This window comes from Xenopus laevis, chromosome 5L (genome assembly GCF_017654675.1).
Source record: "Xenopus laevis strain J_2021 chromosome 5L, Xenopus_laevis_v10.1, whole genome shotgun sequence".
NCBI classification, from domain to species: Eukaryota; Metazoa; Chordata; class Amphibia; order Anura; family Pipidae; genus Xenopus; species Xenopus laevis.
This window is the reverse complement of record NC_054379.1, coordinates 49,134,449-49,624,110: the sequence shown is the minus strand read 5'-3', so window position 1 is coordinate 49,624,110 and position 489,662 is coordinate 49,134,449. Positions and strand designations below refer to the sequence as shown.

General features: G+C 37.5%; 3 protein-coding genes across 6 annotated transcripts; 2 read left to right on the top strand and 1 right to left on the bottom strand.

Annotated features, from left to right (window-relative positions):
- Nucleotides 1–20,117: 20,117 nt before the first annotated feature.
- syne1.L (spectrin repeat containing, nuclear envelope 1 L homeolog) lies at nucleotides 20,118–305,607 on the bottom strand. Of its 4 annotated transcripts, XM_041562725.1 has the most exons (146): nucleotides 260,648–260,945; nucleotides 250,569–250,630; nucleotides 247,808–247,903; nucleotides 246,943–247,026; nucleotides 245,112–245,204; nucleotides 241,444–241,622; nucleotides 238,500–238,702; nucleotides 237,446–237,555; nucleotides 235,416–235,454; nucleotides 231,335–231,442; nucleotides 228,461–228,598; nucleotides 227,906–228,070; nucleotides 225,590–225,702; nucleotides 222,176–222,344; nucleotides 220,479–220,575; nucleotides 216,708–216,910; nucleotides 212,499–212,663; nucleotides 211,304–211,456; nucleotides 206,416–206,559; nucleotides 204,884–205,057; nucleotides 204,063–204,221; nucleotides 199,605–199,769; nucleotides 198,453–198,587; nucleotides 194,976–195,134; nucleotides 194,269–194,477; nucleotides 191,747–191,855; nucleotides 189,716–189,880; nucleotides 188,055–188,222; nucleotides 187,368–187,544; nucleotides 186,018–186,158; nucleotides 185,565–185,725; nucleotides 184,763–184,913; nucleotides 184,419–184,646; nucleotides 182,972–183,070; nucleotides 182,313–182,500; nucleotides 173,769–173,892; nucleotides 172,538–172,704; nucleotides 172,044–172,197; nucleotides 170,419–171,047; nucleotides 168,526–168,705; nucleotides 167,350–167,500; nucleotides 167,050–167,208; nucleotides 166,209–166,382; nucleotides 165,360–165,461; nucleotides 164,948–165,151; nucleotides 163,218–163,425; nucleotides 162,315–162,427; nucleotides 162,016–162,221; nucleotides 161,588–161,743; nucleotides 160,885–161,176; nucleotides 159,666–159,838; nucleotides 158,995–159,304; nucleotides 157,117–157,281; nucleotides 155,774–156,130; nucleotides 153,827–153,963; nucleotides 151,750–151,927; nucleotides 150,510–150,692; nucleotides 149,681–149,824; nucleotides 148,107–148,262; nucleotides 146,727–146,891; nucleotides 145,586–145,758; nucleotides 145,046–145,199; nucleotides 143,151–143,294; nucleotides 142,402–142,566; nucleotides 141,095–141,412; nucleotides 140,453–140,608; nucleotides 139,508–139,678; nucleotides 133,832–134,158; nucleotides 133,351–133,503; nucleotides 132,852–133,019; nucleotides 131,714–131,890; nucleotides 130,663–130,809; nucleotides 130,061–130,186; nucleotides 128,474–128,650; nucleotides 126,964–127,229; nucleotides 123,997–126,157; nucleotides 122,705–123,042; nucleotides 121,590–121,734; nucleotides 121,087–121,305; nucleotides 120,239–120,504; nucleotides 119,378–119,543; nucleotides 117,898–118,053; nucleotides 117,297–117,449; nucleotides 116,284–116,466; nucleotides 114,415–114,552; nucleotides 114,138–114,323; nucleotides 113,860–113,982; nucleotides 113,137–113,319; nucleotides 112,267–112,410; nucleotides 109,493–109,687; nucleotides 105,997–106,137; nucleotides 102,575–102,742; nucleotides 102,136–102,297; nucleotides 101,536–101,730; nucleotides 98,397–98,570; nucleotides 97,457–97,648; nucleotides 96,499–96,546; nucleotides 94,255–94,386; nucleotides 93,157–93,251; nucleotides 92,813–92,969; nucleotides 92,394–92,525; nucleotides 91,129–91,284; nucleotides 90,361–90,570; nucleotides 89,917–90,018; nucleotides 84,233–84,352; nucleotides 83,894–84,094; nucleotides 81,731–81,904; nucleotides 79,970–80,101; nucleotides 79,592–79,788; nucleotides 79,010–79,142; nucleotides 78,082–78,264; nucleotides 77,802–77,951; nucleotides 76,522–76,698; nucleotides 75,617–75,772; nucleotides 75,292–75,447; nucleotides 74,645–74,815; nucleotides 74,389–74,522; nucleotides 73,618–73,822; nucleotides 73,292–73,474; nucleotides 72,678–72,824; nucleotides 71,429–71,583; nucleotides 71,011–71,158; nucleotides 69,092–69,186; nucleotides 68,761–68,995; nucleotides 67,949–68,143; nucleotides 66,590–66,715; nucleotides 66,014–66,169; nucleotides 62,092–62,250; nucleotides 60,839–61,005; nucleotides 56,424–56,586; nucleotides 53,826–54,013; nucleotides 52,476–52,626; nucleotides 48,282–48,464; nucleotides 48,020–48,157; nucleotides 46,308–46,499; nucleotides 45,096–45,426; nucleotides 42,533–42,601; nucleotides 42,031–42,170; nucleotides 41,178–41,304; nucleotides 40,100–40,311; nucleotides 39,323–39,523; nucleotides 38,613–38,741; nucleotides 36,212–36,424; nucleotides 34,926–35,018; nucleotides 31,971–32,029; nucleotides 20,118–21,042 (listed from the first exon to the last, which is right to left on the bottom strand). In XM_041562725.1, exons 1-146 carry the CDS (start codon nucleotides 260,724–260,726, stop codon nucleotides 20,802–20,804), a joined length of 26,502 nt encoding a protein of 8,833 aa, XP_041418659.1. In that variant the 5' UTR covers nucleotides 260,727–260,945; the 3' UTR covers nucleotides 20,118–20,801. The 4 variants fall into 4 exon arrangements, with proteins under 4 accessions (XP_041418659.1, XP_018118520.1, XP_041418660.1 ...); XM_018263031.2 differs by lacking the exons at nucleotides 42,533–42,601; nucleotides 235,416–235,454; nucleotides 260,648–260,945 and adding exons at nucleotides 289,235–289,525; nucleotides 305,378–305,607 and having other exon boundaries at nucleotides 93,145–93,251; XM_041562726.1 differs by lacking the exon at nucleotides 235,416–235,454 and having other exon boundaries at nucleotides 93,145–93,251.
- Nucleotides 305,608–344,465: 38,858 nt separating this feature from the next.
- myct1.L (MYC target 1 L homeolog) lies at nucleotides 344,466–356,819 on the top strand. The gene is made up of 2 exons (XM_018263029.2): nucleotides 344,466–344,657; nucleotides 354,862–356,819. The coding sequence occupies exons 1-2, from the start codon at nucleotides 344,594–344,596 to the stop codon at nucleotides 355,389–355,391; spliced, it is 594 nt and encodes a 197-aa protein (XP_018118518.1). The 5' UTR covers nucleotides 344,466–344,593; the 3' UTR covers nucleotides 355,392–356,819.
- Nucleotides 356,820–405,386: 48,567 nt separating this feature from the next.
- Nucleotides 405,387–418,472, top strand: vip.L (vasoactive intestinal peptide L homeolog). The gene is given in 7 exon segments (NM_001085714.1): nucleotides 405,387–405,596; nucleotides 406,632–406,748; nucleotides 409,814–409,954; nucleotides 412,011–412,115; nucleotides 414,679–414,810; nucleotides 415,678–415,792; nucleotides 417,625–418,472. Coding segments are annotated over 6 exon segments (609 nt in total). The 5' UTR covers nucleotides 405,387–405,596; nucleotides 406,632–406,641; the 3' UTR covers nucleotides 417,634–418,472.
- Nucleotides 418,473–489,662: the final 71,190 nt, after the last annotated feature.

Here is a 489,662-nt window from a genome sequence, read left to right as displayed (position 1 = left end):
AATTGCGCACTCTTAAGAAGTGCTTGAAGGTGTCGTAATCTTTTGGAGCAAACATAACGACTTTTTCAGTAAGAAGTTTTATTACATTGACTGCGCACTGGCACAAACTTTAAGATTCACAAACAGTCTTCCACTGTCGGAAGTGGTCGCTAAACAGTTTGGGTTCGCAAAAGCTATATTAAATTTGCAAAAAGCAAAATTTGTTCGCGCAAAGGCATAACTTTCCGCATTTCGAATAGTTTTTCCCTTACCGACTTTTATTACATTCCCCCGATTGTGCTTTCCCTCCTATATAGACAGAATACATCAAGTGCACAGAATATACAGCACTCTAACAATATCTAGCCTTGGACAAATGCTGTGGTACTACACAATCTGTTGCCTGTAGTACAATAGAACCATACATAAGTTCCTGTATATACCTGTAGGTTGAGAAAGAGATGTTTGAGAAGGGTTGAAAGTAATTTAAATGTTACAAAATTGTGGCTGCCCTGAAATGCACCATAAAAGTGTTCATACAACGTGAATTTGATAGGTATGATTACTCTTACAAAACATAATTTCAAATAAAATCATTGAATTTGGGGGGGATCATGGTACAATAGTATGTATACCATGCAAATATTTGCTTGCAAAAGTTTTGCTCCCAAAACAATTGAGCAAAATATTGGTTTAAAAATTAAATGGGAAGTTAATATTGAAATTAACTTTTTGAAGACTTCTTTATTAATTTTTCCATAGTCACTAGCATATGTAAGAAGAAACTAGAATGCGTTAAATATGATTAATTGAGGTCAACTGGAAATGAAAATCCCATTGTTCCATTTTTTTAATGAGGCTGTAAAATCTGTTTTGAAAATCTCAAAACAAAAGAAAAGATTCAAACATCAACTTGCTCGAATGCTGCAGATATTCCTTCCAAACTGACTTCTCAATCTCAGCTTGTTTAAAGGTGGCAATGTTTTTCATTTGTTAAATTATGAATATTCAATTTCAAAAACCTCAAACTTCTAGAGCAGTTTTCTAAGTTTATTGAAGTGGAAGAAAAATCGTTCGATTCAAAGGATTTCATCGTTCGATCGAATGATTTTAATTCTACCGCAAAACGGCCAAATTCTGTGAAAAAAACTCGATATTTGAAGTCGAAGTAAAGCCATTCGATGGTTGAATTTCGATACAACCCTAGCCTTACAATTAATCCACATTTCGGTTGTCAGAAATTTTCAGTTTCTAAGTGAAGAGAGACAGAATAAAAATCTGCATCAAGTGAATAAAAGAATAAGAATGAAGACCACTTGAAAAATATTTTAAAATAAATTAATTTGAAAGTATGCAGAACTCTTTATCTCATACAACTAAGAGCACTGGCCAACTGAAGATGTGAAAATTCTGGTCAAAGAAGATGCAGTTTTGCTGAAAATGCTATAATTTAATGCAAATGAAAATCCAATGTATGACTGAATCTATGGTGAAGAATTTAAATTGCAAGTCACTGAGGATTTCCATGGCCATATAAAAGCACTATGCAGAGTCATGGAACTCTGAGATGACTTCTAACAGCCTCACATTTTACAATGGTTCTTTATTTGTTATAATACACAAGTTTAAGTGAGTCATGTGACATCAATTACATCACTAAGCAACTATTATAACTGATGACATCACTTAGCACCGTTTTTAAGGATATAATTCACAGGATATTCATGGCTTTTGTGTATTATAAATGTATATTTTTTACACAGAGATAAATGATTACACAGATTAAAAGGAAATTGTCTTTAATACATAGGAAGCATTTCTGTCTCTTATCTCAAACCCCCCTTTATAGAATCATTCATCCTATCTCAAAGGCTGATCATGTTTACCTACGAATTTGTAATACTTTTCTTAGATGCCGGGGTCAGAGACCCCCACTTGAAAGCTAGAAAAAGACAGAAGAGGAAGGCAAATAAAAAAGTGGAATTGGTTGTTCTATAACACACCAAAAGTTAAAGTAAAATGCCCCTTTAGTTTTCGAGTCATTGCACTTTGGTACATACTGCTGCCAGATTTTGTGCCTTTACTTCAGGAGTAGTGATGGGCGAATTTATTCACCAGGCGCGAATTTGCGGCGAATTCCTGCCGGCATCAAAAACAAGATGCCGGCGTCATTTCACACATTTATTGCCGTTGCGAATTTTGCGGGAAATTCGCTAATTATTCGGCGAAGCGAAACACCAAAGATTCACTATTCAGGAGGGTGAAAATACAAGAATTCAATAGACTGCAGATTACATTTATATTGGAACTCCCTGGTACTGCAGTCTCAGTTAAGGCTACAGGCTAAACTCTCGAGACAGAGTAGCTTAATCGACTTTTACTTTTAGGGGCTGATTTATCAAGGATCAGAGTGAAAATTCGAAGTAAAAAAATTCAAATTTCAAGCTATTTTTGTGTACTTTGGCTAGGGAATAGTCCAAATTCAATTCGAATTTGAAAAAAATTTGAAAATTCGAATATCGAAATGTACTGTTTCTTTTAAACTTCAAGTTCGACCATTCACCATCTAAAACTTGCCGAATAGCTGTTTTAGCCTATGCGGGGGGGCTCCTAGAACCTATCTGGCGTCAATTGGTAGACTTTGAAAAATCTAAGTTTTTTTTTTTATTTGAAAATTCGATCAAATACGATCTTACTTTGATTCAAACTAATCAAATACAGCCTATTCACCCGCAGAAAAAAACTTACATTTTTAAAATAAATTTCAGTTGGTCTTTTTTTATTCAAATTTCGAAGTTTCAAAAAAACTCCCATTACTTCGAAATTCAACCCTTGATAAATCTGCCCTATAATGTTTATATAGAATTATATATATATAATATGATTATGTCTGCTGATTTTTGCATGTAAAATTCAAAAACTATAGGGGTAATTTATCTAGGGCAGATGTGCAAGAGCAGTTAGAGGAGCAAGAATGTGCCCATAAGTGCTCATTGTTATGTCTGCATCATTCAGAGTTTGCTTAAAGTGGCTGTTCACCTTCCAAACACTTTTTTCAGTTCAATTATTTTCAGATTGTTCCCCAGAAATAAAGACTTTTTTCAATTACTTTACATTTTTTATTTTTTACCATTTTTTCAAAATTTCAATGAAATTTTTTGACAGAGAATGTATTTTTTAAATTAGACGCACATGATTTTTTGATATTTATTCTACAATGCTAGACTTATTTTTGAATCATGAACCAAAGATGATGGTGTTTGCCTTGGTTTTGTACTGTTGTGCCTAGATTTTATTTGGGTACAAATGCATTAAAAAAGGAAACTTTTGGAAAATTGGAAACACTGCAAATCTACATTTTAACAGATCCGTGCTTTTCTTTACACATACAGTAAGCTACCTTGTGTTTTATAAAAATGCAAAAAACATGGAAGACTCTTTTCTCTACTAAAGAGAAGAAGTATAACTCATTATGTTTATAACTGAATTTCTGTATAGGATGCAGTTACGTGTGCACTACATATAATTACTTTATTACTGTGTGGCCAAGCTTTAGTGTGTATGAGTATTTGTGCCATGAGAATATTAACATTGTGCAATAGCCATCTTTTGTATCTCACTTTTTTCCACTTGAAGAACATTCACCAAAATGTATTAGGTGATTTATTTTACAAGTTGTATGTTCACTTTTGTGAAACTGCATTTTTTTTGTCTTAAAAAGAAAGAAATTTCAAAATGAACCTACAAAGTACAGGATGTTTACTTCACCTTTTCTGTTAAAATTCAAAATAATAATTTTCTTTTATTTGTTAGCTCTGGCTGAATTTGAAGCATTCCATGAATATGTAACTAGAAAAGTAATTGCATTATAAGCCATTGTTATTGTAAGCAGACAACACCAAATTGTCTTATGAGTCTCACAAAGTTATTTCTTGTAATACAGTCAATGAATGCAAGGTAACAGCTAAGGATGATTAAAAGTTCTTTGGGATCACAACAAGTCAAAAGATTGATTGCCTTTTTTAATGTGATTGGTAGGATTCTGCACAATTATCACCTATGCTACTAGAGCGATGGTCCCCAAACTTTTTTACCCTTGAGCGACATTCAGATGTAAAAAGAGTTGGGTAACAACACAAGCATGAAAAATATTTCTTGGTGGTGCAAAATAAGTGGCCATTTGGTAGCCCCTATGTGGACTGGCAGCCTACAGGAGGCTCTGTTTGGCAAAACATCTGGTTTTTATGCAACCAAAACTTGCCTGGAATTCAAAAATATTCCCCTTTTTTGAGGCCACTGGGAATACCATCCAATGTGTTGGTAAGCAGAGCTGAACTAGGAGTTAAAAGCAGCCCTGGCAAAAAAAATCTAAGCAGTCACGTGTGAGCAAAATATACAGGTTTTATATGGCAACAAATGCTATATATAAAACATAAAACTATATTCAATAAAATGCACAAGGTTTGTTCAGGAAAAGTAACCCAGCGCATCCAAGCTCAAGTTAGAATGCAGTTATGGGACTGTGCAAAGTATTTTCCGCTTCTACATTTTTTACTAATATTGTAGAATTAAGAGAATTTAAATCTCTTTTGTGCTATCGGAGGAGTGTGCATGCACAAACAATTGAGATGCGGAGCAGTGTGAGCCAAGCTAGAGTGTGGGGGTGGACGGACCTTCCAAAATGGACTTGGCATGGGAAACCCGGCTGGAAAATCTGGGCCTGGGAATAGTCCTCTCATCCAGGAAATCTACTATTACTTTGAGTTCACAAAAATCAACCCCCCAACCAACAATAATATACACAATACAACAATCTTATATTTTACAAGAGGGGGTACTTTATTCATAATATATATCACACCTGGCTGATTTCAATATATCCCTGATAGCCTATATTCAAATTCACATCACTTTATTATATAATGTACTGAAGTGTAAAGTGACTGTCACGGTCGGCACCCAACACCAGAACAAACACCAGGCACCCTGGTCACGGCTCGTGCTTCACCAGTAGTGTGACCGCCTTTGGGCCTCGGGAGGAGCCCTCGGCTTACTTGGATGCCACCTGGACTTAAACGAGAGGTGCAAGATGAGGGTTCTGGATAGGCAGAGGGGCACGACAGTAAGGCAAGGACTTTGGACAGAAGATCGCAGTAAAAGACGTTAGGCAAAGGAGTAGTCAGAACAGGCCGGGTCGAGGCAGGCAGAGAGTAAACGTTATCAGGCAGGCAAGGGTCAAACCAGGAAGTCAATCAGAGGGGTAATCAGAAGCGGTAGTCAGTAATCAGGCAAGGGTCAGAATCCAGAAATCCGAGTAATCAAATAGCCAGGCAGGGGTCAAAAACAGGAATCAAACAGGATACAGAATATAGCAACAAGCTCAAAAGCACCAGGAACAAATCCTATCACGGGCAATGGTAAACTATAGGAATGCCCTTTAAATACTCTTTTGAATTTGGCGCTTCTCGCGCTGACGTCATTACGTCAGCGCGCCTGCGCCTTTAAATCAGAGTGCGCATGCGCGCGCGCTAGGGAGCCGGCACAGGAGCAGCGCGTCGAGACGGGCGTCCCCGTCGAGAGGGCGGCAGGCGTCCCTGCCATCCCCCCACTAGACCACCAGGTAAGTTCCTTACATTACCCCCCTCTCTAGGGGGGGCCACTGGACCCCCAGGTTTACCAGGAAATTTGGAGTGGAATTGCTTCCTGAGACGGTCAGCCTTGATGTCATCAACTGAGACCCAAGAGTTCTCCTCAGGACCGAAGCCCTTCCACCTGGTAAGATATTGCAACTTACCCTTCACGAGGCGGGAGTCGAGGAACTCCTGGATCTCATACTCAGGCTGACCTTCAACCAACACTGGGGGAGGAACAGACAGATGACGAGAATTATTAGCAGGCTTCAAAAGAGAGACATGGAAGGAATTAGAAATTTTGAAATTAGGAGGTAACTGAAGACGGACAGAAGATGGATTAATTATTGCAATGATGGGGTATGGACCAATGAACCTGGGGCCCAATTTAGGAGAGGGAACCTTCAACTTGATATTCTTAGTCGATAACCATACCAAATCTCCCACCTTGTACTGGGGTGCTTCCCTACGGGATTTGTCAGCAGCTTTTTTCTGAGCTAGAGAAGCTGCGGATAACGAATTATGGATCTGAGACCAAATTTCGGAGAATTTCAGGACAGAAGAATTGGCAGAGGGTACAGGGGAATTAGAGTCAGAAAAAGAAAATGCTTTGGGGTGCAAACCATAGACAACAAAGAAAGGAGACTCTCCTGAGGAGGAATGGGTAGCATTATTGTATGCAAATTCTGCCCAGGGTAGCAATTCAGACCATGTGGACTGGTTATCGGACACATAGCATCTGAGATACTGCTCAAGGGACTGGTTCACCCTTTCGGTTTGACCGTTAGTTTGGGGGTGATAGGCAGAGGAAAAAGATAATTCGGTACCCACCAAGGAACAAAAAGCACGCCAGAATCTTGAAACAAACTGAACCCCCCTGTCAGAAACAATATTTTCAGGAAAACCATGAAACTTAAAAATATGAGTAATGAATAAATCAGCCAGTGTTATGCAGAAGGGAGATGTGGAAGAGGAATAAAATGAGCCATTTTACTGAACCTATCGACCACCACCCAAATCACTGTCTTACCCTGAGAAGAAGGCAATTAAACAATAAAATCCATGGAAATGTGAGACCATGGTTTCTCTGGGATGGGTAAAGGGTTTAATAGACCCTGGGACAGAAGATGAGATGACTTAGACCTTTGGCAGACTGGACAGGAAATGACAAATGTTTTAGTATCCTGTTTGAAGGAAGACCACCAGACATGACGAGACAAAAGAGAAATGGTTTTAGCAATACCTGGGTGACCTGCCACTTTAGAATCATGAACCTCTCTTAACACTAAGTTCCCTAAGCTCCTCAGGAACGAACCATTTACCAGATGGGGTATCAGCAGGAGCAGATGACTGTAAAGGGGACAACAAGGAAGAGAGGTCAGACTCCAAGGTTGCAACAATTATTTCCCTGGGAATGATGGGAGTACACTCACTAGAGTCAGAGGAAACGGATTCAAAACTCCTAGAGAGTGCATCCGCCTTGGTATTTTTAGAACCAGGTCGAAAAGTTAACAAGAAATTGAATCTAGAAAAGAATAAAGCCCACCGGGCTTGCCTAGGATTTAGGCGTTTAGCTGATTCAATATACAGTAAGTTTTTATGGTCGGTATAGACCGTCACCAAATGTTTAGCACCTTCTAGAAGATGTCGCCATTCCTCAAAGGCCCATTTGACTGCCAACAATTCCCTGTTACCTATATCATAATTCACCTCTGCGGGTGAAAACTTCCTGGAGAAGAAAGCACAGGGATGTAACTTGTTGGTAGTCAGGTGCCTTTGAGAAAGGACTGCCCCAGCTCCTACCTCAGAAGCGTCAACCTCCACAATAAAAGGAAGCGCAGTGTCGGGGTGACGAAGGATTGGGGCAGAACTGAATTCCTTTTTGAGGAATTCAAAAGCTTGTACAGCTTCAGGAGACCAAATGCTGGGGTCAGCGCCTTTTTTAGTTAACTCAGTGATGGGAGCCACAATAATGGAAAAATTCTTAATAAATTGACGATAGTAATTTGCAAACCCCAGGAACCTTTGGGTAGCACGTAATCATTGGGGTTGGGTCCAATCCAGTACAGCTCTCACCTTGCCTGGATCCATTTCAAGACCCTTGCTGGAAATATTAAACCCTAGAAATTGAACGGAAGTAACCTCAAAGGTACATTTTTCCAGTTTGGCATAAAGATTATTCTCCCTGAGTCTGTACAAAACTTGTTGAACATGATTTCTATGTTCACCCAAATTAGAGGAGAAAATCAAGATATCGTCAAGATAGACCACTACGAATATCCCCAGCAGGTCCCGAAAGATGTCGTTGACAAATTCTTGGAACACGGCGGGTGCGTTACAGAGACCAAAGGGCATTACAAGATATTCGTAGTGGCTCTCTCTGGTGTTAAATGCAGTTTTCCACTCATCCCCCTCCCTAATGCGTATGAGATTATAGGCGCCCCTAAGATCTAGTTTAGAATAGATCTTGGCACCCTTAACCTGATCAAACAATTCAGAAATTAACGGGAGGGGATAGCGGTTTTTTATGGTGATCTTATTGAGACCCCTATAATCTATACAGGGGCGTAGACCACCATCCTTCTTCCCAACAAAGAAGAAACCCGCCCCCGCAGGGGAACTAGAAGGCCTAATGAACCCTCTCTCAAGGTTGAGAGCAGAAGACCCCACAGGAGTGGCCACAGGAGGGGTGACTTCTGGAGCTGGAGACTGAACAGAAGCATCCAGTCGACGGGTCAAATTGTGGAAACCTTGCATCAGGTAATCTTGCCTCTGCTCATGTTCTTCCAGGCGCTGTAACAGCGTGGTAAGTAGTACTTCAGTGGTGGAAGTAGCAGCGGCAGCTCGACCTTCTTCGTCCATCTTGGGCCCGTGATAATGTCACGGTCGGCACCCAACACCAGAACAAACACCAGGCACCCTGGTCACGGCTCGTGCTTCACCAGTAGTGTGACCGCCTTTGGGCCTCGGGAGGAGCCCTCGGCTTACTTGGATGCCACCTGGACTTAAACGAGAGGTGCAAGATGAGGGTTCTGGATAGGCAGAGGGGCACGACAGTAAGGCAAGGACTTTGGACAGAAGATCGCAGTACAAGACGTTAGGCGAAGGAGTAGTCAGAACAGGCCGGGTCGAGGCAGGCAGAGAGTAAACGTTATCAGGCAGGCAAGGGTCAAACCAGGAAGTCAATCAGAGGGGTAATCAGAAGCGGTAGTCAGTAATCAGGCAAGGGTCAGAATCCAGAAATCAGAGTAGTCAAATAGCCAGGCAGGGGTCAAAAACAGGAATCAAACAGGATACAGAATATAGCAACAAGCTCAAAAGCACCAGGAACAAATCCTATCACGGGCAATGGTAAACTATAGGAATGCCCTTTAAATACTCTTTTGAATTTGGCGCTTCTCGCGCTGACGTCATTACGTCAGCGCGCCTGCGCCTTTAAATCAGAGTGCGCATGCGCGCGCGCTAGGGAGCCGGCACAGGAGCAGCGCGTCGAGACGGGCGTCCCCGTCGAGAGGGCGGCAGGCGTCCCTGCCGTCCCCCCACTAGACCACCAGGTAAGTTCCTTACAGTGACAAAGCACTAAACAATCATAAACCACCCAGGATTGTTTTGTGTTAATCCAGGAGTATACTTCCCCTTTAAACCTCTATGACAATAAAGGGTTTCTCAACAAAGTGTCATTGTTTGGCAGAATCATTCCCAAATTGCTACCTCACGGCACGTTAGGGCTATGAATGTTATGTGACCTTATACAGAAAATAACGCCCTACATTCTGTTTACGTTAGTGTCAGACACAAAAATGCTTTGGCGCTGCGGCTTCAGCTGTACATGTGTATGAGAGACAGTAATTTATTGCCACTGTTTGTTCCCTCATAGATTCCACTCCCAGCAGAGACAGAATGAGAGTGTGAGCAGCTCAATGAGGGCGAGGTGAGTGGTGGGATTAGCGCTAATGAGTGTGTGTGCGTGACACATGCCATAAAGCAGCAGCTCTGCTCTCCTTTCTGCAGGTGCCTCCTCTCTCTGCCTTTGTTTTACTATAGCAGGGAAACAGAGGGAACAACTTCCTGTTGACACCTGCCCGTTTACATTAGGAAGAGGACGGCCCACCGGACATTTGCCCGATTTCACAGATGGCCAGTCCGGGCCTGTTGGTAAGCAACATGCTGCTCATGAGCCACTGATTGGGGATCGCTGTACTTAGAGACTGGGTTGTGAGGAACTCTGGAAAAAAGTGGAAAATGGATTTTTAAATATGGGAACATTTCAGCATCTTAGTCAGAAATAAGGACCGTATAGCAGAGCTCACCATACACTGTGGTGGCGTGGCAGCACTAGCGAGAGTACTAAGCCCGCAGCTTCAATAATCACATCATACCAACACCTAGGCACAAAAAGTGTAACCTTGTTGCACTACTGATTGTCTCAGTATCGGTATGTGTGCTGTAATAAAGTTGTGAATTGAAGGTGGATGGATGATATTTCCTCTGGTAAGCGCAACTTCGGAGAGAGTGTGGATATTTTTGCATCTCCTCATTGTGTGTGTAATTACAGTCTGCAGCAAGTATTTTGGATGCAAGTTATTCTAAACCAATGGGCAACATCTTTACTATATGAAAAGTGTTATTCTTTAAAGCATGTGATAGGGTAGCAAAATTCGTTCCTAACGTGTCTATATAACGAGCAAGTTAAGGGACGAGTAGTGGGCCAGAAAGGGGACACCTCTGTGATCTTCTTTCCCTCTTAAATACAGGTCTGTCTTGTTGTGTCTTAGGGTATAATACTATATTTTTCTTGGTAATTTCTTTAGAACATGTAGCCACTGCAGCATATAACAATTTAGTAATGCAGAATGCACACAATTCAGTATAAAAAAAGCTTGGTAGGATGATCACACAACCATGTGTACTGTAGGAGGAACATTCTTCCTCAAATTCTTGTATTTATTGCGCCTAGGAATCTATCTTGCACCAGACTTTGGGCTTACATCCTTCTTCTTTCAAGTGGAGAAACTTGTGGTTTCATATTATCTTGCCTCACAGTAGCACCACAGAACATTCCCACTACAGAAATATATCATCACAGTTAGACATTCAGAATTAGGCATGCATGAACAGGTATTATGTAGGAAATGAGAGTTGTAAAGGCTTAAGATCACCATTTATGAGATACCTGATATTGGTACTGATCCCCTCCAGTAGAAGTCACTCAGGGAGTAAATCTAGTCTGTGTCCCTTTCAAGCACAGTGCCCTTTTAATTTAGGCAAGTAATCTCTGGAAAAGTTAATTCCAGTCTATCAATCCTCATTGGAGCCAAGTGTTGCTCTTGCTAAGCTATCCTAACAATCTTAAATTGGCCATACACTGAAAGGTTGCCAAATTAGATCTATCCCCAGTATGTACACCTTGATGTTGCCAAATGAGTGGCTCTTTCCATGATATGCCCACCTTGATGTGACCAAGGACCAAACAATCGGATGATAACGACAGGGATACAGGCAATTAGGGCAAGGACCTGTGAATTCAGTTCTCGTCTCAATGAGATTTTCAAATCTGCCTGATTGACATATGCGAGATTTTCGCAAAGTACTCCATTAATGGGCTGATAAGCTGCCGACATCCCCCTGGGGATGTAGTATGACAGGAGCTCTTACTGCCATTAACTAAAACCTTGTTCTTTACTGGGGCCTTCTACTTCCAGGGTCCCCAGCAACAAAAATGCAGAACCTTGTGTTCCCTACTATAGCAGGAACTTGCCATAGCATCCCTGGGCCAACCAGAGATAGGCAACAGTAACTTCTGTAAGTCCCGGATGTTTGGCGAGACCACCAAGGCCTGGGCCTAGGGACGGCATGCTGCCCAGGCACATTCTAAAGGAACACTTATCCCCACACCTACAGGTCCTGCCCATGTTCCTGCCATTCAACTACAAGAACCTAAGGTACCATTTCCAAAGACAGTGTTTTTCATTAACCTCCACTGCGCTTTCTTTAGAAATTCAGTGGATTTATCCTCTTTCCAGCAAGGTCTCTGTTATTTGATCCTCTGAGGAGCCCATGCAGATTGGGGTCACTAAGCTATCACATAAGGAGAGATTCTGCAGACATTCCCATGATCTCCTTCCCATCTCCCCCACACTTCAAGCACTGCAGGCAAGCACATATTTTAAGACAGAGGGAGGATTTATGTGCTACTTGTAGTTACACCACTGGCTTCTTCCATTACTCTTAGTTCTACTCACAGACTCTTGTCCATGGCCAAATATCCACTTGGCAGTGGGTTAGTTACATTAGCTTAGTTACATTAACTCCTAAACTAGAGATGGCTGTGAGATGTGCACATTCTGGCAAGATTTCTTTCCACCCTATCCAGTGTGCATCTTTGCTTTTGGGCCTACCTTGGTTAAGACTGCAAATCCCACATATTAATTGAAGTACTGGGAAAATATTGGAATGTGATCCTAATTGTAATTCTGCCTATTTTAGTTACCCCTTACTCCTTGCTGCTACTTTCCTTGAGATACTTATCTTCCTCTTGGTAAAAAATGCTCCCTAATGCATTGAGTTGAAGAGGATGAACTAAAACAAAGTGAGCAGATAAAATAGAGGCTGCAAATTTGAGGAAACTCAAAATACCACTTTAGTGTAACAGTTTGAGAGAGAAAGCTCCTGCAAAGATTGAAACGCAGGCTAAATGCTGGATGTGAATGTTTACTAACCTCCCAAGATAGAAATGCTTTCACAACTGAGGATATTCGTTAAATTATAGAACTTCCTGTAAAATAAAGATCATCCCAGAATAAAAGAATGCCCAGAATATGATGAAACTTTTAGGGGCAGATTTACTAACATTTGTATTTACATCTACAAATTAAACACTGAACAAAGCCACATTCCCTTATCAGCACAGACGTGCTATAAATATTGATGTATGTACTGTATTTACTTATATATGTATTTACATACGTACTTATGTATTTAGTTTATATATATATTTAGTAAATATATATATTTTTTTTTTTTGGGGGTTACATTGAGAGTTATGTCACACATTCACACAAAATAGTCCATAATAATTTACAAATGAAAAACTGAAAAGTCTTGATTGCATTCACTTCCTTTTACTTGAAAGTTACTTGAAGTTCATCAGTGTATAACATGTGTCACATGATCTCAAAATAAACACTGCACACTGCTTCTCAAATAATATACCCAGACAAAGCATATGACCATGGGGCTGTCAAAAAACTTTTCTTCTAATTCAGTTCCAGTTTTTTATTTCCATAGAGTTCAATAGCGTTTTCACATGATAAATAGTGAAATACGTTTTTCTGAATTGAATTGCATCTCAAATCAAATCGTGTCCATCAGTTTTCATGTAATAAACCTTTTTCTCCCTGAATTTAAACTGGCCCAAAATCTGGGATCAAGTTCTGCAGAAGCACCCCAATACTGGGCAAAAAACCCTTCCCCGATACATCATTGAACCCATTATTAAAGAAATGCAAAGGCTATACCACAGCCACAAGTCTGCTTAATGAAGGTTGTCCAATAAAACAAAAACTAAAAGTGTGTAGGTAAGAAGGGTATTAGTTTGAGAAGGAAAGCACCTAATAACAACTATAATCTGGAGGCTCCACAATGCTGGGCTGTATAATGAAGAGTGTCAAAATAAAAGTTATTGCTGAAAAAACTCATATCAAAGCTCATTTTGAAAGGTATGGGTGACACAAAAAACATAAAAACAAGACTCCCTTGGATGGTAAGACAAAAAATTGTACTTTTTATTTTTTGTCCCAAAAAAAGTCACACTTTGGCAACACCATCCCCATGGTGATAGTATCCTCATGTTGTGGATTTTCTGGATAATGGATCTATAGTTTGGATCTTCATACCTTAAGTCTACTAGAAAATCAGTTAAACATTAAATAAACACAATAGGCTGGTTTTGCTTCCAATAAGGATTGATTATATCTTAGTTTGCATCAAGCACAAGGTACTATTTTATTATTATAAGGTAATAATTTTATAAAATGGGGACTATTTGGAGTCTATGGAAGCTGATTCTGTGCATTTTGGATACAGGGCTTCCAGATAACCGATCCCATACTTGTATTGGCTAAGGGGGGGGGAGGTTAATACTTTAATTGAATTAACTTGTCTCTTACAAAAAAAAATATTTTGCACCTTAAATATGTTGTTTAACTTATATTGTCGGAAATTTTTATTAAATGAACAGTAACACCAACTTTCAGTGTTTGGTGTTACTGTTCCTTTAAATCCATTTTAATTACAGATAATGTAAAGATATTAGAAGCAAACGAAATGTTCCTTGACCATATAAAAGCATGAGGCTGGCGGACGATGATTGATTTGTTGGTACGAGATGGACATCCCAAGCACTCTTTGTGCTTTTTATTAATCGAAGTGCAAATTGCATTATTGACCTTATGCCAGGCCCCAAGATAATTAATTAACTGTTAAAGGCGAACTACATTGAATGGTAAACTGACAAACATACTTGGCTCCTGTGACACAAATAGTATGACATTATGGTATGAGGTCACATAACCTGACCTTAAAATATTGTTTCATGGTGGTGGCACTCATAAATGTGCCAGTGACAGTGATATGCAAATATTCTATTAGCTGGTATGAGGCTTCCATTATGGCAGGCAGGTAACTTAAAAAAAAGAATTTTAGCTGTTCATTTGCAATTCTTTTCAAATATAATTTATTGATATATGCCTCTTGATCATGTTTACATGGAAGAATAATGCTGAGACAGCACTGAATTTGAATAAAAGAGCGACATTGTTGAGTACCAACGATGCCTAATGAATATATTTTTGCAATTTACTGTAGTTTAGCATTTTAGAGTCACAGTGAACTTAAACTACTCTTTAGCAATCCAAGCAACACACAGGAGAATGCAACGGATTATATGCAAACTATCTGAATACCAAGACTGAGAGGCAGACTATTGTCTTTGCCACCAAAAAATCTCAGGAAGTTCTTAAAAAATGTACATCAACTTTCAACAAGTAACATTTAGTATGTCCCTAGATTCTTGAAGCATTTTCAGCAAATAAATGGAAGATTAGTGTTGTGTTTTGGTGCACTGTAATTACTTACACCAGGGCCGGAACTAGGGGTAAACAGAGTAGGCACGTGCCTATGGTGCAAAGCTGGGGGGGCGCCAGGCACACACTTTCTCTGCTTCTCCTATCCCCTAGTCAGGTCCCCTACCCCCCTAGTCAGGTCCCCGCTCCCAGCTGTAGGTGGCATGTGCATTCTTTGTAGCACATGCTCACTGTTCCTTTCGCACCGCATCTTATTTTCATGCATGCACATGCCCATTTTTCGAGCATGTATGCACAGGTTTTGGTTTTTCGCATATGTGCGCCTGTGGGGCGATACGACCGGCCAGGCTGCATAGGACGCCTGGCCAGGTTGGCCCGGAGCTGACTTACACTTAGATTGTCAGATGGCAGTAGCCCTGAAAACTATTGTATACCCCTATATTTCAAGGACTTTTACAATGTGGTTGGATATTTGATTAATTAAAAATCTTATTAGATAATAATTATTTTTCCAACTGCTAAGAATTTTCTTACCATATAGTAATCAAGCAATGCAATATGATGAAGGCTTCAACCAGCCGCTGTCCAGTACTTCTCCTATCTGTGGATAAAACCCTAGTACAGGGGTCCCCAAGCTTTTTTTTTACCCATGAGCCAAATTCAAATGTAAAAAATAGTTGGAGAGCAACATAAGCTTGCCAAATAAGGGCTATGATTGGCTATTTAGTAGCCCCCATGTGGACTGGCAGCCCACAGGAGGCTCTTTTTGGCAGTACATATGGTTTTTATGCAGCCAAAACTTGTCTTCAAGCCTGGAATTAAAAAATAAGCACCTGCTGTACTTTGAGGCCACTTGTTGCTCCTGCATGCCACTGGTTGATGATTACTGCCTTAGTGGATGACGACTAACCTACGGTTTCCATGAAAATTAAAATAAAGAGATAAATATAACTTTCTTCCAGGGAAAACTGCCATATAGTTTAGATACAGTTTTCTACCCAAATCTTAGGGTCTTACATACAGTATATTTTTAAAAGGTAATGGGCACTCTAAGAATTCACAAATGACACTACAACAATAGTAAAAAGAATTTCTTTATTTATAACATCATCCCTGTAGCCTTACTTGTTTCATGCCCAACAGGCACTTAATTCTTCCACCCAGTTCCTCAGTTAGCAAAGCTTCCACAGCAGGTAATCATGCTTAGCAGTTGGTGAAAGTTTTTTGTTGTCGGATGCTGTGTTTTCTGTAATACATTTATGGGATTATTTACTAAAACTCAAATTTGTATTAAACCAGGTTCGAACACACTCCCATGCACGATATTATCTTGTTTATCAATAAAATAACTTTAAAAAATTGGGTTGAGAAAAGACTCTATAAAATCAGGAGAAAACTCAAATTTTTCGTATTTGACATCCAAATTGCTCGATTTTTTCAGGTTATCACCCTAAAACCCTTAATTTTGATGAGCAGGCACTCCAAAAATCACAACAGGCCAAATGTAGTAAAAATAATAAATATTAAGTTTACATATCCTTGTGCCTTGCAGCACGAAATGAGTAAGGCTATTTAGTAGCGAAAAGTGGCGCAATTACTTCATTCATAGAAAAATTTATATCAAAAAATGATATAAGTCCCAAAGCTTTCTTCAAGTAAAAAATATTAATTTATTGAAGTACATTTTAAAAGAATTATAGCTGGTACATACTACCCCCCATATCCCACCTTACGCGTTTGGGGATATGGGGGGTAGTGGGGGGTAGTATGTACCAGCTATAATTCTTTTAAAATGTACTTCAATAAATTAATATTTTTTACTTGAAGAAAGCTTTGGGACTTATATCATTTTTTGATGTAAATTTTTCTATAGTTGATGGCCCTTTTGAACTGGGGCGAGTCCCGTGGGCTTGGTTTGATAATAATATGGACTCCCGACTTTGTATAGAATTGTGCAATTACTTCATTCAACATGTCAAAAATCATGAAAAGTCTGCATATTTTTTAATTAATGTATATTGCAAATTTACTTGAAATTATGTTTACTTTTCAAAAAGCTTAATTTATGTTTTTGCTGAGTTCCCCTTTAATAAACAGATCATCTTTAACTGTAAATGGAGCATGCCATATTTATAGAAATGCTTCATGTGGAACAGGTCTGGACTGGCAAATGCCAGAGGGGCTACTGTAAGATGCCAGTAACTATTTATTGGGCTGGTGGGGGGCATTGAAATGCCACAGCTTATTTTGAATCCCAGTCCAGACCTAGGGGTCCGTTTACTAAAGTGCGATAAATTTGACTTTAAGTTTCTGCATGTTATCGCTGAGAATATTTTTCCGCCAGAATATTCACAGCGACTAAGTTTACTAAACAGCGATGTGCTCAGAAGTCATTGCGATCACTACGTTAACGAACCAGCTTACGTAAGCGGTAATTTTAGGGAGTTGCGAATTTTCCAGAGTAACACCAATCAAACATGTATGCATCATATAAACCCTTCTGCCAATAGAATCATATGAACAAGAAATTATACCAGTCAATCTCTTTGCTTCATAGAAATGCACAGTTTAATGTAGCCAATCACAATGAAACCAATAAAGCGTAGAGGCCGACAAATCCTTGGACTGTGATGCCCGCTGCCAATGAGATGCCTCTGAGCTGAAACTGCTGCTGTTGCAACGGATAGAAGCAGAAGCCAAAACATCCTGCCAGCAATAGCTAGAGATCTGTCTCTCCTGTCAGCAAAGAATGATAATGAATGAATGGTTAAAAAAAAAAACAGTATTATGGGATATTTCCTGCCCCTTGAGAATTTTGTGGCGAAAAAAATACTTTTACGCCCCTACATAGGTGCGAATATTCTGGCGTTAATGTTGTCTTTAGCACATTTTGCTGTTTAGTAAACCGGCCCTTAATGTGTACGTACCGTTATTTTTAGTGAATGCGATAACTGGCGAACAATTATTCTTGCGCAAGAAAATTCGCAAATTTAGATTTACCGCAGGTTAGTAAACTGGCGATAACATATTTGGCGAAAATTCTGTCTATATATTGTGCGAATATTTTTAACGCACTTTAGTAAACGGACCCCCAGGCGTTAATGTGTATGTAGCGATATTTTCAGCGAATGCGATAATTGGTGATAACATATTTTTGCGCAAGAAAATGTGCAAATTTATATTTACCGCAGGTTAATAAACTGGCGAAAACATATTTGGCTACAAATTTGTCTATATTTTGTGCGCATATTTTTAGCTTTATAGCTTTATTTTTAACTTTATAGCACAGAGGCACTTTGATGTTAATGATTTCCAATTCCAATCACTCTCCAACAATGACTTTAAGATTAGTAATTGTGCTTGCTTATAACTGTCTTCCATGTTAAGATTCTTCACATTCTTGGTCTGCATGCTGTATCTTACAATATCTTGTTTGTATCCCATGTAATCCACAGTTGCTCATACTGATACTTTCTATTTGCATTTCTAAGTCCAGAGACACTGTACATGTGTATGGTAAGTGCTGACATTTTGAAGGACAAATACATCTATACATGGATGTGTGTACAGTTACTTATTTCACATACTAAGCCAATGTAGCAGCAGACACCCTTTAGAGAAGATAAAATACAAAAGGTTCACTAAGTCAAAGATGGGATTCTAATTGCAGCCCAGAAGATCTGCACATTACCTTTTCGGAGAGATTATCTATGGCCAAAACCGTGCATCTGTGACCCCTTGGGACTTAGAAGCATAACTAAGGTACACACTGATCCTGAGATGGGTATTGGTCCAACTAATCTGTATCTTGTGTCCTTCTAAAACTCAAAGGTTTAGGATTACTGTATATTTTAGGATTTTCCAACAGAAACATCAAAACATGGAGTGCTGTAGTGCAAATCCAAACTGATGGATTGGTATTATTATTATATTTGCCTATTTGCTTATTGTTGTAAAAATGAAGTTAAATTTGCTTGTTGGATAAATACTCAGCCTGTACATGCTGGAATACACTATGATAGGTTTTTTTGGTTAACAAAAGATACAGGCCCGGATTTTGGGCTTGGGCGCCCCTAACCTGCTGGGTCCTTATGCCCTTATGAGCGCTCGCATGCACCGGAGCACTGAGGATTACGCATGTGCGTAAATGGTCTTTGGCTGTGCAACATAAAGTTCTCAGATTTCAATGGTGTGGACTCCCCAATCTCTTGCAAAAGTCCATGTCATTTCTTTCAAAAGAAGCTTAGACAGGATACACCCATTCAAGGGTGGAGTTATCAAAGCTGCACTCAGCAGCAATAGAATGAAAGCCAGTTGCAGCTAGCCCTACCATAACAGATCTCAGAGCAGAAGAAATTCTATAGACAGGGAGGTGCAGTTTACATATATTTCTTTTTTTTCTATACCTCTGAACTTTGCAGGTCTCTATACAAATATATCACATAATGAGCCCATATTTAAAACAATGAATATATGCAAAAATAAAATTTTCTAATAGCATATCATAGATAATCTAATATTAAAAAGTTGCAATTTTTAATGCTGAAATCCATCGCTCTCACTCTAGACACACAAACCAAGGAGCTAGATTACATCCGCCAATCAATAGATCAAGCTGTGCTTTTTTTTACCAAAATTCTTCCTTTTACAGTTAGAACTTTGTGAGTACATCTCAGAATATTGGATCAAGGAAATCTGTACAAGGACATTATATACATATATGTACTGTACATGGTAATTTGATAAGAGTCTTTGATAGATCACATATTGGGATACAAATTATCACCAAACGAATGGCTCAGCATAGGAGGGTGAACTCTATAGGACAAGACTCAGCTGTCTTTCTACACTTAAAAGACAAGGGACACTCCTTTGAAGATAGCAAGGTCCAAATATTGGATAAAGAAGACTGGTGGTTTAAACAAGGCACGAAAGAGGCGATTTGTGTCAAAGTTGAGCCTTCGACACCACCTGTCTGCTACATACAATGCTGTTCTCATGTCTGTACCCCTGCGGTTTCAGAACACTTCACACATCCATTCATGCAACTCATTCATGCAACTCCAATTAACACCTGTTTCTAGGAGTTGCACGACACATTGGATAATCCTATCACAGTAACTACGCAGAATCAACACCTCTGTGAATTTCTTCAGATGTCACCTCTTTGAAGAGTTACAATGTGCCATTGTGATTGGATTAGTGGAAGAGTTTATATGCCGAGAATTTCCCACACCAGTCAGTTGAACTGAAGTAGCTGCTCGGATGAGTAGTGAAACATCTTCAATAACTACTCAGCAAGTCCAGTTGTTTTATAATTACTTATATTAGATATACCATGACCTGGATGAATGAAAATCATTTTTGACGTTTTCATTCCTACCATTTAGTTGTCCTTCAAGAAGAATAAACATCCAAACACAAGTATTTTAGAATATCTATATTTGCAAGAAATCAATACAAACAAAACGGAGCTTAGCAAACTGTACATACATAAATATGCTCTCATCACTCAATATTTGATCATCTTTCTTCAGGACTTTAATAGATCACAATTGAATTTCTTACATCCAGTTTCTTCGCTTAAAAAAAGTGCTTTTATATTTTTACACCTTAAATATTTTAAAGCAGATGTTTGAATTAGTTCATGCTCTTCGCCGTCTGAAAAAGGAACAAAACAACTAAAAAAAAAAAAGGTAAGTAAAAAAATATCTGCCATATAAGCTCTTTAAAATTGTATATTACAAGCTTCTAAAATATCATAATTGCCTTTACAGCTCTTCTGCAATACTGATAACAATCTCATCGAGGATTAGCTTACAGCTCGTTAGAGTCTGCATCGATAACATGAAATAAACATCATACTTGGCTATGCATTGTTTTCAGTCAGAGCTCAAACAGTGAGGATAGAAAAATAACAACAATTTATTTTCCAATAGAGTTCATAAATGTGTCATTTGTTAATTGTGAACACTGTCGCTTTGTTAGGATTGTGGCCTTTTAGCCATTGTAAGTACACACGTAAAGCTGTCACAATGAGTGCAACAGAAAGCTGACAATAGTTACTGTTTCCGAGTGTTTTCAGTATCCGTCTTATGAATTAAGAATTTCATATAGGAGGTGGCCCATTAGTATAACGGAGCATTGGATGAAAAGAACGTGCAAAATTATTAGAAAGGGTGCAGCTGTAATCTTCTTCTGTCATTGGCACTAGGCAGGCAAGCCCAATTAACAACAGTAGGAAAAGCTGAAAGGGCAGAGCAGCTCGTAACACCCGTTGGAAAAAGGACTGGTGTTGTTGAGCCTCGTTGGCCTCAGAACGGTAGGAACCTGAGCCATCTTCTTTGGACCTGATAGATAAATTGGAGAAAATGAATATCAGGAAATGGACTAGTTTGTCGATAAATCAATATGTTGTCATCATCAATATATACAGTATTCCTTTTTTTTTTTTTTTGTTGTCTGCGTAAAATAACATTTTATTTTGTAAATACAGCATACAAACTTACACTATGATAATTAGAAGGAACTTTCATAATGTGCCAAACACATTAATGGCTGTTGCTGTTCAGTTGGTCTCAGTGTATTGCCAGCACATACATTTCAATAAAAAGATTTACTTTTATAGATAACACTGGATTTAGGGCAGTATGGGGCCGATTTATTAACATTCAAATTTCGACTGCAGTTTGAGTCTTTTTGAGCTAAAACACAAAATCGAATCAGAATTTCATAAACTCAAGTTTTAAAGATGCAGCAAGCACAAAAAACTCAAATTGAACTCGTTTGTAGATTCATTGATTTTTATTTTATCTTATCGAGTTTACAGGTTCTAATTTTTGAATAAATAAGCAGACATTCGAGTTTGGTAACATTTCGAGTTTATTTATATTGAAGAAAACTCTAAGAGGCAAATTTATCAAAGCTTGCCACAGGAAAACACACACTATTAATTCCTATGGGATATTTAAAAGTGCATTTCTCAATGGGTGAAAGTTAGGGGGTTATTTATCAAAGTCCGAATTTATCTCAATATTTTCTGAAAAAAACTCCGACCAAATCCGCAAAGGGTTTTTTGGGTTTATTTATTTATACATTTTCCCGAAAAATGTGTTTGCGGGAAAAATTGAAAAAGTAGTGAAAAATTTGATTTTCACGATTTTTCAGGATCGTTCACCCTAAAACTCAGAATTTTGCCCGTAAACTTATATGCAACCTCGACAGGTCTGAGATGCAGGATTTTCAGATTTGGACTTTTCCATTTTCTGGGTTTAATAAATTCCAAAAAATTAGTGATTTTTTTTTAAAAAGTTCGATTTTATAAAAAAAAAATCACACATTTTTCGTGATTTTTGCATTCAGAGTTTAGTAAATAACCCCCTTAGAGTTCCCCGTTTGATAAATACACTTGTAAAAATCCCTTAGGAATGAATAGAAGGTAGGTTAATTTTTCTGCGGTGAGCACTAATTTCGCAGATAAATCTGCCCCTAAGATTTATAAATTCGAATTTCGATAAATAGGCCTCCATGTGTATAGAGAGAATGGTTTAGATCTTCCTTGCTAAAGAATATAAACTTGTCATACAATAGAACCACTACAATTCTTTCTTTTCAGACTTATTTAGATTGATTGTCATTATGTTGGGCTCATTGGTTATAAAGATAACAGATAAAAAGGTCCCACAATAGAGCTGGACGTTGCCTTGATCTAATCTGTTTGGAGTACTTTTAGGTTTACAAGATTTCTGCCAATGGTTTTATGTAGTTTGTCATGAAAAATCTTTTAAATACTGCATGGCCCTAGTCAGCCCTGAGTTTTATATCAGTAGACAAACAATATGATTTCTGCAATTTTGTAAAACACAGGATATTGTATGCCATATTTATCAGCAGTGGGCACATGTGTGCCTGATCAGTAATCCACAGCAACCAGCAATTAGCTTTTTCAGACAAAGAAAAAAAGATGATAGTTGCCAGGGGTTACTGGACAGTAATAAATAAGCGCAGTTTTAAACGGTTCAGTTATAATCTGTAAAGTAGTATAAGTATGCTGAATTTCTCAAAATAAATTGTGCATTGCCGAGTTGAAGTTGCACTGAATCAGTATTCATTGAGTACTATCTGATGGAATCTGCTTAAACACATACAAATTTTAATGCTCAAGTCTTGCTTATAAAGGGAATGCACCGAATTCAGGATTCGTTTTGGGTTTGTCCAGGATTCTGCTTTTTTTTCAGCAGGATTCAGGGGAGTCCAAGTGCCTGGCTGAACTGAATCTGATTCCTTAAAATCACGTGAGTTTTCATCACATATACAAGGAAGTAAATTTTTATCAACATGTTATGCATGCAGTTCTCTTTAGCCTTTGCTATGTCTAATTTGCATATGCAAATCAGGGGTAGGCTTCAGTTCTAGAATCTTTCCCAAAGGATTCAGCCAAATCGCAAAATAATGGATTCGGTGCATCCCTAATAGATTTAGCATCTATTCTTACCTTATGCAAACAGCAAATCCTTCAAAACATGCACGCAAACACACGTCATGTGTATACCTTTAAAGAAACACTGGAAAAGACAAGCTTTTCTAAATATGAACTTTCTCTACATGTGACCTATCTCCACAGAAGTCACATGGAGAAAGTAGAATACCCATCACTTAAATTGTAAGCCTTCCAACCCATAAGGGCGAAGTTACTGTACATGGGGTGTTTTACGTTGCACTTTTAAAACCATGTTCGAATTCGAATGTACAAAATGCACAAAATGAAGCCCTACTGAAAATAATGTAATACGCACTATAGTAATTCCCACGGGGCGCTTGCGAGCCAACATCTGCTATTGCACACGAGTATTTGATATTTCAGCAGAAACACCAATACGACAGGACACGCCATATTATTTAACTTTATGGGATCCACAGGTTTGGGAATACACTTTGCTGAAATATGCTGCTAATTTTCAATATGGCAGCCAAACTGCCAAATTGTGAGATGAATTGCGCATATTTGCGGTGTTGTATGCTGGTGATGTAATTACGTTGCATATTGACAATCAGTCCGGATACATTTTGCATGTAAATTGCTTTTCTGCTTGGATATTTTTCACAAAAGTTTACTAAAATTGTGGGGAACTAGAAAAACCAGAAATGCATATTGGGAAAACGACAGGCTCAAAAACTTGTATTATTATGCGCATCTGGTGTATTTATGTCCGGCTACTGCGCGTTTTTAAAAATGCAACCTAAAAACGTCCGTGTGACCTCACCATAAGGGATAAACCATTCTAGAGTCACAGCCTCAAAAGCATGTTTAGCCTAATTAAGAAAACCCTAATTCTAAACAACTTTGCAATATCCATTTATTACAAATTTGTAATAGTTTAAAAGTTATTTGTATATATTTTTGAAAGCAGTGTTTGTCCCTTTCTATTCTCTGCTCTGGTGGCTCTGGCTTTTGGAACAATGTAACACAAGCCAGCGGATTGACAGGCCTCTCTTGCTGGAGGAGACTGGCTTTTGCAAAATTGTTTAAAAAGTAACAACCAGGAGTTACGCAAATTCTGCTTTCAAGAACAATTACATTTATAAAATAACATTTAAAGCACTAAACATGTTTAATACATTCATTTGGGAAAGTGGCTTAGTATTGTGCTTTTTTTATGAAGCAAATTTTATTTTTTGGGTTGACGTTCTTTAACAGACGAGAGGGTTTTTTTATTGACACTACCATCACTTGCAGACTGCAAGTCTATGGGAGACTGCATGCCCATAGTTCAGAGCTTTCTGGATAATGGGTTTCCAGATAGCAGATCCCATACCTGTACCACACATGCACTAAGCAACACTAATCAAAATGCATGAAAAATATGTTTCTAAGACTAGTGTGAATGTGGTCATTTATGCCAATATTTTGCTGGCAAGTTTGGACTTTGCCAGCCATACTTCCCAACCATCTGGGAATATATGGAACCATGGAGGTGGGCAGTTTCCTGAAAGGATCCAACAATCCTATTGGATTGCAGCGGTTCTGTACAAACTAGGGCTGCAGCATCAGTAGATGCCAAAGTGAGAAGTAAGATCAGCAGTCCTTTACATCTGCACTCAGTTCATATAATAGCTAATAAGCATTTCATTAAATGCTAGACAATGTAGACTCTTTTAGGGTTACGTTTCCTTAAATTTAATAGATTAAAATGTGTTTATAGAGCAGTTTAATAAGGTGAATTCACTAAACTTGGGTATATTCTGTTCTGGAGTATTAACCAATAGCAACCAGCAATTAAACCTTTTAATGTCCCTCCAATGCCATCATAGTGACCATGTGTGTTCTTTTATGGCTATTCAACATAACAGTTCTATTTATAATAAATGCTGTATTCAGGTTTGGGACCTGTTATCCAGAAGGCTTGGGACCTGGGGTTTTCCAGATAATGGATCTTTCCACCATTTGAATCTTCATACCTTAAGTCTACTAGAAAATCATGTAAACATTAAATAAACCCAATAGGCTGGTTTTGCTTCCAATAAGGAATAATTATATTAGTTTAGATCAAGTACAAGGCAATGTTTTATTACTAGCGAGAAAAGGAAAATAGTTTGAGTTATTTGGTTAAAATAGAGTCTACGGAGAGATGGCCTTTCTGTAATTTGGAGCTTTCCAGATAACAGGCTTCTGGATAACCAATCCCATACCTGTATTAAATTTAGGCAAAGGAAGAATGTTTACATTGCCCATTAGCAATGTAATCATTAATATGTTATACGGCCAATATTGGAGATCTGGGTGCCTGTATGTATTAAAACTGTCATGAGAGTGCAAGAATGCTGGCACACCCCCTCAAGAGGGATTCTATAAAAAAAATCCTTTGTAACAGTTCATGCATTTCTTTTCTTCTTTTTTAATAGAAAAGTTTTCAATTTCTAGCTCGTTTTTTAAAGTCCCTTTTAAACACTCCCTTAGCCAGTCTGCCTGACCACTTTATTCCAAAATAAAAAGTGTGATTACCATTTTTAAGTTGAATACCCTGTAATAAGTAAAGGTCATCTATAACCGTGAAAATGCCACAGCACAGTTGGTGACTATGATTTAACACTGTAAATTACAGAAGGCAGAAAAGGCAAGTCTGTGCTGATTGGTTATCCAGGCTGGAGCGCATTTACTAAGGCTTACCATTTAAATAAGCACTTGTAAGTACTAAAACTGCCCAGCACTTTATCAAATGGGTAATATCTCTGCGTTGTAAATTTGGGTGATGTGCTTAAAGCAAACTGCTTCGTTACTTAAAGATTGTGTTTCAAGATTAGATTATAACCTGCTGATAAGTGAAGTTATGAAGTTGAGCAATTGACTGCAAAGAGCTTCTCATAAAGGTTGTTTTGCAATGCTTTATACTGATAAGCTGCACAGCCATAAAGAATACTTTTAAATCATGCAGGTGACTACTTTTGCCACAAAGGTCCCCCCTATGTGTCCGATGTGAGAAAATTGCAAAAATAATAATAGAAGTAGGTATGGGGGGATGTTGCTATTAGTTTATCTAAATGGACTTCACTGCCTAGGCCTATAGTGTGTATATTAGTAAAACACGTCTAGCTACACTTTATAGCAGCTGTTGTACAATCTACAGTTTTTAATAGTTATACTGTACAGGTATGGGATCCATTATCTGGAAACCCATTATCCAGAAAGCTCAGAATTATGGGGAGGCCATCTCCCATAGACAGTACCTTGTACTTGATCCCAACTAAGATACAATTATTTCTTCTTGGAGGCAAAACAATCCTTGTGGGTTTAATGTTAAAATGATTTTTAGTAGTATGGATATCCAAATTATTGAAAGATCCAAATTACGGAAATATCCCTTATCCATTTCCTTTCCTTTGTGGGAAATGATTCACAGCTTTAAATCTGGCTATACACAGGTCAGCTCAGCACTGGCTGACAACTCATCTACTCCAGACTGAGTCAGCTAATTACAATTAAAAAAAAACTGGTTTCAGATCAAATAGATATAGAGTAGGGTAGGGTTAAAAATCCCATTGGGCAAAGCATTGACTGGTCCGCTAATGATAAGTCTGCAAAGGGACATTACTGTCATCTGCTCATTGACCAGGGGGACAAATGATTAAATTGGTTTTGGTGGCAATATTGGGAAAAATCACTCATTTGGCAACCTCACCAAACATGTGGATCTTTCCATGCATGCCTAATTAATTTGGAATGTACAGTACAGTACAGATTCAACAAACAAGGGGTGGTTCACCTTTAAGGTAACTTTTAGTGTGATATAGAATGCCCAATTTTAAGCAACTTTTCAATTGGTCTTCATTATTTTTATAGTTTTATAGTTATTTGTCTTTTACTTCTGACTCTTTGCAGCTTTCTAATGGGTGTGACTGACCCCATCTAAAAAACAAATGCTCTGTAAAGCTACAAATGTTTTGTTATTGCTACTTTTTATTCCTCATCTTTCTATTCAGCCTCTCCTATTCACACTCCAGTCTCTTATTCAAATCAATGCATGGTTGCTAGAGGAGGTTGGACCCTAGCATCCAAATTACTGAAACTGCAAACCAGAGAGCTGCTGAATAAAAAGCTAAATAACTCAAAATCCTTAAATACTAAAAAATGAAAACCAATTGCAATTTGTCTCAGAATATCACTCTCTACATCATACTAAAAGTTAATTTAACGGTGACCAACTCCTTTAAATTGGCCCATTATCTGCCTTTTAGGGCATCACCTTCCAATCTGTCATTTAAACCGTAACCTGGATGAGAGGGTAAATGGGACCCTTTGACCAGAAAACAGTTGAAATTCCAAACAGCACAACAATTTAAATGATTCAACCACAGAGAATAAAAACTAACTGATTAACCTTAGAATGCCCTTAGAAATATAAAGGTATTGGGACCCATTAACCAGAATGCTTGGGACCTGGGGGTTTCTAAATAATCTGGATCTCCAAGTCTGATAAAAAATAATTTACACATTAGTTAAACCCAATAGGAATGTTTTGGCTTCAGTAAGGATTAATTATATATTAGTTGGTCAAAAACAAGGTACTGTTTTATTATTACAAAGAAAAAATAAATAATTTTAAAATGTTTTAAATCTTTTTATCAAAATGGAGTCTATGGGAGATAGTGCTTCCCATAATTTGGAGCTTTCTGAATAACGGGTTTCCAGATAACAGATTCTATACCTGTGATACAAAATGTTTATTTAAGGAGAACATTTAATTAAATCACAACATAAAGATATTTGCATCAGCACAACTGGGGAAATCAACTTATTTTAAAAAAACTAACATTTTTCTGAAATTATGCCCCAAAAAAGATCACGTTTTCCAACCTGCATTCTCAACTTTACACACAATCAACCAGCCACGCAAGAAATATTCTTAAGAATTAAAAATACCCAGGAAACTCTCCTTATTTCTATTTGTCTGCGCTTAAACCTTAGTCGATGAGGTTACTGATCCAGTGCAAGATCAAACACAGCGTACTCTGATCAGAAGCATTTCTAATAATAAGGAACACAGTGACAGCCTGTACTGTTTTATCAGTTACTGCTGCAGCTGACATCAAACGCAACCTGTCTGGCTTGTGCTTTTGATTAAGTTCTCCATTCAATTGAAGCTCGTTTGTATTCCATGCTTGTCTGCATGACAAATTAAATATTGTGCTGTACTGCAAAAAGATGTGTTAATCAACAGTGCTGGTGGAAAGAAAGGATGCTGCTGCCGCTGCAATGTTATTAGAGAGTAGACCTTGCTGAAAGCTGCAAAGCTGTTAAGACACAAAACTGGACCGGATGTTTGGCAATGCAAAAAGATGAGCTGAAAAGGCGGTGATAGCTCAGTGCTTTGATTTCCATGTTGCTCTCAATCAGACATGCTCAAATACTTGTCACTGAACCTGCTGGTTATCATACTAACCTTAACATTAAAAGACATGTGGAATTATAGGAGAAAAATACTAATTTTTCTAATCTTCTACATGATTGAGAGGCAACCTGTTCCACGAAAAAAGGCATAGTAGAGTAACCATCCTTAAAGGGATACTGTCATGGTAAAAAAAGTTAATAGTGCTGCTCCAGCAGAATTCTGCACTGAAATCCATTTCTCAAAAGAGCAAACAGATTTTTTTTAAATTCAATTTTGAAATCTGACATGGGGCTAGACATATTGTCAATTTCCCAGCTGCCCCAAGTCATGTGACTTGTGCTCCGATAAAATTCAATCACTCTTTACTGCTGTACTGCAAGTTGGAGTGATATCACCCCCCTCCCTTTCCTCCCCTCCAGCAGCCAAACAAAAGAACAATAGGAAGGTAACGAGATAACAGCTCCCTCACTGAGGCAACTTTGGGCAACTATTGAAAACGCATCACCGTGTGTGCATTAACGCAGGCAACTTTTCATTGTAGCCTATGGGGAAAAACGCTGAGGCAGTTCAGGGAGATAGTTGCTCAAAAGACCAGGCGATTAGTAGCCAGGCGACAAAATCTCCCTGAATCTCCTCGTGTGTCCTTACCCTAACACAAGATAACAGCTGCCTGGTAGATATAGGAACAGCACTCAACAGTAAAAACCCATGTCCCACTGAGAGACATTCAGTTACATTGAGAAGGAAAAACAGCAGCCTGCCAGAGAGCATTTCTCTCCTAAAGTGCAGGCACAAGTCACATGACCAGGGGCAGCTGGGAAATTGACAGTATGTCTAGCCCCATGTCAGATTTCAAAATTGAATACAAAAAAATCTGTTTGCTCTTTTGAGAAATGGATTTCAGTGCAGAATTCTGCTGGAGCAGCACTATTAACTGATTCATTTTGAAAAATTATTTTTCCCCATGACAGTATCCCTTTAAAATCTTGTTGTACTCTATTATAGGTATATAGATGATGCCAGGTGTGTAACTATAGAAGAAGTTCTGTTTTCACTATAGCCAACAAGAAACCCCCCTTTCCCAGTCACTTTCTTACCTGCGGTGGGGATGCAGAGTACATCAGTGTGGGGCCGGATAGTGGGTGGAGCCTGGAATGTGAGTGGGTGGAGTCTGGGTGGGGAGTGGGCATCGTCTGGGCGGGAGGATGGGTGTCTGAGTGCATTGGGCCCCTCTGAAGATCTTTTTGCAGGGAGGCCCAGCACACTCTAGTTAAGCCACTGGATGATGCCAAATAAGTTAAAAACTCAACCTAACATTTTGCCATATTTCAGTGTGCCACCCATTCGAATTCTTTCAGTGTTGCCAAGCCAACCTCTGGAGTACCCGACTTTATGGGATATGATCTGAAGTAACATGTAATGTGTTGTACTTGCCCATTAACATGTCCATCTTATTTGTAAGTCATCTTAAAGCTAGACATGCCTTGATGATCCACAACTATGATGTTTTTTTAAGCAGTTTATCTTATGCAGTGAACAGAACTTTTTGGAAATCATGAAAATGGTAACAATAGAAGAAACAGTGTTTGATTCTGTAGCAGATACATCAAACTTGCTGGAGGGTTTAGAGATGACATTGCTCCTAAGCAGACTATGTTAAAATTTTACATTGAAATAACATTAGGACACTATTAGTACTTTGGCTATTTTAGAACTAAAACTCCCTGTATATTTCCACCACAAGACCTGGCAAGGAGGCTAATCCTAGCTACAGGCCTGCAGAAAATGAGGCAAGGTAGAATATTTTTTGAATTTTGCATCCTGATCTATTCCAATTTGCTGGTTGTACACTGAGGCACAACTCTTGAGGTTTGACACACACTCAAGTAAAAATTGCAAAGAGTCATGCCTCACTCTGTATGTCTATGTGCAGCACACAACCTTCCCTTGGAATGTCCCTTGGACCCTCTAGCTCCGCTCAGTACCATGTGCTGAATATTTAATCTGGTTCTAGGTGTAGAGCACAATGCTAAACAGAAAATATGTGTATAGGCCCTAAGAGCAGCATTAGAGCTTGCAGCACTGGTATACAATCCCTCAAATTCAGATCTTGGAAAATCTGCTGGAATTTGGAGTTAAGGTGCATACATTGTTCTATATAATGAGCTATATAATTTTTTGTTTCAGACCTAATAAATAAAGAAGCTATCATTACAGAATATAATAAGTGGGGAAGGATAATACTTCCACATGGTCCTACAATGACTATACAAAGTAAAGGAGGCATGAGTAGATGGAAATATAAATAAAAAGTATGGGCCCATGTGTTCTGTATAAGTAAAAAACAAACTACTACTGTTTCTCTATACAAACAATAGAGAGGACATGTTTGCTCTAGTCGCTGTGTTCATGCTGAGAAAACATTCACTTCAACTTGAAGAATATTCATTGATTAAACTGGAATTACTGAGTATTGTAGCTGTAATATTCTAGCCAGAATTATGTAATAACAACAGCATAACACCTAACAAAGACTACTTGTTTGTTATATTTTTGCAGCAGCCACAAAAAGCTTTATAAAAAATGTAGCATAGATTTGTGCTCAAGGATTTGGGATCACAAGTTGTTTATATCACAATTTCACATGTGACTGGTGCAGGCAGAAGAGTGTACTTGTGTAATGTAATCAATTTAGAGAATAATCGGTATAAGTATACAGGGCACCCTAATGTGTCAAGAGTGTGTGTTTATCACCTACTAAAGGTGTGGGGTTGGGGAATGGATAGGCTAACAGAAATTGCAATCAAAGTACATAAAAATGACAGCAACTGAAACAGAAAAACAGAAGCGAATTTCTTTGTAAAATTGCTAAATTCCCCAAGCATAAACTCAAAATGCAAAAAGCTAAAGCTGAGAGTCTGCACTCTTGTGGTCAGAGAGATATGTGCAGGAAATGGAAGCAGTCATGTTAGTAAAGGTTAGTGGGGTTAGCAAGAAAGAGATGACACCACCAAACCTGAGAATAACCTCATTGTTGCTGACACTGAAGAGTTCAGAAGGAACAAAGTGAAGAGACTAGTAGTCTACTCAGAGACCATGTGTCTGCTCCACTTTGGCAGTCTGCATGCTGCAAAAATGAATGGAGTAGGTCCTAACTTTACCTGCAGTCTAGAAATAAAGGGGATGATAAAAATGTCAATCCTTAAAGTTTGCACAAAAATAAATATCAGCCAGCTTTAACTGTAAAGGTAGGAGAGAGTGTAGCGTTATTGTATTTGTAAAACATAACTTTGTATTGTGCCGATACCCAAGTCGCACACACCAAAAAAAGATTATTTCTATCATCCCCTTTGTATTCTAGAATAGAATGCAGAATCAGGAGAATAAGGTACCTGCTAGGTGGGTTGTTGGCAGAGGGTCCAGGCTGTGAGACACTATATTTGCCCCGTGGCTGTTTGCAATGAACAGGGGGTAAAGAAAGAAGAATGTTCAGTCCAGGCAAATAAAGACAAGCTACTGATGAAAGAAATAAAAAAAATAACACAAAAAAAGTGCAGCAAAGGAAAAACAAAATCATATGAGGTGACCAATACCCAGGAGATAGGAAAACTGGCTTTTCAATGTTCAGGCTGCCCAGAATACAAGAGCTCAACACTGAAGAAGTGTCACATGCTATGTTTTTTAAGTGTGTAATCACCTTTACCACTATCATGGTGATTTTGTTATTAAAAACTATAGATAACGCTCTATCACCTTCTCTTTTCCCTCTAAAGTTAAAGAAAGGGTATAAAATATATATAGAACAGAAGGATTCCTTCTAACTCTGAGCTTTGCACCAGTACAGTAATCCAGAGCAGCCAATCAGCAAATAGTTTTAAACAGTGAACTGCAAGTTACAAACAAAAATTTCCAATTGGATGCTATAGTTTACTGCAGTGTTGCAAAACTACCAATTGAGACCCAATGACTTTTGGTATGTCTCTCAGCTTAAAGGGTTGGATCTTCCGTATGTTAAATTTTAGTATGTTATAGAATGGCTATTTCTAAGCAACTTTTCAATTGGCCTTCATTTTTTCTTTTTTAATAGTTCTGCTCTGTAAGGCTACAAATATATTGTTATTTCTACTTTTTATTACTTGTGTTTCTATTCAGGCCCTCTCTTATCTCTATTCCAGTCTCTTAATCATATAAATGCAAGGTTGCTAGGGTAATTTGGACCCCAGCAACCAAATTGCTGACATTGCAAAGAGAGCTGCTGAATATAAAGCTAAATACCTTAAAAACCACAAATAATAAATAATGAAAGCCAATTGCAAATTGACTCAGAAAACCTCACTCTGCATCATACTAAAAGATAACTTTAAGGTGAACAACCCATTTAAACTTATCTATAGTGATGTAACTCATTGCCTGGATGTCTGGTAGGGCATCAAACATTCATCTTTTCTGAGTACGAGAACAGAAAGAACTCCTATTACAGCTAAGATGCTTGACTGATTAATTCCAGGGCATACAAGCTTCCCTATATCAGGAATGGAGGCTTAATTCCCCTGAAATCAATATGTTATTTGGATGCCAATAGATAAATTAAACACCCAAACTCCAATAGGTACTGTTCTCTTTCTGTAATGTTAGCAACATATTATATAAGGACCATACATTTTTGGGCCTAGAACTTCAACTTCATTTGTCATTACTGCCAAGTAAAAGTCCCAACATTCCCAAAATATAAAAGAAAGCAACTTTATAATCCAGTAATGGATTTTAAAAAACATAAGAAGAAAGGTCTTTATGAATCATAATGATATTTGGAACATTTGGGAGCAGATTTTAGCAGGAGTCTATGGATTATATGTTAATTTAGCTTCCCAAAATGAGCTGTACTGTATGACATCTCACAATTATACTGATAAATACTGTATATGCTGCTAATTAAGTATTACCAACAGGTCCAGTGTCTGTCTATGTACTGTCTCTGCACTTCATGGATATGGTTAACCCTAGGGTTGCTGACTTCTACTTAAGCCAAAAGCCTGTTATCAGCAGTCTAAAAATGCAAATATCTCAGAAACCACTAAAAATAGACAGGGGAGCTTCAAGTAGAGAATCCTGCCTCAGACAGCAATGACCCACACATTACCAGGGGCTGCAAAAAGCTGCTCCTAGTAACTGGGGGATGAGGGGGAGGCTGTGTTATGGTGCCCTGGGACCCATAATCCCCCTTGAAGAGAGAAAATGAATATAAATATCATTAGTGTTCAGAGAAGCTCCTGGTAAGTAGGCATCAATTGAGTTTTTAGATTTAGGTCCCCTTTAAGCCCTAGCCTAACAGGCAATATCCTTCCTCATTATCTGCATTCTAAGGTGGTGCATCATTCCAAAGCTATTCTCAAATAAGAGGAATGGGTAGTTTAGGGTTACATGGGGGCTCTATTTTATACTATTGGAGGGTTCAGTATTGGGAATTGGCAAGCAGCCCTATTCCTCACTCTAATTAGAGCCAAATACATGATAGGCTTTAAATTACTTTTAATTGTATACCTTTATCTTTTTGCCTTCATGGTTCAGTTATACCCTAACACATTCAAAAAGAAAGGGGCTGAAGGAAAAGGCCAATAGGCTGGATGAAAAAGCCAACAGCTTTATTTCAAGGCCAGATCACAGATTAATCGCTGTTTCAGTTAATTAAAATGTAGACCATTCCAACACAATAAATATTTAACAGAGCATTTGCTGAACATAGGTGTGTATGCCCTTTGCAAATTGAACAGGAAAAATTTAATGTTTATATGTTACTATTATTCAATAATAATATTCCAGATATTTATTTTTTTCGACATATGAGTAATTGTAAAGTTCACCACCAGTGTAGAGAGTGTAGAGACTGATAAAATCTAGAGTTGCCCTTTGAAAAGCCAGTTTTCCCTGACAGTTTGTCACTAGGACCTACAGGAGAAACAAGTGAATGAAGAGAAATCAATTAAGAAAGTCACATAGTTCATAGGTGTCAGAAAATACAGATGTTATTCATCTAAGGTGCAAATGAAAATCAGTTCCACAACCACATAAAAACCGATTGAAACTATTCAGCAGAACTGTAAGAAAAGATGAAAATAATCTTGGCTTAATCAAAAAAAAAAAAAGGAAAAGGTGTAATTTTTTTTCATTTTGCTTTACACATGCAGGGATTGAAATGTTGGGGGAGCGGGAGAAGTTGAATGCTGCAATGTGTTTCTAGGACATTGGGACTTGTGAATTGCTTTTCCTGAGTCACGTGAACCTTTTCCTCTGCCTAAATCTCTAAACTGTTCTTTTAACTGGTTGCCATGATACCAGGCCCATATTACCGTTCGCTGTCTGCTAGGAGTGCTTCTTCCAGAGACTGGACTAAGAGATCCAGAAGTGTCCAATTCATCTGCTGAAGACCATGAGGTCAATTCCTAGGTGTTAAATGACATGGATAAGTTTCTGTCACATCTATTTTTCTTTGTCGAATGCCAATCCTTCATAAAACTGATCAAGCAATTCAGCATTTTCAACAACAGAAATTATATTTTCACTAGAGTTTTCACTTGAGCTCACCTCAGTCAGTGTAATCATGGCTACTCCCCACTCACAGAAAGGCATTTAAATAAAAACTTAAAGGGAAACTATTGCGAGAATTAAAATTTAAAATAAGCTTTATCATACTGAAACAAGACATTTTCTAAATATAATCAATTAAAAATTCTGAATATTCAGGTTACTCTTCACTATCCCCCTCTCAGCATATGCCTCTCTTCATTCTTTGTTCATGCAGAAGTTGGGAGATTCTGATTTTGAATGACAGTTAAATATATCTTTTTTATATATCAGAAACAGAACACAATTTTTAATCTATTGTATTTCGAAAGTTTCTTATTTCAGTATGATGAAGCTTATATTAAATTTCATAGGTTCAGTTCAGTTTCATAGGTTCAGTCCTAACCTAACTGCCAGTTTCCTCCCACATTATCAGCATCCCAAGGATAAAATAAGAAAAACCTATTGCATATTCCCCTGATACCTGGAAACAAAGTCTAGAGGATCCCTGTGGTTATATTTTCTCTTTGTGCTCTGTGTTATTTTTTGTTTTTACTTTCAAGTATAGAAAAGGGTGAATGTCATTCCAACCTACAGCAATTTGGTTTAGCTTACTAAGGGGTCTATTTATTAACACATTTTTTTTATTTCTCTAAAACTCAAAAAATTCGAGATGAATTAAGTGTAAGAAACACAAAAAAACTCTAATACAAAAATTCGTAATTCGTAAGTAAAAGTATTCAAGGTCCTATAGAAGTCATTGGGAGCTGCTCTGATCCTATTGGTCCTTATTTTTTAACTTTTTATATTAAGATCTTTTAATAAATTACATGGCATTCTTGGTTTTAGAGAAAATGTGTTTATTTGTGGTTTCAAAAACCTCTAAAACCACTAAAATGAGAATGTTGCTAAATGGGCCTCTAAATATAGTCAAAGTCCAAAACGGTATATTTTTTTTATTTTGCATATATTTGACCTTTATTTTAAACATTACAATCTGATTTAGAGTAGTAAATAACTATATTGTAAAGAGATAATGACCTATACTGTATTACAATGCAGCATGACTTACCAATTGATTGCTTGAGATGTCTAATATTTTCTCTATATCTTTGATGTGACGAGTCACTTCTTTTAAGAGGACCTTGAGGCGGTTACCAATGACGTGCACCTTTTCTTTGGCTTCAAGGCAATCCTTGCCCTCCGCATTCACCAGAAGCTGGCAGGACATGTCTTGCAGTGATGCCACCTTCAGCTGAGACTCTAGCAACTCACGCTTCATTTGCTGTTGCACAAGGAAAAGGTCAACATTTTTGCGAAAACCATTAAATACAATGTAATCCCTATGAAGCAAATATGTTTATTGGACTAAAATATACAAAAGGGATATACTGCCATAAAGAGCAGCCAAAACACCAAAAAAATAACTATCCTATGTGTTCCTGTTCACAGGTCTAATTTCCATCTACTAAGCATTCTGGACAAATGTTTTCCCCAATTCATCTACCGAGTTTGTGTCCCCCATCCTTGTGCTTGCTCTGGATATGTGCAGCACCTTTCCCAAAACATGTGCCAAAATGCCTATAACATGGCACCATATTAAGAAATCTACATAAGATAAGCTGCTGTTTATGCATTGCAATGTACTGATACACACACTGATAAATATCTTTTTATGGGTTTAATGAGCATAGTAATGCCATTCGGTCCTTTACGGTGATGCTTAGTCAATAAAAAAAATCCAAATACTTTAATTCTTCAGAGGAAAAAATTAGTATCCATATCATATATTTATAATGAATCAAGACCACATGACATACTATAATTTCCCTTTAAAATCCAAGATTTAATAGCAAAACAAAAGCTGTGCCAAAGTATTCTGAGAATAAATAATACAGATTCAGGACATCTGATTAAAACAATATGATGGTATAATAAATAAAGGAACTCCATTTGCACAGACAGGCACATTTACAGTTACATGTGGTCATATGAGAATGAATAAAGAATGTTTTAGCAAGTGAAGAAACATGAGGTGACTAGACAAGATTCAGCTGTGCTGTCGTGGCCGCAGGTTCCATGATCACAAAAAGTTAGCAGTCATCCTAATCCCTAAAAAATCCTGAAATATTAAAGAATGTTTGCTTTTGATTTAAACTCTTGGCCAAATTATTTCAACAAGTATCAACAAAATAAAAGCCTTAGAGTGATGGAAGCTCTTTGTATTATTTTGGTGGTGTTGTCATGTTATACACTAATTGCAGCACTCCAATTTTGGTATTATTTGTTTATTCCAACAATAGCATAGCAACGTTTAGGATACAACAGATCCTTTTTCAAGCTCATGTTCCTAGCTACCAGGGAACAGGACCACAAAATGGGGCTTGATTGGCCAGCCTGTCATACCCTACAGTGCAGCCTCTGAATGTTGTGCATCGATTGTGAAGTCAGCAAAAATGCAGACTTTCACCATTGTTAAATTGTCATGGATGTGTTTTAAAATGTTATGCCTACCAGTTCTCTTTTGTTAATGCTTTGACTAGATGCTGCTTTTGCTTCAGTCATGCCTGTTTACATGTTGTACAGAAGCTCTGAGGGTCAGTTTGAATACTGATTGCAAGCCAATTATTAATACTATGCAAGCAAACACTATCTGATCCATGCTCAGGGTGCAAGGTCCATGTAACTAGTGAGCAACGGGCCGAAAAAAGAAATTTGGAGGGGTATGTCCTCATAGACCATTACCGGGGCCCCTGCTGGCCCACTCCACACCTCTCATCCACTGTTTGCCTTCTGTTGGCCCACTCCCCACCCCCCGCCGGTGTCTTCCACTTCACGTTCAAAGATAAGAAAGGGGCTGTAGTGGGGGGGGGTCGTTTTTTTTTCTGCTATAGAGGAAGCAGACCCTGTGGTCTTGGCCCCCTTGTTGCCCAGCAGGGTCTGCTATAGAGGGTCTGCTTCCTCTATAGTTACACCACTATCTATCTATCTATCTATCTATCTATCTATCTATCTATCTATCTATCTATCTATCTATCTATCTAGTAAAGCAGACAACTGTAAACAATAAACATTTGTCTGTCTATCTGTCCATCTATCTGTCTGTCTATTTATCTATCTATCAATCTATTTAGTAATGCAGATAACTATAAACAAAGAAGTACAGTTGTAAGACGGTTTCTTTTTAAGTGGCATTTTGGAGCACAGCAAAGTTAGGTTGGGCAGCTCTGGCCATTTCACTAATGGTATACCAAACAGACATAGGTTTTACCACATGATTGTTATGCTGCAGATCTGTAGGCTGATGTTCACAGGAGGCACAGAATAGTACACGAATGGCACAAGAAGGAAGGCCACCAGAAACTATCCCAAATGCCATGATGGCAGGTGACCACTTTTTTTAAAAAAAAAGCATGACTAAATGATCCCTGATCAACAGTACAAATATGCTTTAGGATGTCAAAACAAAATACCGATAAAAGCTTGAGATGATCTTGCAGAGTGTCTGCGTCAAGGTTGGGATTAATGGGAAGGATCTCAGTTCTTCTTCTATCAATGTTTTCTAACCAAAGAAGCAATCCATGGCTCATTTCATGAAAGTCCTACAATTGAACAGAAATAACAGTATATATCCATGATCTTGGTGCCTTGGCATAGAATGGTCATTAATATATTTGATTAAACATGCATATTTTATATGTATTATTTTAAGGAGTTAAAAGACAGATCAAGTATAAAAGGTAGTAGTTTGTGTTTATGATTATAGTACTGGGTTCAGTTCAGCTTCATTATAATTCATTACAATCTAAAGTTCACTCATCTGTTTAGTCTGGAATATGTTGCAGCTGGCAGTGAAAGCAAAGCATAAGTCATCTAATTCAATGGGAATGCGGCAAAGGGGAAAAATCATTAGCCATTTAAACAATATGTTATTTAATTTATCAAATGCACAGACCATATGAAACAATGAGATAAACTGGCTATTCCAAATGTTGTTTTGTACTTTTCTACATACTCCCTATATGGTTCCCTGAATATAAAGGTTGGTTTTATCATGAAAACATCTCAAAACACACCACAATGCTTTAGAGAAACTGTACTTTGTCCTTCAAAACAAAATTTTTTGTGCAGGCTGGTATGACCCTTTCAAAATGTAAATGGATGGAGAAGGTAGAGGACAAACCTGACACTGCATTAATGCATCTTGCAGTTTATAGCGCCATTCCTCCAATGCACTGCCCAAGCGTTCCCATCTCACGTTCATTTGCTTTAGCCGCTCTTGAAGCTCTTTGCTTTCTGGAGTATTGGCCTGAGTAAATTCAGAACTGCACAAATTGATGGAAAGAACAATTGCTTTGCGACTATCAACAGCCTTTTGAAGTTCCTAAGTAGCAGAATAAACAAAGGGACATGAGACAAAACTTGGTAACTTGAATAAAGTCCAGGGTTATAAGAATGATGTATAAAGGTTAATTTAATAAAGGTACAGCTTAAAATACATATAAGTCAAATTGTATTAAATAAAGACTAATACCCCGTGGATACAATGCATGCATTTGCTGAATTAGCATTTAACATGTTAAAAACAACTTGAAAAGGCTTGCGTTCCTCTCCGACATTATCCGATACTTTATAAAATTGGTCACATTAAAAAACCCTTGAATTGAAAACTTTCATTGTTCCCTGTGTATGGACTGAGCGGAGTATGTGGTTTGATAATGGCTACCAAATGGCCAAAAACAGCACTTATTCTGCACTAACCAGGGACATTTTTCATGCATATTTTGCTCCCTAATTCTGAGTATGTCTCACAGGTAAAAAAAAAAAAAGGTTGGAGATCCCTGTTTTAGTTGAACATACCCAGTATAAAGCCACACAATCCAAAAACACTAGAAGCCCCTAATTATATCTACCTACCATATGATTAGTTGTAAGAAGAACATATAATTCTGATATTCACCTTGAGCTTTTTGATTCTCTGTTCTATGGCCTGGATATCAGTGCTGACATCTAACTGATTAAGCTGTTCCACTTCCTCTTCAGTATCTGCCAGCCAATCCCATACATTATTGAGGTCAGAGATGAACTGTTGCCACTGCTGAAGCTTCTGTTTCATTCTGAGCTCTTTATTATGAGCTTGGGCATGAATTAACTCCCAGCGTTCAATAACACCTGCAAGAGCAAATGACAAATCGAACTATTAAACATGCTTAAATTATGTACATTAAAACTCAATGCTTCTTTGAAACTATTTTGGAATATGAATTGTGATTGGATGTTTTGCTATTTTTTCCACTGCCAAACTGCATTCACCAATGCAAAATAGTCTTCAATTTGTTGCTTTGCACATATGTTTTGGCGTATGTTTCTTTACTCCATTTGTGTGTGAATACCATTACTTCTGGCACACACCATCAATTGGCATTTGTGTGTGATTGCGCTTCATAAAAGTTAATTGTGTGTGTGATGTCTGGCAACCTGCTTAGGCCAAGTGCAGACTGAGTGTTGACTCCGCTGTTCTCAGCCTGAGCATTTTTTACTGACTGAGAGAAGTAGATCCATCCACGCCCCAGCTCCGTTTGCAGTCACATGCAGAGGTCAGCCCAAATACGCAAAAGAAGGCACTTTCAGGCCAAATGTTGCTTTGCTCCACTGTGTGTGACTGCACATAGGACTCCACCAAGTAGTCAAAAAAGTTGTCAGAAGAAAGAAAGAGTCTGCTCTGATTCTTCTGCTTAGGAAAAAACAGAAATCTTTCTCAAATCTTTCCTAAGCAGAAGAACATCTTTCTTTCTCCTGACAACTTCTTCCTTGACTACTTGGTGGTCAGGCTGATGGGAAACTGACCAGCAGGTGGCAATGTTGTAACAAAATTAATTTATATTAACAGTACATGCATCCCTTAATATCTTGGAATTAAAAATAAATAAATAATGGGTCTACATTGCAAAAGTGCTTAGAATAGCCCCTTATCAATTTCACATTCACTTATTTATAAAGTTTACTTATTCTTTAAAAATTCATTCATTTTGACTTACCTGATGATTGTGTCTCTGGACTGTTCAAGTTAATAAATCCAGAAAGCTTCTCCTCTTCTTCTTTCAGCTTCTCGCTTACCTTCCTCACAGTGTCTATACTTTCCCGACATTCTCCAAGAAGTTTCATCTAGTCAATATAAGGATAATAATATAGATCCTGCACTGAAATCATATTCAAATTTTACCTCCCACCCGTTTGTGATGCTGGTTGGTGTATGTGTAAAAGCTATGATATCTGGGCAGATTTAATATAGTCTCCAAAGAATTATTATCATTTTTAGACAAATATAGTCCCACTTTTTTGCAAATTGCAATATTTATTTTAGGGTCATATCATTAGAAATACATTTTAGAAAATACTTTTATGGATATACTATTATGTATGCTGGCTTGCATCGGTTTTCTATAATCCTGTATTCATTTTAAATTAATAATATCAATAAAGTACATCAGTTCTGTGCCATCAGTGGTACAGTCTGGAACAGCCATTGTACAAATAAAAGAAAGAAATTGATTGCAGAAACCGAGAGCAAATGAGTTAGGGCAGGACTACACGGCCGATTCCGGCTCGCTGCACAAAATCGCAGGCATCACGTTGGATGCGATGGAAATAAGGTAAGTAATTCAATTGTCGGATTGTGTCACATCAACAATGCAAAACGATCCAACATTGACATTACTTACCTCATTTCCGTTGCATCCGACGTGACGCCTGCGATTTTGCGCAGCGCGTCGGATCACGGTGGAATCGCCCTTAAAGAGCTCACTTTTCTGTAATCAATTATCCTGAGCTGGAACAGTAATAAATTTGCCTTTATAATTTCTTAAAACTGAATGTCGGCGCAATACTTACATAACCCATATAGCTTGAGTCTAGCTCAGGGCCAGTGGGAGTCCTGCTGCGAATAACATTCTCTGTTTGTTGCAAATGGAAGCGGCTGGTGTCCAAAGCTTTGTCTAGATGGCGAATCTGTGTTTCTAATCCTAACTCCCCTAAAACAAAATTATTCACAGGCAACATTATTTTCCATCCTCTAAATTTTAGTATTAAAAAGCTTTACTTGAACCTCTACTGTTATACCGGCAAAGAGCACATTTGTTACTAAAACAGGTCTAGAAAATGTATGAACTATTTTTGTTAGTTGTCTCTGTGGCACACTACTAGTAGCGTTCTTTAGGTTAATGACATGCAGGTTAACGGTGTGTGTACAAAGCTGGCATTTTTGTGTTTGTGGCCATACAACATTAGATAAATTGTCAAGTAGTGTTATGAAGTGACGATTGCTGCGGATGTGGGGATACTGTAGGTTATATATTGTAGGTTACAGGAACAATATCCTGCCCCATTAGCCTACCAGAGGATTTTTTCGGAATATTTTCAGTAAGTTTTATATAGTCTTCTGGACTTTCAGGAATCTCTACATCTGTAAAAATAAATAAGATTTCTCAGTATTTGCAGCTAAAGTGCACAGCTGTTTTGGAGGGCCCCACATGGCAAGAGCAAGAGATATTTTAAGCCCAAAGCACATGGAGCAATTTCCATCCAAAACATCCAGAATAGTGTGAGAATTTTACCAGTGATGGCATTTTCAAGTGACTTAAACAGCATTGTGGGAGCTTTTAGGTGCTTCTAACTTTGTTTTTACTCAAAACATTTCAAACCACTCCATGTGGGAAAGTGGGAATAAAAGGTATCACTCTGCAGATAAAAATTCTTTAAGGTCATTAACATTATACAGCAGGGCTTGAATGTACTCAGAGTCATTCTACAGAAGAGCTTGAAGTAAAAATGGTAAATATACAACAGACAAAATTGTCCCATTAATAATACAGTTTGCAAGAGATACAAAGTTTCTCCTTTTTTTGAGACTGCCAGAGGGCTCAGAAATGTACGGCACCCACTGGTAGATTTCACATATATATTTGCAAACTAGGTTTGCAAACTAGGGTTTTGTTGCTTTACAAAAAAAATTGCTACCCTACTACTACAAGGTATTTTATAAGCACTCATATGACATGTTCTGCATTAGTTATTGATAAATATATTAGAATTAAAGGAACAGTAACACCAAAAAAATTGTTTTAAAAAGTGTTTTAAAGGAGAAGGAAAGGCTTGGTGCACTTGGGGTGCCAAATGTTAGGCACCCCCAAGTGATTCTATTGACTTACCCAAAACCCCAGGCCGGTGTTCCTATCAGCAGAAAACGGCACCGGCACAGGGTGCTTCCAGTGAGCACCACGGAGTGATCCTCTTCTGTCTTCCTCTTTCTTTGCATGGCTGCACATGCGCATTAGAATGAAAAGCCGGAAGAGGATTGCTCCGTGGTGCTCACTGGAATAGCCCTGGGCCGGTGCAGTTTTCTGCTGATAGGAGCACTGGCCCGTGGTTTCGGGTAAGTCAATACAATCACTTGGGGTGCCCTTTAAAGTACTGAAAATATCATGTAGTGTTGCCCTGCACTGGTAAATCTGATCTGTTTGCTTCAGAAACACTATTATAGTTCCTAAAAACAAACTGCTGAGTACTAATGGTGGAAATTAAAAAAAGGCTATATGGCACAGGATAAATAGTGGATAACAGATAACATTATGTTCTACAGAGCTTATCTGCTGTGTAACCTGATCCTTTTCTCCTTTGAATAGCTGCCCCCATTGCAATACAGCAGCTTATTTATATAAACAATAGTAGTGTTTCTGAAGCAAACACACCAGTTTTTCTAGTGTAAGGCAACGCTGCATTATGTTTTTATTACTTTTAAAAATTAAATTTTTTGATGTTACTGGTCCTTAAAGCTTTAAAAAACTTTTCGAAGGCCTTTGACATGCTGCTTTTTCTTTAAAAATCACCATTCTTTGTATAGTTACAGTTAGGGATGCACCGAATCCACTTTTTTGGATTCGGCCGAACCCCCGAATCCTTCACGAAGGATTCGGCCGAATACCGAACCGAATCCGAACCCTAATTTGCATATGCAATTAGGGGTGGGAAGGGGAAAACATTTTTTACTTCCTTGTTTTCTGACAAAAAGTCACGCAATTTCCATATTTTGCATATGCAAATTAGGATTCGGATTCTGCCGGACAGAAGGATTCGGCCGAATCCGAATCCTGCTGAAAAAGGCCGAATCCTGGCCGAATCCCGAACCGAATCCTGGATTCGGTGCATCCCTAGTTACAGTATATACCAATAAATGGTATATGGTATCACTACGTTTCACTTAGCTTTTTATGCATGGCACTGTGATCAATATCTATTGCATTTCAAGATGCATTTCTCCAAAAGAAAATTCTCTTTAAATATCACAAATTAATCTGCTCAATGCAGGCATCACTTACAGCTTGAGCACAGCCACTTACACTATGCTCTTTGTTGACTCCTTTGTAAGTGCTACCTACCTACCTAGAAGGTGATCAACCTACTACGAGTATGTTGTGTCCTAACTGCAAGCTGAATATATCAATAGAGTGTATGAGACATGGACTGCTGCACCACCTACAATAAGCCACACGAAAATATTACAGATAAAAATCAAAATGTTGCAGCACTCCAGAAGGTTTTAAATAGTTTTCATGGAAATATATTGAGCAGTATAGTAGCACAGAAGTCCAGTGATCACAATGATCTTGTAGTAGTAGGCTAAAGGCCAGTATGATCTACTGTGTATAAACTTATTTGCATCACCAGAATAAGCTCAGGACAGTAGCAAATGAATGACTGGTGTAGAGCTCAATATTCCAAACTTCTCTTCACTTTAAACAGAAAAATATTACAGTCAGGGGCGATCCTACCCAATTTTTGCCACCCCGACTGGGGTCGGCAGGGGGGTCCACGTCGCTAGTGCAGAGAGCACCATTGCGCTCTCTGCACTAGAAGAGCCGAATTTCCGGGTTTAAATACAGTAAGTAGAAAGGCATTACCTGTGATACCAGCTGCTCCTTGGGGGAAGTAATTTTTATCTTGTTGTTCCTCCTCATCTGAGCAAAGCGCCTGAGAAACAGCGGTCTCCAGGTCACGACTTAGATCATAGTCATGATCCCATTCCAGTGGGATTGAGTCCATACTTGCAGGTGTATCACGGCCTGATCTTTCACTTCTCATGGGCACAACCAGTGACAATGAATGGTTAGAGGAGGGCAGTGGGGAAAGTGTGCCAGCTGAGGTCTTTGTGTGCCAGGGGATATCAGTCAGGTCAGCTATTTCATCCAAATCCACCTCTCGATCAGAAAAGTCATGCTCATCATCAGTAAGCTGGAAACAGCAGATATAGTTAATGGTAGTTTCTTGTAGAAAAAGTTATTCCTTAAAATCTAGTTTAAAAAAATGCACCTGAGAACTGCTGTGTAAAAAGTGGCATTCTCTTTTAACATTTATTTTTAAAAAGACATTTTCTCTGCAATTTACTTGCCACCTAAAAGTTTCCCATTGATTTAATGGCTTAGTTAAGCTCTTAGACAGTATAACATGATGGCATAAAGCGTGGTTATCTGGAGGGGAGAACAAGTTATTTTTGATATATAATTGCAGGGATCAAGATAGACTACTTCAAATTAAGTTTAACAGGCACTCTTTTTATTCTATTTTCCTCCTAAATCAATATACTAAGTATCCTAAATAGGCCCCTATATATATGTACAATGAGGGACAAAGCAGGTGCCTCAAAGTGTAGAATTTAACCCTTTATCTGAAAGGCTCAATAAAGATTCTGCTCTGTTGTCTGGAAAGATCTTTGATCAATTAAGATACAGTATGTGAAAAAAAGACAAAAAAAGCTGGGGCAAAACAAATGAAAGCATTGACTTTAAACGTAATACACGGAGACACAAAATAACACAAACACATGTTATACAGTGAAGATAGTGGAAACGATTAAGAAACAAATAGACAAAAATTACCATTCCGAATCCCAGCACATGGGCACTTTTTCACCCGGGTGACCCAGACAGAAATCCAAAATTGTACTATGTAAAACAGCACATAAGGTACAGTATTTAGCCAATAAGTGTGTGCCATTTTACTTTGGATAATGTGGAAATGGAGTTAAAGCAAATCTTTCTGGTTTTCCGAGGACAGTGTGTTTAACTAAAACTGAATGGAATTGAAAATGTTATGGAAAAAGCTATATGACATACCGGGAGGCGGATTAGCTTTTTGTGATAACGTTCCACACGACCAAAGACCTCCAAACAATATCTGCGGAGCTCATCCAGTTCTTCTTCAATGACTGCTGCATCCAGTGGCTCACTCTTCTCAATAAGCTGCTCACCATGGGCTATGATTTGATCAATCTTGCCATTGTTTAAGGAGATCTCCTGCTGAAATGCCTGTCAAAAGAAAAATAAGTAATTGCAGTTTTCAAAACATTTATTTCTCCCAATAATTTGTTTCTGTACAGGAAATGTCTTCTGGTAGAAATAAAACCAGTTATCCATACTGATCTACAGAATGTGACCTTTAATCCAACTCTTTCACATGGTCATTGTTGTGCCCATAAGCAGCACCAACAATTGTTGATTTCCCATTCAAAATGCGGGGTGTACTCCCGATACGCCTGACTTAAAAATCTTTCCAAACTTCTTAGTTAACAGGATTAAAACAATATTACCTAGGATACAACAAAATAAACCTAAATTCACCCAAAGGATAGAAACTGTCCCATTTGTGTGCCATACAGCTTGTCATGAATCATGTACTTGCACCTACCTCTTGTGCATTATATGTGATCTGCATCCTTGTACCAGATGTACCTTTGTTAGTGCATCTAGGGAAAGATGCAGTGCACAAAACACTGAATCTCCTTGAACACTGGACACCTAATGCTCTTTCACCAACCTGTGCTCCTTCTAATATGTGCACAACAGGCATACCTCCCAACTGTCCCACTTTTTGCACAGTTGGGAGGTATATCTCCGCTGTCCTGGATTGTAATGTGAAGGACCCATGTTGCTTGGCTCTTCTTCAGTTCCTTCTGGTCAGGTCTCTGCTTACTGCATTTAAGAAAAAATCGAAGATGGCTGTGGAATGCACAACCATCTTGGATTTTTTTCTTCAGATACAGGAAGCAGAGGTCAGGCAGAGAGAGAGAAAGCCAAGAAATATGGGACATAAGAAATAAGAACTTTGGTTTTGGCATTCTGCTTGTGCAAGTCTCTGTGAGGTAATACTTTCATTCTGTCCTTTTCTGCATTGATCTTACTGGCATCTGGTCTGGTGTTAATGAAGGGCTCATTGAGCATTTCTACAGTGATTATACTGACATGTCTGTGGTTAATATGCTGGTTATCCATTTTCTGTTGTAATTATACTGGCATTGCTGGGGATACTATCCATTTTATTAAGTGATTACACTGGTACTTTCTGTGCAAGTCTGCATTAGATTGCATCCAGTCACATACTGAGTTCAAACCAGCAAAAAAAATCTCTTTTCAAGACCCAGAATCTGGATATAACAATAACTTGCAGAATCAGTTTAAAACTCAAAACTGATAATAAATACACATACTAAAGTGAACAGGGCTGGACTGTGATTTAAAATAGGCTCTGTCATTTCAAGCCCAAAAAGACCCCAACAAATAGTCACCATATGGCAGCCCCTTGCCAGTCCAGGCCTGAAAGTGAAACATACTTTATTACATGCCTATATATTGCTAAACTCTCTAAACCATTAGGCATTTGTGCACATAGAAATGGAACACAAAAGGCAACTTTTGCAAGATATATCTACTGATACAAAAGTTTTGCCATGTTCAAAGCACTTCCCATTCAAGAGAAAAGAAAGTGGCTGCCAATGGAGAAGGACATTTTTATTGCAATAATTAGACCTGATGGGTACCATACTGCCTACCTTCAGCTGTTTTAATTTTGCTTGCACATCACATTCAGAAAAATGTTCAATGTTTGTTAATTGAAGATCCATCTCTGTGAGCCATACCAGGATACTATCTCGAGCAGTCTCAAATTCTTCACGCTGGCCAATAAAATGCTGAAAAAAAGTAAATACATATTTTGTATAGTTCCTATTAAAAGTGTTTTTAAAGGAAAATCTAATTTTCTGGGTTGGCTTTACTTTTGCAAGCAGTTAAATTGACAGATTGCCTGATACACACCTTGAGCCTTCTAAGGATAGATGTGACTCTTCTTTGTAAGTTGTCCCAGCGCTGGTTTCCTTCATGGACCATCTGCTTCAGCTTACAGGCAGAGTCAGTGCGATTCTCCCGTGCAAGACGGCGGTACTGTTTATTAATAAGCTCCAGCTGAGTCAGGCTCTCATGCACTTGTCTTTGAAAGGCCTGCCAGAAAGAAGAAACTTAGTTGTCTTCATGCAGAAAAAATTATAGTCATTATACAAAGAGATCAGTGTGAGAGTCATTTTTGGTTGATTTGCAAAAATAATATGCTGTTATCATATAATAAAAGTATAAAACTTGACCTACATGTGTTGTGAGTTTAAGTAACACCTTCACCTACTCTTTTATATCAGCACAGAAATGTTTATACATTTGCCCATTGTGTATTTGGGTATAAAAAAAGTAAATATTTTAGCAGAGATATAGGCCGAGACAAAGAACAAATGGCATTAAGAGTGGTTTTCTTTACCTACAATAGGTAACTTTATCTAACTTAATAGGTAACGTTATTTATATAACTTGCCTAGTTTCAGACACTGATAGCAATGCTAGGTGTAAATAAAAAGCTATATTCAAATATAAGCACAAGAGAATAGAATAAGCGTTGCTTTGCTCTATTTGCACACACGCACATGACAGTATATAAACTATTTTGTATTCAGGATGAAACAGAAAATCTACTGTAGTTGACACTTATTACAACATATAAGAGCTATAAGAAATTAAAAGAAACCAACTGAATTAAACTGTGGTGATAATTTATTTAGACCTCTTTAAAGTAGGGGATGCACCGAACCACAATTTTGGTTTCGGCCGAACCCTCAAATCCTTTGTGAAAGATTCGGCCAAATTCCGAACCGAATCTAAATCCTAGGGATGGTGACCAAAATTTGCTGAAAAAGGCAGAATCCTGGATTCAGTGCATCCCTACTTTAGTATGTTATAGAATGATCAATTCTAAGCAAGTTTTATTTTTTTATATAGTTTTTATTTATTTGCCTAATTCTGACTCTTTCCAGATTTCAAATGAGGTTCACTGACCCCAGATGACAAAAACACATGACCTGTGAGTCTACAATTGTTCTGCACTTATTTTTCTTTTCAGACCCTCTATTCTATTCATACTCCAGCCTCTTATGCAGTGCATCATAGGCTATTTTGGACCTTAGCAACCAGATTGCTGAGATTGCAGACTGGAGAGCTGCTGATACTTAAAGGGATACTGTCATGGGAAAAAAAAATTTTTTCAAAATGAATCAGTTAATAGTGCTGCTCCAGCAGAATTCTGCACTGAAATCCATTTCTCAAAAGAGCAAACAGATTTTTTTATATTCAATTTTGAAATCTGACACGGGGCTAGACATTTTGTCAATTTCCCAGCTGCCCCATGTCATGTGACTTGTGCCTGCACTTCAGGAGAGTAATGCTTTTTGGCAGGCTGCTGTTTCTCCTTCTCAATGTAACTGAAGGAGTCTCAGTGGGACATGGGTTTTTACGATTGAGTGTTGTTCTTAGATCTACCAGGCAGCTGTTATCTTGTGTTAGGGAGCTGTTATCTGGTTACCTTCCCATTGTTCTTTTGTTTGGCTGCTGGGGGGAAAAGGGAGGGGGTGATAATCACTCCAACTTGCAGTACAGCAGTAAAGAGTGATTGAAGTTTATCAGAGCACAAGTCACATGACATGGGGCAGCTGGGAAATTGACAAAATGTCTAGCCCCATGTCAGATTTCAAAATTGAATATAAAAAAATCTGTTTGCTCTTTTGAGAAATGGATTTCAGTGCAGAATTCTGCTGGAGCAGCACTATTAACTGATTCATTTTGAAAAAAAATTTTTTTCCCATGACAGTATCCCTTTAATAACTCAAATACCACAAATAATAAAAAAATAAAACCGACTGCAAATTGCCTCAGAATATTACTGTCTACATTATATTAAAAATGAACCCCTTTAATAGCATGTTCTTTGGCTCTACCATTGGGATATGATGTATGTATGTTCCAGTATTACAAAATGTATAGGTTTCTAGAAAATATAAAGTTGTTATGACGTGATGACAGCAACTGTTTGGCCTGAGTACAGAGTAAAACTGTTGCTCTGTGAGAAGGCAGCTGAGGACATTCCAGGCAGCTGTGATGCCTCTATGGAAATGCCTGGCGTTATAGAGTTACAAGCGTCAGAGAATTTGGAATGTACACACAAACGTGCACTTGTTTTCATAGTCATCATTGCTGCCCAACATCAGTGCTCAAAGGAATCTGCTTCTGCTATTACTCAAAGAATAGGTGTTTCAGTGAAGACCATCTGGATACACAGTACAGGTAGGAGGTTCTGTTATCTGGAAACTCGTTATCCAGAAATCTCCATATTATGGGAAGGTTGTCTCCCAGAGACTCAATTTTATCTAAATAATCCTGATTTCAAAATAATTTCCCTTTTCTCTGTAATAATAAAACAGTACCTTGTACTTGATCCAAACTAAGATATAATTAATCCTTATTGGAAGCAAAACCAGCCTATTTGGGTTTATTTAATGTTTACATGATTTTCTATTAGACTTAAATTAACTTTTAGTATGTTATAGAACTCAGTTCTATAACATACTAACTGACTCAGGTCAGTTCTAAGCAACTTTTCAATTGGTTTTCACTATTTATTTTTATCGTTTTTTAATTATTTGCCTTCTTCTGACTTTCAAATTGGGTCACTAACCCCATCTAAAAACAAATGGGCTACACATTTATTGTTATTGCTACTTTTATTACTCATCTTTCTATTCAGGCCTCTTCTATTCATATTCCGGTCTCTTATTCAAATCAATGCATGGTTGCTAGGGTAATTTGGACCCTACCAACCAGATTGCCGACATTGAAAACTGGAGAGCTGCTGAATAAAAAGCTAAATAACTCAAAAACGTCAAATGATAAAAAATAAAAACCAATTGCAAATTGTTTCAGCATATCACGCTCTACATTATATTAACAGTTAATTTAAAGGCGAACAATCCCTTTAAGATATGAAGATCCAAATTAAGGAAAGATCCCCAGGTCTCGTATGTGTATACACATATATGAAGCAAAAAGGATGCTGTGTAAAGTCAGCTCAGCTCTTAATCATAACATGTATGCTCCTCAGGCTGAAAAAACAATTGAAAAAGTAGATATCACCCAAGACTGCCCTGTATATGTGCTCAATTACATGAGGGGAATCTGCCAGAAACTAAACAGTGAGGGGTTTAGCCAAAAATGCTCAAGGGTGGATTTTCTTGCCAACATCATCCCCTTCTCTCAATGCACACATTCTGGCTGGTACCAGCTTAGGTCTACCTTTTACTAGACTTCTGATTCAGAGTGAAGTAAAGTTTAGATGAGCCAGTTGGTGCTAACAACTGGTATGATCTCGGCTTACCACTCAGAATCTTAAATCCGATTTATCAGGTCATGCTCTATTACAACAATTGCTTTATGCCATTGGTCAAAATTGAGAAACTTCCATAACGTAAATAATATCACATAAAGAATTTTACCCCTTTTATACAACATGCCCAGTATTATGTGTATAGATTCTTAGAAGTCAAAGCATTTTGCCCTAACAATAATGTATACCACTAAGTACAGGTATGGGATCTGTTATCCAGAATGCTCGGGACCTGGGTTTATGGATAATGGGTCTTTCCATAATTTGGATATTCATACCTTACGGGGCTGATTCACTAAATTCGAGTGAAGGATTCGAAGTAAAAAAACTTCGAATTTCGAAGGTTTTTTTGGGCTACTTCGACCATCGAATGGGCTACTTCGACCTTCGACTACGACTTCGAAACGAAGGATTTGAACTAAAAATCGTTCGACTATTCGACCATTCAATAGTCGAAGTACTGTCTCTTTAAAAAAAACTTCGACCCCCTAGTTCAGCAGATAAAAGCTACCGAAGTCAATGTTAGCCTATGGGGAAGTCATTCGATTCGAAGGATTTAATCGTTCGATCGAAGGAATAATCCTTCGTTCGTTCGATCGAAGGAATAATCCTTCGATCGTTCGATCGAATTTTCTGCGCTAATTAACCCTCGATATTTGACCCATAGTGAATTAGCCCCTACGTCTACTGAAAATATAAAATTTTATATATTTTTCAGAAAACTTTAGAGCGTCATACATATACTTCTGAATCACCTCAAATTTTTTTAACTCCTCTTTTGCCACAGTGTAGAGCACACCAGAAGAACTGGGGAAGGCAGCTGTCCTTTCAGAAATTGTAAGCCAGTCTTCAAACCGTGAGAAGTCGTCCAGAAACTTCTGCCAGAGCCTCCATGTTTCTTCAATTCTGCAGAGAAATGGCAAAACAAGGGTTCTAAGCTCTTATGTTTGTATCACAAATAGTATTTTACCTGCTAAAGATCAACAGTCAGCTACTGTTACCCTCTGATTTACAAGCAACAGCTGTGGGGAAAAAAAGTGGCGGCTAGCCAGGTCATGACATTAATATGTGACAAATGTCCAACTGCTCCTGCTGGATTAAACCAGTTGCTTGAGTGCTGAAGAAGCTCACTTAGAACAGAACAAAGAAACATTATAAACAAGTTGGAACTGTAATGAACTTAAAGATTAATGAGCTTCTTCTTCACTGTTACCTCTACACGTGACACTTGAAAATAACTTGTTTCCGGCTATTTCAACCAGTTTGTCTATTCATATTTATTATTAATTTTATTTAAATATACTACAGTATATTACATCCATTTTAGAAACTGAAAGAATAGTGAAGCACAAATGTAAATACAGTACAAAAAAATGGATTGGTGTTGTGTTACAGGTATGGGACCTGCTATCCAGAATGCTTGGGCCCTGAGGATAAGAGGTATTTTATCATTTGGATCTCCACACTTTATAATGAAAAATTATTTAAACCTTATATAAACCCAATAAGATTTTGCCTCCAATAGGGATTAATTATATCTTAGTAAAGGCCAAGTACAAGGTACTGTTTTATTATACTAAGGAAAAAGTGAAAAATGTGAATCATTTCTTTGTCTTTGGGAGATGGTTTTCCCGTAATTAGGAGCGTTCTGTATAACAGGTTTTCTGATCCTATACATTTACTACTTGTGTAAGTGTTAATGAATTTGTTGTGCCCTCCCACTACTGCCATTAAAACATTTAACTACTACTGTATGTAAATAAAATGGTCACAGAGAAAAATAAATATAATAAATAAATCTGTACACAAGAACCATCACAGATAGTCAGCTATGACAGAATCTCAGTCAAATAGACACTACAAAGGGGCTGTAGACATCCAATATATCTTTATTATCATATGCGTAGGTGGCTTACAATCCTGTCTTACTACAAAGACAAAAGCTTTTTTTTGCTCCTCAGCTTGTATTGGGGTCTTTTTTTCTGTGCTTATTACTTACAATCTATATATTAGGCTTTCTTTTTTAAACAGTATAAAAAAGAGCAGCTTCCATAGTGTGCAATTCTTATCAAATTGGAGGACTTATAAGTGGTACAGGAACTTACTTTAATCTCCTTTCCATGGACATTGCACAAATATTCCGCCACCGGCGGTCCAGACTCCGTGTAGCCTGCTGGATCGAGTCACATTCAGTGTCTGTGGCACACGCATCACAGTCATGTAGGAGAACTTCACACAGGTTGAGGACAGATGCAACTCCAGTGCTATGCTTTTCTATGTCTCTCTGCAGCTCCTGTAAAGAAAAAATGGAAGGTCACTTTCCTGCACACTGACACTGGGTGAATCTCATACTGATTGGCCAGCATTTTGAATGATACCAAAGACTATCTTTCAATTTTAGTGAGCATAGACAATAATCTATACAGTGATGAAGACGGCATTCCATTTTGTTTATGATAACTAGCCTTAGAGGCTAATATTTCCTCCTAGAGAAGTTTGAATCACGGAGACTATTAGGGTGAAAGTCATGGCAAAAAAATATAAAAAATAGCAAACATGGGAATAATATAAATATAGGAAAAATATAAAACACAGATAAATGTGAAGGATTGTGCATTCGACTACCTCAAGCAATAGGTAATTCTGTTAATATCTGCTGTAAATTATGAACCTTAGAATAATCAATCCCCATAATAACCATATTGGAATGTTAGATTAGGAGTCCTGCGCAAGATCTTTAAAACTTTGTTGTTAACTGCAATACCATCATGGCAAAGGTAAAATCTGTAAAAAAGGTGAATATTTTATTCATTGATATTTGATGAACCACTGGAAATGTACCACCAACTTCATAAAACATATATTAAAATAACTCACACAATCATTTCTTTCCAAGCACTATAATAAGATGTAAAGCTTTACAGCATACACAGAAAAAGGCCACTATACCATCATTTTTTATTTTCCCTTTGTTGTTGTCTATTGAATATATTCGGGGACAAATGTACATTTTATTTCTATATAGGTATTATTGAGAAACATGCCCTTAAATTAAGATACAGTAGCAGGTCACAAGACATGGAGTAATATAACAGTGTGGCTAGCCAATAGGGTTTATAATTGCATTAGATGAAATAACCCCACTAGCCTGTATGTAAAAAAATGTAATTCAGAATACAAATGGAATATAGCAAATATGTATGCTCTGTGATACTGTATCTCTAGAGACATTTTCTCAAATCTCCCAACCAGATTAGGCCCTTTAAAAACAAACACCATAATCCATAAGGATGCACCGAATCCACTCTTTGGGATTTTGCCGAATCCCAAAATCTTTTGTGCAAGATCCGCCTGAATCCCCGAATCCTTCGTGAAAGATTTGGTCAAATCCCCAAATCCTTTGTGAAAGATTTGGATGAATACTTACTTCCTTGTTTTGTGATGAAAAGTCACTTGATTTCCCTTCCCACCCCTAATTTACAAATTCAAAATAGGATTCGGCTTTGGTTCGGTCAGGCACAAGGATTCGGACAAATCTGAATCCTACTAAAAAAAAGCCGAATCTTGGACAAAACCTGAACTGAATACTGGATTTGGTGCATCCCTATAATCTATACACTCCAATTCCATGTTCCCTTTGTATGCTCATTGGTAAAGTAACCCTATTAAAAATTAAAGAGAAGAGTAGAGAAGACATTTGACATATTACTGAAAAATGTACATTTATTTACATTAATATTTGTAATGTCTCTTCCAGATATGGGGAAACCTAGAGCCCTCCAGTGGCATCTTAACTACAACTCTCAGCATACTCTTTGTGAAGTGTAAAGATGTTTCCTCTGGAAATTCCTACCTAAAAAAATATTTTTTGGGTACTGGTAGCCTTGTCTGTAGCACACTCAAGAAATGATTACAATTATTACATGCTATACTATTCCAGTGCTTTGATTTTATGGTATTATCCACTTAATTGTCTCTGGAGAGTGCTACCTATTTTGCCAGGATATACTCAGGTTCTACCATATGCGGGATGATGGAAGCTGTTATTTAGCAACTACTGGAAGGCTACAGGTTTCTCATTTTTGTGCTATCCCATGCAGGTTTTCCAATTCTGTAATCCATATGGGGGAATGTATAAATCAATTTTCAACCTAACCTGCATGCAATAGCTTATGTTAGCAATTGCATTTTGTCCTAAATGCTCTCAGACTTGATTTTTAAATTATGATTTTGTACTTATGGAGACTAATGTGTTTTATATTCCTGAGATTTTTTTTTTTAAATTTTTGGTTAAATGTTTGGTTGTAGCTTTGCACGGTAAAAATTATTTCCGTTTTGGCATGTGTCCTGGGTTAGGTTATATTAACACAGATATTTGATATATTCGTGCTAACTGTATAGTAGGAAAGACTCATTTGCAGGTACAAACATTAAAAGCTCATATCTTGTTTGCAATTAGGCAAATACGAACATTCCCCCACTAGTATCTTTCACTCATTTGGAATGCCAGCTCTTTGGTGCCATACCTGTTTCAAGAGGCGCCTTTGTGTTGTTTCTGACAGATCCAACGCAGGTGCATTAGCAGCCAAGTGCGTTCCTGCACTCTGGCTTCCCATGAAGTGGAGCCAATGCTATTTATCTTTTTCATGGTTTTACTCCTGTTACAGGCAGGAGCCTTGTACCTTACATATTTGGGGGTTTACCTGCTGCTCATTAAGTTTCCTTTGTATTTCTTCAGAATCACTGGTTTCATAGACGATGGGTTTGGATAACTCAGACTCAATATGCCCCAGCCATGATCTCAGGCTGCTCATGTTCTTATCTAGCTGTTGCACAGCAACCAAGGTCTCCTTTAGTTTCTTCACTCTGCAAAAAAAAAAATATATGTATAGTACCTGGTGTGTTGCCATTTAATCATCTACAGCGTGAAAGTACAAATACGGCATTTAAATGAATACTGCTAGGCTACAGGAAAGAAAAGCTAAAAGAAAACAATTGTCTTCAATAGCTTTTGCACTAATCAATCCTGTACTGTTTTACCCAGAATGTTGATGTTTCCTGCATTGTCCCAGACATTTAAAGGTTAAAGACACATAACAGAAGCACATGCTCAGAGGGAAATACAGCTAGAAAGACAGATATGCAAAGAGAGAATGACATATGAAATATACAAGGAGGAGCAATGAGATAAGGAGTAAGGTTAAGTGATCAGGGGAATTTACTAGATACTATTAGAAACTACACAAAGAAAAGAAAGATTGATCACAGATACTGTAGATGTAGAGTTTAGCCTGAGAAATCATTAGTCGCCAGGCGACAAATCTCCTCTTCTTCGTGTCGACTAATCTCCCCAATCTGCCTTCCCCTGCCTTCCGCCGTCTAAAATGAAAATCGCCTGGGGGCAGACACATGGAGCACTTCGTTTTCCGTAGTCGCCTGAAGTTTCCTTGTGAGGCAATTACAGGCGACTTCGGAAAACAAAACACTCCGTGTGCCTGCCCCAGGCGATTTACATTTTAGCCAGGAAGGCAGTTCGGGGAGATTAGTCGCCGTGAAGAAGAGGAGATTTGTCGCCTGGTGACTAACCTCCCCCAATCTGCCCATGTGGCCAGACTCTTATGATGGATGAATAAACTAAGCCAAGTACTTCTGGCATGTCTGAGTAAATTTAGAGCATCAGACACCACTCACTCAGTGCTGAGTTTGTTGCCCAGTGCTCCCATTACAAAACACATAAACACAAAAGGAGAGAGAACACATGCACATTATCAGCAGGGGTGTGATACAAAATGCATAGACAATGCTTAATATATGCGGGCATGATAAAAAGGGGAGCCTATATATAACTGCAATTAGTCAGTAACAACTGCATGTGTATTTTCTTTCTACTGTGAAAAAAAAGCAAAAAGAATCTTATTACTGGGAAAGTAGACAAGCAATCCCCATAACCATGCGAATCAAGGGATAACATTTTATATCCAGGAACACTGGCAATATATATATATATATATATATATATATATATATATATATATATTATGATGGAATGAACTTGATGGGGTTGAACTTGATAGACTTTTTACAACACAAATTAACTATATAAAAATAACTACATAAAAATGTGAATGAATGCCTTTTCTTAGTTCCCAAGCACAACATGGCAAAATAAATTAACAAAGCCACATACACAAGCACATTCTCCAGTAGGCAACCTTTTAAACAAAACATCTCAGACTAGACCAAACACTAATAAACACAAATACATCAATGTAGTGCCCTCACTATACAATGATACTGTACCCCTATAAATAAATTATAAATTGTCAATGCAATGGCAGCAACCACTAACTATGAGCTTTTTAGTTATTGCACCCAAGTCCTTAATAGCAGGTAAAGCTAAAGTGTGCAACGGGAAGCACTCGGCATGCATAATATACAAAACAACACATTTTCCTGCCTTGAGACATCACAGTCGCAGTCAGGGAGTTCAGAATCCTCTATGTCATCCTCTGCCATTCTATGTGCGCCCAGATCAGCAATTGCTGCCGCTAGCACCATGAAAGTACTCATTAGTAAAAACAAGACCATGAGCAATTAATGCTCATCTGCAGAACAAAGTTTTGCTTCACCGCTGCAGCGAACTCTGAAATGTGTTCTGCACACAAGCACTTGTAAATTTAATCTAGGGCTGTGCAATGTGAGACCAAGTGCTTGAACAAATGGTCATGCTTCTAAAAAAAGCCTGCTACTCAGGGGCATGTGTAGGCTCAGTCTCATGGAATGCTGCCTGTGCCCCTGCACTAACTTAACACAAACACTACATGTGACATAGACACAATAGCAATGGAAAAGGTTTTGTAAGTCTTTTTTCTTGATTCCTGTAGCACTTTAACTACTGTATAAGTAAGATCTCCAAAATTTAATAAGCAAAACATATTTGATTTGGTTTAGGATAAAAAGATATTTTAATCCCAAGCTTATAAAGTGTAAATGGTGCTGATTGTGTATGTTTGTTTGGTAGGAATAGCTGGGATGTGTAGTTTGAGCTGTTTGCTTGAAGTTTGATAGCAATACTGTCCTTGATGGTCGTAGCAATTAAAAAGGAAACATAGTTCATAACTCCATACAATGTATTCATTTTAAAGGGATTATTTACCTTTGAGTTAACCTTTTTTTAAGATAGAGAGAGCAATATTCTGAGGCAATTGTCAGATGGTGTAATTTTTTTTATAATTTGTGTTTTTTGAGTTTATTTAGTTATTCAGCAGCTCTCCAGTTTGCAGTTTCACAAATATGGTTGCTAGGGTACAAATTACCCTAGCAACCATGCATTGATTTGAATAAGAGACTGGAATACGATAGGAGAGGGCCTGAATAGAAAACTAATAAAAAACAGCATTAACAATACATGTGTAGCCTTACACAGTATTTGTTTTTAGATGGGATCAGTGACCCCCATTTGAAAGCTGGAGTCAGAAAAATATTTTTATAAAAAATTATAAAAAATAAACAATGAAAACCCGGCTGAAAAGTTGCTGAGAACTGGCCATTCTATAACATATTACACAGTTAATTTACAGGTTAAACGCCCCTTTGAGAGATTATTCAGTGCTGCTTATAAACACTCCAAAGTAAGCCTCCCCATGTTTATATTGTTACTGTCTGTACATGCACGGAAAGTGTACTAAATTCAGTTAAATACAGGTTTACTTTAGATGGAAGGGACAGGAAGTGACATAACACAGCTGTTGTGAGGTTATGTTAATAAATGCCAGGAAATGGCTCATACATAACGTTTTGCTTTATTTATCATGCATGAGTTCATTTGTCAGCATCACAACAGTTTCAGTTACAGTATGGTTCCTCTTGTAATTACGTATGCAATTGCATTACAATGTAGAAACCCAGCTGGTTCTTGCTGAACTTTAGTTTCCAACTTCCCAGTATCCTCAACCAGCCATCAGTTAAACCTGACCCACCAGACCTACAAGCACAATTTTGCCAATGAGCCATTGCCATACAGTAGATGTGCAGCATATCGACACATTCCCACCTTTCAAAACTACTGACCTTTTTACATTATTAGAAAATTAGGTGCAAAATAAATGGAATTAATGCACACAGGGAGTCTATTCAAACTCTGCATAAACAGAACTGAACCCAATAATCCCAGAGCTAAAAGGCAGCAATGCACAGCACTGCCCTAAAGCAGTCTGCAGAGCATTAAAATGACCAAATGGGAGAACACAAATGAACTAACAACAAAACCAGGAGGCAGTGATGATCAGTATGATGATCAATGGATAAATGGAAGGAAAAGGAAAGATAAATACAGGTATAGGATCCGTTTTCCGGAAACCCGTTATCCAGAAGGCTCTGATTTACAGAATAGCAGTCTACCATAAAAAAAAAAATCTACATTTTTAAAAATGATTTTATCTTTTCTCTGTAATAATAAAGCAGTACCTTGTACTTGATCCAAACTAAGATAAAATTAATTCTTATTGGAAGCAAAACCAGCCTACTGGATTTATTTGATGCTTACATGATTTTCTAGTAGACTTAAGGTATGAAGATCCAAATTACAGAAAGATCTGCTATTTGGAAAATACCAGGTTCCGAGCATTCTGTATAAGCATTGTACAGAAAATACTAGAGCAGCATCAAAGAACGTTAATCTAGAACTGAAATATATTATTACATACAGAGGTCATTAACAAGGTGCAGGAAAAGGTCCAGATTCTGAAATTGGGCATTTTTGCCCTGCTATGCATTTTGTGCTCCAGGTCTTGCTGGGAATGCAGTTCACAGAACTATGCTATCTCCATGAAAACAGCACTACCAGCAGTTGGCAGGAGTGGGGGAGAAAGCCATGCAGTTCAACATATACACCATTTATTTACCAGAGCAGACAATAACTTGCATCCACACTGCAAAAAGGTGTGAAAGTTGTGACATATGCTTTTAAGCATGTGACAATGGAATTTTGGAAAAATATGTTGCATTGTGGGGAGAACATGGGTAATTGCATCCAAATGTTACACTTTGCATTTTTGCTTTGCAGCCATTTCTGCACTTACTGTATAAAAGGCTAGAATGTAGTCATATAATTACTTACCTTGCTCCAATGAGATCTAATAGATGCTGCCATCTGTCATTCACCTTGCTTAGCTTGTACTCAATCTCTGAAGCTTTGCTTTCATGGCTGGCCTTGGCAAGCCGTTCTCCCATTTGCTGTAGCTGCATTTTATTTTCACGAGCTACAGCAATTTCCTCCTGATAATCCTAATGACCAAATTAAAAAAGAAATCTGAATATTTCAAAAACCAAACTTGATGTTGAGCAGATTTAATCCAACAGAGAACACAACCAAATCAACAGTTACAAAAAATACTAATAAATAATAAAATACTAATAAATAAATCTCCCATGCAATAAAAATAGTCACCCAGAGAACAAAGAAGCTGCCACATCTTATTTGAAAATACTTTCTCTGTGTGTGAACAGATTTAAATTTCAGAAGCGCTAATATCAGACTAATAGCAGAGTCCTATGGGTAGGGGCACACTGGGCGATTCGGGAAGATTTAGTCGCCTGGCGACTAATCGCCTCGTCTTTGCGGCGACCAATCTCCCCAAACACCTTTCCTCGGTCTTGTGCCGGGTATAATGAAAAATCGTCAAAGCACACGCGGCACTTCGTATTCCGAAGTCGCCCGAAGTTCCCTTGTGAACGCAGGCATTTTTTCATTATAGCCGGTGCAAGACAGAGGGAAAGCATTCGGGGAGACTGGTCACCGCAAAGGTGGCGACTAAATCTCCCCGAATCGCCCAGTGTGCCCCTAACCTAAAGAGTGGAGCAAATTCTATTGTTTCTACCTGTATATCTGACGATTCAGCTCTACACGTGTGTAGTGAAACGAACAATCTTTCTTTTCCAAGAAAGATCATAATTGTTAAGTCTATGGCCAACTTTAGGCTGCAAGTTGTAGGCTTGAGCCTAAAAGGGTCAATTAGGTAACTTGTCCCATCACATATAAGTAAAGCAATAATTCAATTAATATTGAGGATGTTTCAAAACATTAAGATTGCACTTAAATCATGTTTTCCATTGCAGGTTTTCTGCAATTTAACAGATAACATGCTGGAGTTAAATATAATCAATTCAATCAATATCAAAATAAATAAATAAATAAATAAAATCAATATGGTGGAATGCCTGGCTCAGGTAAACAATAAAAGAGGAGCAAATTACAAAATGATTCCTCCCTAAAATATGATGATTAAAAAAAAAAAGAAACGAGACACTCATCTGAAAACCATGCCAGTTGAACAACTTCTATATTTGTATGAAATCAATAGAAAACTGTACCTTTTTAAGTTTCTCAATCATTTCCTCAATGCTAATGTCACCATTTTGGGAGACCTTGCTTTCCATCTGCGTCAGCCACTCACAGAGCTCCTTGTTCTTCTCATTAAATATGGCCCACTCATTGAGCCTCTCGCTGACTTGCTGCCGTCGCAAGGATACCTGCCAATTGAGGTATAAGCATTTTTAATGGCTTCTCTAATGACATTAAAGGCACCATCTAGCACATTTTCTGAAACTTATAAGTGAATAAAAAATTTTACATCCATGCTGTGACAAATGACCAAACAAAAATTATTTATTTTCTTTGTCAGGCAAATTAAAAAAGACACTAAGCACACTCCCTTGAAAAGAAAAGAGAGCAATTTGTCATGGGCTTCACTGAAAAACATTTACAACAAATCCACAGTCCAAGAATACATTTGGTTGTCGCTAACCCCTAAACATTGATTTATATTGGAGAAATCATGCATTGTATTTTCTATTTATATAGTTGGTGATCATGTGAAGCTGACATAAAAGTGAAGATGTTTGATGAGCTACTGTGTTTATTTCCGTCACTCCATTCATGAGTTCCTAGGGCTACCCAGGGGTGGGAGATGCAGCATATTGTAAACCACTTTTACTTCTTCAGATCTGCAGTCTCAGTAGAAGAAAAAAATATATAAATTGTGTTTGCCTTCTCAAACAACTATGGAAATAAAAGCACAATTACCCAGGACCCTAGTCAGTGTTTCGGTAAAGGTTAGTAGCACAGAAAGTACTCCATACTTCATGAAATGAAAGCAAGTAGAATTTGTTACAGAAACAATATACAATATAAACTTGTTTTTATTGTGAAAGGTTTTCAGTGTCATTACCACAGCAAAATAACCAAGAACAGAAAAAGGAAAAGTCTCTCACCATACCAAAAATGGTATGTAAAATTTAGGAAAATATGCTCAAGCTTTCTTTAATGGCAAAATTGATTACCGGTACCAATGGCTCCCCAAATATGGACTTGGTCCAACTAAGGTGGCTTGGCACACTGACAGATTCTTAGCCTGAATGCCTGTGAGGGTAAATTTTGGGGAGAATGCCTAATTGCTTTCCTAGATATACATGAAAGCCCAAATTGAAATCAGGTTAATATCTGGGGAGAATATGTTTCTGCTGTCCTAGATATTCTTAGAACTAGAATTAAATTACTTATACACTAAAATGTTTGTACAATGTATGCTGTAACATGGGTATGATCTAAGGGAGAGCCCTGATCACAGATGGGAGCTCGAAAATGAAATTATCAGAACACAACATTTACTGATCTGCTGATTGTTTGATTTGGGGTTACTAGTTCTGGTGTATATTTAATGCCTGATATTACATTACCCACTTACATGGCAGTGCCACTCTAACCTCTAGCACTTAATATCTCCCTAAAGTTACTCTGCCATTTATATTGTAAGCTCTACAAGACAGGGACCTCCATCCTCCTGTTTTCTTGATACTAAACTCTTACCGTAATATTTATTGTACTTTTACAGTTGTAACTGTACATATTGCAACTGTATTTATCTGTATTGTATTTTCTACTTATTTGTATTTTTTATGACCACCTGCTTGTTCTACTAATTTATTGTTCCTCTGTACAGTGCTTCGTTCTCAAGTAGTAAAAATATACATACATATATGTACATACCATGATTATATTTATATAGCCAGACACGTTAAGTAGTTTCTTTAGTGGCCTCCTATTTGAAAGCAGAACATCTGATTGGATTACTAAACCTGATTTTACAATTTACATAACCCTCTCAGACTATGGCAGATACAGTGGGGCAAATTCACTAAGATGCGAAGTTGCGCCAGGCGCAACTTCGCCGCACTTCGCCAGGCGTAGTTTCGCCAGGGCTCCGCAAATTCACTAAAATCCGAAATTGCGCACAGGGGTAGCGTAAGGTTGCGAAGCTGCGCTAGCGTTGATTCAATATATAAAGCGAAGTTACGCTAGCGAAGGCTAATTTGCATATGGCGCGAAATTCAAATTTCAATGGAGGAACACGTATCTGCACTACAATGCCTAGAAAACCTTCAAATCAGCAAATAAAAATTTTATTTTGCCCTACACATGTGCCCACTGTCTAGGTAAGTTGCCATGAGTCAGGAAATGTAGGGGGGAGGAAGGGGAGCCCCAAAAATTTTTCGATCTTTTTCAGCCTATCAGCCATCATGTAGAAAACACGCCAGCGTTTTTTTGGGACTTAGAAAAAAAATTGACTTTTTTTTAAACAATCCCTATCTACTCTATTGCGCTTCGCCAGGTCTGAGGTGGCGAAGGAAGTCTAGCGTAAAAGGTAGCGTTCAGTACACTGCGCAAGTTAGTGAATTTGCGTAGTTTCGTCGCTAGCGAACATTCGCCTGGCGTAAGGTTGCGAAGTAACACTAGTGAAACTACGCCAGCGTTCGTTAGTGAATTTGCGCAGTAGCGAAAATGCCAAACGCTAGCGAATTAACGCTAGCGTTCGGCGCTTCGCGGCTTAGTGAATTTGCCCCAGTATGTTTAATGTGACCATTGAGATTGAGATGATACAATGTACAGCCCCTTGTGACCATCCAGACAATACAATATACAGGCTGTGAATGAACTGTAAATCACAGATGTCGAATAGCCTAGAGTCCGACAGTCTCACTCTACTATTACTATAATCAGTAGCGACTGAACGCAATTCAATTTGCAGGAACTGAGTAATGAAACCAACACATCTGTACCTTTCTATTTACATTACAGTTTTCTAGTGTTAGGCTTGGTGAGATGTAGTTTTAGATATACAGAGATTCAGAACATTATACCTATCCTATTGAGCGTAAAATGCATATTTTTTAGAAAATGACACCAATCTTAAACGGCAAACTGTAAAGCATCCTGAAGGAAAACAGTAATAAAAATAAATATAAATTATCACACAAAAAACAAGCAGTGGACAAATAAAACAGTAATTTGTCACCTCATAGTCTTGGCGATACCCATTTGTGAAGCACAGCGTCAGTCATATTATTCACATAGCACCATTCCCTTACAGCTTAAGATGAAGATAGATGCTGTACCTCTCAGTATAATAACTAGAATTCAGTGTTTCTACTGTTTTATTTTTAACAGAAAACTGCAGTGATAGTACATATCCTGTTGTGGTTCTCAGCTCAGAGAAATAGCTAAAGGCTCCTCCTTCACATCCGGGACGCAAGTGATTGGTATTAAAGCTACTGTCAATGTCAAAAAGCACCTATGCAGCATATCTATTAACCTCTGTGTAGTTTTTAAGTCTCCTACCAATTAAATATTTTAATGAGCTTCTGCTATTTGTGAGGTGAAAAGCATTTGTGCTTTAGCATATATCCCCGATATTTCTACATTTACAGTATTGCCTGGCAAACAACAAAAGTCCTGAAATGCTTTATGGAAGTGGTTCACCTTTAAGTTTAGTATGTTATAGAATGGCTAATTCTAAGCAACTTTTCAAGTAGGGGTCACTGACCCCATCTAAAAAACAAATGATCTGTAAGGCTACAAATGTATTGTTGCTGCCACTTTTTATGATTTATGTTTCTATTCAGACCCTCTCCTATTGATATTCCAATCTCTTATTCAAATCAGTGCATGGTTACTAGGGTTATTTGGACCCCAGCAACCAGATTGCTGGAATTGCAAACTGGAGAGTTGCTGAATAAAAAGCTAAATAACTCAAAAATCACAAATAATAAAACATGAAGACCAATTGCAAATTATCTCTGAATATTACTCCCTACATCATACTAAAAGTTAACCTAAAGGTGACCAATCCCTGAACACACAGGTTCACTGCCAGTAAGCTGTCAAAATAACGACTGACACTGGGGACAGTGAAGCCAAAACAAATGAACGTTACAAAAGTATTTTTCACCAAATTACCTGATGGCAAAGCTCCTCCCACTGTCGCTGCAGGAGCTCAATGCGCTCATTAAGTATTGCAATGTCATCTGCAGTGATGTGCTGAGTGAAATTTTCCTTGAGGTTGGTTAAAAACATGAGGTCCTCCACCCATCCTTCCACTGCATTTTCAAGTTCCTGCAGGAACAAAAGATATGCTAATACATTCATATACATTGAAAGTGTCTGCTAAATAAATGCAAAACTACCCATGTGATACAGGCACGGGACCTGTTATCCAGAAAGCTAGGGACCTGGGGTTTTCCGGATAAGCAACTTGGATCAGCATACTTTTAGTCCACTAAAATATAATTTAAACATTTAAAAAAAAAAAAAAAACAATAGGATTTTTTTCCTCCAGTAAGGATTAATTCTATCTTAGTTGGGATCAAATATAAGGTTCTTGTATTAAATTTCAATTTTGAATTAATTCATTAAAATGGAGTCTATAAGCATTGGCCTTCTGGTTATTCAGGGCTTTCTGGATAATGGGTTTCCAGATAGATCCTATAGCTGTACTAAGAAAACAGCACATAATCACAAGCACTTCTATATTACCTTGCAGCGAATCTGTTCCGTATGCAGCTCATCGTGATGATCTGGAAGAGGCTGAGACAAATTTTTTCTAAAGTTTCTTAGTTTTTCCAGAGATGCTGCAGTTCCCTTTTCACATTTTTCCCAGTCCTGAAATGGAAAATGGACTCTGTGTGTTAATTGTACTTACATGCCTTGCAAGGATTTGTTGTTGAAAATGTGAAGGATACAAATCTGTGCGAATCAAGGGCCTGGCACGGCAGGGAGATTTATTTATCAGATTCCTAATTTAATTGTTTGAATTTAGAATTTTTTTTTGGCTACTTCAACCTTCGACTATGAACTTCGAAACGAACGTTTCGAACTAAAAAACGTTCGACTATTTGATAGTCGAAGTACTGTCTCTTTAAAAATTTCTTCGACCCCCTAGTTCGCCACCTAAAACCTACCGAGGCCAATGTTAGCCCATGGAGAAGGTCCCCATAGGCTTGCTAACAATTTTATGATCGAAGGATAATCCCTCGATCGATGGATTAAAATCCTTCGATTTCGATCGATTCAAAGGATTTAATCGTTCGATCGAACGATTATTCCCTCGATCGTTTGATCGAACAAATTGCCCAAAATCCTTCGACTTTGATATTCGAAGTCGAAGGATTTTAATTCGGCAGTCGAATATTCGATCTTTGATACATCTGCCCCTAAGTGTGATAACCTAAACAATTCTTACTTTATGAGAATCATTCATCAACATTCTCATTTTAGTGAATTTTGAAACCACGAAAAAACTTTTCGCTAAAACCACAAATAAAGTAATTTATTAAAAGATCTGAATATAAAAAGCATGCACAAACAGCAGAAAGATCCCAATAAGACAAGGAAAACCTCTAATTCCTGGATTACATGGAAAAAAACCAGAAAACCAGCTAAAATTACAGAAAAATTTTGAAACTGGATAAGGATGGCGACCCATCGATTTCTTCATGACCTTGATAGCTTTTGGATGGCAAAGTTTTGTTTTAGTTTTTTTCTTGGTTTTAACCCTTCATAAACTTCCAAAATATGAACGTTAGTAAATGGGCCCCTTAGCCACAACTTGCATCCGATTTTCTACCATAAGCATGTTTAGTTACTTTTGTTTTGCTGCATCAGGTGCAATTGCGGTAGACTGAACTGAATGTGGTGATTTGGAACAATAACATTTGCACTGTTCTATCACGTCAGTAACACGGTGACTTGCATATTTAAATATTGTAGCAAAGATTAATAAATGGTTATACTCTGTACTGCTGTATTTCATAGCTATCTATAATATTTAAACTATTCTTACTATGTCACATTATTGAACTAATCTATGGATTTCCCATCAAGTGTTATTCCTACCTTCAGTAGAAATGCAAGCTGTTTCTTCTGCTCCTCCAGTCTGACTGATGTGGCCTTCCATCTCTCCTGGATATCCATGAGCTCCGTCTGCAAGGCAGCCTCTGCTCCACTATCAGCACAAAGAAGGAGCTGCTTCCCTGCTTCTACAGTTAGAATATAGCTCCCTTGCTGTCTGTGGAGCACTTTATCTTTCAGCTGGAAAACCAATAGCCAGTGTTTAGTATCTACTTTTATAAGGCATATATCTGTCATTAAGCAGCCATAATTCCTCCTTACATAGATAATGAGAAGGGATGGTCCAAAAAACCCTTATACTATAGCAAGGGACTTAAAGATCCAATCTTCACAAAGGTAAACGCCATATACATGAGATTCACATTCTTTTAGTTTTACTATGTCTACAATATTTTCTTTCTTGCCTTAGAGCAGGGATCCCCAGCCTTTTAAACCCGTGAGCAACATTCGGAATTATAAGGAGTTGGGGAGCAACACTAACATGAAAAATGTTCTTGGGGTGCCAAATAAGGTTGTGATTGGCCATTAAGTAGCCCCGATGTGGATTGTCAACCTACACTGAGGTTCTGTTTGACAGTGCGCCTGGTTTTTATACAACCAAAACTTTTCTCCAAGCCTGGAATTCAAAAATAAGCTCCTCGTTTGAGGCCACTGGGAGCAACATCCAAAGGGTTGGAGAGCAACATGTTGCTCACGAGCTACTGGTTGGGGATCACTGCCTTAGAGACAGACTTTTGTGTGTTCAAAATACAGTATATATGCCGTACAAATACATGTTTGGTGTGTATCTCTATTACCTGGATTTCATCAAGTAAGTTCCTGGCTTGTTGAAGTGGTATTGGATTACCTCCCAGACCACTGACAGGTTGGTAGGACATCTCCACCAACCACTTTCGCAGCTTTTCAGCCATTTCCCGGTAGCGCTGCCACTGTCGTATCTGGCTATCAATAATCCCTTTTCTCTGCTGAGCTCGGCGGATCACTCCTTGCCACTGGTTGCTGAGTAATGTCAGTTTCAAGTTGAACTCATCACTAAAATCACAAAGATTAATTCAGGATTAAGGATTTTTTGTGAAACGCACTTATACAATTAGCCTTTCATAAAATATAATGGATGCGGCATTATACCTGTCATCCACCTGTCCTTGTTCCAGCAGGCGCTGTCCATCGCCAATTATGGAATGCAAAATCTGCTGCCGGCTGAACATTTCTGCTTGAAATAACTGCCAGTGAAGAATATTAGTTCATTGTTAACAAATTGCATAATTCACAAACATAGATACGTGATTCATTCAGAGCCTGGTTGATACACATTCAAACCTGACTCGTTGTCGGACTTGCTGATTTAAATATTACGAATGTGTAAATGTTTATTGCAAATATTCCTTTCTTTCCCAACCCTCTCCTTTCTTTTCTGTACCCCTTCCCCCTTCCTTGTTAAAATTATAAATAAAGAATTTGAGAAAATATAGTCAATTTTATGAAGACAATAAGGGGCTGATTTACTAAAACTCAAATTTATCAAATTTTTTATGAAAACAAAATTGACCAAACTCCCTTTCGCAAATTGAACTCATTTATCAATAATTTTTCTGGAAAAAATCAAAGCGACAAAACGACACGACTTTACCGAATTTACACTGCGAAAACTCAACTTTTTTGCATTATCAGACAAAAAACCAAACTTTTTTTATATTATCCGGTGCAGGTCACAATGTCAAGAAACAACTTCAGGGACATCTGCTATTAACTTCTACATGACCTTGACAGGTTTAAGGTGGAGTATTTTCGGATTTAGATTTTTAGCAGCTTTGGGGTATAATAAATCTCAAAAAATTCAAGTTTTTATTTTTCCATGAAAAATTTAAGCTTTCCCCCTAAAAACCTTGATCAGAAAAAAATCGAGGTTTAATAAATGGGCCCCTAAATGTTGGGCTAGACACCAGTGTTTGTAATGGGCATTTTTCCCAGAAATGGCTTATTAGCATTATATTTTAAAATACTAAAATATTATATTCTTTATATTATAAAACTTTACCACCATAATATGGATAATAATTGTTCCCTACTACAGGTATAGGGCCTGTTATCCAGAATGCTCGGGACCTGGGGTTTTCAAAATAACGGATTTCCGTAACTTGGATCTTCATACCTAAATTCTACCAGAAAATCATGTAAACATTAAATAAACCCAATAGGCTGGATTTGCTTCCAATAAGGATTCATTATATCTTAGTTTGGATCAAGTACAAGGTACTGTTTATTACTACAGAGAAAAAGGAAATCATTTTTAAATTTGGATAAAATGGGAGGCAGCCATTCTGTAATTCAGAGCTTTCTGGATAACGGGTTTCTGGATAACGGATTCCATACCTGTGCCAATTTTAAGGAAATGATTCAGTAAAGTATACAGTTCAAAATGTTTTGCCTTTATAAACATCAACAATGGACATCTGATGTTCTGTTTATTAAATGCTCTTGATTTTTATACTCTTGCATGCAAGTGAATAACTGTGTATTGGAAATGTGTAAATATATATACTATTGTAAAATATATATGCAGCTGTGGGTGGCAACCAATCAGGTCACTGCTTTACATTTATAATACTGTTCAAACTAAAGTGCTGATTGTTGCAATTTAGCACCTACTGTGTGTTAGTATTTTATTTGTATAGATTGCAACATGTCAGTACAAATAAATGGATTTTAATGATTCACACTGGTTAATTTTGCTTTGAGGTAGCCATATAGGATGACATACAGCTGGTCTTTACATTGTTTCCTTCCAACTGTAGGGTCAACATTGCCAAATTCTGCTTAAAATTTGCCTAGCAAGTAATGAATAAAAAAGACAAAAATCTTACTGGTCAATGAAAGCTTAAGCTGAATGTGATATTCAACAAATAGACCTTATAGTAAATGGCCAACTTAACACTGTTTTGTGGCTGCATCAAGCTTAAATTGTAGTCCAATACCAGTCATTAACTAGGACTGACATACAGTATAACGTTTTGATTAAGTTTATTAAATTTTCTAGAGGCGTTTACCTCATGTGCTCTTTGTTGTTCCAGAAGACTTTGATAGTTTCCTGAAATCTCTACAGCCAGCTTTTGCTCGGTCTCAATCAAAAACTCCATCCAAGTCTCACATTTTTCCAGAAAGGTTTGATGTTGTAGCAAGAAAGACTGCAACTTGCTAATGGGACAATAATAACATTAATTTAGAAACCAGAAATATCCAAATACATTCCAAGAAACAAATATATAATGAGTAGGATGAATATCTGCATCACATTGCCTACCAGTGGCCATATTGAATAATACAACGGCAAATTAAATAATATGATATAAAAGCATATTAAAAAAAAATCAAAGCTATGGATTGCTTGGGATGATGATGGTAATAAACTAATATCTGGAAACCCATATCCAAAATCCTTATAAATAATAGGGAAACATTTCTTACCTGAATCGTTCTGTGGTCTGCGACGAGGTAACAGTCCATTGTCTATTAAGGCTCTGAATCCTTTTGATTTCCTTGTCATTCAGGGGCAATCTATAGCCTAGTTCATTGAGGCGATCTAAGTCTGGAGCCATACTACTGAACCTTAACATCTGCCTCTGGAAAAGATGATAAAAAACAATATCAACAAAAGTATGTGGCAGTTGGTCTAAAGCTTATTATTGGAAATGGCAACATATCTGCTTAAAAGGTTTAACCCTACAAATCCCAATGCCAATGCTGCATTTTTTTTTGTATGAAATTAAAATAAAGAATGAATTGTAACATTTGTGGCATATGCATAGTTACAAAAGTATTTACAGATATGGGATCTGATATCTGGAAACCAGTTATCCAGAAATCTCAGAATTATAGAAAGGCCTCCGATACAGTCCATTTTAGCCAAATAATCTACATTTTTGAAAATGATTTTCTCTGTAATAATACAACAGTGCCCTATACTTGATCCAAACTAAGATATAATTAATCCTTACTGGAAGCAAAAAAAGCCTATTGGGCTTAATGTTATTTAAAGATCCATTATCCAGAAAATCCCAGGTCACTGAGCATTCTAGATAACAGGTCCCATACCTGTATATATTGCAGTTAATATGAAAATAAAGGTCATATGCAATTGGCCATGTCAGAGTGGAGGCAACAGCCCTCATCCCATTTTATTTAAAGTCAATAATTTTGTGTATAATGAAGTAAGTACCCAACAGTTCAAATGGCTATATGTCCAGAAAGTATTTATTTAAAGCAAGATAAAGAATACTGTTTTCAAAATTTCAGTGATATGAGCTCTTTAACAATCAAAATTACCAAGTCCCATAGTGTTGGTGTTGTGAAGATGAGCACATGGAGGACTGATGTGACACTATATACTTGTACCATAATTGGTCAAGCTTGATACAAAATAGCATAATGATATTATGCAACAGTTGAGGAGAACAATCAGCTTGCTTTAATCGAATGCATTGCATTAAAGCCACTTACTTGTTAATCCCATTTTATTTATTAAACTAATTTAATTTGACAGATGGGCATTTCATAAAGTTATATGATCTATCCCCATCTACAATGATACACAGAGCAAAAAAAAAAATAAAAAAAAATTCTTTGAGGAAATCATACATATTCCAGTGACACACACTTCTAAATTTTGTACTTAGAGATGTTGACATTACTCTCTGCTTTAATTAACAGCACTTACTTTGAGTTCTTCCATTCTCTCCTGAATTGTAGAGAGGTCTGATGAACGATTTGGATCCTGACCGTTTAATACCTCTCCAGCTTCGATTATCCAGGCCTCAAGGCCTTCCAGGCTTTTTATAAATGTTTCATAATCTAAAACACCAGCCTGTAATAAACAAGAATTCATGCTCATTACACAACTTTGTATATATTATTTTTACTTTTTTTCTGCAACCTGCAAATAAATACTTTTGCATATCTACACAGAAAAAGGTTAAAATGAATGTCTTTGTGTTTGTAGCTGCATTTTAACCGTAACATACATAAAGAATGGACATTGAACAAACTATTAAATTGTCTTGACCAACTCACCAATAAAATGTCAAGTGTTTTAGAGTGGCTTTGCTCTAGTAAATACAGTTTTAAGAGCACTCAGAAAAATTCTTCCTATAGTCTACATTGGGATTTCTTGGACTTTGGCTGCAAACTTTAATGTATGATACAAAATTCCCTGATTATATAAAGTTGACAGCATGACTCAGAACTCAGCATACATACTTAGTTATAATGGACATAACCATTATAGTGCATTGAAGATGTCTAACAAATCCTACAGCAGATTTCACAGAATACCTGAAGAATTGACTGTTGCCTGAGAAGAGCCTGCTCCAATACAGACAGACGTTGGTTTAGGGAAAGGTGGTCAGACAAAATTGCTGTAGTGGCAGATGTGTCGACTTGTTGTTTCAGCTGTTCTCCTGTCTCACTTAAAGACACCAATGATGTTTTTGTAGTATTCAAGCCTTTAAGTAATACCTGATAGAAGGACAGAAATTGAACAACCTCTGTGATTACATGGACACATTCAAGCCAGGAAGATGGAGGTCATAGAATTTGTCAGTGTTTTATAAATCAGATTCAGTATACTTATAATACTTTAAGGTTTATATCATACTCACACTGCAGTCATGTATCCAAATTGTGATCTCCTCGTCGCCTATGTCCTTGTTGGCAGCGGTTTTTAATAACTGATTAGCCCGATCTTCTTGCTGTTGAACAGTGGCATTGCACTGAACGCTATAGTCTTTGTATTTTTGCCACAGCTGGAGCAAGGTCTTGCTCGAATGTAGCTGTTCCGATATTTCCTCCATTAAATCATTCCATCTATTAACAATTCAAAACAGTTATTGGAAGTTAGATGCAGTAAGATAATACGTTTATGTAGAAAAATGTTATGAGGAGCATATTTAATTAATTAATAATTTAAAATATGCAGATTACATACTGCCCTGCTCATTACAGTTATAATCCAAAAAATAAAGGGTATAAGGGGTGGGGAGGTTAAACAAAAGGTAAACAAACCAAAAATATGCCATGTATAGATTTGGGACACACTTTGTACCCTAAACATAGGACATAGGGGGTTATGTAAAAGGATGCCCAGAAGTGGTAACCCATAGTAACCCATCAGCAGGTAGAATTTACTGGTCGCCTGTTTAAAAGCAAACATCTTATTTGTTGCTATGGGTTACTGCTCCCGGTCAAACTCAGTGCCTTTTATAGCATAGGGGAGCAAAACTCCAATGAAGTGATAATTCCTAGACTAGGGTAGCAAAAGGTTGCCAGATTTAAGGCACCAAATCAAAGAAATTAAGACAAAGACCAGGATAAGTATTTTGCTAGTTTAGCTGGATTGAATGAGATAGATACATGATTTGCCATGTTTTTACCTTGTGTTGACCTCCTTTAAGGTAGTTTTGAGGCCATCTGTTACAGATGATTTGCATGTATTTAAAAGTTGATTTGTTACAGAACCAAATTTATCAAGTCTGTCTTCTTTCTTTTCGAGTTCTTCCTGTAGTTTCTAAAAGATACAAGATCACCCATTAAAACTCCAATCTATTAACATAATCTATTATATTTGCTTTCTATTGTCTTTTTTTTCTACTGAAAGTAACCATTCCATTTCCATTCACACTTTCCTACCTTAAGGTTTTCCACTTGGACTTTAACTGCCTCCATTGAGCCTGTCATAAGGCGGAAGCGGGAAAGGGAATACTTGGCTTCCATAAGGTAGCTGTTCAGCTCTTCATGTAATTGCTTGTAAATGCTCCACTGATCAAGTACTGATTGTAACAATATCTTTAGCTGACCCACCTGAAAAACACAATACAGACATAAGACAAATACTCTTTTTACTTGCAGCTCTTTGCCCTTTGATGGTGCCTTCAAAAAAGGGAAAAACAAAAGTCTAGCAAATAGTTGTTGTAAATGTAATACCCTGTTCTTTTCTGTTTACACTGCAGCTTAATCTACAATGGATAATGGCTAACCAAAAAAGAACTGTTGTGCTTTGAAGTGTTTGATGCCAATGGGCTGTCTGATGAAATATGGTCTATTAATTCCTAAGCTTAACATCTAGGTGCCAACTACACAATCTAGTGGCACTTTAATCAGCAATAAAACTAAATTTAATGTATTAACCATCTTACAGAATTAAATGCAACATATCTTACCGGTACCTACACAAATATAATTTTCTTCAATATCAAGGCATACAGTTGACTCTAATAAGCTGTATTTATTAACAGAACTGCCTCTTATATAATAAATAGAAAATCAGGTTCACTAACCATATGGTCCAGGTTGGCCCATGAATGGTTAAGTTCTCTCAAGGTCTGTAGAACTGCTGCTGTGACATTTTCTTTTTTATCACGGATTAAGGAAAGTCCACTCTGTTCAACCTTCTCCACCTCCTTTTCCTTAACCCTTATTAAGTCTTCAAGTTCCTGGGGAAAAAAAAAGAATTTGCACAATACATCAAAGGAGCATTGTACAGCCACAGTGAATGAGTGAAGTTGTAGTTTACAAAGCAGCTAGGGATACCTAGACATACCCAACAAAACTTAAACAATACCACTCAATAAACTGAGTACACTGCTTTATAGCATTGGTTACCTGACATTCTTTTAAGCTGTTCTGAACAGATGCCTGATCACCAATACTTTGTTGCCTCTGCAACTTCTTTTCTTGCCTCTCAAACCAGGATTTCAGGGTTTGAACACTGTTTCCATACTCTGTCCATGATTCCAACAAACGTTCCAGCATCTGGATCTGTGTGGAAATATTGAAACAAGTAAACCAAAGCCTATGCAGCATTTTATTTTTTTTGATGTACTGAAAGCATGCTGGAATCAACTGCAGATTTTCTCCAATGAAGTCTTAGCACTGCTCCATCTTTTCTGACTGATATATAGCTCTCTCTCTTTATATATGAAAAAATATACATTCACAAAGAACAGCTGTTTCTTTGATGAAATGTGGAACTCATCATATACATAATTTGGTCAAAAATCACAGATACATATCTCTTTTGGTGACTTTCTTATGAAGGAAAATATTATTCAAGTCCCACTTAATTATTTTCAAGCCAATACATGTTTCCTTTTTAAAAGAAAAATCACTAAAACAAATGAAAAACATATATATTCTTCACCAAAGATGATCTGAAAGCTAAATTTGGACAACTTGGGTGCATTACAGGGGTGTAAGTATGAAGGAAGCAGACCCTGCAGCTGCAGGGGGCCCAGGAGGCATAGGGGGCCCTATGAGGCCCAAATAAAGACAATTTTTAACATTTATTGGTAAAACAGGGCAATCTCAGGATATGTTGAGGGCTCTAAAATTAATTTGCTGTGGGGCCCAGTAACATCAAGTTATACTGTACCACTACTGCGTTTAGCAGCATCAGTAATGATAAATCAGAAGTTTGTAGGATTTATAGACTAGTAATGAAAGTATTAATTAATATTCATTAGAAACCAATGCAGTATTATTATTACTATATTGTTATTTTGTTTTACCTTCTCTGTAATTAATCCTTGAAGGATTTGCCAGCGTCTATTCATAGCTCCGAGTTTCTCTGCAAAATCTGTCTTGTCACTTCTCTTACTTTCCACATCTTGACTACTAATCTGCAGCACCGACTGATTAACGAAGTCCACAGTAAGTTGCTTGCAGTTGACATCAATCTTAAACCCCTGAAATAAAAAAGCAGCACATACAGAATTAGTCTCTGAATTATTTTAAATTGACCACCAAGAAATGGTTATCTCCTTGTGGGGACACATCACTGTCTATGCCATTCCCAATTATTACTACTGTTTGAGTTCTGTACTTCCTAAAAGTGATCATATATAATATATATAATATAATAATTCATATTTAATTATATAATTAAAATAATTAATTAATTATATTTATATATATAATATAAATATGTATATATAATGGATAAAATCTGTATAAACTGTTATTGATATCGACCAATTCTAAAACAGGTGATTTACTTCCCAAGGCTGCAATAATTATGCCTCAATCGCCAATATGTAATGATATTTGTATTTCCCAAAAAAAAAAAACAATAATAAAGGCCACTCTGTTTCATATTTAAGAATAGAAATGGAATGTTGGCCATAACACGTGTTTACTATTTTATGTTAAACATATTGTATGCCCTAATGTAGAAAATATGGGAATGAGTTCCATGATTATTTGAAGGAATAAAGACTGAGAACTACGAGGGGACTTCTAATATCCTCATACAGTTATGGGATCTGTTATCTGAAAACCTTTTAAACTAATTATGAGAAGGTCATCTCCCATAGACTCCATTTTAATCAAATAATTCTAATTTTTAAAAATGATTTCCTTCTTCTCTGTAAAAACAGTAGCTAGTACTTGATCCCAACTAAGATATAATTATGAATAAATCCTTATTGGAGGCAAATCTTAAAGGGTTTATTTAATGTCTAATGTGTAAATTTTTTAGTAGACAATGTATGATGCTTCAAATTACAGAAAGACACCTTATCCAGAAAACAGGTCCCATATTTGTATTTTAAAGTAGAAGCTATATGCAAGAGCATTTTATTCCCAAACTTGCATTTTTAGCTTAAGCTAAATGAACAAGGTAGATATATTAAATACATGTGATATGTTTGACAGATTTTTCAAGAAAATCATTGCAGAGTTTCCTGTTCTCGTGGTTTAAAACAAACTGAACCAAAATGGCTGTTGAAACGGCAACCTTTATTAGGATTTAATAATACATGAACATATTACATGAAACAAAATACAGTACCTTGTATCTTAGAAGGTATTCCTGGATAACCTCACATCCTACTACATTCCGTATATTCTCTTCATCCTCCTTAATAATATCTTCCATCAATGAGATCCAAGTCATTACTTCAGTTATGGCATGGCGGGAAGGCAACTTGTCCATTTGCAACTAAAGAAAAAAAATCAGATTGACTTTTGAAAGAAAATCTAAAGGTGATACCAAGTTTGGTGATATGATATGAATCTATTGAATGAATATTTTTATTAATAGGGGTTGTTCATATGTCAGAATGACTCACCTGATGCAATTTCTCTTGCACTACTGGGATATGAATGAGCAGCTCAGTCCACTGGGTATCTATTTTCGTCAGATCAGAACGCAGTGACGCTGTATCTACTTTTTTTAGGCGAAGCAGCTGATTCCCAGTACTCATGACTGAAGATTTCAGAGATGATTTGGCATCAACTTCTTTGGAAAACTCCTATCAATGCCACAAAAAAGAATATATGCCACAAAAAAAGTCAGTCTGGGGCAGGTAATATTTGATTGACAGCTCAGATATTTAAACACCTTTATAACAGGTATGGATGTTTAAATAAAAGAAATAATTTGGGTTCCATGATTAATTTGCAAAAGACTTTCATTGTACAGCTTTTTATGTGAAGGTGACAGGTCCACTTTAAAGGTGAACCACCCCTTTAAGACGCTGCCATGTTTTGTAGATAAATACATATAGATTAGATCTTAAGGGGTGGTTCACCTTTTGGTTAACTTTTAGTATATTACAGAATGGCCAATTCCAAGCAATGTTTCAATTAGTCTTCACTATTTGTTTTTTTATAGTTTTTTTTATAACTGACTGTCACTGATCCCATCAAAATATGTATGCTCTGTAAAGCTACAAATGTATTGTTATTCCTACTTTTTTTATTACTCATCTTTCTATTCAGCTCCTCTCCTATTCTAGTCTCTTATTCCAATCAGTGCATGGTTGCTAGGGTAATTTGGACCCTAGCAACCAGATTTCTAAAATTGCAAACCTGAGAGCTGCTGGATAAAAAAGCTAAATACCCACGAATAATAAAAAAATAAAACCAAATTGTCTCAGAATATCATACTAAAAGTTAACTCAAAGGTAAACAGCAAATATTACCACATTGCTGGGATTGCGATAAAGAGAACAATGTTAAGATAACATAATGTTAAGATTTTTAAAATTCAGATACCAAGAAAGCATTTAGATGGTCTCGGACAGTTTCCAGCTCTTGAGGGACCGTTACAGACTGTTGAGTCCAGAATTCAAGTCGATCAATTGCAGACCGCAGCCAATTACCAAGCTCGGCAGATTCGTTCTTATATCTACAATTCAAGAGCATCAGAGGACAAATATTTTAATCAACAGTGGCATGACTAGAAATTACTGAACTGCAGCAAAGCAAACCCTGTATGTTGTGGATTATCTTTTTGGTACACATGTATTGAAATTGTGTATTATTTAGGGACACCACCACTCCCTTTATTGTCCTTGGCTCCAGAGGTAAAGGAGAGGCAGGCCTTGGACTTTCACCAAAAAAATGACTACCCACAAGAAGTATGACATTAGTTTGGTCTTAAAGTGTTTCCATATAAGTCAATGTTTTACAGGTTCTATTGCCCCCTAAGAGTTCACTTTATGGCTGACACGTGTATTTCAGATTTTTCAGTTATTTGAATCATATGTTTCCCCTTGTTTTTTTTTTTCATTTAATTATTCATATTTGACTAAAATATTGTCATTATTCTAAGATAACATAAACCTTCTCAGTTACCTGGTCCACAGTTTCAGGATATTTTCCAGTCTCTGTAATTCTTTGGAGATACGATTTCTGTTATTCCCCCAGTATTCTCCCAAATTATTTATGAAGCCTTCCAGCTCTGGACAATTCACAGACATCAAAAGTCTCTTGCTGTCTTCTAAAATTTGGTACAGTTTTGGTTGGCACTCTGTTAAACTTGACTTAAAGCACTGTGAAAAGCCAAGCAGAAAAGAATATTTCAGCCAATAGTGGTTTCTCCAACACTGCTCAGAAACTGCAGCAGTTCATAATACATTTAGTGTGGTATAGTGCTTTCTTAGGTAATCATTTTGGTCCAATATACAGAGTGTAGCCTATTACACATACACACTTGTAGTTAAAAAAGTATACCTCAAACAGCTCAATCCTCTCCAGTAGTCTTTCTTCAGTTTCTTCCACCAGTCCAACAGTAGGTATGCTGCTTTCAATCACTTCCAGCTGTTTCATTAGCTCTTGATACTTTCCATCTAAAAGCATCCAGGTCTAGACATTTTTACATAAAAAGTATGTTAGGAGGCTAACAGGTAGAGAAAAGTAACCATAAAACTGTTACAATGTTGCTACTAGTCTAACCAATTACAGCACTAAAGACTCAGATGAGTGTAAAAAAATTGCTGCACATAAAAAAAATATATCGCCCATTGACTTAAATGCATTTGGCCAATTTTTTGCCATTTCATAAATTTTCGATACTCACATCATTAGATGGCATCTGTTTAACAGTAAACATCTTAGGGCTCATGTACAATCCCCCATGCAGTGTTCAAAGTGCAAAACAAAGGCCACATTCTGCAATTTTTTTGCACCGCGTGGGGCATTGTGCAAATATCTGCAGGCCTCTGTGCTCTGTTTTGGACACAAAGAAATGCAGAATGTGCTATACATGGAACACTGCCTGCATTAGGCAGCACTCCATTCAAGAGAGGCAGGGAGAGGCATATAGGCATCCTCCCCTGCTGCCCACTACCTGCCCCTATATTGCGTGACACTCATCAGGCCCTGTCCTTATTATCTGGCCAAGGGCAGGTGGTAAGGACTGGGTAGAGCTGTGTGCCCTGATGCTATGCTCTTCACGAAGCACCAGATTTTTCATCTGGCACCGAGTTCAGAGAACAGCGTCCAAGGGGGGCAAGTGCTTAGGAAATGAGCAATAAAGGCTCACTCTTGTGCCCCTAAGTTCTCTTGCACTTGCATCCCCACGGGTCATGATTGACCTTTATTATTGGTTGATATGGGTTACTGAACCTCTGAGCTTTTATTGTATATAGAGGATATAGAGGATAGGGTAACAAGTCATTACAGATCTCTATATGAATACTGACAAATGTAACACAAAGTATTTATTTTACGGTTATAACAAAGTCAGAATCCATAATCACTGCTTTAGCAAGGCTAAAAAATACACTCTGAGCTGGTATTACAGGCAGAAAAACTTGATGGAAAATGAAATGGAAAATAAATTTATGGGGAAAATACAAAAAAATGTAAACATCAGACATAACATTGCCATTATTTAAGTAACTTGGCTAAAAGTCTAAAGCTCCCAAGCACACAATGTGATTAGTTACTACAAATTACCAGAAATTGAGCAAACATTTTACCTGTCAGGGCATTGCCCCGTATATTTGTTAAAGCAGACAATGACATAGTTGTTACTTTTTCCCGTATGGTAGTGACCTTGCATAAATATAACATTGCATTTGCCTAATTGTTTTTGATGGACTAAAATAAAATATTAAAGGAGAACTAAAGCTTTACTAAAGAAGTAAACTAGAAATGTTGTATATTATGTTTGGGGTTTCTGTACCAGCCCAAGGCAAAAACCATTTAGCAGTAAAGATCTGTGCCTTCAAAGATGCCCCAGTAGCTCCCCATCTTCTTTTCTGCTGATTCACTGCACATGCTCTGTGCTGCTGTCACTTACTGAGCTTAGGGTGAGCTTACTGCATGGCAGCACAGAAACCAGTGCAATTAGCATCAGCATTTCATAATTAGCCTTGCAGCATCAGCTAATATTATAGGCAAAAATATGGCATTTTAAACCATATTCATTTTAGGGTTTAGTTCTCCTTTAAACATACCCCTCACAAATGAAATGTGTAGTCTACTTACTTCAAGTATGTATTCCAATTCCACGCCTCTTTTGTGAGCCTGTTTAAGAAGTGCTGAAGCTCCGGCAATTAGTACTGAGTTATTTTGTGATTCACTTGGCAGAGCATAGCTGCTGATTTTCCTGAAAAGGGTTTCAGTGAGGATCACATGTGATTCCAAACCCTGGAAATACTCCTATATCAAAAAAAAAATCACTGTCATTACACTTGTTTAATTAATCTTTTTTTCTATGACATTTCATATTTTTCAAAATAATGCAACACTGAGGGGCCCATTCACCAAGCTCCAGTGAAGGATTCGAAGTAAAAAAACTTTGAATTTCGAAGTGTTTTTTTGGCTACTTCGACCATCGACTACGACTTTGAATTGAAGGATTCGAACTAAAAATCGTTCGACTATTCGACCATTCGATAGTCGAAGTACTGTCTCTTTAAGAAAAAACTTTAACCCCCTAGTTCGCCACCTAAAAGCTACCGAACCCAATGTTAGCCTATGGGGAAGGTCCCCATAGGCTTGGCTAAGTTTTTTTGGTCGAAGGATAATCCTTCGATCGTTGGATTAAAATCCTTCGAATCGTTCGATTCAAAGGATTTAATCGTTCAATCGATTTCCTTCGATCGTTCGATCAAACTTTTTGCGCAAAATCCTTCGACTTCGATATTCGAAGTCGAAGGATTTTCATTCCCAGTCGAATATCGAGGGTTAATTAACACTCGATATTCGACCCTTGATGAATTTGCCCCTGAGTATTCACTACATAAATGAGAGAGCCCAACATTCTAATAGCGCAAATGACTTTGTCTGCATCATTTTACAAGTGCCCGTCTAATTTTAAATCATTTTAAAATTGAAAATTAAGATTTACTCTGCAGTCCCCAACAAAGTGCTGTTCACCTTCCAAACACTTTTTTCAGTTCAGTTGTTTTGAAATTGCTTTCAGTTGCTTTCCATCTTTTATTTTTTATTGTTTTTTCAAAATTAAAGTTTAAAGTTTAACGGTGGTTCACCTCTAACTTAACTTTTAGTATGTTATAGAACGGCTAATTCTACAAAGCTTTTCAATTGGCCTTCATTTTTTCTTTTTTATAGTATTTGAATAATTTATCTACCGGTACTTCTTCTGACTCTTTCCAACTTTCAAATAGGGGTCACTGGCCCCATATAAAAACAAATGCTCAGTAAGGCTACAAATGTACAGTTATTCCTACTTTATATTACTCATCTTTATTTTCAGGCGCTCTACTATTTATATCTGTCTCTTATTTATATTAATGCATGGTTGCTATGGTTACTTGGACCCTAGAAACCAGATTGCTGAGATTGCAAACTGGAGCAATTTCAGCAATCTGATTGCTAAATAAAAATCTAAATAGCTTGAAAAACACAAATAATAAAAAATGGAAACCAATTGCAAATTGTCTTGGAATATCAATCTCTACGTCATACTAAAAGTTAATTTAAAGGTGAACAACCGCTTTGAAGAAACTCAGCAGGGCCAAAGATAAGAAACGTGTCAACTAATGTATCACTTTAGAACAGTCATCTATCTGCCTCTCCCAAAGCTGCTTCAGAAAGAAATGAAACTTTACACTTTAATATCAGAAAACTTGTCCCAAATAGAAAATAGAAAGTAACTGAAAAACTAATTTATTTCTGGTGCAAAATCTGAAAACAACTGAACAAAAGTTTTGGAAGGTGAATAACCCCTTTAAATACTGTACATTTAATACATATCAATATGTGACTTTTTTAAATTGATCTTTCTACTGTATATAAGGCTTTAAGGACAGCAATGATCATACTACTTTATCCCATCTCTAGGAAGGCAAACAATTCAGGCCTAAAAAGTAGATGAAATCCCCAAAAAGCACTACAAATATGAGAAAGATACTTCTAAAAGTCAACTTTTCGAAAATAGAAAATACATAAAAACATTTAAATAAGTTTTGTGCGAAATCCTGGATACCTGGCTGGGTATCACCATTACAGCATCAAGCTTGAAACATGAACCTTTTGAACTTTCCTGCTTTTAATAGAGTGGCTAAGAGCCTGCTTTACAAAATTAAGTGTGTGCTGGTGTGACACTTGCACCTGATGATGAAACTATACCTATAACTTATTAGCTCATCACATCAACAGAAATTAACACACAATACTGTTTACCTTGTGCTTGTCTAACAAAGTTTCAACTTCATCTCTGGAGGAAACAATGAATTTCTGTCCCCCTGACATCTTCTCAGTTCCTGTTTCAATTAAATCAGCCAGGTCTTGGAGAGCACGTTCATACTGACTTCTCAGTGCAAGATTCTGATTCAGACCACTTCTCCTTGAGCCAATTATCATCATCAACTCGTCGTATGTATCCTATAGTGAAGGTAAATAGCATCAGTCTAGAGAGCATCACAAATCATGTGATAGGCCAATATGGCATAAGCAAAAAAAGATAAGATACATTTTTCGTTAAATTTGTTATTTGTAAAAACATAAAAACATGTACAGCACCTGCAACTTTGAAAGATCTTGCATTGATGACTGATCTGCTTGTAATTTGTCCCCTCGTTTCTTCAGTTCATTTATTTCTGTGTCCAGTTCTTTAAGGCTGTCTTCTGCTTGCAAAATAGCCTAAAATACATGAGATTTTAAAAAAATATATATTTTTACAGCTGTACTCCTATTTAAGGAAGTTTAGCAATAATAAAAAAATATCAATCTTCATATGACCAGTGCAGGCAACCGATAAGACTTTACTAAAACCTCTGTTGCATAAGCCGAAACAAAACTCACCACAGATCCCAAGATGAATGTAAAAGGCTACATCTTTATTTACACAATAAAAACATTGAACAATAACATTTAAATAATGCAATACAGAATAGTAAAACACTACCCTGGGATTGCACACAGATTCCACAGGAGTGAATGGGTCACTCACCATTCCAGCCACCAGGCACTGCAGCGCCAAGTTAAAGCAGGATAGTCCTCAATCCAGACTCCTTACCTTCTGGGACTAATACCAAGGAGGTACAAAATTGAATTGAAATTCCAATCCCTTGCCACTCAAACATTCTCCCCATTTTAGCTGTTGCAAGAAGGCAAACCTCAACCCCCTTTTAACACACCAAACACAGTGAATAGAAAAGTACGTAGCAACACCTGTAACCCTCTCTAAATAAACCCAAACTAACACCCTCCCTCCTTACCTACATATACATAGCTAGTTATCCCTGTCCTCCCTGCCTTCCTAGCTTGCACAATGTTAACCCTTTGGCATTCGGGGAGCATCATCCATGACACAAACAAAAAATGAGCACTTGAAACTTAGATTCAAGTAACATCATCAGCTTTGTGCCGGTATTATTTTGCTTCGCTACACTGCCATTATTCAAAACCAATGACTCATTTTCTTAGCCATCAATGGGCCAGAAATAACTCCATTGGGAAAATTATTATCTATACCGATTATATGCATTATTCACTATATAATTCTCATTACCATGGCCAATGAGCATACAGAAAAGGCAGTACAAACAGAATATGTACAATATGCATTGCAATAATATGCACATCGTAAACTTACTCAGAATGCGATTTAGTTATGTGTTTCTATACGGATAAAGGACTACAAATCTGACGCATGTATTATCAGGTTTTGAAACCCTAACCGATAGCTGCTAAACTGAAAGTCTGGTACTAGATGACTAGTCTTTTTATACCACTTTTCCCCCACAGCTTCTTCATTATGACAGTTTGTCCCTTTGACTACAATGAAGTGCATGGTACAACCACTTTCATTACTTGCATCAAAAATGTGCCTCTTGCACTTCCATATAGTTGCACTCAGTCCTCCCTGCCTTCCTTACTCAGTGGTGCAATGCTGCACCTATTGAAGCATTGGCAAACACTGCAAATGATGCCAGATGTACTTGTGTCCAATTTGCAGCAAAATGTGTATGTTTTGTTGCATTACTTTTTGGCAAATTAGACACAATTGCTCAAGTACATTGCTCCCTTGTGACCATGCTGATGCTGAAATTCTGGTTAAAAACCGCTGCATCGTGGGGGGGAAAAATACAGAGATTGTGCCAGATATACAGTGTCGTTCTAAAGTTCATATTGATGTTCTGACTAAACTCTTTCATTGGTTATGAATATTTACAATATTATAATATGTATTATCATATTACCGAAGATGGTAGTGTGCTTAAAAGTATTTAATATTACAATAAAATCTTTCAGATGCCATAATCCCATTAGATTTATTTTTCATATATGCCACAGATTACACAACAGTTACTCTGGAAGGATGCTTTTCTTGAACTATAGTATAATGTCCCCTTTACTAACTGCTCTCCCATATGTCAACCACAATGAGCTGCAAACTTTTAAAATGAAATGTCATGATGTGCTGTTATATACTTTACCCGCTATTATGAACAATTATTTTTGTGTAAAGAGTATATGATCTATTATGAATCCCTCCATCTTCAAGGTATAGATTGCAGGTCACATGCCTATCTTATCTCATTGACAATAGCTAGGACTAAAAACTGGGGCAGAATTGCACCTATTTGCATTTATCTATACTGCTGTGACCATTTTGGATTTTCTGCCCACTTAATGCATGAGGAACATAGCACAGAGCACTCTGGGACAAAGCTTAGATGTATTTCCCAGTCAGCAAGGGCAGGGCTCCCTTTATATTATGTGCCAATTGATTTACACACAACTGTAGGGCGCGTGTACATATATGTCCCACCCCATTCCACCTGCTGTGAGATGCACCCATTTGTGTACAATTAACTAACCAGAACAAATCTGTGTCTGTGGCATCGGTTGCAAAACTTTTCACCTAATGCAGTGGGCATGGATTTTTTAGAAGGAATTTACAGTGTAAAAGATATGTCACTTTGAATTTGCTCCTTACTCTTTTTTTCATCTATCATAATATTGCCTTTGAAAGCTACTGATAACTTTGCCATAAAGTATTTGCACAATGCTTTTGCGTCACATGTCTGATGCCCCATGTTCCTGTATGAGGGGCTGCCATATTTGTGCAGCAGGAGTCCTTTAGTATTAGAAACTTAAACTGACAGGCTGAGATGGGACAGTCAAGTTGGCAAAACAGACAACTTACAATAATTTACATCAACAAATCTCTCAGCAAAAAATAATCAACATGACCTATAGGTAACATTTAATGTACATTCATATTTTAAAAAGTAGTTTTTAAATGTCAGTATCACTTTAATATGTAGCAATATAACTGCTCGTCCTTCCTGCCTTCCGTTGTGATTTGAGCACTGCTGCACCTACTGGAACTACTGCCACCTCCTGACCAAGCGGTAGCTCTCAGTTTCCCTTTGTGCCCAGCGTCAATAGGTGCAACACACCTGCGCCTAAAGAATCATATGCAGATGTACTTCCACAAAACTGTGTCCAAATGTAGACATAATGAATGTGCAGTTACATTCACTTTGTAAATCAGATGCAATTACACAAGGCGCTGCAAAACGGCATTGTGGGGAAAAAAAACATGGCGATTGTGCTCAATATTTCACTTTGTTCACTGAACTTGCAGATGTAAATGAGCCCTTATCTTTCTTTTAAAAACAGATGCTACCAATAGGTTTTCTTTTCTTTTTAAGATTAGCCGTGACAGGAAGCTGACTTAAGAGATACTTTTTTTGTTTTGGATTTGTAGAATTTTGATTTAATCAGCAAACAAAATGTTGATAAAAACCTGATGGACTTGATCTGTCTTCTGTGGCATCTCTAAATGGGTCCCTTCATTTATTAGGTGTTGTGCATTAATGAAAAGAATTATCCAGTATGGCCAAATATTTTTTCTTCGTATCTTAAGCGTGGTGACACATGCTAAGATTCGGGGAGATTTAGTTGCCCAGCGACGAATCACCTCTTCTTTAGCGAATAATCTCCCTGAAAAGCCTTCCCGCCAGCTACAATTGAAATGGATGGCACTCGGAACGCTTTGTTTTCAGAAGTAGCCCAAAGTTGCCTCATGAGGAAACTTCGGGCTACTTTAGAAAACAAAGCAGCAAAAGCCAGGCGACTAAATCTCCCCCCGAATCTTAGCATGTGTCATTAGCCTAAAAATGAAATTAGCTTTGTGTACATTTTCCAAGAAATGGTTATTTGCACTGTTTATTTCTTTCTCAGTCCTCTCATATAACATATATGATCCTCATATTGGCAAGTGTTAAAAATTCTACTGCATGGTACACCTCCCCTACTTGCTGAAGAACTCACTACATAGGTACAACATCACGGGGGGGGGGGGGGTCCATACTTGTGGGGTGGGCAGTGTTGGAAACAGGGATTACTGAAAAGATTGTGTAGATAATCAAATCCGCTCTAATATCAAAACTTCTGCCAATAAAAATTCTCATTGTAGAGGTACCAAAAAGACAAAGTCATTTTTATTATATTTATTGGAAAGGTGGCTGGATTAGTCCGCAGTCAGCATGTTCTCTTAAATTTTTAACTTTTAGGACAAATACAAAATAAATAAGAGACAGAAAAATAATATATTTACTGTCTAATAACTATGTACTGGCTATTTGGTAAATTGAACCTGTAAAAACTATTGTGTTATTAGCTAAAATCCCTGTGCTACCACTGAGCTCTGACACCCCATACAATAGAATGGTGTTTAACTGCTCAAAGCATTCAAACACAATCTCATGGATAGACACATTGATTTGCTTTGATACATCTGTCAATTAACAATTTCTTGGCAGTTACAGTGTAAAAAATCTAAATTCCTCAGAGATTTCTCAGTAATTTAAGCAAACCGGCCCCTATAATTAATTTTTGCAACATTAACATACTATTGGGGGAATGTAATAAAAATCGCTAACGGAAAAACTATTCGCAATGCGAAAAGTTATGCCTTTGCGCGAACAAATTTTGCTTTGTGCGAATTTAATATAGCTTTTGCGAGCCCGGAAACAGTTTAGCGACCACTTCCGACAGTGAAAGACCGTTTGCGAATTTTATAGTTTGCGCCAATGCGCAGTCAATGTAATAAAACTTCTTACTGAAAAAGTCGTTATGTTTGCTCCAAAAGATTACGACACCTTCAAGCACTTCTTATGAATGCGCAATTAAAATTCGCAATGCGCAATTAAAATTCGCAATGCAATAACAGTTTAAGGAACAATATTACATTGCGAGATGTGGATTTTTAGTCTTATTGGTGCGAATTGTTTTGCTCTTTGCTACTTTTATTACATTCCCCTGTATATGTATTAGAAAATCAAGTTTAAAAATGGTCCACAATGAGCTAAAATGTCAGATTTAATACAAATCTCAAATGGGTTAATCGCAATCCAGTTTTGTCATTGTGACAAAATGCAATTACAGAATAAGAAATGTGTTGAAACCCCCCATTAACAACTAGCATGACTACTAAACATATACTGTTGACTTCTATGGCATCTCGAGAGGTAATAGGTGGCAGTTTTTGCAATTTTATTTATGGATGCGATTTGAGAAATCTCGAAAAGTTGCTGCAAAAAAAAGCAGTCTCCTATGATCATGGTTTTTCAGTAGTGGCTTTTAGAGAAAGTCTATCATGTCTCAAACAATGCACACATTTTGCAAACAGTGGCAATAACTAGCATTCAGAGCATGAATCAATTATTGCTTTAATTGTCTTTGTGCATCATGTAATTTGCTGGACTATCTGTTGCAGGAGAAAAGTTCATATCATTCTCTTGCACAGGACTAGCGATATCGTGGAATCTGACCCATCTGGTAAAGGGTTCCTCTAGATTCAAGAAAAGGGCAGAATCCCTGGAAATATGAAATATAGAAGAAGGTGAAGAGATAAGGTCAAAGAGAGAAGGTAAAGCAAAGTAGCACAACTCTAAAGTAGATCCAATACTATATGTTACTGCATGTAGAAAATTATAAAACTGTACAACTAAATAATTTGAAAACACAAAGTATTGAATAAAGCACTAAATGCAGACACTTCAGTATTCAGCATGGAGAGTGTTATTAGCAATGTGTCTGAAACCCCTGAATATCTAACTAACAGAGTATTTCCAAGCACACTGGCCAAACTCAAATGCCAAGTAAGTATTGTGTTAAAGTTCAGGATCATGAGAATTTTCATGATCAGGCACCTTGAATATTTTTCTATTCATTATATGGGAAATTACCTGTATTTGTTCTTTTGCAGGTCTCTCAGCTGCTTCTGCCAATTTCTGCAGTATTATGTACTTGTTATCAGCCAGTGATGTAAAGAGAATCTTTAAATCATTCTAAAAGTTAGACAAGAAATATGCACCAATGAAAACAAATTGTTGTGATAGATTCCCATATTTGTCACATACAAAGTTATACAATGACAACCTGTGGTGAAATGTACCCTGATCATTCCAAAACGGTATTATTTTCTTTTTTTTTTAAATAACAAAACAAAAAATAGTGCAATAGTGCTTAAATACAACAAACAATGACAGTGCAATGCATTAAACAATGCATACTAAATATATATTAATGTTGTCATTATAATATGGGTGAGGATGGGCTTTCGGATTTTTGTTTTACTTGTTTACTCCTATGTGGTACCTATGAGATACTTTTATTAACTTGCAGCATACCTGAAAGGCCAAAAGATCTTGCAGTCTCTGCTTCATCTGGCAACAACGATGATTCACTACCGACTCCAATATATTCAGTCTGCCCAGCAGACAGTACAAAGTATCTTCAATGATCTCTTGGTTATCCCCACTGCGGGAGAATGTGCGGAAGAACAGATTCTTGTTCTTATCCATTTCTTCAGACATCTCTTTTATATATTTTGCTAGTGTCTGGATTCCCAAGAATGCAGAGAAAGAAGAAATACCACACTATATTACAATAATACATCAAAATAATATGCAACACAATGATTTGTCTAAACAAACATTATGAGGAAAAGTCTGTATATATATATATATATATATATATATATATATATATATATATATATATACACACACACACATATATATATATATATATATATATATATATATATATATACTGTATGGGGATTCGGCCAGGATTCTGCCTTTTACAGCATAATTGGGATTCGGCCGAATTCTTCTGCCCGGCCGAACCCGAAATTACATATGCAAATGATTCGGGGGTTCGGCCGAATCCAAACACACATATAACAATTTGTAAATACTCTGTCATTGCTTTATAAAGCTTTATAATCCACAATTAGATGTTTGCTTTCAGACAGGTGGCCTGATGATTCATTTTAATGGGTGTAAAATGTTATTACATTACCTTCTATATCTAGTAACACATCTTTATTTGTCATAACTGTCTAATGGATATTACTTTAAGAACAGATAAGTATTTATTCTATCAACGTTTACCTCTTGATGGTATAGGCATGCCTCTGTTTCCTCTGGTTGAAGAGCTGTTGCCACAAAAATCTGATCTTCCACATCATCAAGCCATGAAGATGTGGCAGAGACTGCATCATACAATTTTCTTTCATATGGGAGGCTCTTCGTTTCTACACCACCGCCCTGAGAAATCATATTTGCAGACATTATTTTTCTGTCTTGTCACAAAAGCAATAATCTATATACAGGTATGGGACCTGTTATCCAGAAAGCTTTGGACCTGGGGCTTTCCAGATAACAGATCTTTCTGTAATCTGGATCTTCATACCTTAAGTCTACTGTAAACATTAAATAAACCCACTGGGCTAGTTTTACTTTCAATAAGTATTAATTATACATTAGTTAGTCGATGAAAGACTGTGTTTCCGTAATTTGGAGCTTTCTGGGTAATGGGTTTCTGGGTAACAGATCCCATACCTGAACTGTACAAGAAACATGAGCCATGGAAAATGGATATACAACACTTTTGGGTTGGGGACAAATATTATTATTTTCCTTTATTTATACAGCTCAGGTGGCTTCACATATGGTGACAAGGTCATCTAATTGAGGCATTTAATGGATCAGCGGTTCTTTCAAGTGCTGATTGCCTAAAGAAAGTGTTTTTGACTGTGGCGTTTGGGTGAGTCAGTGTCCTCTGCTCAGTCCACTCACCTTTTTACATTTGGTTCCATTTTCCCTGGATATCTTTTGTAATTCCAATCCCTCTACCCCCCCCCCCGACGGATTCCTTTCCTTTTTACTTTCTCTTCTGTTTGAAAACACATTTCAGTTCTTATTTACTCTTGCTCCAACCATCCCAGCTATACCTATGCCATGTAATCCAGCATTAAATTCCCTGGCCCCTTTCTTTTTCCTCCTTTCCTACTTGGTCTGCTGATCTAATTAAAAAAAATAAAGTAATGTAAAAGGTTTCATCCATGGAAACCGCCTTGGAAGTGTTACACTGGTTTTATTTATCACACATGTACTATTGGCATCTGTGTACTTATTTGCAAGTTTCAGGTCTATAGGGGATCCACCCAAGATCTTAGCAAAATTGAGAAGGCAACAATAAGTCAATGCAGCCAGTGCATGGCCATCTTAATCTTAAAGCAATATCATCCTTGAAGTAGATTTAAAACAGGGCAACTGCATCCCTTTTACTGCATGAAAAAGCTATTCAAAGAAATGAATGATTGTACGAGAACTGGGAAGCAATTTTTACAGCTATGCAAACAGTTTGGCATTACCTGAGATGATACATCTTCAAGAGATTGGTTCAGGCTATCTAGAAGCTTTGTAACTGATGGTTTATCTTGGGCCTTTCTATCTCCTTTGTAAAATGGCACCCCATGGACTAGTCTGTTTGTTTTGCTGAATATCTGGTAAGAAAAAAGATCATCATTTAAATCAGATAAATATAGCATATATTAGCCTATTAGTAATTATTAGAGTAAATAATTAAGCTCATGTCTATATGCTAATTAAGCTTTTGGTTCCTCTCTTTAATAACTCCACATACTTGTACTTAGTTTGGAAACATTATAGATGCTTGTGGTGAATTAATGCGGCACTTGGCTAGATTAATTTAAACTTGATAACTTGGTAACTACCAGCCAAGCCAATAGCTATGACATGTATATAATATCTGGAATAATAGAAGAATTACTGGCTGCTCTTGCTCCTGTTCCAAGGCATTCTGCACCAGTTTTTCTTTTGCGCTAAGCTCCTGGTGTAAACTTTCCCATTTCATTCTCATCTGATCTTCTGATGGAGATCTAAATCCTTCCAGGCCCAACTCACAAGACAAGGAATCTGTATTCTCCCTGGATGAAATAAAAAGTGTATTAATTTCCCTATTTTTCATAGTATGATAGAACAAACAACATGCAGAAAAAGGACACTGACAGAGAAAGCCACATTCATAATTTGAAAAGCACAAAAAGCAAGAAGTCACACTACCACTAATATTTAGTATTTTAAATGTCCGGATTGTTTAACCTGAGTTCTGACCGTTCAGTAACTGTCTGCTGGTTTATGATCTCTCCACCACGACTCGCAACTGACTGCAGTAGCTTCTTTTGCTCAGCCAGCTCTTGTTCCAGTTCCTAAGGGTAAAATATAATCATGAATATATATGAATATACGTAGACCCCCCTCCCTCCTCCCCTCAGGCTAACTGCCCCCTCCCCCTGGGGAAATGCCCCATCCTTTATACTTAGCGGACTTCACGGCATCCATCTTCCTCTGTAAGCTGACTGGAAGATCTGCAATCTCCGTCAATTTTGGCGCATGCGCAGTTGTCGCAAACCAGCAAATTGCTCCAACTGCGCATGTGCCAACATACCGATCTCCCAGTCAGCTTACCAAGGACCTGGAAGATGGATGCCGTGACGTCCACTGCCAGAATCTGCGACGAGGGGTAAGTATAAAGTATGGGCCCTTTCCCTGGGGGGGGAGTTAGCCTGGGGGGAGGATGGAGTTGGGTTTACGTGGGGTGGTGGGTACAGGGTTTTTTCTACAGGGTTTTCTTCTCCTTTAAATTTTTTTTGGAAAAGCAAAATGTATTACGATTGCTGACATGCTTATTTTATGTTACTGACAGCTTAAAGTTATACTGACACTAAAAATGTTCTTGTCAAAGTATAAATCTATATTAAAAATTACCGTTTTTTGCCGATTGCTTTTGTAAGTAATTGTTACTTGAAGTTCCTAAACCTGACTGTTTTGCCAACCTGACTGTGTCCCTTCCCAACCTGTCAGTTAGAGTTTCTCATGCTAATGAGACTCCTGCTGCATAAATATGTATGGCAGCCCCCTCATAGAGGAACATGGGGGTAAGAAATGTAATGTAAAAGCATCAGGCAAATACTTTTATGGCAACATTACAAATAGTATCCAAAGACAATGTTATGATAGATATAAAAAAGGTTATTTTCTGACGTCAGTATTTCTTTAAGCCAATTTATATTTCAGATAATTCAAAGAAGGCAGAATTATCAGTCATGCAAGCAAGTGTTCTACCTAATCTTTATGTGGGCAAAAAAACACAATCAATTCTGTGTATATCGTGGCAAAATAATTATAATGAAATATGTATTTGTCACTTACTTTTTGCCTCTGTAGGCTGTTCTGTTTCTGCAATGAACGTGTTGTCCTAGACTGAACAATCCATTCTTGGACACTGGGACTTTGTGAAGAAGACAGCTCTGATTCTGACTCCTCTTTCTCGTGTACATTTTCCTAAATAGGGTTAAATCAAATGAAGGTAAGAAAGAAACTCTAAATGTGGTCAATAGTCTCCAGTAAATAGCCCACCACCTTGTACAGTATCTATCACTGGTAAAATTTGTCAAGCTTTCATTAATAATCTGTAAATTTTAGCATTGGGCCTCCTGTTGCATGAAAATATAATTGCCATGTTACTGGCATAATTTAACGTGTCAGGAAAGAATGGTTAGATCAATGGTGTTAGTGTTTCCATTATTTATAAATATATTTTGCTCCCTCTGTAAAACCGCTGGTCCCATAATTTTATTGCAAACAGGTTTAGGTCTTTGCATTGGCTGCACAAATTTTAAAAGTGATAGTATGAACCTACAGAAGATATCACACTGCCAAATGATTGGCTATTTGAAAATCAAGCATTCTAAAGGAAGAATAAATCAATACCTGTGCAAGGGTCTACATAATTATGGAATGATTGCCCAGTTGTTTCTAATTACTGTAAAACACTCCCACCCACTTATATTCAGATATAACAGAGGCTATTTTGCAAAGCATATATCTCCTACATTGTGTAAGAAACACTCTCTTATTTGAAACTGGACAAAAAGCCATGACTTGGAGTTAAAGTAAGCAAGATGTATTCATTTTAATTAAAATATGTTAAAATGTATGTTATTATACTATAGTAACTCCATTAACGTGATTTTGGATCAGTGAGCTATACTCAAAATCTTATCCTATGCATTATTTTCTTGTTACTGTTGTTATGGCTACCAGAATAATATTTCAATATATGCTAATATAAATATTAATTTCCAAATATATTTCACTCCTTATCTGCTTGGGACATGGGACATTTTCTGAATGACTGTGCATTGTGTCTGTGTGTTGTAGTATAATCTGATAATCTCTTGACATTCTTAATTTAACCACTTTGTTGTCTCTGCTTTAGGATTCTGACGTGGAGGTACAAGAAGATCAACAGCAAGTGCGTTACCGTAGTCTAATTATTGTACCTAGCAGCCACCATCTGACAGAATTAAAATGCCTTGTTTAGAACTTACTTTACTGCTACACTATTTCTATGATCAACAGTGCCTAAACCCATATCATCCTTTGATTTTCTGTTTCTAAAAACTGTAATAAATGAATATATGTAGATGATATTTTATTGTAGACACCCTATATTTTAGCCTCTTAGTTCATCCTGTTGTGTTTTATTGTTTAAATTTAATATGCTAGCTACCTCTATCTTGACAACAGTAAAATAAACCATCTAACTAATGGTACAAAAAACAAATGCACCTTTTCAAATTAAATATTAAATCCTATTTCTATTTTTTATTAAGCATTCATAGCTTTTTTAAGCTCATTTAAAAATCTCAGCTGTCAATCAAATATTTTCTGCCCCTCCTCTATGCCTAAGGCATAGAGGCGGGGCAGACAATTACATTCAATTTCCATTCAGCACTTCCTAGATGTCACTGCTCTCCCCACATCCCCCCGTTCTCTTCACCATTTAATTGTGCAGCCAGGGCATGGGGATGGATATCGGGTCCCCCATTCTGGGGCACAAACAAGATTCTGAGATGATGCAAGGCTTGTCTTAATAACAGTATCCCCAAAATGGCTGCTGCCTGCTTGCTATAATTATGAAATCCCAGACTGAAGGAAACAAGATTCAAATAATTTATATAGTGTAATTAAAGTTCATGTGGTGGATTAATGTGATAAAATGGGATTTTGAATCATTTTATGACAGGTCCCCTTTAATGATGCATTAATACTGTACCTACTATGAGTAAATAAAATAGTAAATTAAAGTACTTGAGAACTAGCCCCCAAGAGAAATGCTGCCTGCAGTGATTTAATAAAAGTAATCATTGGTGATAGAAAATTTAGCAAGAGGTTTTACTATTTGAGTAAAATATAAATTCAGGGATTTCAGTTGATTATTTGTTGCAGAATTATAAGCACTTTTGATTTAAAAGGAGAGATCTAATGGTTTGCACTGTCTATGCAGTCGAAAGCAGAAGGTCTTAGCAGCACAGCAGACGTGTAAGAGGTAAGGGAAAAAAATATCACACTACAGCAAGCAGGTCCCAAACCAAAAAACAGACATATTACATGTTCTGCTTGCTTGTGGGCTTTCACTTCTCCCCATGCTAGTTTAGCCTATGGAACAAACAACATATAGAACCTGTTAACATGTATTTAAACTGTCATTAGATGAAACACTGAGGATATATACTGTGTGTATATATATATATATATATATATATATTTTTTTTTTTAATTTATTTTTTTTTCCAAAAAGAACCAGCAACACCGGGATATTTTTCAAAATCAAAAAAAAGTATATTTAGTGAAGCATGTCTTAGCCAATGTAATGTTTCGGTCCCCACTGGGACCTTTCTCAAGGCCTTGAATAGAATTCTTAATGAATCAGATGAAAATTGAGCGTAGGACTGGCCAGATATGGGATGACTTTGACGTAGTTGGCCAGCTTAAATATATTGCAATATATGGACAAACAATCCCTGTTTTGTTTAAAGGGTAAGGCATTTTTCAGTAGCAGTATGCACAAAATGTCTCTGTTTTAAATATATTGACAATGGGTTGAGTGCAGAGGACCTCTTGTATTTGTCTATATATATTTATATATATATATATATATATATATATATATATATATATAAATATATATATATACACAAGATTTCACTTTTAATGTTATTTTTGTTTACATGAGCTGCCCATAAATTGTTGCAGGTCTGGATTACTACATTTATTACAAATCTATTGCTTGAACAACATACATACAGTAATTAATTACCTACCAGACCTTGTTGGCTCAGACATGTTTTTATGACAGATGATAAGTTATGGAAATTTTTATTATAATATAATTACATTATAGGGACACAATTACATAGTAAATATATTGACCAGATTCACAGACATTAATTTTACAGTTCCAGAGTTTCCAAAATTAACTAGAGCCTTTCTAAACTATTTTTCTGCACTGCTAGTGAAAATGGCAGTACATCAGCACCCCTATCCTACTTATCCCTCGGTACATTACCTGAATGCTGATCTGCTTGTCTTGTAGTACCCTTTGCAGTTCCAAGAGACTTGCTTTCAACGTCCTAAGTTTTATAGCTAGCTGCTCTGATTCTTCTTTGGTGTGTGCCTTTCCTTCCATAAGTAAGTTCTCGCTATGCACCGAGAGCTCAGAGAGAGCCACCACCTTGTGCTCTATTTCCAGCAGCATATTCTGAAGCAGCGAAAACAGAGAAGCAAATTCAAACATGTTATGAAACGAAGCAAAACAATGAGGCTGGCACTGTAAAGCCAAAGCCTGCTTTGCGTATGATGAAGAGATTACATAAAATCAGTGTCATTTTTCGTTGGTAATCCATCCAGTATATGTTTTGCAAAAAATAATAAGCTTGCAGTGGAACAGGAAACCATTCTACAGTAGCATCACAGATTGCAGCCTAGAAATACTACGTGCACGAGCCTAGAATGTCCCAAACAGGCAATAAACCCATGACTGCATATTCTGCCCACAAGTAGACTATGACGAACTGTGGGTATTCAGAAGCTTCTGAATGGCTCTACGTGCATCTGCATAATCCTCTTTACAGATTGACCTGCATAATCTGATTTGTGCTTGCTACCCCTTATGGTCTGATTTGTAACTTTATACACATTTCTGTAGATAAGGTACTTATTTTTGTGCCGCAAACAATCTATAATACAGTACCATTTGTAACATATAGTAATTAGAATGTAAACTCTAAGGCAACACACAATTATTGATGATTCTTCAAATGTGGTCTGCGGTTCAGAACCTGCCAACTAAGTATAATGGGGCCCTGGGAGATCTGACAGCAGTCCTGCATGGCATTATGTGCTGCTATTTCTACACAGAAGAAAAATAACTCATGAATGATGCCAATCTTTATTATTGTAGTAAATAGGAGACTGAAAAAAGCAAATATACACCCTTTTGTGCTTACCTGGCAATCAATCAGCTGTGCATCCATGGCCATTGGTTCTTCAAATGCAAGTAAAATATCATCCAGTGTTGCTCTAGTACTCAATAACCAACGGTCAAGTTCATCTGCTTCACCACGATACCTCTGTAGAGCTTGTTCATGGCGTTGCTCCTCTAGTTGTTCATTTAATTTTTCCTTTTAAAAGAAACAATGTGCTTAGAGGATTGTTCAGTAATGTAATTATATAAGCACAACATTGTCACATAACTGCACTCAGGTTTCTACAAGTACTGGACCCCCTATGATATGGTATTCAAAATGCTCCAAAAATTTGGATGCTCAGGGCCAACAACTTACTACCAAATCTAAAAAAATCTGTTTAAAATCCAGGATTTTGCCGAGTTTCACAGCTGATAATACACTGTGACATACTTATGTGCCCCCAGATCTGAAGGGAGAATTGATCAGCAGATAAAACTCTCACCTCTTTAATCCAATCTATAGCTAAATGCTGAAAAAAAATATAGTATAATATAGTGATACTCCCTGTTTTAGGTAAGCCACTTACTGATGCTTCTGCATAAGAGGTCATGTTACCTGCATTTGTTTTTCTAGAATGATTAATGCATATTATATTACATATACAGGTATGGGATCCATTATCAAGAACCCGGTTATCCACAAAGCTCCAAATTACATAAAGGCTTCAAAAGAACTTCAGGTCCCAAGCATTCTGCATAACAGGTCCCATAGAAGTACAAAATTACACTCTTCATTAACCATAAATGTTAGTATGCCATATGAGGCATAGGATTGGTGTAATGGCTTTAAGAGAGCAGCAAGATATAATGTAAAATACAGGTATGGAACCTGTTATCCAGAATGCTTGGGACCTGGAGTTAATGGATAATGGATCTTTCTGTAATGTTGATCATCATATCTTAAATTTGCTAGAAAATCAGTTAAACATTAAATAAACCCAATAGGCTGGTTTTGCTTTCAATAAGGATTAATTATATCTTAGTTTAGATCAAGTACATGTATGGGACTTGTCATACAGAATGCTTGGGACCTGGGATTTTCCAGACACTGGATCTTTCCATAATTTGGATCTTCATACCTTAAGTCTACTAGCAAATCATTTAAACACATAACTAAACCGAATAGGCTTATTTTGCTTCCAATAAGGATTAATTATATCTTAGTTTGAATCAATTAAAAGGAAATCATTTTTAAAACAATTGGATTATTTTGATAAAATGGTGTCTATGGGAGACAGCCTTTTGGTTATTTGGATCTTTCTGTGTAATCGGTTTCCAGATAACAGATTCCATACCTGTACTTGCACTATACTTCCAACACTTTACTTTAAGATTACTATTTTGAGTTATCTTAAATCTCGGTAGAAGTAGCAGCCAGTGGCGGAACTGCTGCAGCGGGCAAGAAAATCGGTACGGGGGGGGGAGGGGGTTTGCCCGGCCCCACCTAGTTACATTACTGGTAGCAGCCATCAGTGGGCTAAAACAGGATGAAAAAATATTTGTATGGCCTTCACAAAGGCGAGCTAATGCAATTATTCTATGGGCCTAGGAAAGCTCAAAATAAACCTCTTCCCCCAAATCATCAATGATAAACTTCACATATAGATTCGGACAATAATACACCAAAATCCCTATCTCTACCCAGGGCTAAATGGCTTATTTAACCTGCTCCTTTTGCTTTTAAATATTATAGCTCTCAGATATATCCTTAGTTTAAGTAGTATTAAAGGAAAAGTAACACCAAATCCTGGAAGTATTTTAAAATAATTAAAATATATTGTAAACAAGTTCATATATACATAAATGACAAACTCACATTGCATAGTGTAGTTATTTTTTATTTATATTAAATATCAAGCCCTATAGCGTAGTAAAGAATACCAAATGATTATGGATGTAGTTTTTTGCACATGGTATGATTTTAATGTCTCAGTACTTTGAATATAATTCTGACATCTGATATCTCTTTATATTTATTATATCTTGAAGCTTTTTCATTTGTACAGGTATGGGATCTTTTATCTGAAAACACATTATCCAGCAAGCTCAGAATTATGGAATGGTCATCTCCCATAGGGGCAAATTTACCTGCGAAAATTCACCAGCGCTGGCTTCGCGCACATTGTAACACTTCGCCAGGAGTAAATCCCCCATGGACAACACTAATTCACAAATATCCGAAGTTGCACACAGGGTACCAAACGCTTGCGAAGTTACGCTAGCGAAAATACGCTAGCGTTGGCTAATTTACATACGGCGTGCAGTTAAAGTACAATGGTCGTATATGCTGCAGCAAATACATTACACTACACAAGGCCAGGGAACGTTAATAAAATGAGTTGCTATAATGCCCTACACATGTGCCCACAGTATAGTTTAGGTGCCATATGTTATCAAATGTAGGGGGAAGGACGGTACACCAAAAAAAAATTCGATCTTTTTCAGCCTATCACCCTGTAAAAAGGGGATAGACGCCAGCGTTTTTTGGGACTTAGAAACATTTTCAACAAAATTTCAAGTAAGACCTATCTACTCCATTGCACTTCGCCTGGTCTGAGGTGGCGAAGGCAAGTTTGTCGATAGAGATAACGGTCAGTAAAATCAAAAACTTAGTGAATTTGCGTAGTAACGGTCTTTCGCCAGAGCGAAAATTCACCTGGCGTTAGAGTACGAAGTTGTGTTAGAGTCTATCTCCTTCGCTAGCGAATTTTCACCAGCGTTAGCCACTTCGCCCTTTCGTAAATTTTCCCCAAAGACTCTATTTCATAATTAAAATATTTTTAAAATGATTTCCTTTTCCTCTGTAATAAAAAACAGGACCTTGTACTTGATCCAAACTATGATATAATTAATCCTTATTGGAGGCAAAATAATCCTATTGGGTTTATTTAATGTTTAAATGATTTTAGAGTAGGTTTACGGCATGGAGATCCAAAATATGGAAATACCCCTTTTCTGGAAAACGCCAGATCCTGATCACTCTTGATAACAGGTCCCATACCTGTATTTAAAATTAAAGTGTATTTTTAGGGATGGTTTTTAAGATGTTACAATTGTGTCATTAAAGTGATACAATGCAGAATTGATACTAAAGTAGTTATTTTAAAATATTCTTTCACCTCTAAAAGCTGCCGTTTCCCTGAAGCTTTCATTCTAATGGTAGCCATTCTTTCTGCCAAGACAGTTAGTGTAGACTGTAGCGCCAACTGATCGGCAGCATCAGAATCTAGAGATTCCGAAACCAACTCATCTGCAAAGGATGCTTGTAATTTGCTAATCTCTTCCTGCAACATTACAATCTCATCCATCAAAGCCTGGAAAGAAAGAAAAACAGATTTTTAAAAATGCCTCATCAAAATATACAACAATAATTCAAAACCACTGGAGCTGGTATACTAACATAATAAGGGAGTGATGATATATAAGAAGCAAAGTTTGGTACAGCGCATAATGTCTTTAGCAACCAATCAGCAGGTTCCATTCATTGAGCTAGTGCAGAGCAATCAATCAGATCTTTGCTTTCGTTTTCTAACTTGTTGTATAAAATAATTAATTGCTGATTGGCTGGACAGCTGACCAATGTATGCAATGAAAGTGTGGCTAAATGTTTTGTTCATGTAATAAATCAAGAGTTCGTAGAGCACTCTGCTAATATGAAAATGCATGGCAGAAAGGCACTACTTATAAATAGTGTATATTTTATTTATTCTCTGTCTTACCTGGTGTTCAGCCATTTGGCTTTCTGGGGTTTTACTAGGCTCCAGACTCTCATTTAGTTTCACTTCGATGGCCTCCATTTTTGTGGAAATTGACTGAAGAGAATCCTGGTATCTTTGCTGACGTTCAAGGGCCTCATAAAGAGTACGCTGCTTTTCACTGATCTGTTTAGAAAAAAGTGTAAATAATTATTTTAAATGACAGTGTGAGCATGGCTGAAGATCAACTTTGCAACTAAAGGAAAAGATCATTGTAATTATGTATGCTGTGTGTATACGTTTTCCAATTGGTGGAATATTCATTGGCCTTAGAATAAATACTGCTACCTTGGATTCTAACATTTAACTTAATAACTTGATGCCTAAGACCACTCATCCGTTTGTGTCAAAAGTGGCCATTGAACATATTTTGAATGAAACCAAGGTTGGAATAAAGACTGACCACATTTTTCAGTGTTTCCCATGAGCGTTGTAGGTCATCCAGTTTAGCATTGGCAGCCGACTCCAATCCTGGCTCAAAAATCTCTTGTGGAGTAGACATGTTGGGCTGGATCTTTGCAGCATCTGTCTGCAGCTGTTCAGCAGATAAGGCCTGGTAATAAGCAATGTCCTAAGAGCATGAAGCACAACACAGTACTCAACAGAAAAGCATGCAGACTAGCTACTAGGCTGAGGGAATACGGCCACATAAGGGAATTTACACAGTGGTTAACATAGGATTTACTACAATATAAATAATAACTTTCATTTCATATTTCAGTTGAATTTAAACTTGCTTTTCAGTCAACAGCCCTTCCAACCATCATGCTGGTAATATTTTTGTGGCCAATTTTTTTTTTTGAGTTAAAAAGTAAAAGACATATAGATGTATAGTAATCAGTACAACACACTAAAAGCAACACAAGAAGAGAATTGTTATTCCATCAAAAGCAGCACTGTTTTCTGTACTATGTAGTTTATAGGTCCATAAAGCAAAAACTATTGCCACCAGCGTATGCCATTTGCAATGCTCAGCTGTGGCAATTGATGGCAGGCAGATTGAGGCTTTTTCAGTACTGGTGTTTTTCAAGTGGGCACAGTAGCAGTCAAAATTAGTTGTACATAAATAAACGTCTTTGTAGCAGTAAAAGATGGCTCCCTTTGCAGTACATATAACACATCTACTTTGAAGAATATAATATATTTATTATTAAATAGTGATATGAAGAAGTCATATGTCACAAATAGCTCTAGATTAAAATAATTAATTTGAAGTTTCTGAAAAAACAGCACCTTCATTTAACTTGTTGGTACTACTTTCCCCTATAAAGGAGAGCTAAAGCTTTTATATCTCCTTAAGGCAGCCACATCCCTTTAGTAGTAAACTGTACTACTGAAAATGCCCCCAACAAGCAATGATGTTTTGCTGACTCATGTTATATATTTTGGACTGCTGTCAGCTGCCTGAGTTAAGGGATCGACTGACAATATACAGAATTAAGGCTGATTAATATCTAATTAAATTTCAAATTAAACGGCAGCATAGAAACCTGTACATTCAGTATCAAAAATGATTAATAATAAAGCCTGTAACATCAGCTCTTTTAAGAGAAGTGATCTTACATTCTGCTGTTTTGAAGATTTCCAAAAACCCCTAAACTTTGCGTCTCAAAAGCCGTCTGGATTACACTGAGCATGTGCAGTGTCACTGACACTCTGATATGGAGAACTGCTGTGAGCATCTTTGAGGGTATGGATCATTTCTGTTATAGGGTTGCTAGCTAGTTTAGTAAATGTATCATAAAAAACACATTGTTTTTAGCCATAATTTATTTTTTGCTTTGATACAGTGAAAGTTTGTGAACACTCTGAAATTTTGTTTTTTGTTTGTTTGATCTGATTTTTAAACAAGTAGATGAAAAAAACCTAGTTAAACAAATGAAACAAAAATGATTATATCTGGTCATGTATTTATTGAAAAAAAATCATCTAATAACAAAAAAAGCATCAAATGACATATCTGCATGTGGCAAAGGTAAGTGAGTTTTTAGGATTATTATTTAATTTGAAGGTGAAATCAGAGTCTGGTGTTTTCAGTCAATAGGATGACAATCAAGTGTGAGTGACAGACCCTGTTTTATTTAAAGAATGGGGATCCAGCAAAGCCTGATCACACATACAACACATTTGTGAATGTGTATCATGGCTTGAACAAAGGAGGTGTCTGAGGACCACAGAAAAAGAGTTGTTGATGCCAATAAAGCTGGAAAAGGTGACAAGGCTAACTCTAAAGAGTTTGGACTCCACCAATCAACAGTCAGACAGATTGTGTACAAATGGAGGAATTTCAAAACCATTATTACCCTACCCAGAAGTGGCTGACCATCAAAGGTAAAGACAACTGCAAGGCATCTAATAGTATGAGAAGTTTCAAAAGAACCCAGGGTAACTTCTAAGCAACTGAAGGCCTGTCTCACATTGGTGAATGTTAATGTTCATGAGTCAACCATCAGGCCAATACTGAACAGCAATAGTGTGTATGGCAGGATAGCAAGGAGAAAGCAACTGCTCTCTCCCAAAAATATTGCTCACCGTCTAACGTTTGCTGTCATGTGGAAAAACCAGGAGGATAGTGGAAGTATGTTTTCTGGACAGATGAAGTCAAAATAGAAATGTTTGGTTTAAATGAGGAGTGTTACATCAGGAGAAAGAAAAACACTGCATTCAGAATAAGAACCTTATCCCATCTGTGAAACATGGTGATGGGAGTGTTCTAGTTTGGGCCTGTTTTGCTGCATCTAGGCCTGATGGAACAATGGATTCTGAACTATACCAGAGAATTCTAAAGGAAAATGTCACAGCATCTGTCTGTGAACTGAAACTCAAGGGATAGTGGGTCATGCAGCAAAACAACAATCCTAAACACACAAATCATTCTACCAAAAAATGGTTAAGGAAAAATAAAGTTAAATATTCTGAAATGGCCAAGTCAAAGTCCTTAATCCAATTGAAACGTTGTGGAAGGACCTAAAGAGAGTAGTCCATGTAAGAAAACCCATCTACATCCAAGAGCTGTTGTTGTTCTGTAAAGTGAGGATTGGGCTAAAATTCCTTCAAGTTGACGTGCAGGACTGATCAACAGGTACCACAAATGTTGTAGTAACTTGTAGTTACTCCTGCACAAGGAGGTCACACCAAATACAGAGCGCATGAATCACATACTTTTGCCACAGGCAGATACTGTATGTTATTTGATTATTTTTTTCAATAAAAACATGACCAAATATAATCATTTTTGTTTCATTCGTTTAACTAGATTTTCTAGATTTTCTTCATCTACTTTTAGGACTTGTTTGAAAACCAGATCATGTTTTAGGTGACATTCATATAAAAATATAGAAAAATTTAAAGGGTTCACAAATTTTCATGCACAACTGTATGTATCAGGGCTAACTGATTGCAAAAAGATTCCCTCCAATGCCGTTTTTTGTTTGTTTTTTTTGTCTTTGATTAAACTTTCACTGTTAAGAATCAAAGTCAGTGCATGCATAAAATGAGGCACTAATGTCAGCACATTCTAAAATTACATTCTTCCTTTATTTCCATGAGAAATACTCATGCATCAAATGAAAGAATGTCATAATGTGCAAAGGCATGAAATAAAAAAAAGGGGAGGCTGCATACTGTACAGTACAGTAATTGTACAGATGCTAAATTTGCCCCACTTGTTTAATGATATGGATATATGATAACAGCATACTGTGATAATGGTCTGCTTTTTTAGGGTTGCAGATGATTTAAAAACCAAAGAATTGAAAAGTACAGAGAATGAAGTGCTGCGTGAGATGGCAGAGGTTAGGAGAAATCAGTCTAGCTTAGAGATACCTGATTAACAGAAGCATCTGTATTAGCCACAGGTGAAGGAGAACGACAGGCCGGTGGGGAGGAAATTTCACTGTTGGTTCCCTCCTCCCCTGATTCCTCAGTGACAGGTGATAGAAGAGTGTGACAGCGACCAGCGGTCATCTGTCATTGGAGGACATCGGAAGAATGCCAAATGACAGCAAGGAGATCAATAAGAAGTCAGAAGCTTGGTACAGTACACACTACACCCTTAAAATCACTACATGCAAGTACCCTGGTTATGAGCCCCTTCCTATTTCATTTCCTTCTAGTATTCCAGACTAAACAACACAGTGGTCCAACTGTGGTCTTCACTAATCTTTTGATAAAATGTTCATATAAATGTGTCTTTCTAATATTGCTATTGTGCACTGATCTAGAGGCATTAAATACAAATTAGTGGGGGGTGGGGCAGGTGCAAAGGATCTTTTGACGGACCTCCTACACATGTAATAGATGGACTTTATGAGAACTATACTGAACATTGTCCTCACAAAAGTACTCCTCACAGAACTGACAACAGTGACTCATGAAATTATTTTGGTATAGTGTAGCATTTATAGGCTCCAATGAACATGACACTAGCTACCCAAAATTGGACACTTTGTGAGTGACATAATTAAAGCTGGAGCTGTTAAAGGGGGCATAGCCTATTCATAATCAAATAATCAGGATAATTAATATAACAGGACTCAATAACGCCAGCGAAATCTAGATTACTGTTGGCTGCACTTTTGCCAAATGCTACACATTACATGGATAAGGTTACTGTGACTTGATTTAAATGTGTGCATTACATAACTGTTACCAGAGGATATATGTCTAGGAAAACTCTGGGCATCCCTACAATACAAGTATCAGAGCCCTTCCAGTATAGTTACTTATAGTACTTATCCTACTGTTTCAGGCAGTTTGATTAAAAGAACTGCAAGTGTCTATTCTAATTTAGGGGCACTGGATGGGTATTTAGCGTGAAATTGGCAGCTACTGGCTATGAAATAGCCCTGCACATATTGCTGATGGGTTTTCTTACCCAGCAGTGTAACATGAATATTGTTTATGGGATAGAAGGGACAGTAACAGTGAATTGAAACCAGGAGACAAATGCCATGGAACACATGTAAGAGCGAGCAACATTAATAGTGAGAATGCAAATGGTGAATAATGGTACAAAACGTGGCTGTCTAAATGGTGGCTCATGAATTAGAATTAGCATCTCGTGGCACACACAAAAACGACACAACACAAAGCATTACTATTGAATAAGAGGCAGAGGAGTGCAAACACTAAGGAACAAAATCTCAGACATACACATTGTTATTAACAGTACTAAATGACCTAAACACACTCACTCGCCATTTTGTTCCTTATACAGGGACTGTCACACAGTAGGTATATACAGGCACTCAAATTGGAGGGGATGCAAATTAAGACTTTTTTCACAAGTAGATAATTTGAGTGCTTTCTTAACCTAAAATTTTTCCTGCTGCAAAACACCTCATTTGGCAGGTTTGCATTTCATATAGCCTTATGAAATTAGTGGTTAGGCCAAATAAGTCGATTCTTGAAGCATGTCAGGTATTGGGCAAGTTGTAAATACCAATGTGAAGGTGAATGGTGGGTTACAAAATAGGCTTTACCAATGCCATTTTCTCCTTCCATTACCCTCAGATCACATCACTTCCTTGTTTATGTTGACATCACTGCGAGTAATGGGACGGGTTGCAGATAAAGCTGTTACAGGTTGGATCAGGTAGCTGGTCCAAGCAAGTAAAAATGGAGGTTGTGGGTCAAGGTGTGGGTCTACCTGTTTAGACCTGGGCAAGTCTCCACAATAAAATCCAGTGTGTGATTCAAAGAATGAATGTGTTTTTGCAGTAAGAAAAATATGGATGGTAAGGAAAAAATGCAAAAAGAGATAAGGACTATAATAAACATACATTATTTTACTAGATTTTTCTTAAATAAAAGACAGTTCCCATTATAAAAAGCACCAATTACATTAATGCAATACATTAAGTTGTTCAATCAGAAGAAATCAGTATACTACAATAAAAGAAAAGATTTTGAGTAATTTCCTAAAAATATAAATCTTAGGTTACTTAATTTAGTAAACTATGCATGTATAATTATTTCGGAACCCCAAACACATAAGCAGGAGCGACTGTTCTTGCGGGCTGCATGGTTTTTTAATCATAAATAATTTTACATAAATACAAACCTTATTGAACAGTGCTAAGTGGCATGTACAGTAGTAGCAAAGGGGACAGTGATTTTAATTGTTGATTGAATCTACAGTATACAGTGTTACTAAGTTAAACAACCAACTGCAGCTGGTGATGTATGATTCCCATCTTTTATTCTAAAAACCTGGCAATTTACTAGTGGGGCATAGGGAATTGATCTGCTTCAGTCACTCCTACATGTAGTTGTTCCAAATGGCCATTTGTAATATTCTCTATTAAATTGTTGGGGTCCAATGGCTGTCTACTGTGATCTTACAATAGAGTGAGTGGGCAGCGCTGTAATGTTCTATATTTTGCAGCAGTTTGGCAATATACTCCTTGCCATTAGAGATGGCAGTCAGCCATATGTCCCTTCTGGGAGCACCGATTCTTTAATTGAATACATTATAATAAATTGTATAGTGATTTTCTGACATAACCATCGGGTTAGCTATTCCTGAATAGTGCATTTGTCAATATTGCAATAAAAAAAAAAAATAAAATAACTGAGTGCTTTCAGTTGCAGGCTCTAAAAGTGAATTTAGAGGCAAACTTTTCTTTAATACACCAGAAAAAAAGGACAAAGAGCAAATCTAACCAGTGCTGATATCAGCGACTGTCTATGAACAGTGGGGATCAGCCAGGATCAGGAACAAACAGCTGCTTGCGAGTAAACCCATTCTCACTATGCTTTGAAGTGAAACTGGTTTGGGTATTTAGTGGAGCCATGCTGCCCACCTGATCAGTCTGACCCAAATCTTCAGCTATATTCTAATTTACATCTCCACAGTTTGGTATGATGCGCAGCTGTATAAATGTAAATGCTATTTTTTTTTTCCACTACTACTACTTATTGTGTGCTGTATCTGTGAAAATTTTATTATTTGAGTTACTCATTAAGCTAGATCAGTGCTTGTTGTGCATTAGAGAATAAAAGAAAGAAAGAAAGGGAAATGCAAATCAGGAAATAAAAAGGTTTCTCTGTATTATTTGTATGTAAACATGTACATACACCTATTTTTTTAATCCGTATATAATCAGAATACACAATCTTGCTGTTCTGTTTATTCAGAGGCTAAGCACTAGGGTATGCCTATATTGAAATGTTAAGCATGTGTGCAATTCAGTTCATAAAATGATAGTGCTTTGGTATTGATTTCCATATAAGAATCAGTCCGCAGGCTAGGCTGGAAAAACAGCTTTGTTGTCTGGCTAGCAGCAGCAAAAGCAGATGACGGGAGCAGAGGCCTTACCATAACAACAGACGGATGAGCAGAGTGTGCGGGGAGGAGTTCGGCATCAAGTTCCTCCATTCCCTCTGTGAGCCCCTCCACTTCAGTTACAGTCAGCAGCATGGTAGCATGCTTGGCTTTCATTGTAAGCATCTTGCACTTGGAATTCAGCGAGGCTATCTGCTCTTGGTAACCCTTGATCTTTTTGGCCAGTTCCTGGGAACACATGTTTAGTGGTTACATGACAGAAAACACAGAGGAGGAGGAGGAGAAGAAGAGAAGCAATATCATTCTGTTGCAGGCAGGCACAGAGGCTGGGCGCGTCTAGCCAATAGAATGGCAGCTCACAAGCCATGCATCATCCAGCAACAGCAGCAGCAACCGCTCAGGGGCAGGATGTTGTCGATTGTGAAAAGGAACAAAGTCAGGCTGCATCTCACAATACAGAGGCAAACCACAAATCTGTGTATCCGCAGCAGATGGCTCTGCTCTCACGCTTAGCAATGGCTGCACAAATGCCACTGCTACACATATACAGAAATACAGTACAGCTGAACAACCCCGTCATTCTAATTGACTACATGCCATTCTCTTAATATTACAGCAAGAGAGAAGGCTCATGTCTCGGCCACTAGAATGAGCTCATGTCATGACCACAACATTCAAATATGCAGCACTCAGCTCTCAGGAAGTAACAACGCAGGGAGAGTGTATATGGTGATGAACTGTGAGAAGTGGCAAACAAATATGCCGAGGCTTAGGGTGCCCGTTACTTCTACACGTTAACCTTTTCCTTGCTATTTCCATTGGCAGTACATTACATACACAATTATGCTAAATAAATTATACATTAGTATGGTTAAAGGGGCGGTTCACTTTTAAGTTAACTTTTAGTATGTTATAGAATGACCAATTATAAGCAACTTTTCAAGTGGCCTATATTTTTCTTCTTGTTATATTTTATTTTTAATCATTTGCCTTCTTCTTCTGACTCTTTCAAACTTAGGGGTCACTGACCTCATCTAAAAACAAATGCTCTGTAAGGCTACACATTTATTGTTATTGCTACTTTTGATTACTCATCTTTCTATTCGGGTACTCCCCCCTTTATATTCCAGTCTCTTATTCAAATCAATGCATAGTTGCTAGGGTAATTTTGACCCTAGCAACCAGATTGCTGAAATTGCAAACTGGAGAGATGCTTAATAAAAAACTCAAAAACTCACAAATAATAAGAAATGAAAACCAATTGCAAATATAACTTTCTACATCATACAAATTTTAAGGTGAAAACCCCCTTTAACAGTACATTTCTAGTGTAATTGTGACAACATACTGTACATAACATATCATTTGTACTCACTGGCTACAGTGTAACTATTTATGCCCAGTAGGGGATGCTGTTCTATACCTGTCTATAAGAAATGCTAAAGCAACAGCAGCTCCCAATTATATTTATAAATGATGCAGAGTTCAGTGCACATATTAATTATGTTTACATGAATTTCTTTTCAAGAGAAATATTTGGAGATTGTATAAATACATTTTCCTTTCTAAGCTGACACAAAATAAAAGGATAATTAAATCATCATACAAAATCTCAGTAATGCTGGAAACAAAAGTGGGAGTTGATAGAAACCGATGGGACACTCTGATGTAAATTGCACACACAATATTTCACAATAAGACATTGAGTTGGTTCAATAGGCTAAGGCAGTTCCAGATCAACTGGTGACCACATTGGCAATGATTCGGGTCAACAGTTGGTACAGTTTTCCTTTTTAACTAATTAACTTTGGTGTAGACCAACTAGAAACCAAATGTTCAGATAGTCTTGCATCTCACATGAAGACTGAAAGTACTTCAGTAACAGAGTTCCATATATTTTGCATCACTTTATCATATGCCAAATGCCACATCATAATAAATGCTACATTATAGTCTAAGTAATGTTAATTAGTAAGAAGACATAAAACAACTCCTTTCCCCTGGGGTTCTGGAGGAATTTGATTGACAGTGGCACATAAAAAGGTGAAGTGTTCAAAAACTTATAAAAAAGAAAAAAATGAAGGCCAAAGGAAAAGTTGCTTAAAATTAGCCATGCTATAAAATGCATAAAGTTAACTTAAAGGTGAAACACCTCTTTACATTTTGGAGAAACGGTTGGTTAAAAAAAAAAAAAGCAATGGAGTCATTAGGAAAAGTCATAGTCTACAGTAAGTTATAATTTCTGGTGAACTATCTGAAACTGCCTAAACTGAAAACTGAAGTTTTGGAAACGACCCCTTTAACCTTTCACAGTGATACACTGCAGAGGAACACAAAGCACAAACACAGTTTGCATTTCTCATAATACTACAGGAATGAGGCCCTTTATCTGTAAACCTGTTATTCAGAAATACATTTAAAGAAAATAATTCTAATTTGTAAAAACAATTTTCCTTTTCCTCTTTAATAACTAAATAGTACTTTGTAATTGAGTGTAACTTGGTTACATGAATCCAAACATTCCAGATAATAGATCCTATATATGCACATGGTTCTGGATGGATTTTATACAGTATGTTGCGTTACGGCAGATAGCCAAAGGGCAACCCTGAACACCCTGTTACTTGCAAGACCATAGGGGTAATTTAGTTTACCCCATGGTGTTAGTATAAGAGCACTAAGGGCATGCGTACAAGATTACTGCATTCAATCCAAGGTGAGAGGAGCACAGAGGGATGTAGCAATACAGGTAATGCCCTTGCAGTGTGCAAGATGCAAAAAAATGGGGCAAGAAAAAACTGATTTACCTCATGGCGTTTGATCTGGAATTGTAGCTCCTGAATGTTACTGGTTGTCACTTTGGCATCTTGTAACTCATGGTGTGCCTCCTCAATGAGTTGTTGTAAATGCTTCATTTCCTGCTCATATTGCTCATACTGTACTACAGCCTCCTGTGTAGCGTGAGGTATTAGATAGGACAATGTGTTATGTTTGCTTTGGGAAAAATTAGTCAAGTGATGCACTCCAGGCCCAGACTGGTAATCTATAAATTCTGTCAAATACCAGAAAGGAGAGGCTGCTGTAAAATGCTATTGACAGGCGCTATTTTATGGACCTTTAGTGGGCAGTTTTGGTCTCTGTGTACTTTAAATGCTAGGGTTGTACTGGTACAGCAGTAAAGTAAGGAGAACAGCCAAATGTAAAAATATATACAGTATATAAAATACATTTTGCAAGTTTTTATTGCATTTATCAGTTTACTTTACTTGGCACTGGGCATAATCAGGGCTGGTTGCACATCAAGGTTTCACACATATTATTTGTGTCTTGTTTTATTCTTGCAGTCAGAATTGTACCAGTATGTGCATCTGCACCCATCATCCTCAGGGTGCCACAGTATCTCCAGGAGGCCCCATGGGACACAAGCCCTGGTGCAGTTGCATCTCCTGCCACCCTCCAGCCCAGGCTTATATGACTGTCAGTTCGTAATAAAACTTTCTCAGCTGTCAGGAAAATATTCCTGACTACGGATAGTGCCTATAACTTGTAGAAATATTGAAGAACTGGTAAATCTGCCCCATGATGTCACTTTACTTTTAGTGACTGTGATTTAAACCTATTTGTGGAATGACCTGGCGGTGGTGACAATATGGAATACAAAAATACAAAGCATGTACCTGCATAATATTGCATTGCTGGATAGCCGTGTGCTGTAGGCGACTTGTCTCTTCCTGAAGCCGGAGAGCAGTTCGGCAGATAGGGAGATTAGTGACAACTTCTTCAGGAATTCTTAAAGCACTTTGGCAAGTTTGGACAGCTTGGACTTTTGGCTTTAGAGACTCCATTTTGGATAAGAGATGCTACAACATTTAATGGAACTTTCAGCACAGTGTAGGCATTACTCTTTCTAACAAAGACACATATACATACATGGTTCTATATATAATACACAAGAGCCATGAATATCCTGTAAATTACATCCTTGGTGATGTCATCAGTTATAATCAGTGCATCGTGATGTCATTTCTGTGACATGACCCACTGAAACTTGTGCATTATAATAAATAATATATCCCCGTTGTAAAATATGAGGATATTAGAAGTACATGAGCTACGGCCTCATGCTTTTAAATGATCATGAACCTCCTCACTAACTTATACAATCCTTATATTTTAAAATAGGAGGAAACTATATGTACTATATAATCTGTTTTGGAGATTTAAACACTAACAAAATCCACTGATATTGTTTTGTATCTAAAAAATTTCATTGCATAAAAGTTTCTGCTTTCCCTTAATAAGATTTTATGACTTTTCCATAGCTGCAAATACTGACTGCAGTTTGGAAAGAAAATGTACTGCCCCTCTCCAAAAGATGAAAATGTATTCAGTCCTTTTACCTGTCTGTGAGACAGTTGTTCCTTCAGGCTCAAGCGCCCAAGCTCTGGAGAGGTCAAGGTGGTCTGAGCTTGTTCTAGTGCAGTTTGTAACGCTCTTACCTCGGATTCAAAATCCTTCATATCCTATAGGTTCAAGACATTTCATTTGCAATTCATTCAATCATCATTTGATGAAATAAAGCTTTTATATATAAGGTATTAAATCTAGAATCTGCTGAAACAAAAGCTGAATAAACATGTCCAATAAATATTCCAGGAGGCTTCCCAAAACACCTTACCTTTGCAGCATCCTGGAGGCTTTGAAGACGATGCCTTAATATTTGTTGCAAATCTTCTGTTTGGTGACCAAGATCCGAAACATGCCGAGCCATCCCTTCTGTACAATATACACTTGCTAGGTATTCTGTCTTTTCATTCATAGCTTCTAAGTCACTGTGAATATCTCTTGATTCCTCCAGCAGAGCCTGTTCAGTTAATATTATGTTTTTACTACAGCTAGGAAATGTGTTTCACGTATACAGCATCTCTGTTTAAGCCATAGGTAATATTACTAACCTGGTTAGTTAGTGATTGGTCCCGAAGCTGACTTGCTGAAGTCCATATAATGTGACCATGCACCAATATTTTTGCTTTCTCTATCCATTTTAGAATAAACTCAAGCATCTCGTTGTATTCCTCTAGCTGAACAGCAGCCTAGAAATGTACAGAAGTATGTTGTTAAACAAGAAAATGTTATAACAGAACAATTTCGTTAAAATCCCAACGCAGGTTATGCGGGAAACCCGTTATACAGAAAACTTAATTAACTAATTAAGATATAGTTAATCCTTTTGAGTTTATTTAATAATTTTTTAATAGACAAAATATGGCGATCAAAATTACGTAAAGATACCTTATGCAGAAAACTCCAGGTCCTATACCTGTATTTTATTAAATACATATTGCAGGACTGGCTATTCAATTTACTTAAAATAGAGGGATTGTGTTTTTAAGGCTAAATCATTGTGTTTTGTCGTCCGACTAATTAATCAGTAGGGAGTGGGGTCAAAGGGCAACAAATCCATTGCAATCACTCCCCATTGATTTCAATAGCAATTGTTTAGAATCATGAATGCATGCATTTCAAAAGTGGAAAACACCAGGTTTAATAATATGACAGGCTGCACTGTTTGATTTGTGCCATAAGTTTTAAGAAACACTGGCGTGTATTAGGGTAGGACTCAACGAACGATTATGTCGCGATCCGACGCACTGCGACAAAACGCATGCGACTTGTAAGAGATAGAATTGTCACATGGTGTCGCAGCGTTGATCCGACGCAACACGACTGTCGGATGCAGACGCTACACGCTGCGTCTGCATCCGACAGTCGCGTCACCATGTGACAATTCTATCTCTTACCTTATTTTTGTCGCATGCTTAAAGTCACATGCGTTTTGTCGCAGCGCGTCGGGTCGCGACAAAATAGTTTGTGGAGTCCTACCCTTAGTGATTGCACCTCTTTGTGCATTTAATTTACATGTCTTTCTGTAAGTATGTATACACATATATTTTCCATCTGTGTCTATTTTTATTTGTGTCTGTGTGCATATATGTCTGTTTGACTGTGTCTGCATTTGTATGCGTATCTGTATAGGTATCATTATTTACTTCTGAAGCTATATTTGTGTGTATGTGCATCTCAGTCAGTTTTTCTTGTACTTGTGTTATTAAGTATGCCTTATTTGTGTAATAAAAATATGCCAACATCAAAAAAAAAAAACTAAGGTTGTATTTACGTTTAAAATGAAAATATGCTCAATTCTGAAAAAATATATGGGGCAAGGCACCATGTTTTTTTCCAACATTCATGATGGTTGGGGCACATAGGCGTCCCCCATGCAAACCCCTAATTTGCTAAGGGGAGGTGAATAGTTCAGCTATGTCCCAGGCATGGTATAGTAAATAAACACTATGGTTACTTATTCAGCACCTGTATGTGTATGAAGTTGTTAGTACAAGACGAAACAGCACCACCTTCTTTTTAGAAATTAAAACGCCTTTATTGGAACCCTTTAGGGCATTACAGCAACGTTTCGGGTCACACCTGACCCTTTGTCAAGCTTGACAAAGGGTCAGGTGTGACCCGAAACTTTGCTGTAATGCCCTAAAGGGTTCCAATAAAGGCGTTTTAATTTCTAAAAAGAAGGTGGTGCTGTTTCGTCTTGTACTACTAAGTGTATACCCGTGGAAAAGTGGCCACTGGATAACTTGCACCACAAGAAAGAAAAAGCCAGGAGGCTGTGCTGACTACCTTGTATATACCATGTGTATGAAGTTGTGACACCCACTGAATAGCTGGGGGGGGGGTGCAAAAGTGTCCCCGTCAGCTTTAAGATTCCAGTGAGCAGCAAGCAGATAGCGTATGGTTGTGTGGAACTGTACCTGTTTCAGTTTGCCTGCCTTCTGTTCTGCCTCCTGGCTGGCCTGCTGGTGAATCTCTGTGAGCTTTCCTACTTTATCTATCAGTTGCTTTGCCTGTGACGGACTCTGCTCTGCAAAATCTTGGACTGCAGCATCCAGTTCCACCAGCTTTATGTTACAGGTATCTAAGGTCTCACACAATTTCTGCAATAGGGAGAAAACACAATGTTACTGCCTCATAAAAACATTATAGCTCAAAATGTAAATTCTGTCATATAAAACATGCTTTGAGATGCAAACCAGAATTGTGTCCAATTCAGTATTCTCTTTTGGATTAGGCCGAACTATAAGGGTCATATTTATAGAGTAGGGTAAAGCTTAAATATACCAAACATAGCCATGACCATAAATACTCCACTGTCATCTCACAATGTTTACTACTGTGTCAGGCTGCACTGTTTGCTTTGTGCCATAAGGTTTAAGAAAAACTGGCATGTATTAGTGATGGCACCTCTTTATGTTATTATTTTATGCAAATGTATAACTTATTTTAAAAACTGCTCAAATCTGACTATGCCACCGAGGGTCTGGGTTCAAGTTGACATTCCAGCCTTTTTTTTTGCATGATTCATTATTATAAATACAGTTGCATATAACAGCAGCTTATGTGAGTTCCTTATCAGCCACATTTTCAACTGCAGATTAAATTTCAATTGGACAGACTGATAGCATTCAATATGACTCCCACAGGATGGCCTAACTGTTCAAAGAATAGGATTTGTTCCACTCACATAAATCAATATTATGCAGGTGAATAAGGCTATGTGCACAATACTACTACAATACACCATAATATTACCATTTATTGACAGTAATGAGAATGTAAAACTACTTGAAAGTATGGTTTAGTTAGGTTTAGTTTCCCTTCAAGCAGAAGGGATATTTCTAATAAATACAAGTTTGAGAATTGTTTTCTGATTTTGCATATAATCTGGTAACCTTACCATACAAATATGCTACAATGCAAGACTCACTTTGTGATCGTTTTTCGCACGTGGTAGATTATTTGTCTTTTCTTTCAGTTTTTCTAAAATCGTTTTCAGCTCATCTTCAATATCGTTTATTTGCTGGCTAAACCCATGGTGGAGTGCCTGGTTGTGCAGAGCTTCTCTTTGCCTTGCTTGGATCTAGATTGTTGCAAGAAAAAGACAATTTCCAATTACTATTCATAGTTACAAAAATAGGCAGACATTTACTCAGCAGGGGGAACTGAATTCTATGCTAGGAGATGCCATAGTTTGGAAATCTATAGCTGTGCTAAAAAAACACAGACGAGTATAATGGAAGGATAACACCTTCTGTTCACCAGAACATTCAGAGAGAGGATCTGACAACAAAGGATGCAGTCAGCTAACTGAGACCTAAGAATTTTAATTAGCCCAAATCCAAATAGACACATCCTGTTTTGTCATTATTATAGGCCATAGATGCATGTCTACTGTATTAGCAGAAAATATAACACATAACATTTTACTAAATTTGGGCAAACCATTGGACAAAAGGCCTATTTTTGGAGAGTAGATGGGTTACTATTATACAACCATTAGAAATGTGCCTTTTGTGTTTAAGGTTTACCTCTTCATTAATAGTCCCAAGCGCTAATGCCACTTCAGCAAGCAGTAGGGAAAGCTCAGAAGGCAAAATAGTGTACATCTCCAAATATTTACTCTGCTGCTCTTCAGAAAGTTTCTCCACTTTATGACGATGACAATTTAATTCTTCTTGGAGAATCTATGGAAATAAAATAAAAATGTATGTCTTTTCAGAAGGGGTCCATCATGTGCTGATATTCTGTAGATATATATCGTAACATATTAATGTTTATAGCTATTTAAAAATATTTTAATAAAACTGAAATATTGGTTTAATATCTGTGTATTTATTGCGTGATAATTGCATGATAATTACATATGGGTACCTCCATGGCACCTGAAGGTACCTGAATTGTTCTAGCAATAAAAAGTTTAGCAGAACAATAATCCCCTTATTTATCTTCTGCAAGCTTATTGGAACTGAATTTAAACAATGCAGGTAGTGCAATGAGTCCTGTGTAACTGTCCAGGTCCATGGATTTATTTGATGTACTTGCCATGGAGGCACCAGTATGTTCAACTTAACAAAAATGCTAAATTAAGAATTTATTTTATTGAAATACATTTACTGATATATAAAGCATTTACATAGAGTAGCACATGATAGATCAGCATTAAGTCATTCAGTTCCAGGTCTCATTGATCTTGATTTTATTCAAATCAGCGATGCGAGGGTAATTTGTATTTTAGCTACCAGATAGCTGAAATTGCATACCGGAGGGCTGCTGAACAATAGCTCAAAAACAAAATATTTATTATGCATCTTACTATTCAGGCCCTCTCCTATTGCTATTTAAGTCTAGTATTTAAATCAATGCATGGTAGGGTAGTTTGGACCCTAGCAACCAGTTTGCTGACACTGCAAATCGGAGAGCTTCTGAATAAGAAGCTGATAATTAAAAAAACACAAATAATAATAATATAAAATGAAAACCCATTGCAAATTGTTTAAAAATATCATATCATACTAAAAGTTCATTTAAAGGCAAGCAACCCCTTTAAACAAGATCAAGAGGCAACCACAAACAGCATGGACAACATTGCACTTATATGTTGATATCATAGATTCAGGGTTGATTCTGCCATGAGGCAGTGCAGGTCACCAGGGGTAAAAAAAAAAGCCACTCCTGGTAGCTTTAAGAGCCACGTTTCTGGTTTTGAAACTGACATTTTGAATCTGAGGCCCCTACTTGCTCCTGTAGGAGCACAAAATCATAAGCATGGGGTGAGAGACGGGGGCTTTGGGAAGGAGCAGCAGAATTACCCCTGTGTAGATTCAGTGTTTGCTGACACCAATACCAAATCACAATCAAATGCACTGACATTTTTTTCTAAAAATTAAATATTTAATTGTAAAATAACATTCTTAATAACACTGACTAAAATATCTATAAATATATTTTTTTTCTGTTTTAGATATACTGTAATAACTGAACACAAATCAAAGAATTAAGATACCAAACCTTCAATTCCTGCAAATACTCGTCTCCCTCTGAAGAAGGATTCAGTAAACTGTCTTTGGTTTCTTTTATCCAGGTCTTCACAACATTCAGGTCCTTTTCCACATCCTCTCGTTCCTTCAGCTCCTGTTCTACAAGCTTCTTGCTTTTTTTCACTTTCTGTTGCATGCTAAAGTGAGTAAAACAAAACAATGATTTTATGTGTAAAATAATTCATAAAAATGGAATTAATAAGGCACGCAATTTATTGTAATGTGTTTAATTGGTTAGCTATTTATCTTTGGATGCATCTTTATCATCTTCTACTGTGCATTAGTGCATATGTGTCTGACTGGAGGTTTCTAGCAACCTTACCTCTGGCATCAAAAATCCACAATAACAAGGTTTATGCAATGTTTTCTTTTCAATTTCTTTTCACGAGGAGATTCGGGGAGATTATGTCGCCTGGCGACTAATCGCCTCTTCTGAGCGACAATCTCCCCAAACTGCCTCAGCGTGTTTTCCCATAGGCTATAATGAAAAGTCGCCTGCGCTAAAGCACACGCGGTGATGCATTTTCCATAGTCGCCCGAAGTTGCCTGACGGAGGCAACCAATGTTGTTGGTAGCCTGATGCACCAGCCTGTAACATGAATTGTGCACCTAACTGGTACGATTGTTTGCAGCCTTTGAGTTCTCTCTAGATTATAATGTATGCATTATTAGTCATGCATGTAATGTAACATACAGGGTATGCAGAGTTATAGCACAGAGGTGGATCTAGAGTAGATTTAACAGAGAATTTAATCTCATGTGAAAGTTTCCACTGAGGGTCAAGCCCCGCCATCTCCAGTTTAACAAACAATACTGGGTATTTACTACATACTTTGCACATCTGTCCTGCATTGCTTTGATTTCTTGCATTACTGGCGTATCCTCTAGGGAGGTCGACTCAGTTTCTGCATCCCTTAACACTCCATTCAGAGCGTGCTGCCGAAGCATGGTAACGGCTGTCTGCTCTTGTTCCAATTCTCGACTAAAGGCTTCATGATTTTCCAACAGTTCAACTAGTTCAGCCTTGAAAGCCTTTTCAGTAGAGTTTTCTGGTAGTTTCTCTTGAAGTTTATCAATCATTAAAGTAGACTGCTGAATCTGAGGAAAAAACAAACATGAAATATGAAAACATCTATAACTATCCAGTCACAAGCCAGAGCAAATCCATGACACATATTTGCCCAAATTGTAGTGTATTGGCAACCACTGAAAACCAGCACAAACCATAAGAAAATTGCTTACATCTTCTTGTGGTCTTTATTACAAGTGTGCATTCCCAGGTGCTTGAAGGGCAAAGAAGGATCTTCTGGGAAGAGGGATGCCTGTTGCTAACACTTACCTTAAACAAGTAAAGAAACCCAACGGGAGTATAAACAAAAGTCTACATCGCAACCATCTGCGTTGCTCATGTGAATTCAAAATACAGACTGGCTTCTTTTGTCAGAATATATGGTGAATAGTGGCACTTTTCACTTATTTAATAAATGGATCTTTGTACCCAGGAAGTATAGCAGGGTTGGGAACAACACAGATACCTCAGTAGTATTATCTGGTTGAAATGGTTTTAGTATCCATTTTTCTGTTAATGAATTCATTTTTATATGAATAAATATTTTATTTTCTTTGCAATGTTAGGGACCTTAAACCTGTGTTTGGAGTAAGCATGATTTTTAAATTTACCTTTTCACTTAGTTCTTTCCATTCCTGCACTGCCTCCTCCAGGATCTTTTCCTGTTCTCTTGCTGTGCTTCGGAGTCTGGTCCACCTCTGCCACACCGTTGTCATTGACTTACATATAGAAGCTTTACTGGCATCACTTCCCAACTTCTCAATCACAGAAGCTTTTTCCTCTAATGCTGTAATCTTCTCATGAAAAGAATTTACTAGAGACACCAAAGACTGAAAAACAGGAAACCACAATATATATATTTGGTGCATTGCATTATTTACAGCTGAAACCCTGATAATTGAAACCTCATAATTCCTATAAACATTTGATGGTTATTCCTTGTTTATACTACAAATCCTAAATCTTAATCAAGGCAATACACTGTCATCTACGTCTTTTATTTTATTTGTATTACACATCCCACATCCTGATAATTGCTCCTTTGTTTTAAAATACACACAAGAAAGGGAACTGCATATGTTTTAGCACTCAATGAACATGTTTATGAAGTCACCTTGTGGTTTAAATGCTTCTCTTCTGCTTTCAGCCCAGAAGCATCTTTCATGACGGAAAACCTGGATAATTTTATCTCAGCTTCATTTAAAGACATTATAACATCTTGTCTTTCCTCTTGATATGAGTGCCACTGTGCTGTGAATCTTTCAGAAAAAGAACAATAGCATCAATAAGAAAGAATGTAGAAATAGATTAAGATAACAAAATTACTCATTGGCAAAATGTAATTTGGGTTGTAAAGGTAATACAGGTATGTAATCCCTTATCCAGAAACCTATTATACAGAAAGCTCCGGATTATGAGAAGACTATCTCCCATTGACTCAATTTTAATCAAATAATTAAAAATGTTAAAACATATTCCCTTGTACATGGTCCAAACTAAGTTATAAGTAATCCCTATTGGAGGCAAAACAATCCTATTAAGTAGACTCAAAGTATGGATCCAAATTACAAAAATAACCCTTATCCAGAAAGCCCCAGGACTTGAGCAGGTCCCATACCTGTATTATACTCTTCTGTACTTATTACCATGAGACATCTGCATATTTATTATGCTTTTGAGCTTATTCTGGATCAATACTGATCCATATTCAAGGATTTGGACCTTTGCTGGGTGACGAATAAGACCTCATCACTTCCCGCTGCTTTTATGCATGAATGATCATATCAGCCGATAGTGAAGCGATCCTGAGGCACCACTTCCTTTCCTCATTGCCAATTCAGCAACCACTGGCCAACATGGTGCATTGGCAGATGAAATGTCAAACCTGCCTGATATCCAAACTAACCAGCTTAATTCCCTTAATTTAGATGTATTTGCCCATAATAGCTACTTTTCTAGTAGGTGGACATTTTCATAGTAACTCTTTGTACAAAATTTCTATATATATATATATATAGATATATATATATATATATATATATATATATATATATATATCTATATATATATATATATCTATATATATATATATATATATATATATATTATATATTAATACTACAATTATATATATATTAATACTGCATGCTGAGAAAGTGTTGATGATCTATCTGTTTTTTTGCCTTATAGAGTCACATTCTACAAGGAAAAACACTTAAAGTTCAGTACCTTTTCAGTAGATCTAATTCAGCTTTAATTTGCTCATTTGTGTCTTTGCCTTTTGCCTTCTGAGTGGCTACACTTTGTTTTAGCTGATCCCGTGCTGATTTTTGAACGAAATCCTCCAGCTCTGACACCAGAAGATGCAGCTCATCCACATGTCCATTGAATTTGTTCTCTGTACTAATAAACTCCATTGCATTTTTTAAGCATTCCTCTGCTGTTTCTACATCAACGCCGCTGCTTGTCTGTTGTAACAATTCTTGGGCATCTTTCACCCAGTCCAAAGAACACTGCAGTACTTTGTGGTATCGATGGCTAGTAATATACATTTTATCAAGCGCACTCTGTAAAATACATTTTGACTTAAGATAAGTTTTAGCACCAAAAACACAACTAAAAACCTTCTTTCTGCTCTGTAAACAATAATTTCTCATTTATGGTCTTTAGTGATTTACACAGTAACCTACAGTATGTTCCTGTTTCACAGTACCAAAATCATATCATGTCAAACCTGTAAAAAAGCAAACATTGTATTGGTAGCTATGGGTTACTGCACAAGGGCAAACAGCGACTTTAATTACATATGGTCCATAGTCTATATCCAAGAATTTAAAACTGTTATTTTTCACTCTAAAGGGAAACTATCATAAAAAATAATGTAAGCTTCATTGCATGGAAAAAACACTTTTAATTATAATTCATTAAAAAATATGTATGATTCAAATTGAAATTACTCTCCGGTGTCCTCGACTCATCTCTCTACCTTCATGCAGGAGTCAGAATTTTGTGGACAGTTAGGTCAAACATATAATTGCCAGGACAATGTATTAGAGCTAACTTCCTTCAAAATAACCAACTCTGACACAAAGCTGCATGTAGAGAGAAAGATCACTGAGAGAGAAATAATGAAGAGTAGCTTTATTATTTCATTTGTGGTTTAAAAAATATCCTATTCCATGAGATGAAGCTTACACTACATTTTTATTTTCACAATATTTCACAAATAAAGGTATAAATCTGATATCTGAATAACAGAACTTGCTTTTTCGGCATTCATGTTAAAATACTCTGGATTTATATAAAAATGCAGGACTGTATGCATACACCTTGTTGTCTCCAAGCTCTAATGAATCTAATGAGCCAGTACTGTGGAATATGTTTGCGCTTTATAAATACTTGATACTAATAACTACAGGTTTTTTTTGTACTTTTCACCCCCACCCTCTCACACCTTAGTTTTGGAGACTAACAATGGTAAGAAATGAAAATATTGTGTAAAGAAAAAATAACCCACAAACCTGTTTCAAATTTATGGCATCTTGGACTTCCTCTTCAAGCTTGGAAAGGCTGATGACACTTGTCTCAAGATCTACAGGAACACATTCTTTAGCATTCAGATACTTTTTCTTTTCACGAATGCTCAAGGCATTAATTATTCTCAGTCTCGAAACAGTTTCCTCTTGTTGGAGCTGTAGTTTTCTTATTTCTTCCTGTATACTTTCAAGTTTCCCATCCAAAATCACAGGTTCATGAAGTTCAACTTTCATGTGGCTCAGCCACTCAAGAGTGCGACTGATTTCAATTTGAAAGTCAATACTCTGTACTAATCTATTTTCACACTCTCCCATCCTCTCTTTCATGACAAGATGCCAGGATTTCAATTTTTCTTGCCACTGTTTAATCTGAAGATCTTCTTTCTCATAGACTGCACGCTCAAGTATTGGAGAAAGTTCCTCTAGATGCTCAATTACATTTCTATGAAGAACGCCTGCATCCTTCAGGTTGGCTGCCAATGAGCGATAGCTTTTAAGCTTTTCTTCTGCTGGAAGTGTTTCATTGTTAACTTGCTCTAATTCCTTGCTCAAAGTTTCAAACTTCATGTTGAGCTTGGAGCAAAGATCCTCATGTTTCCAGTAGGCATCTGTCATATCTTCCAGATGACTAACCTTCTGCTGTATCAACCGTTTCAGTTTATAATACTGTGAAGTAAGCTGCAACATGTCTTCTGGTAGCCAAGGCTGTCCATTACTTCTAAAAATTTCCTTTTTTTGATTAAGTTCATTAATTGCAGTACCTAGGGACAATACTTCATTTAAAAGTGAAGCACAGTCTTGTTGTAGGGATGCTACCTCTTCAGCTGATATCCTTGATGGAACTTTATCCATGAGTATAAAGTTGTCTTCTAATTCTTTTAGAGCTTTACCTGTCAAATCAATCAAGGAAGCATATTCCTTACGAGTGTAGATGGCTTCATGAACTTTAGTAAGCTTTTCTTTGGCTAATCCAATAACACAGTTAAACTGCTTTGGTAAGGAATTAAGTTTTTCTTGGAGATAGGAATGGTCAAGATCATCAAGTGATGGCAGGATTTCTTGTCCAGTTCTTTGAAGAGATAACAAAAGGTTCTCATATTCTGGAGCCTGTTCAAGTATGTGCTGATATCTAGATAACAGTGCAAGTAGTTCTGTATCATCGTTCATTAAATTGATTTCTGGGTATGTTAAAACATCTGCTTGCTTTACCCAGTGGCATGCTTTATCCAAATCTTCCTTGAAATACTTCCTGGATACATAACATTTCTCCAGTTCAATTAATCGTTGGCCACATTTCTGTAAGGCACTCTCATAAGCATTTTGAATCTCCTGCAGCTTACCTAACACTTCCGTTTTTTCCTGCTCAGTTGCATCTTTCATCAGTTCTCTGCCTTGATTCCAGAGGGAGTTTATATCACTCTGAGGAGCCTTCAAACTAGCTTGGGCATTTTTGCAACATCTAATCTGCTTGTTGACATCGTCTGGAAACAGACAAATGTGCTCCTGTAACGTAACTTTCTTTTCATGTTGATAGATTTGGTTTAATGTTTGATAAGCTGCCATAAGGAACTGTGTTTTTTCAGACAATGCTTTATTTAAATGTTTTTTCCTCTGGTTCACTAAATCACTAAGACAGTCAATATGATTTTGTGAATCCACTAGGGCCTTTTGAAGTTGTTGTCGTTCATTTAGCCCTAGGTTAGCCATAATTCTATCAGCATCTTTCATCAAAGTTTTTAGAAGCACCTGCTTGGTCTCTACTTCATTGCAAATTGTGAGGTGATCCATGAGCAAGTTCTGTGCAAGCTCGGGGGGAGGGCTTTGCTTCAAAGCCTCAGAGATACTTGGTTGCTGATCTTCAGCCCATTCTGTTAACTCTTGTAATCGTGAATTAACTAAACCCAACTCTTCCAGGGTAGTAACACAACTCAAAATTTTATTTTTCACTAGGTCCTCTAGTTGAGCCCAACGGTGCTCAAAATGGCGGGTCTGCTCCTTGGCCAACTCTCTGTCATCAACATTCAAGTGGTCTATAAGTTTTTGCTTTTGATCTTTAAGATCCTCAAGTGCAAACCTCCTCTCTTGCAAGATAGAGACCAGTGTTTTCAGGGCTTCTAAATGGGCTGCTGTGCTCTCAGTATCAGACCTTTTTAAAATAAAATTATAGATATGCATATAAATAAAATATTGGTAAAACAACAATGAAATATTCACAGATAATTTTCTTTCACTCTTTCAGGTTTCTTTGAATGCACCTTTAACTTAACTTTTAGTTAGTTATATAATGGCTAATTCTAAGCAACTTTTTAATTGGCCTTCATTTCTTCCTTTTTATAGTTTTTGAATTAATTGCCTTCTTCTTCTGACTTCTTTCTAGCTTTCAGATTGGGGTCACTGACCCATCTAAAAACCAATGCTATGTAATCTACAAATGTATTGTTATTGCTACATTTAATTACTCATCTTACTATTCAGGCTCTCTCCTATTCCTATTAAAGTCTCCTATTTAAATCAATGCATGGTTGCTAGGGTAACCTAGCAACCAATTTGCTGACATTACTAACTGGAGAGCTACTGAATAAAAAGCTAATCATTAATCATTAAAACACAAATAATAATAATAAATGAAAGCCAATTGCAAATTGTCTCAGAATATCACTTTCTTCATTATACTATAAGTTAATTTAAAAGTGAACAACCTCTTTAAGGCAGTGGTTTAAATAAAATGATTATTGCTATACAGTTAGTTACTAGGACTCATACTATACTAGATACTAGGACTCATTTCTGCAGGCACAGTTACAGTCCCGTACTTATTCCGCCATGAGGTTCACAACCCCACAGCAGAATAATTTTAGGTCTTTCCCCTTTTTCATGAAACAGTCAGTCCCACACTGAGCCCCTTATATAAGCAGAATCTGCTTCCTCTATAGCTATGTCCCTGATTTTTACCTGGCCAAGTTATCCCACTCTGTGGCAAGCTTCTCAAGAAAAACATCTACTATGTTCAAACGCTCATGGTAATCTCGAGTCCTCTGGAGATCCTCTTCCCTCTGTAGTAGAAGATTGTTTGCTTGAAAGCAGAAATCCAACCATTTGTTGCTTAGTTGTCCAATTTCTACATGCTCTGGTGATTCTTGACCATTTGTGAGTTTGTTCACTTTTTCAGTTAAAAATGTGATCTTGTGTTGCTTTGACTGCAGTTTCTGATTGAAATCCTGGAGGATTATAAATATGGAGACATGAGAACATGGTTCACAATATCGCCATGGTTTTCCAATTACGAATCTCAAGATCCCTTAAATATATCTGTCAGAGTGTTTTTGTCTTTTACTTTTGTGAGATCAGGAGTCATCAGTGAAACACATCTATACATCTAGGCATCTTGTCACTTATCACAGGTCTTGCATTGAAACATCTACAATTAAATGTGATTCAATGATTTAGGCATATGTATATGCATGTGTATAAATATAGTATTTGCTAAGAGTAGATGGTTACTTTCTACTTTGTTATGTACTTTTTGGAGAAGTAATCTAGTATACCATATGTATTAAACAACAGGGGTAATTTACAAATACACAGCAAGTATTGCTGCTTTATAATGGACGTAAAGAAGATTGATAAAATTCATTAGGGTACTTGCATTAAACATGCTTCTTCTGCAATGTGCCATATTGTCCCCACAATTCCAACATTGCTGGAGCTAAGTGGTAGCTGTGTCTGAAGCAATTGCGCCTGATGCATCAATCTGAGATGCACTTGAACTTGTAGTACTAAATAAGCTCGAATACATCCACCCTGCGTGTTATGATGAATGGTGTAGTACTGCATCTATTGACATTGGGGAATACTGGAGTTCCCGCCACCCTGGATCTCCAGGGTAACCAGACTGGGGTGCATAAATAGGCACATAAGACTTGCCCAGTGAATTTGATGTAAACACTGTTTTTAATGCATGCTCCAGAAGTGATCAAACCCCACTCTGAAAATGCTAAATGTTTGGCTGCTGGGGGGGGGGAAAGGGATGGGGTGATATCACTCCAACTTGCAGTACAGCAGTAAAGAGTGATTGAAGTTTATCAGAGCACAAATCACATGACCAGGGGCAGCTGGGAAATTGACAAAATGTCTAGCCCCATGTCAGATTTCAAAATTGAATATAAAAAAATCTATTTGCTCTTTTGAGAAATGGATTTCAGTGCAGAATTCTGCTGGAGTAGCACTATTAACTGATGCGTTTTAAAAAAAACATGTTTTCTGATGACAGGATCCCTTTAATGACCGCAATAAATCAAATTGCTAACCAGCTTCAAGCTACTAATCATGCTGTGCACATAAGCCTTACTTAAAATGTTGAATTAAAGTATTTCAACAATAGAAACCTAATAAGATTTACATGAGATGAATAATGAACATGATTAAATACATTCACTTCACTGAGACAGTGGTTGCTTTGTACCTTAATTTGTAAGACCATATTTTGGGCAAGTTTAATCTCGAGTTCAGCCCGTCTGCGTTTCATGTTTTGCAGCTGTTGACCTGCATCCTGGAAATATGCTTGTAGCTCTGCCTTTATTTGCATAACCTCTTCCCAACCACTGGTCAGTTCCTGGGACTGCTTCATCCTTTGCTCAATCTGTTAAAGAACCCATAACATTTTATACCAAATGAGGAAGTGAATGGATTTCCCAGTGCTAAGGTTGCATGCACTGAAAGCATGAAAGCCCACTCCCCAAACCCCACCCACCCACTGGTCTCAACTGGACTCAGACACCCTCCCCCCAAACTTACACAAGGGCTGAAACTAGGGGAAGGCAGGCAGAAGAGGTAATACCCAGCATCCCCCCACTCTGATGTGTCCTAGGCATGTGCCTCTTCTGCCTACCTCTAGTTCTGGCACTTCGATTTCCTATTTCATATTCAGGGCCATTTTAAGATACGACCCAGGGCAAAGATTTCATTGGTGGGTCCCTCACTGTCCAGTGTTTTTGCCAGGACTTTTTTGCCAGGCACTCGCCCTGCAGTTTTTCTTCATCGCTCACCTCGGCTCTGATCCCAACCTCACGTGCTGTCGTAGCCTTTAGGACTGCATGTCTTATTTGCAGAATTGCACTATTCCTATTTGGCAGGAGAGGTTGGGGAGGCAATATTTATTTATTTTTCTCAACCAGGCTTTTTTTTATGGGAAGAACACTGACTGCCTCATGAAATGGTCTGCACTTCTAAAACAGACATGATTCCTAAGCATCACTAACAGCCATGGGAGCTGATAAATGATAATTAAAAAATTAGGGATCTGCTATCTCTGGGGATGTGTCTTTCAAAGGTTATATGAAATGAAATGCCCTGGTTGGCCTTGGGCCCATTTATTAAAACATTCCTGTTCATATCAACAGAGATTATGTATAGTTCCAGCAGTTTTGTGAGAAAATAAGACCTTATAAAGAAAACATTTGGCTCTCATACAAATAAACGTTTTTTATTTGACAACACTCATACATCTTCTATTTATCTGTGCTGAACCACATGACTATTTATTGGAGCCTCCTCTCTATAGCATAGCCACACATTTTTATAGCTTACTACCTATGGAAAACTTTTAAGAAGTAACTAAATGCATGTATAAATTTCTATGTACGCATGTATAATAGAGCATAAACCTGCTTAGAAATGTCTCCTTATACAAATGTCTGTCTTATACATAAGTCCTATTAACATCTCACCAGCCACCTTCACCTCCTCTAGTGTTCTCAGTCTCCCAATTGTGATATCCTAGAAAGATACCTTTTTGAACTGATGCTTGTACTGTATGTACCCTGATGATCTGGTGGCTTTACACCCACAGCTATGGCAGCCACATAAAAGCAAATAAGAAGGGTGTATAGCCTCTATTTTAGATACATGCAACAATGCTGAAAACTGAACAACATTAATATTATCTAATCTGCACAAGGGCAGAAATGAGTTACATATGCTGTGCTATAGCTTTAATGGCAACCCTGTTTCTCACTGTATGCAAAAGATATATAGGAAGTGAATCACTCACTGTCTGCTTTGTCTGCTGGATATCTATTGCTGCATTCTTCACAGTGACATCTGACAAGTCACACGCAGTGCACAAGAGATCCAGGTATGTGTTTGCTTGCTCTTGGAGAGTTCTGTAATGCTTTGCCTGAGAAAACCCATGAAAAACACGTTTTAAAAAATATTTGCTCTATGCATTTAAAGTTGCATTTCATTACAAAATATAATATGCCGCAATATTTAAATCCTCTTCATTAAACTGCATTACTTATTAGATTTATTTAATAAATAATTAGAAAGTGATTCTGACTTCATTTTTGAGACAGGACATGTCAGCATAAACATGTAATGGACATAAGGCACATGTCAATCACAGAACGCCAGAGCCACCCTTTAGGGGTGGGGAATATTTACCCTGCTGAATATTTTAAGCACAGCATTAAAAAAAAAAAATATGGCTGATGTTCCCTTAGTCTATTTAAGTTGCCATTTTGTTAGAGTGGCTTTAATTGTAGACTATTTAAACAACTCTGGTTTGCTAATTTGTTAGAAATCTCCTATACATTATAATTGTTATGTGAAGTTTACCATTATTTGGTGATACTATGGGATGATGAGCATTACCTGTTTTGTTGCTTCAGCCAGGCTAAGAGGAGCCTTAATACCGGATTTTATCTCAGGCTGTACAGCAGAGAACCAAGCCTGACATTGCAGCAATGTATCCTGGTGGCTAACATGCTTCTGCAGTTCATTTTCAAAACTTAAATACACCTGCAATTAATGAATATACAACTTAGATCAAGGTAGTTACTTTAGTAGGAAGCAAAGAGTAAACACAGGAGAGGTTATAGTAAAAACTGTAGAAATTAAATTGGACTTAAATTTAAAAATAAATGTGTTCACTGTGATATGGAAGAGTATTTCTTGTATTTGCCTAAATATATTTATTCATGGATCGTGGCATTATTTCATGATGAATTTATCATTAATATTGAACAATAATACATATATACTGTATCAGTCATCCTAACGATAAGATTGCAGCCTGCCAGCAGGTTTGGGCTACAATTAAAGGAGAAGGAAACGCTAAAATTAAATATGCTTTATCAGAAAGGTTTATGTAAATATACCAGTAAACCCTCAAAGTAATGCTGCTCTGAGTCAAAAGAAACACCTAATTTCTTTCCTTCTATTGTGTATACATGGGCTTCTGCATCAGACGTCCTGTTTTTATCCTAAACCTCCAGAACTTGGGCTTGAGCATGCTCAGTTGGCTCCTCTCCCCCTCCCTCCTCCCTTCCCTGCTGTAATCTGAGCCCAGATCTATGAGCAGGGAGAGACTCAGGTAGGAAGTGATGGCACACCAAGCTAATATGGCAGCTGCTAAACAGAGAGAGCCTCTCCCCTACTCAGGTATGGTAAAGCATAAAAATGGGATTCTAGCTTGCACCATTGTAGCAAATCTATTGGTAATAAACTGCCTCTGTAGCTTTCCTTCTCCTTTAAGGTAACAGGAGGACTGGCCAATAAATTAACATATAACGTAAGAAAGAAATTTCTAATTCCCCAACTTTGTAATCATCTTTGAGCACTGCCCTTGCTTCATTTCCCAAAACAACTGTATAGGCTAGGTATTTTCCCTCCCTGACAAAATTTACATTTAATGGATACTTACTCTTTGGACAGTGCTACAGATGGCTGCGTAGCTATCTCTAATCCCCTGTAAATGGGCTTGGATGCTTTGCTTAAACTTTGCCTGCAGATGTTCTGCACAATAAAAAACCAACTTGTCTCCTTTGCTTTTAAGACTATTCAGACGTTGTTCAAATCCAGCAATCTCCTCCATCATAGCCTGTCAGAATTCAAAGTTCAAAACATGAGAAACTGATGTTGTGTAGAATGTACTGATTATAATGTATGTGCTATTCCTAGGTGCATTAGTAGTACTGAATGTGATGTGTTTGTTGATCTTCTTTTTCAGTTCAGTTACTTGAAGCAGCTCGGAGGGGGAGGGTCACAGACTCTGTAAACTGTTCTAAATTGATACATTACATTAGATTTCTTATATTTGAGTTTCATTAAGGGTGGTGCTACATGGGGAGATGAGTCTGCAAGCTACAAATCTTCGCTACTGCTGGCGACTAATCTCCTCAAATACCTTCCTGCTGGCAAGAATGCAAATCGCCAGTGGGATGGCTTCCTTACCGCTTCGGTTTTCCTAGGTTGCCCAAAGTAGAGAAGATATGTTGCTTGATGACTAATCTCCCTGTGTGCCACCACCCTAAAGGCAGCTGATGTCATTGATACACTATTTGCTAATACTCTAGAGATGTTGCTGAGAAATGTATCAACTAATGTAGCAAACTGTAACATTTCAGGATCTGCACCTGGATCACTAAGCTGCCACAATGAAACAACAGAGATAGGGACATTAAACTTTAAACATTCATTTTGGAAAAAATGGTAAACAAATGAATAAATATATACATAAATAATTAAAAGCAGTTGCAAAAGAATCTGTAGTTCTGGTGGCGAACAATCAGAAAACATTTGAAATTTTTTTAAAAAGTGTCTGGAAGATGAACAATCCCTTTAATGAATGTGTGTTTTGTGTCCTCCTCCCTATTATTATGTAACTACTGTATGTATGTTTCTGAACTAAAGTCTTTAGCTCTTGAAATCACTTACAAGCATATGATACATTTTGGGTTAAAAAAGAAGAAAACGTATTAAATATAATTTTGTAGAATGGTAAATGTTTCTCATGTCATCTAAACTAATACTATTTTTACAAAACCCAAAAACAACATTACCTTGTGATTTGCAAGCTGTTGTGTTATTATTTCCAAGTTGCCACTTTCCATCAGGTCGGGAGCCACTAGCCGGCTGGACATCTGCAGCAGCCACTTCTCCACATCTTGCAGTTCACTATTATACTCCTCATGTTCCTTAACACTTTCCTCAAGATCCACTACCGTTGTCTTGTGTATACACAAAAATAAGGTTTAGCAGTCATGGGTGAAAACATATCAGCCTTGCTTCACTGCATTTCAACAGCCACAGTTAAAGAACCAGTAGAAATATTTAGTATGTTCTTATTTATTTTAGTAAGGCAACTACATTCCCAAGAATGCTTCAGCATTAATAATGGGTAACAACCAACCTCAGGCTGTTCACATTAAAATGAATGAAAAGTGGTCAGGGCAGTATTTCAATCGTCCCTATAATTAACAATGATCAATACACTGTGCCTTAAAGTGTTAGATGCCAACAGAAAACACACCAATAAAGTATACGGTACAAAAGTCTTACCTTGACTAAGCTGCACAGCTCCTGAAAGTCTTTTTGTAGCTTTTGAATTCTTTCTCCTATGGTATTGTCAAAAGTCACACCTATCAAGGCTTCACCTTTTTCAATGACCAGTTTTACTGATGGCTCACGAGAAAGAACTGTCTGTTGTATAGACTATGGACATAAAACAGCGGGGTTTTAGGTTTAAATTCATCACATTCTTTTTAAAAGTTTTCTTACTGTTCTCATAACCATATACTGTTTTGCCAAGATATGCTGCAATTACTCACAGCAACCAATCAGATTTTTTCTTTCATGTTCATTTGTTTGCTATCGGTAACTGCAATTATGCAATTTAGTACCCCTTGATGTTTCATATATAATATAATGTTTATATTACAGATAATAATTATGTACTGTATTGTTATAAATGACTTTGGAGCAAATTCTACCAATCCCTTTTATTGCACACAGCCAGACAAATCAATGACAGACATATTACCTTATACTTGGCCAGCTGGGCCTTCTTTTCGTACAGTTCTGTTTTGGGTTCCACAGAAGTCTGCAGAATAGCTTGGAACTCAGATAGCCACTGTGCTTGTTGCCTATATTTGTCTGAGAATTCCTTGGCTAGATGGAAAGTCTTTTCTAAGGCTGTATACTCTCTTCTAATGGAATATGTTAGTTCTTCCTGCCTTTGCACATGACCGTTTATCTCCGTCTCCAACTGGTCTGCCTCTGTGCTTTCCAAATACTTGAGAACCCTTTCTCCTTTTTCACGAGCTGACTTCAGCAGACTCTGGCCCACATCCATGTCACTGAGCAGAAACTAGACAAAGACATGATATAAAATGTACATCGTATACATACACACATACTACATATGCTGTCTCTTAATTTAATTGTTTGGCAAATTATAATAATTTATAGCTTGCATACTTTCTGTGTATGTAAATGGTGGCTGTGCTGCAGCCACCATTTACATCACTTCCTTTGAATCTTTTACACTATTCTCAACAACTTTATTTCTTCCCCATCTGGTACATGAAAAGTATCAGTATGGCAACAAAATTAGCATTAATTGTTCCTACTCATACCCTCTGCTGTATATTAGAACTTAAAATAGACCACCACTGCAAATTAACATAGTACCTAGTGCAACTTGCTCCTACCTGAACATTTATTATTTGGACAGCACATGGGTGCCACATGCACACCTCTTACCAGCACAGTGTTCTTTAAGCACAAGGAGCATTTATAAATGAAAGAGGCAAAAGACCCTGTACTTCCTATGCTATGAATACAGGTCAGGATTTTAGTACAGCCAGACCTAGATTTCTAAATTGTGCACCCCTGGGCTAGGCGCTCCATACCCACTCTGCCCCCTTCCCCACAGGTTTGCACAAATGCAGGCATGGGTGTTTCTTACAGGGTCCTGAGCGCTGCACTGGGGGTTTTGTATTAAGATGTGGCTGGGCGGCACGCTACCCTTGAATTCCTGCCTCCCTAGGCCCATGCCTTTGTGGCCTTTCCACAAATCCAGGCATGAGTACAGCACTCCTTTGCACCCCAGCACTCTTCACCTTGTGACTTTCTCAGTGCAACAGGCATGGGGGAGTAGAGTGGTCCCAGTAATGTAGGTAGATGCAGATGCTGCATGAATAGCAGTTAAATGGGTGCAATTAATGATTAATAACACTTAGGGGCAGATTTATCAATGGTCAAATTGAAAATTCTAATGGAAATTCGAATTTTCTAATTTTTTTTCATGGTCAAAACTGTCAAATTCAACTAGGGAGTTTTTTGAATTTTATTTAAGTTTTTTTAAACAATTTGAGATTTATCATATTCTCGCCCTTTAAGAATTCTAATTCGACACCTAAAACCTGCTGAATTGCCGTTTGAGTCAATGGGTGAGGTCCAGGGATCAACTTGGATTTGTTTGCAGCCTCAAATCGAGTTTTTCAAAATTGAATCAAATTCGATTCCATTTGAGTTTTCAGGTTGATTTAATTCATCTGAGTTTTAAAAATTCTATTTTTTTTAATAAATTTCAGTTGGTCGGACTTATGAGAGTTTAGGGGACTTTTTAAAAACTCACATGAATTTGAAATTCGACCTTTGATAAATGTGCATCCCCATGACTCTGTTTCTGATCATCTTCTGAATGCAATATAAACTGCAGATCACGGAAGAAGCAGTTAAATACTTAAAACAAAAATGTCTATTTTTTTTTAGTATTTTATACACATTTTATGAATTAGTAAAGCCATGTTTAAAATTGAAAATCTTTAAGCAAGTTGATATAGGAATGGATGTATGAAATGTGAGTACACAATATGTAAAAATCAATTTTTGTGATATATCACAAAATGGAGGCTGATCCGGAGATTATACATCGCAACAAATTTGCCAGATTGTGTGAAGATGATGAGAGTATGAACTCTGGATTGGCAATTCTAGATGGGGCTGATCTCTCTAACAGCCGGGAGACCAGTTTCTCTAGTAGTGGTGGGGGGGAGAGTAGAGTCAGGCCTAAGCAGATTGTGGTTGTAGGGGACTCAATTATTAGGAAAGTGGATAGGGTAATTTGTCGTCCGGATCGCTACAACCGAACAGTTTGCTGTCTACCTGGTGCCAGGGTTCGGCATGCGGTTGATCGGATAGACAAATTATTGGGTGGGGCTGGGCACGACCCAGCTGTCTTAGTGCATATCGGTACTAATGACAAAATAAATGGTAGATGGAAGACCTTAAAGAATGATTTCAGGGATCTAGGCTCTAAGATCAAGGAAAGGTCTTCCAATGTAATCTTTTCTGAAATTTTGCCTGTGCCACGTGCAAGTTTAGGAAAACAGCGGGAGTTTAGGGAGCTTAATGCGTGGCTCAAGTCTTGGTGCAGGAAGGAAGGGTTTGGGTTCCTAGAGCACTGGGCTGACTTTTCGTTGGGGTACAACCTATACAGCCGTGACGGTTTGCACCTCAATGGAAGGGGGTCCGCGGTGCTAGGGGAAAGAATGGCTAAGAGGTTGGAGGAGTGTTTAAACTAGGCAAGGGGGGGGTGGGTGAGATAAAGGATTATGGGGAAGCTAGTGTAGACGGGGCAGTGGGGTTAGTAAGGGGTCATGGGGGAGGAGTGAGGGGGGCATACAGTTTACCAGCTAAGGAGGTCCCTCTGTTACAAGGAAAACAGAATAATACTAACTTAACGTATAATTCTTCACTAAGTAATGCACATTTCAAAAGTAAAAGTAGTAACCTCCGCTGTATGCTGGCAAATGCACGGAGTTTGTCAGGTAAAATGGGAGACCTAGAATTAATTGCATGCTCTAAAAATTATGATATAATTGGTATCACTGAGACCTGGTGGGATGAAACATGTGACTGGATTGTGAATTTAAATGGTTACACCCTTTTTAGGAGGGACAGAGGGATTAAAAAGGGTGGAGGAGTGGGTTTGTATGTAAAGCCTGAATTAAAGCCATGCGCTAAAGAAATAACAATAGCTGGCACTGGTGAGGGTGTAGAATCACTCTGGGTAGAGATTTTGACTGGGCAAAAGGTATCAAAAAGAATTATCATTGGTGTATGCTATAAACCACCTCGTATAAGTGTCGAGTATGAAGCCCAGCTACTCTTGCAGATACAAGCGGCTTCACAGCTGGGTCAAGTTGTTGCTTCAATTATCCAATTATCCAGACATTGACTGGGGTAATGGGGTTGCTAAAACAGAAAAAGCTAGTAGCTTTGTAAATATGCTGAATGACAACTTTTTATTCCAGCTCGTTCAAGAACCTACTAGGAATAACTCTCTTTTGGACCTTGTAATAACTAACAATACTGAACTCATCTCTAACATTTGTGTGGGTGAGCATTTAGGGAATAGTGATCATAACATGGTCTCCTTTGAGATTCTGTTGCAGAAGCAATTCTATAAGGGAGTAACTAAAACACTAAATTTCAGACGTGCAAACTTTGACAGTATAAGGGCATCTCTGCAACATATTAAGTGGGAAATGCTTTTCACAGGGTTAAACACAGAACAAAAATGGGAAGTCTTTAAAATGCTGCTTAATAAATATACTTGTCAGTATATTCCACTTGTAAGCAAGGAACGTCGTTGCAAAGCAAAACCTTTTTGGTTCAATAGAAGCGTTGGTGTTGAGGTGGGTAAGAAAAGACGTGCTTTTAAGGCTTTCAAGTTAGCTGGTACAGCCGAAACATTTATAAGGTACAAGGAGGCCAATAAATCATGCAAAGAAGCTATAAGGCAAGCTAAAATTGCTATAGAAAAGGATATTGCAGCAAGCAGTAAAAAAAATCCAAAATTATTTTTTAAATATGTCAATAGTAAAAAAATGAAGCAGGAAGGGGTGGGACCCTTACTATCAGAGGGGGGTCAGCTGGTTGATGAAAACAAAATAAAAGCGCAGATTCTGAACTCGTATTTTTCATCTGTCTACACAAATGAAGAACCAGTAAGTGAAGGTTTCCTTCTTAACACTCCCAATTCTAGTAATACAACTAATGATGCATGGTTCACACATGAAGAAATTCAAAAGAGACTTGAACATGTTAAGATTAACAAAGGTCCAGGGCCAGATGGTATTCATCCCAGGGTAATTAGCGAGTTTAGCTCTGTGATTGCCAAACCTCTTTACTTAATTTTTCAGGATTCATTGAGATCTGGCATTGTGCCGAGAGACTGGCGAATTGCTAATGTGGTGCCTCTATTCAAAAAAGGATCCCGTTCTCAGCCTCAAAACTATAGGCCAGTTAGTCTGACGTCAGTATTAGGAAAGCTTTCCGAAGGGTTAATAAAGGATAAGATACTGGACTTCATAGCAAATCATAATACTATGAGTTTGTGCCAGCATGGTTTTATGCGTAATAGATCTTGCCAGACTAACTTAATTTCTTTTTACGAGAATGTAAGTAGAGACCTAGATTCTGGGATGGCAGTGGATGTGATTTACTTAGACTTTGCTAAAGCATTTGATACAGTGCCACACAAAAGGTTACTGGTTAAATTAAGGAATGTTGGCCTGGAACATAATATTTGTACCTGTATTTCAACTTGTTTATTAATGACCTGGAGGTGGGCATTGAAAGTACTGTTTCTATTTTTGCAGATGATACTAAATTGTGCAGAACTATAGGTTCCATGCAGGATGCTGCCACTTTGCAAAGTGATCTGTCTAAACTGGAAAACTGGGCAGCAAACTGGAAAATGAGGTTCAATGTTGATAAATGCAAGGTTATGCACTTTGGCAAAAATAATATAAATGCAAGTTATACACTAAATGGCAATGTGTTGGGAGTTTCCTTAAATGAAAAGGATCTAGGGGTCTTTGTAGATAACACGTTGTCTAATTCTGGGCAGTGTCATTCTGTGGCTACTAAAGCAAATAAAGTTCTGTCTTGCATAAAAAAGGGCATTAACTCAAGGGATGAAAACATAATTATGCCTCTTTATAGGTCCCCGGTAAGGCCTCATCTGGAGTATGCAGTTCAGTTTTGGACTCCAGTCCTTAAGAGGGATATAAATGAGCTGGAGAGAGTGCAGAGACGTGCAACTAAATTGGTTAGAGGGACGGAAGACTTAAATTATGAGGGTAGACTGTCAAGGTTGGGGTTGTTTTCTCTGGAAAAAAGGCGCTTGCGAGGGGACATGATTACACTTTACAAGTACATTAGAGGACATTATTGACAAATGGCAGGGGACCTTTTTACAAATAAAGTGGATCACCGTACCAGAGGCCACCCCTTTAGACTAGAAGAAAAGAACTTTCATTTGAAGCAACGTAGAGGGTTCTTCACAGTCAGGACAGTGAGGTTGTGGAATGCACTGCCGGGTGATGTTGTGATGGCTGATTCAGTTAATGTCTTTAAGAATGGCTTGGATGATTTTTTGGACAGACATAATATTAAAGGCTATTGTGATACTAAACTCTATAGTTAATATAGGTATGGGTATATAGAATTTTAATTAAAAGTAGGGAGGGGTGTGTGTATGGATGCTGGGTTTTCATTTGGAGGGGTTGAACTTGATGGACTTTGTCTTTTTTCAACCCAATTTAACTATGTAACTATGTAACTATCAACAACACAAAATGTGTGCAACTTCTGCAGTAGGCATTACATATACTTATTTAAATAACTAGTCCTGCACACTTACTTCCAAGTTCTTTCTTTTCTTTTCCATTGTTGCTTTATCCACTACACCAATATCTGATGTCAGAGTTAAGAATTTTCTCCGTGCTTCAGCATACCACTCTGTATAAGATCTGATAGACACTTCTGACTCTTCCGAATATCTGAGCTCTTCTTCCAAGAATTTCATTTGTTCCTTAAAATGCAAATCAAAGCAAAATCATGAAAAGGATAATGAATGTAATATGTAATATACAATAAATGAGATAACCAAAATGAGGCGGCTAATGGGTTAGTGTCACAGCTGCTTTTACCATATTTATAACTACACATCAATGGCTAGTGTAAAAAGTGGTGCAGAATATTGTATTTTTGCACCACTTTTCTTTATAAATGTTTCCTAAATAAAACAATATACAGAATGTATTTAAAATATATTCCTATTCGTGGATCTCTCACAGGGGCAGAACACCTTTACATCCACTTTAAGTCTAATGTAGAGTGATATTCTGAGACAATTTGCAATTGGTCTTTTAGTTATTTAGCTTTTTTGTTTACCAGCTGGTTCCCCAGTTTGGTATTTCAGCATCTATCTGGTTGTTAGGGTCTTATTTTCCCTAGCAACCAGGCAGTGGTCTAAAATGAGAGACTGGAATAAGTATAGGGGGAGGACTGAATAGCAATAAAAAGTAACTATAACAATTAAATTGTAGCCTCAGAGAGCAACCCTTTTGGCTGGTCAGTGATCCCCATTTAGGACATAGACAAGGAAGGCAAATAACCATAAAGAATAAATATTGAAGACCAATTGCAAAGTTGCTAGGAATAGAACATTATAACACACTCGAACCAAAGAACCATTAAAGCGTTCCAATATGGAGATAGGTACAATCTAATTTTCTTCTTTTCAAGGGAGAATTATTTGTTGTTGCTAAAACTGAATCCTCATATTGCATGGTTGTCCGTTTACCAGAATATGAAGGATGACTGCTTGGTAACGGGATGTGAGCATGGTTGCCAGGCTGCCCACTCTGCTGTTGCTCTTTCCATCTTCTAAGACCCGCTGAGCCAGTGTTCCCACTTCTTCCACCTCATCCTTGTACACTAAAACCTCATCGTGCCATTTCTAAAGCAAATGTAAGAATTAGAATCATGACAGCATTTGCGATAAAAACCCAGCAGATATATAGATGATTGTTCATAGTTCCCTCTACCCAAAAGAAACTGGTACAGAACAGTGAACTAAATGAAGAAAATGAAGAAAATAATTGTCCTACAGCTTGTCATTAAGGCAAAATACTAAACATTAAAGTGAAATTATTACTTGCATTGGAAAGTAATGTCTGGAAAAGACCGTTTACTGTTTCTAGTAAAAGTAGAGCATTTCCATTAAAGTAGAGGGACACGGTCATAAATTTGCAGCCTCTGCTGTGGTTTGAGAGCCCAATTCCCAACAAGAGCCTTATTCAAGTCTACAAGGCATTTTTTTGTTGCTAATATACAGTCATTTTTATTTTTAGGAGTCCTCCAAAGTGAAGTTTATAAAACCAGGAAATGATAAGCCAAGTGTAGTTGGATTTGACCTGACATTCGATGATAAATATAAATTTACCTTCATTTGGTGCAGCTGGGTCTCTTTTGTTGCTCTATCAGACTGACGACTTGTTCTGATGTTGACCTTTCCCTCTATGGATGTTAGCCATTCATCAGTCTTTTGGAATTTATTTTCCATTTGCTTCAGCTTGCTCAGGGTAGAATTAAGCTGGCTCCTTGTTTCTGCAAGCCTCTGCTGATAAACTTGCCAGTCCTGTCTCAACGATTCAAGCTCCCGTTCTTCCATTTGTGGAACACCCAAGGGTATAACTTCCTCTCTAGTGTGCAGTATTGTATTGAGTAAAGCCTGACCTTCTGCACAGCGCACCTGTAACTCCTACAATAAAAGAGGAACAGTTTTCCTTAGTTATCAATAACGGGGACACAAATGACTTAATTCAGTGCATTAATAATAATGGTAATAATAATCAGGCAAATTCCTTACTATAAATGTATGACTTGTGAAATACTTCTTACATTAAGCAGACGTTTGCCAATTATATTGAATATAAATGATAGGGGCCATAAAGAGGTTCTTATCAAATATTTGTTGTGTGAAATCTCATACTACCATATTTTTTTTAATGTTTTCTCATAAAGAGCCTGTTGCAGGCTTTCTTATATTTCTTATTCAAAACTAATAGACTGGTGATCATTGATATTGATCCTCCATTGATTTCCAGCAGTGGACAGACATATCAAATCATAAGCATGGCTAATTTCTGAATCTAGTCTTTCCTTAAAAAAAATCTGTCTTTCTGATATAAAAGTGACCCCTTCCCCCTAACCGCCCCAGCCCTAGCCCCACCAAAAATTCTAATGCTAGAATTCTTCTTCTCTCATGTAAGAGAGAACAGACCCTCCACTGCTGAAATCCTTATCTTTGCTTCCCATTAAACAAATAATAACTACATTTTATAACATACAAAGCCCTTTATTCCTTTGTACCGCCATATATCTCTTCTCTTGTGTCTTCATATATTTCGGTCAGACCCCTCTGTTCCTCTTATAGCCACAGCTTGGTCACACCCCAGTCAAAAATAAACTCAAAGACTACCTCTACAGTCTTGGAACTTACGATGCAGCAAAAACAACTGTAAAGTACAGCAGTTATTATCCTCCTATTTGTGTCTGGAAGTTATCTACGGGGCAGGGACTGCTTGTGTCTTTAACACTTTGTATTTGTTCATATTTTATCTTTGTATTGTGCCCTGTTTTTGTTCTATCAATGTACTGTTCTAGTGTTCAGTGCTGTAAGCACAAGAACACTGTAGTGCTATATAAAGAAAAATATAGATATATGCATACAAGTCTCTCTATATTTACCTGCAACTCCAGCAATGTAGCTTCATGCATTTGGGTATCTCCATCAAGATGCATATGGCAATCCAACGTTTCAGTCTCCAGCTGTAACCATTCTTCAAAAGATTTTAGCCCTTGCTGATAATCCTGGTGGGCTCTAACTAGTTTATCCACTTTGAAAATTGCATCCTAACAAAAAAAAGCATTACACAACAGGTTTACACCACAGGTGCAGTTCTTTACCCCACTCTGTTCTCGAAACAGGGGTTGTTAATTTAACAACTGTGCTGTACCTAAAGCATGGAACATTTGATGGCAACTTTACTAAAGTAAACAGTGCATTGATGTAGACTGGTATTTTACAGGTCTACTATCTTGCACAAATAGTTGATAGAACAGAATGAACGTGCCGTGAGTTCTGTAAAATCTTGTAATTTCTATGTTGAATTTATTGTTGTTGCTACCAGTGGCATACCTGTAAAAGAAGCAGACACTGCAGCCATGGGGGGGGGGGGGGCAGAGGGCCAGGGGCCTGGGCTTTGAGGTCACCTTCTTCTATAGCCACTCAAAACAGTGAAAATGTATTCTCCTGATGTCTGAGCAAGTGGGCAGGTCCATCAGGACCCTCCAAAGATCTTTTTGCGGGGGAGCCCTTCATTGTTACGCTGCTGGTTCCAACCTTTAATTTTATTATGAAATGTACATTTCTGCTACCAAAAAAACCTATTAAAGATTTGATTATACACTGAATAAAAAATAAAACAAAATGTTACCTTTGCCTTCTCCTTGAGAGCACTGTAGTTCTCCTGAAGTTCTTGGAGCTCAAGCTGAGTGACATAATGCTCTGACATACTGGAGCCTTTCACCTCGATTTTCTCTAACAAGCTGCCGTGGCTCAGAATTTCTTCATTCAGTAGCTGTGACAATTCAGTTAATTACTTGGTATTTTATTCTACAGCATACATTGGCACGCATAAAACCTTTTTTATCGCCTACTGCTTTCTATAATGTATACCACAATACAAGGCATTGAGTGAGTTGAGATGCTTTTTTAAATAAATAGAGAAGAATAGTGATGGGCGTATTTGCTGCAAATTTCCGCCTACGAATAAATTTGCGAAATTGCCTCAACAATTTGCCGGCGCCAATTCTAGCCGCCTATTGACTTTAATGAGCATCAGAATTGTCGCCAGCCACAGACACTCACAGCTGTTACAGTACTATTTAGAAATGTATGGGTAGGAGGCCCAGAGAATAAGACAGAATACAATGTATTTTTTTGATATTAAAGGAGAAAGGAAAGCTACCAAGGCAGTTTATTGCCAATAAATTACTAATAACAGTGCAAGCTAGAATTCCATTTTTATTCTTTAGAATGCTTTTACAAACCAGAACAGCTCTAGACACTGTCTCTTTTTGTTTAGGATAGCAGCTGCCCTATTAGTTTGCTATGACATCACTTCCTGCCTGAGTCTCTCCCTGCGCACTCATAGCTCTCAGTTTACAGCAGGGATGAGAGAGGAGCACACTGAGCATGCTCAAGCCCAAGCCCTGGAGGTTTAAGCTGAAAACAGGAAGTCTGATACAGAAGTCCATGTGTACACAATAGAAGGAAAGACATGTGGTGTTTCTTTTACAAAGCATTTCTTTAAGTGTTTACTAGTGTATTCACATAGAACTTTCTGATAAAGCTTACTTGGTTTTAACCTTGCCTTCTCCTTTAAATGCAAGGGTGAAGAGACAGTAAAGACGTTGAAGACTCATTTAAGCATACTATATTGCTGGCATATGATATTGACATTTTACTGAAGTGCTTCAACTGAAACCCTTAGCCGGTATCATGTCTTATTAGTGCTTTTCTATAATAGCAGAAGAAAGAAGTGTACCATATACAGGAAAGTTTCTTAGTGAATTAACTTCCTGCATTTGGAATTAAACTCCCTAGACACCAGCCCAAAATAATACTGTGCACACATTCAAGGTAGTGTAATAAAAGATAAAATGTTTGCTTTGCCTAGGTCTAGTAACTCATAGCAACCAATCAAATGTTTGACCAGTAAATGTCATTCGCTGATTGCTTGCTGTGGGTTACAAGACTGCGGGTTGCAAATGTTTCATCTTTTATTACATTATCGTGTGCTATAGCTGAGCATAATCAATAGCTTCCACCTTTGCTTTCTAAATACATCACAACTGCTTTAAGTTGCAATAATGTTTCCTCGTTAACCTGTAGAAGATTATTAATGCAAACTATGGGCGAGCAGTCATTTCTCTCATTACAGTAGTGTCCCTGGTAGAGATATGCGGGTCAAACCAACCATAACTTGACCCTGGAGAACCCAAACCAGACCCTGACAGGACAAGGCGGTAGTGGGGCACTAGCAGGTCCTGCCGAGGAATGCAAACTGTTTGGTCAGAACCTGTCCAATGGGCTTCTGGGCCGGCCTGCGCATCACTAGTCCCTGGGACTATAATATTGTAGCAGTCAGAGCTTTCCTGCTCTTATACAAATAAAGAACATCAGTAATAATTTTGTATGTCTTCTGTCAAGACATACTCAAGGCCACATGGGGAACAACTAAAACCAGCGTGGGCTGACTAAGTATCTAGCTGGTTGGGAAGTGTATATTTTTTACATTTTACATATTTATTTATGTAGACTACACACCTTGACTTTGCTTTGTGCTGCAGTTTTTTCCCTCAGTTCAGCATACTGCTTGCCCATGTCATGAAGTCTCTCTTCCACTCTTTCCATCCAGTTTGAGAACTGCCGGACATCATCTTGATAACTTGTCCATTTAGATAAAGCTCCTTCAAGGTGACTGCGGAAGGCAAGTGAAAGTCAGAGCAAAGCATAAATATGAGCTCATCATTTCATCTTCTGTCATTTTTTATTCTTTACTAATTCTTAACTAATTATTTTCGCCTTTTTTATATATATCATATAAAATGTCTATTGTAGTCTATGCGAATTCGGGAATTCATGTTAGAGATAGGCTACAGTATAGGCAATAGGCTACAGTCCACACATTAAAATCATTGGCACATGAATATAACACAATATAATATCAGCACATGGCACATGCTGCTGCTTGGCTATATCCAGTACTAGGACTGTACACATTTGCCTCTTTATAAGGAGAAAGTCAAATCTTCAAAATCTGTAAACCACTAGCAAGCCAGAAACAGATTGAATTGCCATTGCTACCTTTTACACTGTATGCATGATGACAAAAGGGATGCCCAGGTATTTTTAAGGTCTTGTAGCTGATTCTGGATGGCAGGTGCCCCTTCTGGAGATGTATTCCTTACTACAGACTCGCCTCGGCTTAATAACATGTTCATCTGAATTTCCTTCTCCTGTTTCACCAGCAGCAAGGCCTACAAGATACATATTTCGATTAGATATCAGATTAAATGGCAATATTTTGCACTGAAAATCATTATCTAAATTAGACTGAGCTAATGGTATACATGTTTACCAGTTATCCAGAATGCTCGGGACCTAGTGTTTTCCGGATAACCGATCTTTCCATGATTTGGATCTTCACACTTTAGGTGGTTCACCTTTAAGCTAACTTTTAGTATGTTATAGAATGGCCAATTCTATTCAACTTTAAAATTGGCTTTTATTATTTATTTTTATAGTTATTTGCCTTTTTCTTCTGACTCTTTGCAGGTTTCAAAAGGGTGTCGCTGACCCCTTCTAAAAAGCAAATGCTCTGTAAGGCTACAAATGTATTGTTATGGCTACTTGGTATTCCCCATCTTTCTATTTAGCCCCCTATTCATATTCCATTCTCTTATTTATATCAATGCTTGGTTGCTAGGGGAAGTTTCACCCTAGCAACCAGATTGCTTAAAATGCAATGCTGAGTTGCTAGGGGAAGTTGCACTCTAGCAACCAGATTGCTTCAAATGCAATGATTGGTTGCTAGGGGAAGTTGCACCCTAGCAACCAGATTGCTTAAAATGCAAATTGAAGAGTTGCTGAATAAAAAGCTAAATAACTCAGAAACCTTAAATAATAGAAAATGAAATTGCAAATTGTCTCAGAATATCACTCTCTACATCATATGTAAAGCTACCTCAAAGGTGAACAACCCCTTTAAGGCTACTAGAAAATCACACAAAGATTAAATAAACCCAAAGGACTGGTTATGCTTCGAATGAGGATTAATTATATCTTAGTCTGGATCAAGTACAAGGTACTGTTTTATTATTACAAAGAAAAAGAAAATATTTTTTAAAAATTTGAATTGTTTGTACAAAAAGGAGTCTATGGGAGAAATAAGAAGATTAAGCAGAAAAAATACAAGCACCCCTAGCAGTATTCTATAGCAACTTACCTCCAACTTGGACATCCTACTGTCCAGGACATTTCTATCAGCAGTAGGATGGCAGTAAGACTGAAGGATTTGGATAGCTTCAGATATCCAGTCTTCAAGCTCAATCATTCCCTGAGAAAACTGTTGGTGTTCTGCTACAATCCTATCCATTCTTGACATTTTTTCCTAAATTGAATGTCAGAATGAAATGCGTATTTATTGATGATACGGGAAGCCAGATCTTTATTATCTATATACTTACGGGTCACTTTTTTGTAGTTGCTAATATCGCTTAGGGTACAAAATAAACAGCTATAAGATACAAAATCCATAATTTATTATAGAGGAAGTTCACTTTTAGAAACTTTAAATATGCTATTCTATGCAAATGTTCAATTGTTTTTATATTTTAACAGATTTTTTAAAATCCTCGTTGTACACCTGCTGCTTGGTTGCTAGGATAAAGCCCTAGCAACCAGATATTAAAATGCTAAGCCTGCCAACTGAACAACCATAAATAATTATTTATAATATTATTTATAAACACTGGGCAAATTTGCTCCAGGGCAGTAACCCACAGCAACCAATCAGATGACTGCTTGCAGTATTCATCCTGCAGCTGACTGTAAAAAGCTAATCAGTGATTAGTTGCTGTGGATTACTGCCCAGGTGCAAATTTGCCCAGTGTTTATAAATGAGCCCCAGTGTCTTCCTCTTTTATGGTTTACAGTTTTGAATTTCTCTTTTTAAATAAGGGTCACTGACCTTGGCACCAATAAACATATCATTTTTTGATGCTACAGTTTAATTGTCATTGTTTCTCCAACTCATACTCCAGTTCCTAGCAACCAGATAGCTTTTTAAGTTCCAAAGTGGAGAACTTCTATTCCAAAAGCAAAATAATTCATAACACACAACAAAATAAAGAATGAAGACTATTCGAAAATTGTCTCAGAATATCACTGTTTCCCTCAGTCGGTAGAAAGGGGAACTACCCCGTTAACACTTTTGAATGTCTTCTATTATGAAGAAATATATTTTCCAACTCTACTTTTGATATCTGGAGGGCGCTTGTGATCTTAGTGATGAGATGTTGCTTCTCCTGTAAATATTTGTAGATATTTTTTTTCTATTATTTTTCAATTTATCTCGTTAATCTCAGGCCAAAAAAAATGTTTAATCGGGGGTTACATTTTTGTGGAGGGAAATGCACCCACCCCCATTGCACCCTAGCAAGACCCTCCTCTATGCAGCCTACCCATAATTCCAGCAATATGTTGAGGATAAACACTCTAGAATACATCATCAAAAGGTTAACGTTACAAATAAAAGCTTTAAAAAAAGCAGAAGAAAAGTTGCATTTGAACATAGTTGCAGAAAGCACACACAGTAGAGCATTACCTTAGTAAGGCTGCTTAATGCTAAGTACTGAGCAGACAGCTGAGACCCCCTGTGCGCAAAGCTTTTGCAGGCAGACTGTCCTTCCCTCAGCTGCTGAGCCTTGTCTTTTAACCTGGTGATCTGTGGCTCATGAGAGCTTATTTCTTCTTGGATAGACTGAAGAGCACAAGCACATTTCAAACAAAGAGGAAGGCGATGCAAGCAACACAATGCACACAGGAATACAAAAAGCATGACACAAATAAGACCTATGACATACTTGTTAACAGGGTCATCTAACAGTATAAATATAAAAAAAAACTATTCCACGTGTAATGGTGTCTGTCCTAGCGCTGATTAAGTCTAGATATAGGTATTAGATAAGGGCCAATATAAACTTACACATTTTGTTAAATATAAACATCTCCCTTTCACAGCAGTCAGTTGGCATTTGAATTGGGAATATTCTAAAGTTCTGATTGGATACTGGCTGGCTCTTGCCCAGGTTACATTAAAGCTGCAGTCACACAGATAAACTGGGCACACCATGAAGAAAGAGCCAAAAACACTAGCAAACACTTTGCACCTAATCTGCTCTTTTTTTTTCCTTCTGTGGATTTCAAATACACAAAGAAACAGCATAGGCGAAAGCTTTTTAGTTGGTTTTAATTCTGTTAAGTTCTACTTTTCTGTTTTAATACATTTTATGGCAATATCAACTTTTAAAATGCAGTCATTTCCAGATATTTATTAACACAATGATATTGGTAGATGAGACAGAGGTAGATACAAATCAGTCAACCACCTGCCAAGTGTCACAGTTACTGAATGCACATAAGAATGAAGCACCCAAAGCAAAGTACACAAATAGTCACAAAAAAGAAGCAATGCTGCCAGTCACCTATGCTTGAGACAGGGCTATGCTGCCTGTTTTTTGTAACCTGAAATTTTACAAACTTTCCCCTGTCGTCTTGTGCACATTCAGCTATAGCGACCCTTGGCTTGAGTGTTCACTGCTTTGTACCCAAACAAACTAGAATTCTGCACAATGGCAGTTGCTTTTAAATATAAAGAGACTTAGGGCAAGGCCAGACGTGGCATTTTTACGTTGGTCGGGAGTAAATACGCATAAACTGCACAGGTCAGTATTGGCGTTTTTTAGCAGAAACGCCAATACGTCAAGAAACGACCAAATCAATAGACTCTATGTGATCTGCAAGTTTGAAACCACACGTTACGTAAATACACAATACAATACAATACAAATTCTAGCAAGATAAATGACACATATACAGTTTTTCGGCCATTGACGTAATTACGCTGTGTATTGACGATCATTCCTGCCCCATTTTGCATGTAAATAGCTTTTCTATCTCTAAATAGCTTTTCTATTTTCCATTTCCAGCCAGCAGAATTATGGGGAACGAGAACAATGAGAAGTGCATGCTGGGAAAAGAAACCTACGTGAAAAACGCATGTTGATAATTGTGTGTGGTTTTAGTGGCGTATTTACTGCCCTTGCCCTTATGAAAACAGTTGAAGGATGGTAAAACAGCATATGAATGCAATGGACAAAAGTCATTCCTTGCAATTACCTGAAGCTTCTGCTGCTCTTTCCTTTTAGAAGGCAGGTCATGCAGACGGTTATTGCTGTCCTGTACTATCTTCTCAGTTGCACTAAGCCAGGTTTGAACTGGGTCAGCACTGGTTTCAAAGTCGTTCATTTGGATCTTCAAATTCTGGAGAGAACATGATAATTAAATTTTCACTCCAATATTCTTCTAAATAAAGGATGTTCAAACCCCTTCAGCTGCCTTGAACTCCCAGCATCCTCAAGCAACCAGTGCTCACAATAGCTGTAATCCTTAATCCAGCCCCATGATTTGTAGGTTACATCTAGCAGCTACCAGTATGTAAAATGTGGAAATATCATCACAGTTAATACATTAAGAAAGGTAACCATTATATAATATATCAATGTAGACAGGAATTTAACCTGGCCTTGACTCTAAAACAATGATTTATTATTAGCAAAGGATAAGAATAAGCATTTTGAAAGTCAATCGATTTTAACTAAACTCATCAAAGGCTAAACACATCTAAAATCGTCTAATACTGTCTGATGACTGTTTACTATGGTTTACTTGCTGAACCTAATGCACCGACTTTACAATATCCTTTAAAGAAGTAATATGATTATACGGCATGCGTTTATTGAATGAGCTTGTGATTAGCATAATTTTTGCTAATTGCTTTTATTTATGAAATACGTGTTTCTTGAGTTTAACAGCGCAAACCGTGAAACTGAAAGTAATCATTTTCCAATTCAATTTATAAATGTACCTGTGCCAGTTAAAGTCATCTGTAACGGTAAGGCTGAGACAAGAGGGGAGACCGAAAGACAGGCTCATTTGTAAATATTACCTCCAATGCTGATTCTTTTTGATGAAGAGAAGATATGAATCCCTTCCAGTTATCCTTTGCAGTGAGCATCTTCTGTCTTGTCACTTTAGCTTTCTCCTCTGTCATAATACTGTACAAAAGCTCACCCCTGATCATCACTGTCTGAAGTTTGTGTTGGCCATTCTCACTTTCAGACAGACATTCCTAATGTCAAATACCATGAACACAATCAATGATCGTTCCAGAACAGAAAGAATAAACAATATGTGGAAAACACAAATAAATTGCCACAGCTATATAAATTAGACACAGAAAAATATATAACTCATATTTTAAGACAACACATGGAAAGCACCCCTTCCCCCAAATTGCATTTCCCTTAAAGTGATACTAGGGGGCTCTTTAACAACAAAGGGCATTAAAAAAGGTGCAATCACCATGTTTTTTCCTGCAAAGTTTTCCCTTCATGATGGCATAACTGAGCTTGTGGCTGTTACACAAGCCTAGGTCCTTTGATCCTGCAATCACTAGCTTTAAAGGGAAAATCAACCCCAAAATAAAAATGTGCCTAATAAAAGAAAGAATAATTCTAAACAACTTTCCAATATACATTTGTGCTTTTAAAGTTATTTGTAAAAATTATTGCTATTGAAAGCAGCATTTGCTTAAAGGGGACCCATAACCTAAAAAATATATTTAAAAACCTGATTTTATCACATTAGTCAAGCCAAATGAACTTTAATTACACTATATAAATTATTTGAATCTTGTTTCCTTCAGTCTGGGAATTCATAATTATAGCAAGCAGACAGGAGCCATTTTGTGGACACTGTTAGTAAGACAAGCCTTACATCATCTTAGAATCTTGTTTGTGCACCAGAATGGGGAACACAATGTCCTCCCCATGCCCTGGCTACACAATTAAATGCCTAAGGCATAGAGGAGGGGTAGACAATATTTGATTGACAGGTGATATATTTAAATGAGCTTAAAACAGCTATGAATGCTTTAATAAAAAATAGAAATTGGATTTCATGTTTAATTCGAAAAGAACTTTTATTATACAACTTTTGGTGTCTAGGTGACAGGTCCACTTTAACGCTTGGTTATTACTTTTTTAACAATGTTGCAAAAGTCTTAGTTCCTAATTTTCACTTCGACCCTTGATAAATCTGCCTCTAAGTTTCATTGTTACATTGTCTTTCTGTGAATTGCAGTAAAAAATCTATTGTCTTAGGTATTTCAGCAATTGTTGCCATACCTGTATTTTCTGCAGACTGGCTGATGCTTCAGAAACACTTTGGGGGATATCAAAGCATTTGGCTGTTGTTACTTTGGCATTCACAAGCCACTGTTGGAAATCTCGGAAGGCCATGCGGAATCTCTGCTGCAGAGCTTGCTCATTATTCTGACAACCTTTGGATGCTTGTAAACAAAGACTAAAAAAGAGACAAAAACATTTAAGGGTAAGTTAAATAAACTTCAATATTTTGTGGCAAAATAAAACTCCCCAATAAAGAAGCACAGAAAGTGTGTATACAACACCAACAGGTATAGGACCTGTTATCCAGAATGCTCAGGACCTGGGATTTGCTGGATAATGGATCTTTACCTAATTTGGATCATTATACCTTCAGTCTACTGTACAATCATGTAAACATTAAATAAGCCCAATAGGCTGTTTTTACTTCCAATAAGGATTCATTATATCTCAGTTTGGATCAAGTACAAGGTCTTGTTTTGTTATTATAGAGAAAAAAAGAAAATAAATTTTAAAAATTTGGATTATTTGGATAAAATGGAGTCTATGGGAAATGGCCTTTCCGCAATTCATTGCTTTCTGAATAATGGGTTTCCGGATACCAGATTCTATTTCTGTACAGTCTTAAACTAAAGGCACAAGAAAGCAAATTCTTATTTTTTTATTTATGTTTAATTTCTTTTGTGCAAATTATAGCTTTTTTATCCGATACAAATTAGGGAAATTCCATTGTAGATCAATGCTTTATTCACATGTTATTCCATTTAAACTAAACAACCACCAATCTTGGTATAATGAATCATCAGTGCATTTATATCTATAAACAGCACATATGCAATGTAACGTTCATGTAATTAAAGAATGCCGGCAGACAGAATTTACTACTATGACAAGTCCTGCTTGGCTTGAGCACTGTAATGGTTAGTCTAAGCTCAGGATAGGGGTTAGAATTTCAAAATAGTAGCAGAGAGCTAGAGCAGAGTTTTTATGGGAAGGAGCAATGCCACCTCTTCATTGGCTTAAACTGGAGAGCATGTTTAGTAATTTGTGTAACTGACCATGCTCATGAGCCAACAGCCAAAGGAAATTCCTGAGGGAGGGTGCAGAGTGGGTTAGAGGAGCAGAAAGAATCCTAAGTGATAAAGGGAATGCTGCAGCCTTACTATTAACATTTGAACAACCAGAGTGGCAGTTATTTAGAGCTTTCAAAGAGGCTCTTCAGTGATTAAATTATTGTGTTGGGGGTTTACACGATAACATTCCAATAATTGTGAGTTCCTCTAACACTTAGCCTATGAGTAAGTGTCCCAACAGGCATTAAAAACGTGTTAGGTTTCTGTCCAACATGTCCTAATAAATATTTTGTATTTTTTTTAATCTATTGGCCCTTTATTCTTTTGGAGGAACTCACAATTATTGGAATGCTATTGTGGACTTGCACCCTGGGACTTGGGTGAACTGTGAGTATCCCCTCCTGTGAACATTTATTTACTTTTGCTTTAATTTTTTATTATATTTTTCCCTGGTAGTACCAATACTTTGTGCACCATTCATTTTTTTTGCAAACTTGGGGGTTTACATGTCCTTTAACTTTTTATTCATCAGCTCTCCAGTCTGCAATTTCAGCAATACGGTTTCTAGGGTCCAAATTCCCCTAGCAACCACGCACTGATTTGAATAAGAAACTGGAATATGAATAGGAGAGGGTCTGAACAGAAAGATGAGTAATAAAAAGTAGCAATAACAATACACGTGTAGCCTTACAGAGTATTTGTTTTTCGATGGGGTCAGTGACCCCCATTTGAAATCTGGAAAAAGTCAAAGGGATATAATTTAAAAAAAAACTATAAAAAAATAAATAACCAGTTGCTTAGAATTGGCCATTCTATAGGTGAACCACCCCATTAATACAGTGACTAATGTATACTTAGTGCATGGTTAAAGCACATCGGTAAATAGTGCTATTAATTAACAGATACTACAGATGGCCCATTTATAATTGCAAGTGTGTTTTTAAATTAATATATACCCTCAGACCTAGGTAAGTTTAGAGAAACTCTCACAGCTATATATGTACCTGTTATACTCCTTAATTGAAGAAGAAACCTTTGCCGAGTAAATACTCAGATCCTTTGAGAACCTGCAGAGGTCATTCAGCTGGGTCTTCAGTTCATCTGTAACATGCTCAGCATCATTTAGGGCAGTCAGGACATCCTGTAATCAGACAAATTTACAAAGATTAGTAACATTCAATACATTCGTGATGATAATGTGTGGTGTCCTCATTAGATCAGTATGGAAAGAAAGTGTCAATGAAGCCTTTCCTTCCTCAATGTAGGATTTGGGGGGCCCTCACAAAATGTTGAATTTTCTACACTGCTAACTATTTGGTAGATTATAATAACAAAAGTGCCTGATATTCTTAGTAAGGGGCATTCCCATTTCTGTTGCTATCCTGATATTGCTCCTATTCAGTCCTATTCAGTCCAGTCCAGACAAGCATCCAGAGAAGTGAAGCACTTGCTGGGCAACCTGTACAGGTGAGATTCTATTATTATTTATTATAATTAACATGTATTTTTAAAGCTCCAACATACTGCTCAGGGCTATTAAGATTTTAGCAGATTGTGCCTCTCAGTTAACCCCCATTATTTATAAGCCTGGAACACTGGCAGCAAAGAGGGAATAGGGAATGTCATTATACAGAGTTCATAAGCATTAAGACAGTGTGGTCATTCCATGAGGGGTGTATGAATAAAAATAAAAACCAAGTGCCCTTTTTAATATACTTAATATATAATAACATAGCGCAGAAATACAGATAACTTTATGTAACAAATTATGAATTCAATATAACTCAATACAGTTGTTTGGTGTTCATTTAAAACATAAAGGGACACTGGATACATAACAGCACATAAAAGTATTTATACCGGAGAAAAGAATGGCTCACGTTGACATAATTTAGTTCTGAAAATCCTTAACCATAAAAGGAGTTGCAAAAGTGTTTTACTGAAGAATAAGAACATGTTTTGCCTACATTGTTTATGCAGGAGTGCTGCCGATCTTTGAAACGTGCTGTATAAAATTTAACTGTTACTCAAGGTCCTTTCAATAGGACTGTTGTGTATCTGTAACTATCAAGCAAACAGAAAGAGCATATTGCTAATACTGTAACAATTGGGACTTCAATAAAATGATTTTGTGTAGAAAAATAACTTGTTTTCTACATGTATGGGATCCCAGACAATCAACTCTATTTACTCCTAGAACACAGAACAAAGTGTTGACAGGTTAATAACACGTATGTTATGACTGCAAGCCTGTTCATATAGCAGCAGCTTAGCTTTAGCCTTTACTGTTCCTTAAACATTAAACACAATTTAATTTTATAGAAAAATTAATTAAGCAACTTAAAACCAGCTTTCCAACTTGCATATCAGAACTTTCATATACATTTTGACAATGGATATATTACTTTATTACTCATGGCACTTAGGGGTGCTGAGGTCAGGGCAAAAAATACTTTGTGGGGTTCTTATTATTTTTATAAATTAGGATTGTCATACCATGTCCTTGAGCTACAACTACCCAAACCCACAGACAGGATTCTGCTGTCATTGGATCCTGGTAGCTCAGTATGTCAACAACAAAGGGAGCATGACAGGTTGGACATCAATGCTATAAAGAACTATTATGGTCTCCATCTTTTCCTTTTGTTGTCCTCATTTCCTACTATACCTTTCATTGCCTACATTGCCCTAAATTAGTTGTTCTGCACTGCTACAGTATGTAGGGCCAATTTATTTGAACTTCCTATGCTTTCATTTGAATCTACTCTGTGCAAAAATATTTTTAGGGGAAAACGACTGTGTGTATGAGCATATAGAGATCAATGATCCATGTTGAGATTGTGACAGAAGTTCAAGAGACCCACAAAAATCAGAAAACTATCAGAAGCACCGGGACACTATTTGGAATAAACATATAGTAGTAATGTAAGGAAACAGTATTTAAAGCTCACCTTCTGCCGGTGCCAGTGCTCCACTATTTCCTTGTCTGAGTCTTTCCCTTCCACTTGCATTAGCTTCTGGGTCCATTTCTCAAGAAACTGGCTAAAGTCTTGAAGTGCATCTTCCAATTTAGAGACCTGATTTGAAAATTCTTGCTCTGAGATGGCCATTTGGTTTAAAAGACCATCCAAAGCCTTCTGACTGTGGCATACACTGCTCTCCCATTGCTTCCAGTCTGCCTGCAGGCTGTGGATTTCATTGTCCATTTGCTCACATCCACTGTCAGTTGTGTTCTGCTTAACTGCTGGGGCGAGGGTTTCTATTCTGCTTAGGCGTTCAGCTCCGGTCTGTCTGGAATCCATCAGCTCCTGTAATGGAAAAAAAATCATTGCTATAGCAACAAATGTTTTTAGTTTCAGAGAAGTGTTACAAAGATTTGCAGGAAGAGGCCTTGACTTTAGCTTAGCACATTGTTAGCAAAATACATTTGTGAGCATGTTAAGAGTGAAGCAGAAAGATCAAATAAAAACTCAAACAACAAATACAAAAGAATATTTCCTAATGTATCATAAGCTATTAGGTTCAGAAACAAAAATGATTATTATTTAACTTTACATTTCTACAAAATGTTTGTCTCTAAAACCTACCCTCCCATAAACTTTCTCTAGCACAACCTCTTTTGTGGAAACAGAATTTCCCTTCACTGTGTAGCTCTAAATGCCTGGGCCTAGGGCAGCAAGTTTTATGGGGTAGCATGCTGCCCAGCCTCCACCTGTGAGTGTGACAGGCGGGTGCTAGGACCCAGCGACCTAGGGTTGCCCAAGCCCGAAATCCTGGCCTGTGCAGATTGAACACTGAAAGCAATAATCTGATCTGGTTGCTATGGGTCACTGCCCAGGAGCAAATGTGCCTAGTGTTTATAACTGACCAGAGTGTTGTAAAACGCCTTACAGCTTAAGTTACAGAGATATGGTCATGTAGACTGGAGCAAAGATAAAGTGTAAAATGTTCAGTTTAGCACCAAACACAAACAAGGAAGAAGCAGAAAGTCATTCTTGTGTGGGGCCATCCAATGGGTGTCCCCAATCAATATCTGGCCGAAAGTCAGTCAGATGCCGATTGGCCAGGGTAAAAAATGTTCGTTAATGCAGTCCCGCGATCCGACTGCCCGTATTGCCGCCATTCTGATCTGATTGTTGGGCCCTAGGGCCCACGATCAAATCAGCCCGATATCGCCCACCTCAATGTGGGCATATCGGGGAGAGATACGCTTGTTTGGCGACATTACCAAATGAGCGGATCTACCTGTGTACGGCCACCTTAAGTTGTAAAGTTCCCAAACAGGTTTTCCTACCTTAATTTTGGTCAGTTTTTTCTGAATGGCAGATACATCTCCTGATGCATCAGACCAGCGATGAAGCTCCTCTTTAGCTGAGTGAAGCCAATCAGTGAATTCATGCACAGCATCAAGGTACATAAGGTGATCCTTCACAATATCTTCAACTTTCCTCATCTTCTCCTTCGGGTGTTGAAAAAAAAATCAACAGGGGATTGGTAACAGAACATACTGTGATACCGACAGTTCATAGAAAGTAGTGGGAATACTCTATCTCTGATTAAATGTACTTGTGATGATGGTACATTAGAATTACACATACAGAATGAACTAGTTAAGGTGAATGCTGTTTAATTTTTGCTAAGAATGCACCATATCCACTTTGGGCAAACACCAAATCTATTAAAAAACAAAAAAGATGGCCAAATGCTGAATGCAATTCTAATTTACATATGCAAATTAGCACAGTCTAAGAGGAGGAGATTCTGAGCACTATGCAAATAATCTGCTATTTCAGTAGTCACTTGATCAGCAATGAATATCTTCCAAAATATTATAGAAGTCAATGGTAAATGTAGCCTCAGCATTCAAACAACTTAAATTTTTCGTTTGTGATTTTAAACATAGTTGAAATTTTTTGGTCTCATCGAAAATGAATGCACCGCTTTGCAGGACTTTGGTCAAAATGTTTAGTAGCTATGTGGTTGGCCTGAAAGAGGTGGTTAACTTTTGGACCAGTAACACTAATTTTTTTATGTAAAAAAAACATTATAGCCCATTCCAGTAACTATTTTTAATGCTTTATTTAAAAATACCATAATGAATATCTGCTTCCGAATGTAGGGATAAGGCGATATGGCCTTATCCCTACAATCCAATGTGCACACTCCACACCTCCTAGCACAACTTCTTCTAAAAACCCGAAGTCAGTTGCTTTGGTACTTGAAAGGATTTTTTCAGCCTTTCTGTATTATCCTTTAGCCTGATTTGTTTCTGTATGTCCTGTGAGCAGGGAAGGCAGCACTAGGTCAGCCATGAATCTTCTAAGTGTCACAGAAGACTGTAATGTAGCTTCACTGCTAGAAGCTTTTACTGAAATAAATCAGAACGGTAAGAAGATAAGACTGCCACACACCTCCTCTCCCCACAATTTTAAACCAAGGGGCAAAACAAAAAACAAAGCAGGCTAAAGATTGCTTCTAGCGCTGCAGCACAGACTTCTGATTTTAGAAGTTATTGGGCTAAGAGCATGTAGTCTGCAGCTGAGGGCATATCGCTATATCGCCTTATTCCAGAAGATACTGCACAACCAGAAGTATACTTTTTTTGATGGCATTTTTGAATAAACCATTACAAATAGTTAGCTTTGTGCATGATAGACATATTATTGGAGGGGACTACAAAGGATTTTAATATAAAAAAATTTCATGTTAACTTTTACTATGTCATCGGGTGGCTAATTCTAAGCAACATTTCAAATGGCTTTCATGTTTTCTTCTTTATAGTTTTTGAATTATTTGTCTTCTTCTTTTGAATCTTTCCAGCTTTCAAATAGGGGCCACTGACCCCAACTGAAAAAAATGCTCTTTAAGGCTACACATTTTTTGTTATTGCTATTTTTCATTACTCATCTTTCTATTCAGGCCCTCTACTATTTATATTCCAGTCTCCTAATCTAATCAATGCATGGTTGCTAGGGTAATGTGGGCCCTAGCCACCAGATTGCTGAAATTACCAGAGCTGCTGAATAAAAAGCTAAATAACTAAAAAAAACACAAATAATGAAAAAATTAAAACCAAGTGCAAATTATCAGAATATCTCTCTCTACATCATGCTTAAAGATTATTTAAAGTTGAACAACCCCTTTAGGCAGCAACTATAAGATAATCTATTACCTTTGCAACTGTCAGGATGTCATTAAAGTGTGTTTTTAGCTCATCTTGAACTGAATCAGAGAATGCATCATCCTCTGTCCTCTGGTGAAGTTCCTTTGCCTTTTCAATAAGATGATGTATTGTTGTTGAGTGATCTTCTATGTCAGATACAATTGCCTGTATATAATCTAGCAGGGTAAATTTTTCCTTCAAGCCATTCTGTGGCTGAATGGGTTGTTCTAGTTTTTGGTCAGTTGTCTCTAGCCACAGCTCCAGCTGAGTTTTCCTCTCCGTATACTCATTCCACTGACTGAGGATGGCTTCTAGACCACTGCATTATAAAGCACACACTTACAAGCTACTCAAATAAACTCAACATCATTTTCTTTATTTAATCACACCATTAATACTAAAGGGACACATTGTTTAACTTACATTGCAATGGTAGAATTCTAAGGGGAGAACATACTGCTAAATTAAACAAATATTGTTGGCAGGCTAATAAGAAGCTTGAGCAGACAGAATTAATATATGGTTAGAAAACTGCACTATTATGGTATATAATACAAGCACCTGCTGGTTAGCCATATAGAACTTTATATGGAATCTATGGGTTTTTCAATCATCCTTTGCTTGTGCTGAAATCAAAAAATTTTAAAAAAAATCTTTAAATAGTTCATTGAATAACATACCTTAGACAATGAGTAGCTGTGTTATTGACAGTCCCCCAAACATCCATCAATGTCTGAAGCTGCATCTGAATGACCATTTGACCATCTTTGTTGCTGCTTTTCATAGCTTGTTCTCCTTTACCAATGGCTAAATTCAACTTGACTTCCCCTTCTCCTTTAACTAGAAGCATTTCCTGTTTAAGGTCAAAAGCAAACATTTTTGATCAATTTCTGAATTGATAAGTGCATGTTGAAGTTCTGATATTCAAATAAGCAAAGGTTAGTGGTACATGGGTTGAAAACTGGACTTTATTATTAATAATAGCCAATTATTAATCAAGTCATGCAAAAAAGTATCACAGAGCAGTTGGCTACTTTTTCCCAACTAACCCCAGCTTTCTCTTGAATGGCAATACACCTCCTTTTTTAACATTAGTTCAGTGAATATAGCATGTTCTGAACTTACTTTTAGACTATTGTCTTAATTATGAAAGCTGTGAATGTACTGGAGTTTATTTGGAGGGTTAAACATGTTGATCTTAGCCCAAATTAACTGTGTAACTATCTATGGTTTTTGAAAATTTAAAACAAAGTTACTTCTATTTCTTGGTTCTTCCAAGCCCAATTAAAACAAATCAACAAGCCACTGAGAAGCCCCTTGTATAATGAGTGACTCCTTATCTGAAAGCTGCAGCTGGGGAAATGTTTGGTTTATACAGATGGCTTCTCAGTAGACTGATGATTTATCTAATTGTACTATTATGAACAGGAAGAACAATGGTCTTTGTTTTTAGTTACATATTATGACATTATACTACTCATTCAATACATTTCTGGCCACAATTTAAACAAAGTTAAAAAAAACTATTAAATCCATAATGAGTTAAAAGAGAAGGAAGGGTTATTAAGTAAAAATTAAGTAAGCTTTAGCAGAAAGGTCTATAATAATACACCAGTAAACCTTCAAAGTAATGGTGCTCTGAGTCCTCAAAATAAATACAGCATTTCTTTCCTTCTATTTTGTATTCATGGGCTTGTATATCAGACTTCCTTCTTTCAACTTAAACCTCTAGGTCTTGGGCTTGAGCATGCTCAGTTTGCTCCTCTCTCCCTCCCTTCTCCCTCCTCCCCTCTCTTCTGTAAGCTGAGCCCAGAGCTGTATAGATATCCCAATGTCTAAACTGTATAAACTTTGCATTTTTTTAATTGCCACATTAACATTATTTTAAACCTTATTCACCTGAACTTGTAAAAGGCGTTTCTCCAGTGTATTTTTACTGCCCACTGTACTTTCTGTAGTAATCAGCTTGTCTTGCATATCCTTCAGCCATGACCATGTAGTCTGTAGGGCTTCTTCAAAAATCTGGTGATCCTGCAGAGCCACTTGACAGATTCTCAACTTTTCTTTGATTATTTTGATCAAGTTTTGATAGCTTGTATGAAGCTGAGAGGCTAGACGCACTTCTTGCCCCCCACCAAGCCCATCTTCATTCAAAGCTTGAGCACGCTGCGAAAGTCTGTCAAATGATTCTCTAAAACCAACATAAAAACTCATATTCTTATAACTAGATTAAAGGCAACGATGAAAGTAAATGGATTATCTTTTATCCTAAAGATATTTTTCTCTTCACTTACAAATAATTTCTTGAAAAAATAACTATTTCAGTTATACCCTAAATACATACAAACATCAGGGGCATTGAAGAACATTCTCTTATAGTCCCTTTGTCTAGACAAAGCTGAAATGTCTTTCCATATAAACAATTCTTATGGAGATTAAATTTGTGGTAATGGGGGACCAACAAAAAAATAAAGAATTCATAATATTTTTGATAATTCAAGGATCTAGAGATTTTTCTACCCAGTACTAACTAGTAATCTTCCAGTTAACGAGAATAATGTTGTTATAGGATTCTGGAATGGAAATATAATAAAATCATTACCTTGAAGCAAGTAATTCTTCTAAAAACATTTCCACTTTTTGTATTTCATTTTTCTTTTCAGGGATATGTTGCTTGCTTTCACCGAGAGTTTCTGTTTTTAAGCGTTCTTCCAGTTCATGAATCCACAAGCTCAGCTTCTTGTGTTGTTCTTCAAGACTGAGAAGTCAAGTTTGTTACTTTATAGAGTTATACAACTAGGACCATTAAAATAATACTATGACTTTACTGCAAAAATTTGTTTAAAATACAATGCATTGGTTTAAACAATACATTGGTATGATAGATCAAGAGGGGAATCAGTATGTTGTTCTCACAAAAGGAAAATTTGGTTTTTAGTAAGTCTAAGAAAAGTGACAGAGAAGAAGTACATATACTGTACATATTACTTGCCAGTGAGAAAATATTTGCCAAAATAACAACAGACCCACCTTCCCAGCTCAGAGATACAGTCTTCAAGAGCTTGCTTGTCCTTAAGGCACTGTTTTTTGAAGCTCTGGAAGTCTTTCTGTGCTTTGGATATCTGTTCCTGTATACTGACCATAACAGGTTTGGGTAAACAAAAATAAAGTTTCTCTCCTTCCTCCAAGGCAATATCCAATTTACTTTCACCTTCTGTGACTGAATCCAAAATACCCTATGTAATAAACATACATATCACTGTATTATCAGAACAAATAATAGGTACAAAACGAGGGGTAAAAAGCAGTATTTATATATGAAGATGTACCTGCAGATGCTGTATTTTGCCTTCCAGTGTTCTGCTATCTCCAGACCAATCAGAATACTCTCTCACCCCTTCTTTCACATGGTCAAACCATTCTTCAAATTCACGCATGGATTCTTAGAGAAAACATTAATACAGTTTATTGGAAGAAAACACTAAAATTAATCTTGACTATTTCAATATTTTAGCTCAAGTTCCATTCTCGAAAGCCTCATATATCCTCATATTTTACAAAAGGGGGGTACTTTATTAATTATAATACACAAGATTCAGTAAGAAATGACATCACTAAGCTCAGATTATAACATCAGTAAGCACTGCACTATAAGTATATCATTTACAGGATATTCATGGCTCTTGTGTGGTATAAATAAAAATGTCTTGCAAAATCCTATAAAAAGCCTTGGAGCAGGCCCTATTTAGAATGATGGGAATATGAATAGAATATGAATAGATGCGGATACTAGCAGCACCAAACATATTCACAAATGCTGTAACTTTAAATCCTTTTTCTTTCAGGGTAATGACACACTTGATGCTTTTCATAATTTAGTCCCCTTAATTGTTATCAAACCCACACGGGTAAATCTCAGGGCTGGCACTTATTATTTATTCTTTGAGGAAGAATGTATGTTGATTCAAATATGGTGGTAGGTGAATGCCAAATCTGTCTCATTATGAATCCAATCACTTAGGGATTTCTGAGACGTCATTACTGATGTCTACAGTCTGCCGCCACTTAAATTCTAGAGCCTTTCTGGAGGACAAGTGCTGTGGTTACCAACTAATGAATAAATTCCCCCAGTGAGACATTAGTTTAACAAAGATCTATAATATTTGATATCCTAATAAAACCTAAACCTATTACTACATTGAGTAATGTAGATGTAGGTAAACATGGTATACCATAAAAGCGTTTTTCTAATGTGTCCTGAAGGCTGGCGTGTGATCTCAAGCAAAGCTGGTTTACTGCTTCATACTTCTTTATCAGAGCAGTTACAGATCCTCCCAAAGTTTCAAGTTCCATGGAACGATATTTCCGACACAGGCTGTTAAGATTCTCTTGAGTGGTGTCAATGCTGCTCTGCTGAGTTTGGAGCTCCTTTTGTATATCCTGCATCAGCAAAGAAAGTATCAAATTAACCACTTTTTTAACTTCTACAGATCAAATTATTCCATACATCTACTTACATCAAGAGACTGATTTATTTTGATTCTGCAAGTTCGAGTCCCGCGACCCGATAACTCAAATGAATCCAATTTTCTGCACAAAAAGATTTGAGTTTTCTGCCAATACCCTCCAAAAAAAACAAACTCGAACATCAAGCAGGCTATTAACCTCTTCTAATGGTTCCAGGGACCTCTACCACTGACTTCTTCTTGAACTTGGCAGGGTTTAGGTGGAGACCCTTTGAATTTGAGTTACTTCCAGGGTATGGGGATGATAAATCAAAAAACCAACTCGAAAATTCGAATTCAACTTTACCATTCAAACCTTAGTAAATCTTCCCCTAAATGTTTCAGTACTTTTATTATGTGCACTTCTTGCAAAAATTGTAGAACAGTTTCTTAATGTCTGCAGTTAATATTTTTTTTTTACTTTCCTACAGCTTAAGACTTATTTACTAATTTTTCGAGGTTGAGAAAAGAAAACCACAAGCACCAAAAGAAGACAGGACAATCACAGGTCTACTAATAAACCATTTTTGTTGTTGTGTTTTTTTCATTATACGTTTTGGCACTCTCTACTCTACTTTGGGTGTATGCAAGCAAAAAAACTCCCAAAATTATTTTTTTGTCAATTGAGCTGTTATATGCCATATGAAGTATTTTCCAGAAAATTCTTGCATTTTGTCTGTGCAGTGTTACCTTGAGAAGGGTAACTGTGTCACCAAGTACAATTTACATTTTATATACAGATATGTCATCTCCTGTCTGGAATAACTGAGATTTGGGGGTTTCTACATAAAGGATCTTTTTGTATTCTGGAGCACCATGTCTTAAGGCTAACAATAGGATTGTTTTGACATCAGCAAGGACTTATGCTAGCTTAGTATTTATCCCGTAGAGTCCTGCAGTGGGTCGGATACCCCTGGCTACCTCCGGGATACCTGCAATGTGGTCGGAACTTGGTTAGTAGTGATGTGCAGTCTGAGAAAAACTTGACCCGCAACCGACCAGAGCCCACCCGACTCGACTCTTCCCCTCTATTTATAGGCCTGCATCGCCGGGCCCACCTGTGACATCACAAAAGGGGCAGGGCAAGCAGGCGAATAGAAAACCAGAAGCCAGAAATGTAAGGTTGCAGGCAGGGAGAGCATGCAGAAGAGCTCTTCCTTCTAACTCTTTCCAATATCTAACCCCATCTAAAACAAATGCTCTGTAAAGCTACAAATGTATTGTTACTTTGTATTTCTAATTTTTTCCTTTCCTATTCATATTCCAGTCTCTTATTCAAATCAGTGCATGGTTGGTAGGGTTATTTGGACCCTAGCCACCAGATTGCTGAAATTGCAAACTGAATAAAAAGCTAACTCAAAAGCCACAAATAAGAAATCGAAAACAAATTGCAAATTGTCTTAAAGGTGAACAACTCCTTTAAGAAAACGAAAAGCTTACAACAACCAAATGTTTACCTTTAATTTCTTTAGGTCATCTGGGTCCTGACTGTGTACGTATTTTAGAACTGATTCTTCAACCTTAGTCAGCCAGTCAGTCATCTGATCGATAAATGTTTCTAGCTGCATCTTTTGAGAGCTAAATTCCGTCAGTGTTCCTCTGGCCATCTGAGATACATCTTTAGCATGTTCTAGTTTTTGCCTTAAATCTGCTTCCATGAACTGTTAAAATAAAAGAGAATCCATTCTAAAGAAAGTCATGGAGCTATGAACATTTTTCATTAGCTTTAGTTTAGAATTGCCGAAACATTTCAGACTCAGAATTCTTGTGCATATCCTAAGGGAATTTACAGATGTAATTTTAATAAGCTGAAGTAATTTTGTATTTCTTTAGTTAATGGCATCTATAGTACTACTAAAAAATAATTACCTGCAGTTCTGTGGGAGGTTCCTGACTTTTGGTCAATTCCTTGAGCTCATAAACTTTCGAGTGAAATTCTTCCAGCTTCTGTCCTTTGTTAGCGACTTCAGACTGAATCATTCAGAGGAAAAAAAATGGAGAATCATCCACAAGCCTCAAAAGCCAGTGTAAACAGTTTCCCAGAAATCCTTGATTCTGAGCCAGGCAGCTTTTCCAATATTAAAATACGTTCTTAAAAAATGAGATATTTTCCAAGAGATGGTTGTTAAAACCATAGCTTGGAAGCATTTGCTATTCCAGCCTTTCTGCACTAAAAAATACAGAAAACGTATACAGAGCACGCTGTGTTGAGTCAGAAATTAATAAAATAGAATGGCTGGTAGTATGCACAGTACAAAAGGATAGTTTTATATATTCAACCACCTTAAACAATATATGAAGGCTTTGCTCTATAAGGTTAATAGCCTAAGGACAAAAGTCCATGTGTGTTTTATCTGTGAAATGATAACTAACCGTCCCAAGTTCTCAGGAAGTTAAATCCATTCCTGAACAAGAGTCCTGCCTTTTGAACCACTTAAACCTGTCAACTGGACCACATACTATACTTTCTTTCCGCTATTTTTTTGTAGAAAGGAACTAGAATTTCAGTAAAGGTCCTTCTGAGGAAACACCTACAGAGTTGATTTCAGCTTCCAAGATACCAACATTATAAATTCTAAGGGTGGCTGTGCAAGGTGATAGTCCTGAAAGCGTACTTTCTATGAGAGAAAAGTTAAGTTAAAATGTCCAGGTACAAGTACAGCTGGCAATGTTGTTGAGAGGAAGGTGTTGAGTGAATATATATCAATGGCTACAGACCTGAAAATCTTCAAGGCACGTTTTCATATGTTGGCTGTTGTTCAAGTTGGAGCTCATCTGAGAAATAGAGCTGCTGGACCACCCATCAATCTCATCATTAATAAGCAGAACATCTTCCCACAGCGCTAGGCTCACTTTTAGCCTTTCCAGGTTATCATCTATCCTCTCTAGCACCTGTTTGTAAAGAATGCCACCCAATAAAAGGTTAGTGAGCTATAACTGAAAAAAAAACCAATAGTACACCTTCAGAAAAACATTAAAAAGAGAACTTCTAAAAGCCTATCTCAAATGATGTATTTATTTTATATTGATTAGTAATTGCCATCTACAGGGAACCTTAAAAATGGCATAGGGACATTACTGTATGATATAATGCTATGGGTGCATATTGTTAGCTGGCTTAATGCAGTCCCCAAAATAATGTCTATTATCCTCACCCTGCTCATGGATTCAAGGTCTTTGCATGACATCATAGTTTTAAAATAACCTACTCTCTGACTATATGGTAAATGAAATGTCCACTTCTATTGTCAGCAGTTTTCTAGACATTTGGATTTACACAATTACTGTATAATGTGAAGGAAATTTAAATTTTCCCTGTTCCCCACTGTTTATTTAATGACTTGAATCACACTCTAGAACACAGGTTCTGAAACTGTGGGCTACCCTGAAGGCCAGTTTGAGTGATATTTTTGAGTTAATGCTTATTTGCAGTCTTAATTCTTTTTAGTCCTATGGAAGGATCACTAGGATGACTGACATAACTGATTTTTAAGGCTTATGCATTGGTAGATAAATCCTTCCTTGGTAAAGGGGAAGATCAGTAAATGCAAGCACCTACATCAAGCCACTTATCCATAGTGGAGTCCATGTCCTGTTTTATTATTCTGGAGTTACATCCGTGGACCCTTTTTAAGTCCAAAAGGAGCTGCTTCCCTTTGTTGGTAAACTCATCCAGTTCCTTCTGATTCTCACCAAGCTCATTCTTTGCAGATTCATGCTGGAAAGAATACATTTATTTATCATAGTATTAAAAATACATATTAATTGATTTAATAACAACAGAATTCTAAAATATCTGTAGTGCTATTTCATGGTTCATGTAATAAGCAACACTGTGCAGTTACAGAATCATTTTTACCTTAGCTATGGTACGTCGAATGTCTTCCTGGTCTTTTAGTGTAGACTTGATGGTGATCATATTCTCTGCATTTTCAATTAGCTTAATGATGGTATAGTTCAAGTGTTCATAGGCACTCATCAGGTCAATAAGTTCGGAGCACTGCTCTTGACTAAAATAAGAAGAAATCATTGATTTGCCTTACATGTAGGCTATGTGTCATTTTTGGATGTTTAATATATTATTTAGAATACATTCATGGTATGTTTATGTTTTACTTGTCTGTTTAATGTAATAGCAGCATCACAATTCAATGGTTCTAGGTGAGAAAATAAAACTGGACACTTAGGGCTTTGATTGATAACTACTCAGATTGAAGTCAGACGGGAAAGAAAACCACAAAAATACTTGCCATGGCTCATTATAGGGGTTAGTCACCTTCCAAAACTTTTTTCTGTTCAGTTCTTTTCAGATAGTTCACCAGAAATAAAGTCTTTTTTTGTTGTTGCTTTCCATTTTTTACTGTTTTTACAAAATTGAAAAACAGTCTGACAGCTCAGTGATTCAGGTGCAGATTCTCAACTGTTACAATTTGCTACATTATTTGCTACATTTCTCAGCAGCCTCTGTGAAATATTAGTAACCACTGTGTCAATTATAACAGCGGCTTAAATTAAACTCAGGGATTCTGCTCAGCAGGGCCAAAGATAGGAAATGTATCAACTAATGTATCATTTTTGAACAGTTAACAGAGTCAGTCCCCCACCCAGAACTGCTTCATAAAGATATAAGAAGTTGAAAGATGAAACTTTTATCTTCAATATTACAAAATAAGTCACAAATCGAAAATAGAAAGTGATTGAAAAAAGTCTTTATATCTAGTGTACTATCTGAAAACAACTGGACTAAAAAAAAAAAGTGTTGGAAGGTGAACAACTAACCCTTAATGGCTGCAGCAAGACAAACAAGTGTCCGCCATACAATTCAGCAATACTCAATGGTTGTTTTTCTCAGTGTCCCCATTGGTTGCTGGTAGGAATTAGGCAGGTATGTGTTCCATCAAAGGATTCTCATCTCATTCTCATCTCATCCTTGGCGCTTAGACTCAGTCTACTCATTTAACTAGCATACTTGCAGCAAATTGGAGTGGCAGGTACAACGTCTCCCAGAGGATTGACCATCAAAACTTTCACTTACCTGTCACTAATTAGTCTTTTAGTGTCATCCCATGTCATGTTAAAACCACTGAGTACTTTATCTGCTTCAGCAGCCATTGCCAAATCCTTCTGTGCTATTTGCTTTGCTTTGTCCATTAGCCACTGCTTTTCATGCTTATGAGAATTCATTTCCTCCTCCAGTTCATTGAAAAATTTTAGCCTGTAGATATTAAAACACATTATCCAATTGATATAAGCTTCAGCTGTCTATGCCGCAGCAGTATTTATATTTTTGTGTCTTAATACTGGTAGTTGCTGGTAAAATATTTGCTTTAACACTTGATGTCAAAATAGGCCTAAACATATTGGATCTGAACTGGGTTCAAAAGTCCTGGAAGAAACCTTTACAGACGCTCAGCTCTAAGCTGTTATTAATTACAGAGTCTCTCATTATACAATGAAATACTATCTGTGTTATATGTTGTACCCATCTGATATTCATGCAGTTGCATTATGTCTGAAGATAGTAAATGACCAACTGCAGCATCTCTTTGTTGTTTGATTTGAAAGAAGCTGCTGCCTATGAAATATTTAGCATTTCCAGAATATACCAATTCTAGATACCTTGGTTATCTGAGATTGTGTAGACTGTACACCAAGCATAACCTAACACCCCATTAAAAAAAGTGTGCCTTGTGTGGCGTATCCCCCATTTGTGCCCAATGAGAGAAGGCACACAAGTCAGACCTTTTCTGTATCATCTATGTGAAATATACAAAGTCTGCAGGCACACATTGTCACAGCTACCTGCTGCAGTACGCCACCCTCCTCAAGCGCATCCTCCTCCTCCTCCGTGTCTATACAAAAACAGGACCAACACATGGAAGCACTTGCATGGGGATATTTCCCTGTGATATATTAGGCAAAAGTGTAAACACAAAGAATTGGGGCATGCCCCTTTGTCACTTTTGACAAATAAATGGCAGGGTAACATCCACATGCAAGTGTTTATGGGGCCTATTTTCTAAAATTCTCATTTCCTTTTTTTCCTCTATGAAATTCTATTTTTTTAAATGCTTTCAAAAACTTCACAAATTCAAGATTTATTAAGTGTAATACAAAACTTCTCCAAGTAAGAGCAGTCAAGGTGCCATAGACCTTGACATCTGGAGCTTCGCCTTTTTTAGCCATTTAGACTTTTAGAGGTTTTCGGATTTTGTTTCGCTAATAATTACTAAAAAAAAAAACTCGAATGGTTAGAGATATTCCTATGTTTCTGCACTTTTTTCCTTTTATACTTTTTATATTTGGATATTTTAATAACTTTCATGGCATTTGTGATTTTAGGGAAATAGAGTTTAATTATGGTTTCAAAAAGCTCAAATACCACTAAAAGTTGGCCTTTCATAAACAAGCTTCCCTGTGTGCGAGTTCTGTTTTGTACCGACTATGTGAACCTATAAGATCTAGCCAACATAGGTGGCCTGTGAGCCACATTGGTTCCATAATAACTAGTTGCACAGAGAGGAATGTCTCACAATCAATATTATCCTAACTTAGTTCTGCTATACCAAGGACATATTGGTTGGCCTTCTCTAGATCCAAGAAGTTCTTGTACAGTAATAGACAGTAAAATAATGCTACTATAAGCCAACCCATATGCCATTAAACTTAAGGTTACTTGTCAACAGCTCCAAGAATATTCAGTGACCTTCATCTATACTGACAAATACCAAAATAGAAAACTCCTGGATTTATTAATATCAAAAAATGTTTGCTGTTGCACTTGCTGTTTGTACATATACTTTTGCCATACTATATAATTTATCTTTTTTCAGTTTGTGTGATTGTCATTGTCCTAGTTAAGTTAACAACTTTAACTTTCTCCTGATATGGAGAGCAACAAAAGGACGACCCTGTGTTCTGTTGTTACCTTTGCTGCAGTGCTTGTAAGGTGGGCTCTTTCATTTCCTCTTTGTCTGCCTTTTCTTCAATGTCCTCAATGCACTTTAATAACTTCTCCCGACACTCAGTAAATGATTTCCATAAGGCTCCTAGAGCTTCTGCCTCACTTTGTTTTGTTCCAAAGTATGTTTGTACTACTTCCAACTCCAAACTGAGGTTGTCTGTTAGCGCCCTGCATGAAGTCCGCTGATTTGTAGCACCACTTCTCAGATGATACTGAGCTTTGGTAAGTGATGAGTCCAGGCCTACAGATAAGGATGTTAGATTGTCCATTTCAGCTACAATGTCATTTAACTCTTTAGCTAATGATTCAGATTTTGCTTTGTCCAGACTGACTGTAACATCTACAGTTTCTTTCAGATGCCGTAATACGGCAGTAGACTCGTTGTGGGTTTGTAAGAATTCTCCTAATTTTGGTAGGCAGTCTTCTCTGCGATTAGTTATCTGAATTGCTTCTTCATAAAGCTGATTGCAGTCTCCGGCCCTTCCCTGCAGGACAAGGTGTTCTTCTGAATTGGTTAACAAGCAGATTTTTTCAAGCTGTTCCTTCAGACTTTGCAATTCTTTCTCTTGTCGTTTCACCTCTGTGACATGGTTCTGTATTTGGGAAAAAGTAGTCATAATTTCCATGATTTCAAAACAGAATAAGCAATTGAAGGTAATTGTTGGTGTTTGACACAAATCTACCAGAGGATGATGATGGTGATTCAACCACTCGTTTAGCCATGTCCCTAAAGGTGGTAGAACTGCTTTTATTAAAACTGGGTTGAATTATGTTAATATTGGAGAAATCTGGATAATGCTGGACTACAAACCCCAACATCTTTTAACAATGTGCTGTAAAAATGGGGGTTTTAATAAGTATGGAATCTATAGCCCAGAAACATTTCAGGATAGGTTGAACATGCTGATTTAGGCTATTTGTATAGAAATAGAAAGCTAAGAGCTGGGTCTATATCACCATTTCAGTTGATTTTCTAAGAAACCTTTTTGGGGTAAGGTAGGAACTAAACAAAAAGTACACAAGGTTTCAGCTTTTCAGTTTTTGCTATTTTTTGCAATCTTACACTCTTTACTGCTAAAGCATTATAGAACAAAAACAAGAAAGAGACAAAAGAAGGAGATAATGTTATAAAGAACATGGTTTGTTCAGATTTTAGTAATTCATAGCAACAAACCAGCAGGTTGTACATACTGGGGTACTGATGGAACATGTGTTTAATTGCTATGACTTACTAGACTTTTACCAAAAGAAACAAATATATTAGCTCACTCTATACACATATAAACACACACAGACCTTCTCTGTGATACATTTTACATAATTGCGTTGCCTCCCATAGATTTGATCTATTGAGTTGCAGCTCAAGTGAAGTATAGGACTTTAGGCAACAGATACAGCTGTTTTGATAACTGAACAGCCATACACCAAGCATTCCACACAATATAAACCAGGTCAGTACTTTAAGTTATTTGTTATACTACATGTTTAGCATATTTATATACAGAATACAGAATGGCCTGTCCTTTCATAAAGAGCCAGTCTGATCAAATATTTACTGTGAATGAAAAAAGGTAAATCAAAAACAATACCTTATTTATATTTTGTGCAGCTTCATAGTCTGAAGTGGTAATCTCAGCAGTATCCTGCAGCTCTTTGAGAAACTTTTTGATACAAAGGGAAAATTCAAGCACCATACTGTCAAATTTCTGGTGCTCCTGAAGTGCAGATTCCACACTCTGAAGCCTATCAACCAGAAGAAAATACTTTTACAAATCATTCATGCTGAATTTTTGCAAAGAGTTTCTGCTACTTATAGGCTTTCCTGAATAAGCTACACAGTGCTACTTAAATGCAATCATTTATAATAAAGAACTGGTTAATAGCTAGACAAATGGCAATTATTTTTAGAAGACATCAACTTAGGTCATGGTGGTTGAAATTGTTAATGGACTTGAGCTACTTCAAGAACAGCTTCTTGGATGTCAAAGTGTGGTGAAGGACACATGGAGGATATATTATCATAACTAGAGTTTTGGGAAAAAATCTATATCTATATGTTTAGTTTCAAGTTCAAATCACTGACCTTTGCAAAATAGTCTTCGGTAAGGCTTTCCATCTTTCCGTCAGCTTTTGTAGACGTTCCTTAATTTCCTCCAGGTTTTCTGCAGTACATGTGTTGTACAAAGACTCGCTTGTCTCCATAAGGCCTGTGTATCGCTGGTTTTGTGCTTGTACTTCATACTGCAGATCCTAATATTAAAATGGAAACATTCCCCCTTTAAGACACAGCTAAATATTCATTTGCAGGAATATAACATATTGCTAGAAATGTTTTACTTTTAAACCACAAGGGTTCGCTGTAAGTCAGCAAGAGATGTGGCTGTGATGCTGAAAAAACATGTAAGACAAGAGCTTAAAAACACTATAATTTTTAAATCAGTCTTAAAGAGAAAAAAAAAAAAAGAGTACTGTTCAGTAAAACTTAACAGTTCATTATAATTCCTAATCATAAAGCCTTCACTACAATAAAAACTTGAGCATATTTGTTTATCAATATTCAGTAGTGATGGGTGAATAAATTTGCCTGGCACAAATTTGTGGCGAATTTCCACCGGTGAATAAATTCACGAATCTCCCGCGAAAATTTGCCGGTTTCAATTTCCGATTTTCAGTGAAAACATTTGAATTTCAAGTTTTTTTTGTGAAAACTTTCGAATTTCAAGATTTTTTCGTGAAAACGTTTGAATATCACGATTTTTCTTGAAAATGTTCTAATTTCATGATTTCTTAGTGAACTTTCCGATTTTACACTAATTTGTTGACGTTTCGAGGGAAATTCGCTAATTTTTCTGCGAAACGGGAGAAATTCGCCCATCACTAATATTCAGTGTTTCATTCAAAAACAGAATAGATGCAATCTGAAATGCAAATTTAAAATGATAAAAGTTGACATCTTCAATCAATCTATGTATTTGTTTATTTGTGATTTCCACATTGAGTTAAACTTTTCACTTAAAAGAAAAACAAATCCTGATCCTAGACAATATGCCATGCTTTCTGTGGAAAAAAGAAAACAATCAGAACCACATATAAGCCTGGGAATTAGAGGGACTAATACACCCCTTTAATGAGCTTTAATGCTTCTGATTATATAAATGAGTAGCATCTTCAAGAACAGCAACTTCTGTATTACAACCCCTATTTAGATTACTTCTCATTTTTAGAATCCTTAGATTGGATTTATATTTTATTGCCATATGTTTTAAATACACCTGATGATTTGAACTAAATGTTAATGCAGAAATCTACAATACCTTAATTGCTTGTAGTTCAGCTTCGAGCTTCCCTTTGTCAGCAGGAAATCTGTCATCTTGGTGCGCAGCCAACGCTTCACTTCTGTCTAACCAAGCCATAAAGCCGGAAAAGTCCCTTTCTTGTCTAAATAAAAAAACATAACATTATTAAGGTCATTATTCAGCCTTATGTACATTTGGGGCCTCTCAAACTGATGTGGGATATTTACAAATAGGGATGTAGCGAACGTCGGAAAAAAAGTTCGCGAACATATTCGCGAACTTGCGTCAAAAATGCGAACGGTTCGCGAACGTCGCGAACCCCATAGACTTCAATGGGAAGGCGAATTTTAAAAGCTAGAAAAGACATTTCTGGCCAGAAAAATGATTTTAAAGTTGTTTAAAGGGTGCAACGACCTGGACAGTGGCATGCCAGAGGGGGATCAAGGGCAAATATGTTTCTAAAAAATCCATTGTTGACACAGCGCTGCGTTTTGTGCTGTAAAGGGCAGAAATCACACTACATTTCTAAACCTGTGTAATAAAATGCTTTAAAACGTCCGGCGTCTACATGCCAATCAAGTCGTGTAAAGGTTACAGCCTGTTCACACGCAAAGACGAAACGCGGCGCTTACTGCAACGCAAAAAAACGCAAAGAGCTTTAATGAATGATACCGTCAAGTGAGCAAATGATAGTTGTTAATTACTAGTTGAGCTTGTCACCTCCAGGATGTTCGTCCTGTTGGTGGCAATATTTCTGTAGTGGTGTGTTTAGCAGTCACCGTGCTTGTGCGCACGTGCACAGTCAGGCAGAGGTAATTCAATGTACAGTGAAGTGAACCAAAAAACACTGATTCTGCAGTGTGGGCCCAGTTTTGGTCTACTTTATTGATCACCTGCGGTGACCATAAAAGATGCGATTTTGCCACTGTTGCAGAACCCTGAAAAATTAGGCATGTGTACTTTCCTGAAAAATTATGTTTTTTTTGTCGCAGCCACTGAACCAGAAGGCCAGAAACAATATGCCATATAAATGCTGAAAATATTATTTTTTTTTTGTCTCAGCCACTGCAGCACAGAGGCCAGAAAAAATATGCCATATAAATGCAAACAATATTATTTTTTTTTTGTCGCAGCCACTGCAGCACAGAGGCCAGGAAAAATATGCCATATAAATGCTGAAAATATAAAAAAAATTTTGTCGCAGCCACTGCAGCACAGAGGCCAGGAAAAATATGCCATATAAATGCTGAAAATATTCATTTTTTTTTGTCGCAGCCACTGCAGCACAGAGGCCAGGAAAAATATGCCATATAAATGCTGAAAATATTCTTTTTTTTTGTCGCACCCACTGCAGCACAGAGGCCAGAAAAAATATGCCATATAAATGCTGAAAATATTCATTTTTTTTGTCACAGCCACTGAAGCACAGAGGCCAGAAAAAATATGCCATATAAATGCTGAAAATAGTCATTTATTTTTGTCGCAGCCACTGAAGCACAGAGGCCAGAAACAATATGCCATATAAATGCTGAAAATAGTCATTTATTTTTGTCGCACCCACTGCAGCACAGAGGCCAGAAAAAATATGCCATATAAATGCTGAAAATATTCATTTTTTTTTGTCACAGCCACTGAAGCACAGAGGCCAGAAAAAATATGCCATATAAATGCTGAAAATATTCATTTTTTTTGTCACAGCCACTGAAGCACAGAGGCCAGAAAAAATATGCCATATAAATGCTGAAAATATTCATTTTTTTTTGTCGCAGCCACTGAAGCACAGAGGCCAGAAAAACTCAGGATTTACCTGGTTTCAAATTAAACCAGTAGGGTTTGCACCCTAGTTTGTAACGGTGGTGGAGGGAGGAGGACGCTAAAGGACAGCTGTGTGTGGAGTCATGAGGCGTGCAGAGAAGGACAGCTGCATGGGGAGTCAGAAACTCAGAACAAGTCTTCCGGCGTGCAGTAACCCTCCGAGATCCACCCCTCATTCATTTTAATAAAGGTCAGGTAATCCATACTTTTGTGACCTAGGCGAGTTCTCTTCTCAGTTACAATCCCTCCTGCTGCACTGAAGGTCCTTTCTGAGAGGACACTTGAGGCGGGGCAAGACAAGAGGTTCATGGCAAATTGTGACAGCTCTGGCCACAGATCAAGCCTGCGCACCCAGTAGTCCAGGGGTTCATCGCTCCTCAGAGTGTCGATATCTGCAGTTAATGCCAGGTAGTCCGCTACCTGCCGGTCGAGGCGTTCTTTGAGGGTGGATCCAGAAGGGTTCTGGCGCTGCCTTGGACAAAAAAACATTTGCATGTCTGACGTTACAGAGTGGCCAAAGTGCTTTGTCCTTGCAGGTGCGCTCGTGGCAGGATTACTGGCACCTCTGCCCCTGGAATGTTGATGAGTTCCTGAAGTGACATCACCCTTAAAAGAATTGTACAACATGTTTTGCAGGCTGGTTTCTAAATGCAGCATCCTTTCAGACTTGTGGTATGTTGGTAACATTTCTGCCACTTTATGCTTGTACCGAGGGTCTAGTAGAGTCGCGACCCAGTACAGGTCCTTCTCCTTAAGCCTCTTGATACGGGGGTCCTTCAACAGGCAAGACCCCATTCTCACAAGGTTGGATGCAGAGGTATCCATCTCCGCTTCCTCGTTATCAAGGACTGCATCATCCACGGTCTCCTCCCCCCAGCCACGTACAAGACCAGGGGTCCCCAAAAGGTCACCACTAGCCCCCTGTGAAGCCTGCTCCTGTTGGTCCTCCTCCTCCACAAAGCCACCTTCCTCCTCTGACTCCACTTCTGACACCTCTCCCTGCGTTGCAGCAGGTGCCTGGGTTCGTTCTGGTGATTCCGACCAGAAATCGTGCGCTTCCTGCTCCTCGTCACGCTGGTCTACAGCCTCATCTGTCACTCGTCGCACGGCACGCTCCAGGAAGAAAGCAAAGGGTATTAGGTCGCTGATGGTGCCTTCGGTGCGACTGACCATATTTGTAACCTCTTCAAAAGGGCGCATGAGCCTGCAGGCATCGCGCATAAGCACCCAGTAACGGGGGAAAAAAATCCCCAGCTCTGCAGATCCAGTCCTACCACCCAGTTCAAACAGGTATTCGTTGACGGCTCTTTGTTGTTGCAGCAGACGTTCCAACATGAGGAGCGTTGAATTCCAGCGAGTCTGGCTGTCGCAAATCAAACGCCTGACTGGCATGTTGTACCGCTGCTGAATGTCAGCAAGGCGTGCCATGGCTGTATAGGAACGTCTGAAATGGGCCGACACCTTCCTGGACTGCCTGAGAACGTCCTGGAATCCTGGGTACTTTGAGACAAAACGTTGGACTATTAAATTCAGAACATGTGCCATGCAGGGCACATGTGTTAAATTGCCCAGTCTCAGTGCTGCCAACAGATTGCTTCCATTGTCACACACCACTTTTCCGATCTTCAGTTGGTGTGGGGTCAGCCACCGATCGGCCTGTGACTGCAGAGATGACAGGAGTACAGATCCGGTATGGTTTCTGCTTTCCAGGCACGTCATCCCCAAGACAGCATGACAACGGCGTACCTGGCACGTCGAATAGCCTAGGGGGAGCTGGGGGTGCACAGGTGTGGAGGAGGAGGACCCAGCAGCAGAGGAGGAAGAAGAGGAAGAAGACGAGGTAGAGAGCGAAGGAGGAGTAGAGGTGGTGGCAGAACCGCGTGCAATCCGTGGCGGTGACACCAACTCCACTGTCGTTGTTGAGCCACACATTCCCTGCTTCCCAGCCATTACCAAGTTCACCCAGTGGGCAGTGTAGGTGACATACCTGCCCTGACCATGCTTGGAGGACCATGCGTCAGTAGTCATATGGACCTTTGGCCCAACACTAAGTGACAGAGATGCGGTGACTTGGCTCTGCACATGGTGGTACAGGTGTGGTATTCCCTTTTTTGAAAAAAAAATTGCGGCTGGGTACCTTCCACTGCGGTGTCCCAATTGCTACAAATTTGCGGAAGGCCTCAGAGTCCACCAGCTGGTATGGTAAAAGCTGGCGGGCTAAGAGTGCAGACAAGCCAGCTGTCAGACGCCGGGCAAGGGGGTGACTCGCAGACATTGTCTTCTTACGCTCAAACATGGCCCTCACAGAAACTTGGCTGGGGGCAGATGACTGGGAATGGGAACTGGTGGTCAAGGTGGAAGGCGGAGTGGAGGGTGGTTCAGACGGGTCAAGGACAGCAGAGGTAGAGCAGTAAGATGCTGGACCAGAAGGAGGGTGGCATTTAGTTTGCCTGTTGCCTTTGAGGTGTTGCTCCCAATGTGCTTTGTGCTTGCCGTTCATGTGCCTTCGCATAGAAGTTGTACCTATGTGGCTGTTGGGCTTCCCAAGACTCAGTTTCTGACTGCACTCATTGCAAATTACAACGCTTTTGTCAGAGGCACACACATTAAAAAAATCCCACACTGCTGACCTTTTTGAAGCTGGCAATCTGGCGGTAACAGTAGAAGTTGGCGGCGTTGGCGGCAATGGCGGGTGCGTTGGCCGGCTGACCACAGGTGCCGATACATGTTGTTGCCCTACTTTTCCCTGCGAGCTGTCCTCCCTGCTTCTTCCAAGTCTTATTCTCCTCCTGCCTCTCTGACTCTCCGTCTCTCCATCTGAACTATCCTCCTCTTGCTCTCTTCTACTGGGCACCCACAAAACATCAATCTCTTCATCATCATTCTCCTCAGATGCATCAATTTCTTCTGACAGCTCTCAGAAGGAAGCAGCAGCGGGGACCTCCTCATCACTCATTATGTCCATCTCTGTTGTGTTCTCTGCCAGAATTAAATCTGGTGTAACGTCCTCATCTCCTTCATCTTCTTCTGCCAATAATGGTTGCGCATCACTCAGTTCAAGAAACTCATGTGAAAATAACTCCTCTGACTCCAGTGAAGAAGGGGCGCCGGTGGTGGAGGAAGTGTTACGTGGGGTGGCCATAGCAGTGGAGGATGAGGATGTTGTGGTAAAGTTAGAAACGGTAGAGGATGGGGTGTGCTGTGTAAGCCAGTCAACTACCTCTTCAGCATTTTGGGAGTTCAGGGTCATTGCCTTTTTAAAACTGGGCAATTTCCTAGGGCCACAGGATAGCATAGCAGCACGGCCCCTAGTGCCTCTGCGTGGCGGCAACAACAACTCAGGTGGTGTTTCTGGAGACGGTATTATTATTGATATTTAGACAGAATGTGAACAAGCTCACACAGCTAGATGGCCGTTGTTTGAAAATGAAGAACACACTGGGCAAACAATGCCTACAAGGTCAACGTATACACTACTACAGCAGTGGATACGGAATATATTATTGCTGCTTGAAAAACGTCACTCAGGCGGTGTTTCTGGAGACGGTATTATTATTGATATTTAGACAGAATGTGAAAAAGCTCACACAGCTAGATGGCCGTTGTTTGAAAATGAAGAACACACTGGGCAAACAAATTGAAACAATGCCTGCAAGGTCAACGTATACACTACTACAGCAGTGGATAAGGAATATATTATTGCTGCTTGAAAAACGTCACTCAGGTGGTGTTTCTGGAGACGGTATTATTATTGATATTTAGACAGAATGTGAAAAAGCTCACACAGCTAGATGGCCGTTGTTTGAAAATGAAGAACACACTGGGCAAACAATGCCTACAAGGTCAACGTATACACTACTACAGCAGTGGATACGGAATATATTATTGCTGCTTGAAAAACGTCACTCAGGTGGTGTTTCTGGAGACGGTATTATTATTGATATTTAGACAGAATGTGAAAAAGCTCACACAGCTAGATGGCTGTTGTTTGAAAATGAAGAACACACTGGGCAAACAATGCCTACAAGGTCAACATATACACTACTACAGCAGTGGATACGGAATATATTATTGCTGCTTGAAAAACGTCACTCAGGCGGTGTTTCTGGAGACGGTATTATTATTGATATTTAGACAGAATGTGAAAAAGCTCACACAGCTAGATGGCCGTTGTTTGAAAATGAAGAACACACTGGGCAAACAAATTGAAACAATGCCTGCAAGGTCAACGTATACACTACTACAGCAGTGGATACGGAATATATTATTGCTGCTTGAAAAACGTCACTCAGGCGGTGTTTCTGGAGACGGTATTATTATTGATATTTAGACAGAATGTGAAAAAGCTCACACAGCTAGATGGCCGTTGTTTGAAAATGAAGAACACACTGGGCAAACAATGCCTACAAGGTCAACGTATACACTACTACAGCAGTGGATACGGAATATATTATTGCTGCTTGAAAAACGTCACTCAGGTGGTGTTTCTGGAGACGGTATTATTATTGATATTTAGACAGAATGTGAACAAGCTCACACAGCTAGATGGCCGTTGTTTGAAAATGAAGAACACACTGGGCAAACAAATTGAAACAATGCCTGCAAGGTCAACGTATACACTACTACAGCAGTGGATACGGAATATATTATTGCTGCTTGAAAAACGTCACTCAGGTGGTGTTTCTGGAGACGGTATTATTATTGATATTTAGACAGAATGTGAACAAGCTCACACAGCTAGATGGCCGTTGTTTGAAGAACACACTGGGCAAATAATGCCTGCAAGTGCACTACTATTGGTGCACTACTATGAAGAACAGCAAACAGCACTGTACACGTTAAAGAACAGTAAGATAAGTAAAATAAAAAAAAAATTATATGTATATTAAAAAAATAAAAATTCTCGGGTTGGTGCTGCTGAACTACTAGGAGCAGCACAGTAGCACACCAGTCCCACTCCCCAACACTGCTAGACTAATAGCACTGGGCTCTTATAGTAGCAACTAGCAAAGTAAAAAAACAAAAAAGAAAATAAAAGCAGTCCTTACAAGGACTATTGGGTTATTACAGCAGTCAGCAGATGAGATCAGAAGAGATCAGTGACAGCAGGCAGCTACATACAGAGCACTGCAGTAGAAGGTAGATTACTAGCCAGCAAAGCTACCTAACCTAAAATGTCCCTCAAATCCCTGCAGACTTCTGTCCCTCCAATACAGAGCAGTATCAAGTAGATTACTAGCCAGCAAACTTACTATCAACTGTCCCTCAAATCAGTGAAATCACTAACAGCTCTCTCCCTACACTAGCTCTTCCAAGCACACACAGGCAGAATGAAAAAACGCTGAAGGGCTTCAGTTTATATATGGAAGGGGAGTGGTCCAGGGGGTGTGGGGGTGGTCCAGGAGGGAGAGCTTCCTGATTGGCTACCATGTATCTGCTGGTCTGGGGTGAGAGGGCAAAAAAAAGCGCCAGGTAAGGCGAACCCAAAATGGCGAACGTCGCGCGACGTTCGCGAACATTCGGCGAGCGCGAACACCCGATGTTCGCGCGAACAAGTTCGCCGGCGAACAGTCCGCGACATCCCTATTTACAAATATCTTGAAACATTGGTTCAAATACAGAAGTCATATGCACCTAAAACAACAGCATAACTAGGTCTATTTTCTTTAGCACATAATAGTGACCTGAAAAACATATTTGGCCTACTAAAAATATGAATGTGTAAGTCACTTTCAATGATTTATTAGGGAATATTAAAACATGGCAAATATCTATTCAACATTTTTAGCACCACTTGAAAGATCTTATTGGGGTTACCAAAGTCCGATTTTATCTCGATTTTTTCTGCTACAAACTCCGATCAAATCCGCTCTGGTTTTTTTACGCTTATTTATTATTACATTTTCCTCATAATTTGCTTTTAAATAATGAGATTTTCAATTTTTTTCGGATTTTTCACACGAAAACACCGATTTCTTATGCTTTTTTGCCTGAAAACGTTGGGGTATTGCACGAAACCCAGCGCACATCAAAAAATCATTGGGACTTCTCCCATTGACTTATATGCAACCTCGACAGTTCTGAGATGCTGGATTTTCTGATTCTGACTTTTCAATTAATAAATTCCGAAAAAGTCAGATTTTATAAAAAAAAATTAATAATCCCCTAAATGTGTGAAATTACAGCAGGTTAAAGCTAACACCAACATCATTCCTTCTACAGTGGTTGTAGACGCAGGAATCAGTTCACAATCTGGAAAGTTTTGGAATAATTTGTTCAATCTCAAAAACTATGTTAATCTCTTAAATTGGCTTAGTCATAGCTTCTTATGCTTGTGGGTTGGCTAAGGAACATTTACAAATTGATGGACGGTCCATTCTGTTTCAGAATGAACAAAATCCAGAAGCTTGAAAAGTTTAATTGCAAAATGTATTTGCACTCTTTATCAATCTAAGTGATACATGAAGTGCCCAATGTACAGAGCACAGTCTGTTGTTCATTCCCCTTGTTTAATATAACCCATAAATTAGGGAAGGGAACCTTCTTAAATGGAATATGTTATAACATTGTGTTATGGGTAAGTTTACCATGAAAGTGGTTTATTCTGAATATAATTGTACACTGGCTTAATGTCAGTTTTAATGAACGTTAGTAATTGGTTAGTTTTAAGGAGAGTATTGGACTTGGATGCAGTGTTATTAAACTGGCTGATGTTAGAGAGAAGGTTAGACCTATGCTTACACCTACCTTTGCCATTGTGCTAACAACTGTTCCAGCAGGGTGAGCCTGACTTTAGCTTGTGCTGAAAGAGCCTCATGTTTCTGCTGCAGCTTTAAAATCTCTTGCATAGCTTTTTCCTTGGTTATAAGTTTCCGTGCGCTGGTGGTTAATGAAAGGATGATGTTCTTCATTGACTCTACAGTATGACAGAGTTCCTGATCAGATAGAAACAAAAGTAATAGTGTAAATGTATAGGTTAGCAATTTCACAACAATCTTCCAGAACACTAGATGCATTATTTTCCAGAAAACAGCTAGGATGGCACAAAAGCTAAGTGCATAGCCATTTTCTAGTAAATATCTTCCATTTCTGAGGTGAAAGCAACAACTGTATTTGTTTGTCCGGTGTAGAATTTTAAGGATTGGCCGTGCAAGAAACATGTCCACACAGACAAGGAGGCCTGATAATTGGGCCAAGCTATTGGCTATTAAACAAGAGAGAGAGATAGAAGTTGACGTCTGGATGAAACTGGATCTCAGAACAATATTACAATTTATTGTATGTACAAAGAGTTATTATTATAATGTCAGTCTCAGTGATGTGCTCTTTTATACTAATCAAAACTAAACTTGGTATCAGGCTGGTTGTTATCTCCATATCGCTCCTCTAAGTATTTAATATAGTACCTGATGGGAGTGAAGAATCTTGTACGTTTCTGCTGCAGAAGAACAATTAGTTACAGGCTGAGATAACTTATCTTCAATTTCATTCAGGGAATTCTGCACCTGAAAGCAAATGCAAGTGACATTTTTTTATGATATTGCAGAAAATAACACAAGCATTACCTTAATAACAATTCCTTTATGTTCCATAACATCACGTACTGTAGATCAGCCAATGACACAATGTTATTGCACGGAGAAATTATCTGAGCAGAAATTCTCCATTCATTTAACAGTGCAAGGTTAAAAACATAAAATCTGGAAGGAAGTGAATCTGCTACAAAGAATTATTACAAATAAAAACACATGACTGCAGAGCGTAGTGAGCTGGGTCAAGAAACGTTGTCCTCCATATGCAATAAGTGGAACTGTTCTTCCCTGACATATATTGCAGTGGCGCTCCTCCTATACTGTGGGCCAAATATTTGCTATGTTATATGTTTGGGGGCAGAACGATTATCAAACAATAATGTTATGCAAAGGAGCTCTATAAAGATCTTGGTCATGCTAGGGTTTCATAAGAATCTTTTGGAGGGCATACAGGTCTCCTGTTTGACAAACCTGATTGAAACATGCTGGGCCACCAGTTTCTACAAGAGTTTAAAGAAACAAGGGGGCAAATATACTAAAGGGCACCTAGCCAACTTACTAATGGTACCTGGCGTAATTTCGCCAAGGAGACAGACTCTGGCGCAACTTCACCCTCTAACGCCAGGTGAATTTTCGGTAGTGTTACTACGCAAATTTTTTGATATTACTGAACGTTACCTCTATTGCCAGACTTGCCTTCGCCACCTCAGACCAGGCGAAGTGCAATAGAGTAGATAGGGATTCCTCAAAAAATTGTTGAAACGCTGGCGTTTTTTCCTATTTAAAGGGTGATAGACTGAAAAAGATCGTAACATATGGCACCTAAACTATACTTTGGGCACATGTGTAGGGCATTATACAAGTTTATATAATTTTATTAAGGTTCCTTGGCCTTGTGTAGTGTAATGTATTTGCTGCAGCAGCTGCGGCCAGCGCCAGCGTAACTTCGAACTGCTGAGCGTAATTTTGCTGGTGTAATTTCGCTAGCGTTCATTACCCTGTGCGCAACTGCGGATCTTTGTGAATTAGCGTTGTCCAGGCGAACTTACGCCTGGCGAAGTGTTACGATGTGCGCAAAGTCAGCGCTGGCGTATATTCGCCAGTTAGTGAATTTGCCCCAAGGAGTCAATGAGACATGAGGCACTAGGCAAGTGACCTGGAGCATAAAATGTCTAGTAATGTACCTGTGTCTGTCTGTAATTTCATTACAGTTAATATTTACATTCAGTTCTGTGCAATATATAACATGCAGTGTCACTACTAATAACAACAACACATTACACAGTAATGTAATTGATGGGTTTGGCAATATCCACTTCACCTCTTCAAAGGTTTCGTTGAACTTCTGCTGTTGTACTGCATTCCCCAGAATAGTTTCTTCTAGACGATGTGCGTGATCCTTTAGGCCTGCCCAGTTCTTGGTCATTTGGGACATCCGCGCTCTTATACGAGCCATTTCAGCTGAGGTGATAAACTGAGCAAAGGACTGGCACTTGCTTTCAAGGTTTGTTATTTCATTACTTTGGGTGTTTAGCTCTTTAAGAATTTCCTTGAAAAAAAAAAACCAATGTTTTAGTGGTGTCATTACTGGTTTACAAATTAAATAGTTCCTAAGATGGGAAGGGTCAAACCAAGACAATTCTCAGAAATATTACAGTCAGATACCTGAATTTGCTTAATCTGCAGTTCTGGAGAAAAGGGTGAAGATTCCAGCATGGTCAGTTCTTTTTCTTTTTCGGAAACCCAGGCTGAATGCACTTCAAAATCCAGATTAAAATTCTCCCATTTTAGCTTCACTGTTTCCATTTTAGTGATACTTAAAACAGAAAGTAGTACGTGCATTATTTTGGATTGCACTTTAATTCTAGCTTTTTATTTTTACTTTTACGGATATAGATTCAGATATTTCATTCATGGGGTCCTACCCGTAAAACTCTTTTCAGCAATGCAAATGTAAATATAAACAACTTTCCAGAATACATTATGTAGACATTTGTTATTTTTTATGTTATTTGTTAATGTCATTGATATTTAAAGCAGTACCTATCTCATTGTTTATATTTTCTGCACTCCTGAAGCAATGTTTCAAGCCAGCTGAATAAAAGACATAGAAGACCTGACTCCTGTTGCATTGTTTTAAAGGAACAGTAACACCAACACATAAATACGTTTTAAAGTAATTAAAATATAATGTACTGTTGTACTGCACTGGTAAAACTGATCTGTTTGCTTCAGAAACACTACTGCTGTGTATATAAACAAGCTACTGTGAAGCAATGGAGAAGCTTAAAATAGGGCTAAATAGCACAATTTAAATACCAGATAACAGATAAGCTTTTTAGAACACCATTATTATTATATAGAGCGTATCTGCTATCTGTTATGTAACCTGAGCCTTTTCTCATTTAAATAGCTGCCCCAAAGGCTGTGCTGTAAAATACAAGATCAGAGAAATTAATTAACTCACTTTTCTAAAACCGACTCTTTCACTTCCTTGACTTTCTCTTGAATAGATTTTGTTTGCTGCTGAAGAGACTGTTTGCTCTTGGCTCCAAGCTGTATCTCAGATGATTTCTTCACTAAATCTTCTACTTGGATTGAGGTATCTTCGCTTTGCTTACAAACCTCCTGTTATGAGGCAGGTAGAGGTGAGACTTATAAGTAGGAATTCAATGAGACATGCTAAAACTCTTTGCAACTGAAAATTAAGATTTTAAAACCAGACAGCCAGTACAATGAAAGAATCGAATGAGGCATTTATAATAATGATGTAGACACTACAACTATATAGTTCATTGCACAGTACAGCTGCAGCCTCTGAAAAGTCTCTAATATGTATAATTTTATTTAGCAGCTCTAAGAAAAACATTTTTGATTTTTATGGATCAGTTCATTAAACCAGTACAATGCATAATATTACCTTTGCCTGCTGAATTTCTGATGACAAACTCTCTAAAGAGTTAAAATTTAAAGATCGGCCAAGAGCGGGACTTATCTGCTTCAATAGTGATTTTACTGATTCTTTGCCTGATTCTATTTGCTCCCACGTGTTCATTGTGACCTGAAACATAAGGAAACATCAGCAAAATAGATTGTTTACATGTGTAAAAGCTCAAAAAGTAACCAGAATATTTTATGTAAAGCATACAGAGCATGAATGTATAAGGTGTTTGAATAATCATTGCAGAAGATTTAGAAAAAGCATGCCAATACCATGTCAGTCAAACATTAGGTTTATATTGTGAATTGAAACAGACAAGGGGCTAAAATAGAAAAGTAAACATTAAAAGGGGTTGTTTACCTTTCAGTTTACTTATAGCGGCTCATTTAGCAAGGGTCAAATTTCGAATCCATGTTTTTTAAAACTCCCATAAAATCCCATGAACTTGAAATTCGACCAATCGAAAATTATCAATAAAATAGAATTTTTAAAAGTCGGATGAATAGAATTGACCCGAAAACTCGAATCGAATTCGATTTGAATTTAAAAAACTCGATTTCTCTGAAAAAAACTCGAATGTCAGGAAGGCTGCAAACAAATCCAAATTGATCCCTGGACGTCTCCCATTGACTTAAACAGCAATTTGGCAGGTTTTAGGTGGCAAATAGTCAAATTTGAGTTCTTAAAGGGCCAGAGTATGATAAATCTCGAATTTCGAATTAACATTTTTTAAAAAAACTCATATCAAATTTGAATAACTCCTTAGTCAAATTTGACAATTTTGACCATAAAAATTCAAATTTGAATTTTCAATTTGACCCTTCATAAATATGCCCCTTAGTATTCAGCGCTGCACAATATGTTGGTGCTCTAAAAATACATGTTAATAATAATAACAAAAATAATAATAGTATGATGTAGAGAGTGATATTCTGAAATAATTTGCAATTGGTTTTTATTATTTGTGATTTTTGAGTTTTTTATTCAGCAGCTCTCCAGTTGAATAGGAGAGGGCCTGAATAGAAGGATCAATTATAAAAAGTAGCAATAACAATAACTTTGTAGCCTTACAGAACATTTGTTTTTAGATGGGGTCAGAAAAGAGTCAGAAGAAGGAGGCAAATAATTTTAAAAAACATAAAAAAGAAATAATGAAGACCAATTGAAAAGTTGCTTAGCATTAGCCATTCTATAACATACTAAAAGTTAACTTAAAGGTCAACCACCCCTTTAGAAATACAAATACCTTAAGGGAACCCTTGAGTTTTTAAAATGAATATTTACTGATGTCAATGTTGATGCCCTGTTTAGTTATTCCATGCAGCTCACCTGTAAATGCTCTTCCTGCTTTACCATTGTCTGTTCTACATTTTCCAGTTCGACTTCCAGTCTTGTCAAGTCTTCCAGAGCTGGGCCAGTGACTCCTCTTTCTCCTTGCAGTTGCTTAGCTTGGACAATCTGCTGTTGGACATCCTTCTTGTCTGATCGGATTTTTTTTATATTTTGCTGAAAAAGGAAGGAAGTGTTATGCAAAGGCACAAGCAGTAACTGGGGGCAAAATGTTAAATACTTATTCTAGCACGATTTCTTTCACAGTATTTAAATTGCATTAATGCAATTGCCTTTTTGCACCTAGTTCTGTGCCTGTTTTTAGTAAAATAGCCAAATTGTAAACCCATTTTTATTATTTGCTAAACAAAATGATAAAGTTTAGTATGAGGCTTATTTACTTGGGCAAAGCTTAGTAACATGCCAGCGTAATGCTAGAGTCAACCTTCTACTAAATCCAGTGGTTCATGCAGGGCAGAGCAAGAGTACAAGGCCGGATAAGGAAACTACAGTATTTGCCCCTGGTCCCCCTCCTGTCTAGCAACCATTCAAAACATGCACATGGCACATGACTTGAAGGTAACCCACAAATAAATGAAATGGGACCACACGGTGGAGAGACAGAGTGATAGACAGATACATGCCAGCAATATAATAAGTTGAACAAATCAAAGGAAATATTCTTACCTGGTAATGATGAAGCAACTCCTGAGCTTCAGTAAAGCTTTCTGTGTCCAGTATCTTTTCTGCTTCAGTCTGGGCATCTCTGGTGCTTGTAATTAACTGGCTGAGAACAGTTTGCACTTGTTCTTTGCATTGCACGCAATCTCTGACAGTGCTCAAAAGTTTTTCAATCTGTTGAGTAACAATATGCAGCATGTTTACCTATATTTCATGCTTGCAAATGGAAACACACACATATTTTCTTTGCCATAGTTCCTAATTCATCTTAACTTACCATAGCAGCTATCAACACATAGGGGCCGATTCACTAACTTCGAGTGAAGGATTCGAAGTAAAAAAACTTCGAATTTCGAAGTGTTTTTTGGGCTACTTCGACCATCGAATGGGCTACTACGACCTTTGACTACGACTTTGAATCTAACTATTCGAACTAAAAATCGTTCGACCATTCGACCATTCGATAGTCGCAGTACTGTCTCTTTAAGAAAAAACTTTGACCTCCTAGTTCGCCATCTAAAAGCTACCGAACTCAATGTTAGCCTATGGGGAAGGTCCCCATAGGCTTTCCTAAGTTTTTTTGATCGAAGGATATTCCTTTGATCGTTGGATTAAAATCCTTCGAATTGTTCGATTAGAAGGATTTTATCGTTCGATCGCACTATTTGCGCAAAAATCCTTCGACTTCATATTCGAAGTCGAAGGATTTAAGTTCCCAGTCGAATATCGAGGGTTAATTAACCCTCGATATTCGACCCTTTGTGAATCGGCCCCATAGGGGCAGATTTATTAAAGTGTGAAATTAGATCTCACCACCGTAAAAACCCACTACTCTCCATTTATTCCTATAGGATTTTTAGAGGCATATTTGTGAAAGTTCCCCCATATGTAATAAAAGGCACTAAGTTTGCCCAGGAGCAGTAACCAATAGCAACCAATAAGATGTTTTCTTTTAAACAAGTGACTAATAAATTCTACCTACTGACTGGCTGCTATGGGTTACTGTTTCTGAGCAAACAAACCGCCATATGTAATAAAAGACACTAAGTTTGCCCAGTAGCAGTATCCCATAGCAACCAATAAGATGTTTGCTTTTAAGCAGGTGACCAAAACATCCTACCTGCTAATTGGTTGCCATGGATTACTGCTCCTGGGCAAATTTAGGAGCAGATTTATCAAGGGTCGAAATTCGAAGTAATCTGAGTTTTTTTAACTCCCATAAATTCAAAATTTGAATAAAAAAAGACCAACCAAAATTTATTAAAAAAATCAAAGTTTTTTTTTTGCAGGTGAATAGGCTTTATTCGTCAAATTGAAGTAATTCGGTCGAATTTGATTCAAAGTATTTTCAAAGTCCACCAATTGACTCCAAATAGGTTCTAGGAGGTCCCCCATAGGCTCAAACAGCAATCTGGCAGGTTTTAGATGGCGAATGGTCGAAGTCAAAGTTTTAAAGAGACAGTTCATGATAAATTTCGATATTCGAATTTTCAAATATTTATCAAATTCTAATTGAATTTGGACTATTCCCTAGTCGAAGTACCCCCTTAGGGGCTGATTCACAAAAGGTTGATATTCCTTAACGCACAGTTTTGTGCATTATTTAAGGAACGATTCATCAAAGTATTTTATGTAAATAGACGCATCGCAAGCATTAAGTACTTTACCTCAGCTAGGTGTTCTAAGAATTCTTTGAAATCGGTTGAGATCCTGGCTAGTTCTTTGTTCTGCTTAGTTACGTCTGCCTCCACTGATATGTCAGAAAGTGCAGTGATCCTGTCTTTCAGATATTTCAGGGTATCTTCTTGCTTCATCACATCTTGTCTAATTTCCTAAAAATAACATGCGCATGTATGAGGCATATAAACAAGTGGTTATCGGGTAAGAAGTTCTTGTCAAGATTATCATCACTTCAATGCTATACGAATTAGTTTTTCCGCCTTTAGAATTATTGCTTGAGAAATCCACTCCATATGAAAAGTTCTTTTAGAAACGTTTTAGTACACTGCAAAAGTGGGCATAGTAGGAAGAAAGAGAGTAAGACGCAAGGAAATGGGCAAAGTATAGTACAGGTATGGGATCTGTTATCTGGAAACCTGCTTTCCAGAAAGATCTGAATTATAGAAAGGCCATCTCCCATAGACTCCATTTTATCCAAGTAATCCATATTTTTAAAATGATATCCTTTTTCTCTGTGATAATAAAACAGTACCTTGAATCAAACTAGCATATAATTGATCCTTATTGGAAGCAAAACCAACCTATTGGGTTCATTTAATATTTTATTTCATATTTACATGTAGACTTAAGGTATGAAGATCCAAATTATTGAAAGATCCATTATCCAGAAAACCGAGCATTCTGGATAATAGGTCCTATACCTGTATGGGGATAGAGTCAGGGAAAGAAGAGTCATTGTAAAATAGTTATATTAAAGGGGTGGTTCACCTATACATTAGCTTTTAGTAAGTTATAGAATAACTCATTCCAACTTTTTAATTGCCCTTTATTTTTTATTTTCTTTGAATTATTTTCCTTTTTCTTCGGACTCTTTCCAGCTTTCAAATGGGGGTCACTGAACCCATCTTATAAACAAATGCTCTGTAAGGCTACACATGTGGGGGCAGATTTAATAAGCTCGAGTGAATAATTAGAATATAAAAATATTCGAATTTCGAAGTAATTTTTTGGGTACTTCGACCATTGAATTGGTCAAATTCGATCGAATTCGATCTAATGGAATGATTCTAAGTAAAAAATCATTCGACTATTCGACCATTCGATAATCGAAGTACTGTCTCTTTAAAAAAAACTTTGATCGCTTAAAATCGTTCAAATCGTTTGATTCGAAGGATTTTATCGTTCGATGAAACGATTTTTATTCGATTGTTCGATCAAAGCTTTTGCGGTAAAATCCTTCCAATTCGATATTCGAATTCGAACGATTTTACTTCGAGGGTTATTTAACCCTCGAAATTCGACCCTTGATAAATGTGCCCCTTATTGTTATTGGTACTTTTTATTACTTAAGGTCCTATGCTATTCATATTCAAGTCTCTTGTTCAATGCATGTTTGCTACGGTAATTTGGACCCTAGCAACCAGATTGCTGAAATTGCAAACTGCTGCTGAATAAAAAGCTAACTCAAAAGCTACAACTAATAAAAAATGACAATCAATTGCAAATTGTCTCAAAATATCTCTTTCTACATCATACTAAAAGTTAATGTAAAGGTGAACAGTCTCTTTAATAAATTAAACGAGTTCTGGAATTATTATCCTTTCTTTTAATGAGCTCAAATACAGTATTTCTTCAGGGTTTCCCTAACACTCCTCAAGTCCAATAAAGCAATCAACAGGAGCAATGTGAATTTAAAGATAGTGAAGGTGCTGGGGAACAAAAGAAGATGCAGAGAAAACAGAGTAGACATTTAACAAGAAGAGAGCAGAAGGAACAGAGATATCACGTTTATATAATAATACAGTTAATAATATAAGCCAGTTGACAAATTGATTAGCGCCAGATCCAAGCTGATAAAAAAAAATACAACTGAAAAACAGCTTTAAAAGGGAAAAAATAGGAAATTGATTCCTACTGGTAAATTCATTTTTACAGGATCAAGATCAGTGTAAATGGACTTGCTCTTTGATTTTGCATACATCCTAAATTAGACCCACACGTGTTAGTACATGTCTCACCTCAACCAAAGCCTTGAATTGCCCATATCGTGTGGAATCATTTGCGCTGCTCCTGATCTTTTTCAGTTGTTTTTCTTTTTCTATCAGCCAGCCTGACAATTCACTGAATCTGGAAAGCAACAAAGGTAAGGGGTTATTTAAGGAGCCTCCTTGAATGTGTTCTTAGTCAGAGGTTACCAAAGACAACAATCGTTATTATCTAAAATATCTAATCAGCCGAGTGTGCAAATATTTTGACATGCAGAGTTACTACTGAATTATACATAATACATTCACAGCACATTCTACCAATTGATACATGGTTGGAAGATGTAAGGGTATAGTTGCCCTTTAATTATTGCTTGTTGTTGCTTTGCAAATCATATTAAGACTTGAAGACCTGCTAAGAAAACTGTATTCCATTTTTCCTCTCCCAAAACTTCTTTGTGCCAAATTTCATTCTAAAGAGATGCATATATGTATATGTCTCAGCTATATCTGATAAGAATAAGCTTGTAGCTGTAAGCAATGCATTATTTGTCTAAGATGACGTTATCCCAGAGCCAGTCCTATGTAAGTCAACCAAGTACAGTATATCATCTTATTATATCATCTTTGCAGATAACGGATCTTTCCGTAATTTGGATCTTCATGCCTTAAGTCTACTAGAAAATCATGTAAACATTAAATAATCCCAATAAGATGGTTTTGCCTCCAATAAGGATTAATTATATCTTAGTTTGGATCAAGTACAAGGTACTGTTTTATTATCACAGAGAAAAAGCAAATACTTTTTATAAACCTGGATTATTTGGATAAAATAGAGTAAATGGGAGACGGCCTTTCCTTAATTCTGAGTTTTCTGGATAACAGATTTCTGGACAATGAATCTTATACCTGTAATTATTCCTTATTGGAAGCAAAATTAGCCTATTCGGTTTATTTAATGTTTACATGATGTTCTTGTAGACTTAAGGTATGAAGATCCAAATTAAAGATCCTTTATCTGGAAAACTACAGGTCCCGAACATTCTGGATAACAGGTCCCATACCTGTATAGGAATTCTCTCCGTTTAAATGTTTACTCTCTCAACCTTTACTGCTTACAGTAAAATAAAAATAAAATAAACAGATTTTATTTGTGAGGGAACATAGGCATCATGCTAGATTAAAATTAGATTAAAAATTTAAAGTTATAGTTTATGAATTATTTGGCTTCTTCTCCTGACTTTTTGTAGCTTTCAAAAGGGAGTCACTGACCGCATCTAAAAACAAATGCTCCGTAAAGTTACAAATGTATTGTTATTGCTACTTTTCATTACTCATCTTTCTGTTCCGACTCTCCCCTATTAATATTCCATATTCTCATTCAAATCAGTGCATGGTTACTAGGGTAACCAGATTGCTGACACGTCAAACTGGAGAGCTTCTGAACAAAAAGCTAAATAACTCAAAAACCACAAATGATAAAAAATGAAAACCAATTGCAAATTGTCTCAGAATATCATCCTCTGCATCATAATAGAAGATAACTCAAAGGTGAACAACCCATTTAAGAAGTTGGTTTTATTTTCTTATTTTATTCACTTGTGATGTTATGATTGAAATGTCATAGTTATTGTACATAAAACAATATTTGGATATGGAAACTAATCTGTTTTGGGAAAAAAAGCAATAAAAACTATAGAAAAAAACCCCCAAAAAAATATTTAGTGCAAGGCAAGCTGTGTACACTGGTCTTCTCCAACTTGCATGTCTGAATGACACTCAAGTTTAGGGATGAGTAGGTGTTGGGATGCCAATGGCCTTCCCCAGTTCTCCCCTCATGAATATGGTGCTGCTCAGCACAGATAGAGCTACAGTATATTCATGGGAAAAGTCCTTGCTCTCAATTCTGCCCACCAGGCAGATTGCAAAGTGGCAAAAACTCTCTCGTAAATGATTAATGGCTGGTCCCGAAACGCGTTAGGCATCAATTTCACAGCAGCCACCTGTTTTTTAATGTTACAATTAACAGTGTTTTTTTACTGTACGAGGTGGTGTACCCCCAATTTTATCTTTTTTGGTCTTGGATGATTGCAGTTTGAGGAGCTCTGCATGAGTGTGGGCACACTTAATCCTCTGCAGTCTGTCTGTGATATCTAGTGAAGAGAGCATGGATGAGTCTGAATTGTTTTGCTGAACCATTACAAATATTATTTCTGGATAAAACTTTGTTCAAATGTTATTACAGCTGAAAAGAGATAGCTTGTCATTTGCAGCGATGTATAGCATTAATTCTGTTCTGTTTTTCCAGATTTATAGTCTTATCTCTTTTTTATATAACGTTTATTACAGAAATGAAAGGCCCTTTGTATAAAGTTGTAGATGCTAAATCACAAATATATATATATATAGCTACTGAAAGCCATAGGAACTATTGAACACCATAGGTTGCTTCAACTGCATGAGGGTTACCATGGTAACTGGCTTTTTATAGGGCTACTGTGAATTGTGAGCGTGCGTGGGTTTGTGATATCTAGTTCAATACATGACCACTGTACCTGCTCCTAAAATCCTTCCATTTATCTTGGTGCTCCATAAGCTTGAGATGAGTGCTGCCAATCTGTGTGTTCATGTCCCGCACTGCTCTTTTGTTCGATTCAAGTACGCCTTTCACTGGGTCTTGGTCACGAAGTTTTAAACACAGCTCTTCAATTAAACGCAATCTTTTTTCACACAGATGGTAAAATCCCTTCTCACTAAAAAAAGTCTGCAATGCAGAAAGGGGCAGCAAGAGATCAAACACAGTACTTAAAATAGAAAAAGGTTACAAAAAATGTGCAAGCCAACATACTATAACCTCAACTGTTCTTGCAAAATTGTGCTTACTCCATGGGATACCTATGGATACTGGTTTTGGCATTATATTGCAATGGAGCCTTGTGGGAGGAGATATGAAAGCTAGTGGCCAGCCACAGATATTTGCTACATAAGCATGGTTAAACCTACAAGCTCAGACAACAATATCTACATAGATGCTTCAGGAAATAAAGCAAGTGGAGTTTATTATTGAGGCCCTTTACTGTGCCTTTTAATGGGACACCCTTGCAAAAGAGACTTTGGGGAAGAGGACAAGGGACAAATGTTTCAATGCAATTCTTACTTTTGCAATCAATTGCTTTCCAGTTTATTTAACAGATCAGGTTTTTCTTTTAAATACATTTTCAATAATCCTCCTGAATAAAAGCAGAAATGAAAAATGGCATACCCTATGTTCTCTAATTATCTTCTCGCTGCCTTCTATTGGCAACATCTTGTTCTCTCGAGCAAGCTCCACTTTGCTTTCTTCCACCGTTGTTAAAATCCTGTTCTTTTCCAATTCAATTTTCAAATGCAGCAAATGATAAGGTGCTTCACTCTGCAGGTCCTTTGAAGATATATCAAAGGCATTTTACACCACTCAATTCCTTATTTGTAAAGTACAGTATCAGTGACAGTTTGAAATTTCTGTTGTGTAATAGCTTTGACATCTATAATAGTTATTCAATTATTACCTTTATTATTAACAGTCCTAAACATCCACTCATTACTGCGCACAGAAGGCACATAAAGATGAAATTGTTTGGTATCAGAATGGTTATTACCAAGGGTCAAATGTCTTTTAGTTCGTAAGTTTATAGGGTTATAATATTGGAAGAAATAGGATGACAGTATCATGCGCAGAGCATTTAAGAAGATTTGAAGAAATGGGGTCAGGTAATGGGGCTCCAACTGAGAGAGCAGAGCAGGAAAAGGAGCATTGATTGGGCTAGGAAGTGGGGCAGGCAAATGTAAGGTATAAAATAGGTTGGGTTAGGGTACAGGTAAGGAAGAAGTTAATTAAGTGAATGCTAGTTGGCAGGTTATTGAGGAGGTAGAGGAACTGGAGTACAAGGTAAGGAGGCTGGAGCTTGCAGGGAATACTAATTACTACAGGGAGAGAGAGGGGAGATCTTTCTTGCTCCAGTCAGCACAGTGAACAGCATCCTAACCCCCTGTAAATTGGCTCGGGTGGTAAGCAGAGGTTTGTTTGGGGTTATTTTAATTGCTTGAAGGAATACTTGCCATGGCTTAGGGGCCTATGCCCCACATTGATGTGTCATTGGGATATTGGTCACGTAAGGGTCCCAGTAAGTAACTATTATGGTTGTCTCCACTCACTTGCCCATCCAATGTTGTTGCATAAGGTGGCTGGATGGCAGGTTGGATTTATTATTTATGTTTCTCACAAAAATATATACACACGTTATATGCTTTCTTGTTTGCAGAAAAAATGTTGTGGCCTCTTTCATCCCAACCTGGATATCCTTATTGACTTTTGGGTGAGCTAAAGTGACAAGGGGGTGATTTTAGTTAAGAAGGGCTTAATGTTTAAGCTGTTAGACAGGCTGTCAGACTGAAGCTGCACAGTCATGATATTTGTGTTACATCTTTAAATCAAAGAAAACCCTCAGCTGGGACAGATAGATCACAGATATATGCATAAGCACTGACCGATGTCTGGCAAGAAACGGCCTGTCGTAGGTATTTAAGGGCATTGAAGCTTGCGCACATACTGGAGCAACCAGGAATAAAGTGCAAGCATAGCTTATTTTATTTGTATTAGGTTCTGTTTGGTTTGCATTTCACCGCATATACATTTTCCTGAAAAAGCACTTTCATTAGTGAATATTGATGTTGGAAAAATCAAAAAGTTGCATACAAGAAAACCAGATCAATGGATTTAAATCAATAGCTGTCAGGACTGGCTGATTTAGTTATCCTTGGAATGCAGAAAAAGCTAAGGAAGGACTACCCTAAGCCAGTGGTGAAGGGTGTCTAAAGGTTGCTACACATACTTATCACATGTAGACAGATCTGTGAAAATTACACATTGAAATAGAGGTGAGAAAGTGCAAGAGGCAATTCCAAAGGTAGACATCTGTTGAAAAAGGCTGAGAATAAGCTTGCTGACTTGGTTTCCATTGGTACAATACATCATGTGAGAGGATGTTAAAGGGATACTGTCAATTCTGCACTGAAATCCATTTTTAAAAAGAGCAAACAGATTTTTTTTATATTCAATTTTGAAATCTTACATGGGGCTAGACATATTGTCAGTTTCCCAGCTGCCCCAGTCATGTGACTTGTGCTCTGATAAACTTTAGTCACTCTTTACTGCTGTTCTGCAAGTTGGAGTGACATCACCCCCCTCTCTTTCCCCCCAGCAATCTAACAAAAGAACAATGGGAAGGTAACCAGATAGCAGCAACCTAACACAAGATAACAGCTGCCTGGTAGATCTCAGTACTCAATAGTAAAAGCCAAGTCCCACTTAGACTGATTCAGTTACATTAAGTAGGAGAAATAACAGCCTGCCAGAAAGTAGTTCTATCCTAAAGTGCAGGCACAAGTCACATGACTGGGGCAGCTGGGAAACTGACAATATGTCTAGCCCCATGTCAGATTTCAAAACTTAATATAAAAAAAATCTGTTTGCTCTTTTGAGAATTGGATTTCAGTGCAGAAGTAGCACTGTTAACTGATGCGTTTTGAAAAAAACATGTTTTCCCATAACAGTATCCCTTTAAAAGCAAAACACTCCCAAAACACTGCCAGTGAAAACATCCTAATACGGGGCAACAGAGGGAGATAAGAAAAACTAGTGTGTGATTACAAACAAATAATATTATGTTTAATGTAAATAGGGTTGAGTTTTATCAGTCACTATCAGTTTCAAGCTCTGATGTAGGAATGGGCTAAATCATCACTAAGGGAATTGTGGCCTTATAATAAGAAGAGTAGAAGTTTAAAGGAGATTTTACAGGTTCAAGAGTTATTAAGCATAACAATATTTAAACATAGTACTATTATAATATTTAGGATTTGTAAAACATTTGAATACTGAGGCAAAATTAGGTGTTTCAAAAATAATTGTGTCTCAAAATAACATGCTATTATATCACAGTTCTGTGAACTTCTTTTTACATCTGTGGGGCTACTTAGCCATTTTATGTCAGCCCCCTGACAACACATTAGTACAATTTAGGTCTTGTATTCTTGCACTGTAAGCTCATCACATCCTACTTTAATATTAAGTTGTTTCAATAAACTTTGCTTGCATCTTCATATGCAGAAAAAAATGTTTCATATTTACATAGTCAAGTTGGGGTGAAAAAAGAACAAGTTCAACCCGTCCAAATGAAAGCCAGTGTCCAGTCCACAGATACACACACTGAAACCGACCCCTCCATACATTTGCATAAACTATATATATATATATATACCAATATCTATACAGGTATGGGACCTGTTATCCAGAAAGCTCTGGACCTGGTGGTTTCCGGGTAATGGATCTTTCCGTAATTTGGATCTTCATGCCTTAAGTCTACTAGAAATTCATTTAAACATTAAATAAACCCAATAGGCTGGTTTTGCTTCCAATAAGGATTAATTATATCTTAGTTGGGATCAAGTACAAGCTACTGCTTTATTATAACAGAGAAAAAGGAAATCGTTTTTTAAAATTTGGATTAGTTGGATAAAATGGAGTCTATGGGAGCCATTCCGTAATTTGGAGCTTTCTGGATATCGGGTATCCGGATAAGAGATCCTATACCTATACTAACTGTAGATTTCAGTATCACAATAGCCTATGATATTATGCTTGTCACAGTACTACAGTCAGTTTGAATGATATGATAGGAGACTGAAGACTAACACATACCTTCCATTGTTTGTGGAGTTTCCTAACAGTGTCTTGCAGTGGCTGCTGGTCGTCCTCTGGAAGTATATCTGTTAGCTCATCACAAGCTTTCAGAAAAGTGTTAAGTACCTTCTGATCCAACTGTCCAAAAAAATCCTAGGATTAATAAAGCAACAAACAGATTTAATGGCAAAAGAAACACATGTATAGCAAAACATTAAAATGGTATCCATGATTATTATTTTCTTTAGGATCCCACCATCAAGATATAATAAGTTGGGGTCTGATGTTATTTTTTTGTTTTTCTACAACACTACTTAATATCCATGGTATGTGGAGTAAAAAAGGCACGGGGTAAACTGGAGACCCTTAGCCACATACACAATGACGCATATGTTTTTCATCATTTTCTGCACTACTGCACATGTGTAAAATGAATGACACCTTTGTTAAAAGGGGATATTGGGGTAAATCCCATTTCCTCAGACCTGGAATACTCTCCTTTTTTTCTATTTTCTTAGACCCATAAGCACAATATGAAAGAACAACGGGAAGAAAAACGGGTGTTACACGATTCTCTAACAGCACTGTTCATGCTACTGTTTCTTTTAGTAATGTTTACATTTTATTTTCATGCCCTTTCTGTTTTCTCCTGGAGTATCATTAGATACTCTCTCAATAAAGCTGGCCATAGACGCAAAGATTTCCCTGCAATACGAACGATCGTACGTCCTCATCTCCCTACCTGCCACTAACCATTCAGATCAAACAAAGCAGTAAAGAACAAATCAGCCAATGTTCTGCCCCACAGCAATCGTAGAAAAGTTTTTGTCCGACAAGCCGATAGTGACAGTCTCCCACTGAAGATCGTCAATACATGCAGAGATATGATCTTCCGCCGACAGAAATCTTTTAACCTGTCTGATCAACTGAATGACCGATCGGGATGGCAAGATAAATGTCGGGACACTCCACACATGATCCGAAAATCGTACGAATCGAGGATTCGTATGATCGGATCTTTATTAAATCAAATGTGCAAGACCAAACCCCAAACAAACCAAGTGATGTATACTTAGTTTTAGATGAGTGTTATCCAAATAGCAGTGAACATTACTAATACTATATTATACCAATTTTTATATTAGTATTGATGTGTACAAAGGTACTTACAGTATGTTTCTTAAGGAGATCAGAGGGGTTTCCTGTCTCTTTGAAGTACATTTCAGCTGTTTTTAAAACATTCTCAAGTTCTGTTCGAGACTCTTCAAATTTCTTCATCAACATATTATTGGCGTCTACAGTTTTCCTCCATTCTGTTGTCTTCTTTATCGCATTCTTGAGCACAAAACAAAATATTGTGTGTTCATTTTTATGAGGTTTAGAAGGTTTAGAAATATGATTTCATGTAACTGAGTAGCATGATGCCGCATTGTGCCCTGACTAGAAAGAATGTGCCACTTGTTCCTTGCAATTCACAACTTATAATTATGGTTTTAAGTATAACACAAGGATTAGGTAGAAACAGCAAAGCCTTTCTGAAGTCGGTTGAAAAACTGAACATTTCGGAAATGTTTCTTAATACCCAATATATTCTTCATATATAAATCACCTGAATAATCATTCTTAGATAAGTACTATCAAAAGAATTGGCTATTTATATAGTAAACTTAAATGTAATATTGTACTGCTCAGTTGAAACTTTTTACAAGTAATTTATTGATTCGTTTATTTCTGGGATGTCCTTCTACCGTTGTTTAATAACAAAATATGGAGTCACTACTTATCACCAAAACTTAATCCAAAGAAACTAGCGAGTTGGGGGTCGGGTTGGCCGGAAGGAGAGATGGTCACTGGTGGGGAGGGGTGGCGATGTGTGTCAGGGCCCGGGAGGTCAGATCATCTGGCGGACACTTGGGTCTCCATTCAGACACTGTTTGCTCTTGTTTTTGGGTTGGTTTGGAGCACCTTAAACTTGGCACCTTGAGTCTGTGCATGTAGTAAGAGACTACCAAAGCATTTTGGCATGCAACATTAGAAACCTGGATCTATGTCACTGACCACTGATGTCTAGCAGAACACTGACATGAAACAAACTTCAAAAAGCATCCAGGAATGATTAAAAACAAAACACTAGACTGTTCTAAGACCAACAATGATTCTAGATCTAACCACCATTGAAAACTTGTGGAGGTATCTAAAAACTACATTTGGGTGAAGGCATCCTTTAGATCTGGAAGAAATTAAGAATTTAGCAAAAAAAAGTCCAACTGTAGCCAAACTGCCAGTAAAATCTCATTCATGGCTTTACGAAGTTCTTGATTTCAGGTATTCTCCCGGAAGGGTGCTCAAGTAACTCTAGGGTGTCAATAGTTAGTTTCTCCTTTTAAAATCTGTAATCTTTACAATGGAACAAGAAATAATGGAAAGCTGCTGTTGTCAACTTGTTGCGACAATATTTTTTAAAATTCACTGACTTTCCTTTTATCTCGAGACTGCCTATTTATCCAGTTTCAGCATGCAACCTATTTCGTTCATTTCGTGTTCATGAGAAAAAAAAAGGGTTTGGGAACAAAAAGTAATAAAAAACTTACAAAAGACAGCCACATAGAACATATTTAACTCTGCTTCACATTAAGATTGTACAATTCTCAATACAAACTTACAAGTGTCCAACATGGAGAAATGAACAATCTCATTAACTGAAATTTGTGGGGAGGAGGGCAACTTTGCACATTTTAACACGAGACACGATGCAGAACATGGCATTAAGTTGAAACGAAACAGAAACATTTCTCATCATGAAACACAATTAATGTACATTTTGGTATGAAACCTGCACATAAAATAACAAGAAGAATCAATACTATTGAAGTACCCACCTGATACAATCCAGATGCTGAAGCACATGGTTTCTTTGCGAATGAGCAGCTTACTTTCATGTTTTTCCTTACAGTAAGGAGCCTCAGCAGAATTCTATTGTCTAATGATTTCCAAACCAAGTCTGAATATTTAGATTTCTAGCAATTGACTGTACAGCTAGTACACTAAAAACATTTAAAATTTGGTGTATTATGTAATCACAAAGGCAACATTTGCGCTACTTCTAGTAACTCTTTGCAAGTTGCAACCAAAAATCAGGTAGCATTTCTTGGTCATTTCTATGAACGTTTGTATAGATTGAGCTTTAGAAAATGTTGTACCTGTTAATACATTACACCCTAAACTTTTAGTATGGGCTTGCTACAACCTCTTAGGGAAGCAATCCATGAATTATGGTACACACACTGATCGGCTTTTGGTTTCCAATCTAAAGTGTTAACTTTGTTGGACTACCTACCCTGTTCCCTCATGTGATACTGCAGAAACCATCACTCTCTGGCACCATTCAAAAGTTAAGTTGGGTCTCCTTACTAAAGCTGACTACATACTTATTGATTACATCAGTTTCCTAGGATTTTCAGTATGTGTTGATGGAAATCTATGTATCAGTTGGTTCATCAATTGTGCAGATTTAAATAATTAATCTGCTGCTGTACCATAACCACCATTTTATAGTTAATCAGTAAACAAGGAAGGGGAGCTGCAGCCAATGGAACAACAGAAAGCTGGACATACAACGTGAGGCCCCTTGTATGGTATTCATCCATTTTACTCACAGCCTGATCACTGGAAATCATACAGAACTATTCTGTGTATGGCTGCCTTAAATTATGGCTTTCTCCATTAGAAGGAACATTCTATAGTAATAAGGTACCCAGAGCTTTTTTATTTTTTCTTTGAACAAAATTCTTCATGTCTGCAACTTTATTATAAACTAAGAGACAACTGACCAAGTTGTTTAAAGTTACTACAGAAGTCTTGCCTTACCTCTCCAAGTACTTGTCGCCATTAACTAGAATGACCTAGTCAACTCAGTATTTAATAACATATCATTTCATAATGAATATTGCATTTCTCCACATGTATTTTATGCAAAACTGGTTGCTGATTTGTGCTAAACGTTGAGCTGAAAATGATATAGACTAAAATATATTGAAAGGGCTATACATGCTTCTCAATCAGCTATTTTAAAACTGAAGAAGCCTCTGCAGCTGTGAAGCCTCACAACATAAATGGCAACAAAGGCTAGAAAACAATATTTCCTGATTGTGACTTTTACAGCTGTTTTTCCCGCTATTTGGGAATCATTTTTCAATGAATATTTAAAACTGTTTTGATCCCTTATGTTGATCCAACTTAATTTAGTTGCTTTATAGTCTTGTATTCTACACAACGTATATCAAATTTTATTACAAATACATTCTCTATGATCTGGTCTGAAGCAATGTAAAATAACGGCAGAAAATCAAGCATTCACGCAGCTTAATAAATTCACCATTTATTTTACATAGCTCTTTACACCATTTTTCTGCTAATTTTGTATTACACAACATAATAAAGATGCCCCTAAATGTATTACTGAGTTGCACCTACAGTGCCACGAAGCATCACAAAGTTGATTAACCACTGAGCTTCAGTTTCAGGGCAACTAGGCATGAACCTGTTACCTCTATTGAGTATCACCTGCAGTATTATACATTGGATGCAGCAATAATGGTGAGTATTACACAGCAGATTCAGTTATGACTGTTGTGTTGATAGCTTTATCTCTGGGCCCTTGTATTACCATTATCATGTCAAAAAATAACACTAGCTAAAAATGTTAATAGAAAAGTGAAAGTTTGGGAAACAAGTGGATCTTCCTCCGGTAGTGATCGATATAGGGTTGATCTAATTGTTTGGTCCCTATAATTGGAATACAGACTGTCAGGGTGAGGGCCGCATTGCCCCATCCCAACAGAATGTTCAAACCTGCCCCATACATGCACCATAAACTGCCAACTCGGTCTAGCTACAGATTTTATTGCTCCATGTATGGCCACCTAAAGAAGCATGGACACATATCTGGACAAATGGACATTTCCTGCACTTCACTGCTTGGGTTTTGTGTTGAACAGTTGTGATTGTATGATATTATAATTTTATTAACCTAGAATACCTTATGCATATACACTCTGAAAAAAAACTGAGGCATAATGCATCATGAATCAGAAAGAGAGAAAATCCAATTGTATATTGTAGACTTGTTCACAACAGAAAAAAATGATGTTTTCAGTACGATATACCTTAAAACTGCTTTAACATTTGAAAAAGTAAGACATGTTTAGGACCATCCAATCCATCAACTGAGCTTCTTAACTCTTCAGAATGAATATACCGGATACCAGTAAAGTTATAAAGGTCAAAAAATAATATGTCCATCAAAATTCCGGTTTTTCCTTTAGTTGATCCAGCATCTCTCTAAAAAAAAAAACCTTGGGATAAAGAGCATTGAAAAGAGGCATACGCACAGTTTTTAGAACTCTTTAATAGCACAGATAATTTTCTGTACAGGTTTTTATGCCACATGAAGTCCCTTTATTCCTCTCTGTTCTGCACCGTGTCTCATGGAAGCTAGAAACAACTGGGAACACCTGAAGTTTGCTTGGTGTGAAGCAGTCACAAGCAGAAATATTAATCATTGAAAGAAAAGGAAATAAACGTATAAATGAAGTTAGATGAGAAACATCATTGTAGGCTGCAAATCACCTGATACGCATCTTGAGCATCTGCCAGCTTCTTTTGTAGTGCGGAGCGATCAAAGTGATGCAGGGATTTACTGATTGTTAATGCCTTGTGGACAGCCTGACCATATTTCTCAATAATAATCAAAGTTTTCTTGCAGCTCTCTTGGCAAGAAAGCAGCTCCTGTAATACACAGATATGGTAAAGTACATGAAAATGATCTCCGAAAAAAATCAAATGTCAGGGAGGCTTGTAACATCTTCAAATTGTTCACTGGACCTCTCCCATTGATTTATACATGAACTCGGCAAGTTTTAGGTGGCGAATAGTTGGATTCAAATTTTTAAAGGGGCAAGGTGTCATAAATCTTGAAATTCGAATTCGAAAAAAAATTGCATCGAGTTTGTATTATTCACAATTCAAATTTGAGAGTTTTGACCATAAAAAAATCAAAAATTCCAATTCGAATTTCTATTTGTACCCTTAATAAATCTGCCCCAAAGTTCTTATCACCTATAGGAACCATGTAACATTTATTAGACACTGGTTTAAAACAAACATCTCATTGGTTGCTATGGGTTCTGGCACATGAACAAAGTTTGTGCCTTTTATTACATATGGGGGGGGTGAGTGATAAACTGTGATAATGCCAATAAAGTAAGTTTAATACAGCAATGAGTCAAAAAATGGATTGTCTCTGCAAAATAAGGAGTTTACAACTATGCAGGCTTCACAAAGGTCTCACAAAATCATATTTTCCAGGTATCTTTTTCATAATAAATACAGAAAGCAGATTATTGCTTGCACTAACAAACTGCTTTAGGCTAGATCAGCACCTTACATACCCGTTGCTGCTGTTTAAATACTGAAGCTGACTGCATGTCAAGGTCTGCTACGGAAATAATCCCATGGATTTTCTCTAGGCATTCATAGAAATTTGTCAGGTGGCCCTCAAATTCTCCAAGTGGTGTAAGAAGCTGTTGGGATTCATAAAGTAATGGTGGGTAGTGTTCCCTTATCTATATGTATGAGAAAGAAGTTTTATATATTAGCATATTACAATGTACTCTTGAACAGAAAAACAGGATTAAAATCATATATGCCATTTATTTAACAAAATATTGCATTGTGATAATTTTCCAGTATAGGTCTCTTAATACACACAGACAAGATGACTTTGCATCTTCCTTTGTAGTACGGCCCTCATTTGCCCCCCAACATTTAAAGTAAAACTAAAGGTATAGAATAGTAACAGGGGGATGCAAAATTTAATAAAGGCCTTTTTTGATACCCCAGGCCTGTGTTCCTGTTTGATAAAAACTGCACTGCCCGGGGTCTTTCTGTAGAAGCTCCTTGCTATCATCTTCATGAGCTTCTTCTGTCTTCTCTTTGTTCCAGTTTCGTAAAGCGCATGTGCAATCTACTGGACTTGCTCCTACACGGCTCCGGAGAAAAGAAGACAGAAGAAGATGCTGGCGAATGAGCTTCTACAGTAATACCCTGGGCTGGTGCAGTTTTCTGCTAACAGGAGCACAGACTTGGGGTATCAGGTAAGTGATTAAAATCACTGGGGTGCCTAAAATGTTGCCCCCCAGTAATTATGTCTTCAGTTTTCCTTTAACCAAGTCATAATCATGCCAAACATAAGATGAGAAAAATTAACATATAGGGATGTTTTGCCTTTCTAAAAAAAAAATATCTATATTTATTATTAGAAGTTCTTCAATGTTAAAGGGGTTGTTCACCTTCCAAACACTTTTTTCAATTTAGTTGTTTTTAGATTGTTCCCTAGAAATAATGACTTTTTCCAATTACTTTCCATTATTTATTTTTTACGTTTTTTCCAAAATCTAAGTTTAAAGTTGAATGTTCGTGTCTGTGGTGTTTCAGTCTGACAGCTCAGTAATCCAGGTGCAGACTCTAAACTGGTACAATTTTGCAACATTTAGTTGATACATTTCTCAGCAGCATCTCTGGAGTATTAGCAACTATTGTATCAATTCTAACAGCTGCCTGTAATGAAACCCAGAGATTCTGCTCAGCAGGGACAAAGATAAGAAATGTATCAACTAAATGTATCAATTTAGAACAGTTTACAGGATCGGCGACCCCCCCTCCCAGAGCTGCTTCAGAAGGAGAGAAATTACACTTTATACTTCAATATTAGAAAAACCGTGACACATAGAAAATACAAAGTCATTGGAAAAAGTCGTTATTTCTGGTGATCTATCTGATAACAACTAGTTGTTTGAAGGTGAACAACCCCTTTAAACTTTCCTTCTTGGTAGTCTCTCAAAACAATAATTTGACCTTCCTCCCCTTATGAAAACCGACATTGAATAAATGGAGAACACAGCAGTCTTATCAAACATATTACTTTGTTTAACTGGTCCTTGACTCTTGATACTGCTGATAGCATTTCATTAGCTTCTGCCTGAGATGATTCCTTTGTTAGCAGCTGCGCCATTCTTGTGACCGATTTGTACTGAGCTTCGATTATTGGCATTTTCTGTTTAATATCCTGTAAAATACATTAGACAATAACATTCACATTCATAAATCATAATCAAAATGCTTATGATTAAGGGCGTATGCGCCCAAAACGCTGTCTGTTTTATCGACGGATGAATAAAGCTTTGGATTTTTAAAAGGCTGGTGTGCGGAACCATCTTCTTTTCCGCTCCATAAATGTAGGATGCATGCGCCAGTAGCTAAGGTAGAATTAACATTTATATTTATATAATGCTAATAAGCTGCAGAGTGATAATAGCTGGAGGGATGTATGTTGGACTGGTGTGTATGCTTGAGTATAGATTATAAATTAAGTAAAAGTTTTTGAATAGGAATGGGAAGACTCACTGGTGCTTAATTTTTAAATGTTGAACCCCTTTGGATGGATGGAAATAAAATAGGGAATGGAATCATACTGTCATATTAGGTCGTTCTTAAGGGCTCTTACACATGAGCGTTTTTACCTGCGCTCCCCTGCGTTCCGTTTTTCGGCGTTCAGCCGCAGGGGAGCGCAGGAATAGACGCATTTAATTATTTCAAATGGGCCTGTACTCACACAGGCGCATGTAGGCGCCGAACGCAGGTTGAGACGCAACATGCTGCATGTAGGCGCCGAACGCAGGTTGAGACGCAACATGCTGCATTTTTCCTGCGTTCGGCGCCTACATGCGCCTGTGTGAGTACAGGCCCATTTGAAATAATTAAATGCGTCTATTCCTGCGCTCCCCTGCGGCTGAACGCCGAAAAACGGAACGCTGGGGAGCGCAGGTTAAAACGCTCATGTGTAAGAGCCCTTAAGGGGTTGTTCACCTTCAATCAACTAGTTGTTTTCAGATAGATCACCAGAAATAACAACTTTTTCCATTACTTTCTATCTTCTATGTGTCACCGTTTTCTAATATTGAAGTGTAAAGTGTCATTTTTCACCTTCTAAAGCAGCTCCGGGAGGGGGGGGGGTCACCGACCCTGTAAACTGTTCTAAATTGATACATTTTGTTTATACATTCCTTATCTTATCTTTATCCCTGCTGAGCAGAATCACTGGGTTTCATTACAGGCAGCTGTTAGAATTGATACAATAGTTGCTAATACTCCAGAGATGCTGCTGAGAAATGTATCAACTAAATGTTGCAAAATTGTAACAGTTAAGAGTCTGCACCTGAATTACTGAGTTGCCAGACTCAAACACCTGAGACACGAACATTCAACTTTAAACTTAGATTTTGGGAAAACAGTAAAAAATAAATAAAGTAATTGAAAAAAGTCTTTATTTCTGGGGAACAATCTGGAAAAAAAAGTGGTGGAAGGTGAACAACCCCTTTAAAAACAAATATAAAAAGGGGGAAACAATTTGAAACTTCTGGAAGTATTATTATTATGTATTTATTGTAAATGTAAAATTGTTTTATTTTATTGCGGAGTCTTGGTGAAACGTAATTACAATACACTGTAACAAGTTTATAGTTTGTGTTGACAATAAAGTATCCTTGTATCTTGCTGTACTACATTACCTGACTCTGCTGATGGAGCAGCTAACCTGTCTAGGTAAGTCTGTAATGCAAAGGCATGTACAACTGAGCATACACACCCACAATTAGTATATGGGATAGTCTGTAAGCATTCACCACCATTCACATCCAGGCAACTACAGTATATCAAGCATAACAGATTTATAAAGGTATGGGATCCTTTATCCTGAAGCCTGTTATCTCGAAAGCTCTGAATACAGAAAGGCTGTCTCCCATAGACTCCATTATATCCAAATAATCCATTTTTAAAAAAAAAAAAAAAAAACAAGTACTAATTACTGAAAGATCCATTATCCAAAAAACCCCAGGTCCCGAGCATTCTGGACAAGTCCTACCCCTGTCCAAGATATATTCGTGCATATGATGAAGGTACTTGCAGTAATATTTCAGTCACAACTTTAGGTATAATGGTTACTTGGCTATCAATAAATGCTACAAAACACACAGCATATAAACCAACAATATTGATCTCCATGTTTTCAGGCAATTACACTACACACGCCCCACAATTAGGAAACTAGAGCTAGAGCATATAATTTCGGCATGGAATATTACACATTATTTGGGCATAGGCTGCTACTGGTGAAATCTGTCGAAATACAGCAGCAGTGTGTTCGATGCAGAGTAACAACCTTGATCTAAACCAGTGATCCCCAACCAGTAGCTCGTGAGCAACATGTTGCTCTCCACCCCCTTGGATGTTGCTCTCGGTGGCCTCAGAGCAGGTGCTTATTTTTAAATTGCTGACTTGGAGGCAAGTTCTGGTTGCATAAAATCCAGGTGTAATGCCAAAAAGAGCCTCAATGTAGGTTGACAATCCACATAGGGGCTGCAAAATGGCCAATCACAGCACTTATTTGGCACCCCAATAACATTTTTACTGTTAATGTTGCTCCCCAACTCCTTTTACTTCTGAATGTTGCTCACGGGTTCAAAAGGTTGGGGATCCCTGATCTAAACGGAACAGGGTGTGTCTGGAAACATTTGCACTGCTCCAAACCATGCCCCTGCACTCTCTGCCATGCCCTGACTGCTTCGGAGGATTTCAGGTGCAAGTTCTATGCTTTTCAATGGCAGGGCAAAGGATCTGGGTGAAAATTGGTAAAGGGTAGTGATCTGCAAATTTGTGCCTGCGACAATTCACAATGTGCGCCGGCACCAAAGTTAATGGGCGTCTGTTTATGGGCATCTGAACAGTCACCGGCATCGATAAAACTGTTTCATCGCCGGTGTCAAAAATTTTCATTGTCGGCAAATTTCCGCCTGCGAATTTCCGCAGCAAATTCGAGAGTTTATTCGCCGGCAGTGAAACGGGCAAATTCACCATGAATTTTCGCCTGCTGAATAAATTCGCCCATCAGGATGGCTCCCTGAAAGATCTGGATGACTCCCTGAGATACAGTTTCAGGTTATATCTATGGGTGCAGCCAGGGGAAAAAAATAGGCTGAACTATTTATCTCAAAATGAGAAAGGCTGATCTTCTTTGGATTGATGTTTATATATATATATATATATATATATATATATATATATATATATATATATATAAACTGTAGTAGATGTATAATAAATCTCTTTCACAAATATATACTGCATATATATATATATATATATATATATATATATATATATATATATATATATATATATATATATATATATATATATATATGCAGTATATATTTGTGAAAGAGATTTATTATACATCTACTACAGTTTAGTAGATTTTTTATTATCACACTAGATCCTGTTAATTATATGTTTTGCTGACAGTGAGCTGCATTTCTGCTATAGGAACACTAATGATATATAAACTGTACTTTTACAATGGGTATATTTGTGGTATATTCCCTTATAGCTGCCATACTGTGACATTTCTGGTCGTACGCGGAAGGTGTTATTGCTGTGTATAGGCTGAGATTGTTCATCAGAAATAAAAATGTTTTTCAATTACTTCCCATGTTTTATTTTAGAGAGGTTTTCCAATATGGAAGTTCAAAATGTAATCCTGTTTTTGGTGTTTCAGTCTGGCAGCTCAGTAATCCAGATGCAGATTCTGAACTGTTACAATTTGCTACATTAGTTGATACATTTCTCAGCAGCCTCTGTGGAATATTAGCAACTATTGTATCAATTCTAACAGCTGCCTTTAATGAAACTGAGGGGTTCTGCTCAGCAAGGCCAAAGATAAGAAATGTATCAACTAATGTATCATTTAGAACAGGTTACAGAGTCAGAGCAATTTTAGTAAGACACGAGAAGGTGAAAAATTAAACTTTACAAGGGATACTGTCATGGGAAAAAAAAAATTCAAAATGAATCAGTTAATAGTGCTGCTCCAGCAGAATTCTGCACTGAAATCCATTTCTCAAAAGAGCAAACAGATTTTTTTATTTTCAATTTTGAAATCTGACATGGGGCTAGACATTTTGTCAATTTCCCAGCTGCCCCTGGTCATGTGACTTGTGCCTGCACTTTAGGAGAGAAATGCTTTCTGGTAGGCTGCTGTTATTCCTTCTCAATGTAACTGAATGTGTCTCAGTGGGACATGGGTTTTTACTATTGAGTGTTGTTCTTAGAACTACCAGGCAGCTGTTATCTTGTGTTAGGGAGCTGCTATCTGGTTACTTTCCCATTGTTCTTTTGTTTGGATGCTGGGGGGGGAAAGGGAGGGGGGTGATATCACTCCAACTTGCAGTACAGCAGTAGAGAGTGATTGAAGTTTATCAGAGCACAAGTCACATGACTTGGGGCAGCTGGGAAATTGACAATATGTCTAGCCCCATGTCAGATTTCAAAATGAATATAAAAAAATCTGTTTGCTGTTTTGAGAAATGGATTTCAGTGCAGAATTCTGCTGGAGCAACACTATTAATTGATTCATTTTGAAAAAAATGTTTTTTCCCATGACAGAATCCCTTTAAATATTAGAAAATGGTCATAAATAGAAAATAGAAAGTAATTGAAATGGTTTCTGGTGAACTATCTGAAATTAACTGAACTGGAAAAAGTGTTGGAAGGTCACAACAAAGAGGATGTGACTAGAAAATTCAAGGCTACAATGATGTAATCATTTTGTGGAATCTTTGGTTACTTCCCAGCCCCTGTACCCAGTTTCATGGCTGGTTGCTAAAAAAAAATACAGTTGAAATCTAAAGGTTAATGTTAATTAATTTCCACTAAAAAAAGGTTTTATACTCTTTCTGTGAAAAATGAAAACATGCCTCTAAATCTTGCACAAACATCTTGACATTTAGAAAAGACACATCCAAAGGGGTGGAAATCCGTTCATTGCCTCCTTCTGCAAATGCTGCTAATGCGATCAAGCCATCTGCATACTCTTTTCTTGCCCTCTCATACTCATCTTCTCGAGCGTACTGAAATGAACAAAAAAGGATTATCCATATTAAAGCTCTGTACAACACTGCATTCTTATCTTCTACATAGGCAAAATATATTGCAATGCTATAACCCCAATGAAACACGGACTATATATATATATATTTGTTTTGTGGACGTACTACTGTACATGATACTGCAGAAATGGTCTAATAATTTGTAAATATTTCTCTTAACTGTAGGAGGGAAACTGGTACTAAATCCCTACTACTTTTAAATCATGCAGGATGGAAAATCCTGTTCATTATTTTTTCTTATCATTATACATAAGACTTATTTTTATACCATAAAAAAAATGTCAGCACACGCCTTAATTTTAGTAGATTTCCAAATTACCAACAACTAGTGATGGGCAGGTGCGAATTCGTGGCGAATTTGCGTGATTCGCCACCAGCGAATAAATTCACGAAAATTTGCTGGCAAAAATTCGCCGGCGTCAAAAAAAAATTTCGCTGGCGCCGTATTGCGAATTTTTCGCCGTTTTGCGAATATCGCTGGAAATTCGCTAATTTTCCGGCAAAGCGAAACGGCGCAAATTCGCCCATCACTACCAACAACAAGGATAAATATGGGCATAAGCCAAATATCTCAGTTGAAAATGAAATTTTATTTTATCCAATGGCTCTTCAAAGTTCTTTAAATAGGAACCCTAAAGGGGAAATGTAATAAAAGGTGCAACGTTTTCTGCAGGTCTAGTCACCTACAGCAACCAATGAGCTGGAAACATTTACTGGTCACCTGCTTAAAAGTAAACATCTTATTGGTTTCTATGAGTAACTGCATAGGTGCAAACTTACGGCACTTTATTACATATACTAGACATTAAGCCCGTTAAATTAACGGGCGCTAGAACATATGTAGAAAATTCGCCAGAGACGGTCCGTGGGGCACATGCGCAGTAGCGCCAGAGACGGTCCGTGGGGCACATGCGCAGTAGCGCAATCCCACCAACACAGGGAGTGGACGCAGAGACACTTCAACTTTATTATATAGGAGATATGATATCATATGATAACATACGTGTTTGACTTCCATGAAGAGTTCTCGCCATCTCCCATTGAGTAGCAGCAGCTGCTGTTTGATGTCTTTTGAGACACTTTCATCACATGTTTCAATGAGGAAGTTGCCAGCATCGTTCATTGTTGTATGCTGCTGGATCAAGTGCGGCAAATGGCGAAAGAAGTCCTAAAAAAAGAAACAGAAAGCCTTTGTATTATGCAGCATGGGGCAAAGGAGAGTCATGCTGATTTCACTAATTAGCAAAGGAGAATTATGCCCAGGCTGGATTGGAATTGTTGATTCGGCTCTTTATATATTTCAGAGCCAGATAACATTCATAGAAACACAGCATCTCTTACATATAAACTGAAAACTTGCCAGAATTTCACAGACTGACCTATTACATCTCAGCCCACATAAAATACAGGATGAGACTGACTCAGATCGGAAATTAAACTAAGATGACAATAAAAACAACCACTGAATCAGCACTGACTAGTGATGGCGAATTTCCGCATTTCGCAGATGGCAAATAAATTCGCAAATCTTCCGCGAAGATTCGCCAGTGAAAATTCGCTGGCGTCAATTTCTAGATTTTTCCGTGAAAAGGTTCGAATTGCTAGATTCTTCCGTGAAAAGGTTTGAATTGCTTGATTTTTCAGTGGAAAGGTTCAAATTGCTAGATTTGTTAGTGAAAACGTTCGAATTGCTTGATTTTTTTTAGTGAAAACGTTCAAATTGCTCGATTTTTTTCATCAAAACGTTCGAATTGCTCTATTTTAGTGACAATGTTCGAATTGCTCCATTTTATAGTGAAAAAGTTCGAATTGCTAGAATTTTTTGTGAAAACGTTCGAATTTCACAATTTTTTCGTGAATGTTCGAATTTCATGATTTTTTCGTGAACTTTCCAATTTCTTTTTTCTCTCTAATTTAAATCAATGCATGTTTGCTAGGGTAATATTGGCCCTTGCAACCAGATTGCTGAATTTGGGAACCTGGAGAGCTGCTGAAAGCTAAATAACTCAAAAACCACAAATAGTAATAAATTAATAAATACACTAGGGGGCAGATTTATTAAAAACTTCGAAATTCGAATAAAAAAAGACCCACCGAAATGTATTAATAAATAAATTGCGGGTAAATTGCCCGTTTTCACTCGAATTAAATTATACTAATCGAAGTAACATCGTATTCAATCAAATTCGATTCGAAGTTGTTTAAAAAAAAAAAAAACTTTTTCAGAGTCCACCTATTGACTCCAAAGGTTCTAGGAAGTTCCCCATAGGCTAAATCAGCAATTCGCCAGGTTTTAGGTTGAAGTTGAATTTTTAAAGAGACATGATAAATTTCAATATTCTAATTTTCGAATTTTTTTCAAATTCTAATTGAATTTGGATTATTCCCTAGTCGAAGTACACAAAAAATAGTTTGAAATTCGATTTACATTTTTTAATTAGAATTTTCACTTCGATTGTTGATAAATCTGCCCCTAGGTGTATTAGTGCAATATGGATAGTAATGTGTGCATTATTTTTTTCTTTTTTAAAAATGTAGTAAATGGCATAAAGTAACAATATTTCTGTCCACCCTGAAGTTCCATGAACTCTGCAAGATATATCAGCTCCTACAGGTATAGCATCTGTTATGCGGAATGCTTGGGACCCAGGGTTTTCCAGATAAGGGGTCTTTCTGTAATTTGGGTCACCATACTCAAAATTCGAGTTTTCGAGGGTAATTTTCAGCAAAAACATTTTGGGTAAAAAAAACTTGAATATTGGGTAAAAAAAACATGAATATTTCATTTTTTTTTTTATTTTTAAAAAACTCAATTTTTTCGCGATTTATTATGCCCTGAAGCTATAAATAGCTTGAATTCAAAAATACTGCAGCTAAAACCTGTCGAGGTCATGTATAAGGCAATTGCAAAGGTCCCTTGCACCATTTGTAGTTGTTTGTAGCCTTCATGATGGGCTATAAACAACTACAAATGGTGCAAGGGTTTTTTTCCGGTGTTTTTTGCTTGAAAACTCGATTGATTCAATTTTTTTCAAATCGAGTATTCAAGTTTATCACCCCATTTACACTGATTTCAGTTTTTTACATTTGAATTGTGAGTGTATTCGGGGTATAAAAAAACTCACAAAACTCAACTTTTGCTAAATAAGTCTACTACCAAATAATTTTGACATTGACTACGGTAAACCCTATAGGATTTTGCCTTCAATAAGGATTAATTATATCTCAGTTGGGAACAAGTACAAGGTACTGTTATATTATTATCGGGGAAAAAAGGAAAACATTTTGGAAAAATTTGGACTATTTGTTTAAAATTGAGTCTATGGGAGACAGCCTTCCCATAATTCCGAGATTTCTGGTCAATTGATAACAGATCCTATATCTGTATTAGATAAGAGAGGTCCTATGTAACTACATTTTCCTATTTAGTGTTACACTACTCATTACTAGTATAGTTTTAAAGTTTGTGAACTTGGGGTCCATCACACTCAAAACTCATATGATATTAGGGCTTAAATTAAGCTGGGAATATGAAAATGTACTGCACAATCATATACAGTAAGTGTAGAAGTCACAAGGTACTGTGTTCCCATGACAACTAACAGTCCAATTCACTTTTCCTAGAGAATGCTTAAGACCATTTTCCTATTTACAATTATTTAACCTCATCAGATCCAATGCAACATCTGTCTATAAACAGTGAATTTATAATTCAACAGAACTAATTATGAATTTAAAAATGGAAAACAATATGTGTGAGTATGGGATGTTGCCTTTTCCATGCAAGCAGGCCTATGAAAGTTTGCAGGCTTGGATCTGGCAAAATCAATTATATGCATTTGTCAGAATTGTAGAAGGAAATCCTATTAAGATTAAAGTGAAATAAATGTATTGATAAAGTTAGTAATTTCCTTAATCATATCTTTAAATAGAAATGATAATTATATGAGATTTATGATGTGGGTATAACTTCTGCCACGTAAAGCAATATGGCAGATCTTAATCACATATTAATGTGAACTTGAGTGAAAATGTTCTCAACCTGAAATATATTATATCTCAACAATATGCTTTCCATGTAAAGGAGCATACAGTGCACATGGAAATAGAAACTTTTCTTCAATACCATCAATTAACACTGGGATGACCTATTTATCAAGATTCAAATTTCTGAGGTTTTCGATGTTTTTTCTACATCGAATAAACCTACAATTTAAATTAAATTCAGACTTTTGCTTATTTCTTAAAAAATCCTAATATAAAAAAAATCATGCATATCTCAGATTTGTGTTTTTTTTAGCTTAATAAATACTTGACTTGTACTTATAATTCGAGTTTGAGTATTAGAGCAAAAAACTCAAATTGCAGTAAAAAATCGAAATTCAAGCGTTGATAAATCAATAGGAATGTGACCGCTCAAGACTCACCCCACTGTCTCAGTCACCCCAATCAGCTCTATGAGCTCCGTGTGCTCAGCCACCAGCACTCCAACGGTGATAAATCCAAAAAAAATGTTCCAGGCGGCACTCCAGATAAGTATAAAGAGGTATCTTTATTGTGTCATGGTGGGTAATATCATCGCCTCCGGATGAGTATAAAGATGTATCTTTATTGTGTCATGATGGGAAACATCATCGCCTAATGAGGCGATGATGTCACCCACCATGACACAATAAAGATACCTCTTAAGGGCTGGGACACACTGGGCGATTTGGGGAGATTTAGTTGCCTGGCGACTAACCGGTGGGACTTTCCGCGACCAATCTTCCCCGAATGCCTAAGCTCGCTCTGTGCCTGGCTAAAATGAAAAATCGCCTGCACCAATCTCACGCGGCGATTCGTTTTCCGAAGTTGCCCTTGGTTTACTAGTGAGGCAACTTTGGGTGACTTCGGAAAACGAATCGCCGTGTGTGATTAGCGCCGGCGACTTTTCATTTTATCCAGGCGCAGAGCGACTAAATCTCCCCAAATCGCCCAGTGTGTCCCAGCCCTTATACTTATCTGGAGTGCCGTCTGGAACATTTTTTTTGGATTTATCACCGTTGATAAATCAGCCCCTTGCACAGAAACTCTAGTGACACATCACAGATTATCACTACATGTTAAACGGCTATTACCCATATTAATACAACCAGACACCAAGTTCAAGCATAATGACTTATGTCAACTGCTTTTGTTTGGATCAAACCTAGAAATGCATACAGTGACTTACTTTTTTTGCATGTTCAGGTTGGTTGAGCATCTTTTCGGCGTCCTCTAGCCAGGCTTGCAGACTGGCCACTGTGTTACTGTATTTATCCCAGTTGGTGATGACTTCCTCTAACATGCTCCGGACACTTCTCACCTCCACTGAAAGGTTCTTCCATTGCACTGTGGTTTCATTCAGGAATTTGGTTACATTTTCAACTTCATCTGCTACAAGGTAAAGAAAGCCATTCTTAGTTATTAAAAGACTGTCTTATGTGGCCCGTAGATAACAATTCTGTCATTAGAATTTTGCTTGCAGTGTCTATAGAGCTTTGAATGTTTAGCTAAATTATGCTGTATATGTATGTGGTACCTGCCTGTCCATCATCAAAAACCTGAGAAAAATTAATATAAAATTTGGCCTCTCTTTCTATTTTCCTTCTGCTCTTCTGAGAAGGCTTATTGCTAGATGCTGGAACATGGTTGGTGAGATTTGTTGCCATTCATTTGTAAGAGGTTGGGAAATAATGTTGGGGGCAACAGCTTTTGCTTGTCCTGGTGTTCTAGTTCAGTTAGGTTGAGGTCAGGCCTCTGTGCAGTCCAGTCAAGGACTTCCATCCCTATCTCAGAAAATATATTGAAAGGACCTTACTCAATGAATGGGGTCATTATCCTGCCGAAACAGAAAACCTTTTCACAAACCATAAATTAGGAAGAATGCAATGTTTATGATTAGGGCACACAGGCAATATTCGGGGAGATTAGTTTTCCTGATGAGAAAACGATGGGAAGGCAGGGGAGGCAGTTTGTGGAGATTAGTCGCCCCAAAGAAGACCCTAAAAGAGGTGGTTTACCTTTAAGTAAACTTTAAGTATGTTATAGAACGGTCAATTCTAAGCAACTTTTCAGTTGGTCTGCATTACTCTTTCCAACTTTCAAATGGGGGTTACTGACCCCATTTAAAAAACAAATGCTCTGTAATTTTTTATTACTCATCTTACTTTACAGGTCCTTTTCTATTCATATTCCTGTCTCTTATTCAAATCAATGCATGGTTGCAAGGATAAATTAGACCCTAGCAACCAGACTGCTGAAAATGCTAACTGGAGAACTGCTGAAGAACTCAGCAAAAACCATAAATACTAAAAAATGAAAACCAATTGTAAATTGTCTCAGAATATCTCTCTCTATATTACACTAAAAGTTAACTACAAAGGTGAACAACCCCTTTATGAATGTAACGGTATAATGCAGCCACGCCTGTGATAGCATGAAAGAGGTGTCCACATCCTAACACTTCTGATCGTATAGTAAATGTGGTTTTGTAGCACATATTAGACAGGAGGGAACACATTTGAAGAGTAAAGGCATGCAAATGACAAAATACTTCTAGATTAATTTTGCATCTACCTAGAGCAACTAACTGGATCTTGACTTACATTTTCTACCTTGTAGTAGTCCAATTACAACTAATTGCTTACTGGCTGTAATGGTGTGGTTACTCTCTAATTTAGCCACTGATGACAGAGGAGAAAGTTATACTAGTAATTATCTTTCTTATATAATGTATCATTATGTACATTTCTTCAACCATAAAATATTGCTTTATTCATTTGGTTATTTGATCACAGAACACGCAAACAAGTAAAATGTAATATTGTTCAGAGAAGTTATTTTTGACCTGTACCCAACTGCACAGATGCAAGGGGACACGATATGCTCCAATGTTCTCCAATGACAGATGGTTCTTTAGTCTTCTGACAAACTGTAGTGCAGTGTTGTCTCTTCTGTGTCACTAGTTGCAGAATGTGTCCTCCCCTCCAGTAGGAACACAGTGATAAATCAAGGCACTAACCAAACTGTAATGTACTTCTCCTATATATAGTAGAGCACTCTCTCATATAATATGAATACCGCCCACTCAATTTATTATGGATTGAGATCACATCACAGCAACGCCACTACGGGGAACTGATATACAATAAAATGTTTGCCATGGGATTCAGCTGCAAAATATCTTTATATTTATAACCAACAAGACTTCATGACTGTATGTAAGGCAGTTAAAATTTTTTATTATTCTAGTAGATATAAAACTGTTACTGACTTTCTATACACTCTAATGTTCTTCATTTTCTCACAACAAATCTGTTCTAAGGCTCTGCCAGTTCTCAGGAAGGCACGGTCACTAGGAAACCAACTGCCTTTCTTGTGCAAGCAAACAAAAAAAAGACAAGAGGAGTATTTATACTTAAGAGAATGCTATGCACTGTTTAAACAGATTATTTGTGTTTTTTGTTTGAAAAGACTCTTCTGTTAGAAACAGACAGAATGCTAGATAGGACATGGCTACTACTACAAGCATATAAAGTGTCCATCCTTTTTTTCTTTTGCATTTACAAATGTGATGTCTGAAGCACTCTCATACAGCCATTTTCATGCAGTTACTGGATACTGGCTTTAAAAAAAGTCATGATGTGATGACTGGTGAGTACAACCTGGGTGCATGGTGGTACAGTGCTCACAGTCCTAGGTTTGATCCCAGATGGCATACTATCTGCCGTGTTTATTATTTACCCATACATGCGTGGGTTTCCTCCGGGTACTCTGGTTTCCTCATAAACTCCAAAACCATACCAGGCAAGTTAATTGGTTTCTAATAAAACCGACCACAGTGAGTGTGAATGTGACAGATCTTAGACTGTAAGCCCCACTGGGGCAATGAATGATGATAATCTTTAAAAGAGCTGCAGTACATGCAATGGCATTGCTATAGAGGAAGCAGACCCCACAATGGTCATCGGGTGATCTGGACCATGGTATGTGCTTCATCTTTAGTTGGAGAAATCCCTGCTTGCTCTCAGGTAAGGCATGAGCAGGCAGATGTGAAGGGGGTGGGTACAGGTTCCTGTGTGTGCTGGCCACTTTGAAGCACCACATATGTACACTACTTAGTATATAATATATAAACTCAAATAGAAATAATAATCTAAATCAGTGATCCCCAACCAGTGGCGCGTGAGCAACATATTGCTCACTAACCCCATAGATGTTGCTCTCAGTTGCAAGTTTTGCATAAAAACCAGGTGTACTGCAAAACTGCCTCTTGTAGGCTGACAGTCCACAAAGAGGCTATTAAATAGCCAATCGCAGCACTTATTTGGCATCCTCTGGAATTATTTTCATGCTTGTGTTGCTCCCTGACTCTTTTTACATTTGAATGTGCCTCATAGGTAAAAAAAAGTTGGGGATCATTGATCTTAAGGATGAAACCGTGTCAGGCCATCTTTGCTGTGGAAGAAAGCACTGATAGATTTTAAAGGAGAACTAAACCCCCTTGCCAATAAAAACCCTACCCCATACCCTCCATAGTACCAACTCCCTTCTCCCCACCGCACAGGTGTTAACATCAGTAAATGCCCCTAAGCCTGTAATTATCTTCATTGTAGAGTCAGCACTTCGCTCATCTTCTTAAGTAAGCGCTGTATTGGCGCATGTGCAGTTGGAGCAGTCTTCCGCTTCGTGATAACTGCGCATGCGCCGAAAGCGATGAAAATTAATGAAGCACTGGAAAAAGACCTGAAGATTAAAGAAGCGCTGGAAGATGGCGCCCGTCAGCTCTGCTGTGATGACTCAACGAGGATTAATTACAGGCTTAGGGGGCATTCACAAATGTTAATACCTGTGCAGGGGGAGCAGAGAGGTGGGAGGAGGGTAGGGGGTAGGGGTTTTCATAAGAAAGGGGGTTTATTTCCCCTTTAAGCACTAGATTGATGCAGTAAAGGCAATTTCTTACCTGAGCCATCTGCTTTCACATACATCTCAGCAGCCTGCTTAAGGGAATGGCTCGTAAATTCATATTGTTCAAAGAATCTATTGCCATCTATAAATGCCTGCAACATAATAATACATATTGATTAATATTATAGTTATGCAGCATCTTGATATCTAGTATTATGCATGCCTCATAATTGCTGCTTACTCTACTGGATATATGAATTTGTATTTCCCTTTTGGGCAACCAACAATCAGACAATAGTGCACCGTTCCATATTAATTCAACTGCAGCTACTTGAGCGGACAAAATAATATAGAAAAAAACCACAACCCAATTAAACTTTTTTAACTATATGAAAAAAAGAATGATATACTTTCAATTATAATACTGCATAATTTCTAAGGGAACTTCTCTGAAACCTAATTAATTTTGATAGAGGTAAGAGCTGTATCTGAATTAAAGTTGGTTTCTTTTACATTGTTTCGGACTCAGAATGAGCAGAGAAACAGCTGGACAGATGCTACTTTTAATCAAACAACTTAAAAAACAATGTCATTCTGTAATGAATGTATATTGCAAAGTTGCCTAAAGCTAAATTTTCTTTTATTAAAAAACATTTAGAGTGGAGGTCCCCTGTAAGTTAATGTTTACTGTGCAAAACATTTCTATTTTAAGTGGTCAGTTGCACTGTAATGTGGCCTTTAATATAATGCATGTCTATATGATCAGTTGTGAAGGCAAAAATTGATCAAAGACCTGGTAAATAGTTGTTCTGGCAGCAAATTTATTTCAGTATACCTGAATAGATATTGAATACCTATAACATGCTCATGGAAAGGCATAAGGCATTTTAACCCCATGTGTTAGTTTAGATTTGTTTCTGTGAAGTCAAGACACTAAAGCAATGGACCAAGACAATTTGACAGCGAGTGGCAGTTGTCATTTAAAATAGCTGGTTATCATTTACAGGTATGTGATCCGTTATCTGGAAACCCATTATCCAGAAAGCTCAGAATTACAGAAAATATCCCATTTTATTCAAATAATCCATTTTTTCTTTTTCTCTTTAATAATAAAACAGTACCTTGTACTAGATCCAAACTAAGATATAATTCATCCTTATTGGGCGCAAAAGCAGCCTATTGGGTTTGTTTACTGTTTGCATGATTTTATAGTAGATTTAAGGTATGAAGATCCAAATTAAGGAAACCCCAGGTCCTGAGCATTCTGCATAACAGTCCCCAAACCTGTTTAATAAGTGATATGCTGAAGGTTACATATTAAAAAATGTAGTTTTATTCATTTTCCTTAATCTGCCGAAGCAGAGGTTTCCTCTGAAATACAGAAAAAGCCAACATGCCAAGTGACACTTTGCTGAAATGTTGCCATAGTGACTTGACTTTGTATCAGATTGAATTAAGGGAATAAAAATACATTTTCCCTTTGAAGGAGCAATAATATTTTAGAAGAAAAAAAATATGCATTTCTTTTGAAAGGTTGCTCCTGAATGATTGTTCTTTTCCTTCTAATTTTGTGATAACACACTATATAATCTGAAAAAACGGATATTGAAAATTAAACGTAAAATATTGAAAATTTAATGTAAATATAAACTTTAGTTGCATAAAAATAGCGCATGGTGAGATCGAATGCCATTACCTACTATGCATGGCTTTTTATCATGACTGGGAAGCACATAACTGCTATATACTTACAATGTAATTCTGCAAGAGGAGTTCAACAGAGTCTCTTCTGCCATACTTTATGATCCATGATTTTAATTTTGATTCAGCCAAGACTAACAATGCTAACAATCTGTATTTTAATTCCATGAATTCTAACTTGATCATATGAAGTTGGGAAGATGAAGCTACATAACTGAATCTGAAATAGAAATAAAAAAAAGGTGTTTTATATACATATATCCTTCAGTACGTCAGGCTTCCAGAAATCTTGCAAATCATTTTAGATTAATTCTATTAATGAATGTTCTGTTTGTATGAAAATGAATTGAACTGTTAGGGGGTTATTTATCAAAGGTTGAGTTTTAGAGGTTTGTGAGTTTTTTTATACCTCAAATGAACTCACAACTCAAATGTTTTCTAATTTATTCAAAAACTCGACTGTGAAAAACTCGAATCAATCCAGATGAAGAACCTGAAAACTCGAATAGCTCACAGAAAAAACCCCAAACATCATGACGGCTACAAACATTGTCAAATAGTTCAAGGGGCCTCGAACATTGACTTCTACATCACCTCGACAGGTTTTAGCTGTCAAATTCATGCTATTTCCAGGTTTGGGGTATAATAAATCTCAAAAAATTCGAAAGTAACTGCACAACCCTGCACATATAAATTATATTATATAAAGATAATTTTTTCGATTGTCTTTTTCCAATCTCTTATTGTTAACAGCTTTTGGCTTTCTATACTAAAATGTAATAGACCTTATTATTAACGTAATTATTAATGTATTTATAGAGCGCTAACATATTGTGCAGAGCTGACACATAAATTAGACGAAATTTGCAGGTGCCTTAATTCAAGCATTATATCTAACATGGAGTATGTATGTTCTACCTGTGTTTATGTTCAAAACATTGTTATCTGTTAGTATCAATGACCCTTGCAACCTGTAGTCAGGCCTGGATTTGTGGAGAGGCCACCAAGGCCCGGGCCTAGTGCGGCAGGATTTTAGAGGGCGGCATGAAGCCTAACCAATTGATTCGGAACAATCGTTTTTTAAATTTTCCATTTGCCAATCCATAATACTCCCGACCTCAAGAAAATTTGTGCATGTGCACAAATGAAGGGGAGGGGACAGGAGTGATGAACAGCAGCGGGCCTAGGGGCACCCTTTATGTAAATAAAGTATACTGTCTAAAGCTAAATGCTTACTGGTTGCTATGGGCAACTGCACTGAAGCGATTTACTGTAGCACCTGTTAGTATATGAGCCCTACAGCTTCAGCTGTATTGTTATTCTGATATTTTATAGCTTACGTTTCTATTCAGGCCCTCTCCAAAATTAAGCCCTAGTTACCAGACTGCAGCTACAATTCCAAGCATGAGAGCTGCACAGTGATAAATGTAAACAATTCCAAAATAGCTAAAAGAAAAGACCTGATGGTTAGTTGCACACTATTTGGATACCACCATGCTTATAGGTGACAATACTACATGATACTAGTAGGTAATAATAATCAAAATAATAATAATATCAAACAAGCAAAAAATATACATTTACTTTGCTTCTAATTTTTAAGTCCTTTGAAACCCTAAGAGGTTGCCCAATTTGTATCATTACCTGCTCTTAACCCTGAAACTCGTCCTAGAATTATTTTCCTCAATGGAGAAAACAAAACAACTCAACAAACAGAAAGCATGAACTAATTATATTTCTTTACGTTATACCATACCGTACACTGTCAGCATGATGATATCATTCCCTGTGCATTTTCATATGGTCAGATACTGGTTATTTGACCATCTGGTTTTTAAGGACCCATCTAATGTAGGTTGCTCTGTAGAAGAGCAAGGCATAGTTCTATAGTATTTGGGCTTTCTCATTATTGGTTGCAGTCTCAGGGGCACATTTACTAAGGGTTGAATATCGAGGGTTAATTAACCCTCGATATTCGACCATCGAAGTAAAATCCTTCGACTTCGAATATCGAAGTCGAAGGATTTACCGCAAATACTTTGATCGAACGGTCGAAGGAAAAATCGTTCGAACGATTAAATCCTTTGAATCGAACGATTCAAACGATTTTAAAAAATCGATTGAAGGATTTTCCTTCGATCAAAAAAAGCATAGAAAAAAAAAGCATAGAAAGCTTATGGGGAAGGTCCCCATAGGCTAACATTGATGGTTGGTTGGTTTAAAGTGCGGTAGTAGGTAGTCAAAGTTTTTTTTAAAGAGACAGTACTTCGACTATCGAATGGTTGAATAGTCAAACGATTTTTAGTTCGAATTGTTCGATTCGAAGTCGAAGTTGTAGTCGAAGGTTGAAGTAGCCTATTCGATGGTCGAAGTACCCAAAAAAAACCTTCGAAATTCGAAGTTTTTTTACTTCAAATACTTCACTCAAGCTAAGTAAATGTGCCCCTCAGTGTTAAAGTCTGCACTTGAACTCTTGCAGAGTAACCTGTTGCTCCATGGGGATAATCTCCAAAATTGACAACCATGTGAGCAGTTGTTAGATTGACAGATTAGCTCTTGAAGTGACAAGTGGATGGTTCTGGGGGAATGCAGACTGCTGTGTTAAAGTGCATTGCTCAGCACTTATGATGGTGGGGATATAACAGCATCTGTCAACTTTTGTATAGTTGTCAAGTTGCCAGACTTGCCCTCAACAAACAAAAATATGGATTAGAATATGGTTTGTAAATTAAGTTGCAAGATACTGCATGGGAATGATTTCAACTCTGCAATTTTATTTTCCTAAAATTGTCACTGCCATGCAGTGTTACACAATTATTTAGCCCTCCCCACCACCCCTTTATGCACGTCCTTCATTTATTCACTGTGTTGCATTTGTGTTTTAAGTTGCTATGGCTGCTGTCACAAAAGAGCTAACCTTCCATTTTGTTCTTAAAAAGAAACAAAAAACATGATAGAGAGCAGCCTTTAAAGGCCACATTAGAATCAACATGTGTGTGCAGAACTATATCAGTTTTAGAGTTTTAGGAAATAGCATGTTTTAGCATACAGAGACAACCCCTTAAAATTATCATTTAGATAATCACAGGACAAGCTAATTTAAATGCAGAGTAGATATTAGAGCTATTCCTTTGCTAAGGAAGGCTCCTTTTTGAGATAACAAAAGGTTAATGTCGCTTGCCGCAGTTCAATTTATTCCCAGCTTTCAGTAAAAGTATTCACTTTCAAGCATGAGAAACATGAAACCTGCTGGTGCCTATGCAGTGCCAGCGTGTCTGTGCACAGGTTTGTGCCATAGCAAGCCTTGATTTGCGGTTGCAGTGGAGTCACAGCATGCAAATATCTAACAAATTGATCACGTAATAATCTCATGGAAATTCTTTTTTCAGTCTGCTAAGAAACTACACCGTGCCTAATCAGGGCTAATGGATGAGAATAATCAGGTAATATCGAGAATCGTCTTACCTTTCTGCCATATCTTCAAGCTGCTCTATGGGGACGGGAACTCCGTTGACAGATCGAGAGCGGTGGATCTCTTGAAAGGCTTTTTTGTAACCATCCAGGCTCTTAAGGACGTCCTATTTATGACGACAAAAAAAAGCCCATGCATTTAGCAATCAAAACACAGAAAATGCTTTGGCTGGAGAAAAAAAAGAGAGAATCGGAGCACACAGGCAGCCAAGATGAGTCACTGTTCAGTATTGTGTACTAGGAAATTTTATCTGTCACCATGGCATGCAATTTTATTCAGTCACGAAAGCCGCTTAAAATAACGCTTTGCACAGATCAATAGGAAGCCTTTGTGGGAATGTGCTAAAATCTGAAGCATACAATAATTACAGCACTTTAACAGACTGGCAATTCTTATGACGTGAGACCATGCAAACTATAAACTCTCCGGTGATTGGGAGGCAATTCAAGCCAACTAGCCCAAATAGTCACATTAGAATTCAATCCATTCAGACCATAGAAAAGTACTCTGCACAAATGAGTCCAACATTATAATTAAAGAACTGAAGCCCCAAAATAAATGTATTTGGGCTGCAGTTCTCAAACAGCCATGAGCTCTTTACCACGAAAAGGCAGCTCAACTTTTGAACCGTAGCATACCTGCTCTAGGTTAGGACTTGGCACAAATGCAGTTTAATGCCATGGAGTGCTGGGAACTTGATGCGCATTTCATACCCTACAAACTGAGGCATAACACTGCTCTCTGAAAATACAAATAATGTGTTGGCTTAATGGGGAACTCCTATATAGATATAGACCTGCTGTCGGTGGAGGAGTAACTTATTAAAACAATGTCTTGTGGATAATACCCCTTTAAAAAAATGTCTGTGCACAAATGAGTAACTACAATATGTGACTAAAAGTTGAGAACCATAGAAATTGACTTCATCATACAAAGGAATTTTACAGATATGGGCCAAGTAGTATTGGTCTGACAGCTAGCTTGCCCATTTGCCATCTCCACCTCCCTCTCTTGTTCTGCATGACTTCCTTAGCTCTTGATGCCCTAGTCCACAAGGCCACCATGGTTCTTGTTCCCCTGGTCTGTATTGCCCACTATGTTGCTGTACCACTAGTTTAAGCCCTGGTGTTTTCTGTGACCATCTCAGCAATATACCCTTGTTTAGACCAGGACAAGTAATTTGTGGGGTTGAGGGGCTGCTGTAAGATGGCATAGAAAGTCACTATTAAGTGGGCTGGTGGGGGCTGTTTGGGCCTCTGTGTACTAGGAATGCCAGGGCCTATTTTGAATCCCAGTCCATTCCTGCCCTTGTTAAAGCAAATTATTAGTAGAAGGCAATCCCTATCATCATTATGGGATCTCACAACCAAAACTACTACTGCTCAGTAGTTTTTAAAGGAGACTATAGTCAGGTAACAGCTTCATAAATATGGTGGTCAGGGTTCATTTGTGTGTTCATTTGTCTGTTGGCTGTATAGCATAGGACCACATAGCAAATACATTATATTTAATGCATAAGTTAACTATCTCATATTTCCCAATAAATCTGCACCAATTGATAGAGAGAAATCAATAGCGATAAGTTTCCTCATGCTATTACTTTTACCAATAAAATGTAATTAACATAAAAAGCAGCAAACAGGAATTGCTACTGCTACACAGTCATTATCCCCATATGCAAATCTAATGCAAAACATGGGCCAAATATTGTTGGAGCAAAATTGAAGTGAAGATTTTCTGTAATGACCCCAGGCTATGGAACCTGATAGAACCAGAGGGCATCATTGTGGTGGGTCATATTGTATAATCTACATGCACTGCTCTAGTCATATCTTTAAACTGTGCTGCATTTTACGGTGTGAAGAAAGGACTGCAAACAGTCACAATAACTATGAAACATTTTGTGTGCATTTAATTTTGAATACTTGCAATAAGAGCCATGTTAGGTCAAGCCATTGTTCAGACACAAGGTTGTACAGCTGCCGCATAAACTATATAATATCATTTGAAAAACGTAAAAGCATCATTGTTTGAGATGCTATAATAGATGGGAGTACATCTCCATGTCTGTTGGACATGGATAGGTACATTCCATGCAAAAAACAACAACTTTGTATCTAGCCCCGCACAGTGTGCCCTGAAGTGCACAATTTTGCAGCCATTATGAGTGCTTGTGCCTGTAGTTTTGGTACACAAATCAAATAGCATTTAAATGTTGCATGCTAAATAGTGCACAGAACTTGGTTTCTCAATATCCCATATTCTCACATTATTTTCTGGAACATATTTAATGGAACATATTATGTTACCTTATGTTGCTCTAACTTTCTGTGTATCATATTTGCAGTTTCCTCGTGAGATTGCTGAACAACAATTTCCTCTCGCAGTGCAACCTCTGCTCTGTACAACCAGGAGGCTATTGTTCCCAAAGGAGCAGGCAGAGACTTATCAAGCTGTATGTGCCAATCAAAAATCTGAAAAACAAAACATCTTTCGTCACTATCTACTTGGAATGGCCACGTTTCCTGCAATGGCCCGGAAACCCATATATAATATTTTACAAAATAATTGCAAGCACTATATATTGTTCACTTTAATATATGTACATAATGCATAATCCTCTGGGTCCCTGCCAATGGTGCTGAACGCTTCATGTGCTATTACTGAAGCCTACAACAAGCCATTTCATAGCATAGAGAGAAGCACAGGCAAAATGCAGACCTATTCTGCACATTTGCTTTTTTATTTCTATAACATTTCAAGCCACAACTACTTTTGAATATTATATTTTCAAGAAACACACACTTAAAAGGCTTGCTTGCATAACATCACTCTACACAATTACAAAATAAAATTAACTATACCCGTGCTGTGACTTTTTCCCATGCTTGTTTAACCATAGTCTGATCAAGTGAAAGTTTGCCATCTTTTCCCAAGGGATGGATTAAAGTTTCCACCTGTTTTCTCTTGACTTCGTATTGCACTCTGTATTGTTTAAATGACTGCAACAATCAAAAATAAATCAATTAACAAAATAAATAACATTTCAAAAAATGGCACTGCCCTTTGGTGGTATACTCTCTAGGTACTTTCTGAAAATTGTGTCCAGGGCATAGCCGCACTCTGCATCTCATGCCTAAATAAATATACAGGGCAGAGTGTAGTACTGGTGGAGCAAGGCAATCCAGTCCTAACCTCCTGCCATAGGGCTCATTTGCACTGAAGTTCTTTGCGTCCTGAATGAAGTTAGAGGACAGAATAGGGGATATTTATATTCCCCCTAGCCACCCTCATAAATACAGAGCTGCATTCTTGAAGCTTGCTCCTGTTTTTTGCACTTTGCACCCTTCTCTGACAATGGAAATGAGTCCTATCATGTTTGCAATTTTTAAAGATAGTGGTCACAATGAATGAGCCCACATCAAAAAGAGACAAGGCTTGTATTTTCAAGGAGACTAGAGGTGCATTTTTCTAAAGATGTAGTCCTAAAGCCCCCCATAGACGCAAAGATTTTTCTTTGATGAACGACCGATTTCAGTGCAATCCAACCAATCCATCAAATAATCGCGAGGTTAGTGGGAATCGAACGATCATGCATCTAACAATTTTTCATCCGACATCGGTCAGAAAATTGATTGGCTAGGTTAGAAATTTTTCATCGAACAAAGTGAAATCTATCTATTGTACAATTGTTTGCAGGGCCAAGCAGGCAGCTATCCTCAGTTTTCCTAGCTTCAACTAGACAACATTGCTTGAAATGGTCTTTTTAGTTGATGGACAAATCACACATTTAAACGATCATTTCAAGATAAGCATGATCTTATGATAAAGAAAAGATCTTTTAAAAATCCTTACATCTATCGCCAGATTTAGTAAATGCTTGTGGCAAGTCTTAAGGACCCCATACACAGGCAGATACAGCATAAACTGCCGACAGATTAAGTCAGCAGCTTATTGGGAGATGTATGGGGGCACTCTGACGGGTTTAAAAATCCTGTCGGATCGAGGACCGCACTGGGGCCCAACAATTGGATCATCCCGATATAGCCCACCTCAAGATGGGCATATCGGGGAGATATATGCTTGTTTGGTGACCTTGTCAAACAAGCGGATCTCCGTGTTTCTACTACTTTCTGGAGGTTCACTTAACTCTACAAGGGACTTCTATTGTGGAGAAAAACATTTCTGAAGATTAAAGCTGCCCATTCTCACACTGATAAAATCATGCTAAACAATGTTTTGTTTGTTGTTTGATAGGTGCTTCTATAGCAGCCCACCAATCTGTGTACTATTAATATTGGTCAGGCCTGTTTGAGAAAATCTTATCTGCCGATGAACCACATCTATTAATATATGGTGCATCAGTAGATGAGGAAGTGAACAAGAAAGATGAGATGAAAATGAGCTTTCCCATTATCACCCACTTCATGTTCGCTACCACATCTCCAACCTAATTTCAGACATCAAATAAACAACATAAGGATACACTGCCATTTATAAAGTCAGTATATTTGCAGGTGTGTATGGACTGAATCTTCTTCTAGTTTAGTAAAGTTTATTGTAATAGATAACTTAGGCTGTGATACAAAATGACAGGCTACTGTATAATCTGCATATATACTAAACATGCTGTATATAAAATCTAATATATTATTAGATTTTGGTGAAATTTATGGATTTAATAGAAATATATTAAAATCTTGAAAGACCATAAAGTCACAAGCAACTTGATCTGTATACACAAGCCCCATTCTTAGCTCTATAGCTAGCGCCGGACTAGGCAGATCTCTTTCTGAATCCGCTTCTCTGCTGATGATCGATGTGCCTGCACAGGAAACACTAGTGGGGCAAATTCACTAAGCGCCTAACGCTAGCGTGAATTCGACAGCGTTGGGCATTTTCGTTACTTTGCAGATTCACTAACGGACACTGGCGTAACTTCGCTAGTGTTACTTCGCACCCTTACGCCTGGCGAATTTGCGCAACGGACGTAACTACGCAAATTCACTAACACGTGCATTGTTCTGAACGCTACCTTTTACGCTAGACTTCCTTCGCCACCTCAGACCAGGCGAAGCGCAATAGAGTAGATAGGGATTGCTTCAAAAAAAGTTAAAAATTTTTCTTAGTCCCAAAAAACGCTGGCGTTTTTTCTTTATTATGGGTGATAGGCTGAAAAAGATCGAAAAATTTTTTGGGGCTTCCCCCCTACATTTCCTAACTCATGGCAACTTAACTATACAGTGGGCACATGTGTAGGGCAAAATAAGGTTTCCCAGGCTTGTGTAGTTCTGCTACATATACCTCCATTGTAACTTGAATTTGGCGCCGTATGCAAATTAACCATCGCTAGCATAACTTCGCTTTGCTTGGCGAATTAAGGCTAGCGCAATTTGAAACCTTACGCTACCCCTGAGCGCAACTTCGGATTTAAGTGAATTTGCAGAACGCTGGCGAAAATACGCCGAAGTGCGGCGAAGGGGCCAGCGCAACTACGATTCTTAGTGAATGTCCCACACTGCCTCAGCTTGGGTGAAGGCATTTGTGCCAAAATCCACTGTGTCTGCCTGCACTCAAGCAGAGGCAATGTTGACAGGTGCAGGCGCATCAATCAGGACAGCAGAGGAGAGGATTCTCCACCTAGTCTGGTACTAGCCTAAAGAATGCCAAATAATGATCTCCCCTCCCTCCCCTCCCGGACGTTTTTACCTTGTGTGCTGGAAAAACACGATGCATACCTGATATCTGTCCTGTAAGCTGCTTTCTACCATTTGAGCCCGACTGATATCTTTTTCAAATTGTTCAAGCCAAACTTTCATATCTCTGAAAACAATCCTGTCTTCTCTCTAAGAGAAAGGTGAAACAAATTAAACATTGTAAGGTTTTTTATAAATGATGCTGTCATCATCACAATTTCTAAGCTGTTCCTGTTTTTACTTGTAATTCCAATGATGCAATTTAAAAATTATACAGTAAATAACAGTGAAGAAAAAGTATACAAAATATTTTCTGGTATGTGGTCTCTCTGTACCCTGCCTTTAAGAACTTGTAATTTATGGCTAAGGTCACACCTATCCACTTGGTTTTATTTGGTGATGTTTTGGTTGTTTAAAAAATATTGCTCTTAAAAGTTATTGAGCATATTTTTTCATTTTTAGCTTTTTAGAATTCTTTCATCAGTTTCTTTTTAGAATTCTTTCACCAGATTGGCAGAGTAGCCAATTTTTGCCTAGGGTCTTCAGCATTCAGGGCATTTTGGTGCTTTTGGTGCCATGTGTCTTAGGCCTAGAGGCTGCAATGAAAAAGTAAGAAAAGACTGTAGATGAGGCACTGAAGTTCATAACTTATAAAGAAAGCATTCCCTAATTACTTAAAGGAAAACTATACCCCCCAAACAATCTAGGTCTCTATAAAAAGATATTGTATAAAACAGCTCATATGTAAAATCCTGCTTCATGTAAATAAACCGTTTTCATTATAATATACTTTTCTAGTAGTATGTGCCATTGGGTAATCATAAATAAAAAATTGCCATTTTAAAAAATAAGGGCCGCCCCCTGGGATCGTACGATTCACTGTACTCACAAACAAACCAACAAACCATACATGTTAGGTCACATGAGCCAATTAACAGACAGAGTTGTGTCTTTTGCTTCCACACTTCTTCCTGTTAGAGTTGAAGTATTTCTGGTCAGGTGACCTCTGAGACAGCACAGAGACCATCACGAAATGGTGGCTCAAGGCAAGAGATGTAAAAGGGCAATATTTACTTAAATATATATTCCAGTTTGGTAAGATTCTTTAATATGCCACTTAATATGATATGAACTATCTGTTGCTTAAGTGTTCATTTTGGGGGTATAGTTTTCCTTTAAAATGTGTAAAATAAGGTACAAAATAAAGGAGTTGTTCACCTTTAAGTTAACTTCTAGTTGTTGTTAAGAGTGACAATTTGCAATTGGTTTTAATTTTTTTATTATTTGTGGTTTATGAGTTATGTAGCTTTTAATTCAGCAGCTCTCTAGTTTGCAATTTCAGCAATCTGGTTGCTGTATTCCAAAATACCCTAGCAACCATGAATTGATTTGAATAAGAGACTGGAATATGATTGGGAGAGGACCTGAATATAAAGAGGAGTGATAAAAAGTAGTGTGGTCTTACAGAGCATTTGTTTTTAGATGGGGTCTTTGACCCCCCATTTGAAAGCAGGAAAGAGTCAGAAGAATAAGGCAAATAATTACAAAACTATAAAAAATAAATAAGGAAGACCACTTGAAAAGTTACTTAGAAATGACCATTCTACAACATACTAAAAGTTAACTTAAAGGTGAACCACCCATTTAAGTTAAGCATGCATGAAACAGCTGCAGAGTCTGTATTCACACAAAGGTCATTGTATTGTGTCATCACTTCAATATATCAGAAAAGGTTTACAGGTTGAAGAGAAAGAAATTCAGATATTCCATTTCATTGAGATAATGATCAAAACCTTTATTCAGAGCACAAGTAATTATTGACATTGTATAAGCCATAGCAAGAGAAAACATCAAAAGTATAGTTTCAAAAGTATTTTCACTTCTGTAATGTTAAATTGTCCTACAAATGTATGAGGTTTGATAAGGCAGTATATCATTGGGGAAGGTGAATAAATTATAAATTATTAGTCTTTAGTTTGAGCTAATGGTTACTTAGAAAATTACATTTTATCTAAGGCTTTACTGCAGGCAGTGACAGTAAGCAGATGGCATCTCTGCAGAATAGAACTCCCGTAGTCCAATTTTCCTCTTAAATAGAGGCCAAAGTTGCTAAGCAACACAATCTGCCGACACAGTGCAAAATGCAGTAAAAAAATCTCAGAAACGAAAGTTCTGAGAAAATTATCATTAATGAAATCATTATTAATGTTAAAAAAGACTAGGCTGTACATACATAGGTGAAATCTCAGAAAACGAATGTTCTGAAAAAATTATCATTAATTAAATTAATATTAATGCTAACAAGACTAGGCTGTACTTTAGGTGACTTTGAGTACAAAATAACATGAGTGTACGGACCCTGAGAATTGAACTATCCCTTTATACAGGCAGTGCCCTTTCGTTTGGACATCTAATGTGGTCCTTGGTAAACCCTGGGTAGTTATTTTACTTGCAAAGGTCAGAGTAATATGACAGCAGTTCAGAACTTGCCCAGTAGATGGAAATATGTTATGATATAAAATGAAGAGCACACATGTGCTCAAGGCTCTTTCCTGGGATCCCATTGGGCAGGGAGGTGGATACAGGATTGGGTCTGGGCAGGTAACAGGACCAGTTAGGTAAAGCTAGTGGTAGTTAGTCCTGTAATAGTTACTATAGGAGTGAAAGACAGGGTTGTGATAGCTAGCCAAGCAGTTAGAGGCTCCAAAAAGGAGGTTCGTTTGGTAAGTACCCTGCTAGCATAGGGACACAAGCGGGTGAGCTCAGGGGTAGGGGAACTGCCAAGGAGTAAGATATCACTGTGGGATGAACAATGCGATACTACCTCTGGTAGGTCACTGTGGCAGTGAAGACTGCCTAAGAAGATATTTACCTGTGCTTTTTATAATACTGTGATATAAGAGCTAATATAAGTACTGCTATTTCCACAAAGTCTCGGCCTCTGTTCAATAAAGAAGTTGTTTGGTTGAAGAAATCCCTAGACTCTGTTATTGGTGAAGAGCCTGAAGTAATGTAAATTTTTCTGGGAGTTGTACCTAGCCTACAGTAACTGGTACCCTGAGTACATTGGGAGCACAAATCTAAGCACACTCTAAGGCACAACCACGAGTGTGCTACATAATGTAGACTACTTTATTAAGTCTGCTTTGTTGGCGCATATATATTCCTGCGTCAGGTTTCAGAAAATACTCATGCGTTTTTTTCTCATGTCCCCATTTTTCTCGAACCAAGAATTTTTTTTTTTGATAAATCAGCCCCTGTGTAAAATAAGTTAAGCCTAAGACTGAATGGCACTGCAAAACATAAATAGAAAAAAACTGCAAGGCCTGAACTAGTGATTGCCAAAGTGTATCTTTGGGATAACAATGGGGTATTGGCTATGCTGAATACAAGTTTCTTTATATGAAAGTGCTACCTGCAAAGTCACAAACACAGCCTGCACCTAGGTGTCCCCTCACCCACCCCCTCTCCACCACAAAACTTGTACATCGTGCAGATGCAAAAGTCAGGGAGCCGCAGGAGACTCATCCTGCTCTTCTCCTCATGCCACAGCTTAATCCAGGCTGCCAGTGCATCTAGTGGGCACTAAGGGGTGCATACAGTGGCGGAACTACCAGGGGTGCCGAAGCTGCGACTGTACCAGGGTCCGCACCCCCTCATGGTCCTTTGGTGGTTGGCACACAAGTGAAAACGCAGAGAAAATTGCTTTTGGAGGAGGGTGGGGGAAGGGGCCAGCTGCACGGCCTGCACCTGGGCCCTGCGTTATTGGGTGAATACTTGGGTCCCTTAGCACTCCAGCACTTGCGTCCCAGGGTACTGTTTATGACCCCTAGTATCTCGCTACACAACAAAAAGTTCCTAAAAATTGTATCATTTCAAACAACCAAACAACCCAACCAAACATGGATGCCATGCAAATGATAAGATATAAAGACACTCAAAGATGAAGCTAAATGAAGATAGAAACATTATAATGCTTTATTTCCACAAAGCTATCAAGATCAATGTCAACTAAATCTATTGCAAAAAAAAACGATTATTAAGTAGTACAGTGGAACGAATACATTGTGTTGAGTTTCTGGGTTTACTAGAAATTAAATGACGCTATACATTACAGACATACCTCTATTATGTGTTCTATTTCTCGAGGATGAAGCTCAGACTGGAAGGATAGCATAGCACAGGAAGAATGCAGATACAACATACACTAGTTAGCAGACAGCGAGACATGCAGAACAAATGGCCTATCAGTGGCAAAACACTGCTATAGATTTATATGAAAACTTCGTATGTCATGCTGAAGATGAAAGCATATGAATAAACATGAAAAACACACTGAACAAGAAGTAGATTGAACAAAGCATATGGAATAGCACAAACTTGATTGTACAGGTTCAGATGTATGCACATATGCTCCTGCACCTCACTATTCTTGTGCTCCTTTGTCTCTTCTACTCTGTTACTTAGCACTAGTGATGAGCGAATTGTTTCACCAGCCATGGATTTTTCAGTGAAATTCCACATTTCACCATGTTTTTGCAAAATTGCAGCGAAAATTCACAGCGGAAAAATTTGCTGTGACAAAAAAGTCGTCAAGACAAAATTGTCGCAGAGTCAAAAAATTCACCATAAGAAAACACGCCCATTGACTTTAATGCATTTTGACAAAAAAGTCGCCATAATTAAAAAGCCCATTGACCTCAATGCATTTCAAGAATTTTTCAACATTTTGCAAAATTACCAACGAAGCAAAACAGACAGATTCGCTCATCACTGCTTGGCACAAGTTTTACGCCTTTCTATTCTACACTAACAATATTCTCTACCAACCATGGTATTATTAACCCTATACCCATCTAACAGATTTTAGCCTCTTTGGCCACATCTATCATATCTTTAGACCCATCTGAGTATTGTCCATAAATTTCTATATATACATGTACACATACACAGTACACCTCCGTTTTGTACTAAATGGGGTTTGTTTTCAATTTGACGAAAATTCTGAAAATCTCAATCTTGAAAAAACACTTTAAATTTGCCATAGACAGCTCTAATTGACTTCTACATGAACTCGGCAGCTTTTCGATGCCGATGGTTTACATTCTAGTTTTACAAATTATTGAATAACTGTACAACTGTATAACATTTGATTTTTTTAAAAGCATAATATAAATACAGGAGTTTAACTTTGATAAATCCCCTCCCTAGGTGTATGAAGTGGAAATTTCCCAATTATCAGCAAATAATTAAAAAAGTGTTTAAAGGGAGTTCACATTCATGAAACGTATACTTTTCGTAAATAATGTTTTTAAAATACGTCCTATTTTCTGCTTTTACTGTTATTGTATAATTTAGGGTTTAAAAATTAATTTTTCTCACTCTCCTAAGTAATTCTTTCCAAAGAGTGTTAATGAAATATCAGCGACTAATGTATGGGTTACAACAGTTGATCAGGTTGCTTGGGAAAAATGCTAAGTAGGAGCTTCTGCTACTGAGCTTTGTATTAACTAATGTATCAAACTGTAAAAGTTTAGAAAGTCATCAACTTTGCCCACTTAAATAACAGTGTGACTCAATTATAAAAAAATCAAATGAGTTAAATGTGATTGCATTTAATCATGGTTAAAAAAAAGTACATTGTGCCATTATTCTATTCATTTCAATGAGGCTGGAAATGATTCAGACATTTTCACCACTGACATCTGTAAGGAAGTTTTTTGCTTTTCTTTTAATAAATTCAATGCAATCATTCCATTCCACTGCAATTTTCAGGAATTGTGGGAAAACACAATCTCCAATATAAAATGTATGCAAAATATTGATGGGGCATTGGCAGGAGGTATGCAGACATTATGCTTCCCTCCCCTGACCTATCTTGCAACTTATAGGGTCTATCAAAAGAACAAGATATGGAGTGTCAGCAACTCAGCATGCATATGGTGCAAAGGAGTCCCTGCACTATTGTAGGCAGTTTGCACAGGGCTGACTTGCACCTGTCATTGCCAAAACTCCATGAAATGAGATCCCAACAAGATCCAAATGCTACTGACATTTAAACACTTATTTTATCAATATATAAGGAATTTGTAGAAGAAAATGCACAGTCTTGCCCAGGAATATCAATCAAATGACAGAAGATCCCTTACTTACACTATCCTCCTGTCCTTCTAATGAGGTGTTGTGGGGGTCAGGATAATGTTTGAGAAACTGAGCTATGTAGGTCATAATAGACTTCTCATCAGGTTTATCAACATCCACATCTGTATGTCAAAACAAGGAATACAAGTATTTGTTAAGCATTAATTGGCTGTAATGTACATATAACTATAAATAAAGTAATTTACATTTTTATGAATACTAGATTCAATAGCATGCCCCTTAGTGCTCATTCAGCATGCACTTGTTCTTCCTGTCTTATCCCCGTCTGGCTGTGGTCAGACCCCAGCATCATGGGGTGCACACCATTCCATGCCTAACCGCCTACCTTATGTTCCTTGGCGGCCTGCATTTTCTGACACACCCTAAGTCACATATCTGAATGATGCACAAGTTAGGGGATAGATAAAGTCTAAGAGGGGATACACTTACTGATTCCCCTCACCTGACCTTCATAATACAGAGCTGATGAACACAGGCAGCATGTATTCATTGGGGATTTCAATATATGGGACATTGAGGGTAATTTACTATCCCCCCATGCAGATGTGCAGATACTATGAGGCACATACATGCCTCCCCCTTCCCATCCCTCAGTAATGCAGGGCTGCTGAATGTAGGTAGGGCTGTATTCATGGTGGGAGGCAATTCAGGGATAGAGGAAGGCAGTGTGAAAAGTGTCAAAAATTTGCCAGTTGCAGCCATTTATTTTGCACTGCCTTCATATAAGTAAATGACCCCTATTGTATAGATCAAGCCCAGCATAATGGCTGCATGTTCAGCTGGAATAGAAGAGGGGATGGAGCATAGCAGAGGCCTGCAGAGAATTCAGCGATGAATATCTACAAATAAAAACTTGTGATAGAAAACTGGAAAATGTCAGTATCACTGTCAGTAACACTTATATTTATTATTAATACATATCACAGAAAAGCAATATAAATATATCAGTGCCAACAACAACAACAAAAAATTTTTTAATTCATAAAAAGTGTGAAACTTTCATCATTTATTTAGTTTTAATGAATCTGAAGAATTCATACAGTACCTTCTGGATCCAGCAGCCTTGGGATTCCCAACTCAATTTCAGCTATAGAAAAAGCCTCCTCGAGGTTTTCCCGATTGGTTCTCCTCTTCAGCTTTTCTATATCCATGTCTACCAAATCTGGACGGATTGCATATATTACCGAGTGAAAGGCAATTCCATTTCTCCAGCTGGGACCAAAATCCTTTACTTCGATACCAATCCGCCTAAACAGTTAAAACAAAATATGTTTGTTTTTTTTTAAATTGAAGGGACGGTAACATTGTCTAACACTGCTAAATGATTCCTCTTTTCTCTATGGTTATATCTGTGCTTGCACTATTACATTTACTACAGTTATGTAGGGCAATCAAGCCATACTGGGCTGCCATTATCCATATGATGAGTACGATCCTAGGCATAGATATACACCATTTTCCCAAATCAAGTCTGAGATATCACCCCTGATCGGAACTAGTCACCCATTCAAAGTCACTTATTACTAGCAATTGGGAAAAACACAACTCCCACCCTAGCAGAATGAAAGATCTGTGTATGCATGAAGAGGTAATGTACAGCTGTAGTGAGAAATTCGATAAGATATGGAATATCTGTGTTTTATGGAATCATTGCAAGAGAACCCTGGAGCTACCTGCGCCCTCAAAGGTGGCAGTAGCTTCAGGGTTCCCACAGCGACCTGTGTCAATTGATGCAGTAAACTTGCCCATAAAGAATTAGGCACAGACATCATTTTGACACCAAACATCAGAAATGACAACATCTGAACACCAGTGTTTTTAAGCATAAATGTTATTTTCATTAAAACGCATGCGCAACTGCACTTGTCTTTACCACTTATCAAATAATGTGGGTGTGAGAGAATATACACTGCAGCCCCAGATGCCCTGTATATCACGGAGGCATGGGAAAGGAAAGAGAAAATAGTGAGAGGTCATAATACTGTATATCAATAAAAGTTAATACAGAAACGGCTCAGATTGCTGTTTGGAAAGCTTCAGAATTTATTTTCTTAATTTCATTGAAATATTGATTATTTTACCAATGCTGGACCTAATAGGCATGGTTATTTTCACCTCAACTACTATCTTAATGTGACTATGATTATTACCCTTGTTTCATTTGATGTTTATTTTCTATGATGAGTACAGAAATCAAAATCTTCTGATTTGTTTCAGAAAAGGAAATATATGCTAACACACAATATGTACGTAGATTGTCAACTCAATCAATGAATGAACAAATCAGTTGTTAATCCAATTCCAAAGCTAGGATTGACCAAAATGATTAGGGGGCATATCTATTTGATGGACAAATATTGGGCTGAATATATTTTCAGCACATCAATCCTGAAAATCTGATCTTTTAAGGCTATTTCATGCAAATTAATTCCTACAAAAGTCTCTTATGGATGATATTAAAGGTACAGAAGTGCGTTTTAGGTCTATTACAGGCTAACATTGCCTTCCATTTTCCTTCTATTAAACTCAAACATTATCAACTATGTTTTACATTCTTCTTCTCCATCTTCATCTCTTGAACATTCATACAAATAGCCACCTCTAACATATTCAACCTTCCAATGATAATTTTTCACCACTGTTTCTACCCTTAACTCTTTCTATTCAATATTATACAGTGGATGATAGGTCATACATTTCAGCAAACTTGAGGAGTATAGGCCCCAATTTCATATAAGTCCATGATGATAGGTTAGTACATTTTCCTATGCTCTTAAACCAGCTTAAATTTTTTATTTTGCTCATCCATGTCAAGGTTCACCTTTCAATATGTTCTACCTTACATTTCTCTTGCACATTTCTCCTAAGTCTGTAGTTTATTTGTTCTTATACTAGTGACAAACAGCCAATTTTAACAGTGTTTCCAGGTTGTTTCTGCCATTGTTAGGTATAAGCTGTTAGAGATAAGCAAGGCTTAGCATAAAGTCATAAAAACTAAAATACTAATCAACAAAAATTATAAAATAAATCTATAATAAGGAAAGCAGTTTGGTGTTGACATGTAAAGCAACGAGATAAGAATTAGAGACATCACACGGGCCTGTTTTGTTAAATGCAGTGTCACACGTCTTTGCCACTCTATATTCCACTTACCCGTTACGAGTGATTTTCCTGCACATTTAAAACGGAATATAAATTAGTAAGTATGCTTGATTCAAATGTTAGCAGAAAAATATAAAAAGATCCATGATTGGAAGACTATGTAACTATTGTATATCCCACCCTGCTGCATAAAATAACAGGGCCTTTAAATGTACTAATACTACCTGACCCAACCAGAATGCTAATTTCAGATGCAAACAGCAAGCGTGGATAATGAAATTGTTAAATATGAAATGTTTGGTAAATTTCAAGGCCAGTTGTAAATATTTCTTGCTTTCAACTTCACAGAATGGGGAAATGCCCACTCTGATCAAATAGCCCTCTAGGATGAATAAACAGTTATAAAAGGGGTAATAAATATAAACTACAGAGTGTTACAGATCTAAATATCTTTTCACTGCTTTTTGCACACCTGATACATTTAAGCGCATGCACCTGCTTTGTTAGACACTGGTCGCAAGCTACAAGTATGAAACCTATTGGGACCCAATTTCTTCTAGGATTGTTTTGCTACCAAATGGCTTTATGCTAGCTTAGTTAAATAGAAATAATACCTTTATTGCACAAATATAAAAGCACCTATTTGAATTTGAATAGCACATATTTGAATTTTCATATAAACAAAGTAATTCATTTATTTGCTTTGAATATTATATGCCACTGGATTCTACCAAAGTTGAAGAACTGTTTGTTTAAACAGGATACGATGGCAAATGGAAATGCATTATTTCAGAGCTTTCTGGGTGATATTTTTTTAAACACAGATTCCATACCTGTAGGAACAGAGCAAAGAATCCATGCAATGGCATTACAAACATTGTACTTACTTGGCCGCTGTGTATTGCACCCATCTCAGCAGTGCTTTCTTGGCGCTTCCTTGGATCTTGTTTACTATTTTGCGTTTAATAGGAGGAGTTGCGGCTTCCGAACTCACAACACTATCCACTGAAGATGTGCTGCTGGACAATGCATGCAGCTGGGGAAGATTGCTTGTTAATTCTTCTATCTGTTAGAAACAGAAAATATATGTTTCCTGTGATTCCTCATGGTTATGGAAATGCTAGTGGAGAAATCAGGTCACTACACCAGGGCCCTCCCACCATGGGGCAAGCACAAAGGGTTGCAGGGATGCTGCTGCACACTGTCAGGATTTTTCTCCGATAGGGGTGATGTGAGGGGTGTTGGAGACTAGTGCACCTAGGCCTATATACATTACATCTCATATCATTTTTATTGGTTAATAGAGTTTCAGTACAATTTCCCCAATCACTAGAAAACTGGCTACCCATTTGAGAGCAAATATACAGTATGATTAGCGGTTAAGGTTTACTAGATCTGGTATGAACTTTGAATACATAACTCTGGTAAGACAATCTCACACACTCTCATAGTAACATGCAAGTCTGCTAGTTCTACAAAGTTTCAAAAATGTGCCGAACGGTTACATAACCATGAGGCAGAAAGCAAGAACAGTGGGACAAATTTACTAAAGCGCGAAGCGGCTAACACTAGCGCAAATTCGCCAGTGTGATGTAATTTCGTTACTTCGCCATTTACTAACAGGTGCTGGCGAAGTGGACCTACTCTAGCGCTAATTCACACCCTTACGCCAGGCGAAGTTGCGCTATTGTGAAGGGACATAACTACGATAATTCACTAATTTTACTGAACGTTACCTCTTCCGCCAGACTTGCATTCGCCAGCTCAGACCAGGCGAAGTGCAATAGAGTAGATAGGGCTTGCTTCAAAAAAAGTTGAAATTTTTTCTATGTCCCAAAAAACGCTTGCGTCTTTTACTTTTTTAAGAGTGATAGGCTGAAAAAGATCGATTTTTGTTGGGGGGTACCCTCCTTCCCCCCTACATTTCCTAACATATGGCAACTCAACGATACAATGGGCACATGTGTAGGGCAGTAGAACACCTTTATTTTATTCTGTAAAGGTTTCCTGGGCTTGTGTAGTGTAATGTAGTTGCTGCACCATTATATTTTAACTTTGCGCCGTATGCAAATAAGGCATCGCTAGCGTAACTTCGCTTTGCCTGATGAAGTAATGGTAGCGCAACTTCGATACCGTTTGCTTCCCTGAGTGCAACTTCACATTTTAGTGAATTTGCGTATGGCTGGCGAAACTATGCCTGGGGAAGTACGGCGAAGCTGCCGCAACTTCGGATCTTAGTGAATTTGCCCCAGTGTGTATAGAGTCATTTTGTGACAAAATAAGAGATACCAGAGAAGAAAGAGCTACTGAAAAACAAAATTTATCAAATGACCTTTTTATGATGAGAACAGATTCTCTACTTACAATCTTTATGTCAAGTCTGACATTAACCTGTCAAGGTTAATGGACTCAACCTTTAGTAATGCAACAAGCATGGTAATTTATATAATAAACAAACATTTCTAAATGTTCTGTCAAGCTAAAGGAAACCATCCTTAGTGAATAAAAATATCTCCCTTCAGATCTGTGTTATAAATTATTAAGCTTTTAAACTGAACACTTGAACCACAAATGCTCAAGTGTAATGTATAGATACTTCTTTTATCTCCAAATTGCTGTATGTCTGAGGATCCAATCAACATAGTAGCATAACAAAAACAGTGTCTGTAAACAGCATTAGTATCTTTGAAAAATACACTTTACCTTTACAAGTAGTTAAAGAATTTAGAATTCAGAAACAGCTTAGTGCCCCAGAGAAAATGATCACATTTTAATGGCTTTTAAAGGGGTTGTGCAACTTTGAGTAAACTGTTAGTATGATGTATGATTTTTTTTATATTATTTGTGTTTTTTTTAGTTATTTAGCTTTTTATTCAGGGTATCCAGTTTGATTTGATTAAGAGACTCAAATATGAATATGATAGGACCTGAATAGAAAGATGAGTGATAAAAATTAGCAACAAAAAAATTGTAGTCTTACAGAGCATTTGTTTTTAGATGGGGTCAGTAACCCCCATTCAAAATCTATAAAAAATAAATAAATAATGAAGACCAATTTAACTATTGCCTTGACTTGGCCATTCTATAACATACTAAAACTTAACTGAAAGGTGAATCACCCCTTTAATTCATTCCTGCTTCCATAAGAGTGACAGGTTACCAAAACATACAGCTTAGTTCTACACTGTGCGCCCAATAGTATCTGTGCATCTGCCTGTCCTTCCGACATATAATTTTCTTGAGCTTTGGGCTGTGATGTTGGGGATTAGGCCTGGATCACAATCAGCATTTCAGTTTTTCCCACAGGTGTTCAGTTGGGTTAGGGCCAGTGCTCTATTCTATTCAGATTTTGTTTGCAAAGGGTATTATTGTGCTAAAACAGTAAAGGACCTTCCCCAAATGTAGCCACAAAGTACATAGCACATAATTGCCAAAAATATTGCGTTGTAGCCTTAAAGCAATACTGACACATTTCTATAAAAATCAAAGGAACATGTCAGTATCAAGTAGTTGCTGCTTAAAAGCCCTCCTGAAAGCCACTCCCAGCCCTGCGAAACTTTGCGCAGCCGACCCGCTCACACTATTAATGGAGCTTCTGCCTTGCTTCCGTAATGCTGGGCTGGGGGTGGAGTCCTGTTTTCATTCGTAATTAGCTTATGGAAGGATTGTGCCACCCCCAGCCCAGCGTCACTGAAACTGCACAGAAGGTCATTTAGCAGGGTCGGGTCAAAGCAGGTTTGTGGAATATTTTCCCTGAAAGCCCCCCCAGCCCCGAAAACCTGCTTTGAGCCAACCCTCCGACCCTGCTAAAAGACCTTCTGTGCAGTTTCAATGACGCTGGGCTTCCATAGGCTAATTACGAATGAAAACAGGACTTCAGCCTATGGAAGGATCTTTCTGCCCCCAGCCCAGCATGAAGGAAGCAAGGCAGAAGATCTGTTAGTAGTGTGAGCGGAGCTGGGGGCGGCTTTCAGGGGGTCTTTTAGCGAAAATATTCTGGGTGCAGCAACTACAGTACTTGATACTGATATTTTCCTATGATTTTTATAGGAATGTGTCAGTAACGCTTTAAGGTTTGCTTTGCATGCAAATAGGAACCCCAAGGTTAGACTGGAGCATTGAGGGCCCACCAGGGTTGCAACACCAATGGCTCTCCTGGAAGCCACCTGGGGCCCCCTCCTGACTTCCAAACTTCCCCACCACATTTTTTCAAAAACCACAACTTTTTCCAAATATTGCACAAAAACCAGCATCAAAATGTCCGAAACCCTCGAAAATCATGAAGGCAAGAAACATCTTCTCCCACTGACGTCTACATGACTTCCACAGGTTTTAGCTGGAGTATTTTCAGATTCAGATTTGCTGCAGTTTTGTTGCATAATAAATCACTTTTTCAGATTTTTTTGAGACAAGACTGACCAGAAAAATTTGACCTTCAATAAATGTGCCCCTAAGTCTACTAGAAAATCATGTAAAACCTACCTACCTTCATGCATGCCACAAATCCGGGTCTGTGCATTATGATTAGCTAAAGTGAAATCTAAATTTAATTTACCTGGAAATACAGGATTATGGTCCATATCAAGCCAAGAACAATAGAGGGTCTCCCATCAGCAATATCTGTTGAGTTTATATTCACCAGTTTAATCTGAAGAAAGAAAAAAACCACATTTCATTGTACATAAATGTCATTTTTTGTCACGGTGTGTTTTATTATTTCTATATATTTACAGGCCTGGATCTGTGGAAGGCCACCAAGGCCCTGGCCTAGGGTGGCAGGATTTTAGGGTGACATGCTGCCTGACCATACCCACATTGGTTCAGAAACACTGGGGATGTGCAGGAGATAAAATAGTTTTTAAATTTCCCGTACGCCAATCCCCTCTTCAGTCCAAATGATGAAAATTTGCCAAAATAAAGGGGAGGGGACAGGGGCGACTAACGTCAGCAGGCCTGGGGTGCCCGCTTTGAAAATCCGGCCCTATATACGTATTTCATAAAGCAACAACATCAACAAATTGATAAGAAAAATGTGAAATGTGAAAACAATTAGATTTTGTTTTTTTTAATAAAGGCATTACCTATTTAAGTGGTTAATAATAAGAGCACCTTCTACCTATATTATCTGCTCACTACATTGCAAGCTTTTCTGTACTGCAGGTAAAAGGCTATATTTTTTTGGCAGCCTTTATAGATTTAATTTCGAATACTAATACTAATGTGAAAATATGCATACACACAAGATATTTTTAAATAGCAGAAACATGCTACTGGTATATTATTTATTTGTGGAATGTACTCAATGTACCCAGTTAGCCTAGTCTCAGGACAAAGTGTTTTTTAAATCATGAACATAACATTCAGCCCAGTTTGTTTTCCAATATCCCCAATTTCTACTGTTTTAGATTCCTGGATCAAAATTGCACTAACCGGTGATCCTCTGTATATTGACTAGCATGTAAAACAAAACAAGCATTGCTTTTTTTAATTGACATATGGCAAAAATATCTTTTTACCATAATTTTACATAACTACCTAACAATATGACTCTCAGCATAAAATACAGCAAAATGTATACAAAGTTAAAAATATAAAAAATCACCGTACTAATAGGCTTCTGTCATCTTACTTAAGGTAAATAAACCTAACCTGTCTCTTTAGATCTGGGTATCGTTGTCCAATCTCGGAATATTGATATATATGTGATACAAAACCGTAGAAATATAATGTTATGCTAGCTTTGTTTTATGTTTCTGTTTATATTTCTCTTTCTCTTAATGTATCTTATCTTATATGGCATGCATACTTCCTTCACTATGTTGACTGATACTGGGACTTCTCTGGTCCACTGATGTATGACATGCTTTCAGAAATCTTTAATAAAAACAACTTTTAAAAAAAAAAAAAAAAATATAAAAAATTTTGCTGCAAAGTGTACCGATGGGGTTTGTCACCCACAACAACATGGCTTGTTGTATATAAAGAAAAGGTTACAGAGCTTTTTATTCATTTAAAAATACTATAGGGTTACAGGTATGGGACCTGATATCCAGAATGCTCTGGATCTGTATTTTTCCAGGTTAATTTGGATGTACTAAAAAAATAATCTAAACATTAATTAAACCCAATAGGATTGTTTTACTTCCATTAAGGATCACTTAAATATTAGCTGGGATCAAGTACAAGTTTCTGTTTTAATATAGATTCAATACCCCATTTCTGCAACCTAGTACCAGTGAGCATGCATATGACGTCCACAACTGTATCATACTGTATTTCTGTCAACTTATATACAAAGTCTGAAGTGTAAGCAAATACCTTTCTGATATTAATGGAATGTTGGCTCTACAACAGTTACTGAAATATTCCCTAAACTGTCAACTTACCCGTCTTCCTTCTAAAAACTTAAGGGCTGCTCCAATGTTAGCCACCCAATGAATACGCTTCATTTGTTTTCCTTTTTCACAAGGCTGGAAATAAAAGTAGGTAGAACATATTAAATTTGCAAGAAATAACAATAATAACACAGCGTGCTATAAATTGTAAATTGTGCCGACAGAATATTCAGCATACTTTATTTAATACCTATGTAATCTTGTTGCTTCTACTAAGATAAGCCTTCAATTCCCCCATTCATCAAACCCTCTCCTTGTTTTTATAAAGAAACTGCATACATTTTATAATTAGCTACTTGGCGTCATGTTCATTGCTGGGAAACTATAATAATAAACATACCAATTAAAAATCTTTCGAAAACTAGCAGAATTATTAGGATCTCAATGTAGAAAATACGTCAGATGACAAATACTTTATATAAATGGTTCTAGAATTCTAAAGAAGAGAAACGTATGGTATACTGTAACTGTACCTTCTTATAGATTACCTAACCATAAGGAAAATAAGTACTTTTTATACAGTCATTGTTTAAAAAACATATCTGATAAGGAAAATAAAAAAAAGATAATATAAATATGAATGAATTATAACAAGTCACATCTCTACAATAAACTGTATCATACATAACTGCAGAACCTGATGGTTCAATGGGTCTTGAAAGGTCTAATAAAGTAACTATAGCAAATGAAAGCATTAATCAAGCACACTTGATATGTGTCCCTATAAAATACACTTCCCTAATAAATCAAATGCTACTTGCTTTATAAAAATTAATTTCTGGAATGATTTGCCAGCATCTGACCATTAATATTAGAGAGATCCTTTTCATCAGTAACAGTAAATGTGTATACTTACTAATTTTTGGCCAGACAGGACTTCTAATAGTGCAATCAGCTTTGTTCCATCTTTTATATCTTCAAACAGCTCATTGATTACCATCGGGGGCTGTCTCTGCACAAAATAAATTACATACATTTATTCAGGGTCACCAAGTAGCATCACTGTAGGATAGATCAATGGATCAATACTGAAAACAGTAGCCTGAATAATGTGTGTGTTTGTGTGTGTGTTTGTGTTGTTATTTTTCTCCAGAAAAGATGGCCACCCAAATAGCAAACCTTTGATTCACAATAAATTTTCCTTGACGAAAAATGAGAAAGCTGAAATTCAGACATGATAACCAAAATGTACAGTTACACAAAAGAAGGCACATATTAAAACACATATGGCATTCACAAATATGATGTCATTTCATAAAGGCTTTTGTAATAGCAGTTCATTTCTAAAAGATGTGTCTACTTTATAAGAATTAAATCGAGTTTTTATCATCTCCAGTAATAAAATGCCATATGGGATCTCCAGGGAGCAGATTATTACTAGCATCTGTCTCAGCATTGGTGCACAGCCACAACTTTCTCTCTACAGACAAAAAAATTTAATGGAAACTAAGGAAGCACTGTAAAGGTGGCCATAGACGAAAAGATCCGCCGTTTGGCGACATCGACAAACGAGCCGATCTTTCCCCAATATGCCACTAATGGGCATGGCTATATAGGGGGTAATCTGAACGTTCCGCCCTATGGCCGAAGGATCAGATTACGATGAGAGGGCTCCGGCGGGATCAGTCAGGACAAAATCAAACCTGTCCGATCGACCAAATGACCAATCTCCGCCGGATGAAATATGTCAGGACTCTCCACACATGGTCCGAAAATCATACGAATCCTTGATTCGGACGATAGGATCTTTGCGTCTATGGCCACCTTAAGGATCTATGAATGTAAGTGTCCCTAGAAGGGACCCAAACTGAGCACACCCTATTTACATAAGTACCCATAGACGCTCCTTTTCCTGGATGTGATCTTCCATAGAATACAGGTGGACATGTTCACAGGGTATAGCTGGCAAAATATAATAATTAACTTGTTGAGTGCCCAGAATATACACACCCTGGCTTCTTTTTGAAGTTAATGTTTTTCATTGAACCGATAATTCTTTATTTTTGTGTATGGAAATGTCCAAATTTAGCTTTTTACTTGCATCTTGTGTTTAACTGTTGGGCCATCTTTACTAGCAGCCTTTCAGCACAGTTTACATGAATACTGCCAATTCTAAAGGCAAGCAATAAAAAATATCCGGTTTCACATTTGACAAAGAACCTCACTGCTTCCTCTTCAGAGAACATGGATATCGTACAGCAGGTTGATAAATGTTTTGCATTCAGCAGAGGAAGTGCCAGAGACAAAGTTTTATTCAACATTCATTGAAAGTAATACTGACACAGCAGATTCAATTTTCTAACTAGAAGTGCCATCCCCAGGATGCAATGTAATTTTTTCAAAATTGCTGATTTTTTGAGCTACATCAGCCCAATCCAATGCACAATAACAAGGTACAACCAAAGTTCTCACTCCGTACTCAGTGAAGAGTATGTTCTTTGTAGCTCTGTACCTCTGAATATACAGCAACAAAACAAAGTGGCGTCCTCAGGACATCATATCTTGTGAATGGAAATTCTCAATAGATGATATTCAGTGTAGCCCACTCAATCAAATAGTAAGTTGTGTATTAAGTGACTATACCTTGATTTTGTTTAGAGACCTTTTTACCATCAAGCTGATGCTTGGTCCTCGGGCCAGCAGTTGGGGGCTATGGATCACGGCTCAGGGTATTGTCCTAGTTAGAACCATGCTGCCATCTTGTTTCCTGTTCATGGGATCTTTGATACTGCCCAAAACTATGCACATGCACAGTAGAGCAGAAGTTGAACTTTTAACATCTATATTTTTATTCTACTGCACATTTATGCAGCCCAGGGCAGCAACAATAATACTCTGGCCCGGCAGGTTTTCCAGCAAAGAGAAGCACCGGCCTGGGTTCTGCGGCTAGTGTTTATAAATTAATTGCTGGGGGTGCCTAACTGACTGGCACTCCCAACAATCAAGCATTTCCTTGTCCTATAAAGTGACACTGATGGCTGCAAAGGTGCAAAACTAATTTTGAAAGCTGTCTATAAGTTTTGTCATGTTTCATTCAAAAAAATTTAAGTAATTTTGGAGATTGTGCTTTAATAAATACTACATGCACATATTGTAGCATACTCATTGTACTATCCTGCCTCTGTTCATACCAGGTGCTAAATTACACCAATGAATTTGCCCCAATAATACCCAATAAACCATTTGCAAGTTAGAAAATTAAAGCAGAGGTTTGTGGTTTCAGCCTTTTTCTGTTCAAGCCTCCCTTTCCAACTTATGGACTGGCACCCCTTGACCCTTACATATATCTGAAAACACTGCTATATGTGCCATAGAAACATAATTTGTCCAGTTGTTAAGGCAGTTAATAAAAGTACATATATCACTGTAAGTGACATTTATGCTAGGCTTTCAAGAGTATCTAGGAGATAAAATAGGCATTCTCCCTAAAATTCATCCTTAATGGTATTGAGGCAGGGCCCCCAGTCACTAATTCTTTTGAATGTTTTTACTGTCTAAAACCCCCAAACCCCTTTTATAGCTGTAAGGGAAAATAGAACAAATTTATGAAGAACTGTAAGTCTACACAGTTGTTTAAATTAGATTCTATACACATGAAACAAAATATTTTAAATTACCTTAGCTAAATGAGAATTCATCCATTTTGTAAATGTTCTCTTCTGGACTGCCTCTTGCTCATCTAAAAAAAAAGAAAAAATAACATTTCATTAAATTCACTGTAGGTCACTATATAATCAGGTATTTATTTCCAGTTCTTTAAGCTTTATAGTAATCTGTAAATACAGCTGTGCAAATACAGTATAATCCCATTCTGGAAAAGTGGCATTCAAGCAGATTTCCGCATGATATTGCAGATTTATGGCATGGAGATGTATGAGCATACAGATTTACTTTCCCTGACTGCTGAGGATAGGAAACTTCAGACGGTCCCTATCTGCTCTGCAGGAAAACGGCCATACTTTCAAAAGAGGGAGAGGGACTCCCCAGAACTCGAGCAGCTTTGTTTCCCTGTAGAACAGCCAGCGACCATGTAGAGATTCATATCTGCAGCAGTCAGAACAAGTAAATGAAGGGGGAATTTCACTGCATACTGTCAGGTTTCTTATAAATACTGTTCAGATTTTTTAATTGAAGTATATTGGGAATAGGTTTCTTTTTCAATTAATAAAGTAAAACATGTATCTTTGCCTTTACATCCTCTTTTATGTTTCCAACTCCAGCTGCAGGGACAAAGATCATGGTGCCAGATTTAAACAGATAAACTGGGATTCTATTTGGAGGATTTTTTTGCTGCAGCCACTGGTTCTGGAGAGTTGGAGAAAGTTTGTATTAAACAATATAAAAACTATAAAATCCACATTAGATTACATGACAACACAGAAACCAGTGCAGTCTGCCTATTCTTATTATTAATAAGTCAGTCTTACTGTATCGGCTTTTATGGCAGATATTGTTTGACTTGTGCTGTTTTGATAATTTATGACAATCCCTAAGAATCAGCCCAAACCACACTGAGCATGTGCATGGTCTTGGTCTTGTAAGATTGTGACCACCTGTGTCCAACTTTGAGAGCATTAATCATCACAAAATACAGCCTTTCTAGCATCATTATATTTTAGTCTTTAGTTTCCCTTTAAGAGCTGATATAAAAGCATTACCACCATCCCTGAATGTGTGGGGATGCTGAATCAAGGTAACAAGTAGGCAGTGTTTTACATTTTATTAGATATATAACTGCTTCTTGAAAAACATGCAGAACACACACCTGTACTAAAGCATTATACTATTGTTGTTTTCATTCTTCATTTTGACAATGTTAACTTTTATGGCGACGCTATATACAAGTTGAAAACCTGTGCTCTTTTTTAACGAAGTAATTATATGTATACTCAAAAGTGAAAGCAATGGAAAAGGTGGACATCCATATAAGCTAATTAATAATAATATTGTACTGTGTGTGCCTTTCTCTGCCTGCCCTATGCTCCCTGTGTGTGCCGTACCCTGCCTTCCCTATGCTCCCTGTGTGTGCCATACTCTGCCTGCTCTATGCTCCCTGTGTGTGCTATACTTTGCCTGTCCTATTCTGCCTGTGTGTGCCATACTCGATATGCCCTATGCTACCTGTGTGTGCCATACTCTGCCTTCCCTATGCTCCCTGTGAGTGCCATATTCTGCCTTACCCATGCTCCCTGAGTGTGCCATACTCTGCGTGTCCTATTCTACCTGTGTGTGCCATACGCTGCCTGCCATATGCTCCCTGTGTGTGCCACACTCGGCCACCCTATGCTCCTTGTGTGTGCCATACTATGCCTGCCCTATGCTCCCTGTGTGTGCCATACACTATCTGACCTATGCTACCTGTGTTTGCCATACTCTGCCTGTCCTATGCTACCTGTGTGTGCCATACTCTGCCTGCCATATGCTCCCTGTGTGTGCCACACTCGGCCACCCTATGCTCTTTGTGTGTGCCATACTATGCTTGCCCTATTCTCTTTTGGGTGTGCCAAAGTGGGAGGTTTAAAGTGGGTGTCGTTCAAAACAGGGAGAGGTCAACACTGGCTTCCATTATCGACCCTCCACTATGTAGTCCAGACAAATTCCGGCCCTCAGTACAGCACTGTACTAGCATATTCTTTCCCATTAGGCATTAATGGCATTAAGCAGTTAATGGAAAGCAGAATGTGGTTAACTGGGCTTCTCTCTCATTTCCTTTTCACACAGACAAGCTTTGCAATAGTATTTAGCTTTTAAAATATTCATGACATTTGACTTCAGGCAAATAGCCAATTACATACACACTATTTTATTGTAGCTGAAAAAATATGTTGATTGACTTTTTTTTTACCTCCCATAATGTACAGAGAATTTGCAAAAAAAAAATATTTTTGGTGATAGGTGGGGAACTAATAAAATATATATTTTTTTGTAACGGATGGTGATAAATCCATGTATTAATACGATTAAGAAAATGCTACAAAAATAAAAAAAAATAATATGTGTTGTGTAATAGAAACTATAAAACATCCTTTTAACAGTATAAATATGAGAGGGGAAATGACTTTCCCAAAAAGGTGAAAAATTTCCTCAAATATGCTAACCATACATAAAATTATACATGAATTGGGATAAACCACTGTATAGAGCACCTGTTTTAAATAACAATAGGTTATAGGCCCATAAAGTATTTATAGTTATATATGATTATTGAACAAATTCTGTGTGGCTGGTCAGTTTTAAAAGCCAGGGACATTTACAGGTCCAGTAAGTCAAAATCATTTAAGGAATTTAGAAAGACTTGGCAATTATACAAGTAAAACTCCAACTGACTTAGTTGTAATTTAATGTTAACAATGTGCATTGTTTGAGGGTTCTGAGGAATAAATGGCATTATCAGCGGGAAATAGGGAAATGTCAACAAAACTGAGCAAAAATTATGAATTTTTGTGTTGCACAGTGGCAGAATAAGTTAAAAAAAACAAAGATGTTTTCGCTTTTTGTTCCTATTTTTCATATTTTATTTGTCAGCAATTATTACATTGTCCCTTTGAGCCTCACAAGCTTATTGACAGTAAATTCCAGCCATCACTTGGTTTGGGGGGTACTTTACAAATTGTTTGGGAGAAGAGGCATTTTTAAGGGGGTTTTTTAACAAGGTCCGAATTTATCTCAATATCGGCTGCAACAAACTCCGATCTAACCCGCTCGGGTTTTTAACGCTTATTTATTATTATATTTTCCCGAAAATTTGCTTTGTGTGAAAAGCTCAGATTTTCATGATTTTTTCGTTAATTTTCCCTGAAATCTCCAAATTATTCTGAGTTTTCACCCGAAAGCTCCGAAAACCCCTAAATACCTAAAGAACTATATAAAGCCAATGCCAACAGTTAAGCATACAATACAGGTATGGAATCCATTGTCGGGAAACCCGTAATTCGAAGCTTTCTTCCATAGACTAAGAAAGATTTCCTTTTTCTCAGTAATAATAAAACAGTACCTTTTACTTGATCCTAACTAAGATATAATTAATCATTTTTGGAGGTAAAACGTCCCTTTTAGCTTTACTTAGTATTTAAATGATTTTTTAGTACTTAAGGCATGGTGATCCAAATTATAAAAAGATCCCTTATCTGGAAAACCCCATGTCCCGAGCATTTTGGATAACAGGCCCCATTGTAAGGCACTAGGACCTGGCAGCCACGGTCGTCCCCGCTGTGGTCGCGCTGGAGCCGTTCGTGCGTGCGTGCGTCCGTCGCGGCGCGTGCGTCTGCGCGCGCGTTGCGTCGGTCGCGGTGCGCGCGCGTCGGTTTCGGCGCATGCGCAATGCGCTTAAAAGGACGCCGAGGCCTGCACTTCCTTGCGAAGTGATCATTGCCTACTAGTGTGACGCTAAGCCTTATTACTGCCTGATATTTCGTTGTTGACCCCTGCCTGTTATTCGGATTTTCCTGCTTCTAATCTTCTCTGCTGACTTCTGCCTGTCTCCGGTTATTGATTCTACGCTGCCTGCCTTCCGACCTCGGCCTATTCCTGACTCTGCCTTGCCTGACGATTCTGTACCTCGATTTCTGGAAGTGTTCCTGTTACAGCACTTCTACCACTCCTCCACGTGACCAGTCCTGTTCCAACCCTCAGGGTCTGCCTCATTGTGGGAGGTGTAGGAGAGGCTTCTCTTCGTCTAAAAGTTCCAACTAACAGTGAGTACCGTGACAGTATCACTTCGCCAGCATGGAACCTACGGAGGAATCCTCTCCTTTTGATGTTCTAGTCACTCAAATCTCCACATTAACCCAAGCTGTCCGAGATCTGCAAGGTGGCTATCTTCAGATCCAATCTCAGATCCAGAGTGGTGCCACTTCCTCTGACCCTTCGCAGCCTGGACCATCAACAAGTCGGGGTTCGTCCGATTTACTTCCTGGAGTCGTTGCTCATGGACATTCCCCTGAACCTAAAGTTCCGTTACCTGAACGCTTTTCAGGCGACAGAGCCAAATTTCAAGCATTTGTTCACCATTGTAAATTGCTGTTCACTCTCCAACCTCGGACTTATGCTACTGAACAAACAAAGGTTGGCATTGTTATTTCACTATTGGATGGTGAACCACAGACCTGGGGGCATCGTTTGATTGACCAGAATAGTTCCTTGCTCCATGATTCTCAAGCTTTCTTTCAGATGATGACTACGCTTTATGACGATCCTCAGCGCACAGCCTCAGCGGAAGCAGCACTCAGGGGGCTACGGCAAGGCCGACGACCTGCCGAGGAATACATCGCCGAGTTCCGTAAATATACGACAGACTCCATGTGGAATGATCGAGCCTTAAGACACCAACTCCGCATTGGTCTTAATGACAACCTTAAGGACGAATTGGCTAGAGTTGGAGTTCCCGGAACTTTGGAGGAATTAATTGACTTGATTATTCAAATTGACCGCCGTCTCATTGAAAGACGTCTCGAGAGGTCTGGTGCCTTCGGTCCTACTTGGATGCTCCCTAAAGCCCCTCTCACACCACACCCCTCATTGATTCCAGCAGCTACTCAGGGGGAGTCAGAGCCTATGCAGTTGGGCCTGCTCAGGTCTGCTCTCTCTCAAGAGGAACGGGATCGTAGAAGGAGACTCAACCTTTGCTTGTATTGTGGAGAGAAGGGGCACCTACTTCGCTCTTGTCCCATTCGACCTGCCAGTAAGACTGATAGATCTGTATTCATTAGTACTACAGTTTCGGGGGAACAGTCTTTGTTAACTCCACTTTTTCTATTACAGCTCCCAGGAAGACATCTTGAGGTCCCAATTCTCATCGATTCAGGAGCCTGTAACAACTTTATGGACAAGAACTTTGCTAAGTTACATAATATTCCCCTTGTGTCTGTTAAAGAGCCCTTCCTTATTAGAACTGCTGATGGGTCCCCTATCTCCTCGGGCCCTGTAAGATTGGAATCCATTCCTGCATCAATAAAGACTCAGCATTATCAAGAATTGGTGTCCTTTAATATTGTTTCTTCTCCCATCTATCCTCTAATTTTGGGGTATTCCTGGTTACAGACTTGTAATCCTTCAATCAACTGGGCTACCAATGAGATTGACTTCCCACAAATCATCGCCGATACTCTCTGCATTTCTTCTGGGCCAAGTTTGGTTCCTGAACCTTATAAAGACTTCCTTGATGTCTTCGATGAACGTGCTGCACAGTCTTTGCCCCCACATAGGGTATATGACTGCCCAATTGAGTTGTTGCCCGGAGCTCATATTCCTTTTGGCCGTATCTATCCGCTATCTGAGCCTGAATTAAAGGTCCTTAAGAATTATATTGATGAAAATCTAGAAAAAGGATTTATTCGTCCTTCAACATCTCCAGCTGGGGCGGGGATATTCTTTGTTCAGAAGAAGGATGGTTCACTTAGACCTTGTATAGATTATCGTGAGCTCAACAAATTAACCATCAAGAACCGATATCCTCTTCCCCTCATTCCTGAACTCTTTCAAAGACTTTGTAAAGCCAGTATCTTCACTAAACTGGATCTCAGGGGAGCCTATAACCTAGTCCGTATTCGCAAAGGGGATGAGTGGAAAACCGCTTTCAGGTCTCGTTATGGTCATTTCGAGTACACCGTAATGCCATTTGGCCTGTGCAACGCCCCCGCCACTTTTCAGCATCTCGTAAATGACATCTTCCGTGACTACCTCGACATTTTTCTTGTGGTCTATTTAGATGACATTTTAATTTTCTCTTCTTCGCTTGAGGAACATCGTCTACATGTGAGGAGAACTCTGGCTAGACTTCGTGATCATGGACTTTACGCTAAACTTGACAAATGTGAATTTGAGAAGTCCTCCATTGAATTCTTGGGGTTCATAATTTCTACAGGGGGGCTTACCATGGATACCCAAAAGATCTCAGCCATTCTCAACTGGCCGGTTCCAACCAATAGAAGAGCAGTACAGAGATTTATTGGTTTCGCTAATTTTTATCGAAAATTTATCAAAGACTTCTCACGTATAATTGCTCCTATAACTTCTCTTACTAGTTCTGTAAAGAATTTTTTTTGGTCTCCTGAAGCACAAACTGCTTTTGATGAACTAAAGGATCGGTTCACTTCTGCGCCCATACTTGTTCATTCGGACTCTACTAAACCCTATATTTTAGAGGTCGACGCGTCAGAAGTGGCCGTTGGCGCAGTCCTTTCTCAGAGACAAACCCCCTCTGGTCAACTTCATCCTGTGGCTTTTTTTTCTAAAAAACTCTCTAGGTCTGAACGGAATTATGACGTGAGTGACCGTGAACTTCTGGCAATTAAGGCGGCTTTTGAGGAGTGGAGACACTTATTGGAGGGGGCATTACATCCCATTCTAATCTATTCTGATCATAGAAACCTCGAGTATTTGAAATCTGCAAAGAGATTAAAGCCACGCCAGGCTCGCTGGGCTTTGTTTTTTTCACGCTTTAATTTTCATATCACGTTCAGGCCCGGTTGTAAGAACGGTAAGGCGGATGCGCTTTCACGTATTTTTTTGAATTCTCCCACTGAGAATGTTTCAGATGGACTCATTCTTAAATCTTCTAATTTTTTGCTTCTTCAGACAGAATTATTGTCAAATATCAAACTAGCCTCACGAGAGGTGCCTTTGGAGAAGTCAAGTTTTCAATCTCTTCATGGGTTTCTGATCCATAAGAATAAAATATTTGTTCCACAAGCAGCCCAAATGGAGGTGTTGAAATTTGCTCATGACAATCCTACGGCTGGTCATTTTGGAATTCGCAAAACCACAGACTTAGCTAAACGTTTTTTTTATTGGCCTAACATGGTTAAAGACTGTGCTGCATATGTAAAATCTTGTTTGGTCTGTGCCAGATGTAAGGATTACCATGCTCGTCCTATGGGTTTGCTCAATCCTCTACCGGTTCCAGATTGCCCATGGGAATCTATTTCTATGGACTTCATTGTGGATTTACCAAGATCTTCGGGTATGAATACTATTTTTGTGGTAGTAGATAGATTTACAAAGATGGCTCATTTTTCTCCGTTACCCAGTCTTCCATCTGCCGCTACTACAGCCGAGGTTTTCATCAGAGACATTTTTCGGCTGCACGGACTTCCTCGTGAGATCATTTCTGATAGAGGATCACAGTTTACTTCCAAATTTTGGAGAGCGTTGTGTCATTCTTTGAACATCAATTTATCCCTATCTACCGCTTATCATCCACAGACCAATGGTCAAACAGAAAGAACAAACCAGACACTAGAACAATATATTCGCTGCTTTACTACCTACTTGCAAGATAACTGGGCCTTGCTTCTGCCTTTAGCAGAGTTTTCCTACAATAACTCATTACATTCTTCTACTAGTCAGTCTCCTTTTTTTTCTAATTTTGGTTTTCATCCCAATCTGTTACCTGATTTGCCTAGGGAGATTGCTGTTCCTGCTGTCCATAATCGTATCTCTTTTTTGACCAACAATTTCAAGACTCTTCACCAAACTATCCTGCAAGCTCAAAACAATTTTAAAGTTTTTTCGGATCGTAAAAGAGGTGAGGATCCTGAATTTAAGATTGGAGACCTGGTGTGGCTTTCTACTCGGTTCATCAGACTAACTGCTCCATCTAAGAAATTGGCACCTAGATTTTTGGGTCCTTTTCCGATTATTCAGCAAGTTAATCCGGTTACTTTTAAGCTTAAACTCCCAAACTCTTTACGAATACATCCGGTATTTCACCAGTGGTTCCCAACGTTTTTCATGGCCGTTATCATCCACCTCCGCAGCCGGTACAGGTCCAAGATACCGAGGAGTTTGAGATACAGTAGATTTTGGACTCCAGAATTTGGAGGAACCGTTTGCAGTATCTGGTCAGTTGGAAAGGTTATTCTCCAGAAGATAATTCCTGGGAGCCTGTTAAAAATATCCATGCACCAAGACTGTTGAAACATTTTCATAAGACTCATCCTGATAAACCTGGTCCGAAGGGCGCCCGGAGTGCGCGCCTCGGGGGGGGCACTGTAAGGCACTAGGACCTGGCAGCCGCGGTCGTCCCCGCTGTGGTCGCGCTGGAGCCGTTCGTGCGTGCGTGCGTCCGTCGCGTGCGTCTGCGTGCGCGTTGCGTCGGTCGCGGTGCGCGCGCGTCGGTTTCGGCGCATGCGCAATGCGCTTAAAAGGACGCCGAGGCCTGCACTTCCTTGCGAAGTGATCATTGCCTACTAGTGTGACGCTAAGCCTTATTACTGCCTGATATTTCGTTGTTGACCCCTGCCTGTTATTCGGATTTTCCTGCTTCTAATCTTCTCTGCTGACTTCTGCCTGTCTCCGGTTATTGATTCTACGCTGCCTGCCTTCCGACCTCGGCCTATTCCTGACTCTGCCTTGCCTGACGATTCTGTACCTCGATTTCTGGAAGTGTTCCTGTTACAGCACTTCTACCACTCCTCCACGTGACCAGTCCTGTTCCAACCCTCAGGGTCTGCCTCATTGTGGGAGGTGTAGGAGAGGCTTCTCTTCGTCTAAAAGTTCCAACTAACAGTGAGTACCGTGACACCCATACCTGTACCAATATATACCCACAAACTCTGGAGAATTTAAATACTATTGAATGTTCTGTCCCTAGATTGTAACATAGTACGTTCTAACCAGATAATAGTAGAGCTTTCAAGCATTTCTGCACCATATATGAAACATCATCATTGCAACAAATTATACATTCCATAAGCCAGACCCTTCACTAGTTTTATAGCTGCAGCTAAAAAGTGAAAGATGAGGCATTTTCCTCCTGGAATCCCTTTTAAATCCTGGTGCTTCTGGGTTCTTTTCCAAGAATGCTAGAGGGTCTACCCAGGAAGCAGAGCCATAACAACTTGGGCAGGCAAGTACAGCAGTGCAGAATTTCCGGATCGTGCTTATATCATTCCAGGTGACTGTGGATCACACCTCTGGCCAGTACCTTTTACACATAGCATGCAGCAATTACAAGGATCTAATGGTAGTTGCTAGCACACTAATGATGAAAGGAAGCTCTGTCAGGCCTAATAAACATGCAACAAAATGAAAAAAAAGTGAGCAAGCTACAAGCTGAAACTGAAACACTGCATCTGTGACCTTGTATATCAGCCTGACAGTCAAAGAAAGGGATATTGATTTTATCCTGGGCCTGCAAGAAAGGTCTCAGCAATGTCAGATGTATCAGCAATACAATGGGGGATGTTCTTCTGAACAGTAAACGTAATTGCTTGTTTTTCTTTTATTTCCAAGCTAGTTGCAAAAACAGTTCCTATGTGCAAAATGCCAATGTGTACAGTGTGCATGCAGCAAGCTATATTATTATTGGTATTATGAAGCCACTGTATGCAATATAATTAATATGTATTAATATATACTGTCTTTGTACAGTACTTTCACAACAGTTTCCAAAAGTTCAATGCTCACACAAATATACTGTATGTCTACTATGTCCAAATCACTTTTAGCAATCGGTAACCTCAATAGATAAAAAAAAATAAAGTTTGCAATCGCTAAAATTTCATCCCGTACAACAGACTAAGCAGATGATATCATAGACAGAATATTTGAAGAAATACATTACTCAGAGAACTAACCATACTGCTCATTTCTCAGTAATGCAAGTGAACATGAAGCAGAGGCTTCAGAGAATAACAAGTGATTCCCAGGGTACTCTCGAGCATCATAGTCTCTAGACTGGGTGTAATAAACTTACCCCGGAGGTACTGGAAAAATCCCGTCACCAGATTTATTGATGTTACTTTCCTGTTTCCAGCTTCTTTATACAAGGCCATCGTGGTGTTCTGACTTGAGAACCTCAGCTGTTGTCCTGTTCTGATGTCTCACTTAAAAAATATATTAAATCCCCTTTTAAAAAGCTCATACCCCTTAATAAAAATCACACAAAACATTCAGCCACCAACAGGAATCCCTTTTCATTGTACAGAGTGTGTGGCTGACATCTGTGCTGTGCGAGAGACAGTCCTGCTGTTTCCAGTGCCATGATTCTGTCTTACTGTTTTCCTGATGTGCATTTCCATCTTCCCTAAGGACAACCAATCAGTATAGTAAACGCTGTGATGTCAGCAACCTAGTTTATGTATCGTAGGCAGAGAGCAGCCCAACAAAAACAGGCAATAGGGCTGAAGCAAGCAGTCTAATCCGGACACAAGATGCTGCTACAGAAACATGGACACTACAAAGTAAGGCAAAATATTTATTTCGCAGCACCATATTTGATTTTTATAATAGGGAATATGCTAATAATCTAATAACAATACACAGGATATTCTCATTCCTTAAAATGTAAATAAATTGAGAAGATAGTACAGATATGGGACGTGTTATGCAAAATGCTCAGGATCTTTCCATAATTTAGATATCCATATCTTAAATCTGCTAAAAAATAATTTAAATATTAAACCCAATAGAACTGTTTTGCCTTTCAGTAAGGATTAATTATATCTTTGTTGGGGTCAAATACAAGGTACTGTTTTATTATTACAGAATAAAAAGAAATGATTTTTAAAAATGTAAATTGTTTGGTTGAAATAGTCTATGGGAGACGGACTTCCCATAATTCCCAGTGTTCTGGTTAATGGGTTTTCCATACCTGTATTACATTACGCACTTTCACCAATGTGCAAATGACTCCTGTTTATAGCAAAATTTAAATAGCAGATTGAGCCTTTGAATAAAAAACAATACTTGTTTACATTCTATTTCATATTTTAGTCTTGTATTAATTAGTAGCCAGTATTCAGCCACAGTTATGGGTTATTCTGATATAGTATTAAATGCCGCACCTTTTATCCCTTGTATCTCTGCCTTCTAATAAAGTCTTACTGAATGTAATACCCTCTACCATATTCTTTAAAGGGGTGGTTCACCTTTTTTAAAGTGACTTTGATTATGTTATAAAACAGCCAATTCTAAGCAACTTTTCAGTTAGTTTTCATTATTTATTTGTTATAGTTTTATAGTTGTCTTTTTCTTCTGATTCTTTGCGTCTTTCAAATAGGCGTCACTTTCCCTTTCTAAAAAAATGCTCTGTAAAGCTACAAATAAATTGTTATTGCTAGGGCAATTCGGTCCCTAGTTACCAGATTGCTTAAAATGCAAATTGAAGAGCTGCTAAATAAAAAGCTAAATAATGCAAAAACCTTCAATCATAAAAAATTAAAACAAATTGGAAATTATCTCGGTATATCACGCTCTACATCATACTAAACGCTATCTCAAAGGTGAACAACCCCTTTAATGCTTGTTATAAGTATACATTAAATTGAGAAATATCTGCCATAAAAAATTTCATAGTTTTAGTGGATGGATTATTTACACACATGCATAAACACAGTTTGTGTATACTGTAAAATAAATTCGTAATTCGTGATCTCGTCAGTTATAATTGGTGCTTCGTGATGTAATTTGCATCACATGACAATTGTGTATCATAAATCATGCAACTTTTGAACTGGTCTTCATTATTTATTTTCAATAGTTTTTTTATTATATATCTTTTTCTTCTGACTCTTTCCAGCTTTTAAATGGGGGTCTGTAAGGGCAGAGACACACATGGAGATTCGGGGAGATTAAGTCACCCGGCGACCAATCGCCTCTTCTTCGTGTGACTAATCTCCCCGAACTGCCATCCCGCCGGCAATTTAGATTCTAGCTGGCGGGAATGCAGTTCTGGGCTTCGTTTTCCGAAGTCGCCCAAAATTGCCTCACGAGGAAACTTCGGAAATACAAAGTGCTCCAATTCTAGCCAGCGGGAAGGCATTGCATTGAGATTATTCGTCCGAAGAAGAGGTGATTTGTCGCTGGGCGAATAATCTCCAGGTGTGTCTTTGCCCTAAGGCTATAAATATATTACTATTGGTACTTTTTATTACTCCTCTTTCTATTCAGGCCCTCTCCTATTTATATCCCAGTCTTTTATTCAAATCAATGCATGGTTGCTAGGGCAATATGGAGCATAGCAGCCCGACTGCTGAATCTGCAAACTGGAGAGCTGCTGAATTAAAATCTTAATAACTCAAAAACCACAAATAAAAAATGAAAACCAAATGCAAGTTGTCTCAGAATATTTTTATACCATAGTAAAAGTTAACTATGATATAACAACCCCTTTAATGGAATGCCTCTACCAGGGTACAACACAATTGCTTGTGAGCACTAGCGGTGACAAATGGAGGTACACATACAGTATCATGTGCAGCTGGAACAATGAGGGTGGGATCACTTACATTTACCAATTAACATATCACTACAGACATCATTCTATGGCAGTTAAAAAGGGAAAACAACTGCCATTGTGTAAATTCTAAACCAAAAGCAGCTTTACAATATACACAAACACCCCAAGGTCTTTTTTTACCATATAATTTAAACAGAGCTGTTTCCCCTGAGGCCTGTAGCATCACATTACAGGAACAAAAAAACACAATCACAGCTACAGAAACTGGATTTAGCTGTCATTCATTTCTTGGGAATTCTTCTCCTATTTTCTACATACAAGTGCAAAGAGTTCTTTCCTGAATGGGGTCATTTCACACAATGACTACGTCCATTTTAGTATGACTAGGGATGGGCGAATCTGTCCCGTTTAGCTTTCCCGAAAAATTTGCGAAACTCCGAAAAAAATTGCGAAATGCTTTGAAGTCAATGGGTGTCAAAATTATTTTGACGTGCAGCAATTTTTACGCGTGTGACAATTTTTATATGTGCAACTTGTTTGTCCAAATGCATTAAAGTCTAAGGGCACCAAAATAATTTTGACGCTCGACAATTTTTACACGCTCAACTTGCTTGTTGCAGCAAATTTTTGTAGCAGTTTTGTGAAACAATTTGCAGGTGGCAAAATGTGGAAATTCACGGCGGATCTATGCCTGGCAAATAAATTTGCCCATTACTAGCATGACCATACTGTTATTTACGGGTATAGGATACATTCACTAGAAACCCGTTATCCAGAAGCTCCGAATTACAGGAAGGTCGTCCCCGACAGACTCAATTTTATCCAAATAATCCACATTTTTAAAAATGATTTCCCTTTTCTCTTGACCCAAGATAAGATATAAGTAATCCTTATTGGAGGCAAAAAAAGCTGATTGGGTTTATTTAATATTTACATTTTTTTTTTTAAGTAAATTAAAGGTATGAAGATCCAAATTACAGAAAGATCCATTATCCTGAAAACCCCAGGTCCTGGGCATTCCTGATAATAGGTTCCATACCTTTATATGGGGGAATCTGTTGATGTATAAATAAATAATCACTAATAGCGTGTTCAAGGTTTTAGCAAAATGAAAAGTATAGCAGTATAACAGTTGATATCAAACCCCACTACCATATGAATTAATAGTTTCATCATGTACATGAAAGTGAAATGGTTTATTTATTATGCTTTATTTACAGTTCCTCGTTTCCTTTTATTCAGCATTGCATCGCTGGCTCGTTCCAAATCTCATTATTCTCAGACAATCCTCTCTGCCACTTTCTGAATGGGCTTCTTATCAATGATTGCCTCTTTATTCAGACAGCTACAGTGAATAACACCATTTCCCTTTCTTTTCAGATCTGTTGTATTGCTTTCATTTAGAAATTCCAGTACTTACGGCTAGTTCATGTGACAAAAAACACATACTCTTACAAGAAAAGTTGTTTTAAGTTGGGGGGCAGACAGAAATAAGCAACACTGCTTTATCTTTTTTACAGGAAAGGGCCACAACTATAAAGCTGGCCATAGAAATGCAGATATAGTCTAATGTCAGGCGAACAATCGTGCGGCGCAATCTCCCAACATACCGCTAACCATTCAGATTAAATAAAGTAGTACAAGTACAATCAGACAAAGTTGCGGCCATGAAGTGACAGAAATCTTCTAAGCTGTCTGATCAACTAAACGACCGTGTGCCATAGCAAAAAACATGTTTAATATTCGTGCAACTATCTTTGCGTCTATGGCGAGCTTAAGATAATTATCATGATCCAATAATGTTATTAATGTGCCTGCAGGTATGGTGCACTTTAACACCATTGATAAAAGGTACTTGTGCCAACACATGCTCCTTGCAAGTACATATGAGAGCAGTGATGTGCCCACCCAGCTTCCTGTAATTAAGGGGTCCGTTTACTAAAGTGCGGTAAATCTGACTTTAAGTTTCCGCATGTTATCGCTGACAATATTTTTACGCCAGAATATTTACAGCGACTACGTTTACTAAACAGCGATACGCTCAGAAGTCATTGCGATCACTTGCGGTAACTACGTTAAGGAACCAGCTAACGTTAGCGGTAATTTTAGCGAGTTGCGAATTTTCTGGCGAAAAATGTAGTTTTTGCGAATATTTATGCTATAAAATAGTCGTCTTTTATGGCGGTTATTATGGCAATTTTTACTGTGACATTTATGGCCAGAAATGCATCTTCAAAACTCATGAACTTTATTGACTGATGATTATACCATCCAACAACATCACCAGAGTAACACCAATCAAACATGTCTGCATCATATAAACCCTTCTGCCAATAGAATCATAGGAACAAGAAATGATACCAGTCAATCTCTTTGCTTCATAGAAATGCACAGTTTAATGTAGCCAATCACAATGAAACCAAAAAATCGTAGAGGCTGACGAATCCTTGGACTGTGATACCCGCTGCCAATAATACGCCTCTGAGCTGAAACTGCTGCTGTACATATTTGGCGAAAATTCTGTCTATATATTGTGCGAATATTTTTAACGCACTTTAGTAAGTAACGGACCCCAAAAAGAGCAAAAGTCCAAACATTAAGGCTAGGGCCAGATGTGGTCAAACCAGCCTGCTGAAATCCACAGGCCAATTTCAGCACTAAAGCAAGAAGTATCTTCCTTCTTCATTCACGTCCTGCTCCGACGCAAACACACTCAGTGGATTTCAGCAAAGAAATCATTTGCAATGGTGTAATTAAATGTTTATCAGTACTGAGTTGTAACCAGGCAGCTGCAGGCCAATATCACACCAAGAGAACTGTCAGTTCATTTGAAAGCTTACCCAAGTCTCGCTGCTGGAGGAGAGGATCACAAATCCTACTCTTCCGCTATCTTTATCCAAAACTAATCTGGTCAGTGCTGGCTTCAAGTGCTATCAAAATGCATGCTTTATATCTGCCATACACATTTGTATAGTATTACTTGTATAGTCAACCAGAATGAATAATGCTATGCCTATAAGTTAAGAAATGATGGGGCATGAGCAGCAGCAGAATTCATGATGCACTGAATCCATGCATCAGACAAGTACTCACTTAGCAGGCAAACATAAAGAATAGCTTTATAAAATCCATATTTTAGCAATAGGTGGAAATATTTCACCCAAAAATCTGCTTTATAGAAACTTTAAGGCATACACTTTACTTCTGTCATTTAATTTTTTGTTTTTTTTAGAAACAAAGAAATTTGGGTTCACACGACTTGTCATATCCTTGTCATTCATTCCCAACTGTAATTACAAAAAAACCTGCAGTTGATTCCCATTTTTTAAACTTGAGAAATTATAAGCAAAACACAATACATTATGCATGATAAACCATAACACAATGTTAAACTCACTGCAATTTTGTATTGATAATAATGAACATTGCTTGAAAAATCTAATAGTGTCAAAACTATCCACCAAGAAACACAAACAGCCCAAGGCATCTACAGTGTAATGAGTAGCTTGATGGTTAGAATTATTTACAGCTTATTCAGCCATGTCTGCCTTTGAGGATTTCTGGAGATTGCTATATTTCAGCACAGTTAGAACAGTATACTATGTAAATATATTATTAACTATAGATCTGCAATGCCTGGGCCGGTGGCAATGTTTTTCAAGTCAAATAATGTGTAAAACAAATGCACTTACATGAGCAAACAAGATGCACAGAGCCATGATTAATGATTACATGCTTAGGTCAGTAAAAAAAATATAGATGAGAAAATACAGTGTATCTATCATTTAGGTGGTTATTTACTAAACCTCAATTTTTTTCTAGTCAAGTTTTTTTGGTGGGAAAAACTTTAGAGGAAAAAAAAACTCACATTTTTCTAGATTTATTATACCCCGAAGCTGCTAAAAAAAATCTGCCATCTCAAACCTGCCAAGGTCACCTAGAAGTCAATGGCAGATGTCCCTTTTACAATTTGAAGATATTGTGATCTGCGCTGGATTTTGTCCAATAATAGGAAAAATTCGGGGTTTCAGGCGATATCCCAAAAAAGTTGAGCGATTCGGGCATCAAATCTGAAAAATTTGTGCAATCCGGGTTTGCTTGATTATGAGTCTTTTCCCGCACCAAATTTTTCGAGTTATTTTATTAATAAATAAGTTAAAGGGGTTGTTTATCAAAGGTCGAGTTTGCACGTTTTTTTCTGCCTAGAATAAATTCACAACTCAAAATCGATTGAATGCAATGCGCAGGGGGGGGGACTCGAATACCTCAAAGTTATAGGTTAAAAACCTTGAATACCTAGAATGTATCCAGTTTTCAAGTGCAAATCACTTTAAAAATATCCGAAAAATCATAAAGGCAAAAAACATCTTCAAATGGTTAAAGGGACCTCTGGCATTGAGAGTTAGGTCGAGCTTGGCTTAAAAAAAGGTGAGATAAATTTGAGTTTTAGTAAATAACCTCCATAATGTCTGCCTGTCTATTTCTCTATCTACCTACCTATCTGTATCAGCTTATTGAGATGTTTGTTTTCAGCCCAGCCAAATGTAAGTAAACGCCTAAGGCTAGGACATTGATGCATTCCAATGCTGGGCGACTAAATGCACGCGTCAAGTCGGATGCGACAGGAACAAGGTAAGTAATGTAAAGTCGGATCGTGTGGCATTGGTGATCCGACACAACACGACTCTCGGATGCAAACGCTGCAATCTGCCCCTGCAAATAATAAATGAGCTCTATAGATGGAAACAAAATATATGGTAGGTGAACCATCTACAATCCACCCTGCGTGTCACAGACTTTCTACAACTGTATACATGTCCATCTGCACTTAAAATCCACAAAAATTATATGCACAACTTGAACAGCATAACCTGAATCGTAACACTTTTGTGAGAAATAAAAGCCATTAAATGAACCATTACCTTTCTTTTGGCAAGTCGGAGCGAGGTTAGACTTCAGCATGTTTCACCTGCTGCACAAACTGTATATTGGAAGTTTTTTCCTAAATCAAACACAGGCCTTTACCAAGGCAACCTCTAGCCAGTGGCTATACTCTGCAGCCATTGCTATGGTAACCCTTCTGTATAGGCACTTTAAATATTCATCCTGCACTTCTTTCAAACTTCATCCTCACTGTGTCAATGTCTCTGTCTGATTGTGCACATAGATAGGAGCATTGTTTAAACTAATCATTTGGAACAGAATCATCTCTACCCTGTTCTTCTTGTTTTCTTCATAATCACTGTCATCGGATGACATGTCCTAATCACTGTCACCTTATGTTCTATAGGAAAAAAATGTATCACACAGCAGTCCCAGAACTAAATATTTCAAGGATCCAAAATGCAAAAAACACAAACCACACCACTATCCCTTTGTTTTTTATCCTTCTGATTCAAGCAGAGGTCTGACTTCAGTCAGTATTCAAAAATTCACAATATAAGAGAAGATAGAAAAGAACCCCCACTTGATCAGTTAAACTAAAGCAGTCACAATATATTCTTCACTCACCTATTAGATCCCAGTTAAGTTATACGCACTCGAATAAACACCGCTAATTAGTACATTGGGTTGAGTATATCACAAGGTAATAAATTCTTAAGTGCTGTGCAATAAATTATAAAGTGCAGTACAATAAATTAATTGGATTTTAAAAGAACTCAGAAACCCAACAGGGATCTATATTGCAATAAACCATAGGAAAGGGGAAAACCCCTTCACACAGATTTGTACCCTCCCAAATTAATCTGCTATGTTGTGCCAAATTGATTAATGTGCTACCCCAAATGATGATTAAATTCTTAATCAATTGCTTGATATGTTATTAAATAGAATTACCTCATTACGCCTTGATAAAGCAAACATTGCAAAACGCGTGTCAGCGTTTTAATCTATTGATCTTTTGGCTACTTTTAATTTAAAACCTTGGTTTAAAATTTGTCTTGGGGGGTGGTAGAATTAATAATCTTTGCTCGGTTCATGTTCTTTCTCCTTCTCTGCATACTTAACGCTCAAGAGACCGTGGATTTGTGTTTTTTTAGGACATATTAGCCTCTCAAATCAACTTAGGGCCTAGCTTAAAAACAGAGACCACAGTCCCGGTTACTCTGCCTTCTCCATCTTTGTGGTGTCCCAGTTATAGAAAAGATTTCAGGCAGTAGTTTTGGGACAACTCCACCTCCTCTTATTTCATTTTCCTCCTTTTTTCATGAATTTGAGAATTGATTTTAGTTTTTATCTGATGAATTGGCAGTCTATTTAATTGAATTAATTGAATCTTCATTGCCCACGTATTAGTATTAATTAATACAGCACTCTTTAGCACTTTACAATTAATGAATTAATTTTTCTTATCCTAGCATCACTTTTAAATACAAGCAATTCTATTTAATAACATAGCAATAAATTAATTAAGAATTTAATCATCATTTGGGGTAGCACATTAATCAATTTGGCACAACATAGCAGATTAATTTGGGAGGGTACAAATCTGTGTGAAGGGGTTTTCCCCTTTCCTATGGTTTATTGCAATATAGATCCCTGTTGGGTTTCTGAGTTCTTTTAAAATCCAATTAATTTATCGCAGTGCACTCTATAATTTATTGCACAGCACTTCAGAATTTATTATCTTGTGATATACTCAACCCAATGTACTAATTAGCGGTGTTTATCCGAGTGTGTATAACTTAACTGGGATCTAATAGGTGAGTGAAGAATATATTGTGACTGCTTTAGTTTAACTGATCAAGTGGGGGTTCTTTTCGATCTTCTCTTATATTGTGAAGGATCCAAAATGGCCCATGTGAAACTGCTCTTAAAGAGGTGGTTCACCTTTAAGTTAACTTCTAGTATGTCATAGTATGTCTAATTTTAAGCAACGTTTCAAATGGCCATTTTTTTCCAGCTTTCAAATGGGGGGTCACTGACCCCATCTAAAATTTAAATGCTCTGCAAGGCTATTATTTATTGTTATTGCTATTTTTTATAAGGCCTCTCCTATTCATATCCAGTCTCTTATTTAAATCAATGCATGGTTGCTAGGGTGATTTGAACCCTAGTAACCAGATTGCTGAAACTGCAACTGGGGAGTAGCTGAATAAAGCTAAATAACTCGATACCCACAAATAATAAAAAAAACAATTGCAAATTGTCCCAGAATCACTCTCTACATCATAATAAGGAGGTATTTACTAAAACTCAAGTAAATCTCAGTTATTTATTAAAACAAAGTCGACCAAACTCCCATCCACAAATTTTACTCATTTATCAATAATTGTTCTTGGATCAAAAAAACGTGAAAACTAAGATGAGCGTCAATTGGAATTGTGTGATCAACCTTCTCAAAACTCTACTTTATCAAATTGTCGCAGCGAAAACTCCAATTTCTTGGATTGTCGGACAAAAACCCTGACTATATAGGATTATCCAGAGCAGATCACAATGTCAAGAAACAACTTTAGGGACATCTGCCATTGACTACTACATGAGATGGAGTATTTTCGGATTCAGATTTTTAGCAGCTTTGGGATATAATAAATCACTAAAAATTCAAGGGATTTTTTCCTCAAAAGATTATACTTTTCCCCTTTAAAAACTCAACCAGATAATTTTGAGGTTTAATAAATGGGCCCAACAAGTTCATTTAAAGGTGAACAACCCCTTTAAGGAGTCATGTAACTTTACGAAAGTCGCTCAATGAAAAACAACACAGTACTATACTAATATACATACAACTAGGAACAACTAGCAAATTGTGGGACTAACCAAAGCAATGTTTCTAAAAAGCCCTGCCACACCAGTGGTTGGCCAAATATCAAGGTTTACTTTATCTCTCTAAGTGATTTACATTTATAAGGGACAGGGGCGTAACTATAGAGGAAGCAGACCCTGCGGCTGCATGGGGGCCCAGGAGGTATAGGGGCCCCACGAGGCCCTAATTTATATACAATTTCAATAAATATTGGAGAAACAAGTCAAACTCTAAACATTTTGGGGGCCTGAAAAATAATTTGCTGTGGGGCCCAGTAATATCTAGTTACGCCACTGATAAGGGGAACTCTCAGAAGACTCTACCCAATGAATTACCCCTGTGACAAATACACCCCACTAGAATAGAGGATAGTAATGTCATTATCGACTATTCTACTACTACTACTACTAATAACCTGATTTGGCATTTTAATGGGTTACAAGTCAGTTCTGAAAGAGGCAAGCCTTTATTTAAACAAATTAACATGCTGTGGGTTTGCCTTACTAAAGGAAATAACCAGATTTGGCTTTTTATTGGGTTACGGGTAACCATTCGCAATGTTTCTAAAAAGGTATTATCTGAAACCATTCATATTTCTTTAACAATAATAGCAGAAAATGTTATCCCATCATTCAAATATGTGTGAACAGATCTGAACACAGTTAATGGGTATCTGCAATAAGAGGCATGCCCTCTAGCTGCTGTTGTGAATAATATCAATAACATTAACAACATTGTCACATAATTGTATTGTGATTGAACACTTACAAGGCGAAACATAATAGCTAAATTAATATGCTAATTATATCACTGAAGAGCCAAATGTCTGACTGTGTTTATATCAGGCTACAGTTTGAATAAGGCTGCAGACCAAAGAAGTTTCATTTATACAGTACACTATTTGCAACACCCTTTTTTGGTCTATATCTTGATCATACAGCAGCAGCCTAAAGCTGGTTTCACAGTACTATTTATTACATGTACTTCAATCTTAAAGGAGAATTCAACCCCCCAACTAATAAAACCCGCATTGTCCCCCCTCCCTACTCCCCACCCTGCACAGGTGTTAACACCTGTAAATGCCCCTAATCCTCTAATTACCCCTCATTGCAGAGTCAGCTCAGCAGAGCTTATGGGCGCCATCTTTTTCTCTTCGATAATCTTCGGAAAGTAATCTGCGTATCGCTGCACGCACAGTTGGAGCAGTCTTCCGCTTTGTGATAACTGATAAAATTGCCAAAGGGAAGGAAGAAGACCTGGAAGATGGCACCCATGAACTCCACTGTGCGGACTCTGCAATGAGGGGTAATTACAGGATTAGGGACATTACAGGTGTTACACCTGTGCGGGGGGGGGAGCAGGGAGGGGGGACTATGTAGGGTAGGGTAGGGGTTCTTATTAGTATTAGGGGGTAGGGGTTCTTATTAGTTGAATTCTCATTTAAGCATATGTTGGGGGTGCAATACCCCAGTAAGCAAAATCTTTAATAAATAACCTGCTCCCAGGTGTTTCTTGTGCAGGCTTAATGCAATTTAGATTTATGCTGTAGAACAGGGCTGTCCACTAGAGGCCCATGGGTGGGATTTTATTTTTATGGACTTCATCCTGCTCAAAAGTGCCAGAGATTTCACCGTATGATATCATCAATTTAATCCAGCCCTCAAATATGCTATATAAGAAATAATCGGGCCACTACATGTAAGTTGGACAGCACTGATGTAAACAGTGGCGTTTTAATTTGTGCCATTGCACAGTTAAGAAAATTATCCATGTTTTTTTTTACTCAGCTGTACTAACTGAGTTGATTTCTATGGAAGTTCACTATACTTATGTTTTCTCACCTTCCAACACTTTTTTCAATTCAGTTGTTTTTAGATAGTTCACCAGAAATAAAGACTTTTTCCAATTACTTTCTCTTTCCTAATACTGAAAGGGGAACTCCACACAAACATAAGCTTTTTGAAAACTAAACATAATTTCAAGCAACTTTGCAATATACATCAATTAAAAAATATTATAATATTAATGGTTTGGAACAGTTCCCTAAACGTAGCCCCCAGCTCTCCTGCTGATCTGTCTGACTATTTTGCTGAGCTGACTGACTACTGTTACTTTGTATCAGCCAGCTGTCCTCAGCCTGCAAACCTCCAAACCCCACAATTCCCTGCACACATGATTTCACTAAGAAATGGAATATCCCATTGCAATGCATTGTGGGTTATGTAATTCCTGCATGCTGTCTGTAAACTGTGGAGAAGTTGTTACAATGTGTAACATCAGTGTTTAGTCCCTCCTTCCCTGCCAGGATTTCAAATGATGCAGAAAGAGATGAACTGTTAAAAAGCTGGATTTCAGCATAGAAAATGACATTTATTCATACTTTTTGAAGAAACAGGTAACTGTGACTGTTATATTAGGGGTTTCTGTGTTATTTTAGCCTCTTTATCAAATTTTGGTTTGGAAGCCGGAGTTCCCCTTGAAATTTAAAGTTTAATTTTTAATTTTATGTCTCTCTGAAGCAGCTCTGGGGGGGGGGGTCACAGACTCTGTAACTGTTCTAAATTGATACATCAGTTGATACATTCGTTATCTTTGGCCCTACTGAGCAGAATCCCTGAGTTTCATTCAAGGCAGCTGTTAGAATTGATATAATAGTTGCTAATATTCCACAGATGCTGCTGAGAAATGTATCAACTAATGTAGCAAATTGTAACAGTTGACAATCTGCACCTGGATTATTGAGCTGTCAGACTGAGACAGGGACATTAAAGGGGTGGTTTGCCTTTAAGTTAACTTTTAGTATGATTTAGAATGGCCAATTCTGAGCAGCTTTTCAATTGGTCTTCATTTTTTTTTTTTATAGTTTCTGAATTATTTGCCATCTTCTTTTAATTTTTTACAGCTTTCAAATGGGGGTCGCTAAAAACAAATGCTCTGTAAGGCTACACATTTATTGTTATCGTTTCTTTTTATTTGTCATAGGCCCTCTCCTATTTATATTCCACTCTCTTATTCAAATCAGTACACGGTTGCTAGGGTAATTTGGACCCTAGCAACCAGATTGCTGAAATTGCAAACTGGAGAGCTGCTGAATAAAAAGCTAAATAACTAAGAAACCTCAAATAATAAAAAAATAAAAACCCAATTGCAAATTGTCTTAGAATATCACTCTCTACATCATACTAAAAGTAAATTTAAAGGTGAACAACCCCTTTAAACTTCAATTTAGGAAAAACAATTTTAATTCAGGTGGGATAAGATGTATACAATACACGTAATTATTGGGATGATAATCACTCACAGGAAGGTGTATTATTGGCAATACCAAAGAACAAAGAACATTTGGCTGTCTGGCATTTTTTGATGTTATTAATATGAATATGGACTCATTGTAAAATAGACAATTTTAAAGACTTTTTTTCTATATGTACCTGTAGATCACCATTAGGGGTCACTAGGGGGCACATTTACTAAAGGTCGAATATTGAGACCCTCGAAGTATAATCCTTCGACTTCGAATATCGAAGTCGAAGGATTTACCGCAAATACTTTGATCGATTGATCGAAGGAAAAATCCAATGAAATTCTTCGAATTGAACGATTCGAAGGATTTTAATCCATCGATCAAAGGATTTTCCTTCGATCAGAAAAAGCTTAGAAAACTTATGGGGAAGGTTCCCATAGGCTAACATTGTAGCTCGGTAGGTTTAAAGTGGCAAAGTAGGTAGTCAAAGTTTTTTTTAAAGAGACAGTACTTCGACTATCGAATGGTTGAATGATTTTTAGTTCAAATTGTTCGAATCAAAGTCGTAGTCGAAGGTCGAAGTAGCCTATTCGATGGTCAAAGTGCCCAAAAAAAAACGTTGACGTTTTTTTACTTCGAATCCTTCACTCGAGCTAAGTAAATGTGCCTCTATGTGTTTGGCTATAAATTTGCACAGTCTCTCTTTATTATCTTTATTATCACTGGGGAAGGGCCATGTGGTCCCGAAACGTTTGATTCTTGCTGAGTTTCTGTAGCACTATGGAATACATTTTGGGAACACCAGATTTGCAGCAAACAAAGGTATTGGTGTTCTTTTGTTTATCACATCAATGCACTGCCACCCAGAGGCCTACCTGAAAAATATAAGTTATACAAAGAAACAAGCTTGCTACATGCCTAAATTCATGGGGATCTGAAAGCTTCAACAAGGTCAACTTTCGCTGTACATGATCTATGATGGTGGAAATGCTGACATGATGTGAAACAGCCGCTGTATGCAGTCTAAAGCGACAGGGAGATGTGACATTTCAGCAGTAACCAAAACAATAGCCATTCTTAACAACAAAGGCCACACAACTAAACTATGATGAGTGACAACCAAAGCAGTAATGATCTAATCAAGTCATAAACTTAATTAACTAACAGCATTTGAATGTCCACATACAGTCATAACAGCATATTAATTCTAGCAGTGACAGCAGAGACTTTGAGCTTGGCTTTGCATTGGTTTCTAGTGGCAACTAATATGGCTTCCTAGCATTTAACAATGACACCCTTCTAACAGCTATTAATCCATTGCTTATATAAGATATACCTTATTAGCATATCTAAGTAAACTTGCATAATTTCTTTTATTTATCTTGCTCTGTAAACTTTTTCTTATTTGAAATGGGACCCTCACCGACACAACAGGAGACTGATACTGGGAGACAATCATACAGTATCACACAGTTGGTTGTCTTTTTACAGATTTGATGTGAAAATCCTTTAACCAGGAAGCTCTGAATTACAGGAAGGCCATCTCCTATAGACTCCATTCTAATCAAATAATTCAGATTTTTCAAACTGATTCCCTTTTTCTCTGTAATGATAAAACAGTATTTCTGGATAATAGGTCCCATACGTGTATATTCTGAATTTGGATTTTTACTTGATATTGAGTATGTCCTTCAAGGGAATGAGATACCCAGCTCCACCTAGTATATAAATCTGGGGGGTTGTTGCGGGTGGGATGCTAGCTCAGTATTTATTCAGGAACACTCACATGGTATTATCTTTTAAAGTAATATTCAAATATGGAAGGTACATGATAATATGTAATCGGTGATTAAAAGAATAAAGAAAGTAAGTGAAGAGAGGAGGAAAAATAGTTTGCAGAGTAAGCCTGAGTTTTAACATTTTCTGGTGGGTCCCTGGCTGTCCGACACTGAACAAAGATGCACAATATTTATATATAATATAATAATAATTTAAGTCATCCTTTTGCAATGTTTCAGCAATATCCAGACATAATTGGCCACCAATAAAGGGGGAGAGCGACAGTCTAACATATCTATACAGAGTAGCAATGAATATTTCTAGAAAACCCTACCTTTATTAATGCAGCAAAGCTGTCATTGAATATGATATACTATATTTAATATAGATCAGAGTTTCAGCTCAAACACTGAAGTCAATCTCAAGGCATACAGGGAAGAAAGACATAGCTCAAATGAATCTAGCACCTTATATACTCAGTAATGACATTTTACATGTCTTTCACTATTCTATGGCATAAGTAAGGAATTATTTTCCTGAGTCTTTTATTGCTCTTATTCCTTAGTCACCACAAGGGGTCAGAATTTCTAATTAAAATGACTTGCAAAATACTCAGAGAGAAATGGAGTCACTGTTAATAACCATATTGTCACTTTCACATACAGTTTATTGATTTTATTTCTGCTGAGGGCCCCTGCGGATGTCTCAAGCTATTTGGGGATTCAGTCAATACAATGCACGGAGTTGAAGCCAATTACTATTTTATAATACATAGGAGAAAATAGAGCTTGTTTCCCAGCAGAGGGAATTCCTTTCTCGGCTGTGTATCCATTTCTCTTTATAATGGAATAGCCTACCACATACCTTTCTTTCACTCTGCTAAAACAGTCTCATTTTGACACCATCCACTCCCACTGATTTCTCATAATAAATATAATTTTAAAACACACCAGCATTGGACACATTGTATATCAATGCCAAACATTAAAGTACAGGTATGGGATCCTTTATTCAGAAACCCATTATACAGAAAGCTCCAAATTACAGGAAGATCATCTCCCGTTGACTCCATTTTAATCAAATAATTAAAATTTTTAAAAATGATTTCCCTTTTCTCTGTAATAATAAAACAGTACCATGTTTTTGATCCTGTTGGGTTTATTTAATGTTTATATGATTTGTTAGTAGACTTAAGGTATGGAGATCCATATTACAGAAAGACCCTTTATCCAGAAAACCACAGGTCCCAAGCATTTTGGATAATAAGTCCCATACCTGTGCTTCCCTTTTCACTGTAATGATAAAACAGTACCGTGTTTTGATCCTGTTGGGTTTATTTAATGTTTATATGATTTGTTAGTAGACTTAAGGTATGGAGATCCAAATTACAGAAAGACCCTTTATCCAGAAAACCACAGGTCCCAAGCATTTTGGATAATAAGTCCCATACTTGCATCCAAACATGCTCCTGCACTTCCGCATACGGTAGTTGCCAAAGTGCCCATCCTGACTCTTCTGATGAATGGCAACTGCGCCTATTGAAACTGGGGAGCCTTGGAGCATGAGGGTTTCCACAGCGGCTGGGATTAATACGGGTCACCAGACTTGTGCCCCGTAAGTCAGACAATGCAGACATAGTTTTACACTTGCACTGCAGAAGTCATACAAACCCCACTCAAAATGCAAGGCTCATTTGAACCTGTTTTGTAGCAAAGTGCATACAAAATTGCTGTGTTTTGCGTCGAGGGAAATTAAGATGAGTGCAGCTTAGACTATAGCCAGAATTACTCTGGAATTATGGTGAAAAGCTGTATTATGGGTAACAAACATTGTGATTTGCACACTACACGTACACTACACCACAATACACTACAGAGTACATAAATGTCCACTAGTGTCTCACTTCCTGACTGCTCTTTATCGCTCATCCTGGATCTCTGGGAAAGTCTGGCTACGTCTTCCTTTAAAGCCAGAAGCATATTCCTTATTCCCTGCAAAGTAATAAGTGGCAAGCAGCAGCTAAATATTGCAGAAGAAATATATCGGGGTCTACTGCCAATGCATATCAGTCTAAGGTAATACCTTTTGTCATCATTATTAGTTACCAAAACATTTTTTGAGCCTTAACCCATACTCAGCATTTTTTACCAAACCTATTACTTAACCTATTATCTTTGTACTTTTATCCTTCCAATCTAAAGCTCTTCAGGCTAGGGATATTACACTTACTATACTATTATTTCCCATATATTAGATTTGCTAGCATATGTTATGGAGTCTCATATTCTGTACAGATTAATTTAAAACTACTAAATAAATTCTATGAGAACAAGATAGCTAGCCATACATAGATAATGTAGACAGGTGTTTTTATGAACGGAGTCAGGAGACACTTATTCACAGTGAGCATTTTTCTGTCTGTTCTAATTTGGCTACTTATTATTAGTATTAAAGGGGTGGTTCACCTTCAAGGTAACTTTTAGTATGTTATAGAATGGCTTATTCTAAACAACTTTTCAATTGGTCTTCGTTATTTATTTTTTATAGTTTTTGAATGAATTGCCTTTATCTTCTGACTCTCTCCAGCTTTCAAATGGGGGTCACTGACCCCATTTAAACATCAAATGCTCTTTAAGGTTACAAATGTATTGTTACTGCTACTTTTTGTTACTCATCTTTCTATTCAGACCATCTTCTATTCATATTCCAGTCTCTTATTCACATCAATGCATGATTGCTAGAATGAATTTGCATCCTAGCAACCAGATTGCTAAAATTGTAAACTGGAGAACTGCTGAATAAAAGGCTAAATGACTCAAAAACCACAAATAAAAAAATAAACGAAAACCAATTGCAAATTGTCTCAGAATATCACTCGCTGCATCATCCTAAAAGTTAATTTAAAGGTGAACAACCCCTTTAAGCAACCAAGCTACTAATCAGCATTATATGGAACTGGATAAGGGGGGATGCAACCCCTTTCACCTTGTCCCTTGTGGGTAAATATTAATCCATTTTTCAAGAAACGAGTTAGAGAAAATAAAAGATGGGTCTGAGACTTAATGTGACACGGTTTGTTCTAATCCTGTTTTTCTGTGCAACGAGTGTAAGAAAAACATCCCTCTTGGTCCTTAAAGTAATATACTGAACTGAAATTGCAATCATGACCCCTAGTGGCCCCTCTCTATTTTCTTGGGCCCCATGAGATGTTGAGTCTGCAGTCTCTGTTCTCACCCCTCTGTAATAGTTATAGAAATGCCTGCTGTTAGGTGCTACTACTTCCCTTTGAAGAGCAGATTAAAATGCAGTAACTGCTCAAACATTGCAAGAATTCTTCCTGAAATTCTTTGTGTTGCTTCCAACAAACCAGGAATAAAAAATGTGTTGTTTAATCAGTCAAAATGGTACACAAACCAGGCTTAATAAACAAACGTGTTTCAACAGGCCCCTTGTCAAAGACCTGCTTGTATTCATCACTAGGATAAAAGAGGCAGGAATCGAATTATCAAGCATGTGAAAGCAAGTTAAATGTAATGTCAGTAAGAGAATACTCTATATATAAGATAAGGGCATGAGAACAAAATATTGGTTTACAGCTTACAAAGGGAAGTAAGTAATATACCATATTGAAGACTATTTTCTAGCTTCCCCTTTTAAGCAGAAAGCAATTTAAAGCCTAATTGTGAAGCCTGACAGTTTACACTTAGGCTTCAAGAAGAAAGCAGACTTTTTCTGGTGGTACTCATTACTATGAGATTTCCATGCTGACCACATGCCTCTGATGGAGACTGAATACAGTTTTTGTCAGGCATGACTAGTTAGCCCCACAAGTTTAAAAAAATAATTCCTGCACAATGGAAATACTTTATTTGCATTACAAACTCACCAGCAAATGTTATTCGAAAAAGACACATTTACACGGGCACGCATGCTGCATATACACCAAGGGGGTTATTTACTAAACTCGGAATGCAAATATCATGAAAAAGTTCATGATTTTTTTTTATATAAAATCTGATTTTTTCTGAATGTATCAAACCCCGAGGATGGAAAAGTTTTTATCTGAAAATCCGCCATCTCTGACCTGTCGAGGTTGCATATAAGTCAACGATTTTTTGATGTGCGCTGGGTTTCGGGCAATACCCCTAAGTTTTCTGAGTTTTCAGGTGAAAATTAAGAAAAAATAGTGAAAATCAGATGAGAAAATCTGAAAAATTTGTGAAAATCGGATTTTTTCCCTGCAACGCAAATTTTAAGGAAAATTTAATAAGTAAGCATAAAAAAAAACGAGCGGATTTGATCGGAGTTTGTAGCACAAAATATTGAGATAAAGTCGGACTTTGATAAATAACCCACAAGTGTATTTATTGTGGGTGTCCACCCATTTCCTTTGGTTAGACTGGAGGTAACAAATCTCCCTTTAGAAGATATTGACATTAAGGGGGTGTCTAAGAAGCACTAGCCCACAACCCAGTCAGGAAATACACCTCCCTAAGGGGGGCGAAAGGAGAAGTTCACTTTCACAATCATTTTTGTTTTCATGTCTCTTAAATTGTTTTTTTTATTAGTACCAAGTTATAATATGTAAGAAAGTTTAGGGTGTAACTTACTGAACTGGTTCTAGGAAACATTAAAGGGGTTACCGGTAAATGAAACAATTTGCTTTATAAAACAAACATTGCAGAAAAACAATAAACAAATCAAATATTTAACTGAGAAATATCAGTATCCGTGGGGTAACAGTTAAAAAGCAAATAGGTTTGTAATGTGAACTACCCCTGGGGTTCATTATTCCTATTGCTACCCAGTGCACAGGGATTAAAGGATGAAGATATGATATAATGGAAGTGGTACTTGTGGGTTTGGGTTGATGACTTGAATCACGTTGCTGCCTTAGGAAAACCTGTTTAGGAAATGGTAGTAATATATTGCTATTTATTAGGTTATTTATTAACCAAAGCATTCAGTATTCTTGCACTGTAGCACTACATTACAGGAACTCTGCAATGAACAATCTCAGGCAACAGCAACAGTAACTATGGAGAGAAGAGTAGTATCATGCCATCTATGTCAGTTTCCCTAACTCTAAGTTAGGAGAACCACAATTAATAAATGCAGTAGCAAGGTAGTAATAAAATGTATTTATTAGGACATTTATAGCCTAAGGCTATGGACACACAGGCTGATCAACAGCTGTTTTCAGCCTGAGTAATTATGCAGGATGAGAGAAGCAGCTCTGCTCAGTGCCCCTGCTCCATTGTTTTGAATACGATCAGCCTGTGTGCGGTCACACACAGCCTGAGATCAGCCAAATTAGGCAGGCTGAAAACATGGCCTGTGTGTCCATAGCCTAATGTGTTTTGTGGCAAATGGGCACTTACTCAAGTGTCAACCCTGTTTCATATAATCCTATATTATAAGGACCACGTCGTCGTTCAATATTATCAAATACAATAAATTATATACAGGAACCAGAGCACAAGCTCACTGTTATTATTAAAATAAAACAATTTATATACAAGAACACTATATTCACAGTTATAATAACATAAAGTTTAGTCTGTACTAGAATAAACCTTGTAGTATCCTTAAATTGCTGAACTGATGGGCGTATTTATGTGTCTCTAAGTCTATATTTTATTGTATGGGAAAGCTAACAATGCCACATCTCTGATGTATCTGAAGTATTAGACACATTCACACAAAACAAATGTGCTAAACGGCATCTGGCACTTCTGCAATTTACATGATTTTTCTTTCTTTCTGTTTTCAAGACTTCATATTGATATTTGAAAGAGCATCTCCAAGTGGCAGCTCAGGGGCAGTGGCGTAACTAGATGTTCAGGGCCCCACAGCAAATTCATTTTAGGGCTCCTAACATATCCCGAAGTTGTACTGTATTACCAATATATTTTGAAATTGCATTTTAAATTGAATCATTAATTAGGGCCTCATGGAGCCCCCTATACCTCCTGTGCCCCCTGCAGCCCCAGGGTCTGCTTCCTCAGTAGTTACACCCCTGCTCAGAGGGTTAAATTCATGATTCAGGGTCATCTATGTATGCATGGATCTCTTCCTTAGTTCAGAGCCATTATGCCAAAAGATTCAGTATTAAAAACATCACCTGACCCTAAATCGCTGACCAGTAGCCAATAAGATCAGCACTGCAGAAGTAAATAAATGTGATCAGGGCACATGCAACAGTGAAGAACTGTGAAGCACTGTTCCTACAAGACAGTTATAGCCACTGCTGATCTCTGAAAGAGTTTCCACTACCTGTTCTATTAGTAACATCACAAGGAATATACAGTACACATATACTCTAAAGATAATAAATGGGACATAAAGCACTTCTTAAAGGGGAACAATAATGAAGCAAAACAAGCCCTCTTGCAAGGATGTATATTTAATAGGCTACCATATACATTGGCTGATTTGGTCCTGATGTTGTCAAAGCATTGTTAGGCAATAATAATGAAATTAGCCAGACCAACAATATGTACATAGGTGAAGGATCCATTATCTGGAAACCCGTTATCCAGAAAGCTCCAAAAATAAGGGGAGGTTCTCTCCCATAGACTCCATTTCAATCAAATAATTAAAACATTTCAAACATATTTCCTTTTTCTCTGTAATAACCAAACAGTACATTCTACTTGATCCCAACTAAAATATAATTAATCCTTATTGATAGGAAAACAATCGGGCTTACTCAGGGGCAGATTTATTAAGGGTCGAATTGAAAATTCGAATTTGCATTTTCAATTTTATTATGGTCAATACTGTCAAATTCGACTAGGGAATAAACTCGAATCGAGTTTTTTAAAAAAAATTAAAATGTGATTTCAGGGGACTCTGGCCCCTGAAGAATTCAAATTCGACTATTCGCCACCTAAAACCTGCCGAATTGCTGTATAATCATTTCGAATTCGAGTTTTCGACTCTAAAATTTGCGCGAGTTTAAGATATTTGATTATTGTAATAAATAATCGAATATTAGAATTTCGAGTAAAATCTAATTTATGCGAATTAAAAAAAAAGAACATGAATTTGAAATTCGAATGTTGATAAATGTGTTCTGTTGATTTTAAATGATTTTTAGTAGACTTAAGGTATGAAGATCTAAATTAAGGAAATACCCCTTATCTGGAAAACCCCAAGTCCCGAGCATTCTGGATAACAGGTCCCATACCTGTACATGCAATGCCAGTGACACCTCTAGCACCAGATTGCTTTCTGGCATCACTAAAGAACTCGGAGTCACAACTGTTGTTACTGAACGTGGACAATGGTACAGCAGTGTCAAGCTTTTAAAATCATTAAGTGGCTGAAGTTTTTTAGATCTCCCTTTAAAAAGCCGTGTTACAATAAATATTCAAGACAGCTTAAAGAATGTTCCAATTGTTAAGGGACAAACACTATGTTATAACAGCAAACAACACTCTTTTCAACGTATGGACTTGTAATCTGTACGTAAACACAACTTGCTATTTACCAGAAACTATTATAACCATTACACATGGAAATGTTCTATACATGTAAATCAGTGCAGAGAGAAATATTTTCACTTAACAGTATTTTGAGGGTCGCTTCTGTGCATAAAATATATATTGGTCACTGGCAATATCAATTTGTAGTGTCCTGACATTTATAAACCTTAATGGTATCAATGCTTCGGTTAGCTCCTAGGGAACTGCTTGTATACAGTGATATTAACAATTCAGAAAGAATTTTGTCTTACCATCCCCTTTGATAACTCTGCCCTGCCCCTGGCTAGCTTGCTTGGTTACACAAATACACAATCAGTTGTGTCACATGCACTGACTCTGCACTTTTAGCACTGAACATTAGTTTGTAAAGCCACCTCACATTACAGAAAGGTTACAGAACAACTTTGCAAGAGCAATTCTGTAATAGATGGCAATATGTCTAGCACTTGACTAAACTAAAATACACCAGCACAGATCTTCCTGCCTAGCTGCAGCAACCAGTCTCCTGGGAATAACCTTGCTACCCTATACCAGACTTCCTAGGGCAGAGCTGTGCTGCAATGTTGCAAGTCCCCATGTTTGGAAGCTGCCAAGTTTGACGGCTTTATTTCTGGTCCTTGTTGCTGATCGTGGAACAGGATTTTACACATTTAAAGGCAATCTGGTCTTGCATTTCAGTGTGCATGTTCGTGCTCAGGGTCATTTTGCCTTAGGAGGTCTGATATGGGGGAACAGTGCCTGGCTGTTGTGGAGGTTAAAGCAGGAGCCCTATTGTCTATAATTGGCTTTACTTCTCCTTTAAGAGTTAAATGTATATTTATGTTTCTTAAGCTGTATTCTCCATGCTTCCTTCCTCTCTGTCACACTGGGCACAGCGCAGCTCCCCCATATTATTTCGTTCAACTATAAGAATAAGCTCAATCTCAACCTATAATTCTTATAAGGCATTAGCATGTTTAAATAAACTTTCTGTGGGATAACACAATCCCACTATTATAATTTTACATATTATTTAGTATTTTTTAGAATCAACTAATAGCCATTAACTTGCTTACCCTTTTTAGCCGATGACCTGGGTGTATATACCCCAGGTCCCACGCTCCTGGGTTTGCAAACTCTTCATACAATGCATAAAGGTTTACAAAAAGCCACACTCACCAAAGTAGACGAGTGGCCTGGGTGCATCGCCCCAAACTAAAATTGCAAGCTTCCAATGACAGTGAAGCCAAGCATCCCAGCCATCAACCCAGTTGCAAACCTCTGACTTAAGCTGGTCACACATAGAGAGATCCACTCATTTGGCAATGTTGCCAAACAAGCGGATCTCTCCCAGATATGCCCACGGTAATGCACAGAATACAATCCGACTGGATTTTTAGTTCTGCCCGATAGACATCTTTCGACCAGATATCGATCTGGGAAGCCCGACAGAGAGCTACATACACGACCAATAAGCTGCTGTCGGCAGCTTTTATCGACCCGTCTATAGCCACCTTTAGGAGGTCCAGCATTGGAGATAAGGGCTTTTCTCAGTAGGCGGTCCAGTATGAGAAATAAGGGCTGTTCTCAGGAGCCTGGTTGCTGGTTGTTCAGCAGGGGTCAGGACCAGCCAAGCCAACAGGCACCCTAGGCAACCAGGCCAGTCACTACACTACCACCCGCCTGTGCACACGCATGAGCGCATGCACCGTGGCAGAGGGGAGAGTAACAGAGGGGGAGTGACAGAGGAGTGGGGAGAGAGTGGCAGATGGGAGCGGACTAGGGGGTAGGCAGGTTTAACAGGTACCTGCCCAGCACCCCCTATAGTTGCTTGGCAGGTGCCTCTTCTGCATACCCCTAGTTTCAGCCCTGGCAGGGGTAAAGCTCTTTGCCGGAAGATGTTATACTTACCCTAAAAGAGCTTAATTTACTTTTGCTGTATTTTGCCAAGCCTTGGCTTGTATCTCTGGTAGACTGCCTACAAGCTTCCTTATCACACCCACAGGCCCACTTCTGTATTATTTATCCTTACAAGAAACCTTTAAGCATTACTGCAAGGACAACAAGGTTTTCTTATAGCCTGTACGGATAGAGATACCATACATCTACTGCAGCATAGGTAGTAAGGACAATTATGTAGGATATCGTAGTCTTTTAATAAATAAGGTGCATTTTGCCTTTAAATGTTTGCTTGCTACTGCTCAGGGTTTAAGAGACACCATCAAAGCTCCACATACCTTACAGATACCCAATAGTATAAACTGTATAATATTTATTAAAATGCTCCTGACTGCTAGACAAGTTGATTGATTTGCACATTTTTCGAGGTGTTTTCTGCTTTGATCAATGCAACAATTTGCCTGAATATACTCGACTTTCAGCAGTCAAGCTACATTCTGTTATAGATAAACTTAATATTCAAACATAGACTGTGAGTTCAGCCTTGTATTTACTGTAGGCGTCTGCATTGCAGATTGGCTCCTCATTTATAATGCAACGCTGTGTTTCAAAGTGTGTTCATGCACAAAATCTTATGTTGGACAAAGCAAAACATGAATCTAAAATGTAACACATATGCAATAAAGGCTACAGGCTCAATCAATGCATAGAATAGAAAAATAAATATATACAAAAATGAACATGCAGCCATCGCAACAAAGACAGACATGAAGGCGGAAATTTGCACTGTGAGTTTTAACTTTTGGCCCGGTACTGTCAATGGCTGTCACAAGGTATCTTTTCAACTGCCTCTATCCATAATACAAGCATAATACTGACTTTTAAATGAGCTAAGGGCTATATACATGTTGGGCACTCTCCAGCGAGGCAAGTCAGTATTCATTTGGCGGGGACTTATACACATCTTTCATAAAAATGGAAATTAGCCAAGGTGATTTTTTCTCAGATATCACGCCACCAGAATTGATCGATTTCCCAAGAATCCCCTGTGATGCCCTGGGCAGGGGCATTTGCAGTATGTTAAACTTGCCACAAGTAATATACACGGATATTTTAAACATTAGATATCTTTTAAACAAACCTATCTGCAAATAAAATATAAAATTGACAATCTGCAATTACATTTTCGGAATCTTCCTGTATCATCTTCTCTTTGTATGTCACAACATACAAATGAAAACTGAACAGGTGCTGCTCCTTGTAGGAGTCTGGACTCTCTGGAGCATATAGTTGATTTGGAATAAAGATCATAATTCATCTGCTTGGATATAGAATCCCTGTTAATAGGACTAACAACATAGACAGCAGGCACTGTGGCTGCTGCAAGGTTGAAGGGGTTGTTCACCTTTGAGGTTAACTTTAAATACAGGTATGGGACCTGTTATCAGGAATGCTTGGGACCTGGGGTTTTCCGGATAACAAATCTTTCCGTAATTTGGATCTTCATACCTTAAGTCTACTAAAAAATCATGTAAACGTTAAATAAACCCAATAGGCTGGTTTTGCTTCCAATAAAGATTATTTATATCATAGTTTGGATCAAGTACAAGGTACTGTTTTATTACAGAGAAAAATAATTTTAAAAAATTTGCATTTACAGAGAAAATAATTTTAAAAGATTTGCATTATTTGGATAAAATGGAGTCTATAGGGGATAGCATTTCCATAATTTGGAGCTTTCTGGATAATGGGTTTATGGGTAATGGGATCCCATACCTATATTATATAGAGAATAATATTCTGAGACGAATTTCAATTGGTTTTAATTTTTCATTATTTTGGGTTTTTGAGTTATTTTGCTTTTTATTCAGCAGCTCTCCCGTTTGCTGTTTCAGCCATCTGGTTGCTATGGTCCAAATTACCCTAGCAATCATTCATTGGTTTGAATAAGAGACTGGAATGTAAATAGAAGAGGACCTGAATAGAAAGATGAGGAATAAAAAGAAGCCATAAAAATATATTTGAGTATTTGTTTTAAGATGGGCTCAGTGAACCCCATTTGAAAGCTGGGAAGAGACAGTAAAAGAAGGCAAATAATTAAAACACTATAAATAAGAAAAAATTAAGACCAGTTGAAAAGTTGCCTTGAATTTGCCATTGTTTAACATACTAAAAGTTAACTTAAAGGTGTACCATCCCTTTAAAAAACATTAAAGAATATATGTGCAAAACATATCTTTATAAGATGTGAAAGGGCAGTTCAGCAGAGAATTCAGAACTCTATTCTCACTTGAAAAGGTTTTTTTAGCGTTCACATGTGACTATATGTCATGAACTGTCCCCCTTTTTATAAATATGCCCCTTGTGGAACGGAAGAGGGGGATTAACATTGCCATGGGTCATGTCTCCAAGCACACGCATGAGGTTGGGGAGCCCGGCGCAAGTAAGTTGTACCTCTGAGAGCCAAGTTTGCTACTATTTGAATTTAGGTTTATGGACCAAAAGTAAAGTTCCATAAACAATGGAGCAGGTTACCATGAACACCACCTACTCCTTACAATTAGAACAATATCACTGATTGCTATTAAGTTAGGCTGCCCACAGTATGGAGTCCTATTCTGAGTTAATAAACTCATTGAGAATGTTCTCACATCATGTTTCTTACATGCAACAGTTTCAAATGAAAGCAATACTTGTTATGCTGTAACTGCAACAAATGAAAAGTTGCACTCACTAACTCAGCTACATTTCAAAATGTATTCATGAAGAAGCTGAAGAAAATGTAAAACGTGTTTTTTTTTTATATTTTAGACAAACTAAGGAGCAGCGATATTGAAGGGGGATTGCCTCTCCTCTCTGCCCCAGTCGCTAATGCAGCTAAACACAGGTATCTATGTGCAAATCAGGGCGCAAAGTGCATAAAATAGAGCAAACTGCCATGTGTTTTTCACCATTACATACACTTTGCACTATGGGAAAAAGTATTTAAGCTTGAGAATTGAGTGCAAAGGCTTTGCAGTATTGCCTGGGCCAGCAGGGCTATATTCATGAGTGGAGGATGGATGCAGATAGGTGTCCCCTCTTCCTCACCCTAACTTGTGTGCAGGGTCCAAAGGAATTCTTGCCCCCACCATCCTCACTCTCTGAACCACTGACACATGCAGAGGGCAAGTAACCCCGGGAGGTGATTAGTGAATGAGCACCAAGGGGCACAAAATTGCATCCAGAACATTTGTAAATGAGGCCCAGGCAGGCTCGGACTGGCAATCTGTGGGTTCTGGCAAATGCCAGAGGGGCTGCTGTATGGTTCCATAGAAAGGTACCATATAGTGGGCTGGTAGGGGGCTATTTGGGCTGGAAGGGGGCTGTTTGGGCCTCTGTGTACTTGGAATGGCAGGGCCTATTTTGACTCCCAGTCCAGGCCTGCGCCCAGGGACAAATTTATGTGACCAAATTACCCTTGTGGCCCTAGCAACTACAGAAATTAACCTTACATATATATTTATGATAAAAAAAAGTAGACTGCACATGACAGCCCTATGCAATCAATCAACAAAGTCGGGTTTTCATACCTCTAAGAAGCCGTTTTACATAAAAGAGTTTCATTTCTGAATTAGTACTCGATTATTCATAAACACCAAATTAGTTAAGCATACGGTAGTATTTGTGATAGACAGGAAATATAAGGAAGACAGTTGAAATCATGCTGGGAGAAGAAGCTCACGGAAGGATACATATCAAAGTTATCCCTTTATTACTTTCTGTAGATGCAGCAATATTATAGGATTCAGTCTGGAATACTATTAAGTAAACAGCAGGCAGATAAAAAGCTGTTCTGCGCAATTTGATGATTAAATGTGATTACAGAGTAAAACTCCATGGTACTCGTTTTGCTAGCTGTCATTTTAGCGGGGTTTGTTTTAGTCACCACAAACATGAGAAGGATGAGCTGAACTGCTTACCCTGCAGTCTTTGCATCACATTAGCAATGTCCCTTGTGGATCTGCTTGCCATCCGAGATGTGGCCATGGTACCTGCTTCTGATTTTCTTTAGCGATGGAATCTTCACACCAATTTCCACCCGAATGTGTTAAAAATGATCACCTTCTCCTCTCTGTAGCATCATTGACCTTCTTTTCCCTAATGACAGATAATAGCTGAGTCACCGCTGTCTGGCGCCCAAACAAAAGCAGACCGGTCACGATTCCTCCACTGGTTTATTCGTTCTTTGGAGTCCCGTCCTTCTCACCGATCTGAAGAGATAAAGAGACAGGTTTCAGAAGAGACTTGCACTGGTATCAAAGCAAAAACCTGTAATCTCATTAGCAATGCTGATAAAGCCTGGCAGCGTGGGATAGACTCACTTGTGCCAGGGAGACAATTATTGTTCAAAGCACTCAGTGTTGTGTTGAGCAAAATATCCACAAACAAAGCCAAACTTATGAGTGCCAGCCATCAATAATTCTCATGTGAAAACCGTAATGGTAATATGGGATTTCGGAGCCTGGTTGTAAAATAAAAGTAAAAGTATCCACCACGCTTATTGATTGCAAAATAAATGACTATGTGTCATAAGAAGCTTCTGCCATTTTTTCTAAATTTATATCCAAAGTGCCCATCAATTACAGAAATCCATACAGAGAAATATTCAAGAATATTAAATAAGAATAGAGCACAGCGTTGTCTAGAGAGGGGGATTAGGCACAGGCGTCGTCTCTAATATCGATATCAATCTATATGAAGACATAGCAAAAAAATGAATGGCAAACAATAACAGCACTTTTGCAATTCTGCTAAGATTTTAAACCAGTATGATACTTTAAATGATATTGCCACTGGTTTATAATAAATGTGAGATGTCATATAGTCAGTGGAACTTTTTGGGTCCAAACATTTTACAGCTAACACCATTCACTGGTTAAGGCACATAATAATACCTATTTATATATTTACATCTATAAAGTGTGTCAGCAATACTTATATTTTTGCAGATCCATACACATGAAATTGCAATGCTGAGAAGCTGAATTGAATTAATTTGTGTTAATGTTTCACTTTACCCATGAAGATTTTCTACACCTGCTATAGCAATACCTGCTATTCGGTAAATCCCCCTTGGTGCGGTGAAGGAGAGGCGGAAGTGTCTAGAGTTGCCCTCATGGTTTTGTACTCCAAAATGTAATCTGACATGGGGCTAGACATATTGTCAGTTTCCTAGGTGCCCCCAGTCATGTAACTTGTGCTCGGCTAAACTTCAGTCACTCTTTACTTCTGCACTGCAAGTTGGAGTGATATTACCCCCCCCCCCAGCAGCCCATTAGCAGAGCAATGGGAAGGTAACCAGATAACAGCTCCCTGGTAGATATATGAACAACACTTAGTGGTAAAAATCCATGTCCCACTGCAACTCCTTCAGTTACATTGAGTAGGAGAAACAATACAGAAAACAAATATAAGCACAAATAGGAGAAACAATAGCCTGTCAGAAAGCAGTTTTATAATTCAGCACCGGCTCTTTTTGAAAGCACATGACCAGGCAAAATGACCTGAGATGGCTGCCTACACACCAATAGTACAAGTAAAATAATACACTTGTTGGATTAGGAATTACTTTTTATATGGTAGAGTGAATTATTTGCAGTGTAAACTGTGTAGTTTAGGAACAGAAACTACACCATAAAAATCATGACAGAATCCCTTTAAGGAGTGTTTTTACAATTGACAATCTTTACAAAACACTGCAAACACAGAGCATATATAGGAGTGGGACCGCCATATTGTTGCATTATTCTCTAAAGTTTGCAAATGAAACAATATCTCAGAAAGCTGCATTGTCCAAATAAAACACATTGTTTACTTTTGCCTGAAAATATATAAAGTAGGATAGTTTTATAAAATAAATATTTTGTTTTTCTGTTTTCCTGAGAACAACTACATTAACTTAAACCTAACAACAGTTTGAATGAGAAGGCATGAAATAAAACCACTGTATTTACAAGTATCACTTATGAATAAAGTAACAACGTTTGCCCACTTGCAGTAACCATTGCAAACAATATGGTTCTTTTTAACAGGTGTCCAGTAATTTCTGTCTGCTGATTGGTTGCTATATGTGACTAGACCAATGTAATGTATACACTATAACCTGTCTTTACACCGGTGAGGAGAAGATGGAGTGCGCTGCCAAAAATGCACTTTAGCATCAAAAAGTGCACACTTTATAATTAAAGTTCAATGGAAAAACCAACAACCCCTTTAAGATTACGGTAGCATTAATCTGCGGGTATGAAGAAAGGAACAAGGCAGACTGATGGATGTTTCAAGTAGATAAATGCGGAGTGTTGTAATTGCCTACACAAACATTTCCTCACTCACTTGCAAAAGCATATGTGGTTGTGTACATGTACAACAATTGTGCAATGGCTTGCCATTACCATGGAGACCAGTTGATAAAAATGAAATACCATGATGGTGACACTGAAAAAATCTGTTGTAAGTTAAACCCTTAATGTTAACTCACTTTGTGGTATAATCACCTTCCAATAACATAACATATATGCTACTTTCCATGCCTGTGGGTATATTGCTGACGGACTAGTCTGTACTCTAATATGACATAAATAACTTAATGTATATTCATCTTGCAATAACTATAGTTTAAGAAGATTTAGATGTATTGTCTTAAAGGAGAACTAAAGCTTAACTGAAGAAGTAGGTTAGAAATGTTGTACATTATGTTTTGTACTTCTGTACCAGCCCAAGCCAACCACAGCCCTTTATCAGTAAAGATCTGTCTCCAAAGATGCCCCAGCAGCTCCCCATCTTCTTTTCTGCTGATTCACTGCACATGCTCTGTGCTGCTGTCACTTACTGATCTTATGGACCCACTCACAATATACAGTACACATAGAATAGAAATGTCACAATACAAGGCTGATTAGTAATTAATACAGATAATTACTACATGGCAGCACAGAAACCAGTGTGACTAGCATCATAATTTAATAATCAGCCCTGTAGTATCAGCTTATATTACACGACAACCTTGTTTTTTGCTTGGTAATTTGCAACGACCCCTAAGCTTAGCTTCTCAACAGCTGTCCACTGAGCATGTGAGTGTCGCAGACACTTTCCAAGATGGTGACCCCCTGTGATAAGTTTGAAGTCCTGGATCATTGCTGCTATTAAGAAACTGAGACTTTAGGCTGGTGCAATAAGTTCAGTATATAAAATATGGCATTTTTAGCCCTATTCATTTTTAGAATTTAGTTCTCCTTTAAAGGCCAACTAATCATCCAAAGTAATTTCTGTTTATTTTCTTCAAAATAATGAGACTACTGTATCCCCTAAAGTACAGTCAAGTCAGGTACAATGCTCTCCTGCAATCCCTGCATAAGTACTGTACCCTGATTGATCTTATGTCAGAAGAAATAAAAATGCTAGAAATGCACCCCATTTCTTTAACAATGTAAATAATATTTAAACAAGTCATTAATGATAGTTGTCATCACATTAAGATGTTCTTAGCCTTCACAAATGTAGTTTTCCATGTGACACATTCAGTTTCATTTTGTTTCATCCAGCCCCCACCTTGGGTATGCACATTGTAAATTCTATACTTGGCACCGAATTAAGGCATTAGAGGTAACTTGTAGAGGAAGCTGAAAAAGTAAATCAGGGATATTGGGCATACTGCACACACCAGTGTCTGAGAAAAAATAAAGAGCCTCAAAAAAGGTAAAATGCAAAATATATTTTAAAGTTTTTTACAGCTTATTACAGGCAACTAAAAGGAGTACCTTAACTGCACAGAAAATGCTGTGCAATGATGAATGATCCATAGTGGGCACTGTTTAGCTGTATAACCCAGAACCCCCAACTGCAGCTCTCCAGCAGCAGTAATTCCAGAGCTTTGCACATGTACAATACACCACCAGGAGGGCAGGGTAGTATCTACTGTATGTCCCAAGTCAAAGATACAGAGGAACAGAACTGAACCATTGGAAAAGAACAGAATAGAGATACTGACAGTTGGAAGCAGTATTACAACCATATACTTAACAGAAATTCAATTATTCTTTCATTTTACAGCATAATATAAAACATGTTAAAAAGAGAAAGGTTGCACACTAGCAACCAGGTTTTTTTTTCAAATCAAATGTAAAACAGTATTGCACGCTGAAAAGGTTATACAGCGGCTAACAATGTCTGCAGTCATTATTCAGTTCCAACTTGAAATGACACAAACGTATCCAAATAATAATGTCAAGGCTTCTGGAGCCTAAAATAAATACAGGAATAGGCGTAGAGGGGAGTACGGATATGAAAAGTTAATAAATCAGGAGACTGGTTGTAGTGCTCCTTAACTTCCGTTTGAGGAAACATGCTTAGTATGTAGCATACTAGTTTTGCTGAAACATAAATAACTAAAATAAATAAAGGAGTGGATTTATAAGCTTTCCCTGTGCATTCCTGTCAGACACAGTGATATTCTACCATCTATTGGACAGAAATACCAATTTTAAAAGCGTTTCGCTCTGTTTCTATTGCCCTCTAATAATATTTCTGTGGACTTTCCATGCTACGGTCAGCTCTTTGATTAATGCCATGTCTTGCAATGCAAACAAATTGCAGCATAGATGAAAGAGCTGACCATTATTTTAGATAGCATGGCACTGACACTCTGGTGTTTTAAGAGGGTGCCATAGATTCGACTTAGTGGGGCATATTTATCAAGGGTCGAAGTTCGAAGTTAAAAAAAACTTCGAACTTCGAATTCAAAGAGACCAACCGAATAGAGGTCGAAGGTTTTTGGGGGTCGAAGTGGTCCGTATTCGGCCTACTTCGAAACGTACGATCGAAGGAATATCGCCTTCGATCTACTTCAATTCTAAGTTCACCCCCCCAAAAAACTTTGATTTCTCAAACTCCACCAATTGCCTCCATATAGGTTCTAGGAGGTCCCCCATAGGCTAAAACAGCACTTGGGCAGCTTTTAGGTGGCGAATGGTCGAAATCGAAGTTTTAAAGAGACAGTACATGATAAATTTTGATATTCGAATTTCAATGTTTTTTTCAACTTCGAATTGAAGTTGGACTATTCCTTAGTCGAAGTACACAAAAAATAGCTCGGAAATTCGAAGTTTTTAACTTCGAAAATTCACCTCGACCTTTGAAAAATCTGCTTATGGTTATGGCTTACCTTACAATTCCCCTAAATGACATGCTTCCATCTGGTACCTTTATAGAGAGGTATAACACAAATGGATGGCAATAGGAAATGGTGCTTAAGTTTGGAACAAACATAGGGGCTAACGCTTTGGCTAAGAATCTAAGATAACTCTGTTATGTATGTATAATTGATGTGTGTAAAAAAGAAAATAAAACTTACCTTAAAAAAAAAAAGAATCTAAGATAACAATTGTAGGTCAAGTGTTTAACAGGGTACTGGGAGAAAAGCTTAAGGGCTAAAGGTTCAACAGTGAGTTCAGCTCAGGAAAATGATACAAAGGGTTAAATGGTAAGGTTAAATAGTAAATGTTAAATTGGTATGGGGTCATGAGGAGTTCCCAGCCCATGAGAGGTTAAGCATACATTACAGGAGGTGGAGCACTTCTTTATGTGCTAGTCCCCTTCTGTGGCAGAAAAATACTTTGCAGGGTTGGGGGTGCATATGGCACATGATGGATTTAGAGGCTTGTTTTCACATGAGCTACAGGAAATTGAGTTATTCTCTGGCTGTTTCCTTGGCTTGCCCACCGACTATGATTGGAATGTGAGGTTATGGCAAATATTATACAAAAAACTGCACCGGCCCCGGGTTATTCCAGCGAGCACCACGGAGCGCTTCTCTTCTTCTTTCTTCAAATTTCCAGCGTAGACGCATGCGCAGTAGAACGAAATGGCCAACTTTTTTGTTAAAGTTCGGCTTTTCACTCTATTGCGCATGCGCAGCCGCAAGAAGAAAGAAGATGCCAGAAGATGATCACTCCGTGGTGCTCACTTAGGTCAATTTGAATAGGGGTACATATATAGGCCATATATATGACTTTATTGGTGATGTTGGTGCAAATGTTTGAAGTGGTCACTTTTTATTAAAAATGTCCAAGGAAGCAAAATAAAGGCAAAAGAGATCATGTCCTAGACATGAGCCCACCCTAAAACAAATGTAGAATACCCCCTCAAATGGTTAAAAAAACTATTAAAACAAAAATATTTAAGTTTTTTTATTTTATTTTTATAACTTTTTGGCATACAGGATATGATGTCACTGACATAAGATTGAGGAGGATGTAACTTCATTTTATCAGTTCACCAAGTATAATCAGGCGAAGGAAACTATGGCGAAAGGGGTAACGTAACGATCGTTTACTTGAGCAAAAATTTGTCTGGCAAAAGGGCGCAAAACTTTGCTAGTGATGTACTCTTTCGCAAGTGAATTGTCCTCTATACCAATTAGTAAATTGGCGATGTCCCTGCTGATTGGATTTCTGGCGACTTTTCGCCAGCAACAGCCACTACGCCCTTTAGTAAATTTGCCCATTAGTGGTTTTTGGATTTTTTTCACTAGTAATCCTCAGAAAAACGCACCTTTTTAGAGGTTTTAGGCTACGCCCAGACAATCATTACCAAACCAGGCAGAAAATCTGTTGCCTTTGGCTTTTTAACTGCTGACTGATTCTGTCACTGATTCTGTTGCATTTTGGCGCAGAAATCCACCAAGTCTGCCTGCACCCGAGGGGAAACAATTGTTCCGGTTACAGACAGACAAGGAGCAGAAGTGCAGCGGTGCAGCGGACTATCTACCTGGAGTAGGGATCTGTCATCTTTGGGCCCTGGCCTTAGAGTTTTTTGCATTTGTATTCAGAAGTGTGTGTGTTAGCAATTTTTTTCATTTGTACTTGCCAAATGTGGTTTTAGAGAAAATGTTTTATTTGTGGTTTCAAAAGCCTCTAAAACCACTAAAATAAGAATGTTGGATATCATGCCGGGCCCTCAACCACTGCTATGGAACCACTTAGGAGGACAAGACCCACAGTTTTGGAACTGCTGCTACAAAGTGAATAGATGGCCAAATTGGTTAAATCTGATCTGAATGCCCCCTTGATTCAACTTGCCATTGGAGATTGCTTAACCACACAAACGCCTTAGGCATCAACTATGTGGTGAAAAGGAGTGAAAGTGGACATTTAAATCACAATGACCAAAAGGGAGCAAAAGATCCAACAGCCAGCCAATCTCATGTTTCATTTCAATCTCTTTCCTTGTAATAATATCTAAGAAAGTAACCAAAAAGAGCACAAATGCAAGTGTTTCTTTCCTGTGTTGTTACAGTTAAGAAAATCGCATAGTCCAGTAAATTGGCCTTTCTGTCTGCCAGCACTGGTGCAGTACATTGGGTTCACTGTGCAGGCAGATATACAGTAAGTTTCAATCATTGCAATGCTTGGCATGTGAACTGACAATATATTCAGATTGATACTATCAAGGATAAAGAAAAACAATAAACAAGATGAGCACTGTGGAGTGATTCCTGTCTGAGGAAATGAATATACTGTATGTGCTTCAACCAGCAACCAACATAAATGCGAAACCTTTAAAGGGGTGGTTTACTTTTAGTCCTAGCAACATTGCTGTTGGTCTTCATTCTTTATAGTTTTTTTTTTAATTATTTACCTTCCTCTGGAACATCTTTCCAGATTTCAAATGTGGGTCACTGACTTATGCACCCGAAAAAATTATTGCTCTGTGAGCTTACAATTTTATTGTTATTATTCCTTAAGGTGGCCATAGACGCAAAGATCCGCTCGTTTGGCGATATCGGGGGGTTATCTGAACGTTCGGCCTTATGGCTGAACAATCCGATTACGATGCGCAATGGGCTCCGGCGGGATCGGTCGGGTCAAAATCAAACCTGTCCGATCAACCAAACGACCGATCTCTGCCGGACAAAAGATGTCGGCACTCTCCACACACAATCCGAAAATCGCACGAATCCTCAATTTGTACGATAGGATCTGTGCGTCTATGGCCAGCTTTATCTTTCTATTCATATTCTAGTCTCTCATTCAAACTACTGCCTTGTTGCTAAGTAAAACAAGACCCTAGCAACCAGGGTGCTGTAATTCCAAATTTGTAGCTAATCTACAAACAAAGATCAATAAAAAATCTCTAGATGGCCTCAAAAAGGGAAAAATCCTTCCTAGAACAGACTCTGCATCATTGAACTATACAGTAACTACTGAACAGGACAAACCGTCCTGACTACATACAGCACTTATAAAATGCATGTTGAACAAGGGGTCTATTCTTATAAATGGGAACAAAAATACTACACATGTGTCAAATGCATATATGGATATTACATTCTGCCTTTAGGTGTTTAACAGCATAATACCTTTAAAAACATTTCATTATTTCCCTTAAAACACAAGTGCAACTTGGAAACTCGACTTTGCATCAAATTTACATAAGAGAAATCGGCAGTATGCTATCGTGCCACTGATTTTGTAATCTGATCTGGGATAAAATGCATATCTTGAGCTGCCTGCAAACCTTGAGTGGAATCTGCTGAGCAACAGCATCAGTGGAGGGACGATGGGGAAAATGATGGATTGGATATTTCCACTGGAGCACTCTGCTGTTTTTATCAAAATTAACTTTATGCAGAGAGGTGGGTTTTGTATATCCACATTGCACCCCAACTTAATGTGTGCTGGTAGCCTTTGTGCAGCGGTAATCCATTGCAGCCCACAATCTTGGTGATATTCAATATACCTTTGGTCACCTTACAACAAAAGACTTTCTTTTGCACAATTATGCAATGTATAGTTCCCTTCTACCACTGCTTGCCCATTTTTCTATTCAAAAACTAAGCAATTCAGAAGGGAAAGCAAGCTTTTACTGTAAATATTCAATATATAAACATTGATAGTTACTAATATTACCATTACTGTCAAAATGTGAATGCACTTAACATCTAAAAAGATTTGCAAGGCTAATCTGTGTTGTGTAGGAAACCTCCCATAAGTTTATTAGAAATTGGTCTGAGGTGCAGTAAAACCCAAAATCAATAGATTATGTCTGCTATGACTGCCAATATTGCATTACATCTCATGTTTTCTAATGAGAGGGAACTTTCAGGACCTTGGAAAGTACATAGAGAAAGAAATGTCCTTCTGTATGCGGCACATTATCTATAGCACCAATTCAGTGAGAAGTTATGAATACAAAGTAGGTGTTACACCTCCCCCATCCCAAGGAACTATTTTTTGGCACATATCTATTTCTTCTGTCACCTTGGAGACTGTAACATTTCACTGGTACATTGTGACCATTTCAGGAACTAGCAGTGTCATCAGTACAGAGTTGCAATATTCAGCATTGTTTTATTAGCAATCTTCTAAGTAAAAATGTGACCATGTCCATCTGTTACCAGCAAAGCTTTTTTTTTTTTGTACATTAATTTGCATGATCTTTCAACAGTATGTCCCACTGCAATATACATTCAGCCTGGACTTAACTTTATCTACCCTTTGGTACCAATATATTTGCCTTCTATGGACAAAGGCAGGGCAGAAGGCACATAAAAGGCAACACTTAGAACCAGTTATTTATACAGAATTTATCTACCCTTTACCCTTCTATTATTTTATAATAGCCCTATACACGTGATATCATTGGTGGCTTTGCCTACATAAATAAAATAGGTTTACTGTATCTGTACAAAATAATAGCAAAAAAAAAAAACACAGCAGTGTAAATATTGGACTAGAGAAAAGAAGAATTCAGCAAGTCACAGCTAAGGTAATACTATACTGGACATTTTTGGCTAAGCTCAGGCATGGTAAAAATGAACTGGGTCTGTCAAAGAAAACTTCAAAGTCCATACATCATTTTCATTTTCATTGCATTCCAATAACAATTCACTTCACATTTGTCTCAAAATTTAAAACAAGGGCCATGTACCTGCCAAATTCTCTTTAAAGGACATATAAATGTTATTTCACAAAACATCAGTTTGCAGTAACAGCTCTGGATTGTCCCAAAGCTTATGATAACCTTTCTGTGATTTAATGTTTTAAATAAATGTAAACCTGAATAGTCCATTATATGTGTGTGGGTAGTGGCCTATCTGGTTATTTCACCCCTGTAAATTTTCTCAGGTTAAATTTATGTATGAACGAGGTAGCCCACTGAGCTGCTTCTTACAAAACACAAAATAAAATCTATATATAGGTATGTGTGTATAATGCTGATGATTACACCATAGCCTAACATACAAAATACAGTAGACATGAGCTCTGAAATTGCCTCTGCATTGTACACCCCCTCCAGATTTTTAACTACACAAACCTTTATGGTTCATTTTCTATTTGCTTGCTGGAATTAATAACCTCCCATGATGATCAAGGTCCATCAGCACTTACACAGGTCTTGACTTTTAACCTGTTACAGATATCAGTCAGCATTAATGCTGGAAAAGATGTTTAACTATTTATTCAGTGTGATGGAAGGTTTAACAATCCATTAGTATTGGTCAGTAAGCAACTGTTTTATAATAGCCTGCAAGCTAAATGCGTCTTTAGCTCATCAATTATTAGGCATCTTCCTAAAGGAGACATTAATGCTGTAAAACAGTCTGCATAAATATATAAACCAAGTGGCATTTAGTAATAACTGTCCTTAATTTTTATAGTGTAAACTGATGGAATACAAATGACAAATACTATGAGAGTATTTTGCATACTTTTTAAAACTAAACTAGCAGATAAATCTGTTTTCTATATACTAACTTGTTGTTTAGTGATTTGTGTGATTTTTTTCATATCAGGAAAACTCGAGGGAACTCCTTGGTAATTTGTGAAACTGAACTGCCTCACTGCTAGAGAAAGGTGGTATAAGGACACAAAAAGTCAGAAACAGTGTGCTCCATCTGTGTTGAAGCACATCTAAGAGTTCTTAGAGGAGTTTAGCCATAGAAAGACACTACATTGTGGCACTGGAATCTGCATCGGACACAAGAAATAGAACATAAAGCTCCTGTCTGGGTCTGATATAGATCCCAGCATTTGTCTACTTAGGATCCCAATGTAATGTTAACACCCTACATTTGATATTTGCTTAAGCAAAGCATAATATGTATACTATACTTTTAATTGCATTTACGTAAAGGGAATTACTTATATATTAATATAGCGCCTTTCTCCCACAGGACTTAAAGAACTTTACAGCAAGCAAGTCAGGTATGTTAGTTGTAGTAAGTATTGCAGGACAAGGAGGTTAAGTGACTTGTGTGCGATGTGTGGGTCAGGTTAAAGTCAGGAAAAAGTCAACTCATACCCAAAATGTTGCCATTTTAAGACCTGCACACAATCCATACTTGCATATTCCCGCTCCTTATGCTACTTCTGTGTGTGCCTCTGATTTTATGAGACAGAGCAGAGGAGTAGTGTACTTCTCCATTCTGACCTGCACTAAACCCCACTCTGCAGTGGGCACCCAAACTTCAACCCGAAGTCACCCAACCCAAAGGTTTCTGGTAAACACACATCACTATTATCCAAAGTCACAAGAAGTTGCCACAAGGACTTAAGCCAGGATATCTAGCATGAGAACCTGTATCAAAGACTGATCACTAACAACTAGACCTACTTGCACAATACAAAATCATGAAATCAATACATTTTTGTATTGAAGCCCTGATAGAACCAAAGCTGGTATTTAATGTCTTGTTCTAAAAAAAAAAAATATGGACCACAATTTATCTTCTCATCTGTCTAACCATAATGCATATGTCATCCAGTCATTTTAGGGCTAAAATGGCAACATATGCTACAGATCAAAATAAAGTGTTCTCCAGCCATTCAGGAGCCTCTCCTAATGGACAGCATGCCTTTCTAGTGTTAAAGCAATTAGAAAGCAGCTACAGCCATCTAAAGGAGATATAAACTGTTGTAAACACATTGGGTTCCCCTATACAGGCCCCCTACTCAACTACCAGGAACCAATCTCCTAAAGGGGCCCCCATATCTCAAAGCTCTGCAGTGTGGTGGACAGTCGCCATGTTTTGCAGCATCCAACCTATCAGTGCCTTCATGACTGTGATAATCAGCCAGAAGAGTGCATTATAAAAGCTGCCCTGGCTCCTGGACTTCAGTGCATATGCTTTAGCAAAGCAATGACAGTAATGAAGGCTCTGAAAGTATGCAACTGTAGACAAATATAGTCTCTGCCATCCCACTGTGCAGCTCCACATTGGGCATAGGCAACCAGAACTTTAGAAGTTTTTGGTGATGTGGTTGGAGAGGCGGTAAGAAATCAAACTGCTCAGGGACACCAATGTGTTTAAAATGGCTTACTTCTCCTTTAAAGTGATCCTTCAACTAGGTCAGGTATCAAAAAAATTGTGCCAAGTCAGTCTGTATGTGCTTTATAGGACCTGCTTTGCCATTTTACAAAAACATGTATCAGATCACAGAAAATTTTGACTTGTCTCATCCAGACATGCAAATACAGTGTAACCCAGAAAACCAAGAGGCATGAATTTTTCTGGTTGTAATTTAATCATCACCACTAAGAAGATTGGGCATGTTTAAACAACAAAGCTTCCATTCTCCATCACTGACAAAGGCTTACTTAGGGCAATGGCACATCAGGAGATTAATCGTCAGTGATAAATCTCTGCTTCTGCGGGCGACTAACCTCCTGTAAAAGCGATTTGGGGAAACTGAAGAGACACATGGGTTTTAGGGTAGTGGCACATGTGAAGATTTGTCGCTACAATTTTTTATGCATGGCTGCGGGCGACAAATCGCCCACCGCATCTCCATTGTTAATCGTTTAAATTACTGCTGGTATGCCCAACTTATCACTAAATCTATTTTTTTTCCAAGGCAATGCCCAACTTATCACTATCGCCCAAAGTTGCCTCTGAGGAATCTTGGTGGATTTAGTGATAAGTTGGGCATACTGCCAGCAATTTCAGTGATTGGCAATGGAAACAAATCTTCCCGTGTGCCACTACCCTACCAACAAAGATTCCCATTATTGCTGGTGGGAAAGCTTAGAGAAAAAAAGAAGCATCTCTTTGGAAATCAAGATGCTCATTTTTCAACCCTATGGTTGAAAATTCTGGCCTACAAAGGCCCATCCACAAAGCACTTGCACCATAGGGACATCTTTGGATGCATTAAGCAGCCTCTCTTTCATAAGTTCTTTTGGTGAAAACGCAGAGACTTAAGGTCCCCATAGACGCGACGATTCTTCTTGCCGAACGACCGATTTTAGGCAAGTCCGACCAATCCTTCAAAATTATCGTGCGGTTAGTGGTATTCGAACGATCGTACATCTTACGATTTTTCGGCCGACATCTGCCGGGAAATTGATCGGCCAGGTCAAAAAATCTTTGTCGGCCCCAGTGCAATCTCTCTATGTTTGCAGGGCCAAGCAGGCAGCTCCCCTTTGTTTTCCTGCCAAATTGGTCTTTTTAGTTGATGGTAAATTCGTACGATCGTACGATCGTTCTGAGAAGATATTGGTCTCACGATCAGGATCTGATCTTTTAAAAATCTCAACATCTATGGCCAGCTTAAGTTACCTCAACTACAATCCACAGGCAGTGAAGTAAGAATGAATTCTATTTTCTTCCAACTTTTTTTTTCCTGATGCTTTTCTGCATAGCTAAGGAATTGGCCCAACCAATTTCATATGAAAACATTGACATATTTTTGAGGATGCCTCTATGGTGGTTCTTCTTCTGTAGTTCAGTCTTAGCTACATATTCTTGTTGGCTGGGTTACTCTCAGGAGAACTGAAAGGAGAGAATGTGCCAATGTGGCTTGTCTTCTCTTTTCAGTGAAGGAAACTGGCAGATAAACTGGCAGGGCGATGCTTTCATTTCATGTGCTCAGTTCACTATTACCATGGCAAACCTAAACTTTCATAGCAATCTTATTAAGGGGTTGTTCATCTATGAGTTAACTTTAAATAAATGATGAAGACCAATTAAAAGTTGCTTAGAATTGTCATCATACTAAAAGTTAACTTAAAGGTAGGGATGCACCGAATCCAGGATATGGTTCGGGATTCTGCCTTTTTCAGCAGGATTCGGATTCGGCTGAATCCTTCTGCCTGGCCGAGCTTAATCCAAATTTGCATATGAAAATTAGAAACGGGAGAGAATTTGCGTGATTTTTTGTCACAAAACAAGAAAGTAAAAAATGTTTTCCCCTTCCCACCCCTAATTTGTATATACAAATCAGGATTCAGATTTGTTATTTGGCTGAATCTTTCGCGAAGGATTCACGGGTTCGCCGAACCCGAAATAGTGGATTCGGTGCATCCCTACTTAAAGGTGAACCACCCCAAGTTATCTGCATTCTTACATAATTTATAACTGTGGTTCTGTATTATCACCAGTAACATCATGACTTTATATATCCTAAAATCTGACTATAAATGTAAAACGTCAGGACTAGTGTAAACATTCAGTCATTGATTGGTCTGTTGTACTACTAATTGCAAGATAATGTGGAGTTGAAACTTCTTTGCTCTGCACACGTATGACGTGTCAGTAGAACCAGAGTGTCACGTGAAGCTGATTCCCTGACCCCTGCAGCGTGTGTATAATATGAAATAATATAGATGTTGCAATCAATCTAGGTGTGGAAGCATTTTCACTTATTGAATGATGCGCCACTTTAAACTTTCCCTGCTTCTGTTACATTTTCATTAAATATTGATATCAGGTAGTAATGGCAAAAAGATAGTTTCTAATGTCATAGTTTTGCTGTAGTAAAATAAAGTACATTCTTATTGATTTTTTCCCCTGCGCTCATGGAAATAGCAGCACAATGTGTGCAGTCTAGCACCCACTACTATAGGAAATGCTTCATCTAGCTTTGCCAACATGTACCTGACAGCACGCTGGCATCAACTCAAACAAAAACGGATGTGACAAACCCCGCTGATGCCCAGGAAGGAAACTTTGACAGTCTGGATGACAATGAACTCTTAAACTACCAAAGCTGGTACAGGTTATCACATAAACAGCTTACCTAGCGATTGTGGAAGCGCACAGATCCTCACTCCTGTGTGTTTTATTACACTGCCCACTGCTTTTTATGTTGTTTTCCAATCACGACACTTTTTAGATCTGAAGCTCGACATCCCTATTTAGCTCTCAGAAGACGTTAGGAATTGTAGTTCGGCAGCAGCATTAGGGCCACCGCTGATAAAAAAAAGCAGATCTATAGAAAGGCATCTAGCAGTGAAACGCTTAGGCAAGAAAAGCCACAAGATCACGCTCAGATGAAAGCAGAAAAGCAAGCAGTTCTCACCTCCTGCCCTTGCTCTGCGTAGAGCCAACAGAAAGACTAATCTGTGGGATTTCTCAGACTAATGCTAATCTCCTCCCTCCCACTAGCTGTGCTTGGGACTCTCTGCATTGTGTTTATTCATTAGCCTCCACTCAAGTGTTGTGCTGGGGAGGAAGCGTTGCTCCGTGGTAACCAAGTATAACAATCCTACCACATGTATATTCAACTGCACTACCTTACGCTCAACCACCCCACAAGCACAAGAATGGTACATTCCTCCATATAGATCTCCTGCACAACTGATCTTGGGAAATGTGTGCGTATATGAACACGTAGATACAGTATATATATATATATATATGTGTGTGTGTGTGTATTAGGTGACAAAACATTTATATATATATATTTTGCTGATTGAGAGAGTGGCACATTTCTACTCTTGTAAAATATAAATGCAAGTTCTACACATGCAATCAAAACCATATGGGTGGCATGTCCTGCTTGTAAATATCACTGATGTACTATAAATAGGGATGTACATGGATAGAATTGTGAAATCTCCAGTAGCAGCAGCAGCAGTATGAGCAGGTATAGATGTGCCCTATAGCAATGTCCATTGCTCAGAGAACAGTGTCCATGGCTCCAGATGCAGCAGATGTGCCATTGCAGTCCTATAAATCGCTCCTCCAGATTCTCCAGCCCCCCCAAAGAGCAGCACGCGTGGTTTGACCCAGATCAGGAAAGAAGCTGCATGCAGCCACCATCACTATCCACACAAACACTCACCAGATCTTATTATCCTGGATGCACTTGGCAGCCTCGCAATGGGAACAACCTGTCCTCACATCAGCACATCTCGCGGGCATCCTCCCCAGATCTCATATCCGAGCTGCTCCTTTCAACCGGCACCCAGACACTGACAGAGAATCCGCAGAGCCCTGGGTTTTGTGCCAGTGTCTCTCCTGCAGCTCAGCAGCCTCGTCCGCTCTATAGGAACCAGCGGTGTCCTCAATTCTCTCTGTATCACCGAGGCGGGGAGACTGGCCAGAGAGGGAGGGGGAGCTGGGGGCGTGGCCTCCTTCACTTTGCTCTCCTTTCTCTTTCAGATTGACTTTATTCACATGTCAATGGCCTGGAACCTGTTGGCTACAGTGAAACTGATATGGAACTGCTTCTATAGGCAGCATATCCCATCCATGGGCAGAGGATTTCCTGCTCAGTATCTGCAGGAAGCATACAGCATCCTAGCACACACTATTTATACATACACTCTTATATATCTATAAATACATACACTATTTATACACACACTTTCTTATATATCTATATATACATACACTATTTATACACACACTCTCTTATATATCTATATATAGATACACTATTTATACACACACTCTTATATATCTATATATACATACACTATTTATACAGACTCTCTTATATATCTACCAGTAAACCCCCGATTCTCTAAAGAATCGTTAATGAAAGAATGCTAACAACAGTGAGGCAGCAAAATGCGATGGGTGCTGATTCACTCTGCATTCCCAGGCAGCAACTGGCGACGCTAATTTGTGGGGATGTAGAGTGAATCTGTGCCTCTTGCTTGTTATTACCTATCTGCTATTAGAATTTTTAAATTTTGAGTTTATTGGTAGTAAAGTGTTACTGAAAAATTTCTTTATAAACAACATTTTTTGTGAAAATGTTCTCCTGTCCTTGAATGAGTTCTCCCTGGTGAGCTGTACTTAAAATTTTGACTTTAACATCAGATGAACGCTGCACTCATAAAAGATGAAAATGCAACATAAAGTTGACCATGACCAAACACAGGCTCAGATAGGTAAATGCCGACTTTATCCAATGTTTGTCCTTGTGATTTGTTGATTGTCATGGCAAATGCAGCCTTAACAGGGAATTGTCGTCGTTTAAGTTTAAAAGGTAATTCGTGGTCAGAACTGGTGACAGAGGCAGTGGAGTGGCTGCCGGTACTGGTGACAGAGGCAGACAGTTTATTAACTGGTGTGACAGAGGCAGTGGAGTAGCTGCCGGCACTGGTGACAGAGGCAGTGGAGTAGCTGCCGGTACTGGTGACAGAGGCAGACAGTTTATTAACTGGTGTGACAGAGGCAGTGGAGTAGCTGCTGGCACTGGTGACAGAGGCAGTGGAGTAGCTGCCGGCACTGGTGACAGAGGCAGTGGAGTAGCTGCCGGTACTGGTGACAGAGGCAGACAGTTTATTAACTGGTGTGACAGAGGCAGTGGAGTAGCTGCTGGCAGTCGGCACTGGTGACAGAGGCAGTGGAGTAGCTGCCGGCACTGGTGACAGAGGCAGTGGAGTAGCTGCTGGCAGTCGGCACTGGTGACAGAGGCAGTGGAGTAGCTGCCGGCACTGGTGACAGAGGCAGTGGAGTAGCTGCCGGTACTGGTGACAGAGGCAGACAGTTTATTAACTGGTGTGACAGAGGCAGTGGAGTAGCTGCTGGCAGTCGGCACTGGTGACAGAGGCAGTGGAGTAGCTGCCGGCACTGGTGACAGAGGCAGTGGAGTAGCTGCCGGTACTGGTGACAGAGGCAGACAGTTTATTAACTGGTGTGACAGAGGCAGTGGAGTAGCTGCTGGCAGTCGGCACTGGTGACAGAGGCAGTGGAGTAGCTGCCGGCACTGGTGACAGAGGCAGTGGAGTAGCTGCCGGCACTGGTGACAGAGGCAGTGGAGTAGCTGCCGGCACTGGTGACAGAGGCAGTGGAGTAGCTGCTGGCAGTCGGCACTGGTGACAGAGGCAGTGGAGTAGCTGCCGGTACTGGTGACAGAGGCAGACAGTTTATTAACTGGTGTGACAGAGGCAGTGGAGTAGCTGCTGGCAGTGGTTGTGCTAGTTTAGTAGCTGTATCTCCAAATGGTGCCCCTGATGGCTTCAGCAGAGAGATGTAGTGAGGAACAACACACTGTATGAACAGTCTTGAGGAGATTTAACTGAGGAGAAAGGGCGCAATGGAATATACAAACGTTCAGTGGGCGGATTAGTTTGCTTTGACCCTTGTGACCTGAATGGTGCGTGTTGATTGGGCAGCGTGGTGCCACCCACGCAGGTACGCAAGATCCTAACCTTTCGGCTGAAGTTGCGCGCGCATCTGCGCATCTGCCTCCCTAGATCCTAACCTTTCGGCTGAAGTTGCACGCGCATCTACTAATCGAAGGCCGCATCTATCTGCCTCCCTAGATCCTAACCTTTCGGCAGAAGTTGCGCGCGCATCTGCTAATCGAAGGCTTCGGCTGAAGTTGCGCGCGCATCTGCTAATCGAAGGCCGCATCTATCTGCCTCCCTAGATCCTAACCTTTCGGCTGAAGTTGCGCGCGCATCTGCTAATCGAAGGCTTCGGCTGAAGTTGCGCGCGCATCTGCTAATCGAAGGCCGCATCTATGTCTTTCGGCTGAAGTTGCGCGCGCATTCCTTAACCGAAGTTGCGTGCGCATCTGCCTCCCCGCCACTCGGGACATAGATAGGCCTTCGATTAATATATAGGATCTCTGCTCTGTCCCCTACACTCAAAGGCAACTTCAGGTATTGTTTCCATGCAAAGCAATAGCAGCATTGATAATCACTGTTACATCACAGAGAGACAGAAAACTACACAATTGAAAATTCCATTGGCCCTTTAACTGCCTCTCCCTTCAGGGACCGTGACTCCGGAGGGGGCGGGCGCATGTCAGCGTGACGCAAGGTGAGCACTTACCCAATAAGCGAGCAGCGTTCTACAGCTGCAAGTCAGTCAGCGCTGCGATTGGTCAATCTGTCAGGGAAAGTCTTTTCTAGGTGGCGCCTTAGACAACTAATTGCGAAGCTGCGGTTTTGCTGGAGTTGGTGGAAGTTGCAGTTGAGCATCAAAACCAAAGGCAAAAGTCCCGGGTATTAACCCGTCCTGGGTTTTGCGCTTATTATGGAATAGGTGGGCGGATACCATAAGGGGCTATGGTGTCATTGTGGGCGTGTCCGGAGAATGTGAGCTGGGGGGTGACCGGATCTGTATATGAAGCCGCGCTGCTGGGAGCCGGGTGTATCGGGAACAGCTGCCGGGAAACAGCGACAGGAGAGCGGGCGCTCGCTCATTGAACTCTCCCTGTGAAGAGAGCGCCTAGGCCTGACATGACGTCCCGCAGGTAAGCGCAGCAGTGTCCAACTCTTGCGCGTGCATCTGCTAATCGAAGGCTTCGGCTGAAGTTGCGCGTGCATCTGCTAATCGAAGGCCGCATCTATGTCTTTCGTCTGAAGTTGCGCGCGCATTCCTTAACCGAAGTTGCGTGCGCATCTGCCTCCCCTCCACTCGGGACATAGATAGGCCTTTGATTAGTATATAGGATAATACACAAAAGCAGTGAATATCTTGTAAATTATATCCTTATAAACGGTGAGTACTGATGTCATCCGTTATAAACGGTGAGTAGTGATGTCATTTCTGTCACGTGACTCACTAAAATTTGTGTATTATAATAAATAAAGTACCCCCAGTTGTAAAATATGAGGATATTATAAGTTACCTCGGAGTTCCATGACCTGTATAAAAACAGGCCTCCTCTATGCCTTAGGCATAGAGACGGGGCAGACAATTACTTTCACTACATGTCACTGCTCTCCCCACATTCCCCCACATATTTTGATTATTTATATTAAGATTCAAATAATTTCTATAGTGTAATTAAAATTCATTTTGCTTGACTAATGTGATAAAATAGGATTTTGAAATAATTTGGGTGAAGGATCCCCTTTAAAGGAGAAACAAATCCCTTATTAAAAAAAACCCTACCCCCCATCCCACATAGACCCCCCCTTCCTCCAGCCTAGCTGCTACGCCGGGCAAATTGCCAAAGCGCGGGAAGAAGACATGAGGAACGGGAAAATGGCTCCTGTGAACTCTGGTCCCTGAATCTGCCTGCACCAAGGGGTAAGTAAAAAGTTAGGGGCATTTGCCGGGGTAGCAGCTAGGCTGGAGGTGAGAGTTTTTTTTAATAAGGGGTTTGTTTCTCCTTTAAGACAAACTTTTATAGTGATGTAGAGGGGGATATTCTGAGACAATTTGCAACTGGTTTTGATTTTTTTGAGTTTGTAATTTCAGCAATCTGGTTGCTATGGTCCAAATTTCAGTAGCAACCATGCATTGATTTAAATAGACTGGAATATTATTAGAAGAGGACCTGAAAATCGAGAAATAAAAAGTAGCAATAACAATAAATGTGTAGCCTTACAGAGCTTTTGTTTTTTAGATGTGGTCAGTGACCCCCCATTTAAAAGCTTGAAAGAGTTGTCAGAACCCGACAAATGATTCAAAAACTATTAAAAAAGAAAAAATGAAGACCATTTGACAAGGAACTTAGAATTAGCCATTCTATAACATGCTAAAAGTTAACTTAAAGGTGAACCACCCCTTAAAAACTTTCTACATGTTACACTGCAGTCCCACCAATGTATAAAGCATTTCACTGGAAGATTTTCTACAGATATAAATATATGCATTTTAAAGGACTTGGTTATGGCCCAGCATGTAATCTCCCAAAAACTATAAGGACCGCTTCAACTCACCACCACTTAGCTGCTCCTCTGTAATGCCGGGTGCTCAGTCCGCAGTGTCCCCACTGCCAACAGTAATTATACGAACAGGAGGACTGCACTCCGGTAAAAAACAGGTTTTTATTGTAGAGTACTGCAAAGGTACATAGGCCTTACGCGTTTCGGGAACACCTTCCCTTAATCATAGGCATCATGGCCCAGCATGTATGTGGCCAAAACGGCAAAGTGTATAAAGTATATAGTCATCTTTAGTAGCAGCAACATTTGTTCAAATTACCATCTGTTAGAAGTTGCAGCATTTGTGTTTGAATGTCTTCATTTTCATCATTAATAATGCTATTTAGTGTCTATAGACCCGCCATCGGGGGGGGGGCACAGGGGGCACAGCCAAAGCTGCTGAAAGGAGCCTGAATGGAACTGAAAAATGTTTTTTTTTAACTTATAGGGGCGCCCTGGCCACCAATGTTTTCTTTAACTTATAGGGGGGTTCTGTCCACCAATGTTTTTTTTATAACTTTTAGGGAGGCTCTGGTCACCATTTTTTTAACTAACAGGGGGTCTATGGCCACCAATGTTTTTTTAACTTACTGGGGGCCCTTGCCACCAATGTTTTTTTTTAACTCATAGGGGGACCCTGGCCACCAATATTTTTTATTTACTTATAGGGCACTCTTTCCATTAATGTTTTTTTAACTCACAGGGGGACCCTAGCCACCAATGTTTTTTTTAAACTTATAGGGGGACCCTGGCCATCAATGTTTTTAACTTACATGAGGTCCCTGGCCTCAAACTGACCAAATATATTCTGTTGGCAGCCCTAATTCCCACACACCATCCACCAGCTCATGTGTCCACACTCCAGAGACCAGCTTCTGTGGCCACAGTCCTGCTATCAAACTCTGAGTCTTCAGTCCTGCCTGCACTGGCTTACTATACTTCGGAATTGTCTACCCTGGCGTTTGGGTCTGAGGATCAGTCTGTCTTGGTTTCAGGGCCTGACTCTTTTGCTACTGTCTATGGCAATTCACCTGCTGATATCTGTAGTGGTCCTCCTGCCACTGTCTGTAGGGGCCTCCTTTTACCACTGGCTGTGGTCCACCTATTTAATAAAACTTATAGGAACTGAACTCCATATACAGACTCGCCATGGACACAAATGATGCCATTGTTATTGACACTCTTTCTGGGCATCAAATAACTGTCGGTGCACACTGGGTTAACACCTAAATATATAAAATCAACAGAAAAACAGACCATGGGGTAGGTAGGCTTTTTTACACCCTGAGACAGGTATAATGTCAGAACCTATTAGCCACTGGGAATTTTTCGCATTCGCTAATTTAGTAATGCTAATAAACCTGCTTCAGAAAGATAGCTGCTGAGACAAAGGCCCAGAAAACACTAAAAATAGGAAAATGGAAAATGTAGTTGCAGAAGTGACTAGATAAGTCATTTTAAGTTTACATTAATTATTTTTTTTTGTGTTTACAGCATGTGCTCCTTAAGCATGATGGTCCTTATTCACTAGTGCTCCCTAGTTGGGTTTCAGGCCCAGGCAACATAATTAAGGAAAATGCTATAGAACAAGATAAATTGCTGAGATATTCTATTCATAACAATGTTTCTGAGAAGAATACCATCAATATTAGGTAAGTACATTCATGAAACCTTGTACCCAGTGCCAGATTTATATTCACCACTTCTCCAGGAAAGACCCTCCGCTTTCCCCCTATCTATCTGATCAGCACATGCATGCACCCAAGCAAGGGTGTAATTTTGGGGGCTCAGAACCCCTGCAAAAAATCACAGGTGATCCACAATTCACATGAAATTGTGGTGCATCTGCACCTCCTCTTATATAGACTTGATTGTCTATATAAAATACTGTATATGGCCATATTGATACCCAACAAATTTACCATGTACTGTATTTAAAAAGAATTTGCAAAGAAGCTGATTGTGGTGAATCAGTAGATTTCGTCTACTTAGGTTTTGCAAAGGCTTTAGATAAAGTGCTATATAAATGGTTACTCTCAAACCCAAGCTGGCCAAAACTAGGCAGATTTAAGATGCTGATTCAGCCCATGCAGAAAGGATCAGCACCCCCCCCCCCACACATTCTAATGTGTATGGTGAGCTTAAAAACATGTTGTGCATTTCACTATATATATATATATATATATATATATATATATATATATATGTATATATATATAGATATAGATATATATATATATATATATATATATATATATACACACACACACAGGAGAAGTAGTAAAGCATGGAAGCATGGAAATGTTTCGTGGATAAGGCTATAAGTGGTAAACTGTAGGCTTTATTAGCAGCACTGTTTCTTAATTTCTTGAGACAGAATTGAAAAAGCAGAACATGGTTACCCCTTCATCCTTTGCAGCCTTTGCACTCAATAATAAGTTCTGCTTAGCAGAGACTTCCTGTGATATATTCATTTTGCAATGTTGTATGAAAAGGGAACTGTCATTGATACAAACATGCACCCAAACTGTAGTGGATAATTTGTAAATCTTTTTCACAAACTGTATTTTTTTCTTATGATGCATGAGATATAAATGGCTAATTAGCTTGCTTCCTCAACCTATTATTTGTTTAGCCCAACAGTGTGTGAGTAGTGCATTGCAAATTAGAGCAGAGGAAATCATTCAGCGACTGACAGCATGGGTGTGTTGTTTGCAGCTGATAAAAATGTTTGGTAACTCAAAAATAAGTTATTAAAGTGGACCTGTCACCCAGACATAAAAATCTGTATAATAAAAGTATTTTTAAATTTTTTTTTTTATTAAAGTGTTCATAGCTGTTGTAAACTCATTTAAAAATCTCAGCTGTCAATCAAATATTGGCTGCCCCTCCTCTATGCCTTAGGCATAGAGGGGGGGGGCAAACAATTACTTTCACTTTCCATTCAGCACCCTCATTCTGGTGCACAAACAAGATTCTGAGATGACACAAGGCTTGTCTTAATAACAGTGTCCACAAAATGGCTCCTGCCTGTTTGTTATAATTATGAGTTCCCAGACTGATGGAAACAAGATTCAAATAATTTATGCAATGTAATTAAAGTTCATTTTGCTTGACTGACATGACAAAATAGGATTTGGAATGATTTTTGGGTGACGGTCCCATTTAAATATATTACACACTTAGCAAAATAGTGCTAAATGCAGAAAATGGTGGAAATTGTCACATTTTTTTATACACAAGAATTATTATATAATCTCAGTCATAAGCAATGTGCTAGATAAGTTTTATGTCCTGTTAAAAATTAGGGGAGTTAATTGCATCCAAGTCAATATGGGTATCATCTATTAAGATGGTGAATTGCTACCTATAACATTTTCATATTGTTTCCACCACTTACTGCCTTGGCTATACTTAAGAAGTATTGTTTGTTATGGATCTATGTGAAGTATGCATAGAAATTATAGAGACACATGTATAACTGTGTAACAACATTGTCAGCCAAAGGTCATTGAAATCAAGCTTGATAGGGTCCTCTATGCACTAGTCGTCTGAGTGTTAAAGGCAGAATATGAATTTATTTTACCGCATTATGTGAAGCATTGCAGCAGAGAGGATTTATAGTCTCCATCTACTTTACATTCTACAGAAGAATCATCCACAGCTGCTGCATCCCAGACCATTTGGTATAAACTGAACGTGCAGCTTAAAGCATTGATCCTTTAGTCAGACAGCATCCTATTAAACTAGTGGTGTAACTAGGAGGGCTGGGCCATTACTCAATTTTTTTCCCTGGGCACCGCACCCTTCCAAAATCATTTGTGACCCACAGTTCTCCTACAGAGGAAGGTGACCTGCCCCCCCCCCCCCGTATTTAGTGTGTACACTGAGATGCATGGCATCAAACAGTCAGAGCACAGACACAGAGAAGATTTTGGCACTGCTACAGGTTGCAATTAGTCGATTTGTGATGGACCATTGGGAGTTATGTGTCGTATCTTCAAACAATCACTCAATACTCAAACACTACCCAGTCTTCTTATATAAAGAGTTTTGAATTACTCCTTCCATTTTTTTGGGCATAAGATCTTACCATCTAGAAACTATGAATAATAGAGGGGTGCAGGCCCATAGTGTCTACCTTTATTTATAACTGGATAAAATTGCACTGTATGTATATATATATATATATATATATATATATATATATATATATATATATATATATATAGCCTTTTGCCCTTTATCTAAGTAGCCTTTATGTTTGGAAAGCCTGCTGAAAATCATATCTGCCATTTCAGTTACAAGAATGTTTAAAAATCAATATCAGGTACTTCTGAGTAATGAAGTGGCTATTTGCACACTGTCACCTGGGAAATATATCCAGTAATGTAATTATCCTCAGTTATCCTCCCTGTCAGAGGCTTTACACTTTACTAAACCTTTTAGAAGTCTGCATGAGGCAGGTCAGTATGATTTAGTCTTGTTCAGATTATTTAATGTCACAAAAGGATATATTAAGGTCTTGAATAGTCTGCTTCTTCTGCCGGTTTCAGAAATGTCTGTTCTCCTTCAGACTTGCAATCGATATTTGTCAGAATTGTAGAGGAAACCAGCGCTCGTAGCACGAAGTTTTGGACAAGGGGAGAATGACAAAAATAGTAATATAGTGTAGTACTTCTTATGGTATGACACACCGCTTAGTGCATAGGCAAAACTGAAATCTTATATAGGTGCCTTTAACCCTCTACTCATCCACACTGTGCACTTTCTGCAACGCCACTTCCCAGCATGCGGTGTGTGAAGAATCAATGGTGGGGTACTTACAGACGTTTAAACGGAATAATTGCGTTATAATAATACTTCAATGGGTCGATGGTCTAACCTTTCCAGGTCCTATGGTTCTATAAAGAGGTACTCGACATAGTGTAAAACCGTAAAGAAAATTTATTTGGTCACAGAACTATTAAAATTGCACTCACAATGTTCTTAGTAAAATATGCATAAATAGTTAAAAGTCACCGTCTCTCTGGTTCCCTGGGTCTCACATGCGGTTTGTAAGGATGATATTTAGCCGGCGTCTTCCCGCCTCGTGTTCCCTGGGCTCCTACTGATGACGTATCTGCCCGACGCGTTTCGTCTTATACGACTTTCTCAGCTTGAGAAAGTCGTATAAGACGAAACGCGTCGGGCAGATACGTCATCAGTAGGAGCCCAGGGAACACGAGGCGGGAAGACGCCGGCTAAATATCATCCTTACAAACCGCATGTGAGACCCAGGGAACCAGAGAGACGGTGACTTTTAACTATTTATGCATATTTTACTAAGAACATTGTGAGTGCAATTTTAATAGTTCTGTGACCAAATAAATTTTCTTTACGGTTTTACACTATGTCGAGTACCTCTTTATAGAACCATAGGACCTGGAAAGGTTAGACCATCGACCCATTGAAGTATTATTATAACGCAATTATTCCGTTTAAACGTCTGTAAGTACCCCACCATTGATTCTTCACACACCGCATGCTGGGAAGTGGCGTTGCAGAAAGTGCACAGTGTGGATGAGTAGAGGGTTAAAGGCACCTATATAAGATTTCAGTTTTGCCTATGCACTAAGCGGTGTGTCATACCATAAGAAGTACTACACTATATTACTATTTTTGTCATTCTCCCCTTGTCCAAAACTTCGTGCTACGAGCGCTGGTTTCCTCTACAATTCTGACAAATACAGATTATTTAATGATTCCCATGACCTTCAGTGACAGATTTCTGTTCCAAGCACCTCTTGGCCTGGGATGTGATACCCACTCCCGACCCCCACCCTGCAATCACACACCCCTCCACTCAATCACACCTGATCCTATGGAATACTAGGGGCTGGGTGGGTAGGAGATTTTGACAGCCATTCTGATCTTCTGTCCAGTGCAGATATGACTTGGGTTGCATGGAGCACCTAAAATCTTGCTGCCCTATGCTCGATCCCATGTAGCCTTTCCATAAGTTCAGGCCTGATGACCTTTTGTGTATAATGTGAAAATGTTTTCTCTTTATTTCAGAAAAGGGTTGTTTACGTATTAACAAACCACTTCTTGAACAGAATAAAGGCATACTTAACAGGGGTTATATGATACCAGATACAAAGTTTGTGGAATTTGAGTAACCCATAGATGTAAATACTACCTGCTGTTGCTATGGAGCAAAGTTTGCACTACCCATAAAAACACGAGTGCCTATCTACAGAATACATAGGCATTGCTAGTGTACAAGTGTAAAAATACTTCAATGCAATAAATAAATCCAGAAACATTAAAATTATAATCAGCGCAACAATTGATAACTAACTCCTGCACAAATTTTTGATAAGAAACTGAATTTCAGTTGGGGTATAAGGTGACATGGATTTATTCATAAAAACCACAAAAGGAAATGTGACGTCAGAAGTTCTCAGTTTCATTTCTGTGCGGTGTAGTAATAAAGAAATAACTGACAGAAAAAAAGTAGTAGAAACATAGAAACCATCAGGTGCTAACGGTTCAAGACTTGTGACTAGCTGGGCTCGATTCCTTAGCTACAGAAAAACATTCAGTTTGTTATCTTATATAATTGCTACTGGTTTTGCTTGCATGCTACTAACTCTGTTTACTTTTAACACACACCCTGCCATGTGAGTTATAAACTGGGGCATTAAGTACACTCCATTGCCAACCCTATATATGGCAATATATATTCCTCTTCCTGTTACAGCATTTGTTAAAACTTTGCCATATGCAAAACATCAGCTCCTCTTTATTCAAACTTCTAAGCATAAATTACATCGTGAAAATAGCTCATATGACTACTTGAGTGAAGCTGGAGCAACTATATGCCTGAAAAACAGAAATAACTTTTTCCAGTAACCAGTAATAGTCTCAAACTTTATCAAGTGCAAATTAGATGTGAAGTGCACTTATCTATGGAAAGGAAGGAGAAGAGAAAAGTAAAATAAAATGCTTTTTCTTTTCCCTCACCAGTGTGAACTTCAATATACTAGATATAACCACAACATTATTCTGAAAGAATATGAAGTTAGAATGGAAGAGTGTTGTGTAAACTGTAACTGTATTTTTCTGTGAAATCATAACATGGTTTCCATTTACTAATATGGCTCAAAGTGTGTTCCCAGTGCATACCTAGTTATCACCCATGAGTTTTGATTGGTCTGGTCCATATTATAAAATAAAACTGTATACTGCATTGGTTTCTGTAGACTACTGCAGTGATCAAAGCTGCACCTATATTGTTTGCAGAAGGATGTACAACCATGTCTTGCTCATTCCTAAATGATGTGGGAGTATGTGTTCTCTGCATAAATTGGGGCAATACTTTCTATGCCATGTTGTGCTTTAAAATGATATTAAACCATTAAGGTAATAATTTATGCATATTTATATAGATAAAAAATAAAATTAATATTAACAAAGCAGCTTTCAAATCGGCAAAATATGGGAAGAGAGGACATGGCCGCTTCATTTGCAAAAAACAATAACAACAAAGTTTTTTATATGACTTTCAATATATTGTCATGAATAATATAGTTATACAATAGTAGAGGAGAACTATGGTTTTTTGATGAAGTGATACATAGAGTATTTCTTTAGATATGGTTTTGCCACAGTGACACATACACATTTGCTTTCAAAACGTAGCAGCATTGGACTTGGTGGTACTGTATGTACATGGATAGAAAATGTACTGGAGGGTCATGTACAATGTGTATTTGTCAATTGGATTAGGGTCTTTAGCAGCTGTATGGTTCTTTATTAAACCCATCTTCAGTTTATCTGTGTATTAAGTACTGTATTAATTAATTATGGCCTTTATGTATCGTTTATTCATATCACCACACTTTTGAATATCGTTTTCCAAAACGGAACTTATTTTAACAGTCTAAATATTGAAATATTGAAAGACCAATACAGGGAAGGAACTCCGGTGGCACCAATTGTATAGTTGAATAGTTGCATACTTGTTATTTGCAGTTGAAGTTTCCAAGGTAACTGTTTAGATATGCATTAGAAAAAACACAAAAAAAAAGTCCATTGGGCCCCTGTAATCTAAAGGGATCTCGTGTTTCAAAATCCTCATTACCTAACACTCCTCCCTATTTCCCTCCCCTCCTTTCCCACCCCATATATCCTGCCCCAATGACAAGAAAGTAAATCACAAGAATTGTTTTTATGGTATGCTGTATTGTTTTTACGTTTCCATTTATTTTAAATAAATATTGTAATAAGTCACAAATGAATCCAGGTACTACAAATGTATATAGGAGCAAGGTGAGCACAGTCTGTATAGGCCTGCTTCTTTTCTTTGAATCAAGTATTCATTTTTGTTTAATTCTTATTTCTTCTTTGTTATTTCATGTATGTAGGGTATTTAATTTGTTCAACAAATAATAAAAACAAACAACGAATTAAAAAAGTAGTCAGACGGTTGCTTAGTACTTCTAGAGGTCAGGCCTTTGCTCCTGCAGAATTACTGAGTAAATTTGCTGTAATATAATCAGAGTAAATTGTTATTCTCTCTTTTATTCTGCCATAATCTGTCCTAAAATCATCATTCATGTTCCTCGAGTTGTGTTTCTCCTCCATACAAGAACAATATCCATGCTTGGCTCGAAAACAGTTGTCTTAACTTTAATTACATTATGCTCTGGGAAACTGGCGTAGCCTTCTTCTTTCTTGGATGCCATAATCTAACATTTTAAACTAGTTGCTTGGGTTGTGTTCTTTAAATCTCTACACATTGGGAACCAGTCTTTTGTTGGCTGAGCACAGGCTGATTTCAGATGCTTACTTTGGCCCCCTTCAGACCAATTTAGCACCTTATGGTGCCCCAAATGGTGCAGATGTCAATTGGCATATTGATGCAGTCCTTGTCTGACAGGTCTTTGTAGGCCGCAACCCAATCGTAGATCGTAGGCCCAGCATACCGGCGCCCAAATTGGGTCCAGATTTGTTCAGTCTGGTGAATTTGCCTGTGTATGACCACCTTTACTCATCTTTGTTAGAAAATAGAAAGGAATAACCTATTGTGAAGCACATTATCAGTTTTATGGTCTCTGTAATCCAATCGATGGTCCAGCATGTGGTTGACAAAACCAGGCCCAAAATCATTGGCCACCTGACCAAACAAGTGGATCTGTCCGTATAAGGCCAATTTTACTCATTCAATAATTATAATGCTCAAATGCTGCAGTCTATAGGGACAGTCCTAATGGCCAAAGTTCTTGGAATACAGCCCCCATTTTAAAAGGGCACAAATATCAGTTACAAAAAAATATATTCCAAAATATTCTTTCAATGTTAAAAATCAATAATTATTAAGTACAAAATTTAAAAAGATAGGCATACAGACCATTGATGCTCCGCCTTATGCGTTTCATACCCACTGGTACTTAGTCATAGGCACTAGAAATGCTCCATTTGGCTCCAAAATTTAAACCCATGGAGATCCCTCCCTCAAAGCTTAAATTCAATAACATGTTGCCACATCACACTCTGATGTTAAAGTGACATTACACATAAGATCAATTAGGCCATGTTTCCTTTTCGTATGCCCATACTTCAAACATATTAACAACAAAAATACCTTACAAGTTTATAAAGAACATTCATATTTTATAATTAAAGTACCAGGTCAATACCATCGAAAGCAATATAATATAAATACATATCAGGTATCGTCAGTTAAACATTGAAAAAGTCATAATAATAATACTATAAATATTTTAATCCTGAACCCTATAAATTATACTCTCATAAATTAAGTAAAGCATGTTACGTCAAATTCATAATTTAAACCAAATGGCAATCTAGTATGTAAATAGAAAATCTAAAATAGTTCCCTCTTCATTAAAAGGCCTGTCAAATTTCCTCCCCTGCTCCCTAGCCTCACTTTTTCAATGCCCTGTACAGAAAAATATACTACATCACTGCCGTTACACTGTGCAAAATGTCTTGTTATATTACTTTTTTCCTTTGCTTTTGGGTTTTTAATCTGGCTCAGATGTTCACATATACGTTCTTTGAGTGTTCTATTTGTGCAGCCCACATATTGTTTTTGACATTTTTGGCATGTCACCGTGGATGTTTTGCAATTTATATAGTCCCGAATCTTAAAGCTCTCCCTTGTTACAGTTGACCTAAACTCCTTTGATATTTCAATATGTTGGCATGTTATACATCTACGGCTGCCACATTTATAGCACCCCTCCACCCTTAAGGGGCCCATATTACCTATTCTGTCTCCTTTATTCTTCTTAATATACATACTCGGTGACAATAAGTCCCTCAATGTATGTGAGCGTCTAGGGATACTATTTACACATGATATTAATATTTTCTGAAAATCATCATCAGTATATAGAATAGGTAGATATCCCTTAACCATGTCAAGTATGCTATAAAACTGTCTGCTGTATCGTACAAACGGGACCTTTTCCGCTAGCACTCCCTGTTTCCTCTTTCCTTTCTTTCCCAACGGGTTTACCTTCAACAAGTGGTCTCTATCCGTCCCCTTGGCCCTCTGTTATGCCCTGTTCACACTTTTACGTCCATAGCCCCTGTCTAAAAATCTTTCTTTCATATCTTCCGCTTGTTCCCTAAAGGCTATGTCTGTGGAGCAGTTCCTTTGTAACCTCAGGAACTGCCCCACTGTTATGCCACCCAACAGATTTTTTGGGTGGCAGGAGGACACATGTAGCAAAGTGTTGCCACTACAGGGCTTCCTATAGATTGTTGTATGTATCACTTTGTTCACTGACATTATTTTTATGTCTAAAAATTCAATTGTTTCCTGCCTATATTCACTTGTAAACCTCAAATTTAACTTATTAAGGTTTAACTCCTGAACAAAGGCCAAAAAGCTCAATTCATCTCCTTGCCACATGCACAAAAGATTGTCTATATAACGTGTATACAACTTCAGGGGGTGCCTCATATCTGCAGAGATGTGGGTCTCCTCCCACCAGCATAGGAGGGGGCAAGTTTTGCCCCCATAGCTGTCCCACATCTGTGCAGATAAAAGACTGAGTCAAAAGAAAGTCGTGGGTGGGATACCAGTGGGGCAGTTCCTGAGATTACGAAGGAACTGCTCCACAGACATAGCCTTTAGGGAACAAGGGGAAGATATGAAAGAAAGATTTTTAGACAGGGGCTATGGACGTAAAAGTGTGAACAGGGCATACCAGAGGGCCAAGGGGACGGATAGAGACCACTTGTTGAAGGTAAACCCGTTAGGAAAGAAAGGAAAGAGGAAACAGGGAGTGCTAGCGGAAAAGGTCCTGTTTGTAACTAGATAAAGCAGACAGTTTTATAGCATACTTGACATAGTTAAGAGATATCTACCTATTCTATATGCTAATGATGATTTTCAGAAAATATTAATATCAGGTGTTAATAGTATCCCTAGAAGCTCACATACATTGAGGGACTTATTGTCACCGAGTATGTATATTAAGAAGAATAAAAGGGACAGAATAGGTAATATGGGCCCCTTAAGGGTGGAGGGGTGCTATAAATGTGACAGCCGTAGATGTATAACATGCCAACATATTGAAATATCAAAGGAGTTTAGGTCAAATGTATCAAGGGAGAGCTTTAAGATTCAGGACTATATAAATTGCAATACATCCACAGTGGTCTATTTTCCAAAAATGTCAAAAACAATAGAACACGTATACGTGAACATTTGAGACAGATGAAAAACCCAAAAGCAAAGGAAAAAAGTAAAATAACAAGACATTTTGCACAGTGTAACGGCAGTGATGTAGTATATTTTTCTGCACAGGGCATTGAAATAGTGAGGCTAGGGAGCAGGGGAGGAAATTTGACAGGCCTTTTAATGAAGAGGGAACTATTTTGGATTTTCTATTTACATACTAGATTGCCACTTGGTTTAAATTATGAATTTGACGTAACATGCTTTACTTAACTTATGAGAGGATAATTTATAGGGTACAGGATTAAAATATTTATAGTATTATTATTATGACTTTTTCAATGTTTAACTGATGATACCTGATATGTATTTATATTATATTGCTTTCGATGGTATTGACCTGATACTTTAATTATAAAATATGAATGTTCTTTATAAACTTGTAAGGGATTTTTGTTGTTAATATGTTTGAAGTATGGGCATACGAAAAGGAAACATGGCCTAATTGATCTTATGTGTAATGTCGCTTTAACATCAGTGTGATGTGGCAACATGTTATTGGTTTTAAGCTTTGAGGGAGGGATCTCCATGGGTTTAAATTTTGGAGCCAAATGGAGCATTACTAGTGCCTATGGGTATGAAATGCGTAAGGTGGAGCATCAATGGGTCTGTATGCCTATCTTTTTAAATTTTGTACTTAATAAATATTGATTTTTAACGATTTTACTCATTAAAGGAGAAGGAAAGGCTAAAATTAAGTAAGCTTTATCAGAAAGGTCTATATAAATACACCAGTAAACCCTCAAAGTAATGCTACTGTAAGTCCTCTGTCAAAAGAAACACAGCATTTTTTTCCTTTTATTGTGTATACATGGACTTCTGTATCAGACTTCTTGTTTTCAGCATAAACCTCCAGGGCAGGGCTTGAGCATGCTCAGTTTGCTCCTCTCCCCCTCCCTCCTCCCATCCCTGCTGTAATCTGAGCTCAGAGCTGTAAGTGAGCAGGGAGAGATTTAGGCAGGAAGTGATGTCACACCAAGCTTATATGGCAGCTTCTATCCTAAACAAACAGAGACAGTGCCTAGAGCTGTTTACTCTGTTTATGGTAAAGCATTCTGCAGAATAAATATAGCATTCTATCTTGCACTATTGTGGCTAATCTGTTGGCAATAAACTGTTTTGGAGCTTTCCTTCTCCTTTAACCTATGGAGAAAATGGAGAGGAAGAACCTATAGTAAAGCATATGTTTTATTACATACTGTCATGTAATAACATTCATACATACTGCCGCAAATTAGGGGCAAGGAAACTGATACTTTATTTGGGTTTATTCTTTAATAGGCTTACTCGTCTATCCCTTTGTGTGACCTTTCATAGCACCATCTGTATTATGCTGTGCATGTTTGAGGATGGCTATAGTGTACTCTAGAATTGCTTCATGCAACTGCTTCTTGGGCATAACAGGGACAGGTGTTGATACCATTTGTACTTCCTTAGACTTGTAGTATGTCAACTCAAATGGCCAGTCTATCTAACCATGCTGAGTGAAAAGAGAAAGAGCAAAAGAATGAAATGTATAATAGAAAAAAAACAACCACCATATGCCTTGAAAGGGAAAGTTAAAAAAAAAACTAGATAGGCTGTGCAAAATAAAAAAATCTTTCTAATATAGTTAATTAGCCAAATTGTAATGTATAAAGGCCGGAGTGACTGCATGTCTGACATTATAGCCAGAACTTCCTGCTTTGCAGCTCTCTTGGTTTCCACTGATTGGTTATCAGGCAGTAACCAATCAGTGACTTGGGGGGGGGGGCATGGGCCATAACTCTTTGCTTTTGAATCTGGGCGGCATGCTGAGGATCAATTGTAAACTCACATAACAGTCATGTCCTATGTGGCCTCCCTTAAAGTCGCTGACTAACTCAGAGTTAGAGAGCTGAAAGGCAGGAACTTGTTTCCTGGCTATTATGTCAGACATCCAGTCACTCCAGCCTTTATACATTACATTTTTGGCTAACTAACTATACTAGAAACATTTTTTATTTTGCACAGCCTATCTATTGCCCCAGTTTTTATTTTTACACTGAACTGTTCCTTTAATGAAGTTTCTATCTAATCTTGCTGTGCTGCATGTTGTCAGTAAATAAATGGCATGGAACAGATCAAAGAGAACCATAGAGTATATGCCATTGGCATGATGATACATTTATGTTGGCATTGTAGATTTTATGGTAGGGAATTAAAAGAGGTAAATGCTTATAATGTAATAAAGGAATTTAACGTTTGCTACAGCTTAATTACTTATTGGAAGAGGTAGTTAGTTTGGAAGACCAATGCTTTCTATACTACTCCACACATACTGGTTTAATAAATTAGCATAATAAGGCTGCCCCTAGGTTATACACATTGCTCATCATAGTATGCAGAACGAATAGCATAACTCTGTGTGACATGTAGTAAGTAGTTTTGACATTTGCCTTGACCTTAAATACTAATGTGTTCTTTTTATGTAGTAATGAAAACATCTTAAAAGGGGACCGGCATGTAATACATTTCAATAGGAAATCCTAACCTATGTTTAAATGGCCTGTGACTGGTAGCATTGCCGATGCCATTGGCAGTTTCCAGTATATTACATTTTATTCTTAGAACAGTGTTTTACATGGCTGTTTCTTTTTTTTAGAATGCATACAAAATAATGCCAAATTGTACTTCTCTGCATCTTCACCTGAAATACATTTCAGCTTTGTTTAATTGAATGATTTTTTAAATCATAAAGAAGCATGAAAAGTGCTTTAGAACAAACACAACAGTAAAACAGTTTTGTGCTTTAATGCTGCCACCAAGTGGCCAAAACAGATGAAACATGACACAGGAGATGTCTAGGTAGAATATTACCAGTACCCCTGCATACAATACTATTCTCTACCAGTGACAATGCACTGTTTTGTGCCAGGAAGCCTGTTTGCTATTCACTACTCTCATACTGAAAACGATGACATTCTTTGTCAGGCAGTTTAGCAATATTCTACGTAGGGTTGAGTTAGTTAAAGGGTTAATATTTGGTAAGGCTGAGGTGGATATAGGATAATTCCAAGTACTAGTTAGGCGAACCTGATTGCCTCTCTTCTCAGGTGTTATTTCAGTCACAGCAATATTTACGGTACCGATTTGGTAAACTTTCCGTACTAGCTCAGGAAGTCCCGATAACCTCTGTCCATTGGATAGGAAGTATCCTTTATTGGACATGGGGTATTATAACAAGGATCCAATAAAGAAATGTGCCGTAATGGAACCAGCCCCTTTATCAGGAGCAGGGACCCCACAAATTAAGTTTTAGTTAGTGACAATTATAGCTCCTGTCATAGTACAGGCATGGGATCTGTTAGCCGTCAAAACCCATTATCCAGAAAGCTCTGAATTATGAAAGGACCATCTCCCATAGGGGTAAATTTACTTTCCTCTGAAAATCCGCCATTGCTGGCTTTGCGCACATCGCAACACTTCGCCAGGCGTAAATTCGCCTGTACAATGCTAATTCACGAAGATCCGAAGTTGTGCACAGGATACGAAACGCTTGCGAAGTTGCACTAGTGATAATATGTTCAGCAGTTTGAAGTTAAGCTAGCGTTGGCTAATATATATATATAGGCGTGCAGTACAATGGACGTATATGTTGCAGCAAATACATTACACGACACAAGGCCAGGGAACCTTAATAAAATAAAATAGAGTTATTGTATTGCCCTACACATGAGCCCACAGTATACTGTAGTTTATGTGCCATATGTAAGGAAATGTAGGGGGGAAGCCGGATACCCTAAAAAAAATTTTATGCACTTTTGCAGGCTATCACCCTGAAAAAAAGGAGAAGACCCCAGCGTTTTTTTGGGACTTAGAAACATTTCCAATAAGTTCTATCTACTCCATTGCACTTCTCCTGGTCTGAGGTGGCGAACGCAAGTCTGGCGATAGAGGTAACGGTCAGTAAAATCTAAAACTTAGTGAATTTGCGTAGTAACGCTCTTTCGCCAGAGCGAAAATTCGTCTGGCGTTAGAGTGCAAAGTTGCTCTCTTCGCTAGTGAAATTACGCCAGTGATCGAAGTGCCAAAATGACTTGGATTTTCGCCAGCATTAACCACTTTGCCCTTTAGTAAATTTCCCCCATAGACTCCATTTTATCCAAATAATCTAAATTTTTAAAAATTATTTCCTTTTTCTCTGTAATATATTCCTTACTGAAAGCAAAACCAGCCTATTGGGTTTATTTAATGTTTACATTATTTACATTATTTTCTAGCAGACTTAAGCTATGAAGATCCAAATTAAAAAAGGATCCATTTTTGGAAACCCCCACGTCCCAAGCATTCTGAATAACAGGTTCCATACCTGTACACCTTAGAGGGGTAAGATAGTCAGGAAAGCTTAGCTACACTTAGATCCAATGGTTATTGATAGACTGATTGTCGCTCTCCCAGGTGATACATTGCCTTGAATAAAAGGCAGAGCAGGGCCAGGCCGGCCAGCTGCCACTCGCAGTGTCGGACTGGCCCACCGGGATACCAGGGAAACTCCCAGTGGGCCCAGGTGTCAGTGGGCCTCTTGCTTCTAACCATTTAGTCTATTTTATGGTCATTCCCAATCTTTTTATGGGAAAAATTCTTAATAATGGAAGAATATAGTAAATAAATAGAAAATATTAAGAGAATAAAAAGGTTGAGTGAGGAGAGGAGGAATAATTGTTTAGAAAGTGGGCCCAGGCAATCTGTTCTGACGTGGCGTTGAATAGACACGCGCGAATAGGCGCATGTGCACACGCGCAAATAGCTTCGGAGCTCACAGTCCCTAATGACTGTGTGAGAAGAGAGAGGGGACTGGACTAGAGGAAGGAGGAATATAAGGTACATGTCTGGAGTCCCCCTCCCCCCAGTTTTGCGACATAGGCATGTGCCTACTCTGCCTACCCCTAGTTCTGGCCCTGATAAAGGGGCACCTTAAAAAGTGACCCAAGCTACATTTATTCCCTAAGAGACATCCACTGGTACTTGTGCCTGCATCTAATCAGACTATATCTTGTGGATAAAATGTACTGAGTCCCTTATTTATGTTGTATAGACATCTGTTTCATGGTAAAGAACCACTGGCACCCTTATTTCTTCAATCAGAGTGATTTAGTTATAGTTAATTTGCACCATCCATTTCTTCAATTACCACCGCAAGGATTCAGCACTGGTGTTCTGTCTGGGAGCAGCCAGCAATATGATTTGGGCCACAAAAGGGCTACAAATGCAAATTTGGTTCTGGGTTAATTTGTGTTGTTTATGCAACAGGCAGTCTGCCTGATGAATGTTATATATGATTAACGGTTATGTACTATAATGTGCCATGGAAGCAACATAATACATGTGCGCATAAAGTCACTTCTGTCTGCAATGTGGCCAGCCAGGAAGTAAAAAGAAATCAGCAAATTACTAAGCCAGTGGGGTGTATCAGTGGCGGGCCACGCTGGGCAGGCGCCCTAGGCAGGCCGGGCAGTCGCGGCGCCTGTTTGGTGTGCGCATGCGCGAATATACGCTCTCGTGTGCATGCGTGAATATACGCTCGGGTGCGCATGCATGAAGTTCATGCGCAGAAGCGCAAGAAGCGTGAAGGAACGGGCAGAGAAGGGAACCGGACTTGGGGTAGGCGACAGAGGAGGTACGTGCCTGGCGCCCTCCCAGCTTTGCGCCCTAGGCACATGCCTACTCTGCCTACCCCTAGTTCCGGCCCTGGGGTGTATATAATGTAAATGTTTGATGTATAAACTATTTTATTGTATAGTGCTACTGTTTATGTTGCTGCTTAATAAATATGTGTTAATAATAAATAGGGAAAGGTTGACCTTCCACAAAATGTTCTAATAGTGTTGGTGCCAGATAGAGATATATAGCAGGAATCCTATTAAAACAATAATTTCCTTACAGTTGTGGAATTCTTTATGCATAAATCCAAATCCAAGTCCATTTTAACCAAATATTTCTATTTTTTAGAAATTATTTCCTTTTCCTCTGTAATAATAAAACAAAAGCTTGAACATAATGGTAACTAAGCTGCATAAACCCATATCGGTGGCAAAACAATCCTAGAAGAAGATTTAAAAGAGCAAATTACAGACAAACCCCTTGCCTGGAACCAAGCATTCCAAATAATAGATTCTATACTTGTACAAAACCACAAGTTCGATGAAATACTGTAGATGGGTTAACGGCAATATCTAAGGGAACGGCAGTGGCAGATCAAATTCATTCAACTGCAAACAGAGATCTCTATTTTTTTGTCTTTGCTTTATGTATAAAGTGATCGGAGAAGCATTATTTCCTTCTTGGGGACATATCTTCATCACTAGAAAATGCACAGTTTTCTAGTTCTCCTAGAACACTGAGAGATGTTTACCCCACTAGCCTCACTAATGAACACCTCCCAACTGTCCCATTTTTCATGGAACAGTACAGATTTTGACAACTCAACCAGCAGTCCTGGATTGTTACTGAAATGTCCCGACGTTCTCTTTTATGTCCTGCTCTGAACAGCCAGAAAAAGATACAAAGTTTCTTAAACGTAATTGGCTTTTGGCAGAAAGCCTAGAATACGCGGCTGGTGCACTTAGATACTTTTGTAACAATTTAAGATAAGCAAGTTTGGGGAAACTGTGACTAGCAGCTTAAAGGGCAATTCACCTTCAATAGCAAAACTGTTATAACACAAAAAAAAACCCCACAGAAATGTGTTCAAACGTTCATAACCTGCCACATTTTGTAAAATGAACATGGTAATTGGGGGTGTGGCCACAAAAATGGGTGCTCCGCACATCAAATCATTTTGTTCCTATTTCTATTTACAAAATGTTGAGAGGTATGCTAACATGCCCAAAGCTAAACATGGGGAAGAATGTGCGTGCAATGTAGGAAAATTAGGGCTTGTGAACTATTAGTTGCTCTTGAAAGGGCCAATATATATTGCTGATAACTATCATCTTCCATATATCAAGTATTTTAATATTTTCCGGTAACAATGTTCAAATTTTAACTTATCTGTTAGCATTTGCTGCCCTCTTCAGGTCAGAAACAATATAGTTATCAGAATTTCAGCTTTTTAAAGAGAAACTATCTAAGAAAGAAAGTAAAAACCCTCCAAAATTAATTGTGAAAAAAACAAACAAAAGGAGAATCTTATCTAAATAAATCAATAATTATTTACACCATAACAATACCACATTTTGCTAATATAAGGAGCAGATTTATCATAGTTTGAGACAGTTTCCCTTAGTTTAACATTGACAAAAATACCTTTATATATCAATTTTGTTGCATTTTTCAACTGTATTTTTATGTCCACATTTCACAATCTGATCATTCTATCCAGTGGAACACTGCAGTATTTTATTAATGGATGAATTGTATAAGTTGGCTTACCTATGGACTCTTGTTAATAAATCAGTTGCCCGAGAAACCTATGAGAACCTCATACAATTCAAGTAAAATACATGAGACTGATACTACTCGGTACTTGGGATTACTTGCTGGAGAGATAAGTTGAGTAAAACTAAGAATGTTTCTCAACCTCTGATAAAACTGCTTTAGTGCCTCCTGAGTAATTAATCTTAACAACTTGCTACTTTCTGCAGTACAGGTATGGGTCCTATTATCCAGAAAGCTAAGGACAAGGGGTTTTCCAGATAAGGGGTCTTTCCATAATTTGGAACTTCATACTTTAAATTTGCTAAAAATCATGTGAACATCAAATAAACCCAATAGGATTTTTTTCCCAACAATAAATAATAATTATATTTTAGTTAGGATCAAGGGGCCCTTATGTGGCCCCCACATAAAAGTTTTACTGCCGTGACTGCTTATCTTGTGTAAGATTAAAAAGGTATCAGTACTGAGATTAACTGGCCCCTGCATTGTTTACAATTTAAATTGAGACTGTAAAGTCCTGCATTGTTCACACATGTAACACCTCTATTGTTCACAACCATAAAATCCTGTACTGTTCACACCTCAGACCCAGACTGAAAGTGCCCACATTGTTCCCTGTGTGTGCCACCCCTATGCTCCCTGGGTGCACCATAATCTGCCTGCCCTATGCTCCCTGTGTGTGCCATACTCTGCCTGCCCTATGCTCCCTGTGTGTGCCATACTCTGCCTGCCCTATGCTCCCTGTGTGTGCCATACTCTGCCTGCCCTATGCTCCCTGTGTGTGCCATACTCTGCCTGCCCTATGCTCGCTGTGTGTGCCATACTCTGCATGCCCTAATCTGCATGTGTGTGCCATATTCTGCACCCCCTATGCTCCCTGTGTGTGCCATACTCTGCCTGCCGTATGCTCCCTGTGTGTGCCATACTCTGCCTTCCCTATGCTCCTTTTATGTGTCATACTCTGACTGCCCTATGCTCTGTGTGTGTCATACTTTGCATGCCCTAATCTGCATGTGTGTGCCATACTCTGCCTGTTTTATACTCCCAGTGTGTGCCATTCTCTGTATGCCCTATGCTCCCTGTGTGTGCCATACTCTGCCTGCCCTATGCTCCCTGCAGGGGCGTAACTATAGAGGAAGCAGACCCTGCGGTTGCAGGGGGGCCCAGGAGTGTAGGGGGCCCAGTGAGACCCTAATTAATTAGCAATTTTAATATATCTTGGTAAAATAGGCCAACTTATAAATATTTTGGGGCCCTAAATTGAATTTACTATGGGGCCCAGTAACAAATAGTTACGCCAGTGGCTCCCTGTGTGTGCCATACTCTGCCTGCCCTATGCTCCCTGTGTGCCATACTCTGCCTGCCCTATGCTCCCTGTGTGTGCCATACTCTGTCTGCCCTATGCTCCCTGTGTGTGCCATGCTCTGCCTGCCCTATGTTCCCTGTGTGTGCCATACTCTGCCTGCCCTATGTTCCCTGTGTGTGCCATACTATGTCTGCCCTATTCGCCCTGAGTGTGCCATGCTCTGCCTGCCCTATGTTCCCTGTGTGTGCCATACTCTGTCTGCCCTATGCGCCCTGTGTGTGCCATGCTCTGCCTGTGGGAGGTGAACCTTGTGGGGGTTTGTTAGCATTGGGAAATACTTGTTAGGAGTCCCCAAGGTTTTTTTATCATGTGCTGGGGTGCTGTGTTATCCACATGGGAAGATGAGGCATATGGATTAAAAGGTATGTCTTAATATGAATTAATAAACTTGTTTCACATATGAGTGATGAGTGATATCCCCGCAGTAAGCACCAACCATTAGGTTTTTTTGATGTGGTACCGCCATTAATATGAATATGGTCTTAAAAGTTCTTGTGGTTATATGGGTGTGGTTTAAAATGGGTATGGTTTGAAATCAGGGAGTGGTCAACATAGGCTTCCATTATCAGGCCTCTAACACAAAGGTAAAATATGTCTTTGCTATATCTTTGCTGAGGGCATTGATGCTCCAGTTTGTCATTCAAAGAACTACTTGGTTGTTGGTGTAAACTTCAAAGAATGAAAAGAAAATGTTTTTGAAACTCTCCTTAAATATTGTTGTGTATGCAAAGCACTCCCTAAACTAATAAACAACTGTCTGGGATCAAGTGAAGTAACCTCACTCTGTTTTCAGGTATACATTTGCCCCATACATTTGCCCCATACATTTGCCCAATACATTTGCCTAATGTGTGAAAGATAGAACATCTAACTCTAATTTGGTAGAGTTAAAAAAAACTTACGGGGAAAACCATCTGTCACAGAGTCCATTTTAAGCAAATCATTCTAATTTTTAATAATGATTTACTTTTTTCCTGTAATAATGTAATGATCCTAAATAAGCAACATGAATCCATATTGGTGGAAATAATTATTTTGGGGTTGTTTAATGCTTAAATGTTTAAGATAAAGTGATCCAATTTACTGAAAAAAATAAAACCTCATGTCCCATGCATTCCAGATAATAGAACCCACACTTCTAAATGTAAAATATTATGGACTTGAGACATTCATTTAGAAAATGTCCACCAGATGGTGCAGTTGATAAGGATTTCAACAGATGTCTTTCTAAGGGACGCAAACTCTGCTCTACTCACTGAATTTAGTTTAGTTTCTTTACATTGTTCAGGGTTATAGTATATACTTGCATGGGGGGGTATATATAAAGATGTTAAAAAAAAAGAACAAAGCTGTAATATACCATATGTAGCAACATTAACATTAATGCAATAGAACACCATGTTAAATAATGCTTAGACATAGAATACAAATATTGGCATGTGTAGTGAGGAGTAAAATTCTGGCACAAGAATGTGGTTCAATATTTCTAAAATCATTGGATTGCTATTGGTCATTTGCATGAACCCCTGTTATTCAAGACTTTGTCCAATGAAGTGCAGTAAAAGAAAAATGGAACCCATTGTATGGAGGTGTGTATAGTGTGTGTCTGTGTGTGTGTATTTGTGTGTGGTGCGGTGTCACAATCTTTATATTTTTTTAGCACTACCTATTTATGAGGAGCAGCATGTAATACAAAATAATAAGCAAATAGTATTAGTGTTGGGCCAACTTAACTTGTGAAACCCCCCTTCTGCATGCCTGGTGGGTTAGTGTGTTATATAGTTATTTGTGACCCTTAAACTATAGTTATTATCCCTCACCTAGAGGTCCTCTCCTTACCTGAAACATATAAAAGTAATAGTTCTCTTGAAGGGCAGCTACCATGTGCAAAGTGTTTCCTTCAATGGAAATGTGGGAAATAATATTTTTTTTAACCTCCCCCTTGTGAGCACATAAAAAGCAAGTGCTCCCTCGTGAGCAAACATGCATTTGAAGAAGATTGACTGATATGTCTCCTGTTCCTGTATTACGTTACCAGTGTGGTTGGTATAGCACTCATAAGACTTTTTCCCCCACAAACGATTATTTCCCCCAACCAGAATATAGCCCCGGGCCTAGATTTACACATTGGGCATCCCGGGGACTGGCAAACAAGAGATTTAAAGAGCTAGCAAATCCAGATGTGGCTGTTCTAGGCCTGGGACTATTTGGCCATCCCACATATGCTCATATCTGCTGGAGGAAACAATGTTTGCATGGTAGGTGCCTAATCTCCCCACCACCCAAAGAAATAACAAAATTAATAGATAGGTCACCCTCTAAACACCACTTTTGAAGTGGTTATGATTATGAAACCAACCCTTCCCCCACAGTGTACCTCATGTGCAATCATGCAGTTGTACTGAACTGAATTAGCTTATGTCAAAAACACTCCCTGAACTTAAAAAAAAAAAAGATTTTTCTTTTTTACACATACATACCTTATTCCACAGAATGGAATAAAATTAAGCAATGATACTCATAAGAACCATTTTCCAACCCTGCTCATGTTCACAGTGAAACACAACCCCTCCCTTACTTTGTTCCTGTGTTGTGCTGGATTCTGGTACTTGCAATCTCTCTGCAGGTGGATTTCAAGGTTCTGAATCAATGTTTTTTTTTCAAAGTGAGGGAGGAGTTGTGCCTTCCATGTTCCTTCCATAATTCACACAGATTATTCAATACCTGCCTAAATTTACAGACAAATGAAAATTAAGGGCAACACACTGAGCTACTTGTTGTGGCTATAAAATGTCAGAAAATACCCTGCCATATACTGAGAATTGTCTCTGCTAAACAGTGACTTAGCAGAGATAATTGTGTATTTCAAACTACCCAATCAAGTCAGTATATTACTAGATAAAGTAGAGCATTGATCCCCAACCAGTGGCTCGTGATTAACATGTTGCTCTCCAACCCCTTGGATGTTGCTCCCAGTGGCCTCAAAGCAAGTGCTTATTTTTTGGAGTTATACCAGTGAGCACCAGGGAGCGATCCACTTCCGTCTTCTTCTTTCTTTAAATTTCCCGGGGCAAACACATGCGCACCGACTTTTTAGTTATAGTTCAGCTTTTTGTTCTGCTGCATAAGCGCAGCCACACGAAGAAGGAGGAAGACAAAAGATTGCTCTGTGGTGCTCCCCCAAGTGCGCCAAGCCTTTCCTTCTACCTTAAAAAAAAATTATTAAGTTTGTTAAATTATAGCGTCTACCCTAAGGACATGGACAGACTTTTAACTATTGTTCAGTATTCCTAATACCAAGAATACAGTTTAGGAAACCTTTTTATATACTGGCAAAAAGAAGAAGCAACAATCTGATGAGTCCAAAGTCAGATGCAGGGAAGGTAACAAAAGCAGCTAATAGAAATTAGATTTGCCTTCAGGGCTCAGCAATCAAGACAATCATCATTAGGAATTCGTCACCTCTCAAAGCATTTGTAAAGACAGCGCTCTTATTGGAAGTGACACTGAGATTAGTTATGATGGATACACGCAGAGCAGAGTCTGATATTTATAAATGGTTAAAGTGATAATGTACCATATTAATCTGGGCAAATAGATAGACAGACAGACATGCAGATAGATAGATGAAAGATAGATATATAGATATGGATAGGTAGATAGATAGATATACCATGATGAAGAGGTTACTTCTCCAAAAAAAAATGACCTAGGTGCTAGTTGTAGATTAACACAAACAGCAGAGAGAGGCTAAAAAGAAAAAGTAAACATATTAATTGTGAAATCAAAATTTCAGTATCCACCGGGATGATGATAAGGAATAATGGTCTCTTTATTTTAATAAATATCTAGGTAGAGACCAAAACATAGATGTCACAATAAAAAATGTTCCTTTTTTAAAAAAAAAAAAAAGAATTTTTTCCTGTGACTGATGGCATCTCTCTCTACTGTTTATATCTCCCAGTGCGAGCGGCCATGTTGTGCTTGAACCGGGAGCGCCCTCCCAGTCAGGCGATCCTGGTAATTTTGCCGCCTGAAGCGACCTTCCTTTTGCTGCCCCCACCCCTCTCCACGGCACTCACCTCTTCAGTGCCGGAGGGGGTCGGGGGCGGTCCATGTTGCACCGGAGGGGTCGGAGGTGGTCTACGTCACTAGTGCAGAGAACGCGATTGGGCTCTCTGCACTAGAAGAGCCGAGTTTCCGGGTTGAATAGTGGAAATTTGGCTCTTAGTTACCAGGAGACCCATTTTTGCTGCCCCTGGCAAACAGGGGGGCACTGCCGCCTGAGACGAGTGCCTCAACTCGCCTCATTGGTGGAGCGCCCCTGCTCCCGGTGCGGATGTCCTAGCACTGGCGGGAGGCAATTTCAAAAATTTGCTGTTACCTCCAATCTAAGTGCGGGGGTAATTACCAACGCACATTTGGTTGGGGAAAATATTTTCGCCCCAAAGGTGCCCTTAAAGCATGACTGTAATGAATACTAAAGAAGAACAATAATATTTTTATACATTTCTTTACAAAGTAACGTTATATCTTTGTTGTTGTGACATCACGTTGCCAGTTATAACCTCTAACTGCAAACATTCTGTTCCCTTGCTAATTTAATGTAGCAGGTCCCCCTCCTCATGGAGATCAGGATCAAAATTGTTGGCACATGTACAGTACAGCATATAAGAACACTGTACATACAGTATGTCACAGACTGCAATATATATTTTTTAACTTTCTACTTTGTATATATTTTAGGGATACACTGAATTACATGGCTTTTCATCACACAAACAAGATTACTCAGGTATCTATTAGAAACCAAAAAATACTATCTAATGTATAATAAAACTATATTAAATTCATCCCAGAGCCCAAACTCAGATTGTAGCGATAAGACTTTTTATGGTCAAGGGTCTCCTAGGTGTCTTCTAACATTGTTATACAAACAGGAAATCATTACTGGCTTTATAGCTTACTGTGCACAGGATACAGAAGGGTCCTACAGTAACACAGGCTAAGTTTGCCAAGATCGAGGGAACCATAGCAACCAATAAAATGTTTTTGTGTCATAATACAAATTGCTCTGGTGCATTAAATCTGATTGGTTGAGATGAGTTAATAATCCTGACTTTTACAATTGGGTTGCACAGTTTAAGAGTGAAGAGAATATTTCTGCTTTGCTGAAATAATAATAATGTTTTTCTCTTAATTCTAATCTTTTTCAATACTCAGAAATTAAAAATTTTCAGGGTTTTTAAGTTAATTGTAAATGGAAATACTATTCAAAACAGTATGCGCTCCTGGTTCTGACTTTGTATGGGACCTGTTAGCCAGAATGCTTGGGGCCTGAGGTTATCCATAATTTATGTCTACTAAAAACAGGATTGTTTTGCTTCCAATAAGGATTGATTATAAACTTCTGCTACAGGGAAGGTGCTGTTTTATTATTACAGAGAAAAAGGAAATCATTTTTAAAAATGTGAATTATATGTTTGTAATGGAGTCTATAAGAGAGGGGCTTCTTGTAATTCAGAACTTTCTGGATAACGGGGTTTAAGATGGAGAACAAATCTGGAAGAGAAAAGTTGCAGTTACTGTATATTGGAAAGCAGCTTGGAACTAGATGATTTCTCATCATGCTAAAGGTTTTTTTGGTGGAGATCCACTTTAAAGGAGAACTAAACCCTAAAAATGAATATGGTTAAAACTGTCATGTTTTATATACTGAATATATTGCACCAGCCTAAAGTTTCAACTTCTCAATAGCAGCAATGATCTAGGTGGACTTCAAACTTGTCACACACCATCTTGGAAAGTGGGCTCCGAGCAGCTGTTGAGAAGCTAAGTTTAGGGGTCGTCGCAAATTATCAAGCAGAAAATGATGTCGGACTGTAACATAATCTGATGCGCCAGAAATTATGGTGCTAATTGCACTAGTTTCTGTGCTGCCATGTAGTAATTATCCATATTAGCTACTAATCAGCCTTATACTATGACATTTCTATTCTATGGGTACTGTATATTGTGAGTTGGTCCCTAAGCTCAGTAAGTGACAGCAGCACAGAGCATGTGCAGTGAATCAGCAGAAAAGAAGATGGGGAGCTAATGGGACATCTTTGGAGACACATATCTTCACTGTTAAATGGCTGTGGTTGCCTTGGGCTGGTACAGAAGCACAAAACATAATGTACAACATTTCTAGTTATTTCTTTAGTTTAACTTTCCTTGTCCTTTAAAAGGCTATTCTCTCTCTTTTGGACCTTTCTGTGATTTTTAAGCAATGACCATAGCAAGCATAAATTCTGCAAAGAATGACTGTCTTTTGTTTGTATAATTGTGGATACAATTTTGGCAACCCTTTGTACAAATTGTGTCAATGGTCCAACAACTCTCCAAATAACCTCAACCATCACTATTTAGAATGAAGAGGATTCTACATATTTGGTGACCTTGCCAAACAAGTAGGTCTTATAAGGGTTGTTCACCTTTGAGTAAATTTGAAGTTGGTTATAATTTTTTATCCTTTGTTTTTGAGTTATTTAGATATTCATTAGGCAGCTCCCCAGCTGTTTCAGCAATCTGATTGCTATTTACCCCAGTAACCACATGCATTGATTTAAATGAGAGACTGGAATATGAATAGGGGAGGGCCTGAAATGAAAGATGAGTAATGAAAAGTAGCAATAACATTTTGTGGCCTTAGAGAGCATTTGTTTTTGAAAGCTGGAAAGATTCAGGAGAATAAGACAAATAATTAGAACACTATAAAAAAAGAGTAATAATGAAGACCAATTGAAAAGTTGCGTAGAATTAGCCCTTCTATAAAATACTAACAGTTAACTTAAAGGTGAACCACCCCTCTAAGGTATATGGTTACTATAAGAGTCCTTGGGATGATCAGCATAATGTGTGAACATCAGCTAAAACAGTTTTGCTTTTGTCATGTTTCTAAATAAACATATGTGTCTATTGTTTTCAGGTTTGATCCTGATGATCCTCATTTCACCTAATTCTAGATCTAAATCTGCAAGTGTAAAATGTGTCCTAATTGCTTGTAAGCAGTATATTATCTTTAAAAATATTTCAAAGGAAAAACGAGATCACTTGTGGGAATTCTGGCAAACACTATATTTTAATTACATGAATTTAATATAGGAATCTGTTTATTTTATGAGACACAACACTAGGGAAATCAGTCTGAATACATTATTTCTCTAGGAATGTGTCACAGATATGGTTTTTCTATCCAAAATGGACAACTCTGTGCCTCAAACTTATACAAGTCTGAAATACTGTATTCTAATTTTCTGATTAATAAAAGTTCAACTCCTGCCATACTGCAGAATGATAAAAGCAACAGCAAAGTGGTTACTATTGGTGCTAGTATTTGTAGGTGTATTTATGTTCTCCCACAATCAGAAATGTATCACAGGTATGGGATCTGTTATCCATAATGCTTGAGACCTGGGGATTCCGGATAAGGGGGACTTAAAGTAATTAGGATCACCATTAGTGATGGGGGAATAAAATTGTCAGGGGCAAATTCACAGCAAATTTCCGTGTTTTGGTGCCGGTGAATACATTTGAGAAAATTTGTTAGTGTCAAAAAAATTTGGACTAGCGTCGGAATAGTTGATCGCGCCAAAACTGTTGTGCATCAACATTATTCGGACACCCATTGACTTTAATGTGGGCGTCAAAATTGATGTGGGCGTTAAAATTTGCGTTTTGTGAATTTTTAACCGTTTCGCAGGAAATTTGCTAATTTTTCCCCGAAGCAAAACTGGACAAATTCACCCATCACTGATCACCATACCTTAAGTTAACTAAAAAAATCATTTAAACATTAAATAAACCCAATAGACTGGTTTTGCTTCCAATAAGGATTAATTATATCTTAGTTGGGATCACGGACAAGGTACTGTTTTATTATTACTGAGAAAATGCAAATATTGTTTAAAGATTTGATTAAAGAGGAGTCTATGGAATATAGCATTCCTGCTATTCAAGAGCTTTCTGGATAACAGGTTTTCAGTTAACGGATCTCATACTTGTAACACGTTTAATGTCTTTATTCTGTGTGGCTAGATTGCAAGCTCCACTGGGGCAGGGGCTGTGAATTTTTGAACAGTCTGGATGAGGCACTTTTAATTAACTGGTAGCTTATATAATTAGAAAAATATTTAACAAACAATACAAAATTCATAAAAGTGCATTAGCAGATTCCTGTGTTTTTCCTTCCAGAAGGTGCCTCCATTTGTCTTTGTGATACCCGGCCACATACCCGTGGATGTAACAAGCCTGATGATTAAGATGGCCCTGACCTACACAGATATTAAGGTTTGACTCATCCAAGGAGATGAAATGATTTGTTCACTGTGATTTCTTTAATTATGAGCAGCTATTAAACTAAATGTTATTTAATCACATTTCTCCTTTTATCAAGTCCCGTTATAAAGAAAAGGAAGTGCCATCTGCAGGAAATTCTGCAAATAATACTCCAATGATTTTTAGTGTCAGTGAGGCTTGTAATTATAGGTATTATAAAGATATCTGCACGTATTTATTGGTACAGATATAGACCCTGTTATCCAAATTGCTGGGGACCTGGGTTTTTCCAGATAAGAGATCTTTTGGTAACTTACTTGCCCTTAGTCTACTAAAAACCATTTAAACATTAATTAAACCCAATAGGATGGTTTTGCCTCCAATAAGGATTAATTATATCTTACTGCTGTATGTCCTGACGCGTTTCGGGAATTAATCCCTATGACTAAGGGATTAATTCCCGAAACGCGTCAGGACATACAGCAGTAATAAATCTTTTCCAGAAGTGCCGTCAATTTGTTCCTCAACTTATTGTATGCTTAGCAGTCGGATACTGCTTGACAGAGCACATGGAGGAGTACCTGTGGGGAGCAGTAGCGGTCCTTTTTTCTTGTTTCCTATCTTCTTAATTATATCTTAGCTGGGATCAAGTGCAAGGTACAGTTTTATTATTACAAAGAAAAAGAAAATAATTTTTAAAAGTTTCAATAATTTTATTAAATTTGAATTCATGGGAGATGACCTTATTTCAGAGCTTTCTGAACGGGTTTCTGGATAACGGATTCCATACCTGTATTTAATATTACCTTGAATTGCATATTGGAATATTTACTCTAAGCAAATATTACAAGTTTATTTTGCGATTGTTACATTATATTAACTTATTTTTCAATTAAGTTATAATATAGAATCTATTAGGTTGGCTGTGTTACTGACTTATTTTATTTACCCTTGTTATCCCCCTGGGTCCTGTACTCAAGGTGTGGTACCTTTAAACCACTGACCTCACATGGGGCTCTTCTAAATTAGTGGAGATCCGTTCTCCTGTTAGTGACAGCACAAAAGTAATTGTTACTAAACATGGTGCATTAAGAAAACCTGCAATAATCTTGACGCACAACCTTTGACTGTTACTTTAAATAATGACTAAGTACTGCACAGCTGTGAGTAATGGCAGAACAGCTCTGAAGCTCTTAAAATATTAAACAATGAAAGGAAATTCCAGTCCAGTCCTATAATTTCAGTTTGAGATTAATTCATCTGCAAGTTACAATGGCTGCATTCCCTTATAATAACTAACTTTTTCTCTCCTTAAAGGGACAGTTAAAAAGATGCCCACTGTAATACTGCAGTTTTAACTTGCATGTATACAAATACAAATCCCCTTACTTCTGAAAGTTTTTATTGATACTGAGAACAAAAGCCTTATTTGTCCTTGTTTCGCTCACCAGGTCTTCGAGTGAAAAGTAAAGACAATACTACCTGTGAAGTTGCAGTGGGGTGTTCCCAGTTTTATTGCAGTGCTCAGGACACAAGGAGTTTCAGAACAAGTATGCTAATAGTATACTATTATCCCAATTTGTTTGATCCTAATCTGTTGTGAGCACAGAAACAGAATTGGGAACATCCCACTGCAACTTCAGAAGTATTATGGTCTGTACTTTTTACATGGATTTATATACTGGTGGTGGAGCTTGTGACTTGATATTTTTAATATTATATCTTTAGTAACCATAAAGTAGCAAATACAAAACAGAGCAGATTTACTATACAGTAAGTATATTTAACTGGAGAATCCTGAAGGATTCCTTACATCTCAATATTGGGCAGGGTACAAATTGCATTTTGCATCCTGCCCCACTTTGGCCACGTATAGGTGCAGGTTTTTGAGCTCCAAAATGAAGCACAAGGACCTGGGCCTTCTCAATAAATACAGCACTGCGGGGGAAGGAAACTAGACATCCCCTATCCCACCCATGCAAATTAGGGAGCACAGTGGGTGCAGGATACCAATTAAAGGGCACAATTTTGTGTTTTTTTTATTACTTACAAATTGATACATTTACTAAAGCATTTACTGCTTCAATGTTAATTCTTCAGAGTGTGATCTACTGCTTTGAGCAACCACACTCCAGGACTGAGCTCTTACACCCAACTAGACCATTAAATCCTACAATTGATAAATGCCCATTGTTATCAGATTATTGTTCCATTGTTGTATAAATACATTTTTGCATGTACCAGCGTTTATCTAGCTATCAAAGCTTTGTGTAGTCTGTAGCATTATATGAGCATCATTATTCTTAGTTATTTGAGAAATCTGATGCTCCTTTACCTAAGCAAATCACAAGATCCATTGTAATATAGAAAGAAATCACTCAGGTCAAGAAAAAGGCATCCATCAATTTCAAACCTTTGCACTTTAATTATATAAAATCCAAGTACAAAAAAACAGGTTTCAGAATGAATTAACATGTAATTATTAGACAGACTTGTAAAAGCTGCTAAATTGCATCTTATACCTTTAAAATCATATGCTGATAAAGATAAAGGCATAGAAAGAATTGTACACATAAAACAGTTTATTTTTTATCATCGGAAGGCATTTCAGGCTGGCATTTACTATTTAGTGTTTACTTAGTAGCTAATACCAGGCTAGGGGGTCATTTACTGAAACCATGGGCACAAGAGGCCCAAAAAAAGCAACCCTTATTGCTCATTTAAAAAGCACTTGCATGTAGGGGCAGATTTACTCAAGGGCGGAAATCCGCCAGCGATTGCTTTGCACCCATCGCTACACTGGCCAAAATCGCTCAGATAACGCTAATATACTGGAATGCAGAGTTCTGGCACTGGCGACAAAAGCTGACGCCGTTTCGATAGTGTTACTTAGTCCAGGGAACCTTAATTAAGAGTTGTTATAATGCACTATACATGAGTCCACTGTATAGTTAATGTTCCATATCTTAGAAAATGTATGGGGGAACCTGGTTACCCAAAACAACTTAGAAGCTTTTTGCACTAAAAAATATGATGTAAGTAACAGAAGAATGAGAAAGATCTATGCACCAGCCTGGTTTGAGCTGGCAAAAGAGGTAACGCTTAGTTTTTAAATCTGCATTTTATTGAATTCGCCAGAGTGAATAGTCGCTTTGCGATAGAGTGCGAATGACCGCTAGCGTCTATCTCTTTCACTGGCAAAGTGACGCCTTTGCCATTAGTAAATTGGCAATGTCCCTGCGGGCGGTAATGCTGGCGAATTGACGCTAGCGTTAGCCACTTCACCCTTGAATAAATCTGTCCCATAGTGTCTGGATATATCGTTATGGATATAAAAAATTGGTGCAAGGTGCAGAGCACAACTCTGATGGACCAAAGGCAGCTGCTATAGGGCAGGCTCTACTGCAGCCTGCAGCACTGCTCATGGCATTAGTTGCTTTTACAGCCATGTTAAACCTGGGGACCTTTCACCCACAGATTCTAACTGAATTATGTATTTTCTAAATTTAGAGTTGTATTATCTTTCTTTTTGCATACAGGATGGGCTGGGATGACACTTGATGTTGAAACTGCACTGCATAGCGCTTAGCTCATGATGAGTGCAGTCATACAACCAATATGTCACACTAACGTGTGACGTTGAATGGGAAATTGCTGAACACTGAAGAATTCGGCAATGATTTCCTAATGGATCAATTAATTGTTATTGCTTTTTCTGCAGTACAGAACTCCTAATTCTAGAACCATTAATCTTTCAAAACATTCACTTTTTGGTTGTGAATCCCCTGTTCCCTGCATTCATATAATCTCTCTATATTTTTTTGCTTCTTGTTTTCTCTATGTATTTTATTTGTATTTTTTGTTAAGAATGCTGGAAAATATTTTCCAGATGGTTTTTACCCTCTGTTATTTCACCAATCTCCTCCCTATATGTCATCAAGGACAGCGTCCTGGCAGAGGAGACATTATGTGACACTGACTGACAAGCATACATGTGAAAGAAAGGATGCAGGTGACATCACAAGGTCAGCATCATTACTGAAAGAGTAAAAAATTAAGTTATGTCATAATAAAATCCTGCACTACTATTATTAAAGTGAATTTAAAAATGACAACTTAAAAGAAGGTTGCTCAGCCTTGCCCCACCACCATTCTTGTTGATTATAAGCGTTAAATAACAAGCTCCAGGACTGCAAATGTAGCTGACTTCATTGTGATAAGTGTGAAATGTTATGTTATAAATTTTCATATATTTATAATTATATATTCCTTTTGAGCAGGTTGAAATGTAGCATCAAACTTAAATGTATTGAGAATTTTAAGAAACTGATCCAGTAAAAACGAAATAATCTGAAGCATGGACACTAACATCAATTTGAAAGCACCCATATACCCCGCAAATGGCCCTGATGTCTGTGGGACAATCCAGAACTGTGGGTAGCAAGAGGTTTTACATTTAATTATCAGGTGGTCTACTAGAATCCTATAGCAAAAAAAGAAAAGAAAGATGTGCTCACCACTAAATTGCAATGAGGCTGTGACCACAAGACCCATATAGACAAAGACAAAAGATCCTCTGCGCTCAACCCGTTTTCAATATACTGTATTAAAGGGATACTGTCACGGGAAAACATGTTTTTTTCAAAACACACCGGTTAATAGTGCTGCTCCAGCAGAATACTGCAATGAAATCTGTTTTTTAAAAGAGGAAACTTATTTTAAATATGTAATTTTTTTTAATTTGGCATGGGGCTAGACATGATGCCCATTTCCCAGGTGCCCCCAAACCATGTGACTTGTGCTCTGATAAACTTTAGTCACTCTTTACTGCTACACTGCTCTTGTTATACCAGCAACTTTGTTTAACTCCACCTACTGTATAAATCTATGAAATTACAATTTAATGTTTATTCAGACTTCCAATTCAAAGCTGAACACCTACAGTTCCTATACATGCCTTTCCTTCCTGTCCTGCCATAGACAGACATCATTATTATAATTTTACATGAAGTTACATGCTTCAGAGCATTCTGATGTTTCCCGTAAGGCATATTTTATTAAGAAATATAAACAGGACAAATGATTTGGATCAAAATAATATAGACATAGTATATATTTACACATTTACTTAGGCATCCTACAGTTGCAGACACATTTGTTGTAGTTAACTTCTGATCACAAAGTTTCTATAGAAAGTCTCAACGGGAAGCTCCTTTCAGAAGTGTCAAGAATAGTTTGGGTGGGTGAGAACTCAGCCTGATTTTGCTCGCTATAGGTTAAGCTAAATGTAAGCAATCACATACTTTAAAAAAGGCAAGGGAATAGTGCATTGTTTGGAGTCAATTCAGTGTAGCAGAGGAAATGACGAGAAGGAAACGGTTCCATGTCTCAGGAACTGTATGGTGACCCAGATAAGAAGCAGCTTGTTAACTGTGATCATAAAAGCAGGAAGTTTGCTGCTCATGTTTCCTTCCATACAATGGGAATTAGGGATGTAGAGAAACTTTGTTTTACTCCTCGGGAGATTCACACAAGTTTGGAGCTCTTGCATGACCACACTGGACATAGAGAAATTAGACTTTGATTTTGGATCATATGGCTAATGTCACAATACACAACGCTACGTGCTTCTCACAAGCATTGACAGAAGATTTCTGGGGTAAGAATGATGTCCTATTTATTGGCTGGTGTAGTGTTTAAGAATGTCTGAAACATCATTTTCACCCATTTATTTTTATGTGCCTGATATCAGTGTGTGCAAGTAGCTATTGTGTAAAGGAATGACACAAGATACCTGCCAGTGATTTTCATATTACCCAAAGGTCCAAAACTGAGATAAATTGTAAGACACGTTGGTAAAATCTCAATGCCAATTGAAAACTTCATACATCTATAATTGCCTGTTCAATACAAAACTCATCGGTTGGATACATAATACTTCTATTAGTGCCAGCTAGATATATTTATAAAATGCATTCAAATAATTTAGGAATAAATTTACTATATAATTTTGCTATTCAAAAAGATTATACTGTAACTTACAGGTATGGGACATATTATCCAGAATGCCTGGGGTTTTCTGGATAAGGACCAAGCATTGAGTCTAATAAAAAATCATTTTAACATTTCATAAATCCATTAGGATTGTTATTCTTCTTATAAGGATTAATTATATTGTAGTTTAGATTAAGAACAAGGTATTGTTTTATAATTACAGAGAAAAATGGAATAATTTCTAAAAATGTAAATTAGTTTATTTTAATGGAGTCTACAGTATATGTGAGATGGCCCTCTCATAATTCAGAGCTTTCTAAATAATGGGTTTCTGGATAACAGATCCTATATCATTCATATTGTAACAGTACCCTTCACATGGTATAAATAATTATTAAAAGCTTCTAAATTATGCACAGTCAAATATACGTTATAGATTACTCAATAGAGTGTTAACATTATCTAAAACGTTTTACAATAATTATATATTTCTGTGGTTTATTCTACTGTAAGCACTTGGATTATTCTGTTACAACTCTGAATTTAACAATACTTATCTACGGGCCAGCAAAGATAAAAGGCACCCATGTAAAATTGAAACTTATAGCTTATAATATCTTTTGCCAGAATACAAATATATGAATGTGAAATTAATTCTTGTGTTTTAACAGTATATTGATTTAAAATAGCATATTGTGATAATTAGCTATTGTTTCAAATAATTTACAGTTAAAGACTTGAGTAAGTGTAATAAAAGGTCTAATCACCTTAGCAACCCATGTGCAGATTGCATTTACTGGGTACGTGGTTTAAAGTAAATATCTATTTGGTTGTGAGTCTTGTGAAAGGTCTCAAAAAGAGACCAAAAAATTGGCAAATACATTTTTCACTTTATTTTTATATTTAAGTCCCAGTGTGCATCTATATATACTATAATGATAGATATATATATATATATATATATATATATATATATATATATATATATATATATAAAATAACAAATAATGATCTGACAAATTGTAGGGGGAACTGAAACGTATTTCCTTACTGGTTTTGACTATTGCAGGTTAAATGATTCACAACTAATATGTAGCTACAATCTGGGGTGCTTTTTTATATTTAATGAACTGAATGAACCATCCATAAAATTCGAATTCTGTATGAATCACTGAGATTAAAAAAAAAATCCTTTCAGTTTGCAAATCAATTGAAGCTTACCGGCACCGTGGTTCTCATTGATACATAATGATTCACATTGATTTGCTAGATTCCTGTGTTCTGCTCATCAGATCAGTTTGCGTTAATCATGTCGGTTAATTGTGTGTTTTCTGGGTATCCAGGAAGAGAGTCTAATTTCCAAGACATGTTCTTTATTTTGAAATATTGATATATGTATGCATTGTAGCTAATGTGAGCTCTGGTGTGAATTCTGATAAAGTCACTTTATAGCAAAGCTATACACTGGCTAGATAATATGCTTTACAAAAATACACGCACTGGGTAGCAAATATAAAACATTCTATGTGTTCGTGCACAACACAGTAACCTGAGTATAAGTGAGGAGAAAGGACTATGTGGATCATGTACTTTAAACGGCAAGATGTTTATATATGTGATTTTACTGCACGACTGTCACAAATCTGAATGGCCATGTCTTTGTGTGACAGTTTTATAGGAGTGTAAGGCTTGGGGCTGCGGGTATGGGATCCTTTATCCGGAAATCCGTTATCCAGAAAGCTCCAAATTATGGAAAGGCCATCTCCCTTTTCTCTGTATTAATAAAACAATGCCTTGCACTTGATCCCAACTGAGATGAATTGATCCTTACTGGAGCCAAACAATCCTATTGGATTTAATTAATGTTTAAATACTTTTTAGTAGACTCAAGGTATGAAGAGACAAATTATGGGGAAGATCCTTTATCAGGAAACCCCCAGGTCCAGGGTATTCTGGATAACAGTTCCCATACCTGTGCTAAGGTCAGTAATTGTCAACAATTCTACCTGTCTGGTTAGTATTACCTTCCCAGAAAAAAATGCCTTAACTTCAAAATCCTGGCAAATCTCTTGGCATATTAGCTTTGGCAAGGGCATGGAAAGGTATTTTTGCCATGCTCACAATGTAATAGCATTCTGAACTTTGAACTTCTTGACCTACTCATACATTGGCCAGTAATCTTATTTCCATAAATAAATTAGGAGGAAATAAAAGATAATTAATATATTTAAAGAAAAGAAAGCAGATTTGGCTGTTTTATATCACAGAAAAAAGGAAGAATCAGGTAATAACAGCCAGATATGCTTTTTCATTACAATGATTAATAACCATCTTCATTGTTTATCATTTGCCAACATATCCTGCTTGAAATGTTTCTAATTTTATCAGCCTAACTGATCATTTCCAGTGGCATGATTAAAGCTGGCATAAAGACATGTAATGCTCAGATTTGAGTTTTAACCTCAGATTGACCTTTTTAGCAAACATTTGTGTTTTGAGGGTGTATATGCCTTAGAAGTCTTGCGATTAATTGCACCCTGAAACTGAGGAGGCTTTTAGAATGAGGTTTGTGACCAGATTTATGGATTCATCCTTCAGGTACATCCTACATTGTTTCTTCAATCTATACAGATAGGGGCAGATTTACATAAGGTCGAATGTAAATCCTTCGACTTCGAATATTGAAGTCGAAGGATTTACCGCAAATAGTTTTATCGAACGAAAAATCGTTCGATCGAACGATTGAATCCTTCGAATCGTTCGATTCGAAGGATTTTAATCCATCGATCGAACGATTTTTCTTCAACCAAAAAAAGATTGCAAAAGAATGAGCTATAATGATACAAATTAATGAAAAGTGCATAATGTGGGGAATAGAGAGGAGTAAGAAACACAGAAAAGACACCAAAGGTACTTTGCCTCCTGAGACAAAATTGTCCAGGCCCCCAAATAACCCCTTGCTAATACTTCTCCTCTTAAGCTTGTGGGGGTCTCCTAAAGAAGAACATATGATATATTTCTAATATAAAGGCAGGAAAACCCAAGTTTAAATAAAAAAAAAGCCAAAATGCTGGCTTTTTAAATTTCACCCACTATACATGCCCTTATTTTTAGGTTGTGTTCAATCTGTTCTTACTACCAATTGCCTTGTAGTCAATATGCCCAGGTGGCAAAGAATGATAGACAAAGACCTATAAATAAGTATATGAAGAAGAAAGAAGTATTGGAACAGGCATTGGAGAACTTAGAAGTCAGTAGGCTGCACATAAAAGCAAAAATGACATCATGCTTACCATGATTTTCCTTTCCTGGCCATCATCCATGTAAACTACATAAGGGGTAAGAACCTCCCCTCTCAAAGACCTTAAACCCTTCCCACTCCCTTGCACAGTTGTTCATGTACACAGCTGCCAGGTTCCTTTCTGAAAGTGAATAGGGTGAGAAAAAATTGGTTGACATGGAGGATGGCTAGAAAAGGAAAATCAAATGTCATTTTCCTGTTGCTCTGACCTTCTCCACATTAGCTATATATGCGCTGTACCTAGGGTTGCCACCTGGCCGGTATTTTACTGGCCTGACCAGTAAAAATGATGGTTGATCCCAATGTTATTAATAGGGAAAAAATATAAATTTATAAGAAGGACTGTATTTTTTTCCAGAAAAGGTGGCAACCCTCGCTGTACCCAAACTTAACCAATGAGGAGGGCAATAAAATGTCCAGAGCAATATAAATAAATGTTATTGAAAGGATCGCTGAAAACTTAAACAGTCAAGATAATAGTTACTTTGATAACATTGTTACTTAGGTTGAAATTGCACATGTCCATCAAGTTCAACCTTTTATGTCAAAAAACCAAGGCAAAAAACCCTTCTTAAGTCCAGAAGGAGACTCCTCGAAGACTGCAGACAAGGGTCCTGTGGAAATAAAACAGAGGTTAACATTGTCACACATTGCACCCAATACTGCTAATACTGGCAGTAAACCACCAGAAACTGCCCCTGCCATTATATTAATAATAATGAGAACCAGCAGAAGCTACTGGTAGTTCTTGGGTCTAATACCCTCCAGTACCAGTGCTATCATTACACACAAAGAGAATCAGAAGGGCTAGTAAAACTGAACTGCAGTACTTAAATATAACCAAGACACATATCTGTATTGTTTATGTGGCAGTGTTACAGTTATCAGAGACATTTAAGACATTCCAGTGCCCCTGCTTTGTTCTAGAATCCCTTCCTTTCTCATTTTGGCTTAGTTTACTCTAATCTCATCATGATTCCACTGCCTATTGTTTCACTGAATGGAAAATAGTTGTTAAGGGTCGCCACTCTATTTTTGAAATTGTGTTTCCCTTGAAAAATAACAATCTGAACAAAAGATTTATTTTGGTAAAGTTCTTTTCAGTAATTTGAATTAGTTTTTTTTTTTGCTGTAATTACCTAATATGTGCACTTAAAAGGAAACATCTACCCGCATAATAAAATAACACTCAATGCTCAGAAATTGTAATTAACAGTTTTAACCATCTGTAATACAAATACTCTACACAGAATCAATGTGATAGTACATTATACCAAGGTTGCCAACTCATCCCTTTAATTATAGATGTTTATGGAATGCTTCTACGCTACAATGCAATCTCCATTTTCTGTGTCACTAATTAGACATTTTTATTGTTGTGATATTACCAGGGAAAGTCACTGCAATCAACATGCCTGTAAATGCTAGCACCCCCTTCTCAATACAGTTTACTGGAAATGAGCTTCTTAGAACATGTTAGAGGGAGCCTTGTGATAAAAGTAACACATGAATTTCAATACTGTATATGATTGGGTGTGCCATAGCATTGGTAGCTAGACTCATCTTTTTAGTATGATGCTAGAGTGGTATTTTAAAATCATTTGCAAGGAATATTTTTATTTTGGGGGGAGTATTGAATCTTTAACTTTTTTTTGCTCTGTAACCTTCCAGTTTGGAAGGTAAACTGCTGATCATAGTATACGCACAGTTGGTGAAATGACAGGTTGGATATGGAATAGACAGGGAGAAATAAGAAATAAGAAGGTAATACCGTTAGCCTTTCAACTAATATGATTCTTGAGATCACTATTACTAGCAACCAGATAGCATTTTAGATTCCAGGTTGAAGAGAGGCAGAATAGAAAGGCAGATAATTTCACCAAGGTCTAACATACTTACCTTCATCAACAAACAGGCTTTGTCTCATAATGCTAAATTATAGGTAGGGTTGCTGGTCTCGGCAATCCTTAGTGCTGTAGGGTCAAGAGGAATTTTTATTCCAAAAACAATGCAATGTTTTATCTTTGAAATGGAAAAGATGGCCCTTTTCTAGTACAATATCTTCAGTCTGAGGATAGTTCTCTGCAGAAAAATAGGAAACAGCACTGTAGGGCTATGTAACCCTGGGGTTTATTTTTGTTTTTTGCTGCATTTTAAGTGCTAGAAAGGCAGAAAGTACCATAGGCAGAAAGGCAGAAAGAAAATACCTTCAGTTAGGGGCAGGTTAGATGAAGAGCAATAGTCCTAACTACATTCAGTATTGGAGTAGAGTTGGAGCACAGTTAATCCTGTTGTGCATAGTGTGCATTGATGGGCTTTTCAAGATATGGTTTACCAAAAGAGATAAAGGGTTATGGATTATGCATTACATTAAAAAAAGGACAAGTCATTACACTCCTGGTCCTTCATGAATTAGCAATAATTATCAAATAGGCTAGGGTGCAATGTTGTAGTACTTTAAGAACTAAAAGGTATTGACTTTTCCAATGAAGGGGAAATGATATGGAACTAGTAAGAAATGGGTCTTAGGCCAAGATAGGGTTGGCCAAACTCAATTCAAATTTATTGTTACTCTGGGATTTTATTGTTGCAGGAGATTAGTAGAGACCCCACGAGAAGTATATAAGGGGGATTTAGTCAAGGAAAGTTCCTGTGGATCTCCTTGCAAACTAGGAGTGAGACATGATAAAGAATGTGGGGTGGTTAGGCCCTGGAAACAGCAGAATAAAGAATTCTTTAATATTAGTCAAAGATAGGGAAAGTTACAATAGCAGATCTAGGGACAAAAGGTGACTTTAAAGCAATTTATTGTTAGTGACTCCCTTTTGAAATATGATTTCCTCTTTAATTGTAGTATGCGAATATTTTCTGTTTCTATTGCCAGTTTTTTCTATAACATTTCCTGTTTACTTTAATTTTATGGGATTCAGTTTATTTTTGCCAAGAGCTGAACAATTTACTGAGCATTTCCTTTGGTCCATGTGCAGAGAAGGTCAAAAGAGATTAATCATGTTGCTCTCCCACCTTACGCTCATTTTCTATACAGTATATGACTAAGCCACCAGGCACACGTTTGCAAAGTGAAAAATCAGCTATATACTTTATCCTAGGTAATAAAGTCGGTAAGAGCTATTTAGAAATGCATTGTTCTCCTACAATACTAGAGGTGCACATCATTCCTAACTATACAAAAGCTATAGTGTGGTGGTAAACAAGTAATCAAAGTAAAGCTTTACTGCTAAACTAAAATACTGGGAATTTAGGATAAGGAATATGTTCTTTAACTTTTTGCTCTTGGGACCCATATTATTTTTGGAAATTAGCATAGTAGCCCAAAATCTTGTATAGAATCTATTATTGCTAACTCTATTCTAAATACTACTAATAATCTATTGTAGGAAGTGCCTTTACTTTATTTACAAGAGATCTGTATAATAAGCCATTTTTTGAGTCCTGGCCTATAGGTTAGTAATCCCTGCACTAAGCAAAGGAACAGATGCACTTAGTTGTGATAACAAATGTTATTTTTGGTAACAAAAGCATTTTTGATGTCTGCTTGAGAGCAATATTTACCCCTTTTTGCTATAGATATTCATTCATAGTAATGACCAGCTTCTCATCAGTGAGCACAATCTGTAGCAACTATGGGAAAGAAGTAACTGATACAAATAAAAATCTATTTCTCTATATTTGATGGGCACTTGTGCTTATTCTTATGCTGCTTCTTCATCACTAAATTCAAGTCACTTTTCATACACAGCACACTTAGTGGTGAGTGACTAACCCTGGGTGTCTTGGATTCAGACCTGAGACAATCTTTTCAGAGAAATTTTATTTAGAGGGAATGGCAACCCAAAAAAATAATTAATTACCTAATTAAAGAAAACATCATTCTGAGCAACTTTACAATATACATTCATAACACATTTTCTATGTTTTTAAGCTATTTGTATATGTATTGCTATTGAAAACAGTGTTTGTCCCTTTCTATTCTCTGCCCTGGTGGTTCAGACTGTTGATACAATGTAAGACAAGGCAGCTGATTAACAAATCTGTCTTTGCTGGGGAACTAAGACTTTTGCAACATTGTTTAAAAAGCAAGGGGGGGGCAAAAAGCCAAAATTAAGATTTTTAAATTGGAATTTCAGCTTTTCTAGTGTGGGCCATGCCATTACACTCTCTGCAGTAGTGATGTGTCCCCCTCAACCCACTCTGATGCAGAAAAAAATTAAGAGAGAGGGGACGATTGAGGGTGGCATCCACTAGTCTGCCTCAGGGCCTCACTGCCAAAACGCCTTTTGCTTAGACCTCTTAAAAGGACTGTTCGCCTTTGTTGGTATGCTTTGTATTCTGAGACAGTTTGCAATTGGTTTTCATTTTTTATTATTTGTGGTTTTTGGCGGGGAGAGCAGGTCCACAACCCGCAAATGGTGTGCCGAAGCTGGCCCACACATCACTAGCCACTATCAAATATTACATGAGACAGTCATATAGATAAAACCACATTTCATATTTTATTTAAACATTCTTAAACAATTACCCTGCATTGATTTTAATAAGAGACTGGGATATAAAAAGAAGGCATGAACGAATAAACAGAAAGTAATGAAAGAAATTAATAAAAAGCAGCAGCAACAATACATTTGTAGCCTTACACAGCATTTGTTTTTATATGGGGTCATTGACCCCCACTTGAAAGCAGGAAAGAGTCAGAAGAAGAAGGCAAACAATTAAAAAACTATACAAATAAATACTGAACACCAATTGAAAAGTTGCTTAGAATTACCCATTCTATAATATACTAAAAGTTAATTTAAAGATAACCCACCCTTTAAATCCTCGTATGTTCTCTCAGGGCTGTGGGGAACCCCATGAGAAGTAACTGTTTGCTTCTAATTCTGACCGGCAGAATTGCAAACTCACTGAACAGTTATGTCCCATGTGGTCCCCCTTCTAGTAGCTGACTAACTCAATCAGTTAGAGAGCTGCATAGCAGAGAGTTGGGTTCTGCCTATTATCTAAGACATCCAGTCACTCCAGCCTTTATACATTACATTTTTGACTAACTAACTATATTAGAATTTTTTTTTATTTTGCACAGCCTATCTATTTACCCAGATTTTATCACTGAACTATTCTATAAAAAATGGAGCTGTGTAAAACCTGAACAACCTGGAGTACTTTGGCTCTACAAATTATTCTCGATTAAACGCGATTAATTCAAGTTTTCAGGTTGTTCAACCCAAATTCACTGATTCAAGTTTTTAAATGAGAAAAAAATAAAGTTTGTAGGTATTCAAGGTATAAAAAACTCGATCATGGATAAATTACCCCTTAAGTGTAGGCTATCTCTGGTTAAGTTTTAGATACATTGAAATAAAAGTATACACATACAAATAATTGTTTGTAAGTATAAAAAGGAAAATAAAAAAAGTAAAACCCTGATTTAGAAATGAACATTGGGTCACACCTTTCAATGGGGTCTAACCTATATAAATATCATATATACTGTATAATAGGTAATGGGTCCATCAATAAATATTTTTTTGAAGTGTGATGTAATATAAAGAATGGCTTACTTACTGGAAATGAGAACCTAAGGTTGAAGAGGTGGCTGTAAATCTCCACCCTGAAGTTTAAAGCTGCCTATCACCAGAGGTGATTACTTTTCTTTCTGGCATTTGTGCAATAAGTCTTTTCCTTTGAACTCAGGTTCATTCTCCCATAGTAGCACTTTTATTATGGTTTTTATTCATTGGCATATGGATATGTGATGGATTCAAGGGGAATTTTCTATGGCGCTTAATGGGTTGTCATTGACCTTCTCTAGTTTAAATTTTAAACAAATTCTTAGGTTTTATGCCAGTTCCTTATATTTATGCACAATATGGAATCTATCAAATCCAAATTGTACTGTTGTTCATGGCTTTGTGTAACCTTGCCCTTATATTGAGTAATTTGCCATGCAAAGTACAGCTTCCTGGCATTTCTTTTGTTTACAAAGTCATTAAAGTTGAGCAATGATTGACGATATTAATGCTTATTCTAGCTGCACTTTTTGATTGTGTTATTTATAAAATGGTGTTCTAAATGTAACAGCTATGAAATGATCTTAGTTAGTATTGTTATTGTTATAGTTATTATTATATTGTTATTGCTGTACTACTATCCGTTATCCAGAAAGCTCCAAATTACAGGAAGGTTGTCTCCCATAGAGTCCATTTTAATTTAAATAATTCAAGCTTTTAAAAATGTCCTTTTTCTCATGTAAAAATAAGAAAGTATCTTGTTTATGATAAGTTATTATTAATCCTTATTGGTCAAAATTTTTTATTGGGTTAACTAATGTTTAAATCATTTTTTAGAAGACTTACAGTATGGACCCCATACCCTTTATCCGGGAAACCACAGGTCGCGAGCAATCTGGATAACAGGTCCCATACCTGTAATACTAATAGTTTTTCATGAACATGACATGGCAAAGATACCTACCAAGACAGCATTTTAACTCAATCTCTTTATTTATTTATAAATATATGTATTAACACGTCATATTGTTTTTCCTTAGATGGGGTGAAACTATCATTTACAGTGTCCATTGTGATTGGACTGGTGATTGGAGGTATAATATGGACCCTTGTTACATGCTTGTCTCGTCGTCGAGCCAGTGCATCAATCTCACCTAGAATGCCAAATTCTTCTAGTCGAAGACCTAGATCATCTTCACATAACCGGGCCTTAAATCGGTCTGGGTTTTATCGCAACAGTAGTTGTGAAAGAAGGAGTAACCTCAGCCTGGCCAGTCTGACCTTCCAAAGACAGACATCTCAAGAGCAAGCAGACCCATTTTCTAGAAAACCAAGCTTCAGAGCCTCAACCTTTCATCCGTTCCTGCAGTGCCCACCCCTATCCGTCGAGGCTGATAGCCAACTTGTTACTCTACCTCGTGCCAACAATACTTCTCCAACAGCAAACAACATAGTAAATCTTAGCCGGCCTGATTTTCATTGGTCAAACAATAGCCTCAGACTTGGACCTTCAACTCAAACTCCACCACCTGCATATGACAGCATAATAAAGGCTTTTCCAGACTCTTGAAACTTGCATAGAAATATGAAATATATAATGCTTTGAGGATCAGATGCAGTATATCATGATATTTTGTGTACAGCACTATGGTGCAATGAAGCAAAGCCTTACAAATATTTTATTGTTTCCCTTTCACGCATGAAGTAAATTAAATTGGTGGATGCTTTTTTGTTAAATTGATGATATGAACTGAAGACCTTTTGAACAAAGATTCTGGATAAAATTCCAACACATTCATTATCATGCAGATTTTAAACGAGACATAAACTTTCCAGAGCAGTGGAAGGTTTTTTTTGTGGAAGATTGCAAAAATTATTGATTTTGTGCATCCCTGATATAAACACATTCATTTAAAACCAAAAATACTGATGAATCAGGCTGCCACAAGTTTAATTTTATTGTATTTGTAATATTTACATTTCAGACCGATGAATGCAGGAGGCTTCTATTCTGAGTTATGGTAATAGTATTCAAATGATGATGCATTACAAGGAAGTCGGTGGAGTCACATGGAGGATCACATCTGGTCGATAAGCTTTCAGTTTGACTACCGTATTTGACACCATTAAAGAGCCAAATTATTTAGGCTGTTAGCTTACTGTACATGTTAAAATATTTTCCTTACAGCTCTTTCAGGCCTCAACAAAGCATGGCCTGCATATTCATGAATGGGGTGATTTAAACATCAGCAGCAATGATATATAAAAATCTTTGTATTTCAATGTACCCATCCGTGTTTTATATTAAAACGAACAGAAAATATGAAAACTGTCATGTGCAATAAGTAAAGCCATATTTCCACAGAAGGGGAGTAGGCTACAGAAAATAATTGTCTATTCTGTATGACTCATGCAAAATTGTGTCTGCTTCATAAAATTGAGATATCACAAGCAATAATATCCCTTCATCAAAAACTAAAATAATGGATTCAGCTTTTTTAATCTTGGGACAGACCAAATCCATATATTAGAGCCCTCACTACATTAGAACATTTATTTTATTATGAGCTATGTTGGTTTTTGGTATCATTTATGCAGCAAATTTTTGATACACTTGTAAATATGATTTCCGTGTTGTAATGATACTGATTATTTTGAATATTTGTAATAAAAGTTAACAAAAAATACTTAATGTTCTATATAATGTCCTAGATGACATCAATGTCTGATTAAATATTTATACTAGAAAATATTTAGCTTTCAGCACATGATAATAATTTTTTTAAAGGGGAAGTAATGTTTCTAACAAAGATTCTCAAATTTATATGTACAACTGTTTCCTGACCGAATAAATGTAATATATATGTGCAATTTTCTGTGCTGTATCCTAGGAAGCAGTGGAATACATTCTTTCTTTGTGCTCTGATTGATATATCAGTCATGCCTACAATGTGTTTTTGTTAAATATTATTTAAAATAATAGCAAAATAATAGCAAACTATCTTGTATCTGTCTCTCTTTTCTACCATTTTATTATAAGACAAGTAATTATTGCTATTAGTAAGGTGGACGATGCTTGGGAATGGGTAATGTATTCTCTTAAGAGAAAATACGTTCTCAGACCAAATTTTACCCTAAAAGGAGTTTAGGCTGAGCTGCCATGAATATGTTAATGAATATATAAGCATAGTTTCCAAGATCCCATTTAATACTTAGCTTATTGGCAGCACCATAATTAGGGAAACTGTAAGTGTAGGCTGATGGCACATGCAACAGGTTGAAGAATTTTCACCACATTTTGGGCCACATTAAATTCACGTGAAAACTCATGGACAAGATTCAATACATGGAGAAAAGACTTTTCCATGTCCAGTTTTTTCAAGCTCAAAACACAGCAAAACAACACAACCCAGATTATATAGTACTTATAATATTAATAATGGGAAAATAATAGCATTCAAGGGGGACAGATGGGAGATACTGATGTCAAAATCTCAGAGAATTGGGCAAGTGACATGAGATTTGATAATGAAAAGTTTTCAGAAGTTGGAAAAGTTGAGAAAGTGAACCAATTTAGCTGTGTTAGAAGAAAAAAATAGAAATTTACAAGGAAGTAATGTTAAGAAGGTCAAATTAGTATTATTTTAAATATAGCTAATGAATGTCAGTTTTAATACATTTTTTTTTTAAGATGTTTATTTCTGGTTCAGTTTTCATACATTTACTCGGTTATCATATTTTCGGTTATGACATTTTCATTTAGAAATGAGTGGGATATCTCCTACTATTGATTTTATATGAAAAGCATCAGCTTACTCACCTGAGTAATTCTATCATATAATCATTGATGTGTTTTTCCGGCTTAATGTTATTATGGCTCAATAACATGACGCATTCTTACGCTTCTTTGTACTTGCATATTGCTTGGGAATACCTTGAACCGTCTCACTCTATTGTGAAAAGATTGCATGAATTATTACATAAGCGAGGGCTCCATGCAACAGAAACTTGTGTTCAGGTTATAGTAACATCCTTGAAACAGCACAGGTGACATTGGTGTTATTTAAGTAATTTCTTCTAAGACCACGAGCAATATTATATTCAGTGTAGACTAAAAAAAATTTAATTTACTGAATGTAAATTGCTATGAGGCATATGTTCATGATATTAAAAAAAGAATGACCTTACTAGGAAATGTTGAAATATCATTTAGTTAATACTTCATGCTTCAAATGAAAACTGAACAAAATTAAAAACTCTACTTAAGACAGGGTTGACAGCACCCCCCCATACTTTAGGCTACCATGACATGGTGCCACCCTTAATATTCAACTACCTTCATTGAATTAGGAGTAATTGCTTGCATTCCTAAGCAATGGCAACATAATAGCGCTGTCTACAAAACTTTGTAAAAGCAAAAGCACATTTGCTATCATTCTCATTCAAGCTATATTTCAATGGGTAATCATTTACTAAAATGATTTCATGTAAAAAAAATACTTTCTTCACTTGAAGACTTTATGAATGCCTTAAGAGATGCCTTAATGCCTTAAGAGATGACATTGAAACAGAAACTCTGTGAGACAGATTTTCTTGAAAGATTTCATTTTTACATTTGAAATCAAGGTAAACATCCACCCTAATACACAGAGGTGATCAACTAGTTGTTTTGATTAGTGATGGGCGAATTTATTCGCCAGGCGCGAATTGGCGGCGAATTTGCGTGATTCGCCGCCAGCGAATAAATTCGCGAAACGCCCGCGAAAATTTGCGGGAAAAATTCGCCGGCGTCAAAATTTTTTTTCGAAAAAACTGACACCACCGTCAAAAACGGGCGCCGGCGTCAAAAACGGGTGCCGGCGTCAAAAACGAGACGTCGTCGCCGTTTCGCGAATTTTCCGGCGAAGCGAAATGGCGCAAATTCACCCATCACTAGTTTTGATTCTACCTGATGCGGCTGGAGGTGACCTGTCTTTCTTCTTTGGAATTGATCATCAGCACTTTTTTTATATACTCGAGTATAAGCCGAGTTTTTCAGCATCCAAAATGTGCTGAAAAAGTCTACCTCGGCTTATACTCATGTCAGCGGGCAGTAGCTGAGATTGCAGTCACTTTTAATCATTCCTATACCAACAGTTCGCTTGGGGAGAGACTGCAATATCACACAGGGCCCTCTGTTGGTTATATGAAAGAATAACAGTGCACCCTCTGTTGGTTATATGAAAGAATAACAGTGACTGCAATATCACACAGCACTATCTGTTGATTATATGAAAGAATAACAGTGACTGCAATATCACACAGCACCCTCTGTTGGTTATATGAAAGAATAACAGTGTGCCCTCTGTTGGTTATATGAAAGAATAACAGTGACTGCAATATCACGCAGCGCCCTCTGTTGGTTATATGAAAGAATAACAGTGCGCCCTCTGTTGGTTATATGAAAGAATAACAGTGACTGCAATATCACACAGTGCCATCTGTTGGTTATATGAAAGAATAATAGTGACTGCAATATCACACAGCACCCTCTGTTGATTATATAAAAGAATAACAGTGCACCCTCTGTTGGTTATATGAAAGAATAACAGTAACTGCAATATCACACAGCGCCATCTGTTGGTTATATGAAAGAATAACAGTGACTGCAATATCACACAGCACCCTCTGATGGTTATATGAAATAATAACAGTGACTGCAATATCACACAGCGCCCTCTGTTGGTTATATGAAGGATTAACAGTGATGGCAATATCACACAGCGCCCTCTGTTGGTTATACGAAAGATTAACAGTGATGGCAATATCACACAGCACCCTCTGCACATGGTAGTGGGACAGTGGGACAATGCACACAGTAATCCGTTTGCCAATTCTCTGTCACCATCAACTTTGCAAAGAAGTCCGGTTGATCGCTGGGGGGGTCGCTTTGGCGGAATGTGCGCTGCTGGGAGACAGGGCTGTAGTTGTGTCTAGGCTTATACTCGAGTCAATAAGTTTTCCCAGTTTTTGTAGGTAAAATTAGGTACCTTGGCTTATACTCGGGTCGGCTTATACTCGAGTATATACGGTACCCAACTTTGTCATCACCTTTTTGTTACACTATTGGTCCACAAATGAATATAATTTGTCACCTCTTCTCCACCCCTTAGGGTCACAGAAATCCGGCATCTATGTTCAGAACAAGCTGACTCTAAACAGTTGAGAGTCCACATGGTCCTCTGATTCAAAATAATAAATGTAATGTAACATTCCAGTACTTATATATTATGTTGTACTAAATTTGTCCATGTTTATGTATATAGTTTGTCCATCTGAGGGACTCTGCTGAGTGAGACGACTTTAAAGGAGAAACAAACCCCTTATTAAAAAACCCTACCCCTCTACCCCACATAGACCCCCCTCCCCCCCAGCCTAGCTTCTAACCCGGGCAAATGCTCCTTACTTTTTACTTACTCCTTGGTGCATATTCAGGGATAGCAGCACATGCACAGTTGGAGCAATTACCCGTTTTGCAACAACTAGGAATGCACTAAAATTTACGGAAATTGCAGAAGTGCCGGAAGAAGACACGAACGCCGGGAAGACTGTTGCCGTGAACTCCGATCCCTGAATCTGCACCGAGAGGTAAGTAAAAAGTTAGGGGCATTTGCTGGGGTAGCGGCTAGGCTGGGGGGAGGAGGGAGGGGGTCTTTGTGGGGTAGGGGGGTAGGGTTTTTTCTCCTTTAAGGTACCTTCTTGTCTCAATAATGAATAATATCCTGATAAATATATACAGGTATGAAACCAGGAAACCCATTATCCAGAATGGTCAGAATTATGGAAAGGCCCTCTCCCATAGACTCCATTTTATCCTAATTTTTCAAAATGATTTCCCTTTTCTCTGTAATAAAATAATATAAAGAAATAAAACAGTACCTTGTACTTGATTCAAACTAAGATATAATAAATACTTATGGGAAGCAAACCAGCCTATTGGGTTTATTTCATGGTTACATTATTTTCTGGTACATTTTAGGAATGACTGAAAGATCTGGTACCTGGAAAACCCCAGGTCCCAAGCATTCTTCATAACAGGTCCCATACCTGTATAAATATTGTTTGGAAAGTTTGTTGGTGTATTCATTGACTTTGTTCCTTACAAGAGTTTAACTTCAGCCAGATGCATGCATTGCTCAGATCTCTAGATTTGAAGGACTACAGCAATACAACAATATTCAGCCCCTAGTCTTCTTCTGTCTACTTCTTGTCTTGCAAACTTCTCCTATGAGGTAAGTAGTTAGACTTGTACTTTACCACAAGGTCCTTTGCAGGATTGAATCAGGAAACTAGGAACATGTAACCTTTACTGGCCTACCAATGGTACACTTTCTTAGCAGTCATAGTGACGGTTCCTTTACCTTGAGTTTTACCATTTCTGTCTTAGACCCACATTTTTACTAGGATTGTGTTGAGAACTTAACTCATTGGAAAATGTATTCTATCAATGGCGCTTTAAGCCACGTTTATAATAAAGAAACATAATACTGGGATCTTGCAGGTTTTAGTAATCTCACTTTAAGTGGGCAGACTTATTCCACACTAAATTAGGGGTATATATAGTATCTAAGTAAAGCCATTTTGAAGTGGTTATTTAATTTGAATTGGTTATTTAATTACAACATAAGAACAGTTGCAATTCTTTACATTACGTGTGCGTTCCTAACATACCCTTTCATCATTTTTCTGTCTTTTTTTTCACAACTAATGACAATTCTGACCTTTGCTTCAGCATGATTTTATAGAGATTGAACATTGTAAAATAATGTTAATTTACTTAACATAGTCAATTAAATTAAACTGAACTTTTAACAAATAAGTAAAGAAAATGATGCTAAAAACCTTATGAATAAAGGCAGGTCATGTTTAAATGACCTGGATATCTAGAAGGCTGGTAGCATTTAACTAGATTCACTGAACATTGCTAATTGGAAAGCTGGAAATGGATGGCCGCTAAAAAGTGTAGGAGTACATCTGTTGTTTTCATTAACAAATCTATGTTCATATGCACTTGATAAAGCATTGTTGGAAAACCTACCTTTGTGAGGCTTGACATTGATTAACACTTGACTGAAAATGTTAAAGTTCAGTTCATATTCCTGTACCAGACACAAATGATTCACAAAAGTCTACAGCAGACAAACACTTCTAGTCAAACAAGGGGGGGATGAAAAAAAAGTAATAGTCTCATTGAAAGAAATTAGAATATGAAACTATAGAAAGAAGTATGAAAAGGAATAAACCTTACAAAGCAGTGTTACTCCACCCAAGCTAGGGCCAATATCCGAAAGTTTGGGTGGTGAGGTTAAAGAGAGGGGGGCCCTGCAGGTGATTTATAATGCAAGCAGAACTTTTGGAATTCTGATCCATTATAGATGTGGTTTCTGTATCAGTATTAGATAAACACACATGCAGCACTCTATCTGCTGTTATTGGGTTGTATTGTGTTGATTGGACCAGCATTCCTCCCACTGGAACCAATCCATTGGACAATAAATGCTGTTGATATCAGGCAAACTGGACTCCTTCCCTCACCATTGGTGAAAGTAAACACTACCATTTCCCTGCACTAAAGCAACTGATATATTGTATATATGACAAATGTATGTTCGATTGTATGTCCTCTCTCTTGGACAATAGACATGAAAATTTAACTTTAAGCAAGGATTTCACCTTTGGGTGCATACTTGTTGAATTATGGCAATGATTTGGGAAGGTAACCAGATAGCAGCTCCCTAACACAAGATAAGGAACCAAGCTTTAAGCTTGAGAAATTTCCAATGACCCAGGCTTAGTTAGAATTCTGGTTATCAAATTTGGGAGGGAAGATCTAGCAAAGGCAAATTGGGAAGAAAAACTGAATGCTGGTGAGGCAAAAGTTCAATGATGGAAATAATGGAGGCTGTCCTATAGGGAAAGAGTTGACATTTATCAAGACTTTTCTGATTCTGCTTTTTCTTTTTGTCTCCTTTGTTTTCTTATTGCCAGAATCTCTCTATGCCTGGATCCAGAGCCTGTTTTTCCAAATGCTTTGGGGAAATAGGCTCAACCCGGTTTAAACGGGGATCACTTTGCTGCAGAGGAGGAGGGGAGGGTTGGACATGCCATGTACAGTGGTTTTCTTCTGCACCATTTTTCATAAGTTTAATGTTGGAGGGGTGGTGCAGTGGGAAGAGTCTCTGTGGGAAATCAGTGTTAGAGACTAGGCATTGCCTTTTATCAAGGATTGGTTACTCGTGGCACAGTGAAAGTGGTACGGATAAGAGGAGGCCATGTTCCCACCTATTTGTGACAGGTGATTAAAATCCTGAAAAAGTGGTGTGTAAGTGCTGAGGATCTGAGAACTCAACATAGAAGAGTGCTGAACTGGAAGATCTTAGATCTTCAATTTGTATCTACTATTTGTGTTAGAGACTGCCCTGGAGAATTGTTAGGGGAAAGTATTAAGTTACTGATAAACGAGAGGATGCCCAGGAAATGTTGGGATATTGGTTCGTAAGGTCCAATATGAAGTACCTAAATGTGGTTGATAGAGAATGTCCGTTGGGGTGCAGGGTTGAGGAATCACAGGAACACTTTCTACTAGACTGTCCGGTGTCTCTTTTTCTTTGAGAGAGAGTGTGGCAGATCATCTTAATTTGGATTTGATTAAAAACTTAAGTCTGTCAATTGGAACTGTGACTGTGATAATTTATAGAGATATTGTCTTAATTGAAACAAGGGAATATCAGTATTCTGAATCTTACAAAACAATGTGGGAAAGTCTTTAATTTTCTCCATGATTGTTTAATTTTGTTTTGATTGTTCATTTGGTTTGATGCGTTATATTTATTGTATTTCTGAATATTTTAATAAAATCCCCTAACACAAGATAACAACTGCCTGGTAGATCTAAGAACAGCACTCAGAAAAATCCAGGTCCCACTGGGACACATTCAGTTACATTGAGTAGGAGACACAACAGCCTGCCAGAAAGCAGTTCCATCCTAAAGTGCTGACTCTTTCTGAAAGCACATGACAAGGTAAAATGACCTAAAATGGCTGCCTACATACCAATATTACAACTAAAAAAAAATACAGGAATTAAATTTTATATTTTAGAGTGAATTATTTGCAGTGTAAACAGTGTAATTTAGAAATAAAAATCGACATCATAAAAATCATGACAGAATCCATTTAAAGGAGAAGGAAAGGTTAAAACTAAGTAAGCCTTATCAGAAAGGTCCATCTAAATATACCAGTAAACCCCCAAAGTGGTGCTGCTCTGAGTCCCCTGTCAAAAGAAATATAGCATTTCTTTCCTTCTATTGTGTACACATGGGCTTCTGTATCAGACTTCCTGCCTTCATCTTAAACCTCATTGCCCTGGGCAAGAGCATGCTCAGTTTGCTCCTCTTCCCCACCCCCCTCCCTTCTCTACTGTAATCTGAGCCCAGAGCAGGGAGAGACTCAGGCAGGAAGTGATGTCACACCATGTTAATACTCCAGCTCCTATCCTAAACAAACAGAGAGATTCTAGAGCTATTTACTCAGGTATGGTAAAACATTCTACAGAATAAATATAGCATTCTAGCTTGCACTATTGCAGCTAATCTATTGGCAATAAAATGCCTCCATAGCTTTCCTTCTCCTTTAAGTCTTTTAAAAAGTTTAGTATAGGACTGCAATGTTTCTACTCTAATCCCATAACAAATCACAGTCATGGTGTAAACATAAGAGAAGCATTCCTGCAAAGCAACAATTCTTCTAGAAGTCTCTTGTTGTATTTGATGCAGGACTCCGCAGGGGGAATATGAATATTATACTAAATAAAGCATTTTCAAGGCTACAACTTATAATAATGGTTTGCCATTTTAAGAGGAGACTAATATGTTTATGAGGATATATTTAAAAGGAGCTTGTGTGTTGTTTTTGTAAAAACTTACATTTTTTATTACAAAATATAAAATAATAAACATGGAGCAAATACATTTTTACTACTTCACATTTCTCTACTGAAGAATCATCCATTAATTTTTTTTTTTTTTTTAAAGAACACAGTTTTTCTTTGCCACATCAAATCAGAAAAGTTCAGTAACAATTTCATGTGAATCATTAAGACATCTTTTCTTTTCCTTTGAAAAAATGCAAAACTGTATTTGCAGGAACTGTTCTCTCTATGCAGGAAGGATATGACACATGCCAGATCTCAAACCTATGTTAACTTTATGAGATTAAAACGTAAGCCATGACAGAAATCAGCTTTGTAAAACTGCTAATTAGACATTTACCTCTAAATAAAGCAGTTTGCTGTGACCAGTTATGTTTGCTCAGATAACTGGTGGGATCTCTCTAAACGTAGACAGGGGAAAAATATACAATCCATATATTTGTCATTTTTAACCATTTTTCTTTCAATCATTATAGTAAGTTATGCTTTTCCATCCTAGAGAAATTTGCATTTTCCATTTTCAACTTTGTGTTTATGTCAATGCACAGCAATTCTATATAAACAAAACTAGAAAGCAATGACACCTATGCAAGTTTAAAAGGATCACTATATACAGATGTCTAGTGCCTAGTGTGACACCTCTTTTAAAGGCTATGAGAATATAATAGCTTAAATGCCATTACAAAATAAATTTAATAATATAAATAAATTGGGGTGTACCATGTGCTCTATGACTTCATGCAGTCTACTATAACACAATAGAGGGCTATGAAAGGAATCATTGGCCTAACAGCCACAACCAATGGCAACAGCATTTAGAACAGTATCAGTATTGGACCTTTATATGGAATGCTTTGGATTTGAGGTCATGGCAAAGGGTTCTTTCTGTTATATGGAGCCCCTTACCTTACGGAATTAAATTAGGATATTCATATTAATACAGAATTAAGCTGTTTATATTGACTACTTTTTTAATCTCATACCTGTTGAATACAATTGCTTATATTATTCCTTTTTTATTATCATTCCTGCTAATTTAGGGGGTTATTAATTAAAGGTTGAGTTGTGTTAAATGTTAGTTTTTCGAGTGTAATTTCACCAAAAACTTGGGATAAAAAAACTTGAGTTTTTCAAGATTTATTATGCCCCAGAGCAGCTAAAAGCCCAAATCTGAAAATACTCAAGCTAAAACCTGTCACGGTCATGTAGAAGTAAATGGCAGAGGTCCCTTGAACCATTTGAAGATGTTTTTTGCCTTCATGATTTTCGGGGCTTTTATGGTGGTTTTCGCTCGAAAACTCAATCAATTTGAGGTATACTAGGGGGGTTATTTATCAAAGCTTGAATTTATCTCAATATTTTTTGCTACAAACTCTGATCAAATCTGCTCGAGTTGTTTGCACTTATTTTTTTATAAAATTTTCTCGAAAATTTGCGGGAAAAAAATAAAATTTTCACGTTTTTTTCAAATTTTTCATCTGATTTTCATGATTTTTTTGTATTTTTCACCAGAAAATTTTTGCCTGAAAACTCAGAAAACTTTGGGGTATTGCATGAAACCCAGCGCACATGAAAAAAATCATTGAGACTTCTCCCATTGACTTACTGTATATGCAACCTCGACAGGTCTGAGATGCCAGATTTTCTGATTCAGACTTTTTCATCCTTGGGTAGGGATGGGCAAATTTTTTTGTCTTGTTTCACCGCGAAAATAACGCCCATAGACTTGGATGGCGTTGCGCGTCCAAAAAACCCCCAAAAACATGGACGTCGATAGACTTTAATGGGTGTCGGTGAGATTTCGCTGGAGACAAATTTTTGGCGAAGCAAAACAGGTCAAATTCGGCCAAGCCTATGCTCGGTGTTTACTAAATTCTGAAAAATTTGTGATAATTTAAAAGTCAGATTTTCTAAAAACTTTCACACATTTTTTGTGATTTTGCGATTTTTTGTGATTTTTGCATTCAGAGTAAATAACCCCCTAGGTATTTTAGTCTATAACCCTATCAATTAGAGTATTCAGGTTTTCACCCAGATTGCAGTCAATCAAGATTTTTTTATTTGGGTTTTTTCATAAATAAGAAAACATTCGAGTTGTGAGTTTATACAAGGTAGATAAAACTCACAAACCTCACAAACTTGACCTTTGTTAAATAATCCCCTGAATGTGCATCAATATGTTCTTATATTTTGTGAGCCTTGTGAGCATCTGTTGTGTGCGCTTTCTAGAAACTGTGTGCAGAGATAAGGATGGAAGCCAGTGATAAGTTTTATGGCTTATGTGTGAAGCCGTGCAAAAGATGATGTATAAATATACCACACATCACCAGCTATTGCTGTGGAAATGTATACTTTGTACTGCTTATAAGCATTCACCTATAATCATACATTTAAAAATTACTGGGCACAACACGGTTTGGTACGTGCAAATTATGCAAGCACATGTGAGCACAAAGCTTAGAGGGAACATTGTTTTATATGTGTGTTTGGTTTTTTCAGGGAGAAATTCAGGGCGAAATTCAGGGCAGTAAGGTGTAGTAATTCTTGCACTGGTCTAGTAACATATCAGATAAACCAATTATCCATAAAGTTCCAAATTACGGGAAGGCCATCTCCCATGGACTCCATTTTAATCAAATAATTACATTTTTTAAAATGATTTCCCTTTTCTCTGTAATAATAAACAGTACCTTGTACTTGATCCCACCTAAGCTATAACTAATCCTTATTGGAGGCAAAACATTATTATTGGGTTAAATCAATGTTTAAATAATGTTTTAGTAGACAAGGTATGAAGATCCAAGTTACAGAAAGACCCTTTATCTGGAAAATTCCAGGTCCCGAACATTTTGGATAACAGGTCCCATACCTGTACTGCAATGCAATGTTTTTATTATTCTGGGAGAATTCTGGAGAGATCTGGAGAATTGTTGAGCAATACTGAATTGATATCAGGATCTCTGTGCTCCTGAAATATTTTGGCAAGTAGATTTGAAAAAATTAAATAAATATTTATCAATCTTAATCTGGTGAAATAGCCTTTTCCACGTCAAGATCAAGTGAGGGAGAAATTTTGACTGCTGATAAATCGTCTCTTGTGTGCAAATGAAAGAAATAGATTATTTCTCCTGAAATATTTTGGCAAATAGATTTGAAAAAATTAAATAAATATCTATTAAAAACAAATCAAAGAAATAGATTATTTCTGTTGTAATAAATGGAAAGAAAACTGAATTGCTGTGTTATTTGCTAAATATGTAATTACTGGGAAAAGACATCCCAAAAGAAAAACAATCTATTGCCTTGCCCCACTATTTATACAAGGAAAAACTATATGATATTATCATTTAGAGGTCTGTCTATCAAAATACAAATATATACAATATAAGTTTTTTTCTGCTTCAAATAAAATGACCGTTTTAAATACTGAAAATGTTACCTTGTTATTTTAAAAAATCTAAATAAAAAACACATTCGAATTAAACTGTGCCAAAAACCAAATACCTCATATGTATTCACAATTTTTAATAAGGATGCTAGGGGGCAGATTTATCAAGGGTTGAATTTTGAGTTTATGGGAGTTTCTAAAAACTCCAGTAAACTACCATAAACTCAAAATTCGAAAAAAAACCAACCAATTGAAATTTATTAAAAAAAAAATCACATATTTTTAAAACGAGTGAATAGGATTGAGCGTCAAATTTGAATCGAATTAGATCGAATTCAATTTGAGTTTTTTCACCAAAACAAACTAAAAAACATTTTTTTTCAAAAGTCCACCAAATGACTCCAAATTGTAGGAGGTCCCCCATAGGCTAAAACACCAAATCGTCAGGTTTTAAATAGCGAATAGCCGAGTTTGAATTTAGTACATAATAAATTTGGAAATTTGAATTTCGATTTTTTTAAAAATTCTAATAGAATTTGGACTATTCCCTAGTCGAATTACACTAAAATAAACTCAAAACTCAAATTTAAAAATTTACATTTTCAATTCGACCCTTGATAAATCTGCCCCTAGGTGTTTATTTTTATTTATAATTGGTGTGATATACCAACTGGGGAAAGATCTTTGTCTCAGTCAGTTATCTGCACATTATATTTAAATATTTAAACCAAATACATATGTTGACCTATGCTAATGAATGTATAGCTGCTATTATCTTATTATAAGGAATAATACTTTACTTGTTTTTTATCACTTCTAAAATACACTACAATTACATATTTTTTGCTTCTTATAAATCTGCCCCTAAATGCATTTAAGCGAATGAAAGAAGGTAAAATAATGGCATGTGTAACCTTTAGATCAGAGCAGACACAAAAAGGAAATAACGAATTAATTAAAAGGTCATATTGGATACCATAAATTTGGATTAAACCAGAGCTACAGTTTATGGATACCAGTTCCACAGAAGAGTTAATAGCATATATATTATTGCTGATATTAAATAAATGATCCTTGTAATGTTTTACATGAAGGAAAAATGCAAGCATATGATTTTTTTCTGACTTTATTCTGAAATCACTTGATTTTTTTGGGTTGTTGCCGAAAACCCCAAATATTCCGGATTATAGGGCTTTACCTAGTGCAAACCACGATTTCTTAAAATTGGGATAGGGACATCAACCATTGACTAATAGATGACCTTGACAAGTTTGAGATGCTAGGTTTTCGAATTTGGGCTTTTTGCAGCATCGGGGTTTAATAAATCTGGAAAAATTTGAGTTTTTGCCTAAAAAAGCCAGGCCAGAAAATATCGAGATAAGGGGGTTATTTACAAAAACTCAATTTTATCTCATATTTTTATTAAACATAGCTCGACCAAACTCCCATCCATGATTTTATCTTATTTAATAAAAATTTTAAATTGTACAAATTATTTGGATTTGATGATCAAATTGCTAAATTTTTCTGGGTTATTGGCCCAAAACCCCGAATTCACAGATCACAATATCTTCAAATTGTTAAAAGGAAATCTCCCATTGATTTACAGTATGCATGACCTGGAAATGTTTGAGATTGTGGATTTTCAGATTTAGTGGCATATTTATCAAGGGTCGACTTTAGAGTTTATGGGAGTTTATAAAAACTCCCAGAAACTTGAATTTCGAGAAAAAAACTACATTTATTAAAAAAATTAAATTTTTTAAATTCGGGTGAATAGGATCGACCTTCAAACTCAAATTGAATTTGAATCAAATTCGATTCAAGTTTTTATTCACACAAATTATTTTGTTTATTTTTTTTAAACAAATTAGATTTTCAAAAGTCCACCAAATTACTCCAAATTGATTGTAGGAGGTCCCCCATAGGCTAAAAACCAATTCAGCTGGTTTTAGAAGACGAATAGTCAACTTTTAATTCTTTAAGGGACAGTACATGATAAATTTTGAATTACGAATTTTGAATTTTTTTTAAACTCAAATCAAATTTGGACTATTCCCTAGTCGAATTATACTAAAATAAACTCGAAATTTGAATTTAAAAATTAGAATTTTCAATTTGACCCTTGATAAATCTGCCCCTTAGACTTTTTGCATTAAATAACCCTTAAATGTGACAAAACACCAGCGTTTTGACTTTTTGCTTATAATTTTTTTGAAATACAAGATATGGTGTCACTGACATAATAATGTTGCGGATGTTGCTTCATTGTTTTTTTTTTGCCAGTCAGAACCTGACACAATAGATTTTGGTGAAAGGGGTAACTAATTGAAATTTTCACACTAAATCAGCGGATTTACAATAGTTTGACTGATCAAAAAATGCAGTGAAAGCTCTCAAGTGGCAAGGTAATATCGCAGAGAATGGTCTTTTTAGCCAAAGTTCGTCAAAAAAACACATTTCTATCTTTAGTAAATGTGTCCCAAGGTGTGTGAAACTATTTTCCCTAAAAGTGTTCACAACTGGGAAATGGCAATAACTATTTTAACCTATGGCCAAATTCCTGATAAATATTTTTATAATTGGAGAGACATTCTCACTTGCTAGGAAATATTTTTTTGCCAATATTCATTAGGGAATAAATTATTGCCAACAATAAATACCTGAGAACTTACCTTTCCCCTGGTGAAAAAAGCGAGGAAGGGCAAGAATTAATTCCAATTTTATATGACACTAATTTAAGATGTCCTTTGACAACATCATGAATTACCAGCTGAAATCATGTAATCAGTTTTTGTTAACAGGCTGCTCTTTCTAACAAGATGCCATTGGTTAGTTATGCAATACAACTTTGAAGAGAAAAATCCAAATGATCCAAATGCTGTATTACAGTACATAGTCTGTATATTGTTATAGGTTATGCATTAATTGGATAATGTAGTATTGTAGTAAAATATGCTAATTTTTTTTATTTAATTCATAGGATTTTGCATAAAATAGTCACCTTTAGACCTATTTTACAAAGATAGCTGATCAAAAGAAGTTATTATCATTGCTATGGGCAACTGCACTTGTGCTCTGTAGCACCTATGTTAATAAATGAGAACACATTAGGACTCTACCCCACTGTTTAATTATTGACCAGCATAGTATGTAAACAAAGGTTCCAGGAGAGAGCTTCTTGATAGAAATGACCTGCTTTTCTTTGTTCTTAATGACCCTTAAGCTTTCTAATCCTTATTATGACTGTACTACAAGTCAGTGTTCATGAAGGACAAAAGCTCATTTAGACAAGCCACAGTCATTTTAGAGATAAAAATGTAGTTCTTTGGTCATAACAAAAAGAGCTTTGCATGGCAGAAGAAGAACACCACAGTCCAAGAAAAACACATGCTACCTACTGTCAAATTTGGTGGATGTCCCATCATGCTGTGGGCTGTGTGGCTAGTTCAGAGACTGGGCCTTGTTAAAGTCAAGGGTCGGATGAAGTCAACCCAATATCAACAAATTATACGGGATAATGTTCAAGCATCAGTCATAAAGTTGAAGTTACGCAGGGGTTGGATATTCCAACAAGGCAATGACCCTAAACACACTTCAAAATCTTCCATAAAGTCATTTATGGAGAGGGAGAAGTACAATATTCTGGAATGGCAGTCACAGTCCCCCGACTTGAATATCATGGGAAATCTATGGGATGATTTGAAGCAGACTGTCCATGCTCTGCAGCCATCAAATTTAATTGAACTGGAGAGATTTTGTATGGACTAATGGTCAAAAAAAAACTGCCATCCAGAATCCAGACACTCATCAAAGGCTATAGGAGGCCTCTAGAGGCTTTTACATTTGCAAAAGGAGGTTCAACTAAGTTTTGAAGTAATATCTCTGTTGGGGTGCCCAAATTTATGCACCTGACTAATTTTGTTATGATGCATATTGCATATTTTCTGTTAATCAAATAAACGTTATCTCACTGCTTAAATACTGCTGTTTCCATAAGGCATGTTATATATTAAAAGGAAGTTGCTACTTTGAAAGCTCAGCCAATGATAAACAAAACTCCAAAGAACTAAGAGGGGTTCTCAAACGTTTTCATATGACTGTATATATATATTTGTGCTTTATGCTTAATATAGCATCATTTACCATTTGCCTTGTACCAAGATCAAATTTGGAATATGAATATTCTATTTTCAAAGTATTTTGAAATCTCCAATCTGGAAATAGAACCTTCCTAATTTTGCATTTGGCCTATACAGTTGTATGTATGTTTGTATAACTTTTATTTTAATCCACACCATTCAGATAGTCTATAACTTCCTCAGATTTCTACATTCTCTCATTTCCTGCATGATAAGCTATAGAGCAGGATTCAAATGTCATTTTCAATGGAAAACACATGTGCAAAGATAATAAAATATAATCAGTAAAGCTATTTATAGCAGCATGTGATGCACTGCTGGCCCCCAATCTACCTCACTAACCAGATGCTGATTCCTTTTATATTTGTACCCACTGTTACATTACTTACTTGATTTTGGTTTTCCATTGTGTAATGGACAATCATTTTTTTGGACCCTTGTGCATATATATTAGGTTGTTTTGTTCTCAAAGGAAGGTTACTGAAATCTCTTGTTTGTTCTGTCATTAATAATAATAAAGCAATCACAAGGTATAATGCATCGGTTGTATCATTAAATAGAAACAACTTTCCACTTGGTTGGGCTCCTACGAAATATTTTTTTTGTAATGTCACTTAAATATATTTATTTACCTAATGCAAAACATCTTTTCTGTTTTTGCCCGCAAAAACTGCAATTTGTTTCCTTAATAAATGAGCACTTCATGGACAATACATGTCAGCTATGCATTGATTAGTAATTATCATTTCAACACTATCCCGTGTATTACACAAATTACAAGTCTTTTTTTATTGCATGCATTGACCTATGTTGCATAATCAATAAGCACAGAAGAGGTGATTGAATACGAACAATTAAGACAAGAAGATTGATGTATATTGCAGCAACATAGTCTGAAGACACCAGGATAATACTTATCTGTAGCAAATAATTGTAATCATGTTTTTTACAATGTTTGACAAATCAGAATTTATCCCCAACCAGTGGCTCGTGAGCAACATGAAGCTCTCCACTCCTAGTGGCTTCATAGTAAGTGCCTATTTTGAAATTCCTGGTTCAAGTTTTGGAGGCACACAGGTTTACTCCAACAGGCTATGAGTTTACATGGGTCTATCAATTAGCAAATCACAGCCCTTATTTGGCATCCCCAATGATTATTTTTCTTGCTTCTGTGGCTCCCCAACAGTTTTTACATTTGAGTGTGGATCACTGGTAAAAAAAAGTCTGGGGACCCCTGATCTACAGGGATCTGAATATCCCACTTGCCCAAAGCACATGGTATTTGAGCGACACAAATCGAACCAGCTATGCAGAGTATACATGTGGCATGCCCAATGGTCATCCTGCAACATAAAAGGGCAGATTTATTAAGGATCAAAGTGAAAATTCGACTAAGGAATAGTCCAAATTCGATTTATATTTGAAAAAAAATTGTAAATTAGATTATCAAAATTTATCATGTACTGCCATCTAAAACCTGCCGAATTGCTGTTTAAGTCTATGGGGGACCTCCTAGAACCTATTTGGAGTCAATTGGTGGAGTTTGGAGTCAATTTGAATTGAATTCAGTCAAATACGATGTTACTTCGGTTTGTTCGATTCAAATTTGAACGAAAAAGGCCTATTCATCAAAAAATAAAAACTTTATAATAAATTCCGGTTGGTCTTTTTTATTTGAATTTCAAAGTTATGGGAGTTCAAAAAAACTTCCATTACTTTGAAATTCGACCCTTGATAAATTTGCCCCATACAGCAATGTGCATAAAGTGTTTCTTGCCTTAATCACAAGAATCACAAGCTAGAACACTATATTAATTACATATGCAGTCCACTTTATATGCCTTAAATGGAGAAAATACTTTGAATTGGTTCCTAAACCGGTTAACCTTGGTGTGGCACATATTTCAGTTTAATGTATGTTTATTAAGTTACGGACAGAGTGTGATTGGATCCTCAATTCTTATTTCAAGGTTCAAAGTCACAATAACCTGGACAGACTGTCCAATTTGAACATTTGTATGCAGATAACTTTATCAGTCACCTTTATAATGTGTGTGTTTAAAATGTGAAATTTAACATTGTGGGTATTTCCCATTTTTATTTGTTATAAAGTATTTAAATGGTGTGCTATTTCTTTGGTGAAGCTAAATACACTTAATATAAAAATAGAACAGATTTTTAAGTATGTGCAAATTTGGAGAGTGCTGTATAGGCTACAATTTGGTTAGCTTTAAGACCAGAATTTGTTTGTGAACAGTTGTGATACTGAATGGCCTACATGCTGACAAAAAAAGTCAATTTTTAAACATATTTTGCATTTATTAGTGGCTGAAAACACCTTGTGCCAGAAAGAAACCTGTTGTTTTCAAACAACAACTTCATTAGACATTTCATAGTCAGCACGGGACTGAGAAAAGAGTGACATTGCAGTAGATGACAGTAGGTGAGAGTTGGCTCAGATGGAGGTGGGCATATTTATTTCATTTTCATTTTCTTTTCTAAATATTAATAAGCAGTATAGATATAAGACTTGCCACCCAGAATGTGGTTTCCTTATATGGGATCTTTCCATAATTTAGATCTCCATACCTTAAGTCTAATTTAAATTAAGATAAATATTAAATACACCCATTAAGATTGTTTTCCCTCCAATAAGGATGAATTATATCTCAGTTGGGATCAAATACAAGGTACAACTATGGGACATATTATCTGAAAACCCTTTATCCAGAAAACTCTGAATTACGGGAAGGCCGTCTCCCATAAACTCCATTTTATTCAAATAATCAAATTTTTTTCAATAAAACATTACCTTGTACGTCGTCCAAACTAAGATTTAACTAGAAATAAGTAGAAATTAAGCCTATGATTAAGGGAGTTGCTCCCGAAACGCATCAGGTGATTTTGGTTTGTGACCTGTTGCAATAAACCACCTTCTGCCTTTCTATCGTTTTGCATATAAGATATAATTACTCCTTATTGGAAGCAAAATCAATCTATTTGGGTTTATTTAGGGGCACATTTACTAAGGGTCGATGTGAATTTGAAGTGAATTTTCGAATTCAAAAACTTCGAATTTCGAAGTAATTTTTGGGTACTTCGAACATTGAATAGGCCAAAATTTGATTCGAATTGAAAAAACTTAGAATGTTCGACCATTCGAAAATCAAAGTAGTTTCTCAATTCGTTGGAATCGAAGATTCGAACAATTTAATAGATCGATTGAACAATTTTCAAAAAAAAATGTAGCCAAATATTGGCTATAGGTGCTACGATTGATCGAACGAACAAATGATTTTAATTAGATCAAAAACAGCTTAATTCAAACAAAAACAACTTTGACTATCGAATTTTTTCAATTCGATGGTCGAATTTTGAAGTTTTAGCACTTCGAAATTCGAATGTTTACATTATTTTCTAGTAGACCTAGGGGCAGATGTATCAAGGGTCGAATATCGAGGGTTAATTAACCCTCAATATTCGACTGCTGAATTAAAATCCTTCGACTTCGAATATCGAAGATGAAGGATTTTGCGCAATTCGTTCGAAGGAATAATAGTTCGATCGAACGATTAAATCCTTCGAATCAACCGATTCGAAGGATTTTAATCCATCGGTCGAAGGATTATCCTTCGATCAGAAAATTGTTAGCAAGCCTATGGGGACCTTCCCCATAGGCTAACATTGGCCTCGGTAGGTTTTAGGTGGCGAACTAGGGGGTCAAAGAAATTTTTAAAGAGACAGTACTTCGATTATCGAATGGTCGAATATTCGAACGATTTTTAGTACGAATCGTTCAATTCGAAGTTGAAGGTCGTAGTCGAAGGTCGAAGTAGCCAATTCGATGGTCAAAGTAGCCAAAAAAAACATTCGAAATTCGAACTATTTTTCCTCTATTCCTTCATTTGAATTTAGTGAATGGGCCCCTTAAGGTATGAAGATCCAAATTATGGGAATATCATTCTGGATAACAAAACAATGCTCACCGATGCAAACAGACATATGCAGGATCACATTGGCTTCATAGTTTAACTAAAGGGCAATGAATATGTTATTCAGTTAGCCTGCATAATTTTGAGAAAGCTTTATACATTTACAACCTTTTTCAACATAAATCAGGGCTTGAAATACAACATTTTACAGAGCAAACATTTTCATTTTCGGTGTCCGTTAAGTATATGTTAGTGTGCTTAATATAGAAAGAAACAAGATGCAGTGGGCTGGTATTAGGAATTCTAGGACCTGTCTTTACAAGAAACAAGTATAGAAATGAAAAAATACTTTGAAGTTATTTGTAACTCTTTAGATAATAATTGAGAATAGCCAGATGTTTATAGTATTTGTTTTTATCTGCTATAAATAATTTCTGGATTCTTGTTTCCTCCCCTGTTTTTTTTTTTCAGTTGTCCTATTCCATTGTGCAATAGCTAATAAATCAGAGTGATCAGAAGCAAGAAATAGAAAGTTCACCTTCACGAAACAATAAGTGCCATTTAAATATGTGCTATTATAAACAAACATTTCCCACAAGGGGAAGTATGGATGATACTTGGGGGCATGTTTATCAAGGGTCGAATTTAAAATTTATGGAGTTTATAAAAACTCCCATACACTCCTATCAACTCAGTGGCAAGTAAATAATGATAACCTCAACTGTAGGCTAACCTGTATTATGCTGCATCAAATTAATCAAGAATATAGGACTGAGCCACTAATTAGTTAAATGTTTTGAGGCCTTGTCTATAGAAAATGCATTGCGGTCGCTTGGGGTTCAGCAAGTTTCTTTGTGGCCCACATATATTTTATGTATGATTCTTAACACAAAAAGTAACGACCTCTTCTTGTTATTAGCTGGGTTGAGAGGTCATTAAGAACTTGTTGTATTAGCTGACTTTTCAATAAAAACAGTACATGAGGGTACTAAGATCTTGGTTGGTTTACTTGGAAATATTGTTAATATTTTGATGACTATTTTGGTCTTTCACGATTTCTCCTCAGAAGCTTGTGAAGTAGTGAGACTGGATGGAACACATGCTTTTTCCTGAACTTCAACTATCCAGATAAATAATTTGACGGCTAATTTCCTTTCAGGCATTTCTATTGGGGTTATTAAACGCAGCAGAAAACAAGGTGCAACCATGATGCAGAAAGGGAAACAAACTCTGGTAATATGATTACTTTCTCCCTGGTATTCAGAAAGATATAGCGATTCATCTGCTCACACATTCTACTCACAAAGACTTGTGTAGAACAGGTGGCCTATGTGGCCATCTGAGCCATTTTTATGGCCCCAGCCTTCCCAAGAGCTTTATAAATTATTTTATATTACATCACTGATTGTAATCCAGCCCCCAGGCATGTGTTTTATCCAACATTGATCTGCTGCCTAGAAAAAGAGACAGTGCTGTTCTGTGTGATGATTGTAAACCCCCCATGCAAAAATGTAATCACCGAAGAGCCACTTTGAAATCTCTTAATAACTGGTTGTTCAAAAGTTAATAATAATATAGGATAGGATTCCTTCTCCTCCTCTAACCCACCCTGTCCCCTCCTTCTGGAATTTCCTTTGGCTGTTGGCTCATGAGCATGCTCAGTTCTTCTCAAATACACACCCTCCAGTCTAGCAACCAATGAAGAGATGGCATTGCTGGTTAACATAGAAACTCTGCTCTAGCTATCTGCTCCTATTTTTAAATCCTAAACCCTCTCCTGAGGGTTACAGTGCTCAATCCAAGCAGGACTTGTCATTGTAGTAAATTCGGCCTGTGTTAGCCTGCATTCTTTAATTGCATGAACTTTACATTGTGCTGTTTTCAGCTATAAATGCACTAATGACGTGTAAGAGGGAAAAAGGTCCCCGGGTGAAAGCTGCTATTTGTTTTAGGAAAATGTAATGACGCTGACAAATGGAGGAGATGTATGCAGTACAATTAATCCCATTTGGGTGGGGGAGATGTGCCCAATTTATATACATGGTAGGAAAATGTAGCCTTTACATATCCTTTAAGATCCTGCTTATTGTTTTTACTGAGCTCTAGCCAAATGCAAACCAATTTGTAACATCTCTAATTACCTCCTGTCTGAGAGACAGCAAGTTAAATTAGTTAAATATCTGTGTAGACTTAAAGCTGCTCTTCCAAAGAGTATAGAGAGAGGTGTCCTTTCTCTTCCTTATATAGCTTCAGGGGTTCTCCCTGCTTAGCAGCGTCACTTGGAGACTTCAATAGAGTCATATTTGCACCATATGATCGATCCTACCCATCAAAAGCTCATGTCAGGAAGAGTCTTCCTGCAGAAAGGTATTGGTGGGATACAAGTAAATATAGTGGCAGACTGAGCTAGTTGGGCCTACCTGAAACCCAGCCTCTAGGGCCTCCCTTGGAACTGCCACAGATCTTCCTCATGCCACACAATCACACCCCCACTAAGCTGCAGATCCTCGACATGCTGCACAAACTCCCCCATCTCCGATGCCTCCACTGCTGATCAATTCGACAAAGGCCACCATAATTTTAGAAGAAACAGTGAGGCTAGTGGGAGGGGGGCCCGGGCCCAGCAGGACCAGCGCCCACCAGCATTTTTCTCTGCTTCCCCCAGTCCAACCAAGAGTAAATATGCAAGAAATTTTTTTTAGCTAAAAATTTTTATTGTTAAATATGTGGTGGCATTATAAAATTAACAGAGTGCTGTGTAGGAAAAATATATCTGTTTTAAGGATAATAACAGCAAAATGACTTGCTGAATTTCTAGAGCTGAAGGTGACTTGGACCCAGTATAAAGATAACTGCTAAACTTGGGCGTGTAAGTAAAAATAATATATTGGGGTTATGTAATGAAAGGCACTAAGTTTGCCCAGGTGCAGTAGCCTATAGCAACCAATCAGCAAGTAGCATATAGTGGTCATCTTTTTAAAAGCAAACATCTTATTGGTTGCTATTGGTTACTGCTCCTGGGCAAACTTAGTGTCTTTTATTACATATGGGGTATAGAGTGAAGCTTAGTAACATTGAATATTTGCATGAAGACATTTCAGTTAGATAAGAAATAGAGATTGATTGATGAGCTATATATAGAAGCAATGATGATTTGGAGTCAGAGGGACAAGTAAATGAAGAAGTAAATTAGAAGAAGAATTTAGGACTGTAGTAGACAAATACAGCTGAGAAGCATTCCCAGACAACATAAATTGGTTTTATTGTTGTTCTTGAAATGCAGAATTAATTGTAATGAAATATTCAAAAACTGCTCAGAATATAAAATATAAAAGAGAGAACATGGTCAAAGATAGTTCTTTGGTAATAAGTCTTGGGGGCCTATTTATTAAGCCTCTAATTTTCCTAGTCTTGTTTTTAAGGTGAAAGATCCAAATTTTTAGAGGAAAAAACATGCACATTTTTCGAGATTTATTATGCTCCAATCAATTGAGATGTTTTTGTCTTAAATAAATCACTTTTAACTGCTGTGAGGGTAGATTTACTTTTGTGAACACATGTAAGTATTTGTATAAATAAGGTTGACAGCTGGATTTTAGATGTTTTTTCTGCTTTTTGGTATTTTTGTATTTTTGCACTATTATACATTAAGGCAAGTAAAGGTATATGATTCATTATCTGGAAACCCATTATCCAGAAAGCTCAGAATTAAGGGAAGGTTGTCTCCCATAGACTTAAATAATTCAACATTTTAAAACGTAATAAAACATATAAACGTAATAAAACTTATAACAGTACCTTGTACTTGATCCCAACTAAGATATTAATTTGTATTGTTGGCATTATTGGTTTTATTAAATGTTTAAATTATTGTTTTGCAGACTTAAGGTATAAAGTTCCAAATTACTGAAAGACCCCTGCATTTTGGATAACAGAATAAAAAAGGAAACTCCTCTCGTCCAAACCATTTTAAAAGGAAGGAGCTCAAGGACTATGGAGAAGCTCGGCACTTCAGTCCTTTTGGTATGGTAGGAATTTTGAAAACATTTATGATTGTTTTTGCGCCAGATATATGTTTTTATATCTGATACTGCCTATTGTTTGTATTAAAATAATGTCTATTCAGGGTCTAGGGCAGTATTTTGCACATGAAGCAGGTAACACCACAGTAAAATTCTGCCACTCTCTATTCATTCCTATGGGATTTTTAGATTCGTATTTATCAATGGGTGAAAGTCAATGTTCACCATTTGATAAATTTGCCTCTAAAAACTCCAAAGAAATGAATAGAGAATGAATATTGTGGTGAGCTCAAATTTCATACTTTGATAATTCTGCCCCTTGGTGTTTACATTCATTATTGAGACCTGAAGAAGAAGACTGGTGAAAAAAAAACAAAGTCCATTTTTGTTGAGTTATATAGTGTAATAGTGATTTAAATAAGTTTTATCCTGCAGTTTGTAAAGTTTTCAAAGCATATCATAGCAGTTAACAGAGCACCCCTTAGTTTAATTTATTGTAGTGAAAAATGTTTTGATAACCAATATATCACTTCGCAGCGGAATTCCCCAAAGAAAATCCCTCTGCCTGTAAAACATATTGCTATAGCTTTGTATCCATTCTTAGATAGACATTGATTATCTGTCTCATTTAAAAGGATCTCTAAATTGCATTGTTCACTGCCTGGCTTTAAAAACACCTGTCAGTAAAAGCATTTGTCTATTGTTATTATTTTTTGCTTATCCATTTTTTATGTAAAAGTCATTGTTTTAGATTGCTGAATATTGTTCCAAAGAAATAATTTTTCTTCTAGCATCCTGACAAAACAAAAGGAAAAAGTTGAATAAAAATTAATCTTCAGCTTCTACATACTTTTTTAAGTTAGTTAGTCCTTATGGTAAATGCATTTTTCCTCGTGCATAGATTTACAGAGATTTTTTACCATATCCCTATAAAAAAAAATTCTTAGTTTCTGTCTATTCTGTTGTTGTTGCTAATGCTACTCCTGGAAGCCCATCTTGGAAGTAAATTAGGGTGAGATTTTGCATGATGGACGTAGTGTCAAGACTGCAGCTCTTTATCCTCCCTTATTTTGCTTACCAGCCCATGACCCTTATCCAGGGGCAATTCTATGCCTCTTGCCATCTGAGGCGGCTCCTGTGATGCCACCCCCTTGCTCCCTAGCGCTTACCTTTTTGTCGCAGGAGTGTGTCCAGGGGGGCCACATCGCTTGTGCAGAGAGAGCATTTGTACTCTTTGCACTAGAAGAGCCACATTTCAGTTTTAATGACTGGAAATTCAGCTCTTAAAGTTACCAGGAAAGGCTTTTTGTGGCCCCTGGTAACTCCAGAGTTTCTCAACTCGCCTCATTGCAGCAGCGCTTCTGCCCTTATCCTTTTCCCAATAAAGACACTTTTGACACTTTTAGACACTTTTGTTGGAAAGAGAAGGCAGCAGTTATTTAATAAATATAAGACTTTTTATTAACCAACAAGCCTTACTCGCCTCCGAGGGACCTGAGCCCTAATCCCTATGTCTGGATCCTGACTCCTTTCTCCAAGCCTTAAACTGTGGCTGACTCTCTTCTCCAGGGCCGGGCCAAGCTGACGGTGCACCCTAGGCAACCCAGCCACCATGCTCCCACCAGTGTGCACGTGCACAAACATGCTCTGTAACTGAGGGGACAGGAGGACACGGGAAGAAAGAGTGGCAGAGGGGAGGAAAGGGGAGTGACAGAGGGATGGGAAGGGAGGGGAGAGCAGCAGAGGGGAGGGGGAGTGACAGAGGGGAGGGAAGGGGAGAGTGACAGAGGGAAGGGGAGGGAGGGGAGAGCAGCATAGGGGAGGGAGGGGAGAGTGACAGAGGGGAGGGATGGAAGAGAAGAGGAGGGAGAGGAGAGTGACAGAGGGGAGGAAGGGGAGAGCAGCAGAGGGGATCAACTAGGGATAAGCAGAAGACCCAATAACAGGTACCTGCCCAGTCCCCCTATCATTGCACCCTAGGCAGATGTCTCTACTGCCTACCCCTATTTTGACCCTTATCTCCCATCAGGACCGGAGGGCTACCAAGCTGCCCATGCTCCATGTCAAATACCCCATTTTAATTCCCCCCCTGGAGGTTCAAGTAAAGATATCCTCCGCTGATTGCGACTACAGCAGGACCCACCTCATAGGGAAGGACAGCGGGACATTGCAAGTTGCTGCTTCTCCCTCTGCCCAGAATCAACTGGCAACTTAGGGTTGCACCCCCTTTGTGTAATCCTCCCTCCTTGTCTCTTGAGCCAGCCAATCAAATTTAATCTTCAAAAACAGCGAAAACTGGAAAGAAGGGCCAGGCAAGGGCCAGGCTCTTCTCTTAACCCCCATCATGCCCTGCTTACCTATACTTTGCCCTAGGTCGTTGGGTCAAAAAAGAAAGGTTGTGGGTGCACACCTGAGGCCAATTTCAAAAAGTCTAATTCCCTGTCTCAATGATTCAAGTAAAAATGCTAGTGCATATAGTTTTGAAACAGGGTTTTTTAGTTACAAAGTTATGATCATAAAATTGATAAGCCACCATACCACGTCAAGGTAAACCCCATACGGTGGTCCCTAACTTGTTTACCTTTAATCATAGTAAAATAGGTATCTTACCTCTCTTCTTAATAGCATTACTTCATGTGAACAACTCCTATGCCTTGGTTTTAAAATGTGTGCTAAATCCTCTCCCGCCAACTGCTATGCGGCTTTTAAATGGGAGAGACTGCCTTCAGGCTAGATCCTCCCATGCCGCTAGCATTTTCGGCTTTTAAGGGAGAGTGATTGCACAAACCAAAGCAAATAATTAAAGGGACAATAGGACCACCAAAAATCTAAAAGGGTGGGTATGAGGGTGCAACAAACCACATGGAGCTTAGCCATAGCTCCCAGCAATTACAAATACAAAAAAAAAGGTTGTGGGTGCACACCTGAGGCCAATTTCAAAAAGTCTAATTCCCTGTCTCAATGATTCAAGTAAAAATGCTAGTGCATATAGTTTTGAAACAGGGTTTTTTAGTTACAAAGTTATGATCATAAAATTGATAAGCCACCATACCACGTCAAGGTAAACCCCATACGGTGGTCCCTAGCCTGAAGGCAGTCTCTCCCATTTAAAAGCCGCATAGCAGTTGGCGGGGGAGGATTTAGCACACAGTTTAAAACCAAGGCATAGGAGTTGTTCACATGAAGTAATGCTATTAAGAAGAGAGGTAAGATACCTATTTTACTATGATTAAAGGTAAACAAGTTAGGGACCACCGTATGGGGTTTACCTTGACGTGGTATGGTGGCTTATCAATTTTATGATCATAACTTTGTAACTAAAAAACCCTGTTTCAAAACTATATGCACTAGCATTTTTACTTGAATCATTGAGACAGGGAATTAGACTTTTTGAAATTGGCCTCAGGTGTGCACCCACAACCATTCTTTTTTGTACTAGGTCGTTGGGTCCCCTGAACACATTTGCTGCAAATAGTCCCAGGTCAAAATGTTTTGAAATCGTGCAAAATGTAGCAGGATGTTACAAAAAGCCAGCGAATCTTTTACTAGCTGCATATTGAACCATGTAGGATTTAAAAGCTTAACATATTTTTTACGTAATAATAATATTGGAGAGTATTAGAAGAGAAAAGGACGGCCATCTCAGGTAATAAATAGTGATGGGCGACTTTGTCCCAAAAAATTAGCAAAACGCATTGAAGTCAATGGGCATCAAAATTATTTTGAGATGCGTCAATTTCGACGTACGTGACAATTTTTATACGCACGGCTATTTTGTCCAAATGCATTAAAGTCAATGGCCGTCCGAATAATTTTGATGCGTGACAATTTGTATGCGCACGACTACTCTGACGCACGCCCAAATTTTTTTTTGACATGGCGGATTTTTCGCTGGTGAATTTTCCCCGCAGTTCCAAAATGTATTCGCCGACGGCAAATCGCAGAAATTCACCATGAATTTGCTCCTGCCGAATTTATTCGCCCATCACTGGTAATGAACTCAAAACAGTACAAACTATTATCATTAAGTTAAATTAACAAGAGCAAATGTGACGCAGCAACTTCTAGTGAGAAGTGATAAAAAGTGTTATACTAAATATAATTCTATATACAACTGGAGGATATAAAAGATTTTTGCAAAATGAGAGGAAAAAAAACACTAATATTTTCTTCCCCATTGATACCTTTGCCAGTCATTGCTTTTAAAATTTGGAGGGTTCTATTATCTGTTCCCATTCATAACTGTTTTATTTCATAGTATTGTGTTGTATTGTACTGTATTCTTTTTCATTTCATTTTGATGTAGCATTCTATTGTTGTTAAAAAAATATTTTGGGTATCTTGTGATCAGTAATTCTTTACATCATTGAAAATGATAAGTGCCAGTAAATACGCTAAATCCTTAATATTGTTTAGGTGACTGCATATAATTGTAAAGCAATTTTATCAGATGTATCTGGTATCACGTCATCTCCATTGGTTTTGTATCTTATTCTTATTCTAACTTGTGATGGTTACATTGTTTCTTGTCTTTGGTATAATACAGTCTATGTAATTATATTTTTATATGTCTTGACAGATGACCTGGAGATGTTTCTTCTACAAATGATTATTCTTGAGGAACTGTTATTTTTCATATATTTCATTACATTCTAAGACTGTTAGGTCCTGAACTGGAATGTTTGAATACAAAGGATTACATTTTAAAAAAAACACACTGTATAAATAACTGGTTCCAAGTGTTGCCTTTTATGTGCCTTCTGCCCTGCCTTTCTCCATAAAAGGCAAATATATTAGTATAAGTGAAGTAAATCTGCAAGTGTCTGGCTCTACTTCACTTATACTAAAAAAAAACAACAGGTTTCCCTTGATATTTTGTATTTGAAAAACAGATTTTTTTTTACAAATGTAAATGAATATTCAATATTATACTTTCTTGGTCCCTGTGTGTTTGGCTAATACATCAAATATTAACACCTTTGGCTTTGAAATATATGCTGTATCTGCACTATGAACTTCTAAGGAATATTTCACATACCTCATTAAGCCTTTGCTTTGTCGGCACTTGTTCATTTGGAATCAGTGTTTATTGTCCTCCTCAATAACCTTAGAAGCAGCCTTTACTTGTGAACAATATAACATGTTCATTGTATGATGTTCATTTCCATCCAAAGTGGGCAGTGTATATATATGAATTTATATACATAAGTTCTGTACTAAAGACACTTTAAAATATTTGCAAAGGATCTCTATATCAAAGATTCAGTTCAAAGAGCAAGAGTAAAGTTATATCTGCTTTAATGTAAGGACCTGGGAACTAAAATGTATTGGCCACTGTTCCTCTGGGTTGAGCCACAGATGGCAGTGTGGTTTAGGTCTGGTGGATTACATCAATTACCTTTTCCCTCTGCCTCTGTATTGTCCGGCTCACACCACCTGTATCCAGCTGCAGGCAACGGTGTCTATTTTAAGGGTTTCTCAAATACCCTGGGCTGGATCATTAGCCCTTCTGCTGCGTCCAAGCCTCCTGTTGCTGAAGTTCCTAGTTCCTGAGATCCTGTATCTCAAAGTCTTGTCTCTTGAAATCCTGTAAGTCCATTCCGGTCCTTGTCCTCCCTATTCTTACTGCCTGGTTTTTAACCTTGACCTTTTACTTTCTTGCATCCTTTGACACCTTACCTGGCCTTGTGCCCAAACTCGGACTCTTATCTGTATTTGGACTCATTTTTCTCTCTGTCCATTATTCACTGGGGTCCTTGTTTTTCAGTTTTTTATTAATAAATCATTTTGTTTTAAAATGTAATTTGTGTTAAACCGTAGTATGTATGGTAGGGGTTACACAGCACACAGGCTCCCATCAACTAGTTAAAGGAACAGTTTACTTCATCTTCACAGGCAATGCAAGGAGTACTTTTACTATCTGAATACAATTACATGGTGTGTAGATGATTGAGATGCATATGTCAGGGGCGTCAATTCCTTGATAATTGTTTTGTAACAAAACATTACAAAAGAGAGGCAGAGGTAATCATCAGGCCCCCCCCCTTCCATAAAAAAATATAAAAAGAATTTTCACATAGATGATGTTTTTTCTGTTGCCTATACTTTGCTCTAAATATCCACTTCCAATAAAATTCAGCATATGCACATTAATCTTCTCTTATTTTGTTTTCTTTTCTAGTTTGTTAGTTACAGACTATAAGAATTTCAATTGAGCATGCAATACACACAATTTTTTCAATCAACTGGTAGCTATTGGGGTGGGGCTGTCCACCTGGAGGCCCATGCATCAGCTGTAGCCCTTCTCAAGATATATCAATGACAGCAATCGTCTCTAAAGGCCTCACTGACATACTTGTGTGACAGCCCAACTATAGGAGAATTCAGTCCCCAAACACGTCATATCCATACACAATGTAAAGTAAAGTATACAGCATTCAGACTTCATTATTTACAGCAAGATACAACTTTAAATAGACTTGGCTTTCTAAACATCTGAGGGACTAAATGCAATCTTTGAGACAGCTTCAAATGTTTTTATGCCCTTCTCCGAATCAGTTAGGCTTTACATGTGTATAAGGTTGATGGACATAATTCTATCAATAATAGTCTGCAGATAAGCAATTTGCAAAGGCATCTACCTTGTTTTCTTCTGTCCTTTTGACCTCACATATTTTAAAAATATATTTATATTTAACAACACAATGCAAAAGAGAGATCTAAAAAATCCAATACACACTGACAGAAGAAATCAGCAGTATAAGTTCACTTGGATTTACAGGGCTCTACAGATAAATGTTTTGTATTGCTAGTGAGGCATCTTGCATTCCCTAACCTTTCATGACATATGACAAAGGATCTACACAATAAAGGAACACACATTTGAGTTCTTTTTAAAATTGGCATTCCACTCCATGTTTCTTTGTCTCTTGGCTGGATATTTTTTCTTACCTCCTTCTGCAGCTGCTACAGTGGTTTTCTGTTCAGTCCAGGAAAATAAATGGAAGTTATTAAAAAAAATAAGTTCAGGATGCCATCTTTACCTTTTTACCAAAGTACAGTGTCCGAAAAACCAGACAAAAGCTAACAGGATGGTGTCGTTTTAAGGAGTCATTAAACAGAAAACAGAAAAAAAGACAAAGGTGAACACCAAGAATGTATGTACTTAATTTGCTTGCAACTGACAAGGGTCCCATCCTAGTGGGGGACTTTGTCAGATATATGTGGGTAATGCTCAGATGGTAGGAGTCACTTTTATTATTTACCTGTTGTTTGTTCTGTATTTTGAGAAGAGCACCCTGTAACCAATAAACACCAATACAGCTATGGCACCAGTTATCGTGAATGTACAGGACCTGGGGTTTTCCGGATAAGGGATCTTTCTGTAATTTGGATCTTCATACCTTAAGTCTACTAGAAAATCATGTAAATAAACCCAATAGGCTAGTTTTGCTTCCAATAAGGATTAATTATATCTTAGTTGGGATCAGTACTGTTTTATTATTACAGAGAAAAAGGAAGCAAGAAACAAGATTAGCACCTGATTGCAGCAGACAATTGTGGATAAAAAACATGTTGAATTGTGCAGATTGTAGCACTTTCTGTTATTAACAGAAGAATTATAGAAATTCACAAAATACTGTGGAAATTGCAGTACTGGCTCGATGAGAATGGATACATTTTTAATACAGGTATGGGACCTGATATCCAGAATGCTCTTCTGAGGTATTCCAGATAATGGAACTTAACTTAAAAAAAAACATTTAAACATCAAATTAACCAAATCAAACAGTTTTGCCTCCAATAAGGAGTAATTCTATCTCAGTTGGGAACAAATAAAAGGTACTGTTTTATTATCAGAGAGAAAAAGGAAATTGTTTATTTTTAATGTAAATTATTTGAATTGAGTCAATGGGAAATGGCCTTCTCATAATTCTGAGCTTTCTGGATAAAGGGTTTTCCGGTTAACAGATCCCATACATGTATATATACGAGTGCACAAGTTTGCTGAAGCATTTTCATAGTTACGTGTTCCATACTTTGATGTAAGCCATGCTTTGATGTAACCTAATATTACAACTACATGTTTAAAAACCAAAAGAAAATTACTTCCTTGCACTTTATGTCTTCTGGTTGGAAACTACACTCTTCTCCGTTTTGCTTTTATATTATTAGTTTCCCTTCAGTACAGCCTTCTAGTTATTGAGTTAACCGGACTTTATTAATAAAGATAAAACAACTTATGGAAAATGGAGGGAAGCAGGTGTTGCTTTTGTGTAATATACTGCATTATTTTCTTGTACACTGACACACTAGTGCAAATGTATTACTAAGCCACCACCTGGGTAAGGCAGAAGATGATTCTATCCAAATGAGAAGAATCATAGTTCCACGGTAAAAAAAATAGCTCTTCTGCATAAAACTGTAGAAAAATGGGAAGGACACAGAATATGGTAACAAAAAACGAACTGTTGAAAATTCTTGGAAAAACAATGATGTTCGCAGATGATGGAATATTGTCATCTAAACAGCACAATAGCAACAATGTGCAAAGGGGTAAACCTTACTACAAAGGCTCCACTGAAGTCAGTCATCTTGACAATCTTATCAATCCAGTACCTAGGAACAGATGGTCTGAAGGAGTTTATTGCAGTGGAATGCAGATAAAACAAACTACCTACTGTGTTATAGAAACAGCTAATGCCTAGGTATGGACACCAAGCCCTCTTTAAAGAAAATGCACAGCTTTTTAATCAGAATAAGATACAGTATATATATATATATATATATATATATATATATATATATGATACCAGGGCCGGAACTAGGGGTAGGCAGAGTAGGCACATGCCTATGGTGCACAGCTGGGGGGGGGCACCAGGCACGTACCTTCTCCTACCCCCAGCTGGTCTCCTCTCTGCTATAGCTGGGGTCAAATCATGCATGAAGGTAGCTAAAGTGAGCAAGGTGGGTTTTGTGGATGGGAATTGGCAGTAGGCTCTGGAGTCACTTTGTTTTTATTTCTTGCAGCATCTCCTGGAGGAATTTGCGGGTCTGGTAGCACTAGTGGAGTATAACTTTGGAGCCAACAGCAGCCTCTTCTACCAGTTTGCCGTGGGTGTGTTAACCCTTGCTATGAACTCCTGGAGCCAAGCTGAAGCACCAGCATCCATCAGAGGTTTCCCAGGGTTCCATTCACACATGCAGGTGCTCGTCCACTCGCTCATGCAGTGCCTATTTTCGTTGCAACCGGCCAGGTTGCCTAGGGCCCGCCACTGTATTATACAGTATATACATACACACATAAGGATAAATGCTTAACTATACCAATCATTTTTTGTAGCATTGGGTGTAAACTGCTTACCCCACTTCTAGGGAACCATGTAAACCAAAGATAATCAAGCTGAAGAACCCCAACTGTTTCTTGTGCCAAAATCCAGGCAACATTTCGGGCAACTCAAGACTGCATACTTGTGTAGCAATACTTTCTTAAATATTCTTGAAGAAGAAGAGTAGATATGCTCCATATCCCAAAATCAGAACCAACTCCCAAAATGCTTAGTGAAAGCAAAATTTGTTCGCTCAAAGGCATAACTTTTCGCATTACGAATAGTTTTTCCATTAGCGACTTTTATTACATTCCCCCGTAAAAGTTTAAATTCATCATGTTTTTCTTTTTTTTTTCCTTCAAAAGCTGCATCTTGAGAGGCTGCTAAATCCAATTTATAATGCTTTGAAAAGGGATGCACAATACTCCATGAGGCCGCTCTACAGATCTCAGTAATATCAACTGCTCATCTTTCCGCCTAAGAAGTAGCAACTGCTCTTGTCGAATGAGCTCAAAGAGGAAAATGTGGCTCTTGTTCCAACACAGAGTAAGACTGTACAATAACACTCTTCACCAAGGAGGCAACTGTTGCTTTAGAGGCTTTTTCTTCTTTTCTCTGACCGGCAAAAAGTACAAACAGCCTGAGGACCTGAATTGGTTTGATCTTTCAATATATATTGACAGACATCTATGAAGATCCAAAAACTGCAACTTCTCTTTCACTGAATTAGTGGGCTGTTGGCAGAATGCAGGCAAAATTATATGAGAGTTGACATTTGCAAATGATGGAACTTTAGGTGTGAAATACGGCAATGTCCTCAACACCACTTTTCCTGGAAAAAATAAAGTATAAGGAGGTACGGCCATCAGGGCCTGGAGCTCCCCAATTCTCCTTGCAGAAGTAATTGCCACCAGAAAGCTGATTTCCATGAAAGATGTTTTAGACTAATCTCCTGCAAAGGCTCAAAAGGAGCATCACACAATGCTGTCAAGACAGTATTTAAATCTCAAGGAGGGAAAGGAAGACTGAAAGTGCTGATATGTGGATTTTTAAGGTGTTCGACTTTAGACCTTTAGAAAACCCATCGTAAATGCCTCCTCTATGCTGATGCCACTCAGATCTATCTCTCCTCTCCTGATCTCAACCCAGAACTCTTAACTCAGGTCTCCTCCTTCCTGTCCGCTATCTCTACTTGGATGTCACAACCTTGTTCAACCTTTCGGAAACGGAACGGAAATGGTTCTCTTCCCTCCAACTAACACCATTAACATCCCAGAAGTATCCATCATAGCTAACAATTCCACTATCACCCCATCTCCCCAGGCCCGGTGCCTTGGGGTTATCCTAGATTTAGACCTGTCCTTCACTCCTCATATCCAGTCACTTATTAAATCATGTCACTTCCACCTAAGGAACATATCCAAAACACGATCATATATCATCCAAGATGCTGCCAAAATTCTTATTCACTCTCTCGTCATATCACGTATAGACTACTGTAACTCTCTTTTAATTGGCCTTCCCCTCCAGAGACTGTCATCTCAGCAACCGCTCCTCTTCTGCCATGCCACTCCCTACACTGGCTTCCACTACCTTTCAGAATAAAATTTTAATTAATGACCCTGACGTTCAAAGCACCCCACCCTACATCTCTGATCTCACCCACCTACTTGCTACGCTCCTCTACTGACCTGCTACTCAACTCTTCTCTCATTACCTCCTCACACGCTCACATTCAAGACTTTGTAAGGGCTGCATCCCTCCTCTGTAATTTTCTCCCATGGTCTGCCCGACTTTCTCCCAACCTTTCTGCTTTCAAAAGATCTCTTAAAATGCACTTCTTTCGAGAAGCCTACCCTCACTCTGCTTAACTACCAAATGCAATTCCACATACAGTACCACATCTCTCACCCACTCAATTCTGATCTTGCCCACTCCCACACCTTGTGTCTTATTCCCTTCCTTTTAGATTGTAAGCTCCTTTGCACAGGGCCTTTCTCACCTTTTGAACCTGTATTGGTTGAGATGTATGTAACTCCATATGTTCTATGTATGGAATTTATGTGATTTAGTTGTACATCAAATTTACTTTACAGCGGTGCGAAATATGCTGGCACTATATAAATAAATGTTAATAATAATAATAATAATAATAATAAAATTTCAGACAAGGGACACACCTCTGGAGATATATGTTTCCCTCTGCACCAGGAACAAAATATCTTCAAAACAATGGCATACACCTTAGACGCTGACTGTTTTCTGGCAAGTAACAGAGTGTCCACCACATCTTGTGGAAGACCCTGACGAATTAATAATTGCCTCTCAGCCTCCAGGCCATTTGACTCCCTCTGGAGGGATTCGGGTGCCTCAGGCAATTCTGAATGAAAAGATCCTCCCTGATCAGAAGAATTCAGTTTTTCCCCATCGGACATCACCATCAGGTCCGAGAATCACATTCTCCTGGGCCAAAGGGGAGCAATTAAGATCACTGACTCTCAAACCTGCCTGATTTTTTGGAGCACCCTCTGAATCATCTGCAAAGGTGGAAAAATATACGCCATCCTGAAAGACCATGGAATTGACATTGCGTCCGGAACCAGACGGGAGTGCTTCAGAACTCTCAATGCAGATTGCATGGCCAAAATCTTGTTTTTGGGGACGGTAAACTTTCATCTCCCTTGTGTCTATCTTGAGCCCCAGAAACCTGATGGACATTACTGGATCCAAACTATAATTTTCCTCATTTATGATCCACTAAGGGTTCTGCAATGTTGCCATCACCAAACCCCTTTGCTGTAGCAACTAGGTAGTAGAGGAAGCCTTCACAAGCCAGTGGTCCAGATATGGCACCACATTTATCCCCACGCTATCCGCAAATACTTGCTGCTGTGCTGATGAATTGGAATGTGCAAGTAGGAGTCTTTCAAGACTATTGTCATTATAATATCTCCCTCTCGAAGAACACCTAAAGCTGATTTGATTGTTTCCATCCTGAATTTCTTTTTTTTATAAACTATATAGTATATGCCTTTCATTATTTCCTCTGGGGGAACAGGTTCTAACACCTTTGTGTTTATGAAGTCTGCTATAGATTTTTCCAGAGCCTTTTGTTTTCCCTGATCTGTTCTGAAACTGTTGACACAGAACGTTTGCTTGGAAGAAGAGTGGAAATTGAAGAAGTACCCTTTTATTATACTAAGGACCCAGGAATCCGAAGTTGTCAATTCTGGAGGAAGAAGGACAGCCTGCCTCCCACTTCCTCCTGTCCTCTGGTGTCAGAATGACCCGCACTTTCCTTGGTTGGGCTCCTTCTTTTGTCTGGGCTCTTTCTCCGCCCATCTTGATCTGAAATGTCTCTGTCTGGGTCTGAACCCTGCAGACCTGTCAAAATCTCTATCTGATCTCCTAGCTGAGTTTGAGCGCGGTGACACTCTTCTGGTAAGGAACGAAAGGGCATCTTCCCTGAAAATTTTTGTCTGTCCTGTGGCAGAGTTTTCCCCTTTCCTGAAACCAGACTCTCTAGCAGTTTATCTAGTGGGCTACCAAACAATTTCCCAAGCTCAAATGGTATTGATATTAGGCTATTCTTTGAGGCCATATCTGCTGACCAAGCCTTAAGCCAGAGAGTTCTTCTCCCCGCAGTTGACAACTCCATTGTCTTCACCCCAAATTTCAGATTCTCTACAGACACGTCACATAAATAATCCGATGCCAACTTGATCATGCCCATCATGTCTAGTAGGGTGTCTCTAGAGCAGTGGTCCCCAACCAGTAGCTAGTGAGCAACATGTTGCTCTCCAGCCCCTTGGATGTTGCTCCCAGTGGCCTCAAAGCAGGTACTAATTTTTGAGTTCCTAGCTTGGAGGCAAGTTTTGGTTGTATAAAAACCAGATGTACTGCCAAACAGAACCTCAATGTAGGGTGACAATCCACATAGGGGCTACTAAATGGCCAATCAGAGCCCTTATTTGGTACCCCAAGAACATTTTTCATGCTAGTGTTGCTCCCCAACTCCTTTTACTTCTTAATGTTGCTCACAGGTTCAAAAGGTTGGGGATCCCTGCTCTAGAGGCTCAATCTCCTCCTCTAAAGAATCCAAGTGCCGGCTTGTAGGCACCTGAGCCTGCCATATATGTTCTTCTCACTTCCTAGCTAGATAGGACAGAAAAAGACTGCTGGGGTAGTAAGGGTGAGGGCCTAATATGGTCTTGGTTTATTGGTATTTGTTCTTCTATCCTACCAGGATTGGATCAGACCATAACCCATTATGTGTTGCCTGTAGGCTGTCAAGAGAAAGCAGTGTCCCCTAGACTTGATTTTATCCAAATAATCCCAAAAAAGGGGTGAAATAATAGCTGTCTCAAAGAAGTTCCATCCTGAAGTGCTGGCTCTTTCTCAAAGCTCAGAATAAGGCACAATGCACTGAGATGGCTGGCTCCACACCAACATTACAGCTAAAAAAATACATTTGTTGGTTCAAGAATAACATTTAAAACAGTGGATTGAATTGCATCTCAAATGGAATTTCATCCATGTGTTTTCACATGATAAACTTTTTTCTCAAAGAACTGAATCTGGTCCATTGTCGTGTAAAAAAATAGCTTTTTTTAGCATAAAGTTTTTGAGTAAAATCCAGCTACTGCTATAAAAATGCTACATAGACCAGTAAATGCACCCCATTTAATTTTTCTAGTATTGTTGCCTATAACTTCACAAATATTACCTACGCACATTTTATTTTTCAGCATATACGACTATGGGCCACATTCAATTCAATGACAAAAAGGTTTATCACGTTAAAAGTCTTGAATGAGATTCAATTTGAGATGCATCATTATAAACCACGAGATTGAATTTGGCCCTGTGTATTTAACATTTTCTGCTGTTCTACTATGTTATATAATATAGATTGCAACTAGGGTTTCTATGGCACAAACTTAAGTTTAGTTTCCTGTCCTCCTGGCAACAACTTTTTCCTACTGAAATGAATGGTATGTGATGTGTGAGCCAGATTAGAAAATAAACTGCTTTCCCTCTGTACCACTGTCTAAAATTTTAGAAAAAATTATTTCAAATGACATTGCAAATATTTCTCACCTGCAGAGTTCACACTATGAACAAGACATCTACCCTTGTCCTTGAGATTTCAAACCTTCATTTCCTGGATACTACCAACCCTTTAACCTTTATATGTATGAACGAGATCTTTGTTATACTTCTTTGGTAATAAACTGTTTTGACCTTGGATACTCAAAGACATGGAACGTCCTTGTGGAATAAGCAGATCAACAGTAGAATTAAAAGCTACTGTAGATTTATAGAATTTTTGTTATGGTTCTGGATTCTCCTCCATTGCAACTCGTATGATAACAGGTATTCATTTAGTTTGCCAAAGATTTTTACTTCCTTCTTAAAAAAAAAAAAATACCAGCAAACATTTTGTAAAGCATCTCTATGATTTGTTATGTTTTTTAAAAAAGATTCAATTTATACATAATTGCCGTCAATCAGTAGGTCAACCCGCTGCCCCCACCACTACCTTTCATTTAAAACGTGAAATCCTTACATTGTATTTTAATCCCACAACATTTTGGTGGAAAGCTAGAATTTAAGATAAATATACTACAGATTTCTGCAATTGCTGTGGCAGATCTACTCACCTTCAATTTGGGGGTGAGGGGAGGAAAAAAGCTTTAATCAGATCTGCTTTAATCAGATGCATGTCTTCCAAAAAAAACCATCTCATTCGATGTTATTATGTATTACGTATTTGATGTCATGTCCAAGACCTGAAACCTTTTATTTTGAATCCTGATCCAAGCGAATTCAATCTAACAAGACAGGTGACTGTCTCCTCCTGGCCCAGGGCTATCACATTTCATATTGATCACCAGATGAAAGAAATAGCTGTTTTAGCAAATTTCTGTATAACTCAAGATCCTCCACCAGCATCATTTAAATAACATTCACTATTTCTGGAATTTCTTTTTTCATACTGCACATAACATACATACATTTCAATTTGTAAACTGAGTTAAAATGGTTTTAAAGCAAATCACGTTTATTAACAATTATTCATTTATAGTCTGGCCAATATTGCATACATCAAATCAACCCCAAGACAGACACAGAACCATGAAAAGACAACACATTACAGTTATTGCTGATTGCTAAATAGATGCATTGGCCAACTTTCTTTGTGCTAGCTTAGATACAGGATTTGAATTAAAATGTTCCTGGAGAGCCAGTACCATTTTCTATGCATTTCTCATGCATAAAACTATATTACCAACAAAAAGAAATGCTTTTTTTAAAAAATTCTGGGACTCCTGATGCTATATAATATATACTATATACTATATACTACTGATCACTGGTTTCTTTGGCCAATTAAATGGATTTGGGAGTCAAAAGTAGACTTGATGAGAAGGTGCCCAGTTACACAGTCTTCCTGTCAGGATCAGAGAAATATATCTCCAGTCGTGACATAAAAGGGATTGTGTCTTTCTATTGCTTGCATGGGATCTATTATCTATAAATATGAGCTGGGATTTTCTGGATAAAGGGTTGTTCTATATTATTACTAAAAGACATTTGACCCTAAAACATAACATGGTACAGTATATTTATCAGGAAAGATAATTTAGGGGGTTATTTATTACACTCTGAATGCCAAAAACCTGAAAAATTTGTGTTTTTTTTAACTATAAAATCCAAATTTTTAGTGGGAAAAAAACCGCATACCCCGAGGATGGAAAAAGTCTGAATCCGAAAATCCTGCAGAGGTTGCATATAAGTCAATGGGAGAAGTCCCGAAGATGATCTACCCTGGATTTTGTGCAATAATCTGACGATTCCGTGTTTTTTGGGCAAAAATCAGAACAAATCTGAGGTTTTTGGGTGGAAAATCTTAAAAATTTGTATGATTTGTTTTTATCACAATTTTTTTTCGTGTTTTTTCCCGCACAGGAATTTTCAGGAAAAAGTATTGATAAATAAGGGGAAAAAACCTGTGCGGAGTTGGTTGGTAATAGTTTTCAGAAAATAATGAGATAAATTCGGACTTTGATAAATGGACATGATTTCAGGGATATGATTTCTACTAGGGTTTTCAGCAATTAGCACAAGATGTTGGTGCCATTTTAAGCCAAAAGTTCATAACAGTTAACCACACTAGTAGGATTTACCCAGAGTGTTCCACAGATAATCCACGTGTAGCCAAGCCACAGATTGGCTGGTAAACTTCAGTCCTTGATGGTGACATTCTCAATGTTGCACAGATCCCGTGGACTTGATTATTCAATAAGGAGTTCAAAGGGCATATGAGAATACTGGGAAAAACTCAAATCTTTTGGTCTCCCTCCATTATTGAAAGATTCCTTAGTGAGCAGAGCCGCTGTCCCAGTTTCATCCCAGTACTATCTCTATTAACAACATCCTCCTGGACCATACTCCCTAACTTATCCTGTTTATTTCCACATTCCATCCCTCAGAAAAAGGATACTATTTTATCTCTTTGTAATGCCCTTTTTTGAGCTCTCTGGGTGAAGCAATAAACAGGAAAACTCACAGGTGATGGAACTCCCATATTAAAATGTGTTATTCAGCAAACAGACAGGCACCAGGGCTGTAGCAAGATTACTAGCCAGTAGGGATGTAGCGAACGGCGGAAAAAATGTTCGCGAACATATTCGCGAACTTGCGACAAAACATGCGAATAGTTCGCGAACGTCGCGAACCCCATAGACTTCAATGGGAAGGCGAATTTTAAAAGCTAGAAAAGACATTTCTGGCCAGAAAAATGATTTTAAAGTTGTTTAAAGGGTGCAACGACCTGGACAGTGGCATGCCAGAGGGGGATCAAGGGCAAAAATGTATCTGAAAAATCCATTGTTGACACAGCGCTGCGTTTTGTGCTGTAAAGGGCAGAAATCACACTACGTCACTCAGGTGATGTTTCTGGACACGGAATGTGAAAAAGCTCACACAGCTAGGTGGCACTTGGTTAAAGACTGGGCAAATAATGCCTGCAAGGTCAACGTATACACTACAGCCGTTGGATACGGAATATATTATTGCTGCTTGAAAAACGTCACTCGGGTGGTGTTTCTGGAGACGGTATTATTATTGATATTTAGACAGCTAGGTGGCAGTTGTTTGAAGAACAGATGCAGATGAGAGATCAGCAGCAGGACAGCTGCCCACAGCAGCTACATACAGAGCACTGCAGTAGAAGGTAGATTACTAGCCAGCAAAGCTACCTAACCTAAAATGTCCCTCAAATCCCTGCAGAGTTCTGTCCCTACAATACAGAGCAGTATCAAGTAGATTACTAGCCAGCAAAGTTACTAGCAACTGTCCCTCAAATCACTAACAGCTCTCTCCCTACACTAGCTCTTCCAAGCACACACAGGCAGAATGAAAAAACGCTGCAGGGCTTCAGTTTATATATGGAAGGGGAGTGGTCCAGGGGGTGTGGGGGTGGTCCAGGAGGGAGAGCTTCCTGATTGGCTGCCATGTATCTGCTGGTCTGGGGTGAGAGGGCAAAAATAAGCGCCAGCTAAGGCGAACCCAAATTGGCGAACGTCGCGCGACGTTCGCGAACATTCGCCGAACGCGAATAGTCGATGTTCGCGCGAATTAGTTCGCGGGCGAACAGTCCGCGACATCCCTACTAGCCAGTACAGAATCAATTAACCCTTTATATCCTTTTAAAACATGGCACTGAATCAGGTATCCTGTGAATACTGTAAATTGTAAAGGTATGCCGTGAATACAAAATAACAAACAAGCCCATGACCGTTAGGACCATTAAAGCTTGGTTTAAGGTGACCAACACAGGAAATAAGATTTTTTTGTACAGTGTGACTCTGGGGAGTTATAGGATTAAACATTACGGCCATTAGTGTGGGGTGAGGGATGAAATGACATCTTGTGGTGAGTGGTAATTGTAGGATCATGTCAGATCACATCATTACACAAAAATTATACTGAATGTCGGACTGGTTTAAGTTTGATTTGTGTATGGCTCTCATAATAACATCTGGTGACTCAGGGCAAGCAAAGGACAGACAAAACACAACCTTTTAAAAATTAATCTTATGGTACAGAGATGTTGTGGTACTACCTACAGTCAGCATGTAGCACTATATCTGTTCTTTACAGTCTTTGGTGGCCACCATGTGAACCTTTTGGGTTCCCCTGTTGCATTCCACCTTCTCCACTTCCAAGGTTTATTATATGTGTAGTGTCATAAAAACTCTAGACCAGTGATATAAGCAGTGCCTTTTGGGTCCTGGTGCAAAATTTACACACATTCTCTTGCACCAAAGTGCACCATTCAACCTGGCACACCTTCTGTGGCCAATGCATTGAAATCAGCCCAGTGGTTGTACCCATGTTCTACGACTCTGGCTTGAACAGAAACATTTAATGCAATAAAGGGCCGAAATAACCTGCACACTGCAACCAAGTGGTGGTTCACTGTACATTAGAAATACCCTATAACACCAGAATTAGAATGACCATGATACTGCCATGGTAAAGTGCTACTGAACACATTAATGGCTGCTTGTTGTGTGTAGCTGGCCCGCATCCTAATGCAACAAGACAAATTATCATAGCTCGTTTTCTATCTAGGCTTCAAATGTCCTTCAATCTCCATGATCCTTAGGGACCAAGTCTAGATTAGAAGCATATAGTGGCAGGGCTAGTCCTCACTGTCCATGAAAATTCGGTGCAAAACACTATCAATATGATTGGTAGAGCTATTTAAAAAATGAAAGTAATAAACTCTATGAACAATGGAACTCAAATATTTTGCCACTAAACATTTTACATTCCATTGCTTTTGCACTCCTATTAAAAAAACCTCCAATAACTTTCCTCTTTATTCATTTTATATAGTATTGGTATTTAGTATCCATTTCAGAACTGCAGACTTCATACTAGAATTAGAGTATAGAACACTATGATAACTTTTAACAGGCCAGCAAAAAAGATAAAGTAAGATTAAATTGTATAATGGAAGTAAAATTTTATTTTATACTTAATGGCTAGGTGCAGCATTACTGGGGATTTTGTTTGCTGAGGATTGCTTTTTCATGTTTTCCAATATTTGTTTTACAAAATATTTAGTTAAATTTTTTTCCTTTTGATTTCCCAGTAAAAGCTTAGTAACGCCAGATGCTGAACTTCTAAACTGCTATAGTTTATTATACTATATTTGTCGCAACAAATGCATCAAACTGTTATAATTGGTTTGTAAAAGACTTCAGTAAAGCTCAGGTGAGGGGGTTCAGTAAGACGGAGAAATGTCCAACTGCGGCCGCCACATGAATTCTGCCTGTTGTGCCTGCTTACCATGTGTAAACTTTAACTGGCCCCTGCATTGTTTAAACCTCAAATTCAGACTGTAATCCCCTGTATTGTTCACACATGTGATCCCCCCTGCATTGTTCACACCTGTAACACTTTTATCGTTCACACCCTAAAACCCTGTACTGTTAACACCTGAGACCCAGACTGAAACTGCCCACATTATTCACACTCATACAAACTGCTGAAGGAGCACCAGCACTGTGTCACTGCATGTAGTACATTTTAGAGTGGTCCTGATAGATTTCCCTGTCTCCTGCTCTGTTCTGCCTGCCCTATGCTCCCTGTGTGTACCATACTCTGCCTTCCCTATGCTCACTGTGTGTGACATACTCTGACTTCCCTATGAACCCTGTGTGTGCCATACTCTGCCTGCCTTATGCTCTCTGTGTGTGCCATACTCTGTCTGCCCTATGCTACATGTGTGTGCCATAGTCTGCCTGATTGATTCTACCTGTGTGTGCCATACTTTTTTTTTTTTAAAGGTTAATTTTTATTGAATTTTAACAACAGAAAAAATTAGAAAGAAGGAAAGCTAGTTAGAAGGAAAGAGAGAGGGGGAAAGTAGAGAAAAGAGGTATGGCTGAAAAAGGGACTATCATTGGCTGGTCGAGGTGGCTGGCGACTCGAGCCAAGGGTTCCAAATATTCTCAAATTTCTTCGGGCATCCGCGTGCTAAGTAAGTGAGTTTATACAGTTCCATTTGCGAATTAATTAGTCCAATCCATCAGAGTTGGTGGCGATGGGCCCATCCAGTGCAGGGCAACAACTTTCTTTGCGTAAAAGAAAAGTAACCTCATCAGGCATCTAGTATTTGTGTGCCATACTTTGCCTGCAATATGCTCCCTGTATGTGCCTTGCTCTGCCTGCCCTATACTCCCTGTGTGTGTCATACTTTGCCTGCCCTATGCTCCATGTGTGCCATACTTTGCCTGTCCTACTCTGCCTGTGTGTGCCATACACTGTCTGCCCCATGCTACATGTGCGTGCCATAGTCTGCCGGACCCATTCTCCCTGGGTGTTCCATACTCTGTCTGCCCTATGCTAGTTTGGTGTGCTATTCTCTGCCTGCCCAATGCTCCCTGTGTGTGCCATACGCTGCCTGTCCTATGCTCCCTGGGTGAGCCATACTGTGCATATGTTATGATACATATACAAAAAAATATTTTCTTGTGTCAGTATCTCTTTAATATAAATTTTTTTTTCACATACTGTATGAGTGATGAGTGATGAGTGATATCCCTGCAGTGAGCACCAACCATTTGATTTTTTGGTGTGCCCCCACCATGTAGGCCAGAAAAATGCTGGCCCTCTGTACCACAGAAGTTGGACAGCACTGTCCTATCTAATGTATCAAATTGTAACAGCTTAAAGGGGAAGGCACATGGAGAAGATTGTTATCCATGTGTAGTGCAGATCTCTCATGGGTGGCAATTGTCCATTACCCTTAACAAAACACCTGAAATACCATTGCGCCCAGGCCTTAAAAAATAATCTAAACAAATCAACCAAGTAATTGCGCAAAGTTCCTACCAAAGATACTTTGTGTGACTTTCCTTGATCACCTCATTTGTGAGTTTTTCCTGCAGTGATTGTCATTGTTCCAGATTCAAAGGTATGTCAGGTGTTTTTTTTTTGTCCATGGGTAGCACAGAATTTATGCAGGGGACTTGCATGCGATCACCAGAAAGATCTGTCTAACTGAGTTGCTACTGAGAAATATTTGAAGGGAAAAATTACATGAAAGCTTTTTTTTTTTTACTATGCACTGTTACAAATAGTGTAGCACTACCAGTAGGTCCAGACTAGTGTAACTAGTGTTCACCGGGCTCCCCAGCAAAAAAACATCAAAGGGACCAGGTGCACAGAGATCCCTACCCAGTTCCTTGCCCACCTGTTCCCTGCCTCCTATCCACACACACTCAACCTCCTGCCAGCCCTCTCGCTGACCCCTGCTGGATTCTTCCACTTGCTGTGTACTCCCCACTCGAAGGTAGGGAAGCGGCTGGGGAGAGGAACGTTTTTTACTGCTATAGAGCTAGCAGGCCATGCGGTCTGTGTCCCCCTGTTCCACAGCCCCCTAAACACTTAAATGTCATTAAATTACCCTTTTGCCCAAGTTCCATTATTGAAATTTTAAATACAATGGGTGAACAATAGTAGTTATTTATTATATACATACAATACTACAGGGACTGTTTTTCTTTACCAAGCAGTATCAAAAGTCACTTTATGGTAAAAAAGATAAGATTTATAAAGCTCTTCTCTAGAAATAATTCTAGAACAGAAAAGAATTCTACTTAATTTTGGGGGATTATAAATTTGGTGGGATGTTAGAGCTAAATGCTACTGCTGAGCTCTAATTTCCCATTAAAGAGAATTGAGCAGTGAAGCACTTTCTGTCAGACACATTCAGCTGATTTCATTGATGTGTTGACTGATGAAACATGTTCCGTACTGGCAGATGTTGTAGTGAAATGTTTAATAAGTGTGCTTAAAACAGAACAGCTAAGAATCCTTTAGAATTTCCCACTTTTAATTTTAATAGATCTAAGATTTAAATAATATCATGTCTGGAATACTCATCTTTAATTCTTCCATTGCTGGTTTGCTCCTTTTTTTTCAATCCAATGAAGAAAGACTGTGATCAAAAATTATTAATTGGTCTGTCTCACTGAGGCAAACCTCCAGATGGAGCTCTCACGTAATATATATATATATATATATATATATATATATATATATATATATATATATATATAGACAAATACAAGATTCCTCTGCACTCAACCCATTATCAATATATTTAAGACAGAGACATTTTGTGCATACTGCTACTAAAAATGCCTTACCCTTATATATATATATATATATATATATATATATATATATATATGTGTGTGTGTGTATTGTAAATGTATGTAAGTTTGTCTATACAACTTTTCCTTTTTGACTGAGATATATACATAATAGAAGGGGAAAAGGTGAACATTGTTCCAGAGAAGGGATGTTCTGTAGCTCTGTCGACCTCCAGTCATTAGGTAAGGGATGACATTTCCTGGAATTAAGCCATTGCAGGAACTCTGGTTTTAGTTAAAGCTGTCAACAAAGAAACAAATTTCCAGGCAGTTTTAATTTAATTCGTTTAATTTTGGTACAATTCAATTACAGTGGGAGATCAGGGATTGCAGAGTATTTGATGAAGGACCGTGAAATAACATGGTATGACCTAAACAGACAAAATTATGTAAAAGGGAAAAAATATGAGTAAAAATTTTATTGTTTTGGGCAAAGAAGTCAATTTTAAAGGGTCCTGGATAAAATAATCAATACAACAATTAGTGAAAACAGTGGAAAAATAAGGTCAAGGCAAAGCATGGGAGTTTCTGTAGCTAGTAATTTCCTGTGCAATAAATTGGTTTACATTTATAGTCAAAATGAAAAATAGCTTTGCCATTAACTATATCCCTTACAGCAGGAACTTAATAGAGAGTCTTTCTCTACTAAAATAAGCATCTCAGATGTGTTTTGTATAGTAGTAAACTATCATCCAGTACTCCCAAAAAAAATGTTGCCTCATTTAAATACAATAAAATGTCATTCACATTGTTGCCTATTAAAAAAAATAATTCTAAGCTATTTTCCAATATTAAAAATGTCTAGTGGTTACATCTGCAACTTAAAGCAGCATCTGCCACTTCCTTTCTGCACCCTCTGTTCTGACTGTTACAACAGTATAGCAGAAGTCAGCCCTTCCCCCAGCCAAGACATTTCTGTTAATGAGCTGGCTTCTGCTACTTTGAGTCCACCAATTGACTCCAAATAGGTTCTAGGAGGTCCCCCATAGGCTAAAACAGCAATTCAACAGGTTTTAGATGGCAAATGGTCGAAGTCAAATTTTTAAAGAGATAGCACATGATAAATTTCAAAATTTTCAAATTCTAATCGAATTTGGACTATTCCCTAGTCGAAGTACACAAAAATCAACTCAAAATTCGAATTTTTTTAATTCAGATTTTCACTTCGACCTTTGATAAATCTGCCCCTTAAGTGTACTTGTGGTGAGCTATTACTTAATATACTTAAACTTAATAATACACTTGGAATGGATAGATATGTCCTAACTTAAAGGTGTGGTTCACCTTTAAGTTAACTTTTAGTATGTTATAGAATGGTCAGTTGTAATAGAACTTTTCAACTGGTCTTCACTATTTATTTTCTTATATTTTTTTAATTATTTGCCTTTTTCTTCTGAATCTTTACAGCTTTCAAATGGGGGTCACTGAAAACAAATGCTGTGTAAGGCTACAATGTCAGTGTCATTGCAACTTTGTATTACTCGTCTTCAGTGATGGGCGAATTAGTCCCATTTCGCTTTGCCTCAATTTTTGTGAAATTCATGAAACGGGCGAAACATTTGCAGGACACCGATTTTGACGCCGGCGACAATTCAGCGGCGTCAACATGGGCGCTGGCTTAAAAGTTGATGGCACGCCTGTTAAACATCGCCGGCATCATAAGAAAAAAACTTTGATGCCGAATTTTCACTGCAAATTTATTCGCTGCCAACGTAAATTCACAACGAATTCGTCCCTGGCGAATAAATTTGCCCATCACTGCTCGTCTTTTTATTCAGGCCTTCTAATAATCATATGCCAGTCTTTCATTCAAATCAATATGGTTGCTAGGGTCATTTGGACCCTTGCAGCAAGATTGCTGAAATTTCAAACTGGAGAGCAGCAGAATAAAAAGCCAAATAACTCACAAACCACAAATAATAAAAAATGAAAACCAATTACAAATTGTCTCAGAATATAACTCTCTACATCATACTAAAAGTTAATTCAAAGGTGAACAACCCCTTTAATAGTAAGCCAGAATAAGAGTTGACAAAGTGGATTTAAAAAAGAAAAATCCTTTGCATTATAAGATACAAGTAAAATAGGTGCTACCAGTTTTGGGCTCAAGTCCCATTTACAGTAAAATATTTTCTGCCACAGATAACGGCGTTTGTAACTGCTCTGGAAGTTGTGGGTTTGGAACAGATACTTGAAGAGAACAGCAGCAGCCATCCCTTAAAATGTATAATAGCATCAAAGGATGTCTTGCTGCCGCTGCTGCTGCTTCTGAACAAATCAGTGATGCTGATTCCATAGCAGACGGGCAGTCATAAAGTAAATAAATTAAGCGTTATGTTGTATGGGAAGTCATTGATCACCAGCAACTTCATCTTCTTTGGACATCAGCAGGAAGGTGCTTGATGACGACTTTTTAGCGTGTTCCCGTGGGATCTGGAGTGACGTCTTCACAGAAGCCACTCGAGTTAGTGTTCTTGGCCAACCCTGCCCTTGCTCTGGTTTTTATAGGAGGCATCCCATTGCCTTAGAGATCTCAATGAGAGGCAGCGAGGCAGCCTGACTGCAAGTCTAGAGCCAGAAGGAGAGCGCAGCGCCTTACAGACAAGAACTTTCCCCGGCAGCGCCTGCACCGGCAGTTTATAGAGTTTCAGCACCACGGATAGCGCCCCATTGACTCCTGTTGCTCTCGGCTTGTGCTGAAACTTCACACTGACTGGAAAACAAAGGCGAGAAGTAACCGGAGCTCTGTCATCCAGTGAGTACAAGGATTTCTGATAACTATGGAACTAATCGCTCCACATCCATAGGAATGAATCCCTTCTTTAACAATAGAAAGCTCCTCTAAAGTGTATTTTTTGTGTAATGAAATATAAGGCAATTCCCTGCAAGTTCCTGCACAAACGTATCCAATATTTCCCATGGTTTTAAAGTTATTTGCAAATGCCTTTGAAGCTGAAAGCTGTATCTTTTTTATGTTTCTGAATTAATGCAGCAGTCAGTCCTCTTACAGCGGGCTTCTGCTACATTGTTTCAGGAGTCCTGAGGGGTTGGTGCTGTTATCAGTACCAGTTAGATTTACAAAATACCTTCCAAACCATTGAAACATGGTTTCATGAATGTAGATTGTAACGTTGGTTAGAATTCCATTATTTTTCATCAAAGCAAGAAATCTGTTCTTGGGAAGAATTTACATTCTTTACATGACTATGATTTCATAAAGTTATGTTTTAAATAAGTTTATATGAATGTGTGTGTGTGTGCGCAAGCACGCACGCACACACACACACACACACACACACATACATATATACATATATACACATGCACACATATTTCTATCGCTCTGTCTTATATACATAAATCAACATCATTTAGTTTCTTCCTGATGCTGTTTTCCTTATGTTGTGTTGTATTTCCCTTGATAACAAATAATGCAAGAAGTCCATAGCCCATTAGTTTTTGGGTCTGAGGAGCTACAGAAAAAGGCAAAGTTTTTCTTTTACAGAACTGTATTGGAAAGAATTGACATTCTTTACATGGCTATGATTTTATGAACTTATGTTTTAAAGTAGTTTATATGATTATATATGTGTGTGTGTGCAATCACAGCCGATATGATGCAAAACCTGCTGCTTGGGTTGAAATACATAAGTAGATATGTTCAAAGATCCCATTGAACAATTAGCAGTCTGTCAATCACAGTGAGTATAGGTTGTACATGGTTATGCATAAGTATTGCTTTATGCTTATTTTGCAAGACATAAAGTGATTTGTGTTTGTGCTTAACCAGGGTTAAAGTTATGGAACACAGAAGCATCTTTCACCTTCTGGTATCTTTTACTCTCTTCAATGTTTTCTGCTTAAGAGCCCGGGCATTGCCTCCCATGGGGACCTATTCAAATCCCAGGTAAAGTTGGAATCATTTGGACATTGTGCGTATAGTTGGGCTCATTTTCTAATGTCAGTTTATTAAAAAAAAATACAAATGAAAATGTGGGCTATATAAAAGGAGGCAGACATTAATGGGCAAATTTTAAATTGAATTTTACAGGATATTTTGCATTCTGTTTCATATGTATGTTTGTAAACACTGTCTGAACAAATAAGTATGATTAATATTTACTTTGTCAAGAATGATTTTTGGGAACTAGAATGAGAAAAAGTTCAACTATATGGAATAGATCAATCATTTCTCTTATATGCTTTGTACTCGTTAGTGTTCCTCATTATCCAGATAAAAAATGACTTAGTCCCCACTATATACGCTGCTTATAACACACAGTGACATAACATGTAAGCTGAATATCAGTCATGTTTGGGCACTTATAGGTTGCAGATTGACATGCCAATGAATTACATTGTGTTATATAATTCTGAGAATTGACTGTTACTTCTCTCTAACTTATGAAGGAATAAGGAACTTCAAGGAATAATGAAGTGCTGGTGCCCCCGGACAGTATTTCCTATAATGTTGACAGGCAAACAGTAAATTCCTTAAAAAGGACTTGGCATTTAAAATCCCACAGTGATGCTGCAGTCTTATTATAGCATAACTCAAGAATTTTGTATTCGTTCTTATAGCTCTCATTCATGATTTGCGCACCTTAGACAGAACCTTGCCCCAGGATAGCTGATCTGCTACAAGAGTTTAGAATGATTGATCTTTAGTTTTTCTGGCATTTGCCCCATCCATATTATATTGATCTATCTTTTCCTAGAGGTATATCCATAGTATGTCTATATAAATATATAATCCAGTTAATCATACCATATATACTATAAAAAGAAACTGTAACTACTATTGCAGGATGTTCAGTTATAGAATGTACAGCCTAGCTGTTTAGAAGACATATATAATGCACTGGTGATTATTAAGTAGCATCAATCTGTATTGCCCCACACATTCATTATATGTATTATAATTACTAAAGTGAAGAAAGAGAAATATGTAATATGTTGGATTCCCAAATGATCCAAATATCACTTATACTGCCTTAGATGCCAAAAATGTAGATGTATCAAATCTGTTTCATACAGTGACAAATTGCCTTTCACATTTGAAATGACATTCATTTTCACATTTCAAGGACCTGATGCTGGTAAATACCCAGTTTGATGATGGCATTTAATATGCCAGTGTATAAGTCATACTGGCTTATTTGCATTTCTAATAGTAACAACTCTGTTTGAAAAACCAGTTCAATACTGTGCTTTTCTATGAAGTTGGCTATATGATTACTGAATTGTCTATGGCAGCTAATATTGCAAATCTATAACATAAGTAACCTGGTTTCTGTTAATATAGTGGAAATTTAATGGATAATAATTTGCATGTATACTGACTTTCCCCTGATGTTCAGATGAAGTCATATTTAAGGACATTTCCCCTGGTTTCCATCGCCCACTGCAATAGCATAATTGGTATTTGATATTATTCTACTATAGTTTTACAATAGGGATTTAAGGGACATGGGGTACTGGAAATCATCTTTAGTTCCAGCTCAGAATTCTTCTCAGTCACCACCTAAGCAATTACATGAAGTAAATTACAAGGACAAATGAGACATCATGGATCGATCCTAGGAGGGTGGCACCAATGAGTTTGCATTTTGCAACTGTGTGTGCCTTTATGATAACAAACTAGAAGATTATTGCTTTTCAGTTCTGAGTGGCTTAGTGTGGGAAAATAGCCAGCATCCTTTGGGAGTCATGAAACTATAATGAAAGTCCAGAAATGAAAATGTGAATGTAAATTAATGAAGTAATCTAATGAAGAATGAAGCCAGATAGCACATTTAGTAATCCATATTTTTATTCTGTTTTGATTTCAGTTAGCAAATAGATCATTCAAATGAATCTAATGTGTAGTTGGATTTGAGACTCACAAACTAGTTGTATGTAGCAAGAAACTGCATTGTATTTTAATAGTGTGCTATAACAATGGCTTGCATCTCATGGAAAATGAAAATGAAAAATTAGCAAATAAATCTTTTCTTACATTGGTCACAACCAATAGTCAAACACTTGCTGCATCAATGTACATGTTGCTCGCATTTGTTTCCCTTTATCCTAGTAAAATTCTAATTAAAAAAAAAAGAAATAAGAATTGCATCTATTTAATGGACTTTTTGTCCAACCAGTTTCAACTCTTTCTGTCCAACCAGTTTCAACATGATCCATTTCCATTGAGGCAGGAATCAGTTTTTTTGTAGATTTATTTGTAGTAAATATAAAGGAACTGCTCTGAGTGATAATGCTTTCTTGTTTCTAGTAACTGAAATAAAACTATATATATACTAAATGGAACAAAAAGTGGGAGGTTAAGGGTAATAGATTCTGCACCTGAAATATTCTACATAATGTAATGTGCTTAAATGAATCACATATTTAGGGGCAGATTTATCAAGGGTGGAATTTCAAAGTAATGGGAGTTTTCAAAATTCAAAGAAAAAAAGACCAACCGAAATTAGTAAGATCGTATTCGATCTACTTCGATTCAAAGTTTTTCCAAAGTAAAACTTTGATTTCTCAAAATCCACCAAATGACTCCAAATATGCTAAAACAGCAAAATGGCAGGTTTTAGATGGCGAATGGTTGAAGACGAAGTTTTAAAGAGACAGTACATGATAAATTTCGATATTCGAATAGTCAAATTTTTTCACATTTGAATCATATTTTGGCCTATTCGACAAAAATAGCTTGAAATTTAAATTTTTTTACTTTGAATTTTTATTTCGACCCTTGATAAATCTGCCCCTTAATGTTGGCTTGGATGGAGGTAGTGTATCCTATAGATGTAATATGTAGTATGGATAATGTGGGCATAATTAGCATAAATGGGCCTTTTTCTACCTCAAAAAAAGTAAAGTCTATTCTTCATTTTGCCTACTATTTCTGGATTATTATTTGAAAGTGCAGTTTAGAAACTAAGAATAAATTTTGCATTCTAATTTGATCGATACCATTAATAGGCTGGGAAATCGGTTACCATTTGAGGGAGCAAGTGAACCTGATCAGACTCAGGGATCATTAAAACCAGACACAGACATGCTTCAAGACACACTACCAGAAAATGACAATTTCTTTATGGATATGTCCAGAGCAGTTGGCAGGTAAGTTAATCTTTTTAGTACTTTTCATAGTATGCTTCCTAAATTATAAAAACTTATAATTTATATTTATATATATAATAACTTGCTGAGCGCAAGTTATGTATTCATGAAAAGTGGCTGATATTTTGTAAATAATACAACCACTTTGTACAACTGCCACAGAATAGCACTTAAATGGTTAATTTATCAGCACAGGACAAAAGTGTACCTAGGTTGTAATCCATGGCAACCAATCACGTTTGCTTTCATTGTTTTACCTGCAGCTGTTTGAAAACACTGGTTGCTATGAGTTATTGCTCAGATATAAATGTGTTCAGTGTTGATAAATGAGCCCATACATGTAGTTTTGAACATTTTTCCTTTTTGTTAAAAAGATATGCAGAGATTCAGATAGCAGTTTGTGTTACTGGTTTGAGCTATTTTGATTAAGAAACCTGTGCATAAATGGTCAGTAAGATTCTCCGTCACATTTGCTTTAATAGGAGATAAAATATTTTTTTCAATTTGCAAAGAAATGGTAGTGGTGGGGATTGTACCTAAAAAAACATTATGATTAGTTGAATTGGTTAGGTTGTTAAATGAGACTGGTAAGAACTTTTGAAAACCCAGACCACTGGCCAGTGGACACAGTATATCACTTTAAATATTTCATAGTTTACATTGTTAATCTATTATGAAGCTTCTCTACATAATATATGCCTGAATAGCATGAGTAACAAAAACACCATGGCAGTGGTTTGGTGATTGCATTTTAACAGAGACTAATGTTACCCTGAGGGGCGCATATGTTATACATCCAAAACAAACAACACAAATGACAATGAACAGATCACTGAGCCCTAATTAGTCTTTGAATGAACAGTAAATTGCATCTGCTCTGTTCCAGGCACATTAAATGTAGCTGTTCATACAACCAAAGAAAATAATAGGACATATTGTACAAATGTATATGTATGTGCATGTTCAACTGTGCTTAAATGTATTGTTTACATTTCTTTTTTTTAAATTTTTGAGCACAGGAAAATATGGATATTCCCACCAAATTATAGTGGACATTTAACATATAGTTTATTTCATGTAACATAGTTTGTTTAGTTCCCTGATTCCTAAATCTAGCAATAATTTTCGTATCAGAGATTGGCACACTTTTGGAGTTTAAAGTTGCTTATTCATAAGCTGTTTTAATGGATAAACAAGCCATGAGCCATTGAGTTTCACCTGGAAATAGGGTGAAATAGAACATCAATTATCTGAAAATCAGAAAGTTATTGCAACTAAGATGATGCATACAGTAGCGGCATGTGCATTGTGCAGAGAGATAGTATTAAATATTAAAGAGCAATCATGAAAATGAAAATTCAACACAAACTCATCTCAGGGAAATAAAACATTTTCTAAATGTAATCAGTTAAAAATGCTGTACCATTTCTTAAAGAATCACATTACACTTAATTCTCCACTTTTCAGCAATCTGTCCCTATACATGCAGAATTTTGTTGGTTATTTGGAAAGACCACATCAGGGTTAGATAAATTATGAAAAAGAGAAGGGACTGGGGATGATTTTCAATGGATAAGATAATAATTGATTCCTGGTGATGTTATAAGTTAGATTGTTTGGTATTTATGAAAGACTGTGGCAACAAATGGTTTTAGCCCATGAAATAGGTTATGGGTGCAGTAGATACAAGATAGCATTTATGAGAAGAGGAAGAGATGTAAGAGGTCTTCCAGAGGAAGGGTACTGATGGTTTTCCAAAATGCTTGTTTTCCAGCTTTAAAGAAGTATAAATAAAGGATAAAAATAGCTTAGGGACATTCCTTAATGTTGCTGAAATTTTAAGGTTAGAATACTTGAAAATAATTATTAATGTAAGAATATCTAGGAGCACCTTAATATGAAAGTATAAAATTAATAAAGACTAAATAATGGTTTGGAGGCAAAGTCCATGGTGCAATAATTTTATATTTTACTTATATTAGATGTACTTCGTTTATTGAATACATGATTTGGCTAACATCAGTTGCTATCTGATTTTGCATTATTAATTTACAAGAACATCAAGACACGCTGATGGACTCTTCACTAGTGGATACAGCAAGCTTTTGGGTCAGCTTTCTGCCAGAAGATATCTAGAGTCTTTGATTGGAAAAAGAGTAAAGTAAGCAACAATTGTATTTTTGTTTCAGTTTCAGCCACCAAATTAAAAATGTTTGTTTATATGCACTAACAAAATGTTATATTTCGGAAAGATTCCACATGCTTTCTTTAAAAATGACAAATTCTTCTGAAAAGGACCTGATGTTGTGCTAAATCTAGAGATCAAAATAATATATATATATATATATATATATATATATATATATATATATATATATATATATATATATTAAAATGGGAAATCCAGAGGTACAGTATCTTCCATTCTAAGAATATTCAATTCTTTCATTCGATTGGCATTTTGTCTGGTTTAGGTGACACAAAAATTTGGTTACAATTTTCCCTCTAATTTGTTGTTGGCTGTGTACATAAATATATGTTTTATCAGTACTGAATGTGTGTGTGTAAAATACTTCATATGATTAATTTTATATTCTTGTGTCATAACTATTGCTTGGGTCCATGAGTGCACATCATTGAGAAAACATTGGTTGGGTATAGCAAAACAATTTTAAACAGGCTTTAAAAGAACATAGCTGCATATTGGTTTATAGGATTTTTTGTTCTTATAACGTATATCAATAATTATTTTACATAGATTTAAACTTTGATTTGCTAAATTGCATTTAATGTTATTTAAATGGGAGGCCAGTGAAATATGTTTCTTTTGTTTACCACATAGACAAATTATATAAGATAAGCAAACATTAACTGTAACAAAAAGGAATGGAATATAAGCCAAACGACATCCCATCCTCATTGTAACAAGCAAACTAGTTCAGGCAACTGTTGCAACAATGTATCTAAAACATAACTTTTACTCTGAGTTGCAATAAAAACATCTCCAGCACAGCCAACAACAACTCACAGCATATTTAACTCATAGCTGTGCAGGACCATGTCCCTAAAATAACATTTAATTAAAAACTGGTGCATAGAGTGGATAGGTGGTGAATATTCTAGATTAGTCAATGAAAGTTTCTAGTATCTGTAGTGCTAATCAAGCGTTATATGGGTAGGTAGTACAGCTCCAGTCACCATTGGTGCCCACCCTTCCACCCCTCCCTTCGCAGACAAACCAAACCACCTTCCACCTATGCTTTACATGGAAGGCCAGTGGAATATGTTTCTTTTGTTTACCACATAGACATATTGTCTTAAACTTGTAGCTTGAGCTTGAATATGTGAAAATGAACTATATATATATATATATATATATATATATATATATATATTTTTTTTTTTTTTTTATGTTGAACTACTTGAAAATATAAATTAGCAAAAAGGTGTTAATGCTCTTCCTCCTTATGGCTGTCCACTCTATTCGACCACCTTTTGCAAGTAAACACTAACAGAACATATAAATTATTAGTGATGAGCGAATTTGGGGCATATAGCTTCGCCGAAAAATGTGCGAATTTCCAGCGAAATTCACGAAACAGCGATACATTCACTGCAATGGCGCGAAAATGGACGCCGGCGAATTTTCACGACGGTTTCGTGAATTTTTTCGCCGGCAACGAATGTATCTTATGCACAGGAATGACTACCCCTGACTCAGAGCTATAGCCTTCATCGTGACAATAAAGACATATACAGTTAAAGCTGTTGCTTATAGTTCCACATATTTCTGTATAGGAAAGCTCTGTAGCTGGTGTCTTTGACACTGCACATGCTCAGTGTGTTCTGGCCTGCTTTAGCTGCTTTATGGATATGCATGGTGAGGTCATCAGGAGGTTGGGTAGGAAAAGACATCCTAAACAAATGGAGCTGCAGAGGAGAACTTAAAAGGCATTGATCTTTGCTGTCAGCTGGCTCATTTACTTTCAGGCTGTTGTATTACTCTGGTGAATGAGGTCCATTATTATTATCTTTTATTTATATAGTGCTGACATGTTTACACAGCACTTTACAGAGAGCATACATCATTCTCATCAGTTCCTGTCCCAACAGAGCTCCATCAGGACAAGGCAACTCTACTGGATTAGAGGGAGGATTAATAACATATTTCAATTAAATGTATTGATTAGTAATCTAATTTCAAGATAGGCAAACACATAAAATGACATGTGTTGTATAATTCTGACTCACTGGGAAAAGTGATGCATTGTCTGGGCTGTCACAGTTCAATACTATTTCTCTATCATGAGCAAGCAGAGGTAGTTGTTACAAATGCAGCTTTCCCTCTACTAAAAAACTGGTGGCTGTTTTGCACTGGTCAAGGTACCAAAAACAACATACCACCTTCCTTGGCTGTTAAGTCATAACTTCTGAAGGGGATTATTACATAACAGGAAAGCAATAAAGGTTATAAACAGTGCATTGTTACAGAAGTCTTAACCTGTCAGCATAACCAATAATATGCTCACAGGGGAAACATATAAACAGTTCACATATCGCTAAATACATCTAAACAGGCAAGTTATGATAAGAAAAACTTGTCAAACTTTAAAACCCAGTAGCATTGCTTATACAGTATATTTAGCAAATTGAAACTTATTTTTATTCATTTAAACAGGTTTCGTTCATTTAATATAATCTTCTTCTTTTTTTTTTTTTTTAAGCAACAATGTGGTAGAAGATCAGGTGCCTGTAAAGCGCCACTCTGATGCTGTGTTCACTGATAACTACAGTCGATTTAGGAAGCAAATGGCTGTAAAGAAATACTTGAATTCTGTCTTGACTGGAAAGAGAAGGTATTTATAACACAGAACTTGGAAATTTATTGCTATGAAAGACGTCATATAGGCAACATAAGGGGCAGAGGCCAACATTACAAAACAGCCCTCTCATTCCTTAGCTATTATTATATTACTCCCAGATTTATCCTTCAGTCCTTCCTCTCCATAGATTCCACTAAATCATTTTCTTTTAAAGCAAACAGGTGCATTTTTGGTTCCCAAATATATGCAGTACATGCTAGATCATTCAGAGGAAACCTATTTATTATCAATTGTATTTAAAGAAAAGACCCAAACATCCACTACAAAGAAAATTAGTATTTCGTATTGTATTGTGCTAAGCAAAATACACCATTAAAACCTACTCTTGTGGTATTAACTAAAAGTGATAACAATGCCTAACATTTGAATTATACAGTAATTCCAATTCTAATTAATTAACATTATACCGAGTGGTAGTAAATGTACTAGAACCAAAGGTAATGCAATTTAATAGTACAATGTAACTTATTCTAGTTATCATACAGTGTGGAGTTGCCTTCTGCTTAATGCTTTCCAGCTTTCAAATGGGGGTCACTGACCCCATCTAATAACAAATGCTCTGTAAGGCTATGAATGTATTGTTATTGCTATTTTTTATTCCTCATCTTTCTATTCAGGTCCTCTCCTATTTATATTTATATTCCTAACTTATTCAAATCAATGCATGGTTGCTATGGTAATTTAGACCATAGCAACCAGATTGTGGAAATTATATCCTGTGGTACAGCTCAAGAGTGATACATAGATGATAGTTGTAAATGTGTATCAAGATAATATTGGTATTATCATATATTTAACAATATTCACAACATTTCTAATGTTATTATTGTGGTATTTCAGTCAAGAAGATATTGATCCCGCGAGTCTTCGAGAAAATGCAGATCTAAGTCAACCACCATTTTCAGACAACTATGATGATGCCACGCTGAATGAAATCCTAAACCACCTCCAATTGGTAAATTTTCCAGCTTCGGACTAAATAAAGACTCTGTGACTGACTGAATTTACATAAATTAGCAAACCAGCTAGATCCAGTGTATAATGAAATTGCTCATGTGTAGTGATCGGTGAATTTTTCCGTTTTGCTTCGCCGAAAAATGTGCAAACCGCATTGAAGTCAATGGGCGTCAGAATTATTTTGACGCCCATCAATTTCGATGCCCGCGACAATTGTTATATTTTGGCCAAATGCATTAAAGTAAAAGGGGCGTCCGAATAATTTTGGCGCGTGACAATGTTTACGTGTGCGACTATTCTGACATGCCCAAATCTTTTCGATGCAGTGGATTTTTTGCAGCAGTTTCATGAATTCATTTGCCGGTGGTGAAATGCGGAGATTCGCTAAGAATTCCCGCCTGCCGAATTTATTTGCCCATCATGTGGAATATACATTGACTTTATATATTATTTGTTGATTCCACCGATAAGCAATCTCAGAAGCATATAATGTATCACAAACTCTCAAACTTAAACCTAGAGAAAGGGGAATAACTACAGAAGAAGCAGACCCTGAGGCTGCAGAGGGGCCCAGGGGGTATAGGGGGCCTCATGAGGCTCTAATTCATATAAAATTTCAATAAATATTGGTAAAACAGGACAACCTCTGGATATGTTGGGGGCCCTAAAATTAATTTTCTGTGGGGCCCAGTAACATCTAGTTGTGGCCATATAACAATAGCAGTTTAAAATGCAGTTAATGGTGTCACTACCATTAATAGCAGCCAACATATACTACTTATAAGATACATATGTTCATTTACTAACAGTGGACAGATTTTGACTTGAGTGCAGTGAACTATAGCTACCAAAGTGTAATTAGCTTTGACCGGTATATTGAAATTATAGAGAAAATCTCTAAAAGGTTGCTATGGGGGGGCTCTATTGGGGCAAATTTACATCAGTGACTATATTCTAAGAAGTACCACGGGTGCAACTACAGAGGAAGCAGATCCTGTGGTCACAGGGGGCCCAGGAGTGTAGAGTGCCTAGTGAGGCCCTAATCATTTTCAATTGAATAGGTTAGCTTCCAATGCTTTGGGGCTGTCAATTGAATTTGCTGTGTGGCCCATAAACTTATGTCATTGCCAGATACCTACATTTTCATTAAAACTAGTATAAACCCAAAAGACTTCAAACACAAGTTAGACCTAATGAGATCCATTTTTAAGTAATGATTACTTTAAATTAGGCTCTGTATTGTTGCAATTAGCCCTGAAAGTGTTCTGAATACATTGCTCACGTATCAGTGCAGAGTAAGAGCAGCAGAGCTCATGGGCACCATCATCCGGATCTTTGTTCTTTATCTGAAATGGGGTTTTGGTGCATGCGTAGTCTTCTAGTATTCCAGTTCATAGCTACTGTGCATGCGCCCAAAGTTCCATGAATTGCCAAATGGAAGCAAGAGGAGCGTGAAGAAGACCAAACATCTGTTAGATGGCACCCATGAGCTCTGCTAAGCTTACTCTGCACTAATATGTGAGCAATGTATTAGGGACACTTTCAGGGGTAATGAATTATGAGGGGGGAAAGCAGGGTGGGGGGACTATCTAGGTAGGCGCTTTTCTTATTGGGGGGTTTAGTCCTAACCTCGCAACTTCCTCAGAATGCTTAATAAAGTTGTTTAATTTTAATACAATTGGATCTCTGCATTATTGGCTGACCTGGTTCTCAAGTGTGTGTTTATTTGAATCCAAAATATAATGTAACTCATAAAATATAGGGAAATTAGGAATTTACAATGTGCAGTTGTAAAACTAACCTGTCCTCTCTCTTTCTTTTTCTTTGAAGAACCTTTGAAAGATACCCGCTGGCCACTGAATCACAAGAACAACGTTACTATATTTTTGAGTTTGACATAGTCTTTCAAACAATAAATTCAGTATTCAAACCAAAACAAATGTTGTGAGGTGAAAATTGTGACAAATATGTTTCTTATATTTAAAAGTTGATGTTTACACTGTAAATATAACTTTAGAGAGCTCTACCTACAGCTGTAAATAGTATGCAAGTCTTTTATTCATGGAAATGCTGTGATTTCATATGCTTTAAAACCTTTTATTTCAATAAATGCATATAAAACAGAAACAAAAAGGAGAGGAAAGTGTTAAGCTTTTTAGAATGATACATAGGGGTAACGTGTGTGAGTAGAATAAAGTATGTAAATAAACTTTGCTACTACATACAAAAATAAGAATGCATTAGCCACTATATTATATGAAAGCCAAATTAAACAAATATCTACAGGATAAGGTTTTTATATGTACCAAGCATCTACAATATAGAAAACATACAAAAAGACACATTATCTCATGAACTGTACTTTATTTCTTACTGTTTTATTTGAAATAATTTAATCAATTATAAAGAGGCTGAATGTATCTGTCATTTCATCATTCTATGGGAGTTGTGGATCTTGAAAGGTTAAGACGTGCCTAAGGGGAGATAGCAGGGAGAGATTTGTTTAATGTAAAAATTTATCTACAGCATAAATATTCAAAAATGAAATTGTGTATATCTTTGCTGATGACAGCATTACTTATATATAAAGTGGATACTGGGAAATTACAATATTTTTTCAAAATGAATGTAACTTATGAAATATGCAGATAATAAAAAGATTTTATCATCACTGCAAATTCAGATGGTTTCGCACTTCAGTTGTGTCATATTCATTTTATATGAGATGATACTATACAGCATTTCTTATGGCTTTTATCCCGATACCTGCACTTTATATATAACACATTCCATGCTTTGCATTACTGAGTATCATTGGTGAAAACCTATTGATGGAAAGAGTAAGTACAATTACATTCTTCTGATACTGGTAGCAAGTCCCATGAACATTACATAATAAAAACTGTGAGCTATTAGTGATAAACACAAATTATTTGGAGCTAAAATAAAAAAAAAGACCAATTTAGGAATGCAAGAGGCATCTTGGCATTTAGCATAAAGAAAGGGCATTAGGCTAATTCCTATGCAAATGAGGAATTCTATGGACTCATCAGTTTTTTTTTATTCATCAACTGGAAAATGGTACAAGTTGCATTTGCAGTTCTGTACCTTTACCACAGAGAAAAGGAACGGCTTAATATTTAAGTTACTAGACTCTCAAGCTTGGATCTGATATTCAAATGATGCTGATGCCTGCAGGACAAATGATTTTATTTTATGTTTGCTTAAGGGAGATGCGTCCCATGCTATTCCTGTTGAGTGATAACCTGCATTATGCACTGATGGGTGTTACTGGTGACATTCTGAGAAACCAGCACATGTATATTCCAGTGTACAGGGGATCCCATAAAGAAAGCAATGTAAAAACGCTCATGTATATGAGGATGAAGAGGCTCAGCTCCTGTGATAAGTAGAAAATGCTGCACATTTGTGGCAAGTCTTAATACTGCAGGATATTTATAACGCAGACTGGAATTGACTGGAGCTCAATAGTTCCAGTACATGGAAACAAGTTTAAAAAAGAACTGTATTACACAGCATGTAACACGCTGTAAAGGAACTAACCAGGCATGACCCTAATCTGAAGGAAAAACATTGCCATTACACAGTTTGCCTTTAAAAATAATTATTACAAAAACAGAGGTGTTTAGTACCACAATTTGGTCAGAATATGTAAGAGATTCTGGATTTAGTGGTCTCTAACAACTCATTAAATAACCTAGGTAATCGTTACTATAATGTTATCTCAGTTTTTGTTTCAAATAATAAAATAACATCTACATTTTAGGAAAATGAGCTTTAAAATTGTATAAGTTGTCAATTTATCCCCTTAGAATAAAATAGAAACGCAATAAGAACCACCCTAGGTGGCTGAAATAAGGAAGTTAATGTGAATAATGAATAAAACATTCAAAAACTACGGGGGGGGGGCAGAGAAATGTTTAGGACAGAAGTGTTGTAAAGCTGTAATCACAGGGGAGCATAAGGGAGTATTAGTAAAACTATATTGTTTGAGAGTGAGGTTCCCTTAGAATTCTCCCCTTTAATACAATAGAGGAACTGCAGTTGAGGGACAAACTCTGTAGTAGTATAAATATCACAGCTCAAACAAGTAGTCAGTGTCTGGTATGTTTAAGTACAGTTAATGAAAAGGAAATGTTGCTGGGTCTGATGGAATAGATCCTTAGAGAGCTAAATTCAGTTATAGCTAGGCACATTTTCTCTGACACTCCCTTTTATTTGGTTTGGTACCAATGGATTGGAGAAAACATAATTTTATCCCAAAGACATTAGTATCTCAAAGTAGAGATTACAGGATTGTACATCTGACATCTGCAGTGGACAAGTTATTTAGGTATCATTGTTTATTATGTTATCAGATTTAAGACTGTATTATGGAAAATAGCATTATAAGCAGAATTGGGCAGATCATATCAAACAATTGTTTTCATTTTAGGGCCCGATGTGTTAAATAGTGACTCCTAACAGTAGCAACTGCCAGTGCACACCACCACAAATAAATAACTTTGAGGTAATAAAATAGATGTTCCTATTGTTTGTCTATTGTCAAATGTCAGTGCCTCCCTTCCTTTTGTGCACACTTTCACTATTTCCAAAATTGCTCTATATTTACTGATTGAGGAATCACTGTCCCCCGGATGCCTAATATTTTCTATAGAAGCTGTAAGATATTGGTTTGCACCACTTCCACACCACATTTTGCTCTTACCACATTTTTACAGATGAATGTGCTAAGGAATAGATAGGGTTGATCTAGGGTTATGACAAATATTTTTTGTCATATCCCAGAAAAGTCTGAAGAATATAGATCACTCAATTATGTATTTCTGGAAACACTTTGGTCAAAGAAAGAATAAGGAACATGATGTTTTTGGGGTGATATGCTGTCAATAATACTCTACATACTCCAACACCATAGAATAATACTGTGCATTCTGTGTTTTATTTGTGAATTTGAAGTTAAAAAAGCACATAATTCTATTTCCTTACTTGTGCTACATGGACCCATAGTAATAATGTATTCATTCTAATTTTAATTCAGTTAAGTGGGTCAGCATGACATTGGTTTTAAGGAAGACATACAACTTTTGTCTTACTAGTAGACAATTCATGGGTGTTAGAAGGAGCAGGTCAAGTCAAGTCCAGAGTCAAGAGTGAGTTTATTGTCATTTCATCCATATACATTTGTACAGTACACAGTGAAATGAAAAAACTTTCTCTAGGACCATGGTGCTACACACAACATAGATGTACCGGACAACAGACAAAACGTGCAAGTGCAAAAATATGCAACTCCTGCAAGACAGGACAGCATAGTGCAGGGACAGGAAAAGATAGTGCACAGCAGATGTAATATGTTAAGTAAATAATGCTAAATGTCAGACATGATGGGTGTATCATTGTGATTTGATAGTGGCAAGAAAATAATAAAGAACATGATAAAGTGCAGATGTGCTCATAGAGAACAATTGTATCCAATGGCTAGTTAATAATACAATGGCTTACAGTTGCTGTGTAACGTTGTTGTATATAGTAAGATCAGATGGAGTGTGTGTGTGAAAGAGATCTGTCCGGTCCCTGAGTATTCAGGAGCCTTATGGCTTGGGGGAAGAAACTGTTACATAGTCTGGTAATGCTTCGGTACCTTTTTCCAGATGGCAGGAGTGTGAACAGTGAGTGTAAGGGGTGTGTTGGATCAGCCACAATGCTGGTGGCTTTACGGATGCAGCGAGTGGTCTAAATGTCTGTGATGGAAGGAAGAGAGACACCTATGATCTTCTATGCTGTCTTCATTATCCTCTGTAGGGTCTTGCGCTCCATGACAGTGCAGTTCCCAGCTCAGACAGTGATACAGCTGCTCGGAATGCTCTCAATAGTCCCTCTGTAGAAGGTTTTGAGTAGGGATGGTGGGAGATGGGATTTCCTCAGCTTGCGCAGGACGCAGAGGCGCCGTTGGGCTTTCTTGGCTAAGTAGCTGGTGTTGTGGGACCAGGTGAGGTTCTCCAACAGACGGACACCAAGCAATTTGGTGCTTTTGACAATCTCCACATTAGAGCCGTCGATGTACAGTGGCAGGTGGTCACTCCTAGTCTTCCTAAAGTCAACAACCATCTCCTTTGTTTTGTCTACATTGAGAGACAGGTTGTTGGCTCTGCACCAGTCTGTTAAATGCTGCACCTCCTCTCTGTATGGTGACTCATCATTATTGCTGATGAGACCCACCATGGTCGTGTCATTAACAAACTCATATGTGATTTGTGCGATGCGTGGCTGCACAGTAATGCGTCAGCAGAGTGAACAGTAGAGGACTAAGCACACAGCCTTGAGGGGCTCCGGTGCTCAGTGTAGTGGTTCTGGAGAAGATGTTTCCAATCCTGACTGACTGAGGTCTGTCAGTCAGGAAGACCAGAACCCAACTGCAGAGGGAGGTGTTCAGTCCAAGCAGGCTACGCTCTTCTATCAGATGCTGAGTAATGATAGTGTTGAAGGCTGAACTGGAGTCTATGAACAGCATTCGAACGTGGGTGTCTTTTTTGTCCAGATGAGAGAGGGCCAGATGGAGGGTGGTGGCTATTGCATTGTCTGTTATCGATTTTGATGGTATGCGAACTGCAGGGGGTCCACTGCTGGTGGCAGCAGGGTTTTGATGTGTTTCTTGACAAGCTTTTCAAAACACTTTATGAATATGAGGGTGAGAGCCACAGGACGGTTTCCACTTTCGCCGCAAGCAAATTAATTTGCAAAACTGCGGCGTGATTTTGCCGATGAAAAATCTTCCGCGCCAAAAAAAAATTGCGGAAGCAAAACTGCACTGATTCGCCCATCACTACTAGTGGGCATTAGTTTGTAAGTCTCAGCGCCGGGCCAACCCGGCAGCCTTTCCGGGCATAACGCCCACAGGAAAAAACGAACGCGCGCATGCACGAAAATAAGATTCCGGCTACACCTGCGAGTGGGGACCGGACTAGGGGGTAGGAGAAGCAGAGAAGGCGCGTGCCTGGCACCCCCCAGCTTTGCGCCCTAGGCACGTGCCTACTCTGCCTACCCCTAGTTCCGGCCCTGGTAAGTCTAGAAAAGTTGTGGTTAAGTTACAATGGGTAATTTTATTAGCTATGTCCACAATATTTATCTTCCCATATACCTTTAGAAATGTGTCCCTAAATTGTGTATTAGTTGAGCATGGCTACATTCTGTGTCAAAATCATTATCAGGGCAGTATATAAATGTAACAGCACTTCACTGATATCACATCATTCACATGTATTTTTATTTAGCACAATCCTTTAAAGGAAAACTATACCCCCAAAATGAATACTTAAGCAACAGATAGTTTATATCAAATTGAATGACATATTAAAGAATCTTACCAAACTGGAATATATATTTACATAAATATTGCCCTTTTACATCTCTTGCCTTGAACCACCATTTCGTGACTCTATCTGTGCTGCCTCAGAGATCACCTGACCAGAAATACTACAACACTAAATGTAACAGGAAGAAGTGAGGAAGCAAAAGGCAGAACTCTGTCTGTTAATTGGCTCATGTGACCTTACATGTGGTTTGTATGTGTGCACAGTGAATCTTACGATCTCAGGGGGCGGCCCTTATTTTTTAAAATGGCAATTTTCTATTTATGATTACCCAATGGCACATACTACTAAAAAAGTATATTATTATGAAAATGGTTCATTTACATGAAGCAGGGTTTTACACATGAGCTGTTTTACTCAGTATCTTTTAATAGAGACCTACATTGTTTGGGGGGTATAGTTTTCCTTTAATAAACACTGAGTTTCTTCAAGAGTACCTACTATTATAATGAAACATCACTATTTATTAGATGAATGAGCTATTTGAAATGATTCCTTTTTGGGATTCACAGAATCCAGGATTCAGTTCGGGATTCGCCCTTTTTCAGCAATAATTGGATTCCACCGAATCCTTGTGTTTGGCCGAACTGAATCCTAATTTGCATATGCAAATTAGGGACAGGAAGGGAAATCACTTGACTTTTTGACACAAAATTAGACAGTAAAAAATGTTTTCCCACATTTGCATGTGCAAATTAGGATATAGGTTTGGGTTTGATATTCAAATATTTCACAAAAAAATCGGAGATGCGGCCGAATCCCAAATAGTGGATTTGGTGCATCCCTAATTCCTATATGTATATATATATATACATATAGTCCTGCTCAGGACTTATCAAGAAAAAATAGATGTTTATTTTTCAATTAACATCTATTTTTTCTTGATAAGTCCTGAGCAGTGCGGCTTCTTCTGGGGAGGATTGTATGCAACTTGTGCGAAGCGTGCACCCAGGCGACGTGAATACATTTATCGTGAGTGCTGGGAGTTTGGGGAAATATATACAACATTTAAATCCAAAGTTTTTTATGGTTTTTGCAAATAGATAGCACAATCTATGAAAACATGGGCCTATGATACATCACTCAATCATTACTCAATGGAGATTCGAAACAGAACACATCTGAGGCCCACATCTTATGAGCAATACAAATAGAATGATTCACATAACAAGGTCCTCTTGTCTAGACAGAATTAGGTGAATGTGTTTCACCCAACATATTCTCATAATATATAATCATTTCTGAACTCTGGTAACAGAGTGCATTCCAAAGTTTTCATAATATGCTTAATTCAAGTAAATAGAAGGAATTATTTTCCACCCTGTCGTGAGAATACAATTAAAAAAATGTAATACTTTTTGCGAGTTTTTAAAACGTTTGGCATTTTGAAGCCAGCATTTTATCCTGTATACTGAAATGCATCCATGAGCCTATACAAATTCTCCTCTATTTTAGAACAAAAACAAGGATTAACTATGTGGAAAGAATACTATTCAAAATGTAACTAAATTATTTATGTGTTGTTTTCAATTTCTGAGGTACAGGTATAGAATTTGTTATCTGGAAACTCATTATCCAGAAAGCTCCAAATTACAGGAAGGCCTTCTCCCATAGACTCCATTTAAAACAAATAATTCAGATTTTTAGAAATTATATTTTTTTCTGTAGTAATAAAATAGTACCCTGTTCTTGATCCAAACTAAGATATAATTAATCCATATTGCAGGTTGAATCCTATTGGGTTTAATTAATGTTCAAATGATTTTTTAGTAGACAAAGTATGGAGATCCAAATTATGGAAAGACGACTTAGCCGGAACCAGGTCCAGAGCATTTGGGATAACAGGTCTATGACAGCTATACTTATAAAAAAAGCATCTGGTTCAGTAGAAATAATAAGTGCTAATTGGGTATTTTTATTGCTGAAGTTTTTCCTAGGAAAAGTTACTTTGACGCATATACAAGATTGTAATGCATCACTTTCCATTAAGATTGGTACAAATAGCCGCAAGTCACATGACACAAGTCACATGACTGGGGGGCAAATGGGAAACTGACAATCTGCCTAGCCCCATGTCAGATTTCAAAATGACATATAAAAAAATCTGTTTGCACTTTTGAGAAACAGATTTAGTGCAGAAATCTGTTGGAGCAGCACTATTAACTGATGCCTTTTGAAAAAAACATGTATTCCCATGACAGTATCCCTTTCAGCAATTTACATTTCATTATGTTATTGTGTGTATAAAATTCTGGTCATTCCCAATTGCTCAAAAAAACCTTAAGAAAGGTGAATGAAGCCTGCTGAACTTGCTGATGTTTTATAAAGAATGCATAATAAGGTGAAGTTGAATTACCTGGAGTTCATCACCTGGAGTATAACTAAAAACATACATTCCTCACCAACAACATCAGTTTGAAAAATCACCTAAATACAAATATCTATATTGATTCACATGAGCAGGAAATAGCGTTTACATTATCCTATATCCTATATTTTAATAAAAAGTTACAAATGTTCTATAAAAGGAACATTTGAATCAAGAAATAAAAATGTTAGTTTTTACTTGACTACAAGGCACAAGGTGTAGTGAATGACTACTATGAAGTAACATCTGGTTGCTTCTGTGTGGTACTGTGTCAAATGATTTAGCATCTAAGTAGATCACATCCATTGTCAGTCCAATATTTCACTTTCTGCTTACCTCCTCATTGAAAATAAAGCATGAAACCATGTCAAACTCTTAGGGTATTATTTATTAAAGTCTGAATACAAAAAACATATATTTTTTTTTACTATAAAATCTAAATTTTTGTGGTAAAAAATTTAATTTTTTGATTTATTATACCCCGAGGATAGAAAAAGTCAGAATCAGAAAATCCTCCATCCATGGGAGAGCTCCCTATCCTATTTGAAAGTTTCTGTGGTCTGAGTTGGATTTAGCCTTAAAATCTGACTATTTCAGGTTTTTCAGGCAAAAATCTGAAAAATGTGGACTTTTCGGCAAAAATCGCAAAAAATAGGTCAATTCGAGAAAAAAATCAGAAAAAACATACAATTAGAATTTTTGCTCGATTTTATTGCGTTGATCCCCAACTTGATGAAATCGTACTTTTTTTTAATAGTAAATAAGCTCCAATCGTGGATTCTAGTTTGGTTTTACTAAATTCTCAAAAAAATTTGGAATTTGATAAATAAGGTATTGTGATTTGTGATTTCCCTTATTAAACCCTTTAAGATTTACCAACCACCAGATCATGTTGTGATGGCATAAAAAAAATTAATTAGATAATTCCTCAGTTTGTTAACAGGCAAAACAGTACAAAATCTCTGCTCTTTCCCTGTTCTCCTGAACCAATTTACCTCCCTCTGATATCAAGGTTCCCTCTCCTTTTTAGTTCATTTTACGTTTTACATATTTTAAAATAATTTTGACTTTATTTTACTCCTCGTTGTTATATTAGTTTCATCCTCTATTTTAAGTTAACAGTTATTGTTTAGCATTGTTTATAGTTGTGAAGCCTCTCCCATATGTAAAATAGCTAGGTATTATGTGCTTCTCTGGGTGGTTCGGAGTATACACCATCAAAATGTTCTTAGCAAGTTAAAGTCCAGCTGAAGTATCTACCCACTTCAGACACCTCCAGTGCCATCTGTATTATCTGCATGTTTACTTACAAACCATCCTTGGATATAAAATGTGTACCCTCACTCCTCCTTTAACCCCATTCTAATATGACATTACTATCTACACTAGGTTCCCCATAATGGTTTAGCTCATACACTTCCTCCTTGTCTAGTTTAAACACTCATCCAGCCACTTAGTCATTATTTTCCCTTGCACAATGGACACCCTTTCATTGAGATGCCAGCCATCAGGGCTATATAGATTGTACCCCAAGTGCTCTAGCAACCCAACCCTTACCTCTACCAAGACTTAAGCCATGCATTTAGTTCCTAAGTTGTACATGCTCTTTTTTGCACATGGCAGAGGCAACATTTATGTAAACAAATTAAATTGGAAGACCCTTTCTTAAGCTTAGATTCTAGATCCCTGAACTCACTCTAGTTCCTCTATCAAGCATAAATGTTGTTATTAATATAAATATGTGCCAAGATAACCAGTAACACCTAGACCCACCCAATAATGTGTCTACCTGATCAACAACATGCTGACTCCTGGCACAAGGAAGTCAGAAAACTGACCTAATAATTAAATCCCTTATAACTATTGTCTAGGCCAGGGATCCCCAACCATTTTTACCCATGAGTCACATTCAAATCTAAATAATAGTTAGTTCTGTTCTGTTTGGCAGTACGACTGGTTTTTACCTGTTGTACTTTGTGCTTTGAGGCCACTGGGAGCAACATCTAAGGGGTTGTTGAACATGTAGAAAGGCTGGTCTTCCAGAAAGATCAGACCCATTTAGTACTGCCATTTCTAAGTCTTCATCTCATAATCCTTGCAAAATTGACCTTAGATTCTAAGATCCATTGGGGGTGGGGTGGAGTTTTTGGAAAACTTGCAGCATCACCCTTTGCCCCGCCACTTTTCTATTTAGCACATTGGAAAGAAAAACCTTGGACAAATGTAATCCATAGCAATTAAACAACTCACACATAACAGAAAACTAAATAATAATAAAACTACTTATGATTGTTATTGTTGCTTTATGCAGCCACCAACCATGTAACCTGAGAGCTATAAATATATATATATCGCTTTTTTATAAACTGATTTATATTTAACAACATGGTCTTAGTGATGATTTAACAATAGTTGAGATAAGTGCAACAGTTTACTTCATGCTTTTATTGCCTGCTAAATATGTTTGTTTCAGCTCTCATTTTATCCTTAATCCTCCATTTATCCTTTACATACAGTATGACTCATCAGTTACCAGAGGCCTTAAGTATTTAAGGCATGGCAAAAGTCCAGTCTAAATTTTTCAAGAGAAAACATCTTCCTCATAAGCTTCTCCCTTAGAAAAACCCAGCACAAACATCTGTTCACTCATTTCCCTTGTAACCAAATTACGTAAATGTCAATTAAGCTTTGATGTGGGATTGGAAATGGCAGACCACTTTGTAATGTTTTATCTTATTCAAAGAGCGTGGAAATATTTATGCATTTAACTACAATAAAATGTTTCCGTGAATGCATTTATACTATAACAGTTTACTGATCTTTAAAAATGAAATAGAATTTGTTAATACATTTAATCTAATATTTCATTCATCATGATGTATGTTTGATCAGCTGATATAATTAATTTATTTAGAGTGATAATAAAACTACACAAGTCCCATTCAATGGCAAATGTCAATGGCAAACTGCCGTCATCTTTATTCAATAATAAGATAACGTATTATAGTGTACAAATTATTAGCATAATGCATAAAACGTTTACAGGCTCTAACTGTTTACTGCACAGCACACATAAGCATATTTTAAGGGTTAAACACCTATTCTGTTTTTGCTAACAAAATACATTACCAATACGATTGCTTAGATATTATTAGAACCATATCAGATTCGTGTATAATGCTTTTGATTAGTACCAATTTGCAGTGTGAATGTAATATTTAATAACATGAGTAATCAGATTTACAGTAAAGGGTTACATGTATGTATCATTGCTGCTAAGGGTATTCAATTATATATACAGGTATATATATATATATATATATATATATATATATATATATATATATATATATATATATATATATATATATATACACATAGATGAACAAAAGTATTTATATCTGATAAATAAGACTCCAGCTTCAGTTAGTCTCCCTTAATGATCTGAATTTTCTGTTTTTCTTTTATCATTAATTTAATAATTTTAGCCTTGGATCTCTGACCCTCAGTGTTCCAGTATACTAAATTAAATAAAATATTCTTCTTAGAACAATTCTGTATAATTTGCCTGGCTGTCCCTTTTTTGCGTTAGCAGGGTGAGAGCTTATAAAGCTGTCATATGGCAGATTGACCGGACTTGTTGCCTTTCCATCTGTCTAATAGCAATACTTCTGGTTACAGTTCATTCAATCATTCATTCATTCATCACACACTCATTACACCTAGGGCTCTGGGGACAAGGCCAATGGAATTTTATTACAACACTAAACTACTATAGTGAGTTTAAGTGTATGAAGCCTATACAGTTTACATTTTGTTGGTAGAATTCAAGTTCTTTCATTTTAATGTAGTCAGGGTCGGACTGGACGATTGGGGGCCAATTTGTTCCAAACCATCGGGGCCCCACAGCACGCGTGATGCACATGTGCAGACGCCAACACATATGCGCGCATGCACAGATGCCTCCGCGCCGGTATGGAGCCATTCAAACAGGTCTGGGCTAGCAAGGGCCCATGAGGGCCGGGGACCACTGGGTTTTTTCCTGGTGTCCTGCTGGCCCAGTCCGACCCTGAATGTAGTTTGCATGAATAATGTAAGCTATGTATTATATAACAGTCTATGTTTATTATTATAACAACATATTCCCTTTTGAAACACAAGGATATAGAAACAGCAGGGCATTTAAAGCTCCAAATACTGCTGGTGCTATTATGACTACTGATGGGCGAATAAATTCGCAGGCATGGATTTGCCGTGAATTTCCACCTTTCGCTGCCTGAAAATGTTTTCACAAAACTGAGTAGAAAATTTGACGGCAAAAAATCCGCTGACGAAAAAAATTGTTGCGTGTTCGCGCATAAAAACTGTCAGACGCCCATTGACTTTAATGGATTTGGACAAAATAGTTACGCGTATATAAATTGACAATCGCGTTAAAATTATTTTGACACCCCTTGAGTTCAATGCATTTTGCAAATTTTCACCGTTTTGCGAATTATTCGGCGAAGCAAATCAGGACAGATTCACCCATCACTAATGATGACCACCTTGATCTCTCTTCTACAGTACTTAATTATTGTGCATTAACATTCTAATGATCCTGGGGCTAGCATCTAGCTGGAAAAGGCATTAACAAACTGAAACTGGCAAAATAGTCATAAGTAAGGTGCTAGAAGCTATATACAGAGTTCAGACATGCACACACAGGGAGACTAATTAAAACAGTGTCAAGGCAGGGACTAGGCAAACAGATTTAAGACAATATCTAGACAACAATGCATTGTTAAAATGTAACTTTAATAAACAGCAATTTCCTTTACTTGTTTGTGTTCGAGAATTACACAGGGATTTCTTATTCATTATGTAGAGCTTATGCTTTATATTAGTTCAATAAAAAAACCTACACCCTAGTTTTTACTTTTCTTTCTACTTCTCTGAAAAATAAATATTTTGATGTTGTTGATGTATTTGAAGACCAGATGTTGAGTGTCCTTTGGCAGTATGTCAAAATAGCTGCAATCTAAAAGTAATGTCAACACCAGCTCATTGAGGCCTACATTGCTTGAGGGAAATATGCATTAATGTCAGTCACCATAAAAAAAATGGAATGATCATTGCTTTTTCTTTCCACAGATAGCATTTATTGAGTCTGATGTAGTGACCCAACATGTAAATAAGACAAGCTTCTAAATTTGTATTAATATGATGAACTTCAGAAATATTTTAATCAGAAGTTAACAACGTTAGACATCAGTCAGAGCAAATGAATATGAGCTGTTAACACTAGCTATTGATTCAAATAATGCTCAGATGTCAAATATATCATGACATTTAGCAAATCTTGTAAAATCTGAAGAATGAATAGCCAATCAACACATTAAATTACACAGATCAATATCTCCTGCATATTTTATAAGAAATTTCGGAGCCTTATATCTAATGCCATCCTGGAGAGTATCTCATCTGTCAAGTTCAGGATTTAATAAGCGTAGTAAATATATATGAAGGAACGGTAAAAAGGTTATGGTATAGATGGAGAAAACTAACAGAAAAGTTCAGCAAGAATTCGAATACTTTTACAAGGGGAAGATTTGTTTAGCTAAAAATTCGCCAAAATGACAATTCACAGGGACAACACCAATTTACTAAAAGGCAAAGTGGACAATTCACAAGCGAAAAAGCTTCTGCACCATTTCGCCAGGCGAATTTTTGTTCAGGTGAAAGATCATTACTCTGCAAATGTATCAAAATATGAACTTTCCAATACTATACCCTTTTCGCCAGAGTCTGTTTTGCCAGGCTCTACCTGGTGAATTGATAAGATGAAGCTACATCCTTAACATTATTATGTCAGTGACATCATATCCTGTATGCCAAAAGAGTCATAAAAAAGACAAAACGTTGGTGTTTTTTAATATTTTTGAGGACCAACACATTCATTTATACTTTTCTTCAAATCGTTTGAAGATATACTGTATTGATCGGCTATCAGTCACCCAAAACTTGGAAGGTGCTTTTTAGATTGTCTTTGGATTCGTGCGGGATTTCTCCCTCACATTAAAACCATTGCGGCAAGATAATTGACTGTTTCAGTAGTTCAGTGTTGGCCCTGTTTAATGTACTGTATTAGATCTTCTAGTCTCTACTGAAACTCCATAGAGGGTTCTCTGACTTATGAAAAGGCTAGAAGGTACGCACCATAAAACATACTAATACCCACTAGAAAAGCTTACAATTTTAAAAAAGTGGAAAGTAGGGCAATGAGCAAAAAAAATTTACTTTTATAATTCCGGCAAAATGTGGTAAAATCCAAAAGATTACAATAAAGTGGAAGAAATCCTAATTCCACATTTGCTCAATCTCATGCTCAGATTCTACAAGAATCTTGATTCTATATACTTTTAGCCAACTCATATATAGCTGTACAAAAAGCTTTAGGTAGGTGAAAATTAGTAGGTGAAATTTAATTAATGTGGTTGGAGATGAACCATAAAAAGTGCTGTAAAATAATGTGACCTTGGGGTAAACCATTTATATCTTCAAGGCTTTTACAAGATTGTAAACTGCAAGATGATATGTTGTAAAGCTGATTTATAGCTAAGAAACTCAGACACAAAGAATTCTGATACAACACTACATAGGGTTCTCTTGTTTTGCTTCGTACTGTATAAATATATTTACAATTTCTAATATACAGGTATAGGATCTGTTATCCAGAATGCTCAGAACCTGGGGTATTCCAGATAAGGGATCTTTTCATAATTTGGATCTCCATATCTTAAGTGTGCTAAAAAATATTTAAATATTAAATAAACCCAATAGAATTGTTTTGCCACCAATATGGGTTCTTACAAGGTACTATTCCATTTTTACAGAGAAAAGGGAATTAACTTTCAATAATAAGAACTATTTGATTAGAATGGAGTCTATGGGAGATGGCCTTCCCGTAATTCGTAGGTTTCTGTATAATGGGTTTATGGATAATGGATCCTATACCTGTAGAAAGTATTGTAACATTTTGCACATCTGATAGTATTCATAAGGTACAGTACAGTTTGATTCTGTTCATGTATTTTTTTAAAGTGCATGATTTCCTAATGATTACTTAACATAAATTTTAGATTGAGATGAGATGAAGAAAGCTAAGACCAGAAATTAAAGTCTTAATAAAATGTCACATGTTGTGAATATTTGTGAGCATAAATGCATTGGTTCAAAAAGGCAGGCAGATTGAACAAACTTTGTTTGGACATCATACATGTTAACTTAGCATGTAATCCTACAACCAACGGAAAGTTTAAGGATTCAACATAACCTGCCTTTCTAGGATTCAAAGATCACATTGAAAGCCACACTTATGGCTTTCTCAAGAAGGAAATAGTGGCAGTGGCCACTTATGACTTTCATCTGGTTATGGACCACACACTACACAGTTGTTAGATATTAACATTTTGGCACTCCACTTCAATCAGCTAAATATTTTTTTGGATTACTGATCTCCAACAAGCCCAGGCTTCAAAGTGTGCAAACTATGGGGCTGATTCGAATCATTTTGAGATAAAACACACAAATTTTAATTACAGTTCCAAAAACTCAAAATTGTACAAATTCAGCATCTAAAAGCTGCCGAGTTACCATGTAGAAGGCAACACGAGTAGTCCTAATCAAAATGTAAGCATTCTTTTCAAATTGTTTTGAGATTAGGCAGACCTTAGCGTAGAATACAAATTCATTGCATTCAAGTTTTTTCATGTTTTTTGAATTTTGATAACTAGGCTTTTCTGCACTTGAGAGTACTATTCATTTGGGCTGTGATCTTTAACTCTGAGGGTACATGGGCAGAATTATCAAGGTTTGAAATTAGAACTTACCACAGTAAAATTCCACCACTCTGTTTTAATTTCTATGGGGTTTGTACAGGCATATTTATCAAATGGCGAACTCTAAGGGGGTTATTTACTAAAATCCGATTTTATCTCATTTATTAAAAAAAGCTCACCCAAACTCCCATCCACAATTTTGCCTTATTTATTATTAAAGGGATACTGTCATAGGAAAAAACTATTTTTAAAAACACATCAGTTAATAGTGCTGCTCACGCAGAATTCTGCACAGAATTTTTTTTGGGCAAAAATCTTAAAAAACATGAAATTCAGATTTTTTCCTGCAGAGCAAATTTTCGGGAAAATGTAATAATAAATAAGCGTAAAAAACAGAGCAGATTTGATCGGAGTTTGTAGCAGAAAATATTGAGATAAATTCGGACTTTGATAAATAAGCCCATAGTGTCAGGTTCCCAGCTGCCCCCAGTCATGTGACTTGTGCTCTGATAATCTTTAGTCACTCTTTACTGCTGTACTGCAATTTGGATTGATATCACCCCACAGCAGCATAAAAAGAGAACAGTGGGCAAGTAACCCGATAACAGCTCTCTAACACAAGATAACAGCTGCCTGGTAGCTCTAAGAATAACACTCAACAGTAAAATCCAGCTCCCACTGAGAGACATTCAGTTACATATAGTAGGAGAAACAACAGCCTGCCAGAAAGCAGTTACATCCTACAGTACTGGCTCTTTCTGCCTGGTAGCTCTAAAAACAACACTCAAAAGTAAAATCCAGGTCCCACTGAGAGGCATTGAGTTACATATAGTAGGAGAAACAACAGCCTGCCAGAAAGCAGTTATATCCTAAAGTGCTGGCTCTTTCTGAAAGCACATGACGAGGCAAAATAACCTGATATGGCTGCCTAAACACCAATACTACAAAAAGAATACACTTGTTAGTTTAGGAATTAAATTTCACACGGTAGTGTGAAATATTTGCAGTGTAAACAGTGTAATTTAGAAATAAAAACATCATCATAAAAATCATCAGAATCCCTTTAAAATAACTAAAAAAATTGGATTGGGAAAGAACTGTGAAAAACCGTATCGTAATATTTTTTCTGATTTTTCTCTCGAACTGCTCTAAAAATAAATAGAGTGCTGTGGAATTTTACTGTGTTAAGTTCTAATTTCACACTTTGATAAATCTGCCTCTAAATATTGGGTTCAGGTTTTGGACCTAATCTTACACAAAAAATGTATGTGGTAATAACTAGTAATATATGATGGAGAATAGAATATACTCTATGTAAAAATCAAAGAGATGGTATAAAAACATCCTGAGAACAATGCTTTCATACCAAACTCGCCAATGTAGGATTTGAAGTAATTTTCTAAGAAATTTGCTGATCTGATTGATCTGTATTGGGAAACATGATAAACCCATATTATTTGCATACTGAAAGCCTGACAATAGCCCCATTACATTTGTTACCAGAATATATTTAAGCATTTATTAAAGAACTATCAAGGTATGGACAAACAGATAACAAATGCTATCTCAGTCTGTGTTTGACAGTATCTGTTCATGTTACATTTGTCTTTAGTGAAGTTGAAAATAGTAAGCCATGAAAGGAGATTAATCATTGCAGCATGGGTCATGAAATGGGACAACACAAGGCTGTAGCAGGTCATCTGTCTCCATCACTAAGCATGTAATTTTGAAATCAGTAAAAAGATACATTTATTCAGAAACTCCCAAGATCCAACTGGCCTTGGACACAAATCACTGGTCAAAAGATTTTAGCTTAGTATATAGGATATAGGTTGCTTTAACTTGGGAAGTCAATATAAATATTTGTATTTATCAAAATCCTACGTTACCACCTAGAGGGTGTTTATCATGCAAAGCACAAGTCTTGTTTATCAACAAAGAGCAGCATTTAGCAACAGTTGAGCCATCTGAGTGAGGTTTTATACATATCCACCTTTTTTATTTATATAAAAGTTTAAATTTTTCGTTTTACAGGTATGAGATCTATAATCTGAGATGCATGTGCTTTCCCCAAAAAGAGTTTTTTACTTAGTTTGGATTGCCATAAGTCTATTTTAAAAGTCTATTTAAAAAAAAATATATAAACATTAAATAAAGCCAAAAGGATTGACAGCAGTAACAGCCAATTAGCATGTCTATCAAATGAATTCGACTCCCATGCAGAGCCTGCCAGAGGCCAGGTAGCTGGGAAGCAGCTACTGCTGGGACCAGTATAACTGAAATATCTTAAATACCATATCAAATTTTAAATATATTATATTTAGAGAATTGAATTACTTGATGCAATGATTACTTTTGATCATTTTTAATTTCGTGATAGTTCCCCTTTAATTAAACCCAACAGGATTGTTTTGCCTCCAATAAGGATTAGTTATGGGGGTTATTTACTACAGTCGATTTTTTTTCTGGTCAAGGTTGATTTTTGGCAAAAACAAACATTTTTTGAAAAAAAAAACTATTTCAAGATTTATCATACTTAGTCAATGTCCGAATCCCCCATCTCAAACCTGTTGAGGTCATGTATAAGTCAATGCGAGATGTCCCTTTTACAATTAGAAGACATTGTGATCTGTGCTGGGTTTCGTCCAATAATCCGAAAAATTATTCTCGGGTTTTTGGGAGATAACCCGAAAAATGGAGATCTTCGGGTATCAAAAAAATTCACGGCAAATTTCTGCTTTTTAATGCCAGCAAATAAATTTGCTAAACCGTGAAAATTTGCAGTGAAAAATCTGCCGCATTAAAAAACATTGTCCCGCGTCAAAATAATTAGGACGCCCATTGACTTTAATGCATTTGGCCAAAATAGGCGCACATAGAACAATTGTTGCAGGCATCAAAACTGACGCATGTCAAAATAATTTTGACGCCCATTAGTTGCGTTCCGCAAATTTTTCACCATTCCATGAATTTAGCAGGAAATTCCTGAATATTTCAGAGAACCAGAACAGGACAAAATCACTACTGTGCAGCTCTTTAGAAAATATTCTGACATTGATATTTAGAAAATGTATTAATGAATCATGTCCATTCTGTATTAGGCATTGGGATATACCCAAAAACTTATGTTCAGGATCTGTTTGGAGCATTCTATTTCTGAATCATGACATATAGTTTAATCTTGCAAATAGCTCATTGTTTGCGGTAGAAGTGAGTCACTGTCTTAGTTGCTTCAAACTTAAACCATATGTATCAGTTGAAATCCTTGGATAATTTTAAGGCTGTCCTCAAGGGCAAAAGAGTAAGATAACTCAGTTATGTAGTTATGTTCCAACTATACCCCACTAATTCAAATGGGTGAAATAGGGCCTGTGATACATCATGCAACATGCTTCATTTGTACCTTAACTTAAGTTACAACCCCTCCAAAAGAAAACCCAGCATCCATACACACACCCCTCCCTAGTTTCACACAAATTCTATATACCCATATCTATACTAACTATAGAGTTTAGTATCACAATAGCCTTTGATATTATGTCTGTCCAAAAAATCATCCAAGCCATTCTTAAAGGCATTAACTGAATCAGCCATCACAACATCACCCGGCAGTGCATTCCACAACCTCACTGTCCTGACTGTGAAGAACCACCTCCGTTAATTGAAATGAAATGTCTTTTCTTCTAGTTTTAAGGGGTGGCCTCTGGTACGGTGATCCACTTTATGGATAAAAAGGTCCCCTGCTATTTGTCTATAATGTCTTCCAATGTACTTGTAAAATGTAATCATGTCCCCTCGCAAGCGCCTTTTTTTCCAGAGAAAACAACCTCAACCCCTCATAATTTAAGTCTTCCATCCCTCTAACCAGTTTAGTTGCACGTCTCTGCACTCTCTCCAGCTCATTTATATCCCTCTTAAGGACTGGAGTCCAAAACTGCACTGCATACTCCAGATGAGGCCTCACCAGGGGCCTATAAATAGGCATAATTATGTTTTCATCCCTTGAGTTAATGCCCTTTTTTATGCAAGACAGAACTTTATTTGCTTTAGTAGCCACAGAATGACACTGCCCAGAATTAGACAAAGTATTATCTACAAAAACCCCTAGATCCTTCTCATTTAAGGAAACTCCCAACACACTGCCATTTAGTGTATAACTTGTATTTATATAATATTTGCCAAAGTGCATTACCTTGCATTTATCAACATTGAACCTCATTTTGCCCAGTTTCCCAACTTAGACAAATCACTCTGCAAAGTGGCAGCATCCTGCAAGGAACCTATAGTTCTGCACAATTTAGTATCATCTGCAAAAATAGAAACAGTACTTTCAATGCCCACCTCCATGTGATTAATAAACAAGTTGAAAAGCAGGGGACCTAGTACAGAGCCCTGCGGGACTCCACTAACAACACTGGTAGTGTTGTGTTGTAACAAAGAATCTATGAATAAACTATACATTAAATTGTAATGCAATCTTTTTTGCTGGTGAAAAATCTGGTTTCAGTTGCCATTCTATAATATATAAGTGTGCTTTAATATATATATATATATATATATATATATATATAAATATATATTTCCTGTAGTGCAAACAGCTAACTAACCTTTGACCTGGAATGATTCAGGCAGTTTGTCAAAGCAAATTCCATTTTTGAAGCCCTTGAACAAACTCTATTTCGTGGAAAAGAAATGCCTTCCTCTTCATCTGTCCCTTTTCTAATTCTGCGTAGAATGATTTTCAATGAACCTTCAAATGATCTGTATTCATGTACTTCTGATGATAAGTGAAGAGCAAGGACAGTAGTGTACATTCAACATGTGCAATAAGAAAAATATCCAGCAGGGCCTTGAAAAAATATTTTATGAAACTTGTGTATCATTGGACATTTACAGGTTATGTATAGATATTCAGTATAACTGTCTCTAGCATTGAAGATCACTGCAGAACTGAATAAGCCTCTCAGATCAATTTTAGAAAATATGCAGGCCCGGATTTCTAATTGGGCCACCCCTAGGACAGTGGGCAGTGTCGGACTGGGACACCAGGGGCCCACCAAAAACCCTTAGACCAGGGGCCCACCCAAAAACCTTTAGACCAGGGGCCCACTGTAAGTATTATTTTCTTCATTTCCTTACTCAACCTCTATTCCCCTATTCTCTTTTCTTTATATACTATAACCTAATTATTCCATCTGTTTAGCCTCTTTGTTTTCATAGAAATAGGGAATGGCCATGAAATAGGCCAAATGTTTAGAAGAAGGAGGGCCCACTGACACCTTGGCCCACCGGGAGTTTTCCTGGTATCCATGTGGGCCAGTCTGACACTGACAGTGGGTCCTAGTGCACATCCCTAGCCAGCCCGAACAGTGGACAGTGTAGATTATTATACATTTTTAAAGTTATTTTTTCTGTAATATTAAAACAGTACCTTGTACTTGATCTTAACTAATTAATCCTTATTGGAGACAAAACAATCCTATTGGGTTTAATTCATGTTTAAATTATTTTTAGATTAAGTATTGAGATCCAAATTACGGAAAGATTCCTTATCCGGAAAACCCCAGGTCCCTAGAATTCTGTATAACATGTCCCATACTTGTACTACTTACAAATAGTGATAAGTGAAAAATTTCACCAGGCATGGATTCATGGTGAAATTCTGAATTTTACTGTGAAAATTTTCAGAGCAAAAAATGCAGCAACAAAATGACCATAGACGTCAGTGTATTTTGTGCAGAAAAAGAAAAAATTCCAGTGACTTTGATGTACTTTGTGTTATTTTGCGTGAAAAACAGTTGCAGTAAAACAACGACATTGACTTTATTTCGCTAATTTTTGCCTTTTCACTATTTTCCCACAGTTTTGCGAATTGTTTGGCAAAACAGAACAGGGCATATTGGCTCATCACTACATACAAATTAAAAATTTGTTGCATAAGTGAAAACTCACTCCGGATTCCTGGTTCCTGACACAGACACTTCTTTTTTAGGTGGTGACTCAGATGTCCCTGAAGTTGTTTCTTGACATTGTGATCTGTCCTAGATAATCCTATAAAGCCTAGGTTTTCAGAATACAACTCGAAAAGACTGTTCTATTTGCACAACAATTCAAATTTTGTCACTGCTTATACCGACACTGACTTTTTCAGCTGATTTCTTGATAAATTAGTTAAATTTGTGGATGGAACTTAGGTCGACTTTGTTGTAATAAAAAACAGAAAGAAATTCGAGTTTTAGTTACAGTCAAAACCCAATTTTATCTTCACTTATTTCACTTTTTTCTTTTACAGTCCTTTCTAGTTCGAATGCATTTCATTAAAGCATTTCCTGAATTTTACATCATAATTTTAGCCCATTTTGTTTAAAAACCTGTTTATCCCCTGTGAATGTTACTTCTAGGGGCCTATTTACTAACATTTGGATTTCCTTTTTCTTCACATAATATTTTTTTCTCTAAAAACATGTTTTTTTTATTTCTTTTAACTTAAAAATGTAAGATTTCTGAAGTAAAACAACTACGAAAAAACTTCTCTAGAGGTTTTTGGATTTTTTTTCACTCGTAATTTGAAAATTCTTAGAGGCTGTAAAGATATCCATATCCTGCATCATTCAGTATTTTTTTCCCATTCACACTTTTTGTATCCAGATCTTTTAAAAACTTTCATGGCCTTTGTGGTTGTAGAGAAAATGAGTTTAATCATGGTTTCAAAAAGCTCTAAGACTGCTAAAATTCAACCTATAATAAATGGGCCTCCAATTGTTGTTTTTTTTTGGCACTTTACACCATTTTTACAGGAAACCCCTGATTTTACATACCCTCATTTTCTGTTTTTTCCCGGTCCCCTGGAAACCATAAAATCAGAGTTTGACAGTATGTGATCTTATGAATCTTGGGATACTTTTAGCACTCTGCAATTTTTGTAAAAATCTAATAGGTTTTAATGCACACCTATTCTGATCAATGGATAATTCTTATATAGCACTTGCAAGGATTTAAAGATAATGTTGCAGTGCATTGTGGGATTTCTGACTCCAATAAAAGGCTAGAGGGATGCACAAGCATTGAGTCACTGTAAAGCACAAGTGGGAAGTGCTGCTTTCAAGAAGAGCTGCTGTATTTTGTGAATGTCAGGGCTTTTAGAAAAGTTTTTTGTTAAAACGTCTGCTACAGACTCAAAAAAGTATTGTGGCACAGTGTAAGAGAAGGTATGTCTTTCCCAGAATGCTCTAGGAGACACAGCAGATGACAGGGGTTGTGTTTATTTTGATTACAGGAGCCAGCACAGGTGCTGTAGCCACCTAGGAGAAAGGGGAGTGGCTGAGCTCTCTACCAGGAAGCAGGAAGTAAAAGAGTAAAAGAGTAAAAGCAATTAAAATATAATGTACGGTTACTATGCATTTGTAAATTTATGTGTATGCTTTAGAAAGACAACTATAGTTAGGTTTTCCACCTTTTCTGGTTTTTCTATATAATTATACATTGGGATCAACCATCATTTTTAATGGCCAGGCCGGTAAAATACCGGCCAGGTGGCAACCCTAACTATAGTTTATGTAAATAGGCTATTGTGTACAAGCACGAATTTGTGGCGACGCCACAAAGGCCCGGGCAGGACATTTTTAGGGGCGGCATGCTGCTCAGCCGCATTGTGAGAAGCAGAGCTGGAGGAATGGTAAAACTGCTCGTGTGACAGGGTAGGGGGTGCAAGAGACAGCCGGCCTTGGAAAGTGTGGTTTAGAAATCGGGCTCTGATTGTGTAGCCATGGGGGCAGCCATTTAAACTAAAAAAGGAGAAAAGGCACAGGCTACTTAGCAGATAATCTCTGTAATAGAATACAATGGTACAGAGTACATTTGCTATGGGACCTGTGCTTTGTATGGCTGCCCCCGCACCCCTTGTTTATGCAAACTATAGTAGTGTTTCTAAAGCAAACACACCAGTTGCACCAGTGCATTAAACAGTACAATATATTTTAATTACTTAAAAAAACATACTTTTTTTGGTGTTACTGTTCCTTTAACAGTGGCACTGTCAAATCAGGTAGTAAAGTATATATAGTTGCCAATTAACCTGTCTGTTCTGCTTTTGGAGAACGTAACTTTCTTGCATATGTTATGCACTATTTGAATGTTACTTTTGTGAAACCCCATATGAATAATATCCAACTTGTATGTATGTATACTGTATATACAGGTATGGGACCTGGGGTTTTCCAAAAAATGGATCTTTCTGTAATTTGGATCTTCATACCTTTATAAGTCCACTATAAAATCATGTAAACAATAAGGATTCATTTTATATTAGTTTGGATTGAGTACAAGATACTGTTTTATTATTATAGACAAAAAGGAAATCATTTTTAAAAATGTGGATTATTTTGATAAAATGGAGTCCATGGGAGATGGCCTTTCCGTAATTCACAGCCTTCTGGATAACGGGTTTCCGGATAACAGATCCCATACCTGTACCAATTCAGTAAAATCCCAAAGAATATATAATGTATATTAATATTTAAACACCTTCCTTCTCTACAAAACATTTAGGGGGTTACTTATTAAAGTTTGAATTTGAATGCTTTGTGAGGCTTTTTTTATACCTCAAATAAACTCACAACTCTAATATTTTCCAATTTAAGAAAGAACTAGAATGGAAAAAACTGGAATCAGTGAATTTGGGGTGAACAAACTAAAAACTCGAATTAATCTTTTTAATAATAATCAGTTTTCTGCAGGAAAAACTTTAATGCTCAAACTTATTGTGTTTTCGAGTGAAAATTAACTGAAAAAATTCGAACATCATGAAAGCTATTAACATCTTCAAATGGTTCAAGGGAACTCTGCCATTGATCTCTACATGACCTTGACAGGTTTTAGCGTTAGTATTTTCAGATTCTAGCTATTTCCAGCTTTAAGGTTTAATAAATCATGACAAATTCAAGTTTTTTTACAAAAACCCAAAAAATGTTAGGTTTTTTTTTTAACCCCCAAAAATTCATTTTTTAACCTGAAAATTTGTTTTTGATTGAAAACTACCCTCAAAAACACAATTTGGCCTTTAATTAATAAATAAATAAACAAACCTGCCCCTAAATATACTTACTCATTATCATTATCTCCAGAATCAAAGCCTTACATATGAATATAGTGCATTGTGCCAATGTGTATGCCATGCTTCTTTAGGAAGTACCTGAAATATAATCAATCTTTTGAAAAGTTATTATCTGTTTAAACACATCTGTATTTCCTGTGTCCACATACAGTATACAGGTATAGGATCCCTTATCCGGAAACCCGATATCCAGAAAGCTCCGAATTTTAAAAATGTTTTCCTTTTTCTCTGTAATAATAAAACAGTAGTTTGTACTTGATCCCAACTAAGATATAATTAATCCTTATTGGAAGCAAAACCAGCCTATTGGGTTAATTTAATGTTTAAATGAATTTCTAGTAGACTTAAGGCATGAAGATCCAAATTACGGAAAGATCCGTTATCCGGAAACCCCCAGGTCCCGAGCATTCTGGATAACAGGTCCCATACCTGTACAACAGAATTTAAGTAGTCTGGGGATCTGTGAACTAATGTACAATAAACAAAGCAATATATATATATATATATGGCAGCTAATATTTTAAATATGAAAATTAGAATATTATTAAATTACACTGCTTTAAAATATATACAAACAATTGATGTAGCTGCATTTCTGAATATAGCCATATGGCTAATCTTATTGACATATACCCTTTCTTTGATTCATTATTCTTGATGATCATTTCCAAATCTATGGTTAAATATTAATATAAACTACAGGACATAACTACATGGGGGTGATACGACAGTGTTGTATGTTAATCCACATGGTTTACACAGCAAAAAAATAACCAGTCAAAAATGGATAAAACGTGTGTCAAGGTCTAATTACAGGTACAATAAAAAAAAATATTTTTAGAAACTACTGCATAATATACAGTGCATTGCAAAAGTATTCACCTCTGTGACCAGTTCTCTCATATAAATGAAATACAATTCCTACATTGACATTATATTCCCTTTGATATTTGCTTTGAAAGCACTGAAATTTAGATTCTGCAACAAGTATTTAGCCCCTACATTTTAATATTTTGCGGGTCACATTTACAGCAGTAACAGCATTATGTATTTTGGGGTAAGTACCAGCTTAATTCCTAGCAGATTTTCTCTCTGTTATTTAGATTGGTCAATTATCATTTGTGCACCTCAAATGTCAAATAGTAACACAGATTTTCAGCTGGATTGATACAGGGTTTTGACTTGGTCATTACAGAATGATCACCATTTTGATCACTTGCTTCCATAGTTAGTGATGGGCGAATTTTGCGCGAAATTCGCGAAACGGCGAAAAATTTGCGAAACGGCGCCGGCGAATTTTTGCCACGAATTTTCGCGGGCGTTTCGCAAATTTATTCGCTGGCGGCGAATCGCGCAAATTCGCCGTGAGTTCCCGCCTGCGAATAAATTCGCCCATCTCTATCCATAGTCACCATCAATAAAATCATTATGCACTTATACTCAAAACCTCACATAACACCGCTTACATAATGAGTCATTACATGCGCACTCAGCACTTTGAGTTGCAGGTGAGACTATAGGGCTGAGTTGTAGCAGAAAAGAAAGAGAAAGGTTGGGTTACAAGAGTTGTTGTGGGTTAGACTATGGGGCTTAGCTGTAGATAAAAGGAACATGGGCCCCAGAACTGCAGCTCATAATATTCAAGGAGCAATACTGGTACTAAGATATTCTAGCCTCAATAAAATTTGCTCTACTTGATTATTTTCTTGTCTTAAAATAACAGGAGAGATAGAGAATGCAAAGACTGCAGCTTTTAATACTTTGCTAAATATCATGATTCAGGATAATAAATCAGTTTTTCATGCATGGGACAAATCTGACATTCATTGCAACCACAACAAGGGTTTTGGGCCTTTTAGGGCCCCCATGGATCCAGATAAATAGAAATATTTATATAGAAATAAAATGTAAAAGGAAGGGGCCAATTCACAATACTCAGCTAGACATCGATAGGTTAGCTAGACATCTAGGGGCTGATTTATCAAGGGTCGAATTTCGAGGGTTAATAAACCCTCGACGCAAAATCCTTTGAATTCGAATATCGATCGGTCGATCGAATAAAATGATGAAATCTTTTGAAACGAACGATTCAAACGATTTTAAGCGATCGATCGAAGGATTTTTATTTGCTCAAAAAAAGCTTAGAAAAGTGCTGGGTAAGGTCCCCATAGGCTAACATTGCAGTTCGGTAGGTTTAAAGTCAAAGTTTTTTTTAAAGAGACAGTACTTCGACTATCGAATGGTCGAACGATTTTTACTTTGAATCGTTTGAATCATTCAATTTGATCAAATTCGATTGAATTTGACCCATTCGATGGTCGAAGTACCCAAAAAAATACTTTGAAATTCGAATTTTATTACATTTGAATTCTTCACTTGAGCTTAGTAAATCTGCCCCCAAGACTTGGTGGATGGGGACATGTATCTGCATGAAATTCCCTTCATCATATATAAAACTGTATTTCCACTCTAGGAATGCGAGCAACTGTCAGCTAAAAGAGAGGGGGAGGGTATACCACAAGAACTACAAGTAATGGCTCAGCTGAAAGGGATGGTCAGCTAAAATGAATGTTATGTGAAAATGAACCTGTTTATTGATATGGTTATTTGTAGAAACCTTTTTTACATTTTATTATATCTCTACGACTCATAAAAATGAGTCATAAAAAATAAAAACCAAATGGCCTATTATTTCAAATAACAATTCATATTTTAGGAAGCTGTCTTGATATACAGTAATTATCATTTCTCCACATGGACAATAATAAAACAGCAGGGCCTGTTTTCAGGATAGAATGCCAATGGATTACAACTACTAGACTGAGAAGTAGACCTAAAATACAGACAGTGATCCCAGCAATAGAACAGAGATGCCTCAAAAAAGTCCACAAGGTTGTGCATTACCCTGAATACCATATAATACTATATACATCTATATAATAATCGTCATCATCATACCTTGTTTTATTGCACTGAATGACAACCTTTTATACCAGGATCTGTGATATCAAACTTTTAAGAGAAAGACAATGTGTTCTTTTACTCTTATGAGGCAACCATCAAAGATCTTGTCAAAATCTGTCTACCTATGTGTTTTCCAGTGACATGCCATACCATAGGTGCTTGTCATGTGACTATAAACAATTATGAAATATTGAATAAAGTTTTTTCTCACTGGAGTTTCAATTGGTTAATGTAATAAATGTTGATTAATGTAATGCTACTGGTGTAGTTACCCAGTAATTAATCATTAATTAATTACTGGAGGAGGGTGATATTACTCCAACTTACAATACAGCAGTAAAGTGTGCCTGAAGTTTATCAGAGTACAAGTCACATGACAGGGGGGCCCCTAGGAAACTGACAATATCTCTGGCCCCATGTCAGATTTCAAAATTAAATATAAAAAAATCAGTTTGCTCTTTTGAAAAACGTACTTCAATGCAGAAGTCTGATGGAGCAGCACTATTAAAGGAGGCATTTTGAAGAAAAACATGTTTTTCCATGACAGTATGCCTTTAAGAGTATAGTGAGAACAATATTTTGCTATATTTCTAAGATGATGATTAAGGTTATTCTTAGTAGCATTTGCACTAACATGGCATGTTAACTGTATGCTAAGTATATTTGATCATATTTTCTTTTAGGGGCTTTCATCCAAACCACCCACCACAACTTGTGGTTACATAATAAAATTCCCTAGCCAGTTATTGTTTTAGGTATCATAAAGGAGGGGTAATAATCAGGTAAAGCCTTTGCCAAAGCTCCAAAAACTGAGCAAAACTTGCATAAGGCCTTTGTTTGGCATGGGGTATTTTAGATGCATGATCCAAAATCATCATCTATAGAATGTTGACTCAGCAGCACTTTGGGTGGGATTATGAGGGCAATACCTGTGGATACACCTTGATAGGACCTCATGTGATGGACAGCAGGACACTGATGTAATTTTTATATGGTACATAAGTGTAAGGTACATAAGATTTACAGACAGGCAGTTGTTCAGAATCCTGCATTTTATGCTGTGTCCTAAGCTGTAGATTTTCCAGCTACGGCTTCTTTGCCTTGATACAAATTCATGACAGCAGGACACTGAAATAATTTAGATATGGTATACAAGCACTCTGTGATTCTTTCACAAAACACACTCTTTGTGTCAAATATTTGTAGGCATTTGAATGCTTTTTGAGCAGAGTTATGTGCATGTGTATGTTAGAAGGTACACTAGTTTATAATGACCTTTATATCAATATTAAATATATTTTAAATAGCTTGGGACTGATAGGTTAAAGGTATTTAATGCCTTTTCATTCACTTTTTAAGCACTTTTTGTACAATTGTGCTTCACTTATTATCATACAAAATATCATCATTTAGCAACTAATCATTGTCAGGTTTGAAATGGTTTAGTAAGAAAAAAAGTTGAGGTGAAGAGGTGAAATAAGTGGCCAAAACTACAGTAGATATGCCAAGGTCAGGCACATTTTGTGCAGAAGCAGCATCCAGGTAGAGAGGTCAGGATAAGTAACAGGATCCAGAAAACAGACTAAGTCAGTAACAAGAGATCAATTATAAATACGCATCAGGAAAAAAGGAACAAGCAGCTAGTCTTCACAAAGATTTTTTTTCAGGTCGGGCTTTTTGGGGTAAAAACTCAATTTTTTTGTGGGAAAAAAACGTGATTTTTTTGAGATTTATTATACCCCAATGCTGCAAAAATCCAGAATCCAAAAACCTGGCATCTCAAATCTGTCGAGGTCATGTATAACTCAATAACAGATGTCCCTATCAATTTGAAGATATTTGGTCTGTGCTGGGTTGAGCCCGATAATCTAATAGTTTTCAGGCGATAACCCACAAAAAGCGAGCAATTCGGGAGTAAAGTCAGAATTTGAGTTGTCACTCAATTTTATATAGTTTTTTCCTGACCAGACTTTTTTGAGTTATTTTAATGATAAATAAAGTAAAATTGTGGATAGAAGTTTGGTCGAGCTTTCTTTATTAAAAAAATTAGATAAAATCGGATTTTAATAAATAACCCCCAAAGTCTACCTTTTATTTACTTTTATAGATACAGTCTACATGTAAAGGCTCAGATGAATCTATGCACAAAGGGGACCTCTGTGTTATTTTAATTGTGACTTTATAAACATGCTGGTCATTTTATACCATTTTGCACTTTTTTGGTGTAAAATTAACATCCCTTTTTGTAAATAATAGTCTCACCCTTATCCAGCACTTTTCCATGGCCTTAATATAGATAGGGATCAAAGTGCTGATTATTCTCATTTATCTTTGCATATGCTGTAAAGGAGAAGTAAAGGAGAAGTAAAGCTCAGCTAAAGAGGTAGGCTAGAAATGTTGTACAGTATGTTAGGCTTCTGTACCAGCACAAGGCATCCACAGCCCTTTAGCAGGGACGATGTGTGCCTCCAAAGATGCCCCAGTAGCTCTCCATCTTCTTTTCTTCTATGCAGTAGACATAGAATATAAATATCACAATGTAAGACTGATTAGTAATTAATACAGATCATTATTACATAGCAGAACAGAAACCAGTGCAATTAGCATCAGAATTTAATAATCAGCCTTGAAGCATCAGCTTATATTACAGACCAACCTAATTTTCCCCTTGATAAGCTTAGCTTCTCAACAGTTGCTCAGAGTCCACTGAGCATGTGAGCGTCGCAGACACTTTCCAAGATGGTGATCCCCTGTGACAAGTTTGAAGTCCTGGATCATTGCTGCTATTGACAAGCTGAATCGTTAGGCTGGTGCAATAAGTTCAGTATATAAAATATGGCATTTGTAGTTGCATACATTTTTAGGGTTTAGTTCTCCTTTAAGCCATTTCAGTTCCCCTCAGTGAGCTCCAGATTTAAAAAAATTGGGTGAAAAAACAAATAACATGTACAGTACAATACATTAGCTTGTTAGATACACACAGTACCATATTTTTGCATACCAATCATTTTGAAATCCTGATCAAGATTGATGTGGGGTATCATCACACTCTCCCCCATGAGGGATAAAACAGGCAGGGACTCCAAATTAAATGTGAACGGCCACAATTCATCCTACTGATTAGAATTTAATTTGGACGTTAAATAAATCACAGAAAGGGGAATAGTGACAGATGTTAAGGTTTACACATGTCAGTTAGAATAAATGAACACCAGGACCTTTTATGTTTAAAGAGATAGTTTATACAGATTAAATGCAGCAATATAGAACTGAAGTTCAACCAATGAAATTGACTTGATCATTTTAAGGACAACATAAACATAACCAAGAGTCCCAGCCATGTTTATTATTGCCTGGGCAATTTTTCCAGGGTAGAGTTCTGGGGAATACAATTTCTTGTGCCTGTAGCATACTGTAAACTAAATTAGTATATAAAGATCATAAACCTACATAACTCTTTTAGGAACACAATATCCAGAATTGACTTTACCTTTCCGTTAAGTTTCCTTGAAGAAGGTCAAATACTGCAGGTTTTACTCTATATATATTTGTGCAACATCTGTAGAGGTGTGTTGTAGCCCCTTCCTGTCCCATAATATACTGAATCTTTGATCCAGGCCATTTCTTTAAGGGGGTTATTTACTATACCTTAATTTTTTTCTGGTTGAGTTTTTTTGGCAAAAACTCGAATTTCAGAGGAAAAAAAACTTTTTTGAGATTTATTATTCCCTGAAGCTGCTAAAAGTACCAATCCAAAAATCTGCCATTTAAAACATGCCAAGGTCTTGTAGAAATCAATGGCAGATGTCTCTTTTACAGGATATCGTGTTTTGAGCTGGGTTTCGTCCAATCTGAAAAATTTTGAAAAAAAAAACGAGCGATTCAGGCATCAAATCTGAAAAATTTGTAGGATTTGAGTTTTTGCTCAATTTTATCGAGTCTTTTCCCGACCCGACTTGAGTTATTTTATTGATAAATAAGATAATATCTTGGGGGAAAATTTCACTAGTGGGCTAAATGTCGCCAGTGAATGCTTTGTCACACTTCGCACCACTTTGCCAGGTGAAAATTAGTTACCACTACACTACTTTACTAAAATGCAAAGTTGCGTCCTGGGAGCCTAACGCTGGCGAGTTTTCGCAACGTTACTTCGGCAGTGCGATCGTTTCAAAGCAAAATGACACTAGCAATCGCTTCTGCCTAGCGAAACTACATTAGTCCTCTTATGCTTAGGTCAATTTGAATAGGGCGGGTACAATAAAGTTGTATGGACGTCCTTATTAGAGACGTTGGTTCTAATGCTTGAACCTAACAAAAGACAAAAGAGATCGTCTAATGCCCACCACAAAACGAATGTTCCATGCCCCTCAAATGTCTGTGGAAAAATAGTTAGGACTTTTGAAGGCAATCCCGCTTGAAAAAAGGAAAAGTAGCCAGCATTTTTACAACTTTATTGCATTTCCAGCATACAAGATATGATGTAATTGACATAAGATTTAGGAAGATGTAGCTTAATTTTAGCAGTTCGCCTGGTCTGAGGTGGCAAAGAAAACGTTCAGTAAAATTCACATTTTACTAAATTTGCTAAGTAACGACCATTCGCCAGAGTGAAAAGTCGCCTGAGGATAGAGTTCGAACGAACACTAGCGATGGTCTTGTTCTCTAGCGAATTGTCCTCTATGCCTGTTAGTGAATTGGCGATGTCCCTGCGGATGGGATTTCTGGTGAAATGTTGCTATCGTTAGCCACTTTGCCCTTTAGTGAATCTGCCCCGTGGATGGGTGTTTGGTAGAGCTTGGTTTAATAAAAAGATGAGATAAATTCAAGTTTTAGTAAAAAAACCCCTAGGTCTATGGTTCAGAGTGTTTTTGTTGTGGATATTGAAGGCTGTTAGTGTTAGAAAATTATTGCTTAAAGGTATACTTATATCATATGAATGAATGAATACCTGTTACAGCTTAACTTCTAGCATGTATTATCTTGCAGCAGCATTAACAGAAAATGTGGTGTAGTTTCAGAATAATAGAGAAATTAATGAGTGATGCATATTAATCTACTTTAATCTCACTGTCCAAAATTAGGTCACCATTCAAAAGCAGCTGCAGTTTCTAAAAATCTAAAATATGTCATAATTATTTTTTTCCTTCCACACTGAGCTTTTAGAAATGCTTTGATTTTATAAAATACTTTGATTTTTATGTGCACATTATTACTGTGAGGATTACTACTATATAGACAGAAATTATAATTATACACTATATACAGAAAAGATATATAACTTTATACTGTATGTACAGGTAAATATATTTATATCTAGGGTTCCATTGTTACCCTTCAGAGAATTATTGTCAGTAATTTCCGTTAACTGGAAGCTGACCCTTTGTTTTATTTAATTTCTTCATTATGGAAGCTGACCCTTTGTTTTATTTAATTTCTTCATTATGGTTATTTAACAATTTCCATAGCTGACTTTCATTTCCTACCCTCAAACAATCTGGCTTACTATTGTGGTGCATGGACATTTGCTCTCATAATAAATGCAACTAGAATGTTTCTCACTGCTCATAACTCTAGAACTGTGTCTTTGTAATCAAATCTAGCTTTTTCTCAGAACCTAGTAGTATTTAATTATGCTGATGTAAAAATATCTGGTTTATGAGTGAAGAATATTTGCAGAAAACTGATAAAAAACAAAAACACATACTCATACATAATACATATTTTTCACTGTGAAATACATAGTTACATAGTTACATAGTTAAATTGGGTTGAAAAAAGACAAAGTCCATCAAGTTCAACCCCTCCAAATGAAAACCCAGCATCCATACGCACACCCCTCCCTACTTTTAATTAAATTCTATATACCCATACCTATACTAACTATAGAGTTTAGTATCACAATAGCCTTTGATATTATGTCTGTCCAAAAAATCATCCAAGCCATTCTTAAAGGCATTAACTGAATCAGCCATCACAACATCACCCGGCAGTGCATTCCACAATCTCACTGTCCTGACTGTGAAGAACCCCCTACGTTGCTTCAAATGAAAGTTCTTTTCTTCTAGTCTAAAGGGGTGGCCTCTGGTACGGTGATCCACTTTATGGGTAAAAAGGTCCCCGCTATTTGTCTATAATGTCCTCTAATGTACTTGTAAAGTGTAATCATGTCCCCTCGCAAGCGCCTTTTTTCCAGAGAAAACAACCCCAACCTTGACAGTCTTCCCTCATAATTTAAGTCTTCCATCCCCCTAACCAATTTAGTTGCATGGCTCTGCACTCTCTCCAGCTCATTTATATCCCTCTTAAGGACTGGAGTCCAAAACTGCACTGCATACTCCAGATGAGGCCTTACCAGGGACCTATAAAGAGGCATAATTATGTTTTCATCCCTTGAGTTAATGCCCTTTTTTATGCAAGACAGAACTTTATTTGCTTTAGTAGCCACAGAATGACACTGCCCAGAATTAGACAACGTGTTATCTACAAAGACCCCTAGATCCTTTTCATTTAAGGAAACTCCCAACACATTGCCATTTAGTGTATAACTTGCATTTATATTATTTTTGCCAAAGTACATAACCTTGCATTTATCAACATTGAACCTAATTTTCCAGTTTGCTGCCCAGTTTTCCAATTTAGACAAATCACTCTGCAAAGTAGCAGCATCCTGCATGGAACCTATAGTTCTGCACAATTTTGTATCACCTGCAAAAATAGAAACAGTACTTTCAATGCCCACCTCCAGGTCATTAATAAACGCAGTAATAAATTAATAAATACAGTAGATTAGGTGTCCCAACCAGATTCTGCACCATGTATATCCACCTCCTGTAAAAGGTAAATTAAAATGAACTAGTACAACACTTCATCCACCAGTTTATTTGGGAGAATATGGCAGTTAGGGATAGATATCTGTGCAGCTCTAGGTTCCAGCAAGGATTACTAGCTGGGTTGATAAACCAGTGCCATTCCCTGAAGATACCCAGCAATGCCCCAATAAGGAAACACAGAAAATACCGCCTCTTATCAAGTGTCGGACTGAATTGTTGGATCTGAGCCAGCAGCGGGTCTGGGTCATGGGTCCCATGAAGTCTGGAGCCCACCAGGTTTTTTCCCGATATCCCGATGGCCCAGTCCAGCACTGCTCTTATCTCTGAAAATTCTTTAATAATTCTTTAGTATGAAAGAAGAATCAGTTGCACTATAAATATTTGTAGAAACTCAGGAAGTCCAGTTGCTTTAGACTTTCAGCTAGATACTGTATAGAAATATTTCTGTTCTAAGAGGAAAGCATCACGTTTATAGTATATTTTACTATACTACTACTATACTATAGTATACTTTATAGCATAATTTATAGCATACTTTTTTTAAATGTGGGACTACCTCTTGCTGTAAGATCTGTACCATTCTCTAATGTTACTAAAAGTAAAAATAAGATTTACTGGTACCAAAACATATTTTCCATATTGCTATATTTTCTACATTCAAACTGCATCTTATCCAAGAATTCCAGAGAGTGGTTTCAAAAATTTAGAAAATCAGGATACAGTGTACAAAATTAGTACAGGTATAGCATCCCCTGTTTGAAAACCTAACAGAAAGTTTTGATTTATGGGAAGGCCATCTCCCAAACAATCTAAGCATTTAATCCAAGCATCCCAGAGGGTGGTTTAAAAAAATGCAGGAAATCAGGATACAATGTATAAAGTGAGTGCAAGTATCGCATCCCCTATCTTAAAACCTTCCAGAAAGTTTTGAATTAAGGCAAGGCCTCCATTTTAAGCAAATAAATTGTAATTCAAATTGTTTGTTCTATCATTAAAGTTCTTAGGATACGAACAGGCTAGAAAATCCATGAGTAATGTTCAAAGTTCTTAAAATATATACATACAGTATACCCTTCTCAGGTAATCTGGGAAGGGTAAATTGATGGCTAACTGGTCTCTACCTTTATATTATAGATAATTTTATGAAAAGCCTGTGTCACTGTATGTAGTACATCTTAGAGTGGTTCTGATGGATTTCCCTGTCTCTTGCTCTGTTCTGCCTTCCATATCCTCGCTGTGTATGACATACTGCCTATGTGTGCCCTGCTCAGCCTGTGTGTGACGTACTCTGCCTGCGTGTGACATACTCGGCCTGTGTGTGCCATACTCTGCCTGCGTGTGCCCTGCTCTGCCTCTGGAACATAAGCCTGGTATATGTTCTGGGGGTTTGTTAACATTTGAAAATAAATTATTGTTTGGGGCCCCTAAGGTGTTTAATCATGTGCTGGGGGTGCTGTTTTATCCAAGGGGAAGAGGAGGCATATAGATTTAAGGGTAGGTCTTAATATGACAGCTTTTTTCACATATGAGTGAGCACCAACCATTTGGTCTTTTGGTGTGCTACCACAATTAATGTGGACATGGTCTTCTGGTAACATAGGTGTGGTTTAAAGTGGATGTGGTTTAAAAACAGGCAGTGGTTAACACTGGTTTCCATTATCGGCACTCCACTATGTAGGCCGGAAATATATTGGCCCTCGGTACCACAGAAGTTGGACAGCACTGTACTAGGATGTACCACTGAGATTGGTTTGCTTTTCTTGCAGCGTCAATTGTGGTTTGTGAATTTATACTATATAGTAGCTAATGAGCAGGAACCATTTACTGGTGACCTGTTTTAAAAGGAAACATTTTGGTTGCTAATGGTTACTGCATCCAGGCAGTGGGTTCACAAGGAGGCAGTGAGGTGGGGGTAATAATAAACAGCATTTGAGAGTGGTATCAAAAATCACAATGACTACAGCAAGGAAACAAATACTTATGCAGTAATGTTGAAAACTGTGCAAACTATTTACCACCAAATAATCTGTTGCCATTGTAGCTGTAATAATACATGAGGTGTGTTCATAGATACAAGTGATTACATTATTTCCTTCACTACATCTATCACTCTATCTGCCTAAACTGCAATAAGGTAAGCTTATATAAATAACTATGATTTAGAAAATGTAATAAAACAGCTGGTAAACTGGTATTCATGAATCAAGAAAATGTAACAGTTCCTAAAAGTACTGTTGTGCTACCAATTGTTGTATCGGAGCAAAATGCAAAAAGTGAGTACCCCTTTGGGTAATCTTTGTTCAAACATAACACATTTAAAGTCCACTGGCTGAAACTAATTGTTGACAACTTTCCAAACCAACAAAACCATCTGCTGCTTTTAGTTATCTGCGCGAGAAACATTTGACCCTGTAGATTTTAAAAATATAAAAACAAACTGGAACACAATTAGCCTTGATTCATATGTCAGAAATGTAAAAATATGGTGAAATATGATGACAAAACCAAAAAAAGGATGAGTAAAAAGTTTATGTTGAATTCTTATTGGTTTTTAATCGCTCATTGTCTTTTTTTTTTTACAAGATATCTTAAATGTAAATGTTTAAGATATCTGAAATTCCAAGTGGATCATGAAATTGTAAAATATAGTAACTGCTTTGTATGTGTGTATTTTTATTATATACGTGCTACTTGAGAGCAGAGCACTGTACAGCTGAACAATAAATTACCAGAACAAACATGGGGTCATTACAATAATAAATACAAATAAGTACAAATAATAAATTAGCGGAACAAACAGGGGGCAATATATTGCAATAATAAATAGAAATAAGTACAAAATACAATACAAATAAATATAAAGTACAGTTATGTGCTTAGTGTCAAGGACACAAAAGGATCGAGGTCCCTGCCTCGCAGAGCTTACAATCTAAATGTCTTAATATAACTGCTGTAATGGATGTACAGTAATTTGAATAAATTACAGCATCTGTAAAATGTATTTATTTTAACATGTATTGATTTAGATCAATCTTTCACTAAAACATCATTTTAAGGAGACGTAAAATTAAAAGGCAAGTAAAAGGCCACACTTATTTCTAAGAGTTCTATATATTATGTACAAGAGTATTTTACCCATGTGTCTACTTCCCCTTTAGGTGCATATTATGCTCACCAGGGTACACAATACTGTCTCCTGCTACCCATACCAAAATATTATCATTTGGTATGGGTTACGTTGCATCATTATAAAAGGTTTGATCAGTGTATGGTTAATCTTTAAAATGGGTTAATTTCCCTTTCTTTAACCAATTTCTAGCAATAACTAGCAAACACTTAAGACAAAAACAACTAAAGAACACTTGTTAATTAAAGTAGCAATTGATGCACCCGGTTCCTTTATTGTATTAAGCTGGCCACAGAAGCAAAGATCCGATCATATGAATCAAGGTACGATCGGACTTCCCCATCTCCCGTCCTGCCACTAACCATTCCGATCAAATAAAGTACAAAAGAACAGATCAGCCGATGTTCTGCCCCTGACAGCAATCGTACGAAAGTTATGTCTGACAAAACTAGTGACAGTCTCTAACTGAAAATCGTACGATCAGCAATACACGCAGAGATATTATCGACAGCTGACAGAAATCTTTTAACCTGTCCAATCGACCAAACGAAAAATGACGGGACTCTCCACACGGTCCAAAAATCAGATCTTTGCATCTATGGCCAGCTTCACCCCTTTTATTTTATACCCCTTTTAATGTATCACCTCCAGTATTATATTTGTAAACTACGTATATCAACTTTAGTGAATCACTGTCAGGTATGACTAAAGGAGTGACATTTGCATAGGTAAAAAACTATGTACTTGGTAACCCTAGAAAACATCAAAGGAGGCTGGAACAGGCCTGGACCCACAAAATAGTAAAGCCGGAGTCAGATTGTAAAAGGTTAAAATGCTTACATTTTATTCTCCATAATTAAGGACCAAGGCCTGACGCGTTTCGTGTCTACCAGGGTCATTTAGGGGGTAATTAATCAAAGTCCAAATTTATCTCAATATTTTCTGCTACAAACTCCGACCAAATCCGCTCTGGTTTTTTACGCTTATTTTATTATTACATTTTCCCGAAAATTAGCTTTGGGGGGAAAAAATCTGATTTTCACGATTTTGACGATTTTTTGGGAATTTTCACCCGAAAAAAAATCATTGGGACTTCTCCCATTGCTTTATATGCAACCTCAACAGGTCTGAGATGCCGGATTTTAAGATTCTGACTTTTTCATCCTTGGGGTTTAATAAATTCCAAAAAATTTGTGAAAGTCCGATTTTATAAAAAAAACAAATCACTAATTTTGCAATCGGAGTTTAGCAAATGACCCCTTTAGTCATGGCACAATATTTAATGCTTACTGAAGATCATAAAAACAGTGTTAAGTGCAGGGCACAGACTGCATTGATGCTCCAATGTATAACACAGCCAGAACAGTGGGACATGCAGCCATGTCGCATTACCCAAAGGATTGCCTAAATGTCCTTTATGACACACATAAAGATATATGTTCTATTAAATGAACTTACTTTCAGGAGCAGATCCTACTTTTGTGCAGCCAGTGAGCACTCACATTTACTATTGGCCACTCAAAATACAGTTTGTACACTAAACAACCTGACTATCTACAATATAGCCTACATGGCCCCAAAGGTTAAATACCTTAATCAATACATAATATTACCCAAAGCCAATAAGTTTTTCAACCTGCAATAGCTCTTGAGTGCACCGTAAAACCTTGAATATTTGCTCTCCCAGCTGATAATGCTATTGTTTTACAAGCACGAGACAATGCTTGCTTCAATGTATAATATAGTCCTGTGCTCTCTTCAGTGCACCTGTCAGCTAAAGAAATCTGGAGAATCAGTGCAAGGACAGATAACTAATTCAGCATAATGATGTCCTGCTTTGTCATTGTCTTGCCTGAGCATTGCTTGTGTCACATTAAGAAATGTGTCTTTTCTACATGTGGATGATTCATATGGAATTTTCTCCCTGAACAGAGTATAGGAATTATTTTAAGAAAGTCCGTTATTAGAAAAGATGATGTCATTAAAGGATACTGTCATATGAAAAAAATTTTTTTTCAAAATGCATCAGTTTTATAGTGCTGCTCCAGAATTCTGCACTGAAATCAATTTCTCAAAAGAGCTAACAGATTTTTTGTATCTAATTTTGAAATCTGACATGGGGCTAGACATATTGCAAGTTTCCCAGCTGACCCAAGTCATGTGACTTGTGATCTGATAAACTTCAGTCACCCTTTACTGCTGTACTGCAAGTTGGAGGGAAATCACTCCCCCCCCAGCAGCCCATCAGCAGAACAATGGGAAGGTAACCAGTTAACAGCTCCCTAACACAAGATAACAGCTGCCTTGTAGATCTAAGAACAGCACTCAATAGTAAAATCCAGGTCCCATTGCGACACATTTGCATTGAGTAGGAGAAACAACAACCTGCCAGAAAACAGTTCCATCCTAAAGTGCTGGCTCTTTCTGAAAGCACATGACCAGGCAAAATGACCTGAGATGGCTGCCTACATACCAATATTACAACTAAAAATAAATACACTTGCTGGTTCAGAAATGACATTTTATATTGTAGAGTGAATTATTTGCAGTGTAATTTAGAAATAAAAAATGCATCATAAAAATCATGACAGAATCCCTTTAACCTTGTGTACCAAATCCTCAAGTAGAAGTATATGGAGGAGTTCACTATACAGTGGGAAATTGCTGGAAAGGAGAGTAACACCATAAGGCCTATGTTTATCCTGTTGTGTTTAGGAGAGTGTGGGTGGAGTAAGCATAAATAAAACATGGAAGGTGTTACATATTGGACTCCCCTGCATCTTACAGCCCCCCCCAATGCTACCTAGGTGCCATTCTATAGGATGCCCACATGCTGTCCAACATCTGTTGCACTCAGAGCAAGGCATAACAATTTGTGCAACCAGCAGAGCAACATGCAATGCCCCTTCGCATTTACGTGTTTTTACTTTGCCTGTTGCTCCATGTTAGTTAATATGCCTAAGGGTCTAACAGAAGTGCCTGTTAGAAGTTAGACTGCTGTCTGAGGCTGAAGAGGTTAAAGGTACCTTATTTAAACATGCAGTGAAATTATTTAGGGTCATGCTCATGGGATAAGAACCCTTGGACTAAAGGGGTAGTACACTAACCACCCATTAATATTTTACTAGCTAGGAAATGTGACTTATTTATGCAACAGAGACCCCATTTTTAAATGGGTGGTTCATCTTTATTTTGTAATTCTAAGCAACTTTTTAATTTTTATAGATTTTTTTTATTCTTACCAGTGTTCAAATGGGGAACACTGACCATCTACAAAACAAATGCTCTGTAAGGCCACAAATGAATTATTATTGCTACTCATCTGTCTCTTATTCTAATCACTGCATGGTTGCTAGGGTGATTTGAACCCTAGCAATCAGATTGCTGCAAAGGAAAACTGGGGAGCCCCTGAATAAAAAGCTAAATAACTCAAAAATAATAAAAAATGAAAACCAATTGCCAATTTTCTCAGAATATTGATCATTACATCATACTAAAAGTTAACTTAAAGGTGAACAACCCCTTTAAAATCTCATGTAGTATAATAAATAAGAAAGTGAACAGAAAACAAAGACACATTGGATAAATCTGCCAACTACTTTTCAATTTAGGAAAAAAATATAACCCTTCTATGGTATGGTGCCTATGGATTGGAGAAAAGCTGATTTTATTCCAATATTTAAAAAGGGATTACGATCTCAGACAGGCAATTATAGGCCAGTAAGCTTGACATCTGTGGTGGGCAAATTATTTGAAGGCTTGTTAAGGGATCACATTCAAAATTTTGTCCTAATGAATGGCATTATGAGCAACAATCAGCATGGCTTTATGAAGGTCATGTCAGACGAATTTGATTGCATTTTTTGATGTGGTAAGTAAAATTCTGGATAGTGGGGGGGCAGTAGATGTGATTTATTTGGATTTTGCCAAAGCATTTGACACTGTGCCCCACAAACGACTGCTTTCTAAACTAGGGTCTGTTGGGCTTAATGAAGGCGTTTGCACGTGGATAGGAAACTGGCTAGAGGATCGGGTACAGAGGGTGGTTGTTAATGGGACATTCTCTACTTGGAGTAAGGTTCTTAGTGGGGTCCCCCAGGGCTCAGTATTGGGTCCACTTTTATTTAACTTGTTCATTAATGACTTAGGGGAGGGTATTGTATGTAATGTATCAGTGTTTGCAGATGACACAAAATTATCCAGCCCAATTAATTCCATCCAGGATGTGGCATCCTTGCAACATGATCTTGACAAACTGGCAATCTGGGCAGCTAAGTGGCAAATGAGATTCAATGTTGATAAATGTAAATGTAAAGTCATGCACCTGGGATGTAAAAATATCCAAGCCACTTATACCCTTAAAGGGACTGCACTAGGCAAATCCATTATGGAAAAGGACCTTGGAGTCCTTGTAGATGATAAACTAGGCTGTAGCAAGCAATGCCAGTCGGCAGCATCAAGGGCAAATAAGGTCTTGAGCTGTATTAAAAGGGGCATAGAGTCAGGGGAGGATGGGGTCATTCTTCCACTGTATAGAGCACTATAGAATATGCCGTACAGTTTTGGTCTCCATCACTCAAACAGGACATTATTGTATTAGAGAGGGTACAGAGAAGGGCAACTAAGCTGGTAAAAGTTATGGAAAATCTTAGCTATGAGGAAAGACTGGCCAAATTGGGGATGTTCACGCTGGAGAAGAGGCGCTTAAGGGGTGATATGATGACTATGTATAAATATATAAGGGGATCATATAATAATCTCTCTAATGCTTTATTTACCAGTAGGTCTTTCCAGCTGACACGGGGTCACTCATTCCGATTAGAAGAAAAGAGGTTCCGCCTAAATATTCGGAAGGGTTTTTTTACAGTGAGAGCTGTGAAGATGTGGAATTCTCTCCCTGAATCAGTTGTACAGGCTGATACATTAGATAGCTTTAAGAAGGGGTTGGATAGCTTTTTAGCAAGTAATGGAATACAGGGTTATGGGAAATAGCTCATAGTACAAGTTGATCCAGGGACTAGTCCGATTGCCATTTTGGAGTCAGGAAGGAATTTTTCCCCCTCTAAGGCAAATTGGAGAGGCTTCAGATGGGTTTTTTTTTTGCCTTCCTCTGGATCAACTGGCAGATAGGTAGTTAATAAAAAAAAAAAAAAAAGGTTGAACTCGATGGACATGTGTCTTTTTTCAACCTTACTTACTATGTTACTATGTGGGAAGTTTAGAGTCTGTGACATGTAGACCCCTCAATATCATGTGTATTTTATTATTGCTATGACACCATACTCACAAACATGATGTAAATGTTTTCAATAATATTTTCAATCAATCTAAGAAAAATGTTTTAGGATTTAATAATCCTTTCATTTTTTTAAAGCTTATGTTTTGGTTATTTTGTGTGAATGATATTAATGTAACAGACCTTTAGAGCTACTGGATGTCCTACAGTCAAATTAACTACCCAGCTGTCAGATCTTCAGAGAAACGCAAAAGAAAATTCAACCAACCTTGTTCTAATTTTCACTGCCAGTAGGTAGAAATCGAATGAAAGTGGTGGCCCTTGGATTCTATTTTTAAAAAACTGCCTTCAGGTTCAGCCCTAAATACAAAAAGCATGTCTGTCATTTCTTCTCACTACAGTTTGTTGACTGTCTATTGTTTTGTGTATATTATTAACTGATTCACTGTGTTGTTAGAAAATTCCCTTCCTCGTGCTCAGCTCTCAAATGAACGGCATACTATTGTGTCTTAATTCTGAGTTTGGACAGTTCAACGAGCTGCTTAATAAATGGAGAACGTTCCAAAGTGAGGTACAATTGTACTCAATTACAATAGAGGAATTGAAATAATAGGAATATTGTTTCTTCGTAGTCTCTCTGAGTAGCTGAAGGCGCACAGATACAGAGTGGTTGGTAGAAAGGACATGCCTTAAAGTTGAGAAGAACAGTTCAGTGTAAAAATAAAAAACTGGGTAAATAAATGTTTCTAATACTGTTAGTTAGGCAGAAATGTAATGTATAAAGGCTGGAGTGACTGGATATCTAAAATAAAAGCCAGAACATTACTTCCTGCTTTTCAGCTCTCTAACTCTAAATTAGTAAGAAACTTGAAAGGGGGCCACATGGTACATTTCTGTTCAGTGAGTTTGCAATTGATCCTCAGCATTCAGCTCAGATTCAAAAGCAACACTTATGGCCCATGTGGCCCCCTTCAAGTCACTGATTGGTTATTACCTGGTGACCAACCAGTGGAAACCATCTATAAGTCCAGTTAACGAGACCTCTAAATAAAAGTAAAAGTATGCTTTAAAATGGTTAATGCATACATAACCAGTTCCACTTGGGCCAGATTTTTCAGATTATATAAATTGTTTTAACAGGTGATCAAAAGGAAATCTTTTGTGAACTGAGTTGATTCTGCATCTGTGTATTCTTTTTTTTTTGAATGGATGGTAGGTCTTGAAACAAAAGGTGAAGATAATTTCCATAGAGCAAGATATTGAAGGAGAGTCTAGCGATGCCCTGAAGCAAATAACAGCTTCTTGGTTACTTTATTTTTATATGAATGTGAGGTCAGTGGCTAAAAGGCAAATTTTAAAAAATCAAAGGAAAGTTCAAGTAGCATGCTTGTCTCTGACTTTAGAAATATAGTAAATTCTAGTATTTTTGTAAAGGTCAGGGAAATTAAATTAAAATGAACCAGGAAGCAGTGAATGTGATTACACTGAGGTAAATTTGATTGTACTAAAGGAAGGCCTTCTCTAAACCTAATGGGGTTGTATCCAGAAGCCAAAGGTCCCACACTTTCAGGAAAATGTCATGCTTCATGCTTATATTTTTACTTGTAAGGTGTCCATTTATCATTACCAAATATAATATATGTTTTACCGTTATCATGCTGACATTTGTTTCAGGGCAGGTATGAATTTTGCCAGTAATACAGTCATATGAAAAAGTTTGGGAACCCCTCTTAATTCTTTGGAGTTTTCTTTATTATTGGCTGAGTTTTCAAAGTAGCAACTTCCTTTTAATATATAAAATGCCTTATGGAAACAGTAGCATTTCAGAAGTGACATAAAGTTTTTTGTATTAACAGAAAATAGGCAATATGCATCATAACAAAATTAGACAGGTGCATAAATTTGGGCACCCCAACAGAGATATTACATCAATACTTAGTTGAGCCTCCTTTTGCAAATGTAACAGCCTCTAGACACCTCCTATAGCCTTTGATGAGTGTCTGGATTCAAGATGGTGGCATTTTTGATCATTCGTCCATACAAAATCTTTGCAGTTCAGTTAAGTTTGATTGCTGCCGAGCATGGACAGCCTGCTTCAAATCATCCCATAGATTTCCATGATATTCAAGTCGGGGTGTGACAGCCATTCCAGAATATTGTACTTCTCACTCTGCATAAATGCATAAATGCCTTTGTAGATTTCCAAGTGTGTTTAGAGTCATTGTCTTGTTGGAATATCCAAGCCCTGAGTAACTTAAACTTTGTGACTGATGCTTGAACACTGTCCTGAAGAATTTGTTGATAATGGGTTGAATTCATCTGACCCTCGACTTTAACAAGGGCCCAGTCCCTGAACTAGCAACACAGCCCCACAGAATGATGGAACCTCCACCAAATTTGACAGTAGGTAACAGGTGTTTTTCTGGTCTCATCAGTCCAATGTACATTGTTCCAAAATGATTGTGGCTTGTCTAAATGAGCTTTTGCATAAAACAAGGGACTCTGTTTGTGGCGTGAGTGCAGAAAGGACTTCTTCCTCATCACCCTGCCATACAGATGGTAGATCGATGTACAGATACACCATCTGCAACAAGATGTTCTTGCAGGTCTTTGGAGGTGAGATGTAACCATTCTCACTTTCATTTCCTGATTCCATTCCTTACAGTTGAAACTAACAGTTTAACCTCTGGGATAGCTTTTTAAAGCCTTCCCCTAAACCATGATAATGAACAATCTTTGTTTTCAGATCTTTTGAGAGTTGCTTTGAGGATCCCATGTTGTCACTGTTCAGAGAAGAGTCAAACAGAAGCACAACTTGCAATTGGCCACCTTAAATACATTTTCTCATGATTGGACACACCTCTATGAAGTTCAAGGCTTAATTAGCTAATTCAACCAATTTGGTGTTTCCAGTAATCAGTATTGAGCAGTTACCCCCATTCAAATTAGCAAAATTACAATGTTAACCAAATTGTTGCACAGACAGTTTTTCACATTTGATTTAATTTCATACAACTGAATACTGCTTCACTAAAAATCTTTGTTCAGGAAACACCCCAGTACTCAGATGTTCCTGGGAAATGAACGACAGATCACTGTTATCTTTTTTGTTGAAAGTGGAGTAAATTATTATGCAGGCTGAGAGGGGTTTCATATGACTGTATGAGTTACTAACACATTTACTGCTGTCCATCATTTTCGTTTGTAATAGGACTAACACAGCTTAACATCAGACAGCAAACTTTGTCCTCATACCCTGAATGGATTGTTGTGAGGCATGGGGAAATTTTCTCAAAAAAAAATACTCTTCTTGATGAAAAAAAAAATCAGAGGTTTATTTAACTTTCCAGACCTCCATACAAAAACTTTTTGTTAACAGTTCAAAAACTTGCAAAGCAGACTGTTACAAATAAAAAAAATGATTTCTGCATCATACAGCACCACTTGTTTAACCCAGCACTTCCAACTTGTGCTTTACAAATGACTCCCCTGCTTTCTAATCACTCCAGCCTTTTATAGGAGTCAGAACTCCCACCATGCACTGCAGCATTCCCTTTAAATTCCAGGAAGTGCTGCTGGCCTGCCTCTTAAGAGGTGCAAGCCACCACACCAGGCTGTATCACAGGTAAAACTTTTAACTTCAAAGCTGCATTTGCAATTATGCTGTATTTTAAAATCCTTCACAATATAGTTACCACAAATTACATTTCCTATGCATATGTGTACATTGTAGCATTTATCTTACACATTTAAATGTAACACACAATAGCAGTAATGTTTTTTTAACACAAGCTACAGGTATGGTTAATTACATGCATGGTTCACAGGTGCTGACAGATTTAGAGTAAAGAAAGGAAAGTGCATTAGGTGGCCAGCCTAATGGAGAAGAGGAAAATTAACAGAAAGGAATACCATTCACCCAGCATAGGTCTGTCAGTCCATGTGAACGCTTGCATTTAAACCAGTGTGACAGATTTTAGTACATATTATATACAATTTGAAGCAGTACCATTCACATCTCCACATTCCTCCCTCCTTAAAAGGAAGCTTGTCCTTCCGCAAACATTACCTCAGCACCATATCTGGACAAATGGTCAGCATTCAGGTGCTTCTTCCCTGACCGATGACCAATCTCAAACTTAAATGGTTGTAATGCAAGATACCATCTAGTGATTCTAGCATTTTTGTCTTTCATAGTATTTATCCAAGTTAGAGGATGATGATCTGTAATTAAAGTGAACTCTCTCCCTAGTAAATAATAGCGTAAGGCTTCTAAAGCCCATTTGATTGCAAGTCCTTCTTTTTCAATAGTTGCGTATCTCTGTTCACGAGGGAACAGTTTTTGACTTATGAAAAGGATAGGGTGTTCCTCACCATCTATCTCTTGACTAAGGACTGCACCCAGTCCTACCTCTGACGCATCAGTTTGTACAATAAATGGTTTTTCAAAATTTGGGCTCTGTAAAACTGGTTCCTTACACAGACAATTTTTTATTTTCTGAAAAGCATGTTCACATTCTATTGACCATGTAACATTCTCTTGCTTGTTCTTTTTAGTTAAGTCAGTCAGTGGGGCAACTATGGCAGAAAACTCAGGTATAAAGCGCCGATAGTATCCTGCAAGCCCAAGAAATGACCTGACTTCTTTCTTTGTAGCTGGAATATTGGCAGCCTGAATAGCGTGGACTTTTGTGACTTCTGGTTTTACTTTACCGTTACCCAAAATAAATCCAAGATACTTGGTTTAGTAGAAACCCATTGAACATTTTTTTGGGTTAATGGTAAAACCTGCCTGCTTTATTTGGGCAATTACTTTCCTCAAGTGATCTAAATGATCTACCCATGAATGACTGTAGATCACAACATCATCCAAATAAGCAGCGCTGTACCCTACATGGTCCCGTAGGAGTATGTCCATAGCCCTTTGGAAAGTGGCTGGCGCACCATGTAGTCCAAACAGCATTGTTTTAAACTGATACAACCCACTAGGCATTATAAAAGCAGTTTTCTCCTTAGATTTGACATCTAGAGGGATCTGCCAATACCCTTTGGATAGATCTAAGGTAGATATGAACACTGCTCCACCTAGTTGATCAATGAGATCATCTATGCGTGGCATTGGGTAACTATCAAAAGTGGAGATTGCATTAATTTTACGGAAGTCAATGCAAAATCTTGTTGTTCCATCTTTTTTCCCAACCATCACTACTGGGGAACACCAAGGACTTTTGGATGGTTCAATAACCCCCAATTTTAGCATCTCTGTAACTTCCTTTTCCGCTGTTTTCTTAAATTGTTCAGGCATTCGATATGGCTTTTGTCTAATTGGAGCATGAGTCCCAGTATCTATCTGATGGCATACTAGGGACACAAGTCCAGGTTTACTCATAAACACATCAGCGTATGACTTAATCAATTCTTTTAAGTCTCCCTGTTGTTCTTTAGTTAACTCAGGGTTAATTTGCACATCCCTCCACTCAGTCTGACTCTTTAACAGATTATAAATCTGTTCAGACATATCCTCTGTAGACTCTGAGACAATATTGTAGGCAATATTGTTCTTAGTTTTGGATTTAGGTTCAAACCAACGCTTTAGTAGATTTACATGATATACTTTACTGGTTGATTTTTTACCTGGAGTTTCAATTTCAAAGTCAACAGGACCAGTTTGACGAAGGACCTTATATGGACCTTGCCATTTAGCCAATAGTTTATTCTCACAGCTAGGAAGCAGGAGTAAGACTTGATCACCAACTCTAATGGTCTTATTCCTGGCATGCTGATTATACCATTTTTTCTGATTTGTTTGTGCCTTCTCAACATTTTCATGTGCTACTTTTACCAAGATCTGCAACCTCTCTCTCATTTGTAACACATAATCAATAACATTTTTCTGATGACCAGATTTATCTTCCCACACTTCTTTTATAACATCTAGAAGACCTCTGGGACGTCTACCATATAAGAGTTCAAAGGGACTAAAACCAGTTGACTCTTGTGGCACTTCTCGATATGCAAATAATAGAAATGGCAACCATTTATCCCATTGTTTTGGATCATTATGCACAAATTTCTTAAGCATTTTCTTTAAAGTCTGATTATACCTTTCTACAAGGCCATCTGTTTGTGGTTGGTATGGGGTTGTTCTAAGTGGCTTAATACCCAAAAGTTGGTACACTTCTGACAGTAAGGTAGATGTAAAATTGCTACCTTGATCAGTAAGGATATGTTTTGGTAGCCCAACTCTACTAAACACATTCAAAATCTCTTCAGCAACCCTTTTAGCTGTAACTGTTCTCATTGGTATTGCCTCAGGATACCTTGTGCAGTAATTCACTATTGTAAGAATAAACCGGTTACCTTTTGAGCTTTTCTCCAATGGACCAATTATATCCATGGCAACAGTATTAAATGGCTCATCAATTATGGGTAGTGGTACCAAAGTAGCTTTAGGGGGTACAGAAGCAGTGTGCTGGCATTCTGGACAAGAACGGCAATGAGCTATAACATGGTCATATACCCCTGGCCAGTAGAACCGATAAAGGATTCTAGCTAAGGTTTTCTTGTAACCTAAATGACCAGCTATGGGAATATTATGAGCCAAACTCACTATTTGCTCTGTAAATTTTTTAGGTACCACCAACTGTTCTACACGTTCTCCTGTCTTGGGATGAACACATACACTATACAGTTTTTCATCTTGGACTAGATAATAGGGTGGCACAAGTCCCTTTTCATTTGCTTTACAGTTCTTTAAGCCCTGCTGATATAAAGATTTTAAACCAGCATCTTGTTTTTGTTCTAAAGCAATATCAGTGTCCCATAGTCCGATACTTATATAGTCACCTTTATCCTTGGCAGGATTCATCACAAGTTTCTTCCTATGGACATTCACTTGCTGTGTTGGGAGAGTCTGTCTCTTTGGGGAGGGTGATACCACAATATCCTCATGAAAAGGAAAAATATGTCCCAAGGCATCGTTGGGATCTTCTTCCTTTTTTTCTTGTGATCTGGTTGTCACAGCACAGAGTTGTTCTTCACCTTTCAATAAGTCATCAAACCCAGGAGCGGTTCTCCCAAGTATAATTGGAACTTGAAGATTAGGAATAACAGCAGCTTCTACTGTGAAGATCTTTTCCTGAACTTGTAAATCAATGTGTGACCTTGGGTAGGTTTTTGTGTCACCATGCACACAAGTGATTGGAATCTTTGGAAACACTTTCTTTTGAGTGACCAAATCAGCCTTTACCAAGCTGAGTTTACTTCCAGTATCCAACAAGGCATTTACAGGGTGTCCATTAAGTAGTGCCAGAATGGTATAGTCACTGTAACCACAAAAAGAGGTGTGAGTTGAAGCCCTTTTAATCTTCTTGGGACAGAACTTGGCTATGTGTCCTCTTTTTTGGCATTCAAAGCAAACCATTCCCATTGAATCAGATTTTGCTGGTGCCTTAGATTCCTGCTTTGCTATTTCACTTTGCACTTGTGGCTGCTGGAACCTCCTGGTATGTCTACCAGCATCTTTCTTAGCAAGTAGGTAGTCCTCAGACAATGAAATAGCTTTCTCAGCAGTTTTTGGTCTGTGTTTCTGCATCCATGAACCGACATCCTCTGGCAAAATTTGAACAAATTGTTCCATTACAATTGTCTCTGTAATTTGCTGATGGGTCTTCAGTTCTGGCTTCATCCATTTTATATACAGGTCTGTGAGACGAGTGAAGACTTCCCTTGGACTATCAGCAGCAGAGTATTTTAACTGACGGAATCTCTGTCTGTAAGTCTCCTCACTAATATTATAACGTCTTAGGATTGCCTCTTTCACCCGATCATATTGTGCTGCTTCATGGATCTCCATATTACTATAGGCCATTTGGGCTTGACCAGTAAGGTATGGAGCAAGCCGTACTACCCAATGTTCCTTTGGCCACATAAAAGCAAGTGCTACCCTCTCAAATATTGTAAGGTAGGCCTCAATGTCATCCTCTTGAGTCATTTTTGTTAGCTTTGGGTCTTTCCAAGGAGACACTGCTACTTGTCGAGGAGGGACTACAGGTTGCTCTGGTCTCAGCATCTGGATCAGATCTTTCCAGTGTTCATCCTGTTTGTGCAATTCAGTCCGATACATCATTGTTTCCTCATCATGTCTCCTCTCAGCATCAGCTTGCTGCACTGTCAGCCATTTCATCAACTCAGTAATACTCTCAGATAAAATCTTTTCTGGAAGTGCAGGATCAATCTTTTCTGTGGCACCAGAAATAGTGGTTTTACTTGGAACAGCGCCCTCTAGTTCCACTTCTTTTCCAGATCCGCTTGCCATTTTAGTCTGCTTTACTTTAGATCTGGCACCTTGGCTCACAGCTTCTTTGCCTGCAACAGTACGCCAGGTACGGGTCTTGTAAATAATTCCTCTAATTTTAAGTGGAGGTATTTGGAGCAATACTCTTCATTAACCATCCCACTTCTGACACCATATGTGAGGCATGGGGAAATTTTCTCCAAAAAAAATACTCTTCTTGATGAAAAAAAAAATCAGAGGTTTATTTAACTTTCCAGACCTCCATACAAAAACTTTTTGTTAACAGTTCAAAAACTTGCAAAGCAGACTGTTACAAATAAAAAAAATGATTTCTGCATCATACAGCACCACTTGTTTAACCCAGCACTTCCAACTTGTGCTTTACAAATGACTCCCCTGCTTTCTAATCACTCCAGCCTTTTATAGGAGTCAGAACTCCCACCATGCACTGCAGCATTCCCTTTAAATTCCAGGAAGTGCTGCTGGCCTGCCTCTTAAGAGGTTCAAGCCACCACACCAGGCTGTATCACAGGTAAAACTTTTAACTTCAAAGCTGCATTTGCAATTATGCTGTATTTTAAAATCCTTCACAATATAGTTACCACAAATTACATTTCCTATGCATATGTGTACATTGTAGCATTTATCTTACACATTTAAATGTAACACACAATAGCAGTAATGTTTTTTTAACACAAGCTACAGGTATGGTTAATTACATGCATGGTTCACAGGTGCTGACAGATTTAGAGTAAAGAAAGGAAAGTGCATTAGGTGGCCAGCCTAATGGAGAAGAGGAAAAGTAACAGAAAGGAATACCATTCACCCAGTCCATGTGAACACTTGCATTTAAACCAGTGTGACAGATTTTAGTACATATTATATACAATTTGAAGCAGTACCATTCACATCTCCACAATTGTCACTCAATGTTTTCAATGTATGTGACATGTGTTGATTGTCATTGATGAATATGAGGTGATGTTGAACTTTTTGAGGCCTGCTAACTGCTTTGGTGAACAAATGATCTCAATTGCTCTATGAGCCATTGGTCTTAAAGGGATATTGTCATTGGAAAATATGTGTTTTACAAAATGCATCAGTTGATAATGTTCCTCCAGAAGAATCAGTTTTTCATAAGAGCAAACAGATTTTTATATATTTAATTTTGAAATCTAAAATGGGGCTAGATGTGATGTCAGTTTCCAGGTGTTCCTAGTCATGTGACTTGTACACTTCAGTCACTCTTTACTGCTGCACTGCAAGTTGGAGTAATATTACCCCCCTTCCCTTTACCCCCAGCAGTAGTGACGGGCAAAGCTGTGCTGTTTCACTTCGCCGAAAAATTCACAAATTTAACAAAAAATTTGGGAAATGGAGAAAAATTCAATAGAGTCAATAGGCATCAAAATAATTTTGACTCGCGACAATTTCTGTGATCGACAATTTTTATACGTGTGACTATTTTGTCTAAATGCATTAAAGTCAACAGGAGTCCGAATAATTTTGATGTCCGACTATTCTGACGCATGACAATTTTTTTTGTTCACAATAGATTTTTCGCCGTCTAATTTTCGCCGCCACCAGCGATACGTGAAAATTCGCAGTGAATTAGCGCCTGGCAAATTTATTCGTCCATCACTACCCAGCAGTCCTTCAGCAGAACAATGGGAAGATAACCAAAAAACAGCTCCCTGACACCCACATTGCTACAAATGCTTCCATTTTTACCTAGTGGTAGATATGGGAACAGCACTCAATAGTAATAATCCAAGTCCGGATAAAGCAGGTTGTGACTGCTCCAGTTACATTGAGTAGGACAAATAATAGCCTGTCTGAAAGCAGTTATTTATTGGCAATATAGTAAGCTTACAAATCATTGAACTAGCCAAGTCCCCCCTAACAATATATATAACCTAGCAATACAAATCAGGAATTTGTACACACGTATTTTTGCTTTTAATCAATACTAGCAGTATTACAAAATGTTGAAATCTGAAATGCAAATCCTGATGTACATAATAAACCACATCATCTTTTGCTAAAAACAAAATTTCTGATGCACATAATTCACTGGTATAGCTGAACGGAAAATTTTAATCTCTAATTGTGTATCCTAATAATACAAACTAGCATAACATTTGAGCTCATTCAGACAAACATCATTAAATAGACACCATTAGGCAACTCATCTAAATGCTGCCCAACTTGTTCTTTCAATGTATCAATGTTCTTCACAATGGATGACTCATTTACTGTCCTTTACTTCCTTCTGTTGAGGAATGCCCAGGGGAACCATGGGTCAGTAATGATTTCTGGTTCATGTAATATTAGTGAAAAAGTACAGAAAGGGGACCCTCTTAACACTTTGTTTTTGCAGTTCATGTTGCATTAATGATTTCATTCCATGTCTTCATGGTATAAGGTAAAAAAAAGAAGTATGTTATTATATAGAATCATAATTTTTAGCGGTGGCCATATACAGATCAATGTTTTAAAAAAACAGGTGCCTCACTAAAATGTATGCCAAATATATTATTTTAATTTGAATAAAAAATTTTTTATTACGTTTAAATGTATTCTCTTTAATTACATTTGTCAGATGTGTTCTCTAAATTATTTCCAAAATAATTAACTGCTATTTATTTTATTTCTCAATAGTTGATTGCAACCTTTCATTGGAATGAAAAGCGGCACTGAACAGTACTTTACCAGAACGCACAGACAACAAATATAATTAAATAGAAAACTCGGTGTCACGGTCGGCACCCAACACCAGAACAAATGCCAAGCACCCTGGTCTCGGCTCGTGCTTCACCTGTAGTGTGAACGCCTTTGGCTTAGGGAGGAGCCCTCAGCTACTTGGATGCCACCAAAACTTAAACCAGCGGTGCAAGGCATGAGGTTCTGGATAAGCAGAGGGGCAGAAGGTCGTGGTACAAGGTGTTAGATGTAATCGTAGTCGGAACAGACCGGGTCGAGGCAGGCAGAAAGAAAGCGTAAAAAATTCAGGCCGGGTCTGGGCAGGCAGCGTTCAAAGCGAGGTCAGGCAGGCAAGGGTCAAAACAAGGAGATCAATCAGAAGGATTTAGCAGAAGGGATAGTCGAATTCAGGCAATGGATCAGGATACAGAGGTCAGAATCTTCAGGAACAGGCAGGGGTCACAACAGGTAGTCAGAATCAAGCTCAGAATCAGAATAGGAAAAAGCTAACGGCACCAGGAACAAACCTATAACAGGCAATGAGAACCAGTGTGATGGCCCTTTAAATATTTGAATATTCGCGCTGTTGCGCACTGGCGTCATCATGCCAGCGCGCATGCGCCTATAAAGCAGCAGAGGCGTGCCCTTAACAAACCGGCCCAGGAGGAAGTCGAAGCGGCGGGCATCCCCTGCCGAGGGGGCGGCAGGTGTCCCTGCTGTCCCCTCACTAGACCACCAGGGTAAGCCGTTTCTGTGACTTAATACAATCAATATTTCCTATTGCCCTATAACTCTTTGAGCAAAATGCAAATTAATGTGCAGAGAAAAAGCATTTTATATTACTACCGCAGGAGGAAATGCCTATTTACATATGTCAAAATGCTATAAAAGTAGCTCTAAGCAGTATGCATATTTACCATTTATCCACATGGGTTTTCAATTTATGGTTGCAGTTGGAATACAGCAAAGGTAAGGGAGATGTATTGGAGATTCCCATGACTCACTCCAAGGTCAATCCTTGATGACCTCAGACCGAGTTCATGATTGACCTGGGAATGGGTCACGGAACCCCTTACCCTAGTACATCTCCTGACCCTATGTGGAAAGACCCTACCCTACATCAGTATAGTAATGGAAAAAGAATGAAGCATGGGGTCCATACAGACACTGACCACATTCTTGTGCTGTTTCTTTCTGTCAGCCCAACCCCTTACTACAAAAATTTAAATAAAACGGACCACTGGGCAGTTATTATAGGGAGATTCTCATGTGTAGCCAGCAAAAGCCCTTATCTTCTTACATATCGATAAAATAACTACAGTTTTGGCTTTCAAGGTAAAATGTGGTCTGTTGAGGAGGAAAAAAACAGAGACATCATTATTGCATTGCACATCACACAATTTTATTTTTATTATCAGAAATTATCAGGATTTGAAATTGGCCGAATCCAAGAGCCTGGTCAAAAAAAATAATAAAATTAAAAAATGTTCATACACGCTTCCCATTCCACTGGATTCAGGGGTTCGGCCTAACCCTGAAAAGCAGGGTTCGGTGCATCTCTACTGTGCAAGTCAGCAAAATTTCACTGCTTCACACATTTTTTAACAATTTTTGGGTCAAAATTATGTTGACGCCCATTGACTTTAATTTGGACCAAATAGTCGCGCGTATAAAAATTGAAGCGTTTTGCAAAAGTTTCAGAACAGATTCGCCCATCACTATTTACATATCATCAACATATTACATATAGCTGCATTGTTAATGGAGCACTTATAAAACAATTGCCCTGTTTAAGGTAATAGGATAAGTACAACTGCTAGGTCTCAAAGCCACACAAACGAACAATGAAAATTTTATTTGTTTCTGCAATTAAGGGGCCTCATTTACTAAGAATTTTTGACATTTTCGGTTTTATTTAGAAAAATTCGTATTTTGGGGAAACCATTCAAAATGTATTATATTTAAGCCAAGTTTGACTTGGCAAGAAACATTGAGTACTATGGAAGGCTTCGATTTCTAGAATTTTTTGAGTTTAAGCTTAAAATAAACAAAAATATAGAACAGTCCATATCAGCGTGTCCTTTACACACATATAGCAGGGGAAGTTAAAGTCATAATTTTATGCCCGCATATTAATGATAAACATATGGCATTTCAATGCAGAAATTCGTTTCCTCTGCACATTAGATTGTAAAGCAGAAGATAAGGAGTTAAAGTCAATGGCCCTTTAAGTAAGTCATAGAACAATGAGTGAAAAGGAGCCATGTTTCTTTGATATGTCAGTACAACACAAATGTGCCTTTTAACACACAACTTGCCATTAAGTACACTTTATTCAATAGCCATACACTTGATAAGCAAATTGCAGTTTTAAAATTGTGTTTGGGCACATCAGTGTTACCACTGCAGACATATAACATATACTACTAGTGATGGACGAATTTATTCGACAGGTGCGAATATCCGCGTTCCGCCACCTGTGAATAAATTCGCAATATTGCAGCAAAAATTTGGCGGAGACAATTCCGATGCCGGTGAGAATTTACTGCACGCCGGCGACAATTTACAGCACATATAACAGAATTCAGTTGCTAAGTTCATAAAATGTTCATTTATTGGGCACAGTTAAAAACATGAGACATCATAGCTGTGACATATACCCCACACTTGACGCATTTCGTGGTGTCCCGCCACCTCCTCAGAAGCACGCCCATTGACTTTAATGCAATTGGATAAAGTAGGCACGTGTCGGAATTGTCGCTGCCATTGATTTTGTCGTCCACGAATTGCCGCCGGTGTCAAAAATGGCATTTGACAAATTTTTCACCGTTTCATGAATTTCGCGGGAAAATTGCAAATTTTTCAGTGAAGCGAAACAAGACAAATTCGTCCATCACTATATATCACAGCATATACAGAAATATGTTCCCAGATTTGCCCAAAGAAAGAGAATCTTGATGTAACATTTGCTTCTATAGTGCATGTTTATTTAAGTTGGCCAACACACAGGTATGTCCACATTTGTAATTGGGAAAACACGCAAATGCAAATGCACCCAGATATTATTGGGGAGGGTGCCCCTCAGTGAGTATAATTCGGCTTGGGTTGATGAGGATTTCTCAAATGATTGAACTTTTTCTTTAGTGCTCATTCGGATCAGGTAGCAGGCCAAGCAGGCCAAGCTATTTTGGCACCAAAGGCAAGTGCTTCAACTGGCGCACCCCACCGTCATACTGTCACAGCACAACTAACCCCACCAAACATTCCCAGGACTACAGCACCCTCCCCCCATTACAGCACCTAGCCACACCAAACAGTCACAGCACAGCTGAACAGCTCCCCCTCATTCACAGCACAGGAACTCACATCACCCCCACCCAATGCCCAAATAGTTACTGATTGCTTGGCCCTGATAAATGTCCAGACAACCTGTCACATGCTGACTGTAGTACAGTATAGCTTTAAATCTAGCTTCAATCAGTTCAGATTTGCTGCCCCCCCCTATTCTCCCCATGTACAGGCAGCAATAACTTTATTCTCCTGTGCCAGCAGCCAGTCACTTCATAAATCAGCTGGAAATTCTTTCTGGTGCCAGCCACACCAGAGAATAAATTCCTTTAAATTATCCCTAGCCAGTAGCAATTTCAGTTATGTAAGCACGCATGCACCATCAGGGACAGGGAGCGTCGGATAAGGGACAGTCCAGGAGGGAGGGAGGGGCAAACACTAAAGAGCACTAGAGGGGGTTGGGGCAGGAGGCTCTCCCTTCACAAAATAATACATTTTATTATTATTAAAGTAGCCACATAAAACTAGTGTAGAAAAAAATAATAAACAATAAAATTCCCCCTTAGAAGTGCTCTCCTCGATGACTGCGTCCTAGGCTAGTGCCTACTCTGCTTACCCCCTAGAATGCAGAAGATTCCCCATAACTGCCAGCAGAGTATTTGTACACCAGACCCCAGTCCTCACTTTTACAGCCGCTGGCGTTCTCTATCCAGCCTACTTTGGTGTAACTCCTCCCTCAACGCAGTCACTTCCCATCTCAGGTCTACTAGATAGCCATTAATGTGCGCCAACCCACGCCTTTGGACGAGAGTGTCACTCCGTTGAGTCACAAATGTAGACTGAAAAGTGTCTAGCAAGCTTGCGGGATCCTATGCAATCCTCCTCAGAACCTCCACAGATGACTCTATCAGTTCCTGCTCTCGGTCCTGGCAATTTCTCCCGGCAGCAGCAGCATCTGCATCTGCATTAAGAAAACCAAAAAAAGGTCTGGTGTTTAGATATAGCAAGGACACAATGGGGCCAGACTAGGCAAGGCCCTAGGCCACACAGACCCCCATCATCACCTCTGCTAATGCAACTCAGTGCAAATCAACTGAGTCTATTAAGAAGCCCCACAAATGACCCTGTTGTCCTTGGCACCAAGCACTCTTTATGACACCAATGGGAAGCAAGTGCAATAATTCAAACCTAATTGCTCATTGCCACAGCCATAAGTGGTTTTAAGGCACAGTCTGCATGTTCCTGTACTGCAAAACATCTAAATCTATTTGATCAATGTCCCACACAGTACTCAAAATAACAAAAATTGGCCAATTGCAGCCTTTTGGTCAACTTTGAATAATGCATACAGTATGTCATTGTAAATTATCCCTTATTGTCTCCTGCTGTTGAGTAACAATAGAATAAGCAGACCTCATGGTCACAGACTGTCAGATGGGAACAGTAGGCAGGGAGTGGAGCTTTAGATGTCAGTGAGCCTTGGGAAGCATCTGGGCAGGGAGTCCAGGGGAGTTTGTTACTCTGTGCCAGGCCCATCCAAAAGATTTGTTTTGGAAGGGGGGCAGCTCTTTTACAATGGTCATTGATCTTCCAGACCAAAGCTGTGTATAATGTCCTAGCATCTGCCTGCTTTTGCACCCTCTTTGGCCCACCCATATTTGAAAACCAATGTTACAAGCATTTGGAATTTGCCTGGGTCGCAGCACAGGGGGTGTGGGCAAGGACTGGTGGTGGAGTTCCACTTCTTGATGTTTAAAAACTATAAATAATACATAAATATAAGAATACATTGCATAAAATGCTAAAGTAACTGCTTTGTTAAACAGCCAGGCAAATTATATTTACCTGGGGACTGTATGGGCTCTGGCACATCTGCCCCACCGGGGCATCTGCTCTTCTGGCTCTTGCGTGGGTCTCTCTGCCTCTGCAAGGATCTGCTGCAGGTCCTCTGGCCTGTCCCTGGCTGTGGGCCTTTGGTAATGAGCTTAACAAGGTTAAGAAACAAATAACAAAGCCTAATTAAAACATGCAAACAACATTCTAGATTTGCAAGTGATCGCAAAACAGAAAACCATTCAAAAGAGACAACACTTTGTCATTAATTAATGTAGTCTGCTCCAACCACAAAAATGAGGCCTAAAAACTGCAAACTCAAAAATTTCTCCAAGGCATGCTAATAGGTAAAAAAATATACTTTATTTACATCAATAGTTAAAAGACATGGAAAGTATCCCCTCTAACGCCTAACACGTTTCATGCTTACCCAGCACTTAGTCATAGGCAGTTCACAATCTGAGTGGCACGTGCTGCAAGTCGGTACTAGTAAGACTTTTATGTGGATGTCAAGCTGAAAGTTACCAACAATTGTTTTTGATGTTCAAAAAATTATTTATTTGTCAAACTGTCTTATGTAGAGGGCAAAATCCAAATGCCTCTTATCTGTGTCCATATAGTCACCTGGCAGCACTCTGCACCAACAGCTTCCAGAAGGCAGTGCTTAAAGGGCTTGAGGCATAGGTCAGGTGGTGGTCCTCCACCTTGCTTCAAATGCATATCTACAAGTCATTGAAGCACTTGCACACTGTGTGCCTGTCACATAGACGTTACCTAGTGAGGAGGGGGATAATCTCAGGTTCTGCTGGTGTTTGCTCCCAGGACTTCTTGGTTGGTGACTGCTCATCCTAACCATCGGGCCAGGAGAGCAGCTAGCAAGTTCTTATTCCCTTTTCATCTTTGTTCTGGGCTTAGCCGTTCACCACAGCATCTTATTGGTGGGTTGGCATCAGCCAATCAGGGTTGACCCTGACCTATATATAGCTCCATAGCCTGAGCATTAGCTACTGTTGGAGCACTGTGGCATGACCATAGCTCCAGCTCCTGTGCTCTTGCCACTCTTACTCCTTGTTTCCTGTCCTGTCTGGTCTGACTCTTTATTTCCTGTCCTATCTGGTCTGATTCCCTGTTTCCAGTCCTGTCTGGTCTGACTCCTTGTTTCCAGTCCTCCTGCTCCTTGTCATCCCCATCCTGACCTGGTTCTACGCATGCACCATCCCGTTCTGTCCCAGAGTCTTTCATCATAGTCCTGATGTGTTTCACTCCTGTCTTCTCCTGTTCTTTGCCTGCTCTGTCCTGTTCCTGTCCATACAGTATCAGCTCATTCCTGAAGAATTCAACTTCCTTCCCTATTCCTCCTTAGTGCCCATTACCAGTCCCTTACACCCTTCTGGCCATGTAGTTTGGAAAAGATCCTTGCAGCCCTCCAAAAAACACTCCTTCTTTGCTTTCCAAAATACAAGTGCAGGAAATGCCACTGGAGAACGTGCTGTTTGTAAAAAAAAGAGGAAGCATGGAACAGAACTGCCATTTAAATTTCTCTAAATACTCAATTTTTACGGGAAAATCCTAGCAATCCATCATTTTTTACAGGAAAGCTCTTCGAATCTTTCGTTACGATTTGTCTTGACAAAATCGGATTTCTGGGAAATATAACGCAACAAATTTGTGCAAACATTACGACATTTTCGATAATAATGATAAATAATGCTAAGATTGTGTATTTTTATTTAAAAATAAACAAGTTAAGTCAAATTTTAAATGAGAATAAAAACAGTTTTAGTAAATAACCCCCCTAACAGTCTAAATCTTGGATTTAAAAAAAAAAAACCTATTTACAATGTATTTATGCTTAATAAAGAGCATTTGAGATACAAAATTCCAGACCCCTTTACAATCAGCCTCACTACCCTTATTGTTCTCTAAAAATGTCTACAGGTATATGGGCGGTTAAACTTAGATTTTCTTATCTGTCAAGGCCTTCAGTGTAACTAATGTATTGATTAAATGTATGATTCTCACTTTCTGATTTTGACCACTTATAGGTGAAAATAGGAGAGTTTTAGGGAAGGTTTTATTCTTTTCTATAACTACTAATAGAATTTATTACAATATGACTTCTAGCCAAATATGTTTCCATTCATTCAATGTTAATATTATCTATTATATTATTACTTATTGTCACATATTTTTCCATTTCTTCAATGCTCTAAAAACAAAGAAAACTCATCCAGCCTTCAGTCTTGTGCCTTCATATGATAACTTGTAATATTGTTACATTTTACATTTGGTGGTACATTATTCCCTATTTAACTTTATAAAAGTGAAAAGATATATAACCGTAGGGATGTTAAAGGTGAAATTACCATATTCCTACTCAGACAGCAAAATAACTGATTATCTAAAAGATAAAGTACAATACGTCTGGTAAAGGAATAAAAGGGAAAGATATATTTCTTTAGTTTTTCACATTTCAGTAAATGTCTACTGTAGTCCATTGTGGTCTGAAAATGTCAGTAAAATACAGTAAATAAAATCAATTTATGTGCCACAAAGTTAGTATTTGCAATTCCTTCAAAAAAGGCCTACTACTTGTTTGAATAATAAGAAATGTGACACATTTAATTCTCATAAGTATGACTTACAGATTAATATTTTGTTAAGTTTTTTTATATCCAGTTCCTTTGCCTAGGGTTAATGGCTGCCAATGCCACAACAATGTTCAACTGCTGTGAATCCTGACTGTGAGTGGAATTAAATGAGCAGATAGAATGTGCGTGCCTCTGTGTTAAGTTGCAGAGGAAGGCCAGATCATGTATGGAATAACATTGAAAAATAATGTTTCAATGACGTGATCATTTCAATTCTGTGATTGTAGAGGTGGTCTAGGGTCAAGTACACTGTCACTGGTCCTTGTAATCTTATATACTATGCTTATTATTTTGCTCTCTCTTATATAGCAAAATATATCTTATATCATTTATTTACATCTGTGCACACACTTTTTATTGCATTGTGTTTATTTTACTTTTTGTATGTTGCACTTTAGAGTGTTACTCATATTAACATAGAAACTAGAAATTAGAAACATAGGATGATATGGCTTGAGTGTCTTTCAAAATATGCTCAGACACAAACAGAAGAAGAGGACAGACAGTTTAAGGCCACAAAACATTCTTAATGCACTTAAAGAGAAACTGACACCAAAAAATAATAATTTTTATATCCATCATAACATCATCATTGAATACTATTTTTTATTTTGCCATAAAAGTATTTGCCTGATGCTTTTACATTACCTTTCTTACCCCCATGTTCCTATGTGGGGGGGGGGCTGCCATATTTGTGCTGCAGTAGTTGGTTAACTTTAGAATCTCTAACTGACAGGCTGCGAAGGGACAGTCAGGTTGGCAAAAAAGTCAGGTTTAGAAACTTCAAGCAACAATTACTTACAAAAGCAGAACTATCAGCACAAAATGATCAACTTTACCTATAAGTAACTTTTAATGTAGATTAATACTTTGAAAATATATTTTTTTGTGTTTTTTTAGTGTCGTTATCACTTTAAAACAGATACATATATAAATAATGTTTCAGTTCACTATATACAACTAAGGGTGAAGACACACAAAGCTACTATTAGCAGCTACTTGTCACAGCTACAAAATAGATAATACTGATAATTGGCTTTGCTAAGACACTACATGTGTTTTAGCAGATGCAATTTTCAGTATTGTCTATGACAGGGTAGCAGCTAAATGCCAAAAAATACCCTACTATAATCAATACTGAGAATTGCCTCTGCTAAAACACACATGGGGCCCATTTATTAAAACTCGATTTTTCTGGTCAATGTTTTTAGGTGGAAAACTCAGGTGGAAAAATAAAAACTCAGATTTTTGGAGATTTATTATACCCCAAAGCTGCTAAAAAAACAAATCGGAAAATACGCCATTTCAAACCTGTCGAGGTCATGTAGAAATCAATGGCAGATGTCCCTGAATTTGTTTTCTTGACATAATCCAAAAAAGTAGGGGTTTTCATCCAAAAAAATAAGTCGAGTTTTCACAGTGAAAAACTGTACAATAGGAAATTGATGGCAACCGTACAATATGAAATTGATGCTTGATTTTTCTTGCTCTGATTTTTTTGAGGAAGATTATTGATAAATGAGTTCAATTCGTGGAAGGGAGTTTTGTCGACTTAGTTTTCATAAAAAACCGAGATTAATAGTAAATCAGGTCTGTAATGTTTTAGTAAAGCCAATTATCACTATTTTCTATGTTGTAGCCATGAGAAGAGCTGCTACTAGTACCTCTGTGTGTCTTCACCCTAACAGTAATAGTTGCCACAGTGATAGAAAATAAACAGTACTGTAGAACTGCAGGCACAAATATATTTTTGATAGAGGAAGAGATACTAGAGCTCTCCAAAATTCACAAGTGTATGGATTCTGATGGAATTTATTCACATAAATTAATCCAGAAACTGTGAGGTTTATGTCTCAGATAAAATGTACCATCCGTAACATTTCACAGTACAGATAGATTTTATGCCCCTGACTTGTAAAGGTAAAAAGTAATATTCTTCCAGGATCTCTGTTGGGACCTGTTCTACTTAATATATTTCTAAACTATAACAGATATGATATCAATGTGTCTTTTTACAGACAATACCATCACACAGACTTGATACTCCAGGAGATTTTATCCAAATGCAAAATACATAAAAAGCAAAAGTATTAGAGTAATGGTTAAGGGTTTAGGAAATACAATTTAATGAGACATGTAATAATTTAATGATTGAATCAATCAATAAATAAAGCATATAGGACATAACAACACCAAGCTGAGAACACAGGGCGAATGGTGATTTAATATATGTTACTACATTAAAAAGAGATCTGGGGTGATTACTTAAAAATCATAAGCAATGCAGTTAAGTTGAAAGCAAATCAATACTATATACTACTATACCATATAAGAGACATTACTATTTATTTTGCCATATTTTAGGTCACTGATGAGACGTTACCTTGAATAGTGAATTCACTTTTAAATAACAGAAATATGCCAAGTTTTTAATAACTACAAATAAGAAGATAAAAGGAAATGGTAGGAATATGATTATAAACATTCAAATCTTAGACAAAGCAAGAAGAATGTTCAATCAGTGAAACATAGACGAGGCCTCACACAGCCTGAAGGCAGAGGGGAGGAAATAAAGAAGAAGGAAAACTATTGAAACAGTTTGTTGCCAATAGATATGCCACAATCGTGCAAGCTATAATACTATATTTATTCTGCAGAATGCTATACCATACCTGAGTATGTTCCTGCCTAAATCTCTCCCTGCTCACTGGCTAGCTCTAGGCTTAAATTACAGCAAGGAGGGGAGAAGGGATTGGAGAGGGAGAAAGGAGCAAACTGAGCATGCTCAAGCCCTAGTCCTCGAGGTTTATGCTGAACAGGAAGTCTGATACAGAAACTCATGTATACACAATAGAAGGAAATAAATGCTGTGTTTCTTTTGACAGATGACTCAGAGGGTTTACTGGTATATTTATATAGACCTTACTTAATTTTAGCCTTTTCTTCTCATTTAAGGTAACCAAAGGAAATACTTATTTAGAGAGAGATTAGGTGTGGACTAAGAAATTCCAACATGCATTAAATAGGCTAGAAAAAAGAACAATATATTTTAAATTAGAAGTATACATTACTTCCTTTACTGCACAATTTTTAACAGGTCATGTGCAGAACTAGATTTGTGAGCAGATATGAAATACCAACTGTTTGTTCTATGTTTCTGACATATTTACATTCTGACATTAGACTTGGGTATTAAACAGGATAGTTCACATTAAACAAAGGAGAACATAATGAATATTTGCATAGTGCTGTACAAAAGTGCTAATTTACTTGTCAAAACTAGTTATCAAAAATCTTACATGGAAATGATGTAATTGTATTTGGCTTCTAATTGATTTATAAATGTAAGGTTCGTTAAGCAATGCTTTTTTGCCTATGTCACTGTAATTATTGTCAGTAATTACTTCAGATGACAGAAAGAACAATATAAATGTCAATTGTGCTCAGTTGTAGTGCTCAGTCATTGGTCAGATCTTTATATAAGGGTATTTCAAAGCATCTTTTAATATGAACGTGATCTTTTGTTACCTTCATCAGTTTGCATGCAATATTCCTTGTACAGAAGAGCAGTAGAATGGGCAAATAAATCAAACATACAGACTAACAACAAAAGAATGATAAATATCATAATCATTATGACATTATAAATATGCAAGGCAGGTAATTCATTCCAACCTCATACAGACAGCTCATGTAATCAATGTAATCAACCTCCCACTTTCTTTCTCTAACTGCTACATTTCAAGCACTTGAGTTTTTACCAAGTGTTATTCAAGTGTTACCCAATAGGCACACATTTGCACAATTTATTAGTGTGGATTGGACACAACGTGCAACTGTCTTGATTCTTGCAGCTGCATTTGTAGGTGAGGCTTCAGAAATTCTACCAAAGATTATACAGGTATAAAATCTATTATCCAGAATGCTGGGGAGTGGGGACCTATGGTATTTCAGATATGGGGTTTTTCTGTAATTTGGATCAGCAGACCTCAAATCTGCTAAAAATCATTCAAACACAAATTATACCTAATAGGAATGTTTTGCCTCCAATAAGGTTTAATTACATCTTAGTTAGGATCAAGTTCAAGGTACTGTTTTATTATTACAGAGAAAAACAAGGAAATCATGTTTAAAAGTCTGAATTATTTGCTTAAAATAGGCTGTATTGGAGATGGTCTTCCTGTAATTTGGAGCTTTCTGTATAATGGGTTTCAGGTTAGCAGATCCTATAAGTGTATGATATACCAAACAAAATCAAAACACATTAGTTCTACATATTGGACAAATAATAAAAATGGTAGAATATTGCAAACCCCACCCAGATGCCAGAATAACTAAATTCCTAAGGTGACAAGGTGGCAGGACATGTATTATTAAACATTATCATATTGGTTCCTTTTTGACAGATTCATCAGTTGTGTTGAATGAATATAACTGAATTACGCAGTGTTGACCATTTATAGTGAAGAGCTTCTTAGTTTAGTTAGGGTGAAGGAGAAAACTCTGCAGCACCGATGTCATTATTTATTCTATGTGGATCACTTACTAGTGGAGCAAGGTAATTAATGAAGAGCCATACTTTTAAATAGAGAATGCAAAACTCGATTTTTTAAAAAAAAATTATTAAAGCCCAATGCAGCAAAAAGGCAGAATCCGAAAAAATCCGCCATCTCACACTTGCCGAACTTGTGTATAAGTCAATGGCAGAGGTTCCTATCCTATTTTGAAGTTTCTGTGGTCTGTGCTAGAATTAGCCTAAAAATCCAAAAAATTCAGGCTTTTCTGGAAAAAAAAATTAGCAATTCGAGAAAAAACTCACATGATTTGGGTTTTCACTAGATTTTATCAGGTTTTTACCCGAACCATTTCAATTGAGCTTTTTAAATAATAAATAAGGTCAAATTTTGAATTTTACTTTGGTCTGACTTTTTTTATTTAAAACATTTGGATTTTAATAAATAACCCTCTTTTTAAAGTCCAATCAGCTCACAATTCATCTGATGATGAGGCTAGGTGTAGACCCAGAAAAGCATTAAATCTTTTATTGAAGTTGATACTTGTATGAGCTGAAGATCAGCAATTTCTACAGTAAGCAGAAATGGAAGCAAATAATGTAGGCATGCTAAAATAGGGTGCCACCTAGCTCCCAAACTAGGTAAGTGGCTTATCCAGTGAAAAGCCTACCCGCTGGTACTAAATTTTTTTTTGTGGTCTAAAATAGTAAGACCATTCTTGCTCACCAATATTAAACTGTAATCAAACTTAGAAGGACAGTTAGAATGTTGCATTAGTACATTTACTGAAAAATGCAATGTATCAGACTATTTTTAATCATCTTATGGTTTATGGTATTGGTTACATTATCTCTGAAATACATTTTATTGAAGATTTGATACTTTGTTGTTTAGGTAGCAAGATGTTATATTAAAAGAGAACTTAAGCTTAAAAAAATCTATGTTTATAAAATAAAACATACAGGTATAGGATCTGTTATCCAGAAACCCATTATCATCCAGAAAGCCCAGAATTAGGGAAAGGCCATCTCTATTATAATCAAATAATTCAAATTTTTAAAAGCGATTTCCTTTTTCTCCTTTTATGGAACGGTATTAAATCCCAATTGGATACAAAGCAATCCTATTGGGTTTAATTAATGTGTAAATTATTTTTTAGTAGACTTAAGGTATAGATATCTAAATTACGGAAAGATCCCTCATCTGGAAAACCCCCAAGCATTCTGAATAACAGGTCCCATACCTGTACTATACGAGCCGTGAGGTTCAAAAGACTTAAAACTGTAATGATTCATGAATTTGTCTACAGCAGCTCCCTATTTGGAATCCAGTTTGGTCATTTTATAGAAGATAACATATTTAATAACTTTGTTCTTAAAATCATAATATTTGAAACAACCTCTGTTTCTTCTATATGGGGAAATCTAGTCTTGTGTGTGGCTTAGCAGGTTTCTTTAGAGAAGTGCAGCTGGTCACATCTGGTCCAGTGAATTCTATATACTACTTTGCTGTATGCGCAGTCATATGATTGTTTGATGTTGAAACATTCCATTTGTATGAATGTCAGGTTTGAGATGAATATGTGTATGCTTGAAATCTCTCATTGTTTTGTACAATAAGCATGAGTCGTGGACACTTCAGAAGAAACGGCTGCACCACAGATTGAAACAATCTTTTATGCTTTAGTGTGGAAAGTGCACATAATCTATGAATCTATAAAAAAGCTTGTTGGTGGGTCTTGATTTTTAGAAAAAACATTCAGTACTAGGGTTGTCATAAAAGCTTTTTGCTACAGCAAGGGTAGCATGTAAATGGCATGGCTCTAATTGTAGAAGTCACCATTTAATGTAATGATATTTGAAATTCCTGGCTGAAAATTAGGCCCTCAGTAAAACTTAACAATTTGCATTTGTAGTTCTCATCCCTACCAGTGAAACATCATTCATAGTGCAGTTTTCCAACATAGTCAGCTCATCATACAGTTTATACTTGACAATATTATATTATACTCAAATATTAGAACATACAAAGCTGTTCAGTGCTAGAAGTGAATTGTATAATGCCTCTTTGACAACCCTGTGAACAAAAATCCAATTTTTTCCTTTTGCAGATTTTCATTGCAAAATTCCCATGCACTATTCCCATTAGTTAGGCTGCAGGCCCTCAAAAGGCTGGAAAGGTTGTATTGAGCAATATTGCTTAAATATGCTTCATTGCAAGTAAGATGATCCCAGAGAAATTATTTGAAAGATAAAGGACACATTTTGATGGTTGTTCATATTAAGGAGCACATGTATTAAAACATCTTTTTTTTTTAGGGAGAAAACTACAATTTTTGGTGGATTTTTTTGCAGCTGAATCCAAATCCGAAAATACACCATCTCAAAGCTGTCGTGGTCATATCGATCTGTCGAAATGTACCAGAAGTTGTTTCTTGACATTGTGATCTGTGCTGAATAATCCAAAAAAGTCACGGTTTTCGTCCGATAATCCAAAAAAGTCAAGTTTCGCAGCAAAAATAGAACTCACACAAATTGATGCACGATTTTGTTGTGACGTTTTTTGAGAAAAGTTATTGATAAATGAGTTCGATTCATGGAAGGGAGTAAGGTTGACTTGGTTTTCAGAAAAAAATGATATAAATTTGAGTTTTAGTAAATCAACTGTTTATTCCTATCTGATTGAACCAAAACTAAATATATTAAACAATAGAATTGTCCTTTGATATGGTAGACCAGTGATCCCCAACCAGTAGCTCGTAAGTAACATGTTGCTCACCAACCCCTTGGATGTTGCTCCCAGTGGCCTTAAAGCAGGTGCTTATTTTTGAACTATTGGCTTGAGGCAAGTTTTGATTGAATAAAAACCAGGTGTTCTGTCAAACTGATATTAGTATACAATTTCTTCGGCAGACCACTTATTTTACTCGGGTGCATTCAACTCCTCAGGCTACTTCCAAACCAGTCATCATATTCAATTCCCAAAGAGAGAAAGCACACCAATACCTTCGGCAATGCCATTAAATCATATATTCAGCAGAATGTGGCACTTTCCAATGATCCATATGTATAACACAGTGAATACATGAATCCCACAGTTCATGAAGAAGAAATTCCATTTGGAAAAATGAATTGTCTGCAATATAACACTAAGTCATACATAACAATCAATTTAAAACTTTGGAAAAATTATACAATCAATTATAAACTATTTACATTAACCTGTATCAATACATATTGTATCAAGCTAAGACACATTGTATAATATAGTATAGGAAAACTTTCATTTAATCTCATAGGCGAAAGAGAATCTAATCTTTTTATCCATGCTGCTTCACGCTGTAACAACCGTTTCCTTATATTGCCTCCTCTCAATGCAGATACCTGTTCCAATACAGTCCATCTTTCTGTAATATTTTCTTTGATACCATCTGTCCTATCGATTGCCCCCGTCTATATGAGAATAACGGAGGCTCCTTAAACAGTTTCCCACCTTCTCTATCCATCTGCAATATCCGCCAATGTTTCAAAATCATTCACAAATGGGGTCAAGCGTCCAAAAGTTGAAACAAACGGGATTAGAGTAATTTTATGTTTCTCACTTTTCCTTTTTCTCATTAATAGTTTTCTTTGTTCCGTTGTTTTAAGTTGCTGTTTAACCCCATTAAGTTGATTTCTGTCATAGCCTCTTTGCGTAAAATTTTTTTACCATAGCCTCCGCTTCATGTTCAAACAAACTATCATTAATGCATGTAACGCGACTTAGCTGACTATGAGGGAGCCCTTTGAACACACCTGGTGGATGGCAAATTGATGACAATAATATTGTATTACAATATGCAGGTTTATAATGTACCGAGGTCGATATCACATTATTCTCAACTAATACTTTAACATCCAAAAAGGCCAATTCATTTTTAGACCATACAGAGGTAAATTGAATGGTATTATGTATCTCATTCAAATCCTGCATCATTAATTCAAATTGGTTTACTGCAACATTCCAAATTAGAAAAATATTGTCTATGTAGCGCCAGTAATGTAAAATGTACAGATTGCATACATCCAATGAGCATAATAATACCTTCCTCTCAGACAACTTTACTTCTGTTAATTTACCAAAAATCTGTAGTATCCTGTATACAGGTATGTAATAAAGAAAAAATAGGTTGACATATGACATCTATATATATATATATATATATATATATATATATATATATATATATATATATATATATAGCTAACAGTTGGAATATAGATCCACATCCAGACACAGTTGGCCTTCCCGGGGGGTTTATGCAATTATTTATGAATTTTGGCCAGATGGTTTATGATTTATGAAATGTGCAGCCATGCAACAGTAAGCATCGAAAAAATTATTGTGGGACAATACCATCATTCACTGCCCCTTCAAGAAAATAATCATTTTGTTTCATAAATAATTCCATTGGATTAAATGTAAGATTTTTTATATACTGTCAAACAGACCCTCCAGTAGACTTCTCGTCAACAAAGGGGCTACAAAATAACCAATGACAGCCCTTTTGGCACCTCCTAAACTATTTTCATACTTTTGTTGCTGCCTTGCTCTTTTTACTTTTGAATGCAGCGCACAGTAAAAAGTTGGGGACCCTTGTATTAGAGACTGCTGGAGATCCAGCAATATTTGAGTGGAGCAACAATGCTATGAAAGCTATATATTTAAATGAATGACTATAATTTGAATGACAACGTGTGTAAGATTAAAACTTAAGTGTAAAGTTTGCAACTAATCAGCACTTAGTATTTACTAGTCATCTCTTTAAAAGCAAATATGTTATTGTTTGCTTATAGCCACTGCATCAGCGAAAACATAGTGACTTATTGCATACAGGTGTATGTATATCTCAATCGCAGTAGAGAAAAAGGATATATATATATATATATATATATATATATATATATATATATATATATATATATTTATATATATATTTTCTTTACCGTGCACCCAGCTATTGTCTCTAAACGGAGTGCAGTCCACAACCCAAATATATATATATATATATATATATATATATATATATATATATATATATATATATATATATATGAAATTTTCATATACCTATATTATAAAAACAGTGATGTACTCTGCTGGTCCGAATGCTGCTCTGTGTGCACTTCATGGCAGGTTAAGGGTCAGACTTCAGTAGGCAGGAATTAGACTATAAGAATCAGAGACAGATGCACATGTAGGCTGTACACATACAGGAGAATCGTTATCAACAAGTAAAGACATACTTGTGGAAAGGCAAGAAATCAAACTAAAAATGGTAGGGTTTAAAAGTCCACTAATATGTTTCATATTAAATACAGAAGAGCATAACCTTCACTTTAATATTGGTATACTTTTTGCATAAAAGATTTAAAAGTGACATCTCTGTTTTCTTCCTTGGAGCATTCTGTTGAATCACGAAAAATAAAATCTTAAATCACAAGTAGATAATATTGCAAGCATTTCCTTGGTGACTCATGCAAGGTGAATCATTGTGTTTGAGTTAGAGTTGTACAGAAAGTACCTGAAAGGCAATGTAAGAACTAATATACAGATTTATAGTGTGTGAAACTTTGTTCTTATTCTTCAAAAGTATTCTGTAACTACCTGGTCTTCATATCTAATAGTGTTAGTTGAGATTAATATTCTGTAACTTTACTATACAATTTCAAAACACATTTCTTCTTTCAGTG

Coding starts and splice junctions, on each gene's coding strand:
- syne1.L (XM_041562725.1), bottom strand. CDS start 260,726: ATGGCCTTGTATAAAGAAGCTGGAAACAGGAAAGTAACATCAATAAAT. Junction 141,413..142,401: donor CTACATTGCTGGAGTTGCAG/GTAAATATAGAG, acceptor CTTTTATTGTAG/GAGTTACAGGTGCGCTGTGC. Junction 114,553..116,283: donor AGGCAGGCAAACTGAAACAG/GTACAGTTCCAC, acceptor GTACATTTCTAG/GCTGCTGTTCAGCTAGAGGA.
- myct1.L (XM_018263029.2), top strand. CDS start 344,594: ATGGCTAATGTCACAATACACAACGCTACGTGCTTCTCACAAGCATTG. Junction 344,658..354,861: donor ATTGACAGAAGATTTCTGGG/GTAAGAATGATG, acceptor GTTTTTCCTTAG/ATGGGGTGAAACTATCATTT.